Below are 576,716 nucleotides of genomic sequence, written 5' to 3'. Positions count from 1 at the left end.
AGTCTCTTAATTTTCCACCAGAGTGCTGTTAGCTTGATGGATGAGTGAAAAGTAATATAATATCATTGGTCCTTCTGTTGTTGACTTCTTAATTTTCCGCAAAGTTGCTGATGACTTTAGTAAGTAACTTCCTCAGCCATGAAATACTCCAGGGCATGACTGTGATGGCAATATGTACAAAACCTAAAACCGGATGTACAAAAAAGAACATACAAATGAGTAAAAGACAAATAAGTGAAAAACTGAAAAACTTTTTTATAAAAAAGGGGAATGAAAATGACAGTAAAAAGAAAATGGCAAAGAAAAAAGAAAAAAGGGGAAGAAAAAGGAACAAAAGAGTGGCGAGACCCATGAAGAGATATTTGCAGGTACCCAACTATATTAAAGAAAAGACGCAAAACTTAATGACTCATTTAGCCCGTATGGCGTCATTGTCCCAAGGACCATTATCCATTTGCATTCCTTCTGGCAAGGAGGCGTTTAATATCACCTCCCCTAATTCCACTTTTAACATGCTGAATTCCTCTTACCAGAAATGTTTTTGGATCACAGTTATGTACCGATTTGTAATGTCGGGGTATAGTCTTAAGTTGTGTCACGTCTGAGGCTGTTCTGGTGGCCAGAATGTCGCGAACGTGTTCTCTGGTCCGTGTTTTTAATTGTCGACTAGTTAACCAAACATATATTTTAGGGCACCCACAAGTTGCATAGTAGATCACCTGTGAGGTGTTGCAGGTGATGTGCTGACGTATAGAAAAAAGTTTTTGAACCGTCCGCTGATTTAAAAGATGCTGTACGTATAATATTTTTACACACCACACAGTCTCCACAAGGATAACATCCTACTGGAGGACCCCGAGAGTTAAAGGGGTTTTTACTAGTGGGGACATAATGTGTATGTACCAACATGTCACTCAAATTGGGACTCCTACGATAGGTCAAAAGAGGACGTGTGGGCACCACATCGGATAACTATGGTTCTGTCTTTAGGATACTCCAGTGTTTCATGAGTACATCCCTCATTGTGTCCCATTCTCCATTGAATGTAGAGATGAACTTAACTTTATCCTATTGCTGTTTTTTGTGTTTATTAGAAGATGGATGCAGAAGAGATGTTCGATTCGCTTTTTTCGCATGGTTAAGACCCCTTTTAATGCATCGCCTACTGTAATCTCTCATTGCAAAGCGATTCTGAAGGTCCTGCACCTGATTTTGAAATTTAATTTCAGATGAGCAAATTCGTTTGGCACGTAAGAATTGCCCAACTGGGATGGCCCTAATTGTTGTCCGTGGGTGGCAGGAGCGCGCATGGAGAAGTGAATTGACCGAGGTGGGCTTCCTGTACACATCTGTCTGTAGATTTTGATACTGATCCACCTGTATTTTATTGCCCAGGAAGTCTACCTCAGAGTTGCTAGAGGTATATGTCAACTTGATGTTATATCTATTACAATTCAAACCCTCCATAAACTCATTGAGCTGTTGTTGCGACCCCTGCCACACGACGAACAAATCATCTATGTATCGCATCCAGCACTGAACACGGTCCATGGCCCGCCCCCCCTCCCTGCGAAGACCTCCCTCTCCCAATTGCCAAGGAAGAGGCCCACGAAGGAGGGTGCACGGGCCGCGCCCATTGCAGTGCCGCACTGCTGCAAATAAAACACATCCCTAAACACGAAAAAGTTGTGCGTCAGGATGTATTCCAACAGTTCCAACACCAGATCACATGTAGGGACATCCCAGTTGCTGCCCATAAGAAAGAATCTGCAGGCATCTATACCATCCTGATGACGTATACATGTGTATAAAGATTCAATGTCTGCAACAACTAGAAGCATGTCAGATTCCAAGGACATACCATCGATCCTCGCCAGGACGTCCATCGTGTCGCGGGCATAGGAAGGCAGTGCCTCCACCAAAGGTTTAAGGTAGTAGTCAATGAAATTACAGATGGGTTCGCACAAACCCCCGATGCCCGACACGATTGGATGCCCCGGCGGGTCCAAGGGGTCCTTGTGAATCTTTGGTATAAAATTTAGTGTGGGAATCCTAGGGGATTTAACCCCTTCCTGACATGAGACGTACTATCCCGTCCATGGGACCCGGGCCCCTATGCCCATGGACGGGATAGTACGTCTACCGCGATCAGCGGCGCTCACGTGGTGAGCGTCGCTGGTCGCGGCCGGGTGTCAGCTGATTATCACAGCTGACACCCGGCACAATGTGTCAGGGGCGGTCACGGACCGCTCCCCGACACGTTAACCCCTTGCACACCACGATCAAACATGATCGCGGTGTACCGGGGGTTAAAGGGAAGCATCGGCAGGGAGGGGGCTCCCTCCGTGCTTCCCTGAGCCCTCCACGGCAGCGCAATGTGCAGCGCTGCTGACGGGGGCTCCTTTCCTGCAGGCCCCCAAATCCAAGATGGTGACGGGGGCCTTCGGGGGCCTGCAAGAAGCTGGCTTCCTCAGTGCCTGCAAAGCGCAGGCATGAGGAAGCCTTCTGCAGTGCTTGTGACAGATTGCTGGTCTGTCACAGTGATCTGTGATGTGACAAATCAGCGATCTGTCACAGGACAGTGATGTCCCACCTGGGACTATTTAATAAAGTAAAAAAAAAAAAAAAAAGTGTTAAAATAAATTTAAAAAAATCGCCAAATAAATTAGAAAAAAAAAAATAATATTCCCCCAAATAAATCCATTTTTTAGAAATAAAAAAAAAACAATAAAAGTACACATATTAGGTATCGCCGCGTCCGTAACGACCCACCCTATAAAACTGTCCCATTAGTTAACCCCTTTAGCGAACCCCTTAAAAAATAAAAATAAAAAACGAAGCAAAAAATAATGATTTATTATCATACCGCCAAACAAAAAGTGTAATAACGCGCGATCAAAAAGACGCATATAAATATCCATGGTACCGCTGAAAACGACATCTTGTCCCGCCAAAAACGAGCCACCACACAGCATCATCCGCAAAAAAATAAAAAAGTTATAGCTCGCAGAATAAAGCGATGCAAAAATAATTATTTTTTATATAAAATAGTTTTCATTGCATAAAACCGACAAAACATAAAAAAACGACCTAAATAAGGTATCTCTGTAAGCGTACTGACCCGAAAAATAAAACCGCTTTATCTATTTTATCGCACGCGGAACGGTGTAAACGCACCCCCGCAAAAGAAATTCATGAAACGCTGGTTTTTGTTCATTCTGCGTCCCAAAAATTGGAATACAAAGCGATCAAAAAATGTCACGTGCCCGAAAATGGTACCAATAAAAATGTCAACTCGTCCCGCAAAAAATAAGACCTCACATGACTTGGTGGGTCAAAATACGGAAAAATTAGAGCTCTCAATATGTGGTGATGCAAAAACTATTTTTACAATAAAAAGCGTCTTTTAGCGTGTGACAGCCGCCAAACATAAAAACCGCCATAAATAGTAAATCAAACCCCCCGTTATCACCCCCTTAGTTAGGGAAAAATAATAAAATAAAAAAAATGCATTTATTTCCATTTTTCCATTAGGGTTAGGGTTAGGGCTAGGGTTAGGGTTAGGGCTAGGGTTAGGGTTAGGGTTAGGGCTAGGGTTAGGGCTAGGGTTAGGGTTAGGGCTGAGATTAGGGTTAGGGGTTTGTTGGGGTTCGGGTTGGAGTTAGAATTGGGGGTTTCCACTGTTTGGGCACATCAGGGGCTCTCCAAATGCAACATGGCGTCTGATCTCAATTCCAGCCAATTCTGAGTTGAAAAAGTCAAATGGTGCTCCTTCCCTTCCAAGCTCTGCCATGCGCCCAAACAGTGTTTTACCCCCACATATGAGGTATCAACCTACTCAGGTCAAATTGCAAAACAATTTTTGGGGTCCAATTTCTCCTGTTACCCTTAGGAAAATAAAAAGTTGGGGGCAAAAATATGATTTTTGTGGAAAAAAAATGATTTTTTTATTTTCACGCCCGAGCGTTATAAACTTCTGTGAAGCACTTGGGGGTTCAAAGTGCTCACCACCCATACAGATAAGTTCCGTGGGGGCCTAATGTCAAAAATGGGGTCACTTGTGGGGAGTTTCAATAGTTTAGGTACATCAGGGGCTCTCCAAACGCACATGACACCCGCAGACCATTCCACCAAAGTCTGCATTCCAAAATGTCACTGCTTCCCTTCCGAGCCCCGACGTGTGTCCATACAGTAGTTTTCTCCCACATATGGGGTGTCAGCGTACTCATGACAAATTGGACAACAACTTTTGGGGTCCAATTTCTCCTGTTACCCTTGGGAAAATGAAAAAATTGGGGACTAATTGATCATGTTTGTGGAAAAAATACGATTTTTTTATTTTCATGCCCGGGCATTATAAACTTCTGTGAAGCCCTTGGGGGTTCAAAGTGCTCACCACACATCTAGATAAGTTCCTTAGGGGGTCTCGTTTCCAAATTGGGGTCATTTGTGGGGGGTTTCCACTGTTTAGGTACATTAGGGGCTCTCCAAAGGCAACATGACACCCGCAGAACATTCCACCAAAGTCTGCATTCCAAAATGTCACTGCTTCCCTTCCGAGCCCCGACGTGTGTCCATACAGTAGTTTTCTCCCACATATGGGGCGTCAGCGTACTCAGGACAAATTGGACAACAACTTTTGGGGTTCAATTTCTCCTGTTACCCTTGGGAAAATAAAAAAATTGGCGACTAATTGATCATGTTTGTGGAAAAAATACGATTTTTTTATTTTCACGCCCGGGCATTATAAACGTCTGTGAAGCACTGGGGGGTTCAAAGTGCTCACCACACATCTAGATAAGTTCCTTGGGGGGTCTAGTTTACAAAATGGTGTCATTTGAGGGGGGGTTCCACTGTTTAGGTACATCAGGGGTTTTCCAATCGCGACATGGTGTCCGATCTCAATTCCAGCCAAAAACGTCAAATGGCGCTGCTTCCCTTCCGATCTCTGCCATGCGCCCAAATAGTGGTTTACCCCCACATGTGGGGTATCAGCGTACTCAGGACAAATTGCACAATAACATTTAGGGTCCTGTTACCCTTGGAAAAATAAGAATTGAGGGTGAAAAGATCATTTTTGTGGAAAAAATATGATTTTTTAATTGTACCGCTGTACGTTATAAACTTCTGTAAAGCCCTTGTGGGTTCAAAGTTCTCACTACATATCTAGATAAGTTCCTTGGGGGTCTAGTTTCCAAAATGGGGTCACTTGTAGGGGGTTTCCACTGTTTAGGTACATCAGGGACTCTCCAAACGTGACATGGCGTCCGATCTGAATTCCAGCCAATTTTGCATTGAAAAAGTCAAACGGCGCTCCTTCCATTCTGAGCTCTGCCATGCGCCGAAACAGTCTTTCCCCCCCACATATCAGGTATCAGCGTACTCAGGACAAATTGCACAATAACTTTTGCAGTCCAATTTCTCCTGTTACCCTTGGTAAAATAAAAAAAATTGAACCTGAATTATTTTTTTTGTGAAAAAAAGTTAGATGTTCATTTTTTTTTAAATATTCAAAAAAATTCCTGTGGTGCACCTAAAGGGTTAATAAACTTCTTGAATGTGGTTTTGAGCACCTTAAGGGGTGCAGTTTTTAGAATGGTGTCACTTTTGGGTATTTTCTATCATATAGACCCCTCAAAGTGACCTCAAATGTGATGTGATCCTAAAAATAAAATGGTGTTGTAAAAATGAGAAATCGCTGGTCAACTTTTAACCCTTATAACTTCCTAACAAAAAAAAATTTTGGTTCCAAAATTGTGCTGATGTAAAGTAAACATGTGGGAAATGTTAGTTATCAAGTTTTTTGTGTGCTGTATCTCTGTGATTTAAGGGCATAAAAATTCAAAGTTGGAAAATTGCGAAATTTTCAAAATTTTCGCCAAATTTCCATTTTTCTCACAAATAAACGCAAGTTATTTGAATGAAATTTTACCACTAACATGAAGTACAATATGTCACGAGAAAACAATGTCAGAATCACCGGGATCCATGGAAGCGTTCCAGAGTTATGACCTCATAAAGGTACAGTGGTCAGAATTGTAAAAATTAGCCCGGTCATGAACGTGCAAACCACCCTTGGGGGTGAAGGGGTTAATGAGGAGACCCTCAAGGATCTGCTTCGGAATAATACCTTTTTCAAAGGCCCTAAAGAGGATTTCTTCAAAGTTATCAGAAAAGGCCTTCAGAGGACTATGATCAAGTTTCCGATAAGTGACCCTATCTTTCAGTTGTCTGTTGGCCTCCTTCTCAGACTTTTCCTGCGGCCATAATACTATGTTCCCCCCTTTATCCGCAGGCTTACTCACTATGTCTGAGAACGATTTTAGTTCATTAATTGCTGTCCGCTGTTGTAACGTTAGGTTATCATAGTTTCGTCTGGTAGATATTTTTCGGAAGTCCTCGATAGCCAATTTGGTAAAAATCTCTACTGCCGGACATACAGATAAAGAGGGGAACCTAGTAGATTTAGGGCGTATTGATGGAGGGAACATACCTGTGATGCTGGAACCTTGTTCCCTCAAAAGCTCCTCTAGTGCCTCAAGAGCCTCCTCCTCCAGCTGGGTGTTGCTGAGATTGCTTAATTTATTGCTGTGGTGTAGTTTTTTGAGAATCAGTTTACGAGAAAATAAATATAAATCCTTTACAGCTGTAAATAAATCAAACGAGCAAGTAGGAGAAAAAGTTAGTCCCATAGACAAAACCTCAATCTGAGGAGGAGTCAGCACACGAGTAGATAAATTGATACCTGGAGTGTTTGACTCTTAGGTTTATCAGCTTTCTTAGATGGAGGTAATTTGGATCTGTTAGTCTGTGAATCACGATTGACACCAGATATTGTCTCCATAAACTTGGAGTTTGATCTTATAGATCCATCACTTGAGGCATAAGAAGTAATGGAAGCTGACCTTCATCGATTGGGATTTTTGGGTACTTTTGATCTTCGGTTCCATCTATATCCTGTATTAGACACTTGTATCTCTTTGAAATTTTTTGTTTTAACCTCACAGATCTCTTTTTCCCATTTTGAGAAATCCGTGTCAATATCATGGTTAAACAAAATTAATTCATCCCCAGTCATGTCTTTTTTGATGGAATTCTGCAATTCTTCAATCTCGGTGTCAAGATTGGAGATTGTAGTCCCGGAGATTGCAGTCCCGTTCAGTTGGACGAGGAGTTCCATGATTCCCCGAGAACACCCACTTGGCAGGTCTTCCCATTCTTGTTTTATTGTTAAATCCTAAATGGGAAAGGAAGGGAAGACTTGGACTCTGAGTCCACGTGAAATAAGGCCCTTCTCGATGTATTTCTGAAGGAATGCACAATTCCACCATATCTTTGCACGTCTATTTAACAGACACCTGAGTCTCCTGCCTGCCTCCCTAAGGTCTCTACCACTCCCAGCCACAGAAGTTACAGGTTATTAAAGACCTCGTCAATTTGGGTCAGCCAAGCCTGTTCTCGTGCCTTGTAGCCCATGTGAGGCTTGGAGCGTGTTGCTGTGAATAACACAGAAAAAATGAATGTGCAGAAAAAACTCCAAAAATACATTCTCAGTACGTAACTGTAACAATTCAGATGCAGCCTCATTCAGTCAATAGAGACGACTCTCAATCAGATGAGAAAGCACAGGAGAACAACAGAGTCCATACTATATTGATAAGTATAAATTTATTAATACAACACAGAGACACATAAATGAGAAACAGGACAAGTATACTGGTATAGTGGGAGGTCAATCAAATTAATTAAGCCTGAAACCATTAAAAAGCAACAGACTGGCGGTGTTGGTAAGCAAGTCCGATTGGATGACCATGAGAGGGTTAAGTGGTGTTACATATTTGTCACACATGTAAGTAACAGACAATGATCGCATTCAAAAAAGATCCCTATCGATTTTGCAAATGTGCAGAAAAATTGTATAAGAAGTGTGGAGTACTATTGCACAATGCCTAAAGTAATAGATTATTGATACAACGGCAAGGAATGCAGTCACAGCTGAATTAAATATAGTAAAATTGGGTCATAAGATCAACCAATATAATTACATTGTTACACTTGCCGCGGCTGCAAACATTGCCACCGGATCAAAACCATGCAGCAAACAGGCTGCAAAGTGCCAAAGTGACGGGACCAGAAAAAATTACATGCAGAAACATAGTAGATCAAGGCAAAATGAACTGGTGTAAGAGAACATACCCATCATGTCGTGCACGGGACGCCAGTCTGGAAACCCCAACGTACGTTTCACGGTATGAATACCGCTTCCTCAGGGGGCGTGGCTAAAAATGTACATAGTCCCCTTTAAGTATCCGGTTCAATTTGATCACGTGGGCCAAATAGGCCAATGTCCACCACAGGATTGCACATGCACGCTGTGAATGGATGAAGCCGCTGCACTGAAGTGAGTCCAGGGTGTACTGACGTCATCTGGGAGCGGCCGGCGCCTAGCCGTCTCCCAGGCAACGCAAGAAACACTGAGGAGTCTCCTCCTGAGTGCGCCGACGACACACCGGGACGGCCGGCGCCTAGCCGCTACCCAGGCAACGGAGGACGCAGCTCAAGGAAAATGAAAAAAGTGAGAGCGCGCAACGGCCATACACAGCAGGGGGAAGAACAAAAGTCTGCTAAAGGGAAGGAAGATGATTGGTCGGACAAATATGTATACCCTTCTAAGCAGTTATCTACACAAAATCGACTAGATAAATATTAAGGTTAAGAACTAGTGCATAGAAAGATAATTCCATCAAAAGTAATATAATGTCATCAGTCTCTTAATTTTCCACCAGAGTGCTGGTAGCTTGATGGATGAGTGAAAAGTAATATAATATCATTGGTCCTTCTGTTGTTGACTTCTTAATTTTCCGCAAAGTTGCTGATGACTTTAGTAAGTAACTTCCTCAGCCATGAAATACTCCAGGGCATGACTGTGATGGCAATATGTACAAAACCTAAAACCGGATATACAAAAAAGAACATACGAATGAGTAAAAGACAAATAAGTGAAAAACTAAAAACCTTTTTTATAACAAAGGGGAATGAAAATGACAGTAAAAAGAAAATGGCAAAGAAAAAAGAAAAAAGGGGAAGAAAAAGGAATAAAAGAGTGGCGAGCCCCATGTAGAGATATTTGCAGGTACCCAATTATATTATAGAAAAGACGCAAAACTTAATGACTCATTTAGCCCGTATGGCGTCATTGTCCCAAGGACCATTATCCATTTGCATTCCTTCTGGCAAGTAGGTGTTTAATATCAGCTCCCCTAATTCCACTTTTAACATGCTGAATTCCTCTTACCAGAAATGTTTTTGGATCACAGTTATGTACCGATTTGTAATGTCGGGGTATAGTCTTAAGTTGTGTTACGTCTAAGGCTGTTCTGGTGGCCAGAATGTTGCGAACGTGTTCTCTGGTCCGTGTTTAAAATTGTCGACTAGTTAACCCAACATATATTTTAGGGCACCCACAAGTTGCATAATGGTCCTTGGGACCGTGGCGCCATATGGGCTAAATGAGTCATTAAGTTTTGCGTCTTTTCTATAATATAATTGGGTACCTGCAAATATCTCTTCATGGGTCTCGCCACTCTTTTATTCCTTTTTCTTCCCCTTTTTTCTTTTTTCTTTGCCATTTTCTTTTTACTGTAATTTTCATTCCCCCTTGTTATAAAAAAGGTTTTTAGTTTTTCACTTATTTGTCTTTTACTCATTCGTATGTTCTTTTTTGTATATCCGGTTTTAGGTTTTGTACATATTGCCATCACAGTCATGCCCTGGAGTATTTCATGGCTGAGGAAGTTACTTACTAAAGTCATCAGCAACTTTGCGGAAAAGTAAGAAATTAACAACAGAAGGACCAATGATGTTATATTACTTTTCACTCATCCATCAAGCTACCAGCACTCTGGTGGAAAATTAAGAGACTGATGACATTATATTACTTCTGATGTAATTATCTTTCTATGCACTAGTACTTAACCTTAATATTTATCTAGACGATTTTGTATAGGTAACTGCTTAGAAGGGTATATATATTTGTTTGACCAATCATCTCCTTCCCTTTAGCAGACTTTTGTTCTTCCCCCTGCTGTGTATGGCCGTTGCGCGCTCTCACTTTTTTCATTTTCCTTGAGCTACGTCCTCCGTTGCCTGGGTAGCAGTTAGGCGCAGGCCGTCCCGGTGTGACGTCGGCGCACTCAGGAGGAGACTCCTCAGTGTTTCTTGCATTGCCTGGGAGACGGCTAGGCGCCGGCCGCTCCTGGATGACGTCGGTACACCCTGGACTCACTTCAGTGCAGCGGCTTCATCCATTCACAGCGCGCATGTGCAATCCTGTGCTGGACATTGGCCTATTTGGCCCACGTGATCAAATTGAACCGGATACTTAAAGGGGACAATGTACATTTTTAGCCACGCCCCCTGATGAAGCGGTATTCATACCGTGAAACGTACTTTGGGGTTTCCAGACTGGTATCCCGTGCACGACATGATGGGTATGTTCTCTTACACCAGTTCATTTTGCCTTGATCTACTATGCTTCTGCATGTAATTTTTTCTGGTCCCGTCACTTTGGCACTTTGCAGCCTGTTTGCTGCATGGTTTTGATCCGGTGGCAATGTTTGCAGCCGCGGCAAGTGTAACAGTGTAATTATATTGGTTGATCTTATGACCCAATTTTACTATATTTAATTCAGCTGCAACTGCATTCCTTGCTGTTGTATCAATAATCTATTACTTTAGGCATTGTGCAATAGTACTCCACACTCATACAATTTTTCTGCACATTTGCAAAATCGATAGGGATCTTTTTTGAATGCGATCATTGTCTATTACTTACATGTGTGACAAATATGTAACATCACTTAACCCTCTCATGGTCGTGCAATCGGACTTGCTTACCAACACCGCCAGTCTGTTCCTTTTTAATGGTTTCAGGCTTAATTAATTTGATTGACCTCCCACAATACCAGTATACTTGTCCTGTTTCTCATTTATGTGTCTCTGTGTTGTATTAATAAATTTATACTTATCAATATAGTATGGACTCTGTTGTTCTACTATTGTGTAGTGTGAAGTACATTTGTGTGATCTCTGAAACTGAGAAAAAGCTTTTAAAAATGTTGTAGTCTTCTATTTCTCAGACATACAGTGTTACATGGTCTGTGAAAATTTTTGGATGATCTCTAAAATTGAGAAGAAACTTTTAAACATTTTGTAGGATTTATTTCTCAGACATACAGTGTTATGTGGTCCCTGGGAACATTTCTGTGATCTCTAAACCTGAAAAAAGCTTTTAAAATTTTTATAATCTTCCATTTCTCAGTGTTACATGGTCTGTGAACATTTCTGTGATCTCTAAAATTGAGAAAAAGCTTTGAAACATTTTTCTGGATTGAATTTGTTATCCATACACTTTTCAATTCTTTCTGTTAGATTACGGTGGAGTAAACTCCCCAAAACTGCTTTGATTGCTGCAGGTGACCAATTTTTTATTTTTTTAAAAGTAAACTTGTAAGTGTGTTATAAATGTGTAAGGTGTGTGATAAGGGATGGGGAACGGGAAGTGCTGATGATGATGCACGGAGATGCTGAAGACATGGGGAAGGTGCAACTACGCCTGTTGTTGTACCACAAGAAACACACCCATCCACCACACATAGGTTCCTGTCCCACTTTGCAGTTACACCACTACTGAAGTCAGAGCAGTGCAAAAGTGGTCAGTTGGATAGCAGATAATGCTTCCAGCAGCTTTTAATCCCAGGAGAGTAATAATTTCTTGAATGTGGCCTCTCAACCTGCATACTCCAAGAGGGACAGGAGGACATGCTGTTCAGTGATGCATAAACATTAGCGCAGCCACGCCCACAAGAAAATAATGGTGGGAAATTAAAAATTTGGGTTAAGGAGGAAGATGATGATGAGACACAGTTGCTGCAAAGTCATGTTGTTGTTGTTAAGTTACAAAGTCAGGAGGACCAGGGTGCGGTGGTGGAAGACGAGGTGGTGGATGATTACGTAACTGACCCATCCTGGGAAGCTGGCAAGCAAGGCCAGCAGTGCTATGAGGGGAGACATCAGCAGCACCGAAATAGACAGGAAGAGGCAGTGGAGTGACCAGAGGGACAAGGCGGGCAACTGTTCCATAGAGCACCGACACTCTAGAATTTCTCTGTGAAAGAGTTATGTGTTCTCAAGTCTGGGAGAGTTATGAGACAAGCAAAATGGCCATTTGCAACCTTTGCCATGCATAGATCAGCAGGGGCCTGACCACTAAGAACCTATCCACCACCAGCATGATCCGGCATATGTCATCTAAGCACCCAACTCGGTGGATAGAATGCCTGGGTACATGATTAGTGCCATCAGGTGACACCACTGCCTCTTTTTCTGTGCTAGGTTCTTCCCAATCCCCAGTTCAAAACACTTCTGCAGATGCCTCCTGCCCTGAACCTATCCTTGTACATTCTGATATACCATCATCAATGACTTCTAAATCCTTGTCCCAGCCAAGCATTCAGCTGTTCCAACCCCAGGCCTTGGAATGAAAAAGAAAGTTCTCAGCCACCCACCCACATGACCAAATGCTAAACGGGCACATTTCCAGGATGTTTGCTGTGAAAATGTTGCCATGTAGGCTGGTAGATAAGGAGGAATTCAAACAACTTTTTCTCTCGATAGGGTGTCCTCACCTTATACAAGCACGTGTCCAGAAACATCACCCGTGCCATTAGCAAAGCACTTATTTGCATTGTTCACTTAACAACACACATGGACAAGCATTTGTGGCCAGGGATGCTACATTTCCGTGATGGCACAGTGGATGAACATTGTGGAGGCTGGAGCCAAGTTCCACCCTTCTATGGTGCATGTGCTCCCGATGCCAAGGATTGTTAGCCTTACTATCAGGGTTTCCTTCACCTCCTATAGCAGTTCCTGCTCCTCCTCATCCTCCATCTCCGATGTGGTATCTCAGAGCTTGTCGTCCACATCAGCTGGAAGCTGTAATCTTTGTAGCATGGCCTCAGTGAAGCAGCAACAAGCTCTGCTGAAGCTAATACAGGGTGGGCCATTTATATGGAGTTACCTAAATAAAATGGGAATGGTTGGTGATATCAACTTCCTGTTTGTGGCACTTTAGTATATGGGAGGGGGGAAACTTTTCAAGATGGGTGGTGACCATGGTGGCCATTTTGAAGTTGGCCATTATAGATACAACTTTATTTTTTCCCATGGGAAGAGGGTCATGTGACACATCAAACTTATTGAGAATTTCACAAAAAAACAATGGTGTGCTTGGTTTTAATGTAACTTTTTTCTTTCATGAGTTATTTACAAGTTTATGACCACTTATAAAATGTGTTCAAAGTGCTGCCCATTGTGTTGGATTGTCAATGCAACCTTCTTCTCCCAATCTTGACACACTAGGTAGGTTTTACCGTTAGTGTAGTTACTGTCTCAAATGGGTACGCCTTGCCGAGGTGGGACAGCTTTATACTTTTTTGATCAAAACAGTGTTTACCAAGTACCCTATGTTAATGATTTAATGCACTTGCTTTTTTATTTATTTATTTTCATTAGAGTATATACATACACATAGTTTTTTCCTTTGGTTTTGCTTTTATGGCCAGTGTGAACATGCTTCTACATCATGCATGTCATTCAAGTCTACTCCAGTTCAGTTTTTTTGTTTATCTTTAGAGGTAAGTATATTGAATAAGTAGCTAACTTCATCTCAATTATCTGTTTTGGATAAGGAACTATCTGTTTTCCCATCCTCTAATAAAAATTAATTTTAATTAAAGGAGAATTTACATTGTTTTGCAGAGCTATAAAATTAAGGGTATGGTTCTCTGGTCATACATTAAGGGACAAAATCTAATAAATCTTTGGACTTTGAACTCTCATTTAAATAATTTTCCTTTTCCAATAGAAGCAATTATGTGCCTCCTGTTAATATTCCAGTAATTGATACTTTTATTAATGTTTTAGATACATTGTCTGTCTAAAATAAAGTTTTTTTGCTGATCAATTACGGTATTATCTTTCTCTAATTTGACTAGCAGGAGGTATGGTTCTTCAAGGATCTTGACCATGATAATAGTTGACCTGCAATACCAGCTGTTTAAGGAGGAGCAGACATTATATGAAATACTTATATATCAAGGAGATTTAGCAACAACTTTGTGATCAATTGGAATATAAACAACTTATCTATGATGCTAAATTTGATATAGCCAGATGCATTAAAGGCCCCATTACATTTAGCGATGTACCAGCGATCCAACCTGGTCAGGATCGCTGGTGCATCGCTAAATGGTCGCTAGTGAGCTGCCAAACAGGCAGATCTCACAGCGATGTAGCAACGCAGCAGCAGTCGTTACTTACCTTTCACACACAGCGATGCTGATGTCCTCCCGCTCGTGTCCCCCCGTCGCTCGTCGGCGCCAGCAGGAAGCGCCCGACGAGAAATGGAGCCGGCCGATCTCGCGCGATCAGCGACAGACAGTGGGGGAGCCGGTGGGAGGTAAGTATCACACATAGCGATATCGCTGCTGCGTCACAAAATCGGTGATGCTTTAGCGATATTGCTAGCGATATCGCTATGTGTAAAACCCCCTTAAGAAATCTGTTGATGAAGCTAGACTTGATTTACTCTTTGATTAGGATTTCTCAAAGTGGAGCATCCTTTAACTCCGGTGTTTTATGCAATTTCTAAAGTGTGTACATCATCTGAGAATCCCTCGGTCATCCAGGGTTGGCTCCATTTTGACTTATATAGCCATATTTTTAGAAAAAAAACCCTGCTTGAAATAATTCCTCTTCTGATTTTATTTTGAAACTTGAAAATATTAGGTTATATGGTTGTTGTGATATTTTATTGGTGTCTTTTGACATAGTCTCTACTTCCATTGATCATCTCAAGGGATGAGCAACAGTAAATTGGGCACTTCAATTTTCCAATTGGTTCCGTATGCATGCACATGATTTTATTTTGGCACTTCTTGAGATTGTTTTGAACTGTAATCACTTTGTATTCCATGTAAGTGTACAATGAGGCTATGCACTACAGCATCTGTGATAATTACATATGGATGATCTCATCGAATGAGAACATCAAGATAAATATTGCTGTACAGTAATGACAAAAAGTTTTGAGGCAAAAGCAAATTTTGTTTTTTTCACAAAGTTTTATTTCAGATGTCTAAAACAGTCAGAAGGGGGCTTTTATCATAGATAACATCAATATTGCAGTCAGAGCCCTGTAATTCCTTCAAAGTTATTTTGCATGTTTGGGACATATGAAAAAATGTTTGTCCAGAGAAGAAAAGGTGAGCATGAATAAAGAATGGTATCTAAACATCCTCCAAGCGCAACGTCTCCCAATGATGCAGGAGAATTTGGTGAAGAACAATGCTTGATGGAGCACCATCAAAGCAAATCATCACACGAACTTGTCACAATCATCAAGGCAAAAGTGATAATGAAGTGGCTCTGTGAACAAAACATTGAAACTTTGGGGCTATGTCCAGGAAACTCTCTAGACCTTAATTCCATTGAAAGTTTTGGCCAAGTTTTGTGTATGTATGTGTGTATGTCTGTGTGTGTGTGTATGTATGTATGTGTGTGTCTGTGTGTGTGTGTGTGTATGTCTGTGTGTGTATGTATATGTGTATGTCTGTGTGTGTATGTCTGTGTGTATGTCTGTGTGTGTATGTATGTATGTCTGTGTGTATGTATGTGTGTATGTATGTGTGTGTGTGCCTGTGTGTGTGTGTAGGTGGAGCCTGGCCCTGGAGGAGATGCGGACATGAGGAGAAGACTGTGATGAGGAGAGAAGGCCATGATGCCCGGGGTGATGGGAGAAGGCCATGAGGGCTAATGGGAGAAGGCCATGAGGGGTGATCGAAAGAAGGCATTGATGGGATCATGAGAGTGATGGGGAGAAGGCAATGATGGGAGTGATGGAGAGAAGGGAGTGATGGGGAGAAGGCAATGATGGGAGTGATGGAGAGAAGGGAGTGATGGGGAGAAGGCAATGATGGGAATGATGGGGTGATGGAGCAGGCAATGATGGGGAGAAGGCAATGATGGGACTAATGGGGTGATGGAGCAGGCAATGATGGGGGTGATGGAGCAGGCAATGATGGAAGTGATGGGGAGAAGGCAATGATAGGACTGATGGGGTGATGGAGCAGGCAATGATGGGAGTAGGCAATGATGGGATTGATGGGGAGAAGGCAGTGATGGGGTGATGGAGAGAAGGCAATGATGGGAGTGATGGAGAGAAGGCAATGATGGGAGTGATGGGGAGAAGACAATGATGGGAGATATGGGGAGAAGGCAGTGATGGGGTGATGGAGAAGGCAATGATGGGAGTGATGGGGAGAAGGCAATGATGGGGGTGATGGAGAGAAGGCAATGATGGGGGTGATGGAGAGAAGGCAATGATGGGGGTGATGGAGATGGCAATGATGGGGTGGTGGGGTAAAATGAAATGATAATGGGGTGGTGGGGGAGAATGCACTGGTGATGGTGGAAAGGGCAATGATGGGGGTAGTGAAGGAGGAGGAAATGATGGAGGTGGTGGAATGGGCAATGATGGGAGTGGTGGGGGAGAAAGCAAAGATAGTGGTGGGGGGAGAAGAAAATGATGGAGATGGTGAAGAGGGCAATGATGGGGTGGGGGAGAGCACAATAATGGGATGTGAGGGGCGGAGGACAATGAGGGGTGTGGGGGATTGGGATGTTAGGAAGGGGGACTTATAATGGCCTTAGGAACGGGGAGGTGGAAGAAGATGCTATCGCTTATTATGTCTAACACAGTCCCTTAGGATATAGTGGACTCACTAATTTTGTATAACACCACCCTTAGTTACAAAGTTTCCTCTTTTATTATGTATAACACGTCCCTTATTACGTACCATCCTCTTTAGTTATATATGGTGCCGTCCCTTATTATATAGCTTCCTCTGCTGTTATGTATAGTGCTGTCTCTTACAGAGTGTATTCTTGTTAATTTTGTTATTTACAGTGCCCTCTTTCATTACATAGTCTCCTCTCTTGTTAGATATAAAATGACTGCTGATTGAGCAGCCGGTGACCAACTACCAATCCATCAGCTCCTCCATTAGAAAGGAAGCTTTCTCATGCTCCATCAGCCATCATTGCATTATACAGCTAACAAGACAGGACGGTATGTAATAAAAAACAGGGCTCTATATAATTCAATATGTAATGGACGGTACTGTACATAAGAGAGGGCACTGTGTAAGGGACAGCAACATACATAATAAAGGAGACTATGTAATATATATACATGTATGTGTGTGTGGCTATATAATATCAATATCAATATATATATATATATCTATATATACACACATGTAGCTTTGACGCCATAAAAGGAGGGGGGCCCAGACACATTTTTTGCACAGGGGCCCCAAGCTGTCAGTGTCCGCCTCTGAGTTGTCCACTACTTTTACACTGATGACATAACAGGGCCAATTTCCATTTTTGCATTTCCATTTTTTCCTCCCATTCTTCCCAGAGCCATATCTTTTATTTTTCTGTCCACATAGACATATGAGGGCTTGTTTATTTACGCGACAAGTTGTACTTTTGAATGACACCATTCATTTTACCACATAGTGTGCTAGAAAATAGGGAAAAAAATTGTGAAAGAAATGCAATTTTTTGGGGAGAAATTGTTTGACGGTTTACATTTTGTGGTAAAAATGACCATGCAATATGATTCTCGTAATCAATATGACAAAGGCGATACCCAAAATGTCCAGTTTTTTTTATTATTTTAGTGATGAAAAAAATCTGAAGTTTGCAAAGCAAAAAATGTTTTTCGGGTTGTGGCGCCATTTCCCTGAACCTGTAACATTTTTATTTTTCAGTCAATGGAGCTGTTGTAATAGCTTTTTTATTGCAGGGCAAGACAATGTTTTTATTAGTATCAATTTGGAATAGATGTGAGTTTTTTATCGCTTGTTGCAGCTTTTTTACTGGAACTGCAGCAACCAAAAAACGTAATTTTGATTCTTGAATTTATTTCGTTTACAGTGTTTACCTATTGGGTTCATTGTTTCTATATTTTGCTAGATCAGACTTTTATGAAATTGGCAATAGCACATACAGTATGTGTAGTTTTTAAAATTTTCTAATATCTCTATTTTCAATGGGGGGGGAAAGGTGGATGATTTAATCTTTTAGGTTATTTTTTTACTTTTTTCATATTTTTAAAACATTTTTTTTACTTTTAACTGTTATTGTTAGACTCCTTAGGGGACTTGAAGATACAATTGTCTGATCACTTGTGCGATGCACAGCATTGCTTCATATAATGAAAATCACAGTCTCCTTGGAAGCCTGACCACAGGAAGGGTTTCAAAGAAGCTTAGTTATGGCAGGGTTTTAAATGAGCTTAGTAATGTCATCATCTGACCCCTGGCTGTCATGTTAACCCATCGGCAAGCCGCGAACACGTCACAGGTGAGCCCCAAGAATTACATGCACGTATGTCGATGAATGTTAATTGCCGCTGTCAGAGATTGATAGCAGCATTTAACAGGTTAACAAATGTGGGCAGAGCACCGCCCCAACTGCAATTGTTAGCAGTGGGTCCTACACAGTCATCACCTGCTGGATATGGGTGGGCATGCTGTGTGAGCCCACTCCATACTGCCTCTTACAATTTGCACTGTACATGTCGTGAAGGGGTTAACCCCTACATCATGGTGTTGTGAGCAGGTTGTGGGATGCAGTGACGGACAGGAGGCAGAACAAGAGTTAACAATTTTTAATGAACAGGGAATACACCACGAAGGGAGGGAATGGGTTAAACCGGTGAATAAACAGTCTAATTGCAAAAGGATATGCAGAGTTGAAGAATAAAAGATCAGATAAAGGCGGTTCTGATGAAAGGCTTGTGTCAGAAGTTCCTCAGACGGTGACTCCTGCTGGGAAGTCAATAGCGCTGACAATGGTTGGTGGGTCTTTTCCAATGGGGTCCTGTGGGCATCAATGGTCTTCTGGCCGCAGCTGTCAGTCTCTGATACCTTCCGCTGAACCTAGTCCATATGCTGCAGTGGTTAATAAGAGTGTACTCTACTGTACTGTACGAGCCCACAGTACTGTATGAGCCCAATGTGGCTCGGCAAATAAACACTGGCAAAGTCAGGGCACAAGCGTCTGTACCGTATCCGGTCACACTTATGTGGAATATGCACTGTACTTACACTGCACCTCTCTTTGTAGTCACTGGGCACACAATGCACTTTCCTCTCTCTCTTGTCTCCACTGCTGGCGGCGAGAGCCAGCGAACACTGGCCTGCACGCTGCTGATGGATGCACGGCTCCCCTCAGCACAGCGGTCCCTCTGCAGATGATGGGGAACTCTCTCAGTGTGGCCTGTCACGGCACCGGTAATCTGTGTGGGGAGGACGTGGCAAGCAGCTCACCTGACTGCACGCTGCCCTCTGTTCACGCCAAACTGTCCTGCTGGGTGCCCTTTTACTCTTTATCTCCCAGCCCCCCACTGTCAGGAGCTTGGTCTGGGGTGCTATTGCTTCCCCCAGGGAACAGGGTGTGCAGTCCTAACAATTCCGGACACAGCACGCAGGTAGCCGTGTTCTGGTTGTCCCCCTTACAGAGCCCTCAGATTTCCTAGCAAAAAACTGCTGACAGATTCCCTTTTCTTCGTATTAAATTCACTGTGATTATTATGCCATAGGCACCTACAAGTCTATGGGACTGTGGCTTGCTGTTTTTATGTTCATTGTAATAGAGATAGCTTTTTTTTTTTTATTTTGATACATGACTCACCTTATTTATTTTGCATATTCACATGACTTATGGATATGGGACGGACCCCCACTCCATCTTAAAACCACCATAACTACAGTAAACCTAGGCACTAGAATAAATACACAACACATTATTTTGGTTGACAAAATGGCCACAGTTTTATTTAAATCACAGGATTAAAACAATCACAGTAGGAGTCAGGTGAAGTGCTAGTACATTGGGATTCACAAGTACTGTGATATCCCCAGCTGTCTGACATACAGAACCAGGACAGATAGCCATAAAGGGGCGGCACGCACTGGCTTTGCATTCAAGCAGAGCCAGTAAACTTTCAGGGCACCAATGACGCTATTATCCTCACTCCTGTGCTTAACCACTGTGCCCGCCCCTGATTGACGTTACCATTACAACATCCTTGAGGCTGGCCACCAAAGCCGAGCCTGTTCACCACCATGAGGTTATACATCCTCTATTAGTTAAAATGAGTCCACCTTAACCTGTCTGCAACTTCCACCTGACTCCTAAACCACAAAGCTGTGACGGGTTATAAATTCACATTTGACCCTTTTTTTTTTTTTTTTTTTTTTTTAATAAATCACTTTAGTAAACTTATAAACTAGAAGCATTAAGGGGACTAACTTGGCAAACCTCCGACTCACAAAGAGTCATCCTACAGTGCTCAGGAGAGGAAAAACCCCCTGTGGAGGAAACCTATAGGGAACCATGGCTGAAGGATGGCCCTTCCCTTGGGCTTAGAAGGTTAATGCTATTAACTCTTTATAGCCATGATAAAATTGAACCTGGAACAAAATATACAATGGTAATTTCAAAAATACAATAAAGCATTCATCATACAAGCAATAATTAAAACATTTTCTGACAATGATTATAAACAGGGCGGGAGGGCAGGAAATGCTTCCTCCTGTGTAAGAAAGAGGGAGAGAGACAGATTTCCTGTTCTATATAAGCCCCACCCTCCTCACAGTAACCCACCAGGCACAGACATACTGGGCTTCTTACTCTGAAAGCAACATCACTCTTGCTTAAAATCTATACCACTACACAAAAAAGCTGCAGGAGTAAAGGTCCACCCATCCCCAAGTCATGTCCTCCTCCGCCTACAGCTCCAGTGGTTTCTTTATATGTCTTAACCAGCTTTATATTTATAATTGTCAATTTTTAATCACCTCACATATATTTTTGTTACTTTTTAAAAATATATGATTGTGGGCTCTTTTCCATTTCTAAAGAAGTCTGTGTTAGGGCTGGCGGAACGCACCAGATTATAAAATAGTAGAGAGTGCGTTCGCAGCCTGGGGTCCACCGTGCAGAGGTGGTACACTGCTGCAAGGTAATGGCGGAAGGGAAGAGCAGCGTGAAAACAGTCACACATGGGTTACGTCACCCAGTGTGAACAGGAGCGGATTCTGTTACTTCACAGAACCGTACAGCCGCTTGAAAGAGAATGCCGGAGCCTGTTTAGCTCACAGAGCCCGGCCACAGAGCACACAGCAAACAGCCACAGAACTCCACCCCAAGGCACGGGGTTAGAGTCCTTCTAGGCCACTGAGCGTGCGGCGTCGCTGCCACGAACGCCGCTATAGACGCTGGCTAAGGAGTGCGGAGCACTTGCTCTGAGGCGTGCTGAGTCACTGGTAGTGACTAATATCTGACTCAACTCTGTCCTACCTACGCCTAAGCCTGGGCGCTAGCAGGCTAGGCTGCACAACACATGCGTACCAAGGGTAGGGGTCTCTTAATGAGTCAGTCACCAGAGACATTCATATGTGCATCCATCACTCACTCCTTATAGTCAGAAAATACTGGCTATCCTAGCGCATGGCCGAGCGGCCATGCGAACCTTTTATAGCCGCGAGCGTCCGGGACCTTCCTGGCTTCTCGGATGGGCCAATCCGAACACGAGCAGGACCTGAGCACGTGACCTTCGATCTCCAATGGGAGATCACACCGCGGGCATGCTCAGTGGCCCGACATGAGGACTTAGTCCCTGGAGAATCTCGCTGCTGAGCAGCATGCATTGCCATAGCTGTGCCAGAGGTGGCAGCAGCAAGCAAACCCATGGAGCTGGTCTGGGCAGAGCGCCGGGACCGATGAGTTTGCTGAGCAAGCTCCTCTGTGGCTGGCGAGGAATGGGAGACTGCCGGAAGTAAGGCTCGGGATTCTCGCTGCGCAGCGACAGAAATCCAACGCCTAATCGTCTGACTCATATTTTAGTAACTCGTACGGACAGTATGCTTGAGTGAACATGCGCAATTCACACATACTTTTGCTCATAATAAATATGGCACCTTGGTTTGATTAGACACTTGAGAGTACGTAGGGTGGGACGTTACCTGAGTGTGGCTTTTTTGATTGTCTTAGACTCTTTTCTCTATAATTGTCAAACCCAGTAGCATCCTATGGATGCCACACTCAGACTACAGTATATAGCATATGTGTCAGTATCTGTGAGTGTTTGAAATAAAATATTTTATCTGAAACACTTGTACACAATTAAGCACAATATGATGTTATTTAAATATATTAATACACAATGTTATCACTCTTCTATGTATTATACTTGTAAGACTGATATAAAATAACAATAGATTTCCTATTACTAAAACTCTTTATATAAAAGACTTTGTTTATTAAAGAGTAGAGATGAGTGGATTTACTCGGGTCCCTGCTTATTCGTCAAGCTATAGCGCTTACCGAATAAGCTGCAGAGGGAACCCGGATACATGGCTGCTGATCGGCACCACAGCTGCATGTGTCGCGGCTGTGTGACAGTCACTATACATACATGAAGAGCCTGTGTGTTGGGCTCTCCATGCATGTGTTGTGACTGTCACACAGCCGCGACACATGCAGCTGCGGGCCATGCAGCTGATCAGCCAGCGTGATCCATGTATCTGGGATCCCTCTGCAGTTATTCAGTAGGTGCTATAGCTTGCCTAATAAGCAGGGACCCGAGCAAATTCCGCTCATCTCTGTAAAAAAGGTTGCCCACTACACATTGTAGTGGGCAACCTTTTTAACAGAGATGAGCGGAATATACACCTTGGAAATAAGGCTTTCATCAAATACCTTGCATTTCCAAATGTACCTGAGAGTGACGCTATCATTGTCCGCTCATCATCAAGTGAACTCCGGCTGCAGCTGCCTCTGATGTCCGGTGATGTCACATCAACTTCCAGAAATGAAAGCTGACCTGGCATCACTGAGGTGGGACCCCGTCTCACTTAGTGAGTGGGCTGTGGGTGGGGCGACACTGTATGTCACAGCTTAGCATCACACATGCTCTCTCCGGCATTGCTTTGATTAACAGAGCGCAGTATGCCCACGTCATGCTGGGCTGTGACATGGCAGTGAAACTCTGTCCACAGCCCAGTTTCTTTGGGAGACCGGGTCCCACTTTGGTGATGTTGGGTCAGCTTCCATTTCCTGAAGTTGACGTGACATTACCGTACATCAGAGGCAGTTGCAGTCGGGCGTCACGTGATGGGGATAAGCGGACAGCATAGGCACATTTGGAAATACAAGGTACGGTATTTGAAGAAAGCCTTATTTCCAAGGTTTATATTGTAGTGGGCAACCTCTTTAATTGTCGATGAAGATGTTATATGATTGCTACATTATTTAATCTGAACACTGCTTGAAAAAGGTTCCATGTGGAACTGAAACATTGGATATACTGTATTGCTGATATGGGAAAATAAACCTTTTTCCACTGGATCATTGGAGTGCTGTCATTTTTCCCTTTGATTACCATGAGGATTTGGTTGAAGGTTGTCAGATTTGAATTTTTTGGCAGATGCGGTGCTACTTCTACATTTCTCTTGCCCTCTCTCTCTCTCTCTCTCTCTCTCTCTCTCTCTATATATATATATATATACAGTATATATAGTGTCAAAGTGACTGGTCCCAAGTGAAGGTGAGCTGAAAATGAAATCAGCAAGCAAACAATTAAACAATTTGACAAAACCCATGACAGAACATTTGACAATATACAAGATACACACAGCATAATTATCTAAATACAAATGTATAGCAGATGAGAAAAAAAGTAAACATTTTTCTCAATTACATTACATACATGGAAATAATGCATCAGAATTTGCAAGTAAGAGAAGACATAAGTAGAAAGTGAAAATGTTCTTAAAATATAGATATGGCTAAGTGAGGAATGAAATATATGTAAATCATCTGACCGCATATCAAATAAGTGGTATTAAGTCCCATGTCAGATGATGCCTAAACTACATGGGCTTCACACCATCGCTCTAGACCTGGATATGCTGTTGTTGTGGTTTCTTCCTTGGATCCAAGATTCAGTGTGGAAATTATTCGTATGCACAAAGGAAAGCTTTGTAGGAACTGGGCCTGATGGCAGACATTTTCATCAACGCCATGGATCAAGGGGTCAACATTTTCATCTGGACAAACATGATGATGAAATGGGAAGCTCTTAGACAATTGAGGGACCAAACCTGATACAAAAAGGCAGAGCCATAATCCATTGTCTCAAATTGGTACAAGAGCAGTGGAGAAAGGAACCATATCTAAGTAATAATCACGACGATCGACTGACTACACTTGTAATTGTGGCGATTCTATACTTGTTACCTAAAATTCACCATTATATGAAAGTACCGTTTGGAAGATATTTTGCGTTGATTATGGACATTTTATGCTCGCCTGCTTGCAAAATTATTGATCACTTTTCCTGCCAATTTGTCAAAACCTATTTGAAAGACGCTAATGATGTACTAAGGAAGATCGATGGTGTTCAGCTTGAACCTGATGTGTTTTTCCCAACAGAAGAAAAAAATCAAATGCAGCATACAAATTTTATAAAAAAATGTAGATTTTTTGGGAACATATTAAAATCACATAGTCCAATTCCAACATCAATGAAAAAGTAAACTTCAGCATATCATGGATACTAAACTAACTCCATTATTAATTTTACTAGATGTTTTATTGTTGTCGCTTATAATGTATTATCTAATATTCATTATGGATAGATTTGATCCCGTAATTTATTACAGATTTCTTTGGACTCCTGATGAAAAATAGTATTTTCTGTAGTATTTCTCTTTGCCCTAATGAGCTCTCCTACCAGAATATTCTTAATAACATATTAAGAATGCCATGAAGAAGCTAAAAAGGTGGAATTCATAGCTATATCTTATGTACATGGTGGGCCATTTATATGGATACACCTAAATAAAATGGGAATGGTTGATGATAATGGCACATTAGTATATGGAAGGAGGAAAACTTTTCAAGATGCAGTACTAGTACGGCGCACTGATCGAGCGGCTTTACGCTGAGTGCCGCGGCGATCGGGTGTGGGTGTCAGCTGTATGTGACACCGATTGCGGGCATTTAACCCCTCTGATGCCGCTGTCAGTAGTGACAGTGGCATAGAGAAGCATCGCGCAGGGAGGGGGCTCCCTGCATGCTTCCCTCAGAACAATGAGATGTGATTGCGTTGTCCTGAGGATCTACATGGAGACCCCTGGCACCAAAATGGCCGCGGGATCCTTCTGAGTCCCTCAGTGAGGTGGCTTGCTGAGAGTAGGCGCCATCAAGCCTCCTTCACTGCCTGTCAGATCGCTGATCTGATACAAAGCAGTGTAAAGTGTCAGATCAGCGATCTGACATTATATAGTGATGTCCCATACTGGGACAATGTAAAAAAGCTAAAAAAAAAATATAATATGTAAAAATATTTTAAAAAAAAATCCTAAATAAAGAAAAAAAATAAACAAATATTTTACCAATAAATGTATTTATGTAAATAAAAAAAAATTACACATATTTTGTATTGACGCATCCATAACGACCCACTCTATAAAACTATCCCACTAGTTAACCCCTTCAATGAACACCGCAAAGAAAAAAATGAGGCAAAAAACAATGTTTTAACAGCATATCACCAAACAAAAAGTGCAATAAAATGCAATCAAAAGACGGATGTAAATAAAAATGGTACCACTGAAAATGTCATCTTGTCCCGCAAAAAACAAGCCACCATGCAGCTCCATCAGCAGAAAAATAAAAAAAAGTTATAGCTCTCAGAATAAAGTGATGCAAAAATAATAATTTTTTTGATAAAATAATTTTTATTGTGTAAAAGCGCTAAAACATAAAAAAAATATAAATGAGGTATTGCTGTAATCGTACTGACCCGAATAATAAAGCTGTCTTACCAATTTTACCATATGCAGAACGGTATAAAAAAAAAAGAAAAACAAAAAGCAATTCCTGAACTGCTGGTTTTTGTTCATTCTGTCCCCCCGAAAATCGGAATAGAAAGCGATCAAAAAATGTCATGTGCTCAAAAATGGTACCAATAAAAACATCAGCTCGTCCCGCAAAAAACAAGCTGTCACATGACTCTGTCGATCGAAATATGAAAACATTATAGCTCTCAAAATATGGTGATGCAAAAGCTAGTTTTCGCAATAAAAAGCATCTTTTAGTGTGTGACAGCTGTCAAACATAAAAACCCGGTATAAATCTGGTCTCGCTGTAATCGCACCGATCCGAAGAATAAAGTTGCCTAATCACTTACACCGCAAACGGAAGACATAAAAAATAAATAAAACCAATTCTTCATGCTGTTGATTTTTTTCATGCTGCCTTCCAAAGATCGCAGCAAGGCTTGGCGCACATTTATCCTGCACACTGTGCTGAGCGCTTACACGGGGTTTCTGTGTAAATCTCTGAAATACATGATTCATACGGAACCCCAGGTGGAAAATTTCCCTATAATGAGGCAGATAGAGTCACTGTGGATGCCATATAACCCGTGATCGGCGATGTCTAAGCTTTTACGATTGCACAGTTTTGTGCACTTCTGAAAAGGACACCTCTGAACAGAGGCCAGATGGATCCAGAGTAAATCTGCTGCCTCATTATAGTGAATGGATCCCTCGGGGGTTTAATCTGTCACGTCACTCAGAGATTTAGATGTAGACCCCAAAGTAAGTGGTCAGCATAGAGCGCCAGATAAATGTGATCCCAAACGTTATGTAAAATGTTCCCAATAAAATCTTCAACTCAATCCACAAGTCCCCACTCAGATCTGTCTTCTGTTAAAGGAAATATAGGGGGCTTCCACAATACTGGTAGCACAAAGGCTCTGGAAAAGCTAAATGGTTCATCACACACCAAAAGAAATTCAGCAAATTCTCCGCTTCCAAATGCCCCCCACTTCTGAGCTTCAGTGAGCCTAAACAACATTTAGTGCCCACATGTTTGGCATTTCTGCAGTGATGAGAGCCAGTCTAATTTACAGGTGCATATCTCCAGAAGCATGAGCTGGGAATAACATACTGGTCACTATAACGTACTGGTCACTACAACGGCAGTTCGCAATTTTCACTCAGCAACTGCTGCCTGTTTCTGGAAAACACCCATGGAGTCAAAATCATCACTATATCTGTAGATAAATTTCCAAAGGGTTATAATTTTCAAAATGGGGTCACTTGACGGGGGTTTCCACTGTTTAGGCATATCAGGGGCTCTCCAAATGCGACATGGCATCTGCTAATTATTCCAGTAAATTTTACATTCAAAAAGTCAAATGGCGCTCCTTCCCTTCCAAGCTCTGCCGTGATCACAAACTGTAGTATTCCCCCACATATGAGGCATCGTTGTACTCAGGAGAAATTTCATAACAAATTGTGTGGAGCAATTTCACCTACTACCCTTATGAAAATGAAAAAAATTGAGCTAAACAAGATTTATTTTGGAAAAATTTGACATTTTTATTTCCACAGCTCTACATTATAAACTTCTGTGAAGCACCTGTGGGTTCAAGGTGCTCAATACACATCTAGATAAGTTCCCTAAGGGGTCTAGTTTCCAAAATGATGTCACTTGAGCGGGGTTTCTGCTTAGGCACATCAGGGGGTCTTCAAATGCGACATGGTGTCTGCTAAATATTCCAGCATATTTTACATTCAAAAAGTCAAATGGCGCTCCTTCCCTTCCAAGCCCTGCCATGTGCCCAAACAGTTGTTTTCCTCCACATATTGGGTATCTGTGCACTCAGGAGAAATTGCACAACAAATTTTATGGAGCAATTTCTCTTGTTACCCTTATGAAAATGCAAAACTTGGAGCTAAAAAAGATTTATCTGAAAAAAATGTGATTTTTTTTTATTTTCACGGATTAACGTTATAAACTTCCATGAAACACCTGGATGTTCAAGGTGCTCAAAACACATCTAGATAAGTTCCCAAAGGGGTCTAGTTTCCAAAATGTTGTCACTTGTGGGGGGTTTCCAGTATTTAGGCATCTCAGCTTCTCTCTAAATGCAACATGGCAACCACTAATTATGCCAGCATATTTTACATTCAAAAAGTCAAATGGCGCTCCTTCCCTTCCAAGCCCTGCCATGCGCCCAAACTGTAGTATTCCCCCACATATTGGGTATCTGCACACTCAGGAAAAATTGCAAAACAAAATGTATGGAGCAATTTCTCTTGTTACCCTTATGAAAATGCAAAATTTGGAGCTAAGAAAGATTTATCTGGAAGAAATGCGATTTTTTTTTTCACAGCTTAATGTTATAAATTTTTGTGAGGCACCTGGGGGTTTAAAGTGCTCAATACACATCTAGATAACATAGTAACATAGTAACATAGTTATTAAGGTTGAATGGAGACTTTAAGTCCATCTAGTTCAACCCATATCCTATCCTAACTTGCCCTAACATGTTGATCCAGAGGAAGGCAAAAAAAACCCATGTGGCAAACAGTAAGCTTCACATTGGGGAAAAAAATTCCTTCCCGACTCCACATACGGCAATCAGACTAGCTCCCTGGATCAACGCAATATTAAGGAAACTAGTGTATATACCCTGTAATATTATACTTTTCAATAAAGGCATCCAGTCCCTTCTTAAATTTTAGTAGGGAATCACTCATTACAACATCATATGGCAGAGAGTTCCATAGTCTCACTGCTCTTACAGTAAAGAATCCGCATCTGTGAGTATGCTTAAACCTTATAATAGGGTTATAATAAGCTCCCTAAGGAATCTAGTTTCCAAAGTGGCATCATTTATTGGTGGTTTCCTCTGTTTAGGTTCATAAGGGGCTCTCCAAAAGAGACATAATAATAATCTATATTTTTTTATATACCACTAACATATTCCACAGCGCTTTACAGTTTGCACACATTATCAGCACTGTCCCCGATGGGGCTCCCAATGTAAATTCCCTATCTGGATGTCTTTGGAATGAACGCAAACACAGGGAGAGCATACAAACTCCTTGCAGATGTTGTCCTTGGTGGGAGTCAAACACAGGACTCCAGCGCTGCAAGGCTGCAGTGCTAACCACTGAGCCACCGTGCTGCCCATGCGACATGTGTTTGCATCTCAGCGGCTCTCCAAATGCAACATGGCAACCGCTAATTATGCCAGCATATTTACATTCAAAAAGTCAAATGGCGATCCTTCCCTTCCAAGCCCTGCCGTGTGACCAAACAAAAAACAAAAAAATTAGGTCTAAAGGAAAATTTTTGTGAAAGAAATGTAAATGTTTCTTTTTTCATTCCACATTCCAAAAATTCCTATGAAGCACCTGAAGGGTTAATAAACGTCTTGAATGTGGTATCTGCGCACTCAGGAGAAATTGCACAACAGATTTTATGGAGCAATTTCTCTTGTTACCCTTATGAAAATGCAATATTTGGAGCTAAAAAAGATTTATCTGGGAAAAATGTGATTTTTCTCAAAATTCCTGTGAAGCACCTGAAGGGTTAATGAACTTCTTGAACATGGTTCTGAGCACCTTGAGGGGTGCAGTTTTTATAATGGTGTCATTTTTGGGTATTTTCTGCATATAGGCTCCTCAAAGTCACTTCAAATGTGATGTGGTCCCTAAAAAAAAGTTTTGCACATTTTGCTGTAAAAATGAGAAATTGCTGTTCAACATTTAACCCTTTTAACTTCCTAACAAAAAAATTATGTTTCCAAAATTTTGCTGATGTAAAGAAGGCATGTGGTAAATGTTATTTATTAACTATTTTGTGCAATATGACTCTGATTTAAGAGCATAAAAATTAAAATTTTAAAAATTGCAAAATTTTCTAAATTTTCAACAAATTTTCCTTTCTTTCACAAATAAACGCAAGTCATATCAAAGAAATTTTACCACTGTCATAAAGTACAATATGTCATGAGAAAACAGTCTCAGAATCAGTGGGATACGTTGAAACGTTCTAGAGTTATGACTTCATAAAGTGACACTGGTCAGAATTGTAAAAATTGGCCAAGTCAGGAAGGTGAAAACAGGCTTCGGGGTGAAGGGATTAATACTAGATTACAGCTGCAAGGAGTTAAGGGCCCATTACACTAAGCGATATCGCTAGCAATATCGCTATAACGTCACTGGTTTTGTGACGCAGCAGCGATATTGCTAGCGATATCGCTATGTCTGATACTTACCTCTGACCGGCTTCCCCGCTGGTTATCGCTGATCGCATGAGAACGTCCTGGGCCGTTTCTCGTCATCAGCTTCCTGCTGGGCTTCCTGCTGTGGCGACGAGCGACGCGTGGAAGCGGGCGGGTGGACGTCAGGATCGCCTCGTCTGACAGGTAAGTAGCGACCCCCGACCGCTGCTATGTCGCTGGTGAGATCTGCCTATTTGGCAGCTCACTAGCGACCACTTAGCGATGCACCAGCGATCCTGACCGGGTCATATCGTGATCGGGATCACTGGTGCATCGCTAAGTGTAACGGTACCCTTAGGCTGTGTGCCCACGATGCGATTTTTAAGCGTTTTTGCGGCGATTTTCGGCGCGAAAACATTTTAAAAAACTCGTACAGAACGCCCCCCATGCATTCCTATGGCACTCCGCACATGCTGTGCTAATGCTGCGCTTTTTTCCTTGGCGGAATCGCATAGCGGAAAAAAGCGCAGCATGCTCATTCTTTTTTGCGGAATCGCAAAGAATTGCCGCGATTCCGCACCCATAGGAATGCATGAGAACCGCTTACTTCCCGCTTGTGGCTATGCCGACCATGCGCGAAGTTAAGCGTCTCATGTGCGGTTGGTACCCACAGTGTGGAGGAGAGGAGACTGTCCTCCAGGCCCTGGGTACCATACCCCTGTAAAAAAAAGAATAAAAAATAAAAAATCGGGGTATATTTACCTTCCGACGTCACGTGCAGCCTTCCCGGGCCTCAGCGTTCCCAGTAATGCCTTGCGGCAAGGTCCTGTGATGACGTAGTCTTGCGTTACTCTAGTGGTCTCGTGAGATCGCTATAGCAACGCGAGACAAACGTCATCACAGGTCTCACAACGCATCGCTGGGAACGGGAGCGTCGCTGAGACTGCGCGGGACATCGGAAGGTAAATATACCCCGATTTTTTATTTTTTTATTATTTTTAACGTTCTATCTTTTACCCCTGCTGTTCTGTTCGTTTCCACTATACACTTGCACTGCTCCAGTCATTTTTGACCGGACCTATTAAAATGCTGTTTTAGCTACTTAAAAAAAATTTTTTGAATACATGTTGCATTATTATACTGTATGTGAACATGGTTGGTCATTATAAAAAAAAACACGTAAAAAACTCAATCTTTTTATTTATTTTGTGTTTATAAAGGTTACAAGGGCTTATTGAATTCTGCACAGAAATTACAAATTTGAGCTTAACAACTAACTAAAACAACAACTACTACTACTATAACAACTATAACTAACTATAACTAAAATTAACTATAGTATAAAATGCGTGCAAACATTTTGAAAAAAATAGTAAAAATAATAAAAAAAATCAGTTTTTTTTAGTAAATCAGGGTAAAAAAGAAGGGTAAATAACATACAGAGAAAAAAAATTACACAGAACTGTACTGAAAGCCAATGCGTATGGTTTGTACTGAAAGAATGTGTAAATCTGCACCTAAAGCAACTGTTTACTTCATAAACAGTAGTAGATGCAATAAGTAGTCTCAAAAGAAATTATAACTCATTTGTTTTACTCAAAAAATGGCTGAAATTAGCATAAAATGCTATTCGGTCATTTTTGACCGCAATAGTACAAGTGTAAAAAAAATGTGGCGCAAAAACTAAACCAAAAAAAAAAAATACCCTTAGAAAGAACCCCTCAAATTAGGAAAATAGAAGTAACCACAAGTTTCAGAACCGCATAATGAATTTTTTTTAAAATATCAAAGTTCAACAACGGTCATTTTTGCATAGGCGGCCTCAATAGTATAAAGCTGGTCACACTCGTCAAACACTATGTTTGACGAGTGTGACCAACCTGTCAATCACATTCCAAGCGATGCTTCAAATCGCTTGGAAAGTGCTTGAATATCACACGCGAAAATCGCGGCAAAATCGCGAACAAAATCGCGGTAAAATCGCGCGGGAAAAAAACGTGCGATTTCTGGGAAGGAGTCCGGTTTTGAGTGTCCGGATTAAAACGCAACGTGGGCACATAGCCTTAAGATCAGCATCTCACATGTCACAACTAAGCAGGGAGGAATGACGGGAGTAAAGTTGTGCGCATGTCCGTTCAGATTCATTACGCACGTCACTGCTGGATCACATTTTCACATCAGTCACTCGTCAGTGTGCAATTGCACAACGTTCCATAGTACTGGAGACTGAAACCTAGGAGACATCACGCACCACAGCCATGATTTTGTTACACACTCCTGCAATATAATATTTTTTCATTATAATTGGATCTTCACTTTAATTAAGGTATAGACATTCAGTTAGGAGGGCATTTAATGGTTTACCTTCATGAAATGTTGTAATATACGAACAACAAAAATGCCTCTTCTCTTATTAGATCCTACGTTTTACAGCATTGAAGATGAAATCCTTGGAGACAGCATGGACCACGGCTGGACAATGCTATTATTAAGATCAAAGTCTGTAATGAAACAGATTTAGAAAAACAATTTCTGGAAACATTCCTGCACTCTAATCATTTTCTGTATATTTGGAGGAATATTTTAATTAAGAAACAGAGGGCATTAAGTCGTTTACCTGAAGAAAATTGTTGAACATGCTCACCTCTTTTTTAAAATGTTCAATTTAGGTTCTTTACCTTCTTATTAAAAAAAATATATAGACAACATTATTTTCAAGCAAAAAATATTAAATTTTACTTAGAGAAAGAGTTGTTTGTAGAGTTGAGCGATACCGTCCGATACTTCAAAGTATCGTATCGGATGGTATCGGCCGATCTTTAAAAAAAGTATCGGTATCGCCGATTCCGATACCGGAAGTCCCATTCAAGTCTATGGGACTTCCGGTATCGGAATAAGAAAAACCCTTTCCTGCCCTTGTACAGCCTCTCTGGGGTCTGTACGGGCCTTTCGGGGGGCTGTGCCGGCCTGCCAGGGGGTCTGTGCAGGCTCCGGTGGTCTGTGCCGGCCTGCCGGTGGTCTGTGCAGGCTCCGGGGGGCTGTGCCGGCCTGCCGGGGGGCTGTGCCGGCCTGCCGGTGGTCTGTGCAGGCTCCGGGGGGCTGTGCCGGCCTGCCGGGGGGCTGTGCCGGCCTGCCGGGGGGCTGTGCCGGCCTGCCGGGGGGCTGTGCAGGCTCCGGGGGTCTGTGCAGGCATCGTCCGATGGGACTACAAGTCCCATCGGGCGATGCCTGCTACCATGACAGTGATTGACACATTAGCCAATGATGGGACAGTAGTAGTCCCATCATCCGGCTAATGTGTTAAATGTAAAAAAAAAAAAAAAAAATTACATGCTACATACATACAACATGCATACTACATACATGCTACATTCATACTACATACTACATACATGCTACATTCATACTACATAAATACTACATGCAACATACATACTACATGTATACTACATGCATGCTACATACATACTGCATGCTACATACATACCACATATATACTACATACATACTACATGCATGCTACATACATAACACATATATACTACATGCATGCTACATACATACTACATGCTACATACTACATATATATACTACATGCATGCTACATACATACTACATGCTACATACATACTACATGTATACTACATGCATGCTACATACATACTGCATGCTACATACATACCACATATATACTACATACATACTACATACATGCTACATACATAACACATATATACTACATGCATGCTACATACATACTACATGCTACATACTACATATATATACTACATGCATGCTACATACATACTACATGCTACATACATACTACATATATACTACATGCATGCTACATACATACTACATGCTACATACATACTACATATATACTACATACATACTACATACATACTACATGCATGCTACATGCATGCTACATACATACCACATACATAACACATATATACTACATGCATGCTACATACATACTACATGCTACATACATACCATATACATACTACATGCATGCTACATACATACTACATGCATGCTACATACATACTACATGCTACATACATACTACATACATACTACATGCATGCTACATACATACTACATGCATGCTACATACTACATGCTACATACATACTACATATATACTACATGCATGCTACATACATACTACATGCTACATACATACCACATACATACTACATATATACTAACTGCATGCTACATACATACTGCATGCTACATGCATGCTACATACATACTACATACATACTACATTCTACATACATACCACATATATACTACATACATACAATACATTCATACAATACATACATAGACATACAGTACATATAACATAGAGTAACATACTTACCAATACTTGTCACATTGTTCCCCGAAGCCATTGTCTTTTCCGGAATAAATATTAACATAACAAACCACAAAAATACTCACCCACGATCCGAAGCAGTCCACGAGTGTGTCCCACGACGATCTTGGGTAGAGAACTGCAGCATCAGCTGTTGCTGCCGTTCTCTACGGGCTGCAGGAATCCAATGACGGAAGGTAGGTATCCTTCCGCACTGTATTCCTCCGCCACTTAAAAAAAAAAAAGTCCCTAGTCTCACTTTATGCCATTGCTGTGTGGGAATTTCCCACGCAGCAATGGCATAAAGTGAGACTAGGGACTTTTTTTTTTTAAGTGGCGGAGGAATACAGTGTGGAAGGATACCTACCTTCCGTCATTGGATTCCTGCAGCCCGTAGAGAATGGCAGCATCATCTGATGCTGCAGTTCTCTACCCAAGATCATCGTGGGACACACTCGTGGACTGCTTCGGATCGTGGGTGAGTATTTTTGTGGTTTGTTATGTTAATATTTATTCCGGAAAAGACAATGGCTTCGGGGAACAATGTGACAAGTATTGGTAAGTATGTTACTCTATGTTATATGTACTGTATGTCTATGTATGTATTGTATGAATGTATTGTATGTATGTAGTATATATGTGGTATGTATGTAGCATGTAGTATGTATGTAGTATGTATGTAGCATGCATGTAGCATGCAGTATGTATGTAGCATGCATGTAGTATATATGTAGTATGTATGTAGCATGCATGTAGTATATATGTAGCATGTATGTAGTATGTATGTGGTATGTATGTAGCATGTAGTATGTATGTAGCATGCATGTAGTATATATGTAGTATGTATGTAGCATGTAGTATGTATGTAGTATGTATGTAGTATGTATGTGGTATGTATGTGGCATGTAGTATGTATGTAGCATGCATGTAGTATGTATGTAGCATGCATGTAGTATGTATGTAGTATGTATGTAGTATGTAGCATGTATGTAGTATGTATGTGGTATGTATGTAGCATGTAGTATGTATGTAGCATGCATGTAGTATATATGTAGTATGTAGTATGTATGTAGTATGTATGTGGTATGTATGTAGCATGCATGTAGCATGCATGTAGTATGTATGTAGCATGCATGTAGTATGTATGTAGCATGCATGTAGTATGTATGTAGTATGTATGTAGCATGCAGTATGTATGTAGCATGTATGTAGTATGTATGTAGTATATATGTAGTATGTATGTAGTATATATGTAGTATGTATGTAGCATGTAGTATGTATGTAGCATGCATGTAGTATGTATGTAGCATGTAGTATGTAGGTAGCATGCATGTAGTATGTATGTAGCATGTATGTAGTATGTATGTAGTATATATGTAGTATGTATGTAGCATGTAGTATGTATGTAGTATTTTTTTTTTTTTTTTTTTTTTAACATTTAACACATTAGCCGGATGATGGGACTACTACTGTCCCATCATTGGCTAATGTGTCAATCACTGTCATGGTAGCAGGCATCGCCCGATGGGACTTGTAGTCCCATCGGACGATGCTTGCACAGACCCCCGGCAGGCCGGCACAGCCCCCCGGCAGGCCGGTACAGACCCCCACAGGGTGCACAGACCACCGGCAGGCCGGCACAGCCCCCCGGCAGGCCGGTACAGACCCCCACAGGGTGCACAGACCACCGGCAGGCCGGCACAGCCCCCCGGCAGGCCGGTACAGACCCCCACAGGGTGCACAGACCACCGGCAGGCCGGCACAGCCCCCCGGCAGGCCGGTACAGACCCCGGGCAGTCCACACAGCCCCCCGGCAGGCCGGCACAGCCCCCCGGCAGGCCGGCAGAGACCCCCGGAAGGCCCGAAATGACGGCACATCATGATGCGCACACACCGCGCATCATGATGACGTCAGTCTGTCAATCAACTTTGAACTTCCGATTCCGATGCCGAATTCCGATATTGAAAAAATATCGGAAGTCGGTATCGGAATTCCGATACAGCAAGTGTCGGCCGATACCCGATACTTGCGGTATCGGAATGCTCAACACTAGTTGTTTGATGTTTTATTTAATGATTAATAGTGTATTCACTGCCAAAATAAACATTTTTATACTGCATATCTATAATAATAAATGCCCTAACCAGCTTCCGGTTGTAACAACTTCCGTCCAGTTGTAACCGGTGACGTCACCACACACACGCACATGTTAACCCTCAACACACCACACCGCCTCAACACACACTCCTCTCACCTTTCACCTCCACTCATGTCCACTCACTCTTTCACTCCACATACGTTCCTTTCTCTCACTCCGTTTCTCATACTCACACCGTCATCGTCGCTGCCCCGACATCTTCCTCCGCCACCGCGATCCAGGATCCAGACGTTCTCCAGGCCGCCGACATGTTCTTGCGGGACGCCATCTTGGATTTCGTGAAATCCCGCGATATTCAAGATGGCGTCGCCGCAACAACATGTCGCTGGCTTGGACGACATCGGGATCCAAAAAGATGGCGTCGGCGAAATCTCGCGAGATTACGCCGACGCCATTTTGGATCCCGATGTCGCCCATGCCAGCGACATGTTGTTGCGGCGACGCCATCTTGAATATCGCGGGACTTCACGAAATCCAAGATGGCGTCCCGCAAGAACATGTCGGCGGCCTGGAGAACGTCTGGATCCTGGATCGCGGCGGCGGAGGAAGATGTCGGGGCAGCGACGATGACGGTGTGAGTATGAGAAACGGAGTGAGAGAAAGGAACGTATGTGGAGTGAAAGAGTGAGTGGACATGAGTGGAGGTGAAAGGTGAGAGGAGTGTGTGTTGAGGCGGTGTGGTGTGTTGAGGGTTAACATGGCAAGAGGTGTTAACGACGTCGGCGAAATCTCGCGAGATTTCGCCGACGCCATCTTGCATTCGTGAAATTGCGTCATTTACCTCACGCCGACTTGCTGTGCGGACGCTTGGCATTGCCTGTACCACCATAACTACTGCTGCCTTGGTCCTATGCCTGTTTACTGCCGGTGTCTAATTACTGGGCCAATTTGCCTGTACTGCCATAACTACTGCTGCCTTGCTACTCTGCTGGTGTCTAATTACAGGGCTAATTTGCCTCTACCGCCATAACTACTGCTGCCTTGCTCCTCTGCCGGTGTCTAATTACAGGACCAATTTGCCTCTACCGCCATAACTACTGCTGCATTGCTCCTCTGCCGGTGTCTAATTACAGGGCCAATTTGCCTATACCGCCATAACTACTGCCTTTGTCCTCTGCTGGTGTCTAATTACAGGGCCAATTTGCCTATACTGCCATAACTACTGCTGCCTTTGTCCTCTGCCAGTGTCTAATTACAGGGCCAATTTGCCTCTATCGCCATAACTACTGCTGCTTTGGTCATCTGCCTGTTTACTGCCGGTGTCTAATTACAAGGCCAATTTGCCTCTACCGCCATAACTACTGCTGCCTTGCTCCTCTGCCGGTGTCTAATTACAGGGCTAATTTGCCTCTACCGCCATAACTACTGCTGCCTTGCTCCTCTGCCGGTGTCTAATTACAGGGCTAATTTGCCTCTACCGCCATAACTACTGCTGCCTTGCTCCTCTGCCGGTGTCTAATTACAGGGCTAATTTGCCTCTACCGCCATAACTACTGCATTGCTCCTCTGCCGGTGTCAAATTACAGGGCCAATTTGCCTATACCGCCATAATTACTGCTGCCTTGCTCCTCTGCCGGTGTCTAATTACAGGGCCAATTTGCCTCTACCGCCATAACTACTGCTGCCTTGCTCCTCTGCCGGTGTCTAATTACAGGGCCAATTTGCCTCTACCGCCATAACTACTGCTGCCTTGCTCCTCTGCCGGTGTCTAATTACAGGATCAATTTGCCTCTACCGCCATAACTAATGCTGCATTGCTCCTCTGCTGGTGTCTAATTACAGGGCCAATTTGCCAATACCGCCATAACTACTGCTGCCTTGCTCCTCTGCCGGTGTCTAATTACAGGGCCAATTTGCCTCTACCGCCATAAGTACTGCTGCCTTGCTCCTCTGACTGTTCACTGCCTGTGTCTAATTACAGGACCAATTTGCCTCTACCGCCATAACTACTGCTGCCTTGCTCCTCTGCTGGTGTCTAATTACAGGGCCAATTTGCCTCTACCGCCATAACTACTGCTGCCTTGCTCCTCTGCCGGTGTCTAATTACAGGGCCAATTTGCCTCTACCGCCATAACTACTGCTGCCTTGCTCCTCTGCCGGTGTCTAATTACAGGGCCAATTTGCCTCTACCGCCATAACTACTGCTGCCTTGCTCCTCTGCCGGTGTCTAACTACAGGGCCAATTTGCCACTACCACTTCATAACTACTGCTGGGCAATTACAGGGTCAATTAGTATCTGTTTACTCTACAATACTCCAGGACGCCTTCTTCACTGCCAGATAACTGCCAAATAGACTCCTTTACCTGTGCCAACATGAGTCATAACAAAAAGTATGCCAATGCCAGTGAAAGGAAAGCAGCTTTAGCACTACGACAAAAACAATGCCGTGCTAATGAGACTCCTGAGGAAAAACAGCATCGACTTGACAAGATTAAGGTTTATAAACGCCGTCGTCTCACACACGAATCCCCTAACTCTAAATCTATTACATTGGCTGAAGAAGCCTCTACATGCCATCACTGCCAACAACAGACGGCTTCTTCCTCATCATTATTAGTAGACTCACAACAGGATGCTTCCACATCAGCATGTGGAACAAGTTACTACCACACTTCATCCTATATGCCGTTCACTGACATAACTAATCAGCAATCTGTTTCTGCCCTATCAATACCACCATTAGTCAATACTAACGCAGAGTTTCTTCACATACAAGCTGCAGTTAGCCCGCAGAAAGTGCAACCAAGACAAATATACGTTGGTCTCAAAACTAGGCGCACCCCATCGGTTGGACATGCACTTCTACTACAACCTCACATTTTCACTAATGATGAAAATAGTATTACCGAACACAGCTGTGGTGACATGACCCATCTATGTGAGCATTGCGAAGCTTTGCATTTTGTAGCAGAGATACCTTCTGATAACAACTTTACGCTCTGCTGTCAGAAGGGTAAAGTCCATGTACCCATACTACAATATCCTGATGTCTTTACACCTTTGCTGAAAGGGCAAAGTGAATTTAGCAAAAATTTCATGGATAATATTCGAAGTATTAACAGTTCCTTTGCTTTTGCCTCCATGGGTGCAAATATTTCACCACCTCCTGGATATGGCCCATACTGTTTCTGCATACATGGCCAGATCTATCATAGAACTGGAACACTACATCCCTCAGATGACCAGCAACGCGCATTTGCCCAACTTTACATTCTCGATACCACTACCGCAAACGAACAACGCTTACGATGTAAAGAAAATCAAAAATGTCATCCTACATTGATGAACATTATTGCCCTTCAAATCCAAACTATTAATCCTTTTGTGGAAGCTTATCAAATGTTACGTGATGTGGAAGAACAAGAAAAAATTAAATCTCTACAAATCGGAACTGTCATGCCAAACATCACTATGGCTATTAAACAAGATCGTACTCAAGACCCTCGACGCTACAATAATCCCACTGTCAGTGAAGTAGCAGTCGTGTTTCAAAATGACAATGGTGAGCCACTAATGTCCACTCGCAGGATTTCAGAATACTCAAGATGGCATGGCCGCAAGAACATGTCGCCGGCGTGGACAATGTCGGGATCCAGGATGGCGCCGGCGGAAGAAGATGTCGGGGATCGTGGAGCAGCGACGATGACGGTGTGAGTATGAGAGACGGAGTGAGAGAAAGGGTCGTATGTGGAGTGAAAGAGTGAATGGACGTGAGTGGAGATGGTGAAAGGTGAGAGGAGTGTGTGTTGAGGCGGTGTGGTGTGTTGAGGAGGTGTGTGTGTATTGAGGGTTAACATGGCAAGAGGTGTGTCACTATCCTCTCGATGCGATAGCATCGGGCCTTAATCTACTATAATAAATGCGCTAAGCAGCTTCCGGGTTGTAACAACTTCCGTCCAGTTGTAACTGGTGACGTCACAGCACACCTCTTGCCATGTTAACCCTCAACACACCACTGCTCAACACACACTCCTCTCACCTTTCACTATCTCCACTAATGTCCACTCGCAGGATTTCAGAATACTCAAGATGGCATGGCCGCAAGAACATGTCGCCGGCGTGGACAACGTCGGGATCCAGGATGGCGCCGGCGGAAGAAGATGTCGGGGATCATGGAGCAGCGACGATGACAGTGTGAGTATGAGAGATGGAGTGAGAGAAAGGGTCGTATGTGGAGTGAAAGAGTGAGTGGATGTGAGTGGAGATGGTGAAAGGTGAGAGGAGTGTGTGTTGAGGAGGTGTGTGTGTATTGAGGGTTAACATGGCAAGAGGTGTGTCACTATCCTCTCGATGCGATAGCATCGGGCCTTAATCTAGTGTTATAGAAAATCCATCTTTCTCCACCTTTTTTCAGGCTCATCGCCTTCTCATGTCCCTATGGGTCCCGTCACATTTAGCGATGCACCAGCGATCCCGACAACGATACGATCCGGTCAGGATCGCTGGTGCATCGCTAAATGGTCGCTAGTGAGCTGCCAAACAGGCAGATCTGACCAGCGACATAGCAGCGGTCGGGGGTCGCTACTTACCTGTCAGATGCGGCGATGAAGACGTCCTCCCGCCCGCGTCCACGCGTCGCTCGTCAGCGCCAGCAGGAAGCCCAGCAGGAAACCGCCGACGAGAAATGGCCCAGGACGATCTCGCGTGATCAGCGATAGCCAGCGGGGGAGCCGGTCGGAGGTAAGTGTCACACATAGCGATATCGCTAGCAATAATCACTGCTGCATCACAAAACCGATGACACTTTAGCGATATTGCTAGCGATCTCGCTATGTGTGATGCCCCCTTATATGTCTCCTAAACTAATCACATTCCTAATTCAGTTGTAAACTTAGTCTCCAAAGAGGCTGACATATTATCAGTTCACTGAGAGATCAGATTACACCTGCTCTCCAAAGGAGTTTAGGCTGAGGGAAAGGGAAAGAGAGAGGAACTACAGAAACATACACACAGAGATACTGCTGGAACATAAAGGAGTTGTCCACTACTCGTGAAAATCCTTCTGAATCCCTAAGTTTGCCCATAGTAAAATAATAAAATCTATAATCACCTCTGGTGTCAGCGGTAATCCAGCGTTGTCAGCTATGGCTCTCCCGGGGAGTATGTGACGTTGTTATGTTACGTGATCCAATCAACACTGGTTTCATTCTCCTCTCCTATAGACATATTTAAAATCTAGAGGAAGTGAGAGCTGTGTCTGTCCTCTCACTTCCTCCAGATGTCATAATTTGTCCAAAGGAGGGGAGAGTTAAGTCAATGCTGATTAGCCACAGAGATAGCCTGACATTACAATGTCACACAATCCCCCAAGAGAACCATTGTCATCACTATTAAAATGGTGCTGGCATCGGAGGTGAGTCTAGGTTTTATTATTTTAATGGGGGGAAACATAAGAATTCAGAGGAGGTTGTTCGAGAAGTGGACAACCCCTTTAAAAGCCTTAGTTCACTAAGACTGGTATGAACAGCGCCGGTCTTGATGAGGTGGCGTGTTAGAGCCAGACTCTTCTAAATCATTAGGCGGCACATTCATTTGGGGGATCTTAAATTCAGTGTGTGCCTTGTCACAAATCTTACTCCAGTTTTCCTAAGCCACCTTTCCACCCCCGTCTCACCTCAGCTCTGACCATTTTGGCAGGGCTGGGTGAAACTGGTCTCAAAATTCCAAAAGTCGCAACTCGCAAACTCATTAAAACGCTTTATGCTAGAATTCTTGCAAAAACATTTTTAGGAATCATGGCTATAGTCTTCATTCATGTCACTCACGGGAGTCACGGATTCACTGCTAATTATTCCTGCATAATGTCCTCCATGCTGTTGTTTTTGGTTCTATGTGTGTAAGAGAGATGGGGGCAAGAGAAGCTTCTATTTTCTGTGTGTGCTGTGTATGAGAGACATCAAAGTTGCTAATCTGTGTCCACTCTGGAGCTGAGATGAGGGAAGACTGGAAATTAGAGATGAGACATTCAGGTGGAAAAAAACAGTTGATAAATGCAGAATAAAAGTCAAGTAATCATCGGAAATAGTGCTATCAATTATGTACACAGATGTTAGCTTATATTGTGAAGCCACTTGAAACTGCTAAATTTAGATTTGTTCTAAGCCAGTTTGTAGAGAGATTGTACAGAAACTGTAGGGTGTACCCAGGTCAGCCATGTACACCGGTTAAAACAAATGTTTTAGCACTGTTATACCATGATACAATATTTAAGATTTATGCCAGGTGCCAAATTTAGACAATAAATGAGACAATTAAATTAGACAATAATAAGTAAACATCACACACAAAGGCAATGCATAAAAACCTCACAATCATTACTATAGTTGCACCGACGCATGGGGGGTACAAATGCATCGGTGCATCGATGCAGCTATAGTAATGATTGTGAGGTTTTTATGCATTGCCTTTGTGTGTGATGTTTACTTATTATTGTCTAATTTATAGATATTAGTATGGGGTTAAATTTATCTCTATACATTTATTAGGCCCATGAATGCGTTTGTACCCCGTCATGCGTTGGTTAAATATGGTATTGATTGCGAGGTTATTGTTTAATCCATAGACCTCAATATGGGGTTAAATGTATTGTTGGGCCTCCAAAGGCATCTACACAGCCTGGCGTTGCGTTGGTGTAACCATGGTAATGACCGCAGTGAAACCCAATCTTATTAATTACTCTGGCCTTTTCACACATGCGCAGTGGTTCCCCACCTGTCGCGTCCCTGAAGGCATCTGCACGGCCCCAGTGTGTGTCTGAAAACCTGGATATATACCTTTTCTATAGACTTTCTTTCCCCTTCCTAGTTACAGTGGGGATTCCCCCTGATAATTTGATTGCATATAGCTTTTATATTAGATTTTGATTTACGAATGACTTTCAGCAATTGTTACCAGGGGCATGTGGGGTGGTTTTCTTGTTTTGACCTCCCAAACTCCCAAACCCTTCATGTACCTAATAATAACTGATTGTATAAAATTGCCTTACACTTGTGTGTGCTATATTTGTATAAAATCTATACCTGATGCATTTCCCATGTGTCTTTCCACCTTGGATATACACTCATTCTGACTGATTTTGTATTGTGTTTTGTGTAATTTTCAATAAAATAACCATTTTTATGGATAAAGAAGTGAGACTTTCTTTTACAAATTAGTCTCTCTTTGGGGCATTTTGACTCCAGCATTCTTTGTAGGTTTAAAGCCAAATTTATATTGTAGTCTCTTTAATGAAATATCATGTATGCATAAACCGATGTTATAGCTTTTAGATTGAATGGCAGTGATATTTTAGTGAAAGTGAATTAGTAGCATCTGTACAGAAATAGCAGTCACACCAAGTTGCACTCCAACAGTTACCTAAGTGTTTGTTACATTTAATTATGTACAAAAGAGAAAAAAAGTGATGTCTTGACCCGTTGAAGCGCAAGTGCGTGAAACGGCCATCGTCCACTCTCTGTACGTTCCTCCCATGCCAGTGCCTTTTAATCAATAAAGAATTTTCATGACAGAACGGTGAGTGCCATCACTTTTTTCTCTTTTGTACATAATCAGATTACATCTTTGCTTTTCTGGATTGAGCACCCGTTCGGACGGTAGTTTGGCGGTCGGTCCAGGTGTGTGATTTTGGACTTGAATAGCAGTCATGGAACTGCTTAGGGGTTAAGGAGCAGTGCCGAATCTTCTATCTCTTCTATTTATTTTGTTTGTTACATTTATTGGAATGAATAGCATATAAAGTGCTGTGCTAAGCCCCTATTGTGGACGGGAGAACTTTCCCATATTAATTATTAAGGGACACTATTTTATTATTTGAGCTAGGAGAGCGTCAAAAATGTGCAGAGTCCTCAAAAGTACTGGGAAACAATCAAGTGGAAAACTCCAAACTGACAACACCTAGAAATACGGAGTCGTTTAGAGCCGCGTAATTTCCATAAAAATTATGAAACATTCTTATTAGGATGTAGTTAAATTAATTACCCTATATACTCGTGTATAAGCCGAGATTTTCAGCACATTTTTTTGTGCTGAAAATGCCCCCCTTAGCTTATACACGAGTCATTGTCCAGAAAGTCGGCGGGGGAGGGGGAGCAGCGGAGCAGCGGCAGGAGTCGGCAGCTGCAGTTGTAATTGTGCCACTGCTAAAGAGATATGAATATTCATTTCTCTTATAGCAGTGACAGCTGCAGCTGCCAGCTTCCAGAAGACATCTTACTCACCCTCTTCGCGCCATTGCTGCATCTCCGTTGTTCCCGGCGCCAGCTGCTCTTCCTGTGCTGCGCGATCACGTGGCACCGCTCACTAAGGTAATGAATATGCATGCGTCTCCACTCCCATAGGCGTGGAGATCATATTCATTATCTTAATGAGCGGTGCCACTTGATCGCTCAGCACAGGAAGGACTCCTGGAAGCTGGAACGAGGTGCTGCACCTGCGATGGCACGCTGGAGGAGGGTGAGTAGAATATTTTTTTCTTTTTGAAACATGCATACCAGGAAAGGAGGGGGTGAGCCATGCACACAACAACGGGACCGGGGGAGCCATGCATACAACACAGGATCGGGGGAGCCATGCATACAACATGGGACCGGGGGAGCCATGCATACAATGATGGGACAAGGGGTGCCATGCATACAACAACGGACCAGGGGAGCCATGCATACAATGACGGGACGGGGGAGCCACACATAGCAGGACAGCGAATCGGAAGCCTTGCCTACCAGGACAGGATGTGGGGACAATGCATACCCGGCTTATACTAGAGTCAATAAGCTTACCCAGTTTTCCGTGGCAAAGTTAGGTGCCTCGGCTTATACTTGGGTTGGCTTATACACGAGTATATATGGTACATTAAAATAAGTAAATTCTAGAATACAAATTGGTAGGATTCCAAAAGTCATAATGTTCACTAATCATTCATCACCACAGATTTCATATATATAAGGTAATTCATATACAAAGTAATTAAATTAATAAACTGCACCGTGAAACTATAAATAGCATCAAAAAGGACAATCCATTATTATAAATCCAATAAATAATAATTCATAAAAAGGGCAACACCATAGTCTCATTAGCTGAATAATTAGACGGAACTAGAGTTGAGCGAAACGGGTCGAAAAATTTCAAAAGTCGCCGACTTTTGGCAAAGTCGGGTTTCATGAAACGAAACCCAACCCTAGGATGAGGTCGGCCACGAGGTCGGCGACTTACGCGCCAAAGTCGCGTTTCAAAAGTTTGTTTTGCGCTCTTTTTCAGCCAATCAGGATCCACGGACACTGTGGGCAACGTGATGACATAGGCACGGGTCACCACCATCTTTCAGAAGGGCATGCAAGTGATTGGCTTGCTTTGGTGGGCATCACAGGGGGTATAAAAGGGCGTGCACGCCGACCGCCATCTTACTTCTGCCGATCTTAGCATAGGGAGAGGTTGCTGCTGATTCTGTAGGGAGAGTGTTAGGCAGGGAAGAAGAAAAAAAAACTGCTTCTGCTGCTAGCGATTGTGCCTGTACAACACACCAGTCACTGTGTGTGCAGTGCAAGGGGAGGCTATATTGTGGTGTATCAGTGGTGTTGGTTGTTGGGCTGCCTTCTAAGGCTTCCTGACAGCTGCATTGCTGTTTACCCACTGCTCTGCAAACTGCTTTTTTAAAAGCAATCCCAATTTTTTTTTTTTGTCCTGCTGAGGTACTGAGCTGCAAACTGCTTTTTTAAAAGCAATCCCAATTTTTTTTTTGTCCTGCTGAGGTACTGAGCGTGCATTTTTTCACACCATACAGCGGTGTACGCTCCTCACACAGTACCGTGTAACGGCTGTTATCACAGCCACAGTGAAGCTATCTGTGTCATTCTGTGAGAATAAGTCGAGGACATGTTCCGTTCTTACAGACCTGCACTCTAGGGAGATTCCTACTCTGCCCAATTCTACATACACCTTGTAGTTTGTGATACACTAGCCAATTTCTGCCTGTGACATAGCGCTGTGATATTCAGTGGGCCTCACACAATCCAAAAGTGTCCAGTGTCCACAAGTGTCTGCAGAAATTCAAAATCTCCCTTATCCTCTAGTCACTTTGGTCACAGCTGTGCCACTGAGCCTGTGACATAGCGCTCAGATATTCAGTGGGCCTCACACAATCCAAAAGTGTCCAGTGTCTGCAGAAATTCAAAATCTCACTTATCCTCTAGTCACTTTGGTCACAGCTGTGCCATCGAGCCTGTGACATAGCGCTCAGATATTCAGTGGGCCTCACACAATCCAAAAGTGTCCAGTGTCCACAAGTGTCTGCAGAAATTCAAAATCTCACTTATCCTCTAGTTACTTTGGTCACAGCTGTGCCATCGAGCCTGTGACATAGCGCTCAGATATTCAGTGGGCCTCACACAATCCAAAAGTGTCCAGTGTCCACTAGTGTGAGCAGAAATTCAAAATCTCACTTATCCTTTAGTCACTTTGGTCACAGCTGTGCCATCGAGCCTGTGACATAGCGCTCAGATATTCAGTGGGTCTCACACAATCCAAAAGTGTCCAGTGTCCACAAGTGTCTGCAGAAATTCAAAATCTCACTTATCCTCTAGTCACTTTGGTCACAGCTGTGCCATCGAGCCTGTGACATAGCGCTCAGATATTCAGTGGGCCTCACACAATCCAAAAGTGTCCAGTGTCCACAAGTGTCTGCAGAAATTCAAAATCTCACTTATCCTCTAGTCACTTTGGTCACAGCTGTGCCATCGAGCCTGTGACATAGCGCTCAGATATTCAGTGGGCCTCACACAATCCAAAAGTGTCCAGTGTCCACAAGTGTCTGCACAAATTCAAAATCTCACTTATCCTCTAGTCACTTTGGTCACAGCTGTGCCATCGAGCCTGTGACATAGCGCTCAGATATTCAGTGGGCCTCACACAATCCAAAAGTGTCCAGTGTCCACTAGTGTGAGCAGAAATTCAAAATCTCACTTATCCTCTAGTCACTTTGGTCACAGCTGTGCCATCGAGCCTGTGACATAGCGCTCAGATATTCAGTGGGCCTCACACAATCCAAAAGTGTCCAGTGTCCACAAGTGTCTGCAGAAATTCAAAATCTCACTTATCCTCTAGTCACTTTGGTCACAGCTGTGCCATCGAGCCTGTGACATAGCACTCAGATATTCAGTGGGCCTCACACAATCCAAAAGTGTCCAGTGTCCACAAATGTCTGCAGAAATTCAAAATCTCACTTATCCTCTAGTCACTTTGGTCACAGCTGTGCCATCGAGCCTGAGACATAGTGCTCAGATATTCAGTGGGCCTCACACAATCCAAAAGTGTCCAGTGTCCACAAGTGTCTGCAGAAATTCAAAATCTCACTTATCCTCTAGTCACTTTGGTCACAGCTGTGCCATCGAGCCTGTGACATAGCGCTCAGATATTCAGTGGGCCTCACACAATCCAAAAGTGTCCAGTGTCCACTAGTGTGAGCAGAAATTCAAAATCTCACTTATCCTCTAGTCACTTTGGTCACAGCTGTGCCATCGAGCCTGTGACATAGCGCTCAGATATTCAGTGGGCCTCACACAATCCAAAAGTGTCCAGTGTCCACAAGTGTCTGCAGAAATTCAAAATCTCACTTATCCTCTAGTCACTTTGGTCACAGCTGTGCCATCGAGCCTGTGACATAGCGCTCAGATATTCAGTGGGCCTCACACAATCCAAAAGTGTCCAGTGTCCACAAGTGTCTACAGAAATTCAAAATCTCACTTATCCTCTAGTCACTTTGGTCACAGCTGTGCCATCGAGCCTGTGACATAGCGCTCAGATATTCAGTGGGCCTCACACAATCCAAAAGTGTCCAGTGTCCACTAGTGTGTGCAGAAATTCAAAATCTCACTTATCCTCTAGTCACTTTGGTCACAGCTGTGCCATCGAGCCTGTGACATAGCGCTCAGATATTCAGTGGGCCTCACACAATCCAAAAGTGTCCAGTGTCCACTAGTGTGAGCAGAAATTCAAAATCTCCCCTGTCCTATAGACACCTTGTACCTTGTTTTACATTACTATATAGTTTGTTGGATTTTGTCTACATTTCTACCAAAAATAAGGAAGGCTGGTGGAAGAGGCCGTGGAATTGGGCAGGGGTTGGCAGCTGGTAATGATGGTGTTGGTGGTGGATCTGATGGTAGTGGCAAGAGCAAGATAGGACCGAATGCAGGAGGTGTTGAGCCTGCGTCATCATCTGGCTCCATAAGGATTCGAAGGCTTAGTTTTCTAGGAGTTGGCAAACCGCTTTTAAAGCCAGAGCATCAGGAAAAAGTTTTGTCTTACATTGCTGACTCAGCCTCCAGCTCTATCGCCTCCCCTTCTTCAGTTGTAAAAAGTAAAAGCACTGAGTCGTCATTGGAGGCTCATGTTCATGAACCACACCTTTCCTTGTGTCCTTCACCCCAACCAAGATTGAAGGATGACGCAGGCCATACTACTGATTACTCCATGGAGCTGTTTTCACATACCATGCCTGGATTATCAAGTCAAATGGTGAATTACCCAGGCCAAGATGAATCTGACATGGAGTGCACTGATGCACAGCCGCTGATGGATGATTCTGCTGGTACATTCACTCAGAGCACTACATTGTCCTCGCAGTGTACAGAGCCAGATTCTGACCCTGATGAGACTCAGGTGCCCCTTCCCGCACACTATACCACCATACACGGTGACACAGAGGAAGGTGCACATGACATTGAAGAGGAGGTGATGGATGACCCAGTTGTTGACCCAGATTGGCATCCATTGGGGGAAGAGGGTGTTGCTTCCAATAGCTCAGATGAGGAGCATCCACAGCAGACATCGACATCGCAACAGCTGTTATCTGGCAGGCCCGGAGCACTCCAAAGACAGGTTCCAAAAATCAAAAGAGTTGCTGGACAGCTTGTCCAGAGGGTCAAAAGATCACAGCGTGCTAGGCCGCAAAATGTCTGCCAAAGTAGGAAGAGTGCAGTGTGGCACTTTTTTGAACAAAATTCTCATGATCAGGCCAAGGTTATCTGTAAGAAGTGCGCAAAGACCTTTAGCCGAGGGAAAAATCTGAAAAATTTGAATACCAGTTGCATGCTTAGACATTTAAACACCATGCACTTGCAAGCGTGGACACAACACCAAACCTCAAGTGCCACATGTGCAACTGATCACAACGAAGGTAGTCAGCAACGCTACATTGTTTCCCCCACTGTAAGCCCACCGGTTAGCACAGCAGCAAATGTTGAGGTGTCATTGCAAGGCCACAGCAGTCAGGGAATCCCACTGTTATATCAACGAAAGACTGATTCTAGGCCATCAGAAAGAACACCAACTCCATTACCATCATCAACCCTCTCTCAGTCCGCCCTGTCCACCGCTACTTCCACCATATGCAGCTCTCAAGTCCAGCTCACCCTCCCAGACACTATGAGTAGGTCAAGAAAGTACTCAGTCTCTCATCCGCGTACACTGGGTTTGAACGCCCACATTGCCAAACTAATCTCGTTTGAGATGATGCCCTTTCGGTTGGTGGAAAGCGCAGCTTTCCGCGAACTCATGGCCTATGCAGTACCACTCTATGACCTACCCAGTCGCCACTTCTTCTCTCGCAAAGCCATCCCAGCCCTCCACCATCATGTGAAAGACCGCATTGTCCATGCACTCAAGCAGTCAGTGAGCGGAAAGGTGCACCTCACAACTGATGCATGGTCCAGTCGGCATGGCCAGGGCCATTACGTGTCCATCACTGCGCACTGGGTTAATGTGGTGGATGCAGGGTCCACAGGGGACAGCGGTGGTGGGACAGTGCTGCCTAGCCCACGGTATAGGAAACAGTTGGCTGTAGGCGTTCGACCCTCCTCCTCCTCCTCCAGAAGCGAAAGCTCGTCCACAGAGCGCAGTCGTACGAGCACTCCATCTGCAGCTGCCACTGTTGCACACGAGGTGTCCCCCTATCGAGCAGCTAGTGGAAAGCGTCAGCAGGCTGTGTTGCAGATGATGTGTTTGGGCGACAGACACACCGCCGAGGTGCTGGCCGAGTACTTGAAGCGACAAACTGAGTCATGGCTGGGCAGTGTACATCTTGAGGCAGGCAAGGTAGTTAGTGATAACGGCCGTAATTTTGTGGCAGCCATAGCCCTTTCAAAACTCAGCCACATACCTTGCTTGGCTCACACCTTGAACCTGGTGGTGCAGTGCTTCCTCAAAAATTATCCGGAGTTAACAGCCCTGCTCCAGAAGGTGCGAAGACTGTGCGCGCACATCCGCCGGTCGCCTGTACACTCCGTTCGTATGCAGAAGCTGCAGCGATTGCTCCACCTTCCCAACCACCGCCTCATTATCGACATTGCAATAAGGTGGAACTCCACCCTGCACATGGTGGAGCGGCTGTGCGAGCAGAGGCAGGCCATAATGCATTTGTGGGAGGATACACGGCCAGGCACTTTGAGAGCAGACATGGAGTTGACAGGTGTGCAGTGGTCGAAGCTGAAAGACCTCTGTAAAGTCCTTCAGTGTTTTGAGGAATGCACACGGCTGGTAAGCGCAGACGACGCCATCCTAAGCATGAGCATCCCACTTATGCGTCTGCTCATGCAAACTTTGACGCACCTTAAGGAGCAGGCTTCTGCAGCCAATGTTGATGAGGAGGAAGAGGAGGAGGGAATCCTTGATGACATTCAGCCATTGTCTGCTCAGGCACCTCTCCTGGACGAGGTGGAGGAAGAAGAGGAGGAGGAGGAGGAGGATGATGGGGATGATTACTTAGGGGAGGAGGATGCATCTCGTGGGGCAAGTGAAAATGTTGGCGTGGCAAGGTCTGGTACAGGGTTTGTGCGTGACTGGAGGGATGTGCATTTGCCAGAAAGTGCTCCTCCAACCAGCACTCGCAGTGCATCATTGACACCGGGAACATTGGCCCACATGTCAGATTATGCCTTGCAGATCCTAAAAAGGGACCCCCGCATTGCCAAAATGATGAACGATGACGACTACTGGTTGGCCAGCATCCTGTATCCACGCTATAAAGGCAAATTACAAAACATCATGCCACAGGAGAACCTTGACCTAATATTGGCTAATAAACAAGCAACTCTGGTAAATCGGTTGCTTGAGGCATTCCCAGCACACAGCAGCGGTGATGGTTCTCACACAAGCCGTACGGGCCAGGGTCAGCTTGGCAGAGGTGTTCGTGGTGCACACAGCAGAAGTGGCGTTGGAGACAGGGGTTTCATGACAATGTTGTGGACTGATTTTTCAAGTACCGCTCACACAACTGGTAATACTGCATCGATGGAAAGTGACAGGAGACAGCAGTTGTCAACTATGGTTACAAACTACTTTTCCTCCCATATCGATGTTCTCCCACACAGGTCATTCCCCTTTGACTATTGGGCTGCTAAACTGGACACCTGGCCTGAATTGGCACAATATGCCTTACAGGAGCTCGCTTGCCCAGCTGCAAGTGTGCTATCGGAAAGAGTCTTCAGTGCAGCTGGATCAATCCTGACAGAAAAAAGGACCCGTCTGTCAACCCAAAATGTGGATGATCTAAACTTCATTAAAATGAACCACGCATGGGTTTCCAAGGATTTTGTCCCACCTTCCCCTGATGACACATAGGGTGACAGAAAAATGGCTTGCTTTGGTCCACCTCTTCCTGGGACTTGACCTATTTCACCTTTTGCATCAGCTGAATGTCCAACATCAACATATGCCACTTTCTAAAACTCCCTAACTGTGCTGCCTCCCCCCCCCCATGGCCGGGGTCACCACCTAGCGCACGACACCGTGCGAGTGCCATTGCCCTGGACAGGTGGGTAGGCCGACTCTTGGGCGCGGGCACTGGCACAGGGTCCCTCATAGTGCAATCAAGTGTCTCTGACGGTGGTGGTGCACACCCGCCGTCAGACACACCGCCGTACTATGAGGGGCCCAGTGCCAGTACCGACGCCCACGAGTGGGCCCTCCTTGCTTGGGCAGGGCCCAGCATTTGCAATCTTTACCTCTCCCTGCTCCTCCGCTGTGTAGTCTGGGCCATCAAATCCATACTGTGCCTGACACCGTTTGAGCCTGCCTCCTGATGTATAGACATATATTTTGAATGTGTACGCTATCCATACATGTTATCTGGGGATACTGTACCCTTTCTCACCTTTGTGCAATCACGTGCAATCCATACTGGGCCTAACACCGTCTGAGCCTGCCTCCTGATGTATAGACATATATTTTGAATGTGTACACTATCCATACATGTTATCTGGGGATACGGTACCCTTTCTAACCTTTGTGCAATCACGTGCAATCCATACTGGGCCTAACACCGTCTGAGCCTGCCTCCTGATGTATAGACATATATTTTGAATGTGTACGCTATCCATACATGTTATCTGGGGATACGGTACCCTTTCTAACCTTTGTGCAATCACGTGCAATCCATACTGGGCCTAACACCGTCTGAGCCTGCCTCCTGATGTATAGACATATATTTTGAATGTGTACGCTATCCATACATGTTATCTGGGGATACGGTGCCCTTTCTAACCTTTGTGCAATCACGTGCAATCCATACTGGGCCTAACACCGTCTGAGCCTGCCTCCTGATGTATAGACATATATTTTGAATGTGTACGCTATCCATACATGTTATCTGGGGATACGGTACCCTTTCTAACCTTTGTGCAATCACGTGCAATCCATACTGGGCCTAACACCATCTGAGCCTGCCTCCTGATGTATAGACATATATTTTGAATGTGTACGCTATCCATACATGTTATCTGGGGATACGGTACCCTTTCTAACCTTTGTGCAATCACGTGCAATCCATACTGGGCCTAACACCGTCTGAGCCTTCCTCCTGATGTATAGACATATATTTTGAATGTGTACGCTATCCATACATGTTATCTGGGGATACAGTACCCTTTCTCACCTTTGTGCAATCACGTGTAATCCATACTGGGCGTGAGAACGGCTGGCGAGCTGTTAAGCAAGCTACAGCACCTGTGGTTTGCACACGTAAGTTTTTCATTTTTTCAGGAATGACGGTTAGGCCTAATTCCGGAACTGCGGTTGACCTGCACTTACTGGGAAATTATTGTTCGCGGGTAATAATTGCAATCAGTGATCCCCATCACGAACGTTGTTCAGCGGGTTATCTGCACCTGTAAGCGACAAACGCTGGCCTTTTCAGTGTAGCGCACATGCAGCCACGGACATGTAAGGGCATGACACACCAGTTATTGGCCAATCTCATGTGCCAGAGCCTCACGTGTCCCTCTAGTAAGCCGGACTCGGACCGCGGGGCATGACGGAGTCTCGTTCGTTAACGGAATTAAGCTTGCAATGTGTGCATCTGTTCTGTAGCTGGCATGGTTGAGGTTTCCCAGGTGGAGTCGAATTTAACCGTAGGCTCCACTCCTGGTGGTGCCCTTCTGGACATTCCTTTAAGGTTCAGCTTTGCAACCATACTGCCCACGTAAAACAAACACTTTGCCTTCATGAACGCTGTTTGGAGGGTCATGACTCGTGGGAATAACGCCGCCCAATCAGTTAACCTGCTAGAGAGATCGTTCGTTGCTCCCAAGCATGACATCACACTCCCTAGGAAGAAGGTAATGCCACTATGGCGACCGTACTCCTGGGGGCGACACAAGTGCACTGATGCCCAGCCACTGCTCGATGAATCTGCTGGTACATTGACCCAGACCACTACATTCCCCTCGCACGCTACACGGCCTGAATCTGACCCTGATGAAACTCAGGTTACCCTTTCCATATACAGTTCCATCTTACACGGTGACAAAGAGGAAGCTGCAGATGAAAGTGCAGGTTCGGCCCACCCGCCATCAGACACACCACCGTACTATCAGGGGCCCTGTGCCAGTGCCGTCGCCAACGAGTGGGCCCCCCCTGCTTGCTCAGGATCACAGCACTTGCAAAGTTGAAATACTGTGCAGTGAGATGGAAGATGGGGACGACGAGGAGTCCAGACAAGTACAGGGATTCCCTAGCGAGGAGACTTATTTGATTGTTTTCAATGTTGGGACAGCAATTTTTGGGGAGCACTATACTCTGGAGAATGATAGATGGGGCCCACCATACACTGGAACATTCCAAAGGTGGACATCAGACACTGGAGCAGCATTTACAGGGCCCATTATACACTAGAGCATTAGAAATGGGGCCCATTATGTTTGGAGCATTATTTGGGCCCATAAGACAGTGGAGCTTCATCCATGGGGACCAACATATACTGTAGCATTATGTGGAGCTCATCATATACTGTTTCAAACATTATATGGGACCAATGATTCTGTATGGAGAAATAGATGGGCCTCGTCATGAGATGTAAAAAGTGAAGTATTTTTCATTGTACTATACCGCTATTTCTCTGCCGTATCGGAGCATGATGAGTTGTGGTATGTGTTAAAGGGGCGCTCTTTCGCCCAGGGCACATGAAAACCTGGAGCCAGCCCTCCCCCCCACAACTGTAGCCAAATAACCCCCATTTTTCAGTGCGTAACTTGTATTATGAAGTTAATTAAGGTTGACAAGCTTAAGTAAGAAGAATTGATGCTTTTGGCATTCAAATGGGCACTGTTGGTGTGTTTCCTGTCCTCCTCTCACTGCCGACTTTTATTCCCCATTGACTTACATTGGGTTTCGTGTTTCGGGACGACCCCGACTTTTCCCTATAATCGGACGATCTTGCTCGACCCGACTTTTGGAAAAGTCGGGTTTCACGAAACGAAACGCGACCCTAAAAAACCAAAAGTCGCTCAACTCTAGACGGAACTATTACTGATGAGATACAATCTTGAAGGTAATCTGTGTACATACACAGGGAAAAAATGACATAAGCTTTATAAGAGCTAAACCACTTCAGCAATTCAATTTCAGATTCAAAATCAGACAGGAATGAGATAACAATAGGTACCACAGTAATGTTGGATATATCATTATTATTATTATTATTTATTTATATAGCGCCATTAATTCCATGGTGCTGTACATGAGAAGGGGGTTACATATGAAGTTATAGATTTCGTTAACAGTATTACTGTGTGATTCTCCCAACTCCTAAACATTTTTTATGTCCCTGCTTCATTCGATGCTGCATAATGTTGTTGTCTCCTGTTCCCTTAAGAAAGGCCATTACTAGTGTTTTACTGAGCCAATAACCGGGCACATGTTCAGTGAGACCAACACAAAAAAATCAGCTTTTAAACCTGGTGACAAGTGATGAGCGAGCATGCTCGCCACTACTCGGTACTTGCTCGACCATCTAACTGCTCGAGATGCTTGGAGCTCGCTGAGTATTTTTGGGGGTTGCTCAGCAGGAGTTCGGGTCCCCTCCCTGCATGTTTGGTGCTCTTTAGAGAGCCAATGAGCATGCAGGAATTGTCTGTCACGCACAGTAATGCCTCAGCCATGTTGGCTGTGGCATTACAGTGAATGGCCGGTGGCACAGTGTCATCAGGTCTTTATCAGACCTGGCACCGCCCTGCTCCTCACAGTCTACTCTGGAATCAGGCAGTGTAGGGAGAGGTGCTGTGAGCTAGGGAGAAATTTGGTTGTTTCTTAGTTAGTGTAGGTATACCACAATATATTATACAGATATCTATCTCAACTAACAGTCCTTCTGAGGACTCACACAGCTGCATAAATATCAGTGCTAGACAAGCAGGCAGTGTATGTGGCAGACTGCAGTGCATATTGCAAGAGGGTCAATTCCAGTTCTGTCTGCTGCTGCTGCAGCTGCTTTTACAGATATTTCTAGACATAGCCCCAGGTATCAGGGGCCAGGAATAATTTTTTTTTGTATCTTAATCCTGATTATTTGCTTAAAAAGTAATCCAGAGAACATGTTTTTTCTGCTCCATTTACTTGTTGGCAAAGCCAGATCATTTCCATATTACAGCACTAAAAATCCTTCTATTTAAAACTGTGGTTTGCCCGTCACATGGATCACATATAATGGCGCTCAAAATTCTGCCATTTCTGGCCTCCATTTAAATTTTGTTGCAGTGTGTTTGCGAAGTTATTGACACCATTTTGTTGTTAAAAATAGATACCTACAGGCCAGCCATTTAAAACTGTGGTTTTCCGTCACACTGATCACATTTAAGTTCACTCCAAATTCAGACATTTGTAGTGAACGTGGAAAATATTGTTCTTCATTTAAAATTGGCAAGGCGCATGGAAAGGGATAGGGAACTGAACATGATGGTGATGGTGTATGCAGAGGCCGTGGGCAAGCTGAAATTGTGTCACAACAAACACCCACATCTTCTCGCCCGACCTTACTGTCCCATTTACTAGGGGACCGCAGAACACCACTATTGAACCCAGAGCAGTGTCAAAAGGTTGGATACTTCCAGTCACTTTTCCACGCCCACCACCCACACCCTGTCTACCACACGGTCAAGTCTGAGCAGCCGTCAGTCTGCACCACATACTCCTCACCCTGATCCTTCTTCCTCCCACCATGCTGAGTGTCCAGAGTCCAGAAACAACTGATCCCACACTTGGACACGCCGAAGAGCTGTTCACTTTTCCATTTATAGATTCGGGCCTCTCGCCCATCCACTTGAAGCGGGGCAAGAGGATATCGCATGTAGGATGCCCAAATATTTGAGCAGCCATGATCAGACGAAGGTGACGGTGAGAAAGCGTCACAAGAGGTGGATGATGATGAGACATAATTGCCAGAAAGTCAAGAGGACCAGGGTGCGAAAGTGGAAGGCAAGGTGGTGGATGATATATTAACTGACCGAACCTGGCAAGAGGACATGCTGAGCAAGGACAACAGCACAAGGGGGGTGTAGCACCCCAACAGGCAGGAAGAAGCAGTGTGGTGGCTGCACACAGAAGGCGGGCAACTGTTCCCCATAACACCAACACGATGGAAATTGTCAGTACAACTGTTTGGTCTTCCAAAGTCTGGTTGTTTTTTAAAGACTCTGTCAATAACTCCAAAAAGGCCATTTTCACCACCTGCCAGGCCAGCATCAGCAGGGGTAGCAAAATTACCTGCCTGACCATCACCGGTATGATCAGGCACATGGCAGCAAAGCACCCGACTTTGTGGGCCGAACCCCAATGTCCAGCAACAGTGTCTGCGGGTGACATCACTGCTTCTTCCGCTGTTGTGCATGCAAGCCAATCCCCTGTCCATGGTGCATGCACAGATGCCTCTTGCCCTGCACCTGTCATTGTACACACTTAACTAACATCATCAGCAAGCATGTCCACGTCCTTGTCCTAGCACAGCATTCAGTTGTCCATAAAAATACACAGCCAACGCACCACAGGCCACACTACTAATTCACACATTTCGCGACTGTTGCCTTTTAGGCTAGTGGAGATGGAAGCTTTCCGCAACCTGATGGCAACGGCTGTCCCTCGGTCTCTAACCGCCACTATTTCTTGCCGTCCCCGCAATACACAAGCATGTGTCCCACAACATTAGCTATGCCCTCAGCAATGCAGTTACTGGGAAAGTTCACCTAACCACGGACACATGGACAAGTGCTTGTGGGCAGGGACGGTACATCTCTCTGACGGCACACTGGGTAAACATAGTGGAAGCCGGCACCCAGTCAGACCTTGGAATGGAACACCTCCCTCTGATGCTGAGGATTGCGGGCCCGAGGTCAATCAAGGTTGCCCCCACAGTTTACAGCTCCTGCAGCTCATCCGCTCATCCTCCCCCTCTTCAACCTCCATCTCTGAAAGGACCACATCAGTCACAAGCTGGAAGCACTGCAGCACTGCCTTAGCCAAGAGGCAACAGGCTGTGCTGAAGCTTTAATTAATGTAAATATGTTTATTATTGTGATGTACTTTGTGTACCGCCATATGATGCACTTGGATGTTATTGTGTCTTTATACTGTATGTTCCCCTTTAAATGTGCTAGCAATAGGGCAAGATATAGTTAAAATGTGGACTGAGCCAGCAGAAGTAAGGCCACAGGAATCTGATGTTTCCATCCAGAACTGCCTAAGACGTTGAACAGGGCAGACATATATGGACACAGGGTACTGCCAGGCCTCCAGGACAAGAGGGAACTGTTGTCCTGAATTCCCAAGAACTACAGAACAAGAAAGGCTAAGGACTGCAATACAAGCCTCAGGACTTCCGAAGGGCCCCCCGCTTCTGAAGGGTTAATCCCGGCACGTGGAGTTCCCCTGAACTTTGGCTGCTTCAGCTGCTGTAAGTGCGGCTGGAGAGTGTGACAGAGACAGAGCAGGAAAACCAGTATTGTACTCGTGCCTTAATCCTATTTTACCACCATCCAATAAGTTATTTTCCCCATTGGAAAGCTGCTCCATTCCTGGATCCTTTTGATCCCTGGACCACTGAAACCCAAGGAATGGAAGGTAACTTGTGGGAAAAGAACTGTAGCAAATCAGTATTACATGTACAAGGGACCAGGGGGAAAGTACTCGCTAACTGTGTGCTTAATGGACTCTGTCTGGGAACTATTCCTTCAAATACCTCAGTCACCACTACCCCCCTTGTGTCCTTGTTACAGTGGACAGCTCTGAAAGAGCAGGCTATTCTGTGGCTGACATTGCTGAACCTACAGCCAGGCATGGTCGTGCGTGACAATGGCTGAAACCTGGTGGTGGCTCTGAGGCAAGCCGAGGTCACACATGTACCATGCCTGGCCCATGTGCTTAAACTCGTTGTTCAGCGGTTTCTCAAAACCTACCCGAAACTGCCAGATCAGCTTGTCAAAGTACGCCACCTGTGTCCCCCTTTTAGAAAGTCAGCAACAGCTTCCGCCGCCCTTGCCGTGCTTCAGCAGCGTTTGCAGCTTCCGACTCACCGACTGGAGTGTGATGGCCCCACGCAATGGAACTCTACACTGCAGATGTTGGGAAGGATTTGTGAGCAGAAGAGGGCAGTTGTTGACTACCAGCATCAACAAGGCCATCGGTATTCAGTTAAGACTCCACAAATAAGACCTCAAGAGTGGACATGGATGTCAGACACATGTACCATCGTACAAAACTTTAAGGACTCCACCAATGATGCCATAACTAGCGTCACCATCCCGCTTCGCTGTGTTCTGAAACTCTCTCTGCTTACAATCAAAGAGGATGTATTGCAGGCGGAGCACAATTAGATGGAGTAAGGAACCATACAGGGTGATTACACACAGCGCTGCCTCATTTCATCTCAACGTGGATTGGGTGACAATGAGCAAGAGGAGGAAGAACAGGAGTTAGTTTCATGCGCTATAAATGGTACTACAAGTAGATCTGTCATACAGCCTCTTCAGCGTGGATGGCCTGGGGACAGGGAGGAGGAGGAGGAGAGCATGGTCAGTCGTCCTCTTTGTGAGAACACGGAAATTTTGCCTGGTATCAGTCTGGCACACATTGCTGAATTTATGTTGTGCTGCCTTTCCCGTGACCCTTGCATTCTCAAAATTTTGGGTGACACTCATTACTGGTTTGTGACACTTCTAGACCCACGCTACAAGGAGAACTTTCTTTCTCTTATTCCCAAGGTGGACAGGTCTACTAAAATGGGGCAGTGCCAGAAGGCCCTTGTTGCAGAATTATTTAAAAAAATCCCATCTAAAAACGCTGGCAGCAGAGGTCACAGTTTGTTGAACAACCAAGGAGTACAGGCAAGAGAGGCACAACTCCCATCCAGCAGAGGCAGGAGAACACTGTCAAAGTTTTGGGAGAGATTTCTCAGATCATCCCATTGCACAGGCCCTGAGGTGCAGGGTACTCTCACATGGAGTGCAAAGTTTGGAAGGATACTGAGGGACTACCTTGCTGACTGTACCAATGTACTCTGTGATCCCTCTGTGCCTTATAATCATTGGGTATCCAAGCTGGACACGTGGCACGAACTGGTTTTCCACGTCTTGGAGGTCCTGAGCCAATTTTTAGTGCTGCTGACAGACTGAGTCTTATAAAAATGAACAAGGGCTGCATTGGGCCAGACTTCTCAACACCAGCAAATGATTGCAGCTTAACATAAACTCAAATCCAGTGTATTTTTTTTGGGAGGTCTATTCCCATGCACCCCTTCACACCTACTCATTGGTATATTCTTCCTGATTTTGGCTATTTGCTGTTGTCCTCCTCCTTCTCCTCATCCTCATCCTCCACCACCATATCACCAGGGTGACCGTGGTCCATGATGCAACACCCACATAATTTTTGAAAGGGGCTTTATGATGCCTGTAAAAAAAACTTATTATACAGTATGTTCATGTATACCCCCAGGGGTAAATGTATGTCAGCCCATACACTTAGTGCATGGGCATTACAAGTTTAGGAGACTAGCTCCTTTCTAATGGGAACATTTTTTTTATGAGGCCCTCCTGTTATGAATGAGTCACCGTAGGAGGCAAAAACAGAAATACAAGCTAAGTCCAGAAAAACAGAGAAGTTGGCAACTATCAGATTGCAGACCCCTGAACCTATCAACACAACTAGCAGTAGCCGTGGGGGGTTCCTACGATGCCCTAGACCCCTCGATCACAGCCGGAGAATTAAATAGGCCTAAAGAAAGAAAGGGGAAATCTAAACTGCCCCAGAGCAGACCCCAAAGCAATAGGCAGCCCCCAACATATAATGACGGTGAAGCAAGATGAAAATACTAACACAGACAGAAAGATAGACTGAGCAAAGACGGGGCCCAAAACTACCTAGATAGGAAAGGACAGGAAGGCTGCTGTCTGCAATCTGCCAAAACCCTATCAAAGACATAAGCCAACAAGCTGATATGAAAAAGGCCCTGAAGCAGCTAGGCTTCAAAAACTAAATCAGCACTCAGGTATTTTCAGAAGACAGAGCTAAAGGAATTCAGCACACCCCAGCAGGGAATGGCAGAAATCCAGAAAAACAAAGCAAAACAAAGTCAAAGCACCAAAGCAAAAGGCCGAGCAGCAAACTTAGCTTTAGAGGAGCAGGAATTCAGACTGGTCTCCAAGGATCCCACAGAGAAATCACCTGCAGGGCAGAAGGGCGTCGGCAGCCTTATATCCAGTCAGTAACTCCACTCAGCCAATCATCATCATCAGCCTCAGGTGTTTGATAATCAGGCTCACTACCTTTCTTTACCAGAAGAGGGAGTTCCTCGGGCCTCAGTAGTGAAGGGGAAAATGAACTCACAACACCCTCCTCTACATCTCTTCCAAGGGGCATTGGAGTGCCTCCCATTTTTTGGCAACCCTTTCATTCACTGCATAGGCAAAACACTATGGGAGACCCACTTCCTAATAATGGGAACATTTTTTCATGAGGCCCTCCTCAGTACGTCTCTTCAAAGGGGCATTGGAGTGCCTCCAAATTTTTGGCAGCCCTTGCATTCTCTGCATAGGTAAGCAGTACGGGAGACCCTCTTCCTAATATTGGGAACATTGTTTTCAGGAGGCCCTCCTGTACATCTCTTTAAAGGGGTATTGGGGTGCATCCAAATTTTGGGCAGCCCTGCCTCTCACTGCATACGCAAAACAGTATAGGAGACTCACTGTTTAATAATGGGAACAACAAAGCATAGCCAGCTGATGACTCTTTAAGAACTGTGAGGGCCGACGGCTGGCCCTTTAAGAATAGTAAAGGCCACCTGATTACCCTATAAAAATAGGCTTTGTGACTTTCAGAGTCCCTCCTTCATAAATGAAACAGGATGTGTCTAATGATGTGTCACACACCACATGGCCAGATAAGGTTGTAAAATGTTAAAATGACATTTCCCAGTGAATGCAATTGTCTTGGTTGAAAGCAATGCTAAAGTTCAAAAACGCAATAAAAATGCTACATGTGAACATAACCCAAGGTGTGGAGGAGCATTTTTGTTTTTGGTTATTTATTTTGCCTTATATGCAAGTCATTACCCTGGAAAGGATGTTCTTTAACATATTTCCCAGGAAAAGCCATTTTGGTTTCTTTTTGTGTTGTTTTATTGTGAGTCTGTAAAAGTGGCTTAAGACTCTGACAACATTGTTCACAGCAGTGAGCTGGAAGTCATAAATGCTTCCAGGGGTCTTCCCCATGCTGTTCCCAAGTCATGTGAGCACTGTTCCCATCGATTTACGCAATTTCTAGTCCCTCTGCAGACCGCCGGGGGCCACCGGAAAAATGCTTTCATTTCCCATAAACTTACATTGGGCTCGCTGCTCGGGTCGAGCACCCAAGCGTTCCAATTTGCTCAACCCAAGCAACGAGCACCCAAGCATTTTAGTGCTCACCCATCACTAGTATTTATCCATTGTGTAAGGTACTATTTGATCACTGTTTGGGGGCGATATGTGGTATGGTCATGGAGTGTCGGTATCTCTCCCTTATATGAAATATTATTCAGTCACTATTTAGTGGTGATTTACGGTCTGGTGTATGGTACTATTTGGTGACTATTGTGGGGGTAATATGTGGTCTGGTCCTGGCGTTGCGGTAGTTGTCCAATGTGTGAAGTATCCGGTCACTATGTGGTGGTAATATGTGGTCTTTTCATGGTGTGGTGGTATTTGTCCCTTGCATATGGTACTCAGTCTTTATGTGGCAGTATTATGTGGTCTGGTCAAGCAGTGGCAGTATTTCTCCCTTGTATGTGGTATTATTCTGTCACTATGTGGTGGTAATAAGTGGTCCGGTCATGGTGTGATGGTATTTGTCCCTTTTATGTGGTATTATTTGGGCTCTGTGCAGTGGTAATAAATGGCCTGGCCATGGCGTGGCTGTACCTGCTGAGGCCAGAGATTAGGTACAGCAGACAGTTGACGAGACATATAGATAGGAGGTCATCCTTTCCTATTTGAGAAGTGTTACTTTAGTACTAATTTGAAAAAATGTGTACAAAATCTTTTAACACTATTCACCATAATAATAAATAGCTGCCAGTGACTGGAACATGACAGGGCGTAATATGACTAAATATGAAGGTAGAGGTGGGGTAAGAAGTAGAAAGCACTGTACTATCTTATTAGTTATCAATTGCTATTTATATTGGTATCCTGGTCACTCATCTTATTGTAATTATATGGTATTTTATAACTTTTTTTCATTGGGTACAGATTTATTAATGTACATTTATTTGGTCTGACAATGTTTACGCTCGTGTGGAGGGCTTTCTCATTTTGGGTTAGCCTTTGAATGAATAGCAAATCCAGCATGCCCCAATGACTGTATATAGGATGAAATTAGATATCAGAAAATATATTGACATCAGCGAAAAATGTATATATTGCATATATTAATGCTACAGTTGAATGAGCAAAGATGTGAAATTGAATTACTATATTTGTACTGAAGACTATAAAAAATAGTAAACGTTATTTCAAATACACAATTTTTCAGAATTAACAGTAAAAAATAAATTAGATAAAATATAACGTGCCTTCCTAAAAAAAAAAGTAATAACACAAGAAGAGACTAATAAAATGAAACAAATGGCACAAGTGTAAGATATTTCCAACATTTACTAGTAATCGCATTTGCCTCATCTGGTGTTGTATAATTTTATCTGCATGATAAAAAAAAGATCTGACGGAATAACTCAAAGTTGCTTCTGGCCGCCAATTATAGCAGCCAATATTTGAAATAAGTAGAAGGAAGGATACCTGCTGTCTGTAAACCTCCAGGACCAGAGAGGCAAGTGAAAATGTTCATGCAATCAGTGAACTGAATGAGAAGGGCAATTTCAAACATAACATCAATGTGACCTTACTTTTTCTGAATACTTTGGATGAATAGTTCTTTTTTAATTCATAGCACATTGTGAATTTAGAACACATACACAGTATATGACATAATACAGAAAAAAAATCTAGCAAGGATCCACTACTCCTTTGTTAAATACGCTTCATCTTCTGTTTAAATAGGACAGTACTTATTTTATTAAAAATATGCAGCCTAATAAATAGAGACAAAGTTGCGGCATGCAGGTTCATTAAAACGCTTTTCTTTTTAAGGTGGGATGAGATGGCAATACACTGCACATTGTCTTTTTGCAACTCTGTTTTTGCTTATGCGCTAAAAGGAAAATAAAAATCAGATGTTTTATGTGCTAGTGATTGTGCTAGTGATTGCCACAATTTTGCTTTTACTTCTGAGGATTCTTGGCATTTGACCTATTTAATTCTGAACATCATGGGTTTATAATGTTGGTGATTGCAAGAACCTATTCACGGATCTCTAATTTGTGACAAGTGAGTAGTGCCATCTACGTCAGTTTATTTATACGGAGAATAATAGTGAACCTGCAAAAATAGGAGTGACAATATAAGGGGGTCACAGTAGCTGTCTTGGACCCTTAAGCATGTGTAAAGTGTACCAAATGTATAGATGTGTACATATTTATTGGTATTACGTAATGTCGTTAATATGTGTAGATATACTGTAATATGTGTGTTGTACAGGGAAAGTGTAATGTTAGCGTTAGGCCACTAGATGGGGGCATTTTAGTACACCTAGTTTAGCATGGTAGAGTATTAGTGTAAATAGTTAATATAGGAGGGGTCATTGTAGTTAGAAGAAGGGAGCTTCCTGATTAGTGGGAGAAGGGTAAGGACACCCATAGACCTCGGGTGGGCTAATAGCCCAGGCAATTTAGATACCCCGTAACATTGTGTTCAAGCAAGAGCCCAGACATCCAGAGTGAGTTGGACAGCACAGTCACAGCTGCAGGAGCTACAAGTGTGAAAGCTATAGGAGAAGACACGGCAGGACAGGCGGGCGGGTCGCTCACCATGTGGCAGGTCATAGCATGGGCTGATGCCCTCAGATCCGGGGCAAAACGGCTGTGGGAACACCCGGTGGCAGTGAGTCTGGACAGGGAGGATGCAGAGAAAATGTACAATACGGTACCACCCGATCTCGAGCCCTGTGACAGAGAGAGAAGTGAAGGGAAAGCTGGAATGATGTGTAATGTGGAACCTGCTGTAGATGCTGTATTGAACCTGGATGTGCTGCAAAGACATGAGTAAAGTTTTGCGTTTTGAGTTACAACAGGACTGTGTCACTGTTTTTTCACAAACTGCCAAAGATGACCATAGAGAGCAAAGGAAGAACCCTGACAGCACAGAGAACAGAGAGACAAGTAAGCTGAAAGTGAAACGTGATTTTTATATAAAGGGAGGTCAGGGCCCGCAAAGCTCGATAAGCTCAGCCACGACTACTACCCTGGCCGACCTCTACAACAACACCAAGTAAAATATTAATTCTTTATTAAGTACAAAAATATAAAAGATCAATTTCATTAAAATCAAAATAAAACAGAGAACGTCTATAACACCCCTGCTGGCATCACTGCATGGCTTCCCATCCTCCACCATGCAGGTACACTGACCTACTCACCACTCCCGGCCATGGAGTGAGGTCTGTTTTTGGCTTGCTGTATGCTGTAAGCCCCGTGTCCTCTGCTTCCTTTGTGCATACTTCCTGGATGCATGCTTAGGGCAGCTAGGCCTGCCCTTCCTGATTCTTAAAGAGACAGTGTGAGCTTTCCTAATGTGTCCCCAGCCTATTGCTAAGAGGCACTTGGTAATTAAGGCACCTCCACTAATGGGAAGCAGCCTGAGCAGTATTCTCTTTCAGTCAGTGTGCAACTACTGAGTTGTCAGGTCCTGTCCTGTTTCTGATTTTGCCTGTTCCTGTTTCTGCCAGCCTGGGGGCTGCATACCCAAACCTGAACCTGTGTTTGTCCTTGTCTGAATTAGGACCTATCCCTCAATCTGTTTGTATCCAAGTCTGGATCTTTCCCTAACCTGCTGTGTCAGTCCCTGTTCATATTCCTTAAACTTGCAGTGTCTGAACAGGCTTCTATCTCTAAAGACCTGCAGTGTCTGTGCTGACACTTATCTAAAAAAAAATCTGCAGTATCTGAACCAGCACCTATCTCTATTCTGTTGTCTCTGTACAACATTAGTGATCTTTATGAACACTTGCTACTTCATTGTAAGTACCCATGTGAATCTGGTCCTTTCTATCCTGCTTGCATCTTTACTTGGTATGGGTCTATTGTGAACTCTATCCTTTCTGTTCTTTGTGTACTTGTCCTTGTTATTGTCTTATGCTTGACTGTGTCTGCGACTTCCTGCTTGACCACATGAGCGGTTCTGCATCGGTTCAGCACCTGCAAGGTAGCTCAACAGCAGAGCATACACAGTGGTCAATGGACAATCGCACAAGGGAATAAAAATAACATGAAGCAATTCAGGCACAACCAAATGATATGGAGATATATATATACAACCTGTGTGGACCTTGAAGAACATCCCTGGTGCGAGTTTTGCTCATGGCTTCTTCTGAGGGCTGAAGTAAGGTTCATAGTACCAGCTATTTACTGTATGTTGGTCCGACTCAATGACATAGCAGCTTGATGTGTTGCTCGTGCCACCGGCACCAGACCTGGAAATCCAAGATCTCGGCGTCCGACATCACCGCTCCATGCCCACACCAGATGCATCAAGGTGGGGCCGGGCAGAGGCAAGGCTAAAGGGCGCATAATCAAGGACACCTGTTTTATGTGCAAGTGATTGCCACAGTTTTGCCTTTGCTACAAAGGATTCTTGGCTTTTGACCTATTTAGTTCTGAGCATCACAAGTTTATAATGCTGGTGATTGCAAGTACCTATTCTCTCATCATAGTAACATAGTAACATAGTAACATAGTTATTAAGGTTCAAGGGAGACTTTAAGTCCATCTAGTTCAACCCATATCCTATCCTAACTTGCCCTAACATGTTGATCCAGAGGAAGGCAAAAAAAACCCATGTGGCAACAGTAAGCTTCACATTGGGGAAAAAAATTCCTTCCCGACTCCACATACGGCAATCAGACTAGCTCCCTGGATCAACGCAATATTAAGGAGACTAGTGTATACATCCTGTAATATTATACTTTTCAAGAAAGGCATCCAGTCCCTTCTTAAATTTTAGTAGTGAATCACTCATTACAACATCATATGGCAGAGAGTTCCATAGTCTCACTGCTCTTACAGTAAAGAATCCGCGTCTGTGAGTATGCTTAAACCTTCTTTCCTCCAGACGTAGAGGATGCCCCCTTGTCCCCGTCACAGGTCTAAGAGTAAAAAGATCATTAGAAAGGTCTTTGTATTGTTCCCACATATATTTATACATTGTAATAAGATCACCCCTAAGCCTTCGATTCTCCAAACTAAATAACCCCAAGTGTAATAACCTGTCTTGGTATTGCAGACCCCCTAGTTCCCTAATAACCTTGGTCGCTCTTCTCTGCACCCGCTCCAGTTCAGCTATGTCTTTCTTATACACCGGAGACCAGAACTGTACACAGTATTCTAAGTGTGGTCGCACTAGTGACTTCTATAGAGGTAAAATTATGTTCTCCTCATGAGCATCTATACCTCTTTTAATGCATCCCATTATTTTATTTGCCTTTGCAGCAGCTGCTTGACTCTGGCCACTAAATGTGAGTTTGTCGTCCACCCATACACCCAGGTCTTTTTCAGTGACTGTTTTGCCCAGTGTTTTACAATTAAGCACATAATTATACAACTTGTTCGTTCTACTCAAGTGCATGACCTTACATTTATCCCCATTAAAGCTCATTTGCCATTTATCAGCCCAAGCTTCTAGTTTACATAAATCCTCCTGTAATATAAAATTGTCCTCCTCTGTACTAATTACCCTGCAGAGTTTAGTGTCATCTGCAAATATTGAAATTCTACTCTCTATGCCCCCTACAAGGTCATTAATAAATATCTTAAAAAGAAGCGGGCCCAAAACTGACCCCTGTGGTACCCCACTGCTAACCGTGACCCAGTCCGAGTGTGCTCCATTAATAACCACCCTTTGTTTCCTATCCCTGAGCCAGCTCTTAACCCACCTACACATATTTTCCCCTATCCCCATGTTGATATTGGGTCATAAGGTTATTCTTCTCCAGATACTCCAGTATAGTATCTCTTAGAAAACCCTCCAGGATTTTACCCACAGTTGAGGTTAAACTTACTGGCCTATAATTTCCAAGTTCAGTTTTTGTCCCCTTTTTGAATATTGGCACCACATTTGCTATACGCCAGTCCTGTGGTACAGACCCTGTTATTATGTAATCTTTAAAGATTAAAAATAGTGGTCTATCTATGACTGTGCTTAATTCCTGCAGTACTCGGGGGTGTATCCCATCTGGGCCCGGGGATTTGTCAATTTTAGTGATTTGTAGACGCCGCCGTACTTCCTGCTGGGTTAAGCAGGTGACATTTAATGGAGAATTTTTATCCCTGATCATGTTATCCGTCATGGGATTTTCTTGTGTAAATACTGTTGAAAAAAAGTCATTTAGCATATTGGCCTTTTCCTCATCCTCATCCACCATTTCACCCAGACTATTTTTAAGGGGACCAACACTATCATTTTTTAGCTTCTTACTATTTATGTAGTTAAAGAATATTTTGGGATTATTTTTACTTTCTCTGGCAATGAGTCTCTCTGTCTCAATCTTTGCTGTCTTGATTTGCTTTTTACAGAATTTATTTAATCTTCTGTATTTATTTAATGCCTCATCACTACCTACTTGCTTTAATTCTCTAGATGCTTTATTTTTATCTCTTATTGCGCCCCTTACAGCTCTATTTAGCCATAGTGGTTTCCTCCTATTTCTCGCATGTTTATTCCCATGCGTGACTAGTGAGTTTTGCCAACTACGTCAGTCTACATATTTGGTTAAGATTATAGATTCCTTTGTTTTAAAATGTAGGTTCCAAAAATATTAGCGCTCCACAATAAATGTTTGAAGAAGACTTGGTGAACAGAACAATAATTTTTCTTTAACATTTAACTTGCTGTAAGAAATTCATTGAAAGGCTAAGCCACTCCTATATGCAAAACTTTTCAATCCTATCATTTGGCTAAGAAAAGGGCCATTGCTAATTTCTGATTTTGCATTCAAGGCCATTCTTAACTTTCTCAAAGATCCAACTCCAGAGTAGGTAGCCAATTGTTCGCCTACAGGTCTCAAGTTCATTGATGAACTTTGAAACTTGGGATGTAGCTTTGGAGTCTTTGCCTCCATTCTTCACCACTCACACTCATCAATCATAGCTGAATTTACATTTGAAAACAGGACTACAGCGTGGACAGGGACAATGACATTAACATGTCTGCCTTTGGTGTTCCACAGACAGGGCCTGTAGTTTGAAGAGTTACAGTATTTATGACATGAAAATACGGTAAGGAGATGTGCTTATTTTTTACTTTTTGGTGGTTTGCTTGGGGGAACTATTACATAACCGCTTTGTTTAAGACATGGCAATAGTATTAATATTGGAAATACTATGGAGGGCCACTGCCATATCACAGTTGCTCTAGGGAGCATTTAGCGGGCACTATTTGTGTTGTGGTGCCATAAGTGCTCTTGTGGCACCCCAGAGTCTGGTTGCCATAGTGACATTGCCTCCCTCTAAGGGGTGATGTCATGCCTGGAGGCAGGAGGGGGGTCCCCATGCCAGGTAACACAGGTTACATGACAATTCCTGCTGCAGGTCAGAAAGGGGAGCTACCTTATAAATTCTGGCCAGCAGGTGGGGTTAGTGAGTCATTAAGAAGTCAGCTGAGAGGGTAAACAAGGGAGTTGTCATGGAAATGGGAGCAGCTGAAGCTCATGACAAGACAGTTGGAGACAGTTGAGGTTGGTCTGTGAAGAGGAAAGGGACAGGAACAGAGGCTTTGGGGGAACTAAAATTGCATATAGCTGACCCCAGAGCGAAGCACTGATATAAAAAAGGATGCCAGAGTTCTTGGATGGGCAGGAGCTGTACGCCCTGGAGCCGAATCTGGAGTACAGGGGACTGCAAGTTCCTTGGACACACCGAATACCTGAAGGCACGGTAGCAGACCAAGAGCCAGGGGCTGACAGTGAAATAGACAGTACCCATGATATAGGCTCATGCTGTCAGTCATACAGGTTAGAGATCATCACGCAGGAGAGGGCCGCAGCTTAGCTACAAGCAGCAGGGACCCAAAAACAGAGCGCAGAAGGAAGGTCCCCAACCCCACCTGGCAGGGTGGATCCCCTGAATGCCTCCAGGCGAGCCGGACTCAATCCCTCATCTGTATGTGATACCCCAGATTGCAACTACTTTCAAGTAAAAGGTAAAGAAAACTGCACCTCTCTGTGTCCTTCACTTATTCTCTGCACCCCAATGTTCACCACATCTGAACAATCAAATATATTTGCCCTGGGGAGCTGAACCATCTTTGCTGCATCACCATCAGCTCCAGAGGACCAAAACCACAGCGTCGGCCACCCATTGCCGAACACCACGGGTGGCGTCGCAATTAAACACCACATAAATATCCTCTATTTAATTACTGGATGCCCAGGGCCACGGATCGGGTCACTGCCACCGTGACATCCCCTTTTGAGAGCCTGACCGGCCCGGTACTGAGTAACCCCAGCCCTCCAGGGCGCTCCAAACTTTGGCATCACGAACAGGATTTCAGAGCCCGGCAAAGCTGGGTACCTAGAGCCTGGCAAAGCTGGGTACTGTGTGCCAGAGACTGTAACATATTGAGTGCAAGAAGCTTTCATGTATAGTGTGCCAGAAGTTTAATTATTCAGTGTAAATAGAGATTTATTACATTAATAGAGTGTTATTTGTGATAAATGATAAGAATTTCATAGGCTGTTAAGTGATTGTCATAACTGCGCCATTGTTTACTGTGTCACCGTTACCAAGCACTGGTTAGATTGCTGCGTCACAGACAGCACACGCTAGCTGAGATAGATACCGCCATAACAGAGTGACAAGGCATGGGCACGCTGTGAGGGAAGAGCGGTGGTGGGTGGGGCAAGAGGGAGTGAGCAGAAAAGATGCCCCCCCACTGCCTGTGTGATCCATGGGTGATGAGGTGTCCGTCAGCAGGGACGGCCCACCCCTGGCCATGCAGTGACCAGCATGGGGGAGAGAGGAAGTCCCACCCCCGGGAAGTGACAAAACCAAGCAGGAAGAAGAGCAGAGGAAAAGTAGCGGTAATGACGGTGGCGTGGGAGACAGTGGCAGCGGCATGCTACTTGGAGGGAGGCGAAGGTGATAGTCCAGCAGAGGGTGAGCTGAGTCAACAGCTCCAGGACCTGACTCTGACCGCGGTAAAAGAGAGAGTCAGAGCAGGTCCAACCATCAAGTACAGCAGCTAAAACTTAGCCAGTTATCGGGTCTTATGACACCCTGCTGGGTCCCCTGCCCGTCCCCTCAGCCCCCACGCCTGGATGGGCTAGTGAGCCCATAACATAGCATAACATAGCATGGGACCGGGCAGCGGAATTGGAAAAGCCACGATGCATGCTGCAGCTTGAAAATATATCCCCAGCAGTACAGGCGCAGCGGGTGGCCTTCAAGTGGAAAAACCCGGGGGACAATATGATCGGGTTCCCTGGGGATGATCACTCAGAGGAGCCAGAGATAGAGCTCCTCAGCTTGGATGAATACTGCGCGCTGAAAGATCTTGAGCGAGCAGAGGAGGACAGAGAGCGAGAAATCCGGTGCCACGCTATGGACAAGCAGGACCGGCAGGCTAAAATGCAGGTCCGTAGAGCAAAGAGCGCTGATCAGGGGTCTTTGCGGCAGGGCACTGTGATTGAGTTTAAACTTGAAAAAGGCTGGGGCTTCATACAGGAGTTTGGGCTGGTGAATGACGTCTTTGTAAACTGGCGGGGTGTCAAATCACATCTGACAGAGGGACACCCGGACTGGGACTTGTACACTGGGGACAGGGTCAACTACACCAGTCATTGGGGGAGGAAAGGCTGGTACGCCTTATACGTAAAAAAGAGCAGGCCTAGCCACCCTAGCACAATAACTGCTGGTGAAAAACAGCTACCAGTGCCACCATCAAGTAACGGCAAAGTAACCCCTGTCGTGTCATCTAGCTCTATGCCAATCCCTGCACCAGTGGTAGGACGTGTTATGAGAACACAAGCCACTCAAACACCTATAGCAGGGCATGATTTAATAGTGCATGACCGCTTTAGCCATGACATCTTCGTGTCACCAGGAGTGACCCTGGTATATGAATTATCCCGGCCAGGGAGTGGCGGACACCAGGAGTTACCCTTGGGAAAGAAATGAAGGATTACAGTGAAATAACTGTAAATAGTTATAGTACCTGGATAGGTAGTTTAAGTCCTACTAGTTGGTAAGGGATGTTTTACTGTTTTTAAAAGAACTGTGAGGTCGTGGACAATGAATGATCCAAACTTGTACATAGTTAGCACTTCTTAACGTGCTCCATCTTGGTTTTACGTCAAACCCTAGGAAAGTGTTTTTAAAAAGACCACCAAACAAAAACCCGTTTGGCGTGGCAGAAAATGTGGCACAAAGTACAGATCAACTATGCCTTGTAGCCTGCCCAAGGACTACGTTGGGGGTTTAAGATGGGTCCCCTGCATCACATCAAATACCCCGGTCAGGGATGAACTGAACTTTGACGAAAACGTTTTATTCTGTTTTTATTTTCACGCAAGGGCTATATAAATTCAGAGAATTTAGCAAATGAATTGTATGAATGTCTATATGTTAGTATTAATTCTTTGATATTTAATACAGATATTTATATTGAATATATAGTATTTTATGAAGCCGGGGCCTGACCCACGTCGCCCGGTGAGATTCGTGGCTGCTGGCTGGGGGACACTGTTTGCGAAGGCGCTGGTCAGGAAAGAGGAGGAGAGATCAGCGCAGAGAGTCGATGTGGCCTAGAAAGGTGAACACAAAGAGGAGTCCTGAAAAGGTGTTCCTGATCTACTTGGGAGTTGGATGGACCCCTTACCCGAAGGACACAGGACCAAGTGGGCTACCGTATGCAGGAACTGTGAGTAAAGACCCTGGAACTGCACCCAACTGTGTCCTTTTTGTCATTTACATCTCGCCTGCCATACACTGCTTTCACCATCACCATCTCACAGTTACCATCTTAGCTGCCCTGGGACACAGCTCTGCCCGTGGAGAGCTACACCATCTCTGCTGCTGCCGCACCACCGTTCCAGAGGATCTGTATAGCAGCGTCGGCTACCCCTACCCGAATACTACGGGTGGCGTCACGATTCCCCTTTCTCTATAATTTTTCCTACCATCTTTCCCCTCATTTGAACTTCCATCACCACTGGACACCTAGGGCCACGGACCAGGTCGCTGCCTCCGCGACACTTCCCCTTTAAAAGAGCCTGTCCAGCCTGGTACCGAGTAACCTAAGGCCCTGCAGGGCGCTCCACACTAAGCTTGAAATAATTATTAATTATTTGGCGGGACATGGTTGCCACTATTACTGTTGGGAGAACTATCCTTGGCATTGTGAGGTAACTCCAGTTGGCAAAATTGTTTTGGAAGAGACATCATAGGAACATACTGTTTGAGAAACACTTCTTAGTGGTATGGGGAAGCCAAGATTGGTATGATTAGATGAAGCACCACAATGACAATGCTAAGGTACCAGGATGAGGAACGTAAGATGCCTGGACATCAAACTGTTGGGATGAATCAGGCTGGAAACATTTTTCATAACAGTGAGGTTCCGAATAAAGAAAATGAGGAAAGTGGACACATATAATCAGAGGAGGCATTATTGATGTCAATTTGATGCAATTTTTGAGCATTTTTCCAATGACTATGTTCATTTATATGACCAGCAGTGCCTAATTTAATTTAAAAAGTGATGTATTCAGGGATATTGTCTCTGAAAGCGCTAGCTACTCCAAAGTACAGTTCCTCCCATCGTCCAAATAGATATTAAGACCAGTCCATGTTACAACATGGAAATAGTGAGGATTACCAAAGAGTAACGTTTTTGGTTCACCTGATCATTACATATTTCATTTGCAATCTCAGTAAAATACATTAAAGTTCTGGCATTTTCAATGTTAATGAAGGGCAAAGGGAAACATAAAAAGTGCAATTTCTTTACCTTTCATGAAAATATTCTACAGTAGTGCCAATAAAGCATAATTCAAAGTTTAAAAATAAAACAACTCTATTATCGAAATGGTGTCCGTTATTTAAATAACAATGAATGAACATTTACATCTTCATATATACCGTAATGCTTATTTGATATGTTTTTTGCTACTGTGATGCTAGCCACCACTCATGGACTTACAGTGAGGCAGGATAGTCAAAGGGTCAGGGGTCAGTACCAAGAGGGCTCATAATAGACAAAGAGAAAAGGAAAAAGCATAATTGGGTAACAGTCTGAAAAAGGGATAAATCAAACAGGTGAACGGATGGATGGTCAAAGGTAAATCCAAGGTCAGCAACAGAGATCAGAATACAACTCATAGCATAGAGCAAACACACATACCACTAGTATGCTGAGAAAAAGAGTGGACAGCACCCCCAAAAATCATACAATGATCTAATGCCGCTAGGCAATAATATATAGAACTGAACATGAGGTTCTTAGTTTAACATTCGATCAGACAGTATGAAGCACACTGCCACATCACAGCAAACCTCGTAGTGGGTCTCTACCACCCTAATGGAGCGGAGCCTCGTGCTGACCACCGCCACAGCGGCAATGCACAGGCAGGGCACACGGCCCGGTGTCTTCAGACCATGCCGCCCCAACAGCAAAAAACCACAGCAACAATGGCTGCCACACAGCACCGACACCAAATGAAAGGAGTCCCCATCACCACCACAGAGTGGAGCCATGCGCCGACCATCCCCACAGCAGCAATGCAGCAGGGCAAACGGCCTGGTGTCTCACAGCACCCATGCTGCGAGACAGAGTCCCCATGACTCCAGAGCGAACTGCCCCAACAGCACAAAACCATTGCAACAATGGCCACCAGACAGCACCAACACCAAATGTACGGAGCAATGAAACTCACCTCTATCAAGCTCTTCAGTCAGAGCAGAAAATGGGCTAGACCACAAACTTTGCAGTCTCCTGCTAATTAAAATTACCTGTGCCAAATGGGAGGAGTTGCACACCCAAAGAAAAAAAAGGACAGATCATGTAATATGCTGAGAAAAAGAGTGGGCAGCATCTCCAAAAATCAAACAATGATCTAATGCCGTTAGGAAAAAATATAATATAATTGAATATGAGGTTCTTAGTTTAACGTTCTGATCAGACTCCTCTGTTGGAATATGTTTGATGCAACAACTCCATTCCTGTCTATGAGGGTATATTTCCATGTGGCGTTATATTTCAGTATTTGCTGTGGACTGGACACTGTGTCACGGTCACGTGTGTCTGGATGCAGCGAGTACCGCAAGGCGAACCCATATGACACACGTGACCCTGGATACACCGCCTCCAGTAGGGCGAATTTAAATAATAAGACGTGCAGCTGGATACACCGCCTCCAACTGGCGAATTTAGGTATTACACGTATTTATACAATAGTCTGGAAACCCCACCTCCAGTAAGGCGAATTTAAATAATAAAGGGGAACCTGGGTAACATTAACAATGAAGGGCCCTGCAATAAAGAAACTGGGAAGTGGAGACCTCATGCACTCCCCTGAGCCAGAGTCCCTGCACTCCTAACGTTCCCTCTGCCGGTTCTGCACCGGGAGACACACAGGAACCTTAAAACCCTGACTCGCCCTGACCCTAAACCCTCACTAGGGAATTGGTCGGTGCGGAAACTAATCCCACCACTGCACTAAACACACACAAGGGAAAATGACAATACAGGGGGAACACCACTTAGCTTTGCTCTGTTGCGTACGCTCCTAGCAACAGAGCCCACCACCTGCGTGCATCTTCTCCTCCACCTGGATTCATCACTATAACCGGATCCATCACCATAGTGCAGCCTTGGAGCAAAGTCCACCACCAGTTGCAGCTGCCCAGTAAACAGAGTCCCAAAGACGAGTTCAGCTTCTGCCAAAAAGTCCAGCATGCTTGAGTCCAGTTTTCAGCAACCAAGTCCAGCATGCTGAGTGCAACTATCACCATAGTCGCCACTCCCCCAAGCCATGCAAGCACCTCCTGCTGACACCATAAACTGCGACTCCACCACGCCATGCCAGCCCTCCATGCAGACTCCATAGATGACTCAACCCCAAAGGAAAAAAAAAGTTCACTTTGTCCATTTACTTGTCAGATCCACCTTGGATCATGACACACTGCATACAGCCGCAGTGTTCAATCCGCAGCGGCCAGATGTTACAACATAGTGGAGGGGATTTAATGAAATCCCATCTCCACTATGCGTACAGGGCCGCGTCCGGCGGCCCTGCGTAACCGGACATGCAGTACGTCTTTATAGACCGCAGCATGTCTATTTATCTTGTGGAGACGCTCCATCTCCACAAGATAAATAACCCAGTCTTATGGATACAGTGCGGTGATTCTGCATGTGTTCAAAGAACACATGTGGATTCACCGTGTACAACAGGGGGTGGCGTTTTGGGTGGAGCGGGGTTTCCGCTGCGTCCAAAGCACTGCCATTATGCAGCATGGAAACATATCCTGAGTGTTCAGTTGTTAGATTTGTATGCTGTTTAAAAAATTAGAACAAAAAAAACTCCCAGAGGCTCACACAGGGAGAGCATGTGACTGTGTTTCCTGTTTTTCCTTTGTCTATGTATGAGAGAAGCAGCCCGCTGTAGATGATGCACAACACATAAATGATTTATTCTTGATCTATTACGATTATCATATATTGTTCCTGTTTGTTCCGGAATAAAGAAGCTGTGTTGTGACATGCTTGGAAAGTATCCTGAATAATCTGCTGCCAACAGGTTATGGGGCGAGAGTGACACAGAACCCCAAAGTAACACAGCAAATAAAGCCCAAAACAAAAACAGCACAGAGCAACAGAGAAGATGTCAAGTTCTCAGTGCCAAGCCTCACTAGCAACAAGAGATATTTTCTCACATTTATTGATGACTACTCCAGATATACAAACAAATAATGTAGAGAAGCAGCATCCAATCCGGGTGAAAAATACTTACAAAAGTTTATTCTGCCATTAAAAAACATACAACGTTTCGACCACTACATGGTCTTTTTCAAGTATAGCAAACAGCAAAAATGGCGGCTTTATAAAGAGAGGATAAACCAATCAATGACAAAGAACCGTTCTCATATGACAATCACAAAAAAATAAATAAGTATGCATATAAATATCAATCACAGAATCACATATAAGAACATTACATTTCATGATAGAACATATATAAAAACAATATATTTTTAATACGACCAGACTTATGTAAACAACAATATACAAAGCCACACATGTATATGTACCAATCAAATGATGGCATAAGGATCCCCATGGTAATCTTACAACCAATCACCAGCGTTCTAACATATGTTAAGGTCAAATAATCCAGGTGACCAATGTATTCAGGTTATGAAACCAGCGCCAAAACCAACAGCCTATCTAAATTGACTATACTATTGCCTGGAAGCGCTATCCTGTGCACCGAAATCTCTCTCCCCCAGTCTTAACAGCGGCAGCACAAATCCCCAGAGTAAATAAAATCACGGGGTGAAATCTCGCGATAACTTACAAAATCTCGGCCCATGCGCATGCGCAGTGGTACCCTACTTAAAAACTATTCATTAAAGCCCCCATTGAAAGCACGCTGGACGTGTACACGCAATGACCATACAATGGGCAAAGTAATCACTATCATGCAAGTAGCAGTCACATGACACAATCATGTGACCTTTAAATATCACGCGATAACCTTTAAACCCAACAATAGCGCATACGCAATAGCTCCACAGTGTTGACCTATCCACTGGATCTCAAATAAAGCACGCGATAAACACACACGCGCTATAGCTGCAAAAATGGGCAAAAATGATCACTGTCTTAAAGAAAGCAATCACATGACAAAATCATGTGACCGCAGCATATCACAACATTAAATACCTAAAAAGTATATAATGGCCAACATATGGCAATACAAAAGCCCATTTAAAATAGAGCATACGGCCAGGATCAATTTGCAAAAATTATGACACTAGATCTTCTGCAAAAATACGAAAAGGTTATCACTATGGCAACAGGTCAGCCCATCCAAATAGAACAACTACACCACAATTTATATTATATATCGTCTAATAACACCAATTAATGAAATTTAAAGCCAAGATAGAAAAACTTTAATTAAATCTCTCAAAAATTGACAGGGCATAGAAAAACAAGAGGGCATGGGGATCGATAGACAAAATAATCAATAACATATGACGAAGTATGCATAAACTTCAAGACTATTCAGTCCCCATGTCCTCAGGCTACTCCAAACACCAATCCTAAAAAAACAGAAAAAACAAAGCAAAATTAAAAAACAAATATATACAAAAAAACGAAAGAAAATACCGTCAAGACCTTGGTGGGTCATTTCATACAGATCTGTAAATTGTATTCAAGATTAAGACCTTTCGGCTGTAACGTATCCAAAGTAGAAATCCACTTTAGTTCCTTTTTTATCAGCTATTTGATCCTATCACCACCACGTCTTAACATAGGGACCCCATCTATCACCCTGAACCTCAACTGATTGATGGAATGTCTGCATTCAATAAGATGTTTAGGTATTGGTAACTCTAAGAGTTTAGTCCTAATAGTAATTTTGTGTTTGCTAATCCGTGCCCGAATTTCCATAGTGGTCTCACCAACATACATTAACCCACAAGGTCATGTGATTACATAAATGACGAAACTCGATGAGCACGTATACCTTTCCTTAATAGTAAATCTTTTGCCAGTCTGTGATTTTATGCAACTTAAGAAAAATTATAGATATACAGGTGGGGGGAACCTCAGTAGTATAGAAAAACAGGCATTGTTGCAGTTATCTAATAATACAGCCATTATGATCAAGAATGCTGATAAAGGTGGGGCAGTGGTGGTAATGGACACCTACAAATATAAGGCAGAGATAATGAGGCAATTATCTGATACGGAAGTATATACCAGATTAGTAGGTGACCCGACCACTCATTTTTTGAAAGAATTGCGGCTTCTGTTGAGTGAGTCCCTTGACAATGGACTCATTGACCAGAAGCTTTTTGATTTTCTGATTGTGGATGCTCCTGTTACACCTATGCTGTATACCCTGCCCAAAATCCACAAGGATTTGTTTAACCCTCCTGGGCGCCCAATTGTCTCAGGGAGAGGTTCGGTTTTCAATAAAGTGGCTATTTTTTTGGATAGGGTGTTAAGGTGTTTTGCTACATCAGCACGTTCATATATTATGGACACAAATGATTTTTTGGAGAAGATTAAGGATGTTAATGTTGATTCCAATACTGTGCTGGCTTCTTTCGATGTGGTGTCCTTGCATACCTCAATCGCACATGAGAGGGGTTTGCAGGCGGTCGATGTGGTGCTATCGGGCTCTGACTTGGCTCCAGAATGTGCACAGTTGCTCCTCACCCTGTTAGGTTTCATCCTCAGGAGGAATTATTTCCTCTTTGGGGATGATTATTACCTGCAGGTGCGGGGTACCACTATGGGGTCTAATGTGGCCCCTACTTATGCAAACAACTATATGGCGGCATTCGAGGAGCAACATGTGTACAAGTCCATCCACTGGTGCCGTGTCGAGGCCTGGTGGTGCTACATCGATAACATTTTCTGTATATGGGATGGCAGTTTTGAGGATTTGTATAGTTTCCAGTCTGAATTGAACAGTGTTTTTCCGGAACTGAAATTTACCTTGACCCAATCGTTGACTCAGGTACAATTTTTGGATACTATGGTTTACCCTGTACCTGGGTGTCTATATACTGTATGGTGTTGTGAGTTCATTTTCCCCTCCACCACTGAGGCCCGATGAACTCCCTCTTCTGGTAAAGAAAGGTAGTGAGCCTGATTATCAAGCACCTGAGACTAATGATGATGACTGGCTGAGTGGAGTTACTGACTGGATATAAGGCCGCCGACGCCCTTCTGCCCTGTGGGTGATTTCTCTGAGGGATTCTTGGAGACAAGTCTGAATTCCTGCTCTTCTAAAGCTAAGTTTTCTGCTCAGCTTTTTGCATTTGTGATTTGACTTTGTTTTGCTTTGTTTTTCTGGATTTCTGCCATTCCCTGCTGGGGTGAGCTGAATTCCTTTAGCTCTGTCTTCAGAAAATACCTGAGTGCTGATATAGTTTTTGAAGCCTAGCTGCTTCAGGGTCTTTTTCCATATCAGCCTGTTGGCTTATGTCTTTGATAGGGTTTTGGCAGATTGCAGACAGCAACCTTCCTTTCCTGTCCTGTTTAGTTAGCTTGGGCCCCATCGTTTGCTCAGCCTATCTTTCTATCTGTGTGAGTGTTTTTTCATCTTGCTTCACCATCATTATATGTTGGGGGCTGCCTTTTACTTTGGGGTCTGCTCTGGGGCAGTTTAGATTTCCTTTTCTGTCTTTAGGCTATCTAGCTCTCCGGCTGTGATCGAGGGGTCTAGGGCACCTTAGGAACCCCCCACGGCTACTGCTAGTTGTGTTGATAGGTTCAGGGGTCTGCAATCTGATAGTTGCCAACTTCTCTGGTTTTCTGGACTTAGCTTCTATTTTTGTGTCTGCCTCCTACGGTCACTCTATCATAACAGAATCATCCGCCATACCGCAGATCCTAGGGTACTCAATAGCAGGAAAGAATTGTAAAAAAAAAAAAAAAAAGTGTGTATATTTTTTCCTCTATATCTCTGAGGCCGTAGGGGGAATTTTTTTTTCTCTCAATGGAGATAAAGCAATTGTCTGATCGTGTGGAGCAGCTCGCTGCGGAAGTGCGGGGAATTTCCGACTACCTTGCTCATTCACATGCTGCTGAACCAAAGATTCCTACACCTGATGTATTTTTTGGGGATCGGTCTAAATTTTTGAATTTCAAAAATAATTGTAAATTATTTTTTGCCTTGAATCCTAACTCGTCAGGGAGCTCCGCGCAGCAGGTTAAAATTGTCATCTCTTTGCTGCGTGGCGATCCCCAAGATTGGGCATTTTCTTTGAAACCAGATGATCCTATTCTGACTAATGTGAACGCATTTTTTCAAGCCTTGGGGTTGTTGTATGACGAACCTAATGCTATTGATCAGGCTGAAAAGACCCTGCTGGCATTGAACCAGGGTCGATATTCTGCAGAATTGAACTGTCAAAAATTCCGAAAGTGGGCGGTACTTACTACCTGGAATGATAATGCCTTGGCTGCTCTCTTTCGGAAGGGTTTGTCAGAAGCCGTAAAAGATACTATGGTGGGATTTCCTGTTCCCTCTGGTCTGGACGATTCTATGTCATTAGTAGTGTTGAGCATTCCGATACCGCAAGTATCGGGTATCGGCCGATACTTGCTGTATCGGAATTCCGATACCGACTTCCGATATTTTTTCAATATCGGAATTCGGCATCGGAATCGGAAGTTCAGTTGATTGACGGCCTGACGTCATCATGATGCGCGGTGTGTGCGCATCATGATGCGCCGTCATTTCGGGCCTTCCGGGGGTCTCTGCCGGCCTGCCGGGGGGCTGTGCCGGCCTGCCGGGGGGCTGTGCCGGCCTGCCGGTGGTCTGTGCACCCTGTGGGGGTCTGTACCGGCCTGCCGGTGGTCTGTGCACCCTGTGGGGGTCTGTACCGGCCTGCCGGGGGGCTGTGCCGGCCTGCCGGGGGGCTGTGCTGATGTCCGGGGGTCTGTGCAAGCATCGTCCGATGGGACTACAAGTCCCATCGGGCGATGCCTGCTACCATGACAGTGATTGACACATTAGCCAATGATGGGACAGTAGTAGTCCCATCATCCGGCTAATGTGTTAAATGTTAAAAAAAAAAAAAAAATACTACATACATACTACATGCTACATACATACTACATACATGCTACATACATACTACATGCATGCTACATACATACTACATGCTACATACATACTACATGCATGCTACATACATACTACATACATGCTACATACATACTGCATGCTACATACATACTACATACATACTACATGCATGCTACATACATACTACATGCATGCTACATACATACTACATGCTACATACATACTACATATATACTACATACATACTACATACATGCTACATACATACTACATGCATGCTACATACATACTACATGCATGCTACATACATACTACATGCATGCTACATACATACTACATGCTACATACATACCACATACATACTACATACATACTGCATACTACATATATACTACATGCATGCTACATACATACTACATGCTACATACATACTACATGCATGCTACATACATACTACATACATGCTACATACATACTGCATGCTACATACATACTACATACATACTACATGCATGCTACATACATACTACATGCATGCTACATACATACTACATACATACTACATATATACTACATACATACTACATACATGCTACATACATACTACATGCATGCTACATACATACTACATGCATGCTACATACATACTACATGCATGCTACATACATACTACATGCTACATACATACCACATACATACTACATACATACTACATACTACATATATACTACATGCATGCTACATACATACTACATGCTACATACATACCACATACATACTACATACATACTACATACATACTACATGCTACATACATACTACATATATACTACATGCATGCTACATGCTACATACATACCACATACATACTACATACATACTACATACATACTACATGCTACATACATACTACATGCATGCTACATACATACTACATACATACTACATGCATGCTACATACATACTACATGCATGCTACATACATACTACATGCATGCTACATACATACTACATGCTACATACATACCACATACATACTACATACATACTACATACTACATATATACTACATGCATGCTACATACATACTACATGCTACATACATACCACATACATACTACATACATACTACATACATACTACATGCTACATACATACTACATATATACTACATGCATGCTACATGCTACATACATACCACATACATACTACATACATACTACATACATACTACATGCTACATACATACTACATATATACTACATGCATGCTACATACATACTACATATATACTACATGCATGCTACATACATACTACATGCTACATACATACCACATATATACTACATACATACAATACATTCATACAATACATACATACATAGACATACAGTACATATAACATAGAGTAACATACTTACCAATACTTGTCACATTGTTCCCCGAAGCCATTGTCTTTTCCGGGATAAATATTAACATAACAAACCACAAAAATACTCACCCACGATCCGAAGCAGTCCACGAGTGTGTCCCACGACGATCTTGGGTAGAGAACTGCAGCATCAGATGATGCTGCCGTTCTCTACGGGCTGCAGGAATCCAATGACGGAAGGTAGGTATCCTTCCGCACTGTATTCCTCCGCCACTTAAAAAAAAAAAAGTCCCTAGTCTCACTTTATGCCATTGCTGCGTGGGAATTTCCCACACAGCAATGGCATAAAGTGAGACTAGGGACTTTTTTTTTTTTAAGTGGCGGAGGAATACAGTGCGGAAGGATACCTACCTTCCGTCATTGGATTCCTGCAGCCCGTAGAGAACGGCAGCATCATCTGATGCTGCAGTTCTCTACCCAAGATCGTCGTGGGACACACTCGTGGACTGCTTCGGATCGTGGGTGAGTATTTTTGTGGTTTGTTATGTTAATATTTATCCCGGAAAAGACAATGGCTTCGGGGAACAATGTGACAAGTATTGGTAAGTATGTTACTCTATGTTATATGTACTGTATGTCTATGTATGTATTGTATGAATGTATTGTATGTATGTAGTATATATGTGGTATGTATGTAGCATGTAGTATGTATGTAGTATGTATGTAGCATGTAGTATGTATGTAGCATGCATGTAGTATATATGTAGTATGTATGTAGCATGTAGTATGTATGTAGCATGCATGTAGTATGTATGTAGCATGCATGTAGTATGTATATGGTATGTATGTAGCATGTAGTATGTATGTAGCATGCATGTAGTATATATGTGTTATGTATGTGGTATGTATGTAGCATGCATGTAGTATGTATGTAGTATATATGTGGTATGTATGTAGCATGTAGTATGTATGTAGTATGTATGTAGCATGCATGTAGCATGCAGTATGTATGTAGCATGCATGTAGTATATATGTAGTATGTATGTAGCATGTAGTATGTATGTAGCATGCATGTAGTATATATGTAGTATGTATGTAGCATGTAGTATGTATGTAGCATGCATGTAGTATGTATGTAGCATGCATGTAGTATGTATATGGTATGTATGTAGCATGTAGTATGTATGTAGCATGCATGTAGTATATATGTGTTATGTATGTGGTATGTATGTAGCATGCATGTAGTATGTATGTAGTATATATGTGGTATGTATGTAGCATGTAGTATGTATGTAGTATGTATGTAGCATGCATGTAGCATGCAGTATGTATGTAGCATGCATGTAGTATATATGTAGTATGTATGTAGCATGTAGTATGTATGTAGCATGCATGTAGTATATATGTAGTATGTATGTAGCATGTAGTATGTATGTAGCATGCATGTAGTATGTATGTAGCATGCATGTAGTATGTATATGGTATGTATGTAGCATGTAGTATGTATGTAGCATGCATGTAGTATATATGTGTTATGTATGTGGTATGTATGTAGCATGCATGTAGTATGTATGTAGTATATATGTGGTATGTATGTAGCATGTAGTATGTATGTAGTATGTATGTAGCATGCATGTAGCATGCAGTATGTATGTAGCATGCATGTAGTATATATGTAGTATGTATGTAGCATGTAGTATGTAGCATGCATGTAGTATATATGTAGTATGTAGCATGTAGCATGCATGTAGTATATATGTAGTATATATGTGGTATGTATGTAGCATGCATGTAGTATATATGTAGTATGTATGTTGCATGTAGTATTTATGTAGTATGAATGTAGCATGTATGTAGTATGTAGTATGAATGTAGCATGTATGTAGTATGCATGTTGTATGTATGTAGCATGTAATTTTTTTTTTTTTTTTTACATTTAACACATTAGCCGGATGATGGGACTACTACTGTCCCATCATTGGCTAATGTGTCAATCACTGTCATGGTAGCAGGCATCGCCCGATGGGACTTGTAGTCCCATCGGACGATGCCTGCACAGACCCCCGGAGCCTGCACAGACCACCGGCAGGCCGGCACAGCCCCCCGGCAGGCCGGCACAGCCCCCCGGAGCCTGCACAGCCCCCCGGCAGGCCGGCACAGCCCCCCGGCAGGCCGGCACAGCCCCCCGGAGCCTGCACAGACCACCGGCAGGCCGGCACAGCCCCCCGAAAGGCCCGTACAGACCCCAGAGAGGCTGTACAAGGGCAGGAAAGGGTTTTTCTTATTCCGATACCGGAAGTCCCATAGACTTGAATGGGACTTCCGGTATCGGAATCGGCGATACCGATACTTTTTTTAAAGATCGGCCGATACCATCCGATACGATACTTTGAAGTATCGGACGGTATCGCTCAACTCTAGTCATTAGCCATTCAGGTTGATCGGTGTTTGCCTGAACGCAGGATTGCACGAGAGGTGTTGCCACCAGTTGAACAGGTGTCTGAACCTATGCAATGTGATAGAGTTTTGTCCAGGGAGCAGCGTCAGGAGTTCAGAAGGCATAATAAGTTGTGTTTTTTCTGTGGAGATGCCTCGCATATTATTTCTGTCTGTCCTAAACGAGAGAAACACTTTGCACACACGTTTTCTGTTGGTGGTGTTCAACCTAAGTTTCTTCTGGCTATTACTCTGATCTGCTCCCTGTCCACATTTTCCGCCAAGGCTTTTGTGGATTCGGGAGCAGCCCTAAACCTAATGGACTTGGATTTTGCTAAACGCTGTGGATTTCCGATGACACCTCTGCAGATGCCTATCCCTTTGAGGGGGATTGATGCTACTCCTTTGGCGAAAAATAAACCTCAGTTTTGGACCCAGGTGGTAATGCGGGTCGCCCCAGACCATAAAGAAAATTGCAGATTTTTGGTGTTGCATAATCTGCATGATACCATTGTTCTGGGGTTTCCCTGGTTACAAATTCATAATCCAGTTTTGGATTGGAAATGTGTGTCTGTGGTGAGTTGGGGTTGTCGGTGTGCCTTTAGTGAGGCTCCGGTGTTTTCCACCTCTCCTCAGTCGCATGATGTTCCTGACTATTTGGCGGACTTTTATGATGTATTTAGTGAGAATGAGTCTGCGTCTCTGCCTCCCCATAGGAGTTATGACTGTGCAATTGAACTGAGCCCGGGGTGTAAATTTCCCAAGGGTCGGCTCTTCAATTTATCTGTACCCGAGCACGAGGCTATGCAATCCTATATTAAGGAGGCGTTGGAGAAGGGTCATATTAGACCATCCTTGTCACCCTTAGGTGCCGGCGTTTTTTTTTGTAGCCAAAAAGGATGGATCATTAAGACCTTGTATTGATTATCGTGCCCTCAACAAAATTACTGTTAAATATCAGTATCCGTTACCCCTGAATTCAAATCTATTCTCTAGAGTTAAAGGTGCTTGCTGGTTTACCAAGCTTGACCTCAGGGGGGCGTATAATCTTATTCGCATTAAGCATGGGGATGAATGGAAGATGGCGTTTAATACTCCGGAGGGACATTTTGAGTACCTGGTGATGCCTTTTGGGCTCACTAATGCCCCTTCTGTCTTCCAGTGCTTCATGAACGATATTTTCCGAGATTTTGTCGATAAATGTTTGATTATCTATCTGGATGAGATTTTGATCTTCTCCAAGGATTGGGATTCTCATGTGACACAGATTCGGACTGTGTTCCGGATCTTGAGGGAGAATTCCCTGTATGTCAAAGGATCTAAATGCCTTTTTGGAGTACAGAGGATTTCTTTTTTGGGATTTATTTTGTCTCCGTCAACTATTGAAATGGACCCAGCCAAGGTACAGGTCATTTACGATTGGGTTCAGCCCACTTCTTTGAAGGCCCTCCTGAAGTTTTTGGGTTTTGCTAATTTTTATCGGAAATTTATAGCAAAATTTTCTAGTATTGCCAAGCCATTGACTGATTTGACTAAGAAGGGTGCTGATGTGTTAAATTGGTCTCCGGAGGCTGTTTCTTCCTTTCAGGAGCTGAAGCGAAGATTCACCTCCGCCCCGGTTTTGCAGCAACCTGATGTCTCACTTCCGTTCCAGGTAGAGGTGGATGCTTCTGAGATTGGTGCAGGAGCTGTTTTGTCCCAAAAGGATCCTGTAACATCTAAAATGAATCCCTGTGCTTTCTTTTCCCGAAAGTTCTCTCCATCTGAACGTAACTATGATGTGGGGAATCGGGAACTGTTGGCCATGAAATGGGCATTTGAGGAGTGGAGACATTGGTTGGAGGGAGCTAAACATCAAGTCATGGTCCTCACTGACCACAAGAATTTAATTTACCTAGAGTCGGCTAAGCGCTTGAACCCTAGACAGGCTAGGTGGGCCTTGTTTTTTACACGTTTTCATTTTGTGGTTTCTTTTCTTCATGGAACTAAGAATGTCAAGGCAGACGCCCTCTCTAGGAGCTTCTTTGCTGATTCTCCTGTGGTGACCAAGCCTGCTACCATCTTAGGCGAAGGGGTAGTTCTTTCTGCCATCTCGCCCGATTTGAGACATGCTCTAGAAGAGTTCCAGGAGGACAAACCTGAGCGTTGTCCCAGTGGAAAGTTGTATGTTCCTGACCAGTGGAAGAAGAGAGTGATGTCTGAAGTTTATTGCTCTGCTTTGGCTGGTAATCCAGGTATTTTTGGTACTAGAGATCTGGTGAGTCGGTCTTTTTGGTGGCCCTCCTTGTCTCGTGATGTCAGGAATTTTGTGCAGTCCTGTGGGACTTGCTCCCGGTCTAAATCGTGTTCTCGCTCTAGTGGGTTGTTGATGCCTTTGCCTCTCCCCAAGAGGCCATGGACCCATATTTCAATGGATTTCATCTCTGATATGCCTGTCTCTCAAAGGATGACTGTTATTTGGGTGATTTGTGATAGGTTCTCTAAGATGGTTCATCTTGTACCACTCCCTAAGTTGCCGTCTTCCTCTGAGGTGGTGCCCCTGTTTTTGCAACAGGTGGTTCGCTTGCACGGGATTCCTGAGAACATTGTATCTGACTGAGGAGTTCAGTTTGTGTCTAGATTTTGGAGAACTTTCTGTTCCAAGCTGGGAATTCAGTTGTCCTTCTCCTCTGCTTTTCACCCTCAGACCAATGGGCAGACAGAGAGAACAAACCAGACCTTGGAGTCGTATTTGAGATGTTTTATTTCCGCTGATCAGGATGATTGGGTTTCATTTTTGCCCTTGGCCGAATTTGCTTTAAATAATAGAGCTAGTTCTGCCACTTTGATGTCACCTTTTTTTTGTAACTTTGGGTTTCATCCTCGATTTTCTTCAGGGCAGGTGGAGCCCTCTGCCTGTCCAGGTGTTGACACTGTGGTGGAGAGAATGTACCAGATCTGGGACCAAGTGGTGGATAAGTTATCTCTCTCCCAGGAAAAGGCCCAGCGGTTTTCCAACCGACATAGGACCATTGGTCCCCAGTTTAAGGTTGGTGATATGGTGTGGTTATCATCAAAAAATATTGCTATGAAGGTGGCTTCTCCTAAGTTTAAGCCTAGATTTATTGGACCTTACAAGATTTTGGAGATTCTTAATCCGGTCTCTTTTCGTTTGGCTCTTCCTGTCACATTTAAAATCCATAATGTGCTCCATAAGTCTTTGTTGAAGAGGTTTGTTGAACCTGTTGTTCCTGGGGTGGCACATCCAGACCCTGTATTGGTTGAAGGTAACATGGAATATGAGGTAGAGAAAATACTGGATTCCCATCTGGCTAGACGGAGACTCCAGTATTTGGTTAAGTGGAAGGGTTATGGTCAGGAGGATAATTCCTGGGTCTCTGCCTCTGATATTCATGCCAAAAGATTGGTGCGTGCCTTTCATCGGGCTCACCCTGATCTCCCTGGTGGCGTGGTTGAGGGTTCGGTGACCCCTCCTCAAGGGGGAGGTACTGTTGTGAGTTCATTTTCCCCTCCACCACTGAGGCCCGATGAACTCCCTCTTCTGGTAAAGAAAGGTAGTGAGCCTGATTATCAAGCACCTGAGACTAATGATGATGACTGGCTGAGTGGAGTTGCTGACTGGATATAAGGCCGCCGACGCCCTTCTGCCCTGCAGGTGATTTCTCTGAGGGATTCTTGGAGACAAGTCTGAATTCCTGCTCTTCTAAAGCTAAGTTTTCTGCTCAGCTTTTTGCATTTGTGCTTTGACTTTGTTTTGCTTTGTTTTTCTGGATTTCTGCCATTCCCTGTTGGTGTGAGCTGAATTCCTTTAGCTCTGTCTTCAGAAAATACCTGAGTGCTGATATAGTTTTTGAAGCCTAGCTGCTTCAGGGTCTTTTTCCATATCAGCCTGTTGGCTTATGTCTTTGATAGGTTTTGGCAGATTTCAGACAGCAACCTTCCTTTCCTGTCCTGTTTAGTTAGCTTGGGTCCCATCGTTTGCTCAGCCTATCTTTCTATCTGTGTGAGTGTTTTTTCATCTTGCTTCACCGTCATTATATGTTGGGGGCTGCCTTTTACTTTGGGGTCTGCTCTGGGGCAGTTTAGATTTCCTTTTCTGTCTTTAGGCTATCTCGCTCTCCGGCTGTGATCGCGGGGTCTAGGGCACCGTAGGAACCCCCCACGGCTACTGCTAGTTGTGTTGATAGGTTCAGGGGTCTGCAATCTGATAGTTGCCAACTTCTCTGGTTTTCTGGACGTAGCTTCTATTTTTGTGTCTGCCTCCTACGGTCACTCTATCATAACAGTATGGGTATTCATGATGTTGCAACCCTGTTAGAATGATCACAAGTTTGGCCATCTTACATAGGGATTCTCCTTTCCTAACAGATAGGGAAATACAGGACTACTTTAGGGGCAGCCACTGTTGAGTGGGGGCACCAATTTGCATCCAAGGTAGGGTGCCAACCTCCGCAGACAGGCAGGGGCTTCTTTAAGAAATTAAAGAGTGAATTAGAGCGCCCTAGCTTTCTGACTAGAGTACATCTTCATTGATTGTGTGCTGTGTCATCATTTTTAATGAATTAATATAAACGGTATTTTTTAAAGGTATTAGTTTACCTGGAGGAGATCCCACAGACTGAGACAGCTGGAATGGCTGAGCTGTCATTCACAATACTAGTACTTCTGTATCAGAAAGGGCGCTATAGCTGTAACTCACAATTCTGACAGCTCAGTAAGCTTTCAATCCCATAGGGCAGCAAAGCTGTTATACACAAAGTCAATAGGACACCGTGAGTTGAGGAATCATGCCACCCACTATTTCTATGGTCGATTCTGTATGTATGTGAATGTAATATGATAATAAATTAATGAAAAAATAACCAATAAGTTTCCTTTACTGATTTTGCACATTTACTGTCTGCATTGCTTCATCGGGTGCCTGTTCACAGTAGATAAAAATATGTTTTGCAACAAATATATAAGCTAAATACATGAAGATAAGAAGGAATCCAAAAGAAGACTAGTAAGAGACTAATGCAAATATTCGACAGTTTATGAACCATATATTCTGGGTAAAAGGCAGGAATATAAATACATAAATATATCTATGGCATTAATAAGATATTTCAACCCAGTGTATAGATGCTTAAAGAGGTCAATGATCAATTCATCAAGTGATAAAATCAAACTAGCGAAAATCGATGAAACTGGAAGAAAAATATTAGACTCGAACATGAAGTCAGAAAATATATTGATGAAGGATGTGAAGTGCGGCAAAGAAGACCCGATAACACATACTCAGAAGGAAGGTAAGAAAATTTCTAAAACAAGCTTCAGGGAGGAGATTGGAACAAAACAAAATCCTCTAAACTGCATGCTCGCAAACGCCAGAAGCCTCACAAACAAGATGGAAGAACTAGAAGCAGAAATATCTACAGGTAAGTATGACATAGTGGGAATAGCCAAGGCATGGTTAGATGAAAGCTATGACTGGGTATTATACTACCTCTGTACAAATCTCTGGTTAGACCGCACATGGAGTACTGTGTACAGTTTTGGGCACCAGTGCTCTGGAAGGATATAATGGAACTAGAGCAAGTACAAACGAGGGCAACAAGATTAATAAAGGGATGGGGTAACTACCATACCCAGAGAGATTAGCAAAATTAGGATTATTTAGTCTAGAAAAAAGACGACTGAGGGGCGATCTAATAACCATGTATAAGTATATAAGGGGACAATACAAATATCTCTCCGAGGATCTGTTTATACCAAGGACTGTGAAAAGGGGGCATTCTCTGCGGAGGGGGCATTCTCCTTGCCTGAGGAGGTGGTGACGGCAGACTCAGTTGAGGGGTTCAAGACAGGCTTTGATATCTTCCTGGAGCGTAACAATATTGTATCTTACAGTTATTAGGATCTTTAGAAGGACGTAGATCTGGGGATTTATTCTGACGGAATATAGGCTTAACTGGATAGGCAAATGTCTTTTTTCGGTCTTGCTAACTATGTTACTATATTACTTTGTTACTATGAAACAGACCGAGCAATGATCATTGAATATCAAAATTCTGTATCAGTAGTGTATATGAGCTGGACCCCTACTGATTGCTGGAGTCAAAGGATTCTTACACTTTTATAAACTTTTGCCATGAACGTTATATTAATTTCAGCAAAACCCACCATTTATTATTAGATATTAAAATGTCACCAACCCAGTGTAAACCATAACACAAGTCAGCAAGGAAAATAACATGTCTGATACCCTACGCTAGTCTGCTGTTCCTTCCTGACAGTGGAGGTTGGCACCCTAGGAGATACGATTCTTTGGAGCCCCCACTCCGCGACGGCTGTCCCAGACTAGCCCTAATATCCCCTGATAGTCTATAAAGTAGATGGAAAAACAATAATTGATAGTGTAGAAATGAATAGATAGAACTTAATTAACAAGAGTCAAATGCTGACAGGTTATAATATTAATAGCTCTAATGTACATAAATCTAGGTAAAAAAAAATCCCCAATCAGTAAGATATATATATCTCCAATGCAGAAATCTGCACAAGCATAGCTTGTATCACAGCATTAGAAATGGTATGCCCAAAATGTAACACATGAGACGAGGTGCAAAAATAATCGATATCTGTATCAATAATAACCCCACTCCAAAACACGGCAATATAACCATAGGACAAAAGAACAGTGAGAAACACAATGCAAGATTCACATAGCGAATTGGTCATAAAAATTCATAATGATTTCCAATTCAGCATATTTAAAGATAATGGGGATTTTAACCGCTACTTAGCTCCAGCCTCGGCGCATTTCCCCATCTTAGCGGTTCATCAGGAGGCCCAGTTAGGTACCTAGCAGTGCCACTGATATGAGGTGTCTGGATGAAGAGGCACACCTGACTAAACTTGTGTATGGCGCGGTTTAAATATCCCACAATAGGGGCCAAGGCCAATCAGGCCCGGCTGTAATGGCCTGCCCATTTAACAATCTGTTTACCGGGTAATATTGTAATCCAGACTGTTAGTACTTTAAAAATAGCTAGCCCGCAGTCACCGCACTCCCTCAGGTGCATGGGCGATACTCATAGAAAACTGTTTGGTAAATAATCCAAAGATCCCCGCACTTACTAACATCCACAGCGTGCACTTCCAGTCTGCCCTGCCAGCGTTAGATACAGTGACGTTCTGCATTCCAGCCTGGAGCGCAAGCACTTCCCATGACACGTCACATGACATGCGCGGACCGGATGTTCAGGGAGCTTACTGTTGAATCACATAGCGTTCCACCATGGAACACAAGCTTTTCTCATACAATAACAATAAACCTGCACGGCGTTAACGAGCTCAAATTAAGTTACCAATCATAGGTTCCATTTAACGCATTATAATAGTATCAATGTGTATAATATAGGGTAAAAAACCTCATAATGCAAAAAGATAAAAAATCCCATTATAGCTCATTCAATCATGCGCCGTATACTATAGCAAATATATCAATGATAGAAAAAAGGTACAGGTCCAAAATAAAGGAGTAAAAAGTTAATGAAATAAATCAACCATTATTGGAGCATAATATATTATTATGATCAGGAATGCGAAACCTATCTTTGAATCCCACATCAAAACCCCAGACACACAGTACCATACTGTCCCCCATCTCCAATGCAGCAAAATAGCTATCCTAAATGAAACAGGCATAAGTTAAGGATTCATTTAGGCCCCTTGTGGACACCGATTGCATCCTAAAGATCCACTTGGTCTCTCGCTTCAGGATAACTTTGTCGAGATCCCCCCCTCGGGTTTAGGCTTAATTAATTCAATCATAGAAAAAGATATTTGATCCAGCTATTTTGCTGCATTGGAGATGGGGGACTGTATGGTACTCTGTGTCTGGGGTTTTGATATGGGATTCAAAGATAGGTTTCACCTTCCTGATAATAATAATATATTATGTTCCAATTATAGTTGATTTATTAAATTAACTTTTTACTCCTTTATTTTGGACCTGTACCTTTTTTCTATCATTGATATTGTTAGGGCTGGCGGAACGCACCAAATTATAAAATAATAGTAGGTGTGTTCTCAGCCCGGGGTCCACCGTGCAGAGGTGGTACACTGCTGCTAATTACGGCGGGAGTATAAAGCAGTGTGGAAAGGTCACACGTGGGTTAACGTCACCCAGTGCGAGCAAGAGCGAACTCTGTTAACTCACATTTATGTTCATCGCACTACCGATGAACATAAATGCCGGAGCCTGTTTAGCTCACAGAGCCTGGCCAATGAGCACACATAAAGCGGTCACAGAACTCTGCCCCAAGGACACGGGGTCAGAGTCCCTCTAGACCTTCTGAGAGTGCGGCGTCGCAACTGCGGACGCTGCTATAGATGCTGACTACAGAGTGTAGAGCACGTGCACTGAGGCGTGCCGAGTCACTGATGGAGACTGATGCCTGTCTCAGACTCTGTCCTACCTTCACCTAAGCCTGGGCGCTTAACAGGCTAGGCTGCACAACACATGGGTACCAAGGGTAGGGGTTTTTTAATGAGTTATTCACCAGAGACATTCATACATGCATACAACACTCACTCCTCATAGTCTGATAATGCAGTCTATACTAGAGCATGGCCGCTCGGCCATGCAAACCTTTTATAGCCGCGTGCTTCCGGGACCTTCCTAGCTTTTCGGATGGACCAATCCGAGCTAGAGAAGGAACTGAGCATGTGGCCTTCGATCTCCAATGGGAGATCACTCCACGGGCATGCTCAGTGAACCGACAGGAGGACTTAGTCCCTGGAGAGACTCGCTGCTGACCAGCATGCGTTGCAATAGTTGGACCAGAGGTGGCAGCAGCAACCAAACCGACGGAGCTAGTCTGGGCAGAGCGCCGGGACCGACGAGTCTGCTGAGCAACCTCCTCTGCGGCTGGAGAGGAATGGGAAACCGCTGGAAGCAAAGCTCGGGATTCCCGCTGTGCAGCAACAGGAACCCGACGCCTAACATTACCCCCCTCCTAGGGTCCTCTCCTTTATGAGCCTCGCTCCGCTCAATTTCCGCAATGAGAAGTGGAGCATGGATGTTCTCCACTGGCTCCCAGGTCCGAGCCTCTGGACCATGACCGTTCCAATCCACCAAATAAAACTTTTTGCCCCTCATAACCTTGCATCCCACGATGGCATTGACCTTAAACTCGTCCAAAGACAGGTCTGATGTCCCGGCAGATGACTCGGAGAACCGGGACATGTGAACAGGCTTAAGGAGGGACACATGGAACGTGTCAGAGATAGCCAAGTGTGGTGGAAGGGCCAGACGGTAGACAACATGGTTAATCTGCTCAAGGACCTTGAAGGGGCCAATGCAATTATAACCCTCTCTCAGCGTACTCTTCCCAATTGGAGACTATCTTGAAAAGATCTCTACAGGATGGCATTATCACCAAGTCATTATTTTCGGCATTATTGGTCTCTGAACCAATGATTGACTATCACCTACAGCCTCTTGTGACTAGCCCCCCTTCCTTCCTCCATGACACCGGAGATTTGTTGCTCAGGGTCGACAGGCTTTGCCTTGAGGGTGATACTCTTTTAGTTTCAGCAGATGTAGAGTCCCTCTATACTAATATTAGACACACCGACGTTCTGAGAGCCGTGAGATTTTTTCTCAATACATCTGGCCTGTCATTGGGCTTGAGGGACCTACTGCTGGAACTGATAGAGTTCACCCTCACACACAATTTCTTTGTGTTTGAGGGGTCCTTCTACCTGCAGCTCCAGGGGACCGCAATGGGGGTGGCCTTCGCGCCCACCTATGCTGGTCTATTCCTGGGGCTGTGGGAGAGGGACCTCTTTTTGTCACATGAGGGCGTGTCAATGTGCCGTGTCCCCTTTTGGACGCGGAACATTGATGACATTTTCTTCATCTGGCAAGGCACGCCCGTCGACCTTGAACAGCTTGTATCCAGTTTAAACAACAATGACCGTAATATTCATCTTACGTTTGTATGTAATCCAAATGTTTTGGATTTTTTGGACGTTACGGTTAGGAGGGACCCTGCCGGGTTTTTGCAAACGGACATTTTTAGAAAGACTATTGCCACAAATTCCCTGCTTCATGCTACGTCAGCACATCCGGAGCATGTTATTAAAGCAGTCCCTACTGGGCAGTTTTTACGACTTCGTCGTATTTGCTCCACAGATTATACTTTTTTCACTGTGCGGAAGAGCTCCGTCAACGTTTTTTGGATCGTGGATATAGTCGCAGATCAATTAAGAGAGCGTTTAATCGGGAAAAGCATGCCTCTAGACAGGACTTGTTGTATAAATCTGGGCCATCTGTGGTATCTAGGGAAAAACAAATAGTGAGGTTTGTTACTACCTTCAATTCTAGATCAAATGCTGTTCGAGCCGCCCTACAAAAGGCATGGCCCATCCTCCATATTGATCCTGTCATCAATAAATTTATCACGGAAAGACAGTCTATAGCATTCCGACGTGCTAAAAACTTGAGCGACCACTTGGTCTCAAGTCATTATTCTGGCGGTCAAAAACCCACATTCTTGGATGGCTTTACGCACAGGGTTGGCAAAGTGACCGGACTGCCGGCAACCATGACAGATCACAGGGGCCTGAGTGGGCTGGGGCCTGGATCCCTCGCGGGAAGCCCCCCGACGCTCGGACGCCCAATCGGGAGATTCCAGAGGTTTAGCAAAACAGGGTGCCAACCTAAACCTCTGCCTACACTGGGACCGCTCCAACCTTAGCTCGGCAAAGCAAAGGTCTATACGGGTGGAGACAGTGAAAAGCTCCTCCAGTGCAGCGGGAATCTCCCTGGTGGCCAGAGCGTCCTTCACATGGCCAGCCAAGCCTCTCCAGAATCCCGAATTGAGGACCTTATCTGGCCAGTCTAATTCTGAGGCCAGTGTCTGGAACTGGATGGCAAAGAAGCTGACCATGAACGAGCCCTGTGACAATGCCAGGAGCCAGAGCGTAGTGTCATGGGTGACTCGCAGTCCCAGGAAGACCTGTTTCAGAGTATCCAAGAACCGTGAGGCACTCTGCACCACATGATCACCACGCTCCCACAGCAGTGTGGCCCACTCCAAAGCCCTGCCCGACAAGAGGGAAATAATAAATCCCACTTTGGCCCGCTCAGAGGGGAATCGTGCTGCCAGCAGCTCCAGCTGTATAGAGCACTGGCTCATGAAACCCCTACAAGAAGCACTATCACCCGAGAACTTCTCTGGCAGCGGGAAGCAGGACAAAGTCGGGGCAGGGATGGCAGTGGTCACACGGGAGACAGCCTCTGTGGCTACCTGAATAGTGACTGCAGTAACATCCGCAGCTGAGGCTGAACGCTCGAGAGCCGCCAACCTGCCCTGCAGCTGCCGGATGTACTGCAGCAGTCGCTGTTCGTCCGCCATTACTAGCCAGACCCTGGAGCTAGTATAATGTTAGGGCTGGCGGAATGCACCAAATTATAAAATAATAGTAGGTGCGTTCACATCCCGGGGTCCACCGTGCAGAGGTGGTACACTGCTGCTAGGTAATGGTGGGAGTATAAAGCGGTGTGGAAAGGTCACACGTGGGTTAACGTCACGCAGTGCGAGCAGGAGCGAACTCTGTTAACTCACAGAGCCACACTACCGCTGAACATAAATGCCGGAGCCTGTTTAGCTCACAGAGTCTGGCCAATCAGCGCACAGAAAGCGGTCACAGAACTATGCCCCAAGGACATGGGGTCAGAGTCACTCTAGACCTTCTGAGAGTGCGGCGTCGCAACTGCGGACCGAGTCACTAATGCCTGTCTCAGACTCTGTCCTACCTTCACCTAAGCCTAGGCGCTTAACAGGCTAGGCTGCACAACACATGCGAACCAAGGGTAGGGGTTTCTTAATGAGTCATTCACCAGAGAAATTCATACACGCATACAACACTCACTCCTCATAGTCTGATAATGCAGTCTATACTAGCGCATGGCGGAGCGGCCATGTGAACCTTTAACAGCCGCGTGCTTCCGGGACCTTAAAGGCTTTTCGGATGGACCAATCCGAGCTGGAGAAGGACCTTAGCATGTGACCTTCGATCTCCAATGGGAGATCACTCCACGGGCATGCTCAGTGGACCGACAGGCGAACTTAGTCCCTGGAGAGACTCGCTGATGACCAGCATGCGTTGCTATAGTTGGACCAGAGGTGGCAGCAGCAACCAAACCCACGGAGCTAGTCTGGGCAGTGTGCCAGGACCGACGAGTCTGCTGAGCAACCTGCTGTGCGGCCAGAGAGGAATGGGAAACCGCCAGAAGCAAGGCTCGGGATTCCTGCTGTGCAGCAACAGGAACCTGACGCCTAACAGATATATTTGCTATAGTATATGGCGCATGATTGAAAGAGCTATAATGGGATTTTTTATCTTTTTGCATTATGAGATTTTTTACCCTATATTATACATATTGATACTATTATAATGCGTTAAATAAAACCTATGATTGGTAACTTAATTTGAGCTCGTTAACGCCGTGCAGGTTTATTGTTATTGTATGAGAAAAGCTTGCATTCCATGGTGGAACACTATGTGATTCAACAGTAAGCTCCCTGAGCATCAGGTCCGCGCATGTCATGTGACGCGTCATGGGAAGTGCTTGCGCTCCAGGCTGGAATGCAGAACGTCACTGTATCTAACGCTGGCAGGGCAGACCGGAAGTGCAGGCTGTGGATGTTAGTAAGTGCGGGGATCTTTGGATTATTTACCAAACAGTTTTCTATGAGTATCGCCCATGCACCTGAGGGAGTGCGGTGACTGCGGGCTAGCTATTTTTAAAGTACTAACAGTCTGGATTACAATATTACCCGATAAACAGATTGTTAAATGGGCGGGCCATTACAGCCGGGCCTGATTGGCCTTGGCCCCTATTGTGGGATATTTAAACCGCGCCATACACAAGTTTAGTCAGGTATGCCTCTTCATCCGGACACCTCATATCAGTGGCACTGCTAGGTACCTAATTGGTCCTCCTGATGAACCGCTAAGATGAGGAAATGCGTCGAGGCTGGAGCTAAGTAGGGGTTAAAATCCCCTTTATCTTTAATTATGCTGGATTGGAAATCAATATGAATTTTTATGACCAATTCGCTATGTGAATCTTGCATTGTGTTTCTCACTGTTCTTTTGCCCTATGGTTATATTGCCGTGTTTTGGAGTGGGGTTATTATTGATACAGATATTGATTGTTTTTGCACCTCGTCTCATGTGTTACATTTTGGGCATACCATTTCTAATGCTGTGATACAAGCTATGCTTGTGCAGATTTCTGCATTGGAGATATATATATCTTACTGATTGGGGATTTTTTTACCTAGATTTATGTACATTAGAGCTATTAATATTATAACCTGTCAGCATTTGACTCTTGTTAATTAAGTTCTATTTATTCATTTCTACACTATCAATTATTGTTTTCCCACCTATAGACTATCAGGGGATTTTAGGGCTAGTCTGCGACAGCCGTTGTGGAGTGGGGGCGCCAAAAATTCGTATCTCCTAGGGTGCCAACCTCCACTGTCAGGAAGGAACAGCAGACTAGTGTAGGGTATCAGACAGGTTATTTTCTATGCTGACTTGTGTTATGGTTTACACTGGGTTGGTGACATTTTAATATCTAATAATAAAAATTGTTTGTATGGGAATATATGTTCGCACTATTTAAGGCTTTTTCCCTAGTGCCTTGGACTTTATGAGTTTTGTGCTACAAAACCATAAGTAAGACACTGGGTGAGGGGACAACTGTTGGGGCAATAGTAAGAAAATGGAAGAAATACAAAATGACTGTCAATCAACATCGATCTGGGGCAACATGCAAAATATCACCTCGTGGGCTATCCTTGATCATGAGGAAGGTGAGAGATCAGCCTAAAACTACACAGGGGAACTTCTTAAAGGGAAGCTGTCACCCCCTGCAGGCGTTTTTAAGTAAAAGAGCCACCTTGTGCAGCACTAATGCCGCATTCTGTCAAGGTGCCTCTTTTGTTTAGCGTCCCTTCCAAAGCCAAAATAATCGTTTTTAAAATTGGTCAGACATACCTGATATTTGTAAGGGGGGCAGGGCTTTCCCCCCTGGACACAGACGCCTCACATACGTCAGTCATGTTCAGCTTTTGAATTTGGCGCCGCCTCCTCAGAGTTCATTTCTTTTTCTCATGCCTGCTGCAGTTGCACCATGAGCAGAGAGATTAGGGACAGATAGACACTAGCAGGAATAGCTAACAGGGACCTGAGAACTAGCAAGTGTGTTTGGGAACAGACTAACAATGTTGCACAGGTGTAGCAATATGTTATATGATGATGTGGCTTCTAGGGGTCTCACTACGTTTGTGTGTACTACAGAGTTTTTGGAACTTGTTGGTTAGTTGTTGTGAGGAGACATCTTGTAATGGTGGATTGCCTCTCATGTAATAAAAAGCCTGGAGATATCCACAGAGTACGATCATGACAGGAAACAACTAACAGAACATGGTGGCAGCTGGGCACAGAACCTGCAAATCCTCAGAGCTTATGTGAGGCTGGGACTGTACAGAGGATCACAGCACCTGTAAGTACAGATTCCCTGACATTATTGCAAAATTGAGACTGGGTTGAAGCCCCCTCAGGGACTGGATGTGACTTCATGTAATCTGTCCCAAACTTGGAGGCCTTGGAAGGAAGAGTTTACACTGTATATGGATCCCACAGTGGCCCCCAGTGATGACAAACGAAAGGTAAAGCTGTTTTATTACCTTATTGGGGAAAATGGCAGAGAATTAGCCCACACCTTACTCCCAGACACATACAACCTCCTCCTAGCAGATATTGTGCAGGCATTTGATAAACACTGTGACCCAAAAAAGATTGAGACAATGGAAATATATAACTTTTTCACAAGACATCAGGAGGATGGTGAAAATGTGGACAGATATCTGACAGAGCTGAGAAGACTGGCAACAACATGTGGTTTTGGAGAGATCAGAGACAGTTTAATCAAAGACAGAATAGTGTGTGGCATAAAAGACAGTCATCTCAAAGAAAGATTACTGAGAGAGGAAGACATGACTTTAGAGAAATGCATGCAAATCTGCAGGGCTGCTGAGCTGACAAAACACAGCCTGAAGATGATGGCAGGCACCAGTGAGAATGATGATGATAAGGTACATGCAGTATCTATGAAGGAAAGACAAGGCCAAGCTCCCCTATAAGCACTGTCCACTGCAAGTATGGTGGAAAAAGACAAAAAACAAGTGTCCAGCCTATGGGGAAACCTGCAGGTCATGTATCAAGAAGAATCATTTCTCAGCTGTCTGCAGACAGGGAACAGGCAAACAGTACAGACAGCTCAACACTGTGACACCAGATACTGACAGTGCAGAGGACATTACATGGCTATAACTGCAGCCTGCAGCAGAGAAAGTCAATGTAGTCAGGCAGTCATTAGTCAAGGATGCCAAGCAGCTTTATGCAACATTCTTGTTGGATGAGAAGCCCATTAGATTTCAGCTATATTGTGGAGCAAGCTGCAATGTAATTCCATGTGCTCTGCTGAACAAACAGGTTTCTAAATTGAGCCAACTGACAAGGTACTGGTGATGTACAACAAATGTGTTCTGAAACTGATGGGGGGGACATGTAAGCTCCAAATACGGAACCCATGTAACAGAAAGAGTTATAGAGTTGAATTTACCGTGTTGCGTGGTGGTAACCATGTACCATTATTGGGAGTAAAAGCAGTTCAGGCAATGGACTTAATAAAGTAGTCTCAGAACTTTATGTCTGTTGAAGTTTCCCAGGATATACCAAATCCCAAACTAAACACAGAGCACAACTTGGATATTCAGAAAATAAAAGCGAAGTATGCTGATTTATTTGAAGGTGATGGGTGCTTAACATGGCTCAACATGGCGCTGAAAAGAAATCATTACCCAATGCAGACATTAGATGATGTTCTACCAGATCTATCAAAGTCTAAAATATTTTCTGCATGTGATGTGAAAAATGGATTTTGGCATGTGGCACTGACTGAAGAATCAAGTTTATTGACAACATTTTCTTCACCATTTGGATGCTTTAAATGGCTGAGAATGTCCATGGGACTAAAACCTGCTCCAGAGGTGTTCCAGCATACATTAAAGGGAATCTGTCACCCTTTTTTTGACTATGAGCTGCCGGCACTGACATCAGGAGCTTATCTACTCATCGGGGGACGGTCCGGTCTTGGTCCGATGGGTGTTGCGGTCCGGCACCTCCCGTCTTCATACGATGCCGTCCTCTTCTTTCCTTCCTGTCAGGGCTCCGGCACAGGTGCACTGCTCTGCCCTGTTGAGGGCAGAGCAAAATACTGCAGTGCGCAGACACCGGACCTCTCCTGGCGCCTCCGCACTGTAGGACTCTGCTCTACCCTCAACAGGGCAAAGCAGTGCACCTGCGCAGGAGCCACGACAAGAATGAAAGAAGAGGACAGCATCGTATGAAGATGGGAGGCACCGTACCCAACCGCGACACCCATCAGACCAGACCGGATGCCGAGGTGAGTGTAATCTAACTTGTTTTTCTTATCTTTCAGGTTACATCGGGGGCTTATCTACAACATTACAGAATGCTATAATAACAAAACCAGGTAGCATGATATTATCAGAGGCTAATGGTGCCAAATGGCACACAAACACTAAAGAACCGGCTCAAGCTCCATATAAGCACAAAAATAGGAGAACCACGGAGCATAAAAAGGCAAAAAGTTTATTAACATTATATCAATAACATCTTATTAAATAGTACAAAAATTGGTACAAAAATACAAGGTAGCGGATACCCAAAGGGAAGGCAAAATTGAGGGTAGGTATCTCACAACTTCGTGTCAGCACAAATAGTATACACCATAAGGCACAAATGAAACCCCCAAAGAATAAATAATGTGCTGATAGCCCTGACAATCGTACCAGGACATACATTCATAGTCAAAAATGTGGGCAGAATGTCCTCTGTCGTGGAGCTGACACTATATGAGAACCGTGGAAAAATACCCCATAGCACTGGTGTGCCACACCAGCCACAAATAAAAAAGTCCCGGCAGTGTGCCACCTAAAATCGTTATATATAGCCAATACAGGGTAAATGTAGGGCAGGACGGCACTTACCTATAGGGACTAGGTGAGGGACACCAAGGCAGGAACAATCAAAGACCGCCGACACGCGTTTTGCCCAGCGTCAAGCGGCTTTCTCAAGGGGATGTAGTGAAAGAAAGGCACAAGGACCTTCAGATCTCATTGGTGGTCAGTCAGGTGACCAGGTCACATGCGTCCATGGACCAATAGCAGCGGGTATAGACGGCGCATGCACCGAGGAGGTGCCAGGTCCTGCTATCATCCTGGCGTCTCCTCCTTATCGCGCGGGGAGCCGGGAGATGGGGCGTGAGTCTTGAACCGGAAATCACATGTGAGAGGAGGTAGAAGATGCCGCTCAGGCGCAGGGACACCGGGGCCAGACTCACCCGCATGTGCACAGCTGCTGGAGACACATGTCATATCAGATACTGTATGTGTCACAAAAGGGAAGAAGGGGGGAGGGGAAGAGGCATGAATTTAGATCATCCCCTCCGCACGTGCATGGTTAATTAACCCTAACATCAATTTTGGCACTGAAAACAGTATAACAATACACAGAAAATATATATAATAATAGCCACATATACAACAGAATATAACAGTGCACAAAGAAGGTAGACTTGTCATTCGAAGCATGGCTTGAAGGTACCAGATCTTCCATCAAGGAACAGGAGATGAGAATATGAAGGCAATGTGGATGTATATACTGTAAAGTAGCTAAAATAACAAAAGACAAAGGATAATTAAAAACATGAAAGAAAAATAAAAACAGATCCCAACAAAGCCATGGGGAAGGCCAGATCCAATCATACAATAAACGGCCAAAGACAATGGTGATAAGAAACTGCAAAGGATGCCATAGTAGCCATGCTACAAAAAGGAAGAAAAACTAAGTGACTCATTAAGGCCATGTGGTGTCATAGTGTTTAAACGCACTATCCAGTCCACCTCTCGTTGGGCTAGAAGTTTTTTGTAATCACCCCCTCTAACACCAAGTTGAACCTTCTCTATCCCTCTGAATCGTAGGGTAACCACATCACAATTATGTTTTAATTTAAAATGACGTGGTAGCGTCTTTAGACATGAGAGGTCAGATTTCTGTGCGGCAGCACGTATGTCCCCCACATGCTCCCGTACTCTAGTGCGAATTTCTCTGGACGTGAGCCCAATGTATATCAGAGAGCAGCCACACGTGGCATAATAAATAACATTGTTGGTACCACATGTGACATGCTGTCTGATATCAAAATACCTGGCTCTGTCCGAGGAGGTGAAAGAGGAACATCTGATCAAATTGGTGCATGCGACGCAGTGTCCACACGGGAAGCAACCCACAACCGGGTCCCTAGTTGTGAAGGGTTTCATGATCGGAGGGACATAATGACTTCTGACCAATAAAATGGCCAGATTGGGAGATCTTCTGGCAGTCATAGACGTGTCTCGCCTATGACGGATCTCAAAGAGGGTTCGGTGGCCAAAACTGACCAGTACTTGTGTAAAATGTTCCTCACACACGCCCATTCATGATTAAACATGGTAATAAATCTCACTCTGTTCCCCTCCCTAGTTTTATCGACCCTTTTTTTTGGGGTTATAGAAGATCATTCCGGGGTGTCCTCCTGGCTCTGTCAAAGCCACTTCTAATGCATCTGCGGCTGTACCCTCGATGCTCAATTCGATACATAAGGTCAGCCGCTTGGGAATAAAAGTTCACATTGGTGGAACATATTCGCCTCATCCTTAGGAACTGTCCGACTGGGACAGCCCCAATGGTGGATGGATTATGAACGAACTCAGCATGTAATTGTGCGTTCACTGAGGTAGACTTTCTGAAAACGTCAGTTTGGATTTTTCAGGCACCATCGATTGAAAAACTGATGTCCATAAAGTAAATCTTACATGGATCATGCTGAATAGTCAGACAGATGTTAAAAGAATTATGATTAAGCTGGTCCGCAAAGGTTTCGAGCTGCTGGGCGGTGCCCCCCACAACATAAAAATATCATCAATATATCTCAGCCAGCACAGCACATGGTCTGTGGCCGGTGCGCCCATACCACCAAAAATGGACCTCTGCCAGGCGCCAAGGAAGAGGTTTGCGTACGAAGGCGCACAGGCCGCGCCCATGGCTGTGCCGCACCTCTGTAGATAGAAAGTATCCTTGAATACAAAAAAGTTGAGGGAAAGGACAAAACCCAGCAGCTCAAGAATTAACTTACACATGGGGCTGTCCAGGTTGGAGGACCCAAGGAAGAGGCGAACTGCATCTAAACCCTGGATGTCTCAGATTATCCTAGGTTTGTTTTTAGGAAAGCAAATAATCTCGGTAACAAAATAGCCCCTTCTATTCCTAAACCCATGTTGATGAGTCATGCACATGCTCATACACCTCCAAAAGGGTTCTTTCCATGTAATAAATGTGGACCTTGTAGAAAATTAGGTCTTAGAAAGCAATTGTGCATTTTAAATAATTCTAGGGAGGTCAAAATTAAAGACTTCATAACTTGTGAAACTAAGGGGGTTATATATGGAATTACTTGCCCTTGTGGCAAACTATATATTGGCCGGACTATACGTCCATTACATATAAGGATAGCAGAACATCTGAGGAATATTAAGAATAAATTTAGTGGTCACCCCCTCTCCAATCATTTTTTAAATAATCATGGGGGTTTTATAAAAGGCACATTAGTGACAGGCATCAAAGTGGTGAATAGATGTTGGAGGGGAGGCAATTTTATCCATCAGATGTCAAAAGAAGAGAGTAGATGGATCTTTATGATGGACACTCTGATGCCTAATGGGCTCAATAGTGAAATTGAACTTTTTGCTTTTAATGCTTGAATTAGAACCTCGGAAGGTTGAGGGTATATAAGTGCTGCTTATCCGCTATGGAGTATCCCTGGGGAAGGAATCCGCTGATTCAGAAACGCGTCGGATGTTTTTGAGCTTCACCGCTCTCCATAGCTAGTCACGTGAGCGATCACGTGACTGTGACGTCACACAAGGTCCTGCGGACCTTGTTAGCTTTTCTCGGCGTGCGCCGCTACCGCTTCAAGCCCAGGAGGGTGCACTGCAGAGAGGACGCACGTCTCCGGCCGGGACGAGCGTCCGCAACCTACAGCACTAAACCACCCTCCTCCTAACTTGGTGGCAATACTTTGGATTTTATTATTATTATCGCTGCCGCTCCATTTGGACCTTCCATGCACAGGACCTGGACTGCTAAGTACCATTAGTTCAAAGAAGTTTACTTCAAGGTAACTTTTTCCTCTCTTTATGGATAATTTCCTCTTCCTAGCCCCATGGTTAATGCTGTATATGTGGTAAAATCTGAAGTGTAAATTCCTCTATTATTTGATTTTCTATTCTTGAAGTCTTTTTTATAGAGTCAAGTAGGCGGTGCCTGACCCTCATCGCTACTTGGAGGTTGCAATTCAGGTTGGCTACTTAGTTTTTTATAATTATTTATAGAGTGAGATTAGTTTATTTAGAAGTCTATCTCTGAGCGCATATATTAAAACGTTTAATTATGCATCTAAACCCTGGCTGTGGTCAATACACGTGTACAATGTTTGCACAATTGCAGTGACCAAGAGGACCCCCTCATCCACAGAGACGCCATCAAGTCATGTCAGGACATCCGTCGTGTCATGGACATAAGCTGGTAAGGATTCTACCAAAGGTTTTAAATAGTAGTCGATAAATCTACAAACGGGATCACAAAGACTGTCAATGCCGGACACGATCGGACGCCCCGGAGGGTTGAGGGTGTCTTTGTGGATCTTAGGGAGGAGATTGTACACGTGTATTGACCATGCTTCGAATGACAAGTCTACCATCTTTGTGCACTGTTATATACTGTTATATATGTGGTTATTATTAGATATATTTTCTGTGTATTGTTATACTGTTTTCAGTGCCCAAATTGATGTTAGGGTTAATTAACCATGCATGTACGGCGGGGATGATCTAAATTCATACCTCTTCCCCTCCCCCCTTCTTCCCTTTTGTGACACATATCTGATATGACATGTGTCTCCAGCAGCTATGCGCATGCGGGTGAGACTGGCCCCGGTGTCCCTGCGCATGCGCCTGAGCGGCGTCTTCTACCTCCTCTCGCGCGTGATTTCCGGTTCGGGACTCACACCCAGTCTCCCGGCTCCCGCGCGATGAGGAGGAGACGCCAGGATGATCGCAGGACCTGGCACCTCCTCGACGCATGCGCCGTCTATACCCGCTGCTATTGGTCCATGGATGCATGTGACCTGGTCACCTGACTGACCACCAATGAGATATGAAGGTCCTTGTGCCGTTCTTTCACTACATCCCCTTGAGAAAGCCGCTTGACGCTGGGCGAAACGTGTGTCGGGGGTCTTTGATTGATCCCGCCTTGGTGTCCCACACCTACTCCCTATAGGTAAGTGTCGTCCTGCCCTATATTTACCCTGTATTGGCTATATATAACGATTTTAGGTGGCACACTGCCGGGACTTTTTTACTTGTGGTTGGTGTGGCACACCAGTGCTATGGGGTATTTTTCCACGGTTCTCATATAGTGTCAGCTCCACGACAGAGGACATTCTGCTCTCATTTTTTACTATGAATGTATGTCCTGGTACAATTGTCAGGGCTATCAGCACTTTATTTATTCTTTGGGGGTTTCATTTGTGCCTTATGGTGTATACTATTTCTGCTGACACGAAGATGTGAGATACTTACCCTCAATTTTGCCTTCCCTTTGTGTATCCGCTACCTTGTATTTTTGCACCAATTTTTGTACTATTTAATAAGATGTTATTGATATAATGTTAATAAACTTTTTGCCTTTTTATGCTCTGTGGTTCTCCTATTTTTGAATATTACAGAATGCTGTAGATAAGCCCCTGATGTCGGTGCCTGCAGCTCATAGTTGAAAAAATGGGTGACAGATTCCCTTTAATGCAGGCTTTGGAAGGACTTCCTGGAGTGAAGACAAAAGCAGATGATATACTAATAGTGGAAGAAGGTGAAGATATGGAATCTGCAATCAAGGATCACAATCAGAAGATGATACAATTTTTGGACAGATGCAGAGCAAAACAAATGAAGCTGAACTTGGAGAAATTCAAACTGAAAATGACAGAAGTGGCCTATATTGGACATAGTCTGACTTCAAAAGGTGTAAAAGTGGATCCTGAAAAGGTGAGAGCAATACAAGATTTGCCTACCCATTCTGATGTTTCTGGAGTACAACGATTTTTGAGCATGGTAAATTATCTCTCCAAATTTTGCAGTCATCTGTCAGACGTGTGAGCCACTGAGACAGCTAACCCACAAAGATGTGTTCTGGGAATGGATGGAAAGCCAAGAGACTGCTTTCCAATCAGTAAAGAAAGCTATTGCAGATGCAGCAACCCAAAGGTATTTCAATCCAGATCAAGAAGTAGTGGTACAATCAGGAGCGTACCTGGGGGGGGCAGCTGGGGCATTTTCCCATTCTCTGAGCTGGCTGTCAAACTGACAGCTGGCTCAGAGAAAGTGCCGCACGTCTGTGTACTAGTACATACACTGTCTGACTCAATTGGAGAGGTGTAAGCGCTGCTGCGCCGCCACTGCCAGCAGCGCCTCACTGCCGCCGGCACTTCCGCATGCGCCAGCAGCATGATCAGGTCACATGATCAAGCTGTTGACATCACACACCGCCGGCTCTTCAGAGGCGAAGACTCGGGCAGTGAGGCAGCGTTGCGGTTAGTGCGGTAAGTGCTCCAGATGGGTAATGGAGCTGAAGACACTACCAACTGTGCAAGGGAAGATTGGGGGATGGCTTCAGCGTCCCATGGAATGGATAGGAAGGGAGCAGGGGGAGTAAATTTACTGAGGACAGTGTGTGAGGACTCGGAGCAAGGCCAGGGTGCAGACATATTGATGTGGTGTGGTGGAGAAAGATGAAGAACATATGGGGGGAGGAGGGGGAAGCCTGAGGACATTATGGGGGTTAATGTGGGGAAGGGGGTTAATGAGTGGGGATGGGGGTTAATGTGTGGGGGGTTAATGAGTTTGGATGGGAGTTAATGTGTGGGGGGTTAATGTGGGGATGGGGGTTAATGTGTGGGGGGTTAATGAGTGGGGATGGGGGTTAAAGTGTGTGGGGTTAATGAGTGGGGATGGGGTTAATGTGTGGGGGGATTTGGAGTGGGGGCACATAATGTGTGGGGGATTTGGGAGTAGGGACGGGGTTATTGAGTGGGGATGGGGTGTTATTTAATGTGGGGGGGATTTGGAGTGGGGATGGGGGGTTATTTAATGTGTGGGGGGATTTGGAGTGGGGATGGGGGGTTATTTAATGTATGGGGGGATTTGGAGTGGGGGGTTATTTAATGTGCGGGGGGATTTGGAGTGGGGATGAGGGTTATTTAATGTGTGTGAGGGATTTGGAGTGGGGATGGGGGATTTAATGTGTGTGGGGGATTGGGGATGGGAGGATTTAATGTGTGTGGGGAGATTTGAGGACACAAAATGAAGAGTATGTATGAGGAAACAGTATGGGGGATGGGTGCAGACAGTATGGGGAGCAAACGGGTTAATGTATGTGGGCACAGTATGGGGAATAAGGGTGATGGGATGTGAGCAGACACAGTATGGGGAGTCGGGGGTATGTGTGAACAGAGAGTATAGAGAGTGAGAGGGTAAATATATGAGGAGACAGTATGGAGAACAGGTGGGATATTAGAGGAGACAGTGTGAGACGACAGTATATTGCAGATATGTTTATTCAGGAGCATTATAATGACACGTCTATCTTTAAGGATGTCATGTGGAGATTTGCTGCAGAAGACTGGAGAAGATGGAAGTCTGCAGAGACGGCTGTGGATGAGAAAAGTCATCATGGGGTCTGGACAAGAAGAAGAAAAGAAGAACGACTCCAGAGACGACATCATCTATAAGGTACCTGGATGTAAATGTTATTTGTGATATTGACTAATTCTCATGTTTTTATGTTAGGAGCATTAAAGGGGTTGTCCAGGTTTGTTATGAGTCTGCAGACATTCTATGTGACTGCAGACTTCTGAATTCTCACAGTGCTCACTGAACGCTGTTAGGATTCTCTCATGCCAGTAATTTACATACATGTGGTCACATGCTGACTAGACATGTGTGACCTCACTCAATGAAAATGAACAGAGCGAGGCCGGGCACGTCTAGTCGGAATGTGGCCAGAAGTATACAAATCACATACTTGTGTGGACATGACAGTACATCGGCAAGGGAGAATCCTAAAAGTGTACAGTGCATTAGTTGTGAGAATTCAGAAGCTGCAATGTCAGGATTCAGCTCTGCAGGTTCCAGTAGTCATCACATAGACACTTCACTCATATGCGATTTTCATAGTTATGGTCCTGTGACAACGAGTTTCTCTTCCTGCTTTCAGTTTTTTACTGAACATTGAGAGCATTAGGGAAAGCAGCTCGTGGGTACATGGCAAAGTGTGCAAGTCGTCGCATATGTACTGGGGGGGGGGCGCCGAACCAAATTCTTGGCCTGGGTGCCAGAAAGCCTAGATACGCCTCTGGGTACAATGTGATGCTTCAGAAAAAGGTCTTGGAGCCACATTAATGCAGAACAAACAGCCACTCACATTGGCAAGCAGAGCCCTTACAACAGCAGAGCAAAGATATGCTCAGTTTGAGAAGGAACTACTGGCTGTGGTATTTGGGATGGAGAGGTTTCACCAGTACACCTGTAGGGAGGAGGACCCCCGACAGAGTGTCCGGGCCGGAACCAAGGGGACCGCCATCTCGGTTCCTAAGGAAACAGTACCCGGGGAACAGAGGAGGAGAATGGACTGTTGAGAGAGACAGGACAGCAAGGGGAGGGGTGAGTATAAAAGGGACAGTGAGCATGCAGAGGAGTCAGTTGGTGATATGTCAGACACGGAGCAGGAGACAGAGGGGGTGTGAGAGAACGGGAAGGACACTGACAGTTCAGAGAAGAGACCAGCAGCAGAGGGTAGATACGCAGTGGCCCTCAGGAAGGAGGCGCCGAGCTTACCGACAGGTGACTGCCTCTTCACCCCAATCCCGGGTTATGATCTGCCCCCGGTCATCCTCGGCCGTTACCGCTGAGCTCGAGCCCTCCGCGGCCTGTCCGCTCCCTCTCCCGGCTGCTGCCATCCCCCTTCAGCCCGCGGTTGCGGCCTGCCCGCTGTCACCCATGGACGCTGCCGTTTCACTTCAGCCCGTGGTTGCGGCCTGTCTATCACCGCTCACAGCCGCCTTCACCCCACTGCAGTCGGCAGTTGGGGCCTGTTCCTCGTCAACAGAGACACTCTGCACACAGCCCCAGGCTGTGCACGTGGCCAGTGAACCACCACTCTTGAGCACTGCGACACAACCCTGCTTGGGGACAGGAGTCCCATTGAACTCGCTAACAAGCGCAACCCCGCTGTTACAACAGGGGGTTACTTCATCTCAGGACTCCATCAGGGCCTGTTGTGCCCCAACTCCTCCTGGGTGCTGGAACGCCCGAAGACTACTCCAAATCTTCAGCAGCTGGGCCCAGCCGAGGGACGTCAGGACGGATAAGTGACATTATAGAGTATAAGGACACGTAGATGGCCATGCCGTGGCCACATACTAACCGGCCTCGGCCGCGTTAGTCGTGTTCTTTTCAAATAGTGTTTGATTGTACTGAGTCCCTGCGAGGACAACTGTTATCCCTTTTTGGTTGCTTAGTATAGCCCTAGCGGCTTTAAATTATAAAAGTTTGCTTTTCAAAGTTCAACCAGTCTAGCGTCTCATCACTGCATCCTGCGAACCTGCTGTTACCTACACACCTATGTTCGACGGGTAACAGTGCAGTGAGATCACAAACCTTTGGAGAGCATTGCAAAGAAACCACTACTAAATGCCCCAATGATACTACAGAAATAGGCTGCTACGACCTCAGAAATATGACTTTGACATCGGGTACTATCCAGGAAGAGACATACTGATTGCAGATACGCTAAGCAGAGCTTACCTTCCTATCACAAAGGATGAGGAGAAAGACATTGAAATCATCAATATGTGTAACTATCATGCAGTGTCAAAAGAAAAGTTGAAGCAAATCCAGACTTTAACAGAGAAGGACAAAAGTCTCCAGAGTTTAAAGACTGAGCATGTTGCTTGTATTTTGGCCAGCCCTGCAAGATGACAAAGGGAAGTTTCACCATTCTTCCACATAAGAGATGAATTGTCAGTGCAGCAAGGATTCATTTTTAACCCCTTAACCCGCAAGGGTGGTTTGCATGTTCATGACCAGGCCAATTTTTACAATTCTGACCACTGTCCCTTTATGAGGTAATAACTCTGAAACGTTTCTATGGATCCTGGTGATTCAGACACTGTTTTCTCGTGACATATTGTACTTCATGTTAGTGGTAAAATTTCATTCAAATAACTTGCGTTTATTTGTGAAAAAAATGGAAATTTGGCAAAAAAATTTAAAATTTCGCAATTTTCCAACTTTGAATTTTTATGCCCTTAAATCACAGAGATACGGCACACAAAAAACTTAATAAGTAACATTTCCTACATGTTTACTTTACATAAGCACAATTTTGGAACCAAAATATTTTTTTGTTAGGAAGTTATAAGGGTTAAAAGTTGACCAGCGATTTCTCATTTTTGCAACACCATTTTATTTTTACGGACCACATCACATTTGAAGCCACTTTGAGGGGTCTATATGATAGAAAATACCCAAAAGTGACACCATTCTAAAAACTGCACCCCTTAAGGTGCTCAAAACCACATTCAAGAAGTTTATTAACCCTTCAGGTGCGTCACAGGAATTTTTTGAATATTTAAAAAAAAAATGAACATTTAACTTTTTTCACAAAAAAAATGCTTCAGATTCAATTTTTTTATTTTACCAAGGGTAACAGGAGAAATTGGACTGCAAAAGTTATTGTGCAGTTTGTCCTGAGTACGCTGATACCTGATATGTGGGAGGGAACCACTGTTTCGGCGCATGGCAGAGCTCAGAAGGGAAGGAGCGCCGTTTGACTTTTTCAATGCAAAATTGGCTGGAATTCAGATCGGACGCCATGTCACGTTTGGAGAGCCCCTGATGTACCTAAACAGTGGAAACCCCACACAAGTGACCCCATTTTGGAAACTAGACCCCCCAAGGAACTTGTCTAGATATGTGGTGAGAACTTTGAACCCACAAGGGCTTCACAGAAGTTTATAACGTACAGCGGTACAATTAAAAAAATCATATTTTTTCCACAAAAATTATCTTTTCACCCCCAGTTTTTACTTTTCCAAGGGTAACAGGACCCTAAATGTTATTGTGCAATTTGTCCTGAGTACGCTGATACCCCATATGTGGGTGTAAACGATTATTTGGGCGCATGGCAGAGCTCAGAAGGGAAGCAGCGCCATTTGACGTTTTTGGCTGGAATTGAGATCGGAGACCATGTCGCGATTGGAAAACCTCTGATGTACCAAAACAGTGGAAACCCCCCACAAATGACACCATTTTGGAAACTAGACCCCCTAGGAACTTATCTAGATGTGTGGTGAGCACTTTGAATCCCCCAGTGCTTCACAGAAGTTTATAAGGACCGGGCGTGAAAATAAAAAAATCATATTTTTTCAACAAACATGATCTTTTAGTAGCCATTTTTTTATTTTTCCAAGGGTAACAGGAGAAATTGGACCCCAAAAGTTGTCCAATTTGTCCTGAGAACGCTGATACCCCATATGTGGGAGAAAACTACTGTATGGGCACACGTCGGGGCTCGAAAGGGAAGTCGTGACGCTTTGGAATGCAGACTTTGATGGAATGCTCTGCGGGTGTCATGTTGCATTTGGAGAGCCCCTAATATAACTAAACAGTGGAAAACCCCCACAAATGACACCATTTTGGAAACTAGACAGCCCACAAAACTTATCTAGATGTGTGGTGAGCGCTTTGAACCCCCAAGGGCTTCACAGAAGTTTATAACGCCCGGGCGTGAAAATAAAAAAATCGTATTTTTTCCACAAACCTGATCATTTAGTCCCCAATTTTTTTATTTTCCCAAGGGTAACAGGAGAAATTGGACCACAAAAGTTGTTGTCCACTTTGTCCTGAGTACGCTGATACCTCATATGTGGGAGAAAAGTACTGTATGGGCACACGTCGGGGCTCGAAAGGGAAGTAGTGACGTTTTGGAATGCAGACTTTGATGGAATGGTCTGCGGGTGTCATGTGCGTTTGCAGAGCCCTTGATGTACCTAAACTATTGAAACTCCCCACAAGTGACCCCATTTTGGAAACTAGACCCCCCACGGAACTTATCTAGATGTGTGGTGAGCACTTTGAACCCCCAAGTGCTTCACAGAAGTTTATAACGCCCGGGCGTGAAAATAAAAAATCGTTTTTTTCCACAAAAATGATATTTTTGCCCCCAATTTTTTACTTTCCAAAGGGTAACAGGAGAAATTGGACCCCAAAAGTTGTTTTGCAATTTGTCCTGAGTAGGCTGATACCCCATATGTGGGGGTAAAACACTGTTTGGGCGCATGGCAGAGCTTGGAAGGGAAGGAGCGCCGTTTGACTTTTTCAACTCTGAATTGGCTGGAATTGAGATCAAATGCCGTGTTGCGTTTGGAGAGCACATGATGTGCCCAAACAGTGGAAACCCCCCAATTATAACTCCACCCCTAACCCCAACACACCCCTAACCCCAATCTCAGCCCTAACCTTAGCCCTAACCCTAGCCCTAACCCTATCCCTAGCCCTAACCCTAGTCCTAACCCTAGCCCTAACCCTAACCCTAATGGGAAAATGGAAATAAATACATTTTCTTTTAATTTTATTATTTTTCCCTAACTAAGGGGGTGATAACGGGGGGTTTGATTTACTATTTATAGCGGGGGGTTTTTTTGGCAGCTGTCATACGCTAAAAGACGCTTTTTATTGTAAAAATAGTTTTTGCATCACCACATATTGAGAGCTATAATTTTTCCATATTTTGACACACCGAGTCATGTGAGGTCTTATTTTTTGCAGGACAAGCTGACATTTTTATTGGTATCATTTTCGGCCATGTGACATCTTTTGATCGCTATTTATTCCGAATTTTGGGACGCAGAATGAACAAAAACCAGCGTTTCATGAATTTCTTTTGGGGGTGCGTTTACACCGTTCCGCCTGTGGTAAAATTGATAAAGCGATTTTATTCTTCGGGTCAGTACAGTTACAGCGATACCTCATTTAGGTCTTTTTTTATGTTTTGGCGCTTTTATGCAATGAAAACAATTTTATATAAAATAATTATTTTTGCATAGCTTTATTCTGCGAGCTATAACTTTTTTATTTTTTCGCTAATGATGCTGTATGGTGGCTCGCTTTTTATGGGACAAGATGACATTTTCAGCGGTTCCATGGATATTTATATGCGTCTTTTTGATCGCGCGTTATTGCACTTTTTGTTTGGCGGTATGATAATAAATCATTATTTTTTGCTTAGTTTTTTATTTTTATTTTTTAAGGGGTTCGCTAAAGGGGTTAATTAGTGGGACAGTTTTATAGGGCAGGTTGTTACGGACGCGGCGATACCAAATATGTGTACTTTTATTGTTTGTTTTTTTTTCAAAAAATGAATTTATTAGGGAATATTTTTTTTTTAATTTATTTAGCGATTTTGTAAAAATTATTTTTACACTTTTTTTACTTTATTACATTGTCAGCGATCTGTCACAGGCACTGCACAGGCTTTCCTCATGCCTGCGCTTTGCAGGCACTGAGGAAGCCAGCTCCCTGCAGGTCCCCGAAGGTCCCCGTCGCCATCTTGGATTCAGGGAACTGCAGGGATGGAGCCCCCAGCAGCAGCGCTGCACATTGCGCTGCTGTGAGGGGCTCAGGGAAGCACGGAGGGAACCCCCTCCCTGCCGATGCTTCCCTTTAACCCCCGGTACACCGCGATCGTGCTTGATCGCGGTGTGCAAGGGGTTAACGTGTCGGGGGCGGTCCGTGACCGCCCCTGACACATTGTGCCGGGTGTCAGCTGTGATGATCAGCTGGCACCCGGCCGCGATCAGCGGCACTTACCATGTGGGCGCCGCTGATCGCTGTGACATACTATCCCATCCCTGGGAATTAAGTCCCAGGGCACATGGACGGGATAGTATGTCACATGACAGAAAGGGGTTAAAGGAGACAGGGCTGTTACACCAGAAGTTCTCAGAAAAAACATGCTGAAAACATTGCACTCTTCTCACTTATGGGTCGACATCCCAGGGCCGTGGGGTACTCGGTACTGGGTCGGTAGTGGTGGGATGTGTCACAGTGGCGGTGACCCGGACCATGGCCCTGGGCGCCCAAGCAATGGAAAGATGTGAATGTTAAATGAATAGTTTGTGACGCCACCTGTGGTGTTCGGCAAGTGAGGTGTTAAGCCGACGCTGCAGACAGATCCTCTGGGACAGATGGTGTGGTGCAGCAAGGATGGTATAGCCCTCCACAGGCAGGGCTGTTGTCCTAGGGCAGTGTAGATGTGGAGAGACACTTAGATGGTGTAGTGTTTGGCGCAGGGGATGTACCAGTGCCAGGCGGACGGACGCAGGAAAGAATGGAGGACACCAGGGTATGTAGTTCCAAAGCTTTCCTCACAGTCTGTAATGCCCGCTTCTGTGCCGTGTCCTTCGGGTCAGAGACTCAGTCAACCTCCAGGCAAGATGGAATGCTCCCTTCCACACTCCACCAACTTATGTGCCTTTTCTGAACGTCTCCTCTATAGTGCCTTAAGTGTGAAGATCTCCTAGTACTGTGTTACACTGGAGTTCCTCCTGACAGATGTTCCCAAGAACTCTACTTGCACGGCAGACAGCTGTAGCCTGCTTCGGGGACTCTCTACTCCTAAGTCCCGGCTCTCTATCCGTGTTGCTGCTGTACCCTCAAGTCTTAGATGGGAGTAGTGCATTTACAGCCCACTACTCCACCGGTGTCTGCTGCAGAACCATTAGTGTCCATACAACCTCGGGGACTGGGCCCCGGCCTTGTGCTTAGAACTACTAGGCAGGGTTCTTCCTCTAACCCACGTCCTCTGTGTTCCCTTTTACTCCTACGTTCCGTACTTGTCTTTCTCTCCTATGGAAGCTCAGGCTTCAGTTCAATGTCCTTCTCCTTCTTTCCTTTCCCGTGCCAGCTGGCTCAGATCACTGAGGCAGCTGCAGCACTCCTTCCTCCATCCCTCTTCCAGGGATCCCCACTCCTCCTGAGTGGCTTCCTCTCTCACTGACCTCCTGTCAGACTGACCTGAAATCCTAAACCATCCCACTCATATAAATATATTCTGAACTCCACCCACCTCCCAGCATGTCTAGTGTTCCAAGCAGGGAATCACCAAAGGTGCTCTGCCTCTCTCTAAGCAAGGAGCCGTAATGTGGTTGTGCTGAACTACTCTATTGTGTGGGGTGCGAGTGTTGGAGCGTGGTCAGGAGCCTCCAACTTACCTGGATGGTGGGGTACCACACCTTAGGAGAAGGTGCAGTACCTCTGTGGCGACTGAGCTTCAGGGGCGCCACACTTAGGCATGGAAGGATGTCTACGTCAAGCGCGAGAATCTGTTTATTGGCCAGGTATGAATGAGCACATTAAAAATTATGTAGCACAATGTGAAATATGTGCATCCTGCAGTGTTAAGCAATCAAAGGAGACATTGTAACCTCATGAAATTCCACATAGGCCATGGTCAAAAATAGGAACAGACTTGCTCACATGGAATGACAAAGACTGCCTGATTACAGTGGACTATTTCTCTAACTTTTGGGAGGTTGATTTGTTGCAGGACACAAGGGCGGGAACAGAGATTAAAAAACTCAAGGCACATTTTGCCAGGTACGGCATTCCAGATATCGTTTTCTCGGACAATGCGGCGCAATTTACTTCGGAAGACTTCAAAACCTTCAGCAAGAAATGGGAATTTGAACACCAGACGTCTTCTCCCAGATATCCTCAGAGTAATGGGAAAGCAGAGTCAGCAGTAAAAACAGCCAAAAGACTCATGCAGAAAGCAAAACAGGCAGGTACTGATGTAAATCTGTCTATACTGGATCAGAGAAACACACCCACCAAGGCCTAGACAGCAGTCCGGCACAGAGGCTCATGAGTAGGCGTACAAAGACACTCTTACCAACTGCTAGTCATCTGTTAAAGCCAAAGTTGTAGAGAAACATCAAAGCTAAATTACAGAGGAATCAAGATAGGAAAGCTTTCTATTACAATAAATCTGCAAAGGATATGCCTGAGCTCCAGAGAAATGACAACATTCGGCTGCTGCTAAGCAGCCAATTTGACAAACACAGGCAAAAGGCAAAAGTTGTCCAGAAACTAGGACCTCGGTCCTATGAAATTCTAACAGAGGAAGGAAAAAGACTAAAGCCCCCGTCACACACAGCGATCTCGTGTGTGACTGCTGAGTCACAAGTTTTGTGACGCAACAGCGATCTCACCAGCGAGATCGCTGTGTGTGACACCTATCAGCGACCGGCCCCCCCTGCTGGGTATCGCTGATCATCCTGGAATGGCCAGGACATTTTTTTGGTCACTGATCTCCCGCTGACAAGCACGCATCGCAGCGTGTTGCAGGCGAGAGACCTGCGATCAGCGAGCAGGAGTTTGTAACCAAGGTAAACACCGGGTTTCTAAGCACCCCGCGGCACTTAGAAACCCTCTGTGTACCTTAGTTATCAGCGCGCTGATGCAGGGAGCTGATAACCAAGGTAAACATCGGGTTTCTAAGCGCCGCGCGGCACTTCGAAACATGCTGTTTACCTTGGTTACCAGCTCCCTGCATCAGCGCGCTGGTAACGAAGGTACACAGCGACGCCAGCGCTCGTCGTTGCTGGTGCTGATGCTGCCTGTTTGGCAGCTCACCAGCGATCATGTAGCGACACACCAGCGATTCTGACAAGTTGATATCATTGTCGGGATCACTGGTGAGTCACTATGTGTGACGGGGGCCCTAAGGATAAATCAGAGATAACTGAGGAAAATGCAAGAAAGACAGTACAGATAGCCGAGGGCATATGTTTACATTAGCACTTTATTTCCCAGCTCAAGCTAGTCCCCTGATGATTCAGCTTGGAAGAAACGCGTTGGGACAACATTCTGAGGGAAAGTGCAGGACATGTCCAGCTTAGGGATTGTCCAGCTTAGGGATAGCTATGGACTGCCCTTGTAAGGGCAGGAGTTATTGGGTGTTAGACTATTGCTAGACCCATAAGGATTGAAAGGGTAATGTGGGTCTCCATCCTGAGTTGGCATTTACAAGTCAAGATTACCTTCTCCCCCTTTATGGCTAAACTAAATTGGTGAGAATGTTCCAGTTTTTCTCTATTTCTCGTGTTTGCGTGGCGCCCCCAGGAGTATGGTCGCCACAGTGGCATTACCTTCCTCCAGGGAGGGTGATGTCAGGCTTGGAGGCAATGAAGGGTCTCTCTTACAGTTAACCATGTCATGCAACGCAGTTCCCACTCTGGGCCAGCAGGGGGAGCTCTGAACCAGAATTGGGGGAGGAGTGCTCTCTGAGGGCCAGGAAGGAAAAGGAGGAGTTAGTATGAGGAGGGTAACGAGTGTAGATGTGTGGAGAGAAGCTGGAGGTTGAGCTGAGGATAGAGAGCTCCCTCCCAGTGAGAGCACATGATCTGGTCTCCACGGTTGTATGGATACTGAAGGTCCTGCAACAGAAACCAGAGGAATAGGCTGCTGTAAATGCTCTATTCCCAACTAAGACTCGGAGGCACAACAGCGACGGGTGAGCCAACAGAGATAGAGGGCTACAGCTGTCTGCCATACGAGGTAGTTCTAAGAGAAGATAAGAAGGAGGAACTTCAGTGTAACACAGTACTGGATGTACCTCAAGCCAGCGCTAGGAAGGAGACTACACAACCCATCTGATAGAGAGATCCCTGAGTTTCTTCCAGGCTAGCCTGCTCCTGTGCCATCTGTAACCAGGACCCTGGACTGCGTTTGCCAAGTAAAGGTAAAGAAACTGCACCCTGTTGTGTCCTTGCCTCCTTCTTGCAACATCCTCAGCACTGCTACATCTCTGTGCCAAACACTGCACCCTCTTCCTAAACATTCCGCTACACTGCCCTGGGACAACAGCCCTGCCTGTGGAGGGCTACAGCATCATTGCTGCACTACACCATCTGTCCCAGAGGATCTGCTTGCAGCGTCGGCTTAACACCTCCTTTGCCGAACACCACAGGTGGCGTCACAAATCACTTATAAACTTTATTCCCAACTCAACCCCTTTTACATGGGCGCCCAGGGCCACGGACCGGGTCACCGCTGCTGTGACAATCCCCTCTGAGAGACCGGCTCGGTACGAGTACCCCACAGCCCTGGGATGGTGACCCATTTGCATATTGATATTCTCTGTTATAGATATCATTGTATATGCAATCAGTATTATGATGCTTGTTTTTTTGCTGTTGGTTTTCCGTTTCTGTGTACCAGCTAATTTAAAATTGCAGCATTATTCTCTCTGTTTATAGGCTGTCTGACCACTGCAGAACAAGTGCAGAACAAGTCTTATTTTATCCTAAGGTGGATGTTTTTCCAGTCAGACGGCATCTGACTGTTCTAGGAATAATTATACAACCACTTTATTTGTGTTTTCACAAGGGTGGCATTATTGCGTTTTTTTTATTGTTGTTTCATTAAAAGTTAAATTTTAATTCTCACTTGTGCTGTATATCATACCCTCCTGGTGAGATTTATAAGTAAATATTAATTGGTGTAGCTACAACATTTGTTGCTTTTTTCAGTTCTATATGGGAGCCATTACAATATTTGGAGTGCTATGTGGGGGCCATTATGATATTTGGAGAGCTATGTGGGAGCCTTTATACTTTATGGAGGGCTATGTGGGGATCAATATACTGTAAGCAAGCAATTATACAGTGTGAAGGCTTATGTGGGGTCATCATACTGTGTGGAGAGCTGTATAGGGACCATTATACTATATGGAGGGCTAGAGATGGCCATTGTACACTGTAGTGAGGTGTGGGGCAATTATGCTGTATCTAGGCCCATTATACTGCATGGAGGGCTGTGTGGAGGTCACAGTTAGGGGATCATACTGTGTTGGGTGACCACACCTTGCCGGGGGAGTTGAGGTGGGTACAGTAAGGTCATCCTACTGTGCATTTGGAGGGTACCGTGGAGGAATTCACTTTGGGTGTATCATACATTGCTTGTGTGGCTGTCACGCTGGGTGAGGGAGAAGCAAGGTGCACAACAATGGGGAAGGGAGGGGAAGCCCAAACACAAAGGAAGGAGGGAGTGGAGACCCATAGGCAGATCTAACAACACCCTGTTTGCCCTAAATGTCCCTAAATAGGCTCTGCACCTATTGCCGAGCAGGAAACTAGTGATAGGCCCTTGATACGGAGGGGACAGGGTGCGCTAGTAAGCCCCCACTACAACTAAAGACAGAGAGGGTGGATGAACGAAGAGATGCACTTAGCTTGAAAAGACCACCGAGATATGATACCAGCGATCCTCCAATAAGACGCTAGCCGACAGCTAGTACTTTCAACCAGACAGAGAATTTGAGGTAACACCAGTACCCTGCTGAAGAGACTGCAGGTATTTAAATCTTCAGCAAGGATGTGTTAATTAGCAGCAGAAAGTGGAGGTAACTGTTGGATCCTAGAGGGAGAAGGACATCACTCCATAACAAAGATGGAAAAATCAAGAAGTTGCATCATACTATGGGTGCAATGAAAGAGGAATCAAGGCTTCAATAGGAGGAAAATTACTTTGTAAAGGATGAATAGATGTGAGATATTCTTTTCTGTGTTCCTGTCAAACTGGGGGGGGGGGGATCCAATTGAGACTTCTCTATGATTTCTATGTACACCCCTGATAAGGAAGCTGGATATCAACCTTTTGTTCTTAGGGTAGATAAGCAACATCTAGCCATGCAGAACACATGTACGGTATGTGGAGGAACTGGGCAATACAAGCATCTGACCATCAGGCATTAAATATACTGCTCAAAAAAGGGAACACTAAAATACCACATCCTATGTTATAGTGTTCCCTTTATTTTTTTGAGTAGTATATATGACTAGAATAATGATCAATGTGTGTATCAGCCCAATTTTTGTGACTGTTTAATTCATCATAATGACAATTAAAGGAATATATGTACATACTGCTGAAGCAACGAATTATACATGTTTGAAACACAAATACCCAAAAGAAGGGAAGAGAAAAAACCCAACTGGTAAAATACAGCAATTTTTATAAGCGAATATATTAAAAACAATAACAAGGTAGTAAAAGGGAGAAAAAGGGCAAGAAAAATCACCGGCATACAAGACCAAGGAATAAATAAGTCGTTACTTAAAGTAAATAATCCACAAACATCATATCGATTAATGAATGAGAATAAATAGATTGAATAAATAGATTAAAAAAGTTAAATTCGCAGTGGCAGTTATGTTTTGAACACACACAGTTTTCAATTTTGGAAATTATCTGCAAAAATCTGTGATGTGGAAATATCTCCTTTGAATCCATTGATTATTCGAAGCAATTCAATTTATCCAACGTGAGGAGTACCTCATTATCCAAGTGATGAACATTTAATTTGTATATTTCTTCCATGCCCTTTTGGAGTTCTCACCCATTATATTTGTTCCACAAATCTCTTTTAAAAACCAAATCTATTCTTTGCATCTCAGTGGAGTAACCAGTTCTCGCTCTCCTAAGTAATTCAAACAAACTGTCATACTGTGCCTCTAATCATGCCCAATGGGCTTTGATTGATGTCCTGAATAGTGATGGGTGGAACCCCTTGGAGGTTCGACTGAACATTTAAAAAAGTTTGGATCTAGCACCTGAACAGTACCTCGAACTTGGACCAATTCAGATGAATGGGGGCCCAAACATCCGTTGTTTGCCAAACTGTCATCTGCATGACAGGGCAGCAAACACTGCCTCTGATCTTCAGTAATATTATTATCAACAGTGAAAGATAGTTGCAGTTCCCATGCTGTCAGATGACAAGATAACAAACCAATTATCGCAGACATGGATTACGGCGTGGGACAGTATGTCAGACAGATGAGGGATATTGTTATTATTTTTGTTTTTTTACATGAGTCCCAGGCTTCAATGAAACAGGTGTTAGGTGAGTAATTTTGTCGTTTATTATTTTCTGTTTTTTAGTGGAGATCAGGGCTTCAACAGAATGGGCGTAAGATGAGTATAACTGTATTTGTGATTTTTAAATACAGGGTGGGCCATTTATATGGATACACCTAAATAAAATGGGAATGGTTGGTGATATCAACTTCCTGTTTGTGGCACATTAGTATATGGGAGGGGGGAAACTTTTCAAGATGGGTGGTGACCGCCATGGTCATTTTGATGTCAGCCATTTTGGATCCAACTTTATTTTTTACAATGGGAAGAGGGTCATGTGACACATCAAACTTATTGAAAATTTCACAAGAAAAACAATGGTGTGCTTGGCTTTAACGTAACTTTATTCTTTCATGAGTTATTTACAAGTTTATGACCACTTATAAAATGTGTTCAAAGTGCTGCCCATTGTGCTAGATTGTCAATGCAACCCTCTTCTCCCACTCTTGACACACTGATAGCAACACCACAGAAGAAATGCTAGTCTAAGGGGGTCAGATTTCTTGTAGGAATGCTTGGACCTGACACCCATAATCTGGTGATGCACCATCTTGCTGGAAAAACTCAGGGAACGTGCCATCTTCAGTGCATAAAGAGAGCAACACATCATCACGCAGCAATTTCAGATATCCAGTGGCATTGAGGTTTTCATTGATGAAGAATGGCCCCAATATCTTTGCACCCCATATACCGTACCATCAATTATGGGTGTCAGGTTCAAGCATTCCTACATGAACAGTTTCCTGGAAAGTGGATTGGTCATCGTGGGCCAGTTGAATGGCCAGCATGGTCTCCCAATCTGACTCCCTTAGACTTTTATCTTGGAGGTCATCTGAGGCAATTGTTTATGCTGTGAAGATACGAGATGTGCAGCATCTGAAACAATGCATACTGGAAGCCTGTGCTAGCATTTCTTCTGCGGTGTTGCTATCAGTGTGTCAAGAGTGGGAGAAGAGGGTTGCATTGACAATCCAACACAATGGGCTGCACTTTGAGCACATTTTATAAGTGGTCATAAACTTGTAAATAACTCATGAAAGAATAAAGGTACACTAAAACCAAGCACACCATTGTTTTTCTTGTGAAATTCTCAATATGTTTGATGTGTCACATGACCCTCTCCCATAAAGTTGGATCCAAAATGGCCGACTTCAAAATGGCCCCCATGGTCACCACCCATCTTGAAAAGTTTCCCCCCTCCCATATACTAATGTGCCACAAACAGCAAGATGATATCACCAACCATTCCCATTTTATTTAGGTGTATCCATAAAAATGGTCCACCCTGTACATTTGTAAAACAGTGTGTATTTTTATTTCAAATAAAGGACTTTATTCTGGGTGTTTTTTATTGACAATATGACTATGGGGTTAGTAATGGTAAGGCATTTTATAGATGCCTCTCCATTACTAACTGCTGGGTTTGATGTCCCCTGAAAATACAAATGTGACACCAACCCCACAAACATGAACCCCATTTGCCACCGCCACCCCTTTTCTAGGGTGGCTGTGGGCTGTTATTTTTAGGCAATATCCAGGGCCCTTACCAGCCTGAGAATACCAATTCCCAGCTATTGGCTTTACGATACGATATGATAAGATACACTTTATTGATCCCGAGGGAAATTATGGTATTACAGCAGCGTTACAAACAGCATTCCAAACATTACAACATTACAAACAGCATTACATAAAGTAATTCCTAGACACAGATCTTGCACACGACTAACCACATTATGTAACAAACAAATTTGTGTAAATGCAGGTACTATAAATCTTAAATCTCTGATCATTGCTATTTGTGCACCAGCCATAGGTCATTGTTGTCTTTCACCGTTAGGAAATTGTTATACAGTATATCCCCATAGCATTAGGCACAAACGATTTCCTGAATTTCTCCTTCTTGCACCTAAGTAGTATTAAACAACTGCTGAATGTGCTCTTCTGATTCAAGAACAGCCCGTATAGTGGGTGTGCATTATTGTTCATTATAGCCCTACACTTCTTCTGAATCCTATCTTCCACTACCTCCTCAAAAGACTCAAGATGGAGGCCAACAGCTGCGCTTGCCTACTTGATAAGTTTGTTGAGCTTATTAGCATCAGTTACTCGCACACTACTTCCCCAGCAAATGATAGCAAAAAAGATGGCGCTTGCCACAACGGACTGGTAAAACATTTTGAGCATTTTACTGCACACATTGAACGACCCGATCTTCCGTAGAATGTACAGACTGCTGATTTCCTTCTTGTAAACCTTCTGCATTTGACAACTCCAATCGAGTTTGCTGTCATGTTGAACCCCCAAATATTTGTAGCTTTCAACCATCTGTACCTCCTGGCCAGCAATAGTGATCGGTAAGTAATCTTCCTTTTTCCTTCTATAACTCACCACCATCTCCTTGGTTTTCTTCACGTTTAATTCTAGACAGTCTGGCACCAATCCACAAAGTCAGAAACCAACCTTCTACTGTATATTCCTCCTCCCCCCGATCCCCCACAATGCTCCCTACAATCACTGAGTCATCTAAGAATTTTTGGAGGTGACAGAGATCCGATTTATAAGTCAACTGTATACAATGGGAGGAGGAAGGGCGACAGCACTGTACCCTAAGGGGCTCCAACGCTGCTCCATACACTGCCAGATACCACCTCCCCCAACCTTACAAACTGGAGCCTGTCCGTCAGGCAGTCACTTATTCATTCACCATCCCCTCATCTACCGCCATATCAGTCAACTTATTTTGTAGTAGGGGCAGCTGCAAGGTATTGAAAGCACTTGAGAAGTCAAAGAATATGGTGCACACTACAGTTCCATCACTGTCCAAGAATGAATGTACTGTATGTAGCAGAGACACTACAGCATCATCCATCCCCAGTCTCTGCTGGTACGCAAACTGTAGGGTGTCAGTGTAGGCCCTCACTCTCAGGCACAAGTAGGCAAGTACTATTTTCTTCAACGGCTTCATCGCATGCGATGTTAGGGCCACTGGACGATAGTCGTGTAGGGAAGTCACAGTTGGTTTGCACACGCTCTGAGGACACATGGACTGAGGCCATCAGGCCCAGCTGCTTTGCCAATGACTAGTTTACTAAACTGTTTCCTTACATCACTTGGGGAGAAAGAGAAAGCAGACAGTTTATCCCCCAATGTCAATTCTGCCGATCGTTCCCCTGCTCCATCCCCCATTCCTGATGATGCTGTGCATGTGTCGGTGAATCTGTTGATAAACTCATTCATTTCATTAACCAAGGGCAGACCCACTTCCCCACGCTCCTGCCTTGCCTTAAACCCAGTAAACTGCTTCATGCCCGACCACACGTCCATGGAATTGTTTTGTGACAATTTTCTAATTTAACTTGTAATGCTTCACGAGGATTCTTAATTTTCCTCTTTAAGTCCCTTTGTATTTTCAGTTTCTTTGTATCCTTCATTTTAAATGCCATTTTTTTCTTGTTTAGTAAGAATTTCAATTCTTTTGTAATCCAAGGCTTGTTATTTGCATAACATTGAATCTTTTTAACTGGTACTACAGTATCAGTACAAAAATGTATATAATCAGTTACTCTCCCGACAATATCATTTACATCATCATGCTCTCCCCTGTTGCATATCACCGCCCAGTCTGTGAGGTAAAAGCAGTCTTGCAGGGCCTCCTCAGCTGCAGGCGACCACCTCCTGATTAGTTCAGTGGCGTAGTGTGGGGGGGCGGGGGGGGCGGTCCGCCCCAGGCGGCACGTGTGTGGGGGCGGCGCGGCAGCAGAGGCAATTCCTCTCTGTGGGAGAAGCGTGGAGCCTGGACTCACTGACTGTACATTTCGGCCTGCGGGGCTGTGCAGTGAGGGGGTAATGCAGCCTCTTCTTCCCACCCTTCTCCATCCTTGTCCTCTGCCTATCGGGAGCTGCTGTACCCCTGCTACCTAGCAGCTTCTCCTTCCTCTCCGCCTGGACCCTCAGTGAGCGGGCAGAGGCAGTGCTGATGTCAGCCCCGCTGCACTGGAGGACTGTCATGGTGGGAAGGTCGCGGCTGCCAGGAATGTGATGCACACAAGGAGCCATGTTAGGAAGAGCCAAGCAGTGAGCTGGTGAGTGTGGGGCTGGGGTAAGGTGGTCTGCAGCTGCCCCCGGCGGCCCTATGTGCAGGCAGCTGTCATCCTCATCACAGGCTGCGCTGGGTGTGTGTCTGCCTCCATTGTGTGCAGTTATGTGCCACCAACACCGCTGCCTGTGTCTCACCATGTGCAGCAGCGAAAGGATCTGTGCCTGCAGCCACACTGTGTGTGTGTGTGTATGTACACCTATATGTGTGTGTGTACGCCTGTGTGTGTGTATCCACCTATGTGTGTGTGTGTCTGTGTGTGTATGTATACACCTGTGTGTGTGTGTGTACGCCTGTGTGTGTGTATCCACCTATGTGTGTGTACACCTGTGTTTGTGTATGCCTGTGTGTGTGTGTGTCTGTGTGTATACACCTGTGTGTGTGTACGCCTGTGTGTCTGTGTGTGTGTATATACACCTATGTGTGTGTGTCTGTGTGTGTACGCCTGTGTGTGTATCCACCTATGTGTGTGTGTGTGTACGCCTATGTGTGTGTATCCACCTATGTGTGTGTACTCCTGTATGTGTATCCACCTATGTGTGTGTACGCCTGTGTGTGTATCCACCTATGTGTGTGTGTACGCCTGTGTGTGTGTACGCCTGGGTGTATACACCTATGTGTGTGTGTTTACGCCTGTGTGTGTGTTTCCACCTATGTGTGTGTGGATGCCTGTGTGTATGTGTCTGTGTGTGTATGTATACACCTGTGTTTGTGTGCACGCCTGTGTGTGTATCCACCTATGTGTGTGTGTTACGCCTGTGTTTGTGTAAGCCTGTGTATGTGTGTGTCTGTGTGTGTATACACCTGTGTGTGTACGCCTGTGTGTACACTCTGCGCATGTGTCAGCACAGTAGCAGCTCTGCTTTCCTAGGTTTTCTGTCCCGTCCTGGCACCGTAGCAGCTGCAGAGGCTCGCCCTATTGATGTTCCCGGGAGGAGGAAAGAATATGGCGGTGCTGCTGCCCCGGCTGGGAGCAAGAGGAAAAGGGTAGGACAGTACTGCACGGGGTGAGGTGGGATACTGGGGAGCATGGTATGGGGGCGACTTGTGGGAGAGGCTGCTGGGTGCACCGCGGCCATTACCGGAGAATGCACCACCAACATCTGTACGGGAGAAGCCACAGACAGCTGTCACATGCCACATAGACATCACACCACAGGTGTCCTAATACAATAATCATCCCCCATATAAGTGTTCTCGTACATCCCCCCCATATACGTGTCCTCGTACATCTCCCATATATGTGTCCTCGTACATCCCCCATATCCATATATACGTGTCCTCGTACATCTCATATACTTTCTGTTTTTTTTCTGTCACATTATTAAAAATTTTTATTAAAAAAGCCATTAGGTCTTCATCCAGCATCATCAAGCTAATACATATATATAGAGAGAACTGCAAGAAGATGAAAGTCTAGAAATGTAGAAATAATAACAGCAGAGTTAGTAGCAGACTAAAAATTAGATCTTTGAGTGTAGTGTGGGCTCTTCGGATGCTTCTGGATTATCAACGACCAAAGGGGCGGCAAATTTTTCGACCGCCCCAGGCGCCACAAACAGTTGCTATGCCATTGGATTAGTTTTATAGTCACTGGTTGTTTGCTGACAACTGGTTGATAAGATGGAGACAATTGTATGAGGTTGTTGTCGTCAGATTTCCCCAGAGGGGGTAGTGCATAGCGGAGATCCAATATACTGTTGTCCCTTGTTGCACATTTAACATATTGATAGAACTTTGGAAGAGCCTTTGAGATCAAGACTGTTAAAATCCCCAGAGATTACGATTAACGAGTTTGGGTGCTTTGTCTGAAGGTGAGCCAACACCCCTGACAACACTTCCCCAGCTGTCTCTTGGCTGGCGAATGGAGGTTATATACATGACTACTGCAATGCAAATGGAGAATTCTCTAGGTAGATAGTAAGGCCTAAGGCCAACTGCTAAGAGTTCAATATTTTGACTGCAGTGACTTTCCTTAACAGTAATATACCACTGATTACACCATCTGTTATTGGTGTATAGTATCACCTCACCACCCGTCTTCTTACCACACTTAGCTTTGTTTCTATCAGCCCGGACCATGTGGAACCCTAGAATCGAGACGCTTGAATCAGGGACCTCCCCATGTAACCAGGTTTCTGTAAAGCACATGAGACTGCATTCCATAAACGCCATCTGGGTTTTACACAGAGCTAGCAGTTCATCCGTCTTATTTCCCAGCGAGCGTATATTACCCATGATTATTGATGGTACTGCCAGTTTAAACCTTCTTCTCCTGGACTTCAACTTTTTACCTGCTCTGTAGCCTCTGAAAGGTCTCCACACTTCACGAGGAACATGTGGTATGGCCACAGCTGGAGAAGACTTCAGTCTGCTCAGCTCCAGAAAACGATCCCTTGAGTACACAACAAGTTTAGTGATGGGCTTTGGGACAGCCAGCAGATCAGTGAACCTGTCCTTCGCACCAGTCCATGCCGTGTCTGTGTCCAGTGTTCACCTCTGTACCCAGATGGCTGCATCAGTAACCAACTAGGTAGAAGCTGTGTGTATTGCGGAACTGTAGCTGACAGTGGTTATATTAAATTCATGTCAAAGGGTGCTAATAACTGCTCATCACTGATATCCACTTCAGAGCTGCATGTATCTGTGGGGGAAGTACATAGTAGTGGCAGATCCAGGTGCCGATTCAGAGCTGTGTGTCCAAGGGTGTTTGGTTGGTTGTTGTGATTGGTTTCCAACTTCCCGCAATGTACCGTCATGCAGGAACAGTGCGATCCACAGGGTATAAAACATCCATCAATCCAAGATTAAAATTAGGGGTCCATCAAAGCTCCAAAGGTCCAAAAGAAGGTCCAAAGAACAGGCAACAGGCAAAACTGTAACAGAAACAAACAGAGTAGCGGCTGCTGCAATGGGCTGCCAGTAACATGGCGCCAGTATTATAGCCTCTATCTCCTCTGTCTTGCAGAGAGCTGACAGACATGTCCGCCCACTCCGGAGTGACAGCTTGGCTGATAGTCCGAAAAGGGGGGGACCCTACACCATTCTATTTTATTATTTGATTAAATAATTTTAAAAACCGCAGCGGGAACTCCTCTATTCTTGATAATCAGCCATGAATAAGCTGACAGCTGAGGGTGGCAGCCCACAGTTGTCAGTTTTGCCATGCTGGTTATCAAAAATAGAAAGACCCCATGTCATTTTATTAAAAAAAAATATTTATTTGCAGCACAGATGCCGGCTGATGAATACTCCCATCAACCGTGCCTGCTCTCCCTGTTCTTAGCGGCAGCAGGTGTAGGCTGATGGGACTAGCACTCTCTCATCAGCCAATGGCTCTGTGACTGGAGGAAAACGTTTTACAATCGGTCATAGCTGCTGGCTGTCTGATGAACCGCAGCTCTCTAATGGTGGCAATGATCTTACCGCATTTTATCGCCGTTCAGAGCCTCCGGTGTTTCTTGTGTTGTCATGCAGATGACAGCATGGGAAACACCTAATATTTGGGGTGCCGAACCCGAACAGTAATGTGGAATTCCTGCAGAAGTTAATGATCAGTATGGAACCCGAACTTTATCATTTCGTTTCACCCATCACTAGTCCTGAACACTTGTTATGAGTGTAAAAAAAATCTAAAGAGAAGAACTGGAATATAAGTTGGCATGCATGCAACGTGTAAATGTATGTTCACACTGGCCACTTATTAGACAAAACGTAAGATAAAAATAAAAATGAGCAAATACCCTGCAGTAAATAAGTAACTAGCTATAGTGCTTGAAAATAACATAGAAACAAAATTGGAGAGCGGAGGGGGGGCGCTCCTGGTGTGATACCCGGTGGACAAATAGAGTAGGTTAGGAACAAAGTACACTAACCTACCGTGGTTATGCTGCCGGCATAACCACGTTTGCAGAGCCTGCAGTGCTTATCGTGCACCATTCGTCATCCTGGCTTCCAGGTTTCAAGGTTAGCTGGTCACAAGGGGCGTCATGTGATGCTGATCCCACAGGTCCTCCGTCTTTCAGGTCTTGCAGGATGGTTGGAAGCCTGCTGGGTCCGTGCTGCGCCAAGCCGCTCCTCCAGAAGGGTGTAAAATACAAGGAAAGGGAAGTACGGCTGTTTAGGTCGCTCAGACCAAGACAGACACTTGTTTTGGACACTTCACTTGATGAAGGCGGATTAACCGCCGAAAAGCTTTGTGAGGACATAATGACCAAGTAAGGAAGTTTCTTTTCCATCCAAAACAAATGTCTGTCTTGGTCTGAGCGCCCTAATCAGCCGTACTTCTCTTTCCTTGAAAATAACATAGGGCACTTAGTTAACATTATTTTAATTAAAAAAAAAACAGATTTCATGTGTACCAACTCATATTCTAGTTCATCTCTTTAGGTTTTTGCTTCAGATTTTTGCACTCAATGGCGTGGTTTTCCTTTTCTTTGAGCTGCACATTATGTTTATTTAGCTCCGCATGGCTGGGTGTCCATTAGTCATGGCCTCAGTCCTGCTTGGCCTAAGTCACATTTATGTCATTTGAGATATGGTAAGGTTTTAATACTAGAGGTTAGGACTGTACCAAGCAAGGTCACCTTTGATGTGGTGGATCGCTACTTTAGTTATTTTCATGCACTATTGCGATATACTTGTTTCCCCCACTGAACAATGCGTCCGCACACTGCAACTAATGAATACATGAACTTCACCATTGTTGAAAACATTAAAAACGTAAAGGTGCTTAGAGCTTCTTGATCAAAGAGTGCAAAAGCCATGGATGGTTTAGGGGCCATCCATATTAAAAGGTCACCTTGACGTAGTTGGATGCTTTTGTGGTCTTTGATCATAAAACTCTTACTAAGTACCTTTTTAATGTTTGCTGCAATATTGGACTTCATGTACTCAATAGTCAGTGTGCTGATGCATCGTGTTTGTAGACTTTATGATGTTAAGATCAGGGCTCTGTGGGGGCCATATCACACTTCCAAGACTCCTTATTCTTCTTTACACTGAACATAGTTCTTAATGACAATGGCTATATATTTGGGACCATTGTTCGGCTGCAGAATAAATTTGGAGCCAATAAGATGCCTCTTGGATGACATTGCATATTTAATGAGTGTGGAGACATGAAAATCTGTGGGTTCTCTCATCTGCTGGCCTAGTTGTCTTTAGAAAGACCTCATGAACCAGGGCTCATCCCACTGAACACCCTCACTCCTTTCCCATGGACAGAATACCACTCAGACAACAAAGGATGAGGGTAAAAAAGTGCGGCAATATTTTGATGAACCACCAACAGAAAATAACATATAGAACAGTCCAAGTAAAAACACAAGATGTTGCAAATTATGGAGTCTCACCCTTCCACTGGCTCACTAGGATTAGAGCAGCTGTGACTGGGGGGTTTCCAGGGCCAACTACCCCCACCAGTGACACTCCGCTTTTGGAGGACACCCGCAGAGAGAAAGTAATGACAAGCTTAGGAAGCTATGAAGAGGAGGATGAATGAACTCATGGAGATCAACATCCGACACTGCGGAGACACCATCACGTGTTTCTCAACGCAGTGATTCTAGAGCACTGCCCCCATCCCTTATGGGAAATATGTAAAACATGCAAAACAGAAGCCGCGGAGACACCATCACGTGTTTCTCAACGCAAGCAATGACCAGCCAGGTCTTTGCCCGGGAAGGAACAACCACGGGAAGGGCAGTCTCCAATGAAGGAAACCACCTATGCAAAAACATGGTATCCATCCACATACAGCTGTTTCGGGGTATTGCCCCTCATCAGTGTGGAGTAGGAAACTGGCTGGTAGGAGCAATGCCTAGTAAAAAGACTATGAAGAGGAGGATGAATGAACTCATGGAGATCAACATCCGACACTGCGGAGACACCATCACGTGTTTCTCAACGCAGTGATTCTAGAGCACTGCCCCCATCCCTTATGGGAAATATGTAAAACATGCAAAACAGAAGCCGCGGAGACACCATCACGTGTTTCTCAACGCAAGCAATGACCAGCCAGGTCTTTGCCCGGGAAGGAGCAACCACGGGAAGGGCAGTCTCCAATGAAGGAAACCACCTATGCAAAAACATGGTATCCATCCACATACAGCTGTTTCGGGGTATTGCCCCTCATCAGTGTGGAGTAGGAAACTGGCTGGTAGGAGCAATGCCTAGTAAAAAGACTATGAAGAGGAGGATGAATGAACTCATGGAGATCAACATCCGACACTGCGGAGACACCATCACGTGTTTCTCAACGCAGTGATTCTAGAGCACTGCCCCCATCCCTTATGGGAAATATGTAAAACATGCAAAACAGAAGCCGCGGAGACACCATCACGTGTTTCTCAACGCAAGCAATGACCAGCCAGGTCTTTGCCCGGGAAGGAACAACCACGGGAAGGGCAGTCTCCAATGAAGGAAACCACCTATGCCAAAACATGGTATCCATCCACATACAGCTGTTTCGGGGTATTGCCCCTCATCAGTGTGGAGTAGGAAACTGGCTGGTAGGAGCAGTCCATTGACAGTCCATTGAGACATGTGGCCAAGTGACTCGAGGGTCTCAACCTGGCTTCTCTAAACGTCTCCATGGAGCTAGGTGGCCAGAGGGTCCCAACCTGGCATCTCGAAATGTATCAATGGGGCCAGGTGACCGGAGGGTCTCAACCTGCTTCCTCAAACGTCTCCATGGGTTCAACGATGGTCCCAGCTAGGGCCATGGTCCCTTAAGTTGGCATCCTGTAGAATATCAAATCTGTGTTCCCCTTGATGGTTGATCTGTAGAGACTCTTCTTTCATTTATTCTTGCAGATGGATAGAAATCCTTTTTTATATCCACATATGTGTTTCACGTCATCATCCACAGATCAGTGGGAGGTGGGATGAGGTTAACTCTCATTGTTGAGAATTTGATCAATCTGCATATTTTATCCTCCACTGCAAGCTACATGGACTTATACAGTGGTTAATGAACTAATTAGCAAACATCAATAGTTTAATAACCCTACATCCCTGACCTCCAAAGATAATAACATAATAACTGTAGGAGCTGATATAAAAGAGGTAAACAGCATCCATTCAACAAACGTCAATTTCAAGTGTCAACATTCAGACTCATATGACAGCAGTATAAAATAAAAAAAAGGGGAGAAGCCAGCGCTGCTTGTGGTCAGAATGCAATTCATAAAGTGCATATGCACATATTGATTTCTAACTGTAATTCAATATGAGACATTTAGCAAAAAATTGATCAATATTTTGAGCCACTCTGCCACACCAAGGCATTCTCATATGGGGCATTCCTACTCTACGTTTTTTATATTCTCTGTGCCATTACGACCTCCTAAATGTATTAAAAGCAAGACCATATTAAATGCAAACTGTACCTGAAGCGTTTCTGAATCACTCCCATGGAGCCAGAAAAGGCAAGTCCATATAAAGGTTGACCAGATCCGGACACAGACATTTCAGGTTTAACCCCTACACTGCCTGACCAGCACCACTTTATGTATTGCATTCTGACCACAAGTAGCGCTGGCTTCTCCCCTTTTTTTGTTCGACATTGGTTTGTGGCTGACCACCACAGTTGCCGTGCGCACTGGGTTATGTTCGTCGTTCTTTCTGCGTTCATTGTGATTGATCTAGGCTGCTGTGCACACACACACACAGCAGCCCTGCCCTGCTCCAGGCTCTGTTTGATTGTGCACCTGTGTCTGGGCCTGTGTCACCCTTCGTCTGTGGTTGCTGGTCAGGCAAGTGTGGAGGTTAAATCTGAAATGTCTATGTTCAGACCTGGTCAACCTTTATTTGCACTCTCCTTTTCTGGCTCCATGGGATTGATTCAGAAATGCTTCAGGTACAGTTTGCATTTAATATGGTCTTGCTTTTAATACATTTAGGACGCCGTAATGGGACAGTGAATATAAAAAACGTAGAGTAGGACTGCCCCATATGAGAATGCCTTGGTGTGGCGGGGTGGCTCAAATGATTGATCAATTTTTTGCCAAATGTCTCATTTTGAAATACAGTTAGAAATCAATATGTGCATATGCACTTTATGTATTGCGTTCTGACCACAAGCAGCGCTGGCTTCTCCCCTCTTTTTTTTGTTCGTCATATGACAACAGTCTATGGTTCTTGACCCACCAAAGAAAAACACAAAAATTAAATAGTCAACAGACAATAGCCTGTGTCTCCTGGCCTACTGAAATTATATGTCTGGCATAATTAAGCTTAAATGCTGTATCGTCACAATGAGTATCTACCGCTATATCTCAGCCCTGAGGAAACCATTAATTGTCCCCTAGTCCCCAACTCCAGACTTAAACTTGCAAAGAACCTCCACCTTGATTTACTGTTGCCTGAAAAATTGAGTCCTCAGTAACTGATACCTCTGAATCGATAACTGGAAAGATGGTGACAAATATCAGCTTTCAAGTTTACTTAAGTCTCTTCATCAGGCTCATTATAACACAAAATATGAAGAGTCACATATTTATAAGCAACAGGTCGCCAGAATAATGCAATAATAAGATAAGCAATGTCGAGCAGAATTATGAATATGGGAAGAGGAGAAACAGTTGTGGCAGGAAATAGTGGTGCAGTTTAGAGAAGTTTTAAAAAAAATAAAATAATTCATAACATCCATGTCACTCCAATTGATGCTTACCCAGTCCACACTGGTCTCTACTTTCTGTGCCGTCTTGGAAATGGAAGAAAATGCTCAGTCAACCAATCACTGGCTGTACTTGGGACACACCTCAGCCAGTAATTGGCTCAGCAGCATTTCCTGTTTGTTGAGATGGAAGAAGAGACCAGAATTGATTGTAATAGGAGCTTCAAAGAATTAGTGAGGTGAATATGGCTTTTTTTAAACCACTTTAAGTAAAAAACAATTCCAGGCTGAAGAAGCCCAGTAATCAAGCAGTTTTGTATACTATTCTTTTTGGCAAATTAAATTATACACATTTGCATTATGTAGTCAACTAGAATCATGGATACATACACTGGTAGTCAATGGGAAGTCAATCTAATCCATAATGACCCAATGAGTAAGGTTCCAATCCCAAGTGATCCAGTGAAATGTAGCCTTGTTTCTAACCAGGTAGTCTTGTGGTAATGAACTCCATGTATCTATTGTGGTATTTCATCCAATCTAACTCAATGAGCAGAACCTTGACTTTCGGGTCCATCAAAGCTACACAGTAGTTATAAGCGACTAACAGCAAGCTACATTCAATTAACCTCCAGTAGGACAAGTTACTAGTGATCGGCCTGCTAGATTGTGCAGGAAAATAAGAGATGAGCAGCTCTTAAGGCCCCGTTACACGCTTCAATGTCCCAGTGATCCCACCAATGATCCGACGTGGATGGGATCGCTGGGACATAGTTAGCTAATCGCTGGTGAGCTGTCACATAGACAGACCTACCAGCGATCAGGACCAGCGAGCAAGCAGGTATCCAAGGTAAACAGCGGGTATCTAAGAGCCGCGCGGCTCTTAGAAACCCGCTGTTTACCTTGGATACCAGCTCCAGCTCGCTGATCGCTGGTCTCTCGCTGCCACACGCAGCGATGCATGCTGGCCAGCGGGAGACCAACGATCAAAAAATGGCCCAGGACACTCCTGCACGATCAGCAATACCCGGCGGGGAGGCGGGTCGCTGATGTGTGTCACACACAGCGTTGTCGCTGGCGAGATCGCTGTGACGTCATAAAATCAGCGATCTCGCTAGCGATCTCGCTGTGTGTGATGGGGCCTTTATATGCCATTTATTTCATCCTCTGTCAAGGACAGAACGTGGTATCAACATCTTCCCCATTTAGACTGATGTTTGCCTATGTCTTGATTCATTTCATCAATGTATTCATTTACTTTTCTTAATATTTTTTATCAGATTGTTTCTTGTAATGCATTCTCACGGTATATGAAAATATTACTTTTTAATCAAGGATACACATTTAACTGAAAAATGCAGCATTGCCTTTTCTCGGAATCTTATGGAATTCTTATTTGGAGAGAGAATCATTAACCTGTATCAGACTCATTACAGCCTGGATTTATTTGGTTCTAGTTATAGCTTCTGCAGTCTGCCATCTTCATAAAATACATTAAAATATTACAACCCAGATGGAAATTTTGTTCATGCCAGCATCAGCTTCTTTCCTTCCTGGGCTGATAAAGTCATCTAATGTATATTTCTAGTCTTAATCTTCTTGACCAGAATTTTATTGTGAACTTGAAAAAGATTATTGTAGCTTTGTGACTTAAACAAAAGCTTAGAAGGTATAAGTCTTCGTGTAGCGTTAATTCCTTTGTAAGTGATGTAGTCTTATTGTAATTCTCTCATTTTGCAGACAAGTTGGGGTATTGTCATATCAGCATCTGTTATATTCTATGTAAGTAGTTTTTTTTATTTTTTTCCAAGCAAAAATAAGTACAATTACGTATTGTAGATGGAACAAGAATCGCCCTCCGTGTCATTTATGAGCCTTATATAACATATGAATAGTGCTGCACCGTTTGGACATCACATTATTTGCTTTTATGAGACCAATGGTAAATTAATACAACAGTAAAATTAGTTTAATCCAAAGAGATAAATGTTCATTAGGCACCATAGGAATGCTGAAAATGGTTGCACATGATAGTACACGTTATCGCTAAGCAGTCCTGGTGGTGCGCTGCTAGAAAGTGTCCATATTGCACATATATTCATCCAATTAAGTATACAGAAAAAGCGGCGCTCACCATCTGTAATATGATTTTATTTTATTGTCGTAATAAATTAAAACTAACGATTATCAGGCAAATGGGAGCTTGTCGCATGCATGTAGGTGACAGCATTTTTGCCTACTAATGCGTTTCTGAGGACAGTAGTACAATAATAATAATATAGTAGTAAATTATTTTATTAACTCCGGTTCTGGTAATGCAGACAGCTGAGTAGATTATTACTGTAAGTGACTCTGTAAGTTACTAGATATTAATTCCAGAAGACAGAGAAAAGTCAAAGCTACCAGTAGGCACAAATCATACTTTTGACAACCATAATATATGTGAGATTTTTATACACTAGACTTGTGAATCCCGGGAGCACACACTGTGCACTGCCAGGATTTGCTGGTTTCTGACTCAAGAACGGTCGGTATGTATGAGTTATATATGCTCCCGGCCATTTGGCATGGCCTCGCTCCATACACTTGTATGGAGCGAGGCCACGCCCCTTCTATTGATGCGGCCATCCAGTGGGTGTGGCTGATTAGAGTGCGCGGCCTCCCTCCATACAAGTGTATGGAGCCGGGCCATGCCCAATGGCCGTGAGTCTGTATTGTTGTTTGAATTAAGTCGTTTTTATTGGACGGAGAGTGCCACCTTTCATCCCTTGTACAAGAAACCACTTTCCCATCAAGGGCAACTGCATCCTACATATATTTAAAGGGGGTAAACTGTCATGCATCAAGCTCACCCCCTCACATTTCACTTCATAAGAGCTTCCACAATATACAGCAAGCTATTTTTCTTTTCTTTTAAACCAGATGACATGTTAATTAACAAAACCTTTGCTCTATTCTTGTATTACATTTTGCTTAACATCATTGATGTAGTGTGTGAAATTGATTTTTTTTCTATTGGAGAATATCATTGTAATTGGAGTGCTGTGTTGTGCTTCTCTCTGTAAATTACTGGTGAGAAAAGAGGTCAACCTATATTCAACCTGACAAAAAGGAAAATGGCCCAGGTGTGAAGAAGTTAAAGTGGCTGTCCAGCCTTAAGGCCCCGTCTCACTATGCGATCTCAGAAGCGAGATCGCTGCTGAGTCACAACTTTTGTGACGTAACAGCGATCTCACCAGCGAGATCGCTGTGTGTGACAGCGATTAGCGAGCGGCCCCCCTGCTGGTATCGCTGATCGCTGGAAGAAACCTCTGGACATTTCTTTGGTTGCTGGTCTCCCGCTGGCCAGCACGCATCGCTGTGTGTGACAGGCGGGAGACCAGCGATCAGGTGTAAAAAATAATAAAAAAAATAAAAAATATAGTTATTCTCACCTTCTGACGTCCCGTTCAGCCATCCTGCCTCTCTCCACGCTCCGGTCCCAGTGATCCTTTGCACGAATGACCGCGAGACTTTGTTATCCCTCGAGACTGTGACATCTCGCGGTCATTCGTGCAAAGGATCACTGGGACCGGAGCGTGGAGAGAGGCAGGATGGCTGAACGGGACATCGGAAGGTGAGAATAACTATATTTTTTATTTTGATTCTATTTTTTACAGGGATGGCCAGCGATGCCGGGCGCTCGGCATCGCTGTGCTGATCGCTGGTGAAGCTGTCTGTGTGACAGCTCACCAGCGATCACATAGCGACTTACTAGTGATCCTGACACCTTGATATCGGTGTCGGGATCGCTGGTAAGTCGCTTAGTGTGACGGGGCCTTTAGGCTACAAGTGCAATCCCTATATGTGACTGTAGACTTGTGAATGCTCACATAGGGCACTGGGGGCTACGAGGATTCTGTGATGCTAATACCGGGAGCAGAGGGCTCAAGAATGAGATTTGCATACATGCAGTCACATGCTAACTAGTTGGGTGCAGCCTCACTGAATACAAATTTATTGAGAAAGGTCAGATACAGTCTAGTCGAAATGTGACAGGAAGTATGAAAGTTTTATACTTTCGGTGTCATGTATGTCCATTACCACATAGAGTGACTGCAGTCTTGTAGCTGACAACCCCTTTAAGATTTCACAGACTTTGTGAGGCTGCTTGCTGATCACTGTATTATTATTATTATTATTATTATTATTATTATTATTTTTATAGCGCCATTTATTCCATGGCACTTTACATGTAAGGAGGGGTATACATAATAAAAACAAGTACAATAATGTTAAACAATACAAGTCATAACTGGTACAGGAGGAGAGAGGACCCTGCCCATGAAGGCTCACAATCTACAAGGGATGGGTGAGAATACAGTAGGCGAGGGTAGAGCTGGTCATGCAGCGGTTTGGTCGATCGGTGGTTACTGCAGGTTGTAGGCTTGTCAGAAGAGGTGGGTCTTCAGGCTCTTTTTGAAGGTTTCAATGGTAGGTGAGAGTCTGATATGTTGTGGTAGAGAGTTCCAGAGTAAGGGTGATGCGCGAGAGAAATCTTGTATGCGATTGTGGGAAGAGAAGATAAGAGGGGAGTAGAGAAGGAGATCTTGTGAGGATCGGAGGTTGCGTGCAGGAAAGTACAGATGTATGGAGGAGACAGGTTGTGGATGGCTTTGTATGTCATGGTTAGGGTTTTGTACTGGAGTCTCTGGGCAATGGGGAGCCAGTGAAGGGATTGACAGAGGGGAGAAGCTGGGGAATAGCGGGGGGACAGGTGGATTAGTCGGGCAGCAGAGTTTAGAATAGACTGGAGGGGTGCGAGAGTGTTCGAGGGGAGGCCACTGAGCAGGAGGTTGCAGTAGTCAAGGCGAGAGATGATGAGGGCATGGACTAGGGTTTTTGCAGATTTTTGGTTGAGGAATTAACGGATTCGTGAAATATTTTTGAGTTGAAGTCGGCAGGAAGTGGAAAGGGCTTGGATATGTGGTTTGAAGGAGAGATGTATGCAGTGAAATCTTTTTCGCGTCATCCTGAAGCTCCAGAGATAGTGGTTATAGATTTAATTTGCCAGTTATATAGACCTCCCAGTCTTAAAATTACCTGGAAATTGCAATTACAGGGTTTATAAGCCATGTGTCAGTGGATACTATTATTGTGACCATATTACATAGGAGAGATATAACTTGGGTATAAGGCCATACTGACGACATGCTTTTTTGCCTTTCTTTACTGTATAATATATGAAAAGGTCCCGCTATACAGAGTAAACAGAGGTTGTGAAAGATGGTGGAATCCATCACACAGGGACTATAATTACACTTGGTTAATCTATACATCATGAGCTGTTCCTGACTTATCCATTAAATGGAAGCTAATATAGCCTTCGGGTGATGAATACCTGCTAGACATGTATATAGGCTTTAATGGCATTCATTTTATAGATACGCATTGAAAGCTATTACAAAAGCTCATGATATGTCCATTTAGAGAGAACCTGTCACCATGTCAAAAGTGACCAGCTTTCCTGCTTTTTTTTCCCATTGAGCATTCCGGATTTTTGTTTGTTTTTTTATACATGTGCCACATGATTCAAGTGATTTGGACCTTTTTATTTGGTGCTATTTTTATGGTCCTTACCAAAAGGGTGCTGCTCACAGGATTCTCTGTCCTTCAAGTCCTTTCCATTATTATCTTTTAAGCATTGACCTCTTAGTAAAGAGTATAAAAAGTAGCAACAAATGAAAAGGCTTATATTTCTGAAACCGCATGGCAGATTTAAAAGACAAAAGGAAGAATGCTCAGACGAGTAGGCAAATGAATAAAGCCCAAAACTGGCCATTTTTGACCTTGTGATAGATCATCTTTAATTACTGCTTTGATAGAAGTCATATAGTGGCATCTATCACCTAGAAGTTTTATAGCACTCCTAAAACCGCAATCGATGTACCTGGGCTGAATAGCTCAAATGTATATATAGACATAGGAGGAAACTGCAGACCAAGTACAAAATATGTATGCATAAGATCATTAATACAAATAATGATATATTTAAAAACATACAAATAATGAGGCAACATAGAGTGAGGATAGAGGTGGGAACACCTGAGCAAGAATATATATACATATACAGTATATATTGTGAGGTGCCAAGGGGAGAGGTACTAGAAAACAGGTATGTTTCTCCCCGTTTCATTTCATATGTCTCCCTGTACTGATGATGAAGCCAGTTTATTTCACTGTAATCCTGTCCTGGTTTCCTTAGTGATCAGCATGGAAAGGACTGGTAGTTCCCCCTCCACTTATTCAATCCAGGTTTTGGTTTCCTGACTGGTCCAGCTGATATAATCAGGAGGAGCTTGGATCTCTCAGTCTATCTCGTCTGCTGAGCTGGGAGCTGACACAGTAAGATTACATGGACTTGTTTGCTGTTATATAGGTTTATTTTGTAGTTAGCCTGCTATTGTTAGTTAGTGGCCAGACGGCCTTAGATGTTTTATTTCATGTTTGGCATGTGTAACATTGAATAACAAGTGTGCACAATAAATATGCCGTGTCCATATTCATGTGGAACTTGCTAGTCTGCTGAAGTGACTTCATAGCCACACGCTTGTGCCAAAGCAAAGATCCCAGCTGAGCTATCTATTCCCCACAAATGGTGTTTCGAATGCGGGGCACTTGTGGCTGCTGGACTGTGACTGCAGAGAAAACGCTGTGTATGTCCTGGCTGAAAGCTTCTGCGCTTTTGAAGAGCCAAGAGTCCAGTAATATGGAGGAACTAGTGAAGCAGTTATTTCAAGCAAATGTGCAGCAACAGCAGACTAATACTTGCTTCCAGAAGGCTCTGGAGCAGCAACACCAGATGCAGCAAGAGCAGTTGGAGGCAATAAAACAGGCCTTGGTTCGGCAACCCCGAGATGAGGGAGACCGTGCACAAAGCGCTGCTAGTGCGCAGAAAGCCGTACAGAAGACTTTGCTTAAAATGACCGCAGACGATGATGTGGAAGCATACCTCACCGTGTTTGAACGTATTGCAGAACGTGAGCACTTACCACTGGACAGATGGGCTGAGGTAGTTGCTCCATTTCTAAGCGGAGATCCACAAAAGGCCTATTACGATCTGAGTGGAGCGGATGCTATGGACTATATCAAACTCAAAGGCGAAATCCTGGCAAGGCTGGGAGTAAACACGTATGTACGCGCACAGAGGGTGCATTTATGAAATTTTGTGGAGCATCAGCCAGCCCGCTCACAAATGCATGATCTCATCCATCTAGTAAAAAAATGGCTGCAACCAGAGGCTTTGACATCCGCACAGATGGTGGAGCGTGTTGTTCTAGACAAGTACCTGCGGTCCTTACCCGCTAAGATCCAGAGGTGGGTTGGACAGGGTGACCCAACTACCGCTGACCAGTTGGTGAATATGGTCGAACGCTACAATGCTTCTGAAAGCCTACTCCAAGGGACGTTAGCACCCCACTGGCTCCCCAAGAAATCGCTGGAGAGTCCTGCGAAACCTACTTCATCTTCAAAAGAAGAGAACGTCACAATGAAGGGTAGCAGACCTACAAAGGACTATGGAGGTGGTATGGGCTCACATCAAGCCAGCAGACCTCGTCTGGGATCTCCATCGAGGAGACAAGGGCCTATACAATGTTGGCGATGTCGCGGGCTTGGCCATGTAGCAGCTAACTGCCCAATGACTACAGAGCCAATGGACTGTAACGCTACAAGGCGTCTTTCGTTATATGTGCAGTCAGTCTGTGTGGCGGAGACCCTCACGGGAAATGAACAACACGTGTGCCACGTCGAGGTTGACGGTTATAGTGTGAATGCCGTCTTGGATTCCGGCAGTCAAGTAACTTTGGTACATGCCAGTTTGGTGGACTCTAGCGCCCTAACGAACTTAACTGTGGGCATTAGTTGCATCCATGGGGATACTAAGAACTACCCCACTGCCTGGGTTACTCTTGCCACGCCAGTAGGGACCAAAAGACATCAGGCGGCAGTCATAAAGTCTATGGGACACAGTGTAATCCTGGGGAGAGACTTTCCCTTATTTTGGGAGTTGTGGAACTTCAAAAGTGGCATGAACCCTCTAGTTGAAGACGGTACTCCGGAGCTAGCCCCTGAACCATTGCAGCAAGATGACGGAGAACCCATCTCAGAGGAAGTACTAGAATCTGCGGACTCTCCTCTGGCTGTGTATGCAGGCGAGGCAGACCAGCTAGAGGATGTTTTAGAAATGCCTGATCTTGAGGTGGCCCGTGGTAAGTTCGGGACCGCTCAGCACCAGGATCCTACTCTAGCAAGGGCGTGGGAAAACATAAAGGTCTCCGAGGGAAGACCATTGTACCCAGGGGCTCAAAACGAGTTCCCACATGTGGCGGTGCAGCAGGATATGTTGTATCACATAAACAAGGTGCGAGGACTGGTGGTAGAACAACTAGTGGTACCTAAGTCCTTTCGCCAGGTAGTTTTGGAGTTGGCACATAAACATCCCTTGGGAGGACACCTGGCGGTAGAAAAGACAAAGCACCATATTCTGCAACGTCTCTTTTGGCCGGGTCTAGTGGGAGACGTGACCCAGTACTGTCGGTCATGTCCTACGTGTCAATTGACCGCACCTATGTCACATTTTAGAAGCCCCTTAGTGCCCTTACCAATAATAGAGGTGCCCTTCGAGAGGATAGCAATGGATATAGTCGGTCCATTAGTTAAATCTGCCAGGGGTCATCAGTACATTTTGGTAGTATTGGATTACGCCACGCGTTATCCCGAAGCAGTGCCCTTGCGGAATGCCAATGCGAAATCAATTTCAAAAGAGCTGGTTAATATGTTTTCCCGCACCGGCATTCCGAAAGAGATACATACGGATCAAGGGACCCCCTTTATGTCTCGTATACTTAAGGATTTATGTAAACTACTAAAAATCTCCCATTTGCGTACCTCAGTATGTCACCCTCAGACTGACGGTTTGGTGGAGCGCTTTAACAAAACCTTAAAGGGAATGTTGAAAAGGGTGGTGGATAAGGACGGGAGAGATTGGGATGCCCTACTACCATACCTCCTGTTTGCTATACGTGAGGTACCCCAATCCTCCACAGGCTTTTCACCTTTTGAGTTGGTTTATGGGCGGTGTCCTAGAGGCCTGTTAGATATTGCCAAGGACACTTGGGAACAAGAGGTGACTCCTTATCGCAGTGTAATTGAACACATAACACTTATGCAGGACCGAATTGCAGCAGTTATGCCAATAGTTAAAGAGTGTTTAGAGCGCGCACAACATGCCCAAAGCACGGTATACAACCGAGCGGCAAAAAACACGAGTCTTTCAACCCGGAGACAGGGTGTTGGTATTGGTGCCTACCGTAGAGAATAAATTTCTTGCGAAATGGCAGGGACCATGCGAAGTGCTGGAATGAATAGGTGAAGTAAATTATAAAATACACCAACCAGACAAGAGAAAGCACGAACAAATATACCACATAAACTTGCTTAAGGCCTGGCGGGACAGGGAGAGTCTGGTGGCAGGAGCTGCCCTTGAGGATGGGCCTCGAGGGGCACCACCTTCTAAGGTGAAGGACCCCCAGGTAGCTCCGCCAGAAGTGGGTATTGCAGACACGCTATCCGAAAGCCAAAAACGAGAGACCAGGGAGTTCATACAGAAGAACGCAGATATTTTCTCGGAACTTCCGGGCCGGACTCACCTAATTAAACATGACATTGTTACTGATCCACAGGCGTGGGTACGGCTAAAACCATATCGAATTCTGGAGGCTCGGAGACAAGCCATTGCCCGGGAAGTGAAGAAGATGTTAGAGCTCTGGGTCATTGAGGAGTCCCGGAGTGATTGGGCTAGCCCTATCGTACCGGTGCCCAAACCCGATGGGACTATCCGATTTTGTAACGATTTTCGTAAAGTAAATGAAGTATCGAAATTCGATGCCTACCCGATGCTAAGAAGTCGATGAACTGATAGAGAGACTGGGTTCGGCCAGGTACATATCCACTATTGACTTAACAAAAGGTTATTGGCAGATTCCCCTCACGGAATCAGCCAAAGAGAAAACTGCCTTTGTTACGCCCCAGGGATTATTCCAGTACCGAGATATGCCATTTGGGTTGCATGGTGTCGCAGCCACCTTCCAACGTCTAATGGATATTGTCCTTAAACCCCATGGCCAGTATGCATCCGCGTACTTGGACGACATCATTATCTTTAGCGATGACTGGGACACGCATTTGTCAAAAGTACAAGCCGTCTTAGACTCCCTAAAAACAGCTGGGTTGACTGCCAATCCCAAGAAATGTACGTTGGGATTGGAAGAGGCTCGCTATCTGGGATATAGCATAGGGAGAGGCGTCGTGAAGCCTCAAGCCAATAAAGTGGACGCTATTCAAAATTGGCCACGACCGGTAACCAAAAAACAGGTTGGAGCTTTTTTAGGGATCGTTGGTTATTATAGGCGGTTCATCAAACATTTTGCGACCATCGCAGCTCCTCTCACAGATCTTACTAAGGGGTCGAAATCTGTCACAATAAAGTGGAACGCAGAAGCAGAGGAGGCCTTTCAGCGATTGAAAACAGTCCTCTGTGACCAACCAGTGTTGGTTGCACCAGACTTAAAACGGGAGTTTATTGTCCATACGGACGCCTCTGGGGTGGGCCTCAGCGCAGTTTTGTCTCAAGAAGTAAATGGCGAGGAACACCCAGTGGCCTATCTAAGCGGAAAGCTTACGAGAGCAGAAAAGAACTACAGTGTAGTTGAGCGGGAAGCCCTGGCTGTGAAATGGGCCCTGTGCACCTTGCGCTATTATTTAATAGGTCGCCAGTTTAGACTAGTGACGGACCATTCGCCCCTAACGTGGATGTCCCGGGCAAAAGAAGGCAATGCGCGGGTAACACGCTGGTTCTTAGCATTACAAGGGTTTAAATTTTCCGTTGAGCACAGGGCGGGCACAGCGCACAGAAATGCAGATGCGTTGTCTAGAACGCAATGCTTGGTGACTCGTCGTGTCCGACCCCACAGGCTCGAACAGCGGAGGGGTGTTGTGAGTTCATTTTCCCCTCCGTCACTGAGGCCTGGTGAACTCTCTATTCTAGTGAAGGAAGGTAGTGAGCCTGATTATCAGGCACCTGGGACTAATAAAGACGATTGGCTGAGTGGAGTCACTGACTGGATTTAAGGCAGCCTACGCCCTTTCTGCCCTGCGGGTGATTTCTCTGTGGACTCTTGGACACCAGTCTGATTCCTGCTCTCCTAAAGCTAAGTTTTCTGTTTTGCATCTAAGATTTGTTTTTGTTTTTCTTGCTTTTTGGATTTTGCCACTCCCTGCTGGAGTGTGCAGTGTTCCGTGAGCTCTGTCTTCTGAAATTACCTGAGTGCTGATTTAGTTTTTGAAGTTTAGTTGCTTCAGGGCCATTTTTTATATCAGCTTGTTGGCTTTTGTCTCTGATAGGGTTTTGGCAGATTGCAGACAGCAGCCTTCCTATCCGTTCCTATCTAGGTAGTTTTTGGGCCCCGTCTTTGCTCAGCCTGTCTTTCTGTCTGTGTAAGTGTTTTCATCTTGCTTCACCGTCAGTATATGTGGGGGGCTGCCTATTGCTTTGGGGTCTGCTCTGGGGCAGTTAGATTTCCCCTTTCCTTCTTTAGGCCTATGTATCTCTCCGGCTGTGATCGAGGGGTCTAGGTCATCGTAGGAACCCCCCACGGCTACTGCTAGTTGTGTTGATAGGTTCAGGGGTCTGCAATCTGATAGTTGCCAACTTCTCTGGTTTTCAGGACTTAGCTAGCATTTCTGTTTTTGCCTCCTACGGTGACTCAATCATAACAGAATCACCCGCCGAACCGCAGATCCTGGGGTACTCAATAGCAGGAAAGAATTGTGTTTAAAAAAAAAAAAAGGTGTGTGTATATTCTTTCCTCTATATCTCTGAGGCCGTAGGGGGAATTTTTTTTTTCTCTCAATGGAGATAAAGCAAGTGTCTGATCGTGTGGAGCAGCTTGCTGCTGAAGTGCGAGGAATTTCCGCCTATCTTGCTCGTTCACATGCTGTTGAACCAAAAATCCCCACACCTGATGTATTTTTTGGGGATCGATCTAAATTTTTGAGTTTCAAAAATAATTGTAAATTATTTTTTGCTTTGAAGCCTAACTCGTCAGGGAGCCCCGCGCAGCAGGTTAAAATTGTCATCTCTTTGCTGCGCGGCGATCCCCAGGATTGGGCGTTTTCTTTGAAACCAGATGACCCTATTCTGACTAATGTGAACGCATTTTTTCAAGCCTTGGGGTTGCTGTACGACGAACCTAATGCTATTGATCAGGCTGAAAAGACCCTGTTAGCATTGAACCAGGGTCGAGAATCTGCAGAGTTGTACTGTCAAAAGTTCCGAAAGTGGGCGGTCCTTATTACCTGGAATGATAGTGCCTTGGCTGCTCTCTTTCGGAAGGGTTTGTCAGAAGCCGTAAAAGATACTATGGTGGGATTTCCTGTTCCCTCTGGTCTGGACGATTCTATGTCTTTAGCCATTCAGGTTGATCGGCGTTTACGTGAACGCAGGATTTCACGAGAGGTGTTGCCACCGGTTGAACAGACGTCTGAACCTATGCAATGTGATAGAGTTTTGTCTAAGGCGCAACGTCAGGAATTCAGAAGGCGTAATAAGCTGTGTTTTTTCTGTGGAGATGCCTCACATGTTATTTCTGTTTGTCCTAAACGTGAGAAACGCTTTGCACACACGTTTTCTGTTGGTGGGGTTCAGCCTAAGTTTCTTTTGGCGATTACTCTGATCTGTTCCCTGTCCACATTTTCCGCCAAGGCTTTTGTGGATTCGGGAGCAGCGCTAAACCTAATGGACTTGGATTTTGCTAAACGTTGTGGATTTCCTTTGACACCTCTGCAGACACCTATCCCTTTGAGGGGGATTGATGCTACCCCTCTGGCTAAAAATAAACCTCAGTTTTGGACCCAGTTGGTCATGCGGGTCGCCCCAGACCACCAAGAAAATTGCAGATTTTTGGTGTTGCATGGTCTGCATGATGCCGTTGTTCTGGGGTTTCCCTGGTTGCAGATTCATAATCCAGTTTTGGATTGGAAGTCTGTGTCTGTGGTGAGTTGGGGTTGCCGGTGTACCTTTAGTGAGGCTCTGGTTTTTTCCACCTCTCCTCAGTCGCATGAGGTTCCTGACTATTTCGCGGACTACTATGATGTATTTAGTGAGAATGAGTCTGCGTCCTTGCCTCCTCATAGGAGTTATGACTGTGCAATTGAACTAAACCTGGGGTGTAAATTTCCTAAGGGTCGGCTCTTCAATTTATCTGTACCCGAGCACGAGGCTAGGCGGTCCTATATTAAGGAGGCGTTGGAGAAGGGTCATATTAGACCATCCTCTTCACCCTTAGGTGCCGTTTTTTTTTTTGTGGCCAAGAAGGATGGTTCTTTAAGGCCTTGTATTGATTATCGTGCCCTCAATAAAATTACTATTAAATATCAGTATCCGTTACCCCTGATTTCGGATCTATTTTCTAGAGTCAGAGGTGCTTGCTGGTTTACCAAGCTTGACCTCAGGGGGGCATATAATCTTATCCGCATTAAGCAGGGGGATGAATGGAAGACGGCATTTAATACTCCGGAGGGACATTTTGAGTACCTGGTGATGCCTTTTGGGCTCACTAATGCCCCTTCTGTCTTCCAGTGCTTCATGAACGATATTTTCCGAGACTTTGTCGATAAATTTTTGATTATCTATCTGGATGATATTTTGATCTTCTCCAAGGATTGGGATTCTCATGTGGAACATATTCGGACTGTGTTCCGGATCTTGAGAGAGAATTCTCTGTATGTCAAAGGATCAAAATGCCTTTTTGGAGTACAGAGAATTTCTTTTTTGGGATTTATTTTGTCTCCGTCAACTATTGAAATGGACCGGGCCAAGGTACAGGCCATTTATGATTGGGTTCAGCCCACTTCTTTGAAGGCCCTCCAGAAGTTTTTGGGTTTTGCTAATTTTTATCGGAAATTTATAGCAAAATTTTCTAGTATTGCCAAACCATTGACTGACCTGACCAGGAAGGGTGCGGATGTGTTGAATTGGTCTCCGGAGGCGGTTGCTTCCTTTCAGGAGCTGAAGCGTAGATTTACCTCCTCCCCGGTTCTGCGGCAACCTGATGTCTCACTCCCGTTCCAGGTAGAGGTGGATGCTTCTGAGATTGGTGCAGGAGCGGTGTTGTCCCAAAAGGATCCGGTAACATCTAAAATGAATCCCTGTGCTTTCTTTTCCCGTAAGTTCTCTTCATCTGAACGTAACTATGATGTGGGGAATCGGGAACTGTTGGCCATGAAATGGGCATTTTAGGAGTGGAGACATTGGTTGGAGGGAGCCAAACATCAAGTTGTGGTCCTCACTGACCACAAAAATTTGATTTACCTAGAGTCGGCTAAACACTTGAACCCTAGACAGGCTAGGTGGGCCTTGTTTTCTACACGTTTTGATTTTGTGGTCTCTTTCCTTCCTGGAACTAAGAATGTCAAGGCAGACACCCTCTCTAGGAGTTTCTTTGCTGATTCTCCTGTGGTGACCAAGCCTGCCACCATCTTAGGCGAAGGGGTAGTTCTTTCTGCCATCTCGCCCGATTTGAGACTTGCTCTGCAAGAGTTCCAGGAGGACAAACCTGAGCGTTGCCCCAGTGGAAAGTTGTATGTTCCTGACCAGTGGAAGAAGAGAGTGATGTCTGAAGTTCATTGCTCTGCATTGGCTGGTCATCCAGGTATTTTTGGTACTAGAGATCTGGTGAGTCGCTCTTTTTGGTGGCCCACCTTGTCTCATGATGTCAGGAATTTTGTGCAGTCCTGTGGGACTTGCTCCCGGTCTAAATCTTGTTCTCGCTCTAGTGGGTTGTTGATGCCTTTGCCGGTCCCCAGGAGGCCATGGACCCATATTTCAATTGATTTCATCTTTGATATGCCGGTCTCTCAAAGAAAGACTGTTATTTGGGTGATTTGTGATAGGTTCTCTAAGATGGTTCATCTTGTACCACTCCCTAAGTTGCCATCTTCCTCTGAGTTGGTGCCTCTGTTTTTGCAACAGGTGGTTCGCTTGCACGGGATTCCTGAGAACATTGTATCTGACAGAGGAGTTCAATTTGTGTCTAAATTTTGGAGGACGTTTTGTTCCAAGTTGGGAATTCAGTTGTCCTTCTCCTCTGCTTTTCACCCTCAGACCAATGGGCAGACAGAGAGAACAAACCAGACCTTGGAGTCGTATTTGAGATGTTTTATTTCCGCTGATCAGGATGATTGGGTTTCATTTTTGCCCTTGGCCGAATTTGCTTTAAATAATAGAGCTAGTTCTGCCACTTTGATGTCACCTTTTTTTTGTAACTTTGGTTTTCACCCTCGATTTTCTTCAGGGCAGGTGGAGCCTTCTGCCTGCCCAGGTGTTGACACTGTGGTGGAGAGAATGCACCAGATCTGGGACCAAGTGGTGGATAAGTTATCTCTCTCCCAGGAAAAGGCCCAGCGGTTTTCCAATCGACATAGGACCATTGGTCCCCAGTTTAAGATTGGTGATATGGTGTGGTTATCTTCAAAAAATATTGCTATGAAGGTGGCTTCTCCTAAGTTTAAGCCTAGATTTATTGGACCTTACAAGATTTTGGAGATTATTAATCCGGTCTCTTTTCGTTTGGCTCTTCCTGTCACATTTAAGATCCATAATGTGTTCCATAAGTCCTTGTTGAAGAGGTTTGTTGAGCCAGTTGTGCCTGAGGTGGCACCTCCGGTCCCTGTATTGGTTGAAGGTAACTTGGAATATGAGGTAGAGAAAATTCTGGATTCCCGTCTGGCTAGACGGAGACTCCAGCATATGGTTAAGTGGAAGGGTTATGGTCAGGAGGATAATTCCTGGGTCTCTGCCTCTGATATTCATGCCAAAAGATTGGTGCGTGCCTTTCATCGGGCTCACCCTGATCGCCCTGGTAGCGTTGTTGAGGGTTCGGTGACCCCTCCTCAAGGGGGGGTACTGTTGTGAGTTCATTTTCCCCTCCGTCACTGAGGCCTGGTGAACTCCCTATTCTAGTGAAGGAAGGTAGTGAGCCTGATTATCAGGCACCTGGGACTAATGAAGACAATTGGCTGAGTGGAGTCACTGACTGGATTTTAGGCAGCCTACGCCCTTTCTGCCCTGCGGGTGATTTCTCTGTGGACTCTGGGATGATTTAGCAAATCCTGCTTTGAGCAGGGGGTTGGACCATATGGCCCAGGAGGTCCCTTCCAACTCTACGATTCTATGATTCTATGATTCTTGGACACCAGTCTGATTCCTGCTCTCCTAAAGCTAAGTTTTCTGTTTTGCCTTTTGCATCTAAGATTTGTTTTTGTTTTTCTTGCTTTTTGGATTCTGCCACTCCCTGCTGGAGTGTGCAGTGTTCCGTGAGCTCTGTCTTCTGAAATTACCTGAGTGCTGATTTAGTTTTTGAAGCTTAGTTGCTTCAGGGCCGTTTTTTATATCAGCTTGTTGGCTTTTGTCTCTGATAGGGTTTTGGCAGATTGCAGACAGCAGCCTTCCTATCCGTTCCTATCTAGGTAGTTTTTGGGCCCCGTCTTTGCTCAGCCTGTCTTTCTGTCTGTGTAAGTGTTTTCATCTTGCTTCACCGTCAGTATATGTGGGGGCTGCCTATTGCTTTGGGGTCTGCTCTGGGGCAGTTAGATTTCCCCTTTCCTTCTTTAGGCCTATGTATCTCTCCGGCTGTGATCGAGGGGTCTAGGTCATCGTAGGAATCCCCCACGGCTACTGCTAGTTGTGTTGATAGGTTCAGGGGTCTGCAATCTGATAGTTGCCAACTTCTCTGGTTTTCAGGACTTAGCTAGCATTTCTGTTTTTGCCTCCTACGGTGACTCAATCATAACAGAGGGGGGGGTGTGAGGTGCCAAGGGGAGAGGTACTAGAAAACAGGTATATTTCTCCCCGTTTCATTTCATATGTCTCCCTGTACTGATGATGAAGCCAGTTTATTTCACTGTAATCCAGTCCTGGTTTCCTTAGTGATCAGCATGGAAAGGACTGGTAGTTCCCCCTCCACTTATTCAATCCAGGTTTTGGTTTCCTGACTGGTCCAGCTGATATAATCAGGAGGAGCTGAGATCTCTCAGTCTATCTTGTCTGCTGAGCTGGGAGCTGACACAGTAAGATTACATGGACTTGTTTGCTGTTATATAGGTTTATTTTGTAGTTAGCCTGCTATTGTTAGTTAGTGGCCAGACGGCCTTAGATGTTTTATTTCATGTTTGGCATGTGTAACATTGAATAACAAGTGTGCACAATAAATATGCTGTGTCCATATTCATGTGGAACTTGCTAGTCTGCTGAAGTGACTTCATAGCCACACGCTTGTGCCAAAGCAAAGATCCCAGCTGAGCTATCTATTCCCCACAAAATATATATATATATATATATATATATATATATATATATATATATCTTACAGTCCTAATATGTATCATACGTCCTTCATCAGGCATAGAATACAAATAACATAAAGCTGGATGGCAAAAAAAAGTAAATAAATGAATAGAGAAACATGAATAATAATAAAATAAATACAAAATAAGCGTGAAATCAACCTGTCAAAAGATCAAGATTAAAGTCATAGTGGGCTAAAGAGGTAATATAACCATAACAGAGACCATTCAGCGTAAATAGAAATACCAATAGTATTTACACTCATTACAAACGTACCACATTTTTGGGACTATAAGACGCACCGAACCATAAGATGCACCCCAAATTTTCAGAAGGAAAATGGGGAAAAAAAATTAATGCATCAAATGGGGGTCTGACTTGAATTCAGCTTACCCTGGGGGATCAGTAGCGCTGGTGGAGCTGAGTCACGGGGTGTTTGGTGGTTTGGGAATGATGTGACTCATACTGGTGCGGCAGGCTCGGCTGTGCTCAGTGGGTCAGGGGCCTTCGGCGACATTTTGTGAAAGCCCAGAGCCTGCGTACCTCCATTGCCTCGATGCTGTGGCAAAGGGTCCTTTTACCCTTTGTGTGCCCCATTTTTGCCCATGTGCTTTCTATGGTCATTTGACTTTTATCCCACCATCTCCTCATTCCTGATATACCTTAATAAAAATAATTTTGTATTTTCATATCTAATTATATTGTACTTCTTTGATCGCTTCTTTTTTCTTTATATGTAATATATATTTTTTGTGATTGTCCCATTATACCCACTTACAGACCCATTTTATAGTGTTATATTTTAGTGCAATTTTTTCATCTTTTATTAATTGTTAAATGGGTATTGCGTCCATGAAATTATTATGGTTTATGCTTATTGTGTTGTGCACAGGTTGTTTTGTTTTCTTGGATATGGATTTCCGGGCCAAAGACAAAGCCTGGCTCGGCCAAATCGATCAGGTATTTGGAATAGGTGGGACTGAGTCTCAGTGGTCGGTGGATCAAACTCTTGATAGTCAGGTCCTTGAAATTGAGAGATTGCTAATCAAACGGACTAAAATATGGTGGAATCGGGCCTTCCTGGAGAAGTATGTTTCCTCCAAAATGATTCCAAGGGGGATCAGAGTCCGGGTTACCCCATTTTTCCCTGTCGAATATAAGGACTTTATTAATCGCTGGGAGGAGGCGTGTGGTAATTGTTCCTCTACTCTTATGAAGTTTTTGATAGAACATAATTCTAAGGCTATTTTGGATCTTGATAAATCAATAGATGACGTAGAATAAAATTTCAAAGCAGCCTGCTCACTCGACAAAATTGCTGGATATGAGACCAAAATTGAGAAGAATTTGGATGCCTGTGTCAGTAAAATCAATAAGACCTACAATCCTCTAAACTGCAGAGGGATACTAAAGATTTTGCAAGTAAGAATGTCTACTATTGGAGGAAACCTAACACTCAGACCCCAAAGATGCAGGGTGCACCCTCGGTGACCTCACTTTCCTCCGTGAGTGACTCGTCTAAGTGGTCTACTTCATCTATAATTACACGGTCTGGGCCTAGGCCCAAGAGAGTGAGAGATGTTAATTTTCATCCTTACAAGAGGATGCAATTCAAGTCACCTGAACACAAGAAAAATAATAACAAGGTAATTAATTTAAGTTCTCACCCGTTAACTGATTCTGACCTGTCGTTACTAAGTAGAGGTTTCACATTTTCTCCTAAATCTAATTTCAATACATTTGTGGCAATCAAGGACCTACATCTTTTTGCTAGGTCCCTGATTTTTAAGAAACATTTTTTGATTATCACTTGCAAAATTTCTTCCCTACAGAGGAGGAACAATTAGCACTACAAGACCTTGAAGACTTATGGGTCGCCCTCCCAGGGCTGTGGGGTACTCGGTACAGGGCCGGTGTCAGCGGGATGTGTCACAGCGGTGGTGACCCGGTCCGTGGTCCTGGGCGCCCAAGTAATGGGGGAAATTCGTATTGTAGTTAGTTTGAATGAATAGTTAGGGCAGCACGGTGTCTCAGTGGTTAGCGCTGCAGCCTTGTAGCGCTGGGGTCCTGGGTTCAAATCCCACCAAGGACAACATCTGCAAGGAGTTTGTATGTTCTCCCCGTGTTTGCGTGGGTTTCCTCCGGGCACTCCGGTTTCCTCCCACATTCCAAAGACATACTGATAGGGAATTTAGATTGTGAGCCTTCAGGGACAGCGATGCTAATGTGTGCAAAACTGTAAAGCGCTGCAGAATTTGTTAGCACTATATAAAAATAAAGATTATTATTATTATAATAGTTCGTGACGCCACCTGTGGTGTTCGGCAAGTGAGGTGTTAAGCCGACGCTGCTTGCAGATCCTCTCAGATGGTGGTGTGTGGCAGCCAAGATGGTGAAGCTCACCGCAGGAGGAGTTGTAGCCCCAGGGCAGTGTAGGTGTAATGGATGAGGAGAAGCGCAGGCAGTTTAGGAGCTGGTACCCAGATGTAGTGGTGCTGAAGGTGTAGGTGCGATAATGAATGGAGGACACTGGGGCCTGTAGTTCCAAAGCTTTACTCAGTCTTTAGTGCACACAGGTGCCTGCCTCCGGGTCAGAGACTCAGTCAACCTCCAGGCAAGATGGTAGGCTCTCCTCCAACACTCCGCCAAAGTACCTTTCTGAACATCTCCTCTATAGCGACTTAAAGTGTGAAGATCTCCTAGTACTGAGTTACACTGGAGTTCCTCTCATCAGATGTTCCCAAGAACTCTCCTTGTACGGCAGACAGCTGTAGCCTGCTTCGGGGACTCCCTTCTCCTGAGTCCCGGCTCTCTATCCAAATGCTGTTGTGCCCCAAGTCTTAAATGGGAGTAGTACATTTACAGCCAACTACCCCACCGGTGTCTGCTGCAGAACCATAAGTGTCCATACAACCTTGGGGACCGAGCCCCGGCCTTGCGCCTAGAACCTATAGGCAGGGTGCTTCCTTCCAACCCACGTCCTCTCTGTTCTATTCTCCTTCGTTCCGTTCTATTCTCTTTCTTATGGATGCATAGGTTACAGATCAGTGTCCTTCTTCCTTCCTTTCCCGTGCCAGCTGGCTCAGGTCACTGAGGCAGCTGCAGCACTCCTTCCTCCATCCCTTCTTCCAGGGATCCCCACTCCTCTCCGAGTGGCTTCCTTCTCAGACTTCCCTCATGGTCTCTCCTAGGGGACTGCCCTTGCAGACTGCCCCCGCAGACTGACCTCTAATTCTAAACCTTCCCTGCCTTTTATGTATTCTAACTCCGCCCACCTCCCAGCACATCCATTGTTCCAAGCAGGGAACCACCAAAGGTGCTCTGCTACTCTCTAAGCAATGAGCCGCAATGTGGTTGTGCAGAACTACCCTGGTGTGTGGGGTGTGAGTGTTGGAGCGTGGAAAGGAGTTCCCACCTTTCCTGGATGGTGGGGCACCGCACCTTAGGAGAAGGTGCAGTACCTCTGTGGCGACTGAGCCTCAGGGGCGCCAAACTTATCTTCTGAGCTTGACTCTGGCGAGGGAGGTAAGACCCCCCCCGTCTAGAGTTAAGTCTAAAAAATTCCCTCCTCTTACAACTTACACAGCGGTTGATTTATTTGTACAAATAGTCACCAAGGATTTCTTGGACATTCCAAGAGGGGTGGATAGAGATATTCTTAGTCATGAAGAGCGCAGTAGATTGGACATCCTGAAGGGGTTTCCTGATATTGTGCTGAAGCCAGCGGATAAAGGGGGTAATGTGGTGATATGGCCTAAGTCTCTTTATGAACAAGAGGCATTTAGACAGCATAACAACAAGACTTGCTATAAGCGCCTCACTTTTACCCCCTTATATCCTTTATGACACAGTTGACTAAAATTCTGAACCCAGCTGTTCAAGACTATGTCATTACAAAGGATCTGGCTTCAGCACTCCAGGTACAGGAACCTACCATCTCCACATTTTACCTGTTACCTAAAATACATACAAATCTTGAGGCCCCTCCAGGACGTCCGATCATCTATGGTTCTTGTAATTTTTGGAAAAAGTCAATTGTTGGATAGACTCCAAATTACAACCTATAGTGGAGAGTCTACCTTGCTTTATTTTAGACACAGGGGAGTTTCTTAAATGTGTGGACAGTCTCCATGTCGGCCATGACATGATGCTGGTGACAGGTGATGTAGATTCCCTGTATACCAGCATCAGGCATACAGATGGTATGGCAGCCACTAGATATTTCCTTAACATGTCAAATTTACCATGGGAGATCGTCCTCCTGATTCTTGAGCTTCTCGAGTTCTCCCTTACGCATAACTTTTTTTTACTTCTACCTGCAGCTCCAGGGTACAGCTATGGGGGCTTCCTTTGCCCCCTCATATGCCAACCTGTTCCTGGGGCTGTGGGAGAGGGACCTCTCCCTGTCAGATCAGTGTTTGTCGATGGACCGCATCCCCTTTTGGGTGCGGTTCATCGACAACATTTTCCTGATCTGGCAGGGTAATTCTTCACAATTGTGTGACTTTATGGGAGGGGTGAACTCGAATGACAAAAACATTCACATCACTTATAATCATGATGTAAAAAAAATTAGCTTCCTTGATGTCACACTATGGAGAGATGCGGATGACATCTTACAAACCAGCATCTTTAGGAAGGAGACATCTTCCAATAAGCTTTTGCATGCTACGTCTGCCCATCCTAAATCACTGATTAATTCTATCCCGACAAGACAATTCCTGCGTCTTCGCAGGATTTGTTCCACTGAACAAGATTTTGAGTTACAAGCACAGGACCTTTCTGCTAGGTTCCGTAAGAGAGGATATAGTGGACGGGCAATAAAAAGAGCATTTAATCGTGCTAAATGGCCCACACGCCAGTCCTTATTATATAAGAAAAAGGAGGTGAAATCCGTTGATAAAATAAGATTTATTACTAACTATCACGCACAATTTGCCCGGATGAAAGGTTGCCTCCAAAGGGCTTGGCCTATCCTCCAAACTGACCCTATTTTAAATCAGCTTCTTCCTTCGGTGCCAAGTATAACTATTAGACGGTCAAAAAATCTTAGGGACCACCTTGTTCACAGCCACTACCAGCCTGAACCGAGGTCTAGTTTTCTCAATGCCGGCCGTCCTGGGTGTGGCTGTGCTCCTTGTGGCTGATGTGTCGCTTGTCCCAACATTGATCGCATAAATAATTTTTTCAATTCTTCAGTAACTAGGACATATGATATTAGAAATCATATTTCTTGTACGTCACGTTATGTGGTGTATTTTGCCTTTTGTCCATGTAATTTGATATACATTGGGATGACCACACAGCAATTAAAAATACATGTCCGCGAACAAGTGCTGGGAATACAGGCTGCAGTTGGTCATGATGATCCGGCCACACTTAGGACGCTACCGTGGCATTTTAAACTTAAAAGTTTGTTACTTCATGTCAGGGGTATCGATGTAATCAATCCTGGGATTCGTGGCAGAAATTTGACCAAAAAATTACTACAACGTGAAACCTGTTGGATTTGGTCCTTAGACACTGTACATCCAAAAGGACTTAATGAAGCTATCAGTTTTGCTCCATTTCTGTAACCATCTTTTGTGGGTTTTTCCATCTTTTTTTACCATTTTTGCTCATGTGTTTATTATTTGATTTTAATACCTTTTGTTTTTAATCTAGTTTGTTCCACTGTCACTGTGTTCCACTTTCTACAATTCTGGATCTGCTCCGGATATATGCAAACAGAAATATGCCAATGATTCTCTGAATGGTCAGCGTATGAAGATTTCATGTGTATTATATTCATCATGAAGAAGCATCTTTATGCACGTGTATGATCTACTTATATTTAAATTGTGTATATGTATGTACTGTAAATTATGGTCCTAGTGGCTATTATGGTTAATTATTTGATTACTAGTATACACATGTTATTATATATAGATTTTTTCTATGAATATATATGCCTTGTTAGGGACGGCGGAACGCACCAAATATAAATAATAGGAGGTGCGTTCGCCACCCGGGGTCCACCATGCGGTAGGTGACTAGACCGCTGCTGGACAATGGCAGACATGCTAGAAGATGGCGTACAGCGCTCGGGTTAACGTCACCCGAGAGCCTAAGGCCTCTTTCACACATCAGGTTTTCGCCGTCAGGCGCGATCCGGCGCTTTTGACAGAAACCGGATCCGGCGAAATGCAATGCCGGATCCGGTTTCCCCCCCATTGACTTGCATTTGCGCCGGATCGCGCCGGATGGCCATGCGTTTCATCCGGTTTTCGCCGGATCCGGCAATGTGTCGCAATGTGTCGCGATCCGGCGTCTGGAAAAAACGTCTACTGTAACGTTTTTTGTCTCCGGCAAAAAAGCCGTACCCGCCGGATCCGGCGCGTCCGGCTTTTTCACACAATGAAAGCCTATGAGCGCCGCAATGCGCCGGATCCGGTTTTTTTGGTCTGAGCATGCTCAGTAGCTCTGCCCACAGGAGATATATAAAAGCAAGACAATGGGACCCTCAGCCACACCCAACATGCCACCCAAGCCAAGAACCAGGAGCAGGAGAAGGCAGCAGACATCTGCAGCAGCAGCACCATCAGCACCACCCCAAATGGAGCAGCATGCTGAACGGGAGGGGAGTCCAGAAGCAGATGAGAGACGGTAATTATCAAATCCCCCATTCCTCCAAACTAGGGCCATGGAATATCAAGATATTCATTGGCCCTTTGTTTCTCTTTATTCAACAGCCGCCAAAGAGATGCAGCAGCAGCAGCAGAAATGGCATCACTGGCAGCAGCAATACCCACAGCCATGGAGTCTGGCCATCAACAGGACAGCACATCTTCTTCTGGGAGCCCTCCCTCGCATCGTCAGCGTTTGACGGTAAGTTTTTATTTCCAAAATCCATCATCTCTGTAATATATGTCTATTCATTGCCTTTTATTTCAAAACAGGAATCACAAGATGAAGAGGAGCTCCCAGAAGAAGAAGGAAGGGGTGGACAGACGCTTGGAGTGGGCTCACAATTCGTAAGTTTTTTGCATCAAACGCAGAAACACAACATCACACTACACACAACACATAGAAAACAATGTTCTGCAGACCACACACAGCAAACAAATGCCTACATCCAAACTCATAACATTTTTTGTTTTCTTCTCTAGTCTTCCCAATCTGGTGCTCGGCCAAGAGGTCCTCGCAGTGCCTCCCAGGGTCGTCGGCGACAGCAACGCGGCGGTCACCAGCGTGTAAGTATAAATATTTTTGCTTTGTTTTTTTGCACTTTTTATTTCATTTCTTTTGTGGAGGCTAATTATGTTATTTTTGTCTTTTTCTTTAACAGCCTTCACAGCGTGCTCCCGACTCTGACGGTGAGGATGGAGGGATTGATGTGGACCGCCTCATCGATCTCGTCAGAGAAAGGGAGCCGCTCTGGAATATGGCTGACCGCCGCCACGCTGACCTGATCATTACCCGACGACTCTGGGAGGAAATCTGTTCTCTCCTTGTGGGCCGCTGGGAGGACCTCGAAGCTCGGGACCAGATTAAAGAGCGTAAGTATATACAGTAACGGTTGCTTGATTTAAACCAGTGTTTCCCGAACTCCAGTCCTCGTGGTCCCCACGGATCATGTGTTCAGGATTTCTATTTACTATTGAAATCCTGAAAACATGACCCCTGGGGACCATGAGGACTGGAGTTTGTGAAACACTGATGTTGTATACTAACCACTCCTTTCTCGTTTCAGGGAACAGAATTGTGAATCGGTGGCGGTCTGTGAGGGATCGTTTCAAGAAGGAGTTCAATAAAGAGATGCGGGCCCCGAGTGGATCTGGAGGACGCAGGAGCAAGTACAAGTACGCACAAGCCCTGTCGTTCCTCCGGGAAACAATGCTCACCAGAAGGTAAATATTACACACCACATGTGAAAAAAATGTTAGATGTAACTTTTTTTTTTCAGCCAGGGCCATACCATGTCAGTATTTTAATTGTTTTTTTTTCTCTTTATTCCACAGCACGGTGAGCAGCACTCGGGAGCCTGCACGATTGGACCCTTCTGAGGCGATCCCTGAGGAGACCGGCACCGAGGGACACTTCGACCGCCCCGGTACATCTGCACCTTCCCTGCCTTCCCACACATTCGACCCATCTGTCCCATCCACCAGCACAGGAGCATCGTGGCCGCCTACATTACATGAAGCTGCTGGTGAGGAGATCGCTTTCCCTTTACCCCACCCTTCTGCCCCTGCCGCCTCTAGTACACCTGCGGGTACTGGGCGGCAGCGGCAGAGGGGTCAGGAAAAGAGTTATGCGCAAGAGTTATTGCATCTGAATGCATCTTTCCAGAACTGTCTCAAAGTCTTGTCAGAGCAAATCTCCGCAGGCTTTCAGCAGATCAACTCCAGCATTCTGGAGGTGAAGACACTTCTGCAAACCATGCATTCAGAAGCAAGATCTTCGCCAAACCACACCTTTTTCAGGTCTGTTGTGGAGCGTATGGCAACACTATCTCCTACCCAGCAGATGCATGTAATGCATTCGTGCCACGGTGCTCTACAGCAGGTTACCTCCCAACCTCCACCTCCCACCACTGTAGTTCCTCCACCTGCACCCCCTCCAGCCACTTTCCATCCTCCCCCTCCTATTACATCTGCACCCCCTCCAGCCACTTTTCATCCTCCCCCTCCTACTACATACCAGCAACCTGCCCAGTACCAGCAACCTCCCCAGTACCAGCAACCTCCCCAGTACCAGTCATCTCCCCACTTCCAGCAACCTGCCCCGTACCAAACTCCTTCCCCGTACCAAACTCCTTCCCCGTACCAAACTCCTTCCCCATACAACTTTCCATCAACATCATCTGCTCCTACAGTCCCTGCCCAACCCTCCACTCCACCACCCACCACCTCTTCTGCTTCCCACATGTCCACCCATTCTGTAGTTTTTTCCACACCTTCACCTCTAACTGTTCCTTCCCCACCAAGATCCCAGTCCTCTCTCCACACACCCAGTGTCGAAGTGTCCCGCAGCCCCTCCAGCAGTATTTCCACCCCACAGTACACAGAATTGTAATGTGTGTTTTTTGTAATAAAAATGCCCATTGGGTTTAAAACCTTTCTAAAAAAAGTTTTTTTGCACTTTAAAAACATTTTACAAAAAAAAAAAAATTTAAATAAAAGTTAAATTATCGTTTCACAATGGTTGTCTGTCATTTCTTTCTGCGGCGAACTACGTTTTAAAAAAAGGTTAAATACAGGGTATTTCAAAGGTAAAAAGGTATTCAAAACCAGGTATAACTGTGGGTAAATTTTAGCTTTTTGCCACAGTTGTGTTCCTGGTTGTGTTTGAAGCAAAGTATTTCACTTAAAAAGTTGTGTTTATTGTTGGTGATTTCCTACCAATGTACACAACTTTTGTTAAAAGGTGAAATACTTTGCATAAAACACAACCAGGTACACACCTGTGGCCTAAAGGTAAAAATAGTAAGACCATGACAAGATAGCCAACTTTGGTTGGCAAAGGTATATACTGTTGGTCCAGAAGGTACACAAGTTTAGGGCAAAAATCTCTCACACTCTGTCATCCCAGTGTACTCTGCCTTGAGGTGACATAAAGTATAGTGGAAAATTGTCCCTGAAACCGTCACAGAACTTCTAGTGGTAATATTTCCAATGACAACATCCATCTTCGCCAGTAACTTGCTCTTCTCTCCAACCTGCACTTTCTTCTCTACAACCTGTCAAAGAAGGGCTGTAGGAACATGCTATATCTAGTTTTCCAGTAGCCAATCCCGTTCGGAAGGCCACAAGGGTCAATTTTAAAAACCGGATCCGGCGTAATCCGTCGAAAAACGGATAGAAAAACGGATAGAAAAACGGATGAACCGGATGAGACGGATCCGGTTTTGTCTGTCAAGAACAAGACGGATCCGGCAGAAAACCGGATCCGGCACTTCAGGTTTTACAAAACATTTGCCGGATCCGGCATTCCGGCACGACGCCGGATCGCGCCTGACGCCGAAAACCTGATGTGTGAAAGTAGCCTAAGAGTGACGAGTGACTCTGTTAAGATACAGAGTCATCTCTGCACAAAATAAGATAATGATGCTGGCCCTGTTGACCTCACAGGGTAACCAGCGGGTGGCGTTGCAGCCGCAAACGCCAATAGACGCTGCTGAGCACAGCGCGGCTGTAACTGAAGCCGCAAGCGACCGTGCCGGAGAGCCGGACACCGACGGACGCTAGTGTAGGTGCGGTAAGCCCAGTGGCGCTAGCTTGCCACTACCTGGCGCTGACCTAAGAACACACTCTGTCACCAATCGTATTATCCGAGGGAAGGGGTTTCATAATAAGTCAGTCACCAGTCCATGTATCCATCACCATTCACACACATAGCAAGATAAGTCTACACTAGCGCATGGCCGAGCCGCCATGCAAGCTTTTTATAGCCATGCGCTTCCGGGACCTTCCAGAACCATGGAAAGGACCAATCAGATCCGACACAGCACTTGAACATGTGACCCCTGCTCTCCAGTGAGAGATCACCTTGCGGGCATGCCCAGTAGCACGGCATGAGGACTTAGCCTCTGGAGCGGTTCCCTGCAGAGCAGGTTGCGCTACCATTGCTGCACCAGAGGTAGCAGCAACATCCAGACTGTCAGAGCGAGTCTGAGCAGCACGCCTGGCTCGCCGTGATTGCTGAGCAGCACCTGGAGCAGTCAGAGGAGAATGGGAGACTGCAGGATGTCTGGCTCTGGATTCTTGCCATGCAGTGTCAGCAATCCAACGCCTAACATTACCCCCGCTTCACTGCGCTCAAAGGCCGCGATCAGGAGCGGTGCGTGGATGTTTTCGACTGGCTCCCAGGTTCGAGCCTCGGGCCCATGACCCTTCCAATCCACTAAATAAATTTTTTTGCCACGGACAAACCTGCGCCCTACGATGGCATTAACCTCAAACTCGTCAGACGATAAGTCTGATGACCCGGCCGATGACTCAGAAAACCGGGCCATGTGAACTGGTTTGAGGAGGGACACATGAAACACATCCGAAATGGCTAAATGTGGAGGAAGAGCCAGGCGGTAGACCACTGAGCTAATTCGCTCAAGGACCTTGAATGGTCCAATATATCGCGGCGCGAACTTAGGGGACTCAACCCGTAGTTTGATGTTTCGGATGGAGAGCCACACCATGTCGCCAGGGGAGAAGCTTGGAGCGGGTCGCCGATGCGTGTCGGCGGACGCCCTCATCCTCTCCTTAGAGGCACGGATAGCATCCTGAGTGCGATCCCAGATGTCACGAGCCTCCACTGCCCAGTCTGCCTCCCTGGAGTCAGTGGAAGACACTGGCATCGGGACAGGGATGCGTGGATGTTGGCCGTAGTTTAAGAGGAAGGGCGTCTGTCCAGTGGAATCAGGCACCGCATTGTTTAGGGCAAATTCAGCCCAAGGTAACAAGGATGCCCAGTCATCCTGCCTGGCAGAGACAAAATGACATAGATAGGTGACCAAGGTCTGATTGGCTCTCTCGACCAAGCCATTCATCTCGGGATGGTAGGCGGAGGACAGATTTAGCTCGATGCTGAGTAGGCTGCAGAGCTCCCTCCAAAACCGAGACGCAAACTGGGGACCTCGGTCACTCACGATTTTGTCTGGCATGCCATGCAAATGGAATACGTGCTTAATAAACAAAGTGGCCAGAGCTCGAGTGGAAGGCAGGCGTGCGAGTGGCACCAGATGCACCATTTTGGAAAAATGGTCGGTGACCACCCAGATGACCGTACTGCCACCAGACTTGGGCAGGCCAACTATGAAATCCATGCCAACCATCTCCCACGGTCTATCCTCCACTGGCAGGGGATGCAACAGCCCCGCCGGCCTCTGTCTAGAGGGTCTGTTTCAAGCACACGAGACGCATGCTTGCACGTATTCCTTGACATCTCGAGCCATATGTGGCCACCAATATGACCTTGCCAGGAGTTCGGTGGTCCGTTTATTGCCAAAATGACCACCCACTCTGGATGCATGTGCCCAGGCGAGGACCTCCGGCCGTAGCTGAGGAGGCACCAAGGTCTTGCCTGGTGGCACTGACTCGGGAGCGACTGGAGCCACGGTCGTAAAACTCTCCGGCGGGAGAATTAACCGAGGCTCAGCCTCTCCTTCTTCCACTGAGACCACTGAGTGAGAGAGAGCGTCCGCACGGACGTTCTTCTCTCCAGAAAGGTAGTGCAGGGTGAAGCGGAAGCGGGAAAAGAAGAGTGACCACCTAGCCTGACGGGAGTTCAGGCGCTGGGCCGTCTGTAAATAGACCAGATTTTTATGGTCCGTATATACCTGGAAGGGAAACCGAGCCCCCTCCAGGAGATGTCTCCACTCTGAAAAGGCCAACTTCATGGCTAGCAGCTCCCTGTCACCGATGGAGTAATTCTTCTCTGCCGGTGAGAAGGTCTTTGAGAAGAAGAAGCAGGGATGCTTCCGACCTTGAGCGTCCTTTTGGAAAAGAACTGCTCCTGCACCAACAGAAGAGGCATCTACCTCTAGTATAAATGGCTTGTTCACATTGGGACGATGTAGGATGGGAGCGCCAGCAAAATGAGACTTTATAGCCGAGAAGGCCTTGGAGACCTGTTCAGACCAAGCGTTGGGGTTAGCTCCTTTTTTGGTGGGAGCAACCGAAGGAGCTACCAGGGTGGAAAAGTGTGGTATAAACTGGCGGTAATAGTTCACGAACCCCAGAAAGCGCTGCACCGCTTTGAGTGAATGAGCTTCTTGCCAGTCCATTACCGCTTGCAGTTTGGCTGGATCCATAGCCAATCCCTGGGCCGAGATGATGTAGCCCAGAAATGGCAAGGACTCCTGCTCAAACTGGCACTTATCCAGCTTGGCGAACAGAGAATTCGCCCGTAGACGGTCGAAGACCCTGCAGACATCTCTCCGATGGGTAGTCAAATCTGGCGAGAAGATGAGGATGTCATCCAGATAGACTACCACCGAGGTCGAGAGCATGTCGCGGAAGACGTCGTTGACGAAGTCTTGGAAGACAGCAGGCGCATTACACAGGCCGAAGGGCATGACCAGATATTCATAGTGGCCATCCCTGGTATTAAAGGCTGTCTTCCACTCGCCTCCCTTGCGAATGCGAATCAGGTTGTATGCCCCCCGCAGATCTAGTTTGGTAAAGATCTGGGCCCCTCGCAACCTGTCAAACAGTTCAGAGATCAGCGAAAGAGGGTATTTATTTTTTATTGTAATGGCATTGAGACCTCTGTAGTCAATGCAGGGACGTAACTCTCCGCTCTTCTTCTGAACGAAGAAGAATGCTGCACCAGCCGGCGGCACCGACTTCCTGATAAAACGTCTCGCCAGGTTCTCCCGGATATATTGTGAAATAGCTTCTGTCTCAGGGAGAGATAATGGATACACCCAGCCTCTAGGAGGTTCTGTGCCTGGCATGAGGTCTATCTGCCAATCGTATGGACGGTGCGGTGGGAGCGTCTCCGCAGATTTTTTTTAGAGAAGACGTCCGCGTACTGGTGGTAGGGTTTTGGTAGCGCGGAGAGATCCGCAGGCACTTCAGTGGAAGCCACCTGAAGGCTGCCCCACAGACACCTTCCCTCGCAGTCTTTGCTCCAGGCCAGTATCTTCCCTGTCGCCCACTCGATATGAGGAGAGTGGCAACGGAGCCAGAGAACCCCAAGAAGCACCTGATCGATGCCATCTGGCAAGAGGAGCAGGGACAGAGTCTCACGATGAGAGATAGAGAGCCCAAGTGGAGCTGTCTGATGGGTCACCTGGGATGGTAACGGTGCTCCGTTAACCACCCTGATAGTCAGAGGCTGAGGTAATAGTACCAGGGGAATGGTGTGTTTCTGGGCGAAGGTAGAAGACTTAAAGTTCCCCTCGACCCCGGAATCCACGGTAACCTCTGCCTCCCAGGTGGAGGACCCACTGTCTAAGATGCCCTGGAATACCGGTTTGGGTGAGAAGAGTTTCATATTGGACTGCCCACCACCTACGGCCACTGGGCGTGGACGCCTTTTCGCCCGCAGAGGACACGTGCTAGCCGGGTGACCAAACTGTCGGCACTGGTAGCAACATGCAGAGCTTCGCATCGGTCGTGGCTTTGAACCAGTGCGAGACACCTCCATAGGTTCGGAGGGTGAAAGCTCCTGTGCAGGGTATATTAGTGGTTCGGTGAATGTGGGAGCCAAGTTAACCCTACGTCTGGATTGTGCCCGTTCCAGCCCGCGCTCCGTAAACCGGAGGTCAATGCGGGTGGAAACGGCAATCAAATCCTCCAGACTTGCGGGAACCTCTCTGGTAGCTAGAGCGTCTTTAACGTGCTCAGCCAACCCTCTCCAAAACACCGGAACTAAGGCTTCGTCCGGCCACTCTAATTCGGAAGCCAATGTCTGGAACCGGACGGCATAGTGGCTGACCGAGAGTGACCCCTGTGTTAGGGAGAGTAATTGTAAAGAGGTGTCATGCGTGATCCGTGGTCCTGCTTCAGGACCGCGAGGAACTGGGCAGCACCCTGAACCACCGGATCATCATGTTCCCACAATGGTGTAGCCCACTGTAATGCCCAGCCAGACAAGAGTGACACAATAAAGCCCACCTTAGCCCGCTCTGTAGGGAACCGTGCAGCCAGTAGCTCGAGCTGAATTGAGCACTGGCTCACGAATCCCCTACAGGTGGCGCTGTCACCCGAAAACTTGTCGGGAAGCGGGAGGCGGGAAAGTGTTGGCGTGGGCAAAAGAGTAGGCACACGTGAGACAGCCTCAGTGACTGTCTGAGCAGCAGCCAGCGCGGCATTCGCAGCTGAGTTGGTGCTCTCAATGGTCCACCGTGCAGTAGGTGACTAGACCGCTGCTGGACAATGGCAGACACGCTAGAAGATGGCGTACAGCGCTCGGGTTAACATCACCCGAGAGCCTAAGAGTGACTCTGTTAAGACACAGAGTCATCTCTGCACAAAATAAGATAATGACGCTGGCCCTGTTGACTTCACAGGGTAACCAGCGGGTGGCGTTGCAGCCGCAAACGCCAATAGACGCTGCTGAGCCCAGCGCGGCTGTAACTGAAGCCGCAAGTGACGGTGCCGGAGAGCCGGACACCGACGGACGCTAGTGTAGGTGCGGTAAGCCCAGTGGCGCTAGCTTGCCACTACCTGGTGCTGACCTAAGAACACACTCTGTCGCCAATCATATTATCCGAGGGAAGGGGTTTCATAATAAGTCAGTCACCAGTCCATGCATCCGTCACCATTCACACACATAGCAAGATAAGTCTACACTAGCGCATGGCCGAGCCGCCATACGGGCTTTTTATAGCCATGCGCTTCCAGGACCTTCCAGTACCCTGGAAAGGACCAATCAGATCTGACACAGGACCTGAACATGTGACCCCTGCTCTCCAGTGAGAGGTCACCTTGCGGGCATGCCCAGTAGCACGGCATGAGGACTTAGCCTCTGGAGCGGTTCCCTGCAGAGCAGGTTGCGCTACCATTGCTGCACCAGAGGTGGCAGCAACATCCAGACTGTCAGAGCGAGTCTGAGCAGCACACCGTGATTGCTGAGCAGCCCCTGGAGCGGTCGGAGGAGAATGGGAGACCGCAGGATGTCTGGCTCTGGATTCCTGCTGTGCAGTGTCAACAATCCGACGCCTAACATGCCTGTTACCTTCTTGTATGTCCAACATTTTTATGTATTTGATATACGTAAGTTAATTATGTGACCGTTTATTGGCTAATTCTTGCACTTATCTATGTATTTGCTGTCTCCCATTTGCCTGGTTCTCACCACATAATTGCCTTCTATAGTTTTAATATTATATGTTAATTCTCTCATCCCTCGACATTGACGGTACTTTCATATGTGCTACTAAGTATTTAGTATTTAATTTCTTCTGTATTTCTTTTTATTTGACTTGATTATAGTATTAGCCCCTCTATAAGTCACCATTGCACTGTTTCCGCCTGTCTGCGTCCTACCAGCACCCGCGTGGGCCACTGCTTCCGATACACCCGGTGGCTCTCGGCATCAGTTGTTTCCTATTGATCTGTCACATGCTTGTGACGTCACCGGACACATGATGCCGATGCCGTCTGTTGTCCTGGTTGCCATGGTCATGCGCGCGTCATCAGGGGTGGACACGACGCGGACCATGACAGACGGTGGGAGGGGTTTATCTAGTTATACCCTCGGCTTTATTTCTCTGCTTATAACCGCATCCAGCGGTGCTGGACAGTATTACATATTAAATATTTCTTCAACCGTGTCCCTTCTTTTTCCTATGCTACATTGTGGCTGATGTTTACATATGGCACATTGTAATTTGGGTGTTATATATCAGGCGTTTCCGTGGTGATAAGCGGCATCTTATAGGAGGGAGATTAGATAAATGACACCATTGGCTTATCTGATCATGTGTGTAAGTCCAACAGTCTCAATGGTGGATTTCTATTTTAAATACCCCCTGTTTCCTACTTCCTTCTACCCCTTGATAAAGGCCATCTCGTCGAAACGTGCGTCGGGGGGGTACGCCAGGGTGGACCTCATTTACAGACCAGGAAAGGTAATACTTATATCCAGTGTGTTTATCCTTTGCCTTTGATACATCATTTGCATAGTATGTGTGGTTGTATGTTTTGCGACTTGGGTTAATGATTCTTTTATCTGGACTTTGCACACCATGCCTGGTCATATTATTGTGATTTGGGATAATACAATATATTTCTCTGATATCTTCACAATTTTGCTATTATGCTTGGTCCTTTTACCCTTTGTGTGCCCCATTTTTGCCCATGTGCTTTCTATGGTCATTTGACTTTTATCCCACCATCTCCTCATTCCTGATAAACCTTAATAAAAATATTTTTTTATTTTCATATCTAAATGTATTGGACTTCTTTGATCGCTTCTTTTTTTCTTTATATGTAATATATATTTTTTGTGACTGTCCCATTATATCCACCTACAGACCCATTTTATAGTTCTATATTTTAGTGCAATTTTTTCATCTTTTATTAATTGTTAAATGGGTATTGCTTCCATGAAATTATTATGGTTACATCAGGCATATCTTACTCTGGAAATGGACTTAGCGCATGCGCATGTACTTGGGGGGCATTTGGGCTAAAAGAAAACCCTAGACCGAATTCTGCAGCGGTTCTACTGGCTAGGGGTCCATGAAGAAGTTAAACGGTACTGTAATTCCTGTCCAGTGTGCCAGGTAACCAGTCCCCAGCCTTACTTTCGGAGTCCCTTGGTGCCTTTACCAATCATAGAGGTACCCTTCGAGAGAGTGGCAATGGATTTGGTCAGGCCTCTCAATAAGTCAGCAAGGGGACAACAACACATCTTGGTAGTTCAAGATTATGCTACCCAATATCTTGAAGCCATTTTTCTGCGCCACACATCAGCTTAGCTTATAGCAAAGGAACTCATGGGTATGTTTTCGCGGGTGGGAATTCCTCAAGAAATTTTAGCAGACCAGGGAATCCCCTGTTACAGAACCACTCAGCACCCAGAATATGTTGTGCAGTTATATGTATATATAATAGGTTCCATGTGAGATGCATGTCCCTAATGTATCAGCAGTGTCCGCCCTCCCCCCACCTTTGTAATTCCCACAGTAAACATACGCAGGCTCCGGCCACCTGCTGCTTTTGTAATGCATGTCTGGCCTGACGCTTGTCTATTGGCCGGCCCTCTGTATCTGTGTGATATATTCTGTGTCCTGTGAGTAAAGTGTTGTCAGACTGGAAATACATGGAGAAGCAGTGATCTTTTATATGCGCCCATGCACTCAGAGGAATTCCAGCCAGCGTCCTTCATTCATACTCCAGCCAATGCAGAGCGGACCTCTGAAAACACGGGGTGGTACTGAAAGAGGTACCCCAGCTTGGAAGACCCCCGTTACACTGGTGGCAGACAGCGGGATTTGATACCCCTTCTACAGAAGAAAAGGAATGAATGGAAAATAATTACCAGAAGTTAAAGAGGACTACATTAAAAGACCTGGTGGAAGCCCGAGGGTTGATCGCCAGCAACAAAACAAAAGCGGATTTGATAGCAGCCATCATGGAACACGACAGTGCAGCGCCCCCCAAAGTGAATGTGGAGGAGACCGAATTCCAGAGAGAGGTAAAGAACAGACTGGCGTTCTATGGCCCAAACCCTGCAGTAGAGATCATACGAGAAGTGATGGCTGATGTGCGTACTGATCTGAAGGAAAAGATGGCCGAGCGGACCAGGATAGAGCTAGCCAAGATGTAAATGGCAGAGCGGACCAAAGTGGAGCTGGCCAAGATGGAGATGGCAGAGCGGAGAGAGGAGAGTCAGCGAGCAGGGGGAGCTCTTGCCTTCGACCAGGTACCTTCAACAGTAAGCCACAAAAAGATCCAGTACAATGCCTTCCGACAGTTGGGGGAGGCAGAGGAAGACATTGATGGCTTTCTGCAGGACTTTGAGCGGTAGTGTGCTCTGCATCAAGTAAAGCCGGAGGAACGGGTTCAGATTCTGGCCAGCAAGCTGACAGGCCGGGCAGCGGACGCCTATCGCACGGTACCTGATGAGGACTGTATGGACTATGAGCGGATCAAAGAAGTGATCTTGGCCCGGTATGCGCTGACACCAGAGGCCTACCGCCAAAAGTTCCGCGGACTTATAAAACGCGTAACCGATACCCACGCTGAATGGGCCTGTAAATTACGGCGGTCACTGCTGCAGTGGGTACAAGGGAGCCAAGCAACCACTAAAGAGGACGTCCTCCAGCTCTTCCTGTTAGAACGATTCTTTAATGGACTAAACCCCGAGACACAGGAATGGCTTCAGGACAGGCGGCCAACGACTCTTGAGGAAGCCGCTCGTCTGGCAGATGAACATCATGATGCCAGGAGGCCGCAGTTGTCCGGATCAAAGGTGGTCACTAGGGACCCGCCCATGGACCTGGAGGGCCCCAAACCACCGAAGATTGTAGGGGGAACAGCTAGAAACCCAGCCTACCACAGTCCCCCTGGGGCGCGATGCCACACCTGTCGTCAGCTGGGCCACCTGCAAAGACAATGCCCCAACCGGACTCAGCATACCCAGTGGCCAAAGGCGGGAACAGCTACCTTCAGCCGGGCTGCTGTACACTGCTACCAAGGCGAAGCTGACCCGGCATTGGGGGCTACGATTAACCAAGGGGTGGAAGAGATGGAGGAAGTGCTGCATGAAGTAGACCCCGTGCAGGCAGCCCCGGGCAGATGATCGACAACAACATCGACAGGTCGTGTGGGTTAATGGGAAACGTATGCAGTGCAGGGACTAAGAGATTCCGGGGCAACTTTGACCCTTGTGAAGCCTCATCTCGTCTGGGACCAAGAGAAGACGGACCGGACAGTGGCAGTCCGTGTAGCAGGGGGAGCCATACATCGACTACCCACTGCCAGGATTCACCTGAACTGGGGAGTCGGGGAAGGCCTTGTTGAGGTCGGCTTGATGGAGGATTTGCCTGCAGACGTCTTGCTGGGAAATGACTTGGGGCCCATGTTGTCTGCATTCTCGGTGGCCCCGCTGGCTGAGACATATCCTGTGACCACCCGGAGACAAGCTCGAGCTGCGGAGGCGGAATCACACTCAGAGGCCCAGGTAAGACATTCCAGCCCTACTCGTATTCCCATAGCCAGACACATTTCTTGTGCCACCATCAGATGAATTTAAGAGGGAGTTACTTGAGGATCCTTCATTAGAGGGATATCGTGGGAAGGCACAGGAGGGGAGAGGGGTACTGGAAGGGGAACAGTTTGTATGGAAGCAGGGACTCCTCTCCCGGATCACAGAGCAGCACCACACAGGGACGAGCCCCACTATAAAACGACAGCTGGTAGTTCCCAAGAAGTATAGGCAGGAGTTACTGCGAATCTCTCATGATATACCCTTGGCCGAGCACTTCGGCGTCAGTCGCACCAGGCATCGTCTGACACAAAACTTCTTTTGGCCGGGGTTAACCTATGATGTTCGTCAGTACTGCCAGACCTGTGACAGTTGCCAGCGCATTGGCAAGAGGGGGGATCGATGCAAGGCCAAATTACGCCCCCTCCCCATGGTGGAGGAACCATTTAGCCGAGTAGCGGTCGATCTGATAGGGCCGTTAGCCAAACCCAGTCCGTCAGGGAAAAGGTATATATTGACAGTGGTAGATTATGCCACATGGTATCCAGAGGCGGTTGCGTTACCTAACATACTGGCAGAGACGGTGGCGGCCGCCCTGCTCCAGGTTTTCTCATGGGTTGGATTTCCCCGGGAGATTATCTCGGACCAGGGTACCCAGTTTACAGCAGAGGTGACCAACAAACTGTGGAAGCTGTGCGGCGTAAAGTCCATTAGAAGCGCCCTGTACCACCCGCAAACCAATGGGTTGTATGAACGCTTTAACGGGACATTAAGGCTAGTTTCACACTTGCTTTTTTTGCAGCGCGTTTTTCCCGCAAAAAAACGCATTGAAAAAACGCATACAAAAGCATACAACTGCTGCGTTTTTTTCAAGCATTTTTATGAGCATGCATGAAAAAAACGCAGCGTTTTTATGCGTTTGTATGCGTTTTTAGTGCGTTTTTACCGCGTTTGCGTTTTTTTCCAACATTAGGTGGCCCCTCACACTAACACAAACCATGACTTTACTAACCCTAACCCTGACCCTAACCCTAACCCTGACCCTAACCCTAACCCTGACCCTAACCCTTAACCAAACCATACTTAACCCTAACCCAAACCCTAAACCCTAACTAACCCTAACCCTAACCCTGACCCTAACCCTAACCCTGACCCTAACCCTAACCCTGACCCTAACCCTAACCCTGACCCTAACCCTTAACCAAACCATAATTAACCCTAACCCTGACCCTAACCCTAACCCTGACCCTAACCCTTAACCAAACCATACTTAACCCTAACCCTGACCCTAACCCCAACCCTAACCCTGACCCTAACCCTAACCCTAAACCCCCTTAACTAACCCTAACTCTAACCCAAACCCCTAAATTCCATGGTTAACAAAAAAAACGCATGTGCAAAAAAACGCATACATGAGCATGCCAGTGCGCATGTATGCGCATCCATAGGCTATAATGGCCATTTTTAGCGCAAAATGTGCGCATACGTGCGCATGCGCTTTTTTGCAGGGCCAAAAAATGCAACATGCTGCGTCTGGAAAATACAAACGCACACCCCAAAAAAACGCAGCGCATGAAAATCGCATACGTGCGCTTACCAGCGCGCAGGTATGCGCACCCATGTTAAATATAGGGGAAAAAACGCATGCGCACATATGCGTTTTTTTCCAGCGCAAAAAAACGCAAATGTGAAACCAGCCTTAAACAGCTCATTGGGACTTTTACCAGGACCTACAGGGACTGGGAGAAATTCTTGCCACACCTCCTGTTTGCCTATCAGGAGGTGCCCCAAGAATCCACGGGGTTCTCCCCGTTCGAGCTGGTATACGGGAGACGGGTAAGGGGACCCCTAGACTTAGTGCTGGAACACTGGGAAGGGGAGGGCCTCATAGAAGGGGTACCTATTGTACCCTATGTGCTGGAATTCCGGGACCGCCTACAGGAGCTGACCCAGGTTGTACGTGAGAACCTGCAGGCGACACAGCGGCGCCAGCGCTTATGGTACGATCGGAGGGCCAGAGAGCGCACTTTGGAAATAGACAGAAGGTCCTGGTGTTAGAGCCTACTAAGCAGGATAAGTTTCAAGCTGCATGGCAGGGGCCCTACCAGGTAGTGGGGAAAATATCCAACACAACCTATAATGTCGCCAATTGTAACGACCCCAGGGTTATCCGCATGTTCCACGTGAATATGCTGAAGCCCTACTGGGAGTGCCCTGAAGAGATAGTGGCCATATGTGCACCTGAAGCAGAGGATTTAGCCGGACTTCCCTTGCCGGATGTCTTAGGGGAAAGGACTCAGTCTAAAACATGGGACCAGGTACACTTGGGCGAAGACCTAGGCCCCCGGGAGAGACAGCAGGCGGAGGCGTTGTTGAGGCTGCGACAGAGGATGTTTTCAGAGAGACCGTGGTACACTCACCTGGCACAACACAAGGTTGAGACCCAGGATCAGACCCCCCCTGCGACAAAACCCCTTCCGCGTCCCTGAGTCTGTACGAGAGGGGATGCGACAAGAGATTCAAGAGATGCTGCGTTTAGGGGTCATTGAAGAGTCAGATAATCCCTGGGCATCCCCCCGTAGTGTTAGTGCCCAAGACAGATGGGACTACACGGTTTTGTATAGACTATCGTAAGCTCAATGAGAAAACAGTGACGGATGCATATCCCATGCCGCGTGTGAATGAGTTGTTAGACCGGCTGGCGGGGGCAAAGTATTTGACCACCATCGATCTATGAAACCAATTGACCTGATTACCAGCAATACCACAAAAAAACGAAGAAGATTAAAAAAATTATATAACAGAAATCATTTAGGGTTCCTATCTCCAACGTTTAAAAGTGGATGCTCATGGGGGAATGGTAGACCATTCGAGAGAAACTTACAAACCGAACCACAAGGAAAAAACCCGAATTTTATGGTCAAGAGTACAAATATTCAAAAATAAAAAATAAAAAAATAATAAAAGAAATTTTTGAAACAGTAATGAAATTTAAAATACCTTTATTATATAATAGTGGTACATATATATAAAAAAGCAATGTGTGCTCAGATTAATTAAATATATACCTATATAGGTTTAATAGGCAACATACACAACGGTCCACATATGTGAGATAATGTAATTACACCTATGTAAAATACTTGTCCTATAGAGAAGTGACAAAAAAATATATAAAGAGCCAAACCAAATATGTCTAGGCTCAAACAGAGTGTCAATATATTCAGAGCAAAACTGCAAAAGTGCAATATAAGACAACAATAGTGAAACGTTCATCCAAATGGTGCAAATTAAAGTGCTAGATGCAAAAAAATAGGAAAAGAAGTGCACAAGGACAAATGAGGGTGTATACCTTTAAGGACCGCTGGTAAGCGAGCAACACAGCCCCGAAGCGCGTTTCGGAATGAATCCTTCGTCAGGGGGTCCTGACAAAGGATTCATTCCGAAACGCGCGTCAGGGCTGTGTTGCTCGCTTACCAGCGGTCCTTAAAGGTATACACCCTCATTTGTCCTTGTGCACTTCTTTTCCTATTTTTTTGGATCTAGCACTTTAATTTGCACCATTTGGATGAACATTTCACTATTGTTGTCTTATATTGCACTTTTGCAGTTTTGCTCTGAATATATTGACACTCTGTTTGAGCCTAGACATATTTGGTTTGGCTCTTTATATATTTTTTTGTCACTTCTCTATAGGACAAGTATTTTACATAGGTGTAATTACATTATCTCACATATGTGGACCGTTGTGTATGTTGCCTATTAAACCTATATACTGTAGGTATATATCTAATTAATCTGAGCACACATTGCTTTTTTATATATATGTACCACTATTATATAATAAAGGTATTTTAAATTTCATTATTGTTTCAAAAATTTCTTTTATTATTTTTTTATTTTTGAATATTTGTACTCTTGACCATAAAATTCGGGTTTTTTCCTTGTGGTTCGGTTTGCACCATCGATCTATGCAAAGGCTACTGGCAGATTCCCCTTAGTCCTGACGCTATTCCCAAGTCGGCATTTGTCACCCCGTTCGGCTTATTCCAGTTTCGAGTTATGCCATTCGGGATGAAGAATGCCCCGGCGACCTTCCAAAGGCTGGCTGACTGGCTTCTGGATGGTCTCCAGGACTATGCTTGTGCCTACCTGGACGACATCGCCATCTACAGTGCGACATGGGAAGAGCATCTAAATCACCTAGAGACAGTATTGGATAGGATCCACCAGGCCGGAATCACCCTGAACCCAAACAAGTGTCACGTGGGCAAAGCAGAGGTTCAGTATTTAGGGCATTGGGTGGGAAGTGGGAAACAGCGACCAGAACCAGCCAAGATTGAGGCCATAGCCAAATGGCCCATCCCACGCACTAAAACCCAGGTCATGGCGTTTCTAGGGACAGCGGGGTATTACAGCAAATTTGTTCCCAATTACAGCAGCGTAGCCAAGCCCCTCACTGATCTGACCCGTAAGAACCAACCCCGCTAGGTAACCTGGACCTCAGAGTGTGAGGAAGCCTTCCGCCAACTAAAGGACGCCCTCACCAATACCCCTATTTTGGCCGCACCCGATCCAACTAAATGTTTCCTTGTTCACACAGACGCCTCTATGTTTGGATTGGGGGTAGTACTGAGCCAAGTCGGGCCGGACGGCCAAGAACACCCGGTAGCTTACCTGAGTCGGAAACTACTGCCCCGTGAAGTAAGCTATGCGTCCATCGAGAAGGAGTGCCTGGCGGTAGTATGGGCACTCAAGAAGTTGCAACCATATTTGTATGGACGACAGTTTTCCCTCCTAACAGACCATAATCCCCTAGTCTGGCTTAATCGGGTCTCCGGAGACAACGCCAGATTTCTGCGGTGGAGTTTAGCCCTACAACCTCTGGACTTCACCATCCACTACAGACCCGGCAAACAAAACGGTAACGCCGATGGACTAAGTCGACAACGGAACTTGTACCAACCCCATAAACTTCGGTCATCCCCAAACCGATCCGTTGAGGATCAGACTGTGTATGCCGATCGCGTCCCTGAAAAGGGGGAGCCGTGTCACAGAACCACTCAGCACCCAGAATATGTTGTGCAGTTATATGTATATATAATAGGTTCCATGTGAGATGCATGTCCCTAATGTATAAGCAGTGTCTGCCCTCCCCCCACCTTTGTAATTCCCACAGTAAACCTACGCAGGCTCCGGCCACCTGCTGCTTTTGTAATGCATGTCTGGCCTGACGCTTGTCTATTGGCCGGCCCTCTGTATCTGTGTGATATATTCTGTGTCCTGTGAGTAAAGTGTTGTCAGACTGGAAATACATGGAGAAGCAGTGATCTTTTATATGCGCCCATGCACTCAGAGGAATTCCAGCCAGCGTCCTTCATTCAGACTCCAGCCAACGCAGAGCAGACCTCCGAAAACACGGGGTGGTACTGAAAGAGGTACCCCAGCTTGGAAGACCCCCGTCGTTACACCCCCTTTATGTAAAAAATTATGAAGGAACTCTGCCATTTGCTAAATGCTAAACAGTTGCGCACATCAGTCTATCATCCCCAAACAGATGGTCTGGTAGATAGATTCAATAAGACGCTGAAGAACATGTTAAAAAAGGCAGTTTCCAAAGATGGGAAGGACTGGGATCTCTTATTGCCATATTTGTTGTTTGCAGTGCGGGAGGTGCCTCAGGCATCTACAGGGTTCTCGCCCTTTGAACTATTGTACGACAGACATCCACGGGGCTTACTCGATATAGCCAAAGAAGTCTGGGAGAACCAACCTACCCCCCACAAAAGTGTGATAGAACATGTTGCAAAAATGCAAGAAAGAATGGAGACAGTCCTACCTTTAATCCGGGAACATATGGAGGCAGCATAACAGTCACAGAGTCGGGTCTATAACCGGGAGGCTTGGGTAAGAACCTTTAGCCCTGGGGATCGAGTGTTGGCACTTGTGCCTACTGTAGATAGCAAATTCTTTGCAAGGTGGCAGGGACCCTACGAGATCATGGAAAAGGTGGGGCGAGTAGACTACAAGGTACACCAGCCAGGAGGAGAAAGCGAGAACAGGTTTACTGTTGTAAGTTCATTTTCCCCTTCTTCACTGAGGTCTGGGGAACTCCCTATTCTGGTAAAGGAAGGTAATGAGCCTGATTATCAGGCACCTGAGTCTAATGAGGATGACTGGCCGAGTGGAGTCACTGACTGGATATAAGGCTGCCGACGCCCTCCTGCCCTGCGGGTGATTTCTCTGTGGACTCTTAGGACACCAGTCTGATTCCTGCTTCCCTAAAGCTAAGTTTCTGCTTTGCCTGTTTGCATTTGTGTTTTGTGTTTGTTTTCCTTGCTTTTCTGGATTCTGCCATTCCCTGCTGGGATGAGCTGAATCTCCTTTTGCCGGTTGCTCTGTCTTCAGAATATTCCTGAGTACTGACATAGCTTTTTTGAAGCCTAGCGTCTTCAGGGCCTTTTTTACTGTCAGCTTGTTGGCTCTTATTTTCATAGGGTTTTTCACGGATTGCAGACAGCAGCCTTCCTGTCCTTTCCTATCTAGGTAGTTTTGGGCCCCGTCTTTGCTCAGTCTATCTTTCTATAAACAACAAAAATAAGTATAAATTGCCCAAAATTACCAATTTTATTAAATACAAAAATAAAATTACACACATGGGTAACTGCTATCCAAAGCAGGAGCCATATTGCACTAGTGCCCGAATAACCAAATGCACATACAAATGTGAAGCAATTACAATTAATAATCAAGGAATGGCATGTAGTTTATTACACCTAACCTGATGGCCAAAAGAGAACAGCGCAAGTGCTACTGAACTCACAGTGCTTTCCACAATGGATGTATACATGGCCACTCCGTGATCACATATTAGTTACTGAAAGAGACAAGAACATGAGCGGCTCATGTTCTTGGCTCTTTCAGTAACTAATATGTGATCACGGAGTGGCCATGTATACATCCATTGTGGAAAGCACTGTGAGTTCAGTAGCACTTGCGCTGTTCTCTTTTGGCCATCCGGTTAGGTGTAATAAACTACATGCCATTCCTTGATTATTAATTGTAATTGCTTCACATTTGTATGTGCATTTGGTTATTCGGGCACTAGTGCAATATGGCTCCTGCTTTGGATAGCAGTTACCCATGTGTGTAATTTTATTTTTGTATTTTTGTATTTAATAAAATTGGTAATTTTGGGCAATTTATACTTATTTTTTGTTGTTTATGGATTCTATCTTGAGTTTTTGCCATTGTTATTATCTACTGGGTTTGTGCTGTTTATCAGTCTATCTTTCTGTCTGTGTTAGTGTTTTCATCTTGCTTCACCGTCATTATATGTTGGGGGCTGCCTTTTGCTTTGGGGTCTGCTCTGGGGCAGTTTAGATTTCCCCTTTCTTTCTTTAGGCCTATTTAATTCTCCGGCTGTGATCGAGGGGTCTAGGGCATCGTAGGAACCCCCCACGGCTACTGTTAGTTGTTGTGATAGGATCAGGGGTCTGCAATCCGATAGCTGCCAACCTCTCTGGTTTTCTGGACTTAGCTAGCATTTCTGTTTTTGCCTCCTACGGTGACTCAATCATAACAGAATCACCCGCCATACCACAGATCCTAGGGTACTCAATAGCAGGAAAGAGTTGTGTTTAAAAAAAAAAAAAAAAGTGTGTGTATATTCTTTCCTCTATATCTCTGAGGCCGTAGGGGGAATTTTTTTTTCTCTCAATGGAGATAAAGCAATTGTCTGATCGTGTGGAGCAGCTCGCTGCGGAAGTGCTGGGAATTTCCGCCTACCTTGCTCGTTCGCATGCTGTTGAATCAAAGATCCATATACCTGATGTATTTTTTGGGGATCGATCTAAATTTTTGAGTTTCAAAAATAATTGTAAATTATTTTTTGCCTTGAAGCCTAACTCGTCAGGGAGCTCCGCGCAGCAGGTTAAAATTGTCATCTCTTTGCTGCGTGGCGATCCCCAGGATTGGGCGTTTTCTTTGAAACCAGATGATCCTATTCTGACTAGTGTGAACGCATTCTTTCAAGCTTTGGGGTTGTTGTATGACGAACCTAATGCTATTGATCAGGCTGAAAAGACCCTGTTGGCATTAAACCAGGGTCGAGATTCTGCAGAGTTGTACTGTCAAAAGTTCCGAAAGTGGGCAGTCCTTACTACCTGGAATGATAATGCCTTGGCTGCTCTCTTTCGGAAGGGTTTGTCAGAAGCACGTAAAAGATACTATGGTGGGATTTCCTGTTCCCTCTGGTCTGGATGATTCTATGTCATTAGCCATTCAGGTTGATCGGCGTTTACGTGAACGCAGGATTGCACGAGAGGTGTTGCCACCGGTTGAACTGACGTCTGAACCTATGCAATGTGATAGAGTTTTGTCTAAGGCGCAACGTCAGGAGTTCAGAAGGCGTAATAAGCTGTGTTTTTCTGTGGAGATGCCTCACATATTATTTCTGTTTGTCCTAAACGAGAGAAACGCTTTGCACACACGTTTTCTGTTGGTGGTGTTCAACCTAAGTTTCTTCTGGCAATTACACTGATTTGCTCCCTTGTCCACATTTTCCGCCAAGGCTTTTGTGGATTCGGGAGCAGCGCTAAACCTAATGGACTTGGATTTTGCTAAACGTTGTGGATTTCCGATGACACCTCTGCAGACGCCTATCCCTTTGAGGGGGATTGATGCTACTCCTTTGGCTAAAAATAAACCTCAGTTTTGGACCCAGGTGGTCATGCGGGTCGCCCCAGACCATCAAGAAAATTGCAGATTTTTGGTGTTGCATGGTCTGCATGATGCCGTTGTTCTGGGGTTTCCCTGGTTGCAAATTCATAATCCAGTTTTGGATTGGAAGTCTGTGTCTGTGGTGAGTTGGGGTTGTCGGTGTGCCTTTAGTGAGGCTCCGGTTTTTTCCACCTCTCCTCAGTCGCATGATGTTCCTGACTATTTGGCGGACTTTTATGATGTATTTAGTGAGAATGAGTCTGCGTCCTTGCCTCCTCATAGGAGTTATGACTGTGCAATTGAACTAAGCCCGGGGTGTAAATTTCCCAAGGGTAGGCTCTTCAATTTATCTGTACCCGAGCATGAGGCTATGCGGTCCTATATTAAGGAGGCGTTGGAGAAGGGTCATATTAGACCATCCTCTTCACCCTTAGGTGCCGTTTTTTTTTTTGTGGCCAAAAAGGATGGTTCTTTAAGGCCTTGTATTGATTATTGTGCCCTCAATAAAATTACTATTAAATATCAGTATCCGTTACCCTTGATTTCGGATCTATTCTCTAGAGTTAGAGGTGCTTGCTGGTTTACCAAGCTTGACCTCAGGGGGGCGTATAATCTTATCCGCATTAAGCAGGGGGATGAATGGAAGACGGCGTTTAATACTCCGGAGGGACATTTTGAGTACCTGGTGATGCCTTTTGGGCTCACTAATGCCCCTTCTGTCTTCCAGTGCTTCATGAACGATATTTTCCGAGACTTTGTCGATAAATTTTTGATTATCTATCTGGATGATATTTTGATCTTCTCCAAGGATTGGGATTCTCATGTGGAACATATTCGGACTGTGTTCCGGATCTTGAGGGAGAATTCCCTGTATGTCAAAGGATCGAAATGCCTTTTTGGAGTACAGAGGATTTCATTTTTGGGATTTATTTTGTCTCCGTCAACTATTGAAATGGACCCGGCCAAGGTACAGGCCATTTATGATTGGGTTCAGCCAACTTCTTTGAAGGCCTTCCAGAAGTTTTTGGGGTTTGCTAATTTTTATCGGAAATTTATAGCAAAATTTTCTAGTATTGCCAAGCCATTGACTGATCTGACTAAGAAGGGTGCTGATGTGTTGAATTGGTCTCCGGAGGCTGTTGCTTCCTTTCAGGAGCTGAAGCGAAGATTTACCTCCGCCCCGGTTTTGCAGAAACCGGATGTCTCACTCCCGTTCCAGGTAGAGGTGGATGCTTCTGAGATTGGTGCAGGAGCTGTTTTGTCCCAAAAGGATCCTGTAACATCTAAAATGAATCCCTGTGCTTTCTTTTCCCGAAAGTTCTCTCCATCTGAACGTAACTATGATGTGGGGAATCGGGAACTGTTGGCCATGAAATGGGCATTTGAGGAGTGGAGACATTGGTTGGAGGGAGCTAAACATCAAGTTGTGGTCCTCACTGACCACAAGAATTTGATTTACCTAGAGTCGGCTAAACGCTTGAACCCTAGACAGGCTAGGTGGGACTTGTTTTTTACACGTTTTGATTTTGTGGTTTCTTTTCTTCCTGGAACTAAGAATGTCAAGGCAGACGCCCTCTCTAGGAGTTTCTTTGCTGATTCTCCTGTGGTGACCAAGCCTGCTACCATCTTAGGCGAAGGGGTAGTTCTTTCTGCCATCTCGCCCGATTTGAGACTTGCTCTGCAAGAGTTCCAGGAGGACAAACCTGAGCATTGTCCCAGTGGAAAGTTGTATGTTCCTGACCAGTGGAAGAATAGAGTGATGTCTGAAGTTCATTGCTCTGCATTGGCTGGTCATCCAGGTATTTTTGGTACTAGAGATCTGGTGAGTCGCTCTTTTTGGTGGCCCACCTTGTCTCATGATGTCAGGAATTTTGTGCAGTCCTGTGGGACTTGCTCCCGGTCTAAATCTTGTTCTCGCTCTAGTGGGTTGTTGATGCCTTTGCCGGTCCCCAGGAGGCCATGGACCCATATTTCAATGGATTTCATCTCTGATATGCCGGTCTCTCAAAGAATGACTGTTATTTGGGTGATTTGTGATAGGTTCTCTAAGATGGTTCATCTTGTACCACTCCCTAAGTTGCCATCTTCCTCTGAGTTGGTGCCCCTGTTTTTGCAACAGGTGGTTCGCTTACACGGGATTCCTGAGAACATTGTATCTGACAGAGGAGTTCAGTTTGTGTCTAGATTTTGGAGGACTTTCTGTTCCAAGTTGGGAATTCAGTTGTCCTTCTCCTCTGCTTTTCACCCTCAGACCAATGGGCAGACAGAGAGAGCAAACCAGACCTTGGAGTCGTATTTGAGATGTTTTATTTCCGCTGATCAGGATGATTGGGTTTCATTTTTGCCCTTGGCCGAATTTGCTTTAAATAATAGAGCTAGTTCTGCCACTTTGATGTCACCTTTTTTTTGTAACTTTGGGTTTCATCCTCGATTTTCTTCAGGGCAGGTGGAGCCTTCTGCCTGCCCAGGTGTTGACACTGTGGTGGAGAGAATGCACCGGATCTGGAACCAAGTGGTGGATAAGTTATCTCTCTCCCAGGAAAAGGCCCAGCGGTTTTCCAATTGACATAGGACCATTGGTCCCCAGTTTAAGATTGGTGATATGGTGTGGTTATCTTCAAAAAATATTGCTATGAAGGTGGCTTCTCCTAAGTTTAAGCCTAGATTTATTGGACCTTACAAGATTTTGGAGATTATTAACCCGGTCTCTTTTCGTTTGGCTCTTCCTGTCACATTTAAAATCCATAATGTGTTCCATAATTCCTTGTTGAAGAGGTTTGTTGAACCAGTTGTTTCCTGGGGTGGCACCTCCAGACCCTGTATTGGTTGAAGGTAACATGGAATATGAGGTAGAGAAAATACTGGATTCCCGTCTGGCTAGACGGAGACTCCAGTATTTGGTTAAGTGGAAGGGTTATGGTCAGGAGGATAATTCCTGGGTCTCTGCCTCTGATATTCATGCCAAAAGATTGGTGCGTGCCTTTCATCGAGCTCACCCTGATCGCCCTGGTGGCGTGGTTGAGGGTACGGTGACCCCTCCTCAAGGGGGAGGTACTGTTGTGAGTTCATTTTCCCCTTCTTCACTGAGGTCTGGGGAACTCCCTATTCTGGTAAAGGAAGGTAATGAGCCTGATTATCAGGCACCTGAGTCTAATGAGGATGACTGGCTGAGTGGAGTCACTGACTAGATATAAGGCTGCCGATGCCCTCCTGCCTGCGGGTGATTTCTCTGTGGACTCTTAGGACACCAGTCTGATTCCTGCTTCCCTAAAGCTAAGTTTCTGCTTTGCCTGTTTGCATTTGTGTTTTGTGTTTGTTTTCCTTGCTTTTCTGGATTCTGCCATTCCCTGCTGGGATGAGCTGAATCTCCTTTTGCCGGTTGCTCTGTCTTCAGAATATTCCTGAGTACTGACATAGCTTTTTTGAAGCCTAGCGTCTTCAGGGCCTTTTTTACTGTCAGCTTGTTGGCTCTTATTTTCATAGGGTTTTTCACGGATTGCAGACAGCAGCCTTCCTGTCCTTTCCTATCTAGGTAGTTTTGGGCCCCGTCTTTGCTCAGTCTATCTTTCTGTCTGTGTTAGTGTTTTCATCTTGCTTCACCGTCATTATATGTTGGGGGCTGCCTTTTGCTTTGGGGTCTGCTCTGGGGCAGTTTAGATTACCCCTTTCTTTCTTTAGGCCTATTTAATTCTCCGGCTGTGATCGAGGGGTCTAGGGCATCGTAGGAACCCCCCACGGCTACTGTTAGTTGTTGTGATAGGATCAGGGGTCTGCAATCCGATAGCTGCCAACCTCTCTGGTTTTCTGGACTTAGCTAGCATTTCTGTTTTTGCCTCCTACGGTGACTCAATCATAACAGTTTACCATGTTAATTTGCTTAAACCATGGAAAGATAGAGAAAACCTTGGTGGGGATAGTCCGCTGCCTGCGTTTCAGATGGAGAAGGCTCCATCACCTCGGGGAGAGGCAGGAGAAGTCCCACCCGCAGTCAAAATTGCAGACACTTTGTCTCATAGACAGATCCAGGAGGTCCGGGAGTTCATTAGCCGAAATACAGATGTTTTTCCGGACCTCCCCGGATGCACCTTCCTAATCCAACATGACATTGTCACAGAGCCACAGGCCAAAGTCCGACTAAAACCATATCGGGTGACTGAGGCCCGGTGACAAGCCATCTCGGAAGAGGTAAAAACTATGCTACAGTTATTGGTCATAGAAGAGTCCCAAAGTGAGTGGGCCAGCCCAGTAGTCCTAATACCCAAGGCTGATGGGTCTATAAGATTCTGTAATGATTTTAGAAAACTTAATGACATTTCAAAGTTTGACGCCTACCCTATGCCTCGGATTGACGAGTTGATAGAGCGATTTGGGCAGGCACGATATTTTACAACTCTGGACCTCACAAAAGGTTATTGGCAGGTACCCCTAACAGAGGCAGCGAAGGAAAAAACGGCTTTTGTAACACCCGAGGAGCTGTTCCAGTATAAGGTGTTACCCTTTGGGTTGCAAAGCGCACCAGCAACGTTCCAGCGATTAATGGATATTGTTCTCCGTCCCCATCGCTGCTATGCCTCAGCCTATCTAGACGATATTATTGTGTACAGCACCGACTGGGAAAGTCACTTGACTCTCTACAACAATCAGGGATAGCTGCCAACCCAAAGAAGTGTTTCATAGGGTTGGAGGAAGCTCGGTACTTGGGTTACGTCATTGGGAGAGGAGTTCTCAAGCCTCAAGTAAACAAAGTGGAGGCAATTAAGAACTGGCCCTGTCACCTCACAACAAAACAGGTAAAAGCCTTTTTAGGTTTGGTGGGATATTACAGATGGTTCATTCCCAACTTTGCAACCCTGTCCGTGCCTTTAACAGACTGCTTAAAAGGGAAGAAATCTGTGATGGTCCACTGGAATGATCAGTTAGAGGAGACCTTTACAAAGTTAAAAGGGGTACTATGTGGTACACCAGTCCTGATCACTCCAAATTTCAAAAGAGTTCGTTGTGCAGACGGATGCCTCTAAGATAGGGCTCAGGGCCGTGCTGTCTCAGGAGGTTAATGGGGAAGAGCATCCTGTTCGTTTGGTAAGCCGGAAGCTTACCCCAGCTGAAACCAGGTACAGTATTGTGGAGAGAGTGCTTGGCCATCAAGTGGGCACTGGAGTCATTGCGCTACTATTTGCTGGGGACAACATTTCGGTTGGTGACAGATCATTCCCCTCTTACATGGATGAGTCAAGCTAAGGAGAGGAATGCCCGACCAGGTGGTTCCTGTCCCTGCAAAATTTTAAATTTTCAGTAGAACATTGGGCAGGCAGACTACAGGGGAATGCAGATGCCCTGTCCAGAGTTCACTGCATGTCATGTGTCCACCCCCTAGGGTTGAAAATAGGAGGGAGGTACAGTGGGGCAAAAAAGTATTTAGTCAGTCAGCAATAGTGCAAGTTCCACCACTTAAAAAGATGAGAGGCGTCTGTAATTTACATCATAGGTAGACCTCAACTATGGGAGACAAACTGAGAAAAAAAAATCCAGAAAATCACATTGTCTGTTTTTTTTTCATTTTATTTGCATATTATGGTGGAAAATAAGTATTTGGTCAGAAACAAAATTTCATCTCAATACTTTGTGATATATCCTTTGTTGGCAATGACAGAGGTCAAACGTTTTCTGTAAGTCTTCACAAGGTTGCCACACACGTTGTTGGTATGTTGGCCCATTCCTCCATGCAGATCTCCTCTAGAACAGTGATGTTTTTGGCTTTTCGCTAGGCAACACGGACTTTCAACTCCCTCCAAAGGTTTTCTATAGGGTTGAGATCTGGAGACTGGCTAGGCCACTCCAGGACCTTGAAATGCTTCTTACGAAGCCACTCCTTCGTTGCCCTGGCAGTGTGCTTTGGATCATTGTCATGTTGAAAGACCCAGCCACGTTTCATCTTCAATGCCCTTGCTGATGGAAGGAGGTTTGCACTCAAAATCTCACGATACATGGCCCCATTCATTCTTTCATGTACCCGGATCAGTCGTCCTGGCCCCTTTGCAGAGAAACAGCCCCAAAGCATGATGTTTCCACCACCATGCTTTACAGTAGGTATGGTGTTTGATGGATGCAACTCAGTATTCTTTTTCCTCCAAACACGACAAGTTGTGTTTCTACCAAACAGTTCCAGTTTGGTTTCATCAGACCATAGGACATTCTCCCAAAACTCCTCTGGATCATCCAAATGCTCTCTAGCAAACTTCAGACGGGCCCGGACATGTACAGGCTTAAGCAGTCGGACACGTCTGCCACTGCAGGATCTGAGTCCATGGTGGCGTAGTGTGTTACTTATGGTAGGCCTTGTTACATTGGTCCCAGCTCTCTGCATTTCATTCACTAGGTCGCCCCGCGTGGTTCTGGGATTTTTGCTCACCGTTCTTGTGATCATTCTGACCCCACGGGGTGGGATTTTGCATGGAGCACCAGATCGAGGGAGATTATCAGTGGTCTTGTATGTCTTCCATTTTCTAATTATTGCTCCCACAGTTGATTTCTTCACTCCAAGCTGGTTGGCTATTGCAGATTCAGTCTTCCCAGCCTGGTGCAGGGCTACAATTTTGTTTCTGGTGTCCTTTGACAGCTCTTTGGTCTTCACCATAGTGGAGTTTGAAGTCAGACTGTTTGAGGGTGTGCACAGGTGTCTTTTTATACTGATAACAAGTTTAAACAGGTGCCATTACTACAGGTAATGAGTGGAGGAAAGAGGAGACTCTTAAAGTAGAAGTTACAGGTCTGTGAGAGCCAGAAATCTTGATTGCTTGTTTCTGACCAAATACTTATTTTCCACCATAATATGCAAATAAAATGAAAAAAAACAGACAATGTGATTTTCTGGATTTTTTTTTCTCAGTTTGTCTCCCATAGTTGAGGTCTACCTATGATGTAAATTACAGACGCCTCTCATCTTTTTAAGTGGTGGAACTTGCACTATTGCTGACTGACTAAATACTTTTTTGCCCCACTGTATGTGGTACAGTAAAGGGTGTTTTACTGGATGGGAGATACATTTCTCCCAGCAGGTTAATGTTTGGCCAGGTTTTTCCCTAAAGACAGGACCTGCAATGATTTCATGGTCACATGATCAGCCCATGTGATGTTTATCTCACTTGTAGGAGGGGTTATGGGCTATGTAATGGAGGTTGGTGTTTGGCACATGGTGAGTGTGTGTCTGGAAGTTACAGGAACTTGGCTGAACTTAGCCTGAACTTGTATACAGGATCCTAGTGCTGCAGGACTATAGCAGCAAGACTCTCAACAACCCTGGGAATGGCACCTGGCGGATGCCGCAGACCTGGCAATCACTGAGTCTGGGACCAGTGGTTCTCCAAGCTGGAGTATATTTATGTTTTTCCTTACCTTCTGTTAATCTGCTGTTTGCAACGTTACATTAAACCACTGAAATTGGACTTTAAGCCTGTGTGTTGCCTTGTTACTGCAGCCTGCCATTACCTACCAGAGCGAATCCCTACAATGGCCAATGAGAGAGCAGCAATCAACAATTTACATCCAGTACCGGTGTGTGAGCAGCAGAGGATATGTTCACCCACTTCCTAGTCAAGCTAGTGACAAATATTGAAGCTGCATAGAGCTAGAGTAAGATCATCTGTCTCATATGATTTTCTCTCCTTAAGATGCTCTGCATTATTATCTTGTGAGCAACAACATCTTATTAAAGACTATAAAAAATACGACTAAATGTAAAGACCCATATTTCTGAAACCAAATGGCAGATTTAAAAGAAAAAACACAGAATACTCAGGCGAGTAGGTGAATAAATAAAAAACAAAAACTGGCCACTTTTGACCTTTTGAGAAATCCTCTTTAGCAACGGCTTTGATAGTTGCCATATAGTGGCATCTATCACCTATAGGGTTTAAGGTTGAAATAAATATATGTTTAAAGGCTCATTTAGACAAGCTGATAATTGTCAATGAACACTTGTTAGATTACTTGTTTGCCAATTATCTATTTGGGCAAACTCCAAAAAAAAAACCAAAATACTTGTTTGTCAAAATATTGGATTATGTATGCAGTTGTGGAGTAGGTGCTCTGGAGTAAAAATAGTCAATCAATTAAATGGTAAACTCCGGCACTCAAATTTTCCAATTTTATTGATGCAAAAATAGAAAAATCCACAATTTTGGATAACAGACCCAAATGAATAGACATGTATAATTCACTGACGTTTCGGCGTAATATCGCCTTTTTCAAGATATATCTGTTCTGCAAGAATAAAACAATATTTCTATAAAATAATGAAAAAATATTTAAAAAATAGACAAGGAAAAGTAATAAAGATGGGTCCAATGATGCAGAAAAAAATATAGTTGTCTTAATGATTTCATGAAAAACACAGAGTAAAGCAATACAACAGCTAATTAGCTTCACTGGAATAGGGAGGCTACACCCACAATGTCGAGAAGGTGCTGAGGGACTGTGCCAACAATAATGACGGTTTCAAGCTCAGGTGCTTTACATGTATACATACTACCCAGATATGCATGTAAATAAATAGTAAATCGCTATGGGCATAACATTAAATGTCAAGCAAGCCGTGGACAAGATAAAGTAGATACCGTAAGCAAAATTCAAGAAGATACAGCGTTTTACCTGTCAGGCTCAGGGTCCTCTGCAAGTTCTCCCACTTAAAAAGATGAAAGACATCTGTATTTGACACCATAGGTAGACCACAACTATGAGAGTCAAAATGAGAAAGCAAATCCAGAAAATCACCTTGTCTGATTTGGCAAGATTTATTTTGCAAATTATGGTGGAAAATAAATATTTGGTCACCTAAAAACATGCAAGATTTCTGACTCTCACAGACCTGTGAATTCTTCTCTAAGAGGCTCTTCTGTCCTCCACTCATTACCTGTAGTAATGGCACCTGTTTGAACTTGTTATCAGTATAAAAGACACCTAATAATAAGAAAATGGAAGACATACAAGACCACTGATAATCTCCCTCAATCTGAGGCTCCATGCAAGATCTCAACCTGTGGGGACAAAATGATCCCAAGAACGGTGTACAAAAAATCCCAGAACCACACGCGGGGGAGACCTAGTGAATGACCTGCATAGAGCTTGGACCACCGTAACAAAGGCTACCATCAGTAACACACTACGCCACCAGGGACTCACATCCAGCAGGTACAGTAGGGAAAAAAGTATTTAGCCAGTCACAAATTGTGCAAGTTCTCCCACTTAAAAAGATGAGAGAGGCCTGTAATTGACATCATAGGTAGACCACAACTATGAGAGTCAACATGAGAAAACAAATCCAGAAAATCACCTTGTCTGATTTGGCAAGATTTATTTTGCAAATTATGGTGGAAAATAAGTATTTGGTCATTGACCAATGTTCATCTCAATATTTTGGTATATATCCTTTGTTGTCAATGACAGAGGTCAAATGTTTTTTGTAAGTCTTCACAAGGTTGGCACACACTGTTGGTGGCATGTTGGCTCATTCCTCCATGCGTAGTGAAATTGTTCTTTCATCATTAAGGCCTTTATTAGCAGCCAAGCAGTGAAGACTTTGTTGCTGTGATGAACCATTGTCCTGCATAAAAATCATGGCTTTCTTGAAAGATGCAGACATTTTCCAGTAGCATTGTTTGAAGAAAGTGTCTTCTAAAAACTTCCAGTAGGCTTGGGAGTTGATTTTGAGTACATCTTCAACCCAAGAATGTCCAACTAACTCACTTTTAATAATAGTAGTAGCCCATAGCAATACCCCATCTCTACCTTGCGGAGTTGAAGATGAGGTTAGTACCCATTACTGATCTAGCCACAGGCCTGTCAAGTGTCACACTCATGTCATCAGTCAATATATCCTTTGAAGAATCTGACGTTACGCAATTCTTGGCCCACTCTAGACTTTTAACCTTCCGTGTCTTGCTCATACATGGTCGAGTTTCAGCCTCCCTTACCTTGGCCATATATCTGGCCATTGAACACCTTGTACTTATGGGGTTCCAGGGAGGATGAAGTTCTGAAACATGACAGCATGTAGGATAATGGACTCCTGGTCACTTCATGCTTGATTCTTCTCCAATCTTTGGCAGTTAATGTGCCTGTTTTTTTCTCAGCAATTTAACCCTGTTGACCATTTGCAACAAATTGTTTGATAGTTTGGTGATCATGCCCCAATATCTTAGTAATTTCAAGAGTGCTGCATCCTTTCTGTAAGATTTGCAACAATTTTTGACTTTTCAGAATCAATTAAATCTAATTTTTGGCCCATTTTGCCTGAGTAAAACAAGCTGCATAATGATTCTGCACACTTTGATAAAGGGTATTGCATCCATTGGCCTCAACCTTCCTCGTTACACAAATAGGCATCACCTGAGATGCTTCATCCAATAAGTTCATTCAAGTTTTACAACTTAAAGTTGTAAAATCTGCATAAAAATGATATGTTCAAAATATTCACTTACTCAATCATGAACACAGTGTAACCATAAGTGCCTGTACATTTATATACAGTATGTAATGAAGATGGATATGTTAGTGTTAACCATATGTACAGTTCTGTAATCATTTGCTTTGCTTGGCCTATAAATTGGAATATATACAGTAGGAAAGACTTTATTTTCTTCATTGTTATCAGTTTGCAGTTATAGAATTCCGTTTCATAATATTTTGCAAATAAGTGTCAAGTAATAACTCACATAAAGTAACCGAAACAGAATGCAGCAAAATAATGAAGAAATCCGCTTCTGTGATATCACCAAAAGAAAAGAATCAAGACATAAAGATATACATCGTATATATTATCATCACACTAGTAATTAATACTGAGCTAGAAAATAGCATGGGAGCAGGTGTGGGGACAGGGATGAGAAGGTGAGTAGATGGTGGTCAGATAGCTGAAGAGGTGAGGCAGTGAGGTTAGATAGGGAACAGAGGTGGGTGAAGATAAGGTCTAATGCATGTACGTCTGTGTGGTTGGCTGCGGAGGACCACTGAGTGAGACCAATGGATGTAGCAAAGGACAGGAGCCTGGAGGCTGCCCGCTGGTGGGTGTCAGTGGAGATGTTGAAGTCACCCATGATGACGGTGGGAATGTCAGCAGAGATAAAGCGTAGAAGCCAGGTGGAGAAGTGGTTATTAAAGGCAGTGGCCGGGCCCGGGGGTCGGTACATGACGGAGGTTCAAGGGAGAGGTAGGTACAGACAGAATGCACTTCAAAAGAAGAGAGGATGAGGGAGGGTAGAGGTGGAATTGCGTTGACACCATGACAATAATAATGAGCTTAGCAATAAGCACAAACTATATTGAATCATTATTAGAAAAGAACACTACAGAGTTAAAAAGACAATCACTATTGATATATTATCTCAAGAGAACATAACCAAGGAATAAAGACAAAGACCATTGTATTATCATGGTATTAGAACTGTGCCTAGAAAGTGCAAACAATATTGTGAGATAATTTAAATTCAATGCAAGCTTGGAGTAAAGACAAGCAATATTGTGATAGCATTTCAATAAAACACAGCCAATAAATAAAGACAAACATTCTTGTAAAGGGCCTGTCACACTAAGCGATATCGCTAGCAATATCGCTATAACGTCACTGGTTTTTGTGACGCAGTAGCGATATTGCTAGCGATATCGCTATGTGTGATACTTACCTCCGACCGGCTCCCCCGCTGGTTATCGCTGATCGCGCGAGAACGTCCTGGACCAGTTCTCGTCGTCAGCTTCCTGCTGGGCTTCCTGTGGCGCTGATGAGCGACGCGTGGACGGGGCGGGAGGACGTCAGGATCGCCTCATCGGACAGGCAAGTAATGACCCCCGACCTCTGCTATGTCGCTGGTGAGATCTGCCTGTGTGGCAGCTCACTAGCGACCACTTAGCGATGCACCAGCGATCCTGACCGTGTCATATCGCTGGTCGGGATCGCTGGTGCATCGCTAAGTGTGACAGTACCTTAATTTTACTTTAAAATGCCTAGGAATGTATATTAAAAAACACCAACAGTAAAGGGTTAGGTGATGCTCTGCTGAATAATGACACACATTCACTATTGCAATCTCATCTGAAAGGTACCATGTTACCGAGAACAGACTAAAAATAAAGGCAAATACATTTATAATATCATACAAGAACTCATCCTAGCAATACAGACCTACACTATTGTGATAAGAAAAATAGGTAATCTATACTGTGCCAAAATCATAATCAAGCATAGTGGAGGAACACAGACAACAAACACTATTGTAACATCATAACAATCAAACATAATCAAGGTGAAATTTACTTTAACATCATCACAATAGAACAAAGCCTAGGAACATAGGCGGACATGACTAATATCAACCTAAAAGAACTTTGTCTGTGGATGAAGAAAAAAAACCATAGTAAACGCAACTTAATAGAACATAGTCAACGATTTATGAGAAGCACACTTGTGACATCTAAAGGAAACACAGCCAGAAAATATAGACAAAAGAGGCAAACACTATTGTCATATTGATACAATGGAGCACAGCCAGCAAATAAACTCAAACACTTTTGTAATTTCATCACAATGAAACATAGAAAAGTAAAGATCCAAATACAAGTATGGCATCATCTCAAAGAAACATAGCCAAAGAATTAGGACAAAGATTATCCTGATGTAATAGAAAAAAAGCATTTGAAATAAATAAACATTGTTGGGACATATCTCAAAAGATAGCAAGCCCTATGATTAGATCATCATCACAAAATAATTGGATCCAGGAATTAACACATGCATTGGATATCATTATAAAATACCATAGGTAATTATTATAGACAACACTATTGTGACATCAACTTAAAGTAACAAAATCTAAAGGTCTTTTTACAAGGACTGGCCAGTGGCATGATATGACTGTCGATTGGTAAATTACTGGGCTGTCTAGCGTGAGTTGCGCACTTGATACTGAGGACAGGAGACTGAGATGGATACTCCAGAACCTTCACTTTGTTCTGCTGTAGCCAATGACAGGTTGACTTGGCCTTGTGTTTTGGATCATTGTCATGTTGGAACATCCAAGTATGTCCCATGTGGAGCTTCTGGGTTGATGATTGCATATTTGCCTCCAGTATTTGCAGATAACTTACTGCATCCATCTTTCATTCAACTTTGACCAAATTTCCTGTGCCTTTGTAGCTGACACATCCCCAAAACATCAGTGATCCACCTCCGTGCTTTACAGTAGGAATAGTGTTTCTTTCATCATAGGCCTTGTTGAACTCTCTCCAAATGTAACGTTTATGGTTGTGGACAAAAAGTTGAATTTTGGTCTAATCACTCCAAATTACCTTGTTCCAGAAGTTTTGAGGCTTGTCTCTGTGCTGTTTTGCGTATTGTAGGTGAGATACTTTGAGGCATTTGCGCAGTAATGGCTTTCTTCTTGGGACTTGACCATGCAGCCCATTTTTTCTTTAAGTGCCTTCTTATTGAGCATCTTGCAACAGCCAAAATGCTAGTTTTCAGAGAGTCCAGTATTTCAGCTGATGTTATTTGTAGGTTTTTCTTTGCATCCTGAACAATTTTCCTGGAAATTGTCACAGGTCATAGGTGAGGATGTTACCTTTAGTAGCCATTCAAACCTATTTGTGTCAACTTCTGTGTATATAAGACCAAAATCACCAGTGTATGTAAACTTTTGATCAGGGTCATTTGGATGTTTTGGATTGTCATTATGATTTAAAAAGAGAAAACATAGTAGTTTGACAATAAATGGCTTCACCCAACCACTAACCATGAGTGGAGAAAAAGTTTTGGTGTTATCATTCATATTCTCTGGAAAAAGGCCAAGAAAGCAAAAATTCTGCCAGGGTATGTAAACTTTTGATCACACCTGTATATAAGGTATGAGGGAGCTTTGTTTTCTCCTCATGTTATAGCCTCAGTAATGTGATTGGCAGAGCTGGTGATTTTCTATGGACCGTCTGAGAATTAAAGGTGTTGTCCACTACTTTAAATTAATCCCCAATGTATCCCCCCCGGTGCCCCTAATGAATTTTGTAAATACCTCATATTGCCTATACTTCCTGTGAGCGGCGCTATAGATGGCCTCTCACAGGCAGCACGTGACCCCTGGCTGCAGCCAGCTCTTGCTTCCGCTGACGTCTCATCAAGCGCTGGCAGCAGCCGGGGGTCCCTCTTCCTCCTTCCGCGCTGGCTGCCAGGCTGTGTGTGGGGTTATCCCCCCGCATCACACCAGGTATCCACCACATGCCCATTCATTGAGAAAGCACGCGGTGGATGCTGGGTGTGACGGGGGTAACCCCACCCACAACCCAGCAGCCACTGTGGGGACCCAGCGCTGAGTCACGCCTCACTTGACGTGACGTCAGTGCTGGGTCACATGCTGCCTGTGAGCGGCCACGGATAGCACTGCTCACAGGCAGTATAGGCAACATAAAGAATTTACAAAATTCATTAGGGGCCAGGGGGGATACATTGGGGGTTAATTTAAAGTAATGGACAACCCCTTTAAAGGGAATCTGTCACCACGTGTTTGCTATGTAAGCTAAAGCCAGCATGTTGTAGGGGTTAAAACACAAATTTAAGAGATGACCCTCTTATCAAGCTCCACGGTTTTGTTTGCTTCCAATGATTATTTTAGCACCAGGGGCCATGCTCACATAGTCCTCCATATAGTATAATGCACCACATAGTCCTCTATATAGTGTAATGCACACCCCATAGTGCTTCATATAGTATATTGCACTGCACTGTCCTTCATTTAGTATAATCCTTTCCCCATAATCTTCCATGTAGTATAATGCACACCCCATAGTCCTCCATACAGTATATTGGACACCCATAATCCTTCATATAGTATAATGCATCCCATAGTCCTCCATATAGTTCAATGCACCCCCCATAGTGCTCCATAAAGTATAATGCACACCCCATAGTTCTCCATATAGCATAATGAACCCCTATAGCCCTACTTACAATATAATGCACACAGCATAGTCCTCCATATAGTATAATGCACCCCAAATTGCTCCATGTGGTATAATGCACACCCCATAATCCTTCATACAGTATAATCCACACCGCAAAGCCCTCAATACAGTTTAATGCACACCACATAGTCATCCATACAGTATAATGCACGCAGCATAGTCATCCATACAGTATTATGGTCACCACAATGTACTCAGTGATTTAAAAAAATATATACATACTCACCATTGCCCGTTCCCCTGCTGCTCCAGCCTTCTCAGTGCATCTGCTCAGCATCGCACTGCCCACCATAGAGTGGTATGATGCCTAAGACGATATACTCACTGCCAGCACTCTAGCTCGCCAGCTGCCTCTGTGTGTACATTCAGCAGGAGAGACCACACACAAATGTGTCAACTACAGATGATACACTTGCTGCCAGCAAACTAATACGCCAGCCACCTATGTGTGCACTGTTGGCAGGAGAGACTGTGTGCCGGTGTATCAATTGCAGACGCAGTCTCCCTCAATGAATGAACATGCCGGTCCTGTAGCATTCGCGTTGATCAATATTGATTTGCACGTTGTTATCAACTATTCTAATCATGTTCATGACTGGCATTCTGACATTCTGACCCTATTCATTTTCTGCTGTCAGGCATATGAACGGGACCTGTATCCCTGACATACGTTTTGCCGGGAATTCTAGCTTTTTCTAACGGCAGGGTCGGCCACACTTTCAAAATATTTATACACCCTGTCATGATTGGTTTAACACAATCCAACATTATTAAGAAACTCAATGTATTCCCTAATCAAGGAGAAAGAAGCTCCAAAAACATGGTGCTAGGACAACTCCCAATTAGTAATGAAAACCTACATTAAAAAATCGGAGTATAACGCCCAAAATATTAAAGACAAAATTCAAAAATTATAATAAAAAATATAATCTTTATTGATACAAAATGGATAAAAAATTTTTTTCAGTATATCAGAATGCAACAGTACAATCAGGTATCAGATATGACACAAAAAATGGGGAGAAAACAGCAGCATGTATAGCATTAAATGCAATGGTATGCAATCAGGTTATACAAGGACCCTACATGCATATGGCAGACGCAATAAAGTTGCGCCAAAATATTATGTCTCACTATCACTGAGGTTAATGGAATAAAGTTCCTCATGAATCTCATATATGGCCATAAAAATCAAAGTGCTAATGTGCAACCAAGAATGTAGGGAGAAAGTACCCAGGTGAACCATGCTTACCCATGTGGGATGTGTGTCTGCTAAATGTCAGGTCCCAAGCCCCAATGCACGTTTTGCGCTGGGCTTCGTCAAGGGGCTTGCAGCTGAGACATTTACAGTATGTGCTGTCTTTCACATAGTCCCAGCATGGAGAGCAGTGAGTATTCCGGCAGCTGTTCTCAGCTTGTAAGCAGCGTAAGATGTCCCTTCTATGCTTACAAGCATAAAGCAGCTGCTAGCACTGCAACAAGACGCTGAAAGGGAGCACAGGAAGGTAAGGATAATAATTTATTTTTTTAGGCTTTTTGATGGGGTAATGCATACCATACCTGGATGAGGATGAGGCCAATCATACAAGGATAGCCATGCAGACCAGAATGGGGATGAAGAGCCATGCATACAAGGATAGGCATAAGGAGCCAATGCATACCAGGATAGGGATGAGGAGCCATGCATATCAGGATAGGGATGAGGGGACTATGCATACCAGGATAGCGATGAGGAGCCATGCATATCAGGATAGGGATGAGGGGACAATGCATACCTGGCTTATACTCGAGTCAATAAGTTTTCCCAGTTTTTGTTGTAAAATTAGGTGCCTCAACTTACACTCCGGTCGGCTTATACTCGAGTATATAGGGTATATCAGATAGCAGTGGCTATATACATATGCTTTGTTCTGAATGAACTGCACAACAACTTATGTGTGGATTAACTTGGGTATGCCCTCTTAGCAGTGGCTTAATTACACTGCTATAAAATTTTCCTGACGGTATATAATACCATTAATAATATCATAAACTTCTTTAATCCATTGCAGTGTGTCAATAGGTTTTATAAATGCTTTAAAGACACTGATAGATCTGGCATTAAATCTGAAACTCTATAAACACACATGGCCAAAATTGTTGGTATCCCTCGTTTAATGACAGAAAAACCTGCAATGGTCACAGAAATAACTTGAATCTAACAAAAGTAATGATAAATAAAAAATCTGTTCAAACTGAACAAGTGAAAGTCAGACATTACTTTTCAACCATGCTGTTAGGGCTAGCGGAACGCACCAAGTAATAATGGATGGTAACAAGATGCGTTTGCAGCTCGGGGTCAACCATGCAGAGATGTTTCCTGCTGCTCGGTAATGGCAGAGGCTACACGGCAAAATAATAGAAGAACACAAGCGGGTTAGTGTCACCCGATGTGTACAGGAGCGAGTTCTGTTGCTTCACAGAACCGCCCTGCCGCTGAGTATAAACACCGAAGCCTGTTAACCTCACAGAGCTCGGCCGGGTGAGAGCTAGTAAACAGTCACAGGACTCTGCCCCAGAGGCAAAGGGTTAGAGTCCCTCTAGACTACTAGCACTCGGCGCCACAGCTGCGGTGTCAGCAAAAGAGTAACAGAAATATAAGTGCACCAAGTGCGCACTGCACTGCTCTGGCGGATGCCACTAACCACCCAGACTACGGAAGGAAAGCGCTTGACTTGCGCACTGCGCCACACTGGCGGATGCAGCTACTTAATGCGGTACAGAGGAGCCTTGAGCTGAACGGCACCGTATGGTGCTAAGAGAAGTGCTGTGACTAGATAGCACTGTGGCGCAAGACAATGCCACAAGTAGGCACTGACTCTATACCCTAAACCCTACAAACAAACACAACCAGAGGGAGGGAGTCTTAATGAGTCAATCACCAGTTTCAAGCATCCATCATCACACACGCAAGAAGAGTCTATACTAGTGCATGGCTGAGAGGCCATGCGACTCTTTTATAGTGGTGTCCTTCCAGGACCTTCCCAGTGGTCCAATCGGAGAACAACAGGACCTGCGCATGTGACCCCCGAGCTCCAATGGGAGGTTGAGCCACGGGCATGCTCAGAAGTCCAAAAGAAGGACTTAGTCCCAGAGGCTACTCGCTGCTAACTAGTGCAGGTTGCTATAGCTAAACCAGGGAAAGCAGCAGCAAATAAACCAACATCACTAGTCTGAGCAAGGTACCTGGATCGACACCTCTGCTGAGCAGGACCCTCTGCAGCCAGGACTGAATGGGAGACCGCAGAAGGCAAGGCTTGGATTCCCCCTGTGCAGAGGCAGGAACCCGATGCCTAACACATGCTTCCACAGAATTTTAAAAAAAAGTAAAACTCATGAAATAAGCCTGAACAGAAATGATGGTACCCTTAACTTAATATTTTGCTGCACAACCTTTTGAAGCAATCACTGCAATCAAACAATTTTTGTAACTGTCAATGAGACGTCTGCACCTCTCGACAGGTATTTTGGCCCACTCCTTAAGAGCATATAGGAAAAAATCCGGCACTCCCAAATGCAAAAAATAGAAGTTCCTTTTTATTATTCACAGCTTAGTAATCCACATGATGTACATTCAATATATACGTAAAGTTTCGGTCTCTATAATGGACCTTCTTCAGACAAGTGCGCACTTCTTAACATGGCAGCACACAACTGACAGCGCATTCTTTCCTGCACGCGGTGATTCTCACAGCTCCACATGTCTGAAGAAGGTCCATTATAGAGACCGAAAAGTTACGTATATATTGAATGTACATCATGTCGATTACTAAGCTGTGAATAATAAAAAGGAACTTCTATTTTTTGCATTTGGGAGTGCTGGATTTTTTCCTATATGGTATATTGGGACTGGTATCCTGTTCTGAGCACCCCTCATCTATTTTCGGAGTGACGTGTCTTTTTGTCATACCACTCCTTAAGAGTAAACTGCTCCAGTGTCTCGTGTTTGAAGATTGGCTTTTCCAGACGGCATGTTTCAGCTCTTTCCAAAGATGCTCAATAGGATTTAGGTCAGGGGTCATAGAAGGCCACTTCAAAACAGTCCAATGTTTTCCTCTTAGCCATTCTTGAATGTTTTGCCTTTTGTGTGTTTTTGGTCATTATCCTGTTGCAAGACCCATGACCTGTGACTGAGACCCAGCTTTTTGACACTTGGCAGCACATTTCTGTGTAGAATCCCTTGATATTCTTGAGATTTCATTGTACCCTGCACAGATTCTAGACACCCTGTGCCAGATGCAGCAAACCAGCCCCAGAACATAACATAGCCTCCTCATTGTTTCACAGAAGGGACAGTGTCCTTTTCTTGATATGCTTAATTTTTCAGTCTGTGAACATAGAGCTGATGTGCCTTGCCAAAAAGTTCTATTTTTGTATCATCTGTCCATAGGATATTCTCACTGAAGCTATGTGCCTTGTTATCATGTAGTTTGGCAAATTTCAGTCTGACTTTTTAAAGATTTTTTTTCAACAATGATGTCCTCCTTGGTTGTCTCCCATGAAGTCCACTTTGGCTCATACAATGACGGATGGCGCGATCTGACACTGATATTCCTTGAGCTTGATGTTCACCTTTAATCTGTTTAGAAGTTTTTCTGTGCTCTTTTGCTACCGTATTATCCGTCTCTTTGATTTGTCATCAATTTACCTCCTGTAGCCATGTCTTGGGAGGTAATTCTGAATAACGTGTGCAACTGTAGTCACAGGAACATCAAGCGGCTTGGAGATGGTCTTAGAACTTTTACCTTTAACATGTTTGTCTATAATTTTCTTTCTAATCTCCTGAGACAACTCTTTCTTTCGCTTCCTCTGGTCCATGTTGAGTGTGATACACACCTTGTCACCAAACAGCACAGTGAGTATCTGTAGCCCTCTATACAGGCCTACTCACTGATTCCAAGATTGTAGACACCTATGATGCTAATTAGTGGACACACCACGATTTAACATGTCCCTTTTGTCACATTATTTTCAGGGGTACCATCATTTCTGTCCAGGCCTATTTCATGAGTTTTATTTTTTTTAATTCTGTGGAAGTATTGTTGAAAAGCAATGTCTGACTTTCATTTGTTCATAGATTTTTTATTTATTATTACTTTTGTCAGATTCAAGTTATTTCTGTGACCCTTTTGGGGTTTTTTGTGATTAAACAAGGGGTACCAACAATTTTGACCGTGTGTATATACTGTAGATATATGAAACCCGACCTAAAATTTATAAGGGACCATGGTTAGGGATCCTAGAAATAATAAATATATATCTCTGCTCTCTAGGGACTCTAGTAGGTCACAGTAGTGATTACAACATAACAATTCATTTTACTGTGGCCCAATATACAGTATATCCTAATGCGGATGTATGTAAATTTGCTTTCAAAATATACCTATATATATATAATCGTCTTATCATATCTGTCTGTCTGTCTGTCTGTCAGTAACCGAAATCCTGCGTCGCTGATTGATCTCGGCCGCCAGGCCGCGATCAATCAGCGACAGGCGCAGCTGTTTGTAACAGTAAGCTGCGCCTGCCGCTGATTGGTTGTGGCCGCCAGGCCGCGACCAATCAGCGACAGGCGCAGTCGGATCGGACGCAGCGTTCAATCGGGCGCAGGGCTCTGTAAAAAAAGAGAATTAAGATAAAAAAAAGGTTATACTCACCTTCCGACGGCCCGCGATCTCCACTCCACGCCCCCGGCCTCGCAATCCCAGTAATGCTTTGTGCCTTAGACCGGAGATGACGTTACTCTTGCGAGAGTGCAACGTCATCAGCGGTGTTTCGCGCAAAGCATTACTGGGACCGCGAGGCCGGGCGCATGGAGTGGAGATCGTGGGCCGTCGGAAGGTGAGTATATAACTATTTTTTATTTTAACAGAGCCCATGCATACCAGGAAAGGGGGGTGATGGGACCATGCATACCAGGAAAGGGGGGTGATGGGACCATGCATACCAGGAAAGGGGGGTGAGGGGACCATGCATACCAGGAAAGGGGGGTGAGGGGACCATGCATACCAGGAAAGGGGGGTGACGGGACCATGCATACCAGGAAAGGGGGGTGACGGGACCATGCATACCAGGAAAGGGGGGTGATGGGACCATGCATACCAGGAAAGGGGGGTGAGGGGACCATGCATACCAGGAAAGGGGGGTGACGGGACCATGCATACCAGGAAAGGGGGGTGAGGGGACCATGCATACCAGGAAAGGGGGGTGAGGGGACCATGCATACCAGGAATGGGGATGAGGGGACCATGCATTCCAGCAAAGGGGGGCTAGGCCACTCCAGAACCTTCATATGCTTCCTACGAAGCCACTCCTTCATTGCCCTGGTGATGTGCTTGGGATTACTATCATGCTGAAAGACCCATCCACATTTCATCTTCAATGTCCTTGCTGATGGAAGGAGGTTTGCACTCAAAATCTCACAATACATGGCCCTATTCATTCTTTCATGTACACAGATCAGTCATCTTGGTTCCTTTGCAGAGAAACAGCCTCAAAGAATGATGTTACTACCCCCATGCTTCACAGTAGGTATGATGTTCTTTGGATGCAACTCAGCATTCTGTCTCCTCCAAACATGACGAGTTTTGTTTCTACCAAACAGATCTACTTTGGTTTCATCAGACCATATGACATTCTCCCAATACTCTTCTGGATAATCCAAATGCTCTCTGACAAACTTCAGATGACCCAGACATGTACTGGCTTAAGCAGGGGGACACATCTGGCACTGCAGGATCTGAGTCCCTGGCGGCGTAGTGTGTTACTGATGGTAGCCTTTGTTACGATGGACCCAGCTCTATGCAGGTCATTCTTTAGGTCCCCCCGTGTTTTTCTGGGATTTTTGCTCACCGTTCTTGTGATCATTTCTATCCCACGGGGTGAGATCTTGCATGGAGCCCCAGATCGAGGGAGATTATCAGTGGTCTTGTATGTCTTCCATTTTCTAATTATTGCTCCCATAGTTGATTTCATCACATCAAGCTGCTTGCCTATTGCAGAGTCAGTCTTCCCATTATGGTGCAGGGCTACAATTTTGTTTCTGGTGTCCTTCGACAGCTCTTTGGTCTTCACCATAGCGGAGTTTGGAGTGTGACTGTTTGAGGTTGTGGACAGGTGTCTTTTATACTGATAACAAATTCAAACAGGTGCCATTACTACAGGTAATGAGTGGAGGACAGATAAGCCTCTTAAAGAAGAAGTTATAGGTCTGTTAGAGCCAGAAATCTTGCATGTTTTTAGGTGACCAAATACTTATTTTCCACCATAATTTGCAAAATAAATCTTGCCAAATCAGACAAGGTGATTTTCTGGATTTGTTTTCTCATTTTGACTCTCATAGTTGTGGTCTACCTATGATGTCAAATAGAGGCCTCTCATTTTTTTAAGTGGGAGAACTTGCACAAGTGGTGGCTGACTAAATACTATTTTTCCCCACTGTACATGTAGTGGGAAGGTATTTGTGTTGTTAATCACATAATGAAGATTAACCTTACAATACAATCTGACTGGAAAGGGACAACAGTCATTACATCTGAGACTATTCTGTTGTCCATTAAGATTAGTGCTTTTACCTTAAGGGCCTGTCACACTAAGCGATATCTCTAGCAATATCGCTATAACTTGGGACATTATAGCGATATTTCTAGCGATATCGCTGTGTCTGATACTTACCTACGACCCGCTCCCCCGCTGGTTATCGCTGATCGCGCGAGAACGTCCTGGACTGTTTCTTGTCGTCAGGTTCCTGCGGCGCTTCCTGTGGAGAGACGAGCGTGGAGCCGGGCGGGAGGACGCAGGATTGCCTAGTGTGACAGGTAAGTAGCGACCCCCGTCCCCAGCGATGTCGCTGGTGAGATCTGCCTGTGTGGCAGCTCACTAGCGACCACTTAGCGATGTACCAGCGATCCTGACCGCATCATATCGCTGGTCGGGATCGCTGATGCATCGCTAAGTGTGACAGTACCTTTAGAATGCAATTGTAACTTGATCTTATCACTTCACTGGTTTTCTCACCCTGTCTCTGGTTGGTTCAAAGTGTGCAAATCTCTATCATACTCAGACATACAGCTGTCTGTAATGTGTAACTACTGAGAAGTGTGGTGATTCTTTACCTCATTAAAGCTTTGTGGAAGTTCTAATATTATTACTGATTGAAATTTTTCTAACAATCCTGGCCAGACTAAAATGTAGCTATATTGAAATTTATTGCTTTTTTCTTGTTTTTTTCTCTCTCAGTTGACACTGACGTCATCCATATTGACTTTCTATTAACTGAATACTATCAGAACAAGCGAGTACCTTTTTGCATCCCTGTATGGATGATTTGTAACATGCGCTGTCATTTTGGTCTTTGTACTGCTGGAAGAGATGCTGGGTCGCATATGTGTTGTGCATAGCCGCCAAGTTAGGCCAGGTTCACATAGCGTTAACCTGCCCTATCAACACATAGCGTTGTTGGGCTGCGTTAACGCTATAGCATAACGCGATATGCGTTATGCTATACCGCTAGCGCTGATGAATCATCAGCGCTAGCGGTGACGGAGCCTCAGACGCTGCAGGCCGCGTCCGAGGCTCTGTCAGTGCTTAACAGCACATCGCGAACGCGTGCCGCTTTACGGCATACGTCGCGATGCGCCACATAATGGTGGTATATGGCAGCGTTAACGGATTGCGTTACACCGCGTTATAGCGCGGTGAAACGCAGTCCGTTAAATGTACTGCGATGGCGCAGTGAGAACCTGGCCTTAAAGGGGTTTTCCGGTTTAACTGAAAAGTCTGTAGTCACTCTGTGTGAATGCAGATTTGTAAATCCTCACAACACCCGCACTATGTGCTGTGAAGATTCATCATTGTTTGACCCCTGGGAATGACGGTCAATGTATTGGCAGTATGACAGTTTTAATGACCAATCAGGATGCCTGGCAGACCATCCAATCTAAGGAGTTGGTCATTGGACCTATCACAGGACAGGTGGCCAGTCTACTAGTCAATTTAAGACTATGTTCACAGGCAGCATTTTTTGTGTATTTTTTTCTGCAGCCAGTTTTGGCTGTCTTGACAGTAAAACGCTGCATTTAAAATGACAGCTTTTCCGTATTTTTTTATGCGTGTAATTTTCAGGGTGCAGATTACAAGTTTAATTTGTCTACAGTATGTGTTTCATAAAGTTAGCTATACGATTCAATACACTTTATTGATCCTGAGGAAAATTATGGTATTATAGCAGTGTTACAATCAGCATTCCAAACATTACAACATTACAAACAGCATGACGCCTGGAGAGGTCGATTACCCGTGACCTACCAACATCCCCCCACCTACCCCCCACCTCCCTCCTAATAACTAACGACAGACCACATTTCTCTTGGATGTTAAAGGCCACAGCAGCAGCCAATCTATTAATATATATTTCACTCAAAGACACTTGGTGGGGTCCTCGAAATTCTAAAGTTGTAAGGTCTGGTGATTTACCCCCCGGGCATCGCCCCTTCCCCTCCCCGCTTTACTCCTGGCCGTGTTTTCTTTTAGCTCAGGGGCACCGTGAGTCCAGGGGGAGAGGTTGCCTCCACTGTTAACTATATAACCAAATCACAACCATGTGACCCCGACATACCATTGCCGGGTGCCACCCATTTCCACGTAAGTGTGACCCCGACATTCCATCGCCGGATGTCACCCACCTACCACCAGACCACCATCACATAACCATCCAATGAAGGGGATTCGTGCCTTTTAACGGATCCCCACCCCCAAATTTTTGCCAACGCCACAGATACTGATAACTCAGTGTTACATGACCCTTCGACTCACAAAGAGCCATCCGCCGCCAGTCAGGAGAGGAAAAACCCCCTGTGGGGGAAACCTCCAGGGAACCATGGCTCACAGATTGCCCTTCCCCTGGGCCTAGAAGGTACCATGCCAAACTACCACTTCGCTTTCGTTTTTTTTTTTTTTTTAGCTATGTTGATGTCCACTCCTTGCCGCTGTGACCCGACTTCTTCCTTCTTCCAGGGTAGGCGGGCGGGTCTTGTTCTTCTTCCCTGCGTGTCTGTGGAGAGAGAGACCCCCCTCAGCCCTATCCCATCCTTTTATCCCCTTCCTACTATCCCTCCTCTCCCTGCCCTGTGTTATTTCCTCCTTGTCTATCATCCAATCCCCTTTTTCCCATTTCCCTATGCACCCCCCCCTTCCTTTCCCCTGGTCACTTACTCCCTTCCAGCGTCATGCCCGTGTCTCCCCCTATGCTAATGCTCGTGTCCGCCGGTTACTTTACATAAAGTAATTCCTAGACACAGATCGGTACTTAAATCTTTATTCAGCAAAAATGTTTTAAAAAATGCTGTTGCGTTTTTTGCAGGTTTTTCACTTTCTGCTTGTTTTATATGGGTGAAAAAACATTGCAAAAACATTGCAAAAATGCTAAAAGAATTGACATGCTACAGATTTTACTAAACACTGTAGTTTTCAAATTCAGTCAGGAAAAAATAACAATAGTGTGCATGAGATTTCTGAAATCTTATAGCTTTTGCTGGTATTGCTAAAAGCAGCTTTTAATTTGCACTAAAAAATACTGGAAAGAAAGAGTAGTGTAGCTACCCGGGGGGGGTGGAGCAGAGGGGGCAGTCATCCCGGGCCCTGTGCTGTGAGGTGGTCCACCCGAAGCTACGCTATTGCAACTGTATCGGCATGCACATGTGGGGAGGAGGACCCCCATACAGTGATTGGGCTAGAACCAGGGGGACCGCCATCAGGGTTGTTGAAGAAACCACATCAGGGGGATTACAAAGGGAGACATGCGACTGAAGTTGTCAGGGCAACAGGGGGCGGGGCGAGGGTAAAAGGAGCAGGGGACGCGCTGAGGTGGCAGTTGGCAGAGAGCCTGACAGGAGAGAGGAAGCCGTGCGGCAGAGAGAGGACTGTGGCAACTGACGGTGTGGAAAAGAGAGACAGGCAGGAGATTGAAAAAAAGGAAATTTGAGACTTACCGAAGGTTGACGCGTAAGAGACTCTCCCCGGGAGTTTCCCCCCGCAAAGATTCAGATAAAGTGACGGCCGCTGATTCCCTCCGTGGTGTGACAGGACCGGGATCTCAGGCGACCGCTGCGACGACACAGCAATCCGGTACAGTGGCCAGGACACTGCCCCCCTGTCTTCTCCCACAGCCGCAGCCCCGTCATCACCGACCTCAGGGGACGTCACCTCGCTATAGGCGGCCGCAGAGCCCGTCCCGTTTACTGAGGGGACACTGAGCAGAATTTGTTAACGTTTATGTCTTTTTTTGAAACTGCGTCATGACCTGGCTGGGGAACGAGCGCCTCTAAACGGACGCCTGGGAGATTGACCCCCTGAACAGTTTCTTCAGGGCCCGTTGTGCCCCCACCGACCCCACTTCTTCAGGGCCCGTTGTGCCCCACCGTGCCAGCTTCTTCAGGGCCCGTTGTGCCCCACCGACCTCATTTCTTCAGGGCCTGTTGTGCCCCACCGTGCCAGTTTCTTCAGGGCCCGTTGTGCCTCACCGACCCCATTTCTTCAGGGCCCGTTGCGCCCCACCGCCCAGTTTCTTCAGGGCCTGTTGTGCCCCATCGTTCCGGTTTCTTCAGGGCCTGTTGTGCCCCATCGTTCCGGTTACTACAGGGCCCGTTGCGCCCCACCGTCCAGTTTCTTAAGGGCCTGCTGCGCCCCATCGTTCTGGTCTCTTCGGGGCTGTACAAGCACAAGTCCTTCCGGGAAGTCGTGGATTACAAGGCAGCCACATCTGCAACCCCTGAGTGGTCGTGAACTCGAGCGACGCCCGGAAGGCTAAGTGTATTATAGAGAAAATAAGGACCCTTTTTGTTTTTTTAATGTTGTTTTACGAGTCCCTGCGAGGACAAATAAGTGTTTCCCCTTCTCTCTGATTTAAGCAGTTTTAGCCCTTGCGGCTTTAAAACTTATAAAAGTTTATTTCACCCCACATTCAGTCTCGTGTCTCGTCACTGCATCCTGTGAGCCTGCTCGAACCCTACACACATCACGCCAATACAGTTACATTCTGCAGCAGAGCAGGGAGAATCTATCTCCCTGCACTGCCACCTGACCACTATGGGGCCCCTGAGCAGGTGAGGAGGGGCCCAGTGCCAGCAGTGGGCCCCTCGTGCCAGCAGTGCGCCCCCACCCATCATCACAGGTTCGACTGCATCGGCTAGATGACAATACAGCTGACTACATTGACGAGAGAAGGAGCATTACGCTCCCTCTCCCATTATCCCACCTTATGGAGGTGTATTATATTAGGGGCTGCATTACACTGTAGAAGCTGCCTAAGGGGGTGCATTATATTAAGGGCTGCATTATGCTATAGAGCAGGGGTCCCTAACCTGTCGCTCGGGAGCCACATATGGCTTGCGATACCAGGAATTGTTGTTCGCGACTGTCTGCCAGTTTGGTGCATTAGGTCCAGGTCTAGAAAACATGTATGAAGAGCACATCTCAAAATGGTGAATTTTTGAGTAGCCCTGCACAGAAGAGCAGATCTGGATGCACATATACTGGCCTTAGGGGTTTAGAGATGTTTTAGCTATGGTACCCTGGAGGATGATACCACCTATTAGAGGAGGTTCTTGAAGCTGGATGCGACAGTGTGTTGGGAGTCCTTGATGGGAGAATACTGAATTGGGGCATTGTGCTAACCCCTGGATCTCAGTGTACTGCTTTGGAGTGATTCTGTGGAAAAGCTTCGGTTATCATTATACCTGTAATGGGGGCTTTGGTTGACACTACTTTGAGAGGGACAGGAGCAGGATGTTGCTAGTGACCCCCTCTCAGAGCTGAATGTGGCCCTCGAGGTCAAAAAGGTTGGGGACCGCTGCTATAGAGTCTGCCTATGGGAGTGCATTATGCTATAGCGGCTACCTATGGGGGTGCATTATGCTATAGAGGCTGCCTATGGGGGTGCATTATGCTATAGAGGCTGCCTATGGGGGGTGCATTATGCTATAGAGGCTGCCTATGGGTGTGCGTTATGCTATAGAGGCTGCCCATGGGGGTGCATTATGCTATTGAGTCTGCCTATGGGGCTGCATTATGCTATAGAGGCTGCCTATGGGGGTGCATTATAATAGGGGCTGCATTACACTATGGGAGTGCATTATATTAGGGGCTGCATTACACTATGGAGGCTGCCTATGGCGGTGTATTATATTTGGGGCTGCATTACACTATAGAGACTGCCTATAGGGGTGCATTATATTAGGGACTGCATTACACCATAGAGGCTGCCTATGAGGGTGCATTATATTAGGGGCTACATTATACTATAGAGGTTGCCTATGGAGGTGCATTATATTAGGGGCTGCATTATACTATAGAGTCTACCTGTGAGGGTGCATTATATTAGTGTCTGCATTATACTATAGAAGCTGCCTATGGGGTCCATTATATTAGGGGCTGCATTATACTATATAAGCTGCCTATGTGGTGCATCATATTTGGGGTTGCATTACACTAGAGTCTGCCTATGGGGTTGCATTATACTATATAGTCTGCTTATGGGAAGTGCATTATACTATAGAGTCTGCTTATGGAGAGTGAATTATACTATAGAGTCTTCTTATGGGGGGCTGCATTATACTTTAGAGTCTGATTATGGGGGGTACATTATACTATGGAGTCTGTCTATGGGAAGTGCATTATACTATATATACTATATGGAGACCTATGGGGAGTGCATTATACTATATGGAGGTCTATGGGGAGTGCATTACACAATATAGAGTCTGCCTATGGGGAGTGTATTATACTATATGGAGACCTATGGGAAGTGCGTTATGCTATATTGAGGAATATCTGGTGTATTATGCTATATGAATGCTATCGAGGGGGCCATCATACAATGTTTAGATTACAGTGACAGGGTCATCATACAGTGTTGGAGCCATTAAACAGTTTGGGGGATGTTAAGGGGTCAGTATACATACAGTGAGGGGGCATTATACTGTGTATAAGAGAGCATCATACTGTGTATAGGGGAGCTGTACGGGAGGAGACTCGGGACATTATTAAATGTAAAGTGGTCACTTATTGTTATAGGGGATCTCAGGTTACTGTGACTGTCAAAGGGGCACACACAGGGCAATATTACTTTTTAGGGGACAAAATGTGGGCACTGTTTTTCGAGGACACTTGCACCCGGCATTACTATATTCTAGAGGGTTGCTTTAGAATTTAGAGGGCACATAGTACCACACAATAGGTTTAGTAATGGGGACGCATATGGCAGTTTGTGCAGGTTGGGAATAGTCCCATTGGGGACAGTGCTAAAAATATGAGAAGTGAAATGTGTCTTTGTTTTAATCTCTGCAGTCGAGTCCTGGCTGGAAAAAGTTGCCAAGTCGGTCTGGACCAGATGGAAAAGACGTGAAAAGTGAACGACTCCATCAGAAAGAACAGTAAGTCATTATCTGTAACTGTGCTGTGATCTCTTATATGTTTTGTTGGACTGGTATTTACCACTGACCATATTACGGTAATATCAATATTGGTCTTTATATAGAGATTATTTTCAGCAACAGCACGGTCATCTGCTGAAGTTCTCCTCAACTATTAGAGTGTGTCACCCAGTTGTAATCAAGGTTACATGGTTAGGGGCCCAATGAGAAATTTGCCCCCCCAAATTAAAACCCTAGATACGCCTCTGGCAAAAACACTATGTTTAAAAATAGAGTAAGGCTCTTCTTTGCTTTGTTCTATGCCAACTATTGTATACCTATGTACATACTACCTGATGCATTTTGATGATTCTTGTATTCTTACACATAGGCTTCCTTGATCATTCTTCTGGATTGTCCACCTTGTGCTTATCCTGGTTTGAACCCAGACCTATCTTCTTTTCTTCTTTGCCTGTTACACTGGATTCTATCCCAACTCTCCATAAGGCTTTATTCACATACAAGTGTTTTTGATCAGTATTTCATCAGTATTTGCATACCAAAGCTAGGAGTGTCTCCAAAACACAAAATATAAGTGTCAAACTTTGAATTATGGTTTTTTCTGTTAGTCCTATTCCTAATTTTGGCATCTAAATACTGATGAAGCCTTAACTGTTTTCAGTTCTGATTGTGCCATTATTTGAGATTCATCTTTCACTTGTTAGATTAGATTGGTTTACCTTTAGGCTATGAGCGCATGTTGAGTATTTGCATGCAGAAATTTCTGCAAGGTTTCTGCATCTCTTGGCAGGAAAAGCACTGTGTCAAAAAATTGCATTTTTGACGTGTTTTTGCATGCGTTTTTGTACAGCAATGAAGGCTTTTTTCAGCTAAATAAAGATATTTAAAAAAACAATTTTGTGATGTAATTTCTTGGTTCAACACCACCTTTTTTACGCTGATGCAATGGCATCAGGGCAAAGGGATTAGGGCTTGGTGTCAGCAGCTGTCATTGAAACCTAACCCTAGGTTTAGTAACGAAAAGGTGTCAACCCGACACCTTCATTACCAAAACATTAAGTAAACACAAACACACGAACACACATTGTCACCAGCCTATGTAGGAGCATTAACAGAACGAACGCACATAGGCTGTAACCAAACAGTAACTGCTAATTTTAAAGAAAAAAAAGAAAAAAAAATTGTGTGGGCTCCCACATAATTTTAATAATCAGCAGAGGGAAAGCCGATGGCAGATGTTAATATTCTGGGAAGGAGCCAATAGCCATATAGGTTCCCAGGCTATTAATATCAGCTCACAGCTGTTTGCTTAGCCTTTACTGGCTAGTCTACATTGGGCCCCCAGAAAAAAATTGACACAGGGTCCCACTATAAAATCTAACAAGCAAAGGCTGGGCAGACAGCTGCGGGTTGATATTAATAGCCTTTGAAGAGGCCATAGATATTGACCCCCTCTAAGACTAAAAGCATTAGGTTTCAGCTGCCCCAGAAAAGGCACAACTAAAAGATGCACCAAATCTGGCACTTAGCCTTGTTCTTCCCACTTGCCCTGTAGTGGTGGCAAGTGGGGTTCATATTTGTGGGGTTGATGTCACCTTTGTATTGTCAGGTGACAGCAAGCCCACAGATAGAAATGGAGAGGCATCTATAAAACATCTATCCATTAGTAACCCCATAGTGATATTGTATAAAAACACAGACACCCAGAATAAAGTCCTTTATTTGAAATAATGACACAGACTCCTTTAATGAATCTTAATTAAACCATACTCACCGAACATCTAAACCACTGATGCCAACATCTCCTGCATCAAAAATAAAATAATAAACCTCAATATTCCTCACCTGTCTGCAGAGAAGATAATCCATAATGTCCCACGAAGATCCTGATGACTTTGAGACAGCCGGCGATACACTGACAGTATGTTATCACTCCTCCAGTGTATCACTGAGCTGCCTTGAGAAAGTTCTCATGCAGCGGTGCCATAAGTGAGAACACCGGAGCTGATCAACTGATAAACTCTGGTGAACTCTCTCAGCAGCTCAGTGATAAACTGCGGGAGCGATTATCTCCTGTCAGTGCATCACCTGCAGCCAGGTAGAGCGGTTACATTCTCTCGATGTGATTGTTCTACATGTGAGATCACCGTGGGGCACTCGGGATTATTTGGACTACGACGGACAGGTGAGTATATGTTGGTTTATTATTTTACATCTTCTTTCTAGTAGACGAGGGCATCGGGATTGTGCTTTAGGTGAGTATATTTTTTCATTTTTATTTGAATATATATGTAATTATTTCATTTTTTGTAACTGTGAGCACAGGCGTCGGCTGATTAGACTGTCTCCCATCAGCGGCACCTGCTGTCACTGTTATTAGTGACAGCAGACGTAGCCCGATGGGAGCAATAGTCTCATTAGCCCACATCTGCTGACTTACGGCAAGCTTTTTACCACAGGTCACCACTGTGAGTCACAATTTCAGCTGTGGGGTCACACTAACATCTAACAGCATGACCTCGCAGCACTTTGATTGATAGTCTTACCAGCGGTAGCGTTACTGTGGGTGACAGTCACAGCTGTGGGATCATGCTGATATCTAACAAGATGACCTTGCAGCGCTCTGACTGACGGTCTTATCGGCGGTAACATTACGTCCGATAAGAACAACCGTGCTGGTGTTTCTCATGCTGTCACATAGATGACAGTGTGGAAACAACATAGGAAGCTGTTAAAAATGCAAACAAAAACTCAGTAAATCCGCAAACATTTTTATACCTGCCTTTTTGCTGCGGACTTGACTGACTCAATTGAAGTCAATGGGTGAAAAACGCTGCAGAAACTCACAAAGAATTGACATGCTGCAGAAAAAAACGCACTGCAAATATTCAAAGGAAAATTACTGATCATGTGCACAACACTTCAGAATTGTCATTGAATTAGCTTGCATAAGGATTCCATAGCGTTTTTGGCCCATTTCCGCATGGAAAAACTGCCTCAAAAAAGCATAAAAAATGCACTGTGTGTACACAGCCTAAGTTTGCTCCATCAGTTAGCAGCTACTCTGTTGATGCAACCTAAGGGCCCCTGCAACAAATACAAGATCCCTGTTTAGTGATTAAATGGTAAAAAAAATAAGATTATACTTTGCTAAACAGAGTAGCCAACGCAATGACTGCCTTTGGAAGCCCCCGTTGAACTGACAGTTTGCTACTGCTATCTTCAAGAGAAACCCATTTTCTCTGTCATATTTACTTCCTGTCTGTCCTTCCATCAGTCCTTCTTCCCAATTCCTTTAATTACCTCTGTGACATGTACGGACATACGAGCGGGATTATCCAGTTTCCGAATCTTCTGATATGTCATATTAAACTTCTCTCCTATTCCCTGGTTAACTGAGTCTCGGCAAACCCGTCAGCTCTGATTTTGAAATGGGGTGTTAACGTCTTACAGAAATAGAATGAAGAGCTGTCTATAATATCTGATAACGTTCTAGAATTGGATAACCCCCTTTCAATAAATAATTGAGATGTTAAAATGTATCCTAATTATTATTATTGTAGATACAAACATTATTGAGCAAATTTACGAACTGGGCTTCCTACTTCTATATTTTCTTTTTTTGGGGTGTTTAAAATTATTTTAAAAATTATAAGAGAAAGGGCATATGAATATGATCAATCCTCAAAGGTTATTATTCATTTTTAATATTTACTCAGAATGAGGAATTGGGGGAAAAAAAAGAAGAGAAATAAGCATTGAGTTGAGTGACTTCATCCTTTATTTATATTCTAACGAGGCTACAATGACAATGAAAGCGATCAGCCTGCAGGTGTCTCCCACTGGAGGCTTTCCGAAGCCCTCGATATCATGTGCTCATGTTAACAGATTTTAACTCAGCATCTCTGCTTCCTGAGAAGCAGACGACATATGATCTTATCCACACCGTGACATCCTCAGGTAGCCGGAGTTCATTTCTTGGCGGCTCTTCTGCGTCATATTTGCAACTACCCAACGATGTCACATCGGCGGCGAAATGTTCTTTTCATCCTCATCGCCGCTTAGTTCGAAAGTGGATTTGCATATATGTTTGGAAGACAGGAAACAGAACTGAAAGGCTTTCTGCATCAGTACTCAAACTGCATGTCATTTGGGCATGGGTGAATAATGAGGAAATCCAAGAGAAAGCACAGAGCCCTGCTTGCTGTGTGTTTGAACTTAGTAGCCCTTTTGTTTTCCACTACGGCTTTCATTACAACATACTGGTGCGAGGGGACACAGAGGGTGCCCAAGCCAAACTGTGGGAAAGGCAGGAAGACAAACTGTATCAACTACAATGGTGATGACAGTCATAATGAGAGCAATTCGAATGTGGTTCACTACAGCTGGGAGACAGGGGATGACAGATTTCTGTTCAGATACTTCCACACTGGGATATGGTACTCATGTGAGGAAAATATTAATGGATCTGGTAAGTTAATATCAATTCACTTCATTGTCATCTACAAGCTGCTCGTTCATCGTCCAATGCAGAATTATTTCTGAGGACACATACTGGAATTGTCATAGCTGCAATTCATTTCTCTACGTTTTACGTCTGATTTATTTCATTCATCGCCGTAGATCAAGGTAAAGATTAAGGGAATATCTATTTTTCGTTAGTCCAAGGCTGCACTGCCTGTTGCAGTTTTCCGCATGATTAGTAATTGCTCAATCACAGTTTTGTGTTGTTTTTTTTTTATGGATGATTAATTAAATCGGAATGATATTCAATCAGGCAAAATCAGCTTTTCTGTTTTCTAGAAAATGGAGAAAATGAGCTCCAATTATCCAAGCTATATATAATAATTCAGCAACAATGTGAAATGTCTAAAAAGGAAGTTGAGTGCACGCAGATTTTATTTTGGTTGATTTCAGCTATATTTCCAGAAGCTGAAAAGCTATAAATTATAATTAGGGTCCACAAATGTAATTGCATTAAAGTGGCTCAGAGTTATATTTCATATACAGACCAATTTAATTATTCTTCTTAAAAAAAAAATAAAGTTTGCCAATTCAAAGTGGTTGATTTCTGCCAGAAAGCTCATCATCGACTTATTAAATCTCAACATACTGTAATCTGCAGACTTTAAATGTAATTTCAGCATGGTGTGAATCTTAGGGATTGCATTTTCATGTAATGAGCAGGGACTTTCAGTATATTCATGTAAGTAGCTGCCAAACCTTCCCTCAACTCCTCTATTTGTAATGGAAACCCAACAACCTGATCTCACCCATGCAAGTGGTGGCCTCTTAAGGTTTAAGCCCTCCCAAAGTTTCCATACCACATTGTTTCAGGAGCTTGCTAACTATGCCATCTATTTTTTTCCTAAATTGATTAGTGTCCCTTTAAATGTTGTTTATTCTACTTACTGATATGCTATGGCAGGAGACTGCATTGGTAATGAGTGCAGGACCTCAAGCGGAAAAGACAGCTGGGGCACACTTTTCTGGCCTGGTCTTGAAAGTAACATTGACACCTGCGGTGCATTCTGTCTTCCGGCTGGCCAGGTTTCATATGCTTCATGTCTTTTATGGGATTTTAAAAATTATTAAAACAGATACGAACCAAAATGTCAAAAAAAGATACATAGCTGGCATTGGCTAAGCCACAGCCTGGCAAACCATGTCTATGAAGACAATTCTTCACCTGTTAACAGATGTTAGTCAACATATGTAAGGTGAAATGCATATATAATATATAGTAGTTTTCTCTGTACAGCCCGTACAGATGTCAGAGAGGAGGGACATGGACACCGCCTCGTAATAGAATAAGTACACGATTATGAGGGACAGCCTTGGCGATGCTCAAAGTCCAAGTAGAAGAAATAAACATATAAGGAGGACATTCAACAGGGGCACCATGATTTTAATCTAATTGACATATTCTTTATTAAATGCCAAAGCCCAAAAAAGTGTAAAATAGTAAAAGAAAGTCCTCCTGATATAAAACAGAAGAGCTCCTATGTACCATAAAGTAATGATGAAGAGTCCTGAAGAAGGTGCTAAGATGCTATTGTGAGTAGCAAGGCCTGTCTAGAGTCATCATACGTTCGTATGTAGGACCTAACCCCCATAAATATATATATATATATATATATATATATATACTATATATATATATATACATACATATAGAGGGGTGAGGTCCTACATATGAACATATGACAACATTATATATATATATATACTGTATATATATATATATATGTATATCTATAATAATAAATGCCCTAAGCAGCTTCCGGTTGTAACAACTTCCGCCCAGTTGTAACCGGTGACGTCACCGCACACCTCTTTCCATGTTAACCCTCAACACACCACTTCTCCTCAACACACACACTCCTCAACACACACTCCTCTCACCTTTCACCATCTCCACTCACGTCCACTCACTCTTTCACTCCACATACGACCCCTTCTCTCACTCCGTCTCTCATACTCACGCCGTCATCACCGCTGATCCCCGATCCCCAACATCTTCCGCCGGCGCCATCCTGGATCCAGACGTCCTCCACGCCGGCGACATGTTCTTGCTGCGACGCCATCTTGAGTATCGTGAAATCTCGCGATACTCAAGATGGTGTCGCCGCAAGAGCATGTCGCCAACGTGGATGCCGTCGGGATCCAAAATGGCGTCGGCAAAATCTTGCGATACATTTTGGATTGGCAAAATCCCATGATACTAAAGATGGCGTCGCCGCAAGAACATGTCGCCGGTGAGGACGACGTCGGGATCCAAAATGGCGTCAGCGAAAACTCGCGAGATTTCGCCGACGCCATTTTGGATCCCGACGGCATCCACGCTGGTGACATGCTCTTGCGGCGACGCCATCTTGAGTATCACGGGATTTCACGATACTCAAGATGGCGTCGCCGCAAGAACATGTCGCCGGCGTGGAAGGACGTCTGGATCCAGGATGGCGCCGGCGGAAGAAGATGTCGGGGATCATGGAGCAGCGGCGATGACGGCGTGAGTATGAGAGACGGAGTGAGAGAAGGGGTCATATGTGGAGTGAAGGAGTGAGTGGACGTGAGTGGAGATGGTGAAAGGTGAGAGGAGTGTGTGTTGAGGAGTGTGTGTGTTGAGGGTTAACATGGCAAGAGGTGTGATGCTATCGCATCCTCCCGATGCGATAGCATCGGGCCATAATCTAGTATATATATACTGTATATCTATAATAATAAATGCCCTAAGCAGCTTCCGGTTGTAACAACTTCCGTCCAGTTGTAACCGGTGACGTCACCGCACACCTCTTTCCATGTTAACCCTCAACACACCACTCCTCCTCAGCACACACACTCCTCTCACCTTTCTCCATCTCCACTCACGTCCACTCACTCTATCACTCCACATACGACCCTTTCTCTCACTCTGTCTCTCATACTCACGCCGTCATCGCCGCTGATCCACGATCCCTGACATCTTCCGCCGGCGCCATCCTGGATCCAGACGTCCTCCACGACGGCGACATGTTCCTGCGGCGACGCTATTTTGGATTGGCGAAATCCCGCGATACTCAAGATGGCGTCGCCGCAAGAACATGTCGCCGGCGAGGACGACGTCGGGATCCAAAATGGCGTCGGCGAAAACTCGCGAGATTTCGCCGACGCCATTTTGGATCCTGACGTCGTCCACGCCGGCCACATGTTCTTCCGGCGACGCCATCTTGAGTATCGCGGGATTTCAGGATACTCAAGATGGCGTCGCCGCAAGAACATGTCGCCGGCGTGGACAACGTCTGGATCCAGGATGGCACCGGCGGAAGAAGATGTCGGGGATCGTGGAGCAGCGGCGATGACGGCATGAGTATGAGAGACGGAGTGAGAGAAGGGGTCGTATGTGGAGTGAAAGAGTGAGTGGAGATGGTGAAAGGTGAGAGGAGTGTGTGTTGAGGGATAACATGGCAAGAGGTGTGATGCTATCGCATCCTCCCGATGCGATAGCATCGGGCCATAATCTAGTATATATATATTTGCAGTATGTATTCATAGGGGTTGTGCCTTCATTGGTGGGAGAGCATTAGTCATTAGTTATTAAGATCACACTATTGGGATAAGAAGGATAAAATTAGCTAGGCTGTGTCCCCCATTCCTTCCCTTTTTTCATCCACAATGTACTTATTTGAGTACCCAATGATTAGATACTTACTTAAAACTAAAATAAAAAAATATGTACAGTATATAGTATATAGTGATATGTTGTAGGAGACAAGTTTAGTTTTAACCTAAGATAGATAGATAGATAGATAGATAGATAGAGTGAGTGTCATGTGAAAGTTTGGACATCCCTGGTCAAAATTACTGTTATTGTGAACAGTTAAGCAAGTTGAAGATGAAATGATCTTTAAAAGACCTAAAATTAAAGATGACACATTTCCTTTGTATTTTAGGTAATTTTTTACATTTAAAAATTACAAACAGGAAAATGGTCCAATGTGAAAGTTTAGTCACCGTGCATGGTTAGTACCTAGTAGCACCCTCTTTGGAAAGTATCACAGCCTGTAAACCCTTTATGTAGCCAGACAAGAGTCTTTCAATTCTTTGTTTGAGGGATTTTCATTCCTTCTTCCAGATCTGAGATTCCTCACTTATCCACAGTGGCTCGGGCTGATTGTGAAATGTAGCACATTGTTGGATGCTTTCGTCGAAATTAATATCATCTCTTGTTTAGTTAAGTTTGAGTCTTCTTCTATTTTATTTTTTTGCGAAAATGTTGGTGCAATGTGCATCGTTAACCATGGCCACTTTCCTGCCACTCTCCATTGTGACTGATCTATGAAATGCCCCTTAATGTCTACTGAAAAAAATCATCCATTATAGAAGTATTGATATGTGCCCTAATAATTTACTGTATTCCTCCAACAGTACTAGACCTTACTAGTCACTTGCAGCTCAGATAAATCCAATATCAATGGTTGAAATTCTCAGTTTAGCAAAAAGATCTCTTAGGTAATAGGTTGCAGCTGCAAGCCTGTAAAGGTGATCAATGGGTCAAGTCCAGCAAAGGCCCAATATAGGGTCCTAAAAGGAGTCATATATTCTATGGGGTACTGCTTGCCCCAATGCGGCATCCACCAGGCTTGCAGCTACAACTTATTACATACTTACCTCTCTTTCATCCTCATCTTTTTCAGTTGGACTGACGAAGGTCCATGTGGGGCCGAAACGTCTTTTTTCAATTTGTGGACAGACTGCAATAAAAATCTTCTGTGGATTCCCTCGTTAAGTTGAGTGCCAAGTTTTATTCATATGTTCACTAGAAGAAATGATGAGACATAAAAATACGAAAAAAAATACATGAAAGGAGACAAAAGTGCTAAAAATGGAACTATTTGTCAGTATGTAAAATAGTGACTGGCGTACGTAAAAGGATGAACATTTTTTTCACAATGATATTTTGCATTGCACCTAGTATGAAAAATGAAGTATATTTGTAAATTTTTTAAAAATATTCCTACAATTTTGTGCCTACAGCTCTTGTGCCCTATAGATCTCCATGGCAACAGACTAGAAACAGAAAAATGAATGCCGATATGACTGCAGGATCAGACTGCATAGGTTTCTTTGTAGTCTGTTACCATGGAGACATATACAGTAGGTCTACACACGAGTTGTGCAAACAATACTCTCTGATAGTTTTAATTAAGTCTGTCTCCTAAAGTTGCTATTTATTACATCAACGTAATAGAGCAAAAAAAAGGTTGCAAAGGGGTAAAACCTCTTCAAGTCCAAGTTAAAATGTGACTGGTGTGGTAACATTCCTCAATATAGTTATACTTCAATGACATGATGGAATATCTGTCACATTGCAGTTTTGTTGTCTTCCACTTGGCGTAGGTAGGATATGCTTTGCGTTTTAAAAACATCAAAAAACCTATAGACTACGGATCCAAATGACAGTCATGCCAATCACATGGCTACTAGGATAGCAAACCTATCCCACCACAATGGACTTTTGTAAAGTATGAAAACGTTAAGCGATAATGATAATGTAGATCAAGAAGTAGAGAATGGGAAGAGTCAGATGGCCGTATAACTTGCATGAAGATTACAACGCAATCCTCAGACAGACCATTGGCGGACGGCCAGTACGAGCATTGCAAAGCAATCCTCATCCAAGTTATATGGCTGTCTGACTCTTCCCCATTTCTAAGTAGTCTACTCTAACACTTCATTGCCCTAATTGTTATTTAGCATATGCATGTGCATGAATCACAGATAGTGAACTTTTCCATAGTAATATATTGATGGTGAATTAATGTAGTTCTGTTAGGGTACCGTTACACTTAGCTATGCACCAGCGATCCCGACAACGATATGGATCGCTGGTGCATCGCTAAGTGGTCGCTAGTGAGCTGCCACACAGGCAGATCTCACCAGCGACATCTCTGGGGTCGGAGATCATTACTTACCTGTCAGACGCGGCGATCCTGATGTCCTCCCGCCCGCATCCACACGTCGCTTGTTGGCGCCACAGGAAGCTCAGCAGGAAGCACCCGACGAGAAATGTTCCAGGACGTTCTCGCACGACCAGCGATGAGCAGCGGGGGAGTCGGTCGGAGATAAGTATCACACATAGCGATATCGCTAGCAATATCACTGCTACGTCACAAAATCGGTGACGTTACAGCGATATTGCTAGCGATATCGCTATGTGTAACGGGGGCTTTACTCTGATGGTGACGCATGCGCCAAGATTTACATATCAAATACAACAAACCCGAAAAAGGAATGGACACCTGAGCTATGTAAAATGCACATTAATTTTTATTATTACAAAACTGAATCACAAAATTCAAAATGAATACAATACTAACAAAAAACAAAAAATACAACAGGAAGCGACACCTAAATGCCACATAAAATCAGGAAAGAAAAAAAGTCTATTACGGCTCCTAAATAAAGTCTGACCAAATATGTTAATCGTGGCTTCAAAAGAAGTCCATAGAAGAAGTTACAAATACAGAATAAATCACAAATATTAGATAAGAAATGATACTTGATACATAGAGTGCAAGTGCCTCAAAGCCAAAAACAATAAACGACAAACAATACCACAATTAAGTGAAAAAATTGTACAAGCATGAAAAAGCATATATCAAATATAAAGCAACACTTAATTATACAACTAGAGCAATAGCATGTAGACCCATATATTCTGCCTTTTTTGTAGTAAATATTCCAAGGATCATAAATGAATTTATTTGTTTATACCATCTATGGGAAAGTTTGGTAAAAAGTGCAAAATGACTATTCTCATTCAACATTCTTGGGATTAATCAAGATCAGGTCACTTATGGTGAATAAGTGAGATGAGTAGAGTTCTATATGAACATTTGCATATCCATATTGCATCAATGGTGAAATAAAATGTGTTAGAACCAGTAGGGTACTGGTCTCTCACCATACTTTCATAATGGTAGTTGAAGAATGTTCATGATGGACTATGCTTACAGACAGCTCTTCATTTATCCCACATCCTGCACCAATCTCTGTGGTCCATGTGGGAAAAGACCAGAAATTAGAATACAATCAGCATTTACCTTTTCTCTCACAACAGGAAGCTGTTTAAAAGCCTTGTCAGTTTTTCATCTTATGAAGCGTTTTTTATTTAGCCAAAAAGTTCTATCTGACACTCAACCTCTCCAAAACTGAACTTCTTCTGCTCCCGCCGTCTACTAACCTCCCTAAACCTGACATTTCCCTCTCCGTGGGTGGCACCATAATAACACCCCAGCAGCAGGCACACTGTCTGGGTATTATGTTTGACACCAATTTCTCCTTCATATCCCATATACAATCTCTTGCCCACTCTTGCCGCTTACACCTAAAGAACATCTCTAGAATCCGCCCTTTTCTCTCCATGGAAACAACAAAAACCCTTACTGTCGCCTTGATCCACTCCTGCCTGGACTACTGCAATGCTCTATTAATTGGCCTCCCCGTTACTCAACTATCCCTTCTCCAGTCCATACTTAATGCAGCAGCCATGGTCATCCATCTGGCTAATCGGTACTTAGACGTGTCCGCTCTTTGACAATCTTTACATTGGCTGCCCATTCATTATAGGATCCAATTCAAAGTACTTGTTCTCACCCACAAAGCTCTCCACAGTGCAGCACCCCCCTACATCTCCTCCCTCATTTCTGTCTATTGGCCTAACCAACCACTGCGCTCTGCAAACGACTTTCGACTAACCTCTGCACTAATCCATACCTCCCACTCCCGACTTCAAGACTTCTCCTGTGCTGCGCCAATCCTCTGAAATGCTCTACCCCAAGAAATTAGGACTATCCACAATTTGCATAGTTTTAGGTGCTCCCTCAAAACACATTTGCTCAGAGCGGCCTATCACATTCACTAATCAAAGTCATTTTATGTGGAAGTGTGCATGTGTAGCCCTTTCACTATCCCCCACTCCCTCAAGATGGCTAGACCATCATTGTAAATACATCATTGTAAATACACACCTGTACTTTGTATCTCCCCTACCTCATTGTAGATTATAAGCGCTCACGAGCAGGGTTGTCTAATTTTGCTTTAATTATTGTATTGTTAACGTTGTTACTTAAGATTTGTGTTCTAAAACTGTTAAACAGTAAAGCGCTGCGGAATATGTATATAAATAAAGATTATTAATATTAGTCTCATATGACCAAAGCACCTTCTTCCACATGCTCTCTTTGTCGCCTACATGACTTTTTGCAAACTTCAAATGGGACTTCTTATGGCTTGCTTTAAAAATGGCTTTCTTCTTGTCACTCTTCCATAAAAGCCAGGTTTGTGGCATATAAGCCTAATAGTTATCATGTGGACAGATTCTCCCACCTGAGCTGTGGATCTCTGAAGCACCTTGACTGCTTCTCTAATTAGTTCTCTGCTCGCTTGGGATGTCAGTTTAGGTGGTTGGCCATATCTGGGTAGGTTTGCAGTTGTGCCATACTCCTTCAATTTTTGGATGATGGATTAAACAGTGCTCTGTGAGATGTTCAGAGCGTGGGCTATTTTTTGTAACCTAACCCTGATTTACTCTTTGCTATTTTTTGTAACCTAACCCTGATTTACTCTTCTCCACAACTTTAACCTTGACCTGTCTAGTGTGTTCCTTGAATTTCATGAAGCTGTTTGATCCCTAGTGTTCTCTAGCAAACCTCTGAGGCCTTCACAGAACAGCTGTATTTATACTGAGAATAAATTGCACACAGGTGGATTCAATTTACTAATTATGTGTCTTCTGGAGGCAATTGGTCACTCAGGATTTTATCTAAAGGTATCAGACTACTGGGGTTTGAATATAAATGCACATCACGATTTTCAGATTTATATTTTTAAAATATTTAGAAAACTATGTATAATTTCCTTTATACTTCACAAATACTTGTTACTTTGTGTTGATATATCACATAAAATTTAAGTAAACTATATATTGTCAGGAACCCCGCACTGCACTTGCTCACTGAGCCAGTGCCTGTGTCCTGAGTACAAAAACAGTGCTCAAAGATACCTGTGGAGCGGGGCAGCAGCGGTGATGATGCGTGCTTCAGAGTATCAGGACCTGAAGCACATGACTGCTGGGGGCGTGGCCTAAGCTCCACAGAGCTAGGAGCTGCAGGGAAACTCCTAGAAAGGTAACTACAGGACAATGTTACCAAGGGGCATAGACAGAGACAGAAACCAGATGAAGCCGGGGTCAAAGCACAAGATAGCAATACAGTACCAAATGGTTAGACAGAACGGATAGTCAGGACGTAGCAATAGATCAGAAAACCAGAATGGGCAATAGACGGTACAATAGGGACAAACTGTAACGGAGTAACGATAGCCAAGCCAGGAGGTCAGAACTAGAAAAGACAATAGTACCAAAACGAGAGATGGAGTACAGAGTGAGGGAACAGACCGGGTCATACACGGGAAGCAAACAAGCAACGCAGAATACACGCACACCAGGGGTCAGACACACGGCCGGAACAACAGTATAGCTGGCAGAGAACCCTGGTAAAGAGTGAGTATAAATACCCCTCCCAGATCCAGAAAGAGGCCACGAACACTTAACCCTGTGAGTGCAGGGCAAGAACCCTGTTCAAACCATGACATATATAGGTTTGTGGATATAACTTGAAACAATGTGGAAAAGTTCACAGGGTACGAATATGTTTTGAAAGTATTGTATATGTATATAGTACACTTATTTATATGTAGATATATGTACTGTATATATATTGACTTTGAGTGTGTTTTCTCAGGGCACAGTATGCAGTCAGACATTTTTCGTTTTCATTTAAAAAAAAAAACTCAGTTTGAATCTGATGGCACCAAGTTAGTCACTTGAGCACCTATGTGTTGTGCCCAGTTTCTGCCATTTTATAAAAATACAGTTCTCTAATGTTTTGTTGAACTTCCTCTTTCTGATTCTAGAAGCACCTTGCATGTTGCTCTTATCCAGTTTTTCCCACACTCCAGTCCTCACAGCCCCCAACAGATCATGTTTTTAATATTTTCTTAATATTGCACAGCTGAGACAGTTTCTAATGCCTTGATAATAACTATCACCTGCAATACTAAGGAAATCTTGAAAACAAGATCTGTTGGGGGCAGTGAGGACTGGAGTTTGCTCTAATCTTTTGCCCAAGAAGAAAAAAGACACTATACTCTTTTTCGACTTTACTTAGTGATTTACACAGTATTGTTTGACAACTACAGAACTTCAATAGTGAGCTGGAAAAATTATAAAAGGACACATACTGTATAAACACATAAAAAGACCCTATTGTGGAAAATAAACACATCAAGGCAATTAACAAGAGGTGAAATTAATAAGCATTTTGACCCTATAGATGTTTATTCATGACTTAATGCACTGTGGATGGTGCAAAGTAAAATCACCAATACTTCTACAGATATGTCATTTCTGCACCTAATATTTTGTGCCCAGATGGTGGTATCGGAGACATACACCTCTTCACTTGTTATGTGGGTGCAATGTCATATATATGGTATAAAGTGCTGCTTGGGCTAAACTGTGAAAGGAATGGCCATCTTTTGGCTTTTGGAGCTCGAATTTTGGCTTTCCTAGAATCATAGAATGTTAGAGTTGGAAGGGACCTCCAGGGTCATCATGATCAACCCCTTTGCTCAATGCAGGATTCACTAAATCATCTCAGACAGATGTCGGTCCAGCCTCGGTTTGAAGACTTCCATTGAAAGAGAACTCACCAGCTCTTGTGGCAGCCTGTTCCACTCATTGATCATCCTCACTTTCAAAAAGCATTTTTCTAATATCTAATCCGTATCTTCTCAATTTCAGTTTCATTCCATTGCTTCTTGTGTCTCCATGAGCAAATGAGGATAAGGATGATCCCTCTACACTGGGACATCTCTTCATATATTTGTAGACAGCTATTAAGTCTCCTCTCAGTTTTCTCTAATTGTTTGCAGACCAGTCATCGTTCTGGTCGGTTTTTAGGCTCCATGTCACTTTTGCAGATCACCTGAGCTGCCAATACAATGGAAAAATAAAAAGAAAGCCCATTTTGGAGACAACAAGTCTTCAGTGTAATTCATCTACTATTAGGTTGTTTTGCTCAGCATTTACTGTAATTTCATTATATAACATGGGGGAGCATATGAAGGTTGTTAATCTTGGCAACTGATGAACCATTCTTTGAAAACTCCATAAAAGTTATTCAAAGGTTACTCTTTGAAGCGTATAAACAAGTGGTATGCGTTTGCAAAAAAAATGTATATTTATTTCAAAAAATGGTCAAACATAATGATAGTTATACTAGATACAGAAATAACCTCTGTAGCTCAGCTCAGCTGGACCTTTGAAACGCCTTTTGTGGATTTTCAAACATTCAGAACATTTTTTATAGTGTTTTTTATTACATTTATTCCCTTTTTTCTCAGGAGAGGTGACCAAAGACAGCAATTATAGTACAGTTTTTTCTCTTTTTTTATGAGGATCAGCAAGCGATAACTTGTTAGTTTCAGATATTTTAGATGCAGCAATACCTTATAATCTATTTTATTACAGATACAGTGGCCTTTGCCAAGGGGTTAAAAGATAAAGTTCTTTACGGTTTTCCTCACAGGATAATCAATATAAAATGTTTAAATGTCTTAAAATGGTATGAAACAAAATACATCATAGAATTACGTGGATGTAAAAGTTAAAGAAATTATAATCACTGAAATAATGAGGACTAGTTCTGGGGATCAAAAAAAAGTCTGGCTAGAGAATATACACATGTTTATATCACTTTAACTACCAGTAGAGGAAATTAGAAAACTACGGATATGTGCACACATTAGGTAGTTGGTGCCAAAATTTCTGCACCATTTCTGAATCTCTTGGCAGAAAAAACACAGCGTATAATACACACATTTTTGCCTTATTTTTTATGCATTTTTAAAAAAATTGGTGCAGATTTTCCCTACTCATTAGTATGAGTAAAAAATAACCAAATTTATGAACTGGGATATAAACTGTGTGCATACAACCTTATCTACATGCATGTCACTTGACAAACGGTAAGGTTTTTAGTATTAGGGCAGAGACACACTGGCGAATTTTTCGTCCGAGAATCGGATCGTAAAACTTGCCCTGGCCGGCATTTCTCCTGACCTGAGCATGACAGCGTGAAGGATTACTATGCAGCTGTCAAGTTCAGGTCAGGAGAGGTCCCGGCCAGGGCAAATTTTACGATCCGATTCTCGGACGAAAAATTTGCCAGTGTGTCTCTGCCCTTAGAGTTAGGACTGTCCCAATTATGGTCGCCTCGATGAGGCGGGATTGCCTTCGCATTTTGTTTGTCAAAAAACATGGTAACTAAATACTGCATATTATTTTCATGCACTATGCTATTTATTTATTTAGTGCAGGGTATTCAATCATTATGTTTCTGTCCTTGGTTTTTTCATTAGTGTTAGTTAAACCGGCAGCAAAAACGCTGAAAGAATTGACATACTGCAGATTTAACTCTGCACCAAATCTGCAAGTCAGAAATAAGTAGTGTGTGCATGAGACTTCAGGATTCTCATTCACTTTGCCAGCATCAGGAAACCTTTCAAGTTTTGTGACAAATCTGCACAGAAAAAAAGTGTCAAATCTACAACGTGTGCACTGGCTTTTAGGCTATGTTCACACGTTGCATTTTTGCTGCCTTTTTTTTGTAGGCAAAACCTGCTCTCTTCTCAATAAAGAAGATCAAAACAAGTCAATTCAGAACATAATAGTCATAAAGTCAAAATAAACTATCCAAATCTTTATTAAATATTATCAGAACAAAGGCAAACAGAGGGTTAAAATGTGGAATCAAAATCAGCATCCAGGCAAAAGGCTAGAAGACCCACAACAATAAGATTTATAATGCACACCAAACATAGTTCATCCTACAATGTCCATGTTGTAACAGGACAAGATCCCATATGGCAGACAATGCTGCATATTCAATATTATTCACTATTGTGATAATAAGAGGGAAAATGCAGCCATAGGAAATCCACTAAATTGATGCATACCGACCACCAAAATGCATGTGAACATAGGCCTCCCGAAGAAGCTGTGAGAAATGCGCGTCGGGGCAGAGGGACTTCCGGGGATCTCCACTTACCTGCCGCTGGTATGTTCACATTTTTACATCATTTATTGATACAGCATCACATGTGCATGCGTAATTGTGAATTTGGGGAGAAGTGGCTACGTAGTCCTGCACATTTATATGCCAGTTTGGCTTATGTATACTATATTAGAGGATGCTGTGGTTACTTGTTACTCATTAGCTTTCTCATTGTTCATTAATTGGGTATGTGAAACCAGCTACTATTGTGGTCGGCATGCATCAATTTAGTGGATTTTCTATGGCTGCATTGTCCCTCTTTATTTATTCAGCACCTTATCTTGTTATGTGTTTTTAATTATTATCAATAAAGTACGTTTTTATTATATATACCATTCGGTGGTACCTTGTTTTTTCACTACACAGTTATCACAATAGTGAATAGTTGATTCTGTGGTATATAGTATCCCCAAGGTGGATGGGGTTTATCAATATTTAGGGCATTTTTTGTGATTTAATGACCAATATTAGTAATACTTGGACAGATGCCATAAAGTATACATAAAAAAATATGTAGCATATATATATATATATCTTGCAGAGTGCAACAGCGGGATCACACGTGGTTGGTGGATGCTGATTTTGCTTCCGCATTTTAACCCTCTGTTTGCTTTTATTCTGATAAAGATTTGGATAGTTTATTACTTTGGACTTTATGACTGCTTTGTTCTGATTTGGCTTGTTTTGGTATTGTTCTGCATTTGGTCCACATTTGGTCCATATGTATGCCATGGGTGATGTGTAATATATTATTTTGAAATTGGTAGTGGATATTTATCACCCACTTGGTATAGTATGCTTGCCATCTATTTTTGTCAATAAAGAAGATGCATACAAAAAGCAGGTTTTGCTGCTTTTTTGCTGCGTTTTTATCAAGTACATTTGTCTCTTGAGCATGCTGATAAAGTTTAGTGCCCCCACAAAAAAAGATGCACTTTCCATGGGTGAAAAAATGTTGAAAAAGCATGCAGCCTATTTTTCTTCAAGTGCCTCCTTATTGTGCATCTTGAAACAGCCACACCGCTAGCTTTCAGAGAGTCCAGAATTTCAGCTGATATTATTTGTGGGTTTTTATTTGCATCCCGAACAATTTTCCTGACATTTGTCACAGGTCACAGGTGTTACCTTAATTAGCCATTTATACCCATGTGTCAACTTCTGTGCATGTTATCAGGCCCAAATCACCAGGGTATGTGAACTTTTGATCAGGGCCATTTGGATGTTTTGGGTTGTCATTATGATTTAAAAAGAGAAAACACAGTAGTTTGACAATAAATGGCTTCACCCAACCACTAACCATGAGTGGGGAAAAAGTTTTGGTGTTATCATTCATATTCTCTGAAAAAAGGACAAGAAAACAAAAATTCTGCCGGGGTATGTAAACTTTTGAGCACAATTGTAGCTTCCTATATACATACATACTTCCCAAACACATATGAAAAAAACACACATACTCACCTCACTCCCATTCCCCCAGCACTCTATTCTTGTCTCTAGTGCACTGATTATCGGTACAGTAGACACAAAGAAGTGATGTCATCTCACACGTTGTCTCACAAGCTGGAAGAAGTAGCCATCGGCTCTGTTCGCCACTAAAAAATTCACTACTGTCTGCATCCTGAGGATGCGGAAAGTGGTGACATCATGCAGCAGCTAACGGGTGATGGGTGAGGGCATGGTGCAGCCTATGCGCCACTGTTTTCAGTTCTCGGGTTGGACTGGAACAGCCTGGAGAGCTAGATGTGATCCCCATGGGTCGCATTTTGCCCAGTTCTGATCTAGTGTATAAAAAAGCCATAATACATATATATTTTTTTGTTTCTGGTGTAAAGAAAGGGGAGGGGTAACACAATTAAAAAGTGTCATTTGGGGGATATAAAAAAACAAAAAACAAAACAAAAACAAACTCACATGAATGTAGTGTTTAAAAACGTTTCGTTCAAACCGAAGGCTAATTTTACATATGTCAAGTTCTCTTTTAGTGTGTGTGTACCTGAGGCAGAAATCCAAAGCTGAAAGTCAGACTTCTGCTACAGATGTACAGGTGAATCCGCAGGTGGATAAGTCCCTTTGTTTATTCAGTGCGCCTAATCCGTAGATTTTCCATAAGGAATATGGACTACTAAAGTACATCCTATGGATTGTAAAACCTGAAGCATGTTCATTATGCTGCAAAAATGTCTGGCACTATAGGTGAATGGAGTATAAAATAGGTCATTCGCTAGCATTAGCTGCATGGCATAGCTCTTTCACCCCAAAGACGCAACACCATTAAAATAATGAACCAAAATTACTTTGGAACAATTTTGTCAGGATAACTGGTCAGCAGGATTTCTGGACCATTGAGAGACAGATTACCATATTTTTACTCTAATGCTTTCTCTCTTCAACAGCTTCAATGGGTTATTTTTCTCTCTACAGAGACTCTTCTATTTCTAAGCAGGCTTCAAGGCTTTATCTCAACTCACACTGAAAACATTAAACTTTGGATAAAGCAAAATAGAATAAACAAAACTAAAAAAAATTAAATATTGGTAAATCAATTTCCATAATCTGCTCGAAATTCACAACATTTTTATGCCTAATATATGGTCCTTTCTTCTATCCCACACTAAAGACTTGGTGACAAAATATTGAAGTCACCACAAAAGATTAATATTGACCTACAAGGTTCTTAGCGAGGTATAAATTACCAAATGCAAAAATTATAAATCTTGTGGACTGATGATGATATACATCTGCAGATTCCCCAACCCGCTGCCCTGGATTTACATTTTTCTGCCTATGCGGATAACAACGGCGCTTCAGGTAAAGGTGGTGCTCAAGTAGGATCCTATCCCTTGATACAATGCAATATGAAAACTTGATACGCGATAAATAGAAATGTTAGGATAATTGTATTCAGTGTTGTACAATTCAGAATCTATATAAGACGTTTCGATCTCAATCACAAGTCTTCATCAGCACTGGAAATAATAATACATATATAAAAGTCAGATAGTAAAAACATGCATCATAGGGTCCAAACATTGTGATATCAGAAAATAAAATAACTAAATTAAATTAGGAGCGAATGGAAGCAAGCTATCAATTAAGTTTAAGGTGAACTTGTAAAAAAAATGCTTCTAAATCTGAAAAATTCAATACAAATCAAACGTCTTCTGTCTACAGAAGGTGCATCATGCACACCATGATATAGTAGATAAAACAGATAAATAAAAGCAGAGTTGAAGACAAGACCTATACGCACATAAAGGCAAAGGCCTCTCACTCCAGGCCAGCAGGGGGGTGAAGCAACCGGAGACCCGTCTGTCCAATTAGTCTGCAACGCCATTTGGTCCAATTTCTGTTTTTGTTTTTTCCTCATTTTCTTCACAGAGCCATAACCTTTTTTATTTTTATGTCGACATAGACATATGATGGCTTGTTTTTTGCAGGATGAGTTGCATTTTTTCAGTGACACCATTCATTTTAAATCATACTGAACTGGAAAACAGGAAACAAATTCCAAGTGGGGATAAATTGTGATAAAAAAGGCAAATCTTACATTTTTTTATAGGAATTGTTTTTACGATGTACATTTTGTGGTTAAAATGACCTGATGATATCGTTCTCCTCATCAGTATGATTATGGCGATAACTAACATGTCCAGATTTTTTATTATTTTAGGGGTGGAAAAGAAAATCAAATGTTTTAACCTCTTTCCGACATATGACGTACTATCCCGTCAGGTGACCCGGGCCCGTATGACCATGGACGGGATAGTACGTCATTGCGATCAGTCGCGCTCACGGGGGGAGTGCGGCTGATCGCAGCCGGGTGTCAGCTGATTCTCACAGCTGACACACAGCATTAAGTGCCAGGAGCAGTCACGGACTGCTTCCGGAACTTTAACCCTCGGTACACTGCGATCAAACATGATCGCAACATTCCGGGAGCAGGCAGAGAGGCTGTCAACTCTGACAGCCCCTCTGCCTTTGGATCGGAGTCCCCACAGCATGACGCGGGGTCCCGATCGCTCCCATGGTAACCCAATGTCATCATGACGACATCCGGGTTACCAGAGCTCAGAGACTTACTGTCATGTGCAGTGCATATCAGGAAGTCTCTGAGGTCAGTGTGCACAGAGTGCAGCACTGACAGCTTATATGGCATGCAAATCTGCTTGCCATGTAAGGGATCAGCCGGCACAAAATGAGTGTCCCATAGTGGGACAGTGTAAAAATAAGAATGAAATAAAATAAAAATTAAATAATATTAAAAATATTAAAATATAATAAAAAATAATGATAAAAAAATCAATATACTGTAATAAAATCAATATTTGCATTAAAAAAAACTAAACAATATAAATGTTAGGCATTGGGTTCCGGTCGCTGCACAGCTGGAATCCCAAGCCTTGCATTCAGAGGTCTCCCATTTCTCTCTGGCCACACAGGAGGCTGCTCAGCAGACTCATCGATCCAGGCGCTCTGCTCAGACCAGCTCTGTAGGCTTGGCTGCTGCTTCCACCTCTGGTCTAGCTATAGCAATGCATGCGATCTACTCCAGGGACTAAGTCGTCCTTTCGGTTCTCTCATTGGAGATCGGAGGTCACATGCTCAGGTCCTTCTCCAGCTTGGATTGGACCATCATGGGAGTCAAGAAGGTCCCGAAAGGATGCTGCTATAAAAGAGCCGCATGGCCACACGGCCATGCGCTAGTATAGACTCTTATTAAGTTTTGTGTGAGTGATGATGGATGCATGTTTCTGGTGACTGGCTCATTATGACTCCCCTCCCTTGGATACGCATGTTATAGGGCTATTAGAGTCAGAGTCAGCGCCTTGTAGTGGCTAAGTCTAGTGCCACAGTGCTTCCCAGTCACAGCACCTTTCTAAGCACCATATTGTGCCATTCAGTGAAGAGAAAACAGCTGCACTCTGGGAAATTTTGATTTTCAATGCAAAAATTTTTTTATTGAAGACACCACAGGGGAATAGTGCGTTGAGGTAACGTTTCGACCCTATGTCAGGTCTTTTTCAAACCTCACTTAAAGCACAAGAGAAAAAGAAGCAATCACGGCAGTATGAATGTGCAGGAGGGGCTAAAGTGCCATATGTAAAAGTCCGGTCTGGCAAGGACCAGGCAGAGGTCTTGAGATGAGCTGGAAGCGTGGGGCAGCAAGCACCGTCTGTGGTGTAGCCATTCAGCACAAGGCACCTGAGTGACTGCATCCGCCTGCGTGACGCCGTGTGCAGTCTAGTGCTTTCCTTACCCTAGTCAGGGTGGTTAGTGGCGTCCACCTGAGCGGTGCAGTATGCACTAGGTGAGTTACTATTTCAGTTATTTCCTTGCTGGCACCGCAGCTGCGGTGCCGAGTGCTAGTGGACTAGAGGGACTCTGACCCCGTGTCCTTGGGGCAGAGTCCTGTGTCCGCATACTAGCGCTCATACAGCTGAGACCTGTGAGCTTAACAGGCTCCGCTGTTTACACTGTACGGCTACGCTGTTCTGTGGAGCCACAGGACTCGCTTCCGTCCACACCGGGTGATATTAACCCACGTGTGTTCGTTTATTTGTTGCCGTATATCCTCCGCCATTACTCAGCAGCAGGATCCATCTCTGCATGGTGGACCCCAGGCTGCGAACACACCTCATATCTCCCTTCTTATTATTTGGTGTGTTCCGCAGGCCCTAACAATAAGTACACATATTTAGTATCGCCGCATCCATAACGACCCGACTTATAAAACTGTCCCACTAGTTAACCCCTTTAGTGAACACACCATTAAAAAAGGCAATAAAACAATGCTTTATCATCATACTGCCAAACAAAAAGTGGAATAATACGCTATCAAAAAGATGGATGTAAACAAATGTGGTACTACTGAAAACGTCATCTTGTCCTGCAGAAAAACAAGCCACCATAGAGCTCCATCACCAGAAAAATAAAAGTTGTAGCTCTCAGAATAAAGCGATGCCAAAACATAAAAAAAATATAAATGAGGTATCGCTTTCATCGTAACACCTGAAGAATAAAACTGCTTTATCAATTTTACCACAAGCGGAATGGTATAAATGCTCTCCCCCAAAAGAAATTCATGAATTTCTGTTTTTTGTTTATTCTGCCTCCCAAAAATCGAAATAACAAGCTATCAAAAAATGTCATGTGCCCGAAAATGGTACCAATAAAAACGTCAACTTGTCCTGCAAAAACTTGACCTCACATGACTCTGTGGGACAAAATATGGAAAAATGATAGCTCTCAAAATGTGGTGATGCAAAAACTATTTTTTGCAATAAAAAGCGTCTTTTAGTGTGTGAGAGCTGCCAAGCATAAAAATCCGCTATAAAAACCTACTATAAATAGTAAATCAAACCCCCTTTATCACCCGCTTAGTTAGGGAAAAATAATAAAATAAAAAAAGTGTATTTATTTCAATTTTATCATTAGGGTCAGGATTAGAGTTAGGGTTAGTGCTAGGGTTAGGGCTAAAGTGAGTTGGGCTAAAGTTAGAGTTAGGGTTGAGGCTAAGTTAGGGTTAGGGGTGGGGCTATAGTTAGGATTAGGGTTCAGGCTAAAGTTAGGGTTAGGGTTGGGGCTAAAGTTAGAGTTAGGGTTGGGACTAAAGTTAGGGTTATGGTTAGGGATGGGATTAGGGTTAGGGCTGGGATTAGGGTTAGGGGTGTGTTAGGGTTAGGTTTGTGGTTAGTGTTATGGTTAGAGTTGGGACTGGGGTTAGGGTTGGAGTTAGAATTGGGGGGTTTCCACTGATTAGACACATCAAGGGCTCTCCTAACACGACATGCGTCTGATCTCAATTCCAGCCAATTCTGCGTTGAAAAAGTCAAATGGTGCTCCTTCCCTTCCGCATATGGGGTATCACCATACTCTGGACAAATTGCACAACAACTTTTGGGATACAATTTCTCCTGTTACCTTTTGGAAAATAAAAAATTGGGGGAGAAAAGAACATTTTTGTGAAAAAAATAAGATTTTTTATTTTTACGGCTCTACATTATAAACTTCTGTGAAGCACTTGGGGGTTCAAAGTGCTCACCACACATCTAGATAAGTTCCTTAGGGGGTCTACTTTTCAAAATGGTGTCACTTGTGGGGGGTTTCCACTGTTTGGGCACATCAGGGGCATTGAGGGTGTGTGCACAAGCTGCGGATTCTGCTGCGGTTCCGCGGCGGTTTTGGCCGCTGAGGGTACACAGCAGTTTTTGCTGCGGTGTACAGTACCATTATTCCCTATGGGAATAAAAAACTGCAGTGCAGACGGTGCAGATTTTTCCGCTCGTTTTTTCTGTGGTTTTGAAGCCGCAGAAAGAATTGACATGTCAATTCTTTCTGCGGATTCCGCTGCGGTTTGCCATCTCCTCCATTGAGGAGATGAAAAACCGCAGGGCAAAACCGCAGAGCAATCTGCAGGCAGGTAAAACCGCAGGTCTTTTGACCTGCAGATTTACCTGCGGATTTTACAAAATCCGCGCGGCCAAATCCGCACTGCAATCCGGAGCGTGTGCACGTACCCTGAAATTTCAAACAGCGCTCCTTTCCTTCCGAGATCTGCCATGCGCCCAAACAGTTGTTTACCTGCACATATAGGGTATCGGCGTACTCGGGACAAATTGTACAACAAGTTTTGGGGTCTGATTTCTCCTGTTCCACTTGGTAAAATAAAACAAATTGGATTTGAAGTAATATTTTTTAGAAAAAAAGTTAAATGCTCATTTTTATAAAACTTTCCAAAAATTCCTGTGAAGCACCGGAATGGTTAATAAACTTCTTGAATGTGGTTTTGAGCACCTTGAGGGGTGCAGTTTTTAGAATGGTGTCACTTTTGGGTATTTTCTATCATATAGACCCCTCAAAGTGACTTCAAATGTAATGTGGTCCCTAAAAAAATGGTGTTGTAAAAATGAGAAATTGCTGGTCAACTTTTAACCCTTATAACTTCCTAACAAAAAAATTATGTTTCCAAAATTGTGCTGACGTAAAGTAGACATGTGGGAAATGCTATTTATTAACTGTTTTGTCTGATATAACTCTCTGATTTAAGGGCACAAGTATTAAAAGTTTGAAAATTGCAAAATTTTCAAAATTTTCGCCAAGTTTCCTTTTTTTTTTCCAAAAATAAACGTAAGTTATAGCAAAGAAATGATACAAAAAAAAATTTTGGTTCCAAAATTGTGCTGATGTAAAGTAGACATGTGGGAAATGTTATTTATTAACTATTTTGTGAGACATATTTCTGTGTTTTAAGGGCGTGAAAATTCAAAGTTGGAAAATTGCAAAATTTTTGCCAAATTTCCATTTTTTTTCACAAATGAACACAAGTCCTATGAAAGAAGTTTTACCACTATCATGAAGTACAATATGTCACTAGAAAACAATGTCAGAATCACCGGGATCCATGGAAGCATTCCAGAGTTATTACCTCTTAAAGCAGTGGTGGGGAACGTCCGGCCCGCGGGCCGTATACAGACCGCCATATCATCCTGTGCGGCCTGCAGCAATTTTCCCCATTTTTTGGCAACGGGCCCTTTAAGAGGTGCCACGGTATTGTGCTCAGCAGGGCCGTATTTTCCCCTCCCCCCAATCATACTCACCTCCTCCAGCCGTGCCTGCGCTGCAGTTCCCATGGTCCTGCTCTTCCTGTGTCAGCACGCGGTCACGTGGTACCGCTCATTAAGATCATGAATATGGACATCACTCCACTCTCATAGGCGTGGTGCCCATATTCTTGACCCTAATGAGCCGTAACACGTGACCGCGTGCTCACACAAACAGGAAGAAGCAGCAGAATGGACCAAGCCACAGGAGAGCCAGGGGGAGAGAACGAGCGGCGGGGGGAGAGAGAAAGAGCGGCGGGGGAGAGAGAAAGAGCGGCGGGGTAGAGAGGGTAGAGAGAAAGAGCGGCGGGGGGGAGAGAGAAAGAGTGGTGGTGGGGCAATGGGCACTTGTGGGGTACAGAATGAGCGGAGCCTGCAATGGGGATATGGCTGCACTGAGGAGATGGGTGCTCTGAGGAGATGGCTGCACTGGGAAAACGGGTGCACCGAGGAAATGGGTGCACTGAGGCGATGGCTGCACTGGGGAAACGGGTGCACTGAGGAGATGGCTGCACTGAGGAGATGGCTGCACTGAGGAGATGGCTGCACTAGGGAGATGGGTGCACTGAGGAGATGGCTGCACTAGGGAGATGGCTGCACTGAGGAGATGGCTGCACTAGGGAGATGGCTGCACTAGCTAGATGGCTGCACTGGGGAAACGGGGGCACTGAGGAGATGGCTGCACTGAGGAGATGGGTGCACTGGGGAAACAGGTGCACTGGGGAGATCGCTGCACTGGGGAAACGGGTGCACTGAGGAGATGGGTGCACTGGGGAAACGGGTGCACTGAGGAGATGGGTGCACTGAGGCGATGGGTGCACTGGGGAAATGGGTGCACTGAGGAGATGGCTGCACTAGGGAGATGGCTGCACTAGCTAGATGGCTGCACTGGGGAAACGGGGGCACTGAGGAGATGGCTGCACTGAGGAGATGGGTGCACTGGGGAAACAGGTGCACTGGGCAGATCGCTGCACTGGGGAAACGGGTGCACTGAGGAGATGGGTGCACAGGGGAAACGGATGCACTGAGGAGATGGGTGCACTGAGGCGATGGGTGCACTGGGGAAATGGGTGCACTGAGGAGATGGCTGCACTGGGGAAACGGGTGCACCGAGGAAATGGGTGCACTGAGGCGATGGCTGCACTAGGGAAACGGGTGCACTGAGGAGATGGCTGCACTAGGGAGATGGCTGCACTAGGGAGATGGCTGCACTGAGGAGATGGCTGCACTGAGGAGATGGGTGCACTGAGGAGATGGCTGCACTTGGGAAATGGGTGTACTTGGGAAGCGGGGGCACTGAGGAAATGGCTGCACTGAGGAGATGGCTGCACTGGGGAGATGACTACAGTGGGAAGACGGCTGCAGTGTGCAGGGTAATAACGGTACCTCAGGCCCGTTGCTCGGGTGTCCTCCGAGTATTTTGGCGTGCTCGGAGATTTAGTTTTCGTCACCTCAGCTGCATGATTTATGGCTGCTGGACAACCTGAATACATGTGAGGAATACTTGTTTGTTATGGAATCCCCACATGTATTCAGGCTGTCCAGCAGCCGCAAATCATGCAAATGCATCGACAAACTAAATACTCAGAGGACACCCAAGCATGCTCGGGAAAATCCGAGCAATGAGAATACTCGCTTATCATTATTAATAATTTTATACGGCCCCCGAACGCTATTATAAAATTCCAAATGGCTCTCGGCAGAAAAAAGATTCCCCACCCCTGTCTTAAAGGGACAGTGGTCAGAAATGTAAAAATTCATCTGGTCATTAACTTGCAAACCACCCTTGGGGGTAAAGGGGTTAAAAATAATTTGGGGGGTTGTGTTGCCATTTTCAATTTTCAGTCGATGGAGCTGTGTGATGCTTATTTTTGGCGGGTCAAGACAACGTTTTTATTGACACCATTTTGAAATATATATGACATTCTGAGTGCTTGTGGCAATATGTTTTGTGGCATTGCAGCCTCCAAAGAAAGTAATTTTAAAGGTAACCGGATCTGAAGTGTTTCTACACGCTTTGGAGTTATAACACAAGTAGTAACAGATAAAATTGCAGCTTTATTATCTACCCTATTGTGCTCTTGCATTGCTTTACAAAAAAGTAATTTTCCCATTCTTTAATTTTTTTAATTTATGGTGTTTACCGATCGGGTTAATTATTTTTACATTTTGATAGATCGCACTTTTCTGAACGTGGCGATGCCAAATATGTATATTTTAGTTGTCTTTTCATTATCTTTATTTTTGATGGGGGACAATAGGAGTCCCCGCGACTGCATGTCTCGTGGCTGTTCGACAGCTGCAACACATGCAGTGATTGCCTGTTTATTAGGCAATCCCTGCATGTGTTGCGGCTATCGAGCATGCCTAAGACACTCGATTTGCACCTGACCATGCTCGGATCACACCTTATACAAGCACATCAGTAGTTGATTCCAATTTTTATATAGTCCGCTCCATACACAGGCACCCATTATAAGACAAATCAGTATGTACTATGTTGGTAAAGTGTTAAATAAAAAAAGTTTGTCAGTTCAGTATGCGATTCTCCCGTCTCAGCTCATCACAGCCTCCTGTGTTGCTGTTCCATCCCATGTAACTACTACTGCCTCTGACTGAGCAGGAACGTTTTCATCTCATAGCAAACTTCACTGCGTTCCATATTTATTGCAGATTTTAGTCATTCATTTTTGCCTGTGAGGAAAATCCACAATAAATCCATTTTATTTGTGCAGGCAAAATTGACATGATGAGGATTGAAAATTCCACAAAACAGTTCAATCTCCAGCCTTAAAATAAAAACGATGTACGGATAAGATTAAAAAATCTCATCCACTTTGCTAGAATAGTATTCCATTGCAGATTTTACATCCAAAAGTCCAGACAAAAAATCTGCAAAAAATACATTACATCCTAAAATACCAATTATGCAAATTTTCTCTTCAGAGAGGAAGAGGACTAGAACTCTAGTGCCACCTATTGGAAGTAGCAATCCTTGAAATCAATGTTGACCCTTTAACGAGCCTTGTTACATAACTTAGGATAAAAGCCAAAACCAGAATCTCAATTTGCAAATTGCGGCATTGCGGCCTTAAGTCTCCTCACCTCGACATGCTTAGCATGTCATTCTCCGCAAGGAGAAATGCTACTTCTTGGATATCCTATAACACCCTAACACTGGATGTCACATTAAACATAAAATTACTTGGTGTGATGTGGCAAGTATAAAGAAATGAATAAGTAACAATCATGAACATGAAAGTGCTATCAATGACTTAGGCTGGGTTTTCACATTCAGGATCTTTTATGAGGTTTTGAAGTAGAAGCCGAGAGCGAATTAAAAAGAATGAGAAATTTCAGTTTTCTTTTCAGGAGTCTTCTGTGTGTGATCTTTTCCTAGCTGTGCCTCAAACAACACCAAGGATGGATCCCAGCTGTACAGCTTTCTAGCAGGAACTTAAAGTGGTGATCCGATACTTATAAAGCCCTTCATAAATATCTATCTTAAAGCCCTAACCACTTTTGCGATTGGCTGTATTGATTTCCCTACACTTCTCCTTATCCTGCTATGTCCTGTATGTGTTTTTTTTACTTCAATCCCTATGACATTTCATTTGAGAGGAGTCTCAAACAGGATGTCTCAGGAAGCTGGGGCTGCACTCGCTTTTCTGCCATCCCATAAAAAAGGAGGTCATCAGAGTGTGGTGCTGCAGTCACTTTACACAGCAGTGACTGCCGTCCTCTGACGTAATCCTGGTTCAGTAGAGGTGATTAAGAGATAGATAATCGCAGCTTCGGTCACTGCCGTTGGCGTCTGTCCCTGCTTCTAACACCGAAGTGAAGTCCTTTCCATTAAGCGAATCATCATCTTGGGGGGGGGGCAATTAATTGGGTTCAAACAAAAAAAGTCACAAAACTAGACAGAAAATAAGTGCAGAATGTAATGACGAATAGGGGCCAATGTGTTTAGGTAAATATTTGTCATGAATAAATTCTGTTTTTGTAGTCTTTTATTCATGCAAACTAATTATTATTACTAAATTATATTTTTATGCCAGAAATAGAACTAACATGATCTTCATCTTAGCAAACACTAGTGGATCGCCCTCGCACCCAGGGCGACGGGGTACTCGGAGCCGGGCCCTTTGAGTTTCAATGGGAGATGTCACGGCAGCTGTGACCCGGTCCGTGTCCCTGGGCATCCATTGTAAAAGGGAGGATGTTTGAACGTGTGGATGATGATTAAAGTTTATGAGTGAATAGTTCGTGACGCCACCTGTGGTGTTCGGCAATGAAGATGTTAAGCCGATGCTGCAGACAGATCCTCTGGGACAGATGGTGTGGTGCAGCAATGATGTTGTGGCCCTTCACAGGTAGGGCAGTAGTCCCAGGGCAGTGTTGGTGAGGAGATAGGGAGGAGACGTAGATGGTGCAGTGTCAGGCACAGCGATGTAGCAGTGCTGAGTGTGCTGGCGCAGGAATAGGTGGAGGACACCAGGGCATGTAGTTCCAAAGCTTTACTCACAGTCTGTTGTGCATACAGGTGCCCGCATCCGTGCAGTGTCCTCCAGGTCAGGAGCTCAGCCAACTTCCAGGCAAGATGAAGTACTCCATTCCAACACTCCGCCAACATGTACCTTTCCTGAACGTCTCCCTCCTTAGCGCTCGTAGTGAAGTACCCACAGTACTGAGTTACACTGGAGTTCCTCCTTTCTGATGTTCTTAGAACTCTATTTGTACGGCAGACAGCTATAGCCTGCTTCGGGGACTCCTTGCTACCGAATCCTGGCTCACTCACGTTGCTGTTGTGCCCCCAAGTCTTGTGTGGGAATAAAGTGGTGACAACTTCTATTCCTCCGGTGTCTGCTGTAGGACCATTAGTATCCATACAACCTCGGGGACCGGACCCTGGCCATGCGCTTAGAACTTGAGGAAGGGCTCTGCTCTAACCCTAGTCCTTAGTTCTCTTCTTCTCCTTACGTTCAGTACAAATCTATCTTTCTTATGGAGAAATAGGCTTTCTGAATATCTCTTTCCTGTGCCAGCAGACTCAGGTCACTGAAGTCTGCTGCAGCACTTCCTTCAATCCATCCCACTCAGGGGATCTTCCCTCTCTGACTTGTCTGTCAGACTGCCTGACTCCTAATATCTTCCCACTCTTTTGGTGCAGACTAAGATCCACCCACCTCCCAGCACTCTTCGTGTTCCAAGCAGGGAGCCACCAAAGGTGCTTTGCTACACTATTATGTTGTGTGGGATGCAGGTGTTGGAGTGTGGTCAGGTGTCTCCACCTTACCTGAATGGTGGGGTACCACACCTCATGAGGAGGTGTAGTACCTCTGTGGCGACTGAACCCTCAGGGGCGCCACACTAGCGATATATGTAATTCTCTTAAAAATCCCAGAAATGTTTATTTCATCTCATATTGCAACTGAAATTTGGAAATATATAAGAAGAAATCTTCTCTGGGTATCAACCATTTATCTCCCCTCTGGCTTCAAGAGAAGACGTCACCCACAGAAGACTTCACTAAGGCCTCTTTCACACATCAGGTTTTCGCTGTCAGGCGCGATCCGGTGCTTTTGACAGAAACCGGATCCGGCGAAATGCAATGCCGGATCCGGTTTCCCCCCCATTGACTTGCATTTGCGCCGGATCGCGCCGGATGGCCATGCGTTTCATCCGGTTTTCGCCGGATCCGGCAATGTGTCGCGATCCGGCGTCTGGAAAAAACGGCTACTGTAACGTTTTTTGTCTCCGGCGAAAAAGCCGGACACGCCGGATCCGGCGCGTCCGTCTTTTTCACACAATGAAAGCCTATGAGCGCCGCAATGCGCCTGATCTGGCGAAAGCCGGATCCGGTGGCCGGATCCGGTTTTTTTGGTCTGAGCATGCTCAGTAGCTCTGCCCACAAGACATATATAAAAGCAAGACAGTGGGACCCACAGCCACACCCAACATGCCACCCAAGAAAGCAACCAAGCGCAGCAGGAGAATGCAGGAGACCACTGCAGCACCATCAGCACCACCACCACCCCAAATGGAGCAGCAAATGGAACATGCTGAGGAGGGGAGGCCAGCAGCAGATGAGAGACGGTAATTATCAAATCCCCCATTCCTCCAAACTAGGGCTATTGAATATCAAGATATTCATTGGCCCTTTGTTTCTCTTTATTCAACAGCCGCCCAATAGATGCAGCAGCAGCAGCAATGGCAGCAGCTGGAACACCACCCACAGGCATGGAGTGTGGCCACCAGGAAGACAGCACATCATCTTCTGGGAGCCCTCCCTCGCATCGTCAGCGTTTGACGGTAAGTTTTTATTTCCAAAATCCATCATCTCTGTAATATATGTCTATTCATTGCCTTTTATTTCAAAACAGGATTCACAAGATGAAGAGGAGCTCCCAGAAGAAGAAGGAAGGGGTGGACAGACACCTGGAGTGGGCTCACAATTGGTAAGTTTTTTGCATCAAACGCAGAAACACAACATCACACTACACACAACACATAGAAAACAATGTTCTGCAGACCACACACAGCAAACAAATGCCTACATCCAAAGACATAACATTTTTTGTTTTCTTCTCTAGTCTTCCCAATCTGGTGCTCGGCCAAGAGGTCCTCGCAGTGCCTCCCAGGGTCGTCGGCGACAGCAACGCGGCGGTCACCAGCGTGTAAGTATAAATATTTTTGCTTTGTTTTTTTGCACTTTTTATTTCATTTCTTTTGTGGAGGCTAATTATGTTATTTTTGTCTTTTTCTTTAACAGCCTTCACAGCGTGCTCCCGACTCTGTCGGTGAGGATGGAGGACTCGATGTGGACCACCTCATCGATCTCGTCAGAGAAAGGGAGCCGCTCTGGAATATGGCTGACCGCCGCCACGCTGACCTTATCGTTACCCGACGACTCTGGGAGGAAATCTGTTCGCTCCTTGTGGGCTGCTGGGAGGACCTCGATGTTCGGGCCCAGATTAAAGAGCGTAAGTATATACAGTACCGGTTGCTTGATGTAAACCAGTGTTTCCCGAACTCCAGTCCTCGTGGTCACCACGGATCATGTGTTCAGGATTTCTATTTACTATGGAAATCCTGAAAACATGACCCCTGGGGACCATGAGGACTGGAGTTTGTGAAACACTGATGTTGTATACTAACCACTCCTTTCTCGTTTCAGGGAACAGAATTGTGAATCGGTGGCGGTCTGTGAGGGATCGTTTCAAGAAGGAGTTCAATAAAGAGATGCGGGCCCCGAGTGGATCTGGAGGACGCAGGAGCAAGTACAAGTACGCACAAGCCCTGTCGTTCCTCCAGGAAACAATGGTCACTAGAAGGTAAATATTACACACCACATGTGAAAAAAAATGTTAGATGTAACTTTTTTTTTTCAGCCAGGGCCATACCATGTCAGTATTTTAATTGTTTTTTTTTCTCTTTATTCCACAGCACGGTGAGCAGCACTCGGGAGCCTGCACGATTGGACCCTTCTGAGGCGATCCCTGAGGAGACCGGCACCGAGGGACACTTCGACCGCCCCGGTACATCTGCACCTTCCCAGCCTTCCCACACATTCGACCCATCTGTCCCATCCACCAGCACAGGAGCATCGTGGCCGCCTACATTACATGAAGCTGCTGGTGAGGAGATCGCTTTCCCTTTACTCCACCCTTCTGCCCCTGCCACCTCTAGTACACCTGCGGGTACTGGGCGGCAGCGGCAGAGGGGTCAGGAAAAGAGTTATGCGCCACAGTTCTTGCATCTGAATGCATCTTTCCAGAACTGTCTAAAAGTCTTGTCAGAGCAAATCTCCGCAGGCTTTCAGCAGATCAACTCCAGCATTCTGGAGGTGAAGACACTTCTGCAAACCATGCATTCAGAAGCAAGATCTTCGCCAAACCACACCTTTTTCAGGTCTGTTGTGGAGCGCATGGCAACACTATCTCCTAACCAGCAGATGCATGTAATGCATTCGTGCCACGGTGCTCTACAGCAGGTTACCTCCCAACCTCCACCTCCCACCACTGTAGTTCCTCCACCTGCACCCCCTCCAGCCACTTTCCATCCTCCCCCTCCTATTACATCTGCACCCCCTCCAGCCACTTTCCATCCTCCCCCTCCTATTACATCTGCACCCCCTCCAGCCACTTTCCATCCTCCCCCTCCTATTACATACCAGCAACCTCACCAGTACCAGCAACCTTCCCAGTACCAGCAACCTCCCCAGTACCAGACATCTCCCCACTTCCAGTAACCTGCCCCGTACCAAACTCCTTCCCCGTACCATACTCCTTCCCCGTACCAAACTCCTTCCCCATACAACTTTCCATCAACATCATCTGCTCCTACAGTCCCTGCCCAACCCTCCACTCCACCGCCCACCACCTCTTCTGCCTCCCACATGTCCACCCATTCTGTAGCTTTTTCCACACCATCACCTCTAACTGTTCCTTCCCCACCACGATCCCAGTCCTCTCTCCACACTCCCATTGTCGAAGTGTCCCGCAGCCCCTTCAGCAGTATTTCCACCCCACACTACACCGAGTTATAATGTTTTTTTGTAATAAAAATGCCAATTTGGTTGGTTTCAAACCTTTATTAAAAAAGTTTTTTTAACTTTAAAAATAGTTTACACAAAAAAAAATATTTTAAATAAAAGTTAAATTATTGTTTACACTGGTTGTCTGTCATTTCTTTCTGCGGCGAAATATGTTTAAAAAAAAGGTTAAATACAGGGTATTTAAAAGGTAAAAAGGTATTCAAAACCAGGTATATAACTGTGGGTAAATTTTAGCTTTTTGCCACAGTTGTGTTCCTGGTTGTGTTTGAAGCAAAGTATTTCACCTGAAAAGTTGTGTTTATTGTTGGTGATTTCCTAACAATGTACACAACTTTTGTTAAAAGGTGAAATACTTTGCATAAAACACAACCAGGTACACACCTGTGGCCTAAAGCTAAAAATAGTAAGACCATGACAAGATAGCCAACTTTGGTTGGCAAAGGTATATACTGTTGGTCCAGAAGGTACACAAGTTTGGTTAGGGCACAAATCTTTCACACTCTGTCATCCTGCCAGTGTACTCTGCCTTGAGGTGACATAAAGTATAGTGCAAAATTGTCCTTCATTACTGAAACCGTCACAGAAATTCTAGTGGTAATATTTCCAATGACAACATCCATCTTCGCCAGTAACTTGCTCTTCTCTCCAACCTGCACTTTCTCCTCTACAACCTGTCAAAGAAGGGCTGTAGGAACATGCTATATATAGTTTTCCAGTAGCCAATCCCGTTCGGAAGGCCACAAGGGTCAATTTTAAAAACCAGATCCGGCGTAATCCGTCGAAAAACGGATAGAAAAACGGATGAACCGGATGAGACGGATCCGGTTTTGTCTGTCAAGAACAAGACGGATCCGGCAGAAAACCGGATCCGGCACATCAGGTTTTACAAAACATTTGCCGGATCCGGCATTCCGGCACGACGCCGGATCGCGCCTGACGCCGAAAACCTGATGTGTGAAAGTAGCCTTACAGTGATAGGATATAAATATACTTAACTGTGATACTTTTTCTAAACTTGTGCCACACTGTTGTCTCCCAGTCAAGAAAAGAAGTGAGCAGGAGGCAATTAACACCAATAAACTGGAGCAAACATGCAAAAATAATGCACTTTTTTTATCATTTCCCAGCATTCAATTTTTTTCAATTTTAAATCTTGTTTTCCTTTAACAAATTTTGTTTACCATGATACACCAATATTATCAATAGTTATGGGCTTCTTAATAAGTTTGGCACCTCCTATAACCTTGAGCTTCTACTTCTGTAATTTCTCCCCATTGAGTGCTAGACACAGAAACCAAGATAATAAATTGAAAGAATGACGGTTCTCCAAATCTGATCCTTTCCATTTGCTGTGTTATGATGAACCAAGAGGTCTACTCTTTTTTCACCCTACCACAAGTAGAGAAGGGATTGTGCTTTCGACTTTACTTTTTTTTTGCTGTATAGATATCGTAGGGAGATGATATAGATTAATGAAGAAACTTCAGTGGCCTCTGAAGTTACAATGGATGTAGCTTATAATATTTTCATATTTTACTAGTAAATATTTGTATTAGCAAACTATATTGAGTAATAAAGAGCTAATCTTTGGTTGTTGTATTATAAAAGTGCATATGATGATTGGCATGTATTGTACTGTCCTTTATCTTTACTACACTTTACTGCTTTCTATTTCTATGATATTTTCTGTACTGCTGTATATAGAAGAGATGGAGGGCACCACTGCAACGTATTATAACTTAGGGGTTCTCCAAAAGCATGTGTGGCACCCCAGAGTCCGGTTGCCACAGTGACATTGCCTCCCTCTAAGAGGTGATGTCATGCCTGGAGGCAGGAGGGGGGTTCCCATGCCAGGTAACACAGTGTACATGACAATTCCTACTGCAGGTCAGAAAGGGGAGCTTCCTTATAAATTCTCGCCAGCAGGTGGGGTTAGTGAGTCTGTAAGAAGACAGCTGAGAGAGTAAACAAGAGAGTTGTCATGGAAACAAGAGCAGTTGGAGCTCATGACAAGACAGTTAGATTTGGTCTGTGGAGAGGGAAGAGACAGGAGCAGAGACAAGGGCTCTGGGGAACTAAAATTGCTGATAAAAAGGGACGCAAGAGTCCTTGGCTGGGCAGGAACTGTACACCCTGACAGCCGAATATGGAGTGCAGGGGACTGCAAGTTCCTTGGCCACACTAAACACCTGAAGGCACGGCAGCAGACCAAGAGCCCGGGGCTGACAGTGAATAGGACAGTACCCGTGATATAGGCTCACGCTGTCTGCCATACAGGTTAGCAATCATCACGCAGGAGAGGGCCGCAGCTTAGCTACAAGCAGCAGGGACCCAAAAAGAGAGCGCAGAAGGAATGTCCACAACCACACCTGGCAGGGTGGATCCCCTGAATGCCTCCAGGTGAGCCAAACTCAATCCATCATCTGTATGTGGTACCCCAGATTGCAACTACTTTTAAGTAAAAGGTAAAGAAAACTGCACCTCTCTGTGTCCTTCAGTTATTCTCTGTACCCCAATGTTCACCACCATCTGAACAATCAAAAATATTTGCCCTGGGGCCCTGCTATAACCGTGGGGAGCTGAATCATCTTTGCTGCATCACTGTCAGCCCCAGTGGACCAAAACCACAACGTCGGCCACCCATTGCCGAACACCACGGGTGGCATCACGATTAAACACCACATAACTATTCTCTATTTTTACTGGGCGCCCAGGGCCACGGACCGGGTCATTGTGACCATGACATCCCCTTTAAAGAACCTGACCAGGCCCGGTACCGAGTAACCTAAGGCCCTGTGGGGCGCTCCACATGCTAATAATGAATGTGGAAGGAAACAGAAGAGCAAAGAAGCATGCATAGAACCTTGGGAACACCCACAATTCATAAAAGGCAAAAAGTTTTACATTTTATTGAACAATGACAACACATGCAGAAAAAAACACAACAAAGCTCAATAAAAACATTTAAAGACAATGGATGAAAAGTCATCTAGTTATGTCCATGATGTGGCAATAACTAACCCACACCAAACCCCTGACAGCTAGTACAATTGACTAAACAAGGCTCCAAAGAAAGAGGGAAAAAAGCACACTGATAATAATATGAACAATGTGTTCACTTCTAATGCCAACATTCAGAAAAATGCAAATAAATAGAATTGCATATGCCTAATCATAGCACCATATGTACGAACACAATCATTATAAGCCAGAAAGAAAAAGAAGGCTGCTCCACTACAAAATCAACGAGTCTGATATATTTAAAAACAAAACTCTCCAATGCATAACATGGCCAAAAACCATGAACTATGATTGGGAACCAGTTTTGAAACGCGTAGGGCCATGAGTTTCCCAGGTTGCTTGCCTTTTCCTAAGCTAGTGGTTTTGTACCATGGTTTTGGCCATGTTATACATTGGAGATTTTCGTTTTTAAATAATTATTCACCGATGGATCTGTTGCTGGATACCTTCCCTTCTTTGATACTGCTCGTTTGCTGCTAACACGAACTTCTTTCCGTGCACGACCATTGGATTCTACTGCGGTGAGCTGGATTTTTTCTACAAAGTTTTTTTTCTCTATTTTTTTTTTAGTATATGCATCGGGAGAAAGTCTGGAGAAGCTGTTACCACAGAAATTGATTTACCAGCCTCCAACAGCACTTTCTGACTGTACCCTGCATTGGTTCTAACATAATTGTTTAGTTATCATGCTGTCTTATTTTACATTGGCATTTTGTACTAGTTTTAAAGAGAGTTATTATTTCATGTTCTGATATTTTTTTTGGTTTCGTTCTAGTTCTATAAGTCATTGCTTTGATGACTTGTATTGTTTCATCTATAATTAAAAGCATTTGTGCTGAGGACAGATAAAGCAACATAAGGATGACTGTGTGCAACATTGTGCTTGGATGTATATTCTGTCGCAACAGAAATTTGTTTAGTTTTTTTCTCAAATTTTTAGAAGTTACAATAAAAAAATAAAATACCAGCAAATGACAAATGATTCATGCCATATATGATTACATTCAGATGTTCTCTCAAAAAACTTCTCTGTCTCTTTAAACATATTTAAACTATAGAATTACATCTTATGAAGCCTTGGCTCCACATGCTGTAGCAGCTAAGGAGATTATTCTGGCTCCTAATATTTCCACCCCAGCTGCTCCTGAATGAACCAGTTTTTAAAAAGGTTTACTATATTTATCTAGGAAAGGGCAATAGGCTAAACCTGTTTTAGTTCTTCTCTGTGTTGACCGAGGACTAGGGATTAGCAGATCAGGCAAAATTCGAATTCTACTGTTTGCGCGTATTTTGTTCGGAATTTAGTCTCCACAAATTTAATGTCCCTAGTTATGCACATAATGAAAGTAATATGTAAAAATAAAAGAAATCGTTACACTCGGCCTATGTTCCCCAGACATCTGAAAGTCCGGCACAGTGCGAGAAGCCCGAAGATTCCAGCAATATCAGAGAATGTGGCGAGGACTGCATGGTAGAAGCAAATTACAAAAAGTACGAACTTTAGCAAATGCAGATTTTTGTAAAATTCAAGCAAAATTAAACTCCACTGATATAAATTCGCTCATTTCTACCAAGGACTATTTTGCATCAAATCCAGGGGTAGACACCATCCAAAACGTAGTAATAGAAAAAAGACTTAAGATTCCTTGTTTTTTTTTTAAAATTTGCATTATAGTGAAACTGAACTGAACCGTGGAAATTAACCAATTGTGGTAAAGTATGGAGTTATGGTAGGAGTTGGAATATAAAAATATAAAATCATGCTCATGATAAATTTTGTGCAAATCCCTAGATATTTTAGACATTTTTCATCTCTTTACAGAATTTCAAGACTGGAATACATGTTCCCTAAAATCTGCAACCCAAAACTGCTTTTTTCCAACACCTCAGAAAGTTTGAGATACTTGTTAAAATGAGTCTGTCACCCCCAAAATGTATTTTAAATGGGCTATTAAGTGTTGTAGGAGACAGGCCCTATAATAAACTATACTAGCATTGCACACTGTAGAATGTCTGAGAAAGTAACTTTTGTTCATATGAAAGTGAGGAGGCTTCCGTGCACCCTTGGTGTGGCCTAGGTTTTGCTGCATCATTATGACCCCGGATTTGCTTGTTGGAACCCTTCGCCAGCTTATGTTTTCCAGAGCAAGCACTGTCTGAATGCTGGGCAACCATGTGTGCACACAGTAGCCACATACGTTCTCCTCCCTTCTCCTTTCTTCTGGCGCCGCTCACTGCACTGCCGGGTGTATTAGTGTAGTGAGCGGCATCAGAAGAAAGTGATGTGCCCCAGAGGCCGTGGGATACTCGATACCGAGCCCATTAGCTTCAATGGGAAATGTCACAGTGGCAGTGAACCGGTCCGTGGCCTCAGGAGGTCATGTAAAAGGGGAATATTGATTAGGGATAAAGTTTATGTAGTGATACGTGATGCCAGTTGGAGTGTTCGACTGTAGTATAGCCGGCATTGCAGATGATCCCTGGGGGAGTAGATGGTGATGGCAGTGACCCCAGAGATTGTGATGGAAGTAAAAGGCACGGAGTAATAAGGCAGGAGACAAGAAAAGTCACTTTATTATTTACTGTAGTTCAGGTGCAGTTCAGAGGAGATATTACAACTCTCACCAGGTTACAATCTGCTCTGGAGAATAGGAGTTATCTTTCCCTCTCTGCTGTGACTCAGTGTAAGCTTCCTGCTATTCTAATCCCTTCAGGAACCAAGGCTTCCCAAAGTTTAGAACTTCTAGTTTAGCCTCTACTCACTGTGTATTTCTCTGCTGGCAACTTGCAGCTTGGATCCTTTGTGAAGCTCACAATCCTTCTTGTACAATCCTCACTGATCCAGGTTTGCTGCTGTAATTCCAGGGAAAACACTGCGCTGTTGGTTGTACAGTTGTGGCCAAAAGTATTGACACCCCTGCAATTCTGTCAGATAATACTCATTTTCTTCCTGAAAATGATTGCAAACACAAATTCTTTGGTATTATTATCTTCATTTAATTTGTCTTAAATGAAAAAACACAAAAAGAATTGTCCTAAAGCCAAATTGTATATAATTCCACACCAAACATAAAAAAGAGGGTGGACAAAAGTATTGGCACTGTTCGAAAAATCATGTGATTCTTCTCTAATTTGTGTAATTAACAGCACCTGTAACTTACTTGTGGCACCTAACAGGTGTTGGCAATAACTAAATCACACTTGCAGCCAGTTGACATGGATTAAAATTGACTCAACCTCTGTCCTGTGTCCTTGTGTGTACCACATTGAGCATGGAGAAAAGAAAGAAGACCAGAGAACTGTCTGAGGACTTGAGAAACCAAATTGTGAGGAAGCATGAGCAATCTCAAGGCTACAAGTCCATCTCCAAAGACCTGAATGTTCCTGTGTCTACCGTGCGCAGTGTCATCAAGAAGTTTAAAGCCCATGGCACTGTGGCTAACCTCCCTAGATGTGGACTGAAAAGAAAAATTGACAAGAGATTTCAACGCAAGATTGTGAGATTGTGCGGATGTTGGATAAAGAACCTCGACTAACATCCAAACAAATTCAAGCTGCCCTGCAGTCCGAGGGTACAACAGTGTCAATCCGTAATATCCGTCGGCGTCTAAATGAAAAGGAGACCCAGGAAGACCCCACTTCTTACCCCGAGACATAAAAAAGCAGCCAGGCTGGAGTTTGCCAAAACTTACCTGAAAAAGCCTAAAATGTTTTGGAAGAAGGTTCTCTGGTCAGATGAGACAAAAGTAGAGCTTTTTGGGCAAAGGCATCAACATAGAGTTTACAGGAGAAAAAAAGAGGCATTCAAAGAAAAGAACACGGTCCCTACAGTCAAACATGGCGGAGGTTCCCTGATGTTTTGGGGTTGCTTTGCTGCCTCTGGCACTGGACTGCTTGACCGTGTGCATGGCATTATGAAGTCAGAAGACTACCAACAAATTTTGCAGCATAATGTAGGGTCCAGTGTGAGAAAGCTGGGTCTCCCTCAGAGGTCATGGGTCTTCCAGCAGGACAATGACCCAAAACACACTTCAAAAAGCACTAGAAAATGGTTTGAGAGAAAGCACTGGAGACTTCTAAGGTGGCCAGCAATGAGTCCAGACCTGAATCCCATAGAACACCTGTGGAGAGATCTAAAAATGGCAGTTTGGAGAAGGCACCCTTCAAATATCAGGGACCTGGAGCAGTTTACCAAAGAAGAATGGTCTAAAATTCCAGCAGAGCATTGTAAGAAACTCATTGATGGTTACCGGAAGCGGTTGGTCGCAGTTATTTTGGCTAAAGGTTGTGCAACCAAGTATTAGGCTGAGGGTGCCAATACTTTTGTCTGGCCCATTTTTGGAGTTTTGTGTGAAATGATCAATGTTTTGCTTTTTGCTTCATTCTCTTTTGTGTTTTTTCATTCAAGACAAATTAAATGAAGGTAATAATACCAAAGAATTTGTGTTTGCTATCATTTTCAGGAAGAAACTGAGTATTATCTGACAGAATTGCAGGGGTGTCAATACTTTTGGCCACAACTGTATAAACTCACACAGTCTCTCAGCTTACCACCCTGCTCTGAAAGCATGGATGGCCTAGGGGCTGATTACCTGATGCTTCTTATTAGCTTTACTCCTGGAGGGATCACAAGTCATCATGGCTCCCAAGAGCGTACTTCCTCCTTTTTGTTCACTCAAACAACAACTCGGCCCCTCCCAGTTAGGGCATGTATGCAAAGCTCTAAGCTTCAGAAAAGTGAGGCAGTGAGGCAAATTGTGTGTGTGTGTTGTGGTCTCTAGTAAAGAAAGCATAACTCCCATTGCTCACAAAACACATACAGAACAGTACATATTTAACCCTTTTGTGGCGATAAAGACGCAGGGCGCTACAAAAGGAGACAGTGAGGAAAACACACCCGACTACTATGTGCATGCGACCGCGCACACGCCGGCAGCATTCAGGCAGTGCTCGCTCCTGGAATCAGAAACAGGAGAAGGGCCCCAATAAGCAAATCAGGAGTCATAATGATGCACCAAACCCTTTCCCATGACCAAGGTTGCACCAAAGCCTCCTCATCTGCATATGAATAAGTTATTTTTTCAGATACGCTGCTAGTATAGTAAGGAAAAATCAAGCAAAGAAGTCTGCACCATCCCAATAAAGGGCATGAACCTGTAGCATGCCAACCAAGTCACATGTGAAGAAGAGACAAAGATGCATGCCAAAAGGGATCACTAATATAGCAACATCAGTTTCTTAAAAAAAAGTATCAAAAACATACACATGCAGTTTAAAAACTGTAAAAAACAACAAAAGATGGTTATATTGACATGCAAGAGATGTTGACATGCTGTGGTCCTGAAAGACGTGCCACACGTCCGTCTTCGCGGGTGATCCACAGGCGCACAAACACGCTTAGTTGACATGGTATTTCTAGAAATCCCATCCACCATGCTGTAACATCTGGTCAATGTGGTTTTGATGCTGAATACACAGAGTCAAAACCGCAGCAATTTCTGCTTGTGGACACATACCCTCAGCTTTTCTAAACAATTATTTCAGTGCAAATTGTTCAGTAAATCTCCCTCACTGTTTTTTTTTATTATAATATGACAACTGAGAAGATTCAGTTTTCTCAATATCAGCCTTTACACATTTCCTCAACCTTGATATTATGAAAACTTTATATTGTGCTTATATGGTTCTGTAGAGCATATAGTTACCAAGATTTTAGTAGTAACTTTTTTTAACAGAAGAAGAGACATTAAAACACACATCAAAGTTATCCCAAGACTTTATTACGACTGGTCATGCAAAGGTACCTCCTGGCCTGTGACAATTTCTTTCCTAATACTGCAGGTACTAAAAATGACAAAGAAAATGAGGATCACTCCTACGTAAAGCACAAAATATTTCATGTAATAGTTGCAGTAATCCACAAAAAGAATTGCAGATTAATCTGCTCTATAGTTTATAAGCTACTGATGTCCACTAATTGTGTGTTTTAGGCTAAAGATTTGACTAGTTTAGTCCCAAAAACAATTGGTCATTGTAAATTAATTACTTGTGCTAAGTACCCAGTGCTATCTGCATTTACAGTGGGTACGGAAAGTATTCAGACCCCTTTACATTTTTCACTCTGTTTCATTGCAGCCATTTGGTAAATTCAAAAAAGTTCAATTTTTTTCTCATTAATGTACACCCCATCTTAACTAAAAAAAACAGAAATGTAGAAATTTTTGCAAATTTATTAAAAAATAAAAGCTGAAATATCACATGGTCACTGTTTGTGCTATAAGATGATTGCAATATTTTAACAGGCTACACATTTTGGTGGGACTGCTTCTTTATTTTTTCCACAAAATTTCAATTTGGTTCAAATGTATTTGCGGGAATCTCAAGTAATGCAATTGTCTTGGATCGGTGTATGGAATGGTTTGACTTCCCCCAATACTGTATTTTGCCTGTTTTATTATGAATATAGCCTAAGAAGAAGTCTGTAGTGAGAATGGGGAAGAAGGCAGAATAAAAAAGAGAGATTTGAAACTTTGTACCACAAAAAGGATGAGAAATGTGTGTAATTTGAATATTTACTCCTTTTCACTGGACTTGCTGCCACCTGACGTGTCTCTCGCTCACTTTTGATGTGACTCAATGTTCTTCAACACTACTGCCTTCTGTCTCTGCGTGGATTGAGCCGTGTGCTCTGACCTCTATGCCTATGCTGTAAAAGCATAAAATGGCATTTCTTGTTCAGTCCCCATCTTTTATACTAACGGTCTGCGTGGGAACATCTGATTTGAGAGCTGTAAGTCCTATCTGTGCCTCATCATTAGCTCACTCTGTGACTTTTCAGGAGTCAATTAAATAACACCAGACATTTTTTTTTTCCGCTGATCCATGGCAATTGAATAGCATGCAATTCAAAATTGTGAGGATGTGGAAATTTGACTTGAATTTGATTCACCATGGAGCGATCCGATCAACTTTAGTCCTAAGGTAGGATTTTATCTCAAAGGGCTCGCTCACACTTGCGATTTAATTGGACGAAGGCAAGCAGATTCAAAATCAGATTGCATTCATCCCAATTTAATCCTATGCTTCTGTTCTCAATAGTGTTTTTTTCCTTCACCGATTGGATTACAATCAGAGGGAATAAAACCACACCATTCTGCAATTTCATGCCAAATTCGGATCGCGAGTACCCACATAAGTCTATGGGTGCGTGCGAAAGATCGCACTGTACTTGGATATTACCCGAGTGCAGTGCGATTCCCGCCAACGCCAGCAGCAGAGGAGATGGAGAAATTACTTTCTATGTCTCCTTTGCACCTATGCTGTAATTCTTTCATGAAACAGGATTGGAGCACAGAGCACTGACACTCGGATCACGCTCACAGCAGAGCTGGAGCCAAGGGTCATTAGCATCCTTCCTCATTATTATGATTGCATCCTTCCTTATTATTTTGTGGTTGCTGAAGTAGAAAGAGAAAAGTAGGCTCCACGCCATGTTCAGGGCAGTCAGGGGTTTGAGGTGTCTAATGAAGCTAATTAGTTGCTCACTTGAGGAGCTCTTTAAGATCTACTGACACAGGAATCCCAGCCAGGGAAGTTCTAGTAATGCAGGTCTGTCTGAGAGTTATGATACTAGTATGGAAACGCATGTGCGGGTAGTTCTTAGATGCTAGGCTGGATTCACACAGCTATTTGAATGTTACCATCCGAGCTACAAACCGATTTTTTTCTTAAGTGTCATCTTAGTTGAGTTCATTTCTTTCTCATCCTTTTTGTCACTGAAGCAGATAGAATGTCTGAACTGATTTTATCAATTGACTCAACAACGTTTTATATAAAATTGGATTTAACGCGCATGGAAATTTAAAGTACAAACTATGTCTTCTTAAGGTTTCATCAATGTCTCACAAATTCCCACATACTTTAATTAGTCTGATCTGCAAAATGGATGAGAATAGAACATTTTCTGAGTCTCACAAATAGGAGATAAAATGTAATGTATGTATGGAAGAATGAAACTCTATGGGTCAGAAAAAGAAAGCGGATAGTACTCGGACACGTCTCATGGATGTGTGAATGAAGCCTTAGAAAAGCTGTGTTGTTAGAGGAGTTATCTTGGACTTTGCTTATTTTTTGTATGGAGCTAAGAACTTAATGGCAGGTAATTGCTAACCACCTGTCTGTTGTTGGCGTCAGGTTTCTGCGTCTGCTCTGCAGGAATCCAGAGCCTCACATTCTGCGGTCTCCTGCTGTTTATCTACTGCAGAGAAGATTACTTTGCAGCCGACCGATCCAGAGACTAAGTTCCTCTGTGCTCCTACTGGGCATGCTCACGAGACGTTCTCCCATTGGAAATCGGGAGTCATGTGCCCAGGTCCTGCTCCAGATCTCATTGGTCCATCTCGGAGATCTGGAAGGTTCCGCACGGCTATAAAAAGCGCGCATGACCGTTCGGCCATGCGCTAGTATAGACTTTTCAAGCTAAATGTGTGAATGGTGACGGATGTATGACTCTGGTGACTGACTCATTTGAAACCCCTTCCCTCTGATATTACGCATGTGGATAGGGAATTAGTGCAGCAGTCAGCGCCAGTCAGTGGCAAGCCTTAGGCCACTGTGCACACCGAACCTCTACACTAGCGTCCGACATTGCGCCTGCTTCCTAGCTTTGTCGACTAGCGGCTGTGCCCTATGCCGCACTGCAGTTGCAGCCCTCCTTGGCGTCCGCAGTAGCGACACCACACACAAGGTAGGTCTAGACGGACGCAGCTCCTCTGCCTTGGGTCCTGCTCCTGTGACCAGATACCGTGTGTGCATTTCCCTGTGGTCTGTGACACTAACAGGCTCAGCGTTTTTGTATATTTATGTTGTGGCGCCTCTGTGTGTGAACAGAGCCCGCTTTGCGCACTTCGGGTGAAGTTGAACCCGTGCGCATTATACCGCCTTACTGCTCGTCCGTCATTACCTAGCAGTGGCGTAATACCTACTGCACAGTGGACCCCGAGTGGCAAACGCACTTTATTATTTATTTTTATTTAGTGCGTTCCACCGTTCCTAACATTATACTAGTGCCAGGGTCTGGCTAGTAATGGCAGATCAGCAGCAACTCCATCAGTGCATTCGCCAGCTAGAGGGCCAGTTGGCTACTCTTGAGAGTGTTATCTCAGCGGCGAAGTTTTCGGAGGCTGCTGTACAGGCGATCGGAGAGGGGGTTTCATGTATGTCCACGTCCTCCCCTGCGCCGACAGTTTCCTGCCTCCCGTTGCCCGATAAATTTTCTGGCGATTGTGCCTCCTGTAGGGGTTTCGTGAGCCAGTGCTCTATCCAGCTGGAGTTACTGGCTGCACGATTCCCTACGGAACAGGCTAAGGTGGGGTTTATTATTTTCCTTCTGTCGGGCAGGGCGTTGGAGTGGGCCATGCCACTGTGGGAGCGTGGTGACCCAGAGGTTCAGACTGCTGCTCAGTTTTTAACATCAACCAGGTTTTCCTGGGACCACGAGTCACGAACGATACCTCTCTTCAGCTTCTTGCTTTAACTCAGGGATCCCTCTCAGTCAGCCAGTATGCCGTTCGTTTTCGGACACTGGCTTCCGAGCTGGAGTGGTCTGACAAAGCCCTCATCCCTGTGTTGTGGAGAGTAGAGTTGAGCGAGACGGGTCGAAAAAATTCAAAAGTCGCCGACTTTTGGCAAAGTCGGGTTTCATGAAACGAAACCCGACCCTAGGATGAGGTCGGCCACGAGGTCGGCGACTTACACGCCAAAGTCGCGTTTCAAAAGTTTGTTTTGCGCTCTTTTTCAGCCAATCAGGATCCACGGACACTGTGGGCAACGTGATGACATAGGCACGGGTCACCACCATCTTTCAGAAGGGCATGCAAGTGATTGGCTTGCTTTGGTGGGCGTCACAGGGGGTATAAAAGGGCGTGCACGCCGACCGCCATCTTACTTCTGCCGATCTTAGTATAGGGAGAGGTTGCTGCTGATTCTGTAGGGAGAGCGTTAGGCAGGGAAGAAGACAAAAAAACTGCTTCTGCTGCTAGCGATTTGGCCTGCACAACACACAAGTCACTGTGTGTGCAGTGCAAGGGGAGGCTATATTGTGGTGTATCAGTGGTGTTGGTTGTTCGGCTGCCTTTTAAGGCTTCCTGACACGCTGGCATTGCTGTTTACCCACTGCTCCGCAAACTGCTTTTTTAAAAGCAATCCAATCTCCCTTATCCTCTCGTCACTTTGGTCACAAGCAGCTGTGCCATCGAGCGTGTCACATAGCGCTCAGATATCAGTGGGCCGCACACAATCCACAAGTGTCCACTGTCCACAAGTGTACGCAGAGATTCAAAATCTCCATTATCCTCTCGTCACTTTGGTCACAGGCAGCTGTGCCATCGAGCGTGTCACATAGCGCTCAGATATCAGTGGGCCGCACACAATCCACAAGTGTCCAGTGTCCAAAAGTGTACGCAGAGATTCAAAATCTCCATTATCCTCTCGTCACTTTGGTCACAGGCAGCTGTGCCATCGAGCGTGTCACATAGCGCTCAGATATCAGTGGGCCGCACACAATCCACAAGTGTCCAGTGTCCACAAGTGTACGCAGAGATTCAAAATCTCCATTATCCTCTCGTCACTTTGGTCACAGGCAGCTGTGCCATCGAGCGTGTCACATAGCGCTCAGATATCAGTGGGCCGCACACAATCCACAAGTGTCCAGTGTCCAAAAGTGTACGCAGAGATTCAAAATCTCCATTATCCTCTCGTCACTTTGGTCACAGGCAGCTGTGCCATCGAGCGTGTCACATAGCGCTCAGATATCAGTGGGCCGCACACAATCCACAAGTGTCCACTGTCCACAAGTGTACGCAGAGATTCAAAATCTCCATTATCCTCTCGTCACTTTGGTCACAGGCAGCTGTGCCATCGAGCGTGTCACATAGCGCTCAGATATCAGTGGGCCGCACACAATCCACAAGTGTCCAGTGTCCAAAAGTGTACGCAGAGATTCAAAATCTCCATTATCCTCTCGTCACTTTGGTCACAGGCAGCTGTGCCATCGAGTGTGTCACATAGCGCTCAGACATCAGTGGGCCGCACACAATCCACAAGTGTCCACTGTCCACAAGTGTACGCAGAGATTCAAAATCTCCATTATCCTCTCGTCACTTTGGTCACAGGCAGCTGTGCCATCGAGCGTGTCACATAGCGCTCAGATATCAGTGGGCCGCACACAATCCACAAGTGTCCAGTGTCCAAAAGTGTACGCAGAGATTCAAAATCTCCATTATCCTCTCGTCACTTTGGTCACAGGCAGCTGTGCCATCGAGCGTGTCACATAGCGCTCAGATATCAGTGGGCCGCACACAATCCACAAGTGTCCACTGTCCACAAGTGTACGCAGAGATTCAAAATCTCCATTATCCTCTCGTCACTTTGGTCACAGGCAGCTGTGCCATCGAGTGTGTCACATAGCGCTCAGATATCAGTGGGCCGCACACAATCCACAAGTGTCCACTGTCCACAAGTGTACGCAGAGATTCAAAATCTCCATTATCCTCTCGTCACTTTGGTCACAGGCAGCTGTGCCATCGAGCGTGTCACATAGCGCTCAGATATCAGTGGGCCGCACACAATCCACAAGTGTCCAGTGTCCAAAAGTGTACGCAGAGATTCAAAATCTCCATTATCCTCTCGTCACTTTGGTCACAGGCAGCTGTGCCATCGAGCGTGTCACATAGCGCTCAGATATCAGTGGGCCGCACACAATCCACAAGTGTCCACTGTCCACAAGTGTACGCAGAGATTCAAAATCTCCATTATCCTCTCGTCACTTTGGTCACAGGCAGCTGTGCCATCGAGCGTGTCACATAGCGCTCAGATATCAGTGGGCCGCACACAATCCACAAGTGTCCAGTGTCCAAAAGTGTACGCAGAGATTCAAAATCTCCATTATCCTCTCGTCACTTTGGTCACAGGCAGCTGTGCCATCGAGCGTGTCACATAGCGCTCAGATATCAGTGGGCCGCACACAATCCACAAGTGTCCAGTGTCCAAAAGTGTACGCAGAGATTCAAAATCTCCATTATCCTCTCGTCACTTTGGTCACAGGCAGCTGTGCCATCGAGCGTGTCACATAGCGCTCAGATATCAGTGGGCCGCACACAATCCACAAGTGTCCAGTGTCCAAAAGTGTACGCAGAGATTCAAAATCTCCATTATCCTCTCGTCACTTTGGTCACAGGCAGCTGTGCCATCGAGCGTGTCACATAGCGCTCAGATATCAGTGGGCCGCACACAATCCACAAGTGTCCACTGTCCACAAGTGTGTGCAGAAATTCTAAAACTCCCCTGTCCTATAGACACCTTGTACCTTGTTTTACATTACTATATAGTTTGTTGGATTTTGTCTACATTTCTACCAAAAATGAGGAAGGCTGGTGGAAGAGGCCGTGGAATTGGGCGGGGGTTGGCAGCTGGTAATGATGGTGTTGGTGGTGGATCTGATGGTAGTGGCAAGAGCAAAATAGGACCGAATGCAGGAGGTGCTGACCCTGCGTCATCGTCTGGCTACATAAGGACTCGAACGCTTAGTTTTCTAGGAGTTGGCAAACCGCTTTTAAAGGCAAAGCATCAGGAAAAAGTTTTGTCTTACATTGCTGACTCAGCCTCCAGCTCTATCGCCTCCTCTTCTTCAGTTGTAAAAAGTAAAAGCACTGAGTCGTCATTGGAGGCTCATGTTCATGAACCACACCTTTCCTTGTGTCCTTCACCCCAACCAAGATTGAAGGATGATGCAGGCCATACTACTGATTACTCCATGGAGCTGTTTTCACATACCATGCCTGGATTATCAAGTCAAATGGTGAATTACCCAGGCCAAGATGAATCTGACATGGAGTGCACTGATGCACAGCCGCTGATGGATGATTCTGCTGGTACATTCACTCAGAGCACTACATTGTCCTCGCAGTGTACAGAGCCAGATTTTGACCCTGATGAGACTCAGGTGCCCCTTCCCGCACACTATACCACCATACACGGTGACACAGAGAAAGGTGCACATGACATAGAAGAGGAGGTGATGGATGACCCAGTTGTTGACCCAGATTGGCATCCATTGGGGGAAGAGGGTGCTGCTTCCAATAGCTCAGATGAGGAGCATCCACAGCAGACATCGACATCGCAACAGCTGTTATCTGGCAGGCCCGGAGCACTCCAAAGACAGGTTCCAAACATCAAAAGAGTTGCTGGACAGCTTGTCCAGAGGGTCAAAAGATCACAGCGTGCTAGGCCGCAAAATGTCTGCCAAAGTAGGAAGAGTGCAGTGTGGCACTTTTTTGAACAAAATCCTCATGATCAGGCCAAGGTTATCTGTAAGAAGTGCGCAAAGACCTTTAGCCGAGGGAAAAATCTGAAAAATTTGAATACCAGTTGCATGCTTAGACATTTAACCAGCATGCACTTGCAAGCGTGGACACAACACCAAACCTCAAGTGCCACATGTGCAACTGATCACAACGAAGGTAGTCAGCAACGCTACATTGTTTCCCCCACTGTAAGCCCACCGGTTAGCACAGCAGCAAATGTTGAGGTGTCGTTGCAAGGCCACAGCAGTCAGGGAATCCCACTGTTATATCAACGAAAGACTGATTCTAGGCCATCAGAAAGAACACCAACTCCATCACCATCATCAACCCTCTCTCAGTCCGCCCTGTCCACCGCTACTTCCACCATATGCAGCTCTCAAGTCCAGCTCACCCTCCCAGACACTATGAGTAGGTCAAGAAAGTACTCAGTCTCTCATCTGCATACACTGGGTTTGAACGCCCACATTGCCAAACTAATCTCGTTTGAGATGATGCCCTTTCGGTTGGTGGAAAGCACAGCTTTCCGCGAACTCATGGCCTATGCAGTACCACGCTATGACCTACCCAGTCGCCACTTCTTCTCTCGCAAAGCCATCCCAGCCCTCCACCATCATGTGAAAGACCGCATTGTCCATGCACTCAAGCAGTCAGTGAGCGGAAAGGTGCACCTCACAACTGATGCATGGTCCAGTCGGCATGGCCAGGGCCGTTACGTGTCCATCACTGCGCACTGGGTTAATGTGGTGGATGCAGGGTCCACAGGGGACAGCGGTGGTGGGACAGTGCTGCCTAGCCCACGGTATAGGAAACAGTTGGCTGTAGGCGTTCGACCCTCCTCCTCCTCCTTCTCCTCCAGAAGCGACAGCTCATCCACAGAGCGCAGTCGTACGAGCACTCCATCTGCAGCTGCCATTGTTGCACACGATGTGTCCCCCTATCGAGCAGCTAGTGGAAAGTGTCAGCAGGCTGTGTTGCAGATGATGTGTTTGGGCGACAGACACACCGCCGAGGTGCTGGCCGAGTACTTGAAGCGACAAACTGAGTCATGGCTGGGCAGTGTACATCTTGAGGCAGGCAAGGTAGTTAGTGATAACGGCCGTAATTTTGTGGCAGCCATAGCCCTTTCAAAACTCAGCCACATACCTTGCTTGGCTCGCACCTTGAACCTGGTGGTGCAGTGCTTCCTCAAAAATTATCCGGAGTTAACAGCCCTGCTCCAGAAGGTGCGAAGACTGTGCGCGCACATCCGCCGGTCGCCTGTACACTCCGTTCGTATGCAGAAGCTGCAGCGATTGCTCCACCTTCCCAACCACCGCCTCATTATCGACATTGCAACAAGGTGGAACTCCACCCTGCACATGGTGGAGCGGCTGTGCGAGCAGAGGCAGGCCATAATGCATTTGTGGGAGGATACACGGCCAGGCACTTTGAGAGCAGACATGGAGTTGACAGGCATGCAGTGGTCGAAGCTGAAAGACCTTTGTAAAGTCCTTCAGTGTTTTGAGGAATGCACACGGCTGGTAAGCGCAGACGACGCCATCCTAAGCATGAGCATCCCACTTATGCGTCTGCTCATGCAAACTTTGACGCACCTTAAAAAGCAGGCGTCTGCAGCCAATGTTGATGAGGAGGAAGAGGAGGAGGGAATCCTTGATGACATTCAGCCATTGTCTGCTCAGGGACCTCTCCTGGACGAGGTGGAGGAAGAAGAGGAGGAGGAGGAGGAGGATGATGGGGATGATTACTTAGGGGAGGAGGATGCATCTCGTGGGGCAAGTGAAAATGTTGGCGTGGCAAGGTCTGGTACAGGGTTTGTGCGTGACTGGAGGGATGTGGATTTGCCAGAAAGTGCTCCTCCACCCAGCACTCGCAGTGCATCATTGACATCGGGAACATTGGCCCACATGTCAGATTATGCCTTGCGGATCCTAAAAAGGGACCCCCGCATTGCCAAAATGATGAACGATGACGACTACTGGTTGGCCAGCATCCTGGATCCACGCTATAAAGACAAATTACAAAACATCATGCCACAGGAGAACCTTGACCTAATATTGGCTAATAAACAAGCAACTCTGGTAAATCGGTTGCTTGAGGCATTCCCAGCACAAAGCAGCGGTGATGGTTCTCACACGAGCCGTACGGGCCGGGGGCAGCTTGGCAGAGGTGTTCGTGGTGCACACAGCAGAAGTGGCGTTGGAGACAGGGGTTTCATGACAATGTTGTGGACTGATTTTTCAAATACCGCTCACACAACTGGTAATACTGCATCGATGGAAAGTGACAGGAGACAGCAGTTGTCAACTATGGTTACAAACTACTTTTCCTCCCATATCGATGTTCTCCCACACAGGTCATTCCCCTTTGACTATTGGGCCGCTAAACTGGACACCTGGCCTGAATTGGCCCATTATGCCTTACAGGAGCTCGCTTGCCCAGCTGCAAGTGTGCTATCGGAAAGAGTCTTCAGTGCAGCTGGATCAATCCTGACAGAAAAAAGGACCCGTCTGTCAACCCAAAATGTGGATGATCTAACCTTCATTAAAATGAACCACGCATGGGTTTCCAAGGATTTTGTCCCACCTTCCCCTGATGACACATAGGGTGACAGAAAAATGGCTTGCTTTGGTCCACCTCTTCCTGGTACTTCACCTATTTCGCCTTTTGCATCAGTTGAATGTCCAACATCAACATATGCCACTTTCTAAAACTCCCTAACTGTGCTGCCTCCCCCCCATGGCCGGGGTCACCACCTAGCGCACGACATCGTGCGAGTGCCGTTGCCCTGGACAGGTGGGTAGGCTGACTCTTGGGCGCGGGCACTGGCACAGGGTCCCTCATAGTGCAATCAAGTGTCTCTGACGGTGGTGGTGCACACCCGCCGTCAGACACACCGCTGTACTATGAGGGGCCCAGTGCCAGTACCGACGCCCACGAGTGGGCCCCCCTTGCTTGGCCAGGGCCCCAGCATTTGCAATCTTTACCTCCCTGCTCCTCCGCTGTGTAATCTGGGCCGTCAAATCCATACTGTGCCTGACACCGTCTGAGCCTGCCTCCTGAGACATATATTTTGAATGTGTACGCTATCCATACATGTTATCCGGGGATAGGGTACCCTTTCTAACCTTTGTGCAATGACGTGCAATCCATACTGGGCCTAACACCGTCTGAGCCTGCCTCATGCTGTATAGACATATATTTTGAATGTGTACGCTATCCATACATGTTATCCGGGGATACGGTACCCCATCTAACCTTTGTGCAATGACGTGCAATCCATACTGGGCCTAACACCATCTGAGCCTGCCTCATGCTGTATAGACATATATTTTGAATGTGTATGCTATCCATACATGTTATCCGGGGATACGGTACCCCTTCTAACCTTTGTGCAATGACGTGCAATCCATACTGGGCCTAACACCGTCTGAGCCTGCCTCATGCTGTATAGACATATATTTTGAATGTGTACGCTATCCATACATGTTATCCGGGGATACGGTACCCCTTCTAACCTTTGTGCAATGACGTGCAATCCATACTGGGCCTAACACCGTCTGAGCCTGCCTCATGCTGTATAGACATATATTTTGAATGTGTACGCTATCCATACATGTTATCCGGGGATACGGTACCCCTTCTAACCTTTGTGCAATGAGGTGCAATCCATACTGGGCCTAACACCGTCTGAGCCTGCCTCATGCTGTATAGACATATATTTTGAATGTGTACGCTATCCATACATGTTATCCGGGGATACGGTACCCCTTCTAACCTTTGTGCAATGACGTGCAATCCATACTGGGCCTAACACCGTCTGAGCCTGCCTCATGCTGTATAGACATATATTTTGAATGTGTACGCTATCCATACATGTTATCCGGGGATACGGTACCCCTTCTAACCTTTGTGCAATGACGTGCAATCCATACTGGGCCTAACACCGTCTGAGCCTGCCTCATGCTGTATAGACATATATTTTGAATGTGTACGCTATCCATACATGTTATCCGGGGATACGGTACCCCTTCTAACCTTTGTGCAATGACATGCAATCCATACTGGGCCTAACACCGTCTGAGCCTGCCTCATGCTGTATAGACATATATTTTGAATGTGTACGCTATCCATACATGTTATCCGGGGATACGGTACCCCTTCTAACCTTTGTGCAATGACGTGCAATCCATACTGGGCCTAACACCGTCTGAGCCTGCCTCATGCTGTATAGACATATATTTTGAATGTGTACGCTATCCATACATGTTATCCGGGGATACGGTACCCCTTCTAACATTTGTGCAATGACGTGCAATCCATACTGGGCCTAACACCGTCTGAGCCTGCCTCATGCTGTATAGACATATATTTTGAATGTGTACGCTATCCATACATGTTATCCGGGGATACGGTACCCCTTCTAACCTTTGTGCAATGACGTGCAATCCATACTGGGCCTAACACCGTCTGAGCCTGCCTCATGCTGTATAGACATATATTTTGAATGTGTACGCTATCCATACATGTTATCCGGGGATACGGTACCCCTTCTAACCTTTGTGAAATGACGTGCAATCCATACTGGGCCTAACACCGTCTGAGCCTGCCTCATGCTGTATAGACATATATTTTGAATGTGTACGCTATCCATACATGTTATCCGGGGATACGGTACCCCTTCTAACCTTTGTGCAATGACGTGCAATCCATACTGGGCCTAACACCGTCTGAGCCTGCCTTATGCTGTATAGACATATATTTTGAATGTGTACGCTATCCATACATGTTATCCGGGGATACGGTACCCCTTCTAACCTTTGTGCAATGACGTGCAATCCATACTGGGCCTAACACCGTCTGAGCCTGCCTCATGCTGTATAGACATATATTTTGAATGTGTACGCTATCCATACATGTTATCCGGGGATACGGTACCCCTTCTAACCTTTGTGCAATGACGTGCAATCCATACTGGGCCTAACACCGTCTGAGCCTGCCTCATGCTGTATAGACATATATTTTGAATGTGTACGCTATCCATACATGTTATCCGGGGATACGGTACCCCTTCTAACCTTTGTGCAATGACGTGCAATCCATACTGGGCCTAACACCGTCTGAGCCTGCCTCATGCTGTATAGACATATATTTAACATATAAAAAACCAGGGGAAGAGTCTTGAGGAGATCATTTGCATATTCCCAGTGCCTTCTGGGATAAGTGAAGAGTCTCCGCGAGCTCAACGATCACTGGGTTTTGGCCGTTGCAGCTGAAAAGAGGAAATCGGAAAACCAGGGGAAGAGTCTTGAGGAGATCATTTGCATATTCCCAGTGCCTTCTGGGATAAGTGAAGAGTCTCCGCGAGCTCAACGATCACTGGGTTTTGGCCGTTGCAGCTGAAAAGAGGAAATCGGAAAACCAGGGGAAGAGTCTTGAGGAGATCATTTGCATATTCCCAGTGCCTTCTGGGATAAGTGAAGAGTCTCCGCGAGCTCAACGATCACTGGGTTTTGGCCGTTGCAGCTGAAAAGAGGAAATCGGAAAACCAGGGGAAGAGTCTTGAGGAGATCATTTGCATATTCCCAGTGCCTTCTGGGATAAGTGAAGAGTCTCCGCGAGCTCAACGATCACTGGGTTTTGGCCGTTGCAGCTGAAAAGAGGAAATCGGAAAACCAGGGGAAGAGTCTTGAGGAGATCATTTGCATATTCCCAGTGCCTTCTGGGATAAGTGAAGAGTCTCCGCGAGCTCAACGATCACTGGGTTTTGGCCGTTGCAGCTGAAAAGAGGAAATCGGAAAACCAGGGGAAGAGTCTTGAGGAGATCATTTGCATATTCCCAGTGCCTTCTGGGATAAGTGAAGAGTCTCCGCGAGCTCAACGATCACTGGGTTTTGGCTGTTGCAGCTGAAAAGAGGAAATCGGAAAAACCGATAGGCGCGCGAATTTGGCTCATCTTTCATCGTTTTAAGAAATCTCAAGATGGAAGAGGCCAGGAGCCATTTGGTGAGCTGCATTTCTTGCTACATGTTCACAGACTTACCAGTGGAAAAGCCAAACTTCACATGCCACAAATGCAAGCTTGTGTCCCTGTTGGAGGAAAAGTTGCAAAATCTCGAAGAGAGGTTAGCTACGTTGAAGATCATTAAGGAAGGTGAAGAGTTCTTGGACAAAGCAGAATTATCTCTTCATGTTACAGAAAGAGAAGAAATTCGAAGTGCACCTGAAGAAACAGAGGAATGGAGACATGTGACCCAGAGAAGCAGGAGGCAGTCAGCACCCATACTGCTCAGAAACCAGTACCAGGCTCTCACGCAGGAAAACAATGAAGAAATACATCAGGAAAAGACTTTGCCAACAAGCAGCAACCTTGTACGCCTTCAGAGTCCTCCTGGATGGAGAAAGAAAAATGTTGTGAAGAAGAAACGGAGAGTGGTGGTCATGGGGGATTCCCTGTTGAGAGGAACTGAGGCCGCTATCTGCAGACCGGATATAACTTCAAGAGAAATGTGTTGTCTTCCAGGTGCAAAAATTAAAGATGTGTCTGACAGGATATCAGGACTCTTCAGACCTACAGATGACTACCCATTCCTGCTACTACATGTGGGGACAAATGACACTGCAAGAAACGACCTGGAAACCATCTGCAGAGACTTTGAAGACTTAGGCAAGAAAGTGAAAGAACTGGGAGCGCAGGTGGTCTTCTCTTCCATCCTCCCAGTGGATGGCCATGGAACAAGGAGGTGGAATAAGATTCTGCAGGTGAACAACTGGCTACGTCGATGGTGCCGTCAGCAACGATTTGGATTTCTGGATCACGGAGTGAACTACTTATACGATGGACTACTTGCTAGAGATGGGGTGCACCTTACGAAGACTGGAAAGCATGTATTTGGAAGTCGCCTTGTTACACTTGTAAGGAGAGCTTTAAACTAGAACAACATGGGAAGGGAAGCAAAAGACCAGAAAAAGCCATACACCTGACAAATGCTATTGAGAACTCTGCTATTAGAAGTGGAAAGGAAGAACAAAGACGAAAGAATCTAATTAATAAAAATATTGGAGAAAGAGAAACCAATCACAAACTAAAATGTTTCTATACTAATGCACAAAGCATGGGCAACAAACAAGGAGAATTGGAACTACTAACACAGGAAAAGAAATATGATGTCATTGGAATCACTGAAACTTGGTGGGACAATACACATGATTGGAATACAAGACTAGAAGGATACAACTTATTTGCAAGAAACAGACTTGATAAACGAGGAGGGGGTGTCGCATTGTATGTTAGAAACGTGTATATCTGCACAGAGATTGAAGCTTCAGAGACTGGGAGTTCTGTGGAAACTGTTTGGGTAAGAATACAAGGACAGAACAATGGAAAGGACACCATTGTAGGCATTTACTACAGGCCGCCTGTGCAACCTGAAGCTATGGATGAACTCTTTATGCATCAAATGGCCAAGTTCTCCAAAAAATATGACATAGTTGTCATGGGAGATTTCAACTATCCAGACATTTGTTGGGAATCTCTCTCAGGCAAAACTAACAGGTCAAGGAAATTCTTATCCTCTCTTGCTGACAACTTTATCTTCCAAAAGGTAAGGGAGAAAACAAGGGGAACTGCTACTTTGGATCTAATCCTTATAAACAGGGAGGAAATGGTTGAGGAGGTAAAAGTGGCTGGGACCCTAGGAGGTAGCGACCATGCTATTTTAGAATTTTGGATAACTAGAGGCGGAAGACCTGTGAAGACTCAGACGTCAAGGTTAGATTTCAGAAAGGCAGATTTTAAGGGATTCAGAAAGAGAATTGGAGGGATCCAATGGCTGGATATCCTTAAAGACAAAAATGTCCAGGAAGGATGGGAAATCTTGAAAAATGAAATTCTCAAAGCACAGTTGTTAACAATTCCGAAAAGAGGGAAGAATAGGAAGCAGTTAAGGAAACCAGGATGGATGAACACAGAACTTAAGCACATGCTAAAAAGGAAGAAAAAAATGTTTATAAAATGGAAAGAGGGAGGCATATCTAAAGAAGAATATAATGCTGTCTGCAGAACCTGCAGGGCACAAATCAGATTAGCTAAAGCTGAAAATGAATTGAGGCTTGCAAGAGATGTCAAAAGCAATAATAAAGGATTTTGGGGATATGTCAAAAGTAAAAGAAAAGTCAAAGATGCCATAGGATTTTTACAGGATGAAAATGATGAAATGGTAAGACAGGATGTTGAGAAGGCTGAACTTTTACATTCCTATTTTGCATCTGTTTTCTCTCAGAAAGGAAATGTAACATCAACTGTTATTCACTGTCCTATTAAGGGAATAGAAGAATCCAGGATATCTATAAACAGAAAGATAGTGAGGAAACACTTAGCTAGCCTAAATGAATTCAAGTCTCCAGGTCCAGATGAATTACACCCCAGAGTACTGAAGGAGATAGCAGAAGAAATTTTTGAACCCCTCTCTATAATCTTTGAAAATTCTTGGAGAACAGGAGAAGTGCCAGAAGACTGGAGAAGAGCAAATGTTGTTCCTATCTTCAAAAAGGGGAAGAAGGTGGACCCAGGTAACTATAGGCCGGTGAGTCTGACTTCTATACCAGGAAAGATCTTTGAACAAATTATTAAACAACATGTATGTCAATACCTGGATAAGAATGAAGTGATTAAACAGAGTCAGCATGGGTTTGTAACTAATAAGTCATGTCAGACTAACTTAATTTCCTTCTATGACGGTATCACTGATTGGGTGGATCAAGGAAATGCTGTAGATATAGTATATCTTGACTTCAGCAAAGCATTTGACAAAGTCTCTCATACAATCCTTATTGAAAAAATGATTAAGTATGGAATGGACAAGGCAACTGTTAGGTGGATTCATAACTGGCTTAGTGATCGGACCCAAAGAGTGGTCGTAAATGGCTGCACATCCAGTTGGAAGAATGTCTCAAGTGGGGTACCACAGGGCTCTGTCCTGGGCCCTGTATTGTTCAACATCTTTATCAACGATTTAGATGAAGGAATTGAGGGTAAACTGATTAAATTTGCTGATGACACAAAGCTAGGAGGGATAGCTAATACTAGAGAAGAGAGAGAGAGGATTCAAAAAGATTTAAATAAACTGGAGAAGTGGGCAGCAACTAACAGAATGGTTTTTAACAGGGAGAAATGCAAAGTACTACATCTGGGCAATAAAAATGGAAAAAGCATATATAGAATGGGAGGAATAGGGCTAAGTGACAGCACATGTGAAAAAGACTTGGGTATACTAATAGATCACAGACTGAATATGAGTCAACAGTGTGATGCAGCAGCAAAAAAGGCAAATGCAATTCTAGGATGTATTAACAGAAGCATACAGTCTAGATCACGTGAAGTCATTATTTCCCTCTACTCCTCTTTGGTCAGACCTCATCTGGAATATTGTGTCCAGTTTTGGGCACCACATTTTAAAAAAGACATCAACAAACTGGAGCAAGTTCAGAAAAGAGCGACCAGAATGGTGACCGGTCTGCAAACCCTGTCTTATGAGGAAAGGTTGCAGGATTTGGGAATGTTTAGTTTGCAAAAGAGAAGACTGAGAGGAGACTTAATAGCTGTCTACAAATATCTAAAGGGCTGTCACATTGTAGAAGGATCAACTTTATTCTCATTTGTACAAGGAAAGACTAGAAGCAATGGGATGAAACTGAATGGGAGGAGACACAGATTAGATATTAGAAAAAACTTTTTGACAGTTAGAGTGATCAATGAGTGGAACAGGCTGCCACGAGAAGTGGTGAGTTCTCCTTCAATGGAAGTCTTCAAACAGAGGCTGGACAGACATCTGACTGGGATGATTTAGCGAATCCTGCTTTGAGCAGGGGGTTGGACCAGATGGCCCAGGAGGTCCCTTCCAACTCTACGATTCTATGATTCTATGATTCTATGATTCTATGATTCTATGATTTTGAATGTGTACGCTATCCATACATGTTATCCGGGGATACGGTACCCCTTCTAACCTTTGTGCAATGACGTGCAATCCATACTGGGCCTAACACCGTCTGAGCCTGCCTCATGCTGTATAGACATATATTTTGAATGTGTACGCTATCCATACATGTTATCCGGGGATACGGTACCCCTTCTAACCTTTGTGCAATGACGTGCAATCCATACTGGGCCTAACACCGTCTGAGCCTGCCTCATGCTGTATAGACATATATTTTGAATGTGTACGCTATCCATACATGTTATCCGGGGATACGGTACCCCTTCTAACCTTTGTGCAATGACGTGCAATCCATACTGGGCCTAACACCGTCTGAGCCTGCCTCATGCTGTATAGACATATATTTTGAATGTGTACGCTATCCATACATGTTATCCGGGGATACGGTACCCCTTCTAACCTTTGTGCAATGACGTGCAATCCATACAGGGCCTAACACCGTCTGAGCCTGCCTCATGCTGTATAGACATATATTTTGAATGTGTACGCTATCCATACATGTTATCCAGGGATACGGTACCCTTTCTAACCTTTGTGCAATCACGTGCAATCCATACTGGGCGTGAGAACGGCTGGCGAGCTGTTAAGCAAACTATAGCACCTGTCCAGACAAGTACAGGGATTCCCTAGCGAGGAGACTTATTTGATTGTTTTCTATGTTGGGACAGCAATTTTTGGGGAGCACTATACTCTGGAGAATGATAGATGGGGCCCACCATACACTGGAACATTCCAAAGGTGGACATCAGACACTGGAGCAGCATTTACAGGGCCCATTATACACTAGAGCAGTAGAAATGGGGCCCATTATGTTTGGAGCATTATTTGGGCCCATAAGACAGTGGAGCTTCATCCATGGGGACCAACATATACTGTAGCATTATGTGGAGCTCATCATATACTGTTTCAAACATTATATGGGACCAATGATTTTGTATGGAGAAATAGATGGGCCTTGTCATGAGATGTAAAAAGTGAGGTATTTTTCATTGTACTATACCGCTATTTCTCTGCCGTATCGGAGCATGATGAGTTGTGGTATGTGTTAAAGGGGCGCTCTTTCACCCAGGGCACATGAAAACCTGCAGCCAGCCCTCCCCCCCCACAAATTTAGCCAAATAATCCCCATTTTTCAGTGCGTAACTTGTATTATGAAGTTAATTAAGGTTGACAAGCTTAAGTAAGAAGAATTGATGCTTTTGGCATTCAAATGGGCAATGTAGGTGTGTTTCCTGTCCTCCTCTCACTGCCGACTTTTATTCCCCATTGACTTACATTGGGTTTCGTGTTTCGGGACGACCCCGACTTTTCCCTATAATCGGACGATCTTGCTCGACCCGACTTTTGGAAAAGTCGGGTTTCACGAAACGAAACGCGACCCTAAAAAAGCAAAAGTCGCTCAACTCTAGTGGAGAGGTTTAGCTGAGCATGTTAAGGATGCTCTATCTAACAGAGAGGTTCCTGCAAGTCTGGAGGAGCTGATTGCCATTGCCACCTGCATTGATCTCCGTTTCTTGGAGCGCGGGCTGGAGCGTGCTCAATCCAGACGGAGGGTTACTCCTGCTCCCAACCTCTTTGAACCTCTGGAATCACCCGAGCCAGAGTGTTCACTCCAAAAGCCCATGGAGGTGTCTCGCGCCAGTCTCAAGGCGTGTTCGACACTAAGCTCCACTTGCGGCTACCACTGTCAGCACTCTGTTCCCCAGGATAGTGGGGCCCCGCAATGGCCAAACTCTGTGCCGCCGGGCAAGACCTTTGTCCCCCCTCGCCTTCGGCCGAAGGTTCTCGCTTGGGCACACGCGTCCAGGGCGGGTGGTCACTGTGGCTACATGCAGACCACAAAACTCCTGGCAGGGTCGTATTGGTGGCCGCACAGGGCTCGGGACATTAAAAAGTATATTCGGGCATGCGCCTCATGTGCTCGGGATAGCCTCCTTAAACAGAGAGTGGAAATGTCCGCCGACACACTGTGGCGTTCCACTTCAACCTATGCTCCGGGCGGTTTTGCCGCTCCCGTTGTCTCCCATGTGTCCCTTTTTAAACCTTGCGATCTTGCTGCCTCTGATACCTTCCACGTGTCCCGGTTTTCCGTGTCATCTACCGGGACATCAGACTTGCCTTCGGACTAGTCTGAGGCCTATGCCTCTGATGGACACAAGGTGGTGGATTGGAAGGCTCAGAGGGGACGGGGCCCTAGGAGGGGGGGTAATGTTAGGCGTCAGGATTCTATGTCTGCTCTGCAGGAATCCAGAGCCTCACATTCTGCGGTCTCCTGCTGTCTATCTACTGCAGAGAAGATTACTTTGCAGCAGACCGCTCCAGAGACTAAGTTCCTCTGTGCTCCTACTGGGCATGCTCACGAGACGATCTCCCATTGGAGATCGTGAGTCATGTGCCCAGGTCCTGCTCCAGATCTCATTGGTCCATCTCGGAGATCTGGAAGGTCCCGTACGGCTATAAAAAGCGCGCATGACCGTTCGGCCATGCGCTAGTATAGACTTTTCAAGCTAAATGTGTGAATGGTGACGGATGTATGACTCTGGTGACTGACTCATTTGAAACCCCTTCCCTCTGATATTACGCATGTGGATAAGGAATTAGTGCAGCAGTCAGCGCCAGTCAGTGGCAAGCCTTAGGCCACTGTGCACACCACACCTCTACACTAGCGTCCGACATTGTGCCTGCTTCCTAGCTTTGTTTACTAGTGGCTGTGTCCTACGCCGCGCTGCAGTTGCAGCCCTCCTTGGCATCCGCAGTAGCGATGCCGCACACACGGTAGGTCTAGATGGACGCAGCTCCTATGCCTTGGGTCCTGCTCCTGTGACCAGATACCGTGTGTGCATTTCCCTGTTGTCTGTGACACTAACAGGCTCAGCGTTTTTGTATGTTTATGTTGTGGCACCTCTGTGTGTGAACAGAGCCCGCTTTGCGCACTTCAGGTGAAGTTGAACCCGTGCGCATTATACTGCAATATTGCTCGTCTGTCATTACCTAGCAGCGGTGTAACACCTACTGCACGGTGGACCCCGAGCGGCGAACGCACATTATTATTTATTTTTATTTAGTGCGTTCCGCCGCTCCTAACAGTTGTGCCTTGCACAATCTCCTCTGGCTCAGGTGGTAACTTTCTTGGTCATTTGACATCTCACCAACAATGCAGTTCTTTCTCTCCTAGTATGCTCTGTTGATGAGGTGTCGACTTATTATCGACGTCATGCTGATTGAAGGCCAGTAGGGATGGGCGAGCACTAAAATGCTGGGATAATCGTTACTTGAACTGTGCAATTCCTAATGCTCAGATGCTCATTTTGAGTAACGAGTATAATGGAAGTCAATGGGAAATTCAAGCATTTTTCCGGCAGACTCTGCAAGTAGGTCTGGAGGGCAGTCAAAATGTTGAAATGGATGGAAAAAGTGCTGAATGGAAGGAGAGCAGCATGGGGAACACTCCCACAATGCTGCTGAGAACAATGGTGTCCCACTTTTATTCCATCTTAAGGACTGACAATAAAACATTCAAAATCAATGAGAAATTGAAGTTTACAGGAAAAAAATGTTAAGAAACCTTTCCTGTATAATTACTTGTATATGAGGCAAACTTTTTAAAGGACTAAAAAAATAATAATTTAAGCAAACCAAAATTGAAATTTTTACTAAAACATTGGAAATTTCAGGATAATTTATGAAGGAACTGCCAAAAATTTGATGGAAGAGGGACTTAGATACACGCTATATTAGACATAAAGGAGGACCTTATATACATCCTGTTAAAATTGTCATGTAGTGGTACTCCTTGACTCATAAAGGCTATGCACTAACAGCAAAGCCTGACAAAAATTACAAGCTGGGTCATCTATATTCCCTTGAAAGCACCAACTGTAGTGCCTCATTCAAATATTAAGAATATTAAGAAAGTGTAGCTATGACGCTTCTACACTCATAAAAATTTTACACACAGTGCAAAGCCAAAAAATAATGACCTGGAGGACCTCATTAAAATATTTTAGAAGTGTACTTGATGTGTTCCTACACTCATAAAGGCTTTGCACTTTGTGCAAAGCCAGAAAAAATTATAAGTAGGGTCATCTAGTCATCCATATACTTTCTCTTGAAGGCCTCATTCAAAGATTGAAGATTGAAAACATTTTATGTGCTGCTGTCATCTGGTGGTGTGGAAAAGTTGGGGTTAATCACAACACTAAAAACCCACTCAGACAAGATGATAGCGGCAGATCAGGACAACACTTCCAAGGCATAGACAGCTCATGTCATGTGTCCAGCTTTGAGACCCAATAGCTGAAGGTCGCAGAGGATTGAGGGAGTACTGTCATGAATGTGTCACCGGAGGAGGTAAAAAAAAATGCAAGCTAAGTCCAGAAAACCGGAGAGGTTGGTAGCTAGCGGATTGCAGACCCCTGATCCTATTCACAACAACTAACAGTAGCCGTGGAACATTCCTACGGTGGTCCTAGACGCCTCTTCACAGCCAGAGAGCTAAATAAGCCTAAAGAAAGAAAGGGGAAATCTAAACTGCCCCAGTGCAGACCCCAAAGCAATAGACAGCCCCCAACATGTATTGTCGGTGAAAACAGATGAAAACACAAACACAGACAGAAAGACAGGCAGAGCAAACTATGGGGCCCAACTAACTAGATAGGAAAGGACAGAAAAGATGCTAGCTGCAATCCGCAAAAACCCTACCAAAAATGTCCCAACACGTCTGATAGGAAAAACGGCCCTGAAGTCACTAGACTTCAAAATCCCTATATCAGCACTCCGATATATTCTGAAGACAGATCAAAAGAGATTTAACCGGTCAGGGACAAAAATGGAAATTCAGCAAAGCCCCATCCGGGGCCGGCTGAACACAAAACTAAACAAATCAGACAAAATCTCATGGAACAATAACAGAGCAAAACTTAGCTTTAGAAGACAGGAACTGAACTGGAGGCCAGAGCTCAGAGCAGAGAAATCACCAGCAACCCTACAGGGCGTCGTCTGCCTTATATCCACTCAGAGATTCCGGATGTCCAATCGCAATCCACCTGTTCAGGTGACAAGTCTCTCCCATCCAAATCAGTTTCATGACCTCCCTTCACCAGCAGAGGGAGTTCATCGGACATCAAAGGTGAACAAGAAAATGAGCTCACAAACACAGCAGAGTACAATGTGTTATGAGTTCATTTTCTCCTTCGCCTTTGATGTCTGATGAACTCCCTCTGCTGGTGAAAGGAGGTAGTGAAATTGATTTGGATGGGAGGAACCTGTCATCTGAACAGGTGGCGTGTGATTGGACATCCGGAATCTTTGAGTGGATATAAGGCAGCCGATGCCCTGCAGGGTTGCTGGTGATCCTTTCTGCTCTGAGCTCTTGCATCCAGTTTAGTTCCTGTCTACTAAAAGCTAAGTTTTTGCCCTGCTATTATTCCATGAGATTTTGTCTGGTTTACTTAGTGTTTGTGTTCAGCCAGCCCTTGCTGGGACTGGCTGAATTCCATTTTTGTCTCTGATCAGTTGATCTCTTTGCTCTGTTTTCAGAATATACCTGAGTGCTGATATAGTGATTTTGAAGTCTAGCGACTTCAGGGCCATTTTTCCTATCAGACGGTTGGGACATTTTTGGTAGGGTTTTTGCGGATTGCAGGCAGCATCTTTTCTGTCCTGTCCTATCTAGTTAGTTGGGCCCCATCATTTGCTCAGCCAGTCTTTCTGTCTGTGTTTGTGTTTTCATCTGTTTTTCACAGACAATACATGTTGGGGGCTGTCTATTGCTTTGGGGTCTGCTCTGGGGCAGTTTAGATTTCCCCTTTCTTTCTTTAGGCTTATTTAGTTCTCCGGCTTTGACGAGGGGTCTAGGACCACCGTAGGAACCCCCACAGCTACTGTTAGTTGTGGTGAATAGGATCAGGGGTCTGCAATCCGCTAGCTACCAACCTCTCCGGTTTTCTGGACTTTTTCTGGTATTGATGCTACTCCTTTGGCGAAGAATAAACCTCAGTTTTGGACCCAGGTGGTAATGCGGGTCGCCCCAGACCATCAAGAAAATTGCAGATTTTTGGTGTTGCATAATTTGCATGATACCATTGTTCTGGGGTTTCCCTGGTTGCAAATCTATAATCCAGTTTTGGATTGGAAATCTCTGTCTGTGGTGAGTTGGGGTTGTCGGTGTGCCCTTAGTGACGCTTCTGTTTTCTCCACCTCTCCCCAGTCGCATGATGTTCCTGACTATTTGGCGATTTTTATGATGTATTTAGTGAGAATGAGTCTGCGTCTTTGCCTCCTCATAGGAGTTATGACTGTGCAATTGAGCTGAACCCGGGGTGTAAATTCCCCAAGGGTCGGCTTTTCAATTTATCTGTACCCGAGCACGAGGCTATGCGATCCTATATTAAGGAGTCGTTGGAGAAGGGTCATATTAGACCATCCTCTTCACCCTTGGGTGCTGGTTTTTTTTTTCGTGGCCAAGAAAGATGGTTCATTAAGGCTTTGTATTGACTATCGTTCCCTCAGCAAAATTACTGTTAAATATCAGTATCCATTACCCCTGATTTCTGATCTATTCTCCAGAGTTAAAGGTGTTTGCTGGTTTACCAAGCTTGCCCTTTAGGGGGTGTATAATCTTATTCGCATCAAGCACGGGGATGAATGGAAGACGACGTTTAATACTCCGGAGGGACATTTTGAGTAACTGGTGATGCCTTTTGGGTTCACTAATGCCCCTTCTGTCTTCCAGTGCTTCATGAATGATATTTTCTGGGACTTTGTGGATACATTTTTGATCATCTATCTGGATGATATTTTGATCTTTTCCAAGGATTGGGACTCTCATGTGGAACATGTTCGGACTGTGTTCCGGATTTTGAGGGAGAATTCCCTGTATGTTAAGGGATCGAAATGCCTTTTTGGTGTACTGAGGATTTCATTTTTGGGATTTATTTTGTCTCCGTCAACTATTGAAATGGACCCGGCCAAGGTACAGGCCATTTATGATTGGGTTCAGCCCACTTCTTTTAAGGCCCTCCAGAAGTTTTTGGGTTTTGCTAATTTTGATTGGAAATTTATAGCTAATTTTTCTGGTATTGCCAAACCATTGACTGATTTGACTAAGAAGGGTGCTGATGTGCTGAATTGGTCTCCGGAGGCTGTTTCTTCCTTTCAGGAGCTGAAGCGGAGGTTCACTTCTGCTCCGGTTTTGCGGCAACCTAATATCTCTCTCCCGTTTCAGGTAGACGTGGACGATTCTGAGATTGGTGCAGGAGCTGTTTTGTCCCAAAAAGATCCTGTAACATCTAAAATGAATCCCTGTGCTTTCTTTTCCCGAAAGTTCTCCCCATCCGAACGTAACTATGATGTGGGGAATCGGGAACTGTTAGCCATGAAATGGGCATTTGAGGAGTGGAGACATTGGTTGGAGGGAGCTAAACATCAAGTCGTGGTCCTTACTGACCACAAGAATTTGATTTACCTTGAGTCGGCCAAACGCTTGAATCCTAGACAGGCTAGGAGGGCCTTGTTTTTCACATGTTTTGATTTTGTGGTCTCTTTTCTTCCGGGCACTAAGAATGTCAAGGCAGACGCCCTCTCTAGGAGTTTCTTTGCTGATTCTCCTATTGTGACCAAGCCTGCTACCATCTTAGGTGAGGGGGTAGTTCTTTCTGCCATCTCGCCCGATTTGAGACGTGCTCTGGAAGAGTTTCAGGAGGACAAACATGAGCGTTGTCCCATTGGAAAATTGTATGTTCCTGACCAGTGGAGGAAGAGAGTAATGTCTGAAGTTCATTGCTCCGCATTGGCTGGTCATCCAGGTATTTTTGGTACTAGAGATTTGGTGAGTCGGTCTTTTTGGTGGCCTGCCTTGTCTCGTGATGTCAGGAATTTTCTGCAGTCCTGTGGGACTTGCTCCCGGTCTAAACCTTGTTCTCGCTCTAGTGGGTTGTTGATGCCTTTGCTGGTGCCCAGGAGGCCATGGACCCATATTTCAATGGATTTTATCTCTGATATGCCTGTCTCTCAGAGACTGAATGTTATTTGGGTGATTTGTGATAGATTCTCTAAGATGGTCCATCTTGTACCACTCCCTAAGTTGCCATCTTCCTCAGAGTTGGTGCCCTTGTTTTTGCAACAGGTGGTTCGCTTGCATGGGATTCCTGAGAGCATTGTATCTGACAGAGGAGTTCAGTTTGTTTCTAGTTTTTGGAGGACTTTCTGTTCCAAGCTGGGAATTCAGTTGTCCTTCTCCCCTGCGTTTCACCCTCAGACCAATGGGCAGATGGAGAGAACAAACCAGACTTTGGAGTCTTATTTGAGATGTTTTATTTCTGCTGATCAGGATGATTGGGTTTCATTTTTGCCCTTGGCCGAATTTGCTTTAAATAATAGAGCTAGTTCTGCCACTTTGATGTCACCTTTTTTTTGTAACTTTGGGTTTCATCCTCGATTCTCTTCAGGGCAGGTGGAGTCTTCTGCCTGCCCAGGTGTTGACACTGTGGTGGAGAGAATGCACCAGATCTGGGACCAAGTGGTGGATAAGTTGTCTTTCCCAGGTAAAGGCCCAGCGGTTTTCCAACCGGCATAGGACCATTGGTCCCCGGTTTAGGTGGGTGATATGGTTTGGTTGTCATCAAAGAATATCTCTATGAAGGTGGCTTCTCCAAAGTTTAAACCTAGATTTATTGGACCTTACAAGATTTTGGAGATTCTTAATCCGGTCTCTTTTCGATTAGCTCTTCCTGTTACATTCAAGATCCATAACGTGTTTCATAAGTCTTTGTTAAAGAGGTTTGTTGTGCCAGTAGTTCCTGTGGTGGCACCTCCTGACCCTGTATTGGTTGAAGGTAATGTGGAATATGAGGTTGAGAAGATACTGGATTCTCGTCTGGCTAGACGGAGACTCCAGTATTTGGTTAAGTGGAAGGGTTATGGCCAGGAGGATAATTCTTGGGTCTCTTTAATTCTAGGGTCTCTGCATCCGATATTCATGCCGAAAGATTGGTTCGTGCTTTTCATCGGGCCCATCCTTATCGCCCTGGTGGCGTGGATGAGGGTTCGTGACCCCTCCTCAAGGGGGAGGTACTGTTATGAGTTCATTTTCTCCTTCGCCTTTGATGTCTGATGAACTCCCTCTGCTGGTGAAAGGAGGTAGTGAAATTGATTTGGATGGGAGGAACCTGTCATCTGAACAGGTGGCGTGTGATTGGACATCCGGAATCTCTGAGTGGATATAAGGCAGCCGACGCCCTGCAGGGTTGCTGGTGATCCTTTCTGCTCTGAGCTCTTGCATCCAGTTTAGTTCCTGTCTACTAAAAGCTAAGTTTTTGCCCTGCTATTATTCCATGAGATTTTGTCTGGTTTACTTAGTGTTTGTGTTCAGCCAGCCCTTGCTGGGACTGGCTGAATTCCATTTTTGTCTCTGATCAGTTGATCTCTTTGCTCTGTTTTCAGAATATACCTGAGTGCTGATATAGTGATTTTGAATTCTAGCGACTTCAGGGCCTTTTTTCCTATCAGACGGTTGGGACATTTTTGGTAGGGTTTTTGCGGATTGCAGCCAGCATCTTTTCTGTCCTGTCCTATCTAGTTAGTTGGGCCCCATCGTTTGCTCAGACTGTCTTTCTGTCTGTGTTTGTGTTTTCATCTGTTTTTCACCGACAATACATGTTGGGGGCTGTCAATTGCTTTGGGGTCTGCTCTGGGGCAGTTTAGATTTCCCCTTTCTTTCTTTAGGCTTATTTAGTTCTCCGGCTTTGATGAGGGGTCTAGGACCACCGTAGGATCCCCCCACAGCTACTGTTAGTTGTGGTGAATAGGATCAGGGGTCTGCAATCCGCTAGCTACCAACCTCCCCGGTTTTCTGGACTTAGCTTGTATTTTTGTTTTTTCCTCCTCCGGTGACTCATTCATAACAACGATGATTTTGTCAGCCAGGTATTGTTTGACCATCTTTAAAAACTTTTCCCGCCTTGTCAAAAATACCTGGTTATCAGGGCCTGAATACTAGGAGGGTGTCATGAAATTGCCCCAGGCCTGTGACATTGTATTCCTGCCTCTGCTGTACCTGATGTCTGTCTCTCTCACCTCTCCACCTTGGTTGGGCAAGGAAGCTTGCCGTTTGCCACTAGCATTGCCTGATGGGAATATTTATATCATGTTTTCCACAAAGGCCTTCTGGTATAGCATGATTTTTGTAGACCTCTCCCCCTTAAGGAGGAGTGATGCAAGGTTCTCCTTGTAGTGTGGGTCTGCCAGCATGAACAACCAGTACTTTTTTTGGCCAAGATAAATGTAACGCGAGAATCATGGGAAAAGCAGCGGGACATAAAGTCGGCCATTTGTGCCAAGCTTCCCATAGCCAACACGTTTCTGTCTCCACTATGATGACTACTCTCCATCTCTTTCTCCTCACTTCCCTCCTCAGCCCATCCACATAGGAGAGATTGGACAAAGCTTGTGTGGGTACTAGTGGGTCACCCTCCCAGGGCTGCAGGGTACTCAGTACCGGGCCGGTATCAGTGGGATGTGTCACAGTGGCGGTGACCCGGACCGTGGCCCTGGGCGCCCAAGTAATAGAAAGAAGTGGATGGTGAAATGTAGTTAAATGAATAATTCGTGACGCCACCTGTGGTGCTCGGCAAGGGAGGTGTTAAGTTGACGCTGCATGCAGATCCACTGGGACTGATGGGGTGGAGCAGCAATGATGTTATAGCCCTCCACAGGCAGGGCTGTTGTCCCAGGGCATTGTAGATATGGAGACACTTAGATGTTGTAGTGTTTGGCGCAGGGGATGTAGCAGTGCCAGGCGGACGGACGCAGGAAGGAATGGAGGACACCGGGGCATGTAGTTCTAAAGCTTTACACACAGTCTGCAGTGCTCGCTTCTGTGCCGTGTCCTCCGGGTCAGGGACTCAGTCAACCTCCAGGCAAGATCGAATGCTCCCTTCCACACTCCGCTAACTTATGTGCCTTTTCTGAACGTCTCCTCTATAGCGCCTTTAAGTGTGAAGATCTCCTAGTACTGTGTTACACTGGAGTTCCTCCTGACAGATGTTCCCAAGAACTCTACTTGCATGGCAAACAGCTGTAGCCTGCTTCGGGGACTCTCTACTCCTAGTCCCGGCTCTCTATCCGTGTTGCTGTTGTGCCCTCAAGTCTTAGATGGGAGTAGTGCATTTACAGCCCACTACTCCACTGGTGTCTGCTGCAGAACCATTAATGTCCATGCAACCTCGGGGACCGGGCCCCGGCCTTGCGCTTAGAACTTCTAGGCAGGGTTCTTCCTCTAACCCACGTCCTCGGTGTTCCCTTTTACTCCTATGTTCCGTACTTGTCTTTTCCCTTCTATGGAAGCTCAGGCTTCAGTTCAATGTCCTTCTCCTTCTTTCCTTTCCTGTGCCAGCTGGCTCAGATCACTGAGGCAGCTGCAGCACTCCTTCCTCCATCCCTCTTCCAGGGATCCCCACTCCTCCAGAGTGGCTTCCTCTCTCCTACTCCACCTCTGAACTCAACTGAACCTCAATCCTGGAACTGTCCCGCTCTTATATATATATTCTGAACTCCACCCACCTCCCAGCACATCTTGTGTTCCAAGCAGGGAACCACCAAAGGTGCTCTGCCTCTCTCTAAGCAAGGAGCCACAATGTGGTTTTGCTGAACTACTCTATTGTGTGGGGTGCGAGTGTTGGAGCGTGGTCTGGAGCCTCCAACTTACCTTGATGGTGGGGCACCACACCTTAAGAGAAGGTGCAGTACCTCTGTGGCGACTGAGCCTCAGGGGTGCCACATTAGCCTCTGCTGTGCTAGCAACCAGCTACTGTTCCTCCTCCTCTTCCTCAGCCTCCAAACTCCTCATTGTTACCCATTCTGCACTGAGGAGATACAATGAGGCTGGACTGGGTAGCATCTCCCTGTCTCATGTTTTCCTCCATCTCCACCTGGTCCGCATGCAAACCTTCAGCTTTAATTGTGAGAAGCAATTGTTTAAGTAGGCACAGAAGCGGGATCGTTGGGCTGACTATGATGACATCATCGCTCACCATGTTTATGGAGTCTTCAAAATCTTGGAGAACCACTCAAATATCAGACATCCATGCCCACTTGTCAGTTGTTATGTGCAAAGGCTGACTAGAATACCGATGATGTGTTGGAGTTGGTATTCCACAACTGGCCTCTGCTGCTCACAAAGCCTTGCTAGCATGTGCAGTGTGGAGTTCCAGCATGTGGTTGGTGAGCTGACACTTGCATGCACTGCCTCAGCACTGCCAAAGTGGCAGCAGCTGTAGTCAAGTTGCGTAAATGGACGCTGGCGCAGCGAACCTTGAGCAGACACTCTAGCAAATCTGGGTAGATTTTCAGAAACCAAAAGCCACAGATCTGTCTGGTGTATTATTCCTTTAAATAACTCTGTTGTGGTGTGTGGTTTGAGAGCCAAAAGTAGTGGTCACAGGAGAGCACTGAGAAGGCAGCCAGGGAGATGATTAGGGAAGGTTGGGTCCAGATGCAGCTCCAGCCGTGGTGTGTGGTTTGTCTCCTAGACAAATTAGCTTCAGCAGAACCTGTTGCCACTTCGCTGAGGCAGTGCTGCAGAGCTTCCTGCTGATGTGGATGGTGTGCTCTGAGATAACAAGTTTGAGATGGAAGATGAGCAGGAGCAAGAGGGGGTCCAAGAACAGGTGTAGGAGGTGGAGGAAACCTTGGTAGAAGTAGGGCCAGCAATCCTTGCTGTCAGTAGCACATGTGCCACGCGAAGGTGGGATTCAACCACAGCCTCAACAATGTTCACCCAGTGTGCCATCATGGAAATAAAGTGTCCCTGGCCACAAGCACTTGTTCACGTATCGGTCATTACGTGGACAATCCCAGTAACTGCATTCGTTAAGGCTGATGTTCCTGGACACTTGCTGGTACAAGGCGGGGACGCCACACTGGGGGAAATAGTGGCATTGCTGGGGACTGAGTACTGAGGGATGGCTGCTTCCATGAGTCAGCAGAAATCTTCCATGTCTACAAGCCTTCACAGCAACATTTCCACAGCAAGTAGAATTGAATTCTACCCATTTAACATTTGGGCCTGTGTGTGAGTGGCTGGGAATTTTCTCTTGCACTCCAAGGCCTGGAATAGAGACAGCTGAATGCTGTGCTGGGACAAGTTTTTGAAAGTGCCTGATGATAGTACCTTAGAATTTGAAAGAACAGGTGCAGGGTGGGAGGCATCTGCGCAAGTGTCATGGACAGAGGATTGGGAAGCTCATAGCACAGGGGAAGAGGCAATGGTATCATCCGCTGGAACCAATTGTGGATGCTGGTATTCGACCCACCGAGTCATGTGCTTAGATGACACATGCCTGATCATGCTGGTGGTGGTTAGGCTTTTAGTGGTCAGGCCCCTCTGAGCTTGGAATGGCACAGGTTAAAAATGACCATTTTTTGTCTCAGAACTCTCTTTAAAAAAGTCCTAGACTGGGGAACATCTAACTCTTTGACTGAGAAATTCACGAGTGCCGGTGCTCTGCGGAACAGTTGCCTTCTCCATCTGGTTACTCCACTGCCTGTTTTGGTGCTGCCCATCTGTTCCTCCTCAGCGTTGCTGGCCTTGCTCTGCCTGCCAGCTTCCCAGGTTGGTTCTGTGACTTCATCATCCACAACCTTGTCATCCACCACCGCACCTTGTTCCTTCGGACTTGGTTACTTAACAACAACCTGACTTATGAACTCTGTCTCATTATCATCTATCTTCTTAGACAAAACTTGCCGTTCACCACCTTCATCTTCTTGTGACCGTGGCTGCTCTAAGTTTTGTGCATCACTAAGCAGAATCTCCTGTCCTTCTTGGAACATGTCGGGTGAGAGGCCACAATCAAGAAATGATGTTGTAAAGAGCTTGTTGGAGTGTCCTAATGTGTGATCATTAGTCTCCTAGGACTCAACATGATGGATGGAAGGAGGATCATGGTGAGGACTAAGTTATCTAGACTGTTGGCTGGTGAGATTGGACCATGTAGAAGACTGAGTGGTGCTGCCAAGCATGCCAAAAGCATTATCTGCTATCCAACTTGCTCGCTCTGGTATGCCTCTCTGCAAAGGGAGAAAGTAAGCTATGAGTCATGGATGGGTGTGTTTCTTGTACTCCAGCAACAGGCATAGTCACAACTCTGCGTCTGCGTGCACCGACATAAACACTTCCAGTTCCCTGTCCCTTACCACATGTCTTAACAAGTTTCTAATTGCTAGTTCTCTGGTAACCAAGTTTATTTTTAATAAAAAAAAATTATAATTGGACACCTGAAGCAGGCAAAGCATTTTTTGAAGTTTAACACCACTGTAATATAACCCAAAGCACATAAAACTGTATGGATGACTAATTGAATCCATAAAAAAGTGGACTTTTTTAGTTGTATTTACCACCATAATGTAACACTAAGCAGTGCATTAAAGTTTATGAATGACTAGAGTTGAGCGACTTTTGTTTTTTTAGGGTCGAGTTTCGTTTCGTGAAACCCGACTTTTCCAAAAAGTCGGGTCGAGCAAGATCGGCCGATTATAGGGAAAAGTCGGGGTCGTCCCGAAACACGAAACCCAATGTAAGTCAATGGGGAATAAAAGTCGGCGGTGAGAGGAGGACAGGAAACACACCTACAGTGCCCATTTTAATGCCAAAAGCATCAATTCTTCTTACTTAAGCTTGTCAACCTTAATTAACTTCATAATACAAGTTACGCACTGAAAAATGGGGGTTATTTGGCTAAAGTTGTGGGGGGGGGAGGGCTGGCTGCAGGTTTTCATGTGCCCTGGGCGAAAGAGCGCCCCTTTAACACATACCACAACTCATCATGCTCTGATACGGCAGATAAATAGCGGTATAGTACAATGAAAAATACTTCACTTTTTACATCTCATGACGAGGCCCATCTGTTTCTCCATACAAAATCATTGGTCCCATATAATGTTTGAAACAGAATATGATGAGCTCCACATAATGCTACAGTATATGTTGGTCCCCTTGGATGAAGCTCCACTGTCTTATGGGCCCAAATAATGCTCCAAACATAATGGGCCCCATTTCTAATGCTCAAGTGTATAATGGGCCCTGTAAATGCTGCTCCAGTGTCTGATGTCCACCTTTGGAATGTTCCAGTGTATGGTGGGCCCCATCTTTCATTCTCCAGAGTATAGTGCTCCCCAAAAATTGCTGTCCCAACATTGAAAACAATCAAATACGTCTCCTCGCTAGGGAATCCCTGTACTAGTCTGGACTCCTCGTCGTCCCCATCTTCCATCTCACTGCACAGTATTTCAACCTTGCAAGTGCTGTGATCCTGAGCAAGCAGGGGGGGCCCACTCGTTGGCGACGGCACTGGCACAGGGCCCCTGATAGTACGGTGGTGTGTCTGATGGCGGGTGCACTTTCATCTGCAGCTTCCTCTTTGTCACCGTGTAAGATGGAACTGTATATGGGAAGGGTAACCTGAGTTTCATCAGGGTCAGATTCAGGCCGTGTAGCATGCGAGGGGAATGTAGTGGTCTGGGTCAATGTACCAGCAGATTCATCGAGCAGTGGCTGGGCATCAGTGCACTTGTGTCGCCCCCAGGAGTACGGTCGCCACAGTGGCATTACCTTCCTCCTAGGGAGTGTGATGTCATGCTTGGGAGCAACGAAGGATCTCTCTAGCAGGTTAACTGATTGGGCGGCGTTATTCCCACGAGTCATGACCCTCCAAACAGCGTTCATGAAGGCAAAGTGTTTGTTTTACGTGGGCAGTATGGTTGCAAAGCTGAACCTTAAAGGAATGTCCAGAAGGGCACCACCAGGAGTGGAGCCTACGGTTAAATTCGACTCCACCTGGGAAACCTCAACCATGCCAGCTACAGAACAGATGCACACATTGCAAGCTTAATCCCGTTAACGAACGAGACTCCGTCATGCCTCGCGGTCCGAGTCCGGCTTACTAGAGGGACACGTGAGGCTCTGGCACATGTCCGTGGCTGCATGTGCGCTACACTGAAAAGGCCAGCTTTTGTCGCTTACAGGTGCAGATAACCTGCTAAACAACGTTAGTGATGGGGATCACTGATTACAATTATTACCCGCGAACGATGATTTCCCAGTAAGTGCAGGTCAACCGCAGTTCCGGAAATAGGCCTAACCGTCATTCCTGAAAAAATGAAAAACTTACGTGTGCAAACCACAGGTGCTGTAGCTTGCTTAACAGCTCGCCAGCCGTTCTCACGCCCAGTATGGATTACACGTGATTGCACAAAGGTGAGAAAGGGTACCGTATCCCCGGATAACATGTATGGATAGCATACACATTCAAAATATATGTCTATACATCAGGAGGCAGGCTCAGACGGTGTTAGGCCCAGTATGGATTGCACGTGATTGCACAAAGGTGAGAAATGGTACCGTATCCCCGGATAACATGTATGGATAGCGTACACATTCAAAATATATGTCTATACATCAGGAGGCAGGCTCAGACGGTGTTAGGCCCAGTATGGCTTGCACGTGATTGCACAAAGGTGAGAAAGGGTACCGTATCCCCGGATAACATGTATGGATAGCGTACACATTCAAAATATATGTCTATACATCAGGAGGCAGGCTCAGACGGTGGTAGGCCCAGTATGGCTTGCACGTGATTGCACAAAGGTGAGAAAGGGTACCGTATCCCCGGATAACATGTATGGATAGCGTACACATTCAAAATATCTGTCTATACATCAGGAGGCAGGCTCAGACGGTGTTAGGCCCAGTATGGATTGCACGTGATTGCACAAAGGTGAGAAAGGGTACCGTATCCCCGGATAACATGTATGGATAGCATACACATTCACAATATATGTCTATACATCAGGAGGCAGGCTCAGACGGTGTTAGGCCCAGTATGGATTGCACGTGAGTGCACAAAGGTGAGAAAGGGTACCGTATCCCTGGATAACATGTATGGATAGCGTACACATTCAAAATATATGTCTATACATCAGGAGGCAGGCTCAGACGGTGTTAGGCCCAGTATGGATTGCACGTGTTTGCACAAAGGTGAGAAAGGGTACCGTATCCCCGGATAACATGTATGGATAGCGTACACATTCAAAATATATGTCTATACATCAGGAGGCAGGCTCAGACGGTGTTAGGCCCAGTATGGATTGCACGTGATTGCACAAAGGTGAGAAAGGGTACCGTATCCCCGGATAACATGTATGGATAGCGTACACATTCAAAATATATGTCTATACATCAGGAGGCAGGCTCAGACGGTGTCAGGCACAGTATGGATTTGACGGCCCAGACTACACAGCGGAGGAGCAGGGAGAGGTAAAGATTGCAAATGCTGGGGCCCTGCCCAAGCAAGGGGGGCCCACTCGTGGGCGTCGGTACTGGCACTGGGCCCCTCATAGTACGGCGGTGTGTCTGACAGCGTGTGTGCACCACCACCGTCAGAGACACTTGATTGCACTATGAGGGACCCTGTGCCAGTGCCCGCGCCCAAGAGTCGGCCTACTCACCTGTCCAGGGCAACGGCACTCGCACGGTGTCGTGCGCTAGGTGGTGAACCCGGCCATGGGGGGGGAGGCAGCACAGTTAGGGAGTTTTAGAAAGTGGCATATGTTGATGTTGGACATTCAGCTGATGCAAAAGGCGAAATAGGTCAAGTCCCAGGAAGAGGTGGACCAAAGCAAGCCATTTTTCTGTCACCCTATGTGTCATCAGGGGAAGGTGGGACATAATCCTTGGAAACCCATGCATGGTTCATTTTAATGAAGGTTAGATCATCCACATTTTGGGTTGACAGACGGGTCCTTTTTTCTGTCAGGATTGATCCAGCTGCACTGAAGACTCTTTCCGATAGCACACTTGCAGCTGGGCAAGCGAGCTCCTGTAAGGCATATTGTGCCAATTCAGGCCAGGTGTCCAGTTTAGCGGCCCAATAGTCAAAGGGGAATGACCTGTGTGGGAGAACATCGATATGGGAGGAAAAGTAGTTTGTAACCATAGTTGACAACTGCTGTCTCCTGTCACTTTCCATCGATGCAGTATTACCAGTTGTGTGAGCGGTATTTGAAAAATCAGTCCACAACATTGTCATGAAACCCCTGTCTCCAACGCCACTTCTGCTGTGTGCACCATGAACACCTCTGCCAAGCTGCCCCCGGCCCGTACGGCTCGTGTGAGAACCATCAACGCTGCTGTGTGCTGGGAATGCCTCAAGCAACCGATTTACCAGAGTTGCTTGTTTATTAGCCAATATTAGGTCAAGGTTCTCCTGTGGCATGATGTTTTGTAATTTGCCTTTATAGCGTGGATCCAGGATGCTGGCCAACCAGTAGTCGTCATCGTTCATCATTTTGGCAATGCAGGGGTCCCTTTTTAGGATCTGCAAGGCATAATCTGACATGTGGGCCAATGTTCCCAGTGTCAATGATGCACTGCGAGTGCTGGTTGGAGGAGCACTTTCTGGCAAATCCACATCCCTCCAGTCACGCACAAACCCTGTACCAGACCTTGCCACGCCAACATTTTCACTTGCCCCACGAGATGCATCCTCCTCCCCTAAGTAATCATCCCCATCATCATCCTCCTCCTCCTCTTCTTCCTCCACCTCGTCCAGGAGAGGTCCCTGAGCAGACAATGGCTGAATGTCATCATGGATTCCCTCCTCCTCTTCCTCCTCATCAACATTGGCTGCAGACGCCTGCTCCTTAAGGTGCATCAAAGTTTGCATGAGCAGACGCATAAGTGGGATGCTCATGCTTAGGATGGCGTCGTCTGTGCTTACCAGCCGTGTGCATTCCTCAAAACACTGAAGGACTTTACAGAGGTCTTTCAGCTTCGACCACTGCACACCTGTCAACTCCATGTCTGCTCTCAAAGTGCCTGGCCGTGTATCCTCCCACAAATGCATTATGGCCTGCCTCTGCTCGCACAGCCGCTCCACCATGTGCAGGGTGGAGTTCCACCTTGTTGCAATGTCGATAATGAGGCGGTGGTTGGGAAGGTGGAGCAATCACTGCAGCTTCTGCATACGAATGGAGTGTACAGGCGACCAGCGGATGTGCGCGCACAGTCTTCGCACCTTCTGGAGCAGGGCTGTTAACTCCGGATAATTTTTGAGGAAGCACTGCACCACCAGGTTCAAGGTGTGAGCCAAGCAAGGTATGTGGCTGAGTTTTGAAAGGGCTATGGCTGCCACAAAATTACGGCCGTTACCACTAACTACCTTGCCTGCCTCAAGATGTACACTGCCCAGCCATGACTCAGTTTGTCGCTTCAAGTACTCGGCCAGCACCTCGGCGGTGTGTCTGTCACCCAAGCACATCATCTGCAACACAGCCTGCTGACGCTTTCCACTAGCTGCTCGATAGGGGGACACCTCGTGTGCAACAGTGGCAGCTGCAGATGGAGTGCTCGTACGACTGCGCTTTGTGGACGAGCTTTCCCTTCTGGAGGAGGAGGAGGGTCGAACGCCTACAGCCAACTGTTTCCTATACCGTGGGCTAGGCAGCACTGTCCCACCACCGCTGTCCCCTGTGGACCCTGCATCCACCACATTAACCCAGTGCGCAGTGATGGACACATAACGGCCCTGGCCATGCCGACTGGACCATGCATCAGTTGTGAGGTGCACCTTTCCACTCACTGACTGCTTGAGTGCATGGACAATGCGGTCTTTTACATGATGGTGGAGGGCTGGGATGGCTTTGCGAGAGAAGAAGTGGCGACTGGGTAGGTCATAGCGTGGTACTGCATATGGTGGAAGTAGCGGTGGACAGGGCGGACTGAGAGAGGGTTGATGATGGTGATGGAGTTGGTGTTCTTTCTGATGGCCTAGATTCAGCATTTCATTGATATAACAGTGGGATTCCCTGACTGCTGTGGCCTTGCAACGACACCTCAACATTTGCTGCTGTGCTAACCGGTGGGCTTACAGTGGGGGAAGCAATGTATCGTTGCTGACTACCTTCTTTGTGATCAGTTGCACATGTGGCACTTGAGGTTTGGTGTTGTGTCCACGCTTGCAAGTGCATGCTGGTTAAATGTCTAAGCATGCAACTGGTATTCAAATTTTTCAGATTTTTCCCTCGGCTAAAGGTCTTTGCGCACTTCTTACAGATAACCTTGGCCTGATCATGAGGATTTTGTTCAAAAAAGTGCCACACTGCACTCTTCCTACTTTGGCAGACATTTTGCGGCCTAGTACGCTGTGATCTTTTGACCCTCTGGACAAGCTGTCCAGCAACTCTTTTGATTTTTGGAATCTGTCTTTGGAGTGCTCCGGGCCTGCCAGATAACAGCTGTTGTGATGTCGATGTCTGCTGTGGATGCTCCTCATCTGAGCTATTGGAAGCAGCACCCTCTTCCCCCAATGGATGCCAATCTGGGTCAACAACTGGGTCATCCATCACCTCCTCTTCAATGTCATGTGCACTTTCCTCTGTGTCACCGTGTATGGTGGTATAGTGTGCGGGAAGGGGCACCTGAGTCTCATCAGGGTCAGAATCTGGCTCTGTACACTGCGAGGACAATGTAGTGCTCTGAGTGAATGTACGAGCAGAATCATCTATCAGCGGCTGTGCATCAGTGCACTCCATGTCAGATTCATCTTGGCCTAGGTAATTCACCATTTTACTTGATAATCCAGGCATGGTATGTGAAAACAGCTCCATGTAGTAATCAGTAGTATGGCCTGCGTCATCCTTCAATCTTGGTTGGGGTGAAGGACACAAGGAAAGGTGTCGTTCATGAACATGAGCCTCCAATGACGACTCAGTGCTTTTATTTTTTACAACTTCAGAAGAGGAGGCAATAGAGCTGGAGGCTGAGTCAGCAATGTAAGACAAAACTTTTTCCTGAAGCTCTGGCTTTAAAAGCGGTTTGCCAACTCCTAGAAAACTAAGCCTTCGAGGCCTTGTGGAGCCAGACGATGACGCAGGGTCAACACCTCCTGCATTCGGTCCTATTTTGCTTTTGCCACTACCATCAGATCCACCACCAACACCATCATTACCAGCTGCCAACCCCCGCCCAATTCCATGGCCTCTTCCACCAGCCTTCCTCATTTTTGGTAGAAATGTAGACAAAATCCAACAAACTATATAGTAATGTAAAACAAGGTACAAGGTGTCTATAGGACAGGGGAGATTTTGAATTTCTGCAGACACTTGTGGACACTGGACACTTTTGGATTGTGTGAGGCCCACTGAATATCAGAGCGCTATGTCACAGGCTCGATGGCACAGGTGTGAAAAAAGTGACTACAGGATAAGGGAGATTTTGAATTTCTGCACACACTAGTGGACACTGGACACTTTTGGATTGTGTGAGGCCCACTGAATATCAGAGCGCTATGTCACAGGCTCGATGGCACAGGTGTGAAAAAAGTGACTACAGGATAAGGGAGATTTTGAATTTCTGCACACACTAGTGGACACTGGACACTTTTGGATTGTGTGAGGCCCACTGAATATCAGAGCGCTATGTCACAGGCTCGATGGCACAGGTGTGAAAAAAGTGACTACAGGATAAGGGAGACTTTGAATTTCTGCACACACTAGTAGACACTGGACACTTTTGGATTGTGTGAGGCCCACTGAATATCAGAGCGCTATGTCACAGGCTCGATGGCACAGGTGTAAAAAAAGTGACTACAGGATAAGGGAGATTTTGAATTTCTGCACACACTAGTGGACACTGGACACTTTTGGATTGTGTGAGGCCCACTGAATATCAGAGCGCTATGTCACAGGCTCGATGGCACAGGTGTGAAAAAAGTGACTACAGGATAAGGGAGATTTTGAATTTCTGCACACACTAGTGGACACTGGACACTTTTGGATTGTGTGAGGCCCACTGAATATCAGAGCACTATGTCACAGGCTCGATGGCACAGGTGTGAAAAAAGTGACTACAGGATAAGGGAGATTTTGAATTTCTGCACACACTTGTGGACACTGGACACTTTTGGATTGTGTGAGGCCCACTGAATATCAGAGCGCTATGTCACAGGCAGAAATTGGCTAGTGTATCACAAACTACAAGGTGTATGTAGAATTGGGCAGAATAGGAATCTCCCTAGAGTGTAGGTCTGTAAGAACGGAACAAGTCCTCCACTTATCCTTCCACAGTGACACACAGATAGCTTCACTGTGGCCGTGATAACAGCCGTTACACGGTACTGAGAGGAGCATGCACGTACACGGCTGTCCGGTGTACGTAAAATTGTCAAGCTCCGTGTTTTTTAAGTATACGGACTGACACACGCTGTCTCTCTATAGTTTTGAATGTGATCAAACAGCAAATATATTTAACTGTTTGAAAGCTAGACAAAACTAGTAGGTGCAGGTCTGTAAGAACGGAACATGTCCTCGACTTATTCTCACAGAGTGACACACAGATAGCTTCACTGTGGCCGTGATAACAGCCGTTACACGGTACTGAGAGGAGCGTGCACGTATACGGCTGTCCGGTGTACGTAAAATTGTCAAGCTCCGTGTTTTTTAAGTATACAGACTGACACACGCTGTCTCTCTATAGTTTTGATTGTGATCAAGCAGCAAATATATTTAACTGTTTGAAAGCTAGACAAAACTAGTAGGTGCAGGTCTGTAAGAACGGAACATGTCCTCGACTTATTCTCACAGAGTGACACACAGATAGCTTCACTGTGGCTGTGATAACAGCCGTTACACGGTACTGTGTGAGGAGCGTACACCGCTGTATGGTGTGAAAAAATGCACGCTCAGTACCTTAGCAGGACAAAAAAAAAATTGGGATTGCTTTTAAAAAAGCAGTTTGCAGAGCAGTGGGGAAACAGCAATGCAGCTGTCAGGAAGCCTTAGAAGGCAGCTTAACAACCAACACCGCTGATCCACCACAATATAGCCTCCCCTTGCACTGCACACACAGTGACTGGTGTGTTGTACAGGCAAAATCGCTAGCAGCAGAAGCAGTTTTTTTTTCTTCTTCCCTGCCTAACACTCTCCCTAAAGTATCAGCAGCAGCAACCTCTCCCTATGCAAAGATAGGCAGAAGTAAGATGGCGGTCAGCGTGCACGCCCTTTTATAACCCCTGTGATGCCCACCAAAGCAAGCCAATCACTTGCATGCCCTTCTGAAAGATGGTGGTGACCCCTGCCTATGTCATCACGTTGCCCACAGTGTCCGTGGATCCTGATTGGCTGAAAAAGAGCGCAAAACAAACTTTTGAAACGCGACTTTGGCGCGTAAGTTGCCGACCTCGTGGCCGACCTCATCCTAGGGTCGGGTTTCGTTTCATGAAACCCGACTTTGCCAAAAGTCGGCAACTTTTGAAATTTTTCGACCCGTTTCGCTCAACTCTATGAATGACTAATAGAATTCAGAACATTTTTTTAACCTTTTTTGGAGTTTTATATATCACCACATTGTAACACTAACCACGTTAAACTGTATGGATGACAATACAGTCATCTTTATCACCCCCAAAAAAAGAATGTGGTCACGTGCAGCAGCTGTATATTTAACCACGGGACTGCAAAGCTTTAAGCCCTGCCTAAAGGTGGTTTACTACCACTCTCCCTGCTTCTTCAACTGTCCCTATTCTAAATGCAGAATGTATCTGATACAAAAAGCAAAGCAAAAGATTAGCCCTTAGAAGGACTATTAGTATGATGATTCAGCATCAGCACCAGTATCGACAATAGAGTACTCTGATTAGTTAAACTGTGCACACACAGGCTTGGATAACTGCTGTCTCCCTCCAATCAGAACTGTCCCTGAGCTGTTCAATGGTATCAGTGTGCCAAGCGAGGCGGCGCCTGTCCTTTTATAACCTTTGATGTGGTAATGGTGCCAGCCAATCAAAGTAATTCCACTACCAAGTTGGCTACAGCATTACAGTGACTGGCAGGCAATCCCCACAAGCTTATTTGCTGTATAACAGGTGACAAATAATGTGGGGATTCGAGTTTCAAATCCGAGCACCAGCCAATACTCGTCGAGTGCCGAGCACATCCGAGCACCCAGATACTCAAGTTATTTCTTAGTATTACCGAGCATGTTCGCTCATCCCTGACAGCCAGCTCACTGAAGTGGGGAACCAGCTTTTAATCGGCATTACATCAGCAGTGATGCCCTGTCAACATGGCAGAGCAGAATAGAAGAAGCTGCTCTGTTAACATGACGTCACCGAGAGCAGGAGGATCGCCAGCAGGAGTGGTCCATGGTTGCTCTGAGCCAGCAAAGATCATTCAGTAATTTCTTAGCCCCTTGCAAAAAAAAATAAGCAATGCCCCTGCTAATTTCTTTTAAGTTATTGGCCAGATGATCTTGGATTTTCTTTGTATTTGTTTTAATTAATTTATATATATAAAATTGAATGTATGTGTGTGTATCACCAACCAATCATGAAGCATCTTTCATTTCACCAGAGCTGTTTAAAAGAAGCTGAGCTGTGATTGGTTGCTATGAGCAACTGCTTTCCCACTCCAGAAAACACCTCAGCAGACACTGACATAGTGGGAGAAATCTAGCATCCCCGGAAACATAAGCTCCCAGCCATTGTCTGCCCCCCAGACAGGAGCAGAGAACACATGACAGAAATGAATCATGCCCTCCCTGCCCATATACCTATCACACATCCTCCATCCCATAGGTACATCTTCCCTATTAAAGGGATCTCCGGTATGGAAGTTAGAGCAAATCCATCCAGCACTTTGGTTTTGACTCCAGGCCTCTCTTAAAGGGATCCCCGGTATGGAAATATGACAATTCCACTCAGCGCTCAGGTTGTGAACACAGGGTCTCTTAAAGGGATAATTGGTATGGAAGTTAGGGCAATTCCACTAAGTGCTCTGGTTCTGACCCCAGGGTCTCTTAAAGGGATGCCCGGTACGGAAGTGAGGGCAAATCCACTCTACTCTTTGGTACTGATCCCAGGCCTCTCTTAAAGGGATCTCAGGTAAGGAAGATAGGGCAAATCCCTCAGCGCTCTGATTCTGATCCCAGGCTTCTATTAAAGGGATGATTGGTATGGAAGTCAGGGCAAATCCATCCAGCGCTTTGGTTCTGACTCCAGGCCTCTCTTAAAGGGATCCCCGGTATGGAAGTTAGGGCAATTCCACTCAGCATTCTGGTTCTGACCCCAGGCTCTCTTAAAGAGATCCCCGGTATGGAAGTTAGGGCAATTCCACTCAGCATTCTGGTTCTGACCCCAGGCTCTCTTAGGCCTCTTTCACACATCAGGTTTTCGCCGTCAGGCGCGATCCGGCGCTTTTGACAAAAACCGGATCTGGCGAAATGCAATGCCGGATCCGGTTCCCCCCCATTGACTTGCATTTGCGCCAGATCGCGCCGGATGGCCATGCGTTTCATCCGGTTTTCGCCGGATCCGGCAATGTGTCGCGATCCGGCGTCTGGAAAAAACGGCTACTGTAACGTTTTTTGTCTCCAGCGAAAAAGCCGGACACGCCGGATCCGGCGCGTCCGGCTTTTTCACACAATGAAAGCCTATGAGCGCCGCAATGCGCCTGATCCGGCAAAAGCCGGATCCGGTGGCCGGATCCGTTTTTTTTGGTCTGAGCATGCTCAGTAGCTCTGCCCACATGACATATATAAAAGCAAGACAGTGGGACCCACAGCCACACCCAACATGCCACCCAAGAAAGCAACCAAGCGCAGGAGAAGGCAGGAGACCACTGCAGCACCATCAGCACCACCACCAACCCAAATGGAGCAGCAAATGGAACATGCTAAGGAGGGGAGGCCAGCAGCAGATGAGAGACGGTAATTATCAAATCCCCCATTCCTCCAAACTAGGGCTATTGAATATCAAGATATTCATTGGCCCTTTGTTTCTCTTTATTCAACAGCCGCCCAATAGATGCAGCAGCAGCAGCAGCAGCAATGGCAGCAGGTGGAACACCACCCACAGGCATGGAGTGTGGCCACCAGGAAGACAGCACATCATCTTCTGGGAGCCCTCCCTCGCATCGTCAGCGTTTGACGGTAAGTTTTTATTTCCAAAATCCATCATCTCTGTAAATATATGTCTATTCATTGCCTTTTATTTCAAAACAGGATTCACAAGATGAAGAGGAGCTCCCAGAAGAAGAAGGAAGGGGTGGACAGAAACTTGGAGTGGGCTCACAATTGGTAAGTTTTTTGCATCAAACGCAGAAACACAACATCACACTACACACAACACATAGAAAACAATGTTCTGCAGACCACACACAGCAAACAAATGCCTACATCCAAAGACATAACATTTTTTGTTTTCTTCTCTAGTCTTCCCAATCTGGTGCTCGGCCAAGAGGTCCTCGCAGTGCCTCCCAGGGTCGTCGGCGACAGCAACGCGGCGGTCACCAGCGTGTAAGTATAAATATTTTTGCTTTGTTTTTTTGCACTTTTTATTTCATTTCTTTTGTGGAGGCTAATTATGTTATTTTTGTCTTTTTCTTTAACAGCCTTCACAGCGTGCTCCCGACTCTGACGGTGAGGATGGAGGACTCGATGTGGACCACCTCATCGATCTCGTCAGAGAAAGGGAGCCGCTCTGGAATATGGCTGACCGCCGCCATGCTGACCTTATCGTTACCCGACGACTCTGGGAGGAAATCTGTTCGCTCCTTGTGGGCCGCTGGGAGGACCTCGATGCTCGGGCCCAGATTAAAGAGCGTAAGTATATACAGTACCGGTTGCTTGATGTAAACCAGTGTTTCCCGAACTCCAGTCCTCGTGGTCCCCACGGATCATGTGTTCAGGATTTCTATTTACTATGGAAATCCTGAAAACATGACCCCTGGGGACCATGAGGACTGGAGTTTGGGAAACACTGATGTTGTATACTAACCACTCCTTTCTCGTTTCAGGGAACAGAATTGTGAATCGGTGGCGGTCTGTGAGGGATCGTTTCAAGAAGGAGTTCAATAAAGAGATGCGGGCCCCGAGTGGATCTGGAGGACGCAGGAGCAAGTACAAGTACGCACAAGCCCTGTCGTTCCTCCGGGAAACAATGGTCACTAGAAGGTAAATATTACACACCACATGTGAAAAAAAATGTTAGATGTAACTTTTTTTTTTCAGCCAGGGCCATACCATGTCAGTATTTTAATTGTTTTTTTTTCTCTTTATTCCACAGCACGGTGAGCAGCACTCGGGAGCCTGCACGATTGGACCCTTCTGAGGCGATCCCTGAGGAGACCGGCACCGAGGGACACTTCGACCGCCCCGGTACATCTGCACATTCCCAGCCTTTCCACACATTCGACCCATCTGTCCCATCCACCAGCACAGGAGCATCGTGGCCGCCTACATTACATGAAGCTGCTGGTGAGGAGATCGCTTTCCCTTTACCCCACCCTTCTGCCCCTGCCACCTCTAGTACACCTGCGGGTACTGGGCGGCAGCGGTAGAGGGGTCAGGAAAAGAGTTATGCGCCAGAGTTCTTGCATCTGAATGCATCTTTCCAGAACTGTCTAAAAGTCTTGTCAGAACAAATCTCCGCAGGCTTTCAGCAGATCAACTCCAGCATTCTGGAGGTGAAGACACTTCTGCAAACCATGCATTCAGATGCAAGATCTTCGCCAAACCACACCTTTTTCAGGTCTGTTGTGGAGCGCATGGCAACACTATCTCCTAACCAGCAGATGCATGTAATGCATTCGTGCCACGGTGCTCTACATACAGCAGGTTACCTCCCAACCTCCACCTCCCACCACTGTAGTTCCTCCACCTGCACCCCCTCCAGCCACTTTCCATCCTCCCCCTCCTATTACATCTGCACCCCCTCCATCCACTTTCCATCCTCCCCCTCCTATTACATCTGCACCCCCTCCAGCCACTTTCCATCCTCCCCCTCCTATTACATACCAGCAACCTCACCAGTACCAGCAACCTCCCCAGTACCAGCAACCTCCCCAGTACCAGACATCTCCCCACTTCCAGCAACCTGCCCCGTACCAAACTCTTTCCCCGTACCAAACTCCTTCCCCGTACCAAACTCCTTCCCCATACAACTTTCCATCAACATCATCTGCTCCTACAGTCCCTGCCCAACCCTCCACTCCACCGCCCACCACCTCTTCTGCCTCCCACATGTCCACCCATTCTGTAGCTTTTTCCACACCATCACCTCTAACTGTTCCTTCCCCACCACGATCCCAGTCCTCTCTCCACACTCCCATTGTCGAAGTGTCCCGCAGCCCCTCCAGCAGTATTTCCACCCCACACTACACCGAGTTATAATTTTTTTTTGTTATAAAAATGCCTATTTGGTTGGTTTCAAACCTTTATTAAAAAAGTTTTTTTAACTTTAAAAACAGTTTACACAAAAAAAAATATTTTAAATAAAAGTTAAATTATTGTTTACACTGGTTGTCTGTCATTTCTTTCTGCGGCGAAATATGTTTAAAAAAAAGGTTAAATACAGGGTATTTAAAAGGTAAAAAGGTATTCAAAACCAGGTATATAACTGTGGGTAAATTTTAGCTTTTTGCCACAGTTGTGTTCCTGGTTGTGTTTGAAGCAAAGTATTTCACCTGAAAAGTTGTGTTTATTGTTGGTGATTTCCTAACAATGTACACAACTTTTGTTAAAAGGTGAAATACTTTGCATAAAACACAACCAGGTACACACCTGTGGCCTAAAGCTAAAAATAGTAAGACCATGACAAGATAGCCAACTTTGGTTGGCAAAGGTATATACTGTTGGTCCAGAAGGTACACAAGTTTGGTTAGGGCACAAATCTTTCACACTCTGTCATCCTGCCAGTGTACTCTGCCTTGAGGTGACATAAAGTATAGTGCAAAATTGTCCCTCATTACTGAAACCGTCACAGAACTTCTAGTGGTAATGTCATGGTAATCTTGCAAGGTGGTTTCTTCAGAGGTGTCCTCAATGGAAATGGGTTCCTTGCAGATAACAAAATTGTGGAGTACCACGCAAGCTTTGATCACCTCGTCCACAGTTTCTGTCTTGAGGTTGATCGCAGTCAATAGGACCCGCCATTTGGCTGTCAGAATACCAAAGGTACATTCAACCATTCTTCTTGCTCTTGTGAGGCGGTAATTAAAAATGCGTTTTGGTCTTGTCAATCCTCTGCTAGAGTACGGTTTCAAAAGGTGTTCTGACAGCTGGAAGGCTTCATCCCCTACACAGACAAATGGCATAGGTGGACCAGATGTTTGCGGCAGCGGTCTAGGTGGTGGGAACTGGAAGGTGTTTCCATACAGTTTACGTCCCATGGCAGACAGTTTGAAAACTTGAGAGTCATTGGAGCGGCCATAGGCCCCAATATCAACCGCAATAAATTTGTATTCCGCGTCAGCGATGGCCATGAGGACAATTGAAAAATATTTCTTGTAATTGAAATATTCCGATCCCGATCCAGCTGGCTTTACAATGCGGATATGTTTCCCGTCCACAGCGCCCAAGCAGTTGGGAAACTGACATATCTGTTGAAACTTGTCAGCAATTTCAATCCACCTCTCTGTTGTGGGCTCTGGTAAAAACTCTTCAGCTAAGGAGTCCCACAGTGCACGGCATGTGTACTTCACAATTCCAGATATGGTGGAAATCCCGAGTCTGTACTGGAAATGCAGTGACGAAAGGGATTCTCCAGTTGCAAGAAATCTGTGGGGAATTAAAAAACAATAAATTAGTTTTAAATCACAGCATTACATACCAAAACTGAGCTATAACGCTTGGAGATACAAACTACCACCAACAAGATTGCAGTGAAAGTGTGCTCTGATGCGATCACATCCAATAAATGTGGCTTACCTTAAAGTCACCATCAGACGCTCTGCGGGTGAAACAGAGAAGCGGCAATAGGTGTCCGCTTTTCTTATGAGGTGTGCAATGCGCTCCACCAAGTAATCAAAATTCTCCATTTTCATCCGAACATATCCAAAAAATTTATCCGGGTTTCGTCGAAGGTCCATGCAGAGTGTAGAATAGACCCCACGCGTCATTCTCTTGGCTGTGATGGGGTGGATCCACAAACGTCGTCTATGATGCCTGATGCGCTGCTGTCTCGCTCTCTCCTTCTCCAGAACAATCACCCTCAAACGATTCGCCTCCGCTATAAAATCCGCCAAATTCTTCAAAATATTTCCAATGACAACATCCATCTTCGCCAGTAACTTGCTCTTCTCTCCAACCTGCACTTTCTCCTCTACAACCTGTCAAAGAAGGGCTGTAGGAACATGCTATATATAGTTTTCCAGTAGCCAATCCCGTTCGGAAGGCCACGAGGGTCAATTTTAAAAACCGGATCCGGCGTAATCCGTCGAAAAACGGATAGAAAAACGGATGAACCGGATGAGACGGATCCGGTTTTGTCTGTCAAGAAAAAGACGGATCCGGCAGAAAACCGGATCCGGCACATCAGGTTTTACAAAACATTTGCCGGATCCGGCATTCCGGCACGACGCCGGATCGCGCCTGACGCCGAAAACCTGATGTGTGAAAGTAGCCTTAAAGAGATCCCCGGTATGGAAGTTAGGGCAATTCCACTCAGCATTCTGGTTCTGACCCCAGGCTCTCTTAAAGAGATCCCTGGTATGGAAGTTAGGACTGTTCCACTCAGAGCTGTGGTTCTGACTCCAGGATTCTATTAAAGGGATCATTGATATACAAGTCAGGGCAAATCCACTCAGTGCTCTGGTTCTGACCCCAGTCTCTCTTAAAGGGATCATTGCTTTGGAAGTTAGTGCAATTCCACTCAGTGCTCTAGTTCTTACCCCAGGCCCCTCTTAAAGGGATCCCCGGTGTGGAAGTGAGGGCAAGTCCACTCTTTGCTTTGGTACTGACCCCATGCCTCTCTTAAAGGGATCTCCGGTATGGAAGTTAGGGTAAATCCCTCAGCGTTCTGATTCTCACCCCAGGCTTCTATGAAAGGGATCATTGGTATGGAAGTCAGGGCAAATCCACTCAGCGCTCTGGTTCTGATGCCAGGCCTCTCTTAAAGGGATCCCTGGTATGGAAGTTAGGACCGTTCCACTCAGCGCTCTGGTTCTGACCCTAGGCTGATGGGATGATGTGGGATATTAGGGGTAGTAGTCCGGTAGCTCTGGCTGACGGGATGATGTGGGATATTAGGGGTAGTAGTCCGGTGGCTCTGGCTGATGAGATGATGTGGGATATTAGGGTAGTAGTTCGGTGGCTCTGGATGACGGGATGATGTGCGATATTAGGGGTAGTTGTCCCGTGGCTCTGGCTGACGGGATGATGTGGAATATTAGGGGTAATAGTCCGGTGGCTCTGGCTGATGGGATGATGTGGGATATCAGGGGTAGTAGTCCGGTGGCTTTGGCTGACAGGATGATGTGGGATATTATAGTGAATGTGGCTAGGCGGAGTGGGTGGGGCTATACACTCAGCTTTATATATATAGATACAGTATAATCATTATTATTTGTTATAACTAACCGCAGTTAGGTTGGGTTCACATTGCGCTAATGGCAATGCGCTAACAGCATCCGTTACATAGCGGCACAAACGCTATGTAACAGATTCGTTAGTGCAGCAATAGACCGCCATTATGTAGCGCATCGCTAATGCATGCCGCTGCAGCATTTGGGGGTCCGTCACCACTAGCACAGACAGGGAAGCTGCACTAGCATGATCGCTAAACGCGATCACAAAATGACAGTAGCATTAATGCAATCGGTCAACGCTATGCGTTGAATGGACTGCATTAACGCAATGTGAACCTAGCCTTAGTTACTATGCCCAGGCAGCGCCGGGCTCTTCAGCTAGTGTATGATATAACTAATTGTAATTACATTTGAATATGTACATACAAAGCTACACAAATTTAATCAACACCATATAACAAGGGAGCCTGAAACCATATAAAGTCATATATAAAAATAGAAAGTAGCAGCATATATTTTCAGACAAAGGCAACAAATGCATCTAGTCTCTTTGTCACATGCGTAGCAAGCATACTTAGAAGGAAAGCAGAGAATGATTATAGCAATTCTGAGCCCTGTCTGCAGCTCACCTGGAGATGAAGTATGAAAATTAGCATAGTCGGGTATACAACGTAACGAATGGAGGAAAAAATTAACAATTGTAAGAGTAAAGAAAGTAGGACAAAGATAGCTATAGATGGTAACATGAAGTAATGTAAAGTTGGGAAAGATACTAAATAACCATAATAGGAAATGTAGGATGCGAGTTAGGAAATTCTGACAATCCCTGCATTCCTCTGATAGGCTATGTTCACACATTTAGTTATAGCTACACTTTTTTGTGGAGGCAAAACCTGCTCTTTTGGCAGTAAAGAATCTTCTTACAAAAAGCAGATTTTGCTGTATTTTTGCTGCATATTTTCTGTATTTTTGCTGCATTTTTATTGTCTCTGGAGCTTGCTGAAAAGTTTAGTGAAACCCCAAAAAACATGAAGCAACTTCCTAAGGTTTTTGCACCAAAAACGCAGCAAAATCTGACACCTGCATTTTTTGCTGAATTTTTGCTGTGTTTTTGAACTTACTCAATGCTTTCTATCGGTGAAAAAACTCTGCAAAAATGCTGAAAGAAATGACATGCTGCAGTTTTCAAAAATGCAGCAGTTTTCCAATTGAGTCAGGAAATAAAAACAATGTGTGTGCATGAGATTTCTGAAATCTCATATGTTTTGCTGATACTGTAAAACACAGCTTAAAATTTGAATAAAAAAGCAGTAAAAACAATGTATTAAAAATGCAACATGTGAATGTAGCCCAACATGATAAAAAAAAGCATAAAAGCTATCCATCTACGACAAGGTATACCCATCGGGATGGTCCTAGCCTATCTCTGGTATTAAAACCTTACCTTGTGTCAAATGACATCAGTGTGAATAAGGGCTGATCAGGACAGGGTTTTCAACTGAGACACTTATCTATTGGAAGCTGTATAAATGTAATACCTCAGAAAGGGCGGCCATGCTCCTGTTTGCACAGAGTGCAAGAAATTATCAGAAAAACCAAAGAAATGAGCCAAATTACAAGCTGATACAGTGGGGAAAAAAAGTATTTAGTCAGTCAGCAATAGTGCAAGTTCCACCACTTAAAAAGATGAGAGGCGTCTGTAATTTACATCATAGGTAGACCTCAACTATGGGAGACAAACAGAAAAAAAAATCCAGAAAATCACATTGTCTGTTTTTTTTTCATTTTATTTGCATATTATGGTGGAAAATAAGTATTTGGTCAGAAACAAGCAATCAAGATTTCTGGCTCTCACAGACCTGTAACTTCTTATTTAAGAGTCTCCTCTTTCCTCCACTCATTACCTGTAGTAATGGCACCTGTTTAAACTTGTTATCAGTATAAAAAGACACCTGTGCACACCCTCAAACAGTCTGACTCCAAACTCCACTATGGTGAAGACCAAAGAGCTGTCAAAGGACACCAGAAACAAAATTGTAGCCCTGCACCAGGCTGGGAAGACTGAATCTGCAATAGCCAACCAGCTTGGAGTGAAGAAATCAACTGTGGGAGCAATAATTAGAAAATGGAAGACATACAAGACCACTGATAATCTCCCTCGATCTGGTGCTCCACGCAAAATCCCACCCCGTGGGGTCAGAATGATCACAAGAACGGTGAGCAAAAATCCCAGAACCACGCGGGGGGACCTAGTGAATGAACTGCAGAGAGCTGGGACCAATGTAACAATGCCTACCATAAGTAACACACTACGCCACCATGGACTCAGATCCTGCAGTGCCAGACGTGTCCCACTGCTTAAGCCTGTACATGTCCGGGCCCGTCTGAAGTTTGCTAGAGAGCATTTGGATGATCCAGAGGAGTTTTGGGAGAATGTCCTATGGTCTGATGAAACCAAACTGGAACTGTTTGGTAGAAACACAACTTGTCGTGTTTGGAGGAAAAAGAATACTGAGTTGCATCCATCAAACACCATACCTACTGTAAAGCATGGTGGTGGAAACATCATGCTTTGGGGCTGTTTCTCTGCAAAGGGGCCAGGACGACTGATCCGGGTACATGAAAGAATGAATGGGGCCATGTATCGTGAGATTTTGAGTGCAAACCTCCTTCCATCAGCAAGGGCATTGAAGATGAAACGTGGCTGGGTCTTTCAACATGACAATGATCCAAAGCACACCGCCAGGGCAATGAAGGAGTGGCTTCGTAAGAAGCATTTCAAGGTCCTGGAGTGGCCTAGCCAGTCTCCAGATCTCAACCCTATAGAAAACCTTTGGAGGGAGTTGAAAGTCCGTGTTGCCAAGCGAAAAGCCAAAAACATCACTGCTCTAGAGGAGATCTGCATGGAGGAATGGGCCAACATACCAACAACAGTGTGTGGCAACCTTGTGAAGACTTACAGAAAACGTTTGACCTCTGTCATTGCCAACAAAGGATATATCACAAAGTATTGAGATTAAATTTTGTTTCTGACCAAATACTTATTTTCCACCATAATATGCAAATAAAATGAAAAAAAAACAGACAATGTGATTTTCTGGATTTTTTTTTCTCAGTTTGTCTCCCATAGTTGAGGTCTACCTATGATGTAAATTACAGACGCCTCTCATCTTTTTAAGTGGTGGAACTTGCACTATTGCTGACTGACTAAATACTTTTTTTCCCCACTGTATACATGCAAAGTGTAAGAGCACAGCCATTTCAAAGACAAAATCGAAGAAAAAATAAACAAAAATGAGCATATATCCTACAGCAAGTATATAATTAAATAGTAATAGTAAATAACATAGGGTACTTAGTCAATGCTATAGTGATAAAAAAAAGCATAAAAGCCATCCAAGGTGGCAAGGTGTACCCATTGGGATGGTCCTAGCCTGTCTATAGTACTAAAACTTTACCATGTGTCAAATGTTGTCAATGTCAATAAAGGCAAAGCAGGAGAGGACTCCGACAGACACACAACCATGGGAAGGTATACAAACAAAATACAAAGCTCAGAAAGGGGGGCTATGCCTCTGTTTGTGCAGAGTACACATTTTCACAGCAAGACCAAAGAAATGAGCCTAACTGTAAGCTGGTATACGTGCAAAGTACAAGGGCACATTGACACTGTGACCATTCCATGGACAAAATCCAAGAAAAAACAAACAAAAATGAGCACATACCCTACAGCAAGTTAATACGTAAGCAGTAATAGTACATGTACATGTGCGACAGGCCCAAAACATTACTGCTCTAAAGGAGATCTGCATGGAGCAATGGGCCAACATACCAACAACAGTGTGTGGCAACCTTGTGAAGACTTACAGAAAACCTTTGAGCTCTGTCATTGCCAACAAAGGATATATGACAAAATATTGATGTGAACTTTTGTTAATGACCAAATACTTATTTTCCACCATAATTTGCAAAATAAATCTTGCCAAATCAGACAAGGTGATTTTCTGGATTTGTTTTCTCATTTTGACTCTCATAGTTGTGGTCCACCTATGATGTCAATTACAGGCCTCTCTCATCTTTTTAAGTGTGAGAATTTGCACAATTGGTGGCTGACTAAATACTTTTTTTCCCCATGGCAAATGACATAGGGTACTTAGCGAGTGCTATTTTGATTAAAAAAAAAAAAAAGCATAAAAGCCATCCCACCACAATAAGTTGCACCCATCGTGATGGTCCTAGCCTGTCACTAGTATTAAAATCTTACCTTGTGTCAAATGATGCCAATGTGAGGAAGACAGGACACTGAATGAGACACCAATCCATGGGAAGCTATATATATGAAATATGTAGCTCAGAAAGGGGAGCCACATCCATTTTTGTACAGAGTACAAGAGAAAATTAGCATGGGAAGGTATACAGAGTAAGAAATGGAGGAAAAATGAGCACTTGTAAGAGCAAAGAAAGACGAACAAAGATAACTATGGATGGTAACATGAACTAATAGAAAGTGGGGAAAGATTCTAAATAACTGTAGGATGCGAGTTAGGCGGGGATCACTCATGCGAGGAATACATCCAAGTCTCGCATGTTAATAACCGGCACTGCCGCCGGCACTCAGATCGGAGTGTGCAGCTGCATAGCAATATATGGAGCCACACGCTCCGCTCCTGAGTACCAGCGGCAGTGCCGGGTATTAACATGCGAGACTCGGACGTATTCATCGCATGTGTGATCCCGGCCTTAGGAGAAACCCTGCATTCACCTCTAACTGTAGGCAGCCAGATTTTAATTTCTGTGTTCCATCAGTACAGGACAAATGAAGTATTACACAGTTCACCATCAATTCCATGCTCTATGAGCCTTCTGGATCCCATTCTATTTAATGCAAATTCCCTAATAAAATACATGCAAATGGCTTTTTTTAAAAAAGGCAATCCCTTCAACTTTTACAGCAGGAGGCATTCTGGACAGGGCCTTAATACGCAATTGGTCAACCATCCCCTGCCCACAGTATATTGAAAACGACATTGGCGTTGACAAAACTTCACTTAAAAATCATTTCACGCAGAACATCTTTCTCATTTTTCATGCCATTCTTAACAGAATATTTTATTATGCAGTCAAATGTTACTTTAACCCCTTAAGGACCAGGAGTGTTTCCGTTTTTGCATTTCCATTTTTTGCTTCCCTTCTTCCCACAGCCATAACTTTTTTATTTTTCTGTCAATATGGCCGTGGGAGGGTTTGTTTTTTGTGGGATGAGTTGTACTTTTGAATGGCAACATTGATTTTACCATATCATGTACTAGAAAAAGGGGAAAAAATTCCAAATGCCGTGAAATTGCAAAAAAGTGCAATTCCAGAGTTGTATTTTGGATTTTTTTTTACCATGTTCACTAATGATTCTCCAGGTCATTATGAGTTCATAGACACCAAACATGTCTAGGTTCTTTTTTATTTAAGTGGTGAAAACATATTCCAAAGTTTGCCATTTTCCGAGACCCGTAGCAACTCCATGTTTTGGGTTGAGGCCTTATTTTTTGAGCCCCAATCTGACATTTTCACTGATACCATTATTGCATTTTATTGCAATGTTTCGGCGACCAAAAAAACGTAATTCTGGTGTTTCGATTTTTTTTATCACTACGCTGTTTACCAATTGGTTTAATTATTTTTATATATTGATAGATCGGGCGATTCTGAACGCGGCATTACTAAATGTGTATATTTGATGTTTTTTATTGTTTTATTTTGAAAGGGGTGAAAGGTTGGTGATTTGAATTTTTATATTTTTTTAATATTTTTAAAACTTTTTTCTTGCTTTAATAGTCTCCATGGGAGACAAGAAGCTGCACTTGTCCGATCGTTAGTGCTACATAGAGCAGGGCTGCAGAGTGGAGGGCTGCTCCAGTGCAGAGTGTCAGATCAGTGATCTGATGTAAAATAGTAATGTCCCATCCTGGGACAATGTAATAAAGATAAAAAAAAATTACAAAGAGTAAAAATATATTTTTAAAAATTCATAAATAAAGAAAAAAATAAATAAATATTTTTCCAATAAATACATTTATGTAAATAAAAAAATACAATAAAAGTATGCATATTTGGTATCACCACATCCGTAATGACCCGCCTTATAAAACTGTCCCACTAGTTAACCCCTTCAGTGAACATAGTAAATGAATAAATAAAAGACAAGGCAAAAAACAATGCTTTATCATCATACCGCCGAACAAAAAGTGCAATAAAATGCGATCAAAAAGAAGGATGTATATAAAAATGGTACCGCTGAAAACGTCATCTTGTCCCACAAAAAACAAGCCATGATACAACTCCATCAGTAAAAAAATTAAAAAGTTATAGTTCTCAGAATAATGCAATGCAAAAATAATTGTTTTTTCTGTAAAATAGCTTTTATTGTGTAAAAGCACCAAAACACAAAAAAAATAAATGAAGTATCGCTGTAATCATACTGATCCGAAGAATAAAGCTGCCTTACCAATTTTACCATACACATAATGGTATAAAAAACAAAAGCCAACTCCTGAATTACTGTTTTTTGTTCATTCTGTCTCACAAAAATTTGAATAGAAAGCGATCAAAACATTTCATGTGCCCAAAAATGGTACCAATAAAAACATCAGCTTGTCCTGCAAAATGCAACACATTTCGTGCCCTGCAGTTTCTGCAGACAGCATTATATTCTTCTTTAGATATGTCTCCCTCTTTCCATTTGAAAAACATTGCTTTCTTCCTTTTCAGCATGTGTTTAAGTTCTGTGTTCATCCTGGTTTCCTTAAATGCTTCCTATTCTTCCCTCTTTTCGGAATTGTTGATGATTGTGCATTGAAAATCTCATTTTTCAAGATTTCCCATCATTCCAGAACATTTTTGTCCTTAAGGAAATCCAGCCATTGGATCCCTCCGATTCTCTTTCTGACTCCCTTAAAATCTGCCTTTCTGAAATCTAACCTTGACGTCTGAGTCTTCATGGGTCTTCCTCCTCTAGTTATCCAAAATTCTAAAATAGCATGGTCGCTACCTCCTAGGGTCCCAGCTACTCTTACCTCCTCAACGATTTCCTCACTGTTTATAAGGTAACAGATCCCTTTGTTTTCTCCCCTACCTTTTGGAAGATAAAGTTGTCAGCAAGAGAGGATAAGAATTTCGTTGACCTGTTACTTTTGCCTGAGAGAGATTCCCAACAAATGTCTGGATAGTTGAAAGCTCCCAAATGTTAAACACTGTAGATTGTTGCCTCAAAAGAGCTTTTATAACACAATGGGAAAATAATTTGGGCTATAAGTTCACGCCAACTCAAATATCAGAGCACAGGAGAACTCTTTTAAAATCATTTTTAGATGGTACATTTCTCCAAAGCAAAGTAGCCGTTGGTGGGCGGGCACGTCAACTAATTGCTGGAGATGTGGGGGCGCTAATGGCACATATTTACATGTGTGGTGGTCGTGTCCTACACTGTCTCAATTCTGCTGCCATGTGGAGAAGTTCATTCGCAAAGTGTTAAATAAAACAATCAACCTGACACTTGAAATAGTGTTATTGAATTTTCCCACTTGGCCTGAACATAAACGCATCTCTCATCTGGTGCAGCACATATTGACGGCAGCTAAATTATTAATCCCTATGTTTTGGAAATCAACAACCATTCCTTCCACTTATCAACTAGTCAAAAAAGTAGATTTATTATATCATGTAGCTAAACTTGTTGCCTCAGTAAACTGCACTCGACCGGCATTTGAAGAGATTTGGCGCCCATGGACCCAATTTAGGTCCGTTTATAGACAAATACAGGACTAATGTAGCATGATTTATTTGCAAAAATAATGCTTGGAAATACAAGTGCTACCCCCTCCCCCTCTTTTTCCTCCCATCTACTCCTCCTTTTTTATATCTATATTTCTTAATCTCTTTCCTTTCTTAATAAAATTCTAATCAGATTGATATCTTGATAGTTGCAGCAAATTCAAAGTCGTATTGTTCAACTGCGAGTCTGACGCATAATGACGTTTTTGACCAAGAAGATTATCGAACTACTGTCTTTTATTCCATAATATAGTCCTACCCTGTATTGCCATATTTAGGTCAAACCTGGCTAAATATTTGTGGCTCATAATGTAAAGATATATTAACTGCATACTGTCCTGATTTCATGTTTATGTACTTGTTATGCTTTCAATAAAAAAAAATTGAAAAGAAAAGAAAATGTGAAAAGGCGCTCCTTCCCTTCTGAGCCCTGCTGAGTGCCCAAACAGTAAATTTCCCCCACATATGGGGTATCAGCATGCTCAGGAAAATTTGCGCAACCAAGTGTACGGTCCATTTTCTCCTGTTACCCTTTGTGGTACAGTAAAGCGTGTTTTACTGGATGGAAGATATGTTTCTCCCAGCAGATTAAAGTTTGGCTGTGTTTTTCCCTAAAGACGGGACCTGCGATGATGTCAGGGTCACGTGATCAGCCCATGTGGGGTCTACCTCACTGGTGGGAGGGGTTAGGCCCTATGTAATGGACGCTGGTAATTGCCACAGAGTGAGTGTTTTTCTGGAAGCTACCGGAACTTGTGTGGACTCAGCCTGAAACTTGTATACAGGATTCCCGTGCTGCAGGACTATCGCAGCAAGACTCGGAAGAACCCCGGGAATGGCACCTGGTGGATGCCGCAGGACCTGGCAGCCGCTTAGTTACGCCCGTCCCGTGCAAGGGGTGAGTCTGGGACCAGTGGTTCTCCAAGCTGGAGTATGTGTTTGGTTTTCCTTATGTTTTGTTAAGCTGCTGGTTACTGAGTGACATTAAAACCACTGGAATTGGACTTTATGCCTGTGTGTTGCCTCGTTACTGCCACCCAGCTATTGCCTACCAGGGCGAATCCCTACAATTGGTGGACTGGATGCGAGCACAATCAGTGAAGCCAGGCTGTTTTGATTTTTGATTGGTACCCCAGCCTATGTCCTGGGTGAAACGAGTGGCAGAGACCCAGGCGGGGAACTTTCCAGAAATGGAGGCCACGGTAAAAGCGCTCATACAGGCTATGCAGCAGCAACAGGAGGCCATGCAACAGCAGGCTATGCAGCAGCAGGCTATGCAGCAGCAGCAGGAAACCAATCAGCTGTTGATACAGCATATTACGACAGTGCAAGCAAAAGGAGCTGACCGGGGAATCCATGATATTCGGAAAGCGGTTCGTACAGCAATTCCTAAAATGGAGAAATCGGACGATGCGGAGGCGTATCTGGAGATGTTCGAAAGAGTCACTGAGAGAGAGAAGCTCCCCCAGGACCATTGGCCAGGTGTCCTTGCTCCGTTTCTGACCCCAGGACCATTGAAAGCGTATCAGGACCTACCCCCAGAGCAAAGGGCGGACTACACGGTCATCAAGGGTGAGATACTGGCACGCCTTGGGGTAAATGTGTTAGTGCGGGCCCAGCGGGTACACCAGTGGGAGCTTACCCCCTCCAAGCCAGCCCGGTCCCAGTATTACGACCTGTTGCACCTGTTACAAAAGTGGTTGCAGCCTGAAGTGTTGTCCCCCACGGCCATGCTGGACCGCATAGTGACTGATAGATTTTGGAGGGCTTTGCCCCACTCCCTCCAGACCTGAGTCAGACAGGCATCCCCTACTAATGCCATGCAGATGATAGACCTCATAGAAAGGTATGGGGCTACCAAAGAGTTACAGGGAGGGACCCCCGTAAGGTAACAGGAAGGTTCCCTAAGTCCTCGCCCCTGGTTCGGCGAGCGGAGCCCAGGAAGGCAGCTCCGGACTTATCTGGGGAAGTAAGGAGCCCTGTTATGATGAGTCACCGAAGGAGGAAAAAACAAAATGCCAGCTAGGTCCAGAAAAAAACAGAGAGGTTGGCAGCTATCGGATTGCAGACCCCTGAACCTATCCACAACAACTAGCAGTAGCCGTGGGGGGTTCCTACGGTGCCCTAGACCCCTCGATCACAGCCGGAGAACTATATAGCCTAAAGATAGAAAGGGAAAAAACTAAACTGCCCCAGAGCAGACCCCAAAGCAATAGGCAGCCCCCAACATATAATGATATAATGACGGTGAAGCAAGATGAAAACACTAACACAGATAGAAAGATAGGTTGAGCAAATGATGGGGCCCAAGCTAGCTACATAGGACAGGATAGGAAAGCTGCTGTCTGCCATCCGCAAAAACCCTATAAAAATGAGCCAACCGACTGATAGGAAAAACAGACCCTGAAGTCGCTAGGCTTCAAAAAACTATATCAGCACTCTGGTATATTCTGAAGACAGAGCAAAAAATCAACAGATCAGAGACAAAAATGGAATACAGCTCACCCCCGGCCGGGGATGGCAGAACTCCCAAAAAACAAGGCAAAACAAAAAACAAAACTGAAGAGTACAAAGCAGAGCAGAAAAACTTAGCTTTGAGATGCAGGAAACAGACTGGTCTCCAAGAATCCAGCAGGAAAATCACAAGCCAGGAAGAAGGGCGTCGGCAGCCTTATATCCAGTCATCAATTCCAGCCACCCAGTCATCATCTAGCTGCCCAGGTGTCTGATAATCAGCCTCACTACCTTCCTTCACCAGAGGAGGGAGTTCATCAGACCTCAATAGTGAAGGGAAAAATGAACTCACAACAGTACCTCCCCCTTGAGGAGGGGTCACCGAACCCTCATCCATGCCACCAGGGCGATCCGGGTGAGCCCGATGAAAGGCATGCACCAATCTTTCGGCATGAATATCAGAGGCAGAGACCCAGGAATTATCCTCCTGACCATAACCCTTCCACTTAACCAAATACTGGAGTCTCCGTCTAGCCAGACGGGAATCCAGTATCTTCTCTACCTCATATTCCATGTTACCTTCAACCAATATAGGGTCAGGAGGTGCCACCACAGGAACTACTGGTTCAAAAAACCTCTTCAACAAGGACTTATGAAACACATTATGAATTTTAAATGTGACAGGAAGAGCAAACCGAAAAGAGACCGGATTAATAGTCTCCAAAATCTTGTAAGGTCCAATAAATCTAGGCTTAAACTTAGGAGAAGCCACCTTCATAGCGATATTTTTTGATGACAACCAAACCAGATCACCCACCTTAAACTGGGGACCAACGGTCCTACGCCGGTTGGAAAACCGCTGGGCCTTTTCCTGGGAGAGAGACAACTTATCCACTACTTGGTCCCAGATCTGGTGCATTCTCTCCACCACAGTGTCAACACCTGGGCAGGCAGAAGGCTCCACCTGCCCTGAAGAAAATCGAGGGTGAAAACCAAAGTTACAAAAAAAAGGTGACATCAAAGTGGCAGAACTAGCTCTATTATTTAAAGCAAATTCGGCCAAGGGCAAAAATGAAACCCAATCATCCTGATCGGCAGAAATAAAACATCTCAAATACGACTCCAAAGTCTGGTTTGTTCTCTCCATCTGCCCATTGGTCTGAGGGTGAAACGCAGAGGAGAAGGACAACTGAATTCCCAGCTTGGAACAGAAAGTCCTCTAAAATCTAGACACAAACTGAACTCCTCTGTCAGATACAATGTTCTCAGGAATCCCGTGCAAGCGAACCACCTGTTGCAAAAACAAGGGCACCAACTCAGAGGAAGACGGCAACTTAGGGAGTGGTACAAGATGGACCATTTTAGAGAATCTATCACAAATCACCCAAATAACAGTCATTCTCTGAGAGTCAGGCATATCAGAGATAAAATCCATTGAAATATGGGTCCATGGCCTCCTGGGCACCGGCAAAGGCATCAACAAGCCACTAGAGCGAGAACAAGGTTTAGACCGGGAGCAAGTCCCACAGGACTGCACAAAATTCCTGACATCATGAGACAAGGCGGGCCACCAAAAAGACCGACTCACCAGATCTCTAGTACCAAAAATACCTGGATGACCAGCCAATGCAGAGCAATGAACTTCAGACATCACTCTCTTCCTCCACTGGTCAGGAACATACAACTTTCCACTGGGACAATGCTCAGGTTTGTCCTCCTGAAACTCTTCCAGAGCACGTCTCAAATCGGGCGAGATGGCAGAAAGAACTACCCCCTCGCCTAAGATGGTAGCAGGCTTAGTCACAACAGGAGAATCAGCAAGGAAACTCCTAGAGAGGGCGTCTGCCTTGACATTCTTAGTGCCCGGAAGAAAAGAGACCACAAAATCAAAACGTGTGAAAAACAAGGCCCACCTAGCCTGTCTAGGATTCAAGCGCTTGGCCGACTCCAGGTAAATCAAATTCTTGTGGTCAGTAAGGACCACGACTTGATGTTTAGCTCCCTCCAACCAATGTCTCCACTCCTCAAATGCCCATTTCATGGCTAACAGTTCCCGATTCCCCACATTATAGTTACGTTCGGATGGAGAGAACTTTCGGGAAAAGAAAGCACAAGGATTCATTTTAGATGTCACAGGATCTTTTTGGGACAACACCGCTCCTGCACCAATCTCAGAACCGTCCACCTCCACCTGAAACGGGAGTGAGACATCAGGTTGCCGCAAAACCGGATCAGAAGTGAATCTTCGCTTCAGCTCCTGAAAGGAAGAAACAGCCTCCGAAGACCAATTCAGCACATCAGCACCCTTCCTAGTCAAATCCGTCAATGGCTTGGCAATACCAGAAAAAATAGCTATAAATTTCCGATAAAAATTAGCAAACCCAAAAACTTCTGGAGGGCCTTCAAAGAAGTGGGCTGAACCCAATCATAAATGGCCTGTACCTTGGCCGGGTCCATTTCAATAGTTGACGGAGACAAAATAAATCCCAAAAATGAAATCCTCTGTACCCCAAAAAGGCATTTCGATCCCTTGACATACAGGGAATTCTCCCTCAAAATTCGGAACACAGTCCAAACATGCTCCACATGAGAGTCCCAATTCTTGGAGAAGATCAAAATATCATCCAGATAGATAATCAAAAATTTATCCAGAAAGTCTCGGAATATATCGTTCATGAAGCACTGGAAGACAGAAGGGGCATTAGTGAGCCCAAAAGGCATCACCAGGTACTCAAAATGTCCCTCTGGAGTATTAAACGCTGTCTTCCATTCATCCCCATGCTTAATGCGAATAAGATTATACGCCCCCCTGAGGTCAAGCTTGGTAAACCAGCAAGCACCTTTAACTCTGGAGAATAGATCCGAAATCAGGGGTAACGGATACTGATATTTAATAGTAATTTTGTTGAGGGCACGATAGTCAATACAAGGCCTTAATGAACCATCCTTTTTAGCCACGAAAAAAAAAACCAGCACCTAAGGGTGAAGAGGATGGTCTAATATGACCCTTCTCCAATGCCTCCTTAATATAGGATCGCATAGCCTCGTGCTCGGGTACAGATAAATTGAAAAGCCGACCCTTGGGGAATTTACACCCCGGGTTCAGCTCAATTGCACAGTCATAACTCCTATGAGGAGGCAAAGACGCAGACTCATTCCCACTAAATACATCATAAAAGTCAGCCAAATAGTCAGGAACATCATGCGACTGGGGAGAGGTGGAGAAAACAGGAGCATCACTAAGGGCACACCGACAACCCCAACTCACCACAGACAAAGATTTCCAATCCAGAACTGGATTATGGATTTGCAACCAGGGAAACCCCAGAACAATGGTATCATGCAAATTATGCAACACCAAAAATCTGCAATTTTCTTGATGGTCTGGGGCAACCCGCATTACCACCTGGGTCCAAAACTGAGGTTTATTCTTTGCCAAAGGAGTAGCATCAATACCCCTCAAAGGGATAGGCGTCCGCAGAGGTGTCATAGGAAATCCACAACGTTTAGCAAAATCCAAGTCCATCAGGTTAAGAGCTGCTCCTGAATCCACAAAAGCCTTGGCGGAAAATGTGGACAGGAAGCAGATCAGAGTAATTGCCAGAAGAAACTTAGGTTGAACACCACCCACAGAAAACGTGTGTGCACAACGTTTCTCTCGTTTAGGGCAGACAGAAATAATATGCGAGGCATCTCCACAAAAAAAACACAGCTTATTACGCCTTCTGAACTCCTGACGTTGCGCCCTAGACAAAACTCTATCACATTGCATAGGTTCAGACATTTGTTCAACAGGTGGCAACATCTCTCGTGTAGTTTTGTGTTCACGTAAATGCCGATTCACCTGAATGGCTAATGACATAGAATCATCAAGACCAGAGGGAACAGGAAGTCCCACCATAGTATCTTTTACAGTTTCTGACAAACCCTTCCGAAAGAGGGCTGCCAAGGCACCATCATTCCAGGTAGTAAGGACCGCCCACTTTCGGAATTTTTGACAGTACAAATCTGCCGAATCCCGACCCTGGCTTAATGCCAACAGGGTCTTTTCAGCCTGATCAATAGCATTAGGTTCATCATACAACAACCCCAAGTCCTGAAAAAATGCGTTCACATTATTCAGAATAGGATCATCAGGTTTCAAAGAAAACGCCCAATCCTGGGGATCGCCGCGCAGCAAAGAGATGACAATTTTAACCTGCTGCGCGGTGTTCCCCGACGAGTTAGGCTTCAAGGCAAAAAATAATTTACAATTATTCTTGAAATTCAAGAATTTAGACCGATCCCCAAAAAACACATCCGGAGTGGGAATCTTTGGTTCAGCAGCATGTGAATGAGCAAGATAGGCGGAAATTCCTGGCACTTCAGCAGCGAGCTGCTCCACATGATCAGACAATTGCTTCATCTCCATTGAGAGAAAAATTCCCCCTACGGCCTCAGAGATGTAGAGGAAAAAATATGCACACAAAAAAAAAAAAAATTCTGACACTTTCTTTCTTTATTTTTTTTTTTTTTACATTTCTCTTCTGCTATTGAGTATCCTAGGATCTGCAGTATGGCTGGTGATTCTGTTATGATGAGTCACCGAAGGAGGAAAAAACAAAATACCAGCTAGGTCCCCAGAGCAGACCCCAAAGCAATAGGCAGCCCCCAACATATAATGACGGTGAAGCAAGATGAAAACACTAACACAGTTAGAAAGATAGGTTGAGCAAATGATGGGGCCCAAGCTAGCTACATAGGACAGGATAGGAAAGCTGCTGTCTGCCATCCGCAAAAACCCTATAAAAATGAGCCAACCGACTGATAGGAAAAACAGACCCTGAAGTCGCTAGGCTTCAAAAAACTATATCAGCACTCAGGTATATTCTGAAGACAGAGCAAAAAAATCAACAGATCAGAGACAAAAATGGAATACAGCTCACCCCCGGCCGGGGATGGCAGAACTCCCAAAAAACAAGGCAAAACAAAAAACAAAACTGAAGAGTACAAAGCAGAACAGAAAAACTTAGCTTTGAGATGCAGGAAACAGACTGGTCTCCAAGAACCCAGCAGGAAAATCACCAGCCAGAAAGAAGGGCGTCGGCAGCCTTATATCCAGTCCTCAATTCCAGCCACCCAGTCATCATCTAGCTGCCCAGTTGTCTGATAATCAGCCTCACTACCTTCCTTCACCAGAGGAGGGAGTTCATCAGACCTCAATAGTGAAGGGAAAAATGAACTCACAACAGAGCCCCATAATCTGCTGGCGGTGCCAGGAACCAGGTCATATGAGAGCTGATTGCCCCCACCTGACTGAGCCCATGGACACCAATTTTGGGTACCGCCAGTCCCACTATGCCAAACCAATGTGTGCAATGGGCACCTCGAAAGGCCCTAATATGGAACATTTGTTTTGGGTGGAAGTGGATGGCACCCCGGCTGTGGCCCTATTGGACTCAGGGAGTCTTGTAACCCTGTTACGAGCCAGCTGGATGCACACCAGCGAGTATACGGGTCAGAAAATTGGGGTGTTGTGTATACATGGAGACTTAAAAGACTATCCCACCGCACTAGTGGTAATCAGCACGCCAGCAGGGAGGCGGTGCCACGAGGTGGGGGTGGTGACTAATTTACATTATGAAGTGATAATTGGAAGAGACTTTCCGTTGTTTTCTGTGCTGTGGCCGTCTGTTGTACCATCTACTGACCAACTGCCGGTACCAGAGGCAACCAGGTTACATTCTCCAGAAGGGGGGCATGAACCTGGTGGCCCGGATGAAGATGTGCTGGCGGTAGGAAAAACCTTCCCTTCGGTGGAGGAAGGGGAGAATTCTCCCGTAGAAGGATTGGCTGGAGAGGTGGAAGACTTGCCACCGGGACCCGAGTTGCCAGACTTGAATGTATCAGGTGACAATTTTGGTACAGCGCAACTCCGAGACCTTACTTTAGCCCGGGCCAGAGAAAATGTAATGCTTGTCAATGGGGCAGATACGGTGTGGCCGCGCTTTGAGTTGAACCAGGATTTGTTGTACCGAGTGGAGAAAATACGTGGGGAAATGGTAGAACAATTACTGGCACCTCAGACGTATCGCAGGCTGGTAATGGATTTAGCGCATGCGCATGTACTTGGGGGGCATGCACATTCTTTTGAGAAAGAACAAGCTTTTGTTCGAAATGCGTAACCCACCATCTGTTACTCATGTGAATGAATTTTCTTTTAGTTCTGGACTTATTTTTAAATAATAAATTGGACTTTTTTTGTGAAGCTGGACCTTCTCTCTTCTTTTTTCTTTGCAGACCGGTCATTGTTATGATTGGGTCACCGAGGAGGAGAGCAAGCCCAAGCTAAGCCACAAAAAAACAGAGAGGTTGGTAACTAAGCGGATTGCAGACCCCTGATCCTATCCACACAACTAGTAGTAGCCGTGGAGCGTGCCTACGATGATCCTAGATGCCTCGGCACAGCCGGAGAGCTAACTAAGCCTAAAGCAAGAAAGGGGAAATCTAAACTGTCCAAGAGCAGACCCCAAAGGAATAGATAGCCCCCAAACATATATTGTCGGTGAGACAAGATGAAAACACAAATGCAGGCAGGAAAATAGACTGAGCAAATGATGGGGCCCACACTGACTAGACAGGACAGGATAGGGAAGACACTGTCTGCAATCACGCAAAAAACCCTGCAAAAAAGTCCAACACGTCTGATGCAAAAAATACTGAAGGCGCACGACTTCGCCCACTATATCATCACTGTGGTATATTCTGAAAGCAGAGCAAAAAGAGGCCAATCTAATAAGGGACAAAAACAAACTGGCACAAGCAGTAACATATGGATGGAGATTCAGCACAGCCCCAGCCGGAGCTGGCTGACCACGCAAAATTGAGATAGACAAAACCAGATCAAATGTAAACAGAATAGCAAATGAACACTTATCTGAACATGCAGAGACTGAGCTGGAAGCTAAGACCTCAGGAGGCAGGAAGAAAATCACCAGCAGGGATAGAGGGAGTCGGCTGTCTTAAATCCCAATCTGAAACTCCAGATCTCCAATTGTCATTCTTATTATCAGGTGGCAAGCCTCTGTTAATCAGATCAGCTCCATTACCTCCAGTAACCACCAGAGGGAGTCCAGAAAGAGAACTCGCAACCCCTCTGTCAATTTGACCAGCTCCACTACCTTCAGTAGTAACCAGAGGGAGGCCAGAAAGCGAATTCACAACAGGTCATGTTTTGAGGGGGCATGTTGGAGTCAAAGATGCCTGATTCATTCAGAGACTTATTAAATCAGGCTCCTCTTAAAAGTGGCATGCACCTCCCTGTGCCTTACCAGAAATATTACTTCAGTCATTGAGGTAAGATTTGTTGTATAAAGCACCCCACAGCTAATCATGAATTACATGAGCGGACTTCGCTATGCCCCGTCTTGACCCATTTCCATCCCACATCTACCTATTTTGGCAGAGCTGGATGAAATGAATCAAAATGCCAAAAGACATACAAATTTGTCCACATCCTTGAGTTGCGCAAAAATGTTGTAACTTTTCAAAGTGTTTTGTACCAGATTTTTGGCGTAAACACTTTGATGAATCTTGGCTTTTGTGTAAACAAAACTGTAAAGTCCATTTCCATTTTGTAAAGTCGGATAAGAAACAATCTTAGAAAACAATATCTTAGTATTATAACCTAGAATAAAACATAATGTTGAGGCCCACTGCAGTGAGCAAATAAATAGTGACAAATATGAAAGAAAATAAAAAATAACCTTAACTTTTTAAAACTCCTTTTACACTTGCCATGTTTTGTGGGTCGTTTTTGCGGCCCCAAGACGTCCCGCAAATATATATCGGAGCGCCGTGTCCCGTATGGCTTTGAGGACCGTATATGTGGCCGTGAAAAAATATCAAGCTTGCTCGATATTTTTCACGGCTCACGGACACGGCCTCCTTTTAAATCAATGGTACTGCAAAAACAACGGTAGCTTGTTTTTGCGGTACACCTTATTTGCGGATCTGTTTTTTTCCCTGCTATTTGTTACAAGAGGGCAAAAACGGTGATCTGAGAAGGTTTTTTGCGGCCCGTTTTTGCAGGAGACCGTAAAAATCATGCCAATACGGGCCTCAAAAAAACACCATGTGTAAAAGTGACCTTAATCAAAAAAGTGTAAGAGCTATCCCATTGTGACAGGGTGTCACCAATCAGAACAGTCCCTAATTCTAGACACTCACCTTCCTAAGTGCCATTCAAGCTTCAAAATCAGCTGGGACAAAGCAAGAGTACCCCTCTCACCCCACATCTCCCCGGGAGGAGCACCCTTATCTATGCTGCTTCCCGCAGGCATAGTAAGGCGCTGGTCCTGCCCTGGTCCTTTTTGAGGATGGTGATGTGAGTTACTATAGATAAAAACCATCCTGATTGGGTACACCTAGTTGCGGTGGCATGTCTTTACTCTTTTCTTGATTAAAAAAAATATGTCAGCTATGTACCCTATGTTATTTACATGTGCTATTACTAGTAGTTATTTATATTTTTACTTCATTGTGCCTATGCATTAGGTTTTTATTCTGGGTTATATTTGTTAATGGCTATAACTTATTCTAACAGGTGTGCAGGCCCTGTATTTTGGCTTTGCTTATTAGTATTGTTGTTTTTGCATTAATCTGAGACCCTTTCATACAGAGATAAAGGAATTTTCTATAATTAAAAAATATTTTTTTCCAATAACACATCAAAGAAAATCCAACAGTCACGTCTGACAACTAAAATGCATTCTAGGTGCCCTAGGTAAATTCAGGCACATTCATGTATAGGTGTAGAAAGATAGAAAATATAGAAATCAACTTAAAATAGACTGTGCTAAGCGTTATGACAGCAGCACATTTCACCTGAAATATTATTCAGAATCAATGCTGTTACAAAGTCAAAGAGAACGATAATTTACATGTATAATTATCATTTATTAGAGGAAGACTGAATTCACAGGAAAGGCTTCACAGCAGGATATTGCTATCATTTCCACCCAGTTTTCCGCGTCATGCCAGCATATTAATCCTGTACTTCATTCCTATTGATTTTACAACATAAAAAACATAATAGCCATCAGAAAGAGTATGATTCCTGTTCCTGACTGGGGTACAAATAGGCTGACTGCGTTAATTCAGAAATGTGAACATCTAATGTATTCAATGGTGTATCTGCTGCTCACTGTGAGATAAACGTCATATAATGAACTGATTCGGGTTCATTACATATTGGGCCTCCAGGACCGACACAGTGTAGCCATTTTGATCACATGTTACTTTAGCGCCTTAATGATGGGACCAATTTTTACCTAATTGAGCAAGCAATCTAAATTGTCACTTTATTTGATAAGAACTCTGGAATACTTAAAAATGTCCCAGTGAATCTAAGACTGTTTTTTTGTGTGACACTTTGTACTTTATGTTAGTGGTAAATTTATGTTTTGCATTTTTTTCATGGTAATATGTGAAATTGGATGAAAATTTAAAAGTAGCTACAATTTTCAAACTTTGAATGGTTGTATCCTTGACACCAGATAGTCATACCACACAAAATAGTTAAAGGTGTCCGATCTAAAATGAAAAGTGTGCAGTCCCTCTATGGGACTGCAGACTTGTGACTCTTCTCAGTGTGCTGCGAGGATTCCAAGTTGTCTGCCTCGTGAACGGCGGTCAAGTATGCGATATGCATGCTCCTGGCAAGAAACCGTCTAGTGGGTAGACGGGTAGATCGTCTAGTGGGTAGACGGTCTCAGTATCAGTTTATTGAGAGAGGCTGCGCCCCATTTAGTGGGCATGGTCATGTAGTGGGTGTGGCCATTCATAATACACTTGTATTAAGCAAGTCTGCACCCACTAGACCGGTTCTGTACTAGAGAATGAATATTGCATATTTGACTGCCATTCTCGAAGCAGACAATGGTGAATCCTTACAATGCACAGTGCATGCTCTGGGAAGATTCACAAGTTTGCAGTCACATAGAGGGACTACAGACTTGTCATTCTGTACCAACAAGCCCTTTAATAAACACCATTTCCCATGAGTCTACTTTATATATATTTATATATTCAAAAGTCCTTTTATTTTGTTTGAATGTTAGAAGGGTTAAAATAAAGCAGCAGTTTTTCATTTTTTAAAAAGAAATTTACAGTCCCTATTTTTTACAAAAATATTCAGTTTTTAAGTGACTATGAAGGATGTGATCTCTAACTGTAGTTTAGGCACACCATGGGGCTAAGAAAGGAGGGGCTGCTGGATTTGGAAGTGCAGATTTCTCTGGACTTTATTTGGGGGAGACATGTTGCTTTTCTAGAGACTTCTGTCCACATATGATGGCTTTCCTTTTGGGAAAATTTGAGGCTTTCATTAGGGTACACAACATTTTCGCAACCCCAAAAATTGTGATGTAGACAAAATGCCTCATGGAACCACTCACTATAATGAAGCAAACGGTTTCAGAAAAAAATATAAAAACAAACAAACCATTACACTTGCCTTCCCAGCACTCCCTTGCAGCGTCCTGATCCGCTGCCAGGAGCTGCTTAATGCTTGTAAGCAGCGCATGTCTGGGACATCAGGCGCTGCTTGCAAGCTGCAGGGCAGCTGCCAGAATACTCACTGCTCTGCACGCTGGGATTGTTTGACCGCAGAGCAGTGAGTATTCATTGCTCTTCAGTAGCGCGCACAGTGTCAGCCAGAGCCTTCCTGCAGCTGCCGGCGGTCATGTGTACCGCTACTTAAGAGAAATGAATATTCACAGCATTGCACTCCCATGCCACTCCCTTACCTCCCCACCACAGCCAGAGCCAGTACATCCAGAGTATAAGATGCACCCCCCATTTTCCTCCACATTTTTGGAGGAAAAAAGTGCGTCTTATAGTCCGAAAAATACGGTATGTATTTGAAAAGTTTCACAACTTTCCATACTGGAAAAATAAAACGTAAAAATAAATGTAAAGGTTTGGTCATAATTGAAGTGTTAACTGAATTTCTTGCTCTGATTCTCAGCCCTTTTGGGGAGATGTTATATCCCAGAATAAGTGTCCTGGTTTTGATATAGAGATGGTTCTCCTGTAGACGTTACAGGACTAACTAACCTGCGATGCTCTTCCAAGGAATCTGAAAAAAAAAGAATGTCATTGAGATAAACAACAACAAATTGATCCAATAAATCTCCAAAAACATCATTAATAAAGTGTTGAAACGTGGCAGGGGCATTACTAACGTCAAAAGGCATAACCAGATATTCAAAATGTCCATATCTAGTTTTAAGCCCCTCTTAGATCGAGTTTGGTAAAAATCTTGGCAGAACGCAGTCTCTCCAGCAACCCAGAAATTAAGGGTAGAGATAGGCGGACACCTGGAAGTTCGTGTCTGGCGGGTTTGGCCAAACAGTTGCAAAAAATTCGGGCTCGGGTACCAGAACAGTACCCTGACCTGAACCCTAAGGCCAGGTTCATACTGCGTTAACAGTATATAGCATCACGCGATCGTGTTATGCTATATCGCTAGCGCAGAGGCTTCATCGCGGTAGCGGTGACGGAGCCTCAGACGCTGCAGCACGCGTCCGAGGCTCCGTCACTGAATGACGGTGCATCGCTAGCACATGCCAATTATGGCATGCGTTAGTGATGTTCCCGATAATGGGGGTTAATGGTGGCGTTAATGGACTGCGTTACACCGTGTTACACCGCGGTGTAACGCAGTCCATCTAACGGACTGCCATAGCACAGTATGAACCCAGCCAAACCTGGACCGAATGGGGAGTCCGAACATCCAGTGTTTGCCACGCTGTCATATGTATGACATTAAATTTGCAGGTTCAGGCCCACTTTCCATTTCCTGTTGGTTTTTAATGCTGATTAAGTAAAGAAGTAGTTAGAGTTGTTTCCAAATACTTGCAGTCTTACCTTTCTTCTTTCAGTGAGTCTCTGATCAATTCGGATGCATAACTGAATAAAGTCCTTTAAATTATCAAGGGTCTAAACCTTTGCAAGTTCATCATTTATTAGCTCTGATAATCCTCATCGAAATTGACTCCTCTGGGCAGCTAAATTCCATGTGGAGTCTACCACTCAGCGGCAGAATTCGAAGGTATATTCAGCTAGAGAGCACCACCCTTGACGTAGGTTATGCAACTTGGTTTCAGCTGTAGCACAACGATTCGGGTCATCAAACACTTGATCCATAGCTGTGATGAAGGAAACTAAGTCATTAAGGAGGTCACAATTATTTTCCACATAAGGTGAAGCCCATGCAAGAGCCTCCTCGGTCAGTAGATTGATGAAGAACAGAACCTTTTTCCTGTTACTGGTAAACAGACAAGGTTGCATCTGAAATAGATGCAAAATTGATTAAGGAATCCACGGTAATGATAACGATCACCACTGAAGTTTGGGAGCAGTGGCATGTGTGCATGATTCCAGGCTTGAGTTGCCCATATCCAGAAGTTGCCTCTGTAACTCAATAATTTGTTTTGGCTGACCCAACACCTGTGTTTGCAACTTATAATTTTTTTTCTTGGTATGTGGTACAAAACTTCTGAGGTTCAGCAACTTATTACCTCAGTTGGGCTGCAACAGACTCCATTTTGTGCACAAGATTATAGACTGACCTGGTTTGGAGTAGTGGTATTGCAACCACTAGGGTCAGCACCAGCAGGTAGCGTAGTCAGGAATAGCCAAATGTCGGTATATGGGAGCAGCAGTAGAGTTGAAGGATCAGCAGGTTGCGTAGTCAAAAATAGTCAGAGGTTGGTAAACGGGAGCACCAGCATAGTCTTGAATAAAGCAGCAAGCGAAAGGAGAGCTTGACTAAAGGCTGGGAGCTCAATAATCTCACAAGGATGAAAGTGCAATGCCATGTTTAAATAGGGTGTTCAATCAGGAGATTTAAAAGGAGGAGCCAATCAGGTATTACACAGGTACTAGTATCTGGGTTAGCAAGGAACTGTCGAGAGAGCTGAAATAGCTTAAAGGGAATCTGTCACCTTTTTTTCGGACTATGAGCTGCCGGCATCGACATCAGGGGCTTATCTATAGCATTCTGTAATGCTGTAGATAAGCCCCAGCTGTAACCACCATGTGATAAAAAGCAGCAAGCTAGTCTTGCCCTAACAATTTACCCCAGGGAGGTTTATTTTTGTTATCCCACCACTGCCTCAATATGTTACAAGCTGTCAGGATTTATGAGTATCCCACTTTCTCAGTTCCACTTTTGAACTTACAGCTCTCCGGCACCTCCCCTTATCCTCAGGTCAGTCAGGGAACTACACCTAGGATAATTGTTCGCCGACCAGGCTGCATGTTGTGCACTGGCGATTAGGCCGCTGCAGGGAATTATAAATGCTTTGGCCGCAGCCACACAATCAGCTTATAAAACCCCTTTCCGTCACCGCCAGCTAGCCCACCTGGCCAAATCACACTTCGCTGCCACCAGCTGCGATTCTCTTAATCAGTGAATTAATTAAGAAGGTCCGTAGCAAACCCCCAAATTAGTAGCGTAATTATCTTAAAGGCACGTAAATTCATTCTTAGAGCATGAAGACAGACTAATAAAGTTATAATTTACTCCCAAAAGTCGGGCAGTGTTTACAGAGATAAAAGATCTTACAAAGTTGAGACATTAGATATGTACAATGCAAATATAAAATAAACAGGTTTAAAAGCAGAAAACAACACTTACATTTGCTTAGATGGTCTTAGGCTAACCATGTGGGGAGAAGGCGGAGCCAAACATCTCCACTCATCTGAGTTCCTTTTGGCATGGAATCTCCAGCTCGAATGACCTCCCAACTGAGTGAGTGTACTCTATAGTTCTGGGTCATGACATCATAAAAGGGGCTGAGTTATCGGGGTCGTCCCTTTTACACTTTTGGTTCTGAAACCTTCTCGGTTATATAACTGGGCTTGAGAACCTAGCAGGGTATCCCCAGACACATCATTCATCTTCTCTTGAAATTTGCTTTCCAAAGACATCAAAGACTAGCTGTTTATTCCACTCTGTATAGGAGAACTCCGTTTCTCTGGTTCTGTCGATACTAGGATTTAGCAAGAACCACTGTAGTGAAGCCTGATCGGTGCATGTTACCAATATGTAATTTTCATCCTTCAGTCGTGTATTGTTTCCGAGATCCGGCCTCTTTAATATTTCCCATATTTATCCAAGCACATGTTGCTTCAAACAAAAGAAATCCTTTCCTGGCTTTGTGTGTGAGCTGAGGGGAGGGGGGAGGGAGAATCCTCACTGGGATCTCAGAATACACAGAGCTGCAAGCAGTCAAGTTACACTAGTGTGTGTGAGCTGTGGGAGGAAGAGGGGGGGGTCGCAGGGGCTGACAGGCAAAAGTCTCATCTGTAGGGTAGAGAATGGAAGATTCTAGAATGTTCTGGAGAAGTCATATCTTACATTATCCTTACACCTCCCCTTTTAGAGTGCACTACGGAGGCATAACCTGTTGGTAATCTACCATGCGCACCTCAGCGGGTTCTCCCCTGCGGGACAGCCCATTCGCATTTCCATGCTCGCGACCCTTCTTTTGTTGCACGGTAAAGTCGTACTGCTGAAGGGCAAGGCTCCAGCGTAGCAACCTTCAGTTGGTTCTGGACACTGTGTGCAGCCAGCTCAGAGGGTTGTGGTCAGTTACCACCATGAAGGTGTGCCCGTACAAGTAGGACTGCAAACGTTGCAGTGCCCAGACCATGGCCAGGCACCCCTTCTAGAGTTTCCGGCTCAGGTACAACACGGGGTGCTCCTGGTTCCCTGAGTCGACCTGACTGAGCACAGCACCGAAGCCAAACTCGCTGGTGTCGGTCTGTACCAGGAACGGGCAACTGCTGTCGACTGCTTTCAGCACTGAAGAGCTGCACAGGGCTGTTTTCCCTGCTCGGAAGGCCGCCTCATAGCCATCTGTCCAGTTGACTGTTTGGGGCATATTCCGCTTGGTGAGGTCCGTCAAGGGTTTTGCAAGGGCACTATAGTCCTGTACGAACCACCTATAGTAGTTTGCAGTGCCCAAGAAGGACATCACCTGTTTCTTGGTCCTGGGGGTGGGCCAGGACACAATTGCATCCACTTTCTCTGGCTCTGGACTCATGGAACCCCTGCCTACCCGGTGCCCCAGGTACTGGACCTTGCTCATGCCCATCTGGCACTTTCCCGGCTTGATGGCCAGACCTGCCTGGTGAAGACGCTTGAGCACCTCCTGGAGATGCTGAAGGTGTTCATCCCAGGTGGAACTGAAGGCAGCAATGTCATCCAGGTACGCCACTGCGTACTCCTCCAGTCCCTGTAGCAGGTGGTTGACCATCCGCTGGAAAGTGGCAGGGGCATTTTTCATGCCGAAGGGCATGACCATGGATTCGTACAGTCCAAAGGGGGTGATAAAGGTGGATCTCTCCTGCGCCGCAGGGCTCAGGGGAATCTGCCAGTATCCCCGATTCAAATCCATGATTGATATGTATTTTGCGTTTGCCAACTGCTCAAGCAGATCCTCGATGTGCATCGGGTGTGCATCAGAGGTTGTGATGGCGTTGAGCCCCCTGTAGTCCATGCAGAACCGGGTGGTCTGATCCTTTTTAGGCACGAGGACTACAGGTGAGGCCCACGCGCTCTTGGACTGTCGAATCACCCCCAGCTGTAACATCTCATCGATCTCTCGGCACATAACCTGCTGTACCTCCTCAGAGATCCGATAAGGTGTTCGCCGTAGTGGGGCATGACTCCCGGTGTCCACATCGTGAACCGCTACCTCCGTCCTCCCCGGTCAATTGGAGAACACGGCCCGGAAGAGTTCCAGGGTGGCTAACAACAGCGACCGCTGGGGTATGGTTAACAAATTGCTTATCTCCATGTCCTCAATGGACCCACCGGCCTTGGCTTGGGTCAGCATGTCCAGGAGGGGATCCTCCTCCCCATCCTCGGGCAGGTTGCAGACCAGTAGGACGCAGGCTTCCCGTTCATGATGAGCCTTCATCATGTTGACGTGAAAGGTCTTGCACCTGCCCCGTGCGTGGTCAAGCGTGACTACATAGGTGACCGTGTTGAGCTGTTGGTGGACGATGTATGGGCCTTCCTAGGCTGCCTGAAGCTTATCCGTTGGTACGGGGACAAGCACCCACACCTTTTGACACACCTGGTAGGTCCGCTCCCGGGTGTTCTGGTCGTACCAGTGCTTCTGGTCAGCCTGAGCCTGCACCATGTTGTCATGTACCAACTGCGTCAAGGTCTGCATTTTGTCACGGAAGCGCATGACATAATGGACACTTCAGGGGGGTTTGGCTGATCTTCCCAGGATTCTCTTATCAACCCAAAGGGTCCCCAGACTCGCCTGCCATACAGCATCTCGAAGGGGAAGAACCCCGTCGAGGCCTGCGGAACTTCTCTGTAAGCGAATAGCAAGTGTGGGAGGTACCTCTCCCAGTTGCGCCCGTGGGTCTCAACCAGCATGCGGAGCATATGTTTGAGGGTACCATTGAAGAGTTTACACAAGCCATTGGTCTATGGGTGATACGCACTTGATACCATATCCTTCACCTGCATTTTCTCACAGAGCCTCCATTAGGCGAGACATGAATTGGGTCCCTTAATCAGTAAGCATTTCCTTGGGAAATCATACCCTTAAAAAGATGGTCACCAGTGCATCAGCCACCTTATCCGCCCTGGTTGAAGACAGAGCTACTGCCTCTGGGTACCGGTAGTGTAGTCTACCACGGTGAGAATGTATTGCTTTTCAGAGCTGCTGGGGACGGCCAGTGGGCCCACAATGTCCACCGTGATTCTCTGGAAAGGCTCCTCTATCACTGGTAAAGGGATAAGGGGAGCCTTAAGAGCAGGCCCCGCCTTACCCACTCTTTGACAGGTGGTACAGGAGCGGCAGTAGTTTGTTACATCTGTCCCCATCTTGGGCCAATAGAAGTGTTGAGACAGCCGTGCCTTAGTTTTGCTGACCCCCAAGTGTCCAGCAAGTGGAATCTCATGGGCAATCCGCAACAACTCAGTTCTGAACTGATATGGGACGACCAGCTATCTTTCCCTCAACCACTCCTTTTGGGATTCTCCGGGTACTGTCTCCCGATACATTCCTCGTTCCCAGAACACCCTCTCCTTATCAGTCCCGGAGGTGGGCGTCTCGGCGAGGTGTCTCAATTTCTCCAGGCTCGCATCTGAGTGCAGAGCAGCCTGGAACTCCTGGCTGGAGCCAGCCAACTGTGACATCAGGGTTCCTTCCTCACTGGGACCCTCTGGAACCTGCTCTGGGTTCACATCTGGTTCAGTCTCTCCTGTAGCGGAAGAGGGTCCAGAAGGCAGGGCTCTACCTGCGATCCAGGCACTCTGATTGCGTGTGACAGCGGCTACGTATGCTGTCTCCCCAGGGTTTTCTACAGACCCACCAGTCGGCGTTCTATGGGCTCTACCTCCCCATCCACCCCCAACACTTTAGGAGCAGTGTTACTTATGGGCCAGTTACCTTCCTCGGTGGCACCAGTCAGTTGCATGGCATCACCTTCCTCACGGTTCCCATGCACCTCCCCATTTCCTTGAGTACCGAACGCTTGCTCCTGTTAGGGGTTCCTCAGCCGTCTCACTCCGCAGAGCGACGGGGCTGAGCACTTCGGTACCTGTGGACACATCTACCGTTTCAGAGAAAAGGTAAACATGTTCATTCGGCACAGATACATCATCATCATCAGCATCATTCCTAGGAAAAGAATGGTTATCAGATTTCTTTGGTACATTTACATCACCATCAGCATCATTCCTGGGGAAAGAAGAGTCATTAGTTGCATCATTACTCATCAAGGCATTAGCAGGTTTCACATTCAGTTTCCCATCATCATCATTATCATCAGGGTTAATGTTACCCTTATTATCAGATTGGGGAGGGGTGTTAGGGACGTAGTAGGCAACCATCCTCCCCAAATCAGTCCCCAATAAGACATCGGTGGGCAGGTTTTCGGACACCCCCCCCTTCCCTCACCCTGTTCCCAGCACCCCAATCAAGAAAAACCCAGACCACTGGCAAGGGACAGCGGGTGCCTCCAATCCCGGTGACAGTTAGGGTTTTCCCCTCAATAAACTCTTCAGGGGCCTCCAGTCCAGGACAGATGAGGGTTCTTTCAGCCCTTGTGTCCTTGAGGCCTGTAGCAAGAAGGGCCCCCCCCAGACATGCTGCACGTTTTCATCAATCCCCCCAACCACACCACCCACCAAAAGAACAGAGGCGTTGGGCCCAGAGGCCTTGGTTGGGGGTTCTTATGCCTTTCTGGACAGGTGGCACTGATATGAGCAGTCCGACTGCAGATAAAACACTTGTGACTGTCAGTAGTAGGCTTGGTGTTGGCAACAGGGACAGGACCTCCAGAGGGACGGCTGGCAGGGGAACAGGGGTTGGTTGCATGCTTACCCACTCTCCAGCTGGCGGTGACTGGCCTCCATGTATCTGGCTTCTGGTTGGCCTCATAGTTGTCGGCGATCTGAGCGGCTTTGTCTACATTCGTTGGTTCTCGGTCCAGGATGAACTGTCGGACCTCAGCTGGGCACAGATGTAAGAAGTGGTCTTTGATCATCAGGTCTTTCAGCAGTTCAAAGGTGGTTACTGACAGTCCGTGGATCCACTGGTCAAAGTGGGTCCTGAGTCCTTGCACCACATCGGTATAGCTGTCGTGTGGGCCACGTTGGGGGTTCCAGAACTTCTTTCGGTATACCTCAGGGGTCAGCCGGTATTTGACAATCAGGGCCTGCTTAATGGCCACATAGTTGTCATCTTCGTCTGGCGGGAGAGAAGCAAACGCCTCCAGAGCTTTGCCTTTTAGCCCTGGAGTCAAGTACCTGGCCCATTGGTCCGTAGGCAGCCGGTACTGTCTGCAGGCTTTCTCAAAATCCCATAGAAAAGTGTCCAAGTCCCCGTCCTTTTCCATCACAGGAAAATGCTCTGGCCGTGGTTTAGGACTCTGGGCGCTGCTGGGCTCACGACTCCGGGCTGCGGAGGGTGTTCCCCCCTGCTGGAGCACCTCAAGTTCGTAGTCTCTCTGAGCTTGAGCCTCCCACTGCTGGGCCTCTCGTTGGGCTTGGCGCTCAGCTCTCTCAGCCTCCCGCTGGGCTTCTGCTTTGCGCTCAGCTCTGTCTTGAGCTTGCAGGATCAGCTATAGGCACCTGTCCATATCGTCGGCGGAGATCTGTTGCAGGGCCATTTGCAGATAGCGGTCCACGACTTCCTGGTTGCCGGTCAGGCCGGCCTGCACCAGCTGGACCTCTGCAGCTGCACCGTCGGCACTGGTGCTGCCTTCTGCGCCCTGGCTCTCATCCCATTGCACCAGAACCGTGACCAACTGGACTTTGGTCTTGTCGGTGTCATCAATCTGGTTTGCCCTGCACAGGGCGCTCAGGCCATCTTTCTTCAACTGCTTATAATGAGATTCGCCCCGCAAAGCCATGATTGCCAAATAAAAGATAGGATAGAAAAACAAAGAGGAGGGAGGGGATACTCACAAGTACACACAACTGTCTCAGGACTAGTAAACACTGAGTCTGTTCTCCAAAACCTGTGATGCATGATCCCCGCAAGAACCATGCAGGTTTTTAGTGAGAGGAATGATTGTAGTCAGGGAACTACACCTAGGATAATTGGTCGCCGACCAAGCTGCTTGTTGTACACTGGCGATTAGGCCGCTGCAGTGAGGGAATTATAAATGCTTTGGCCACAGCCACACAATCAGCTTATAAAACCCATTTCCATCACTGCCAGCTAGCCCACCCAGCCAAATCACACTTCGCTGCCACCAGCTACGATTCTCTTAATCAGTTAATTAAGAGGATACGTAGCAAACCCCCAAATTAGTTGCGTAATTATCTTAAAGGCATGTAAATTCGTTTTTAGATCATGAAGACAGACTAATAAAGTTATAATTTATTCTCAAAAGTCGGGCAGTGTTTACACTACCACCCTGTTGTACCTTGCTACAGTTATAGGAAGCAATTGATTGCATATAATAATAATAATAATAATTTTTATTTATATAGCGCCAACATATTCCGCAGCACTTTACAATTAAGCGGGGACATGTACAGACAATAAATTCAATACAAGTTAAGACAATTCAAACAGTGACATTAGGAGTGAGGTCCCTGCTCGCAAGCTTACAATCTACAAGGAAATGGGGGGACACAGTAGGTGAAAAATGCTTGTTAATTCAGGTCTGGCAATTATAATAGGGATTTTCATATAAAGCTGCATGATCCGGTCATCATATTCCAAAGGGTGTGCAACCAAATATTAAGTTGAGGGTGCCAACAATTCAGTCCGGCACATTTTGAAGGTTTGTGTGAAATTATGTCCAATTTGCCTTTTGTTTCATTTTTTTTGTGTTGATCCAAAACACACAAAGAAAATACAAAACAGAAGACAGCACAACAAGTTGTTTTTATTCATATTTTATCCCAAAATATTTCAGCAGTATACACTGTATATACAAGTAACAGAAATAACTTTGCAGTTTATTCACCACTGTGAATATCACCCGAAACAGCCCCGCAGGTGTGTTTCTGTCATCATTGATCAGTGTCTCTGCTCACCTGCTCAATCTATGGAAGAGCATGTCTGCACAGAGATCACCCACACCCATGATCTGTCTGCAAGCTGGAAGTTTGGTCAACTCCGTGGTGTATCATTTGTTTGTGTGGGTGGAGTATGAATAGAGCAAGTATACAATTCAATAGGTAGTGCATATTTACAAATGTGTTTTCATATGTGACTCACCTGCATTGAAGTGTGCAATCCTCCAATTTGGCTAATATAGTCTGGGCAAGCAGTTTGGCAAGCTGGAAAGCCCCCAAGGCAAATGTTTGGATTTGTTTGTGATGTCTGTAAGCAACTTTGTGGTAGTGTGCTTTGGGGTAGTGTGGTGCCACCTGCAGGTCATTTTTCCTTACTGCAGGTTTATGAAAATTAATGTTTAAACTGTATTTTGTGATCAAATTGTAGATGTGTGGTTTGTTTGGCTATTTTCTTGCTGAAGGGAGCAAGTTTACCTTTCAAATGATGTATCATTTGTGTGTGTGCGTGCAGTATGAACGGCAATACAATGTAATCACCAAAAACAGTGTTTAGAAATAATAGAATAGATAACTCTGCAGTATATTCATCACTGACTGCGATACGGGCTTGACCAAGCTTTTAAGGAGATCGCTATTGATGTGCATACACTTTTCTCTCCTATTAATTGCATATACATACCGGATGATATATTTTTGGATAAATTATAAAAAAAAACAACTTGTGCTGTTTTCTGATTTGTATGGACTATAGCCAGTTCGTGGGAGCAACTGCTATGCGGCTATTATAGGTGTGGGACTTTAGTGTTAAATAAGCTACTTTGTCCTTTGGAACACAAAGGAAAAATAAACGTGTATAACAAAACATGTGTGATTGCAATAATTTTCTGGGAGAAACACTTTATTTTCTGGATCAATTTCAAGGGTGCTGACAGTTTTGGCCATGATTGTATATATATATATATCTTGTGAGGTAGCGCTGTCATTTAAGTAGGGGATCACTCGCTTAGCAGCCACAAAACCAGGTCCGGCAAAGGTTTTCCATAAACAATCATCGTCCATGCAGTTTATTTAGCACCATAAACCCATAGAAACAACATAAAGTTCATATAACAGCATAGCGTCCATGACAGAGTTCAACTCTGTAATCCCTGTGGTCACACAGGTTAAGCATACACAGGCTTTCTAGCCTCAGTTATCTCAACCACGTCAGGGTCACTCATGGCTCCTTTAGCATGCTGCAGACGTCCATTGCCTCCAGGGAACTATCAGGCACGTGCAGCCTTTCAGCACAGCATTCACTTCACATGTTGTTAGCCAGGAAGCCCCATCTCAGCAGGACCTTCCACACTGGACCAACCAATCCCAGCATTCACCACATGTGACCTACCCTGGCCACCATATATGGTCCGTAGCCACGCCCACCGGATCACATGGCTATGACCTCATCATAGGTCCTTCATACTCTCATACACTCTACCATAGTGTTCTAAACACACCCCCTGGGTGGGTTTGTAGGTAACTAGTCATGCCCATCTCCATAGTTACCTGGAGACTTCTCCCTGACACATTGACACAGCATCTCAGCCATGTCACTGCTGCTCAACACACGCATCAGTCTCCATCTCAAGGCCACCCACCTTGAGATACATACCGGTCATTCATGGTTCTGCCATTCATCCTCTCTCTTGGGACATCCACACAGCGCCCCCTAGCGGACACAGTGGTCATTACACCACAATCTTGATATATGTATATTGAAACTCCGACTTTTCTCCAGTGTATTTGCTTCCTTTAGCTGCATTGAGAGCAGAATATACTCATTTGGAGTGCAGATGATAGCAGTGAAAGGGTCAGCTCAGCACCTGTGTCTGCAGATTGTTCTGATAAGCACAACCTTTGGAGAGTAGGACAGGTGCTTACTAGAGATTGAGATTTGCATGTCCCACTCCATCGGCCATAAGTAATTTGTGGCTGCTGCGTCTTCTATTGATTAGCGGTATGACACAACACGTGAAATACCAGACATAATACCAGCACCTGAGCCATAACATTAACTCCAACAGAACCAATATCTTCTTCTTTGTAAGAGGAGAAATGGTAGGCACACTGCCATCGCCTTGCAAAATCACCTCCAGCTACTGGTGTGCATGTTTCTGATCAAATTCCCAGAAACAGAGTCCATGAGGGTGGCATGAGGTCCTGGCAGCCTGTAGTGTGACCATTCTACTTATCTGGAATTCTCCACAGAACACCAGATCTAGCAGGTCCATCATTGGTGTCCTGTTCTCTACACAGAAGAGAGCAGAATCAAAGTGAACACATGAAAGAGTCTGGAAACCCATGATGAACATTATGCTGCATGCAAGGTTATCCAGCATGACTGATTTTGCAGTGAAGTCAGTGATGGCATGGCAAGGCACAGAATTGATGAAATCTTCAGAGCCGTTGTCAGACCTTACGTCGGTGCAGTGGGCCATGCAATCCTCCTTGCTCCAGTTCCTGAATGACAAAAGGCATTGATGCTATTGACTGGCCCTCACATTCCCCAGACCAAAATTAAATTGAGAACGTTTGGAACATTATGTATCATTGTAGCCAACGCCACAAAGTAGCATCCCAGACAGCCTCGGAGCTCAGTGATGTCCTAATGCAGGACAGGGAAAAGATCCCCCTTCTCGTTATAATATATACTGTATATAGTGGGGACATTTCTGCGCTGGCAGTCATAAGTGATACTGAATGAATCAAGGTCTTTTGAGAATTTTGGTTTTCTTTTTTCAATATTTATGTATCATTAACATGTCTATCCATCCTGTAATTTTCAGAATTCCATGACTTTTCCTTCTTGGTGTTACAATTTCAATATTGAGGAGTATGTATCATTACGTACATATTCTGACAGATATTTTTTCTATTAGTATTACTTCTAGAATTTTACTTTTAAACTACTGAATCTATAAAGTGTGTTTTGCAGTAAATGAAATATATTCAAAAACACCAATTTGGAAGATTTCTATGTAACTGCAAATTTTTGTGGCAGGGTTCTGTCCCCTAAGCTACAATCACAGATTTTTCTTTTGTGTATGGCAATACAGAGTATATTATTTTCACCAAAATATCAATGCACCATTTTGGAAAATACGTTCAGCAAAATTAGTAACATTTTTGATGACAGAAAGATTCTGCTAAAATGACAGTTCCCTACAATCAATGTTCACTCGCAGCTGAGCTGGCTGGAAAATAAGATTTGCAAGAACACTATGAAGACTCCAAGTTGAAAAATTGCTTTTACAGTCTGTGAGCCTTGAATTTGTCGATGACTTAGCTTGTAAGGGAAGTATACATATATTCGCTTCCTCTAAGGGAAAAATATTACAAAGTACAGTGACTGTTTCGCAGCCTAATTCTGTTCGCTGTTTGAGACAGAAGTCTTCACTCTCTCAGTATAATTGTTCTCACCTTGTATGTGCAAAGTAAATAAAATGTGTGTTACGTTGTGTTAAAGTGGTGCTGTGTAATGTGATTTTTGTGCATTTTTGGTCCTGTAGAAGATAGTCAGCCGCACTTTCAGAAGATTGCAATAGTGTTGGAGATCAGAACAAGCGATAATGGGTAAAGTGATAGGTTACGTTTCGGACCAAACTGGGTCTTTTTCAAACATTTCTCAAAAGAAATATACATAGGTTATTGTACTGTACAAAATTGATAATGTCTATAAATACAAAATAAATACAGTGAGAAAATAGTATCCACTCTAACATTAGAAATATCAATACTGACACTCACTGGCATCAAGAATGTCTCAATACATTTGCCCATTCATCCTTTCTTCAATGATATGAAGTTTGCCAGTGCCATATGCTGAAAAATAGCACCATGTCATGATGTTCACACCTCCATATTTCACTCTTGCTATGAAGTTTTAAGGGTGATATGCAGTGCCTCCAAACATGGCTGTGCTATGCCATCCAAAGAGTTTAATTTTAATCCCATCAGACCACACTATATTCTCCAAGTATTTCACAGGTTTGTCTAAATGTTGTTGAACAAACTTTAAATGCGCTTGAACATGTTTTTTTTAAGCAATGGAGTCTTATATGGTGAGCCATGGAGTCTGAGTGCACTATTTATTTTTTTCTTTAAAACAATTGTACCTACTGATTCAAGGTCTTTCTGTAGCTCTCCACAGCACTGGTGGTCTTTGGCTCTTCAACATCTCTCCTGATAACTGTTTTCACGCCAATGTCTGAAATCTTGCAGTGAGCACCTGGTTGTGACTGGTTTATTGTGAAATGATCTTCTTTCCACTTTCATATTATGGCCCCAACAGTGCTCACTGGAACCTTCAGTAGTTTAGAAATTCTTCGGTAACCAATGTCATTGGTATGTTTTGCAACAATAAGGTTGTAAAGGTCATGAGACAGCTCCCCGGTTTTACCCATTATGAGATGTTTCTTGTGTGGCACCTTGTTAATGAGACTCCTTTTATTAGGCTATCATTTGAGCCAGATAATATTTTTGTGGCAGGATTGTTTTCTAATTACTGATAGATTTCAGCTTTCCAATAACTAATAGATTTTCCATGGCTTTTTGCGCCTCTCTTAATTCATGTGTTCAATAATTTTTCCCTGTGTCATTTCTCATTATTACACATATCTTAATTTATGGCCATCTATGGTTTGATTTCTTTGCCTGTGTGGATTGGATAAGTTGTTACTGACATCTGGTGAGAATTTCATATCAATAGCACCTTTAGAAATATATTTACTTAGAAAATTGATTACTTATTTCACCTGATGTATATGTATGGAAAGAAAAAGGAAAGCTCTTATGTTTTCAGTATTTTCAGTTACTGTTTCTTGGAAGGGGCACCACTCAACTACTGTCTTTCAAGCTTAATAGAAACAAAGTCCATTACATGGCTAAACTTGAAGTAAAATCATTGGGTACACTGTGGCCAGCTACCCGCTGCCTATGGAACCAATCTCTACCAAATTAACCTGCTTTCAATTGTAAATAAAAACATATTGCTACTTCTCTATTTTTTGTACATTTTTTTCCAAAATGTATCTCTTAGGCTACTGTCACACTTGTGTTTTTTTGCACTGCGCACCGTGCGCAGTGCAAACGCACATAAAAAACGCATCATGCATTTGTGTGCGTTTTTTGTGTTTTTGTGCATGGTTTTTAAAAAAACGCATACTTTTTTTGCGCTGACGTGTGCATTACCATGCGCACGTCAGCACACCCATAGACTATAATGGGTTTTTGGGTGAATTTTGTGCTCATTGCGTGTGCATGAGTTTTTTGGAGACAAGTTGGGGGCACAAAAAATGCAACAGGATGCATTTTGTGCGCCCGGGCACACACTACAAAAAAACGCTTGTGCATACAAACGCGTACAAACGCATGTGTATGCGCACCCATGTAAAGTATAGGGAAAAAAACGCATGCGTTTTTTTGCGCAAAAACACAGCGCAAAAAAACGCAAGTGTGAAACCATCCTTAAAATCTTGATAAAAAGTCAATTGAGTAATTTATCGCAAATACTTTTATGCTGCCTGCAAGATTACTTATTTCTCATTAATACCGTTCCTGAAAACAGCCCAAGGGTAAAATGTCATTTTTATCCAGATTCAGGAATAGTCAACACTAAATGTTTTATTTAATAGGACATGAAAAACAAATGCAGTACAAACAATAAATATTGATATAGTTATACATATTGCAAAACATCTTCAAAAGACCGCCTCTTTGAGAAGACCAGTCGTTACACAGATTAGATTTTTGCCTGATTTTCAGTTCCACCAAATATTATGTATATTGGCATCATCCCTTAAAATACCAATTTCCAATGCAATTTTAGGGGGTTATCTCAAAGAGATTTTACTTTTGTGAGATATAAACATTATACTGTTGATTGCTAAGACATTTTGGACTGTGTAGACTGTAAAAATCCTGTAAAGTTTTTTTCTACCACAGGGAATACTTTTGGCAAAGAGTTCAGCAATTTGCTGAATACTAACAGTGTGTAACATACACACTGTTAGAATTTGGCTCTTGTTGTCTTGTGACCACAAACATGAAATTTTCACGCTTGAGGTCACTTGAGACTAGATTCTCAGCATCTTCTTTCAGTGTTGTATTGAGATGAAAGTCACATGCTTGTGGTAACACAATAAGCCAGCTAGCAGAGCTGCATCCTAACATTGTGTATATTAGACACCGCTAGTGTCATGATCCCAGTGCAGGTTTTGACCTGCACGACAGGGGTTAATGTCTTGAGCTCAGTGCAGGTTTTGACATGCACACCTGGGGTTAATTATTGTGGCCTCTCTTTGGTTTAGGCAGAGCTTTTTATTGCCCTGAGATACTCCAATCCCTGTCAGTTATACTTTCGCCCTTGGCATAGTGTGGTGACCCCTGAGTGTGTATGTGCTGTGTTCTGGTTATTTGATTCTCTGTGTACGACTCGGTCTGTTCTTTGGATATTGCTTTGGATTCTGCTTGGTACCTTCTATGTCTGTTTGGTTTTGACTTCTGCTTGGCCCTGACTATCCGTTCTGTCTCATCCCTGGTACATTACTGATATCTCTGTGTATGACCTCCATTTTGCCTGACTCTGAGTATTTCTGTATAGTGTCCTGCCATCTCTGAAAGCAGGACGCTAAGCCCCACCCCCTTGCAGTCACATGACCGTAGGTCCTGTGACTGCTTGCTAAACTTCAGCATCCACAGGTCCTGTGTATCTGTACTTTCCGGCTGTACCTGACCCTGGGCCCCCCTCCAGTGCGGTTGAGTCCCTGCTCAGCGGAGGCTGCACGCCGGTGCTGACAGGATCCTGACAGCTAACATTCTGCAAGCTGTAGTGCTTGCTTAAAGTTTGCCTTGCAGTGGAAACCCCTTTAATGATTTAAGTTACATAATATCCAAGGTATGAACCCAAGTTTTCTTATAGGTAACTGTTTTTAATCTACCATCACATACACAGCCTAAACTGTTTATATATTATGATAAATGCACACAAGAGATGCTGCAGATTTTCTGTGTGGATCCATGCATGGAAAGTCACAGTGGATTACGGCACTAGCCACATAAATAATATTTTAACAAATGTCATCCAAGTGGTCTGAAATATTACCTTTCTGAAATTGATCTGCAGTGCATGACTATTTCCGATGAGGATTTTCAGCTTAGATTTCACTCTTTTCATCGTTGTACATGCAGATTCTGCTGTGGCGTGTGTAGCTTCCTTTATACAGAATGGAAAGAAGTTTCTAAAGGTGTCACAGTAAAAGCAAACAAGTATCGCGTGCTACCTGTGGGCAGTCCTGATATCCCAAGGACTCATGCAGCCCACAGCCTTCAGGCTTGACTCACATCCCACATGGCACTCATGGCCAAGAATGTGTCATTAGAAGCCACTTCTAACAGTATCTATTGTATCGAAAGTAAGAAACACTCAACTTTATCTTTGTAATGCGCATGTTTCACATGGCAAGGAAGCCGGATGGCAATGAGAGATTCACGCCTGTGGGATGTCAATCATGCCAATAGGTGCGCCACCGTGCGTGCATGATTCCTTATCAGCACCGGGACCACCCACCTCACTCTTCACAGGTACTTAGCACTACTTTATACTATTATTTTATTCCTTCATGCTGCATGGGACATTTCAGAAAGTGACCTCTGTAGAGACATATTACCGTCCTGTATAGTTCTTTGGCAGTTGTTAGGGGTTGTATATGTGACGACCGGTACCCTGTAATACCATCAGCTCTGCTACCTCTGATAAGATGAGTGTTACTTCTCCTCGTTTGTGTAAACTGTATGGAGAGTTTCTGTCTCTCCCTTCGTTTTGTTTCATTTACATTGGCATCATGTTGGGGTACATACATTTTATTACTTTTTTTTTACTCTTTCTAAGAAGATTAAAATCAAAACAAAAAAACATTTTGGAAGTTAAAGGTTTGCCCAGTGAAAACAAGTGATAATTTGCTGATCACAGAGCCCGACCACTGGAACTCTACCAATCAGCAGAACAGGGAACTTTTCTTTTCATTAGAATGCAGTGACCGTGTTCATACTCAACCTCTGATCTCTTTATTCCCAATGGGTTTGCCGAGTGCTATGCTGGGCTTTATCAAGCAGCCCCCTAAAGAATGAATGTGGTGGTGAGTGACATCAAACCTGCTGCTCCACTTTGAAACTGGGATAAAAATGCCTGGTAGGGGATACAAATTCCCCTATCTGCTGGCCGGTGTGGATCCCAACATTGGGGCACCTACTGATCAGCAATTATCACCTACTCTACAGATAGATAAGTCTTATTCCCTGGACAACCCTTTTAAGAATGTCTGATTTCGGGTATATTTTCTTTCCATCTTAAGACGTATAGACTAAAATGTTTACATGAAACACAGAGAAACACTGTACAAAAAACATGAAAAAATACTCTGCTGTATAAAAATATGTAACAATAAACAGCGAGTGCTAGTAAAAAGATGATAACAAAACAGGGTATTTAGTTGATACGTTTTTTGCAAAAAATGTATACTAAGCCGCTCTACCAAAGGCCAAGGTATACCCATCAGTAGAGTTGAGCGACTTTTGTTTTTTTAGGGTCGCGTGTCGTTTCGTGAAACCCGACTTTTCCAAAAGTCGGGTCGAGCAAGATCGTCCGATTATAGGGAAAAGTCGGGGTCGTCCCGAAACACGAAACCCAATGTAAGTCAATGGGGAATAAAAGTCGGCAGTGAGAGGAGGACAGGAAACACACCAACAGTGCCCATTTGAATGCCAAAAGCATCAATTCTTCTTACTTAAGCTTGTCAACCTTAATTAACTTCATAATACAAGTTACGCACTGAAAAATGGGGGTTATTTGGCTACAGACTGTGGGGGGGGAGGGCTGGCTCCAGGTTTTCATGTGCCCTGGGCGAAAGAGCGCCCCTTTAACACATACCACAACTCATCATGCTCCGATACGGCAGAGAAATAGCGGTATAGTACAATGAAAAATACTTCACTTTTTACATCTCATGACGAGGCCCATCTATTTCTCCATACAGAATCATTGGTCCCATATAATGTTTGAAACAGTATATGATGAGCTCCACATAATGCTACAGTATATGTTGGTCCCCATGGATGAAGCTCTACTGTCTTATGGGCCCAAATAATGCTCCAAACATAATGGGCCCCATTTCTAATGCTCTAGTGTATAATGGGCCCTGTAAATGCTGCTCCAGTGTCTGATGTCCACCTTTGGAATGTTCCAGTGTATGGTGGGCCCCATCTATCATTCTCAGATGGTGTTAGGCCCAGTATGGATTGCACGTGATTGCACAAAGGTTAGAAAGGGTACCGTATCCCCGGATAACATGCATGGATAGCGTACACATTCAAAATATATGTCTCAGGAGGCAGGCTCAGATGGTGTTAGGCCCAGTATGGATTGCACGTGATTGCACAAAGGTTAGAAAGGGTACCGTATCCCCGGATAACATGTATGGATAGCGTACACATTCAAAATATATGTCTCAGGAGGGAGGCTCAGACGGTGTTAGGCCCAGTATGGATTGCACGTGATTGCACAAAGGTTAGAAAGGGTACCGTATCCCCAGATAACATGTATGGATAGCGTACACATTCAAAATATATGTCTCAGGAGGCAGGCTCAGACGGTGTTAGGCCCAGTATGGATTGCACGTGATTGCACAAAGGTTAGAAAGGGTACCGTATCCCCGGATAACATGTATGGATAGCGTACACATTCAAAATATATGTCTCAGGAGGCAGGCTCAGACGGTGTTAGGCCCAGTATGGATTGCACGTGATTGCACAAAGGTTAGAAAGGGTACCGTATCCCCGGATAACATGTATGGATAGCATACACATTCAAAATATATGTCTCAGGAGGCAGGCTCAGACGGTGTTAGGCCCAGTATGGATTGCACGTGATTGCACAAAGGTTAGAAAGGGTACCGTATCCCCAGATAACATGTATGGATAGCGTACACATTCAAAATATATGTCTCAGGAGGCAGGCTCAGACGGTGTTAGGCCCAGTATGGATTGCACGTGATTGCACAAAGGTTAGAAAGGGTACCGTATCCCCGGATAACATGTATGGATAGCGTACACATTCAAAATATATGTCTCAGGAGGCAGGCTCAGACGGTGTTAGGCCCAGTATGGATTGCACGTGATTGCACAAAGGTTAGAAAGGGTACCGTATCCCCAGATAACATGTATGGATAGCGTACACATTCAAAATATATGTCTCAGGAGGCAGGCTCAGACGGTGTTAGGCCCAGTATGGATTGCACGTGATTGCACAAAGGTTAGAAAGGGTACCGTATCCCCGGATAACATGTATGGATAGTGTACACATTCAAAATATATGTCTCAGGAGGCAGGCTCAGACGGTGTTAGGCCCAGTATGGATTGCACGTGATTGCACAAAGGTTAGAAAGGGTACCGTATCCCCAGATAACATGTATGGATAGCGTACACATTCAAAATATATGTCTCAGGAGGCAGGCTCAGACGGTGTTAGGCCCAGTATGGATTGCACGTGATTGCACAAAGGTTAGAAAGGGTACCGTATCCCCGGATAACATGTATGGATAGCGTACACATTCAAAATATTTGTCTCAGGAGGCAGGCTCAGACGGTGTTAGGCCCAGTATGGATTGCACGTGATTGCACAAAGGTTAGAAAGGGTACCGTATCCCCGGATAACATGTATGGATAGCGTACACATTCAAAATATATGTCTCAGGAGGCAGGCTCAGACGGTGTTAGGCCCAGTATGGATTGCACGTGATTGCACAAAGGTTAGAAAGGGTACCGTATCCCCGGATAACATGTATGGATAGCGTACACATTCAAAATATATGTCTCAGGAGGCAGGCTCAGACGGTGTTAGGCCCAGTATGGATTGCACGTGATTGCACAAAGGTTAGAAAGGGTACCGTATCCCCAGATAACATGTATGGATAGCGTACACATTCAAAATATATGTCTATACATCAGGAGGCAGGCTCAGACGGTGTTAGGCCCAGTATGGATTGCACGTGATTGCACAAAGGTTAGAAAGGGTACCGTATCCCCGGATAACATGTATGGATAGCGTACACATTCAAAATATATGTCTCAGGAGGCAGGCTCAGACGGTGTTAGGCCCAGTATGGATTGCACGTGATTGCACAAAGGTTAGAAAGGGTACCGTATCCCCAGATAACATGTATGGATAGCGTACACATTCAAAATATATGTCTATACATCAGGAGGCAGGCTCAGACGGTGTTAGGCCCAGTATGGATTGCACGTGATTGCACAAAGGTTAGAAAATGTACCGTATCCCCGGATAACATGTATGGATAGCGTACACATTCAAAATATATGTCTATACATCAGGAGGCAGGCTCAGACGGTGTCAGGCACAGTATGGATTTGACGGCCCAGATTACACAGCGGAGGAGCAGGGAGAGGTAAAGATTGCAAATGCTGGGGCCCTGCCCAAGCAAGGGGGGCCCACTCGTGGGCGTCGGTACTGGCACTGGGCCCCTCATAGTACAGCGGTGTGTCTGACGGCGGGTGTGCACCACCACCGTCAGAGACACTTGATTGCACTATGAGGGACCCTGTGCCAGTGCCCGCGCCCAAGAGTCGGCCTACCCACCTGTCCAGGGCAACGGCACTCGCACGGTGTCGTGCGCTAGGTGGTGACCCCAGCCATGGGGGGGGAGGCAGCACAGTTAGGGAGTTTTAGAAAGTGGCATATTTTGATGTTGGACATTCAGCTGATGCAAAAGGCGAAATAGGTGAAGTACCAGGAAGAGGTGGACCAAAGCAAGCCATTTTTCTCTCACCCTATGTGTCATCAGGGGAAGGTGGGACAAAATCCTTGGAAACCCATGCGTGGTTCATTTTAATGAAGGTTAGATCATCCACATTTTGGGTTGACAGACGGGTCCTTTTTTCTGTCAGGATTGATCCAGCTGCACTGAAGACTCTTTCCGATAGCACACTTGCAGCTGGGCAAGCGAGCTCCTGTAAGGCATATTGGGCCAATTCAGGCCAGGTGTCCAGTTTAGCGGCCCAATAGTCAAAGGGGAATGACCTGTGTGGGAGAACATCGATATGGGAGGAAAAGTAGTTTGTAACCATAGTTGACAACTGCTGTCTCCTGTCACTTTCCATCGATGCAGTATTACCAGTTGTGTGAGCGGTATTTGAAAAATCAGTCCACAACATTGTCATGAAACCCCTGTCTCCAACGCCACTTCTGCTGTGTGCACCACGAACACCTCTGCCAAGCTGCCCCCGGCCCGTACGGCTCGTGTGAGAACCATCACTGCTGCTGTGTGCTGGGAATGCCTCAAGCAACCGATTTACCAGAGTTGCTTGTTTATTAGCCAATATTAGGTCAAGGTTCTCCTGTGGCATGATGTTTTGTAATTTGCCTTTATAGCGTGGATCCAGGATGCTGGCCAACCAGTAGTCGCCATCGTTCATCATTTTGGCAATGCGGGGGTCCCTTTTTAGGATCTGCAAGGCATAATCTGACATGTGGGCCAATGTTCCCGGTGTCAATGATGCACTGCGAGTGCTGGGTGGAGGAGCACTTTCTGGCGAATCCACATCCCTCCAGTCACGCACAAACCCTGTACCAGACCTTGCCACGCCAACATTTTCACTTGCCCCACGAGATGCATCCTCCTCCCCTAAGTAATCATCCCCATCATCATCCTCCTCCTCCTCTTCTTCCTCCACCTCGTCCAGGAGAGGTCCCTGAGCAGACAATGGCTGAATGTCATCAAGGATTCCCTCCTCCTCTTCCTCCTCATCAACATTGGCTGCAGACGCCTGCTCCTTAAGGTGCGTCAAAGTTTGCATGAGCAGACGCATAAGTGGGATGCTCATGCTTAGGATGGCGTCGTCTGCGCTTACCAGCTGTGTGCATTCCTCAAAACACTGAAGGACTTTACAAAGGTCTTTCAGCTTCGACCACTGCACACCTGTCAACTCCATGTCTGCTCTCAAAGTGCCTGGCCGTGTATCCTCCCACAAATGCATTATGGCCTGCCTCTGCTCGCACAGCCGCTCCACCATGTGCAGGGTGGAGTTCCACCTTGTTGCAATGTCGATAATGAGGCGGTGGTTGGGAAGGTGGAGCAATCGCTGCAGCTTCTGCATACGAACGGAGTGTACAGGCGACCGGCGGATTTGCGCGCACAGTCTTCGCACCTTCTGGAGCAGGGCTGTTAACTCCGGATAATTTTTGAGGAAGCACTGCACCACCAGGTTCAAGGTGTGAGCCAAGCAAGGTATGTGGCTGAGTTTTGAAAGGGCTATGGCTGCCACAAAATTATGGCCGTTATCACTAACTACCTTGCCTGCCTCAAGATGTACACTGCCTAGCCATGACTCAGTTTGTCGCTTCAAGTACTCGGCCAGCACCTCGGCGGTGTGTCTGTCGCCCAAACACATCATCTGCAACACAGCCTGCTGACGCTTTCCACTAGCTGCTCGATAGGGGGACACATCGTGTGCAACAGTGGCAGCTGCAGATGGAGTGCTCGTACGACTGCGCTCTGTGGACGAGCTTTCGCTTCTGGAGGAGGAGGATGAGGAGGGTCGAACGCCTACAGCCAACTGTTTCCTATACCGTGGGCTAGGCAGCACTGTCCCACCACCGCTGTCCCCTGTGGACCCTGCATCCACCACATTAACCCAGAGCGCAGTGATGGACACGTAACGGCCCTGGCCATGCCGACTGGACCATGCATCAGTTGTGAGGTGCACCTTTCCGCTCACTGACTGCTTGAGTGCATGGACAATGCAGTCTTTCACATGATGGTGGAGGGCTGGGATGGCTTTGCGAGAGAAGAAGTGGTGACTGGGTAGGTCATAGCGTGGTACTGCATAGGCCATGAGTTCGCGGAAAGCTGTGCTTTCCACCAACCGAAAGGGCATCATCTCAAACGAGATTAGTTTGGCAATGTGGGCGTTCAAACCCAGTTTACGCGGATGAGAGACTGAGTACTTTCTTGACCTACTCATAGTGTCTGGGAGGGTGAGCTGGACTTGAGAGCTGCATATGGTGGAAGTAGCGGTGGACAGGGCGGACTGAGAGAGGGTTGATGATGGTGATGGAGTTGGTGTTCTTTCTGATGGCCTAGAATCAGTCTTTCGTTGATATAACAGTGGGATTCCCTGACTGCTGTGGTCTTGCAACGACACCTCAACATTTGCTGCTGTGCTAACCGGTGGGCTTACAGTGGGGGAAACAATGTAGCGTTGCTGACTACCTTCGTTGTGATCAGTTGCACATGTGGCACTTGAGGTTTGGTGTTGTGTCCACGCTTGCAAGTGCATGCTGGTTAAATGTCTAAGCATGCAACTGGTATTCAAATTTTTCAGATTTTTCCCTCGGCTAAAGGTCTTTGCGCACTTCTTACAGATAACCTTGGCCTGATCATGAGGATTTTGTTCAAAAAAGTGCCACACTGCACTCTTCCTACTTTGGCAGACATTTTGCGGCCTAGCACGCTGTGATCTTTTGACCCTCTGGACAAGCTGTCCAGCAACTCTTTTGATGTTTGGAACCTGTCTTTGGAGTGCTCCGGGCCTGCCAGATAACAGCTGTTGCGATGTCGATGTCTGCTGTGGATGCTCCTCATCTGAGCTATTGGAAGCAGCACCCTCTTCCCCCAATGGATGCCAATCTGGGTCAACAACTGGGTCATCCATCACCTCCTCTTCTATGTCATGTGCACCTTCCTCTGTGTCACGTGTATGGTGGTATAGTGTGCGGGAAGGGGCACCTGAGTCTCATCAGGGTCAGAATCTGGCTCTGTACACTGCGAGGACAATGTAGTGCTCTGAGTGAATGTACCAGCAGAATCATCCATCAGCGGCTGTGCATCAGTGCACTCCATGTCAGATTCATCTTGGCCTGGGTAATTCACCATTTCACTTGATAATCCAGGCATGGTATGTGAAAACAGCTCCATGGAGTAATCAGTAGTATGGCCTGCGTCATCCTTCAATCTTGGTTGGGGTGAAGGACACAAGGAAAGGTGTGGTTCATGAACATGAGCCTCCAATGACGACTCAGTGCTTTTACTTTTTACAACTGAAGAAGAGGAGGCGATAGAGCTGGAGGCTGAGTCAGCAATGTAAGACAAAACTTTTTCCTGATGCTCTGGCTTTAAAAGCGGAGAAAACAGAAAGCAAAAAACACAAATATCCTGAACTAAAAGTAAAAAGTATACTGCAAATAATGCATAAAGGTAATAATAATAATAATAAGGGTATTTAGTAAACATAATTTTGATCAAAATAATGTACAAGCCATCCCGCCACGTCACGGCAACCCTTGTGGGACAGTCCCTACTCTAGTATTTAAAACCTTTTCACTTGCCAAGTGGCGTAAATGTGAACAAGGGTCGAGCGGCTGAACCACTAGTAACAGCTTGGGCCAGACTGGATGGCTTTCCCAGCTCAGAAAGAGGGCGGTCACACCCATATATGCACTGAATGCACAATGAAATGAATAAAAAACAAATCTGAACTGAGAAAAGTAAGTTAATGTGTATGCACAATGTAAGTGCATATTAACACTTGACCATTAACCAGAGAAAACAGAAAGCAAAAAACACAAATATCCTGAACTAAAAGTAAAAAATATACTGCAAATAATGCATAAAGGTAATAATAATAATAAGGGTATTTAGTAAACATAATTTTGATCAAAATAATGTACAAGCCATCCCGCCACGTCACGGCAACCCTTGTGGGACAGTCCCTACTCTAGTATTTAAAACCTTTTCACTTGCCAAGTGGCGTAAATGTGAACAAGGGTCGAGCGGCTGAACCACTAGTAACAGCTTGGGCCAGACTGGATGGCTTTCCCAGCTCAGAAAGAGGGCGGTCACACCCATATATGCACTGAATGCACAATGAAATGAATAAAAAACAAATCTGAACTGAGAAAAGTAAGTTAATGTGTATGCACAATGTAAGTGCATATTAACACTTGACCATTAACCAGAGAAAACAGAAAGCAAAAAACACAAATATCCTGAACTAAAAGTAAAAAATATATTGCAAATAATGCATAAAGGTAATAATAATAATAATAAGGGTATTTAGTAAACATAATTTTGATCAAAATAATGTACAAGCCATCCCGCCACGTCACGGCAACCCTTGTGGGACAGTCCCTACTCTAGTATTTAAAACCTTTTCACTTGCCAAGTGGCGTAAATGTGAACAAGGGTCGAGCGTCTGAACCACTAGTAACAGCTTGGGCCAGACTGGATGGCTTTCCCAGCTCAGAAAGAGGGCGGTCACACCCATATATGCACTGAATGCACAATGAAATTAATAAAAAACAAATCTGAACTGAGAAAAGTAAGTTAATGTGTATGCACAATGTAAGTGCATATTAACACTTGACCATTAACCAGAGAAAACAGAAAGCAAAAAACACAAATATCCTGAACTAAAAGTAAAAAATATACTGCAAATAATGCATAAAGGTAATAATAATAACTCCTAGAAAACTAAGCGTTCGAGGCCTTATGTAGCCAGACGATGACGCAGGGTCAGCACCTCCTGCATTCGGTCCTATTTTGCTCTTGCCACTACCATCAGATCCACCACCAACACCATCATTACCAGCTGCCAACCCCCGCCCAATTCCACGGCCTCTTCCACCAGCCTTCCTCATTTTTGGTAGAAATGTAGACAAAATCCAACAAACTATATAGTAATGTAAAACAAGGTACAAGGTGTCTATAGGACAGGGGAGATTTTGAATTTCTGCAGACACTTGTGGACACTGGACACTTTTGGATTGTGTGAGGCCCACTGATATCTGAGCACTATGTGACAGGCTCGATGGCACAGCTGTGACCAAAGTGACTAGAGGATAAGGGAGATTTTGAATCTCTGCACACACTTTTGGACACTGGACACATTTGGATTGTGTGAGGCCCAATGAATATCTGAGCGCTATGTGACAGGCTCGATGGCACAGCTGTGACAAAAGTGACTAGAGGATAAGGGAGATTTTGAATCTCTGCACACACTTTTGGACACTGGACACTTTTGGATTGTGTGAGGCCCACTGATATCTGAGCGCTATGTGACAGGCTCGATGGCACAGCTGTGACAAAAGTGACTAGAGCATAAGGGAGATTTTGAATCTCTGCACACACTTTTGGACACTGGACACTTTTGGATTGTGTGAGGCCCAATGAATATCTGAGCGCTATGTGACAGGCTCGATGGCACAGCTGTGACCAAAGTGACTAGAGGATAAGGGAGATTTTGAATCTCTGCACACACTTTTGGACACTGGACACTTTTGGATTGTGTGAGGCCCACTGATATCTGAGCGCTATGTGACAGGCTCGATGGCACAGCTGTGACCAAAGTGACTAGAGGATAAGGGAGATTTTGAATCTCTGCACACACTTTTGGACACTGGATGGACACTTTTGGATTGTGTGAGGCCCACTGATATCTGAGCGCTATGTGACAGGCTCGATGGCACAGCTGTGACCAAAGTGACTAGAGGATAAGGGAGATTTTGAATCTCTGCACACACTTTTGGACACTGGACACTTTTGGATTGTGTGAGGCCCAATGAATATCTGAGCGCTATGTGACAGGCTCGATGGCACAGCAGTGACAAAAGTGACTAGAGGATAAGGGAGATTTTGAATCTCTGCACACACTTTTGGACACTGGACACTTTTGGATTGTGTGAGGCCCACTGATATCTGAGCGCTATGTGACAGGCTCAATGGCACAGCTGTGACCAAAGTGACTAGAGGATAAGGGAGATTTTGAATCTCTGCACACACTTTTGGACACTGGACACTTTTGTATTGTGTGAGGCCCAATGAATATCTGAGCGCTATGTGACAGGCTCGATGGCACAGCTGTGACAAAAGTGACTAGAGGATAAGGGAGATTTTGAATCTCTGCACACACTTTTGGACACTGGACACTTTTGGATTGTGTGAGGCCCACTGATATATGAGCGCTATGTGAAAGGCTCGATGGCACAGTTGTGACCAAAGTGACTAGAGGATAAGGGAGATTTTGAATCTCTGCACACACTTTTGGACACTGGACACTTTTGGATTGTGTGAGGCCCAATGAATATCTGAGCGCTATGTGACAGGCTCGATGGCACAGCTGTGACAAAAGTGACTAGAGGATAAGGGAGATTTTGAATCTCTGCACACACTTTTGGACACTGGACACTTTTGGATTGTGTGAGGCCCACTGATATCTGAGCGCTATGTGACAGGCTCGATGGCACAGCTGTGACCAAAGTGACTAGAGGATAAGGGAGATTTTGAATCTCTGCACACACTTTTGGACACTGGATGGACACTTTTGGATTGTGTGAGGCCCACTGATATCTGAGCGCTATGTGACAGGCTCGATGGCACAGCTGTGACCAAAGTGACTAGAGGATAAGGGAGATTTTGAATCTCTGCACACACTTTTAGACACTGGACACTTTTGGATTGTGTGAGGCCCAATGAATATCTGAGCACTATGTGACAGGCTCGATGGCACAGCTGTGACAAAAGTGACTAGAGGATAAGGGAGATTTTGAATCTCTGCACACACTTTTGGACACTGGACACTTTTGGATTGTGTGAGGCCCACTGATATCTGAGCGCTATGTGACAGGCTCGATGGCACAGCTGTGACCAAAGTGACTAGAGGATAAGGGAGATTTTGAATCTCTGCACACACTTTTGGACACTGGACACTTTTGGATTGTGTGAGGCCCACTGATATCTGAGCGCTATGTGAAAGGCTCGATGGCACAGCTGTGACCAAAGTGACTAGAGGATAAGGGAGATTTTGAATCTCTGCACACACTTTTGGACACTGGACACTTTTGGATTGTGTGAGGCCCAATGAATATCTGAGCGCTATGTGACAGGCTCGATGGCACAGCTGTGACAAAAGTGACTAGAGGATAAGGGAGATTTTGAATCTCTGCACACACTTTTGGACACTGGACACTTTTGGATTGTGTGAGGCCCACTGATATCTGAGCGCTATGTGACAGGCTCGATGGCACAGCTGTGACCAAAGTGACTAGAGGATAAGGGAGATTTTGAATCTCTGCACACACTTTTGGACACTGGATGGACACTTTTGGATTGTGTGAGGCCCACTAATATCTGAGCGCTATGTGACAGGCTCGATGGCACAGCTGTGACCAAAGTGACTAGAGGATAAGGGAGATTTTGAATCTCTGCACACACTTTTGGACACTGGACACTTTTGGATTGTGTGAGGCCCAATGAATATCTGAGCGCTATGTGACAGGCTCGATGGCACAGCTGTGACAAAAGTGACTAGAGGATAAGGGAGATTTTGAATCTCTGCACACACTTTTGGACACTGGACACTTTTGGATTGTGTGAGGCCCACTGATATCTGAGCGCTATGTGACAGGCTCGATGGCACAGCTGTGACCAAAGTGACTAGAGGATAAGGGAGATTTTGAATCTCTGCACACACTTTTGGACACTGGACACTTTTGGATTGTGTGAGGCCCACTGATATCTGAGCGCTATGTGACAGGCTCGATGGCACAGCTGTGACCAAAGTGACTAGAGGATAAGGGAGATTTTGAATCTCTGCACACACTTTTGGACACTGGACACTTTTGGATTGTGTGAGGCCCAATGAATATCTGAGCGCTATGTGACAGGCTCGATGGCACAGCTGTGACAAAAGTGACTAGAGGATAAGGGAGATTTTGAATCTCTGCACACACTTTTGGACACTGGACACTTTTGGATTGTGTGAGGCCCACTGATATCTGAGCGCTATGTGACAGGCTCGATGGCACAGCTGTGACCAAAGTGACTAGAGGATAAGGGAGATTTTGAATCTCTGCACACACTTTTGGACACTGGACACTTTTGGATTGTGTGAGGCCCACTGATATCTGAGCGCTATGTGACAGGCTCGATGGCACAGCTGTGACCAAAGTGACTAGAGGATAAGGGAGATTTTGAATCTCTGCACACACTTTTGGACACTGGACACTTTTGGATTGTGTGAGGCCCAATGAATATCTGAGCGCTATGTGACAGGCTCGATGGCACAGCTGTGACCAAAGTGACTAGAGGATAAGGGAGATTTTGAATCTCTGCACACACTTTTGGACACTGGATGGACACTTTTGGATTGTGTGAGGCCCACTGATATCTGAGCGCTATGTGACAGGCTCGATGGCACAGCTGTGACCAAAGTGACTAGAGGATAAGGGAGATTTTGAATCTCTGCACACACTTTTGGACACTGGACACTTTTGGATTGTGTGAGGCCCAATGAATATCTGAGCGCTATGTGACAGGCTCGATGGCACAGCTGTGACAAAAGTGACTAGAGGATAAGGGAGATTGGATTGCTTTTAAAAAAGCAGTTTGCGGAGCAGTGAGTAAACAGCAATGCAGGAATGTCAGGAAGCCTTAGAAGGCAGCCCAACAACCAACACCACTGATACACCACTATATAGCCTCCCCTTGCACTGCACACACAGTGACTGGTGTGTTGTGCAGGCCAAATTGCTAGCAGCAGAAGCAGTTTTTTTGTCTTCTCAGCAGGACAAAAAAAAAAAATTGGGATTGCTTTTAAAAAAGCAGTTTGCGGAGCAGTGGGTAAACAGCAATGCAGGAATGTCAGGAAGCCTTAGAAGGCAGCCCAACAACCAACACCACTGATACACCACTATATAGCCTCCCCTTGCACTGCACACATAGTGACTGGTGTGTTGTGCAGGCCAAATCGCTAGCAGCAGAAGCAGTTTTTTTGTCTTCTTCCCTGCCTAACGCTCTCCCTACAGAATCAGCAGCAACCTCTCCCTATACTAAGATCGGCAGAAGTAAGATGGCGGTCGGCGTGCACGCCCTTTTATACCCCCTGTGACGCCCACCAAAGCAAGCCAATCACTTGCATGCCCTTCTGAAAGATGGTGACCCGTGCCTATGTCATCACGTTGCCCACAGTGTCCGTGGATCCTGATTGGCTGAAAAAGAGCGCAAAACAAACTTTTGAAACGCGACTTTGGCGCGTAAGTCGCCGACCTCGTGGCCGACCTCATCCTAGGGTCGGGTTTCGTTTCATGAAACCCGACTTTGCCAAAAGTCGGCGACTTTTGAATTTTTTCGACTCGTTTCGCTCAACTCTACCCATCAGAGCAGACCTAACCAATGTATTTAAAACCTGACCATGTAAACAGTACCTATATGAGCAGGATTAGTATACATTTTTTGCAAAAAATGTATCAACTAAATACCCTGTTTTCTTATCATCTTTTCACTAGCACTTGCTGTTTATTGTTACATATTTTTTTACAGCAGAGTATTTTTTCACGTTTGTTGTACTGTGTTTCTCTGTGTTTCAGTCTCTTGGTGGTGTGAACACTGTCTTACTGACTTGTTCGCTGTATGTGCATGGCCCAGGCGTTTGTAATATTTTTACATGTCTGATTCTAATGGTATAATTCTCTTTTAAAGAAGCCCTCCTCCTCCCCCCCATCAAAATTTGTATCCTCTTAATATATTGGAATCATCATGTTACATAGCAATGTGTACTTACAATTGCTCATTTTGCTCTTCTACCCAGTTAATTTTTCTCATTTCCATTAGATCTTTGACATCACATGATTAAAAACTGGCTAGCTAGTTCCTTCTAAGCTCTATGTAGAAACAGGAAGTCTGTTTTCCCTGCATGAGTCATGAGTCACTGCAAATGTACCTGGCAGGGGGAAGAGCGGAGGGGGATTTTCTCTTTGTACATAGAGCAGAGAAAAGAGAACAATTAGCTGAGCAGAAGGGCAAAATGAGCATTTGTACGTACACAGTGCTATATAATATGATGACTGCAATATATTAAGAGGATAAAAACTTTGACAGGAGGAGGAGTGCTTCTTTAAAGACTTATTCACAAAAATAGTTATCACATATCGCTAGAACAGAGAATAACTATTCGTTTATTGTAGGTCTAAAAGCTGAAACCCCTAGCAACCCTGAAAACCATGAGAGCGAGGCTTTGCAACCCTTCCATTAATGGTTTAGAAGTGCACATGTGCAGTTCACACTCCATTTATTGTCTATAGGACTGCCAGCTATTTCTGGCAGTCACATAAACAATGAATGGGATGGAAACTGCACATACGCACTTCTAAACCATGGAAACCATGGCTCATGGGATTCTAGAGCCCAGTCCTCAAGATCGCGAGGGGGAACAGCAGACCACCAAGAATCATCAATTTATTGCCTATTCTCTTGATAAGGAGTAAGTTGTTTTTTTGGGGGGGAATAACCCTTTAAGGTTGTACAAATTGTAGATTGTAAACTTGCGTAAAATGAAAGACGCATTGACCAATTATTTTCTATTTATAGGTGAAAAATGTCGAAGCTTTATTGATCTTGCACCAGCATCTGAAAAAGGTAAAGAATACATGAAACATACTGTTACTATTGTAATTCACTGTTATTACCTTATACACGTTTGGCTGTATGTATTGTCTACTATGTTTTCATTTTACTCTCTTCTTCTTTGACTGTTTTTTGCAACTTTACTCCATTTTTGATGTTTACTTAACCTACATCATAATATTTTGCTTTTTCCATCAACAGAGCAAATTGTTTGCAGGACAACTTGTAGTTTTAAATGACAACTTTCATTTCACTATATAATGTACTGAAAATGAAAAAAAATTCCCAGTGGGATGAAATTGAAAAAAGCAGCAATTCGCCATTGCTTTTTGGTTTTTGCTTTAACAACATTTACTTTGTGGCAAAAATGATTTATTAACTTTGTTCTACAGGTTGGCAAGGTTATGGTTACATATATAGATTTTTTAAAAATATTTAAAGGGAACCTGACATGTCAGATAATACTAATAACCTAAATATATAGGGTTAGTCTGCAGATTAATAGTGTTATGAAAGTGCTGAGCCACTGTATTGAAAGTTCGGAACCTGATAGAACTTTATTACTCCCGGGAGCAGCCAGTTTTCAGTCATACAGCTGTTCTGGTGTAACATCACTCACCACCCAGTGCACAGTAAGCAGCAGCTGTAAACTTGTGTGGAAGTGCTAAGTGCCTCCATTCATATACAGTTGTGCTCAAACATTTACATACCCCGGCAGAATTTTTGCTTTCTTGGCCTTTTTTCAGAGAATATGAATGATAACACCAAAACTTTTACTCCACTCATGGTTAGTGGTTGGGTGAAGCCATTTATTGTCAAACTACTGTGTTTTCTCTTTTTAAATCATAATGACAACCTATACCATCCAAATGACGATGATCAAAAATTCACATACCCTAGTGATTTTGGCCTGATAACATGCACAGAAGTTGAGACATATGGGTTTGAATGAATACTAAAGGTAACATCCTCATCATGCTAGGGACGGCGGAACGCACTAAATATAAAATAATAGAAAGTGCGTTCGCCGCCCGAGGTCCCCTGTGCAGAGGTGTTAAACTGCTGCTATATAATGGCAGACGCACAATATGGCGGTATATCACACACGGGTTGAACGTCACGCGGTGTGCACTGGGCGTACTCTGGTAGCTTCACAGAGACGCCTTAGACATAAACATAAGTACTGAGCCTGTTGGACTCACAGGTCTCAGAGAAATGCACGCACGGTATATCGTCACAGGAGCTGGGCCCAAGGCAGAGGGACAGAGTCCGTCTAGACCTACCATGCATGCGGCGTCGCTACCGCGGACACCCACAGGTGCTGCAGACTGCAGCGCGGCTACTGACACAGCCGCTATGCGACAGTACCCAGGAGGGGCGCACTGTCGGACGCTAGTTAGGTGATGATATGCACTGTGGACTGTAGCGTGCCACTGACTGGCGCTGACTCTAAGACTAAGTCCCTATCCACACACGTAATATCAGAAGGAGGGGAGTTGTGGTGCCCCTGAGGCTCAGTCGCCACAGAGGTACTGCACCTTCTCCTAAGGTGTAATGCCCCACCACCTAGGTAAGTTGGGAACTCCTTTCCACACTCCAACACCTGCATCCCACACACAGGATAGTTCAGTAGGTCCACATAGCAGCTTCAGGCTGGGGGTAGCAGAGCACCCTTCGTGGAACCCTGCTTCGTAACACGAGATGTGCTGGGAGGTGGGTGGAGTTAGTATAAAAGAGAGGGAAAGTTTAGAATTACAGGTCAGTCTGACAGAAGGTCAGGCGAGAAGGAGGTCAGTCTGGGGTGAGTCCCAGAGAAGTCAGACGAGGGTCTGAGGGAGAGAGAGAGCAGGCTGACAGCAGGTCAGCCTGACGGGAGTGAGGCGGAGGAAGACAGTCAGTCAGGAGAGACTGAGGACTGGTCTTAGTGGAAGATCTCCCAGGGAACGGAACAGAAGGAGAAAGACGTAGAACTGCAACCTAAGCTTCCATAAGAGAGAAAAGGAACAGCGCGGAACAAAGGAGAAGGAGAACAGAAAGGAGTTGTTTGTTGAGAGAGTACCCTGCCTATAGGTTCTCAGCGCAAGGCCGGGGCCCGGTCCCCGAGGTTGTATGGACACTTATGGTTCTGCAGCAGACACCGGTGGAGTAATTGGCTGTAAATGCACTACCCCCATCCAAGACTTGAGACACAACAGCAACCGATTCGCGAGCCAGGACTCTGAGAGGAGTCCCTGATAGAGGCTACAGCTGTCTGTCATACATGTAGAGACTAGGAACATCTAGAGAGAGGCATTCCAGGGTAACTAAGTACTGGAGTGCTTCGCCCTAAAAGGCGCATTGGAGGAGTCGTTCAGAAAGGCACATGTTGGCGGAGTGTTGGAGTGGAGAACCCTGACTTGCTCGGGAGATTGATTGAGGTTCTACCCTGGAGGACACGGCACGGAGGCAGGCACCAGTGGGTACCACGAACTGTGAGTAAAGCTTTGAAACTGCAAACCCTGGTGTCCTCCATTCATGCGCCGCTAACACCTTCAGCACCGCTACATCTGGGTACCAGCATCTATACCATTCTGCGACTCTCCTCATCCATTGCACCTACACTGCCCTGGGACTACAGCTCCACCTGTGGGGAGCTACACCATCTTTGCTGCACCACACCATCAGTCCCAGTGGATCTGCACGCAGCGTTGGTTTACCATCTCCCTTGCCAAACACCACGGGTGGCGGCACAAACTATACTATCCATATAAACTATACTATTAACATCAGCGCCATTGATATTGGGCGCCCAGGGCCACGGACCGGGTCACCTCTGCTGTGACACATTCCCCTGACACCGGCCCGGTACCGAGTACCTCCCGCTGCCCTGGGTGTGAGGGCGACCCAGAGTCTTAATGAGTCATTTGCAGGTTCATGCATCTGTCATCATTCACACATGTAGCAAGTAGAGTCTATACTAGCGCATGGCTGAGCGGCCATGCAAACCTTTAAAGCCGGGACCTTCCGAAAGCTTCCAGATCCCTGAGATGGACCAATCAGATCACGAGAAGGACCTGAGCATGTGACTCCCGATCTCCAATGGGAGATCGTCTCGTGAGCATGCCCAGTAGCGTGAGTTGAGGACTTAGCCTCTGAAGTAGCTTGCTGCTGTGCAGCCTGCTCTGCTATTGCTGGCCCAGAGGTGGCAGCAACAGCCAGACCCACAGAGCTGGTCTGAGCAGGGTGTCTGGAATGCCGGGATTGCTGTGCAGGCTCCTGAGTGGTCGGAGGAGAATGGGAGACCACTGAATGCAAGGCTCTGGATTCCTGCTGTGCAGTTGCAGGAACCTGACGCCTATAAGTACCCCCCTCCTAGGGCCCCCTCCCCTCTGAGCCTCACTACGCTCAAATGCCGCGATCAGGAGTGGGGCGTCAATGTTCTCCACTGGTTCCCAAGTCTGGACCATGACCCTTCTAGTCCACCAAATAAAATTTTTTGCCACGCACAATATGGCGGTATATCGCACACGGGTTGAACGTCACGCGGTTTGCACTGGGTGTACTCTGTTAGCTTCAAAGAGATGCCTTAGACATAAACATAAGTACTGAGCCTGTTGGACTCACAGGTCTTAGAGAAGTGCACGCACGGTATATGGTCACAGGAGCTGGGCCCAAGGCAGAGGGACAGAGTCCATCTAGACCTACCATGCGTGCGGCGCCGCTACCGCGGATGCCCACAGGTGCTGCAGACTGCAGCGCAGCTACTAACACAGCCGCTATGCGACAGTACCCAGGAGGGGCGCACTGTCGGACGATAGTTAGGTGATGATATGCACTGTGGCCTGTAGCGTGCCACTGACTGGCGCTGAGTCTAAGACTAAGTCCCTACCCACACATGTAATATCAGTGGGAGGGGAGTCTTAATGAGTCATTCGCAGGTTCATGCATCCGTCATCATTCACACATGTAGCAAGTAGAGTCTATACTAGCGCATGGCCGAGCGGCCATGCAAACCTTTTATAGCCGGGACCTTCCTGAAGCTTCCAGATCCCTGAGATGGACCAATCAGATCATGAGAAGGACCTGTGCATGTGACTCCCGATCTCCAATGGGAGATCGTCTCGTGAGCATGCCCAGTAGCGCGAGTTGAGGACTTAGCCTCTGAAGTAGCTTGTGTGATGGTCAACGTGTGACTGGGCACACCGCCTCCAGCAGGGCGAATTTCTATGGCACACGTGACCCTGGATACTCCGCCTCCAGCAGGGCGAATTTAAATAATATAACGTGCAGCCGGATACACCGCCTCCAGCAGGCAAATTTCAGAATTACACGTATAACTGGATACACCGCCACCAGCAGGGCGAATTTAAATAATAAAGGGAAACACCAGGGAAACTGATACAATGGAGGGCCCTGCGATAGGGAACGGGGACGTGGAGACCTCCTGCACTCCCCTGAGTCAGTGTCTCTACACTCCTAACGATCCTTATGCCGGTTCCGCACCGAGCGCCGATCAGGAACCTAAAAACCCTAGCTCGCCCTGCACCTAGCCATTTCTAGTGAAATGGACGGTGCCGAAACTAATCCCACCACTGCACTGAAACACACAAAAGGAAAGTTACAAAACAGGGGTAACACCACTTAGCTTTGCTCTGTTGCTCTTGCTCCCAGCAACAGAGTCCACCACCAGAATTCATCTTCCACCTGAAGCTACTACACCAGAGCTCCTCTGAGCTGCTCTCTGTAGTTCTTTCCTTCACCAGTCTTGGTTGGAAATAAGCAATATCACCAACAGTGAGTGAGAGAACAAGACACACCTATATAGTTAAACCAGAGCAATCACACCTGTTAATGAAAATCACGTGCACTAAACTAAAGAAACCAGAGTACAATGACCCTACCGGCCACCTGGGACAAAACTAGAACTGAAATCACCACAGTGCATTGACCCTAATGGCCACTGGGAGCAAAACTACCTTAAAGCCAAAGGCTTGAAGGAAAAAAAAGGTTACTAGTGCATTTAACTGTCATAATCCAACCTGGATCATGACAGTTTGCTGCTGAGCAGCCTGTGCTGCTATTGCTGGCCCAGAGGTGGCAGCAACAACCAGACCAACAGAGCTGGTCTGAGCAGGGCGTCTGGAACGCCGGGATTGCTATGCAGGCTCCTGAGCGGTCAGTGGAGAATGGGAGACCGCTGAATGCAAGGCTCTGGATTCCTACTGTGCAGTAGCAGGAACCCAATGCTTAACACCTCGCCTGTGACCTGTGTGCATAAAGCTAAGTGAGTTTCTTGGATGCAGATAGACTCTTGCATCTTTCATCCAGCCACTGACATTTGTGGATTGTAAGTCATGGGGAAAGCAAAAGAATTGTCAGCAGATGTATGGGAAAAGGTAGTTGAACTAGCAGTGTGGCTGTTTCAAGAGGCACTTGAAGAAAAGTGGGCTGCATTTTCGAGTCACCAGAAGAAAGCCATTACTGCGTAAATGCCACAAAGTATCTAACCTACAATACGCAAAACGGCACAGAGACAAGCCTCAAAACTTCTGGAACAAGGTAATTTGGAGTGATGAGACCAAAATTGAACTTTTTGGCCACAACCATAAACGTTACATTTGGAGAGAGGTCAACAAGGCATATGATGAAAGGAAAACAATTCCTACTGTAAAGCATGGAGGTGGATTGCTGATGTTTTGGAGAAGTGTGAGCTACAAAGTCACAGGAAACTTGGTCAAAGTTGAAGGAAAGATGAATGCAGCATGATATTAGCAAATACTGGAGGCAAAATTGCAATCATCAGCCCGGAAGCTGCACATGGGACGTACTTGGATGTTCCAACATGACAACGATTCAAAACACAAGGCCAAGTCGATGTGTCATTGGCTACAGCAGAACAAAGTAAAGATTCTGGAGTGGCGATCACAGTCTCCTGACCTCAATATCATTGAGCCATTCTGGGGAGATCTCAAGCGTGCATTTCATGCTAGACTACCCAGGAATTTGACAATAAATGGCTTCACCCAACTACCAACCATGAGTGGAGAAAAAAGGATTGATGTTATCATTCATGTTCTCTGAAAAATGGCCAAGAAAGCAAAAATTCTGACGGGGTATGTAAACTTTTGAGCACAGCTGTATATCTGAATCAGCATGACACAAGCTATTAAAGGCATTTATAGGCACTCCATTATATTCTTATACTCTTTCATTATTATAACTGTTACATTGTTCTTGTTTTCTCCTTAAAGGGAACCTGTCAGTAGGGTTGTGTACAGTAACCTACACACAGTGTGAGGTCGGCGCTGTTATACTGAATACAATGATACCTTGGTTGATAAAATTGGTCTTATGGTTGTTCTTTAATCATTATCTTCAGTTTTGCGTTAATGATATGCTCGTGCCCTAAGGCGGGGCTGGGGTATTATGAATGTCTAATCAGAGCACACATACCCCAGCCCCGCCTTAGGGCACGAGCATATCATTAACGCAAACTGAAGATAAAGATTAAAGAACAACCATAAGACCGACTTTATCAACCAAGGTATCATTGTATTCAGCATAACAGTGCCGACCTCACACTGTGGCAGAATTTTTGCTTTCTTGGCCATTTTTCAGAGAATATGAATGATAACACCAAAACTTTTTCTCCACTCATGGGTAGTGGTTGCAGTATTAATCAATCTGTACAATACAACATATGGTGCTCCATAGTGATTTCCAGTAGCCTATCCTGGATTTTGTACCATGTACTCTCAGCGCCTTGTGACTGCAATCTTAGACCTCCTATGAAGGTCGCAGGATGCTGACATCTATGAATAAAAAGAAAATGTCTAGTCCTGATGCCTGGAGTCTGATGTATGGGGATGTGTGCAGTCACAGGTCCTACACAGGGGTCCTTCCCTTTCAGTGTTTACACTGGAGAGCAAAAGTGTAATGATGATTTGAACGTATAACTTTCAGGCTCCATATCTCACCATCCACTACTGCTTTGAACGTGAGATTGCCAACATTTTATAGACAATCATCTTGGCAATCTTATACATAAATTTGACTTGCAACTATTTTGCATATGATTAGTTATGCACATTTTTCATGGTATGTGCATGCGCTGACTCCGACGCCATTATATTAAAATAATGTACTGCAACACAGTGATGGCGGATCTTTTGGAGACCGAGTTTTAGCTTAGAAAAAACAACTCATACAGGGAGCAGGGGGACAGCAAAGAGCAGGAGGGGGTAACAGACTGCAGCCACAGAGAGGAGCAGGGATATCAGACTGCAATAAAGGAAGATGCTCCCCCATCCTGATATATATGCTCCCCCATCCTGGTATATGCTCCCCCATCCTGGTATATGTCCCTATCCTGATATATTTCCCCCATCCTGGTATATGCTACACCCATTCTTATATATGTCCCCCATCCTGGTATATGCTCTCCCATCCTGGTATATGCTCCCCCATCCTGGTATATGTTCCCCCATCCTGGTATACGCTCCCTCATCCTGGTATATGTTCCCCCATCCTGGTATATGTTCCCCCATCCTGGTATATGTTCCCCCATCCTGGTATATGCTCCCCCATCCTGGTATATGCTCCCCCATCCTGGTATATGTTCCCCCATCCTGGTATATGTTCCCCCATCCTGGTATATGCTCCCCCATCCTGGTATATGCTCCCCCATCCTGGTATATGTTCCCCCATCCTGGTATATGCTCCCCCATCCTGGTATATGTTCCCCCACCCTGGTATATGCTCCCCCATCCTGGTATATGTTCCCCCATCCTGGTATATGCTCCCCCTTCCTGGTATATGCTCCCCCTTCCTGGTATACTGTGTGTCTCCTATCCTGGTATATGTTCCCCCATCCTGGTATATGCTCCCCCAATCCTTATTTAAATCCCCCATCCTGGTATATGTTCCCCCATCCTGGTATATGCTCCCCCAATCCTTATTTAAATCCCTCATCCTGGTATATGTTCCTCCATCCTGGTATATGCTCCCCCATCCTGGTATATGTTCCCCCATCCTGGTATATGTTCCCCCATCCTGGTATATGCTCCCCCAATCCTTATTTAAATCCCTCATCCTGGTATATGCTCCTCCATCCTGGTATATGTTCCCCCATCCTGGTATATGCTCCCCCATCCTGGTATATGTTCCCCCATCCTGGTATATGTTCCCCCATCCTGGTATATGTTCCCCCATCCTGGTATATGTCCCCTATCCTGGTATATGTTCCCCCATCCTGGTATATGTTCCCCCATCCTGGTATATGCTCCTCCATCCTGGTATATGTTCCCCCATCCTGGTATATGTTCCCCCATCCTGGTATATGTTCCCCCATCCTGGTATATGTTCCCCCATCCTGGTATATGCTCCTCCATCCTGGTATATGTTCCCCCATCCTGGTATATGTTCCCCCATCCTGGTATATGCTCCCCCATCCTGGTATATGTTCCCCCATCCTGGTATATGCTCCCCCATCCTGGTATATGTTCCCCCATCCTGGTATATGCTCCCCCATCCTGGTATATGTTCCCCCATCCTGGTATATGTCCCCTATCCTGGTATATGTTCCCCCATCCTGGTATATGTTCCCCCATCCTGGTATATGCTCCCCCAATCCTTATTTAAATCCCCCATCCTGGTATATGCTCCCCCATCCTGGTATATGTTCCCCCATCCTGGTATATGCTCCCCCATCCTGGTATATGCTCCCCCATCCTGGTATATGTTCCCCCATCCTGGTATATGTTACCCCATCCTGGTATATACTCCCCCATCCTGGTATATGTTCCCCCATCCTGGTATATGCTCCCCCATCCTGGTATATGCTCCCCCATCCTGGTATATGCTCCCCCATCCTGGTATATGTTACCCCATCCTGGTATATACTCCCCCATCCTGGTATATACTCCCCCATCCTGGTATATGTTCCCCCATCCTGGTATATGCTCCCCCATCCTGGTATATGTTCCCCCATCCTGGTATATGCTCCCCCATCCTGGTATATGCTCCCCCATCCTGGTATATGCTCCCCCATCCTGGTATATGCTCCCCCATCCTGGTATATGTTCCCCCATCCGGGTATATGCTCCCCCATCCTGGTATATGTTCCCCCATCCTGGTATATACTCCCCCATCCTGGTATATGTTCACCCATCCTGGTATATGCTCCCCCATCCTGGTATATGCTCCCCCAATCCTTATTTAAATCCCCCATCCTGCCTGCACTGTTGTTTTTCAATACATAGAAAAAAATAAATACACCTACTCACCTTTCCCCCGCTACCCTGCAACACGTTGTCATCTTCTGAAGCCAGCAGCTGACTTCAGTGTCCAAGCTATAGGGCCTCATGACGTCACTACCATGCACCCAATCACATGCTCACTGACGTCAGCTGCTGGCCTCTGATTGGCTGGCAGCGTGTATTGCGGTGCACAAACCCAGCAACTTCTTGTACTGCAAGACACTTCAGCTGCATGTGCATCGAATGGCGCTTATCCAGCTGAAGTAGGGGCTGACATTGGCGGCGTCTGCTCTATGGCGCCATTTTATTGAAGACACTCTTCAATAAAATGGCTCCATAGTGCAGTATGCGCATGCACTCACTCTGTTGGCACACTGCACAGGCGTCGAGGCTTCGGACAGAAGGACACATCTCCGCTTATATTCTAGATATATACAGTATGTGTGTGTGAGCAATGTGTAAATGTGCATATTTTATACATGTGTACCTAATGTGAATATTCATGTCTATGGGTATATGTAAGTGGGGTCTGATGCAGTGGGGGGTGCATCCACAGGTTCCCTACAGGGGCCCTTCACTAAAATATGTCAATCACATTATATAGCGAGGAGAAGTATATCATCACATATGCATCTCTGGCAGATATGAGAAGAAAGCGGAAATCCCTACAGTAAAGCTTCTTTATCCCTGGAAAGATCTGGTAGTAGTAACCTTTACATCTTAATAGGAGCAATGCAGGAAGCCAGATCCTATGCTATACGGTAATACACAGGGTCTGTCCCTATTGCTGTCGTATTGTCGTGCAGAATAAGATGTATATATTGTGGAGAAGTGCAAGTTATAGGGAATCAATAGGAAACCCTTTCTATTCTCTGCCGCCCATTCCTGTGGTTATGTCACCTTTGCTGTATTTGGGTTATAAGTTCGTTACTTCTGGAGCTCGGTCTGTTTCTTTTTTTTCTACCAGGGTTTTGAATTGCCGTCATATAAGTAATGTGCATTTCACCATTTTTTCTATAGCTCTTTGTTTTCTACAATCTGTGTCTGTTATGTTTTGGAAAATGAGTGCTTAGCAACCGGTTACCATGGTCGCAGGAAGTCTCGGCATCAAAAGGATTCGATATTACTAGGTGATGGTATTTTAGATATATTTCCTCAATGCAATATCCATGGATCTTGATTAACGAGTCTATGGGGCTTAAAGTATTATTGCTTCCGGCGGCATGTTTACCAAAATGTTCGGAAATAATGTTGGTTGTTGCACAATGCTAAGTTAGTGGTCTGATAAAAAAAAGACTTGTTACTTAAATATATAGATATATACAGTGTGGATACAATATTACATGTAAACTGCAGCAAGAAGAATCCGTGAATATAATGACATGTTTACAGGTAAGTCGTTTCCTTCGCTTCCATGCGCAGATTTGCAGCCGCGCGACAGAGTAAATGAAAGCCAAGTGTCGGCAAGCAAAGTATAAGGCGAACGCTATACAGAGAGGCGCACACTAAACTATGGATTATTATGCAAATAAAGAGCGCTTCTATCTGACCGCGGTGACATTCTGTCACTCTTAAGTAATTCGTTCAGGACAGACAAAAGAAAACAAAAGAGCGATTCGCCATTCCTGATTTATTATTCTGTAACGGCTCGGAAAGAGGAGAGAGGCAGAAAAAAATCTGATGAAAATATGAATTTTCCATATTAAAGAAAGTTCAGCAAGATTAACGCTTACTGCCATGAGGTGCTGAAAATGCACCACAGGAGGGCCAAGTATTTGTACCAATTTGTGCTCATTATATGCATTAATATTCTTATTATCCATTATATATATATGCAGAGCAAATATGTAAGAAGACAAGACTTTGCAAAATATAATAGATCTGCCCAAGAGTTTCTTATAAGAGGCCCAAGAACAGAATCTACATTTTATTGTAAGTAAAGTGTAGAGTAGTGGCTGAGGGCGAAGGGTTGGTGGGTGCAGAGGAGGGTGACCAAGGTTATGAATGGAACCTGTAGATCACAGTATTAGGAACTTGAGGTTAATTAGTTTGGAAAAAAGAAAGCTTAGGGATGCAGAGGTTAAAAAGTACAAATACTGTATATACTCATGTATAAGGCGACCAAAGTATAAGCCAAGGCACCTAATTTTGCCAAGAAAAGCTGGGAAAACTTATTGACTTGAGTATAAGTTGGGTATGCATTGTCCCCTCATCCCTGTCCCGGTATGCATTGTCCCCTCATCCCTGTCCCGGTATGCATTGTCCCTTCCTCACTGTCCCGGTATGCATTGTCCCCTCATCTCTATCCTGGTATGCATTGTCCCTTCATCACCGTCCCGGTATGCATTTTCCCCTCATCCCTATCCTGGTATGCATTGTCCCCTCATTACTGTCCTTGTATGCATAGTCCCCTCATCCCTATCCTGGTATGCATTTTCCCCTCATTCCTGTCCTTGTATGCATTGTCCCCTCATCCCTATCCTGGTATGCATGGCCCTCTCATTCCTATCCTGGTATGCATAGTCCCCTCATCCCTATCCTGGTATGCATTGTCCCCTCACCCCTGTCCTGGCATGCATGGCTCCTTATTCCTATCCTTGTATGCATGACTCCTTATTTCCATCCTTATCTGCATGGCTCCTTATTCCCATCCTTGTCAGCATGGCTCCTTATTCCCATCCTTGTCTGCATGGCTTATTATTCCCATCCTTGTCTGCATGGCTCCTCATCCCTATCCTTGTATGTGTGGCTCCCATGAGAAAAGAATAAAAAAAAACATCCTACTTACCTTCCCTGCGCACCCTTGCAGCATCTTCTTCCGGTGCCAGCAGCTCCTGCAGCCAAGTGATGACATGTCCCCGCTCATTAAGGTAATGAATATTCACCTCTCTCCATGCCTATAAGACTGGAGAGAGGTGAATATTCATTACCTTAATGAGCGGGCACCCATGATAGCCCAGCAGCTGCTGGAAGCCATAGGCTGCGGCTGTAACTGTGCGCGCTATAAGAAAAATGAATATTCATTGCCAGTGCAGTGAATATTCATTTCTCTTTAGCAGCGGGCAGACTTACAGTTGCAGCCGCTGGCTACTGCCTCCTGTGACCCGTTGCTCCACCGCTTCCCCTCCCCCACCGTCTTCTGGGACAGTGACTCATGTATAAGCCAAAGGGGGCGTTTTCAGCACAAAAAAAGTGCTTATAAATTTGGCTTATACACGAGTATATATGGTATATGAAAGAACTATAGAGAGATTTTACAATGATCTGTTACACCTACGCTAGTTATGATCACAAGGAGGCATCCTCTATATCTAGTGGAAATAAGATTTAGACAGGGATGCTTTAAGGCCCCGTCACACACAGCGATATCGCCAGCGAGATCGCTGATTTTGTGACGCCACAGCGATCTCGCCAGCGATATTGCTGTATGTGACATGGATCAGCGACCGACCCCCCTGCCGGGTATCGCTGATCGCGCTCCATCGTCCTGGGCCGTTTTTTGATTGTTGGTCTCCTGCTGGCCAGTGCGCATCACTGCGTGTGGCAGCGAGAGACCAGCAATCAGCGACACTGGACGCTGGTTTCCAATGTAAACATCGGGTATCTTAGAGCCGCGCGGCTCTTAGATACCCGCTGTTTACATTGGAAGCCAGCTTGCTCGCTGGTCCTGATCGCTGGAGGGGCTGTCTAACGATGTCCCAGTGATCCCATCCATGTCGGATCATTGGTGGGAACGCTGGTACATCGTTATGTGTAACGGGGCCCTTACGCTAAGAGCACTGAGACTATGGAACTGAGGCACAAGATGTTGTGATGACTCATTCATTGAACAAGTTCATAAGAGAACCGGATGTCTTTGTACCTTTCTTGAAAAATCTGATATTACAATTTTTGAGTACGGTACCTGATTTCTAAACGGAGCATGCTGATACAGGCATTTATTCTAAAGTGAAGTCACACTTAAAGTCGGAAAGCATTTCTAGGATCCACCTCATAGAGGTTTTAGCCAGTCTCCAGATCAGAACATTAAGATTAAAGGTTGGACTTAATGTGACCTATATATTTTCAATATATATATATAATACTAGATGTGTGCCCGATGCTATCGCATCGGGAGGGCAATAACATCATGATGGGGGCAGCTTTGTGGCGCTTGGGGTGGCGGCCCACCCACTTCCGTGCAGTCACATCCAGCAGGAAAGACGGTGTTTTGCGGCCTGTGCTGGAGATGGTGTGCAGCGCCACCAGAGGGTGGCCGCACCCAATCTCCAGCACAGGCATCAAGCCACGGTCTTTCCTGCCGGCAGTGCCTGCATGGAGGTGGGTGGGCAGGCAGCGGCGGGATCTGGCGCTTGTAGTCAGGCGGTGAGTCCTGGTGGGTGTCAGGCGGCAGCATCCCTCTCATTACTTCCCCCTCATTATACCCTCTCTTTACACCCCTATCACATCCGTCACGAAAGACTTTATTTTGCGGCCTGTGCTGGAGATGGTGTGCAGCTCTCTCATTATACCCCCTTCATTACACCCCTCTCGTTATACCCCCTCTTTACACCCCTTTCACAGCCTCATGATCTCAGCGGCGGGCTGGATCCGAGCTACAACTGGGATCTGAGCAGCGGCTGGAATCCAAGCAGCGGCTGGGATCCCAGCGGTGGTCGGGATCACAGCAGCATTCTGAATCGCAGCGGCAGCCTGGATCCGAGCGGCAGCTGGGATCCCAGCAGCGGTCAGGATCGCAGCGGCGGCCTGGATCCGAGCGTCATCACTTGGATGTTCCAAAATGGCGGTCGCCGTACTTCCGCTGCGGCGCGGTGGATTATGGGATTCGGGGACATCCAGATGGAAGTGGATGACAGACAATTTAAGGCAATTATATATATAAAATATATTAGTTGAAGGTGAAAGCAACAGCGATTCCAGTGGTGATTAGAGCAATAACCCCTAAGTTGGAAGAATGGCTTCAACACATTCCGGAAATAAAATCTGAACTCTCTGTTCAGAAAAGCGCAGTGCTGGGGACAAGTAAGATACTGCACTGAACCCTAAAACTACCTCAACGCCCGGGTGGCAAACATTTTTATTGGTATATGGTCTACCATCCTGGTATGTGCTGCCCCCCTCCTATCCTTGTGTGGCATGGCACCCCTCATCCCTATCCTGGAATGCATGGTACCCTCACCCCCCCAATCCTGGTAAGCATGGCACCCTATTCCTCATCCTGGTATGCATGGTCCCCTCACCCCCCTATCCTGGTATGCATGGCCCCCCTCACCCCCAATCCTGGTATGCATGGTCCCCTCACCCCCCTATCCTGGTTTGCATGGTCCTCTCACTCCTGTATCCTGGTATGCATGGTCCCTCTCCCCACCCTATCCTGTTATGCATGGTCCTCTCACCCCCCTATCCTGGTATGCATGGTCCTCTCCCCTCCTATCCTGGTATGCATGGTCCTCTCACCCCCCTATCCTGGTATGCATGGTCCTCTCACCCCCCTATCCTGGTATGCATGGTTCTCTCACCCCCCTATCCTGTTATGCATGGTCCTCTCACCCCCCTATCCTGGTATGCATGGTCCCCTCATCCCCCAATCCTGGTATGCATGCTACCCCTCACCCCCCAATCCTGGTATGCATGGTCCTCTCACTCCCCCAATCCTGGTATGCATGGTCCCCTCACTCCCCAATCTAGGTATACATGGTCCCCTCACCCCCCTTTTTGTGGTATGCATGGTCCCCTCACCCCCCTTTCATGGTATACATGGTCCCCCTCACCCCCCTTTCGTGGTATGCATTGTTCCCTCACTCCCCTTTTGTGGTATGCATGGTCCCCTCACTCCCCTTTCGTGATATGCAAGGTCCCCTCACCCTCCTTTTGTGGTATGCATGGTCCCTTCACTCCTCTTTTGTGGTATGCATGGTCTCCTCACTCCCCTTTCGTGGTATGCATGGTCCCCTCACCCCCATTTCATGGTATGCATGGTCCCTTCACCCCCCTATCCTGGTATGCGTGGTCCCCTCATCCCCCATTCCTGGTATGCGTGGTCCCCTCACCCCCCTTTCGTTGTATGCATGATCCCCTCACTCCCCTTTCGTGGTATGCATGGTCCCCTCACCCCCAAATACTGGTATACATGGTCCCCTCTCCCCCCTTTCCTAGTATGCATGCTCCCCTCACCCCTATTAAACTACACACATACAAAAAAAAAAATTTATACTGACCCTTCTTTCCCGTGCTCCAGCGCTGTCACATTCTGCTGGAGGCCGGGGGAGGAGTCTGGCGCCGGAGTAAGCACATGCCCATAGCGCTGTCCGACGCCATATTGCTGAAGACACACTGCAATTGTGTCTTCAGTAAAATGGCGCCGGATCGCTCTACGCGCATGCGAGATTCCGGTCGCACTCCTGCCACGGTCTCCGGCCAAAGAGAAGCGCCGTGGCAACACTCCTCCCGGTCAGGTAAGTATGGCGCCGGACATAGCAGTATACAGTGTGCACGCGTACCGCCATTTCCGCCGCCATACACACTCCTCACCGCTGGATGCCTCATTCTGTCTGGAGCTAGACTGCGCAGGCACGTTGCGCTTTCGCAGTCTATAAAGGCTTCAGACAGAGTGATGCTTAGCCCGTTATATTATAGATTTAGAACATTATAAAGATACAGTAGCAGTCTGATAAAACAAGAAAAGTAATCCAGAGAATATGTCATGGCCAGTGTAAAACCTGTAGTCCTGTACATTAAGGGTAATAAGAGACCCCATAAAAATATATAATGTAGTGTGAAAAATAATATGAATGGATTCAGAGGTCAATCAGTTTAAGTTACCTTTATAAAGATGGAAAGTAGTTGAATAAATTTTCAGATAAGCACAGTGGAAGTTTCTTAGGTGTAGATCTAATATTTAAAGCTCAAGTGTGTATATGTATGTGTGAATGTATGTGTGTGTGTGTATGTCTGGGATTGGCATCCGCACCGTCGCAGCTACAGCCACAAAATTTGGCACAGTCACACGTCTGGACCCCGAGAGCGTCATAGGCTATGTTGTGAGGCGAAATTTTAACCCCGCGCATTCCAATTCACCAAACAATTTTGCCCCTATCTACATAATGGGGAAAAAGTGTGTGTGTATCAAGCCCCGCCCCTCATTATGATGTCATAATGGTTGCCATGGCAACGCTGATATCATCATAGGTTGCAAGCCCCACCCCTCATTACAATGTCATAATGGTTGCCATGGCGACGCTAATGTCATAATAGGTTGCAATGGCAAAGATGCTGTCACAATGGTTGCCATGGTGACGATGATGTCTTAATAGGTTGCAATGGTGATGGTTATGTCATAACGGTTGCCATTGTGATGATGATGTCATAATGGGTATATGGCCACGGGACTATGGGATGGAGGATGTGTGATGGGTATATGGGCACTGGACTATGGGATGGAGGATATGTATGCCGGGTATATGGGCACGGGACTATGGGATGGTGGATATGTATGATGGGTATATGGGCATGGGACTATGAGATGAAGGATGTGTGATGGGTATATGGGCACTCGACTATGGGATGGCGAATATGTATGATGGGTATATGGGCACTCGACTGTGGGATGGAGAATATGTATGATGGGTATATGGGCACGGGACTATGGGATGGAGGATATGTATGATGGGTATATGGGCACAGGCCTATGGGATGGTGGATATGTATGATGGGTATATGGGCACGCAGGGCCGGATTAAGGTTGGTGGGGGCCCCTGGGCAGAAAATCTGGTGGGGGCCCCCATATCATTAACATTTTAGCCATAACAGTAGAGAGCGAACTGTAGCACTTAGATGTACAATCTAATCTTATCCTCTTGTTCTGCCACATTTCCACCACCACCATCATTGCATTCTCACCCACCACCCCATCATTGCCCTCTCGACCATCACCCCATCATTGTCTTCTCCCCATCACTGCCTTCTCCATCACCCCATCACTGCTTTCTCCCCATCACTCCCATCATTGCCTGCTCCATCACCCCATCACTCCCATCATTGTCTGCTCCATCACCCCCATCATTGCCTGCTCCATCACGCCATCACTCCCATCATTGCCTTCTCCATCACCCCATCACTGCATTCTCCATCACCCCATCACTGCCTTCCCCCATCACTCCCATCATTGCCTGCTCCATCACCCCCATCATTGTCTGCTCCATCACCCCATCACTGCCTGCTCCATCACCCCATCACTGCCTGCTCCATCACCCCCATCACTGCCTGCTCCATCACCCCCATCATTGCCTGCTCCATCACCCCATAACTCCCATCATTGTCTGCTCCATCACCCCATCACTGCCTGCTCCATCACTCCCATAATTGTCTGCTCCATCACCCCATCATTGCCTGCTCCATCACCCCATCACTGCCTTCTCCATCACCCCCATCATTGTCTGCTCCATCACCCCATCACTGCCTGCTCCATCACCCCCATCATTGCCTGCTCCTTCACCCCATCACTGCCTTCTAGACCATCACTCCCATGTCCCATCACTGCCTCTGCCTGCTCCATCATACACACAGATATACACACACACAGACACAGACATACATACATACATACACTGATACACACATACATACACACACAAGACACCACCTCTCTCCTCTCACCTGTCCTCCGCAGCATCGCCAGCGCTTCCTCCCTCACACAGCAGCGGCCGCTGAATGATGACGTGTGAAAACAGGAAGCGCGGCCTCCGGGCAGGAAGCAGGACGGACCCTTGCCGGCCGCTCCATTCCTGCTATTCACTGACGGCGTCTAATATTTATCCTCGCGCTGCGTTGGCGGTCGCTGCCCAGTGGTGGGGGCCCCCTTAGAAGCTCTTGTGGTGGGGGCCCCGGGGCTGAAGCCCCGCCTGCCCCTCCTATAATCCGGCCCTGTGGGCACGGGACTATGGGATGGAGGATAATTATAATTTGTTATAACTAACCACAGTTAGTTACTATGCCCGGGCAGCGCCGGGCTCTTCAGCTAGTAAATTTATAAGAGAGGCGAGTATCTTGTTAAACAAGAGAGCAATAATCAAGATGTGAAATTAAAGTGGTGTGAACGTCAACTTTTTTTTTGTTGCTGAAGACGTTTTTCAAAGTAGAAGCAATAAGAATTGGAGATGTTGTGACATGATAACTAAATGAAAGGACAGAGGTAATAGTTACACTATTACATCGAACTTGAGAAGTGGGTAGGATAGCAGCTCTAATAAGAGAAATGTCAAAGTGGTTTCAGAAGTGAGCAAGGGAAAAAAATGAGTTAAATTTTGTCAAGGTTGGGTTAAGAACTTAAGATACTTCTCAGATTCCCAGGATGAAGTTGCCAAAATATTATAGATATTACAAACAGAAGGAGAATGTGAAGGATTTCAAATAGACACATCTGTATACCAGAGACATTGGAAGTTACAGGCGTTGTCCGACCTTCTGACGGAAGTCTGCAGTCACATAGAGCCTGTAGACTTCTGAATCCTTAGGGTATGTTTCCACGTTCCGTATATGCAGCGCTTTGGACACAGCAGTATATGCTGCCGGCTTTTGTAAGTGCGGTGATTCCGCATGTGTTCATTGAACCATGTGGAATCACCACATCCTATACATTGAACTGTGATATTTATCTTGCAGAGACTGAGTGTCTCCGTAAAATAAATAGACATGCTACGGTCTAGAAAGACACGCTGCATGTTTCTGCATGCATAGTGGAGATGGGATTTTATGAAATGTGTGGGATTTTATGAAATGTGATGACACCAATGGTGTTACTGGCGCAGCCTAGGCGGCGCTATCAGGGGGCACGTCAACGAGTGCAGGGAGTCAAAAAACAAGGCACGCAGTGCACAAGGACCTGAGACTAAATAGTGAGCACGGGACCTGGAACTAAGCAGTCACATGACCAGGGGGCAGAGTCACCACGCGTGAGGACAACGAAGGCAACTGAATGTGCAGACAACAGCGCACAGAAAGTAACCGTAGTTAAAGGAGAGCCAAAGGTCAAAAGCCAGACGAGAGCATGGTACCTAGGGATAAGACAGAGAGTAAACGGAGACAAGCCAAGGGGTCAGAAAACCAGGAGTGACAGGGCAAGATTCAGAGGCAAAAGTCAGTGGACAAACCGAGTCACACACAGCAAAGCAGAGAAGCACAATGTTTATGGACGAGTATCCTGGGTCAGCGACACCAAATTCAGAAACTGCAAACATTAAATAGCCACCCATGAACCAAAGAGAGGCAAACTCAAATTAACCATGACCTGGCCAGGATGGAGGCAGAACCATCCTGTCATGACACTATGCTGTAACATCTGGCTGCTGCGGATTGGATACTGCGGCCAGTAACCCTGGCCCCTGTTAGGGTTAGGGCTAGGGGTAGGGTTAGGGTTAGGGCTGAGATTAGGGTTAGGGGTGTGTTGGGGTTAGGGTTGGAGTTAGAATTGGGGAATTTCCACTGTTTGGGCACATCAGGTGCTCTCCAAACGCAACATGGCGTCTGATCACAATTCCAGCCAATTCTGCGTTGAAAAAGTCAAACGGTGCCCCTTCCTTTCCACGCTCTGCTATGCGCCCAAACAGTGTTTTACCCCCACATATGGGGTATCAGCCTACTCAGGACAAATTGCAAAACAACATTTGGGGTCCAATTTCTCCTGTTACCCTTAGGAAAATAAAAAATTGGGGGCAAAAACATCATTTTTGTGGAAAAAAAATGATTTTTTTATTTTTATGCCAGGGTGTTATAAACTTCTGTGAAGCACTTGGGGGTTCAAAGTGCTCACCACACATCTAGATAAGTTTGGTGGGGGGTCTAGTTTCCAAAATGGGGTCACTTGTGGGGCGTTTCCACTGTTTAGGTACATCATGGGCTCTCCAAAGGCAACATAACACCCGCAGACCATTCCATCAAAGTCTGCATTCCAAAACGTCACTACTTCTCTTCCGAGCCCTGACGTGTGCCCATACAGTAGTTTTCTCCCACATATGGGGTATCAGCGTACTCAGGACAAATTGGACACCAGCTTTTGGGGTCTAATTTCTTCTGTTACCCTTGGGAAAATAAAGAAATTTGGGACTAAAAGATCATGTTTGTGGAAAAAATATGATTTTTTTATTTTCACGCCCGGGCGTTATAAACTTCTGTGAAGCCCTTGGGGGTTCAAAGTTCTCACCATACATTTAGATAAGTTCCTTGGGGGGTCTAGTTTCCAAAATGGTGTCATTTGTGCGGGGTTTCCACTGGTTTGACACATCAGGGGCTTTCCAAACGCGACATGGCGTCCAATCTCAATTCCAGCCATAAAAGTCAAATGGCGCTGCTTCCCTTCCGAGCTCTGCCATGCGCCCAAATAGTTGTTTACACCCACATATGGGGTATCAGCTTACTCAGAACAAATTTCACAATAACTTTTAGGGTCCTGTTACCCTTGGGAAAATAAAAATTGGTTGTGAAAAGATCATTTTTGTGGAAAAAATATGATTTTTTAATTGCACGCTGTACGTTATAAACTTCTGTGAAGCCCTTGTGGGTTCAAAGTTCTCACCACATATCTAGAAAAGTTCCTTGGGGGTCTAGTTTCCAAAATGGGGTCACTTGTGGGGGGTTTCCACTGTTTAGGCACATCAGGGGCTCTCCAAACGTGACATGGTGTCCCATCTGAATTCCAGCCAATTTTGCATTGAAAAAGTCAAACAACGCTCCATCCCTTCTGAGCTCTGCCATGCACCGAAACAGTGGTTCCCCCCACATATCAGGTATCAGCATACTCAGGAGAAATTGCAAAATAAGTTTTGCAGTCCAATTTCTCCTGTTACCCTTGGTAAAATATACAGTCATATGTAAAAGTTTGGGTACCCCTATTAATGTTAACCTTTTTTCTTTATAACAATTTTGGTTTTTGCAACAGGTATTTCAGTTTCATATATCTAATAACTGATGGACTCAGTTATATTTCTGGATTCAAATGAGGTTTATTGTACTAACAGAAAATGTGCAATCTGCATTTAAACAAAATTTGACCGGTGCAAAAGTATGGGCACCCTTATCATTTTCTTGATTTGAACACTCCTAACTACTTTTTACTGACTTTCTGAAGCACTAAATTGGTTTTGTAACCTCATTGATCTTTGAACTTCATAGCCAGGTGTATCAAATCATGAGAAAAGGTATTTAAAGTGGCCACTTGCAAGTAGTTCTCCTATTTGATTCTCCTATGAAGAGTGGCATCATGGGCTCCTCAAAACAACTCTCAAATGATCTGAAAACCAAGATTATTCAACATAGCTTTTCAGGGGGAAGGATACAAAAAGTTGTCTCAGAGATTTAACCTGTCAGTTTCCACTGTGAGGAATATAGTAAGGAAATGGAAGAACACAGGTACAGTTCTTGTTAAGCCCAGAAGTGGCAGGCCAAGAAAAATATCAGAAAGGCAGAGAAGAAGAATGGTGAGAACAGTCAAGGACAATCCACAGACCACCTCCAAAGACCTGCAGCATCATCTTGCTGCAGATGGTGTCACTGTGCATCGGTCAACAATACAGCGCACTTTGCACAAGGAGAAGCTGTATGGGAGAGTGATGCGAAAGAAGCCGTTTCTGCAAGCACGCCACAAACAGAGTCGCCTGAGGTATGCAAAAGCACATTTGGACAAGCCAGTTACATTTTGGAAGAAGGTCCTGTGAACTGATGAAACAAAGATTGAGTTGTTTGGTCATACAAAAAGGCGTTATGCATGCGCTGTATTGTTGACCGATGCACAGTGACACCATATGCAGCAAGATGATGCTGCAGGTCTTTGGAGGTGGTCTGTGGATTGTCCTTGACTGTTCTCACCATTCTTCTTCTCTGCCTTTCTGATATTTTTCTTGGCCTGCCACTTCTGGGCTTAACAAGAACTGTACCTGTGTTCTTCCATTTCCTTACTATGTTCCTCACAGTGGAAACTGACTGGTTAAATCTCTGAGACAACTTTTTGTATCCTTCCCCCTGAAAAGCTATGTTGAATAATCTTTGTTTTCAGATCATTTGAGAGTTGTTTTGAGGAGCCCATGATGCCACTCTTCATAGGAGAATCAAATAGGAGAACTACTTGCAAGTGGCCACTTTAAATACCTTTTCTCATGATTTGATACACCTGGCTATGAAGTTCAAAGCTCAATGAGGTTACAAAACCAATTTAGTGCTTCAGGAAGTCAGTAAAAAGTAGTTAGGAGTGTTCAAATCAAGAAAATGATAAGGGTGCCCATACTTTTGCACCGGTCAAATTTTGTTTAAATGCAGATTGCACATTTTCTGTTAGTACAATAAACCTCATTTGAATCCAGAAATATAACTGAGTCCATCAGTTATTAGACATATGAAACTGAAATACCTGTTGCAAAAACCAAAATTGTTATAAAGAAAAAAGGTTAACATTAATAGGGGTGCCCAAACTTTTACATATGACTGTAAAAAATTGGACCTGAAGTAATTTTTTTGTGAAAAAAAGTTAAATGTTCATTTTTTTTAAACATTCAAAAAATTCCTGTGAAGCACCTGAAGGGTTAATAAACTTCTTAAATGTGGTTTTGACCACCTTAAGGGGTGCAGTTTTTAGAATGGTGTCACTTTTGGGTATTTTCTATCATATAGACCCCTCAAAGTGACTTCAAATGTGATATGGTCCGTAAAAATAAAATGGTGTTGTAAAAATGAGAAATCGCTGGTCAACTTTTAACCCTTTTAACTTCCTAACAAAAAAAAATGTTGGTTCCAAAATTGTGCTGATGTAAAGTAAACATATGTGAAATGTTACTTATTAAGTTTTTTGTGTGCCGTATATCTGTGATTTAAGGGCATAAAAATTCAAAGTTGGAAAATTGCAAAATTTTCAAAATTTTCGCCAAATTTCCATTTTTTTCACAAGTAAACACAAGTTATTTGAATTAAATTTTACAACTAACATGAAGTACAATATGTCACGAGAATACAATGTCAGAATCAACGGGATCTATGGAAGCGTTCCAGGGTTATTACCTCATAAAGGGACAGTGGTCAGAATTGTAAAAATTGGCCCGGTCATGAACGTGCAAACCACCCTTGGGGGTAAAAGGGTTACGAATGGGTCAGTTAGCCAAGACTTGGGTTGAGGACTAAGCTGTAAGAATTCTCTAATGGAAAGAGTTATGGGAAAGAAAATAGTAAAATATAAAAAAGTAAAATATTAGATGGTAGTAATGGTCACCATGTATCATAACATGTATTTTTGTATGATTGTTTGTTAATGCATACTAAGTCAAGCCATTTCAATTAACATATGAATAGCCATAAATAATATTTGAATTACAGAACTATTTCTATACCATGTACGGTACTTTATATATATCATATCCATTTTTAATGTACGTAGCTATATAAATGTTTGGCAGTGTTAGGAACCTTTATGCAATTATCATAATACATTCAATAATCAATATATCTCATGTAATAAAAAGTTTTAGCAAAACTGTTTCTTTTTGTCTTCATTTTTATTTCTTCTTGGTCCATAAAACAGAGTTACAGGGCTGAATGCGCAAGTAAACCTCCTCATTACAATAGCATGAAATATGATGAATGGAGGAAACAGGCCCCTGAGACATGAATATAGTTATTAAATAAATTCAGTTAATTAACCTATCAGAGGAAAATGTTCATGCTACGCTCAGAACAGAACACATTTTGTACCACCTTAGCTTACTACTGGCAGAGCAAAACAAAGATTCCCACGTCTTTAATGCACAGTGGGACGACGGCAAAATCCACATTTCCCACAAGGATTCTGCATACAAGAGAAAGTTTTGAAAAGTAATACAAGGTCTTAAGAAATAAATGGGTTCCTGATGAACACCGATTACTTGTTAATAATAGGTGTGACAGCATTATTATCACATACTTATAAAGAAAAGTCAAGAGAGAAGCAACGAATCGCTAAAAGCAAATACAGAATATAGTTCTGCAAATTATTATTTTCTGAAATAACTCTGTGACTTTCACAAGTCAAAACATTTGCCAAATTTTCAGAGAGCTTATGCTGAGTATTTCTTCACGCTTCTTGCTTTTGCATAGAAACTTGGCTCTTTTCATTTAATCTATTTCAGCATTTACTGTTTTACTAACCGAGAAAAATTTACATTTCTCCAAAGTATTTCAAATATCCCAAAAGACAACTCAAGTCCAGATATATCCTAATTTTTGCTGATACTCAATCAAATTTGGATTTTTTTTCTTAACATCTCTTATTTAAAAAAAACTTACTGTAATTTTAAGGCATTTAAAGTAATTTTCTACATCAACTTTCCGAAAAACGTCCCTAAATTAACGGCTGTTAAAATGAATGGATTAAATAGACATTGATGTATTATATTAGCACTAGTGATGGGCGAAACCGTGGATGTTCGGGTCTGGCGGGTTGGGCCGATCATTTAAAAAAAAGTTTTGTTCGGGTACCAGAACACTACCCGAACTCGAAGCCGGACCCCATTCAGTTGAATGGCAGGCTCGAACATCCTTTGTTTTCCACGCTGTCATCTGCGTGACAGGGCAGCAAACATGGGCTACTCTCATCTTACACCTGTTGTCGCTGATAGCAGCAAGAGCAAGCAAGGGTAATTAGAGTATTCATCAGCCAATGCCTCTTAAAAAAATGATGTGGGGTCTCTTCTATTTTCGATAACTAACACAGGAAATACTGACAAGTGCAGGCTGCAACCCCTAGCTGTCAGCTTTATCATAGCTGGTTATCAAGAATAGAGGGGTCCCATGCCATTTTGTTTAATTACTTAAATAATAGGTGTAGGTGTAATAGATTTGGGGTTGTTTTACGATCCGGATGATTTGGACAGCTATCCATGACAGCTGGGTCACACTGAGAAAGGAGAATGGTTACACTCCTGCAGGGTGCAGCGGTGATGTGGAAAATGTCACCGGAGTTCATAACTGTTAGCCCCATGCCGGGTTCCCGGCGTGTCAGTTTACTCACCCGCGCTGCAGTTAGTTCCTCTCTTCCTCATGCTCCGCCTGCTCCCAGCAGCACTTCCAACCTCTGGCCATGTTCTAAGGGCATGCGCGCGCTCCCACCCTCTTAAAGGGCCAGTGCGTGCCCTTGCTATTTCCTTCCCAGCCAATGGTTTTGAGGTATTATGTATATATTGCTTCCTCTCCACTGGAAAATAGCAAAGCAAAAAAAAGCAGTCATGAAGTCCAAATATTATAACAACTATACAAATCTTTATTAACCATGTAATCAGGAAAAAGGCAGAACAGGAGGGGTTAAAATGTGAGAGCAAAACTAGCATCCATGTAAGACCACACTACAAGTGAAAGCTTTAGGACACACAAAGCATAATTATACCTATAATGCCCATATTGTTTCGAGGCAGGATCCCATATGCCATAAATAAATTCAAAAGTTATATTGATATATGCGCAAATACCTTGCAGCGTGCAGCAGCGGGATCTCCCGTGGCTTCCCAGCCTACCCCAATGCACGTTTCAGAGGCAACTCCTTCCTCAGGGGGCGTGCCACAGATGCAAAGTTCCGATAGATATATATATATATATATTTGTGTAACCAGTAGGTATGTAAACGTGATGTCGCCTTGCCATAGCCACCACCATGCCAGCTGGGATGCATACCGCTCAGTCAGCTGACACCGGAAACATGTGGGGCCCCACGTGATCAAGCGCCGGGTGCGTCGCAGAATCGAAAGTCGGCAGGGGCAGCAGTGGCAGGGCGATACATGCGCACATGATTCGAGGCACAAGCAGCCATCTTAAGTATTGGCATTAATAGTGAACAGCTATACAAGATAATGGCAAAATAACTACTAGCCTCGTAGGGACAGAAACGACCAGGGGAATACACCAAGGCCACCATAAATATATGTTAAACAAATATGGAAATACAATACACCTTACTTCAACTCAAAGTATAGATCATTTGCAATTCGCCTGTTGTGCACATGCATGCATCCAACCATGAAAAATCACCATACAAAAAAGGATCATAGAAGTTCTAACATATGAAGATAACAACATAGACACAAAATGATCCCAATATATAAATGGCGCATGGAAGAAAAGGCGCATATGTCCACACCGCAAAATGAAGCAACAGTCAAAATTATAAACGTAACAAATATGTGTGTATATATACTGTATCTCAAAACTGGTACATACATTATATACTATTACTCACGCTATAAATGCTACACAATAACCTTATTACAGAAAATATAAATGCACCAGTATAAGATGGTACATCATTGCATATTAACAAATATACTTGAGTATATACAATAGAAAGATATTCCATCCATGTAAGAATCAATTATATTATATACATGCCAATAGAATCCACATGAATATACAAAATACATATATACAGTATATAGTCCATATAAGAAATATCCATAAATGTGCATAGCCATACAATGGCACAAAATACATAACACACATAATGAATAGCAGCATATACTGTGTCCGCTCCTCACATTTCTCATATAGATGACAGATATGGCTCTTTGGCTCATCCCTGCGTTAAAAGTTGTCCAGATGTCCAAGCGAGTCAAAATACAAAAACCTAAACAAAAATAAAAACTATTAAAACCCAATAAAAATAAAAGGATGCAGGCAGAGCAACACATCATAATGTACAGCAGCCGGACGATCACAAAAATGGCGCAAAGGTAAGATTCTCATTCAAACCCTGGGGTTGAACAGTCTAGAGAGTACAGATCCACCACATCTCCGTTTGGCCAATTTACCACCCCTAATGTTGATATTTAGGGCATCATTACCCCGCATCCTCAACAGTGTACCATCACACTGATGAAAATTCTAAAAATGGCGTGGTATTGTTTTGAGCGTGGAAGTGTCCATGTAGGCAGGAGCAGCCTGAATCCCCAAAATGTGCTCTCTTATGTGGACTTTTAATTGCCGCGTAGTGAAACCGAGATATATAAGTCCACATGGACAGGTAGCATAATATATGACATGCCTGGTAGTACATGAAATATGTTTTTTAATCTTAAAATTCTTGGTGCCACTGGAATTCAAAAAAGAATCACAACAATCCACATTGGGGCAGGCTATGCATCTACCACACAGACTCCGGGTGAGATAGTCCCGTAAGTTTCTAGCACATCTGAATGTAATGGAAGGTCTATTAGGAGAAAATTGGTTGATAACGGGATCAACTTAAAGAATAGGCTATGCTTTTTCTAGCGCCTGTCGCACCCTACCAGAATAGAAATTATAGGAGGTAATGAATCTCAGCTGTCCATCACTGTTAAGCTTGGCACCAGACTTAGTTTTATAAAGCAGGTCATTGCGAGATACATGTTTAGCCCTATGATAGGCCTTTTTAATTATACCCCTACTATACTCATGCGCCAAAAAGCATATCTTTAGTTCCTCCGCTCGACACTCAAAATCACTATCAGTAGAGCAAATACGGCGCAAGCGGAGGAACTGCCCAGCAGGGATGGACCTAATCATATGAATTGGGTGACAGGAGGAGGTGTGAAGTAGTGTATTCATTGCCGTTGTTTTCCTAAAGATGCCAGTCTGCATAATACCAGTGGAATCCTTCTTAACAGTGACATCTAGGAAATCGATTTTATCCACATTCCATGCAAAGGTGAGATGTATATTGAGGTCATTGCTGTTTAGGGTAGTTATGAATTGTTCAAGGTCAATGGATGTTCCTTGCCAAAGAAGATGTCGTCAATGTACCAAGTTCAAAAAGGGAGGCGGTCCATTGGCGCCTGTTCGCCCGACAGGAAGAGGTCCCTCTCCCACAGCCCCAGGAACAGATTGGCATAAGAAGGTGCAAAGGCTGCTCCCATGGCTGTCCCCTGGAGCTGTAGGTAGAAGGACCCCTTAAATACAAATACATTTTGTTGTTTCCTTCCCAGCCAATGGTTTTGAGGCATTATGTACAGTGCCTTGCGAAAGTATTCGGCCCCATGGAAATTTTCAACCTTTTCCCACATATCATGCTTCAAACAGAAAGATACCAAATGTAAATTTTTGGTGAAGAATCAACAAGTGGAACACAATTGTGAAGTTGACCGAAATTTATTGGTTATTTTAAATTTTTTTGGAAATTCAAAAACTGAAAAGTGGGGCGTGCAACATTATTCGTCCCCTTTACTTTCAGTGCAGTAAACTCACTCCAGAAGTTCATTGTGGATCTCTGAATGATCCAATGTTGTCCTAAATGACTAATGATGATAAATATAATCCACCTGTGTGTAATCAATTCTCTGTATAAATGCACCTGCTCTGTGATAGTCTCAGGGTTCTGTTTGAAGCACAGAGAGCATCATGAAGACCAAGGAACACAACAGGCAGGTCCATGATACTGTTGTAGAAAAGTTTAAAGCCAGATTTGGATACAAAAATGATTTTCAAAACTTTAAACATCCCAAGGAGCACTTTGCAAGCGATCATATTGAAATGGAAGGAGTATCATATCACTGCAAATCTACCAAGACCCGTCCATCCCTCTAAACTTTCATCTCAAACAAGGAGAAGACTGATCAGAGATGCAGCCAAAAGGGCCATGATCACTCTGGATGAACTGCAGAGATCTACAGCTGAGGTGGGACAGACTGTCTATAGGACAACAATTAGTCGTACACTGCACAAATCTGGCCTTTATGGAAGAGTGGCAAGAAGAAAGCCATTTCTCAAAGATAGCCATAAAAAGTGTTGTTTGAAGTTTGCAACAAGCCACCTGGGAGACACACCAAACATGTGGAAGAAGGTGCTCTGGTCAGATGAAACCAAAATCGAACTTTTTGGCAACAATGCCAAACGATATGTTTGGCGTAAAGGCAACACAGCTCATCACCCTGAACACACCATCCTCACTGTCAAACATGGTGGTGGAAGCATCATGGTTTGTGCCTGCTTTTCTTCAGCAGGGACAGGGAAGATGGTTAAAATTGATGGGAAGATGGATGGACCCAAATGCAGCACCATTCTTGAAGAAAACCTGTTGGAGTCTGCAAAAGACCTGAGACTGGGACAGAGACTTGTCTTCCAACAAGACAATGATCCCAAACATAAAGCTAAATCTACAATGGAATGGTTCACAAATAAACGTATTCAGGTGTTAGAATGGCCAAGTCAAAGTCCAGACCTGAATCCAATCGAGAGTCTGTGGAAAGAGCTGAAAACTGCTGTTCACAAACGATCTCCATCAAACCTCACTGAGCTCGAGCTGTTTGCCAAGGAAGAATGGGCTAGAATTTCAATCTCTCGATGTACAAAACTGATAGAGACATACCCCAAGCGACTTGCAGCTGTAATCGCAGCAAAAGGTGGCACAACAAAGTATTAAGTTAAAGGGGCCGAATAATATTGCACGCCCCACTTTTCAGTTTTTGAATTTCCGCAAAAATTTAAAATAACCAATAAATTTTGTTCAACTTCACAATTGTGTCCCACTTGTTAATTCTTCGCCAAAAATTTACATTTGCTATCTTTATGTTTGAAGCATGATATGTGGGAAAAGGTTGAAAAGTTCCAGGGGGCTGAATACTTTCACAAGGCACTGTATATATTGCTTCCTCTCCACTGGAGAGGTGCCTGAGCAACCTTCCTGTTTCATTCTATGTTGTGCAAGATCGCATACCACTGCGAGTCCTTCGTGCTGTACTCTAATTACAAATCCTGCCTGTTGTACTCCAAGTACAAATCCTGCCTGTAGTACTCTAAGTGCAAATCCTGCTTGCTGCACTCTGAAGCAAATCCAGCTTGCTGCACTCTGAAGCAAATCCTGTTTGCTGCACTCTGAAGCAAATCCTGTTTGCTGAACTCTGAAGCAAATCCTGCTTGCTGCACTCTGAAGCAAATCCTGCCTGCTGCACTCTGAAGCCAATTCTGCCTGCTGCACTCTGAAGTAAATCCTGCTCGCTGCACTCTGACACAAACTCTGTCTCTGACACCAAGTCTGTCTGCTGCACTCTGATACGAACTTGATCAGCTGCACTCTGATACAACCTCTGCCTGTTGCTCCATCCAATCTGGCTCTTCCTCGCTCAGAGTAAGTACTTTGCAGCTGTGGACCATCCCTGCCAAGGCTGCAGTCCCTTGCTCCTGCTCTCCTATGCGCGCTTCCGCCCCAATTTCTGTGAAAGTCTCATGGCCTAGCAGTCAGGCACTCCCGCAAAGCTTGCTTAAGCAGGGCATCTCTAAAGTCTGTCACTAGCAGGTCCCGCAGAATTATATCAGGAGGTCCTATGCCTATGTCATCCCACTTAGTGATCGCAGCGTTGCTCTCCTATAGCACATTCATGTATCAGGTCACGGACAACCCTTCCCTTTGGACACAGCTAAACAAGCACATGCACAATTATCTAACGTCCGTGGGGTCCCCATGCATCTCCTCTAGGATTTGTAACACCTTGGTAAAGGTGTCTCACTCATGCAGGGGCCGGAACATGACAGAGCACCTCGCCTCTCCATCCAGGGCCATAATGGCAATTTATGCCTGCATCGCGGAGGGTTATGGGGTGCATTCTCAACATACCCTTGACCCGCTCAGTTCAGTCCCATAGTAAAGTGTTGCTCCCTGTGAACTTTGGGAAGTTACTTAACATTGCCCCCAACGGTATACTGACCCTTGAGGCACCCACAGCTGCTTGGTCTGTCACTTCCATGCCTGTGGAATGCATCCTGCCGGCTACACCAAGTGTAAGCTGGTTGCAGGATGTAGTGACAGACAGAAGGCATAGCAAGAGTTAATAATTTTACTTTAACAGGGGAATACTCCATGCAGGGAGGTAAACAGTTAAATGAAGGAATAAACGGTTCAATTTGCAAACGATATGCAGAGTTCAGGAATAATGAATCAGGTAATGGCAGTTCTTGTGAAACACTTGACGTGTCAAAAGTTCCTCAGACTGACTCCTGCTGGGAAGTCAATAGCGCCAACAATGGCTGGCGCGGTGCTTTTCCAGGAAGGTCCTGTAGGCAGAGAGGATCTGTCTTGGGGTGGCAGTGATCGGTTTCCAGTACCTTCCGCTGTGTCCCTAGTCCATAAGTTGATGCAGCCGAGTCAATTATGGCTGCAGCGCCGTCCGGGTCCAACGTAGACTGGCAAGAATCAACTGGTAAATCAGGGCGCTAGTGTCTGTCTCGTACCCGCATTCTCTTACGTGGCACGTGCGCTGTACTCACGGACACGGAACGTACGGCACCTTGCTCTCTGATAGACACCGTGCACCCTGCACCTCTCTCTTTCAAGTCCGCGGTGGACGGCAGGGGTTAACGGACGCAGGCCAGCGCAGCACTGGTGCTCTGGGAATGGAGCACTCCTCTCAGCCTGCTGCATGCCACCAGCACATGCCAAAACTGTCTCTAGGCTGCCAGGTCTGTCTGCTGCAGTCCATCGCAGCGCCAGCGGTTTGAGTGTGGAGCGCGGTGCCTGCCCTGCTGCTCGCACGCTGACAGCAGGGGCATCTCTGCAGCTTAGCGAGCTTTCTACCACAGCTTCCGGGCGGGTTCTCTGACTAAGCACGCCCCCTCTTCCTGGGTAATGGGGCCTGTCTGGTCCCCTATTCCTTCCCCCAGGAAACAGGGAAGGCAGCCTCAACAGTTCTGGTCCCGGCAAGCAAGTACCCACAGCCCGGTCTTCTCCCTTAGGTAAGGTTCACATTTGCGGTTGAGTACGCAGCGTATCGTCCGCAATCGCAAACGCATGCAAAATGCATGCAAACGCATGCATGCGTTTGCGGACGATTGGCAAGTGCTATTTTCCCGGCCATGCGATCCCATAGACTGCAATGCGTTATTTAGACGCATTCCTTCCGCAAGCGTCCGCATGCGTTTGGAGGCGGCAGTTTGCCACCTCCAAAATTGCAACATGTTGCGTTAGCTGCACCCCGCCGCACAAGCCGAAACGATGCATGTGTAAGAAAACGAGGTCAAACTCATACAAACACATGTACCTGCGTCCACAGCGTTAAAGAAAGGAAAACATGACGCATGTGGATGTATGCATCAGAAACGCTGTGGACACAGCTGCAAATGTGAACCCAGTCTTACACATGCTCTGTGGGTGAAATTTTTATCCGCTTCTTTGTGCCCCATGCTCTGTGGGTGAAATTTGTAAGCTGCTTCTGTGTGGGTACTCTGCCCTATCATCAGTGGGGGAAATTTTTAGTCAGATTCTGTGGGGTGCTCTGTTCCATGCTCTGTGTGTGAAATTTTTAACTGGACAGCCGGTAACAGGCCTCACAGTGGACCGTCACCTTGATCCAAAATCATACTACCAGTTTTTCATCTGCGTCTGCTCTACTGTATGCTACTCAAGATAAAGTTTGGCTCTATGGGTAAACTGGGAAAACATGCTCTGTGGGTGAAATTTTTAAGCAGATTCTGTAGGGTTACTCTGCCCCATGCTTTGTGGGTGAAATTTTTAACTGGACTGCCGGTAGCAAACCTCACGGTGGTGTGCCAGCTTGATCCAAAATCTTAATACCAGCTTTTCATCAGCGGCTGTTGTAATGTACGCTACTGGAGCTGAAATTTTGGATCTGTGGGGAAAATGTGTAAACATGCTCTGTGGGTGAATTTTTTTTTAGCACTTCTGTGGGGGGTACTGTGCCCCAAGCTCTGTGGGTGACATTTGTAAGCTGCTTCTGTGGGGGTACTCTGCCCCATGGTCAGTGAGTGAAATTTTTAATCAGGTTCTGTGGGGTACTCTGTTCCATGCTCTGTACATAACATTTTTTAATTGGACTGCCAGTAGCAAGCCTCACGGCGGCCTGCCACCTCGATCCAAAATCATACTACCAGCCTTTCATCGGCGGCTGCTTTAATGTACGCTACTGGAGATGAAATTTTGGAGATGTGGGGAAATGTGAAAACAGTCTCTGTGCGTGAAATTTTTTATGAGTTTCTGTGGGAGTACTCTGCCCCATGGTCTGTGGGTGAAATTTGTAAGCTGCTTCTGTGGGTACTGTGTCCCATGGCCTGTGGGTGAAATTTTTGTGTGTCAAGTTTTTTCAACGCAAAAAGTTTCCTGCACTCCAGACCGTCACAAACCTGGAAAAGTAGTTACGAGTTGTAACATCATCCGTACCACTTAACATTACAGCGAGTATACTCATTAGGATTCAGTACTCGGCGAGTAATGCGGTACTCGCAGTACTCGAATCCTGGTGAGTAAATTTCACTATTCGCCTTGCAATATTTGGCACAGCCAGCACAGTCCCCGCACAGCCCAGCACTGTCCCGCACAGCCTGGCAAGTCCCCGCACGGCCCGCACAGTCCCCGCACAGCCCAGCACAGTCCTGCACAGCCCGGCACAGTCCCGGCACAGCCCGGAACAGTCCCGGCACAGCCCGGCACAGTCCCACACAGCCCGGCACAGTCCCCGCACAGCCCAGCACAGTCCTGCACAGCCCGGCACAGTCCCCGCACGGCCCGCACAGCCCAGCATAGTTCCGCACAGCCCGGCACAGTCCCCGCACAGCCCGGCACAGTCCCCGCACAGCCCAGCACAGTCCCTCACATCCCGGCACAGTCCCCGCACAGCCCGGCACAGACCCCGCACAACCCAGCACAGTCCCGCACAGCCTGGCACAGTCCCCGCACAGCCCAGCACAGTCAAGCACAGCCCGGCACATTCCCCTCACAGCCCAGCACAGTCCCGCACAGGCCAGCACCGCCCCGCACACACACACAGCCCATTGCTCGCATTTCCCATAGACTTACATTGGACTCGCTGATCGTTACGAGTACCCGAGTATTAGGAGCTACACGTAACAAGTACAGCGAGTCCGAGTATTTCACTACTCGCTCATCTCTAATTACAGCGGCTTCAAAGAGACATAGCGACAGTTCCACATAAAGGGTGAGTTAAGTAAATGTTTGACCAAATATAGCAGGGTAATTTTGAAGTTGATGATTTTGTATGTCACCCGAAAGAAGGTATAAATATCCAAATGGCCCTTGGCAGAAAAAAAGATCTTTACTCCTGCTGTAGACAAAACTTTATCCCTAGAAGTCTAACCAACTTGCAATTGTGTCTTCCCATCTTTGTGCGATATCAATTATGTTACATCATGCATTATTTGTTATTATATTATGATCAAAAAAGTGCAAAAACCATCCAACTACGCTACAGTGTACCTAATATGGATACTCCCTACCACTTGTGTCTCAGCTCTTTATGTGAAAACCAGGCCTCTTTTGAACTGTGAAAGTGAGAGGAAACCAGGCTTAGCTGGCAAGTAAAGCCTTGCTTAGGAAGGATGGTAGATAAGAGTGCTGAGCCCTGGAGAGTCTAATTATGCAAATTGTCTCTTCAGAGAGGATGAGGACTAACTAGAACTCTAGTGCCACCTATTGGAAGTAGCAATCCTAAAAGTCAATGTTGACCCTTTAACGAGCCTTGTTACATGACTTAGGATAAAAGCCAAGCCAGAATCTCAATTTGCAGACACTGTGTTTCGGGGTACTGCCCCTCGTCAGTGAAAAGTGTGAGATCTGGTTTGGCTGTGAGAGAGGCATCTGACCGATATCCAAGAAGTAGAGTCTAGTAATGTATCTTTAAATACTTCCCATATATGTTCATTATCAGTAGCGTAAGGAAAGTTCCAAGGATCTCTGAGCAAATTTAGGATTGGGCCTGTTCCCACCCATTATGAATTCATATGCTCAGTAGTTTTGTGGCACATGCAGTTTTGCTGTTGATGCAGTCTAGATTTATCCCTGCATATTGAAAGGGTGAAATCAGCGGTTTCCATCTGAAACATTTCCTCAACATAGCATAGATCTTAAATTCCGCAGAATGCTTAATTTCTAATTGCTACAATAAGGTTTATAAATTCATGCTTGATTCCCTCCATCTTTCTGTAATGAAATCTCATTTCCTGCTAATTACATTATAAATACTCACATACATCCATTACACACATTGCATACATGCACATACTACTTTACACACATTATGAAGAGCAGAGGACAGTGGAAAGCAGCTAGAGAGCAGAGCAGGGAAGAGGAAAGTAGAAAGCAGCTAGAAGGGATAGCAGAGGACAGCAGTAAGCTGGTAGAAAGGAGAGCAGGGCGCAGGAGAACAGAGAGGTTATAGAAAGGAGAGCAGGGCAGAATACAGCAGACAGCAGCTGTAGATGAGAGTTCAACAGAGGACTGCAGAAAGCTAGAAAGGAGAGCTAAGCAGGGGACAGCAGAAAGCAGCTAGAAAGGAGAGCTAAGCAGGGGACAGCAGAAAGCAGCTAGAATGGAGAGCTAAGCAGGGGACAGCAGAAAGCAGCTAGAAAGGAGAGCTAAGCAGGGGACAGCAGAAAGCAGCTAGAAAGGAGAGCTAAGCAGGGGACAGCAGAAAGCAGCTAGAAAGGAGAGCTAAGCAGGGGACAGCAGAAAGCAGCTAGAAAGGAGAGCTAAGCAGGGGACAGCAGAAAGCAGCTAGAAAGGAGAGCTAAGCAGGGGACAGCAGAAAGCAGCTAGAAAGGAGAGCTAAGCAGGGGACAGCAGAAAGCAGCTAGAAAGGAGAGCTAAGCAGGGGACAGCAGAAAGCAGCTAGAAAGGAGAGCAGAACATAATACAGAAGACCTTAGCTGAAAAAGACAATAGAGTGCATAGAGATTATAGCAGAGCAGAGGCAACAGAAAGCAGCTGGAGAAGAGAGCAGGACAGAGACATAGAGCAGCTAAAATAGAGAAAGGCTGAGGACATCAGAAGGCAGCTAAAGAGGAGAGTGGGGCAGATGAAATCAGAAGGCAGCTAGAGAGGAGTAGAGTGGGGCAAAGGACATCAGAAGGCAGCTAGAGAGGAGTAGAGTGGGGCAGAGGACATCAGAAGGCTGCTAGAGAGGAGTAGAGTGGGACAGAGGACATCAGAAGGCAGCTAGAGAGGAGTGTGGCAGAGGACATCAGAAGGCCGCCAGAGAGGAGTGTGGCAGAGGACATCAGAACGTATATAGAGAGGAGAGCGGAGCAGAGGATAGCAGGAAGCTGCTGGAGAAAACGTGGCAGAAGACAGCAGAAATCAGCTGTAAAAGTGTATGTATGAAAGGGCAGGAAGCTTGCAGTACATAATTGCAGGGGAGGCAGATGTCTTTAGGTTCTGCATCATCCCGCCAGCATTTGAAGAACATGACAGAGCCAAGCAGCCAGCAGACTCACAAAATTAGAATATCATCAAAAAGTAAATTTATTTCAATTCTTCACTACAAAAAGTGAAACTCATATTATATAGAGTCATTACAGACTGAGTGATCTATTTCAAGTGTTTATTTCTGTTATTGTTGATGATTATGGCTTACAGCCAATGAAACCCAAAAGTCAGTATCTCAGTATATTAGAATACTTTATAACACTGTAGTAGGGGCCCAGATTGGGGGGGTGGTCCACTGCTTACCTCGACCAGATGATACAGACACCAGATGGAGGCAGATTTTGGTTGCAACAGGTCTGAGTTTATTGGCCGTCCTCCTGACGACCGTAGCCATACACCGCAGCACCTTTACAGCTCTCCGTATTCAGGCCCGGGTACCTTACCTTCCTTCAGTCGTGGTGATGCTCCTCGCGGATCTTTCGCTGGGGCTGCCCTAGGCCTATCTACCGCCAGCTCTTCACCAGTCTGAGGTCGTCATCCAATCAGTACCCCCGGGTCCTCATCTGTCCTGCGGTTCCTTGTGTCAGGGCCACCCCCTGACTGTTTCGTCCTATCAGTCTCCTGGTCGAGCTCTCCACCGTTGTTAGTTCTCCATACTGATTCTTCTTCTCCTGAGCTCCTGCCGGGACTAACACCATTTGGAACCCTATCCTGTCCTATTTATCCCCCTCCTCGGGTATTTCCCTCCTGGGTTCCTATCTCCCCGCCCCCATGACTAAGCGGTTCCGTAGCCCTAAGCTGCTGTAAAGTCCTGTTCTCACGCTCCCCCCTGCCATCTTGTGGTCAAATCTAGGTACTGCACTCCTTTTCCATCTTCCCCAGCTGTTTCCCTTCTGTCATTGCCAATATCCGTCTACAGTGCACAAACCGTCCCTTCTTCCTTCAGTCAAGTCCGTCCGTCAAGTCACCTTCCCCACAACACCAGCTTGAAAAAATGATATTAAAATCCAAAATGTTGGCCTACTAAAATGTCGGGGCTCCTTTTGCATCAATTACTGCATCAATGCAGCGTGGCATGGTGGCGATCAGCCTGTGGCACTGCTGAGGTGTTATGGAAGCCCAGGTTGCTTTGATAGCAATCTTCAGCTCGTCTGCATTGTTGGGTCTGGTGTCTCTCATCTTCCTCTTGACAATACCTCATAGATTCTCTATGGGGTTAAGGTCAGGCGAGTTTGCTGATCAATCAAGCACAGTGATACTGTTGTTTTTAAACGAGTTATTGGTACTTTTGGCAGTGTGGACAGGTGCAAAGTCCTGCTGGAGAATGAAATTTCCATCTCCAAAAAGCTTGTCGGCAGAGGGAAGCATGAAGTGCTCTAAAATTTCCTGGTAGACTGCTGAGCTGACTTTGGTCTTGATGAAACGCAATGAACCTACACCAGCAGGTGACATGACTCCCCAAACCATCACTGATCGTGGAAACTTCACTCTAGACCTCAAGCAGATTGGATTGTCTGTCTCACCACTCTTCCTCCAGACTCTGGGACCTTGATTTCCAAGGTCTAGTGTGAAGTTTCCACAATCGGTGATGGTTTGGGGAGTCATGGCATCTGCTGGTGTAGGTCCACTGTGTTTTATCAAGACAAAAGTCAACACAGCCGTCTACCAGGAAATTTTAGAGCACTTCATGCTTCCCGCTGCCGACAAGCTTTTTGGAGATGGACATTTCATTCTCCAGCAGGACTTAGCACCTGTCCACATTGCCAAAAGTAACAATACCTCATTTAAAAACAACAGTATCACTGTGCTTGCTTGGCCAGCAAACTTATATGACCTTAACCATATGGAGAATCTATGGGGTATTGTTAAGAGGAAGATGAGAAACACCAGACACAACAATGCCGACAAGCTGAAGGCTACTGTCAAAGCAACCTGGGCTTCCATAACACCTCAGCAGTGTCACAGGCTGATCGCCTCCATGCCACGCCGAATTGATGCAGTAATTGATGCCAAAGGAGCCCCGACCAAGTATTGAGTGCATTTACTGAACATGTTTTTCAGTAGGCCAACATTTCGGATTTTAAAAATATTTTTTCAAGCTGGTGTTATAAAGTATTCTAATTTACTGAGTAATGACTTTTGGGTTTTCATTGGCTGTAAGCCATAATCATCAACATTAACAAAAATAAACACTTGAAATAGATCACTCTGTTTGTAATGACGCTCTATAATATATGAGTTTTACTTTCTGTATTGAAGAACTGAAATGAATTAACTTTTTCATGATATTCTAATTTTGTGAGATGCACCTGTATTTATCCATACTAACTCTAATATTGCAGTGCCCCCCAATGTCTTCATTGAGCAAAGGTCTTAAGTTAGATTTACCAAAAAATACACACCCTCCACAGGGGCTGGCTGACACTTTTCAGCCTGGGGGGCAATCACAAGGCAGTGGCCCTCCAGTTGTGGTGCTTTTGCCCTGCTTATCTCTGGCCACTGCATTAAAGAAGTAGAGATACAGTGCCTACAAGTAGTATTCAACCCCCTGCAGATTTAGCAGGTTTACACATTCGGAATTAACTTGGCATTGTGACATTTGGACTGTAGATCAGCCTGGAAGTGTGAAATGCACTGCAGCAAAAAAGAATGTTATTTCTTTGTTTAATTTTTTTTTAAATTGTGAAAAGTTTATTCAGAGGGTCATTTATTATTCAACCCCTCAAACCACCAGAATTCTGTTTGGTTCCCCTAAAGTATTAAGAAGTATTTCAGGCACAAAGAACAATGAGCTTCACATGTTTGGATTAATTATCTCTTTTTCCAGCCTTTTCTGACTATTTAAGACCCTCCCCAAACTTGTGAACAGCACTCATACATGGTCAACATGGGAAAGACAAAGGAGCATTCCAAGGCCATCAGAGACAAGATCGTAGAGGGTCACAAGGCTGGCAAGGGGTACAAAACCCTTTCCAAGGAGTTGGGCCTACCTGTCTCCACTGTTGGGAGCATCATCCGGAAGTGGAAGGCTTATGGAACTACTGTTAGCCTTCCACGGCCTGGACAGCCTTTGAAAGTTTCCTCCCGTGCCGAGGCCAGGCTTGTCCGAAGAGTCAAGGCTAACCCAAGGACAACAAGGAAGGAGCTCCGGGAAGATCTCATGGCAGTGGGGACATTGGTTTCAGTCAATACCATAAGTAACGTACTCCACCACAATGGTCTCCTTTCCAGACGAGCCCGTAAGGTACCTTTACTTTCAAAGTGTCATGTCAAGGCTCGTCTACAGTTTGCTCATGATCACTTGGAGGACTCTGAGACAGACTGGTTCAAGGTTCTCTGGTCTGATGAGACCAAGATCGAGATCTTTGATGCCAACCACACACGTGACGTTTGGAGACTGGATGGCACTGCATACGACCCCAAGAATACCATCCCTACAGTCAAGCATGGTGGTGGCAGCATCATGCTGTGGGGCTGTTTCTCAGCCAAGGGGCCTGGCCATCTGGTCCGCATCCATGGGAAGATGGATAGCACGACCTACCTGGAGATTTTGGCCAAGAACCTCCGCTCCTCCATCAAGGATCTTAAGATGGGTCGTCATTTCATCTTCCAACAAGACAACGACCCAAAGCACACAGCCAAGAAAACCAAGGCCTGGTTCAAGAGGGAAAAAATCAAGGTGTTGGAGTGGCCTAGTCAGTCTCCTGACCTTAACCCAATTGAAAACTTGTGGAAGGAGCTCAAGATTAAAGTCCACATGAGACACCCAAAGAACCTAGATAACTTGGTGAAGATCTGCATGGAGGAGTGTGCCAAGATAACTCCAGAGACCTGTGCCGGCCTGATCAGGTCTTATAAAAGACGATTATTAGCTGTAATTGCAAACAAGGGTTATTCCACAAAATATTAAACCTAGGGGTTGAATAATAATTGACCCACACTTTTATGTTTAAAATTTATTAAAATTTAACTGAGCAACATAACTTTTTGGTTTGTAAGATTTATGCATCTGTTATTAAATCCTGCTCTTGTGTGAAGTTTGAAGGCTCTAACTTATTTGCATCTTATCAAACCTGCTAAATCTGCAGGGGGTTGAATACTACTTGTAGGCACTGTAACAGACTTTAAAAACAGGGTGGTAGATAGATATGGGAACAGAATGGAGCTTGCTGCATATACATGGAAGCAGAACCAAGCTTACTGCCTACATAGATACTGTAACAGAAGCAAGCTGACTACATAGACACGAGACCGGAAACAAGGTTGTTAAGTACATAAGGAAACAGACTGGAGCTTACTACAGAGATATGGGAGCAGAACCAAACGTACTACAGAGATATGGGAGCAGAACCAAGCTAACTACAGATATATGGCAGCAGAACAGAGGTTACTACAGAGATATGGGAGCAGAACAGAGGTTACTACAGAGATATGGGAGCAGAACCGAGCTTACTACAGAGATATGGGAGCAGAACCAAGCTTACTATACAGATATGGGAGCAGAACCGATCTTACTACAGAGATAAGGGAGCAAAACTGAGCTTACTACAGAGATAAGGGAGCAGAACCGAGCTTACTACAGAGATAAGGGAGCAGAACCGAGCTTACTACAGAGATAATGGCGCAGAACTGAGCTTACTACAGAGATAAGGACGCAGAACCGAGCTTACTACAGAGATAAGGGAGCAGAACCGAGCTTACTACAGAGATATGGGAGCAGAACCAAGCTTACTATAGAGATATGGGAGCAGAACGGAGCTTACTACAGAGATATGGGAGCAGAAAAGAGCTTACTACAAAGATATGGCAGCAGAACTCAGCTTACTGCAGAGATATAGGAGCAGAACAGAGCTTACTATCAAGATATGGCAGCAGAACCAAACTTACTACAGAGATATGGGAGCAGAACCAAGCTAACTACAGATATATGGCAGCAGAACAGAGGTTACTACAGAGATATGGGAGCAGAACAGAGGTTACTACAGAGATATGGGAGCAGAACCGAGCTTACTACAGAGATATGGGAGCAGAACCAAGCTTACTATACAGATATGGGAGCAGAACCGATCTTACTACAGAGATAAGGGAGCAGAACTGAGCTTACTACAGAGATAAGGGAGCAGAACCGAGCTTACTACAGAGATAATGGTGCAGAACTGAGCTTACTACAGAGATAAGAACGCAGAACCGAGCTTACTACAGAGATAAGGGCGCAGAACCGAGCTTACTACTGAGATAAGGGAGCAGAACTGAGCTTACTACAGAGATATGGGAGCAGAACCAAGCTTACTATAGAGATATGGGAGCAGAACGGAGCTTACTACAGAGATATGGGAGCAGAAAAGAGCTTACTACAAAGATATGGCAGCAGAACTCAGCTTACTGCAGAGATATAGGAGCAGAACAGAGCTTACTACCAAGATATGGCAGCAGAACCAAACTTACTACAGAGATATGGGAGCAGAACCAAGCTAACTACAGATATATGGCAGCAGAACAGAGGTTACTACAGAGATATGGGAGCAGAACAGAGGTTACTACAGAGATATGGGAGCAGAACCGAGCTTACTACAGAGATATGGGAGCAGAACCAAGCTTACTATACAGATATGGGAGCAGAACCGATCTTACTACAGAGATAAGGGAGCAGAACTGAGCTTACTACAGAGATAAGGGAGCAGAACTGAGCTTACTACAGAGATAATGGTGCAGAACTGAGCTTACTACAGAGATAAGAACGCAGAACCGAGCTTACTACAGAGATAAGGGCGCAGAACCGAGCTTACTACTGAGATAAGGGAGCAGAACCGAGCTTACTACAGAGATATGGGAGCAGAACCAAGCTTACTATAGAGATATGGGAGCAGAACGGAGCTTACTACAGAGATATGGGAGCAGAAAAGAGCTTACTACAAAGATATGGCAGCAGAACTCAGCTTACTGCAGAGATATAGGAGCAGAACAGAGCTTACTACCAAGATATGGCAGCAGAACCGAGCTTACTGCAGAGATATAGGAGCAGAACCGAGCTTATTACAAAGATATGGCAGCAGAACCTAGCTTACTACAGAGATATAGGAGCAGAACAGAGCTTACTAGAGAGATATGGGAGCAGAACGGAGCTTACTATAGAGCTTTGGGGGCAGAAAAGAGCTTACTACAAAGATATGGCAGCAGAACCGAGCTTACTACAGAGATATAAGAGCAGTACAGAGCTTACTACAGAAATATAGGAGAAGAATGGAGCTTACTACAGAGATAAGGGAGCAGAACGGAGCTTACTATAGAGCTATGGGAGCAGAACTGAGCATACTACAAAGATATGGGAGCAGAACCAAGCTTACTGCAGAGATATAGATGAGAATGGAGAATACTCCAGAGATATGGGAGCAGAAAGGAGCATCCTACAGATATTTGGGCGCAAAACTGAGCTTACTACAGAGATATGAGAGCAGAACCGAGATTACTACAGCGGTATGGGAGCAGAACCAAGCTTACTACAAAGATAACGGAGCAGATCCGAGCTACCTACAGAGATTTGGAGCAGAACCAAGCTTACTACAGATATATGGAAGCAGAACCAAGCTTACTATAGAGATATGGGAGCAGAACCAAGCTTACTGCAGAGATATGGGAGCAGAACCAAGCTTACTACAGCGATATGGGAGCAGAACAAAGCTTACTACAGAGATATGGGAGCAGAACCAAGCTTACTACAGAGATATGGGAGCAGAACCAAGCTTACTATAAAGTTATGGGAGCAAAACCAAGCTTACTATAAAGTTATGGGAGCAGAACCAAGCTTACTACAGAGATATGGGAGCAGAAATGACCTTACTACAGAAATATAGGAGGCAAAACGGAGCTTACTACAAAGATATGGAAGTAGAACCAAGCTTACTACAGAGATATGGGAGTAGAACGCAGTTTACTGCAGAAATATAGGAGCAAAATGGAGCTTACTATAGAGCTATGGGAGCAGAACTGAGATTACTACAGAAATATGGGAGCAGAACCAAGCTTACTACAGAGATATGGGAGCAGAACCGAGCCCTAGCAAAAAAATAATGGAACCTGAGTGCCCCTATCACTAACTAATAATGTCCCCATTTATAACAAATAATGTCCTCTGAGTGCCCACAAAGCTCTGAATATACAGAATGATGGTCCTACATACCACAAAACAAAATACGAAGGTTCCCCAAAGCCCTTTAATATACATTGAGGACCCCAGATCTCCCTATATATGGTAAAATGGCTACATAGCCCCTATATAAAATAAGACGTTCCCATTGCCCCTAAATATAGTATGATGGACCCCAATGACCCTATATACAGCATGAAGGTCCCCCTTCCCCTATATATAGTATGAAGGTCCCCACTGCTCCCTGTATATACGGTAGTATGAAATCCCCACTGCCCCCTATGTATATACAGGTGAAACCAGAAGTTTACATTCTCTATATACTGTATAAAAACGCATGTTTTTCTCTATCTGATATGAAATCGGAATAAACCTTTCCCGTTTTAGGTCATATGCATCTTTTTATATAATGTATGGAAACTTCTGGTTTCAACTGTATAGTATGATTGCCCCACTCCCCTGTATATATAGTATAAAGGTCCCCACTGCACCAAATAAATTGCTTGATGGCCCCAGTTGCCCCCATGTATATAGTAGGATGGTCTCAGTTCCCCCATATATATAGTATGATGACCCCAGTTCCCTCAAATATAAAGTATCACGGTCCCACAGCCCCATATATAAAGTATGGAGGCACCAGTTCTCCCCATATATATAGTAAGATATCCCCAGCTCACCCCATATATATGATGACCCCATTTCCTATATATATATATATATATATATATATTCATATATATATATTAGAATGGCTCCCGTTCCCCCATGTATATAGTAAGAGGGCCCCAGTTCTTCCATATATATAGTATGATGACCCCAGTTCCCCCCTTGTATATAGTGAGATGGCCTCAGTTCACAAACATAAATAGTAGGATGGCCCCAGTTCCCCCACATGTATAGTAGGATGGCCCCAGTTCCCCCACATGTATAGTAGGATGGCCCCAGTTCCCCCACATGTATTGTAGGATGGCCCCAGTTCCCCCACATATATAGTAGGATGGCCCCAGTTCCCTCACATGTATAGTAGAATGGCCCCAGTTCCCCCACATATATAGTAGGATGGCCCCAGTTCCCCACATGTATAGTAGAATGGCCCCAGTTCCCCCACATATATAGTAGGATGGCCCCAGTTTCCCCAAATATAAAGTAGGATGGCTCCAGTTCCCCCACATATATAGTAGGATGGCCCCATTTCCCTTATATATATAGTAGGATGACCCCAGTTTCCTTATATATAACGGATGATGGCCCCAGTTCACTGATATATATAGCATGATGGCCCCAGTTCACTCATATATATATATATATATATATATACACTCACTGGCCACTTTATTAGGTACACCTGTCCAACTGTGTGTTAAGACTTAATTTCTAATCAGCCAATCACATGGCGGCAACTCAGTGCATTTAGGCATGTAGACATGGTCAAGACAATCTCCTGCAGTTCAAACCGAGCATCAGTATGGGGAAGAAAGGTGATTTGAGTGCCTTTGAACGTGGCATGATTGTTGGTGCCAGAAGGGCTGGTCTGAGTATTTCAGAAACTGCTGATCTACTGGGATTTTCACGCACAACCATCTCTAGGGTTTACAGAGAATGGTCCGAAAAAGAAAAAAAATCCAGTGAGCGGCAGTTCTGTGGCCGGAAATGCCTTGTTGATGCCAGAGGTCAGAGGAGAATGGGCAGACTGGTTCGAGCTGATAGAAAGGCAACAGTGACTCAAATTGCCACCCGTTACAACCAAGGTAGGCAGAAGAGCATCTCTGAACGCACAGTGCGTCGAACTTTGAGGCAGATGGGCTACAGCAGCAGAAGACCACACTGGGTACCACTCCTCTCAGCTAAGAACAGGAAACTGAGGCTACAATTTGCACAAGCTCATCGAAATTGGACAGTAGAAGATTGGAAAAACGTTGCCTGGTCTGATGAGTCTCGATTTCTGCTGCGACATTCGGATGGTAGGGTCAGAATTTGGCGTAAACAACATGAAAGCATGGATCCATCCTGCCTTGTATCAACGGTTCAGGCTGGTGGTGGTGGTGTCATGGTGTGGGGAATTTTTTCTTGGCACTCTTTGGGCCCCTTGGTACCAATTGAGCATCGTTGCAACGCCACAGCCTACCTGAGTATTGTTGCTGACCATGTCCATCCCTTTATGACCACAATGTACCCAACATCTGATGGCTACTTTCAGCAGGATAATGCGCCATGTCATAAAGCTCGAATCATCTCAGATTGGTTTCTTGAACATGACAATGAGTTCACTGTACTCAAATGGCCTCCTCAGTCACCAGATCTCAATCCAATAGAGCATCTTTGGGATGTGGTGGAACGGGAGATTCGCATCAGGGATGTGCAGCCGACAAATCTGCGCCAACTGTGTGATGCCATCATGTCAATATGGTCCAAAATCTCTGAGGAATGCTTCCAGCACCTTGTTGAATCTCTGCCACGAAGAATTGAGGCAGTTCTGAAGGCAAAAGGGGGTCCAACCCGTTACTAGCATGGTGTACCTAATAAAGTGGCCAGTGAGTGTATATATATATATATATAGTATGATGGCCCCAGTTCACTCATATATATAGTATGATGGCTCCAGTTCACTCATATATATATATATATATATATATATATAGTATGATGGCCCCAGCCCCCATATATACAGTAGGATGGCCGCAGTTTCACCCCCATATACATAGTAGGATGGCTGCAGTTTCCCCCCCCATATATATAGTAGGATGGCCGCAGTTTCGCCCCCATATACAAAGTAGGATGGCCGCAGTTTCCCCCCCATATACATAGTAGGATGGCTGCAGTTCCCCCCCATATATATAGAGAAAACAGGCAAAGGTATAAAACAGCATTCTGTATCTACACTGCTGATATTGATGGAAAATCATAGGATCAGTCATACATAATACATAGCAAGGGGATGTGGAGACCACATAAATCACGACCAATAGATCCGAAAGTCACAAAATGGTAAATACTTTATTTGGGAATATACACAGAACAGGAAATGGGGAACATGTATACAGAAAAGACAAAGTGCTGCAGTGCAAAAGGGACGCGCGGTACGACCCCAGCCATAATATCTTTATATATACATCAATCTGTAAGTCCAAAAAATGGCACAATTGCCAACCCCACTCTGGGCAGAGACTAACCTAACAGCCTCAGGTATGTTATAAATAGCATCCCTTGACCTACATGTGTATATATCCACATTGTTTTAACAAAGGATAATCAGTAAATCTTTATTATATATATATAAGGAGCGACTAAATCACAATGTGACTCAGTCATACATGCATAGGCAGTATAATCTGCAAGGGAATGCCAGTGAAAGGAGTATCCACCCCTATGTATCACAATCAATCCACCCAACCATATAGGAATGAGCGGTACCAGGGCAGAACGTACCTCAGAGTGGGGAGAACCAAAGTGGCGCCCCCTGACGAAGGAGAATCTCTCCGAAACGCGCGTCGGGGTGACGCGCGGACCGCCTGGCCACATTGGTTCTCCCCACTCTGAGGTACGTTCTGCCCTGGTACCGCTCATTCCTATATGGGTGGGTGGATTGATTGTGATCACTGGCATTCCCTTGCAGATTATACTGCCTATGCATGTATGACTGAGTCACATTGTGATTTAGTCGCTCCTTATATATAATAGAGATTTACTGACTATCCTTTGTTAAAACAATGTGGATATATACACATGTAGGTTAAGGGATGCTATTTATAACATACCTGAGGCTGTTAGGTTAGTCTCTGCCCAGAGTGGGGTTGGCAATTGTGCCATTTTTTGGACTTACAGATTGATGTATATATAAAGATATTATGGCTGGGGTTGTACCGCACGTCCCTTTTGCACTGCAGCACTTTGTCTTTTCTGTATACATGTTCCCCATTTCCTGTTCTGTGTATATTCCCAAATAAAGTATTTACCATTTTGTGACTTTCGGATCTATTGGTCGTGATTTATGTGGTCTCCACATCCCCCTCCCATATATATGGTAGGATGGCCGCAGTTTCCCCCCCCATATACATAGTAGGATGGCCCGCAGTTCCCCCCCCCAATATACATAGTAGGATGGCCCCAGTTTCCCCCCATATATACAGTAGGATGGCCGCAGCTTCCCCCCCATATACATAGTAGGATGGCTGCAGTTTCCCCCCCCCATATATATAGTAGGATGGCTACAGTCCCCCCCCATATATATAGCAGGATGGCTGCAGTTTCTCCCCCCCATATATACAGTATGATGGCCCCACAGCCCGCTCATATAAAAAATAATAAAGTTTATACTCACCTCATCCTGATTCACGGCACCGTGGCCTCCATGTCCTCTTCTGGCCTGTAGAGACTAGAGCGGCGCGAGACAATGACGTCATCGCGCAGCTCATAAGCCGCAGACCGTGACTGATGAGGAGCCTGGATTTCTCTCTGTAGTCCATGCAGTGTGTAGCCAGGAGCAGAGAGACATGCAGGAATGCCATCACTAAGGGAGGCTGTGATGGAGGGGCTCTCCTGTGCCACGGCTGTAGTGGGTTACTGCTCGGGGCGATATGAGATGTGCACGGCCATGTCACTATCTGCTGCCGGCAGCATCACAGCATAGCAGACACGGCTGCACGCAGTTCACTGTGCAGGGCCATCAGGCGGCCGGCCCTGCACAGCTGCTGGGGGAGCGGCCCGGGGGGCATGTGCCTCCCTGCCACCGGGCCCAGCCCGCCCTTGCCCCTCCACCTTTTCCATCTTTCTTGTCCTTTTTGAATGTGGTGTAACCCTCTGTTTGCCATCCAGTCTTGGCTTTCATCCATCAGGGTTTCTGTAATACCCACCTCATCGTATTCTGTGGCTAACTTAAGTTCTTGCTTTTACCAACAGATATTTAATACTTTTAGCACATGTATTATTCCTAATTACCTCCCTGCTTTCCTTGCCAATCTGAGTCCCCTGTAAATCCTCATTGACCCCTAGCGTCTCTCACTTTGTCTGCTCTATCCCCTTCGTTGCAGAATCACCTTTCCACTCCCAAATCCCTGATCCTAGTTTAATATATGCTCCTTCTGTCTACTCATTCTTTCCCCAACACAACTTCACCCTCCCCATTGAGTTGCAACCCATCAGTACAGTAGAGCCTGTTGCCAATAAAGAAGTCGGCCCAGATCTCCATGAACCCAGTTCCTAAGCCACTTAAATTGTGCAGCACTGACAATTACATTTTGGATCTATGTTATTTATTTAATTTACTTATAAAAGTTAGAATATGATCTGATGGGATATTATATGGTCTGTGTACAGCAGTGGGAAATTATAAGTAGTTAGTAGAACGAACATTCATTAATACACAAATCAACAACATCAGTCAAATGCTACACCGCGTGAAATTGCAATATCCTGTTATTAGTTTGTAGATAATGTACATCTGAGCTCACTAAAGTATCTGTACACATTATTAGATTTTAATGATTTTTTTTTTGTACCTCAAGGTCTTTACTATCTATCTATCTATCTATCTATCTATCTATCTATCGCCGGTTTCACATGACCTGATATTTCCAGTACTGGAGAAACTGGTACCGGAGATATCCGTGTCCGTGTGTCACATCCGTATGGCATCCGTGTGCTATCCGTGTGTCTGTGTGTACCATCCGTGTGTGATCCGTGTGCTGACCGTGTGCAGTGCATGTTGATACGTACTAGAGCCAAAGGTTTGTATGTGAAAATGAAGGGTTAATGCGGTAATTAAATGGTTAGAGATGTCAAAGATGTGATCCATTAGTGACTATGCATTTAAAGCGTGTCAAAAACATTTGTGTCAATGACATCTCAGCTTTGGCTTGCTTGTTAGTAGTCCTTTGGCGTAACAAATATGTCTGTTTCAAATGAAGCATTGTTGTGGTTGGCATGGCTTGTGTCACGTCGCATGTTACATACATACATACATACATGCATATGTGGCGCCCCTGAGGCTTCAGTCACCACAGAGGTACTGCACCTTCTCCTAAGGTATAGTGCCCCACCATCCAGGTAGGCTGGGCACTCCTTTCCGCATTCCAACACCTGCACCCCACACACAGGATAGTTCAGCAGGGACCCATCCATGCTTTATGCTGGAAAGGTCATAGGGTGCCTTTTGTGGTCCCTGGCTTCGTAACACGAGAGGTGCTGGGGAGGCGGGTGGAGTTAGATATAAAAGAGACGGAAGGTGTAGGATTTCAGGTCAGTCTGGGGTGAGTCCCAGAGAGAGAGAGCAGGCTGACGGCAGGTCAGCCTGAGAGGAGCTCAAGGCGGAGGAAGGCACTCAGTCAGGAGAGGCTGAGGACTGGTCTTAGTGGAACAAGCTCCCTGGGGAAGGAAGAGAAGGAGAAAGAGACGTAGACTGGAGATTACAGATTCCATAAGAGAGATAGAACAGATCGGAACGAAGGAGAATAGAAGGAGGGTGGGAAGCTGGTTGAAGAAAGATAGAGAACCCTTCCAGTCCAGAGAGCGCAAAGGCCGGGGCCCGGTCCCCGAGGTTGATTGGATCTTTATGTCCGGCAACAGACACCGGAGGAGTAGTGAGCCGCTAACGCCTTGCTCCCATCATAGACTTGGGAAACAACAGCAACTGAATAGAGAGCCGGGACGCAGTGAGGAGTCCCCAAAGCAGGCTACAGCTGTCTGTCATACAAGTAAAGACTAGGAACACCTAGAGAGAGGCATTCCAGGGTAACTAAGTACTGGAGTGCTTCGCACCTAAAGGCGCATTGGAGGAGTCGTTCAGTAAGGTACATGTTGGCAGAGTGTGGAAGGGAGAATCCTATCCTGCCTGGAGGTTGGCTGGAGCCCTGACCTGGAGAACATGGTACGGAGGCAGGCAGTTGAGTGAACTGCAAACAGTGAGTAAAGCTTTGGAACTGCATGCTCTGGTGTCCTCCAGTTATTCCCGCACCACTACACCTGGGTACCAGCCTCCATACCATTCTGCGCCTCTCCTCATCCATTGCACCTCCACTGCCCTGGGACTACAGCTCCACCTGTGGGGAGCTATGCCATCTCTGCTGCACCACACCATCAGTCCCAGCGGATCTGTATGCAGCGTTGGCTTACCATCTTACTTGCCAAACACCATGGGTGGCATCACAAACTATTCATATAAACTTTAACATCATTAACATCACCGCCATTGATATTGGGCACCCAGGGCCACGGACTGGGTCGCCGCTGCTGTGACACATTCCCACCTTGACACCGGCCCGATACCGAGTACCCCACAGCCCTGGGCGTGCGAGGGCGACCCACATAGATAGATAGTATAAAAGCCACCAAGTCAGCAGCCGGATAGTATATAATCACTGCAGGAGCCAACAGGATAGAAGAGAGGGATTACATACAGTAAATACCAAGAGCATAGACAGATATATAGATGTCAGTGACAAATATAATTTATACAGTGTGTGTGCAGCTTACTGTACATTTAATTAATAAGAGATATTATTTAGGAAAAAAATGGCATGGGCTCCCGCGCAATTTTTGCAACCAGTAGACTGAAAGACGACGGCTGGGGGCAGATGTTTATTGCCTGGGAAGGGGGTAATACCCATTGAGCTTCACAGGCTATTAATATCAGTCCACAACTGTATTCTTAGCCTTTACTGGCTATTAAATTGGGGGACCCCAAAAAAGATATAGGATCCCCCTATTATTAATAACCAGTAAAGGCTATGCAGACAGCTGTGGGCTGACATTAATAGCCTAGGAAGGGGTCATGGATACTGGCCCCACCCCCCAGGCTAAAAACATCAGCTCTCAGCCACCCAAGAAAAGGCGCATCTCTAAGATGTGTCAATTCTGGCACATAGCCTCGCTCTTCCCACTTGCCCTCTAGCGGTGGCAAGTGGGGTAATATTTGTGGTGTTGATGTCACCTTTGTATTGTCAGGTGACTTCAAGCCAATGACTTAGTAATGGAGAGGCGTCTATAAGACACCTACCCATTACTAATCCTATATTTATATGGTAAAGAAAGACACAGCCAGAAGAAAGTCCTTTATTATAAATAAGACTAAACACAGTTTTCCATTTTTTAATTAAACGCCTAATTCCAGGCAAGCCCTCGTTCTCCTGTAATAAAAGTAAAATAATAAACCAACAATATACCATACCTGTCTGTCGTTCTGTCCCACGCTGTAATCCATGTCAAGGGGAGAAATACTTTTCAACCTGGACGGTGCCAAAATGCAGCTGTCCACGCTGAGAAGCACTGGGGAATGAACTGCTGTGAGCACAGGCTTAGTGACTAGCGGTGATGTCACTGAGGTTGCGTTCCCAGCTGGCCTGAACTGTGGTGACCTCGGTGAGATCCCCGCTAGCACCGCAAGAAAGTCACAAGGTGCAGAGGCGAGTTCACTGGGTGAATTTTACAGGTTGAACTCACCTCTGTACCATGTGACTCTCTCACGGTGCTAGTGGGAATCTCACCGAGGTCAATGTAGTTCAGGCAGGCTGGGAATGCAGACTCAGTGGCGTCACCACTAGTCACTGAGCCTGCGCTCGCAGCAGTTCATTCAACAGGGCTTCTCAGCGTAGATGGCCGCATCTTGGCTCTGTCCAGGTTGGAAAGTATTTCTCCCCCAGACATGGATTACAGCGTGGGGCAGAACGACAGACAGGTATGGTATATTGTTGGTTTATTATTTTACTTTTATTACAGGAGAACGAGGGCTTCGCTGGAATTAGGCGCTTAAATAAAAATGGAAAACTGTTTAGCCTTATTTTTAATAAAGGACTTTATTCTGGCTGTGTCTTTCTTTACAAAAGGTTGTTGTCAATCAAGGTCTAGACACCTGCCACAATTTGTTTCAATGTTAACCCTATGACTTTAAAAACGCACATGAATGGCACACGAACGGTACTCGGATGTCATCCGTGTGCAATACATGTTCACACGGACCCATTGACTTGTATGGGTCCGTGTGATCCGTGCAGATGCACAAAAATGGACATGTCGACGTGTGGAACACACGGACACACGGTCCGTGAGAAAACACAGATATGTGCACAGACCCATTCATTTGAATGGGTCTACGTGTGTCAGTGTCTCCGGTACGTGTGAAAACTGGCACCCCACGTACTGGAGACACTGATATGTGAAAGAGGCCTAAAGCAGAAAGTGGTGGCCCATTGAATACAAAACCATATTTTTCACTGAATTTGAGTGAAGTTTTTCACCAGACTAAAAAAACTACAAATATTAAAACTCAAAATCTTCCACCGCCTTCACGAGATTTACCCTCCCACCTCCCCGTCCTCTGAATTTAGGCTCTATAGAAATAAATGAGTGTGTGTTGAATGCAAAACCACAGTTTTTGCTCAAGGGATCTTAAAGAATTTAAGCGACAGCACCCAAAGAGTCGCTCTTAAAGCGGCAGCAACCATCTAGTTGCTAAGGTGAGGCAACCTGATACGTCGCCCTAAAGTCTGTAATGGCTTTTGCAGAAGTAACTGGGGCATCATTTATGAGAATTACCACAAGTCCCGGCTTGAAAGGAAATGGATGAGACAGGCTGAATCAAGGGAAGCTGAAACATCTGAACACTGGGAACGTCGTCTTCAGGAGAATTGGATGAGACAGGCTGAATTAAGGGATGTGGAAACATCTGAAGAAAAATATGAATATTGTCAAAATGACAACATACAACATATGCAACTTATGCAAAGATGTAGGCAGGTTGACTTGAGTTTGGAAGCTTTTCACTACGACCCAATTCAGGAAAATAGGTCACATCTGAAAGTCATAGTAACTATGGATTTGTAACTAGTGAATTTTTGTTAATAAATGTGAATATAATAACCAAGATGATATTGAGATTTTGTGTTTATTCTGCCCACATCCTCTTGTTGTGGAGATTAGTGGTAGAGACAGGTTTTTATCATTGAGATTAACACATTACTTTTGGGATATTTTTTGGCTTGAGATCTTACAATGTAGGCATCTTTTTCATCAATTTATAGTAGATATGTCTGCCAAGGTGGAAAGCGAGCATCTTTTTTACATATGAGGGAACCAACAAAAATTTTGAGCGGATGAATACATTTATTTAAGCGATACTGTTGCTAATGATGGCAACTTGGCGGACATTTGGTGTATGGTTATTTTACCGGCTACATTTAGAGGAAGTCCCAGACATATGCACAAGTATGCTCAGGACGCCATGACATATGTTCAGATATGTGGCCTTCCAGATTTGTTTATTACAGTTACGTGTAATCCAACTTGGCCAGAGATAAGAGAAGAGCTTCTGAATGGTCACGGCCCCTCTGATCAACATGATTTAACAGCAAGCGTGTTTAAATAAAAATTCATTAAGGTCATGGAAGTAAATGGGTCGCCCTCCCAGGGCTGTGGGGTACTCGGTACCAGGCCGGTGTCAGCAGGATGTGTCACAGCAGCGGTGACCCGGTCCGTGGCCCTGGGCACCCAAATCAATGGGGGAATGTAGTTAATGGAATAGTTCGTGACGCCACCTGTGGTGTTCGTCAAGTAGGATGTTAGGCCGACGCTGCATGCATATCCTCTGGGGCTGGTGGTGTGTTGCAGCCTAGATGGTGTAGCTCCCCACAGGTGAAGCTGTAGCCCCAGGGCAGCGTGGATACAATGGAAGAGGAGAGGTGCAGGCGGTGTGGAGAATGGTACCCAGCTGTAGCGGTGCTGAATGTGTTAGCACACAAATGAATGGAGGACACCAGGGCTTGTAATTCCAAAGCTTTACTCACAGTCCGTTGTACACACACAGGTGCCTGCCTCCGGGCTGTGTCCTCCGGGTCAGAGGCTCAATCAACCTCCGGGCAAGTTAGGATTCTCCCCTCCAACACTCTGCCAACATGTACCTTTCTGAACGACTCCTCTATAGCGCCTTAAAGTGCGAAGATCTTCTAGTACTGAGTTACACTGGAGTTCCTCCTGTCAGATGTTCCCAAGAACTCTACTTGTACGGCAGACAGCTGTAGCCTGCTTCGGGGACTCCCTTCTCCTGAGTCCCGGCTCTCTATCCAACTGCTGTTGTGCCCCAAGTCTTAGATGGGAGTAGTGCATTTACAGCCAACTACTCCACCGGTGTCTGCTGCAGAACCATATGTGTCCATACAACCTCGGTGATCGGGCCCCGGCCTTGCACTGAGAACCTATAGGCAGGGATCCTCTTCTAACCCACGTCCTGTGTGTTCTCTCTACTCTTTCGTTCCGTACTTGTCTTTCTTTCTTATGGATGCTTAGGTTTCAGTTCTACGTCTTTCTCCTTCTTTTCCTTTCCCGTGCCAGCTGGCTCAGATCACTGAGGCAACTGCAGCACTCCTTCCTCCATCCCTTCTTCCAGGGATCCTCACTCCTGTCTGAGTGACTTCCAACCCGACTGACCTTCTGTCAGACTGACCCTGTCCTCCTACACTGTCCCACTCTTTTATGTATCTTAACTCCACCCACCTCCCAGCACGTCCAGTGTTCCAAGCAGGGAACCACCAAAGGTGCTCTGCTACCCTCTGAGCAAGGAGCCGCAATGTGGTTGTGCAGAACTACCCTGTTGTGTGGGGTGCAAGTGTTGGAGTGTGGAAAGGAGTTCCCACCTTACCCGGATGGTGGGGCACTACACCTTAGGAGAAGGTGCAGTACCTCTGTGGCGACTGAGCCTCAGGGGCGCCACATAAATACAAGGTGTCATATTTTTTGGGGAAACTCAATGTTGGATGTATAAAATTGAGTAGCAAAAAAGAGGTCTTCCGCATGCTCATAATGATATGGCTAAAGGACAAGATACTCCGAGATCAAATTGACAGTGCTATTTTATTTGAGCTTCCAAACCGAGAAGAGGAGCTGGTACTTTTTGAAACTGTTTAGAAAAGTATGATCCACAGGCCATGTGGGTCACTTAACCCAAGATCGCCATGCATGAAGGAAGGAAAATGCATTAAAAAGTATCCTCACAACTTGATTGAAGAAACACAGACAGGAGATGATGTTTATCCACTTTACAGAAGACAGAAACCTGGACAGGGAGAATATACTGTAACAATCAGATTTAATAGGGTTAATCAGTACGCAGATATTGAAATAGGTAACCGGTGGGTTGTACCTTACACTCCACTGCTTCCAAAACTGTTTGACAAGCACCTTATTGTAGAATATTGTAATTCTGTGAAGTCAATCAAATACATTTGAAAATACATTAACAAGGGCAGTGATATGGCAGATTTTCTGCTACACAATCAAAAATGCGCATCTGATGAGATTATGCGTTATCAGATGGGAAGGTATATAAGTAGTAACAAATCCGTGTGGCGACTCCTAAATTTTCCCATCCATGAAAGGCATCTGACTGTAGCTTATCTCAGGCTACATCTTGAAAATGGACGAAATTATTTCACTACCAACAATGCAGAGGAAAGAGTTGCTCAACCACCTAATACATCATTAACAGCTTTCTTTCTCCTGTGTCAAGCAGATCCATTTGCGAGGATTTTATGTTCAGACATTCCAAAATATTATACATAGAATAAACATTTTTCAACTTAATTTTATATTTGTTGAAATAAAGTATTTTAACTTTAATTTGTGACTGTTTAACACTTCTTGATCTATGTGCTGCTTAATTGCCACATGAACAGTATGGTTTTTTTATAGAATAAACTGAGAAAAATATTTTCAAGGTGCAAGGATGAGACGGACATTCCAGTAATGCTCTTGGACGCGTGTATACAGTTCATCCAAACAACACAGAGTGCTAGTACGTACTTTTACTACTTCACACTGTGGGCAAACGTCTTTCACAGATTTAAACACAGTTGAAGATGAGCTGTGTCAAACTTACAGGGAGTCGATTGTTCCGGGACCAGGGGCTCCTTCCCTGTCCCTAATGTCAGGGGTGCCCTAGCTCGCCCTGTGCCCTGGATTACTTCTGATGGTGAAGACACCGGGGCAACATACCTTGCTTTAGCTCCTGAATCTGTGCTCAGGTTGTACCCCACTCAGAAAAGAGAGGAGTAGTGTACCTTAATACACCAACCAGACTAACAAGATAATACGAACAGGATAACAGGGATAATGAAAGATGCCAATCATACAAATATACTCACATAAACAACAGAGGAATACACTGGGGAGGGGAGGATGGGGTTAAAAGAAAGTAGGAAAAGAAGGGGAATTATCACACATCCAAAACCTAGCAACAGTCACAGATAAATCCACCAAATGCCTTCTCAAATAAAAACCAACAACAACCTCCAGTCATGCCGCAAAAATTCTCTCTGACAATGAGTGCTAGCCAGGGCCCAGAGTATATAGGAGATGGGGGTGGCTAACAGAGAACAGCTGATCTTAATGCAGGAAAGTTTCCAGAAGTGCTCAACTGAGCAGATTAACCCCTGCACTGCTAAAAGAAACCTGCACCTTTTATTATGAAGGTGAAGTGCAGGAGTAGGATAAATCAAAACCGTGTTGGAGGCATGCCAAAAGCGTGGTCTGATCAAAGATTACAAACACTGGGCCATGACAATTACCTATTCTTAAGGGGGCAACACCAGTAGATGAGCTGAATGCCTGTTTAAAATCTTCTTATCTATGTAGACATATTCAGAAGTTAACTCTGACTAATAATATGCATGTTCACTTGATGGGAAATACTACTGCAGACAAATTTACACATCACCTAATATGCCTCGGAAACGACAAGTTCCCTACAGATTCCACTACTAATTTCCTTCCCGGAAGACTTTTGCAAAATGACATCCTCGGTACTGGAGGTTATTGACCAAAATTTCCCTGATATGTGTAATGATTTTAACAACCATCAGTGGCTTTGTTAATGCGCAATCCTAGCTATTAAAATGATAGTGACAGCTTCATAAATCTACAAATACTGAGAAGACTGCCTGGTGCAGCGACCACATACACTGTGTGCAGAATTATTAGGCAAATGAGTATTTTGATCACATCATCCTTTTTACACATGTTGTCCTACTGCAAGTTGTATAGGCTTGAAAGCCAACTGCCAATTATGTATATCAGGTGATTTGCATCTCTGTAATGAGGAGGGGTGTGGTCTAATGACATCAACACCCTATATAAGGTGTGCTTAATTATTAGGCAACTTCCTTTCCTTTGACAAAATGGGTCAGAAGAAAGATTTGACGGACTCTGAAAGGTCAAAAATTGTGAGATGTCTTGCAGAGGGATGCAGAAGTCTTGTAATTGCCAAACTTTTGAAGCGTGATCACCGAGCAATCAAGCGTTTCATGGCAAATAGTCAACAGGGTCGCAAGAAGCATGTTGATAAAAAAAAGGCACAAAATAACTGCCCATGAATTGAGGAAAATCAAGAGTCAAGCTGCCAAGATGCCATTTGCCACCAGTTTTGCCATATTTCAGAGCTGCAACATTACTGGAGTATCAAAAAGCACAAGGTGTGCCACACTCAGGGACATGGCCAAGGTAAGGAAGGCTGAAAAATGACCACCTTGGAACAAAAAACAAGATAAAACGTCAAGACTGGGCCAAGGAATATCTTAAGACTGATTTTTCTAAGGTTTTATGGACTGATGAAATGAGAGTGACTCTTGACGGGCCAGATGGATGGGCCCGAGGCTGGATCAGTAAAGGGCAGAGAGCTCCACTCCGACTAACGCCAGCAAGGTGGAGGTGGGGTACTGGTATGGGCTGGTATCATCAAAGATGAACTTGTGAGACCTTTTCGGGTTGAGGATGGAGTGAAGCTCAACTCCCAGACCTACTGCCAATTTCTGGAAGACACCTTCTTCAAGCAGTGGTACAGGAAGATGTAGGTATCGTTCAAGAAAAACATGATTTTCATGCAGGACAATGCTCCATCACATGCATCCAAATACTCCACAGCGTGGCTGGCCATTAAAGGTCTAAAGGAAGAAAAAATAATGACATGGCCCCCTTGTTCACCTGATCTGAACCCCATAGAGAACCTGTGGTCCCTCACAAAATGTAAGATCTACAGGGAGGGAAAACAGTACACCTCTCGGAACAGTGTCTGGGAGGCTGTGGTGGCTGCTGCACGCAATGTTGATCGTAAACAGATCAAGCAACTGACAGAATCTATGGATGGAAGGCTTTTGAGTGTCATTGTAAAGAAAGGTGGCTATATTGGTCACTGATTTTTTTTTTTTTTTTTTTGAATGTCAGAAATGTTTATTTCCAAATTTTGTGTTGTTATATTGATTTACCTGGTGAATATAAACAAGTGAGATGGGTATATATTTGGTTTTTATTAAGTTGCCTAATAATTCTGCACAGCAATAGTTACCTGAAAAAACAGATATCCTCCTAAGATAGCCAAATCTAAAAAAAACCCACTCCAATTTCCAAAATTATTAAGCTTTGATATTTATGAGTCTTTTGGGTTGATTGAGAACATAGTTGTTGTTCAATTATAAAAAGAATCCTCTCAAATACAACTTGCCTAATAATTCTGCATGCAGTGTACATGTCCATTGATTCAGTAATGGAAAGTGAAGAAGCCTTAATGTACCCATTGGAGTTCCTGTATTCTTTGGAGCCTCCTGGAATGCCACCACATAGGCTCACTTTAAAAATATGAGCTCCAATGATGTTGCTTAGGATCCTGGACCCACCAAAATTGTGTAACGATATAAGGTTGTGTGTTAATAGACTCATGTCCAATGTTATTAAAGCCACTATATATTCCAAAGACATATTGATAGAGAATTTAGATTGTGAACTCCATTGGGGAGAGTGATGATAATGTATGTAAAGCGCTGAGGAATATGATAGTGCTATATAAGCAAAGCATAATAAATAACTATTCTTATGGGAAACTCTAAGGGAGGAAATATTCACATTCTGTGTATCCCCCTGCTACCAAGCCACATGCCCTTCCATTTTAAGTGTCTGCAATTCCCAATCCGACTTGCATTTGCTATGATTATAAACAAAACACAAGGTCAATCACTTAAAGTAGTCGGCATTAATTTGGAGAGCCCGTATTTTTCCACATAGTCACCTCTACGTTGCATGCTCTAGGGCAGGTAACCCCCCCAAAATGTTTTCATACATACACCTGAAGGTAAAGCAAAAAAAAGTTGTTTACCAAAAAGCAGCTATGTATCGGTAAATCAATCTTACTCCTTTGTCCGTTAACCATTGATAGGTTACATTACGGGGAGGGGGGTGAAAGGTTGCACTATGCTGTTCCCCTCTTAACTTTTTATGTGTTTGTGAAAGTAGAGTCAATTTTAATATGTAATAAAAATTTGTTCATAAAGTAGTTGTTGTTCTCCTCAGTGTTACAACAAATTTGTAAAAATAAACAACTGTTAACATCAAACTAACAAAAAAGAAGAATTGAAAAAAACTAATTTTAAATACTGAAGATGTTGTCAACTCCAGGGCGAAACTGAAAATGTAACCTTAGCAAGCGTAACCAACGTGAATGAAGCCGTGGTGATTTTGCTAGTAAAAGTATAAAGTTTGATTTACTTTAGAAGATTGTTATTTACAAAATAATTATTATACAATTTCACACTTGATTTTTTTTTTTACTTATTCTTATCTTTAGGCTTATACAGTGTTCGACCATTGTGTCTCCGAATGATATAATCTTTAGAGCTGGTTGTAAAGAATTTGGGAACAGACCCGCACACATAGTTATGTGTTGCGCCTTTAGCAGTGCATTATTATCATCGCACTGCAATACACAAAATTTGCAATTCTGCATCAGAAAGGGAATTCTACAGATTTCAAAATCTACACCGTGCCTCAAATTTGCAGAATTTTTCATCTCCATTGTACTGAAATTAGACTGACATTCTGCAATAAACATGCAACGTGTGTACCTGTCGTGTTGATTATGGCATCCTCAGTGCTATCTGTACATTGAAGCTATAGAGAGGGTGAAGCACTTGTTGGAAGCAGCACATAAGAATTTATAAAAACACTGCCACAGATTTTGCTGGGGATTTACAGCAGATTTAACCCTTTGCAAGTCTGCAAATTAATCGGCATGCCCTTGGCATGTACTCTAAAAAATATAATTTGATAACACTATGTGAATATAGCCTGAGGATGTATTAACACCTAGCAGTTGTACTGCTGCTCTTGTCGTGCAGCCTAGAACCACTAGGGAAAAAAATGTACGTAGTTTACCGCTAATTGCTGCTGTAAACACAAACGCTGTAGGAATGCTTTCTGTGAACACACCCTAACAATACTGCTCATGTTGTGTTTCATAACATTTTTATGCACAATTTTTATACTTGCGACAAAAGTAACAAAAGCTTTAAGAATCACAGAAAAACTTAGAATTTTTGATTTAATTATGAAAATTTTGGCAAAAAAGCAAGGAAGCCAAAAAATGTATATAGCGTACAAATATGGTCAGAAAAGTGATTAAAATACTTAACAGCATATTAGAGTCCAGTCACCTCTGCAGAAGGACCTGTTGGGTGGTTGGATGGTTCGTCTACTCTGCTTCAAGTGAGTCTTCATGTGAGTTATCTCATGCAAATGTGAACTTTGGTTCCCAGTGGCTTCCCTTTCTTTGGGATCCAGTTGCTTCTGCATCAGCTTTGATCCCTATTAGTGATGCGCGAGTATTCTCGTTGCTCGGGTTTTCCTGAGCATGGTCGGGTGGTCTCCGAGTATTTTGGCGTGCTCAGAGATTTAGATCTCATCAGCTGAATGATTTGTGACTTGTAGACAGGATGAATACATGTAGGAATTCCCTAACAAACAGGCATTCCACACATGTATTCAGCCTGTCTACAAGTCGCGAATCATGTAACTGAGACAACAAAATCTAAATCTCTGAGCACGCCAAAATACTCAGAGACCACCCGAGCAAGCTAGGGAAAACCAGAGCAACGAGTATACTCGCTCATCACTAATCCCTATAGTTGTACCACAGAAACTATATGAATTCAAGTAGTTCTCCCTCCAGCAAGAAACATTATGCAATGTGTCTCTTCTCCTTTGTCTTGAGATCCCTTCCTATGTTCAATTAAAAAGTACAGACCAAAAAATAACATGAAGAAACCTTATGCCACCATAGCGTCACAACCTGCGCCGGCTTGCTCTGTCACTCACCTCTCCAATCTCCAGCACCGTGCTCCTTCATGCTTATAGTGGTCATGCTGTGTCACCTGAAGATCAGTATGCACCTTTGGTGTCACTGACAGGACATTATGTGATCCTAGAATATTTCATACTGAATGTCATGTTGTTCTCACTTCCTTGGATATGTGATCAAATCCTGCAGCTTGTGATGATTAACTCTTTCTGTACTTTGCAGCAATACCTTCCATAAGATGACAATGGGGTCTTATAATAATTTACACATATATTTATTCATTTGTGCCAATATAACCCATCACATATGGGATATCACCATACCCCCAAGGATGACCCTCCAAGGCTCTTTTGTCTTCAGTTGCCATTTGAACCTTCCTGTAATTCAAGGTGCACTGGTTACTCATACACAGTGTGGCCTCTTTCATCTGAGATCCTACCAGCATAGATGTGCTCCAGCATGTGTCTAAAATGGAGTTTCTACTGTAAAGGATGATGTCACGAAGAGGGGCATGGCGTCCTTCATCACAGTGCAGAGAGATCATACAAGGAGGCAGTGGTGTGCTTGTGTGCTGGTAACTAAGAAGAGCAATGTAGTGCACGATGAGATGTATATAGATGGGACAAGAAGGAAAGATATATTTCAGGGTGGTCTGTATTTAGAGGAGATAGAAAGGAGAGTTATGCTGCAGGATAGGGCTATACATACATGGGACAGAAAATAGAGGTTTATTGCAAGAAGGGCTGTATATTAAAGAGACAGAAAAGAGATATATTTCAGGTTGGGGTTATATATACATGGGACAGAACGAAGAGATATAATGCAGGATAGACAATATAAGGAGTAGACAGAAAAGGGAAATATATTGCAGGATTGGCTATATATAGAGAGTATAGAAAAGAGATATACTACAGGATGGGCTGTATATAGAGGGGCAGAAAGGAGACATATAGTGCATAACAGGCTCTATCACATAAAAGTTTAAATTCAGCTCACCCTTATGATGATTCCCACAGTATGTGGCATGGTCCGAGCACGGAATAGTGTCTCTGCCTGACGTGGAACTCTTACACAAGAAGGTACGGAAAGATATCCAGCTCCGGAGATAAAATCAAAAATCTTTATTTGTGTAACTTAAAATGAAAAACAAAGCTGTTGGACAATTATGCCGGTAATACCGGAGGAAGAGTGCCTGGAACAACTGAGACGCGTTTCGAACACGTGGACTGTTCTTAAACTTCAATTTACTCATCAGTTGTTTCAGGCACTCTTCCTACAGTATTACCAGCATAATTATCCAATAGCTTTGTTTTTTATTTTAAGTTACACAAATAACAATTTTTTATTTTATCTCCTTAACTGGTTAGCTTTTTGTACCTTCTTATGATGTGCTCTATAGAGGGCACTGAGAGGAGAAATATACATAAGCATGCTTCATGTACAGGGGTTGAGAATAGCTGCGTAGGGTTTGCTCTTTGGCTGAGAGTTCAGTGATGTGAAATTGCAAATCCCACTCTGTTGATGTATATGAGGAGGATTATCTTCTGCCACATGCATTTTCAGTTTCATGTGACTGATCTTTCTGCAGCAGGCAACAAGCACAGCACTGCACTGCTGCTGTGGAGGAATGAGGAACCGTTGAGTTCTGTTAGAACCAACTAATGATATAAACCACACTGCATCTATACCAATGTACAAGGCAAAAGATGAAATCAGTCCATCAAGGGACAGTACGGGAGCAATGAGTGCATAGAAGTGGTGCACACAGGAGTAGAGGAAGGGTCTGTAGTACTGAGGAAAAGCAAGGGAAATGTAATATTAGCAGAAAAGAATAGGACCGCCAATTCAGCTATGTGAAGCTGAGTGCACAAAAGGGCAGATAGAGATGAGAAAGGGAACATAGATACAACAAAAAAACCTTATGCTGTGCTTAGCACTAAAGATGAACGAATCTTTTGAAGTTCAAACTTGTTGGCTTCCCCAAATTTTGCAAAAAAAATTTGATTTGCGGAAAACAAATTTGTGTAAATCTACATATACAAAAGCTTGTAATTGCTCAGAAAATACATGTGGGGGAGAGTAGAGAGTGGACTCCATTGACCATAAGAGCTTGCGCTCTATAGGAGAGAGAGAGGGAACCCCACTGAACCATAAGAGCTTACACATTACAGGAGAGAGCTTACACCCTATGAGAGAGAGGACCATGCTGACTATAACAGCTTACACACTACAGAACAGAAAGACTTAACATTCACAAAGTAAGATGGAAAATTACTCTGCCAATCAAACTGTGCTCCATCGGGAGTGAAGGTCCAGATACCACTACTGTACAGAGCATTATGAGAAATTCCATGTAGCCATGCAGCAAAAAGACATTTGCCCACTCTCTTATTCTTTATCATTGTGGGAACTGGTGACTGGCAAGTTTTTTTTTTCTTGAGAACTGCAACTCAAATCTCAAATTGTTTGAATTTTCACGAAATTTACAAGCTCTTTATCCAATATTAGTATTAAGTTTGGGATATCACGTTAGTAGGTAATTCTGACACAGGCACAATGCAAATATGCCTAAATAGAAACCCATTATCTTGTAATTCTATTTTAGAAGCACAATCGAGCCATCCATCACATATTAAAAAGAATATTCCATTGGGTAAATTAATAAGAAATAAAAGGAATTGTTCAGAAAATACACTATTGGAGATGAATAAAGTCTGTGCTAGACTTGAAAATATTGGTGACTGAACAGAGCCTGTGAAATAGTGTCAAAAATTGATAAAGACAGCCTATTATTTGATAAAAACAAGTAAAGTGCAAACAAAAGAGCCAGGGCATCACTTTTATTACTGACTTTAGCATACAATGCAATGAAAAAACAGTATTAAAAAATACTTCCCGATGTTTCTCCAAGATAAAAGGCTAAATGAAATATTTCAACAAGATATCAGATATGTCCCTTAAAGAACATCTACTATTCCTTCCATATTGTCTCTTGACATGTTACATGTAAAAAATAAACATTTTCAAAAAAATCGTGTCTTTATCTGATTTTTTGGCTTCACTGACAATGGTTGTAAAACCTGCGGTTTCATAAACAAATCAAGTTTTTGTTAAGTTTACCATAATAGTAAAACATTCAGCATTAGGAGTTTTATTAGCGGTCTGTAATACATGTTTTGCTGTTTGACTTGATTGAATGTCCATTTTATGAACCTCAATATGTGAGTAGTAGGATGGGTCCACTAAAAGTAAGGATAACCATAGATGGAAATTGCTCACTAGAGAAAGCTCGTGGATCTTAAAATTAGTCTAGGGTCCCAAATGGGGTTTCATTTTAAGCAGAATTTAAATTACCATTCTCTTATTTATTTTTGCATTTTTCAGGTTTGTATTTTTTTCAGAGTCTTATACATGTGATACATGTAAGTATGCTTCCATTTATAATTTGTTTTCAACGCTTGACTTTAAAACATTTTTGATTGGCTAATTTGTGACATGTGATCTTGGATTTCAGTATAAGTGTGAGACGTTATGCAGACCATTAGAAGGCGTATAATGCTGAAATGTGTAGGTTTGCTTCTTCCATATGTGATTACACATGTGCCACTAATTTTTAAAATAATATAATAATGGATATAGTTTAACATACTAACATAGTTAGCAAGGCAGAAAAAAGACATTTGTCCCTCCTGTTCAGCCTATATTCAGTCAGAATAAATCCACAGATCTACGTCCTTCTAAATAACCTAACTGTAAGATACAATATTGTTACGCTCCAGGAAGACATCCAGGCCTCTCTTGAAACCCTCAATTGAGTTCGCCATCACTAGAGTTGAGCGAAATGGGTCAAAAAATTTCAAAAGTCGCTGACTTTTGGCAAAGTCGGGTTTCATGAAACGAAACCCGACCCTAGGATGAGGTCGGCCACAAGGTCGGCGACTTACGCGCCAAAGTCGCGTTTCAAAAGTTTGTTTTGCGCTCTTTTTCAGCCAATCAGGATCCACGGACACTGTGGGCAACGTGATGACATAGGCAGGGGTCACCACCATCTTTCAAAAGGGCGTGCACGCCGACCGCCATCTTACTTCTGCCGATCTTAGCATAGGGAGAGGTTGCTGATTCTGTAGGGAGAGCGTTAGGCAGGGAAGAAGAAAAAAAAACTGCTTCTGCTGCTAGCGATTTTGCCTGTGCAACACACCAGTCACTGTGTGTGCAGTGCAAGGGGAGGCTATATTGTGGTGGATCAGCGGTGTTGGTTGTTAGGCTGCCTTCTAAGGCTTCCTGACAGCTGCATTGCTGTTTCCCCACTGCTCTGCAAACTGCTTTTTTAAAAGCAATCCCAATTTTTTTTTTTGTCCTGCTGAGGTACTGAGCGTGCATTTATTCACACCATACAGCGGTGTACGCTCCTCACACAGTACCGTGTAACGGCTGTTATCACAGCCACAGTGAAGCTATCTGTGTGTCACTGTGGAAGGATAAGTGGAGGACTTGTTCTGTTCTTACAGACCTACACTCTAGGTAGATTCCTATTCTGCCCAATTCTACATACATCTTGTAGTTTGTGATACACTAGCCAATTTCTGCCTGTGACATAGCGCTCTGATATTCAGTGGGCCTCACACAATCCAAAAGTGTCCAGTGTCCACAAGTGTCTGCAGATATTCAAAATCTCCCTCATCCTGTAGTCACTTTTTTCACACCTGTGCCATCGAGCCTGTGACATAGCGCTCTGATATTCAGTGGGCCTCACACAATCCAAAAGTGTCCAGTGTCCACAAGTGTCTGCAGAAATTCAAAATCTCCCTTATCCTGTAGTCACTTTTTTCACACCTGTGCCATCAAGCCTGTGAAATAGCGCTCTGATATTCAGTGGGCCTCACACAATCCAAAAGTGTCCAGTGTCCACAAGTGTCTGCAGAAATTCAAAATCTCCCTTATCCTGTAGTCACTTTTTTCACACCTGTGCCATCGAGCCTGTGACATAGCGCTCTGATATTCAGTGGGCCTCACACAATCCAAAAGTGTCCAGTGTCCACAAGTGTCTGCAGAAATTCAAAATCTCCCTTATCCTGTAGTCACTTTTTTCACACCTGTGCCATCGAGCCTGTGACATAGCGCTCTGATATTCAGTGGGCCTCACACAATCCAAAAGTGTCCAGTGTCCACAAGTGTCTGCAGAAATTCAAAATCTCCCTTATCCTGTAGTCACTTTTTTCACACCTGTGCCATCGAGCCTGTGACATAGCGCTCTGATATTCAGTGGGCCTCACACAATCCAAAAGTGTCCAGTGTCCACAAGTGTCTGCAGAAATTCAAAATCTCCCTTATCCTGTAGTCACTTTTTTCACACCTGTGCCATCGAGCCTGTGACATAGCGCTCTGATATTCAGTGGGCCTCACACAATCCAAAAGTGTCCAGTGTCCACAAGTGTCTGCAGAAATTCAAAATCTCCCTTATCCTGTAGTCACTTTTTTCACACCTGCTGCATCGAGCCTGTGACATAGCGCTCTGATATTCAGTGGGCCTCACACAATCCAAGTGTCCAGTGTCCACAAGTGTCTGCAGAAATTCAAAATCTCCCTTATCCTGTAGTCACTTTTTTCACACCTGTTGCATCGAGCCTGTGACATAGCGCTCTGATATTCAGTGGGCCTCACACAATCCAAGTGTCCAGTGTCCACAAGTGTCTGCAGAAATTCAAAATCTCCCTTATCCTGTAGTCACTTTTTTCACACCTGTGCCATCGAGCCTGTGACATAGCGCTCTGATATTCAGTGGGCCTCACACAATCCAAAAGTGTCCAGTGTCCACTAGTGTGTGCAGAAAATCTAAATCTCCCCTGTCCTATAGACACCTTGTACCTTGTTTTACATTACTATATAGTTTGTTGGATTTTGTCTACATTTCTACCAAAAATGAGGAAGGCTGGTGGAAGAGGCCGTGGAATTGGGCGGGGGTTGGCAGCTGGTAATGATGGTGTTGGTGGTGGATCTGATGGTAGTGGCAAAAGCAAAATAGGACCGAATACAGGAGGTGTTGAGCCTGCGTCATCGTCTGGCTCCATCTGGCTTTGAAGGCTTAGTTTTCTAGGAGTTGGCAAACCGCTTTTAACGCCAGAGCATCAGGAAAAAGATTTGTCTTACATTGCTGACTCAGCCTCCAGCTCTATCTCCTCCTCTTCTGAAGTTGTAAAAAGTAAAAGCACTGAGTCGTCATTGGAGGCTCATGTTCATGAACCACACCTTTCCTTGTGTCCTTCACCCCAACCAAGATTGAAGGATGACGCAGGCCATACTACTGATTACTCCATGGAGCTGTTTTCACATACCATGCCTGGATTATCAAGTGAAATGGTGAATTACCCAGGCCAAGATGAATCTGACATGGAGTGCACTGATGCACAGCCGCTGATAGATGATTCTGCTCGTACATTCACTCAGAGCACTACATTGTCCTCGCAGTGTACAGAGCCAGATTCTGACCCTGATGAGACTCAGGTGCCCCTTCCCGCACACTATACCACCATACACGGTGACACAGAGGAAGGTGCACATGACATTGAAGAGGTGATGGATGACCCAGTTGTTGACCCAGATTGGCATCCGTTGGGGGAAGAGGGTGCTGCTTCCAATAGCTCAGATGAGGAGCATCCACAGCAGACATCGACATCGCAACAGCTGTTATCTGGCAGGCCCGGAGCACTCCAAAGACAGGTTCCAAAAATCAAAAGAGTTGCTGGACAGCTTGTCCAGAGGGTCAAAACATCACAGCGTGCTAGGCCGCAAAATGTCTGCCAAAGTAGGAAGAGTGCAGTGTGGCACTTTTTTGAACAAAATCCTCATGATCAGGCCAAGGTTATCTGTAATAAGTGCGCAAAGACCTTTAGCCGTGGGAAAAATCTGAAAAATTTGAATACCAGTTGCATGCTTAGACATTTAACCAGCATGCACTTGCAAGCGTGGACACAACACCAAACCTCAAGTGCCACATGTGCAACTGATCACAAAGAAGGTAGTCAGCAACGCTACATTGTTTCCCCCACTGTAAGCCCACCGGTTAGCACAGCAGCAAATGTTGAGGTGTCGTTGCAAGGCCACAGCAGTTAGGGAATCCCACTGTTATATCAACGAAATACTGAATCAAGGCCATCAGAAAGAACACCAACTCCATCACCATCATCAACCCTCTCTCAGTCCGCCCTGTCCACCGCTACTTCCACCATATGCAGCTCTCAAGTCCAGCTCACCCTCCCAGACACTATGAGTAGGTCAAGAAAGTACTCAGTCTCTCATCCGCGTACACTGGATTTGAACGCCCACATTGCCAAACTAATCTCGTTTGAGATGATGCCCTAGCGCAGCTTTCCACGAACTCATGGCCTATGCAGTACCACGCTATGACCTACCCAGTCGCCACTTCTTCTCTCGCAAAGCCATCCCAGCCCTCCACCATCATGTGAAAGACCGCATTGTCCATGCACTCAAGCAGTCAGTGAGTGGAAAGGTGCACCTCACAACTGATGCATGGTCCAGTCGGCATGGCCAGGGCCGTTACGTGTCCATCACTGCGCACTGGGTTAATGTGGTGGATGCAGGGTCCACAGGGGACAGCGTTGGTGGGACAGTGCTGCATAGCCCACGGTATAGGAAACAGTTGGCTGTAGGCGTTCGACCCTCCTCCTCCTCCTCCTCCAGAAGCGAAAGCTCATCCACAGAGCGCAGTCGTACGAGCACTCCATCTGCAGCTGCCACTGTTGCACACGAGGTGTCCCCCTATCGAGCAGCTAGTGGAAAGCGTCAGCAGGCTGTGTTGCAGATGATGTGTTTGGGCGACAGACACACCGCCGAGGTGCTGGCCGAGTACTTGAAGCGACAAACTGAGTCATGGCGGGGCAGTGTACATCTTGAGGCAGGCAAGGTAGTTAGTGATAACGGCCGTAATTTTGTGGCAGCCATAGCCCTTTCAAAACTCAGCCACATACCTTGCTTGGCTCACACCTTGAACCTGGTGGTGCAGTGCTTCCTCAAAAATTATCTGGAGTTAACAGCCCTGCTCCATAAGGTGCGAAGACTGTGCGCGCACATCCGCCGGTCGCCTGTACACTCCGTTCGTATGCAGAAGCTGCAGCGATTGCTCCACCTTCCCAACCACCGCCTCATTATCGACATTGCAACAAGGTGGAACTCCACCCTGCACATGGTGGAGCGGCTGTGCGAGCAGAGGCAGGCCATAATGCATTTGTGGGAGGATACACGGCCAGGCACTTTGAGAGCAGACATGGAGTTGACAGGTGTGCAGTGGTCGAAGCTGAAAGACCTCTGTAAAGTCCTTCAGTGTTTTGAGGAATGCACACGGCTGGTAAGCGCAGACGATGCCATCCTAAGCATGAGCATCCCACTTATGCGTCTGCTCATGCAAACTTTGATGCACCTTAAGGAGCAGGCGTCTGCAGCCAATGTTGACGAGGAGGAAGAGGTGGAGGGAATCCTTGATGACATTCAGCCATTGTCTGCTCAGGGACCTCTCCTGGACGAAGTGGAGGAAGAAGAGGAGGAGAAGGATGATGATGGGGATGATTACTTAGGGGAGGAGGATGCATCTCGTGGGGCAAGTGAAAATGTTGGCGTGGCAAGGTCTGGTACAGGGTTTGTGCGTGACTGGAGGGATGTGGATTTGCCAGAAAGTGCTCCTCCAACCAGCACTCGCAGTGCATCATTGACACCGGGAACATTGGCCCACATGTCAGATTATGCCTTGCGGATCCTAAAAAGGGACCCCCGCATTGCCAAAATGATGAACGATGACGACTACTGGTTGGCCAGCATCCTGGATCCACGCTATAAAGGCAAATTACAAAACATCATGCCACAGGAGAACATTGACCTAATATTGGCTAATAAACAAGCAACTCTGGTAAATCGGTTGCTTGAGGCATTCCCAGCACACAGCAGCGGTGATGGTTCTCACACGAGCCGTACGGGCCGGGGGCAGCTTGGCAGAGGTGTTCATGGTGCACACAGCAGAAGTGGCGTTGGAGACAGGGGTTTCATGACAATGTTGTGGACAGATTTTTCAAGTACCGCTCACACAACTGGTAATACTGCATCGATGGAAAGTGACAGGAGACAGCAGTTGTCAACTATGGTTACAAACTACTTTTCCTCCCATATCAATGTTCTCCCACACAGGTCATTCCCCTTTGACTATTGGGCCGCTAAACTGGACACCTGGCCTGAATTGGCACAATATGCCTTACAGGAGCTCGCTTGCCCAGCTGCAAGTGTGCTATCGGAAAGAGTCTTCAGTGCAGCTGGATCAATCCTGACAGAAAAAAGGACCCGTCTGTCAACCCAAAATGTGGATGATCTAACCTTCATTAAAATGAACCATGCATGGGTTTCCAAGGATTTTGTCCCACCTTCCCCTGATGACACATAGGGTGACAGAAAAATGGCTTGCTTTGGTCCACCTCTTCCTGGGACTTGACCTATTTCGCCTTTTGCATCAGCTGAATGTCCAACATCAACATATGCCACTTTCTAAAACTCCCTAACTGTGCTGCCTCCCCCCCATGGCCGGGGTCACCACCTAGCGCACGACACCGTGCGAGTGCCGTTGCCCTGGACAGGTGGGTAGGCCGACTCTTGGGCGCGGGCACTGGCAAAGGGTCCCTCATAGTGCAATCAAGTGTCTCTGACAGTGGTGGTGCACACCCGCCGTCAGACACACCGCCGTACTATGAGGGGCCCAGTGCCAGTACCGACGCCCACGAGTGGGCCCCCCTTGCTTGGGCAGGGCCCCAGCATTTGCAATCTTTACCTCTCCCTGCTCCTCCGCTGTGTAGTCTGGGCCGTCAAATCCATACTGTGCCTGACACCGTCTGAGCCTGCCTCCTGATGTATAGACATATATTTTGAATGTGTACGCTATCCATACATGTTATCCGGGGATACGGTACCCTTTCTCACCTTTGTGCAATCACGTGCAAGCCATACTGGGCCTAACACCATCTGAGCCTGCCTCCTGATGTATAGACATATCTTTTGAATGTGTACGCTATCCATACATGTTATCCGGGGATACGGTACCCTTTCTCACCTTTGTGCAATCACGTGCAAGCCATACTGGGCCTAACACCGTCTGAGCCTGCCTCCTGATGTATAGACATATCTTTTGAATGTCTTAAAAAGGAGAAAACGGAGTAACGGATACAAAATATATGCAAAAGTATAAATTTTATTAATACTCACATCAAGTGCTGACAAGTATACAAGTTGACTAAAATAGGGGGGATAAGCCCCAATGATACAACAATCAGGACAGACAAGGACAGGGTAAATAAAATGATACCAGTGCTCGAAATCTACATGGCACAACGTTCAGTCAGCCCATGGGCATTGCACATAACAGACATGTGTCTAATGGTAAAAGATAGTCAAATATGGCATACTCAATTAAATGTGTATTGTACATAGTTGTACATGTCTAGAGCGCAAAAAAAAAAAAAAACCCATCCAGAGGGGTCAATGTGCAAGTCCAATGGACACTGAACATACATGAATCAATGACATGTGGAAGGATTCTTACATAGTAAATAACATATGTATCAGCATATCAAAACTGCGCAATTGTGCCAGAGAGAACCCGGGAGACGACCCGCCCAGCGGTCCAAATGACCGAAGTGTGGAAACAAGTAAAGGCAGGCTGCTTACCGGGGAGCGGAGGAGGTGAAGGCCCATGCAACGACACCCACAATGGTACCAGTGAGTCCACATGTAGCCAACACAGAAAACACAGGGAAACTAAAAAAATATATATAAAAAGACAAAAAGTTAAAATCATACAAACCGAATGTTGATAGGGCCTAAAAAAATGAAACAATGGTGAGTGCAGCGGAGACAGCAGAAGCTATAAAAATGAGGAGAAACTCAGAGATTCGTTAAGTCCTTTGGGGGTCATAGTATCCAGGGCGACGATCCACTTAGCCTCTCTCTGGGCCAACGCCTTTTTGTAATTTCCAGCTCGGATTCCCAAGTGTACACATTCAATACCTCTTACCATGAAGGACCCCGGGTCACAATCATGGGAGGATCTGAAGTGACGTGGGATGGTCTTAAGGGTAGTAGGATCGACCACTGTCTTGGCCGCCCGAATGTCCCTAACATGCTCACGAACTCTCACACGTAATTCTCTTGATGTGAGGCCCACATATATCAGTGGGCACCCACATGTCGCGTAGTATATGACATTAGTACTACTGCAGGAAATGTGTTGTTTGATGTGAAAATCTTTTTCACCATCGGAGGACTGAAAGGAGGAGCAGCGAAGGACATTCGGGCAGGCAACACAGTGGCCGCAAGGAAAACACCCCCGAGTTGGACCAGTAGATCCAAAGGGGTTCGTTGTCGTCGCGATGTAATGGCTCTTGACCAAAAAATCCCTCAAGTTTCTACATCTTCTTGAAGTCATCAGAGGACGATCACCGATAACCTGGCCCAGAGATGGCTCCGAGCCAAGAATTGCCCAGTGTTTGGCCAAAATGCTCCTCATGTGTTCCCATTCATGATTGAAGGTAGAGATGAAACGTATTGGGGCAGATCCACCTGACTTAGCAGATCTCCCAGTATTATCACGCCTCGGATAAAGCAAGTCCCTACGGGCAGTAGCCCTGGCTCTACTGTAACCCTTTCGTATGCTCCTGTTACTATATCCCCGGTTGCGAAAACGAGTCTGTAGGTCCCTAGCTTGCCTTTCAAAACCATCCTCGGTGGAGCAGATCCGCCTCATCCTGAGGAACTGACCGACAGGAATGGCCCTGATGGTAGAGGTGTTATGTGCGGACTCGGCATGGAGTAAAGAGTTGACAGAAGTGGGCTTCCTGTACACGTCAGTCTGGATCCGGCGTGTATCGTCGATCTCCAGTGTGACGTCCAGGAAGTCAATAGTTTTAAGATCATATTTAAATGTCAATCTAATGTTAAAAGTATTAGCATTGAGCCATGCCATGAAGTCCCCGAGCTGCTGCAGTGTCCCGTCCCAAAAAAATAAAACATCATCGATATAGCGGTGCCAGCACAGCACATGGGAAGCGGCCGGCGCGCCCTCGTCGCCAAAGATGGATCTCTCCCAGGCACCCAAGAAGAGATTAGCGTACGAGGGCGCACAGGCCGCGCCCATCGCCGTGCCGCACCGCTGACGATAGAATTGATCTTTGAATACAAAAAAATTGTGGGTAAGGACAAACTGCAGCAGCTCAAGGAGTAGTCCACACATCGGGCCGTCCAGGTCGGACATCCCCAGGAAGAGGCGGACCGCATCCAAACCGAGGGTATGGTCAATACATGTATAAAGGGACTCTACGTCCGCGGTCACCAGAAAGGTATGACCGTCCACAAGGACGCCGTCAACCCGCGTGAGGACGTCCGTTGTGTCTTTAATGTAAGATGGTAATAATTCAACCAGTGGTTTGAGGTAGAAGTCAAGAAATTTACATACTGGGTCGCAGAGCCCTTCAATACCAGACACAATCGGACGGCCAGGCGGCTCGACGGCGTCCTTGTGGATCTTAGGCAAGAGATAGAAGGTGGGTGTCTTTGGGGTTCGGACCATCAGCCCCTCAAAGACCGTTTTGGTTATAATACCCCCCTCCAAAGCTCGAACAAGAATACGCTGAAGGGAGAGCGAGAAGGAGGCAGTCGGGTTATAGGATAACCTTTCGTAAGTATTACGGTTTCTCAATTGCCTATGTGCCTCACGTTCATACATATGTGTAGGCCATACCACGATATTCCCCCCCTTGTCAGCAGGTTTGAAAACCACCCCCGAAAGTGATTGTAATTCGGAGATAGCCTTCCGCTGTCTCCATGTGAGGTTGTCAAATTTACGTCTAGATGGTAATTTTCTGAAATCCTCTGCGACTAGTTTTGTAAAAATGTCGATGGCGGGACTGAGAGACAGGGGGGGAATCTCGTGGATTTCGGCAAAACGTGTGGAGGAAACTTACTCCTACTTGGTGGTGTCTGCTCATCGAGAAGATCCTCCAAAACTCGAAGTGCCTCCATCTCACTCTCCGTCAACGACTCCTGAGAGATATTCTTATGGTGTAGCTTGCGTAATAGTAGCTTTCTGGAGAACAGGTGAAGATCCTTCAGTGCTACAAAAAAGTTAAAAGGATTAGTGGGGGAGAAAGTCAGTCCACGACTCAAAACCTCCAACTGGGGTTGTGTAAGAGCATGTGTTGAGAGGTTAACTACCTGAAGGCCACCAGCTGAGTAATCAGTAAAATTGCGTCCGGTGTATGTCTTCTTTCTGGCAGATTGCCGTGTAACCACACGTTTAGTTACGGGGTCAGAGCTGGAGCTGAGGGTACCACCTGGATGAGACAGCTGCACCGATGCCTCGTCGTCAACAGAAACAGTGGATTTAATAGATGTAGATCTAGATCGAGAACGTGACATACTCCTATATAACTGTCTGGATCTATCAGGAGGATGGCGCCATCTGTACACATGGGCCGTTAATTTATCCTGTATATCTCGTTTGAGTTTCTTCGTCTTGGTTGCTTGTGTTTCTTGGGCCCATTTTTGGAGGTCAACATCAAGTTCATCGTTAAACTTTTTGAGTGATTCCCCAGTTAAGCCTTTTTGTAAATCCAATTGAATAATTTCGATCTCACTCTCGAGAAGAGTAAGCGTTTTTTTATTTTGTGTTTTCAATAGGTCCAAAAAACCCATAGAACATACATTGGCCAACTCCTCCCACTTGGCTTTGAAATCATCATCCTGAATGGGGAAAGAGGGGAAGACCTGGATACGCAGACCCCTAGGGATAAGATTATTCTGAATATATTTGTCAAGAAATTCATGGTTCCACCATATGCGTGTGCGTTTCCTGAGCAGATCTCTGAATTTCAACATAGCTGCTTGCATATCACCGCTGCAACCACCAGTGTCCCCGCCACTACTGTCCTGGAGAGCATCATTAAGCTGCGCACGCCACATCGTGTCGCGTGCACGAAAATCCATATTCGGGCAGGAAAATTCTGTGAAAAACACAGATACAATCAATACATATATGATAATGCCCAGTATCAGAGAACGAGACAAGGAGGTGACCATGGTCCAAAAACGCCTTGTGCATGGATTACCACTCCATATGCTAATCTTAAAAAGGAGAAAACGGAGTAACGGATACAAAATATATGCAAAAGTATAAATTTTATTAATACTCACATCAAGTGCTGACAAGTATACAAGTTGACTAAAATAGGGGGGATAAGCCCCAATGATACAACAATCAGGACAGACAAGGACAGGGTAAATAAAATGATACCAGTGCTCGAAATCTACATGGCACAACGTTCAGTCAGCCCATGGGCATTGCACATAACAGACATGTGTCTAATGGTAAAAGATAGTCAAATATGGCATACTCAATTAAATGTGTATTGTACATAGTTGTACATGTCTAGAGCGCAAAAAAAAAAAAAACCATCCAGAGGGGTCAATGTGCAAGTCCAATGGACACTGAACATACATGAATCAATGACATGTGGAAGGATTCTTACATAGTAAATAACATATGTATCAGCATATCAAAACTGCGCAATTGTGCCAGAGAGAACCCGGGAGACGACCCGCCCAGCGGTCCAAATGACCGAAGTGTGGAAACAAGTAAAGGCAGGCTGCTTACCGGGGAGCGGAGGAGGTGAAGGCCCATGCAACGACACCCACAATGGTACCAGTGAGTCCACATGTAGCCAACACAGAAAACACAGGGAAACTAAAAAAATATATATAAAAAGACAAAAAGTTAAAATCATACAAACCGAATGTTGATAGGGCCTAAGAAAATGAAACAATGGTGAGTGCAGCGGAGACAGCAGAAGCTATAAAAATGAGGAGAAACTCAGAGATTCGTTAAGTCCTTTGGGGGTCATAGTATCCAGGGCGACGATCCACTTAGCCTCTCTCTGGGCCAACGCCTTTTTGTAATTTCCAGCTCGGATTCCCAAGTGTACACATTCAATACCTCTTACCATGAAGGACCCCGGGTCACAATCATGGGAGGATCTGAAGTGACGTGGGATGGTCTTAAGGGTAGTAGGATCGACCACTGTCTTGGCCGCCCGAATGTCCCTAACATGCTCACGAACTCTCACACGTAATTCTCTTGATGTGAGGCCCACATATATCAGTGGGCACCCACATGTCGCGTAGTATATGACATTAGTACTACTGCAGGAAATGTGTTGTTTGATGTGAAAATCTTTTTCACCATCGGAGGACTGAAAGGAGGAGCAGCGAAGGACATTCGGGCAGGCAACACAGTGGCTGCAAGGAAAACACCCCCGAGTTGGACCAGTAGATCCAAAGGGGTTCGTTGTCGTCGCGATGTAATGGCTCTTGACCAAAACATCCCTCAAGTTTCTACATCTTCTTGAAGTCATCAGAGGACGATCACCGATAACCTGGCCCAGAGATGGCTCCGAGCCAAGAATTGCCCAGTGTTTGGCCAAAATGCTCCTCATGTGTTCCCATTCATGATTGAAGGTAGAGATGAAACGTATTGGGGCAGATCCACCTGACTTAGCAGATCTCCCAGTATTATCACGCCTCGGATAAAGCAAGTCCCTACGGGCAGTAGCCCTGGCTCTACTGTAACCCTTTCGTATGCTCCTGTTACTATATCCCCGGTTGCGAAAACGCTATTTTAGTCAACTTGTATACTTGTCAGCACTTGATGTGAGTATTAATAAAATTTATACTTTTGCATATATTTTGTATCCGTTACTCCGTTTTCTCCTTTTTAAGATTAGCATATGGAGTGGTAATCCATGCACAAGGCGTTTTTGGACCATGGTCACCGCCTTGTCTCGTTCTCTGATACTGGGCATTATCATATATGTATTGATTGTATCTGTGTTTTTCACAGAATTTTCCTGCCCGAATATGGATTTTCGTGCACGCGACACGACGTGGCGTGCGCAGCTTAATGATGCTCTCCAGGACAGTAGTGGCGGGGACACTGGTGGTTGCAGCGGTGATATGCAAGCAGCTATGTTGAAATTCAGAGATCTGCTCAGGAAACGCACACGCATATGGTGGAACCATGAATTTCTTGACAAATATATTCAGAATAATCTTATCCCTAGGGGTCTGCGTATCCAGGTCTTCCCCTCTTTCCCCATTCAGAATGATGATTTCAAAGCCAAGTGGGAGGAGTTGGCCAATGTATGTTCTATGGGTTTTTTGGACCTATTGAAAACACAAAATAAAAAAACGCTTACTCTTCTCGAGAGTGAGATCGAAATTATTCAATTGGATTTACAAAAAGGCTTAACTGGGGAATCACTCAAAAAGTTTAACGATGAACTTGATGTTGACCTCCAAAAATGGGCCCAAGAAACACAAGCAACCAAGACGAAGAAACTCAAACGAGATATACAGGATAAATTAACGGCCCATGTGTACAGATGGCGCCATCCTCCTGATAGATCCAGACAGTTATATAGGAGTATGTCACGTTCTCGATCTAGATCTACATCTATTAAATCCACTGTTTCTGTTGACGACGAGGCATCGGTGCAGCTGTCTCATCCAGGTGGTACCCTCAGCTCCAGCTCTGACCCCGTAACTAAACGTGTGGTTACACGGCAATCTGCCAGAAAGAAGACATACACCGGACGCAATTTTACTGATTACTCAGCTGGTGGCCTTCAGGTAGTTAACCTCTCAACACATGCTCTTACACAACCCCAGTTGGAGGTTTTGAGTCGTGGACTGACTTTCTCCCCCACTAATCCTTTTAACTTTTTTGTAGCACTGAAGGATCTTCACCTGTTCTCCAGAAAGCTACTATTACGCAAGCTACACCATAAGAATATCTCTCAGGAGTCGTTGACGGAGAGTGAGATGGAGGCACTTCGAGTTTTGGAGGATCTTCTCGATGAGCAGACACCACCAAGTAGGAGTAAGTTTCCTCCACACGTTTTGCCGAAATCCACGAGATTCCCCCCCCTGTCTCTCAGTCCCGCCATCGACATTTTTACAAAACTAGTCGCAGAGGATTTCAGAAAATTACCATCTAGACGTAAATTTGACAACCTCACATGGAGACAGCGGAAGGCTATCTCCGAATTACAATCACTTTCGGGGGTGGTTTTCAAACCTGCTGACAAGGGGGGGAATATCGTGGTATGGCCTACACATATGTATGAACGTGAGGCACATAGGCAATTGAGAAACCGTAATACTTACGAAAGGTTATCCTATAACCCGACTGCCTCCTTCTCGCTCTCCCTTCAGCGTATTCTTGTTCGAGCTTTGGAGGGGGGTATTATAACCAAAACGGTCTTTGAGGGGCTGATGGTCCGAACCCCAAAGACACCCACCTTCTATCTCTTGCCTAAGATCCACAAGGACGCCGTCGAGCCGCCTGGCCGTCCGATTGTTTCTGGTATTGAAGGGCTCTGCGACCCAGTATGTAAATTTCTTGACTTCTACCTCAAACCACTGGTTGAATTATTACCATCTTACATTAAAGACACAACGGACGTCCTCACGCGGGTTGACGGCGTCCTTGTGGACGGTCATACCTTTCTGGTGACCGCGGACGTAGAGTCCCTTTATACATGTATTGACCATACCCTCGGTTTGGATGCGGTCCGCCTCTTCCTGGGGATGTCCGACCTGGACGGCCCGATGTGTGGACTACTCCTTGAGCTGCTGCAGTTTGTCCTTACCCACAATTTTTTTGTATTCAAAGATCAATTCTATCGTCAGCGGTGCGGCACGGCGATGGGCGCGGCCTGTGCGCCCTCGTACGCTAATCTCTTCTTGGGTGCCTGGGAGAGATCCATCTTTGGCGACGAGGGCGCGCCGGCCGCTTCCCATGTGCTGTGCTGGCACCGCTATATCGATGATGTTTTATTTTTTTGGGACGGGACACTGCAGCAGCTCGGGGACTTCATGGCATGGCTCAATGCTAATACTTTTAACATTAGATTGACATTTAAATATGATCTTAAAACTATTGACTTCCTGGACGTCACACTGGAGATCGACGATACACGCCGGATCCAGACTGACGTGTACAGGAAGCCCACTTCTGTCAACTCTTTACTCCATGCCGAGTCCGCACATAACACCTCTACCATCAGGGCCGTTCCTGTCGGTCAGTTCCTCAGGATGAGGCGGATCTGCTCCACCGAGGATGGTTTTGAAAGGCAAGCTAGGGACCTACAGACTCGTTTTCGCAACCGGGGATATAGTAACAGGAGCATACGAAAGGGTTACAGTAGAGCCAGGGCTACTGCCCGTAGGGACTTGCTTTATCCGAGGCGTGATAATACTGGGAGATCTGCTAAGTCAGGTGGATCTGCCCCCAATACGTTTCATCTCTACCTTCAATCATGAATGGGAACACATGAGGAGCATTTTGGCCAAACACTGGGCAATTCTTGGCTCGGAGCCATCTCTGGGCCAGGTTATCGGTGATCGTCCTCTGATGACTTCAAGAAGATGTAGAAACTTGAGGGATTTTTTGGTCAAGAGCCATTACATCGCGACGACAACGAACCCCTTTGGATCTACTGGTCCAACTCGGGGGTGTTTTCCTTGCGGCCACTGTGTTGCCTGCCCGAATGTCCTTCGCTGCTCCTCCTTTCAGTCCTCCGATGGTGAAAAAGATTTTCACATCAAACAACACATTTCCTGCAGTAGTACTAATGTCATATACTACGCGACATGTGGGTGCCCACTGATATATGTGGGCCTCACATCAAGAGAATTACGTGTGAGAGTTCGTGAGCATGTTAGGGACATTCGGGCGGCCAAGACAGTGGTCGATCCTACTACCCTTAAGACCATCCCACGTCACTTCAGATCCTCCCATGATTGTGACCCGGGGTCCTTCATGGTAAGAGGTATTGAATGTGTACACTTGGGAATCCGAGCTGGAAATTACAAAAAGGCGTTGGCCCAGAGAGAGGCTAAGTGGATCGTCGCCCTGGATACTATGACCCCCAAAGGACTTAACGAATCTCTGAGTTTCTCCTCATTTTTATAGCTTCTGCTGTCTCCGCTGCACTCACCATTGTTTCATTTTTTTAGGCCCTATCAACATTCGGTTTGTATGATTTTAACTTTTTGTCTTTTTATATATATTTTTTTAGTTTCCCTGTGTTTTCTGTGTTGGCTACATGTGGACTCACTGGTACCATTGTGGGTGTCGTTGCATGGGCCTTCACCTCCTCCGCTCCCCGGTAAGCAGCCTGCCTTTACTTGTTTCCACACTTCGGTCATTTGGACCGCTGGGCGGGTCGTCTTCCGGGTTCTCTCTGGCACAATTGCGCAGTTTTGATATGCTGATACATATGTTATTTACTATGTAAGAATCCTTCCACATGTCATTGATTCATGTATGTTCAGTGTCCATTGGACTTGCACATTGACCCCTCTGGATGGTTTTTTTTTTTTTTTTTTGCGCTCTAGACATGTACAACTATGTACAATACACATTTAATTGAGTATGCCATATTTGACTATCTTTTACCATTAGACACATGTCTGTTATGTGCAATGCCCATGGGCTGACTGAACGTTGTGCCATGTAGATTTCGAGCACTGGTATCATTTTATTTACCCTGTCCTTGTCTGTCCTGATTGTTGTATCATTGGGGCTTATCCCCCCTATTTTAGTCAACTTGTATACTTGTCAGCACTTGATGTGAGTATTAATAAAATTTATACTTTTGCATATATTTTGTATCCGTTACTCCGTTTTCTCCTTTTTAAGATTAGCATATGGAGTGGTAATCCATGCACAAGGCGTTTTTGGACCATGGTCACCGCCTTGTCTCGTTCTCTGATACTGGGCATTATCATATATGTATATCTTTTGAATGTGTACGCTATCCATACATGTTATCCGGGGATACGGTACCCTTTCTCACCTTTGTGCAATCACGTGCAAGCCATACTGGGCCTAACACCGTCTGAGCCTGCCTCCTGATGTATAGACATATCTTTTGAATGTGTACGCTATCCATACATGTTATCTGGGGATACGGTACCCTTTCTCACCTTTGTGCAATCACGTGCAAGCCATACTGGGCCTAACACCGTCTGAGCCTGCCTCCTGATGTATAGACATATCTTTTGAATGTGTACGCTATCCATACATGTTATCTGGGGATACGGTACCCTTTCTCACCTTTGTGCAATCACGTGCAAGCCATACTGGGCCTAACACCGTCTGAGCCTGCCTCCTGATGTATAGACATATCTTTTGAATGTGTACGCTATCCATACATGTTATCCGGGGATACGGTACCCTTTCTCACTTTTGTGCAATCACGTGTAATCCATACTGGGCGTGAGAACGGCTGGCGAGCTGTTAAGCAAGCTACAGCACCTGTGGTTTGCACACGTAAGTTTTTCATTTTTTCAGGAATGACGGTTAGGCCTAATTCCGGAACTGCGGTTGACCTGCACTTACTGGGAAATCATCGTTCGCGGGTAATAATTGTAATCAGTGATCCCCATCACTAACGTTGTTCAGCGGGTTATCTGCACCTGTAAGCGACAAACGCTGTCCTTTTCAGTGTAGCGCACATGCAGCCACGGACATGTAAGGGCATGACACACCAGTTATTGGCCAATCTCATGTGCCAGAGCCTCACGTGTCCCTCTAGTAAGCCGGACTCGGACCGCGGGGCATGACCGAGTCTCGTTCGTTAACGGAATTAAGCTTGCAATGTGTGCATCTGTTCTGTAGCTGGCATGGTTGAGGTTTCCCATGTGGAGTCGAATTTAACCGTAGGCTCCACTCCTGGTGGTGCCCTTCTGGACATTCCTTTAAGGTTCAGCTTTGCAACCATACTGCCCACGTAAAACAAACACTTTGCCTTCATGAACGCTGTTTGGAGGGTCATGACTCGTGGGAATAACGCCGCCCAATCAGTTAACCTGCTAGAGAGATCCTTCGTTGCTCCCAAGCATGACATCACACTCCCTAGGATGAAGGTAATGCCACTGTGGCGACCGTACTCCTGGGGGCAACACAAGTGCACTGATGCCCAGCCACTGCTCGATGAATCTGCTGGTACATTGACCCAGACCACTACATTCCCCTCGCACGCTACATGGCCTGAATCTGACCCTGATGAAACTCTGGTTACCCTTCCCATATACAGTTCCATCTTACACGGTGACAAAGAGGAAGCTGCAGATGAAAGTGCAGGTTCGGCCCACCCGCCATCAGACACACCACCGTACTATCAGGGGCCCTGTGCCAGTGCCGTCGCCAACGAGTGGGCCCCCCCTGCTTGCTCAGGATCACAGCACTTGCAAGGTTGAAATACTGTGCAGTGAGATGGAAGATGGGGACGACGAGGAGTCCAGACTAGTACAGGGATTCCCTAGCGAGGAGACTTATTTGATTGTTTTCAATGTTGGGACAGCAATTTTTGGGGAGCACTATACTCTGGAGAATGATAGATGGGGCCCACCATACACTGGAACATTCCAAAGGTGGACATCAGACACTGGAGCAGCATTTACAGGGCCCATTATACACTAGAGCATTAGAAATGGGGCCCATTATGTTTGGAGCATTATTTGGGCCCATAAGACAGTGGAGCTTCATCCATGGGGACTAACATATACTGTAGCATTATGTGGAGCTCATCATATACTGTTTCAAACATTATATGGGACCAATGATTCTGTATGGAGAAATAGATGGGCCTCGTCATGAGATGTAAAAAGTGAAGTATTTTTCATTGTACTATACCGCTATTTCTCTGCCGTATCGGAGCATGATGAGTTGTGGTATGTGTTAAAGGGGCGCTCTTTCGCCCAGGGCACATGAAAACCTGGAGCCAGCCCTACCCCCCCACAACTTTAGCCAAATAACCCCCATTTTTCAGTGCGTAACTTGTATTATGAAGTTAATTAAGGTTGACAAGCTTAAGTAAGAAGAATTGATGCTTTTGGCATTCAAATGAGCACTGTAGGTGTGTTTCCTGTCCTCCTCTCACTGCCGACTTTTATTCCCCATTGACTTACATTGGGTTTCGTGTTTCGGGACGACCCCGACTTTTTCCTATAATCGGCCGATCTTGCTCGACCCGACTTTTGGAAAAGTCGGGTTTCACGAAACGAAACTCGACCCTAAAAAACCAAAAGTCGCTCAACTCTAGCCATCACCAACTCCTCAGGCAGGGAATTCCAGATTGTCACTGCCCTAACAGTAAAGAATCCTCTTCTATGTTGGTGGAAAAACCTTTTCTCCTCCAGACGCAGAGAATGCCCCCTTGTGACCGTTACCTTCCTTGGTATAAACAGATCCTCGGAGAGATATTTGTATTGTCCCCTTATATACTTATACATGGTTATTAGATCGCCCCTCAGTCATCTTTTTTCTAGACTAAATAATCCTAATTTTGCTAATCTTTCTGGGTATTGTAGTTCCCCCATCCAATATATTAATTTTGTTGCCCTCCTTTGTACCCGCTCTAGTTTCGTTATATCCTTCCTGAGCACCGGTGCCCAAAACTGTACACAGTACTCCATGTGCAGTCTAACCAGAGATTTGTGCAGAGGCAGTATAATGCTCTCATCATGTGTATCAAGACCCCTTTTAATGCACCCCATGATCCTGTTTGCCTTGGCAGCCGCTGCCTGGCACTGGCTGCTCCAGGTAAATTTATCATTAACTAGGATCCCCAAGTCCTTCTCCATGTCAGATTTACCCAGTGGTTTCCCGTTCAGTGTGTAATAGTGATATTGATTCCTTCTTCCCATGTGTATAACCTTACACTTATCATTTTTAAACCGCATCTGCCACCTTTCGGCCCAAGTTTCCAACTTATCCAGATCCATCTGTAGCAGAATACTATCTTCTCTTGTATTGACTGCTTTACATAGTTTCTGCAAATATCGATATTTTACTGTGTAAACCTTCTACCAGATTGTTAATAAATATGTTGAAGAGAATAGGTACCAACATCGACCCCTGCGGTACCCCACTGGTCACAGCATCCCAGTTAGAGAATATACCATTTATAACCACCCTCTGCTTTCTATCACTAAGCCAGTTACTTACCCATTTACACACATTTTCCCCCAGACCCAGCATTCTCATTTTGTGCACCAACCTCTTGTGTGGCACGATATCAAACGCTTTGGAAAAATCAAGATATACCACATCCAATGACTCACCTTGGTCCAGTCTATAGTTTACCTTTTCATAAAAGCTTATTAGATTGGTTAGACAGGAGCGATTCCTCATAAACCCATGCTGATATGGTGTTAACCAGTTATTCTCATTAAGATAATCCAGAATAACATCCCTCAGAAACCCTTCAAATATTTTACCAACAATAGAGGTTAGACTTACTGGTCTATAATTTCCAGGTTCACTTTTAGAGCTCTTTTTGAATATTGGTACCACATTTGCTATGCGCCAGTCCTGTGGAACAGACCCCATCGCTATAGAGTCCCTAAATATAAGAAATAATGGTTTGTCTTTTACATTACTTAATTCTCTTAGTACTCGTGGGTGTATGCCATCCAGACCGGGAGATTTATCTATTTTAATCTTATTTAGCCGGTTTCACACCTCTTCTTGGGTTAGATTGGTGACCCTTAATATAGGGTTTCTTTGTCTCTCGGCATTTCACCTAGCATTTTATTTTCCACCATGAATACCGTGGAGAAGAAGGTGTTTAATATATTAGCTTTTTCCTCATCATCTACAACCATACTTTCCTCACAATTTTTTATGGGGCCTACACTTTCATTTTTGATTCTTTTACTATTGATATAGTTGAAGAACAGCTTGGGATTAGTTTTACTCTCCTTAGCAATGTGCTTCTCTGTTTCCTTTTTGGCAGCTTTAATAACTTTTCTAGATAAAGTATTTTTCTCCCTATAGTTTTTTAGAGCTTCAACGGTGCCATCCTGCTTTAGTAGTTTTAATGCTTTCTTTTTACTGTTAATTGCCCCTCTTACTTCTTTGTTTAGCCACATTGGGTTTTTCCTATTTCTTGTCCTTTTATTCCCACAAGATATAAACCGCTTAAGGGCCCTTTACACATAGCGATATCGCTAGCAATATCGCTGTAACGTCACTGGTTTTGTGACGCAGCAGCGATATTGCTAGCGATATCGCTACATGTGATACTTACCTCCGACCGGCTCCCCCCGCTGATTATCGCTGATCGCGCGAGAATGTCCTGGACCATTTCTCGTCGGGCGCTTCCTGCTGGGCTTACTGTGGCGCCGACGAGCGACGCGTGGACGCGGACGGGAGGACGTCAGGATCGCCTCGTCTGACAGGTAAGTAGCAACCCACGACCCCTGCTACTTCGCTGGTGAGATCTGCCTGTTTGGCAGCTCACTAGCGACCACTTAGAGATGCACCAGCGATCCTGACCGGGTCATATCGTGGTCGGGATCGCTGGTGCATCGCTAAGTGTAACGGTACCCTTACAGTGCCTATTTAGGATGTTCTTAAACATTTCCCATTTATTATCTGTGTTCTTATTTCTGAGGACATTGTCCCAGTCAACCAGATTAAGGGCATCTCTAAGCTGGTCAAACTTTGCCTTCCTAAAGTTCAGTGTTTCTGTGTCTCCTAGACAAGTCCCCCTTGCGAAAGACAAGTGAAACTGTACAATATTGTGGTCACTGTTTCCTAGATGCCCGACGACCTTCAGATTTGTTATTCTGTCAGGTCTATTAGATAGTATAACGTCTAAAAGTGCTGCTCCTCTGGATGGATTCTGCACCAATTGTGAAAGATAATTTTTCCTGGTTATTAGCAGAAACCTGTTGCCTTTATGGGTTTCACAGGTCTCTGTTTCCCAGTTAATATCCGGGTAGTTAAAGTCCCCCATAAAAAGGACCTCATTATGGGTTGCAGCTTCATCTATTTGCCTTAGTAGTAGATTTTCCATGATTTGTGTTAAATTTGGGGGTTTGTAACAGACTCCAATGAGAATTTTGTTACTATTTTCCTCCATGTATTTTGACCCATATGGACTCGGCATCTTCATTCCCTTCGCTAATATCCTCCCTTAAAATGGACTTTAGACAAGACTTTACATAAAGACAAACCCCTCCTCCTCTCCGATTTTTACGATCCTTTCTAAATAGACTGTAGCCCTGTAAGTTAACTGCCCAGTCATAGCTTTCATCTAACCATGTCTCGGTTATTCCCACTATGTCATACTTACCTGTAGATATTTCTGCTTCTAGTTCTTCCATCTTGTTTGTCAGGCTTCTGGTGTTTGCGAGCATGCAGTTTAGAGGATTTTGTTTTGTTCCAGTCTTCTCCCTGTGGATTGTTTTAGAAATTTTCTTACTTCCCTTCGGATTATTTTGTCTAGACTACTATTTATGATGGACCCTTTAATATATTTTAACTTTTGTCTTTGTTCCTGGGCTTACCTATAGTTTAATGTCTTGGATTTTTCTGTTTTTACCTTTACCTGGATTCTGAAATCAAGCGACTCCTAATTTATTCACTTAGCTATGTCCTCAGACTCCATTTGACCACTTTTATTTTTGTCCCCTACTGCCTCTGCAGCAACGTGCTGCCAATTCCCAACTGATTGGCGGCATAAGAATCCACATGACAATAGACGTGTTACATGACACATAGTATTTATGTATATATGTATAACACTACCACATAGTTAAGAGGCCAAAAAAGATCAACAAATCTATGGTAACTAAGTGGGGAATCATGCCTGCCAACAGCACAGTTTTCATAAAATTGTACAATGAACTGAACAGCAACGTTGTCAGGAATCAGGGATTTAGCAAATTAGCAAAAAATAAGTAATTTTATATGGTCTGTGGGGTTTTCTTGGGAGGTGTGTGGTTTAAGCCAGCTTCTTAGAAGTTCTAAGGTAGTAGGTCCGCTTTCCTGGTTGTCTAAGTATGAATTTATTACCAGCTTTCCTATGATCTAGGGAAGTGGAAGGGCAAATGGTTGCTTCCTTGGTCATCTAGTGAATTGGTTAATTGCTGCTATTGATAGCAGATAATGGAGCCATTAATGCTGTTGGTCAAGGCTAATATAGGTATAATGTCCGCTTTTCTAGTGGTCGAGAATAATGGTGGTGGGGTTTGATTCTGCTTTATTGATATTTTTGGAAAGTGTACAGCTTAATGACTGCTTCTCATGGTCTTGGGATAATGGTTCCTTTCTTAGTGGTTTAGCTTCTTGGAGAGATTAGTGGCTGTTTCTTGGTGTTCTAAGGTGGTTGGGGATATTAATTCTTATTTTCCTTGGTAGCCTTAGGTAAATGCATGGGTGCATAACCATTCCCCTGGTGTTCTGGAGGTTTTGAAAGGTTTTAAACTGCTTGTTGGTTTGAGATTGTGGAGTAAGAAATTGGAATTGTGAGTTAATGAATGCTTTTCTTGTAGTCTAGAGAACTGAAGGATTTAATTCCTTTGTCCTAACATTCTATGATATTCATGTTTCTGGGGTTGGGGAGCATTAGTTTCTACTGTGGTGCTCTTCGATGTTGGGGAGTCAACTATTGCTTCCCAGGTAGTCTAAGGGAGTGGATGGATGTATTCTTATTCTTCTGGTGCTATAGGGTTATAAGAGGTGTGATAGCTACTTTCTTGGTGGCCTTGGTTTGTGGAGAGGTTAGTCGCTGCTGTCCTGTTGGTCTAAGGTAGTAGAGAGGTGGGTCTCACTTACCAGCTCGTCTCAAGAAATAGAAGAATTTGTGGCTGCTCCCTGTTGGTGTAAGATAGTGTGAAGTAGATCTCTGTATCCCTAGTGGCCTAGAGTGGTGTGAGATTAAATGTTCATTGCCCTGGAAGTCAGTGGTTGTGGTGCAATTCATGCCTGCTTCCTTGGAGTTTTAGAATAGTGGATAGACTAAAGACTGTTATCCTAGTAATCAATAGGAATGAATTAGTTTATCCAGATTTCCTTGATGGCCTAGTGAAGATAAAGGTTTAAATGTCCTTTTACCTGGTGGAGGGATTAACTCCTGGTGTCAAGCAATCCTCCATTGAAGTCCCATGCCTCTCTCTCTTTAATAGAAACTTGAATATGTTGTGCCCATGATAGTCAACTTTCATATTCCCTCCCTATGTAGCCACATAGGGAACTCACTGGTTGGGAAGCCCACTAAAAAAACTAATAGTTACTTAAAGGGCCATAATAACGCTTATCCATGTCACAATTTCAGGAGAGCCATGAACATGGTGGTCCACTGATATCACCCTATTGTCTTTTAATTATTACTTAAAAAGTCAAGGAGCTCCGATGCTGTTCTTGCACTCTGTTGTGTATGAACTGCCCTAAGCAAGTTTTGTAATATTACATACGTTTTCCCACTAATCAGCAGTTGTTCATTGTAAGGAGGTGATGGGGACCCTTGGTTGCTCCCTCTCCCCTTCCCTGATGTGGCCCTCATGCGGTGCTCTGACAGTGGTTTATTCCCTGTGTATTGCTGTTATGTATGTACTAGTGTGTATTAATAATGCTGTGCTGTGTTTGTAATATCTTAATGTTGTACCATTGTAATATTTATGTATTAGTTAACTTAGGGATAGCAAAGGGTTAATTGTGGGGGCTGAGCCAGCAGCCTCCAAGCAGACAGGAAGTCCCTGTCTGCAAGTCAGTGTCTGGGCAGGCTAGCCTGTGGAAGGGTGTGCTCCCCTGCTGGGAGCTGGCCGTACCCCTGGAGGGGAACAGATCAGGCACAAGGACTGTGAGTGTGTCCCACAAGGAACTTTCTGCTTCTGGAAGCCGACTGGGAGCCATTGCCTTCATTGCTGCAGCCATTGCTGTGAATAGGGACAGTTTAGTAATTGTTACCTTCTTCTCTTCTTTACCCTCATTAAACAAGTTGCCACTGTTGGGCCCTAAAGAGAGTGACTTGTTGTGCATCCAGTGGACACTGTTCCAACATGATTCTGAGGTAACCTACTGTGACATGGGACTGGGACTAGAACTGCCCTTTCATGTGCAAGGGGCCGGGGTCCTCACTGACTGTGACGTAGTGGACTCGCCCACGACTACCACCCTGTGCTACCTTGTTACATTTGGCATAGTCGGCAGGATCAAACCCAGCAGCCCTGAAACCCTAAGACCGTCAGAGAAGAATCCGGGGTCTATGACTGGGGCAGGAGCAGCTGAGATGGCATTCCTGGCACCTTTCCAATTGGAACGGGATGAGGGACTGACAGTGATTTTGAAACGCTGATTGAGAAGACTCCCGAGTCTTGTGAATTGTTGACCGCAATGAAGGAATTGAAGATAGCAGCTGACAGTGATTTTGAGATGTTGACCGCCATGAAAAAGTTAAAGATGGTGGCTGACAGTGACTTTAAGATGGCACTGAACACTGGTAAGGAGACAGCCAGTGGCGCGAAAATGAGGGGGGGTGCCGCCTTTCGTGGGCATCATGCAAGAGATTTGGCGCCATAAGAAAGAAGGCTGCACCCCGTTGTGATGGATGCCCGCCCGAAATGGGTGCAAGCTAAGAGAGAGCTCCCACCCCTGCAGCAGAATCTGGAAAAACGGGTGGAGCTGCAGGAAGTGAACCCACCCACGAACGGGAGGAGCCTGGCAAAGAGTGACTACCTGTTAAAGGACGAGACGCCATTGCTGGACATGATGGAGAGGTGCAGCACATCTTTCTGTGGCAGCATTGGCCGCCAGGACTGGAGGCGATCTGTGGCCCAGGCGGAGACGGTCTTGCGCATCGAGATGTGGTGGTCAGATGAGCTCAAGGAATGGCATCCTTTCCAATGGCTGGACAAGCGGGCAGTGGAGAGCGAGGGACCCTCAGAACTGGAGGAGCCAGAACCGGAAAGAACCTGGAGGATAATAGAAGCTGCACTGAGGGGGATCGTTGCAGCAGCAATCACCGGTCCCCGCGGCTGCACAGGAGAACTGTCACCGGACACAGCGGCGATGAGTAGGAAGTTTCCGTCCGAACGACCTGCCGCCCTGACTGCTGCCACTGCACCTCCTGTGGCCCTGCCGTCTTCTTCGGCTGGACCACGTCTCCCGACTCCACCGGCGTCCCCAGAGATGGTGATACCTGTGTCCTCCCAGTCCGCCCCTGTCCTGCCTGACGCCTGCAGCATGTATGTGGAGGAGCCCTGGATGCCCATTGCAAGCGAGGCTCAGTGGATCCGGAGTGTGATCTGGGAAAAGAAGCGGCGAAAGCACCTCATTGTCAGAGAATTACAGCACCCCGTCGGGGGAGCTGCAGCTGGCCAGATGACCAGCGGAGTGGTCCAGCACCTCGACCTGGCCAGAGGATATGGATTTATTCAGGAGGCCCAAACGGGAGAAAAGATCTATGTGAACGCTGGATCCATGGTCTCTAGAGGTCCCTTTCAACTATGTGACCATGTTACCTTTGTTACAAAGCAGGAACCCTGAGGGCCATATGCTCTGGCAGTGCAGAAGGCTTCCAATCAGGACGACGATCTACTGCAGGGGGCCCCCCATGATGAACAGCCGATTACCATGGCCGCAGGTCCTGCAGCTAAGCAAGAGGAAGAGGCGCCTAGATGCAATGAGGGGGCCGCAAATGTAGCAGCGGAGCTGGAAGCTCTGGGAGCTGTGAAACCACCATTGGAGGTGTGGAGCAGAAGGAACAGTGGAAACTCCTCCTCCAGTGGATCCACATCCCACACCTAGCAGCCCATTACAGTAACCCGCAGCCATGTACTGAGTGATGCGGCCCCTTTAAGAGAAAATGTGAGTTTTGCTGTTTGCACCTGATACATGAAAGGGACTGTTCCACGTCCCTGTGAGGGCGGTGAGCCCTGTAAGGTGCCAAGGGAGTGAGGCATCAGGAGTGGCCATCACGGTCACAAAGACTTTTTTCGTTTGTTTTTCCCCTCCTCCAAGTTCATTTGCGCACGTTTGCGCACCCCTTGCTAGATCACGGGCCTGAAAACCCTATGAGGGTTGACTGACAGGGACTGCGCGTGTGGCTGTTGCAAGGACTGAACTCTCTTAGCCCACAACTTTGTCCCCATTTACCCTGGACTAGCCCCCTGTTGAGAACAGCACACCAATTTGCTGATAAGCACATGATCTGGTCAAAGGGGGGAGAGGAGAGCTTGGTCATGAGGACCGGAGGATCGAGCCAGGTCAAGACTATATGATAAGTTGGCCATTGTGCCAGTATAACTGTTTTACCGGTCCTAGGAGCAAGGGGACCAGCGTCAGGTGGACCCGTTTTAAGTGAGACTGAGACTCTTTTGTTAACTGAAGTTTGTCACCATGTTATTGATGCTTTTATATTTGCTTTTAACCCTGCAGGTGCTGTCTTGGTCAGGGGCAACCATTTTTTAGGAGAGAGGGGTGTAAGGAGGTGGCAGGAACCCTTGGTTGCTCCCTCTCCCCTTCCCTGATGTGGACCCCATGCGGTGCTCTGACAGTGGGTTATGCCCTGTGCATTGCTGATATGTATGTACTAATGTGTATTAATAATGCTGTGCTGTGTTTGTAATGTCTTAATGTTGTACCATTGTAATGTTTATGTATTAGTTAACTTAGGGGTAACAAAGGGTTAATTGAGGGGGCTGAGCCAGCAGCCTCCAAGCAGACAGGAAGTCCCTGTCTGCAAGTCAGTGCCTGGGCCGGCTAGCCCGTGGCAGGGAGCTGGTCTTACCTCTGGAGGGGAACAGAGCAGACAAAAGGACTGTGAGTGTGTCCCACAAGGGACTTTCTGCTCCTGGAAGCCGAGTGGGAGGCATTGCTTTCGTTGCTTCAGCCTTTGCTGTGAATAGGGACAATTTAGGAATTGTTACCTTCTTCTGTTCTTCATCCTCATTAAACAAGTTGTCACTGTTGGGCCCTAAAAAGTGTGACGTGTTGTGTATCCAGAGGACGCCATTCCAACATGGAGAGCAGCCGTGATTCTAAGATAACCTACTGTGACATGGAGCTGGGACTATAACTGCCCTTTCATGTGCAAGGGGCCGGGGTGCTCACTGACTGTGACTTAGTGGACTCGCGCACGACCACCACCCCGTGCCACCTTGTTACATTATCACAAAGGTGTCTCAGTTATCCATCCATGAAAATCACTGATGATAAAAAGTCACTCACAGACCAAACACTGTTGAAACTCAAATTCCAAACACTGATGACATTTGAATGATTTTTTCGCAAATGTGAAAAAAAAATGGACATCTGAATGAGGTCTCAAGTTTTTTTTTAAAGATGTCCCAATCCAGAATGGATCTGAAAGCACAAAGGAAAAACGGTACATAAAAAAACCCATCAAATTCCATAACTTGGTGTACAAATTTCAATCTTTTTTTGAGTCATGATTAAAAACACATATGTGCTGCAGCCATAATCAGAGTCTTCAAAATACTGTGTAAGAACAAAAAGGAAAATGGCACTCACCGATGGCGTGTTGCTTGTTTATTAAAAAAAATCCATGTGCCAACAATATAATAGCAGGTAGAGTAGTAAGTGCATCTCAGGTGACAGCTGTTACACATGTATCTGACGTTTCCTCGTGCCTGTTGTGTCATGGCTCTAACGTACCTAATATATAGACGTCGCTACCATAGTACCCATACTAAATTTACAGATTAAAAATTGTGCAAAAAGATAAATAAAAACAATAGGAAACTCCAGTGTGATGAAATCTATAAGAAGACGCTTAAATCATTGGTGAGCACTAGAGTTGAGCGACTTTTGGTTTTTTAGGGTCGCGTTTCGTTTCGTGAAACCCGACTTTTCCAAAAGTCGGGTCGAGCAAGATCGTCCGATTATAGGGAAAAGTCGGGGTCGTCCCGAAACACGAAACCCAATGTAAGTCAATGGGGAATAAAAGTCGGCAGTGAGAGGAGGACAGGAAACACACCTACAGTGCCCATTTGAATGCCAAAAGCATCAATTCTTCTTACTTAAGCTTGTCAACCTTAATTAACTTCATAATACAAGTTACGCACTGAAAAATGGGGGTTATTTGGCTAAATTTGTGGGGGGGGAGGGCTGGCTGCAGGTTTTCATGTGCCCTGGGCGAAAGAGCGCCCCTTTAACACATACCACAACTCATCATGCTCCGATACGGCAGAGAAATAGCGGTATAGTACAATGAAAAATACCTCACTTTTTACATCTCATGACGAGGCCCATCTATTTCTCCATACAAAATCATTGGTCCCATATAATGTTTGAAACAGTATATGATGAGCTCCACATAATGCTACAGTATATGTTGGTCCCCATGGATGAAGCTCCACTGTCTTATGGGCCCAAATAATGCTCCAAACATAATGGGCCCCATTTCTAATGCTCTAGTGTATAATGGGCCCTGTAAATGCTGCTCCAGTGTCTGATGTCCACCTTTGGAATGTTCCAGTGTATGGTGGGCCCCATCTATCATTCTCCAGAGTATAGTGCTCCCCAAAAATTGCTGTCCCAACATTGAAAACAATCAAATAAGTCTCCTCGCTAGGGAATCCCTGTACTTGTCTGGACAGGTGCTGTAGCTTGCTTAACAGCTCGCCAGCCGTTCTCACGCCCAGTATGGATTGCACGTGATTGCACAAAGGTTAGAAAGGGTACCGTATCCCTGGGTAACATGTATGGATAGCGTACACATTCAAAATATATGTCTATACAGCATGAGGCAGGCTCAGACGGTGTTAGGCCCAGTATGGATTGCACGTCATTGCACAAAGGTTAGAAAGGGTACCGTATCCCCGGATAACATGTATGGATAGCGTACACATTCAAAATATATGTCTATACAGCATGAGGCAGGCTCAGTATGGATTGCACGTCATTGCACAAAGGTTAGAAAGGGTACCGTATCCCCGGATAACATGTATGGATAGCGTACACATTCAAAATATATGTCTATACAGCATGAGGCAGGCTCAGACGGTGTTAGGCCCAGTATGGATTGCACGTCATTGCACAAAGGTTAGAAAGGGTACCGTATCCCCGGATAACATGTATGGATAGCGTACACATTCAAAATATATGTCTATACAGCATGAGGCAGGCTCAGACGGTGTTAGGCCCAGTATGGATTGCACGTCATTGCACAAAGGTTAGAAAGGGTACCGTATCCCCGGATAACATGTATGGATAGCGTACACATTCAAAATATATGTCTATACAGCATGAGGCAGGCTCAGACGGTGTTAGGCCCAGTATGGATTGCACGTCATTGCACAAAGGTTAGAAAGGGTACCGTATCCCCGGATAACATGTATGGATAGCGTACACATTCAAAATATATGTCTATACAGCATGAGGCAGGCTCAGACGGTGTTAGGCCCAGTATGGATTGCACGTCATTGCACAAAGGTTAGAAGGGGTACCGTATCCCCGGATAACATGTATGGATAGCGTACACATTCAAAATATATGTCTATACAGCATGAGGCAGGCTCAGATGGTGTTAGGCCCAGTATGGATTGCACGTCATTGCACAAAGGTTAGAAAGGGTACCGTATCCCCGGATAACATGTATGGATAGCGTACACATTCAAAATATATGTCTATACAGCATGAGGCAGGCTCAGACGGTGTTAGGCCCAGTATGGATTGCACGTCATTGCACAAAGGTTAGAAGGGGTACCGTATCCCCGGATAACATGTATGGATAGCGTACACATTCAAAATATATGTCTATACAGCATGAGGCAGGCTCAGACGGTGTTAGGCCCAGTATGGATTGCACGTCATTGCACAAAGGTTAGAAAGGGTACCGTATCCCCGGATAACATGTATGGATAGCGTACACATTCAAAATATATGTCTATACAGCATGAGGCAGGCTCAGACGGTGTTAGGCCCAGTATGGATTGCACGTCATTGCACAAAGGTTAGAAGGGGTACCGTATCCCCGGATAACATGTATGGATAGCGTACACATTCAAAATATATGTCTATACAGCATGAGGCAGGCTCAGACGGTGTTAGGCCCAGTATGGATTGCACGTCATTGCACAAAGGTTAGAAAGGGTACCGTATCCCCGGATAACATGTATGGATAGCGTACACATTCAAAATATATGTCTATACAGCATGAGGCAGGCTCAGACGGTGTTAGGCCCAGTATGGATTGCACGTCATTGCACAAAGGTTAGAAAGGGTACCGTATCCCCGGATAACATGTATGGATAGCGTACACATTCAAAATATATGTCTATACAGCATGAGGCAGGCTCAGACGGTGTTAGGCCCAGTATGGATTGCACGTCATTGCACAAAGGTTAGAAAGGGTACCGTATCCCCGGATAACATGTATGGATAGCGTACACATTCAAAATATATGTCTATACAGCATGAGGCATGCTCAGACGGTGTTAGGCCCAGTATGGATTGCACGTCATTGCACAAAGGTTAGAAAGGGTACCGTATCCCCGGATAACATGTATGGATAGCGTACACATTCAAAATATATGTCTATACAGCATGAGGCAGGCTCAGACGGTGTTAGGCCCAGTATGGATTGCACGTCATTGCACAAAGGTTAGAAGGGGTACCGTATCCCCGGATAACATGTATGGATAGCGTACACATTCAAAATATATGTCTATACAGCATGAGGCAGGCTCAGACGGTGTTAGGCCCAGTATGGATTGCACGTCATTGCACAAAGGTTAGAAAGGGTACCGTATCCCCGGATAACATGTATGGATAGCGTACACATTCAAAATATATGTCTATACAGCATGAGGCAGGCTCAGACGGTGTTAGGCCCAGTATGGATTGCACGTCATTGCACAAAGGTTAGAAGGGGTACCGTATCCCCGGATAACATGTATGGATAGCGTACACATTCAAAATATATGTCTATACAGCATGAGGCAGGCTCAGACGGTGTTAGGCCCAGTATGGATTGCACGTCATTGCACAAAGGTTAGAAAGGGTACCGTATCCCCGGATAACATGTATGGATAGCGTACACATTCAAAATATATGTCTATACAGCATGAGGCAGGCTCAGACGGTGTTAGGCCCAGTATGGATTGCACGTCATTGCACAAAGGTTAGAAAGGGTACCGTATCCCCGGATAACATGTATGGATAGCGTACACATTCAAAATATATGTCTATACAGCATGAGGCAGGCTCAGACGGTGTTAGGCCCAGTATGGATTGCACGTCATTGCACAAAGGTTAGAAAGGGTACCGTATCCCCGGATAACATGTATGGATAGCGTACACATTCAAAATATATGTCTATAGAGCATGAGGCATGCTCAGACGGTGTTAGGCCCAGTATGGATTGCACGTCATTGCACAAAGGTTAGAAAGGGTACCGTATCCCCGGATAACATGTATGGATAGCGTACACATTCAAAATATATGTCTATACAGCATGAGGCAGGCTCAGACGGTGTTAGGCCCAGTATGGATTGCACGTCATTGCACAAAGGTTAGAAGGGGTACCGTATCCCCGGATAACATGTATGGATAGCGTACACATTCAAAATATATGTCTATACAGCATGAGGCAGGCTCAGACGGTGTTAGGCCCAGTATGGATTGCACGTCATTGCACAAAGGTTAGAAAGGGTACCGTATCCCTGGCTAACATGTATGGATAGCGTACACATTCAAAATATATGTCTCAGGAGGCAGGCTCAGACGGTGTCAGGCACAGTATGGATTTGACGGCCCAGATTACACAGCGGAGGAGCAGGGAGAGGTAAAGATTGCAAATGCTGGGGCCCTGGCCAAGCAAGGGGGGCCCACTCGTGGGCGTCGGTACTGGCACTGGGCCCCTCATAGTACAGCGGTGTGTCTGACGGCGGGTGTGCACCACCACCGTCAGAGACACTTGATTGCACTATGAGGGACCCTGTGCCAGTGCCCGCGCCCAAGAGTCGGCCTACCCACCTGTCCAGGGCAACGGCACTCGCACGGTGTCGTGCGCTAGGTGGTGACCCCGGCCATGGGGGGGAGGCAGCACAGTTATGGAGTTTTAGAAAGTGGCATATGTTGATGTTGGACATTCAGCTGATGCAAAAGGCGAAATAGGTGAAGTACCAGGAAGAGGTGGACCAAAGCAAGCCATTTTTCTGTCACCCTATGTGTCATCAGGGGAAGGTGGGACAAAATCCTTGGAAACCCATGCGTGGTTCATTTTAATGAAGGTTAGATCATCCACATTTTGGGTTGACAGACGGGTCCTTTTTTCTGTCAGGATTGATCCAGCTGCACTGAAGACTCTTTCCGATAGCACACTTGCAGCTGGGCAAGCGAGCTCCTGTAAGGCATATTGGGCCAATTCAGGCCAGGTGTCCAGTTTAGCGGCCCAATAGTCAAAGGGGAATGACCTGTGTGGGAGAACATCGATATGGGAGGAAAAGTAGTTTGTAACCATAGTTGACAACTGCTGTCTCCTGTCACTTTCCATCGATGCAGTATTACCAGTTGTGTGAGCGGTATTTGAAAAATCAGTCCACAACATTGTCATGAAACCCCTGTCTCCAACGCCACTTCTGCTGTGTGCACCACGAACACCTCTGCCAAGCTGCCCCCGGCCCGTACGGCTCTTGTGAGAACCATCACCGCTGCTGTGTGCTGGGAATGCCTCAAGCAACCGATTTACCAGAGTTGCTTGTTTATTAGCCAATATTAGGTCAAGGTTCTCCTGTGGCATGATGTTTTGTAATTTGCCTTTATAGCGTGGATCCAGGATGCTGGCCAACCAGTAGTCGTCATCGTTCATCATTTTGGCAATGCGGGGGTCCCTTTTTAGGATCCGCAAGGCATAATCTGACATGTGGGCCAATGTTCCCGGTGTCAATGATGCACTGCGAGTGCTGGGTGGAGGAGCACTTTCTGGCAAATCCACATCCCTCCAGTCACGCACAAACCCTGTACCAGACCTTGCCACGCCAACATTTTCACTTGCCCCACGAGATGCATCCTCCTCCCCTAAGTAATCATCCCCATCATCCTCCTCCTCCTCCTCTTCTTCCTCCACCTCGTCCAGGAGAGGTCCCTGAGCAGACAATGGCTGAATGTCATCAAGGATTCCCTCCTCCTCTTCCTCCTCATCAACATTGGCTGCAGACGCCTGCTCCTTAAGGTGCGTCAAAGTTTGCATGAGCAGACGCATAAGTGGGATGTTCATGCTTAGGATGGCGTCGTCTGCGCTTACCAGCCGTGTGCATTCCTCAAAACACTGAAGGACTTTACAAAGGTCTTTCAGCTTCGACCACTGCACGCCTGTCAACTCCATGTCTGCTCTCAAAGTGCCTGGCCGTGTATCCTCCCACAAATGCATTATGGCCTGCCTCTGCTCGCACAGCCGCTCCACCATGTGCAGGGTGGAGTTCCACCTTGTTGCAATGTCGATAATGAGGCGGTGGTTGGGAAGGTGGAGCAATCGCTGCAGCTTCTGCATACGAACGGAGTGTACAGGCGACCGGCGGATGTGCGCGCACAGTCTTCGCACCTTCTGGAGCAGGGCTGTTAACTCCGGATAATTTTTGAGGAAGCACTGCACCACCAGGTTCAAGGTGTGAGCCAAGCAAGGTATGTGGCTGAGTTTTGAAAGGGCTATAGCTGCCACAAAATTATGGCCGTTATCACTAACTACCTTGCCTGCCTCAAGATGTACACTGCCCAGCCATGACTCAGTTTGTCGCTTCAAGTACTCGGCCAGCACCTCGGCGGTGTGTCTGTCGCCCAAACACATCATCTGCAACACAGCCTGCTGACGCTTTCCACTAGCTGCTCGATAGGGGGACACATCGTGTGCAACAGTGGCAGCTGCAGATGGAGTGCTCGTACGACTGCGCTCTGTGGACGAGCTTTCGCTTCTGGAGGAGGAGGAGGAGGAGGGTCGAACGCCTACAGCCAAGTGTTTCCTATACCGTGGGCTAGGCAGCACTGTCCCACCACCGATGTCCCCTGTGGACCCTGCATCCACCACATTAACCCAGTGCGCAGTGATGGACACGTAACGGCCGTGGCCATGCCGACTGGACCATGCATCAGTTGTGAGGTGCACCTTTCCGCTCACTGACTGCTTGAGTGCATGGACAATGCGGTCTTTCACATGATGGTGGAGGGCTGGGATGGCTTTGCGAGAGAAGAAGTGGCGACTGGGTAGGTCATAGCGTGGTACTGCATAGGCCATGAGTTCGCGGAAAGCTGTGCTTTCCACCAACCGAAAGGGCATCATCTCAAACGAGATTAGTTTGGCAATGTGGGCGTTCAAACCCAGTGTACGCGGATGAGAGACTGAGTACTTTCTTGACCTACTCATAGTGTCTGGGAGGGTGAGCTGGACTTGAGAGCTGCATATGGTGGAAGTAGCGGTGGACAGGGCGGACTGAGAGAGGGTTGATGATGGTGATGAAGTTGGTGTTCTTTCTGATGGCCTAGAATCAGTCTTTCGTTGATATAACAGTGGGATTCCCTGACTGCTGTGGCCTTGCAACGACACCTCAACATTTGCTGCTGTGCTAACCGGTGGGCTTACAGTGGGGGAAACAATGTAGCGTTGCTGACTACCTTCGTTGTGATCAGTTGCACATGTGGCACTTGAGGTTTGGTGTTGTGTCCACGCTTGCAAGTGCATGCTGGTTAAATGTCTAAGCATGCTACTGGTATTCAAATTTTTCAGATTTTTCCCTCGGCTAAAGGTCTTTGCGCACTTCTTACAGATAACCTTGGCCTGATCATGAGGATTTTGTTCAAAAAAGTGCCACACTGCACTCTTCCTACTTTGGCAGACATTTTGCGGCCTAGCACGCTGTGATCTTTTGACCCTCTGGACAAGCTGTCCAGCAACTCTTTTGATGTTTGGAACCTGTCTTTGGAGTGCTCCGGGCCTGCCAGATAACAGCTGTTGCGATGTCGATGTCTGCTGTGGATGCTCCTCATCTGAGCTATTGGAAGCAGCACCCTCTTCCCCCAATGGATGCCAATCTGGGTCAACAACTGGGTCATCCATCACCTCCTCTTCTATGTCATGTGCACCTTCCTCTGTGTCACCGTGTATGGTGGTATAGTGTGCGGGAAGGGGCACCTGAGTCTCATCAGGGTCAGAATCTGGCTCTGTACACTGCGAGGACAATGTAGTGCTCTGAGTGAATGTACCAGCAGAATCATCCATCAGCGGCTGTGCATCAGTGCACTCCATGTCAGATTCATCTTGGCCTGGGTAATTCACCATTTCACTTGATAATCCAGGCATGGTATGTGAAAACAGCTCCATGGAGTAATCAGTAGTATGGCCTGCGTCATCCTTCAATCTTGGTTGGGGTGAAGGACACATTGAAAGGTGTGGTTCATGAACATGAGCCTCCAATGACGACTCAGTGCTTTTACTTTTTACAACTGAAGAAGAGGAGGCGATAGAGCTGGAGGCTGAGTCAGCAATGTAAGACAAAACTTTTTCCTGATGCTCTGCCTTTAAAAGCGGTTTGCCAACTCCTAGAAAACTAAGCATTCGAGGCCTTATGTAGCCAGACGATGACGCAGGGTCAGCACCTCCTGCATTCGGTCCTATTTTGCTCTTGCCACTACCATCAGATCCACCACCAACACCATCATTACCAGCTGCCAACCCCCGCCCAATTCCACGGCCTCTTCCACCAGCCTTCCTCATTTTTGGTAGAAATGTAGACAAAATCCAACAAACTATATAGTAATGTAAAACAAGGTACAAGGTGTCTATAGGACAGGGGAGTTTTAGAATTTCTGCACACACTTGTGGACAGTGGACACTTGTGGATTGTGTGAGGCCCACTGATATCTGAGCGCTATGTGACACGCTCGATGGCACAGCTGCCTGTGACCAAAGTGACGAGAGGATAATGGAGATTTTGAATCTCTGCGTACACTTTTGGACACTGGACACTTGTGGATGGTGTGAGGCCCACTGATATCTGAGCTCTATGTGACACGCTCGATGGCACAGCTGCCTGTGACCAAAGTGACGAGAGGATAATGGAGATTTTGAATCTCTGCGTACACTTTTGGACACTGGACACTTGTGGATGGTGTGAGGCCCACTGATATCTGAGCGCTATGTGACACGCTCGATGGCACAGCTGCCTGTGACCAAAGTGACGAGAGGATAATGGAGATTTTGAATCTCTGCGTACACTTTTGGACACTGGACACTTGTGGATGGTGTGAGGCCCACTGATATCTGAGCGCTATGTGACACGCTCGATGGCACAGCTGCCTGTGACCAAAGTGACGAGAGGATAATGGAGATTTTGAATCTCTGCGTACACTTTTGGACACTGGACACTTGTGGATTGTGTGAGGCCCACTGATATCTGAGCGCTATGTGACACGCTCGATGGCACAGCTGCCTGTGACCAAAGTGACGACAGGATAATGGAGATTTTGAATCTCTGCGTACACTTTTGGACACTGGACACTTGTGGATGGTGTGAGGCCCACTGATATCTGAGCGCTATGTGACACGCTCGATGGCACAGCTGCCTGTGACCAAAGTGACGAGAGGATAATGGAGATTTTGAATCTCTGCGTACACTTTTGGACACTGGACACTTGTGGATGGTGTGAGGCCCACTGATATCTGAGCGCTATGTGACACGCTCGATGGCACAGCTGCCTGTGACCAAAGTGACGAGAGGATAATGGAGATTTTGAATCTCTGCGTACACTTTTGGACACTGGACACTTGTGGATGGTGTGAGGCCCACTGATATCTGAGCGCTATGTGACACGCTCGATGGCACAGCTGCCTGTGACCAAAGTGACGAGAGGATAATGGAGATTTTGAATCTCTGCGTACACTTTTGGACACTGGACACTTGTGGATGGTGTGAGGCCCACTGATATCTGAGCGCTATGTGACACGCTCGATGGCACAGCTGCCTGTGACCAAAGTGACGAGAGGATAATGGAGATTTTGAATCTCTGCGTACACTTTTGGACACTGGACACTTGTGGATTGTGTGAGGCCCACTGATATCTGAGCGCTATGTGACACGCTCGATGGCAGAGCTGCCTGTGACCAAAGTGACGAGAGGATAATGGAGATTTTGAATCTCTGCGTACACTTTTGGACACTGGACACTTGTGGATTGTGTGAGGCCCACTGATATCTGAGCGCTATGTGACACGCTCGATGGCACAGCTGCCTGTGACCAAAGTGACGAGAGGATAATGGAGATTTTGAATCTCTGCGTACACTTTTGGACACTGGACACTTGTGGATTGTGTGAGGCCCACTGATATCTGAGCGCTATGTGACACGCTCGATGGCACAGCTGCCTGTGACCAAAGTGACGAGAGGATAATGGAGATTTTGAATCTCTGCGTACACTTTTGGACACTGGACACTTGTGGATGGTGTGAGGCCCACTGATATCTGAGCGCTATGTGACACGCTCGATGGCACAGCTGCCTGTGACCAAAGTGACGAGAGGATAATGGAGATTTTGAATCTCTGCGTACACTTTTGGACACTGGACACTTGTGGATGGTGTGAGGCCCACTGATATCTGAGCGCTATGTGACACGCTCGATGGCACAGCTGCCTGTGACCAAAGTGACGAGAGGATAATGGAGATTTTGAATCTCTGCGTACACTTTTGGACACTGGACACTTGTGGATGGTGTGAGGCCCACTGATATCTGAGCGCTATGTGACACGCTCGATGGCACAGCTGCCTGTGACCAAAGTGACGAGAGGATAATGGAGATTTTGAATCTCTGCGTACACTTTTGGACACTGGACACTTGTGGATGGTGTGAGGCCCACTGATATCTGAGCGCTATGTGACATGCTCGATGGCACAGCTGCCTGTGACCAAAGTGACGAGAGGATAATGGAGATTTTGAATCTCTGCGTACACTTTTGGACACTGGACACTTGTGGATTGTGTGAGGCCCACTGATATCTGAGCGCTATGTGACACGCTCGATGGCACAGCTGCCTGTGACCAAAGTGACGAGAGGATAATGGAGATTTTGAATCTCTGCGTACACTTTTGGACACTGGACACTTGTGGATGGTGTGAGGCCCACTGATATCTGAGCGCTATGTGACACGCTCGATGGCACAGCTGCCTGTGACCAAAGTGACGAGAGGATAATGGAGATTTTGAATCTCTGCGTACACTTTTGGACACTGGACACTTGTGGATTGTGTGAGGCCCACTGATATCTGAGCGCTATGTGACACGCTCGATGGCACAGCTGCCTGTGACCAAAGTGACGAGAGGATAATGGAGATTTTGAATCTCTGCGTACACTTTTGGACACTGGACACTTGTGGATTGTGTGAGGCCCACTGATATCTGAGCGCTATGTGACACGCTCGATGGCACAGCTGCCTGTGACCAAAGTGACGAGAGGATAATGGAGATTTTGAATCTCTGCGTACACTTTTGGACACTGGACACTTGTGGATGGTGTGAGGCCCACTGATATCTGAGCGCTATGTGACACGCTCGATGGCACAGCTGCCTGTGACCAAAGTTACGAGAGGATAATGGAGATTTTGAATCTCTGCGTACACTTTTGGACACTGGACACTTGTGGATGGTGTGAGGCCCACTGATATCTGAGCGCTATGTGACACGCTCGATGGCACAGCTGCCTGTGACCAAAGTGACGAGAGGATAATGGAGATTTTGAATCTCTGCGTACACTTTTGGACACTGGACACTTGTGGATGGTGTGAGGCCCACTGATATCTGAGCGCTATGTGACACGCTCGATGGCACAGCTGCCTGTGACCAAAGTGACGAGAGGATAATGGAGATTTTGAATCTCTGCGTACACTTTTGGACACTGGACACTTGTGGATGGTGTGAGGCCCACTGATATCTGAGCGCTATGTGACACGCTCGATGGCACAGCTGCCTGTGACCAAAGTGACGAGAGGATAATGGAGATTTTGAATCTCTGCGTACACTTTTGGACACTGGACACTTGTGGATGGTGTGAGGCCCACTGATATCTGAGCGCTATGTGACACGCTCGATGGCACAGCTGCCTGTGACCAAAGTGACGAGAGGATAATGGAGATTTTGAATCTCTGCGTACACTTTTGGACACTGGACACTTGTGGATGGTGTGAGGCCCACTGATATCTGAGCGCTATGTGACACGCTCGATGGCACAGCTGCCTGTGACCAAAGTGACGAGAGGATAATGGAGATTTTGAATCTCTGCGTACACTTTTGGACACTGGACACTTGTGGATGGTGTGAGGCCCACTGATATCTGAGCGCTATGTGACACGCTCGATGGCACATCTGCCTGTGACCAAAGTGACGAGAGGATAATGGAGATTTTGAATCTCTGCGTACACTTTTGGACACTGGACACTTGTGGATGGTGTGAGGCCCACTGATATCTGAGTGCTATGTGACACGCTCGATGGCACAGCTGCCTGTGACCAAAGTGACGAGAGGATAATGGAGATTTTGAATCTCTGCGTACACTTTTGGACACTGGACACTTGTGGATGGTGTGAGGCCCACTGATATCTGAGCGCTATGTGACACGCTCGATGGCACAGCTGCCTGTGACCAAAGTGACGAGAGGATAAGGGAGATTGGATTGCTTTTAAAAAAGCAGTTTGCGGAGCAGTGGGTAAACAGCAATGCCAGCGTGTCAGGAAGCCTTAAAAGGCAGCCCAACAACCAACACCACTGATACACCACAATATAGCCTCCCCTTGCACTGCACACACAGTGACTTGTGTGTTGTGCAGGCCAAATCGCTAGCAGCAGAAGCAGTTTTTTTGTCTTCTTTCCTGCCTAACGCTCTCCCTACAGAATCAGCAGCAACCTCTCCCTATACTAAGATCGGCAGAAGTAAGATGGCGGTCGGCGTGCACGCCCTTTTATACCCCCTGTGACGCCCACCAAAGCAAGCCAATCACTTGCATGCCCTTCTGAAAGATGGTGGTGACCCGTGCCTATGTCATCACGTTGCCCACAGTGTCCGTGGATCCTGATTGGCTGAAAAAGAGCGCAAAACAAACTTTTGAAACGCGACTTTGGCGCGTAAGTCGCCGACCTCGTGGCCGACCTCATCCTAGGGTCGGGTTTCGTTTCATGAAACCCGACTTTGCCAAAAGTCGGCGACTTTTGAATTTTTTCGACCCGTTTCGCTCAACTCTAGTGAGCACCTTCTGCATTTTTGTTCTTACACAATAGTTTGGACTCTGACATTTTTGACTGCCCATCTGGATACACCTAAAATGCATAGGTTATAATTATGATTGCAGCACATAATCACCCCTGAATAACGAAATAAAAATTTAACACAAGGTGCTAGAAATATTTTTACTTTTTAGATGTATTACTATTGTTCCCTGGTCCCGGACCTTCCATATGTTGGACACCATGATCATATGTCCAGACATCCCAATACACAATCTACTAGAATGGTGAGCTGTATTCATCCCCTTTATTTCTATTCTGTTTACCTACAGTACTTGTAAAGTGACATCATGGTGGTTGAAATCCCCTCCAGAGTATTGAAGTCATGCAATTACAAGCCAACTGTATCACCATTTTGCACATGCACGATGTGCAGATGAAGGTGCGGCTAGTATACTGTTATTTTCTGTCATACAACATATGATGTGACACGAAACTCCTGATTAAAATGTTATCTGTAGTTTCACAGAACTTTTCAAAAAAAGGTTTTGTGTGCATACATGAGGAATAATTGTATTTATGGCCATTATGCATAGCGAAGTTTTCCCTTCTGCAGGCACTACATCCAATTTACAGTGTCTCATACCCAGTGGGTAGAGTGTAGCAACTGCACCACTCATTGTGTTTTTGACCCAGTGAGTGTCTGTTCAGCCATCCAATCTGGGGCAGGGGCATAATGAGCTGTCGGTATTGTGATTGACGGATCAGCCACCCAGTCTGAGGCTCCGATCCGCAGCAGGGGCCGGGCCTCTGCTGACCGCGGACTCCCCATCGCAGCCGCTAGCTGCGCAGGTGGCCTGTCATTCGCCACCACCCATCGCTACCGCTTGCCCCAGGCCGGGGCCTGCGGCCCACCCGTCCAAGGACTCCGCCGGGGCCTGTGGGGCTCCAGTGTCACTAGCGTGCCGGAGGGCGTGAAGACTCTGTCAACGCCTCAGCAACTGGGCCCAGCAACTACTACGCCGAAAGACCACCAACCCGAACGGCGAGGGACGTCTGGACAGCTAAGTTGACTTTACAATTAAGGACCAGTAGTCGGCCATACCGCGGCCCTATAGTGACCGGCTATTGCCGGAAGTAGTCGTGTTCTACCTATTTGTGTTTGCTTGTCTATAGCCCCTGCGAGGGCAACCCGTGTTACCTCTGTTGGCGATCAGGCCGAGACTGAGGAAAGTTCCCTCTAGTCTTATAAACGTTATTTTAGAAAGTACCAAATTGTCTCGCAACTAGTGTTGAGCGATACCGTTCGATACCCAAAAATATCGCATCGGATGGTATCGCCCGATACGAAAAAAATATCGGGTATCGCCGATTCCGATACCGGAAGTCCCGTTCAAGTCAATGGGACTTCCGGTATCGGAATTAAAAAAAGCCCTTTATTTCCTTGTTGGCTAATTCTACATAATTGAAAACAAATAAGAATCATGTAGAATGTATTGTGGGAGGTGGAGGAGACATTAAAGGCATAGTGGTTTATTCAAATCACATGGCATGGCATTAATTCCAATTTTTTTTTCAAGACGTTCGGAGTTAAAAAGATATTGACTATGTTAACTTTTTTATATTTTGTCAGATATGTATGTTTCACAACTTCCATGCTCTTCACCTTCTTTTGTACTTCTCCCACACTTTCTCCTTCATGATCCGCAGCAGTAGCATTTTTTCATCAACTTTTTCTTCACCTTATTCATCTTCTTCTTCTTCACCTTCTTCCCATTATTTTTTTTTTCCATTCTTCATATTCTTCTTATTCAGCTATTATTAATTTTCATATGCTTATTCTTCTTTTTCTTCATTTTCTTATGGTGACAGGCATTCCTGTAGTACTTATCTATAAAAGTTATAAGATTACACCTTACGTTCTGCCTGTCACAAAAGATTTACAACAGGATTTGTCCGCGTTCAGTTTGGCCTGCAGTAGCAGGCATTTTCCAGGGGCACCACGAGGAGGAACGGACTCACCCCCATTTACTGCTTAGTCTTCTTCTGCTTATAATTTTGATTTCTTCTATTCTGATTTTTAGTCTTATGCTTAATGTTCTTCTGCTTTCTGTTCTTCTGCTTTTGCTTCTTCTGCTTCTTGTTCTTCTGTCTTTTGTTCTGTATCTTGGTGGTTGTCTTCATGTTCTTTGTCCTCTTGGTGATATTATTTAGGGTCATATTTCTGGTCTTCTTTGGTGTGGTCTTCAGGGTCGTCGTCATGGAGATCAATAAGGATTACCAAAGACAATTTCAAAAAGCTTGATCTTGGAAATGTAGCAGAAGGTACAAGAAGGCTGAGAAACTGGCGGCAACCAGCTGACAGTACTGGAACCCGTAGTGGCAGCAGAAGGAACAAGAGCCAATGGCACTACTGAGGAACAGCTGATGGTGCTGGACCCCGGTTACTATGCAGGAGGTACCTGTGCTAGAAATCACTACTAAGGACCAGCTGACGTTGCTGGACCTCGGATACCGAGATGGAGGCACTTAGGCCAAAGGCTCTGGCGAGAACCAGCTGAAAGTGCTGGAACCCGGATGGGTAGCAGAAGGAACAAGAGCCAATGGCACTACCGAGGACCAACTGACGGTGCTGGACCATGGTTACTAAGCAGAAGGTACCTGTGCTAAAAAGCACTACCAAGGACCAGCTGACGGTGCTGGACTTCGGATACCGAGATGGAGGCACCTATGCCAAAGGCTCTGGCGAGAACCAGCTGACAGTGCTGGCACCCGGATGGGTAGCAGAAGGTACCCATCCAAAGCAAAGTAGCCAGGCCGCAAGCCGGCTGCAGTTACCGAAACCCACAGTCCTACAGGGGTTCCATGTCCCATTGGCACTACGGATCCAGCCTTCAGTGCCAGATCCCGCAGTCCACATAGGAGTCACCTAAACTGCAGGCACCGTAGAGTCGGCTAACCCGGCCGCAAGACGACAGGACAACGGATTGGTGGTAAAGTGACCTTGACACTACCCGGAAACAGCTGACGTGCTGAAAACAGGCTGGGCAGCAGGGAGTACCCGTGCCAAAGACACTGCCGAGAACCAGCTGACGGTGCTGAAACCCAGATGGGTAGCAAAAGCTACAAGAGCCAATGGCACTACCGAGGAACAGCTAACGGTGCTGGACCACGGTTACTAGGCAGGAGGTACCTGTGCTAGAATGCACTACCAAGGACCAGCTGACGTTGCTGGACCTCGGATACCGAGATGGAGGCACCTACGCCAAAGGCTCTGGCGAGAACCAGCTGACAGTGCTGGCACCCGGATGGGTAGCAGAAGGTACCCATTCAAAGCAAAGTAGCCAGGCTGCAAGCCGGCCGCAGTTACCGAAACCCACAGTCCTACAGAGGGTTAATGTCCCATTGGCACTATGGATCCAGCCTTCAGTGCCAGATCCCGCAGTCCACATAGGAGTCACCTACACTGCAGGCACCGTAGAGTCGGCTAACCCGGCCGCAAGATGACAGGACAACGGATTGGTGGCAAAGTGACCTTGACACTACCCGGAAACAGCTGGCGTGCTGGAACCAGGCTGGGCAGGAGGGAGTACCCGTGCCAACTTCTGAGCAGCAACTGGTGATGTTGGAGCCCAGGGACAATCATGGTGTAGGCCGAGGCCTACTTGGTGGCAGTATTTTATAGGTTGTAGACTACAACAGACTGTCAATGTGCTCCAATTAGGCATCTGTTATGATTGAGTCACCGTAGGAGGGAAAAACAGAAATGCTAGCTAAGTCCTGAAAACCAGAGAAGTTGGCAACTATCAGATTGCAGACCCCTGAACCTATCAACACAACTAGCAGTAGCCGTGGGGGGTTCCTACGATGACCTAGACCCCTCGATCACAGCAGGAGAGATACATAGGCCTAAAGAAGGAAAGGGGAAATCTAACTGCCCCAGAGCAGACCCCAAAGCAATAGGCAGCCCCCCACATATAATGACGGTGAAGCAAGATGAAAACACTTACACAGACAGAAAGACAGGCTGAGCAAAGACGGGGCCCAAAAACTACCTAGATAGGAACGGATAGGAAGGCTGCTGTCTGCAATCTGCCAAAACCCTATCAGAGACAAAAGCCAACAAGCTGATATAAAAATGGCCCTGAAGCAACTAAGCTTCAAAAACTAAATCAGCACTCAGGTACTTTCAGAAGACAGAGCTCAAGGAACACTGCACACTCCAGCAGGGAGAGGCAGAATCCAAAAAGCAAGAAAAACAAAAACAAATCTTAGATGCAAAAAGGCAAAACAGAAAACTTAGCTTTAGGAGAGCAGGAATCAGACTGGTGTCCAAGAGTCCACAGAGAAATCATCCGCAGGGCAGAAAGGGCGTAGGCTGCCTTAAATCCAGTCAGTGACTCCACTCAGCCAATCGTCATTAGTCCCAGGTGCCTGATAATCAGGCTCACTACCACCAGGCCTCAGTGAAGGAGGGGAAAATGAACTCACAACAGTACCCCCCCTTGAGGAGGGGTCACCGAACCCTCAACAACGCTACCAGGGCGATCAGGGTGAGCCCGATGAAAGGCACGCACCAATCTTTTGGCATGAATATCAGAGGCAAAGACCCAGGAATTATCCTCCTGACCATAACCCTTCCACTTAACCAAATACTGGAGTCTCTGTCTAGCCAGACGGGAATCCAGAATTTTCTCTACCTCATATTCCAAGTTACCTTCAACCAATACAGGGTCCGGAGGTGCCACCTCAGGCACAACTGGCTCAACAAACCTCTTCAACAAGGACTTATGGAACACATTATGGATCTTAAATGTGACAGGAAGAGCCAAACGAAAAGAGACAGGATTAATAATCTCCAAAATCTTGTAAGGTCCAATAAATCTAGGCTTAAACTTAGGAGAAGCCACCTTCATAGCAATATTTTTTGATGATAACCACACCATATCACCAATCTTAAACTGGGGACCAATGGTCCTATGTCGATTGGAAAACCGCTGGGCCTTTTCCTGGGAGAGAGATAACTTATCCACCACTTGGTCCCAGATCTGGTGCATTCTCTCCACCACAGTGTCAACACCTGGGCAGGCAGAAGGCTCCACCTGCCCTGAAGAAAATCGAGGGTGAAAACCAAAGTTACAAAAAAAAGGTGACATCAAAGTGGCAGAACTAGCTCTATTATTTAAAGCAAATTCGGCCAAGGGCAAAAATGAAACCCAATCATCCTGATCAGCGGAAATAAAACATCTCAAATACGACTCCAAGGTCTGGTTTGTTCTCTCTGTCTGCCCATTGGTCTGAGGGTGAAAAGCAGAGGAGAAGGACAACTGAATTCCCAACTTGGAACAGAACGTCCTCCAAAATTTAGACGCAAATTGAACTCCTCTGTCAGATACAATGTTCTCAGGAATCCCGTGCAAGCAAACCACCTGTTGCAAAAACAGAGACACCAACTCAGAGGAAGATGACAACTTAGGGAGTGGTACAAGATGAACCATCTTAGAGAACCTATCACAAATCACCCAAATAACAGTCATTCTTTGAGAGACCGGCATATCAGAAATGAAATCCATTGAAATATGGGTCCATGGCCTCCTGGGGACCGGCAAAGGCATCAACAACCCACTAGAGCGAGAACAAGATTTAGACCGGGAGCAAGTCCCACAGGACTGCACAAAATTCCTGACATCATGAGACAAGGTGGGCCACCAAAAAGAGCGACTCACCAGATCTCTAGTACCAAAAATACCTGGATGACCAGCCAATGCAGAGCAATGAACTTCAGACATCACTCTCTTCTTCCACTGGTCAGGAACATACAACTTTCCACTGGGGCAACGCTCAGGTTTGTCCTCCTGGAACTCTTGCAGAGCAAGTCTCAAATCGGGCGAGATGGCAGAAAGAACTACCCCTTCGCCTAAGATGGTGGCAGGCTTGGTCACCACAGGAGAATCAGCAAAGAAACTCCTAGAGAGGGCATCAGCCTTGACATTCTTAGTTCCAGGAAGGAAAGAGACCACAAAATCAAAACGTGTAAAAAACAAGGCCCACCTAGCCTGTCTAGGGTTCAAGCGTTTAGCCGACTCTAGGTAAATCAAATTTTTGTGGTCAGTGAGGACCACAACTTGATGTTTGGCTCCCTCCAACCAATGTCTCCACTCCTCAAATGCCCATTTCATGGCCAACAGTTCCCGATTCCCAACATCATAGTTACGTTCAGATGAAGAGAAGTTACGGGAAAAGAAAGCACAGGGATTCATTTTAGATGTTACCGGATCCTTTTGGGACAACACCGCTCCTGCACCAATCTCAGAAGCATCCACCTCTACCTGGAACGGGAGTGAGACATCAGGTTGCCGCAGTACCGGGGCGGAGGTAAATCTACGCTTCAGCTCCTGAAAGGAAGCAACCGCCTCCGGAGACCAATTCAACACATCCGCACCCTTCCTGGTCAGGTCAGTCAATGGTTTGGCAATACTAGAAAATTTTGCTATAAATTTCCGATAAAAATTAGCAAAACCCAAAAACTTCTGGAGGGCCTTCAAAGAAGTGGGCTGAACCCAATCATAAATGGCCTGTACCTTGGCCGGGTCCATTTCAATAGTTGACGGAGACAAAATAAATCCCAAAAAAGAAATTCTCTGTACTCCAAAAAGGCATTTTGATCTTTTGACATACGGAGAATTCTCTCTCAAGATCCGGAACACAGTCCGAATATGTTCCACATGAGAATCCCAATCCTTGGAGAAGATCAAAATATCATCCAGATAGATAATCAAAAATTTATCGACAAAGTCTCGGAAAATATCGTTCATGAAGCACTGGAAGACAGAAGGGGCGTTAGTGAGCCCAAAAGGCATCACCAGGTACTCAAAATGTCCCTCCGGAGTATTAAACGTCGTCTTCCATTCATCCCCCTGCTTAATGCGGATAAGATTATACGCCCCCCTGAGGTCAAGCTTGGTAAACCAGCAAGCACCTCTGACTCTAGAGAATAGATCCGAAATCAGGGGTAACGGATACTGATATTTAATAGTAACTTTATTGAGGGCATGATAATCAATACAAGGCCTTAAAGAACCATCCTTCTTGGCCACAAAAAAAAACCCGCACCTAAGGGTGAAGAGGATGGTCTAAAATGACCCTTCTCCAACGCCTCCTTAATATAGGACCGCATAGCCTCGTGCTCGGGTACAGATAAATTGAAGAGCCGACCCTTAGGAAATTTACACCCCGGGATTAGTTCAATTGCACAGTCATAACTCCTATGAGGAGGCAAGGACGCAGACTCATTCTCACTAAATACATCATAGTAGTCCGCCAAATAGTCAGGAACCTCATGCGACTGAGGAGAGGTGGAAAAAACCGGAGCCTCACTAAAGGTACACTGGCAACCCCAACTCACCACAGACACAGACTTCCAATCCAAAACTGGATTATGAATCTGCAACCAGGGAAACCCCAGAACAACGGCATCATGCAGACCACGCAACACCAAAAATCTGAAATTTTCTTGGTGGTCTGGGGCGACCCGCATGACCAACTGGGTCCAAAACTGAGGTTTATTTTTAGCCAGAGGGGTAGCATCAATCCCCCTCAAAGGGATAGGCGTCTGCAGAGGTGTCAACGGAAATCCACAACGTTTAGCAAAATCCAAGTCCATTAGGTTTAGCGCTGCTCCCGAATCCACAAAAGCCTTGGCGGAAAATGTGGACAGGGAACAGATCAGAGTAATCGCCAAAAGAAACTTAGGCTGAACCCCACCAACAGAAAACGTGTGTGCAAAGCGTTTCTCACGTTTAGGACAAACAGAAATAACATGTGAGGCATCTCCACAGAAAAAACACAGCTTATTACGCCTTCTGAATTCCTGACGTTGCGCCTTAGACAAAACTCTATCACATTGCATAGGTTCAGACGTCTGTTCAACCGGTGGCAACACCTCTCGTGTAATCCTGCGTTCACGTAAACGCCGATCAACCTGAATGGCTAAAGACATAGAATCGTCCAGACCAGAGGGAACAGGAAATCCCACCATAGTATCTTTTACGGCTTCTGACAAACCCTTCCGAAAGAGAGCAGCCAAGGTACTATTATTCCAGGTAGTAAGGACCGCCCACTTTCGGAACTTTTGACAGTACAACTCTGCAGATTCTCGACCCTGGTTCAATGCTAACAGGGTCTTTTCAGCCTGATCAATAGCATTAGGTTCGTCGTACAGCAACCCCAAGGCTTGAAAAAATGCGTTCACATTAGTCAGAATAGGGTCATCTGGTTTCAAAGAAAACGCCCAATCCTGGGGATCGCCGCGCAGCAAAGAGATGACAATTTTAACCTGCTGCGCGGGGCTCCCTGATGAGTTAGGCTTCAAAGCAAAAAATAATTTACAATTATTTTTGAAACTCAAAAATTTAGATCGATCCCCAAAAAATGCATCAGGTGTGGGGATCTTTGGTTCAACAGCATGTGAACGAGCAAGATAGGCGGAAATTCCTCGCACTTCAGCAGCGAGCTGCTCCACATGATCAGACACTTGCTTTATCTCCGTTGAGAGAAAAAAAAATCCCCCCTACGGCCTCAGAGATATAGAGGAAAGAATATACACACACCTTTTTTTTTTTTTTAAACACAATTCTTTCCTGCTATTGAGTACCCCAGGATCTGCGGTTTGGGCGGGTGATTCTGTTATGATTGAGTCACCGTAGGAGGCAAAAACAGAAATGCTAGCTAAGTCCTGAAAACCAGAGAAGTTGGCAACTATCAGATTGCAGACCCCTGAACCTATCAACACAACTAGCAGTAGCCGTGGGGGGTTCCTACGATGACCTAGACCCCTCGATCACAGCCGGAGAGATACATAGGCCTAAAGATGGAAAGGGGAAATCTAACTGCCCCAGAGTAGACCCCAAAGCAATAGGCAGCCCCCCACATATAATGACAGTGAAGCAAGATGAAAACACTTACACAGACAGAAAGACAGGCTGAGCAAAGACGGGGCCCAAAAACTACCTAGATAGGAACGGATAGGAAGGCTGCTGTCTGCAATCTGCCAAAACCCTATCAGAGACAAAAGCCAACAAGCTGATATAAAAATGGCCCTGAAGCAACTAAGCTTCAAAAACTAAATCAGCACTCAGGTACTTTCAGAAGACAGAGCTCAAGGAACACTGCACACTCCAGCAGGGAGAGGCAGAATCCAAAAAGCAAGAAAAACAAAAACAAATCTTAGATGCAAAAAGGCAAAACAGAAAACTTAGCTTTAGGAGAGCAGGAATCAGACTGGTGTCCAAGAGTCCACAGAGAAATCATCCGCAGGGCAGAAAGGGCGTAGGCTGTCTTAAATCCAGTCAGTGACTCCACTCAGCCAATCGTCTTCATTAGTCCCAGGTGCCTGATAATCAGGCTCACTACCTTCCTTCACTAGAATAGGGAGTTCACCAGGCCTCAGTGATGGAGGGGAAAATGAACTCACAACAGGCATCTGTCTCCACTCTGTTTCCAGGATTTCACCTGACCACCAACACCGCCAGTTTATGCGTACAGTAGCTGTCTGCCCAATCCACACGTGTTCCTGTGTTACTGGGGTTCTGTAATGTCAGCAGATCCCCTGATGTGTGTCTGCCACTGTCTCCTGCTCTGTCCACATTCAAACCACTTGTAGTGGGAAGGTGGACAGCGCAGGAGACAGTGCCGGACACACATTGGGGGATCAGCTCACGTAACAGAACACCAGGAACACAGGAACAAGTGTGGAATGCGTGGACGGCAACTGTGAGCAGGAACTGGTGGTGTTGGAGGTCAGGGGAAATACTAGAGACGGAGTGGAGACAGAGGCCAAATCAGAGAATGTTTAAATCAGAAGTAGTTACAATTTGGAGGCAGCAGCAGTTTGCCCTCCACACAGCAGGGGATCAGCTGATGTTACTGACCCCCACTTTCACATGAACGAGTGTTTTTTTCTGTGTGGCCAGCACTTCCGAGCACCAACTGGCGTTGTTGGAGCCCAGGGACAATCATGGTGTAGGCTGAGGCCTACTAGGAGCCAGGTGTAAATCGGAGGTATTTTGACATTGGAGGGAGCAGGACACTTTGCCATACACACAGCAGGGGATCAGCTGACGTTACTGAACCCCACTTTCACATGAACGAGTGTTTTTTTGTGTGTGGACAGCACTTCCGAGCACCAACTGGCGGTGTTGGAGCCCAGGGACAATCATGGTGTAGGCCGAGGCCTACTTGGTGGCAGTATTATATAGGTTGTAGACTACAACAGATTGTCAATGTGCTCCAATTAGGCATCTGTCTCCACTCTGTTTCCAGGATTTCACCAGACCACCAACACCGCCAGTTTATGCGTACAGTAGCCGTCTGCCCAATCCACACGTGTTCCTGTGTTCCTGGGGTTCTGTAATGTCAGCAGATCCCCTGATGTGTGTCTGGCAATGTCTCCTGCTCTGTCCACATTCCCACCACTTGTAGTGGGAAGGTGGACAGCGCAGGAGACAGTGCCGGACACACATTGGGGGATCAGCTCACGTAACAGAACACCAGGAACACAGGAACAAGTGTGGAATGCGTGGACGGCAACTGTGAGCAGGAACTGGCGGTGCTGGAGGTCAGGGGAAATACTAGAGACAGAGTGGAGACAGAGGCCAAATCAGAGAATGTTTAAATCAGAAGTAGTTACAATTTGGAGGCAGCAGCAGTTTGCCCTCCACACAGCAGGGGATCAGCTGACGTTACTGACCCCCACTTTCACATGAACGAGTGTTTTTTTCTGTGTGGACAGCACTTCCAAGCACCAACTGGCGATGTTGGAGCCCAGGGATAGTCATTTTGTAGGCTGAGGCCTACTTGGGGGCAGTTTAAGATAAGACGTTGTTTGAATTTGGAGGCAGCAGGAGAGTTTGCCGTACACACAGCAGGGGATCAGCAGACGTTACCGAACGCCACTTACACATGAACAAGTGTTTTTTCTGTGTGGACAGCACTTCCGAGCACCAACTGGCGGTGTTGGAACCCAGGGAAAATCAGGTAGTAGGCCGAGGCCAACTTGGAGCCAGGTGTAAATCTGAGGTTGTTTGACTGTGGAGGGAGCAGGACACTTTGCCATACACACAGCAGGGGATCAGCTGACGTTACCAAACCCCACTTACACATGAGCGAGTGTTTTGTCTGCGCGTACAGCACTTCTGAGCACCAACTGGCGGTGTCAGAGCCCAGGGAAAATCAGGTAGTAGGCTGAGCCTACTTGGTGGCAGTTTTAGATTGTTTCTACACTACTACTAACTGTCAACGTACTCCAATTAGGCCTCTGTCTTCATTCTGTTTCGAGTATTTCCTCTGGCTTCCAACCACGCCAGTTGCTGCTCTGAAATGCCGTCTGCACAACCAACACTTGTTCCTGTGTTACTGGGGTTCTGCAACAGCAGCTTCTCCCTAGAGGTGAGTCAGGCAATGTCTCCTGCTCTGTCCACTTTTCCACAACAAGTAGTGAGAATGTAGACAAAGCAGGAGACATTGCCGGACTCACCTCTGGAGATGAGCAGATGTTACAGGACCCAGGTAGCACAGGAACAAGTGTTGATTGTGCAGACGGCACTTGAGAGCAGAAACAGGCGGTGTTGTAGGCCGGAGGAAATACTCAAAACAGAGTGGAGACAGAGGGCAAATCAGAGAACATATTAAATCAGAGGTAGTCAGAAGTTGTAGGCTGCAGGTGAGTTTGCCATACACACAGCAGGGGATCAGCTGACGTTACCAAACCCCACTTACACATGAGCGAGTGTTTTGTCTGTGCGTACAGCACTTCTGAGCAACAACTGGCGGTGTCGGAGCCCAGGGAAAATCAGGTAGTAGGCCGAGGCCAAATTGGAGCCAGTTGTAAATCTGAGGTTGTTTGACTGTGGAGGGAGCAGGACACTTTGCCATACACACAGCAGGGATCAGCTGATGTTACCAAACCCCACTTACACATGAGCGAGTGTTTTGTCTGTGTGGACAGCACTTCTGAGCAACAATGGGCGTTGTTGTAGCCCAGGAAATAAAGTTCAGGTCATAGAAACATGAACACAACAGGAGACCTGGATCCTGTTGCCAGGCAATTATTTATTCTGGAAGAGGACTGTCAAATTCAGGTGAGATCCAGGCCTTGTTCATTTTCACAAAAGTAAGCCGGTCAACATTATCGGCGGATAGTCGCGTGCGACGGTCTGTTACCACACCACCTGCAGCACTAAAGACACGTTCCGATAATACACTGGCAGCAGGGCAAGACAGCACCTCCAATGCATACTGGCTAAGCTCTGGCCATGTATCCAGCTTAGAGACCCAAAACTTAAACGGCGAAGAGCCATCTGGGAGTACACTAACAGGGCAAGACAAGTAGTCTGTCACCATCTGACGGAAACGTTGCCTCCTGCTGACTGAAGCCGTCTGTGATGGTGTAGCCGTTTGTGGCGGTCCCACAAATCTTTTCCACATTTGGGCCATACTGGCCTTGCCTTGTCCTGCGGCACTGCCTCTGCTACCTCTTTGTGCAGAGCTTCCTCCACTGCCTCTACCCACATGGCTTCTTTGAAAAGCACTACCAGCAATACTTGTGGGGGGAATGGAGAACATGATGGCCTGCACAAGTGTTTCTTGGTACTCCCGCATTTTACGCTCCCGGTTCAACTGTGGTATGAGGCTTTGTAAGTTGTCCCGGTAGCGAGGATCTAGGAGGGTGTACACCCAATAATCAGCCGTGTGGAGAATGTTGGCGATGCGGCGGTCATTTAACAAGCACTGCAGCATGAAATCAGCCATGTGCTGCAGACTGCCAACTGGACCGGAAACGCTGTCCCCAGCTTGAGGCAGCATCTCAGCCTGCTCAGCATCACCCCACCCTCGCTGTACACACTGACTACTAGAGCCTTGTGTACCTCCCTCCTCTGGAGAGATGTGTTCCTCCTCCTCCATTGACTCCTCGTCATCCTCCTCACTAAGTGTCCCCTGCCTGAGCCTTTGTGTGGAAGCACGTTGCGCAGACTTGCCAGAAGCAGATGGAATTTCTGACTCCTCATCCTCGACCTCTTCAGAAACCTCCTCACTTAGTGCTTGTAAGGTTTTTTGAAGCAGACAGATAAGGGGGACAGTCATGCTGACTAGTGCATCATCTGCACTGGCCATCCGCGTGGAGTCATCGAAGGCACGCAAAACTTGGCAGAAGTCCCTCATAGTGGCCCACTCAGTGGTGGTGAAGTGTGTCCGGCGCACAGTGCGACTTGTTTGCGCCTGATGCAGCTGGTACTCCATTACTGCTGCCTGCTGCTCACACAACCGCTCCAACATATGTAACGTTGAATTCCACCTGGTGGGGAGGTCACATATGATGCGATGTTCTGGCAGGCGGAATCGGCGTTGCAGAGATGCAATACGCGATCTTGCCATGCTGGAACGCCGCAAGTGAGCACACTCTAGGCGAACCTTGTGCAGCAGTGCATCAAGATCCGGATAGTCCCTCAGAAAGCTCTGCACGACCAAATTGAGCACGTGTGCCAGACATGGTATGTGAGTGAGGTTGCCTAGGCCCAGAGCTGCAACTAGATTTCGGCCATTGTCACTCACTACCAAACCTGGCTGGAGATTCGCTGGCACAAACCACACATCGCTCTCCTGCTTGATGACATTCCAGAGCTCCTGTGCTGTGTGGCTCCGATTCCCCAAAGAAATTAATTTAAGGATGGCCTGTTGACGTTTGGCCACACCTGTGCTCATATCTGGCCTAACAGGCTCATGCAGTGCTGATTCCGAGGAACTAGAGTAGGAGGAGGACTCAATATGTACAGACTGCATTCCTGCAATCCTTGGAGTTGGCAGAATACGTACAGAGCCACTCTCCAGATCTGTACCCGGCTCCACAACATTGACCCAATGGGCAGTGAGGGAAAGGTATCGTCCCTGTCCATGGCTACTGGTCCACGCATCGGTGGTCAGGTGGACCTTGCTACTGACGGCGTTTAGTAGCACATTTTTAATTTTTCCCTCCACATGCTTTTGCAGGGTAGGGACGGCTTGCCTGCTGAAATAAAAGCGGCTGGGCACATTGTATTGTGGAACTGCCAATGACATCAAGTTCCGGGCGGTGTCAGTCTCCACCAGCCTGAATGACAGCATCTCAAGGGCCAGTAGTTTGGCAATGCCGGCATTCAGAGCCAGTGCTCGGGGATGGTTTGCCGAGTATGGCCGCTTTTTCTCCCATGCCTGTGCTACCGATTGCTGGTGAGTGGCCTGGGAGTGTGCTGATGACTGAGAACGTGGTTCTCAGTGGGTGGAATTTCACTGGGTCTCTGGACAACAGTGGCAGAGGTTCTTCCATGGCGTTCCAGTGAGGAAGCCGAACCAGCTGTGTGTGAGCTGGAGGAAGAGGCCCCAACACGAGCTGAAGAGGTGGTAGGTGCTGCTGAAGGTTGGCCTACATCTTCAGTGTGTCTGTGTAACTCCACCTCGTGCTTGGTACGCACATGTTTCCACATATTTGTGGTATTGAGGTTGCTCACATTTTTCCCTCGTTTAACTTTCTGATGACACAGCTTGCATTTGACAAAGCAAATGTCATCTGCAACTGTGTCAAAAAAAGACCACGCACTGCAAGTCCTGGGAGCGCCCGTTTTGTGTTTTGGAAGAGGATTGCTCCTCACGGGTGCCAAAGTGGAGGCTACAGGCAACCAAGTCTGCCCCCGCCCTCTCCCTCCTGTTTTGGCCGTTCGGGGAATCTCTTCCTCAGAGCTGCTCCCACCACCTTCCTGTGGCTGACGCCATGATGGGTCAAGGACCTCATCATCTCCACTCCCCTCTTCAAGCACCGGCTGGTCCTGGGTTGTCTCGCCAGCACCGTACGCACCAGAAATTGGCAACTGAGTCTCATCATCATCAGATGAGTACTGAGGTGTGCTGACAATAGGCACTGGCCCACCCGCCTCTTCAGATTCAGAGGGACAAAGCAGTTGCGCATCACTGCATACTCCCTCTTCTTCACGCTCTAGAATGCTGCTTGGCTGGCCACCTCTTTCCAAGCCAACAGATTCTGAGAACAGAAGTAAAGATTGAGATGGCTCCTGTCAAGGGCTCTCAGACTGCCTGGGCAATTTGGCAGGTGGTGAAGAGACAGATGGTTGCTCTTCAGTGCTCTGGCCCTGAGAGGATGCGGAAGTCATTGAAGTGGATGCGTTAGCTGCCATCCATCCGACAACGGCTTCAATTTGTTCGTCACGCAGCAGTGGGGTACGGCGAGGTCCTACAAAGCTGCGCATGAAGGACTGTTGCCTGGTAAAAGTGGGGGATGCCGGGTCACTGGTGGCCGCAGCAGACACCGAATCCCCACGTCCTCTCCCTGCTGAATCCCCCCGTCCTCTCCCTGCTGAAACTCCACGGTCACGACCACGTGCCTTACTCCCTGCCTTCTTCATCTTGGTAGACTGATAAAGATAGGCAGAAAAGTAAAAAAAAGGGTGGGCTTAGTGTTCTTATTCCTGAACACCTGCTAACCAGCATAAGAAACACTAATTTTGCTAAGAGTGTGTGTACTACACTTTAATATGATCTAATGTGGCCTACACAACTCTAAAGTGGAATGTTTGGTGAACTTTATTTCCTTTTTTTTTTGGGGGGGGGGGGAAATAAAAGGATGTGACCAAAGTTTGAAAGCTATAGTATCACAAACTTTTTGAAGCGATTACAATGCAGGAAGCTAACCTACAATGCAATTGATGAGGCTCCAAAAAATAGGGTGATATTAGTCTGGCTGGCCCTGAAGGGCACAAGCCAGAAAAAAGGCTCCTCTATCTAATCCTATATAGTGTTTGCAACCAACCAATGACAATGGATGTGGATGGAAGCACACTAATATAGGAGCAAAAATCTGGACAAATTAGCTGCAAAAAAAGGACTATGTATGAGGCAGTGACGCACGCTGAGCAGACTACAACCTGCGGTGGCTGTAGAACACACTGCAACGTGAGCTGCACTCACACACAGAGAGACCTATCAGACAGCCAAAAACAGTGCAGAGAAATGGGCTATAGCACTGAAAGGCTCCACTGTCCACTCCTTTAGTGTTTGCAACCAATGTATATGGATACGTATGGAAGCACACTATACAGGAGAAAAAAAAGCAGCAATAAAAGAAAAATGTGTATGAGGCAGAGACACACGCTGGGCGGCCTACAAGCAGACATGCCTGCAAGACACACTACACAGCGTGGGTCTGCACTCACACAGCCCTTGAAGGCAGCTATTAAAACAGCGCTGCTGGGCTGCAAAAATTCTACAGTGGTGGATTATGTAGCCTGGGTAGAGCAATAGATATGTTTGATGATCGCTATTTCTAACTGTCCCTCACAGTCTTCAACAGCAGCCTGTCCCTAACTGAATTCACAGCAGAGTGAACCCGAAATGGCAGCTGCTGCGGTTTTTATAGTGTATCATGACATCATTTCAGCAGCCAATCACAGCCATGCCAGTAGTTAACATGCCTACATGCCTAACAGGATGTGCCCACACTTCTGAGGATCCCCATTGGCTGAATCAAATCGAGCGGGCTCCTAGCATTATGGGAACTTCCGATTCCGGTATTCGATATGAAAAAAGTATCGGAACTAAGTATCGGAATTTCGATACAGCTAATATCGGCCGATACCCGATACTTGCGGTATTGGAATGCTCAACACTACTCGCGACTTGTCACTGCATCCTGCGTACCTGCAAATACCACATTTGGCGTAGTCAGCAGGATGCAGTCTCCGAGCGCAGACGGCAGTGCACCTGATCAGAGTGGGGCTGCGAGCAGGGTAGATGACGGGGGTCCCCGCTCCAGCATCTCCCTGGGGGCTATGCTGAGTAACCTGCCCCAGTTTTCTTGCTCCGATACGCTGTTGTGGAGCTGGATAGAATGTATGCGGGGCCTTTTCCACATGCCTCCCATGACCCCCCGATTTAGAGGCTGAGGTGGCCCTTATGGCGCTAGATGGGGAGGCCCGTCGGTAATGTTGCGACCCCCAGGGTGTCGTAACACCTTCGCCAGGGTCCTACAGATCCTGGAAGAGACCCACGGGGATCCAACAGAAGTGGGAGAGTTGAGAACCCGGTTATTCAGTCTGATGTAGGGGGAAACCATCACCCAATATATGAACGCTCTCCAGGAGCTACACACCTCCATAGAAAGGAAGGACGGAATAGGGGTACGGCCCATCGACATTACCCTGCATGACCTGCTAGTGACTGGACTCCAGGACCCGCTAATTAAGCAGGCATTGCGGGAACAGGTCCGAGTGAACCCACGTTTAGCCTTTTCTGAAGTGGGGAGTCAGGCCCGGGTGCGAGAGCAAGAGCAGGGGATGACGGCTCCTGTGGGAAAGGCCCGGAGCATGGAAGCCTCCGTAAGCGTTGTCGAAGAACCTCAATGGATTGAGGAAGTGAGGCAAGAATTGAAGAGTATCTGGGGCGAGCTGGCCGTAGTGAAGAAAAGAACGGAGCCCGCGCCCGGCCGACCTGGCTACAATTCCGGGCCCTGGGGGCCTCGCAGTACTCGGGGTGGCCAAGCCTCACCGCTCCGGTGCTATGAGTGTGGAGAACTGGGCCACTTCACACGGGAGATACCCCGGCGGGCATTAAACTAGAGGGCTCCGGGCATGGGGGACGCCGCTCGGAGCCAGAAGCCACAATGAGGGGTGGTGGAAGTCCCGAAGAACTGGTCGCTAAGTGCCCAATAGTATGGGCCGAAGTTGAGGGTCGTGCTGTGCAGTGCCTAGTGGATACGGGGTCGCAGGTGACGACCATGCTGGCAACGTACTTCCGGCAGCATTTCCCGGAAGCAGCAAGGCCCCAGTGGGGACCCATGATATGACTAGTGGCCGCAAATCAACTGCCGGTACCTGTCGCCGGGGTGGTGTGGCTTCAGATGACATTGTGTGGTAAATCCCTCGGTCGCCGGGGAGTGGTCCTGACTCAAGGAGAGACTAACGACCGTCATCCGGTCAACTTGGGCATGAATGTACTGCGGGAGTTCGGCAATCTACTCCTCAACGATTCCACGCAGGAGACCCTAAGTCAGTGGGGCTCTCGCATGGCCCAGGGGCATGTCTTCCAGCGGTTGGTGTGGGAGGCACGAGTGCTCCAGGAGGGTGAGGCGCTGGGCAAGGTCATCGCGCCGGCGACCCCCCCGCTCGTGCTTCCTCCGGGGCAGACGGTGGTGGCTCTGCCGATCCGCGCCCCAATACCACTGGAGGGTGTGGAAGTGCAGGTGGAACCATGTTACTCAGAGCACCTGCACCCTGGCATCCTGGTGGCCCGCTCCTTGGCCACAGTGCGGGAGGGGACCATCTTGGTACGTTGTGTCAGCCTGGAAGATCAGGATATCACCCTGAAGCCCCGGGCCGAAATGGCCAAACTAGTAAGGCCATTGGAGGGGCTGCTGCCGGACCCCGCAGTCCAGTTGCGGGTGGGACCCGAAGATCCCTGGGCAGTAACAGTACGAACCCAACAGGCTGCTGCGCCCGCGGCCCAAGAAAAAGGTCGAGCCATTCTGGAGAGAATGCGGGCTGAACTTTCCAGCCTAGTGCCAGCCCAGCTTCTCCGAGTAGAGACACTCCTTGGGCAATATTACAGTGTCTTCGCCAGCCACGAGGATGACTTTGGATGTGCCACGGCTATCACGCATGGGATCCCCACGGCAGGAGCGGCCCCCATCCGGGAGCGGTATTGGCAAATACCACCGCAGCTATATCAGGAAGTGAAAACTCTGTTAGCCCAAATGCTCTGGAAGGGGGTCATACGAGAAAGCCAAAGCCCTTGGGCGGCCCTTATTGTCCTGGTTCAGAAGAAAGATGGCACTCTCCGTTTTTGCGTGGATTACCAGAAGTTGAACTCCTGCACCATCAAGGATTCATATCCACTGCCCCGCATAGAAGAGTCTCTGTCCGCCCTGGGGAACGCAACGTACTTTTCAACCCTTGACCTGGCCAGCGGGTACTGGCAAGTACCGATGTCGGAGGAAGACAGAGCCAAGACGGCATTCATCCTTCCCATGGGACTGTTCGAGTTCAATCAGATGCCGCTTGGGCTAGCCAACGCCCCCGGAACTTTTCAGCAGTTGATGGAGCGGTGTCTAGGAGACCTCAACTTTGAAGCCACATTGATATACCTGGATGATATCATTATCTATTCCGCCACGTTCGAGGACCACCTGAGGCGGTTGGGGCAGGTGCTCGGCCGGCTGCAGAAGTATGGGTTAAAGGTAAAGCCCCAGAAATGCCACCTGTTCCGCACCCAGATCGAGTACATGGGGCATACCGTCTCGGCAGAGGGCATTCGACCATCCCTGGAAAAGGTCGCTGCCATCCAGGGGTGGCCTACCCCCGAGACGGTAAAGGACGTGCGGGCCTTCTTGGGGTTGGCAGGCTACTACCATCAGTTTGTGAAGAATTTTGCACGCCGAGCCCAAGCCCTGCAGGACCTGATAAAGGGGGCTCCCACCAGGGCGAATGGACGGAAGATCCAGTGGCAGCAACCGCAAGAGGATGCATTTCAAGACCTCAAAGCTGCTCTCTCGGACGCCCTGGTACTGGCATATGCGGATTTTTCGCAACCGTTCATCCTGCATACCAACGGGAGCCTCCAGGGACTAGGAGCTGTGTTGTCACAGGTGCAGGATGGCCGGGAGAATGTGATCGCCAATGGTAGCCGGTCGCTGCACGACTCAGAACGCAACCCGAACAATTACAGCTCCTTTAAGCTTGAGCTCCTCGCGGTAGTGTGGGCAATGACAGAGCGATTCGCAGAGTATCTGGTTGGCTCCAAAGTAGTAGTGCGGACCGATAACAACCCGTTAGCCCATTTGGAGAATGCCAAACTGGGGGCCCTCGAGCAGCGGTGGGTGGCTCGGATGGCCAAATTCAATTATAAAATCATCTACAAATGGGGAGCTGAAAATGTGCACGCCGACGCGCTCTCCAGAATCCGACACACCACCCCAGGGAGGAACCGAGACGACGAATTAGAAGCGGATGAGACGCCGTTCGTCCTAACCACCGCCGCGCTTACAGTCAAAGGTCAACACGCAAGAAGTGACTCATCTGGGACTCCTAGGAGGGATGCTGGGCCAACCCCGCGACAACTGGATCCAGCAGCAACAAGAAGATACAGAAATTGGACTCCTGCGCCGATGGGTGGCCACCAGTAAATTGCCCACGGGCTTGCAGAGACAGAATTTGACCCAAGATATGTTGCTGATGCTGCGCCAGTGGGAAAAACTAGTCATCAAAAAGGGACTTTTATATCGAAAAGCCATGTCACGAACCACGTCAGCTACGATATGGCAGGTGATCGTGCCCGGAGCCCACCTCAACCAACTGACACAGGAAGCCTATGAAAAAGGGGCTCACTTTGGTGCACAAAAGACTTTACAATGGTTGCAGCAGATGGTGTACCACCCACTCTTGCACGCTGCCGTAGAAGAAGCTTGTCGTACCTGCCGCCCATGCGAGCTCGCTAAACCCCCTGCGCAGCGAGCCCCGGTGCAAACGATTGTAGCATCAGCCCCTCTGGAGCTTCCTACAGTGGATTATATGACCATAGGTCCTGCCTATCAGGGGTATGAACATTGCCTCGTTATGGTGGACCATTTCACCTAGTTCGCCGTGGTCACCCCCACCCGAGACCAAACAGCCGAGTCGGCCGCTTATGCGATTTGTAAGAACTTTATTCAAGTGTACGGCTGTCCACAACGAATACATTCAGATCAGGGAGCGTGCTTCCTAGGAAGAGTCATGGAAGAGCTACACCATCTTTACGGTATCGATAAATTGCGGACTACGCCAAACCACCCGCAGGGGAACGGAGCCTCCGGGCGATTCAATCGTACACTAATCCAAATGCTGCGCACCCTGGAGAGCGACCGCAAGGCCCGCTGGCCTGAATATATCCCCGAGCTAGTGTGGGTATATAACAATCGGGTGCATCGAGTGACTGGTTACACCCCCTACTCATTGCTGTTCGGACGAGAAGGCAAAGGAAATAAGGAGGTGGAATTGAACCCAGAGGAACCACAACCCTGGAGCGGGGTATCCTCGTGTGTCCGAAACCACCGACATCGGCTGCAGACCCTCCACCGTATCATCCACATGAAGCTCCAAGATTTAGAACACCAAGGAGGAGCACTACCCCCACCCATTGACTTTCAAGCTGGGGATCGGGTACTCGTACTTGATCAACGCCCCCAAAACAAGTTAGAACCCCGATGGGAGGCAAACCCGTACTGAGTGTTGCGCCGAATAAGCCCTGACGAGCCTGTGTACGAAATACAATCTGAAGGAAACGACGCGCCTCTCACTCGGGTTGTGCACCGTAACATGTAACGACCATGTACGTCTACCGATCCCCCACAGCCCGAACCGACCCCCCAGGTCCCTGACCCCCTGCCTACGGTCTGGGACCTGGATGACGAAGAGGACTTCCCCGTCACATCCGCGGGGCACCCCAGTAGTGGCACTACAGTAGGCCCAGAAATCCCACCAGAACCAACTAGTCGACCACCCTCCACCACCCCAGAAGACTCCACTACACCCGAGCTTCGACGTTCCGAGCGGTCAACAGCTGGCAAACCCCCTGAACGTTACGAACAGGACCAGTTCGTATGGCAACAAGGACTGTCGTCTCAAAAGACTAACCCAAGTCTACAAAAACCCTCGCCCAAGGACTGGCGAGCATACAGGGCGGGGGAGTGTGGGAAGAACGGCCGGAACCAAAGGAGCCGTCATCTGGGTTCCGGGAGAAACTAGGGACGGACCGTTCTGACAGACAGATGGGCTGGGGGAGGGACCAGTATAAAGGAGGCGGGGAATTCCCCGGACGATGAGTCAGCAGACCGGGACAGAGACTGCAAGAGAGCGGGAGCGACTGGAAGCTAGAGCGAGCCACCAGTGCCAGAAAGGATGCTCACCGAGGACTCCAGAGGGACGGTGCCAAGGCGACCGGCCGAGACTTGCTGCCCCGCTCCAGCACGCGGCCACTGCGACCTCAGTTCAACCCGCGGCCGCTGCCACCTCTTCTCAGCCCATGGCTGTAGCCTACCCACGGTCACCCGTGGCCGCCGCCTCCCCCCAGCCTGCGGCTGTGGCCTGTTCCCTGCCACCTGCCGCCCCACTCTCGCCCGTGGCCGCAGCAAGTACCGTGCCGTCGGCGACCACCACTGTCCCGCCGGGCCGGGCCTCTGCTGACCGCGGACTCCCCGTCGCAGCCGCAAGCTGCGTAGGTGGCCTGTCATTCGCCACCACCCATGGCTACCGCTTGCCCCAGGCCAGGGTCTGCGGCCCACCCGTCCAAGGACTCCACCGGGGCCCGTGGGGCTCCAGTGTCACTAGCACGCCGGAGGGCACGAAGACTCTGTCAACGCCTCAGCAACTGGGCCCAGCAACTACTACGCCGAAAGACCACCAACCTGAACGGCAAGGGACATCTGGACGGCTAAGTAGACTCTATACTTAAGGACCCGTAGTCGGCCAAACCGCGGCCCTATAGTGACCGGCTATTGCCGGAAGTAGTCGTGTTCTACCTATTTGTGTTTGCTTGTCTATAGCCCCTGCGAGGGCAACCCATGTTACCCCTGTTGGCGATCAGGCCGAGACTGAGAAAAGTTCCCTCTTGTCTTATAAACGTTATTTTAGAAAGCACCAAATTGTCTCACGACTCGTCACTGCATCCTGCGTACCTGCAAATACCACAATTACATTCTATGTGCCAAAACTGGATACAACTCCGGATCCGGTTTTCACACTTTTCGCCTCATCGTGCCGGATTCAAAAAGATGGATGTGTGAAAGCAGCCTTAGCTCGTTGGTGTTTATGTGCCTTGTGTTTCTGAGCTCTGTCTCTGATCTATTGTTGCCTGACGTTGGACTTGCCTTTGACCATCTGTTTGACTAGCCCCTTTTCTTTCCCCACTACCTTCCTGTAATTCTAACCTCGTATCGTAACCTAGTAAAGAAGTAGTGGAGGACTCCCTCTCTCCTGCCCGTGTGCTTTGTGTAAAATACGTCTCATGTATGTTCTCACTGTGTGCCACTGTTGTATTCCACTGTAAGTACCGTATAATTACATTGAACAGCCTTACCTCGATGTGTTCTATTCATATTGTTTTATCGTGTAAGTGCCCTTTAAATTGCCTGTGCTGTGATATTCTCTGTGTTATTTATTGCTGTTGTTAGAGTTAGGGATAGTAGTGAGTTAATGTTATGGGCTGTGCCAGCTCAGAAAAGGCGGCAGGAAGCTGCTGCTCCAGGTCAGAAGCTCGGGCACGTTAGCCCTGAACAGATGTGTGGCTACAGCCGGGACATTGCTAGACTCCCAGGAGGGAGAGGTACTGCTGTCCCATTCTAAAGGACACAACGGAGCATGGCAAGACTCCCAGGAGGGAGGAAATCTTCTGCCCAGGACTAAGGACTAAAGGACCACAACACGAGCCCCAGGACTTCAGATGGGCCCCAGCTGAAGGGACTATAAGCTTCCAAATTCCAGAGTGTGGACTGATTGCCTGTTCTCGGCTACCGTGGCTGTTGTGGGTACGGCCATGGAAAGTGTCAGGGAAAGAGCAGGAAGCCAATGTGGCATGTTCTTTTCTACTACCTGTTCCTACTTCTTTACTATTAAAAAGCATAAAATAAAGTTACCACCATTGAATCCAAGCGGTGACCCTGGATTTTGATTGCTGGACTACAGTGGCTGGAAAGAAAAGGTAACCTGTGGGAAGGAGCTGTGTTGTGAGTTCATTTTCCCCTCCGTCACTGAGGCCTGGTGAACTCCCTATTCTAGTGAAGGAAGGTAGTGAGCCTGATTATCAGGCACCTGGGACTAATGAAGACGATTGGCTGAGTGGAGTCACTGACTGGATTTAAGGCAGCCTACGCCCTTTCTGCCCTGCGGGTGATTTCTCTGTGGACTCTTGGACACCAGTCTGATTCCTGCTCTCCTAAAGCTAAGTTTTCTGTTTTGCCTTTTTGCATCTAAGATTTGTTTTTGTTTTTCTTGCTTTTTGGATTCTGCCACTCCCTGCCGGAGTGTGCAGTGTTCCTAGAGCTCTGTCTTCTGAAAGTACCTGAGTGCTGATTTAGTTTTTGAAGCTTAGTTGCTTCAGGGCCATTTTTATATCAGCTTGTTGGCTTTTGTCTCTGATAGGGTTTTGGCAGATTCCAGACAGCAGCCTTCCTATCCGTTCCTATCTAGGTAGTTTTTGGGCCCCGTCTTTGCTCAGCCTGTCTTTCTGTCTGTGTAAGTGTTTTCATCTTGCTTCACCGTCATTATATGTGGGGGGCTGCCTATTGCTTTGGGGTCTGCTCTGGGGCAGTTAGATTTCCCCTTTCCTTCTTTAGGCCTATGTATTTCTCCGGCTGTGATCGAGGGGTCTAGGTCATCGTAGGAACCCCCCACGGCTACTGCTAGTTGTGTTGATAGGTTCAGGGGTCTGCAATCTGATAGTTGCCAACTTCTCTGGTTTTCAGGACTAGCTAGCATTTTTGTTTTTGCCTCCTACGGTGACTCAATCATAACAGAGCTGTGTCAGTCCTGTCTATTTATGTATAAGGGGCCAGGGGTGCTCGCTGACCGTTTGCTCAGTGTACTCTGTCTGTGGACTGTGTCTTTAAGTAACACGGCCATAACTACCCCCCAGTGCCACCTTGTTACAACCTGACTACACCTTTGTCTTTCCCATTAGTTTACGACGAGCTCTCTTGGTATCTGTCTCCAAATCGCTTGACTACCCTACCTCATAGCATGCCCATGAGTAGTGACAAGGGTCACATAGAGACTGTCTGCCATAATCTCTCACATACATGCACACAGAACTATGGATTCCTGCATTTCTTTTTCTATAGCAGCTACATTGAAAAAATTTCACAGCACTACTGGTGTGTGTGTGTGTGTGTGTGTATGTGTGTGTGAATCCAGCACTGAAGTAAAATAAATTTGCTAGACACTGCACAATAATATGTGTGTGTGTGTGCCTTGTTCTCACTCTTCTTCTCCTCTCCCCTCTCAATACAGTTTGATGGGAACTGTAACCTAATACTTCTATGAGTTAGCAGTCTTTCTTGCTTTGATCATAACATATTTGAATTTTTTTTTGAGTAGATAGCCAATTTCCTCTACCTACACACATATATTCTGTAATATTTTTCTTTCAATTCTATTTGTGATTATGATAAACTACAGCCTAATATTTAGAATTTCTATTTTTACTTTATTATTATGTAAACCCAATATTTTGAATTGTTTTTATTATGCATTATTTATTCACTGCTCACATCTTATGGGCCTCTCAACAGGCATTTTATTAATTCTATCTAATTTCCATAACACAAACACACATTATTTCCAAATTTATTGGAAGCCAAGTAACCTAGCAGTGTATTTTAGTCTGATGTAGTAAGCGAGAAACCCAAGCAAATACTGAGCCAAGGCCACAGCACTATGAGGCAACAATGCTGGCCCTTTGTGCAACTTCCTATGAATCTGTATGTTGTCAATTAACTGATTTAATGTTATCCAGCTAGCTTTTATGCCTGTTCAATCATGACATCTGTGCCCTTAGATGCAGATCTTTTGTGTAGCTGAAATTTACATTCCGTAGATGTCAAGAAGAGACTAAATTACCATAAAACATTAATAGTTGGGGTTATTTGAGGACTGAAGTATACAATCCATTAACTATGCTAACTATATATTGTACAAATAATGAATAAAATGACAAAAGCTCATAATTATAATTGTGGAAGTGATATTTGACGTTAAAGGGCTCTGACAGGACTACATTTTGCCTGCAAAAAAATACATTACATTATGTGCAGGTTTGCCATGCATCCGTGAATTCCTCGACAGTCTCTAAATATAGAAGAATTATTGCCTCGTCCTGTAAACCAGGGGTGGGGAATCTTTTTTCTGCCAAGGGCCATTTGGATATTTATACCATCCTTCGGGGGCCGTACAAACTCCGCCCACAAAGTTCATCCTGACTCTAGCACTGGTTTCGTGACTTAACCTTTCATTGCATACCCTTCAATGTTCAGTGAGTGTGTTTGCTAACAGAGCAAGAAGAAATTAATGAGCTTGTGGCAATCAAAATACAGCTCCCTGCCCAAGAATGCAGTCTCTGAGAATCTGCTCAGGGGTCTGATAAAAGGTCATCGAGGGCCGTAAATGGCCCTGGGGCCTGAGGTTCCCCACCCCTGCTGTAAACAATCAATGCGTGTTGTATTTTTAATGTCACGGCAGGAAGTTGTGCTGGATGTTATAGTTTGTTACGCATATGGTTGTGGAACCACTGTGCCACGGTCCGGGGAGAACTAGATGGTGGGGGTTAGACTTGGCTCCAGATGGACTCCAAGTGCTACTTCAGAACGGACCCACGGCAGATGACCCCCAAAGTGGAACAGGGAAGCAGGACTGACCAGGAACTAGTTAGTAGGAGTGTATGGCTTGTAGACAGATGTGGGATTAGGCACAAGCAGAACTGGCACAGGAACACAGGACGGCCACAGGTACGGGATCACGGATGCAGGTGCACATATTCAGGTGGATCAGGAGCAGGACTAGGCACAGTCAGGATGGATATGGGTAAGGGATTAGCAGGACGGACTGGAACAGGTGCAGACAGGGAGGACAGGATCGGGTTAGCAGGGCAGACATGTTCAGAGAGGATGTTAGGGGGACCTAACCTGAAAATTAATTGTGGGCACAAGTCTGGCTCATCCTATGGTACAATTTCAAGATACCTGAAGGTGCCACGTTCATCTGTACAAACAATTAAACACAAGTACAAACAAGATGGGAATGTCCAGCCATCATATCACTCAGGAAGGAGATGAGTTCAGTGTCCCAGAAATGAATGTGCTTGGAGGTGGATTTCAGTGGGAGATGTCACGGTAGCTGTGACCCGGTCCGTGGCCCTGGGCGTCCATTGTAAAAGGGGGTTTAAGAATGATGAAACAAAGTTTATGTGTGAATGACGCCACCTGTGGTGTTCGGCAATGAAGCTGTTAAGCCAACGCTGCAGACAGATCCTCTGGGACAGATGGTGGGGTGCAGAAATGATGGTGTAGCCCTCCACAGGCAGGGCTGTAGTCCCAGGGCAGAGTAGAAGAAGAAGATAGGTGTTAAGGGAGAGGGTGTAGTGTCTGGCACAGAGGTGTAGCAGTGCTGAGTGGGTTGGCGTAGTAATAAACGGACACCAGGGCATGTAGTTCCAAAGCTTTACTCACAGTCTGTTGAGCATACAGGTGCCCACCTCGGTGCCGTGTCCTCCAGGTCAGGGGCTCAGCCAACCTTCAGGCAAGATAAAGTACTCGGTTCCAACACTCCGCCAACATAAATGCCTTTTCTGAACGTCTCCCTTTTGCGCCTATAGTGAAGTACTCTCAGTACTGAATTACACTGGAGTTCCTCCTGTCAGATATTCCTATGAGCTCTACTTGTACGGCAGACAGCTGTAGCCTGCTTCGGGGACTCCTTGCTCTTAAGTCCCGGCTCACTCTCGTTGCTGTTGTGCCCCGAAGTCTGGTGTGGGAATAAAGTGGTGACAACTTCTATTCCTCCGGTGTCTGCTTCAGGACCATTAGTATCCATACAACCTCGGGGACCGAACCCCGGCCTTGCGCTGTGAACTTGGGAAGGGTTCTGCTCTAACCCTAATCCTTAGTCCTCCTCTCCTTACGTTCCGTACTAATCCTTCTTTCTTATGGAGTTAGGCTTTCCATCAATGCCTCTTTCCTGTGCCAGCGGACCCAGGTCACTGAGGTCGGCTGCAGCACTCCCTTCATCCAACCCACTCAGGGGATCTTCACTCTTCCACTGACTCTGTCAGACTGACTCAATCCTAAACTCTTCCCGCTCTTTTGGTGCCAACTAACTCCACCCACCTCCCAGCACGCTTCGTGTTCCAAGCAGGGAGCCACCAAAGGGTGCTTTGCTACACTACTATGTTGTGTGGGATGCAGGTGTTGGAGGGTGGTCAGGTGTCTCCACTTTACCTGAATGGTGGGGCACCGCACCTTAGGAGGAGGTGCAGTACCTCTGTGGCAACTGAACCCTCAGGGGCACCACACTTTGGTCCGACATATGCATATCAACCCAAAGACAAAAGCAAAAGACTTTGTGACGATGATGGCAGAAGCTGGCAAGATTGTGTCAATATCCATAGTGAAACGAGTACTATATCATCATGGGCTGAAAGGTCACTCTCCCAGGAAGAAGACATTACTCCAAAAGAAACATATAAAAGCCAGATTAATGTTTGTAAATTCACACATGAGCAAAGACTATAATTTTGGAGACATGTCCTGTGGTCTGATGAAAATAAAATTTAACTTTTTGTGTATAATGAACATTGTTACGCTTGGAATCAGAAGCTTAGAAGCCTAAGAACACAGTCCAACTGTGAAACATGGGGGTGGCAGAATCATGTTGTGGGGTTGTTTTGCTGCAGGATGGACTGGTGCACATCACAAAATAGATGGCTTCTTGAGAAAAGAAGATTATGTGGCAATACTAAAGCAACATCTCAAGACATCAGCCAAGAAGTTAAAGCTTGGGCGGAAATGGGTCTTCCAAATTGCCAATGACCCAAAGCACACTGCCAAAATAGTTACAAAGTGGCTAAAGGATAACAAAGTCAATATTTTGGAGCCGCCATCACAAAGCCCTGATCTCAGTCCTCTTGAAAATTTATGGGCAAAGCTGAAAAGGCTGGTGCGAGCAAGGCAACATACAAACCTGGATCAGTTACACCAGCTTTAACAGGAGGAATGGGCCCAAATTATTGGGAGAAGCTTGTCAAAGGATATCTCAAATGTTTGACTCAAATAAATCAGTTTAAGTGCAATGGTAACAAAAACTAATAAAATGTATGTAAACTTTTGACGTTGCAGGAGGTAATAGAAATGCCTTAAAACATTCTCTCTCTCTCATTATTCTGGCATTTGGCAAATATTAATAACTATGGTAATCCTAATTCAGCTAAAACGGGATAGGTTCATTTTGATTTCATGTCAGATATTGAGAAAAACATGCATATGAGAACTAAAGCCCTGGAGCTCTAGAAACCACCTAGTCAGCCAGGCCCTACAAATTATTAGCCACCTCCCCAACCCACAGGTGGGTGGGCAGGCTGAAGCGTGCCTCAGGCATCGTGGGGAGAGAGGGGGGGAAGGGGAGGGCGCCGCAGTCAGAGGTACCCTCCTTAGGCAGTGCAGTGCCTGCCATTCAGTTCCACTTTTATTTAATCTTGAGTTTTTGAAGCTTACTCTTACATCAATGAATTATATGAATAAATTGCTTTTGTCTGTTTGCTCTGTTGAATGGACCTAAGTTCAAATTTTCCTAGCCATATACTGTATGTTTATATGCTTTTGGTTATACTCTATTATTGGCACCAGGCACTTTAATATATTATACAGCACTGACATTTTATGCTTTTTTTTGTAATTTGTTTACTCTGCTGAAGTCTGATTTCATATCTTCATTGCATTTTTTACTGAGTATTCACTGTTCAAAACCTGAAGATTTTATCATGGTTAGCAATTATTGACTAAGTCCCATTTTTTCATTCTTGCACCTTTCTTAAGTTTTAACTTTACTTTGTTTTATCATGTCATTAATAAAAATAAATTTATTTTACATTTATCTGTATTCTAATTTCCCACTCTCCCATCCTATGGTTAAATCTGCGCCTAGGGAATTAAGAATTGTTTCATGAATTTTCGGGAGTGCGCACCTATTATTATAGGAGTGTTACATTAACAAGAACTTTAATTAAGGTCAGATCTTAGTATCCTACATAGTTTGGTGTTGTCAGCAAAGACTGACACTTTACTCTCAAACCCATCCACAAGGTCATTTTTAGTTGCCTGGATTTTAGTTGCCTGGATTTTAGTTTCCTGGATTTTTGTTGCCTGGATCCACCTTCTTACCTCTCTTATATCTCTGTACCACGTGAACCATCCTCCAATCTCATGGCACCACACATGTTTTTTATACTTTTAGAAAACTTTGTGCTAATACAAAAAAAAACAGATGCAAAATGTAGAAATCACAGTGAATCCTTCATTAGTAAGTGAATTTTCTTTTTCCAGTATTTCTTCTCAAGCAATTAAACTATCTTTCTGGTTCTCTGCACCAAACCTTCTCTTTTATATTCAGCAACATTGGAATTCCAGAAGCAGCATCGCATTCTGTGACAGGAAGCATTCTATCTTCGGGGAATTCTTTGATATGGTAAAAAGCAGAAAATGAAGGTTTTGAAGTAGAACGCCAATTTAAGATGATAAAAACCATATATGCATAAATTACAGGTGGCTTGGCTGGGATTGATAGTACAAGTTCAGAATTCTCTTATCTTTAGGATTTGTAGAATTATTGTTTAATCAGATTACGGAAATCTACATCACCAGGACAATTAAACTAATTTTACAGAATTATCTACAGTCCATGCGTTACAAAAAACAACTACACGTATCCATATGCAACCAAGATTTTTTTAATAGATATCCTTATTTTCCTTCCCCAACTAATCTCATTTTATTAGACAATCAGTCATTCAATTATTTTTCTAGACTATTATTGATTAGAATACAATTATGTCCTTTGGATAGAACCTGGTCATCAAGCATCACCACTTTTGAAAATGGGGTCATTTATCAGTACTTCTAAGGCTACGTTCCCACAATGAGCTTCTGGTGAGTTTTTAATATTGCCGACTTTATGCACCCATTTAGTAAACTAGGTCATGTGCGTGTTTGAAAAGATATGCAACATGAAAAACTCACCAAAAACTCATCGTGGCAACGTAGCCTAAGAGGTGGAGAACACTGTGCAGCAGTTGTGCCATATAAATGAGGATAATGGGTGCAAAAAATAAAACTAATTGTTCCTTATTGATACCATGTGAGTGCACTAGTGATGAACGAGTATACTCGTTACTCGAGATTTCCCGAGCATGCTCGGGTGATCTCCGAGTATTTTGGCGTACTCGGAGATTTAGTTTCTGTAGCCATAGCGGCATGATTTGCAGCTGCTAGACAGCCTGAATACATGTGGGGATTCCCTAACAAACAGGCAATTCCCACATGTATTCAGGCTGTCTAGCAGTCTCAAATCATGCAGCTATGGCTACAGAAACTAAATCTCCGAGCACACCAAAATACTCGGAGATCACCCGAGCATGCTCGGGAAATCTCGAGTAACGAGTATACTCGCTCATCACTAGAGTGCACCCTTCTGAAAAAATATAGTTATTAGCTACAATAGGTTTCTTATATGCAGTGGGTGTAAATGTATGACTTATATTACATGGATCCTGTCATATTGAAAATGCAGCCCCAATCTGCAGGCACCATTAACTCTCTGCTCTTTCTAGTATTTTAATCCAGTGGGTGATACTATAAGTGACTAACAACTTTTCTATTATAAGTCTACATACAGAGATAGCTGTCAGTCACTGATAGCACCACCCACTGGACTGAAAATCCCACAAAGAATTAAATTATTAAAACATGGATTATTTTTATTTTTTCTCACAAAACTATATATGAATCTGCTCAGCTCCCCCTGCTCTTAGATGGTGCCTGTAGGTTGGGCATGAGATTTTGTTGTGTATCTTCCTCACTTTTAGGGGATACACTGAAATATAATGGCATGAATATAGCTAGAAGAAGGGGGCAATAACAAAAATTATAATTAGTCTCCCATTATCAATCACCTCCTTGTTTGCTAACAATGCCATTCTTCTAGAAAGGGAAATTCTGTTCAGAAGAACTGATTTCCAGGTGAGAAATTCAATGGATTTGTGGACACATTGTGCCACAGGGCCGGGCCTGCCCGGGAAGGTGCATAGCTAAGTGGCTAACTAGTGTTCACTGGAGCTCCTGATGGTGGAGACAGACTGGGCTGCAGGTACTTCCGGGTACCTCTCCTGGCAGAGCCCGGTACTGCAGCTGCTGACCCCACATTCAGGTACGCTGACACCGATTAGGGCTAGGACTCCATTTCCAGGTCTCCAATCAGACTAGTAAGTTATGGCACTTCTACAGAATGGTTAGTGACACGGATTCGGGGTTGGTTCAAACACGCCAGTCTAGGATAGCGGATCAGGGTCTGGACTCTCCAGGACAAGGGGACTACATACCGGACTGGTCACACGGGACCCAGAGAATTTGTATACAAGACTAGCCACACCGGGACCAGGCATACAGGTTTAGGACCTGGCCACACTGGGACCAGGGAACCTCACAACTCACTTGTATTACACCTTACTCAATAATGAGTCTACACGATGTTTGGCGACTTCCTAGGGGAGATGGAGTCTTTCATACATGATGCCTCCCAGCTATTGGCTGGGAGCCATTTTGCAGGTGCAGTACATTATATTAAATGCCTCTCAGCTTCAAGCTAAGGGCATTTAATAAGTGGCAGGATCCAGTAGCATGCCAGAGACTTCTACGAGGGCCCAGGTGGTGAGTAAGCCGGCGTACATGCATGGAGAATAGGACACCATCCAGGGACACTGGATATAATGCTACAGTACCCCCCTTACGCCCCCTCTTCTTCAAGCCCGCGAGGACTCTCTACAGAGAAGTTGGAGGCCGACACTTCTTCACTGACTTCCATGACTTTTCTTCAAGACCACGACTTCTTCTCTCCTCTAGAAGAAAAGTGACATGTCTCACCATCTTCATAACTAGAATGCTTCTCTCCATCAAGCCATCCTCAGTATTGGAATAAGCGGGTATAGTGACAGGAATTGGGCATTGGGAACTCTCTCTCTGTATGTTGAGATCAGCTGCCACTCAGGAGAATTCAAGGATGGCTGGGAGCCATCTTGTATGTGCACTATTTTATACCAAATACCTCTCAGCTACAAGCAAAGGCATTTACTACATGCCCGCTGCCCCTTTAAGAGCACTTGGCATGCCATTGGGAACTGCAATGTGCACACACAGACAAAGCGGCAGGAAGCATGGAGGGAGAAGGGGACACCATGCAGGGATGCTGGACATAGCGCTACTATATATATACAGTTGTGCTCAAAAGTTTACATACCTCGGCAGAATTTTTGCTTTCTTGGCCTGTTTTCAGAGAATATGAATGATAACACCAAAACGTTTTCTCCACTCATGGTTAGTGGTTGGGTGAAGCCATTTATTGTCAAACTACTGTTTTTAAATCATAATGACAATTCAAAACATCCAATGACTCTGATCAAAAGTTCACATACCCTGGTGATTTTGGCCTGATAACATGCACAGAAGTTGACACAAATGGGTTTGAATTGCTACTAAAGGTAACATCCTCACCTGTGACCTGTTTGCTTGTAATCAGTGTGTGTGCATAAAAGCTGAGTGAGTTTCTGGGATCCACACAGACTCTTGCATCTTTCATCCAACCACTGACATTTCTGGATTGTGAGTCATGAGGAAAGCAAAAGAATTGTCTACGGATCTACGGGAAATAGGTAGTTGAACTGTATAAAACAGGAAAGGGATACAAAAAGATATCCAAGGAATTGATAATGCCAGTGTGATTAGCAAATGTAAAATCAGGGGCTCTGTAAAAACAAAACCACAGTCAGGTACGCCAACAAGAATTTCATCCTCAACTGCCAGGAAAATTGTTCGGGATGCAAAGAAAAACCCACAAATAGCATCACCTGAAATACTGGACTCTGAAAACTAGCGGTGTGGCTGTTTCAAGATGTACAATAAGAAGGCACTTGAAGAAAAACGGGCTGCATGGTCGAATCAACAGAAGAAAGCCATTACTGCGCAAATGCCACAAAGTATCTTTCCTACAATTCGCAAAACGGCACAGAGACAAGCCTCAAAACTTTTGGAACAAGGTAATTTTGAGTGATGAGACCAAAATTGAACTTTTTGGCCACAACCATAAACGTTACATTTGGAGAGAGGTCAACAAGGCATATGATGAAAGGAAAACAATTCCTACTGTAAAGCATGGAGGTGGATTGCTGATGTTTTGGAGATGTGTGAGCTACAAAGGCACAGGAAACTTGGTCAAAGTTGAAGGAAAGATGAATGCAGCACATTGCTGTGCAGGCTCCTGAGCGGTCGGTGGAGAATTGGAGACCGCTGAATGCAAGGCTCTGGATTCCTGCTGTGCAGTTGCAGGAACCCTACGCCTAACACCTCGCCTGTGATCTGTGTGCATAAAGCTAAGTGAGTTTCTTGGATGCAGATAGACTCTTGCATCTTTCATCCAGCCACTGACATTTCTGGATTGTGAGTCATAGGGAAAGCAAAAGAATTGTCAGCGGATGTACGGGAAAAGGTAGTTGAACTAGCAGTGTGGCTGTTTCAAGATGCACAATAAGGAGGCACTTGAAGAAAAGTGGGCTGCATTGTCGAGTCGCCAGAAGAAAGCCATTACTGCGTAAATGCCACAAAGTATCTAACCTACAATACACAAAACGGCACAGAGACAAGCCTCAAAACTTCTGGAACAAGGTAATTTGGAGTGATGAGACCAAAATTGAACTTTTTGGCCACAACCATAAACGTTACATTTGGAGAGAGGTCAACAAGGCATATGATGAAAGGAAAGCAATTCCTACTGTAAAGCATGGAGGTGGATTGCTGATGTTTTGGAGATGTGTGAGCTACAAAGGCACAGGAAACTTGGTCAAAGTTGAAAGACAGATGAATACAGCACGTTATCAGCAAATACTGAAGGCAAATTTGCAATCATCAGCCCGGAAGCTGCGCGTGGGATGTACTTGTACATTCCAACATGACAACGATCTAAAACACAAGGCCAAGTCAACCTGTCATTGGCTACAGCAGAACAAAGTGAAGGTTCTGGAGTGGTCATCTCAGTCTCCTGACCTCAATATCACTCTGGGGAGATCTCAAGCACGCAGTTCATGTTAGGTAGCCCAGGAATTTACAGGAACTGAAGGCTTTTTGCTAAGAAGAGTGGGCAGTTTTACCATCTGAGAAAATAAAGAATCTCATTCACAGCTGCCACAAAACACTTCAAGCTGTCATTGATGTTAGAGGGGGCAATACACGGTATTAAGAAATGGGGTATGTGAACTCTTGATCAGGGTCATTTGGATGTTTTGGGTTGTCATTATGATATAAAAAGAGAAACACAGTAGTTTGACAATAAATGGCTTCACCCATCCACTAACCATGAGTGGAGAAAAAGTTTTGGTGTTATCATTTCATTCTCTGAAAAAAGGCCAAGAAAGCAAAGATTCTGCCTGGGTATGTAAACTTTTGAGCGCAAATGTATACTGTATATAAATGTAACTTTAAGTAAGGAATGCAAGGCACAGTAATGTAAATAATAAAATTTGAGTGCCGTCCTGAATTTTCTGAAAGAGGGATGGATTTCTGTTCTGAGTCGGTTAAAGGTGTTCTTATGGGTATTGCAGGTGGGACTTAAACATAATATGCTACCACTTCTAATTTGGGGCCTCCTACTGTAGTTTTGATTTAAAAAAAAACATTGTTTTAGATGCAAAGATCCTTTCAATGAGTAATGCTGATTTGTTCCCAGTATTCATAAGCTGAGGTTAGTATTACCCTCCCAATGCTGATTGATAGTTTGCTACACAGCACAAGCTCATCACTGAGAGAACTAGCTGAGTTGCTGCAGCTAACTCAGTTTTTTTGTCAAAACTACAGTAAGAAACCCAGTAACTGACCCAGCATTAGAATCAGTGTCTCTTGCTCTACTTTAAGCTGCCCTCAAATTGAACTTAATAAACCTGGTGACAGTTTCCCTGTAAGCTATCTGTTCTGAATCATTGGAAACCAAATTTAACATGGAGAAGAAATGTTGGTAAATTAAAATGATGCAGAAGTTAAGGGAGGTGGTTTTACTTTAATTTAAAGGGGTCTTAGAATTCTTTTTTTGGGGGTCAGATCTCAGTTTTTCTGAACCAGAGTTCTAGATTTTCTGCTACTTTCATATAGCTGTAGATAGACATGATACAAATTTTGGTTGGTCTGCAGATGCCATCAGGGGGATCTTACTACTAGGGCTGGCATTAAGGGGCAAACTGGGCAATTTCCCAGTGTCCCAACTCCTCCAAGGGCCCCTAGCCAGTGGCGTGCCACTAATAGCAGCCAACCACACAGCCATTATGGGCAGGTACCCCCCATGCCTGGCATCGCACATTCAACTGTATAGGCATCCTGGATGCTGATACTGTTGAAAGCAATGATGGAGGAGGGAACCTGTTTGCTCCTTCCCCCATCATTCTCCCTCAGCATCTGATGTCTCAGCTAGGGGGCGCAATGACGTCACTTCATCGTGCCACACTGTGCTGGTCAGTGGAGCTGCTGAGGAGACGCTCTGCAGAGACTGATGCAGCGAGGGAATGGGGAGATGTGAATATGTTTTTTTTAAACCAATGAGTACATTGTGGTGGCCATAATACTGTATGAAGTACTATGAGGTGTGCATCATAGTATATGTGCAATATAGAAGACTATGGGGGCTGCACTATACTCTATGGAGGACTATAAGGTGCATTATACTGAATGGCAGATTATGGTTTGTGCATTATACTGTATGGAGACTGTGGGGTATGAAATATTTTATATGGAGGACTATGGGGGGTGCATTATACAATATGGAGTACTATGGAGCATACTTTATACTATATGGCAGATTATGTGGTGCATCATGCTATATGGAGGACTATGAGGAGTGCATTGTACTATATGGAGGACTATGGGAAGTGCATTATACTATATGGAGGACGATTGGATGCATCATACTATATGGAAGACTATGGGGAGTGCATTATGCTATATGGAGGACTATGAGGAGTGCACTATATTATATTGAGTACTATGGGTGAATATGACTATATGGAGGACTATGGGATGCATTATACTATATGGAGGACCATGGGGAGTGCATTATACTATATGGAGGACTCTGGGGGGGCATTAAACTATATTGAAGGCAATGTGGAGCCCAATATACTGTATGGAAGGCAATGTGAGGATCAATATTCTATATGGAAGGCTATGTGGGGACCATTATACTATATGAAGGGCTGTGTGCTGAACATTATAATATTTGGAGAACTATGTTGAGGCAATTATAATATTTTGAGGACCATTATATTATTTGGAGTGCTATATGGTGGCCTTTATAAAATTTGTAGGGCTATGTGGGTCCATTATACTATATGGATGGCAATGTGGGTGCATTTATGCTTTATGGAGGGCTATGTTGGGGCCATTTTACTGTATGTGTATAATTATACAGTGTGAAGGTTTGTGTGGGGTCCATTATACTGTGTGGGGGCTACTATGTGAGGACCATTATACTGTTTGTAGAGCTGTGTGGAGGCCAATTATACTGTTTGAAGGGCTGTGTGGGGTCCATTATACTATGTCGATGTAGGTATGTGTTCCATGCGTGCAAGTGCCAGTATGTACAGTATGTGCTTCGTCCATGCATGCGTCTGTATGTAGGTGCTCTGTATACATGTACCTGTATGTATGTGCTCTATGTACATATATGTGTAGGTGCTATGTGTATATACATGAGTGTGTAACATGAAGTTTGTATATACATGTGTGTCACATACTGTGTGTGTTTAGCATCCATATTTATAAATACCGGTAACCCATACAGAAGATCATAGGTGTAAATGTCAGCAATCGCCCAATGAACAAGCAAAATGCTGCCAATTCATCGTGTGATTGGATTGTTTTTGCCGGAACAAAAATAATTGTTTTCAGCAGCACATTGCCTGGTACAAACTGCAGATGTGCTGCCAATAACATGATACTGTATGAGTACGGATTGATCTACTGTATTAGTGACCATTCTGTCGCCAACATTCTTACTCAACTGGTGTAAGGAGGCTGGGGAAAATGAATCGAAGGACATCAATATTGTTGATCGTACTAACTGACTGAACTCAGAGCATGTAAATGCAACGTAAATGTTTCTGTGTGATGGTGCAATATGTGAGCACTATTGCCCAGGGCCTCACTTTGTCTAAAACCAGCCATGCTTACTACATAGGATTTATACAGTATCCGCTGAGCTCTACAGAAAAAAATCATTTTTCAAGAAGTTAAAAAAATCAACAACTCAGGGGAGTGATCTCTAGTTAATAGGACCCCCACCCATCCTGTGTGTCCCTGATGTGTCTATTGAACAGGAATTTTAAGAGCTTAACCCCTTAACGACTGCCGATACGCCTTTTAACGGCAGTAATTAAGGGTACTTAAACCACAGCGCCGTGAATTCACAGCACTGTGGAGTAAGTAAATAGCGCCCCCCATTGTCAGATTTTCTCCTGGATTGCGGCTGCAGGGGGTAGCCGAGACCCCAGAGAACATGAATCAGGTCAGTTTTTACCGACCCCGCTTTTGCGATCACCGTTATTAACCCTACAATGGCAACCGCGATTTTGCATTTAATTTCTCCTTCCTCTGATGTGATCGCACATCAGAAGAGAGAGAAATAGGGTCCCCGATCATCCTGGTACCTCTCTGTGGTCCAGGGTCCCTTCCCGGTAGTCCTGCGTCCCGCCGGCGTCCTCTGGTGGGTGCCACCATCTTGGATCTGGAAGAAAATGGCGGGTGCATCTGCAGGCTCCGTCTGGCAGATTCCATTCATTCATTTTGATCACTATGATAAACTATCATAGTCATCAAAATAAAAAAAATAGTAAATAACCCCCCCCCCGTTTATCACCCCCTTAGTTAGGTAAACATAATGAAAAAGAAAAAAATTTTTTTCATTTTTCCATTAGGGTCAGGGTTAGGGATAGGACTAGGGTTAGGGCTAGGGTTAGGGCTAGTGTTAGGGTTAGGGCTAGTGTTAGAATTAGGAATAGAATTAGGTTTAGGGCGAATTAGGATTAGGGATTAGGGTTGGGATTAGGGTTAAGGTTGGGATTAGGGTTAGGATTGGAGCAAGAATTGAGGCGTTTCCACTATTTACCAACTTTGGGGGTCTAAAAATTGTGGGGTAAAAAATCACTTTTGTGGAAATAAAAAAGATTTTTATTTTCACGGCTCTGCGTTTATAAACTTCTGTGAAGCACTTGGGGGTTCAAAGTGCTCACTACACATCTAGATAAGCTCCTTGGGGGGTCTAGTTTCCAAAATGGGGTCACTTGTGGGGGGTTTCCACTGTTTAGGTACATCAGGGGCTTTGCAAACGCAACATGACGCCGGCAGACCATTCCATCAACGTCTGCATTTCAAAATGGCACTCCTTCCCTTCCGAGCTCTCCCATGCACCCAAACAGTGTTCACCCCACATATGGGGTATCAGCCTACTCAGGACAAATTGCACAACAACTTTTGTGGTCCAATTTCTCCTGTTACCCTTAAGAAAGTGAAAAACAGCGGGCTAAAAAATAATTTTTGAGAAAAAAATGATTTTTTATTTTCACGGCTCTACGTTATAAACTTCTGTGAAGCACTTGGAGGTTCAAAGTGCTTACCACATATCTAGATAAGCTCCTTGGGGGGTCTAGTTTCCAAGATGGGGTCACTTGTGGGGTGTTTATACTGTTTAGTCACATCAGGGGCTCTGCAAACGCAACATGACACCCGCAGACCATTCCATCAAAGTCTGCATTCCAAAATGGTGCCCCTTCCCTTCCAAGCTCTCCCATGCACCCAAACAGTGGTTTTCCCCCACGTATGGGGTATCAGCGTACTCAGGACAAATTGCACAAAAACTTTTGTGGTCCAATTTCTCCTGTTACCCTTAGGAAAATAAAAAATAGCGGGCTAAAAAATCATTTTTGAGGAAAAAAAAATTATTTTTAATTTTCACGGCTCTACTTTATAAACTTCTGTGAAGCACTTGAGTGTTCAAAGTGCTCACCACACATCTAGATAAGTTCCCTAAGGGGTCTAGTTTCCAAAATGGGGTCACTTGTTGGAGGTTTCCACTGTTTAGGAACATCAGGGGCTCTCCAAACGCAACATGACATCCGATCTCAATTCCAGCCAATTCTGCGTTGAAAAAGTCAAACGGTGCTCCTTCCCTTGCGAGCTCTGCCGTGCGCTGAAAAAGTGGTTTACCCCCACATATGGGGTATGACGTATTCAGGAGAAATTGCACAACAAATTTTGTGGTTCATTTTCTCTTTTAACACTTGTGAAAATAAAAAAATTTGTTCTGAATTAAATTTGTTGCAAGAAAAAGTTAAATGTTAATTTTTTCCTTCCACATTGCTTTAGTTCCTGTGAAGCATGGAAAGGTTTAATAAACTTCTTGAATGTGGTTTTGAGCACCTTGAGGGGTCTAGTTTTTAGAACGGTGTCACGTTTGGGTATTTTCTGTCATGTACACCCCTCAAAAAATGACTTTAAATATGATGTGGTCCCTAAAAAAAATAGTTTTGTACATTTTGTTGTAAAAATGAGAAATCGCTGGTCAACTTTTAACCCTTATGACTTCCTAACAAAAAAAAATTTTGCTTCCAAAATTGTGCTGATGTAAAGTAGACATGTGGCAAATGTTATTTATTAAGAAATTTGTGTGACACATCTCTCTGATTTAAGGGCATAAAAATTTAAAATTTTAAAATTGCAAAATGTTCAAAATTTTCACCATATTTCCTTTTTTTTTCATAAATAAACACAAGACATATCAAAGAAATTTTACCACTAACTTGAAGTACAATATGTCACGAAAAAACATTCTCAGAATCAGCGGGATCCATTAAAGCGTTCCAGAGTTATAACCTCATAAAGTGACAGTGGTCAGAATTGTAAAAATTGGCCTGGTCTTAAGCTGCAAACTGGCTCTGTCACTAAGGGGTTAAAATAATCAATTGTAATATTATCATGCAGTAATATTTTTACTAAATGTGCCCTGTCAGAAAATAAATTGTGTTATTTTTATAGCACATTGATTGATCGTACTTTGTTCAATGGTTTTGCCTTTTACTAATCAGCTACTGAAGCAGTTAAAGGGGCTTTCCAAGCTGACACTATTGATGCCCTATCTGCTTGATGAGTCATCAATATCAGCCAGATGTACACAGTTAACAGAGCTGGTCACCATATTTCCATTCACAGTGGAGTTTCCATTCCTGGGTACAATATCTCAGCTCCTATTGGAGTGAAAAGGCGCTGGTCAGCAGTACCCGGCTTGTAGGCACTAAACAGTGTGCAGAGTTGTGATGTTCTACTCTGACCTGGCTCACATCACGCCACCGCCAAAAGCCATAACAGCGGATTGGTGGAGATACCAGGTGTTGGACCTCACCGATCAGATATTGACACCCTATTTTTGGAAATAAGTCTTCAATATAAAAGTAGTGGACAACCCCTTAGGCACTGCTTTTATACTTTTATACTTTTAATATTACACTAAGCATTTGGTGAATTTTTTACCTCAGTATTTGTAAGGCAAAACCAGGAGTGGGTGATAAATCCAAAAGTGGTGACGAGTTTCTATTATACTTTTCCTCTGTTTCACTCCTGGTTTTGGATTACAAATACTGAGGTAAAAAAAAATCACCAAACTCACCAAATACTAAACATGTGAATGTGGCCTTTGACATATTCCAAACGTAGCATGTCTTATGATTTTAAATTTGGAGCTAATAATGCTCCAAAAATGTAGGTACTAAAGCAAATTAATAAAAAAAGAACAACAATAATAATAACACAAAAAAGCTAAAAAAAATGCATGTTAAAACATTGCCAAAGAGTGTGCAAAGGTAGCTCGTGGGTGGACAGTCGCTTTATGGACACGTTGTTTCTTGACTATAAAAGATGGAAAACAACCGTAGAATGGATGTCACTTATTTTCTCAAATTTGTCCTTTCTGTGTTCAAAATGTAAAGTTGATTTCCTCATGTGTTGTGTTTCAGGAGTGCTCTGGCTGTCCGTGGTGTCTGAAGTGCTGTTCATTTTACTGTTAGTCGTTGGATTCAGCCTCATGTGCCTAGAATTCTTTCAGTCAAATAACGTTGTGGATGGTCTGAAGCTAAACGCTTTCTCTGCTGTCTTCACTGTCTTGTCAGGTAACATGCAACTCTTTTTGGAAACAAGTAAAGAGAAAATGTCACTTCACTTGCTTAAAATAACTTAAACCTTTGTGTCAGCTTTATACAGCCACATTTATATATCCAGACACATACACACATACAGCTCTGGCAAAAATTTAGAGGCCACTTCCAAATGTTCAGTTTGTCTGATTTTTCTCTTTATAGGTAGATTTTTGAGTAAAATGTAAATTGTTCTTTTAGTCTATAAACTTCTGACAACATGTCTCCAAATTTCCAAGCAATAAATTTTGCATTTTTTTCTGACAAGGAAAAATGGTCAAAATAAAAAAATAATGCTTTCAGACCTCAAATAATGCTAAGAAAACAAGTTCATAATCATTTAGAAGCAACAATACTAATGTTTTAACTCAGGAAGAGTTCAGAAATCGATATTTTGTGGAATAACCATGATTTTTAAAAAACACTTTCATGAATCTTGGCATGCTCTCCACCAGTCTTTCACACTGCTTCTGGTGCAAAATGTAAGCAGTTCTTCTTTGTTTGATGGCTTGTGACTATCCATCATCCTCTTGATTACATTCCAGAGGTTTTCAATGGGGTCAGGTCTGGAGAATAGGCTGCCCATGACACGGATTTGATGTGGTGGTCTCTTAATTTTTGCCAGAGCTGTTTATACATACACACACACACTTTTTTGGCAAATCCTGTTTGTTTATTCTTTCTTTTGTTTTTTTCTTTTACAAACTCCAATGATTTGTGATGAGGGATTTTTGCAGTTTGGAAAAGACAAAATGTATATCACTTTGTAAGTAAGGGGTAATATTTCTCCATCTGGAGACTGGCATGCCAGTGTAAGGAGGCTTGTAAGACATGCAATGCTCTTCTTGGAAATTAAATATACAAATTACCACCTTAGAGAGTAAGAGGATTTGATCTCTAGCGCCACCTATTGGTAGTAGTAATTGGTATTGGTAGTAGTAATTCTAAAAGTCAATATAATAAGTTTTCATGTGTCCTTTAATAGGATGTGTAGTAGAGGGGTTACAAGGACACAAAACTTCAGGAAGGCAAATTTCCAACGGATGAGAGATGATCTTGGTGCAATTAACTGGGACGATATCCTGAGACATAAAAATACACAAAGAAAACGGGACATGTTTATTAGAGAATAGGACATGTGCACAATATATACCGTATGGGAATAAACATGTTAGAAATAGGAGGAAACCACTATGGCTAAATAGAGCTGTAAGGGGTGCAATAAGAGAGATAAAAATAAAGCATTTAGAGAATTAAAGCAAGTAGGTAGTGATGAGGCATTAAATAAATACAGAAAATTAAATAAATTCTGTAAAAAGCAAATCATGACAGCAAAGATTGAGACAGAGAGACTCATTGCCAGAGAAAGTAAAAATAATCCCAAAATATTCTTTAACTACATAAATAGTAAGAAACTAAAAAATGATAGTGTTGGCCCCCTTAAAAATAGTCTGGGTGAAATTGTGGAAGAGGATGAGGAAAAAGCCAATATGCTAAATGACTTTTTTTCAACAGTATTTACACAAGAAAATCCCATGACGGATAACATGATCAGGGATAAAAATTCTCCATTAAATGTCACCTGCTTAACCCAGCAGGAAGTACGGCAGCGTCTAAAAATCACTAAAATTGACAATCCCCGGGCCCGGATGGGATACACCCCGAGTACTGCAGGAATTAAGCACAGTCATAGATAGACCATTATTTTTAATCTTTAAAGATTCCATAATAACAGGGTGTGTACCACAGGACTGGCATATAGCAAATGTGGTGCCAATATTCAAAAAGGGGACAAAAACTGAACTTGGAAATTATAGGCCGGTATTCGGGCCTACGAAAGGTCACATAACGTCCTGTCAGCTGCGTGCACCAGATTAAGGTGTTGTAAGTGTGCACCTAGGTACAGAACGACCACGTCTTCTCCCTGCATCAGATACACCACAACCATCAACAACTACACCAGCACCAACGCAACTACATCCCTAAATTGATGCTTTCCTCATTTTTGGAAGTTGACTTTCTAAACACTACTTGTAAAGAAATGATGGAAGAGTAGCACTTACACACTTTAAAAGGGTTAAAAAAGATCATTCATATCATAAAGTATTTTGCTATGACATGCCACTGTTTAATGATTGTGAAGCTCTGTAGAAGCACAGAAAATAGGGCACTCAAAATAGGGCAATACTGTCTGGTGAAGGATAAGTGAAAGCAATGGTAGCGCTCACCTGAAGGTGTTGTGTGCAGACACAACACCTATAAAAGCGTGAAAAGCCGCTGCTGCTGCCCTGAGGCTGGAAGAAAGGGTTGTTCCAGATATATAATGGCAAAAATGGAAATTGGCATGTTTAGGCCACTCTTCGGGAATGAAAAGCATTGGGATTCCAAATTGGTTTTTAGTAATTCCAACTAGTTTCTGTGGCAGACCAGCGCCGTTCTCAAGGTGTAAGAACAAGTGTTATTTAATGATTGGAGGACTTCTGACCTCTGGGACCCTCAAAATTCTGAGAATCTACACCAGGACCAGACCATCCGCCGTGCAGGACAAAACTGTAAAGTGGTCCCTTTATTCTTAGGACTGGTGGGAGATCCAGAGGTCTGGCACCCATTGTTCATAAAGTGTTGACTTATCCTAGCAATATATCATTATTTTATGAAAATGACCCTTAATTTATGTTGGGCTGAGGGGCCCATTTGGCAGTACATAGCAGTCTAATATGTCATTCAATGATTAGGGCAGGAGGGCAAACTTTTATGGCTACTGTCATGCCTGACATTAGTGGTAGTCATCCGGCAATTGTTTAAGCACATAGCAAACCATGATAACACATTTCTAACTAGGATCTTAAAAGACTTCACAAGAATACAATTCGGGGATTTATTTTTCCAGGAAATAATTTGATATTAGTGGGCGATTCTCTCTATGCTTTAGTATCCTGTCTGAATTAAATGTGACAGCAATAAGCGTGGACCACAAATATACTAAGCACTAAACAGAGCTATCCTAGAAGGATTACATATTTGCATAAAATTCCATCTTTATTAAATTATAAGCTATGCGAGATTCATAAAGCATGAAAATACATTAACTTCATTATGAGCAGTCAAATATGATGCAGCGAACACAGCGTAAATCACATATAATATTCACAAGACTGAGGAAATAAATGTTGCACTGTGAAAGCGAAGTCTACATTTTGGTTTATTTGGAAACACTGATATTAAGTAAATTGCAGAACTGATAATGACTGGAGATATCCAAGGCCATTCACATCCAAGCCTATTATTCTTCAGTGTTTATGGAGTTTTATGGGTGTCTGAAACCTTTTCAATTTTCAGCATCATTAGACAACACTTGGTAATTACTATGCACTTTAAAACAATAAACAGACATAAATCTTATTTTCTCATTGTTGTTCATTTTTAACAAATTTTGAAAAATTCTAAATGTGCAAATTGTATCATTAAGAGTAATTAAAGCAGAGGATAAATTTTGCCTCCTGAAGGAAAATTGGAGACTGTCAACTGTATATGGATATTTTACCTATTTAATGGCTCATGCACATGGCCATATTGGAGCTTTGTGCATGAGCTATATATATTCATGTTAAGGGCAGAAAGGTCAGGGGAAAAGTGATCAGGAGCTCCCAGGGTGAGATCCAATCTGGTCCTTGGCACTTAATATACCGCTCACACACAAAGCAGTAAAATGGCCATGTGCAAAGGTCATAAAAAAAGCGCTGATTGATGTACAAAATTCCATAACAGTAAAAAGCACCCTCCATAAAAATGACATAGTAAACTCTATTACATATCTACTTAAACCGCAGACCTAATGCTTAGGACAGTTGATTTGTCTATGTAGACTGGAAGAAGTAATAAATAAAATGCCACCCATAAAGCATGGTGAGGTCAAGGCCCCCAAAAAGGCACCTAAAGTGTAAAAACAAAAATAGCGCAAATGTGCAATACTTTACAAATTTTCCTTTTAAAATTAAAGAAAAATATGCTAACAACAGCTCAAGACACTAAAAAAAGGAATGGATCACATTTTCTTGCATCCATCTATGAGGATATATTGTAATATAACATTGGTTATAACACAAGAAGCAGTAACAGATGCTCTTGGAACACATGGTGGAGAAATTAGGATTTATGGATACAATATGTCTATTTATTTCAATGTAGCATAACCACTTACAGGTTGAGGATGAGCAGACATTCCCTGGTGAGCTCCATCAGACAATTCAGTATATAAAACGGCTAACCTCTGACAGAATTCACTGTTTGCTTGACTGTTTTGTTATTTTTTCAGCTGTTATTTTGCCCAAAGACTTTTTTTTCTGCTTGGCAACCCAAGCAAAAATTCAATCTGCAAGAATTTGTGGGGGTAACTGAAAGAGTGGTAGACAAGAAGATCTTTATCAGCACACTAAGTAAATTAAATGCAAGGAACGGGACAAGGTATTTTTTATTATTGTCAGTAAAGCCCCCATTACACACTGCGATATCGCTAGCAATATCGCTGTAAAGTCACAGATTTTGTGACGTTGCAGCGATATTGCTACATGTGATACTTACCTCCGACCGGCTCCCCCGCTGGTTATCGCTGATCGCGCGAGAAGCTCCTGGACCATTCCTCGTCGGTTACTTCCTGCGGCGCTGACGAGTGACGCGTGGAGCCGGGCGGGAGGACGCAGGATCGCCACGTCTGACAGGTAAGTAGCGATCCCCGTCCCCAGCGATGTCGCTGGTGATATCTGCCTGAGTGGCAGCTCACTAGCGACCACCTAGCGATGCACCAGCGATCCAGACCTCATCATAACGCTAGTCGGGATCGCTGGTGCATCGCTAGGTGTAATAGTACCCTAAGTACTTGTGGGGGAATCACACTGTGTAGGGCTGTGAGAACTTTATACTATAGGGGGGGAGATGTGGGGACATCACAATGTATTTGAGAGATATGGGGGTGTCATACTGTGTGGGCGCATCATACAGTGTGGGGAGCTGTAGGGGCATTATACTGTTTTGAGTAGATGTGGGTGCATTATTCTGTGCAGGGTAGTTGTGAGGGCATCATTCTGTGTGGGGGAGTTGTGGGGGAATCATACTGTGTGGGGGAATTGTGGGGAAATCACACTGTGTAACTGTTAGGCATTTGATTTCTGTCGCTGCACAGCGAGAATCCCGAGCCTTACTTTCCAGCCACAGAGGAGCTTGCTCAGCAAACTCGTCGGTCCCGGCGCTCTGCCCAGACCAGCTCCGTGGGTTTGCTTGCTGCTGCCACCTCTGGCACAGCTATGGCAATGCATGCTGCTCAGCAGCGAGATTCTCCAGGGACTAAGTCCTCACGTCGGGCCACTGAGCATGCTCGTGGTGTGATCTCCCATTGGAGATCGAATGGTCACGTGCTCAGGTCCTGCTCGTGTTTGGATTGGTCCATCCGAGAAGCCAGGAAGGTCCCGGACGCTCGCGGCTATAAAAGGTTCACATGGCCACTCGGCCATGCGCTAGGATAGCCAGCATTTTCTGACTATAAGGAGTGAGTGATGGATGCACGTATGAATGTCTTTGGTGACTGATTCATTATGAAACCCCTACCCTTGGTAAGCATGTGTTGTGCAGCCTAGCCTGCTAGCTCTTAGGCGTAGGTAGGACAGAGTTGAGTCAGACATTAGTCACTATCAGTGACTCGGCACGCCTCAGAGCAAGTGCTCCGCACTCCTTAGCCAGCGTCTATAGCGGCATTCATGGCAGCGACGCTGCGCGCTCAGTGGCCTAGAAGGACTCTAACTCTGTGCCTTGGGGTGGAGTTCTGTGGCTGTTTGCTGTGCACTCTGTGGCCGGGCTCTGTGAGCTAAACAGGCTCCGGCATTCACTTTCAAGCGGCTGTGCGATTCTGTGAAGTAACAGAATCCGCTCCTGTCACACTGGCTGACGTAACCCACTTGTGACTGTTTTCACGCAGCTCTTCCCTTCCGCCATTACCTAGCAGCAGTGTACCACCTCTGCTCGGTGGACCCCGGGCTGTGAATGCACTCTCTACTATTTTATAATCTGGTGCGTTCCGCCAGCCCTAACATTATCCTAGCGCCAGGGTCTGGCTAGTAATGGCGGACGAACAGCGACTGCATAGATACATCCAGCAGCTGGAGGGTAGGTGGCAGCGCTAGAGCGTTCCACCACAACTGCGGATGTTACTTCGGTCACCGTCCAAGCAGCTACAGAGGCTGTCGCCCGTGTCTCCACGGCCAGTCCTGCCCCAACCTTGTCCCGCCTCCCGCTGCCTGAGAAGTTCTCGGGCGATAGTGCTTCATGCAGGGGTTTCGTGAGTCAGTGCTCCATTCACCTGGAGTTGCTGGCCACACGATTTCCCTCCGAGCGGGCCAAGGTGGGGTCTATCATCTCCCTCCTGTTGGGCAGGGCCCTGGAGTGGGCCACCCCACTGTGGGAGCGCGGGGATCCCCTGGTACAGACTGCCACCCATTTCCTGGTCACTCTGAAGCAGGTGTTCCTAGGTCCTCGCTTCACGCACGACACCGCACTTCAGTTGCTTGCTCTGACCCAGAGTCAGCCAGTATGCCATCCTCTTCAGAACTCTGGTCTCGGAGTTGGAGTGGCCAGATAAGGTTCTGATATCCATATTCTGGAGAGGCCTGGCTGATCACGTCAAAGATGCCCTGGCCACTAGGGAGGTGCCCACCACTGTAGAGGAGCTCATTACGGTCGCTACCCAAATAGACATTCGCTTCACGGAGCGAGGGCTGGAGCTTTCCAGGTCCCGCCAACGTTATAAGTTGGCTCCAAATTTCACGAGACCTCTGGAACCTTCCAGTCAGCCTCCCGAGCCTCCAGAGCCCATGGAGGTGTCCCGCACGGGGTCCAGGACCCGGTCTGTGTGGGTACCTCCAGTCTGCTTCCGGCAGACTGGGCATCTTGCTAACCAGTGCCCACAGCACTCGGGAAATGCTCCCGTCTGGTGGTTATCGGAGGGGGCCTACTAGACACCGCGACTTTCTCCTCCAAGCTCCTGTTTAAAGGGGCATTAGAATTTAATTCCTCCACTCTGATGGTGGTTTGTGTGGACTCGGGGGCGGAGGGCAATTTCATGTCATCTGCCTTCGCTGAACAACACGCAGTCCCCCTGGTCTTGCTACCTCAACCAGTCACCATCAGAGTGGTGAATGGGGCGACACTCCCATCCCAAATCACCCACCAGATGGGTCCACTGACACTCTTTGTCTCCTTCTCATCAGGAGATGCTGTCTCTCCTTGTTATTCCAGAAGGGATCGACCAGGTCCTCCTAGTGGTTCCCTGGTTGCGATCTCACTCTCCCCATATAGAGTGGTCTTCGGGAAAAATCCTCAGTTGGAGCAAGGCCTGCGAGGGTAGGTGTCTGAGGGACTGCATACAGGTCACCACTTCTGAGGTTCCTGCAGATCTCTCCTCGCTTCCCAAGCCATATCGACAGTATGCAGACGAGTTCTCCAAGAAGGCGGCTGAGACCCTTCCACCGCACCGCCCATACGACTGTCCAATTGACCTCTTGCCCGGTGCTGAGCCTCCCCGGGGTCGAGTATATCCACTATCTCTCCCAGAGACAGAGGTCATGTCTCAGTATATCAGGGAGAATCTGGCAAGAGGATTCATTAGGAAGTCGGTGTCTCCAGCGGGTGCGGGATTCTTCTTTGTCCAAAAGAAGAATGGAGAATTACGTCCATGCATCGATTACAGGGGTCTTAACGCTATAACCGTTAAGAACAAGTATCCTTTGCCCCTGATATTGTAACGTTTGATAGGCTACAGGGAGCGAGAGTGTTTACTAAGCTCGATCTGCGGGGAGCCTATCACCTGATTCGCATCCGTGAGGGGGACGAATGGAAGACGGCTTTTAACACCAGAGACGGGCACTATGAATACCTAGTGATGCCCTTCGGGCTATGTAATGCGCCAGCCGTCTTCCAAGACTTTGTGAACTACATCTTCTGGGATATGCTTACCACCTCGGTAGTAGTCTATCTGGATGATATTCTCATTTACTCTCCAGATATTGACTCCCACCGGAGAGATGTTCGCAAAGTTTTCGATCTCCTGTGGGCCAACTCTCTTTATGCCAAATTGGAGAAATGTGTGTTTGAGCAGGAGTCCTTGCCTTTTCTGGGCTACATCATCTCAGCCCAGGGTTTGGCCATGGATCCTGCCAAGCTACGGGCAGTGATGGATAAGCAGGAACCCCATTCTCTCAAAGCGGTGCAGCGCTTTATGGGGTTCATAAATTACTATCGCCAATTCATTCCCCATTTCTCAACTTTGGTCGTGCCCTTGGTTGCCCTCACCAAGATGGGTGCAAATCCCAAACTGTGGTCGGAGACTGTCTCCAAGGCCTTCGCCTCCATTAAGTTCCACTTTGCTAGCGCTCCCATTCTACATCACCCTGATGCAGATAAGCTCTTCATCCTGGAGGTGGATGCCTCCTCCGTCGGTGCTGGAGCGGTCCTTTTTCAGAAGGACTCGCAAGGTCGGAAGCACCCATGCTTCTTCTTCTCTAAGACCTTCACACCAGTGGAGAGGAATTATTCCATCGGGGACAGGGAGTTGCTAGCAAAGAAGCTGGCCTTCTCAGAGTGGAGACACCTCCTGGAGGGGGCTCGCCATCCATTCCAGGTGTTCACCGACCACAAAAATTTGGTCTATTTACAGACAGCCCAGCGGCTGAATTCTCGCCAGGCCAGATGGTCCTTGTTCTTCTCCCGATTCCATTTCACTCTGCATTTTTTCTCCAGGGAGAAGAACGTCCGGGTCGTTGCTCTTTCCCGCTCTGTGGTGTCATCGGAGGAGGAGAAGCCTCGGTTGATAGTCCTATCAGAGAGCCTGAGGACCGTGGCTCCAGTTGCTCTCGAGTCTGTACCTCTGGGCAAGACTTTAGTTCCTGTCCATCTGCGACCGGAGGTCCTCTCTTGGGCCCATTCGTCCAGGGTGGGTGGCCATTTTGGGATCAAACGGACCTCTAAACTCCTGGTGAGGACGTACTGGTGGCCGCATATGGCCCGTGACGTCAGGGACTATATTCAGGCGTGCGTCTCTTGCACCCAGAATCGGTCCTCTCGGCAGCGGCCCGCTGGGTTACTCTATCCTCTGCCGGTTGCGGACAGGCCCTGGGAGATTGTCGGTATGGACTTTGTGGTGGGTCTGCCCAAGTTCAGCGGCAGCACTGTCATTTGGGTGGTCACCGATCATTTCTCCAAGATGGTGCATCTGGTACCACTCTCTCGGCTACCATCGGCACGGGGTCTGGCAGCATTGTTTATTAATCATGTTTTCCGCCTGCACGGCATGCCGGATAAAATTGTCAGCGACCGGGGTCCTCAGTTTTCATCTCGGTTCTGGAGAGAGCTCTGTTCTCTGCTCAGCATTGAGCTAAATCTATCCTCGGCCTATCATCCCGAGAAGAATGGGTTGGTTGAGAGAGCCAACCAGACTCTGGTGACATATCTGCGACATTTTGTCTCGGCCAGGCAGGATGATTTGGCATCCTTGCTGCCATGGGCGGAGTTCGCCTTAAACAACGCTGTGGCTGACTCCACAAGTCAGACCCCATTCCTCTTAAATTACGATCAGCATTCGCGCGTCCCCGTGCCCATGCCTGTGTCGTCCACCGACTCTAGGGTGGCAGACTGGGCGGGGGAGGCACGTGACATTTGGGATCACACGCAGAATGCTATCCGGGCCTCCAAGGAGAGAATGAGGTTTTCCGCTGATTCTTGCCGACGCCCTGCTCTGACCTTCGCTCCTGGCGACTTAGTGTGGCTCTCCGCTCGAAACATCAGGCTGCGGGTGGAATCCGCTAAGTTCGCACCGTGCTATATTGGCCCTTTCAAGGTCCTCGAGCAGGTTAACCCTGTGGTCTACCATCTGGCCCTTCCACCATATTTGGCTATCTAGGACACGTTTCATGTGTCTCTCCTTAAGCCAGTTCACATGTCCCGGTTTTCTGAGCCATCTGCCAGGACATCAGACCTGTCATCTGACGAGTTTGAGGTCAATGCCATCGTGGGATGCAAGGCAAAAAGTTTTACTTGGTGGATTGGAAGGGTCATGGTCCAGAGGCTCGGACCTGGGAGCCAGTGGAGAACATCCACGCTCCTCTTCTCATTGCGGCGTTTGAGAAAAGTGAGGCTCAGAGAGGAGGTAATATTAGGCATCGGATTTCTGTCGCTGCACAGCGAGAATCCCGAGACTTACTTCCGGCTGTCTCCCATTCCTCTCCAGCCACAGAGGAGCTTGCTTAGCAAATTCGTCGGTCCCGGCACTCTGCCCAGACCAGCTCCGTGGGTTTGCTTGCTGCTGCCACCTCTGGCACAGCTATGGCAATGCATGCTGCTCAGCAGCGAGATTCTCCAGGGACTAAGTCCTCATGTCGGGCCACTGAGCATGCTCGTGGTGTGATCTCCCATTGGAGATCGAATGGTCACGTGCTCAGGTCCTGCTCGTGTTCGGATTGGTCCATCCGAGAAGCCAGGAAGGTCCCGGATGCTCGCGGCTATAAAAGGTTCGCATAGCCACTCGGCCATGCGCTAGGATAGCCAGTATTTTCTGACTATAAGGAGTGAGTGATGGATGCACGTATGAATGTCTGGTGACTGATTCATTATGAAACCCCTACCCTTGGTACGCATGTGTTTTGCAGCCTAGCCTGCTAGCGTCCAGGCTTAGGCATAGGTAGGACAGAGTTGAGTCAGACATTAGTCACTATCAGTGACTCAGCCACCTCAGAGCAAGTGCTCCGCACTCCTTAGCCAGCGTCTATAGCGGCGTTCGTGGCAGCGACGCCGCGCGCTCAGTGGCCTAGAAGGACTCTAACCCCGTGCCTTGGGGTGGAGTTCTGTGGCTGTTTGCTGTGCACTCTGTGGCCGGGCTCTGTGAGCTAAACAGGCTCCGGCATTCACTTTCAAGCGGCTGTGCGGTTCTGTGAAGTAACAAAATTCGCTCCTGTTCACACTGGCTGACATAACCCACGTGTGACTGTTTTCACGCCGCTCTTCTCTTCTGCCATTACCTAGCAGCAGTGTACCACCTCTGCACAGTGGACCCCGGGCTGCGAACGCACTATCTACTATTTTATAATCTGGTGCATTCCACCAGCCCTAACAGTAAGAGAGCTGTGAAGGCATTGCATCATGCTGTGTGGATGAGCTGTGGGGGCATTATACTGTGTGGGGAAAATGTGGGAGCATCATACTGTGTGGAAGGTTGGCTGTGGAGGCATCATACTGTGTCTAGGGGCTGTAGGAATATCATACTGGATGTGGAGTGGACTATGGAGGCCATCATACAATTTGGGTGAGCTGTGCTGACATCATACTGTATGGACGTGCTATGGGGGCATGAGGCAGTCATCTTACTGTGGGAGCCATCATACTGTGTGTGGAAGGCAGGGGATGTTTCATATTGTTTGGGGGGCTGTGAGTGGCAGTAAGCTATGTAATGGGGACTCTGGGCATCATATTGTGTGCAGGGGATGCTATGGTGGCATCATATGTGTGGAAACTTGTTGATCAATGTACATCTACAGCATATACAGTGGGGGGAAAAAAGTATTTATTCAGAGCCACCAATTGTGCAAGTTCTCCCACTTAAAAAGTTGAGAGGCCTGTAATTGACATCATAGGTAGACCACAACTATGAGAGTCAAAATGAGAAAACAAATCCAGAAAATCACCTTGTCTGCTTTGGCAAGATTTATTTTGCAAATTATTGTGGAAAATCAGTATTTAGTCATTAACAAAAATTAATCTCAATATTTTGTTATATATCCTTTGTTGGCAATGACAGAAGTCAAACGTTTTCTGTAAATCTTCACTAGGTTGGCACACACTGTTGGTGGTATGTTGGCCCATTCCTCAATGCAGATCTCCTCTAGAGCAGTGTTGTTTTGGGCCTGTTGCTGTGCAACACAGACTTTCAAATCCCTCCAAAGGTTTTCTATGGGGTTGAGATCTGGAGACTGGCTAGGTCACTCCAGGACCTTCATATGCTTCTTACGAAGCCACTCCTTCATTGCCCTGGCAGTGTACTTTTGATCATTATCATGCTGAAAGACCCATCCACGTTTCATCTTCAATGCCCTTGCTGATGGAAGGAGGTTTGCACTCAAAATCTCACAATACATGGTCCCATTCATTCTTTCATGTACGCGGATCAGTTGTCCTGGTCCCTTTGCAGAGAAACAGCCCCAAAGAATGATGTTGCCACCCCCATACTTCACAACAGGTATGGTGTTCTTTGAATGCAACTCAGCATGCTGTCTCCTCCAAACACGACAAGTTTTGCTTCTACCAAACAGTTCTACTTTGGTTTCATCAGACCATATGACATTCTCCCTTTACTGTTCTGGATAATCCAAATGCTCTCTAGCAAACTTCAGACGGGTCCGTATATGTACTGGCTTAAGCAGGGGGACACACACTGCAGGATCTGAGTCCCTGGTGGCGTAGTGTGTTACTGATGGTAGGCATTGTTACGGTGGTCTCAGCTCTATGCAGATCATTCACTAGGTTCTCCCGTGTGGTCCTGAGATTTTTGCTCACCGTTCTTGTGATCATTTTGAGCCCACGGGGTGAGATCTTGCCTGGAGCCCCAGATCGAGGGAGATTATCAGTGGCCTTGTATGTCTTCCATTTTCTTATTACTGCTCCCACAGTTGATTTTATCACACCAAGCTGCTTGCCTCTTCAGATTCATCCTTCCTAGCCTGGTGCAGGGCTATAATTTTGCTTCTGGTGTCCTTCGACAGCTCTTTAGTCTTCACCATAGTGGAGTTTGGAGTGTGACTGTTTGAGGTTGTGGACAGGTGTCTTTTATACTGATTACAAGTTTAAACAGGTGCCATTACTATAGGTAATGAGTGGAGGACAGAGGAGCCTCTTAAAGAAGAATTTACAGGTCTGTGAGAGCCAGAAATCTTCCATGTTTTTAGGTGACCAAATACTTATTTTCCACCATAATTTGCTAAATAAATGTTGCCAAATCAGACAAGGTGATTTTCTGGATTTGTTTACTCATTTTGACTCTCATAGTTGTGGTCTACCTATGATGTCAATTACAGACCTCTCTCATCTTTTTAAGTGGAAGAACTTGCACAATTGGTGGCTGACTAAATCCTTTCTTTCCCCACTGTATATAATACTGAATAACAGAAGCAGTATGAAGTTTATCAAAAGCAATAAATTATATGATTTTGATTAGCTGCTGCCGGTACAAATACATATAATAAGCTTTATCATAACATGTATTATAAGCATCAACTAGTCAACAGACTTAATTCTGATATTAAGAGATAATATTTAAAGTGAAGTAATAATAAATATTATATTCAGCAAATATAAGTTTGGCATGTTGTCTGTCCCTCCACAATAGTTATGGTCCATCATGTGGCCCCTTGGGAAAATTAATTGCCCAACCCTGATCTGGAAACATTGATTTGTGTTTTATCCCAAGGAAATAAACAACTTTGTCTGGTCATATAAAGACAAGGCTCGTAAAGTTAGATAAGAAAAGCAACCTATTTAGTAAAATTGCTTCAGGGTATCAACAAGATGGTAAATCTGCAGGTTGAAAATTGCCAACAGATCTTGTTATATTGATTATTAGATAGCAGGGTTTTGAAACTTATTTATGACATACAGAAGGCTAAGACACAATGACAAACACTGTCATAAGTATGCTTAAAGTTATAAGAGACAATAAAAAATAATAATTTATGGTGTGCCGTGCCTGAGATGCTTGTGTTCAGTTGGCATTGAGGTTCTAGAAATTAGGGAAGAAATTATTTAATTTGATAGACAAATTTTCACAGAGTAAAACTACAAATAATTTCATCCTCCGCTCAAACATTCCTGACCATTTTAATATTCTTTATAAAGAATGAATGGAAATATAGAAAAGGGACATCACTTGGTAAACTTTAAACAAGCAATAAGCAATATCTGTGATATACATGAGAAGTCAAATTGCAGAGAAATTAGTAGACATCACAGATAAAAATTTTGACCTTCACAAAAGTGGGAACTGCCTTAGAAAATAATTGAAGTTACATTATGACATATGAAGGGACTTCATTTATAGTTTTTGATAAAATGTATAAACATACAAGATGAAGAAAGAATGAAAGAAAGAAGGAAAGAAAGAAAGAAAATTAAAAAGGGAGGGGCAGGGGGAAGAATGCAGTTTCAGGGCAAAAGGGTGGGCTCAATCTAGCAAGTAATAAATCCTTAACCCCTTCCTGACATCAGACGTACTATCCCGTCCATGGGGCCCGGGCCCCTATGCCCATGGACGGGATAGTACGTCTACCGCGATCAGCGGCGCCCACGTGGTGAGCGCCGCTGATCGCGGCCGGGTGTCAGCTGATTATCACAGCTGACACCCGGCACTATGTGTCAGGGGCGGTCACGGACCGCCCCCGACACGTTAACCCCTTGCACACCGCGATCAAACATGATCGCGGTGTACCGGGAGTTAAAGGGAAGCATCGGCAGGGAGGGGGCTCCCTCCGTGCTTCCCTGAGCCCCCCACGGCAGCGCAATGTGCAGCGCTGCTGCTGGGGGCTCCTATCCTCCAGGCCCCCGAATCCAAGATGGCGACGGGGGCCTTCGGGGACCTGAGGAAGCTGGCTTCCTCAGTGCCTGCAAAGCGCAGGCAAGAGGAAGTCTGCTTCAATGCCTGTGACAGATTGCTGATTGACCTGCGGTTTTACCTGCAGATTGCTCTGCGGTTTTGTCCTGCGGTTTTTCATCTCTTCATTAGAGGAGATGGCAAACCGCAGGAGAATCCGCAGAAAGAATTGACATGTCAATTCTTTCTGCGGATTGAAAACCGTAAATAATCCGCGCGGAAAATTCCGCACCGTCTGCACTGCGGTTTTTGATTCCCATAGAGAATCATGGTACTGGGGTCTGCAGCAGCCAAAACCGCTGCGGAACCGCAGCAAAATCCGCAGCGTGTGCACACAGCCTTAGGGTTAGGGCTAGGGTTAGGGCTAGGGTTAGGGCTAGGGTTAGGGTTAGGGCTAGGGTTAGGGCTAGGGTTAGGGCTCAGATTAGGGTTAGGGGTGTGTTGGGGTTAGGGTTGGAGTTATAATTGGGGGTTTCCACTGTTTGGGCACATCAGGGGCTCTCCAAATGCAACATGGCGTCTGATCTCAATTCCAGCCAATTCTGAGTTGAAAAAGTCAAATGGTGCTCCTTCCCTTCCAAGCTCTGCCATGCGCCCAAACAGTGTTTTACCCCCACATGTAGGGTATCAGCCTACTCAGGACAAATTGCAAAACAATTTTTGGGGTCCAATTTCTCCTGTTACCCTTAGGAAAATAAAAAATTGGGGGCAAAAATATCATTTTTGTGGAAAAAAATGATTTTTTTATTTTCACGTCCGAGTGTTATAAACTTCTGTGAAGCACTTGGGGGTTCAAAGTGCTCACCACACATCTAGATAAGTTCCGTGGGGGGTCTAGTGTCCAAAATGGGGTCACTTGTGGGGAGTTTCAATAGTTTAGGTACATCAGGGGCTCTCCAAACGCACATGACACCCGCAGACCATTCCATCAAAGTCTGCATTCCAAAACGTCACTGCTTCCCTTCCGAGCCCCGACGTGTGTCCATACAGTAGTTTTCTCCCACATATGGGGTGTCAGCGTACTCAGACCAAATTGGACAACAACTTTTGGGGTCCAATTTCTCCTGTTACCCTTGGGAAAATGAAAAAATTGGGGACTAATTGATCATGTTTCTGGAAAAAATACGATTTTTTTATTTTCATGCCCTGGCATTATAAACTTCTGTGAAGCCCTTGGGGGTTCAAAGTGCTCACCTCACATCTAGATAAGTTCCTTAGTGGGTCTAGTTTTCAAAATGGGGTCATTTGTGGGGGGTTTCCACTGTTTAGGTACATTAGGGGCTCTCCAAAGGCAACATGACACTCGCAGACCATTCCATCAAAGTCTGCATACCAAAACGTCACTACTTCCCTTCCGAGCCCCGACGTGTGCCCATACAGTAGTTTTCACCCACATATGGGGTATCAGCATACTCAGGACAAATTGGACAACAACTTTTGGGGTCCAATTTCTCCTGGTTTCCTTGGGAAAATAAAAAAATGGTGACTAAAAGATCATGTTTGTGGAAAAAATACGAATTTTTTATTTTCACGCCCGGGCGTTATAAACTTCTGTGAAGCACTGGGGGGTTCAAAGTGCTCACCACACATCTAGATAAGTTCCTTGGGGGGTCTAGTTTACAAAATGGTGTCATTTGTGGGGGGTTTCCACTGTTTAGGTACATTAGGGGCTCTCCAAAGGCAACATGACACCCGCAGACCATTCCATCAAAGTCTGCATTCCAAAACGTCACTACTTCCCTTCCGAACCCCGACGTGTGCCCATACAGTAGTTTTCTCCCACATATGGGGTATCAGCATACTCAGGACAAATTGGACAACAACTTTTGGGGTCCAATTTCTCCTGGTACCCTTGGCAAAATAAAAAAATGGTGACTAAAAGATCATGTTTGTGGAAAAAATACGAATTATTTATTTTCACGCCCGGGCATTATAAACTTCTGTGAAGCACTGGGGGGGTCAAAGTGCTCACCACACATCTAGATAAGTTCCTTAGGGGGTCTAGTTTCCAAAATGGTGTCATTTGTGGGGGGTTTCCACTGTTTTGGTACATCAGGAGTTTTCCAAACGCGACATGGTGTCCGATCTCAATTCCAGTCAAAAACGTCAAATGGCATTGCTTCCCTTCCGAGCTCTGCCATGCGCCCAAATAGTGGTTTACCCCCACATGTGGGGTATCAGCGTACTCAGAACAAATTGCACAATAACTTTTACAGTCCTGTTACCCTTGGAAAAATAAGAATTGAGGGTGAAAAGATCATTTTTGTGGAAAAAATATGATTTTTTAATTGTATGGCTGTATGTTATAAACTTCTGTGAAGCCCATGGGGGTTCAAAGTTCTCACCACACATCTAGATAAGTTCCTTAGGGGGTCTAGTTTCCAAAATGGTGTCATTTGTGGGGGATTTCCACTGTTTTGGTACATCAGGGGTTTTCCAAACGCGACATGGTGTCCGATCTCAATTCCAGCCAAAAACGTCAAATGGCGCTGCTTCCCTTCCGAGCTCTGCCATGCGCCCAAATAGTGGTTTACCCCCACATGTGGGGTATCAGCGTACTCAGGACAAATTGCACAATAACTTTTAGGGTCCTGTTACCCTTGGAAAAATAAGAATTGAGGGTGAAAAGATCATTTTTGTGGAAAAAATATGATTTTTTAATTGTATGGCTGTATGTTATAAACTTCTGTGAAGCCCATGGGGGTTCAAAGTTCTCACCACACATCTAGATAAGTTCCTTAGGGGGTCTAGTTTCCAAAATGGTGTCATTTGTGGGGGGTTTCCACTGTTTTGGTGCATCAGGGGTTTTCCAAACGCGACATGGTGTCCGATCTCAATTCCAGCCAAAAACGTCAAATGGCATTGCTTCCCTTCCGAGCTCTGCCATGCGCCCAAATAGTGGTTTACCCCCACATGTGGGGTATCAGCGTACTCAGGACAAATTGCACAATAACTTTTAGGGTCCTGTTACCCTTGGGAAAATAAAAATTGGGGTGAAAAGATCATTTTTGTGGAAAAAATATGATTTTTTAATTGTACCGCTGTACGTTATAAACTTCTATAAAGCCCTTGTGGGTTCAAAGTTCTCACCACATATCTAGATAAGTTCCTTGGGGGGTCTAGTTTCCAAAATGGGGTCACTTGTAGGGGGTTTCCACTGTTTAGGTACATCAGGGACTCTCCAAACGTGACATGGCGTCCGATCTGAATTCCAGCCAATTTTGCATTGAAAAAGTCAAACGGCACTCCTTCCATTCTGAGCTCTGCCATGCGCCGAAACAGTCGTTCCCCCCCACAAATCAGGTATCAGCGTACTCAGGACAAATTGCACAATAACTTTTGCAGTCCAATTTCTCCTGTTACCCTTGGTAAAATAAAAAAAATTGAACCTGAAGTATTTTTTTTGTGAAAAAAAGTTAGATGTTCATTTCTTTTTAAATATTCAAAAAAATTCCTGTGACGCACCTAATGGGTTAATAAACTTCTTGAATGTGGTTTTGAGCACCTTAAGGGATTCAGTTTTTAGAATGGTGTCACTTTTGGGTATTTTCTATCATATAGACCCCTCAAAGTGGCTTCAAATGTGATGTGGTCCTAAAAATAAAATGGTGTTGTAAAAATGAGAAATCGCTGGTCAACTTTTAACCCTTATAACTTCCTAACAAAAAAAAATTTTGGTTCCAAAATTGTGCTGATGTAAAGTAAACATGTGGGAAATGTTACTTATCAAGTTTTTTGTGTGCCGTATCTCTGTGATTTAAGGGCATAAAAATTCAAAGTTGGAAAATTGCGAAATTTTCAACATTTTTGCCAAATTTCCATTTTCTTCACAAATAAACGCAAGTTATTTGAATGAAATTTTACCACTAACATGAAGTACAATATGTCACGAGAAAACATTGTCAGAATCACCGGGATCCATGGAAGCGTTCCAGAGTTATGACCTCATAAAGGTACAGTGGTCAGAATTGTAAAAATTGGCCCGGTCATGAACGTGCAAACCACCCTTGGGGGTGAAGGGGTTAAAGTGGTTTGTTTTCCTGTGAACAAAAGTTGATATTAATCAATACATCTTGGAATAACATTAACTTCTACAATTGAATGTGCTTAAATAAAATGTTCCTGTGCTGAGATAATCTTATAAATGAGTCCCTGCTGTGTATTTTGTAATGGCTGTGTCTGACCGTGCAGGGACATGGTCTGATCATACCACATCTCCTAGGTAGGGGAGGAAGCAAAAGAGTATTCAGGCATTACAGCACGGGGTCACAGCTGATTCATTTTGTGAGGTAAAGCATTTCTCTGTCTGTTATTAAAAAATGTTTTACCTCAAAAAAATAATTATTTACAATTGTTTGCTGTCCTGTCTGTATACTTTTTTGCTTCCCCTCCTGCCCAGGAGATGTAGTATGATCCAACAATGTTCCTGTATGGTCCAACACAGCCATTACATAGTACACAGCAGGGGCACATTTATGAGATTATCTCAGCACAGGAACATTTTTTTTAAACACATAACTTTGTGGAAATTATTATTATTTCATAATCTGTTGATTAAAAGGAACTTTTGTTCTTGAGAAAATCCCTTTAAAGAAGATGAGAAATTATTGTAAGTTGAAATCCTCAGGATGGTCAGATGATCCTCAAATTGTTGGAATTCCATATCATATATCATAGAATTTGTCATTGATGTCATGGATTGAGAAGATTAGGTCCTCCATATGCAAGAGATCAATGACTTTATAAATCCAAAGTGACAATAGAGAGCAGTTATTTTTTTTCATAACAGAGACATATAAGCTGTTACTGCCAATACCAGAGAATGAGTTTATAGGTAGTGAGTGAAGAATTAGTAATAGTGCCAGGCCAGGATTTTCAAAACTATGCATACAATCCTCTTGATACCTTTCAAGAAGGAAGAATATTTCACATGACCAGAATATATACAACAATGTCCCCTCCTCAGCACCATATCTTCAGTAAGTTTGATTTTACCAAAGGAATGGAGCAATGTTATTAGGATTGTGCTCTATGCCATGTCAAAATCTGGAACTGATGTAACAGTTATGGGTCAGTACATATGTATTATGTATCTGTTCCATCGACAGGGAAAAATTCAAATCTCCAACTGGCGAAGGTACAGTATTTAGGGAAGGCAGGCCAAGAGAATAATGTAGGAAAGGGTACACCAGTTCCATAGGAGTTTTATCTTACATAAAAGTTCCGTTTATGCTGTACAACAGAGAGAAATATATTCAGAATTGAGAGTCCTCAGTGGTTGATACCTTTTAATGGCTAACTGAAAAGATGGTAACACATTGCAAGCTTTTGAGACTACTCAGGTCTCATCATCAGGCATTGACTAATACAAAATCTGAAGAGTCACATATTTATGCACAACACAGCACAGAAAAAATGCAATAGATAAGACAAGTGACGTGAAGCAGGACTATCATTATGGGAGAGGGAAAAACATAAATATTGGACCAGTTCATAGATAAGGAGTCTGGATGTTTTATTGTCCTCTGATTGGGGTTTCCTAATGCGTTGTGATGCCCCCACAATGTGTTAGGAGCAAATTCCTTAATTGATGTAAAAACACATAAATCCATGCAACACATTCATTCCAGCATTAAGAGTGTCAAAGGTCATCATGAGCTTGTACTCCCAGACTCTTCTCACTCTCTGAGATGTGAAGTTACTTTTCAATACCAGTAACTTCATATCCATGGTGTTGTGAGTGACCAGGCATACAAAAATGTTTTGCCACAGGTAGATCCATTCTTTTTTCTCTCATTGTGTGACGATGAAAATTCATCCTTGTTCTAAACTTTTGCCCTGTCTCCCCCACATACAGACATTTAGTACAAATAATTAAGTACACAACATTAGATTTGATAGAGAGAAAAATTGTCAGTTTAAAATTTTCTCAAAGTTCCCAGGGGATGGGATGAGATGAATGAAAGAAACCATTGGGTCATTGCACCACTTCCCCTAGATGAAATATTCAATATCTATTCTCCTCCAATTACATTCCAAAAGTTGAGTTTTCTAGGCATGGTGCGATGCATTGGTTTCCCAAAATCAGATAGATCAATGAGGGTACAGGTGGTACATGTGATTGTACAAGTGTATCAGTACAACAACTGCAATAGGATGGGATCTAAAACTGACTAAGTAACTACTCTCAATTTAGGACAAGGAGTCAAGTGGAATTTTTTTTGAAACTTTGTTCTATGTGTATCCATTTTATCCGTTGGCAATGGCAAAGCCAGTCTATTACTCTGGAAAGTTGACAGCCTAAGCCTATCATCTAGTCTAAACAAGTGAATATTTTTGATTCAAACTAGTTTCGTAGCTCAAATTAATGAGTTCTGAATGGTGTTTATGGATTTAAAACAGATGAAGAGTTCTGATCAGGAAGGCCTGAAGAAGATAAACACTCCTCATCTTAATTTAATCAGTATCAAGCATGAGCTCCACATACAGAAATACAACCACTCAGCTGCCTTGGCATGGTTTCACTTATCAGTGAAGTTACTAATTGATGTATACGGAACATTCTGCCACGCTGAATACAATTTGACATGCTATAATCAAGATCCACTTCTGGCACCTTCCTTTGAAATTGCCGGCCAATGATGTCCCAGATTAGTTTGATTGGGAGAAAAGTCCAGGGACAATGTAGGTGATGGTAAAATTATTAGGCCATGCAGGGTGTTCGCAGTTGCGCAAGCAGCATGAAACCTAGCAACTAAGATGGTTTAATCTTTGAGAGTAATGGCATGAGGTCACCAAATTGTTAAAAAGTTCACAGAAGCAGTTTTTCAACATGACAGCAGCAGGTGATTTAAACATGAAACCATGATCGGAAAGCATCTACTGAATTGTCTCCCATCAAACCCTCCTGAGACGTCATTGGTTGGTAGTTGGAAAGGGAGCTGACAGCAGCAGATCTTGATAATTTGGTGACCAAGTGAATTAACCAAGGCAGAACGTTCATCAGACATCCATTGATAATCTCAAAAATTGCAGCCAATGCAGAGAGTGTATTTTTGTGCATGATGCTCCTACTTAACTAAATGAGATGTTTTGAAAATTTTGTTTCAATTTTTCCTTCATTTGCATATCAGTAACATGTCTATCCATAGTTTGTTTTTGTTTTCCATAATTACATGACTTTTACTTCTTGCTGTTGAAATTTCAATGTCAAGGAATCTAAAATCATAAACAAGAAGTTGATTTCAAATATCTGGTATCTACCAAATCATGTACCTGTGACCCTGTTTGTCCTGTTATTTTTTGTAATCTCTGATCTTTACCTAGAGACGCTTCTTATTTTCAACTTGTATACTCATCTTAGATGTGTAAATCTTATTCTCTCATCTTGTATATTCTTACTGCAACTGTAAACGGCAGCGGAAACCACTTCATTAGATGTCACAGTGATTTGGAGACCTCTGTTGTTGACATCACTATGACTTAATAAGGTGGAACCAGCATTTGTTAAACATATCTGGCATATTCTGTGGATATTGAACAAATGTCTAAAATGAGAACTGAAGAGGCTGATGTTAAGAGAGGGTTGTCGTCAGAAGAAGCCTGTATTTTTATGACAGATTGGAATGGAAAGTGAATGGAAAATCCATCTGCCATCCTCCTTCCCTGCTTTACTTTACATGCTTTACATTATATTAGCTTGTAACAACAGTGATTTACATAGCACTATGTTAAAGGGAGTTGTCCAATATAGAAAAAAATGAAATTCAAATGAAAAAAACTGTGCCATACTAACTTTCTAGCGCCCTTGCAAATCCAGTGCAGGCTGTTCCAAAGATCTGTGCCCGCTATGGAAAGCTATACCTGTTCCATTTGGAAGTTATAGGACCACTGCAGCCTGTGATTGGCTGCAGTGGTCATGTGACTAAAAGAGCACACTCTTTAAAAAAAAATGTAATTCAATTTTTTTTCTATATCGGACAACACCTTCAAGGAATATTTGTTAATTCAAAGTACCGTAAATGTAACGTAGGAAATTGATGATTATTGAATTGAAAAACTATTAAAAAATACATACTATTTTTTTATCTGAATAGATATATATTGGCATGATCCTTTCTCTTAGAAACCACTGTAGACAATAAATGCCAGTCTTGTCAGTAGCAGCCAGTTAGCTGCTACTGACCAGCTAGCCAGTAGCACCTTAGAGTGCTGTCCGCTTTTCAAACAGTTTCGTATATCTGCTGTTTGAATACGGTCAAAACTAGACAGAGTGTGTCAGTCCCTATATAAATAGACGGAGATTGACAATTTTCCATACAGACACCGTATAGCGGTGTACGCTCCTCACACACTACCGTGTACCAGCTGGTATCACGGACAAATAGAAGCTATGTGGGTGTGACTCTGGAAGAAAAAGCCGAGGAGTTTCTCCATTTTTCCAGACCTACACCTTAGAGTGCTGTCCACTTTTCAAACAGTTTCATATATCTGCTGTTTGATAACGGTCAAAACTAGACAGAAACAGAGTGTGTCAGTGCCTATACAAATAGACAGAGATTGACAATTTTCCATACAGACACCGTATAGTGGTGTACGCTCCTCACACACTACCGTGTACTGGCTGGTATCACGGACAAATAGAAGCTATCTGGGTGTGACTCTGGAAGAAAAAGCAGAGGAGGTTTTCCATTTTTCCAGACCTACACCTTAGAGTGCTGTCTGCTTTTCAAACAGTTTCGTATATCTGCTGTTTGATTATGGTCAAAACTAGACAGAGACAGCGTGTGTCAGTCCCTATACTAATAAACGGAGATTGATAATTTTCCATACAGACACTGTATAGCGGTGTACGCTCCTCACACACTACCATGTACCGCCTTGCATCACGGACAAATAGAAGCGATCTGTGTGTGACTCTGGAAAAAAAAGCCGAGGATTTTTTCAGTTTTTCCAGTCCTACACCTTAGAGTGCTGTCCGCTTTTCAAACAGTTTCGTATATCTGCTGTTTGATAACGGTCAAAACTGTTAGGAGTCAGGTTCCTGCGTCTGCTCTGCAGGAATCCAGACCCTTACATTCTGCGGTCTCTTGCTCTTTATCTACCGCAGAGGAGATTGCCTTGCAGCAAATCTCTCCAGAGGCTAAGTCCCTCTGTCCTCCTACTGAGCATGCCATGAGACGGATTCCCATTGGAGATCGGGAGTCATGTGCTCAGGTCCTGCTCCAGATCTCATTGGTCCATCTCGGAGATCTGGAAGCTTCCAGAAGGTCCCGGCTGCTATAAAAAGCGTGCATGGCCGTTCCGCCATGCGCTAGTATAGACTATACTGCTATGTGTGAATGGTGACGGATGTATGATTCTGGTGACTGACTTATTATGAAACCCCTTCCCTCTGATATTACACATGTGGTTAGGGAATTAGTTCAGTAGTCTGCACCAGTCTGTGGCAAGCCTTAGGCCACTGTGCACACCGCACCTCTGCGCTAGCGTCCGACATAGCGCCTGCTTTGTAGCTGTGTCGTCCAGCGGCAGTGTCCTGCGCCGCACTGCAGTTGCAGCCCTTCTTGGCATTCGCAGTAGCGACGCCGCACACATGGTAGGTCTAGACGGATGCAGCCCCTCTGTCTTAGTTCCTGCTCCTGTGACCTTATACTGTGTGTGCATTTACCTGAGGCCTGTGACTCTAACAGGCTCAGCCTTTTTGTATGTTTTTGTTGTGGCGCCTCTGTATGTGAACAGAGCCAACTCTGTGCACTTCGGGTGAAGTTGAACCCGTGCGCATTATATCGCCATATCGCTCGTCTGCCATTACTCAGCAGCGGTTGTAACACCTACTGCATGGTGGACCCCGAGCGGCGAACGCACTTTATTATTATTTTTATTTAGTGCGTCCCACCATTCCTAACAAAAACTAGAATAAAGTAAAATAACTCAAGGGAAGTGCAGTATAAATTCACCTAATAATCGTAATTATGCACCCATGGAATAAATTATAAAAAGACAACTCGGGCAAATAAGATAAAACAAACGAAAAACCGAGAATAATGTCCAATGATAGATAATATTTTATTTTATTAGATATCCAACAAAAATGTATATATATATGTTTAAAATTAATAATAAGGGGAGGCCAATGCCAAAATGAAGGCACAGCCTGGGGACAGCAATAGTCACTCAATTAAATGCACCTGCAATGATATCACACAATGTAAAGTGAAAAATAAAAAAATTATAATATATATAAAAGCATATATAAAAAATGCTGGTGCTAATGTAATATATTTAAGTGCAAACAACATATAATGAGTGCAAGCAAAAAAGGAACTGTGTAAAAATTATGTATATATATATAAAAATAAAATGCCAAAATAATTAATAATAAATATGATACCACAAATAAAGTGCAATGTGCCACAATGTTGTAAACAAAAACATGTGCAAAAAATTCCACATATATGTGAAAGCACAAACAGAGTGCTGAAATAATTGATAATAAATAAGCTGCCACAAATAAAGTGCAATGTGCCGCAATAATGTAATAATTCAGCCCTGATAGCATAAAATAATAAATAAAGATTCACAAAAATTGTGGACAGTGTAGATACCTTTCAGCTGCTTCTGTCCCCAGGATGTGCCAGCCCCGACGCGCGTTTCGTGTCCTTCACCCCCACCAAAAGTTACGGATGTGGCAGCTCACACTTCAGATTACTCTATGGAGCTCTTTTCACATACCATGCCTTGGTTATCCAGTCAAATCCAGAATTCCCCAGTCCAAGATTAATCTGACATGGAGTACACTGATGCACAGCCACTGCAAGATGATTCCGCTAGTGCATCGACCCAGAGCACTACATTGCCCTCGCAGTCTATCGAGCCAGAATCTGACCCTGAAGAAACTCAGGTGCCCCTTCCCGCATACTATACCACATTACACGGCAACACAGAGGAAGGTAAAGAGGAAGGTGCAGATGACTTTTGAAGAGGAGGTGATGGATGACCCAGTTCTGGACTCGGATTGGCATCCATTGGTTTGAGGAGGGTGGCGCTGGCAATAGTTCAGATAAGGAGAAGGATCCGCAGCAGGCATTGACATCGCAGCAGCAGTTATCTGCCAGGCCTCTAGCTGTCCAAAAATATGGAACAAAAACTAAAAGAGTTGCAGGACAGCTTGGCCAGACGGTCAACTTAGCACAGTGTGCAAGGCCAGAAAATGTATACCATAGTAGGAAGAGTGCAGTGTGGTACTTCTTTGTCCAAAATCCTACTGATGAGGCAAAGGTTACCTGTAAGAAGTGTGGAAGGACCTTTAGCCGAGGTAAACAACTCAGAAATTTGAATACCAGTTGCATGCTTAGACATTTAATCAACATGCACTTGCAAGCGTGGACAGACTACAAAACCTCAGGTAGCACGTGTGCACCTGCTCCGACTGAAGGTAGCAAAGCTCCATCGCTTCCACCACTGTAAGACCACTGCCACCGTTAAGCACACCACCAGCACTAAATGTGGAGGTGTCGTCGCAAGGCCAAAGCACTCAGGGAATCACAATGGTTTTGCAACACAACACTGAATCCAGGCCATCACCACCAATACCATCACCAACCCCCTCTCACTCCGTCCGGTCCACCGCTACTTCCCCCTTATGCAGCTCTCCAGTCCAGCTCACGCTACCAGACACTCTGAGTAGGACAAAAAGTACTCATCCTCTCATCCGCGTACAATTTGTTTGAACGCCTACATTGCCAAACTAATCTCATTAGATATGATGCCCTACCTTTTGGGTGAAAGCGAAGTTTTCCGCAACCTCATGGCCTACGTTGTCCCACGCTATGACCTACCCAGTCAGCACTTCTTTTCTCGAAAAGCCATCCCTGCCCTCCACCGGCATGTGAAAGACCGCATTGTCCATGCACTAAAACAGTCAGTGAGTGGAAAGGTGCACCGCACAACAGATGCATGGACCAGTAGGCATGGCCAGGGCCATTACGTGTCTATCACTGTGCACTGGGTTAATGTGGTGGATGCAGGCTCCACTGGGGACAGCGGCGGTGGAACAGTGCTGCCTAGCCCACGGTATAGGAAACAGTTGGCTGTAGGCTTTCGCTCCTCCTCCTCTATCAGCGAAAGCTTATCCACAGAGTGCAGTCGCACAAGCACTCCATCTGCAGCTGGCAGTGTTGCACACGAGGTCTCCCACTAACGTACAGCTAGTGGTAAGTGGCAGCAGTCTGTGTTAAAGATGATGTCTTTGGGCGACAACAGACACACCGCGGAGGTACTGGCCGACTATTTGCAGCGACAAACAGAGTCATGGCTGGGCAGTCTACATCTTGAGGAAGGCAAGGTAGTCAGTGATAATGGCCGTAATTTTGTGGCAGCCATAGCCCGTGCAAAACTTACACACATACCTTGCCTGGCTCACACTTTGAACCTGGTGGTGCAGTGCTTCCTTAATAATTATCCGGAGTTAACATCCCTGCTCCATAAGGTGCGAAGACTGTGCTCGCACATCCATCACTCAAACGTCCACTCCACTCGTATGCAGAAGCTGCAGCGATTGCTCCACCTCCCCAAGCACCGTCTAATCATGGATGTTGCAACAAGGTGGAACTCCACCCTGCACATGTTTGAGAGGCTGTGTAAGCAGAGGCAGGCTGTATTACATTTGTGGGAGGATACACGGGCAGGCAGCTTGAGGGAAGACATGGAATTGTCGGGTGTGCAGTGGTCAAAGCTGAAAGACCTCTGTAAAGTCCTTCAGTGTTTTGAGCAATACACAAGGCTGGTAAGCGCAGACGACGCCATCATAAGCATGAGCATCCCACTTATGCGTCTGCTCATGCAAAGTTTGGCGCACATTAAGGATCAGGCATCTGCAGCGGAGCAGGAGGAGGGAAGCCTTGATGACAGTCAGCCATTGTCTGGTCAGGGAACTGTCCTGGATGAGGTGGAGGAAGAAGAGGAAGAGGAGGATGATGAGGATGACGGAGATGATTATTTTGGGCAGGAGGTTGCTTCTCAGGGGGCAAGAGAAAATGTTGGCGTTCCAAGGTCAGGCTCAGTGTTTGTGCGTGACTGTAGGGATGTGGATTTGCCAGAAAGTGCTCCTCCACCCACCACTGGCAGTGCATCATTGACACCTGGAACATTGGCCCACATGTGCGATTATGCCTTGCGGATCTTAAAAAGGGACCCCTGCATTGCCAAAATGTTGAGAGATGACGACTACTGGCTGGCCAGCATCTTCTATCCATGCTACAAAGGCAAATTACACAACATCATGCCACAGGAGAACCTAGAGCTAATATTGGCTAACAAACAAGCAACTCTGGTAAACAGGTTGTTTGAGGCTTTCCCAGCACACAGCAGCGGTGCTGGTTCTCCCACGAGCCGTAGTGGGCACAATGGAAGAGGTGTTCGTGGTGCACACAGCCGAAGTGGCGTTGGAGACAGGGGTTTAATGACCATGTTGTGGAATGATTTCTCAAGTACCACTCACACGACTGTTAATACTGCATCGATTAAAAGTGACAGGAGACAGCAGTTGTCAACTATGGTTACAAACTACTTCTCCCATATCGATGTTCTCCCTCACAAGTCATTCCCCTTTGACTATTGGGCCTCTAAACTGGACGCCTGGCCTGAATTGGCACAATATGCCTTACAGGAGCTTGCTTGCCCTGCTGCTAGTGTGTTATCTGAAAGAGTCTTCAGTGCTGCTGGATCAATCCTGACAAAAAAAAGGACCAGTCTGTCTACCCAAAATGTTGATGATCTAACCTTCATTAAAATGAACTATGCATGGGTTTCAAAGGATTTTGTCCCACCTTCCCCTGATGACACATAGGTTGCCAGAAAACTGCCTCGTTTTTGTCCTCCTCTTCCTCGGACTTGCCCAATTTCGCCCTTTGCAGCAGCTGAATGTCCAGCCAGCACATCAACATATGCCATTTTTTAAACCTTCCTAAGTGGGCTGCCCACCCCCCAATGGCTGGGGTCAACACCTGATGCACCCAGGCAAGTGCCATTGCTCTGAACAGGTGGATGGGCCCACAGATGGCCGACAGCACTGGCACAGGGCTCCTCATAGTACAATACAGTGTCTCGCCGTCAGACACACCAGCGTACTATGAGGGGCCCTGTGCCAGTACCGTCGACCACGAGTGTGCCCCCCTGCTTGGACATGGCCAAAGGACTTGCAAGTTGCAATACTTACCTCTCCCTGCTCCACCGCTGTGTAGTCTGGGCAATTAAATCCTTCACAGGGACGACCACTAGAAATTTGGTATATTGATCGATGATGGTTAAGATGTAGCTATGCCCTGTCCTGCTGGCCTCTACCTTCAGATGATCAATGGCTACCATTTGTAATGGACGTCAACTTACAAGCGGATGCAGTGGTGCTTTATGATCACCTTTCACAGATGTGATGGTCACAGACGTGTGACATTCCTGCCACCATATTTCAATGTCTCCTCTCATGCCAATCCAATAGAATCGCCTACGGTCTGTGGCTTCTGTCTTTGGCACTCCAAAATGACCAGACACATCATGATAGGCAGTGAGGACCATGTCTATATCTCTCCCTGTGATCACAGTTTGATGGAGACTAGTAACGGTGATGTGATCCACGCTACTGTGATAAAGCAATCCTTTCTTCATAAAGAACCGTTTTCGCTGTCTCCACAGACACAGTAATTGAGGGTCTGCATCACTCTGCAACATCTACCGGGAGGTTTTCCCACGATGAATAAATCCCAAATTTCTGCTAACACTCGACTTTCCGTCTGTACTTGTATCCATGTAATTTCCAGTAGCGGAGAGTCTGGACTGGCTTACTGAGATTGAAATATATACGAAGATTTAAAAGTACCACAACACTGTATACTGTTGTACGCTTCGGCTACCTTTCCCTTTTTCTACTTGTTAAATTCTGGTGTAATACATACTGAGCCTATGAGTGTCTGTGTCTGACTCTGGAAGTATAGGCAGAAATTTACAATTACCCCTAGACTGGATACACCTGGCATGTGCTGATACAGTACCTTTGTTCCAAATTTTGTATTACGGTTTTATCCATAGTGAGTGAGCGTGTGTTGTTTATGCCTTCTATATATACGGTGAATTGGAGATACCAATTTTTACCCTATACTCGCTACAGCTTGTGTTTTGTTTTACAGTACCTTTGTTCGACATTTAGTATTACGGTCAAATCCATACTGAGTAAGCGTCTGAGACTGACTACAGGACTATGTATACAAAGATTTTAATTGTACCCTATAATATATATACTTGCTATCTTGTTATCCAGTACCTTTTTTACAACATTTTTTATTATGGTCAAACCCAGACTGAGTGAGCGTATGAGGGTGACTCCGGAAATATATACCGAGATTTCAAATTTGCCCAACACTGTATACAGCTGTACGCTTGTATTACCCATTTACAGCTTTTCATATTCTTGTGTAATCCATACTGAGCCTGAGAGCGTTTGTGTCTGCCTCCTGAAATGTATACGGAAATTCAGAATGTTTACACTATACTATATATACCTTGTATCTGGTGATACTGTACCCTTTTTCACCTTTTTATTTTATTGGGTAATCCATACTGAGCCTGGGAGCGTCTGTGTATGACTCGTGAAATATATACGGAGATTTACTGTTATCTCTAGACTGTATAGAGCTGTACGCTTCTGATACAGTACCATATATCTGCTGGTATTTTGGGTCAATTTTCTAAAACATGAGGAAGTATGGTACTGATGGTGGTGGTGGTGCATCTGCTGGTAGTGCCAAAAATACAATTGCAGCTAAGGCAGGAGGTGTTGAGCCTGCGTCATGGTGTAACCCTGGAAGGCCTGTAAGGCTCCGTTTTCTGGGAGTAGGTAGACTGCTTTTAAAGCCGGAGCATCAGGAACTGTTTTTGGCTTACATTGCTGAAACAGCCTCCAGCTCTATCGCCTCTTCTTCTGAAGTTTAAAAAAATGCAAGCACTGAGTCATAAGTGCAGGCTTCAGGTCAGGAGCAACCACTTTCCTTGTGTCCTTCACCCATACCAAAAGTGAAGGATGCAGCAGCACACACTTCAGATTACTCCATGGAGCTCTTTTCACATACCATGCCTGGGTTAATTAAAAATGGGGCCCATCATATACTGGAGCATTCAAAATGGGGGACATCTGACACTGGAGCATCATCCATGAGGCCCATCATATACTGGAGCATTCCAAATGGGGCAGATCAGACACTGGAGCAGCATCTATGGGGTGCATGATACACTAGAGCAGTAGAAATGGGGGCCCATTATATATGGAGCATTATTAGGGCAAATAAGACACTGGAGCATTAATCATGAGGCCCATCATATACTGGAGCATTCCAAATGGGGGACATCAGACACGAGCAGCATTTACAGGGACCATTAGACACTGGAGAATTAGAAATGGAGCCCATTATATATGGAGCATTATTAGGGCCCATCATACACTGGAGCATCATCCATGAGGCCCATCATATACTGGAGCATTCCAAATGGGGCAGATCAGACACTGGAGCAGCATCTATGGGGCACATAATACACTGGAGCATTAGAAATGGGGCTCATTATATATGGAGCATTATTAGGGCCCATAAGACCCTGGAGCATCATCCAAGAGGCCCATCATATACTGGAGCATTCCAGATTGGGGACATCAGACACTGGAGCAGCATTTACGGGGCCCATTAGAAACTGGAGCATTAGAAATGAAGCCCATTATATATGGAGCATTATTAGGGCCAATCATACACTGGAGCATCACCCATGAGGCCCATCAATCATATACTGGAGCATTCCAAATGGGGCAGATCAGACACTGGAGCAGCATCTATGGGGCACATGATACACTGGAGCATTAGAAATGGGGCCCATTATATATGGAGCATTATTAGGGCCGATAAGACACTGGAGCATCATCCATGAGGCCCATCATATACTGGAGCATTCCAGATTGGGGACATCAGACTCTGGAGCAGCATTTACGGAGCCCATTATACACTGGAGCATTAGAAATGGAGCCCATTATATGTGGAGCATTATTTGGGCCCATAACACACTGGAGCATCGTCCATGGGGACCATCATATACTGTAGCATTATGTGGAGCTCATCATATACTGTATGGAACATTATATGTGGCCAATTATTCTGTATGGAGAAATATATGGGGCTCATTATTCTGTATGGCCCACAATGTGGTGGCCATAATACTGTATGAAGTAATATACTGCCCTTTTTTGAGCTATTGTACAATTTAAAATAGTTCAGTCATGTCATGTAAGCAGTGAAGTATTTGTCATTGTACTATACCTATATTTCTGTGCCGTATCGGAGCATTATGAGTTCTGGTATGTGTTAAAGGGGCACACTGACACTCTTTGACCCAGGGCACATGAAAACCTGGAGCCAGCCCTACCCCCCCCCACAACTTTAGCCTAATAACCCCCTGTTTTCAATGTGTAACTATTATTATGAAGTAAATTAAGGTTGACAAGCTTCAGTAATAAGAATTGATGTTGTTGGCACTGTACAGTAGGTGTGTTTACTGTCCTCCACTCCCTGCCGACTTTGCTTCCCCATTGACTTGCATTGGGTTTCGTGTTTCAGTCGGCCTCCGACTTTTCCCTATAGTCGGACGATTTCATTCAACCCGACTTTTGAGAAAGTCGGGTTTCATGAAACCCGACTCGACCCTAAAAAAGGCAAAGTTGCTCATCTCTGGAGATGAGCAAACTTGCTTGGTAAATGTTTGCCAATCTCAAAGTTGGAGCGAACTTTGCACATTCAGATTTGTGTTTGGATTCCCGATCATTTCCCTCAAAATCGGCAAAATTCGGTAAATTATCAAGTTTCCACTAAAGGCTACGTGCACACGGCGGTGCTAATCCAGTGGCATCATTACCGTTGGTCAGAGCACTGCATGATCACGCTGTCAGATGTTAGCGTGACCCTCCAACTATGACTGTGACCCGCAATAAAAAGCTTACCGCAGGTCAGGAATGATTACACACTGCTGTCAGTGTGTCGCCACTGCCGGATAGAGCAGCCCCATTAGTCACTGTTCTACAAGTCATCAGGATTGCTGTGGGACATTGTGGTTTATCTCTTCACTTCGTACAGATGAGGAATATGGTTTATTATTTTAGTTCATTTTCAGGGGACATTTGTTTCAGTGGACTGGGTGATGATGTCAGTATGGTTTAATTTAGAGTCACTAAAGGAGTCTGTGTCATTATTTCAAATAAAGGACTTTAATCTGGGTGTGTGTTTTTTTGTTTTTTTATACAATATCACTATGGAGTTAGGAATTGATAGGTGTCTCCTTATAAACAGCTCTCCATACTAAGCAGTGGGCTTGATGTCACAGACAATACAAAGGTGACATCAGTCCCAAAAATATGATCCACGCTAGCCACCACCACAGGGCAAGTGATAAGAGCTAAGCAAAGCACCTGAATTGGTGCATCTAATAGATGTGTCTTTTCTGGTATGACTGTGGGCTGCTATTTTTAGGCTGTGGGGCCAATATCCATGGCCTCTGACCAGCCTGAGAATACCAACCCCCACCTGTTAGCTTTAGCTTGGCTAGTTGTCAAAAATGGAGGGGACCCCAAGCCGTTATTTTTATCATTATTTATTTATATTATAGAAAAAAAGAGGTGGGATCTTTTTTCTTGATAACCAGCCTTGCTAAAGCTGAACGCTGAGGGTTGCAGCCCACAACTGTCAGTTTTGCCTGGCTGGTTATCAAAAATACAGGGAATGTACATAAATTTGTTTTTTTATTATCTATTTATAGAGCAATTGGTGGGTCAATTGATGCAACTTTTCCTGGTGTCTGCCCCTAATTTTAACTGCTTTGACGGCTTTTGGGCCCTCCTGAATGTCTTGTCTATGTGTTTGCTTTTCCCTCCCATTGAATTCAATGCTGTTCGGTTATGTTCGGCAAAGGTAGCCGAACAAAACCTTGAAAGGTTCTCTCATCTTTAGTCTTCAACACATGAGAAACTGGGTCTGAGCAGAAAAAGTAAATTAATGTGCATGCAAAATGTGATTGCATATGAACACATGACCTTTACACAGAGAAAACCAAAAAGCAAAACACAAAACAAATATCCTGGAATAAAAAAGTAAAAAAATATATTGCAAAAATTGCATGAAGGTAGTAATAATAGTAATAATAAGGGTATTTAGTTAACATAATTTTGATCAAAATAATGTAGAAGCCATCCCGTCACGTCACGGCAACCCTTGTGGGACAGTCCTAACTCTTGTATTTAAAACCTTTCCACTTGTCAAGTGACGTGAATGTGAACAAGGACAGAGGGACTGAACCACCAGTAATAGTATAGGCCAGACAGGATGGATTTTCCAACTCAGAAACAGGGCGGTCACACCCTTATATGCACAGAATGCACAATGAAACAAATGAGAAACTGGGTCTGAGCAGAAAAAGTAAATTAATGTGCATGCAAAATGTGATTGCATATGAACACATGACCTTTACACAGAGAAAACCAAAAAGCAAAACACAAAACAAATATCCTGGAATAAAAAAGTAAAAAAATATATTGCAAAAATTGCATGAAGGTAGTAATAATAGTAATAATAAGGGTATTTAGTTAACATAATTTTGATCAAAATAATGTAGAAGCCATCCCGCCACGTCACGGCAACCCTTGTGGGACAGTCCTAACTCTTGTATTTAAAACCTTTCCACTTGTCAAGTGACGTGAATGTGAACAAGGACAGAGGGACTGAACCACCAGTAATAGTATAGGCCAGACAGGATGGATTTTCCAACTCAGAAACAGGGCGGTCACACCCTTATATGCACAGAATGCACAATGAAACAAATGAGAAACTGGGTCTGAGCAGAAAAAGTAAATTAATGTGCATGCAAAATGTGATTGCATATGAACACATGACCTTTACACAGAGAAAACCAAAAAGCAAAACACAAAACAAATATCCTGGAATAAAAAAGTAAAAAAATATATTGCAAAAATTGCATGAAGGTAGTAATAATAGTAATAATAAGGGTATTTAGTTAACATAATTTTGATCAAAATAATGTAGAAGCCATCCCGCCACGTCACGGCAACCCTTGTGGGACAGTCCTAACTCTTGTATTTAAAACCTTTCCACTTGTCAAGTGACGTGAATGTGAACAAGGACAGAGGGACTGAACCACCAGTAATAGTATAGGCCAGACAGGATGGATTTTCCAACTCAGAAACAGGGCGGTCACACCCTTATATGCACAGAATGCACAATGAAACAAATGAGAAACTGGGTCTGAGCAGAAAAAGTAAATTAATGTGCATGCAAAATGTGATTGCATATGAACACATGACCTTTACACAGAGAAAACCAAAAAGCAAAACACAAAACAAATATCCTGGAATAAAAAAGTAAAAAAATATATTGCAAAAATTGCATGAAGGTAGTAATAATAGTAATAATAAGGGTATTTAGTTAACATAATTTTGATCAAAATAATGTAGAAGCCATCCCGCCACGTCACGGCAACCCTTGTGGGACAGTCCTAACTCTTAAATACAAGAGTTAGGACTGTCCCACAAGGGTTGCCGTGACGTGGCGGGATGGCTTCTACATTATTTTGATCAAAATTATGTTAACTAAATACCCTTATTATTACTATTATTACTACCTTCATGCAATTTTTGCAATATATTTTTTTACTTTTTTATTCCAGGATATTTGTTTTGTGTTTTGCTTTTTGGTTTTCTCTGTGTAAAGGTCATGTGTTCATATGCAATCACATTTTGCATGCACATTAATTTACTTTTTCTGCTCAGACCCAGTTTCTCATTTGTTTCATTGTGCATTCTGTGCATATAAGGGTGTGACCGCCCTGTTTCTGAGTTGGAAAATCCATCCTGTCTGGCCTATACTATTACTGGTGGTTCAGTCCCTCTGTCCTTGTTCACATTCACGTCACTTGACAAGTGGAAAGGTTTTAAATACAAGAGTTAGGACTGTCCCACAAGGGTTGCCGTGACGTGGCGGGATGGCTTCTACATTATTTTGATCAAAATTATGTTAACTAAATACCCTTATTATTACTATTATTACTACCTTCATGCAATTTTTGCAATATATTTTTTTACTTTTTTATTCCAGGATATTTGTTTTGTGTTTTGCTTTTTGGTTTTCTCTGTGTAAAGGTCATGTGTTCATATGCAATCACATTTTGCATGCACATTAATTTACTTTTTCTGCTCAGACCCAGTTTCTCATTTGTTTCATTGTGCATTCTGTGCATATAAGGGTGTGACCGCCCTGTTTCTGAGTTGGAAAATCCATCCTGTCTGGCCTATACTATTACTGGTGGTTCAGTCCCTCTGTCCTTGTTCACATTCACGTCACTTGACAAGTGGAAAGGTTTTAAATTCAAGAGTTAGGACTGTCCCACAAGGGTTGCCGTGACGTGGCGGGATGGCTTCTACATTATTTTGATCAAAATTATGTTAACTAAATACCCTTATTATTACTATTATTACTACCTTCATGCAATTTTTGCAATATATTTTTTTACTTTTTTATTCCAGGATATTTGTTTTGTGTTTTGCTTTTTGGTTTTCTCAGTCTTCAACACATGCATAATCAAAAGCATTATGTAAACCTACAGAGGAACCCATTCAATTCATATGTTATTCGTACAAAAGACTGAATATTAATTAAAAGGGGTGTCTTTTTGGAACCCTCCCTTCTCATGAGGCTCCTTATTCAATGTTTGGCTGACTAGAATAAACTGAAATGTAATATATTCAGAACTAATAAACCTCAGATTTTCAGTTTTTGGTTCTGATTTATATATTTTCAATCACATTTCATAGCAAATAAGTATGTTCCAAACATGTTTTTTTAAAAAGTTTATTATTAATACTTAATAAAACAACAGATTCATGGAATGTTTATTGATCTTTTTATATTCATTAGGGGAACAATTTTGCTTAGAATACATAAAACTGGTTATGCTATGCAGAAAATGTATAACTTTTGTCTATTTTTCTCACTTAAAGGTCTTCTTGGTATGGTGGCTCACATGATGTACACTCAAGTCCTTCAGGTTACTGTGAGTTTGGGACCTGAAGACTGGAGACCCCATTCGTGGGATTATGGGTGGTCTTTTTGGTAAGTATCATTGCAAATTGATAAATATAATTTGTAAGATTTCTATTGAAATGTACCTCTGTGACATAACATTGCCATTTTTCTCTTTTGTGAAAAGTATTGAAAATCAAAATCTCCAAGAGTCAAAAGTGAAACCGAGCCACTTCAAAATTCCATTTAGCTGAAGAACGTGTGTTGTATTTGAAGATACAGTGAGTGAAATAAGTATTAAAGACGTCACCAATTTTCTAAGAAAATATATTTCTAAAGGTGCTATTGACTTGAAATTGTCATCATATTCTCAACCCATCCAATCCAAACAGGAAAAGAAATAAAGCCATAAATTTACATCAATTATGTGTAATAATGAGAAATAACAGGCAAAAAGTATTGAACACGTTTACTGAAATGTATCTATTACTTCATACAAAAGCCTTTGTTGATGATGACAGCTTCAAGACACCTCTGGAATGGAGAAACTAGTCACATGCACTGCTCAGGTGTGATTTTGTCACTTTCTTCCACACAAACACTCATCAAATCCTGAAGGCTTTGTGGGATCCTTTTATGAACTCTAAGGTTTAGTTCCTTCCATAAATCTTCTATTGGATTCAGTTGAGGTGACTGGCTGGAAAAGAGCCCAACCAGAGGCGTAGCTAGGGTTTTGCTTTAGGGGGGGCGAAACTTATGAGTGGGCCCCTAACTAGGTAACTTTGATTACAACTCGGTGGCGCACCCTAATAGTGGATGTAGAAGATGACTGCGCTGTTACTGAAAATAATCCCAATATAAAGACCAACATAGATATTACATGGTCAGTGGTAAATACCAGTGCTACAAAACATACAAGTGATTACAGCACAGTTACAGATAGTGCCTTACCGCTAACGTTCTTTCTGATGGAATCGTTCACTTTTCACGTCTTTTCCATCTGGCCCAGACCGACATGACAACTTCTCCAGCCACGACTCTGCTACAGAGAATACAACAAAGACATGTTTCACTTCTCATATTCCAGCCCCATCACCATCTATCCCCATCCTGCACAAACTCCTCATCCTGCTGATACCCCAATACTGAGCTGCTGTTGCTGTATGTATCCCTATTACTGCACCTGATACCCCAATACTGAGCTGCTGCTGCCGCCGTATGTGTCCCTATTACTGCACCTGATACCCCAATACTGAGCCGCTGCTGCCGTATGTGTCCCTATTACTGCACCTGATACCCCAATACTGAGCCACTGCTGCCGTATGTGTCCCTATTACTGCACCTGATACCCAATACTGAGCCGCTGCTGCTGTATGTGTCCCTATTACTGCACCTGATACCCCAATACTGAGCCTCTGCTGCCGTATGTGTCCCTATTACTGCACCTGATACCCCAATGCTGAGCCACCGCTGCTGTATGTGTCCCTATTACTGCACCTGATACCCCAATACTGAGCTGCTGCCGTATGTGTCCCTATTATTGCACCTGATACCCCAATACTGAGCCTCTGCTGCCGTATGTGTCCCTATTACTGCACCTGATACCCCAATGCTGAGCCGCTGCTGCCATATGTGTCCCTATTACTGCACCTGATACCCCAATGCTGAGCCTCTGCTGCCGTATGTGTCCCTATTACTGCACCTGATACCCCAATGCTGAGCCGCCGCTGCTGTATGTGTCCCTATTACTGCACCTGTTACCCCAATACTGAGCTGCTGCCGTATGTGTCCCTATTATTGCACCTGATACCCCAATACTGAGCCTCTGCTGCCGTATGTGTCCCTATTACTGCACCTGATACCCCAATACTGAGCCGCTGCAACTGTATGTGTCCCTATTACTGCACCTACTGTGTGGTTCTGTGTGACCTCTAAATTCTAAAGCATCCCTCTATAATATAGTAATGCCGGGTGCAATTGCCCTAGAAAACAGTGCCCACATATTGTCTCCTAGAATGTAATATTGCCCTTTGTGTGCCCCATTTGACAGTCACTGTAACCTGAGTTCCCCTATAACAATAAGTGCCCACTTTACATTTATTAATGTCCTGAGTCCCCCCCTGTACAGCTCCCCTATACACAGTAATATGCCCCCTCACTGTATACATACTGACCCCTTAGCATCCCCCAATGATGGCTCCAACACTGTATGATGGCCCCCACAATAATCTCCACATTGTATGATGGCCCCCTTACTGTAATCTCCACACTGTATGATGGCCCCCTAGATAGCCTCCATATAGTATAATACACCAGATAGTCCTCAATATAGTATAATGCAGCCCCATAGGCAAACTCTACAGTATAATGCAGCCCCCCCATGGGCAGACTCAATAGTATATTGCAGCCCCCCATAAGCAGACTGTAATGTAAGGCAGCGCCCCCCCACCCCCCCTATAGGCAGCCTGTAATATAAGGCACCCCCCATCCGCTATAGGCAGACTGTAGTATAAGGCAGCACTCCCCCATTCGCTCCATACACATTGTATACATACGGCTCCGCTCCGTACACCCCGTACACCGTACACACACATTTCCGCTCCGTACACCTTGTACACAAACGGCTACAGTCCGAACACCTTGTACACAAACGGCTCCGCTCACCCCATACATACGCGGCTCCGCTCCTCCGTACACCTCATACATGCATATCTCCACTTCGTACACCTTCTACACACACGGCTCCGCTCTGTACACCTCATACACACACAGCTCTGCTACATCCACCTGGCTGTAAACCCCTCCCGACCCCACACATAAACTTCACCTTATCCAGCACCAATGCATGACAACCAGCACAGCAGAGTCCTGCAGCCAGCCACTGAAGTCCCTGATCATGTGACCTCCGCCCCTCCTGTGACCTCATCACAGGTCCTGTGCGCACAGATTAACTCAGGATGACATTGCTGGCTGTGAGCCCACTGCTGGCAGCGGGGCCCCCCACTGCCTTCTCAGGGGCCCATAGCAGCCGAGTGGAGAGTAGGGAGATCGATTCTCCCTGCTCTGCCGCAGAATGTAACTATGGGCGCGCTGTGCACGCCGATACAGTTACATTAGTGTAGCTCCGGTGGGCCCCCTCAGAGAGCAGGGCCCGGGGCGACCGCCCCCTCTGCCCCCCCCGGTAGCTACGCTACTGAGCCCAACACCATGATGTTGCCATCTCCTAACTTCACTATTGGTATGATGTTTTAACATGGGGTGTATGATGGCATCCAAATAGTTCCATTTTGGTCTCATCTGACCAGACAATATTCTCTCAGTATTTCACAGGCTTGTCTAAATGATATTGAGCAAATTTTAAATGTGCTTGAACATGCTTTTTTGCTCAGCAATGGAGCCTTGCATTGTGAGTATGCATACAGGCCATGGAGGTTGTGTGCATTACTTGTTGCTTTCTTTGAAACAATTGTACCTGCTGATTCCAGGTCTTTCTGTAGCTCTTCACAGGTTGTCCTTCGCTCTTGGATAGCTCTTACTATAATTCTTTTCATTCCTATGTCTGAAATCTTGCGGGGAGCACCTCGTTGTGGACTGTTTAAGATGAAATTATGTCCTTTCCATTTCTGGATTATGACCCCAACAGTGCTCACTGAAGCCTTCAGTAGTTTAGAATTTTTTTCTGTCAGTACCATCAGTATATTTTGCAACAATAAGGTTGTACGGGTATTAAGGCAGCTCACTGGTTTTACAAATCATGGGATGATTTTTGTGTGACACTTTGGTAATGAGACACCTTTTTTATAGGCCCTCAGTTGATCCAGCTGATATTATTTTTCACTAATTGGCAGGATTGCTTTCTAATTAATCATAGATTTCAACTTGTGTCATGACTTTCCATGGCTTCTTGCACCTCTCTTGCTTATTTTTTTCCTGTGTCATTTCTCATTATCACACATAACTTTATTTATAGACATCTGTGATTTGATTATTGTGCATGTGTAGATTGGATGGGTTGTTTCCGACATCTGGTGAGAATTTCATTTCAAGAGTACCTTTAGAAGTATATTTACTTAGAAAATCAGAGATGTGTTCAATATTTGTTTCACCCACTGTATCTAAAGAAATTGGTTGCAGATAAAGAAGATTTCCCTTGAGAACCTCAAAGGACCATACCATTACTTCTAAACAAATTGAGAAACTTTTAACAAACTTTCTCCTTGCCAAAAAGTTAAATCGTCTACAGTTCCCGATTTAGGAAATTAAAGTTGTTCTACAATTGGGGAAACTCTTAAAAAAAAATCAAACAGCTCTTTCTCTTTATGTCATAGAGGAAATAGTGTATAAAGTTTCTATTTACCCAAAGTTAACTACTTTGATTCCAAGACATGGAAGAAACTCTGAGGAAATGTGTACACAGGGCATTTTGAGGAGTCTTTTCCAGTGGGTCTGTTCCGAAAACTTGAAATAATCTTCCTATATATTTCTATTGTAAAATTACTTGTTCATATGTTCAGCCTTCCGAACATTTTTCTTCTGCTTCAAGTTTTAAAAAATGCTTGGTGGGAGAAAAACAGTGCATGCTACTTCTTTAAAGCATCTGCTGCTAGAAAACACTCCAAACTAGGCATTGTCCAAATGAGAGCATGCAAAAAATGCTTTAGGAAACAAAATGTCCAAAAACACTTGAAATAGTTTTCAAAGCCACATACTGGTAATCACATGCCAACTGGATTCTTATTTGCTTCTCTCAATATATGATCTCTTGAGAGAAGTGGATGAGAATCTAGTTGGCACATAATCGACAGTATTCAAATGGCGTATTGATGCCCAATCAATCTAGCAGCAGAGAGAAATCATGAAAGTATGCATGAAGCACACGGTCAGGGATCACCCATCTGCAGTCAGAGAATGTGACTGCAAAATTTTTATTAAATATTTTTTCCCATATGTCTACTTTACCTTGGTATAATTTTTCAAATGTCTTTTACTTTGTTAGGATGCTAGGTTAGAAGGCTCAAAATAATTAGCAGCTTTTTTTCTTTATCAAGAAAATTTACCATGTTTACTTCGTGTTAGTCATAAATTGTGCTTTTTAATGCAAATATTAAATAAAAAAATGTACAACAAATTTGAAACATTTTTGTTAGGAAGTTAGAAAGGTTAAAAGTTTATCAGCAATTTCTAATTTTTCGAACAAAATTTACAATTACTATTTTTTTAGGGCCCGCATCACATTTGAGGTGTCTTTGAGGGGCATCTGTGATACAAAATACCTAAAAGTGACCATTTTAAAAACTGCACGCCTCAAAGTGCTCAAAATCACATTCAAAAAGTGTATTAACCCTTCAGATGCTTCACAGGAATTAAAGTAATGTGGAAGTAAAAAATGTACGTTTTAATTTTTCAAACAAAAAAATATTGCGTTAGCCCCTAATTTAGTTTTTTTTTTCAGAATATAATGGAACGTACAATTGTGCAATTTTTTCTGAGTACACAGATGCCTACTGTCTGGTGGAATACTACTGTTTTGCTACACTGCGGTGCTCGGAATGGAAGGAGCACCATTTAACTTTTGTAGCGCAAAATTAGCTGCAATTGAAAATGGATGCCATGTCTCATTTGCAAAACTCTGATGTGTCTAAAGAGCAGAACCCCCATAAGTGACCCTATCTTACAAACTGCACCTCCCAATGAATTCATTGAGGGGTGCAGTGATCATACTGACACCACAAGTGTATTACAGAATTTTATAAAATTGAGCAGTGAAGAAAGAATAATTACATTTTACCACAAAAGTGTTGTTTCAGTCCAAGATTTTATATTTTCAAAAGGTAAAATGGGTAAAAATGATGCCATATTTTGTCTCACAATTTCTGCTGAATGTGTCAATACTCCGTATATAATTGTGTAGTACTGCTTAGCCACATGGCGATACTAGAGAGGGAAGGAGTGCTATTAGCCTTTTGGAGAACACGTTATCATTAGAGTTGAGCGAAACAGGTCAGTCAATTTCAAAAATCACCGACTTTCGCCAAAGTCGGGTTTCATGAAACGAAACCCGACCATAGCGTGAGGTCGGCCATGATGTCGGCGACCCGAGCGCCAAAGTCGCGTTTCAAATGATGCTTTCAGTGCCTTTTTTCAGCCAATGATGGAGGACTCACACTGTGGGCAACGTGATGACATAGGCAGCGGCCATCACCATCTTAGTGAAGGGCATTGAAGTGACTGGCTGGCTTTGCGTGGCGTCACAGTGTGTATAAAAGGCTGTGAACGCCGACCGCCATCTTCTGCCGATCTTACAATAGGGAGAGGTGCTGCTGCTGATTCTGAGCAGGGAGAGCATTAGGCAGGGAAGAAGAAAAAAAAATTTGCTTCTGCTGATAGTGCTTTTCACTGTACAGTTAGGAGGATTTTTGTTGTGTGCAGCAGCGCTGGTCGTGATTAGGCTGCCTTTTAAGGCTACCTGCTAGCTGCATTGCTGTGTGCACACTGCTGTTCAAACTGCTTTTTTTAAAGCACTCCAAATTTTATTATTATGTCCTGGTGAGTTACTGAGCGTTCATTTTTTCACACATCATCTAGCGGTGTAGGCTCCACATACACTACCGTGTATTCCGGCTGGTATCACGGACAAATAGAAGCTATCTGGGTGTGACTCTGGAAGAAAAAGCCGAGGAGTTTGTCTGCTTTTCCAGACCTACACCTTAGAGTGCTGTCCGCTTTTCAAACAGTTTCATATATCTGCTGTTTGATTACAGTCAGAACTAGACAGAGACAGTGTGTGTCAGTCCGTATACAAATACACGGAGCTTGACAATTTTCCATACAGACACCTTCTAGCGGTGTACGCTCCTCACACACTACCGTGTATTCCGGCTGGTATCACGGACAAATAGAAGCTACCTGTGTGTGACTCTGGAAAAAAAATGAGGAGTTTGTCCGTTTTTACAGACCTACACCTTAGAGTCGTGTCCGCTTTTCAAACAGTTTCGTATATCTGCTGTTTGATTACAGTCAAAACTAGACAGAGACAGCGTGTGTCAGTCCGTATACAAATACATGGAGCTTGACAATTTTCCATACAGACACCGTCTAGCGGTGTACGCTTCTCACATACTACCGTGTATTCCGGCTGGTATCATGGACAAATATAAGCTATATGGGTCTGACTCTGGAAGAAAAAAACGAGGAGTTTGTCCATTTTTCCAGACCTACACCTTAGAGTTGTGTCCGTTTTTCAAGCAGTTTTGTATATCTGCTGTTTGATTACAGTCAAAACTAGACAGAGACAGCGTGTGTCAGTCCGTATACAAATAAACGGAGCTTGACAATTTTACATACACACACCGTACAGCGGTGTACGCTCCTCACACACTACCGTGTACCGCCTTCTAGCACGCACAAATAGAAGCTACCTGTGTGTGACTCTGGAAAAAAAAACGAGGAGTTTGTCTGTTTTCCAGACCTACGCCTTAGAGTCGTGTCCATTTTTCAAACAGTTTCGTATATCTGCTGTTTGATAACGGTCAAAACTGGACAGAGACAGCATGTGTCAGTTCGTATACAAATACACGGAGCTTGACAATTTTACATACACACACCACACAGCGGTGTACGCTCCTCACACACTACCGTGTATTCCGGCTGGTATCACGGACAAATAGAAGCTACCTGTGTGTGCCTCTGGAAAAAAAAATGAGGAGTTTGTCCGTTTTTACAGACCTACACCTTAGAGTTGTGTCCGCTTTTCAAACAGTTTCGTATATCTGCTGTTTGATTACAGTCAAAACTAGACAGAGATAGCGTGTGTCAGTCCGTATACAAATACACGGAGCTTGACAATTTTACATACACACACCGTACAGCGATGAACACTCCTCACACACTACCGTGTATTCCGGCTGGTATCACAGACAAATAGAATCTACCTGTGTGTGACTCTGGAAAAAAAAAATGAGGAGTTTTTCCGTTTTTCCAGACCTACACCTTAGAGTCATGTCCGTTTTTCAAACATTTCCATATATCTGCTTGTTGGATTACGGTCCAATACATACTGTGAGAGCGTCTGTGACTAACATAATATATACGTTGATTTAATTTGTTTAATACACCTTAAACAGCTGGACGCTCCTCATACAGTACCATCTCTCTGCTGGTATTTTTGGTACATTTTCCCAAACATGAGGAAGTATGGTGGAAGAGTCCGCGAACGTGGGCAGGGGGGCGCAGCTGGTACTGATGGTGGTGGTGCATCGGCTGGTTCTGACAAAAGCACAATAGCAGCTAGGCAGGAGGTGTTGAGCCTGTGTCATCCCCTGGGCCAAGAAGGCCTGTAAGGTTGCCTTTTCTTGGTGTTGGAAAACCCCTTTTAAAGCCGGAGCATCAGGAGCAGGTTTTGGCTTACACTGCCAAAACAGCCACCAGCTCTATTGCCTCCTCTTCTGAACGGTCGAAAACTGCAAGCACGGAGTCGTCAGTGCAGGGTGCTGGTCATAAAAAAACCCTTTACTTGTGTCCTTCACCCCCACCAAAAGTTATGGATGCGGCAGCCCACACTTCAGATTACTCTATGGAGCTCTTTTCACAACCATGCCTGGGTTATCCAGTCAAATCTTGAATTCCCCAGTCCAAGATGAATCTTACATGGAGTGCAATGATGCACAGCCACTGCTAGATGATTCTGCTGGTACATTGCCCTCGCAGTCTATTGAGCCAGAATCTGACCCTGATGAAACCCAGGTGCCCCTTCCCGCATACCATACCACCTTACACGGTGACACAGAGGAAGGTAAAGAGGAAGGTGCAGATGACTTTGAAGAGGAGGTGATGAATGACCCAGTTCTGGACCTGGATTGGCATCCATTGGGGGAGAAGGGTGGCGCTAGCAATAGTTCAGATAAGGAGAAGGATCCGCAGCAGGCATTGACATCACAGCAGCGGAACGTGGAACAAAAACTAAAAGAGTTGCAGGACAGTTTGACCAGACGGTCAACTTAGCACAGCGTGCAAGGCCAGAAAATGTTTACCATAGTAGGAAGAGTGCAGTGTTGCACTTCTTTGTCCAAAATCCTACTGATGAAGCAAAGGTTACCCTAAGAAGTGTGGAAGGACCTTTAACCGAGGTAAACAACTCAGAAATTTGAATACCAGTTGCATGCTTAGACATTTAATCAACATGCACTTGAAAGCGTGGACGGACTACAAAACCTCAGGTAGCACATGTGCACCTACTCCGACTGAAGGTAGCCAACAACGCTCCATCGTTACCCCCACTGTAAGACCAACGCCACCATTAAGCACACCACCAGCACTAAATGTGGAGGTGTCATCGCAATGCCAATGCACTCAGGGAATCACAATGGTTTTGCAACACAACACTAAATCTAGGCCATCACCAACCCCCTCTCACTCTATCTGGTCCACTGCTACTTCCCCCATATGCAGCTCTCCAGTCCAGCTCACCCTACCAGACACTCTGAGTAGGACAAGAAAGTACTCATCCTCTCATCCGCGTACACTGTGTTTGAACGCCTACATTGCAAAACTAATCTCAATAGAGATGATGCCCTACCATTTGGTTGAAAGCAAAGCTTTCCGCGACCTCATGGCCTACGCTGTCCCACGCTATGACCTACCCAGTCGGCACTTTTTTCTCAAAAAGCCATCCCTGCCCTCCACCGGCATGTGAAAGACTGCATTGTCCATGCACTAAAACAGTCAGTGAGTGGAAAGGTGCACCTCACAACGGATGCATGGACCAGTAAGCATGGCCAGGGCTGTTACGAGTCCATCACTGCGCACTGGGATAATGTGGTGGATGCAGGCTCCACTGGGGACAGCGGTGGTGAATCATTGCTGCCTAGCCCATGGTATAGGAAACAGTTGGCTGTAGGCTTTCCCTCCTCCTCGTCTATCAGCGAAAGCTCGTCCACAGAGCGCAGTCGCACAAGCACTACATCCACAGCTGGCAGTGTTGCACACGAGGTGTCCCACTATCGAACAGCTAGTGGTAAGCGTCAGCTGGCTGTGTTAAAGATGATGTTTTTGGGTGACAACAGACACACCGCGGAGGTACTGGCCGACTACTTGCAGCGACAAACAGAGGCATGGCTAGGCAGTCTACATCTTGAGGCAGGCAAGGTCGTCAGTGATAACGGCCGTAATTTTGAGGCAGCCATAGCCCGTGCAAAACTCACACACATACCTTGCCTGGCTCACACTTTGAACCTGGAGGTGCAGTGCTTCCTTAATAATTATCCGGAGTTAACATCCCTGCTCCATAAGGTGCGAAGACTGTGCTCGCACATCCGTCGCTCGGCCATACACTCCAGTCGTATGCAGAAGCTGCAGCGATTGCTGTTATGATTGAGTCACCGTAGGAGGCAAAAACAGAATTGCTAACTAAGCCAGAAAACCAGAGAGGTTGGCAGCTATCGGATTGCAGACCCCTGATCCTATCCACAACAACTAACAGTAGCCGTGGGGGGTTCCTACGATGCCCTAGACCCCTCGATCACAGCCGGAGAATTAAATAGGCCTAAAGAAAGAAAGGGGAAATCTAAACTGCCCCAGAGCAGACCCCAAAGCAATAGGCAGCCCCCAACATATAATGACGGTGAAGCAAGATGAAAACACTAACACAGACAGAAAGATAGACTGAGCAAAGACGGGGCCCAAGCTAACTAGATAGGAAAGGACAGGAAGGCTGCTGTCTGCAATCCGTGAAAAACCCTATGAAAATAAGAGCAAACAAACTGACAGTGAAAAAGGCCCTGAAGACGCAAGGCTTCAAAAAAGCTATGTCAGTACTCAGGAATATTCTGAAGACAGAGCAACCGGCAAAAGGAGATTCAGCTCACCCCAGCAGGGAATGGCAGAATCCAGAAAAGCAAGGAAAACAAAAACAAAACGCAAATGCCTACTGGCAAAGCAGAAAACTTAGCTTTAGAGGAGCAGGAATCAGACTGGTGTCCTAGAAGTCCACAGAGAAATCACCCACAGGGCAGAAGGGCGTCGGCAGCCTTATATCCAGTCCGTGACTCCACTCAGCCAGTCATCCTCATTCGGCTCAGGTGCCTGATAATCAGGCTCATTACCTTCCTTTACCAGAATAGGGAGTTCACCAGACCTCAGTGACGAAGGGGAAAATGAACTCACAACAGATTGCTCCACCTCCCCAAGCACCGCCTAATCATAGACATTGCAACAAGGTGGAACTCCACCCTTCACATGGTTGAGAGGCTGTGCGAACAGAGGCATGCTATAATGCATTTGTGGGAGGATACACGGGCAGGCAGTTTGAGGGAAGACATGGAGTTGTCAGGTGTGCAGTGGTCAAAGCTGAAAGACCTCTGTAAAGTCCTTCAGTGTTTTGAGGAATGCTCACAGCTGGTAAGCGCAGATGACGCAAGCATGAGCATCTCACTTATGCGTCTGCTCATGCAAAGTTTGACGCACATTAAGGATCAGGCGTCTGCAGCGGAGGAGGTGGAGGAGGAAAGCCTTGATGACAGTCAGCCATTGTCTGGTCAGGGAACTGTCCTGGATGAGGTGGAGGAAGAAGAGGAAGAGGAGGAGGATGAGGGGATGATTATTTTGGGCAGGAGGATGTTTCTCAGGGGGCAAGAGAAAGTGTTGGCGTTCGAAGGTCAGGGACAGTGTTTGTGCGTGACTGTAGGGATGTGGATTTGCCAGAAACTGCTCCTCCACCCACCACTGGCAGTGCATCATTGACACCTGGAACATTGGCCCACATGTGCGATTATGCCTTGCGGATCCTAAAAAGGGACCCCTGCATTGCCAAAATGATGAGGGATGATGACTACTGGCTGGCCAGCATCCTCAATCCACGCTACAAAGGCAAATTACACAACATCATGCCACAGGAGAACCTAGAGATAATATTGGCAAGCAAACAAGTAACTCTGGTAAACCGTTTGTTTGAGGGTTTCCCAGCACACAGCAGTGGTGCTGGTTCTCCCACAAGCCGTAGTGGGCACAATGGAAGAGGTGTTCGTGGTGCACACAGCAGAAATGGCGTTGGAGACAGGGGTTTAATGACCATGTTGAAAGAGTCTTCAGTGCTGCTGGATCAATCGTGACAGAAAAAAGGACCCGTCTGTCGACCCAAAATGTTGATGATCTAACCTTCATTAAAATAAACCATGCATGGGTTTCAAAGGATTTTGTCCCACCTTTCCCTGATGACACATAGGTTACCAGAAAAGTGCCTTGGTTTTTTCCTCCTCTTTCTTGGACTTGCCCAATTCTGCCCTTTGCAGCAGCTGAATGTCCAGCCAACACATCTACATATGCCAATTTTTAAACCTCCATAACTGGGCTGCCCACCCCTCCCCCAACAGCTGGAGTCAAGACCTGGCGCACCCGGGCAAGTGCCATTGCTCTGAACAGGTGGATGTGCCCACTGATGGCCGACAGCAATGGCACAGGGCCCCTCATAGTACAATACAGTGTCTCAGATGGTGGGAGGGCCCACTCGCCATCAGACACACCAGCATACTATGAAGGGCCCTGTGCCAGTACCGTCGACCACAATTGTGCCCCCCTGCTTGGTCATGGCCACAGCACTTTAAAGTTGCAATACTTACCTCTCCCTGCTCCCCTGCTGTGTAGTCTGGGCAGTTAAATCCTTCACAGGGACGGCCACTGAAAATTTGGTGTATTGATCAATGATGGTTAAGATGTAGCTATGGCCTGTCCTGCTGGCCTCTACCTTCAGATGATCAATGGCTACCATTTGAAATGGAAGTCAACTTACAAGCAGATGCAGTGGTGGTTTATGATCACCTTTCACAGTTGTGATAGTCACAGACGTGTGACATTCCTGCCACCATTTTTCAATGTCTCCTCTCATTCCAATCCAATAGAATCGCCTATGGCCTGTGGCTTCAGTCTTTTGCACTCCAAAATGACCAGACACATCATGATAGGCAGTGAGGACCATGGGTACATCTCTCCCTGTGATCACAATTTGATGGAGATGAGTAATGGTGATGTGATCCATGCTACTGCGACAAAGCAATCCTTTCTTCGCAAAGAACCTTTTTCGCTTTCTCCACAGACACAGTAATTGAGGGTCTGCATCGCCTCTGCAACATATACCGGGAGGTTTTCCCGCGATGAGTAATTCCAAAATTTCTGCTAACACTCGACTTTGTGTCTATACTTGTATCCATGTAGTTTCCAGTTGCGGAGATTCTTGACTGGCTTACTAAGATTGAAATATATACGAACATTTAAAAGTACCACAACACTGTATACTGATGTACGCTATGAATACCTTTCCCTTTTTCTACTTTTTTAATTCTGGTGTAATACATAGTGAGCCTGTAAGTGTCTGTGTCTGACTCCGGAAGTATAGACGGAAATTTAACCCTAGACTGGACACACCTGTTACGTGCTGATACAGTACCTTGTTTCAAAAATTTGTATTAAGGTATCATCTGTAGGATAACCAACTGTGGGGGGGGGACCTCTTCTTGCCGCAGACAAACATGACACTGAGACAGAGTTTGTATTGAACAGATCCGTTTTTAGTGCCCATCCTTCTGTCGACAACAGCAATTCACCACAGCCGTTTCACATTTCTCTGTACACAGGCCCCGGTACCTTCACTTCTTTTGTAACTATAATCGTGGCGTCCTCTGTGGCTCTTCCACTGTGGCTGGCCTAGGCCCAACCACCACAGCGCTGCACCAGTCTGAGCACACCATCCGTATGATAGCTGCAGGCCATCTGCGTCTGAGGCTACCGTCCTCTGGCCCACCCCCCGTGACCGCCTCAACTGTCAGTCCTCTCTGGAGCCTTTCCACTGTCTCTATTTCCTCAGCAGAACATCCTCTTTACTGTGCTCCCTTCACTGACTGACTCTTCCAGAACCTTCCCTCAGCCTTTTATACTTCCAGTTCTGGTAACTCCGCCCACCATCGCCTAACAGTTTCTCTGACCAATGGTAGTTCTTCAGTCCCACTCCTACACTCTCCACTGCCCTCCAATGGGCAAGCTAAAACACTGCACCTTTTCTCTTTATCTTAACGGTTTCACACCTACACTGCGCTACACGTCTGCTTCTCACTACAGGCTGGTTTGTCTGTCAGTCCACCTTCCCTACATCATCCATAGTGAGTGAGCGTGTGTGGTTTACGCCTTCTATATATACGGTGAATCGGAGAAACAAATTTTTACCCTATACTCAATACAGCTTGTATCTTGTTATACAGTACCTTTGTTCGACATTTAGCATTACGGTCCAATCCATACTGTGTAAGCGTCTGTGAGTGACTACGGGACTATTTATACGGAGATTTCAATTGTCCCCTAAAAATATATATACTTGCTATCTTGTTATCCAGGACCTTTTCTACAACATTTTTTTATTATGGTCAAAACCAAACTGAGTGAGCGTCTGAGGGTGACTACGGAAATATATACCAATATTTTCAATTTGGCCAACACTTTTGATACAGTAACATTTTTAGCTATTTAGATTCTGGTGTAATCCATAATGAGCCTGTAAACGTCTGTCTGTTACTCCGGCAATATATTTGGAACTTTAAGATTACCCCAACCCTGTATACAGCTGTGCGCTTGTGTTACATAACCCATTTACAGCTTTTCATATTCTTGTGTAATCCATACTGGGCCTGAGAGCGTTTGTGTCTGCCTCCTGAAATGTATATGGAGAATCAGAATGTTTACACTATACTACATATACCTTTTATCTGGTGATACTGTACCATTTTTCAACTTGTTATTTTATTGGGTAATCCATACTGAGCCTGTGAGCGTCTGTGTATGAACATGAAATATATATGGAGATTTACTGTTATCCATAGACTGTATAAAGATGTACGCTTATGACACAGTACCATATATCTGCTGGTATTTTGGGTCCATTTTCAAAAACATGAGGAAGTATGGTGGAAGAGGATGCGGATGTGGGCGTGGAGAGACACCTGGTACTGATGGTATTGGTGGTGCATCTGCTGGTAGTGCCAAAAACACAACAGCAGCTAAGGCAGGAGGTGTTGAGCCAGTGTCATGGTGTAGCTCTCGAAGGCCTGTAAGGCTCCCTTTTCTGGGAGTAGGTAGACTGCTTTCAAAGCCGGAGTATCAGGAACTGTTTGTGGCTTACATTGCTGAAACAGCCTCCATCTCTATCGCCTCCTATTCTGAAGTTGTAAAAAAATGCAAGCACTGAGTCGTAACTGCAGGCTTCTGGTCAGGAGCAACCCCTTTCCTTGTGTCCTTCACCCACACCAAAAGTGAAGGATGTCGAAGCACACACCTCAGATTACTCCATGGAGCTCTTTTCACATACCATGCCTGGGTTAATTAAAAATATGGCCCATCATGTACTGGAGCAATGTAAATGGGGCAGATCACACACTGGAGCAGCATCTAAGGGGCACATTATACACTGGAGCATAACAAATGTGGCCCATTATACAGTATATGGAGCATTATTAGAGCCCATGATACACTGGAGCATAATCCATGAGGCCCATCATGTACTGGAGCAATGTAAATGTGGCAGATCAGACACTGGAGCAGCATCTAAGGGGCACATTATACACAGGAGCATAACAAATGTGGCCCATTATATATGGAGCATTATTAGAGCCCATCATACACTGGAGCATCATCCATGAGGCCCATCATGTACTGGAGCAATGTAAATGGGGCAGATCAGACACTGGAGCAGCATCTAAGGGGCACATTATACACTGGAGCATTACAAATGGGGCCCATTATATATGGAGCATTATGTGGATCTCATCAGATACTGTATGGAACATTATATGTGACTAATTATTTGGTATGGAGAAATATATGGGGATCACAATGTGGTGTCCATAACCCATAACACTGTATGGAGTAATATACTGTCCTGTTTTTGAGCTATTGTACAATTTAAAATAGATCAGTCATGTCATGTAAGCAGTGAAGTACAGTGGGGAAAAAAAGTATTTAGTCAGTCAGCAATAGTGCAAGTTCCACCACTTAAAAAGAAGAGAGGCGTCTGTAATTTACATCATAGGTAGACCTCAACTATGGGAGACAAACTGAGAAAAAAAAATCCAGAAAATCACATTGTCTGTTTTTTTTTCATTTTATTTGCATATTATGGTGGAAAATAAGTATTTGGTCAGAAACAAGCAATCAAGATTTCTGGCTCTCACAGACCTGTAACTTCTTCTTTAAGAGTCTCCTCTTTCCTCCACTCATTACCTGTAGTAATGGCACCTGTTTAAACTTGTTATCAGTATAAAAAGACACCTGTGCACACCCTCAAACAGTCTGACTCCAAACTCCACTATGGTGAAGACCAAAGAGCTGTCAAAGGACACCAGAAACAAAATTGTAGCCCTGCACCAGGCTGGGAAGACTGAATCTGCAATAGCCAACCAGCTTGGAGTGAAGAAATCAACTGTGGGAGCAATAATTAGAAAATGGAAGACATACAAGACCACTGATAATCTCCCTCGATCTGGTGCTCCACGCAAAATCCCACCCCGTGGGGTCAGAATGATCACAAGAACGGTGAGCAAAAATCCCAGAACCACGCGGGGGGACCTAGTGAATGAACTGCAGAGAGCTGGGACCAATGTAACAAGGCCTACCATAAGTAACACACTACGCCACCATGGACTCAGATCCTGCAGTTCCAGATGTGTCCCACTGCTTAAGCCTGTACATGTCCGGGCCCGTCTGAAGTTTGCTAGAGAGCATTTGGATGATCCAGAGGAGTTTTGGAGAATGTCCTATGGTCTGATGAAACCAAACTGGAACTGTTTGGTAGAAACACAACTTGTCGTGTTTGGAGGAAAAAGAATACTGAGTTGCATCCATCAAACACCATACCTACTGTAAAGCATGGTGGTGGAAACATCATGCTTTGGGGCTGTTTCTCTGCAAAGGGGCCAGGACGACTGATCTGGGTACATGAAAGAATGAATGGGGCCATGTATCATGAGATTTTGAGTGCAAACCTCCTTCCATCAGCCACGGCATTGAAGATGAAATGTGGCTGGGTCTTTCAACATGACAATGATCCAAAGCACACCGCCAGGGCAACGAAGGAGTGGCTTCGTAAGAAGCATTTCAAGGTCCTGGAGTGGCCTAGCCAGTCTCCAGATCTCAACCCTATAGAAAACCTTTGGAGGGAGTTGAAAGTCCGTGTTGCCAAGCGAAAAGCCAAAAACATCACTGCTCTAGAGGAGATCTGCATGAAGGAATGGGCCAACATACCAACAACAGTGTGTGGCAACCTTGTGAAGACTTACAGAAAACGTTTGACCTCTGTCATTGCCAACAAAGGATATATCACAAAGTATTGAGATGAAATTTTGTTTCTGACCAAATACTTATTTTCCACCATAATATGCAAATAAAATGAAAAAAAAAACAGACAATGTGATTTTCTGGATTTTTTTTTCTCAGTTTGTCTCCCATAGTTGAGGTCTACCTATGATGTAAATTACAGATGCCTCTCATCTTTTTAAGTGGTGGAACTTGCACTATTGCTGACTGACTAAATACTTTTTTTCCCCACTGTATGTGTCATTGTACTATACCTATATTTCTGTGGTGTATCGGAGCATCATGACTTGTGGTATGTGTTAAAGGGGCACAATGACACTCTTTGGCCCAGGGCACACGAAAACCTGGAGCCAGCCCACCCCCCCACAACTTTAGCCAAATAACCCCCAGTTTTCAATGCGTAACTATTATTAGGAAGTAAATTAAGGTTGACAAGCTTCAGTTATAAGAATTGATGTTTTTGGCAATGAAATGGGCACTGTAGGTGTGTTTACTGTCCTCCACTCCCTGCCGACTTTGCTTCCCCATTGACTTGCATTGGGTTTCGTGTTTCAGTCGGCCTCCGACTTTTCCCTATAGTCGGCCGATTTCGTTTGACCCGACTTTTGCGAAAGTCGGGTTTCATGAAACCCGACTCGACCCGAAAAAAGGCAAAGTCGCTCATCTCTAGTTATCATAGAATAGTTTATGGATTCCATATACAGAGCCCCTAAGTGACAGAAGAGCAGAATCCCCCCTCAAGTGACCCCATTTTGGAAACTATGCCCCTTTGGGAATATACCTGCAGGTGTAGTCACAATTTTGACTGCATAGATCTTTTCCAGAAACAAGCAGCAGTTGATGTTGCCGAGTGAAAATTGCAAATGTGCCGTTGTAGTGCTCGTAATTTGTACAGTAGTGCCCATAGATTGTGCCCAGCTCATGATTCTTAAGAAATGGCAAACCTGTAGATGCTAAATGTGGTTTAGGCACACTTAGGCTCAGAAGCAAGGGGTGTTGGCAGATATGCAACAGATAGATGTATTTGTGTGCAGGAGGAGTTTACAATTTTCTGACAATAGATGGCGATGTTGTTACTTTTATATGCTTAGTTGAATGTAATGCATATACTTGTACTTTGGTTTCACTTTTTCTCTGCTAAAAATTCCTTCAGACTTCCTGTTATGCTGTCTTAAGAAGCTGATGCATGTATCTCATGTTCTATGCAGATAAAATTTGAATTACCCCATATAATCTACTCTCATAAGTTTCTTCTGCGACCAAACTATGTAACAAGGGGGGCATTTGAATTTGAGAGCGCAGAGTTCGCTAGATTTCTTTTGGGGGGGTCAGGAGATATAGCACTTTTCCAGAACCTTTACCTAAGGCCTGTTTCACACTTCCGTTTTTTCAAATCCGTCAAAATCCGTTGGTTTCCGCAAAAAAACGGATCCGCCATTTTTTTGCAGGATCCGTTTTTTTTGTCCCATAGACTTCCATTAGTGGTTACCGCGGATCCGTCAAAAAAACGGATCCGTTTTTTTAAAAACGGATCCGTTTGCATCAGTTTCCGTCAAAAAAACGGAAACGGATCCGTTTGGCGGACACAAAAACGGAAGTGTGTAACAGGCCTTACCAGTAAGGTGGAGCCCCCTATATTTCCATTGACAGGAGATAGACCTGATTGGGGGATTGAGTTGAAGCTTTTGTTGGGAACATTTTACATAACATTTTGACTCATATTTATCCTGCGCACTATGCTGAGCACTTACATCGGGGTATCAATCCAAATCTCCGAATGACGTGATTAAGATGAAACTTCTGAAGCATCCATTCACTATAATGAAGCAGCAGAGTTACTCTGGACTCCAGCTGGCCTCTTTTCAGCGGTGTCCTTCTTTTGAGAAGTGCACAAAACTTTTGCCAACCACAGTGCCTCTATTTGCCTCAATAGAGGTAATCTTCAACTGGAGGTTCCGTGTGAATGACATATTTTAGAAATTTACACGGAAACCTTGGTGTAAGCGCTCAATGTAGCGCACAGGATAAATGTGAGCTGAGGCCATCCTTCCTGCGATCTTTAGGAGGCAGAATTAAGAAAAAAATTAGTTTTATTTATTTTTTTACGCCGTTCCTCGTGCGGTATAAATGATTAGACAACTTTATTCTTCAGGTAGGTGCAATTACAGTGATACCAGATTTATTTAATTTTTTTATATTTGGATACTGTCACATACTAAAATACACTTTTTATTGCAAAATAAAGTTATATTTTGAGAGTTAAAAATTTTTCATATTTATGCCTACAGAGTCATGTGAGGGCTTGTTCTTTGTGGTGCGAGGTTACATTTTTATTGTTACTATTTTTGGGTACATACCGTTTTTTGATTGCTTTCTATTCTGATTTTTGGGAGGCAGAAGGCACAAAAAAACAGCAATTCAGGTATTGTTTGAGTTTTTTTATGCCATTCACCATATGGTAAAATTGATGAGGCAGCTTTATTCTTCGGGTCAAGATGATTACAGCGATAGCTCATCTAAAGCTATATTTATGTTTTGCCGCTTTTACACAATAAAAACAATTTTATAGAAAAAAGAATTATTTTTGCATCATATTCTGAGACCTATAACTTTTTTATTTTTCCAGTGATGGAGTTGCATAATGGCTTTTTTTTTTCAAGACAAGATGACATTTTCAGCTATATCATTTTTATTTACATTTGACTTTTTTATTGAGTTTTATTCCACTTTGGGCTGTATGATGAAAAAGCATACTTCGCCACATTTTTTATTATTTTTTTTATATGGAGTTCACTGTTAAATATGTGTAGTTTTTTAAAGAAATATGCCTATTTAATGGTTTTATATTTTTTCCATTCTTTTGTTTAATTATTGTATGATTTTTTTATACTTTTTTCATTATTTAACTTAGTCCTTCTAAAGGGATCTTAACTTTTATTACTCTGATCGCTGGTATAATGCATTACAATTAACCAGCACTGCAATGCATTATGTCTGTTGCAGCACGATCTGACAGGCTTGCCGTAGTTGGTTGACCTAGAGGTCATCATGACCTGGTTGAGATGGCACAAATCAATACAGCACATACAACATGGATTTCCTGGATACTTTTCTCTGAGTTTTCATACATGAAACTTGGTATACTATGGGATGTAGAGAAGTAGTAAAAGCATTATTGTTTCTACAACTTTCATGTTGTGTAGTGTAATCCGATCGCTTAGATATGTGATACTCTTCTCCAATTGCTCATACTTCCTGATATCCCACAGACAGTAGAAAAAAATGATAGAAGGGAATAAAGGGAGTAAAACTGTATTTAATTACACATAAGGCTGGTCTGCTGTCTGTAACCATAGAGACACGAGTCAGCATTGGTACTGTATACAACATAATGGTTGGATTTAGGAACTACACTATCCTTTACTGTGTCGGTGTACCCAGCATGCCGATACAGTTAAACCCTGCGGTAGAGAAGGGAGACACAATCTCCCTGCATTATCGCTCTCCGATCTGCAGACCTCAGGTTACTTTAAACTTGTGGTCTACAGAACGGCCGAGGCGCCAACACACACGCAGGACTTCAAAGTCCCGGTGATGTGATGTCATCGCACCGGATGCGTTGGTCCGCCCAGGCCTTGTAGGTGATGTTGTCAGGATCCTGGGTTAGGTGAGTATATGATTTTTCTAATTTTAATTAAATCTTGTAGGGGCATAATAAATAATGGGGAATCCTGAAACAGTTTGTGGGGCCTCATACATTATTCAGACTACAGGGACCCTCATACATTGTAGGGACTACTGTGTTCCTCATACATTATAGGAATTACTGGGACCTTCATACATTATATGGATTACTGGGTCCCACATACATTATTGGGACTTCTAAGGTCCTCATAACTTATAGGGACTACTGGGGCCATCATACACTATAGGAATTACTGTGGGGTCCTTATAAAGTGTCAGGGTCATTATACAGTTCTGGGGCTAATGTGGAGCCCATTCTACAGTATGGAAGCTAATGTGGGGGTCATTTTACAGTTTGGGGGCTAATGCAGGGGCAATTATGTAGTTTAAAGGCTAGTGTGGAGACTACTGTGGAATCAATTACACTGTGTGGAGACTATCATACAATGTGAGGGCTTCAGTGCAGGTCATTATACTGTGTTTTAGGAGAGCATTGGGGACATCATAATGTGTGTAGTAAAGCTGTGGGTGCACCATAATGTGCATAGAGGAGCTGATGGGAACCCTCTCTATTAAAATGCTGTGGGCCCAGCCATACTGTGCAAAGACGGGCTGTTCATTAGGGACTCAGTGGACATTATTAGGCTAGTTTCACACTAGTGCTTTTGAGCGCAGCGACGGCCTGCGCACGGCCGCCGCAAAGCCCTGCCCCCTGCCGCGCCTCCGCCGGTAGCTCCGCCTACCGGCGCATGACGCTGCATGCGTCCTGCGTCCCCTATCTTTGTCACTGGGGGTGCAGGCCGTGCGCAGTATGCGTTTGGCGGCGCATGCGCCTTTTTGACGGTGCGCCGAGCGCAACCAAACTGCAGCAGGTTGCGTTTGGCGCAGGTCGGCGCACCGTCAAAAGGATGCCTGCGCCGCCAAATGCATACTGCGCACGGCCTGTGCCCCCAGTGATAAAGATAGGGGACGCAGGACGCATGCAGCGTCATGCGCCGGTAGGCGGAGCTACCGGTGGAGGCGTGGCAGGGGCGGGGCTTAGCGGCGGCCGTGCGCAGGCCATCGCTGCGCTCAAAAGCGCTAGTGTGAAACTAGCCTTAAATGTTAAGTGGGCACTTACAGTGGCTTGCAAAAGTATAAACCTCCCTTGGCTTTTGTACCTATTTTGTTACATTAAAACCTGTGTTTAAATATTTTTATAATCCGATTTGTGTGTGATGCATCAGCACTAAAAGTTGGTGAGGTGAAATGAGAAAAATATAGGCATAAATTAAATTTATGGGAGCAAATAACTAATATTTGGCATGTGCATATGTATTACCCCGTTTTGCGATGAAGCCTCTAAAAATTTCTGGTGCAAGCAATTCCCTTTATAACTCACATGTTTACCGAAAGTAACAACACCATGAAGACCAAGGAGATCTCCAAACAAGTCAGGGACAAAGTTGTTGAGAAGTCCAAGTCAGGGAAGAGTTATCAAAAAATATCCCAATTTCTGATGATCCCCTGGAGCACCATCAAATTCATAATCATCAAATGAAAGAACACGGTACCAAAAAAAATATTGACCATATGACAACTAGTGTTGAGCGCAAGTGCTCTCTACTTGAGTTTGCATCGGGCAGCTTGGGTATGCACCGAGTATCGTGGGTTCTCTAGTGATATGCTCTACTCTCTGCTCCATATGTTTTGCGGCTGTTAAACAGCCAAAAAACATGCTTGGATTGTCTGCCATACACAGGCAATTCCCGCATTTTTTTTGGGTGTCTAACAGCCGCAAAGCTTTTGGGGTGGGACTCGAGCATGTCACTCAACCACCCATGATACTCGATGCATACCCGAGCACCTGATGCACACTTAAGTAGCAAGCACTTGCACTCAACACTAATTATGTCATAATTAATATTGAGACCTAATGTTATCAAATTCTCTGGAGTACATTTGGGTTTAAAATCCTCACTATACCCTTAGATAAAATCCTTGAGGGGTGTAGCTTCCAAAATGGTCACTTGTGGCAGGTTTCAATTTCTTAGGCACATCAGGGCCTCCTCCAAAGGAGACATGGTGTCCACTTCCAATTCCAGCTATTTTTGCACTCAAAAAGTAAAAATCTGCTCCTTCTCTTCTGAGCCCTGCCCTGCTCCTTCTTTCTCCCACAAACGGTGTATTTGTGTACTCTGGAGAAAATTCACAACAAATGTTGAGGTTCATTTTTTCTTGATACCCTTGTGAAAGTAAAAATTTGGGGGCTAGAGTAACATTTTTGTGAAAAAAAAAAAGGAAAATGTTCATTTTTTTCCTTCCACTTTCAATTAATTCCTGTGAAGCACCAGATGGGTTAATGAACTTTTTGAAAGTGGCTTTGAGGACTTTGAGGGGTGCAGGTTTTAGAATGGTGTCACTTTTTTAAATTTTCATATATTAAGAGACTCGGCACTCAACTTAAGTGATCAGATAATTTAATGTTGTCCACACTAGTAGTAAACAAAATGTTTTGGTCTTAGGGCCCCATTACACGTATCAATGTCCCAGCGATCCCACCTATGATCCGACGTGGATGGGATCGCTGGGACATAGGTGATCGCTGGTGAGCTGTCACATAGACAGACCCACCAGCAAGCAAGCTGGTTTCCAATGTAAACAGCGGGTATCTAAGAGCCGCGCTGCTCCTAGATACCCGCAGTTTACATTGTAAACCAGCGTGTAGCGTCGCTGATCGCTGGTCTCTCACTGCCACACGCAGCAATGCGTGCTGGCCAGCGGGAGACCAACGATCAAAAAACGGCCCAGGACATTCCAGCACGATCAGCGATACCCGGCAGAGGGGCCAGTGGCTGATCCACGTCACACACAGTGGTGTCGCTGGCGAGATCGCTGTGGCGTCACAAAATCAGCAATCTCGCTGGGGATCTCGCTGTGTGTGACGGGGCCTTTTCATGAGGCCTTCATCAGTTACAGAATAAAGTAAGGTTATTAGGTCAGGTGGACCAATAATCTTGCTTGAAGATCACTAGATCATTAAACATTCCATGTCATGAAAAAGTAGGGCAAGGGTTGTCAGACCTGTGTGCATATAGGGTTAAGTGTGCTGTGCCTCAGTGGCTCAGTGGCATGTGCAGACGCAGGGACCAGCAGTGGACATCTGCACATGCCATTGAGGCACAACACACTTAACCCTATATGCGCACAGGTCTGACAACCCTTGCCATACTTTTTCATGACATGGAATGTTTAATGATCTGGTGATCTTCAACCACGATTATTGGTCAACCTGACCTAATAACCTTACTTTATTCTGTAACTGATGAAGGTCTGATGTAAGACCGAAACGTTTTGCTTACTAATAGTGTAGACAACATTAAATTATCTGATAACTTAAGCTGAGTACCGAGTCTCTTAATATATGTTAATGGTGTGGGAACCTACTCTGGCACCTACTAAAGCTGTGCACATGCTTATCTATTCAACTTTTTGGAATTTTCAGTCATATAGGCCCCACAAAGTCACTCCAAATGTGATGTGGTCCCTAAATAAAATGTTTAAAAAAATGATGCAGATATAAAGTAGATATGTGGGAAATGTTATTTACAGTGGGTACGGAAAGTATTCAGACCCCTTTCAATTTTTCACTCTTTCTTTCATTGCAGCCATTTGATAAATTCAAAAAAGTTCATTTTTTATCATTAATGTACACTCTGCACCCCATCTTGACTTAAAAAAACCATAAATGTATAATTTTTTGCAAATTTATTAAAAAAGAAAAACTGAAATATCACATAGTCATAAGTATTCAGACCCTTTGCTCAGACACTCATATTTAAGTCACATGCTGTCCATTTCCTTGTGATCCTCCTTAAGATGGTTCTACTTCTTCATTGGAGTCCAGCTGTGTTTAATTAAACTGATAGGACTTGATTTGTAAAGGCACACACCTGTCTATATAAGACCTCACAGCTCACAGTGCATGTCAGACCAAATGAGAATCATGAGGTCAAAGGAACAGGCCAAGGAGCTCAGAGACAGAATTGTAGCAAGGCACAGATCTGGCCAAGGTTACAAAAGAATTTCTGCAGTACTCAAGGTTCCTAAGAGCACAGTGGCCTCCATAATCCTTAAATGGAAGACGGTTGGGATCAACAGATGTCTTCCTAGACCTGGCCATCCAGCCAAACTGAGCAATCGTGGGAGAAGAGCCTTGGTGAGAGAGGTAAAGAAGAACTCCAAGATCACTGTTGCTGAGCTCCACAGATGCAGTGGAGAGATGGGAGAAAGTTCCACAAAGTCAACTATCACTGCAGCCCTCCACCAGTCGGGCCTTTATGGCAGTGTGGCCGAATACTTATGACCATGTGATATTTCAGTTTTCTTTTTTAATAATTTTCCAAAAATTTCTACATTTCTCTTGCTTTTCAGTCAAGATGGGGTGCAGAGTGTACATCAATGAGAAAATAAATTAACATTTTGAATTTACCAAATGGCTGCAATGAAACAAGGAGTGAATAATTGAAAGGGGTCTGAATACTTTCCGCACCCACTGAGTTAACTATTTTATGTGGTATACCGTAACTATCTGATTTAGAATGCACAGCAATTTAAAGTTTGAAATTTTTCAAAATGTATTATTTGATATCTTAATAAATATACCATTATATACCAAAATTTACCACTATCACGAAGTACAATATGTCATGAAAATGCAAAATCATAATCGCTGGGATCCATTTAAGAGTTCCTGAGTTATTACCTCATAAAGTGACACTGGTCAGATAAGATTTCAAAAATTTTGCCTGGTCATTAAAGTCAAAATTAGCTCCATCACTAAGGGGTTAAAGGTATTGAATGGGCAACTAAGAGTTACAACATATGATTGATTAGCTGTTACTGCTGGTGGCTACATTGTAAAGTTATTGCATTTCATTATATTTATATAGTTCTTTATATACTGTATGATAGTTATTCCATGTCCTTATATCTCGGCTAGATTAGCACTCAGAGGTCTACTGGTTATTGTTGACAATTGGTGGAGAAAGTGACAGATAACTGTAAATTGAAATAAAATTCAAAGAAACAAATGACTAGATCTTCAATTCTTCCAACCGAAAAAGCAACTTTGCAGAGTACATAAGAGCGCTGTTCCTAGATGAAAGTGATCATCAGAAGCGAGATTTCAAAAAGGGAATTGCTCCAGACATTTGTCTCATGTATGCTGCAGAGATATGGTGACAAGGAATAAAAATTGCAATAAAAAAAGGAATATAGTGCTTCAGTACCCAGATTACAGTTCTCAGGGTAAGCAGCGGTACTAACCTCCAGCAACAACAAGTTATCACATACCTGAGGGATAGGTGAATAAATTGCAAGGTCAGGACATGCGCACTGCCATTTCTTTGCTTCACAGGTTATTGGACACAATTCTTGAATTTGGTCTCCTGATGTACCCTACCTATCCCTGAGAGAAAATGTGTGGTGACTTGAAGTTTCCGGGGCATGGTGTACAACAAAGATAAAATAATGAGGATTCATTAACTTATTTTTTGGCATCATATTATCATGTATTAGTAACTTGTTTAGGGACTACTGGAAGGAGATCGACATATTGCCCTGTTCCCTCTTGAAGACACCAATGTTATTGTTATAATGCAAAGTGTAATGTCATGCATTATTGTGGTAAGATGTGTAATGTGAATTGTAATGGTGATGTATTGTAATGTATGGGACAGTTAGAGTTAATGTTTGGGCTTAGGCCATAGTAGGAGTGGCTAGTGTAAGGCACAGTGACTGTTTACGGGTAGAATGGCAGACTAGAACAGGTATTTGATTTGAGTGCACAGCAAAGCTGCATGCAGTGGGAGTTCTGTAGCAAAATAGTAAGGAGACCGAGACAGAGATAGTGTGATCCTGAGGAACAAATGGAGACAGAGAGAGAGTTACAGAGAAGCTGGTTCAGAAAACTTACCAGAGAGTAGAGTAACCAAGTGAGAAGGGTCAGGAAAAGATATGCCTAGTAGCTTACAGCTCTTAAAGGTAAGGGTTGAAGTGAGGGTCCCGGTCAGGAGTTTCCTGAGCGTCAGATAGCGTGAAACTGAGTCCGGCCATATTGGCAAACTCCTCTATGAGGAGAATCAGATGTGGAACCATGGGAAGCAAAAATGCCTTTCATGAACTGTACTGTGGTGCTAAGCTGGGTGGTGCTGAAGGTAATGAAACCAGTCGAGGCAGGTATGTGTGAGGCCGGGGAAGTAATGAGACTGTGTATTGGGATGTTCTGCATTAATGAAGAAATGTGCAAGAAGTTGTGTACTCATTATCCTGTGTACATAGTTGCCACGCAATGGCTGTTTAGTAAAGTAACATTTGTTAAGAACTAGTGGTCTCCTTTCAAGAATTGGTTCTGACAAACTAGCGCCATCGATTAAGTGTCACCTGCACGGGCGTTGCGTCCGCACAGCACAGGTCCACACACTTAGTCAGGACCCCTACCTTTATGTAACGTGCCGGAGCATAAGAGACAAGTACCTCACCCACCTCTACTGCCCCTTGCCATGTTACACTACTTTAGGGACAACTGTCATTGAGTGGGGGTGCCAAAATTGTTGCCCATTAGGATGCTAGCCTCCAAGATAATGTAGGGGATAAATTTCTTTGGACCTGTTAGGGTTTTTAGTCAGACTACCCATCCTCTTTGACTAGTAGCTAGTCACTGTTTGCACTTGACTACCATGTTGAATGGACTGCTGTGGGCCATAAAGAAGCTCCACGTGCCTCTAATCTTCAAAAAAAATCATAGCATGCCCTATCATCTGTTGTATTAGTAGGGGGGAAAAACAATGGATGAATGTACTTCAGTACAAGATGTGGACCTGTAGAAAGTTTCTTGACAATCTTGAGGCACCACCTCATCAGATGGAGTCAGGCGCTCCTGATTTATGGAGATGTGCTCGCCTCTTCGTAAACCAGGAGCATCTAACTAATGGCATGTGCCAATCCCAAAATCTTACTCCAGTCAGGGACTGGAGTGAGATTTCTGGGGTACAGAACGCCACAGCTCATCATGAATTTGACAAGCAGTGGTGTCACACACCTGCCGCTCACATTTTTGCGGAGCTGGGAAAAACGGATATGAAACTAAAAAGTACCACAGTTTTTGAGCAACTCAAAGTTGTCACTTTTTTGGTGTAAAAGCTTTGATGAATCGGGGGCCTAAGTGTGCCGCAGTGGCAATGCTATGTGCTTGGACTCTTTGTCCTCAAATGACTAGGAATGGGACTTGCTATCAATAACGACAGCGTTATAAATAATTGTCTGTATGAGGAATATTGCACACAGATACCGCTTTCTACACTCACTCTGCTCTTTGTGTTTTCCAGCCTTGCTTGGTGTTCCTTTACATGTTGCATGGCAGCCTCTGTCACAACCCTAAATTCCTATACGAAAACCGTCATCGAGTTTGGACACAAGCATAAGATTTTTGAGCAAGCTTTACAAGAAGAACAGTCATTCACAGATCACAATGCCGTTAAATACATGAAGGAACGACCTGTCCAATCTATTTCTAGCTCCCTGGAAATAACGGATGATACAAACCGAAATATCAGGAAGTCTGTGCTATCTTCAGCAGCAGTTGACCTTGGAGAAATACGGGAATCATTGGTAGAAGAACAATGTTAATATGTGTCTATCTACAACTTATAGTAATGCATTTATTTCTCTAAGTGTTTATTGGTTAATGACAAAAATGTACAATCCTATACTGGACAATTTTTTTTTTTTTTTTTTTTTTTTTTTTTTTGGAGAACAATTTAGCTAAAAAACCTGCATACATGAAGAAAATATCCTTGCTCGATCATAGTCTGAATCTCCTCTGCTGTTCTATCAAGTATTCAAGATAATGTATGAAGGGGCATAAATAACATCCCCAAGTGCCAGTGCTGTTTTGTGACATCACATATTGTTTTGCACCAATGCTCTCTAATAAATTTGGCTTTGCTACAGTCTATCAAATTTCCTATTGAAAAATATCTGGTATTATAATTTTCTTATGTCTAATCTCCTTTTATAGCTCTCAATGCAATGTGTGAAGACTTATTGTGGGGGTCTTCTGGTCTGTGCAGATGACAGCTGTGTGCTATAAAGGCCTCTATGCACATTAAAATAAAAAAGTCATTGGACTCCCTCGAATTCCGTAGATCACCTCTGTATTGGGCCTTCCAATTTGTTTCCTAACATTATCTGTTGAAGGGATAATTGGAAATAATCAGACATATTGAATTACAACACCTGATTAGTGATGGGCGAGTAGCACCGTTGCTCGGGTCTCCCCGAGCATGCTTGGGTGGTCTCCGAGTATTTTGGAGTGCTCGGAAATTTAGCTTTCCTCACCTCAGCTGCATGATTTGCTTCCTTTAGACAGGCTGAATACATGTTACATGTGGGAATTCCGTTACAAACAGGCATTCCACACATGTATTCAAGCTGTCTAGCAGTTGCAAATCATGGAGCTGAGGCGACGAAAAATAAATCTCCGAGTATGCCAAAATACTCAGAGACAACCAGAGCATGCTCAGGGAGACCCGACCAACGAGTATACTCGCTCATCACTACACCTGATCCTTTTGATATTACAGAGGATAGGCCGCAGCCAGAGTGTGTCAGGCATAGAAACTTACTCCACTATTCCCATTAGACAAAAATGCATGCTCAGTCAAGGTGAGCATACATGTGTATAGGGGAGCCTGGAGCAATAAAAGTCCTTTGACTAGCATTCAAGGTGTATGGATAACTTAAGCCTGTTCATTGTAACAAAATAATCCACCATACTATGTCCACCGTAGTAAATTTGACCAGATGCAGAACACTGTTTCCTCAAAGCTTGTGCATTCTGGAGATGATAAATGAAAAGCAGGGTTGTCAAACTCATTTTCACCGTGAGCTACATCAGCATTATAATTGAATTCAAAGAGACAATTGTAATTGTAAGGGCTCATGCAGAATGTGTGAAAGACAGTCTGAGCGCAAACTGCAATGCATGGATAGGCCGCTTATATCCCTACCCAAGTTTGATAGCTTCATATATTTCTATGAGGCTGTCACACTTGGGAGATCTAAAGCCAGGCCATGCATTGTGGCTCAGGGTAGTATGGCTAAGAGCGCTGTCCCGGGGTAGTAGATCAAAGGGAGCAGTTCCTGGGTAGTAGGGCTAAAAAAGTTGTACCAGGGTAGTAGGTCTAAGAGCACTGTCCCTGGATAGTAGATCAAAGGGAGTACTTTCTGGGTAGTAGGGCTAAGAGAGTTGTACCAGGGTAGTAAGGCTAAGAGCACTGTCTCTGGGTAGTGGATTAAAGTGAGCAGTTCCTAGGTAGTAGGGCTAAGAGCATTATACCAGGTTAATAGGGATAAGAGCGCTGTCCCTGGGTAGTAGGTCTAAGTGAGCTGTTCCTGGGTAGAAGGGCTAAGAGACTTGTAAATGGGTAGTAGGGCTAAGAGAGTTGTACCTGGGTAGTAGGGCTAAGAGAGCTATGCCAGACCTCAAAGTCTAAGATGGAAAGCTCCAATGCTAAGTACTGGCTAAGTCACACAAAAGTGCTGGCTGACTGCATTCACTATTTGTGGTGGTGGATTATTCAATTTTGGTCTTGCTGACTGTGTAGGAGGATGGATCGGGCTAGGGTGGCTTCTTGCGTGCCCAGTCCAGAACTATCGAGGCTGTCACCAGTGTTGCCGGGGGAAGGGTTTTCTGTGGGACTTTCTGACCAATGCAGACCTTTGCACCTGACTGTATGGGGCGGGATGGACATAAAAGGAGCAGAACGCGCAAAAACTGGACTTCTGGCAGGAAGACAGTGCACACGCAAGAAGGTTGACTCCGTCTCCGCTGCTTCCCACCAACTTGAGGCCCTACTCTGCAGCCTATCTGCCCCTGCACACACAACTTATGCACAAACATGACTGCAGACTTTGATACCCAAGAACCCTGACTGGTCAGCACCCCTGACAAGGACTAACGAGTCTTACCGTGCCGACCTCACAGAGCACGTGTGTCCACGGGATCCTGCTGTGGCCTCTACCCCGGGACTTTGTATCACCCTTGCTGAACCAACTCCTGCCTGTCGCATAACACCATGTTCCAGGACTGAGAGATTACGTTGGGACAAGCTAGGCTACACCGTTTTGCTATAGAGACAGTGCCTTAACTTCCTCTAGGACCGCTTCAGAGACATCTCGTGGCACCTGCACCGCCATCGTGGAACCTTTCTACCTCGCCCGTCCAGAAGCTACAGACTGATAATACTATCTGTTGTTAACGTTTTGTTTCCATCGTTCCCCTTCTTGCATTCACATTGTATCATCTCAGCAAGCACCCTGCGTGGAGTATTAACTGTGATGTTACTTTGCACAAAGTGCCCGTTAACTCTTGCTCTACCTCCTGCTTGTCACTGCATCCCACGTTCCTGCTAGTATCTAACAACTGTATTCACTGCATTCACCTTTTGTGCTGGTTGACTGCGTTCCCTGCATTCACCTTTTGTGCTGGTTGACTGTGTTCCCTGCATTCACCTTTTGTGCTGGTTGACTGTATTCCCTGCATTCACTTTTTGTGCTGGTTGACTGCGTTCCCTGCATTCTCTTTTTGTACTTGTTGACTGCATTCCCTGCATTCACCTTTTGTGCTGGTTGACTGCATTCCCTGTATTCACTTTTTGTGCAGGTTGACTGCGTTCCCTGCATTCACTTTTTGTGCTGGATGACTGCGTTCTCTTTATTCACTTTTTGTGCTGGCTGACTGTGTTCATCGCATTCTCCTTTTGGACTGGTTGACTGCGTTCCCTGCATTCACTTTTGTACTGGCTGACTGCGTTCACTTTTTGTGCTGTTTGACTATTTACTTGGTCTCAAAGATGGCACGTATCCCTTGTACTGGCTCCACCCCCCTGCTAAGCACTAGTTGCATCCACTCAGATTCAAAGATAGCACCAACTTCCTGTGCTGGCTCCGTCTCCTCTGCTAAGAACCCCCTGTGTCGACATAGAATGCAGCCATTACATAGTAGAGGGGGTCGCGCCAACATAGGGGGTGGATGACATCTTAGATCTTGAGCTCTGGCACACAGTTCCACACTGCTCTGACCAGATCACCATACTTGAAAAGTGGTGAGCCAGTCCTTCTGTGTCTTGACCTCAGGCTGTGTGAATACGTTCCAACTAGAGATGATCGAGTAGTGAAATACTCGGACTCGCTGTACTCGTTACGAGTACCTCCTAATACTCGAGTACTCGTAACGAGTCCAATGTAAGTCAAAGGGAAATGCGAGAAATGGGCTGTGTGTGTGTGCGAGGACTGTGCAAAGACTATTCCGGGCTGTGCGGAACTGTGCCGGGCTGTGCGGGGACTGTGCTGGGCTGTGCGGGACTGTGCTGGGCTGTGCAGGTACTGGGCGGGACTGTGCAGGGCTGTGCGGGGACTGTGCTGGGCTGTGCGGGGACTGTGCCGGGCTGTGTGGGACTGTGCTGGGCTGTGCGGGGACTGTGCGGGGACTGTGCTGGGCTGTGCGGGGACTGTGCGGGCTGTGCCGATATTGCGAGGCGAGTAGTGAAATACTCGCCAGGATTCGAGTACTGCGAGTACTCGCCGAGTACCGAATCCTAACAAGTATACTCGCTCATCCCTAGTTCCAACCATTCCAGGTCGCACAGCTTAGAAGAAACACCGATGCACAGGGATGCCAGGTCTGGTAAGAAGGATTGATCCAAACTTTGCTGCATTTTCTCTGCATATCAGTGGAGATACTGAGCAAGAACAAATACAGCCTTCCCTTCCGAGTAGAATGGTAACTGTGGGTAAAATCCTGGAGGGTTTTCTAAGAGATACTATACTGGAGTATCTGAAGAAGAATAACCTAATGACCCAATATCAACATGGGTTTAAGAGGGACCGGTCCTGTCAGACTAATCGGATAAGCTTTTATGAAGAGGTAAGTTCCGGACTGGACCAAGGAAATGCAGTGGATGTGGTGTATACGGACTTTTCAAAAGCTTTTGATACGGTGCCACACAAAAGGTTGATACACAAAATGAGAGCAATGGGGATAGGGGAAAAATATGTGTAAGTGGGTTAAGAGCTAGTTCAGGGAAAGGAAACAAAGGGTGGTTATTAATGGAGCACACTAGGACTGGGTCATGGTTAGCAGTGGGGTACCACAGGGGTCGGTGTTGGGCCCGCTTCTTTTTAACATATTTATTAATGACCTTTATGGGGGCGTAGAGAGTAGAATTTCAATATTTGCAGATGACACTAAACTCTGCAGGGTAATCAATACAGAGGAGGACAATTTTATATTACAGGAGGATTTATGTAAACTGGAAGCTTGGGCTGATAAATAGCAAATGAGCTTTAATTGGGATAAATGTAAGGTCATGCACTTGGGTAGAACGAACAATATGTATAATTATGTGCTTAATTGTAAAACACTGGGCAAAACTGTCACTGAAAAAGACTTTGGTGTATGGGTGGACAACAAACTCACATTTTGTGTCAGGCAGCTGCTGCAAAGGCAAATAAAATAATGGGATGCATTAAAAGAGGCATAGATGCTCATGAGGAGAACATAATTTTACCTCTATACAACTCACTAGAGCGATCACACTTAAAATACTGTGTACAGTTCTGGTCTCCGGTGTATAAGAAAGACATACCTGAACTGGAGCGGGTGCAGAGAAGAGCGACCAAGGTTATTAGGGAACTGGGGGTGTCTGCAATACCAAGATAGGTTATTTCACTTGGGGTTATTTAGTTTGGAAAAACAAAAGCTTAGGGGTGATCTTATTACAATGTATAAATATATGAGGGGACAGTACAAAGACCTTTCTAATGATCTTTTTACTCTTAGACCTGTGACGGGGACAAGGGGGCATCCTCTACCTCTGGAGGAAAAAAGGTTTAAGGCTGGTTTCACATTTGCGTTTTTTTGCGCTGGAAAAAAACGCATACGTGCGCATGCGTTTTTTCCCCTATATTTAACATGGGTGCGCATACCTGCGCGCTGGTAAGCGCACGTATGCGATTTTCATGCGCTGCGTTTTTTTGGGGTGTGCGTTTGTATTTTCCAGACGCAGCATGTTGCATTTTTTGGCCCTGCAAAAAAGCGCATGCGCACGTATGCGCACGTTTTGCGCTAAAATTGGCCATTATAGCCTATGGATGCGCATATGTGCGCACTGGCATGCTCATGTATGCGTTTTTTTGCACATGCGTTTTTTTTTTTTACCATTAGTTTGGACAATGGAATTTAGGGGTTTGGGTAAAGTTAGGGTTAGTTAAGGGGGTTTAGGGTTAGGGTTAGGGTCAGGGTTAGGGTTAGGGTTAGGGTCAGGGTTAGGGTTAAGTATGGTTTGGTTAAGGGTTAGGGTCAGGGTTAGGGTTAGGGTTAGGGTCAGGGTTAGGGTTAAGTATGGTTTGGTTAAGGGTTAGGGTCAGGGTTAGGGTTAGGGTTAGGGTTAGGGTCAGGGTTAGGGTCAGGGTTAGGGTTAAGTATGGTTTGGTTAAGGGTTAGGGTCAGGGTTAGGGTTAAGTATGGTTTGGTTAAGGGTTAGGGTTAGGG

At 45.0% G+C, this 576,716-nt stretch overlaps 2 protein-coding genes across 3 annotated transcripts; one reads left to right on the top strand and one right to left on the bottom strand.

Annotated features, from left to right (window-relative positions):
• The first annotated feature begins 215,464 nt into the window (after nt 1–215,464).
• Nucleotides 215,465–571,123, top strand: GSG1L (GSG1 like). Of its 2 annotated transcripts, XM_073542777.1 has the most exons (5): nt 215,470–216,060; nt 357,441–357,488; nt 505,130–505,282; nt 542,071–542,182; nt 570,490–571,123. In XM_073542777.1, exons 1-5 carry the CDS (start codon nt 215,757–215,759, stop codon nt 570,788–570,790), a joined length of 918 nt encoding a protein of 305 aa, XP_073398878.1. In that variant the 5' UTR covers nt 215,470–215,756; the 3' UTR covers nt 570,791–571,123. The 2 variants fall into 2 exon arrangements, with proteins under 2 accessions (XP_073398879.1, XP_073398878.1); XM_073542778.1 differs by lacking the exon at nt 505,130–505,282 and having other exon boundaries at nt 215,465–216,060.
• LOC141047899 (uncharacterized) lies at nt 420,530–436,744 on the bottom strand. Its single transcript, XM_073543220.1, has 6 exons — nt 436,663–436,744; nt 436,182–436,268; nt 432,103–433,140; nt 429,812–429,901; nt 422,216–422,337; nt 420,530–420,886 (listed from the first exon to the last, which is right to left on the bottom strand). The coding sequence occupies exons 1-6, from the start codon at nt 436,742–436,744 to the stop codon at nt 420,530–420,532; spliced, it is 1,776 nt and encodes a 591-aa protein (XP_073399321.1).
• Nucleotides 571,124–576,716: the final 5,593 nt, after the last annotated feature.

Source organism: Dendrobates tinctorius, unplaced genomic scaffold, assembly GCF_039654945.1.
Source record: "Dendrobates tinctorius isolate UK_male_01 unplaced genomic scaffold, ASM3965494v1 ptg000129l, whole genome shotgun sequence".
In the NCBI taxonomy this organism is placed as follows: Eukaryota; Metazoa; Chordata; class Amphibia; order Anura; family Dendrobatidae; genus Dendrobates; species Dendrobates tinctorius.
Note: the sequence above shows the minus strand (reverse complement) of the source record. Positions and strands in the feature narration are given on the sequence as shown.

Bases quoted from the DNA above. Each gene is read 5' to 3' on its own strand.
- LOC141047899 (XM_073543220.1), bottom strand. From the start codon at position 436,744: ATGGTCAATACATGTATAAAGGGACTCTACGTCCGCGGTCACCAGAAA. The intron at 429,902-432,102 runs GTAAGTTTCCTC...ATATTTTTTTAG, and splicing joins GCAGACACCACCAAGTAGGA to TTTCCCTGTGTTTTCTGTGT. The intron at 422,338-429,811 runs GTAAGCAGCCTG...CCTTACTTTTAG, and splicing joins TTCACCTCCTCCGCTCCCCG to TGGACCCATCCTACTACTCA.
- GSG1L (XM_073542777.1), top strand. From the start codon at position 215,757: ATGAGGAAATCCAAGAGAAAGCACAGAGCCCTGCTTGCTGTGTGTTTG. The intron at 216,061-357,440 runs GTAAGTTAATAT...TTCTATTTATAG, and splicing joins GGAAAATATTAATGGATCTG to GTGAAAAATGTCGAAGCTTT. The intron at 357,489-505,129 runs GTAAAGAATACA...GTTGTGTTTCAG, and splicing joins TGCACCAGCATCTGAAAAAG to GAGTGCTCTGGCTGTCCGTG.